The sequence below is a fragment of the Mauremys reevesii genome, linkage group 10 (assembly GCF_016161935.1).
Source record: "Mauremys reevesii isolate NIE-2019 linkage group 10, ASM1616193v1, whole genome shotgun sequence".
Lineage (NCBI taxonomy): Eukaryota > Metazoa > Chordata > Testudines > Geoemydidae > Mauremys > Mauremys reevesii.
The window spans coordinates 81,902,666-82,385,990 of record NC_052632.1 but is presented as its reverse complement, the minus strand read 5'-3'; the positions used below and the strand labels follow the sequence as shown (position 1 = coordinate 82,385,990).

The following is a 483,325-nucleotide window of genomic DNA, read 5'->3' as shown; positions in this document are numbered from 1 at the left end:
ACCAGAGTTTGTTGAAGTGCTAAATCAACTTCTGACACCCATAGTCTCTTCTGCAGGTTCAGAAAGAATGTTTTCTTCATTTCAATTTATTCAACTAGTTCAGTTCAATGACTAGATCATTCAAAGTTAGAAACCAATTGGGAGTTGAAAAAGCTTGTTTTTCTCTTCCAATCTATGGAGAAAAAAACTAAATATGAGAGGATGAGATCTACTAGATCTAAAATCTCGAAGGATGTGATGACCAGAAACCATCAGTTACATTCACTAATTACAGATACTTCTTTTGCACTTAAAACTCATTTATTAATGTTTTGATAAACATTATTCTTATGTATCCAGCACATTTAAGGTAGTTTTATTAATTTTTTTGAAAAATGCTGTTATGTCCTTTTAAATTGAATTTGAATATTCATACAAACCACTAGAAAGATCATGAATAATTTCTAACTTAAATGTAAAAATTAAGAATCTGAATAAATGTACCTTAAGCTGTATATCTTAAAGGTGGATAGATCTATTGTATGCTCTTGGTTAGCAAAAAGAAGCACCAGTTTAGTGTAAAGGCTATATTTAGTTGCAAATCAACTTGTTTCAAGGATTACCAACTAATGAGAATCAACCTTTCGTTAGGAAAATAACTAAAAAAGTACAAATGCAAAACATGATTAAAACTGATTTAAATAATGATTAAAATAGCTTTTATTTAAATCAATTCATCCTGATCAGACCTAGAGATAAACAGCTTGACTTCAGTCTCCCAGAGCTATCTGACCAGCATTACATTCGCTTTGAAATGTAAAAGTAATTAGATAACAAGGGCAAATGGCTGCTCTCCCCTATTCATTTTCATTTTTCCCTAATAAATAAGACTTGGCAGCTGCCATAAGTGTGGCTGGATAACACAGAAGGCCCTGCACAAAGCCCGTGATTGTGTTCCAACTGAATACCTTCAGCTGACTCACAAGGGGAGGCAGGAAGAGCATCTTTACGCCAATGACAGTATCTCTCCACAGTATCTGTTTTGCCCCCATTTACTGGATCTAAAGTTTCAGTCTCCACGTGGGTTTCTCTGAGCTGAGAGGCTGGGGTAGGGATTCTGTTTGGCTGTGATGGACACATCCTTCATTTCCAGCTGCATTCAGAAGGTTCTGATCATGCACAATCTGTACATTATCAGGAGACGGAGCAAGGGCTGCGTCTAGACCGGGAGGATGGAGGCGGAAAGGAGCAGTGCTGGCAATGCCACCTCTGCAGTAAGTATCCCTTCTGTCAGGGAACAGCCTGCAGCACCCAGACCAAGGACCCCAGTACCAGTTGCCTCCCCAAAGTCCTTAGTTCTGTGTTTTCACAGGTTGTTGGAATGGGACTTACCAGACTTTCCAAGATGCTGAGCACCAGCCACTCACACAGACTAATGTGATATTTGTGAGTGCTCAGCATTTCCAAAGTGCCTATCATTGACTCAACTAGTTGGACTAAAATCTTAGCTCCTGTAAACCTGTTTGAATTATATCATCTGCTGATTTGTTGCAGATGCCCCTAAGTACATAGCATCTGAAGAAGTGAGGTTTTTTACCCACAAAAGCTTATGCCCAAATAAATCTGACTCCTTGTTGTTTTTGTGGATACAGACTAACACGGCTACCCCCTGATATGATGGACTAGGATCCAGGGACATGCTTGAAGTGAAATCAAATGAAAGTGATACCAATTCATCATAAAGTGCATATTGCAAGTCAGTTGGAATGTGCAGAGTTAGAGGAAAGAGTTATGTGAAAAATAGAACTTCATTAGACCTTTATTATACAAGGTTTCCCTTGTCTATGTGTCTGTGTAAATCTGATCCTGCAGTCCAGGGGAATTTCACTTGCTATTGAAAATCTCATATCAATAACTCTTGTACAAATTTATATTCAAACAAACAGGCTTTTGAATTTAATTATCTTTAATTTTTTTTATCTGTTACATCCTGTGGGTGATTTAACTTTTAATGCATTTTGCTAGAATATACAGTAGATTGGGGTAGTCAACCTATGGCTCGTGAGCTGATTTTCAGTGGCACTCACGCTGCCGAGGTCCTGGCCACCGGTCCAGGGGGCTCTGCATTTTAATTTAATTTTAAATGAAGCTTCTTAAACATTTTAAAAACCTTATTTACTTTACATACAACAATAGTTTAGTTTATATATTATAGACTTATAGAAAGAGACCTTCTAAAAACGTTAAAATGTATTACTGGCACGCGAAACCTTAAATTAGAGTGAATAAATGAAGACTCGGCACAGCACTTCTGAAAGGTTGCCGACCCCTGAGTAGATCAACAGCTCTAAAGTATGTGTTTAAAAATATACAGTCTAAAAACTTGATGAACTTTTAAAAGTTCATTTACTGTTTGATTCTAACAGATCTACTTGCCTGAAATTATTTCATTTATCCCTGTGCTTCAGAGCCTAAGAAACAGGTTATTTTTTAATAAATCTGCATTCTGCTATTGTATTTTCTTGGCATAACATGCTTTATTTACAATCTGTTATGAAATTACTACCAAAGTATTTCAAACATGAGCATAAAAGTGAGACTGAACCTTTTCCATAGTAATGAAAATGCTCTGTGTATCAAAACGTACTGTGGAAACATTAGAAATACCCATCTGACCTTGTTTATTATGATTTCTTTGCTTTAAGTAAAAACTGTCCCAGAAAAATAAAATATAAGCAATTATCTTTTGTAAAAGAGAGGCCACGGACAATCAGTGCAGTGTACAGAGAATTTGTTTTAAAATAGATGATTTAGATGATTCTAACAAAACAAAACAATGGCATTTAATACGAAAATGTTTTTCTTCTAAATCTTCCCCATGGTAAGAAGTAAGATAGCAGCCTTTCCACCCAGGAAGCCTGGTCAGTTCAAATAACTGTACAAACATTTTAAGGGCTTCCTATCTACATGGGAAAATTACTGACAGAACTATAATTATACCAATGGTAATGTCCCATGTAGACACACTCTAGTCCAGAATAAAAGTAACTCTGTTCCAGTATCATTACTCTGCTTTGGAAGTTCTGCTGGCCAGTTTCTCCCAAATAGACAAGCTCTAACACTTTGCCTTTAATCCACAGGGCTGCCCATCCAGCACCTTTCATGAGCAATACTTCACTTCTGCAACTTAAATGAATAAATGACGCTGGGATGTTTAACTCCATTTGCTTTCTTATTTATTGATCTATGTCTTGGCTCCTAGGAGAGAAGACCCCTAGCAAAATCCAAAACTCCTTCCAGGATACTTTGGGTCATCTTGTCTGTAATCTTGTTTTTCGTCATTGTCAGCATCAGTGTGGTGGTAATTTTCAGCTTTACCCATAGGACTACCAAGGTAAGGAATTAATTCACTATGGTTCCATATACAAAGTTCAATTTCCTATGGGAATATCTTGACGTTGATCTGGCGGGGGGGAGAAGAAACCTTCCACAAATGTTTTTCTTCCTCTTTTTACAATAGATCAAATACAACAAATTTACAGTTACTTATAAATATCCAGGAAGTGTTGCCGGTTGCTTGAGCTCATGTTGTCAAATTCTGCCCTCAATTACACTTGGAGTCAGTAGGATTACACAGGTCAGAATTTTGTCCAAAGGATGTCTTTTACCTTGGTGAGAGCAGACATCCAATTTTTCTTAACTGTTCCTGATATTTTCATCTCTCATAATAAATGCTGCCTCCCAGCAATAATAACATCACTCTCTGTAATCCCAGTGAGAGTCTGGATGGAGGGGAATACATTTTTTTCTTTCTTTCTTTTCAAGAATCTTTGACAGACAAATGGTCAAGGGTAAAAAATATATATATAGATAGATAGATAGATAGATATTGGTTTGCTCCTAGTTAAGAAATCAAATAAAAACAAGTGTGGCCAATTTCTCCCTGGTCAGGACCAGATTAAGGAACCAGCACCGTAGGCCTGTGCCAAGAGCCCATCTTTTGGATTCATGTGACTACATCAGAATCTGTTTTCTTTTTATTTTCTTTTCTTTTCTTTCCTTATTTTTTTTTTAGTATATTTCGAGCCCTTTATGGTTACTAATAAGTGTTTGAAAACATAATACAAGCATGACTATCCCAAGTCATGCGTGCTTGAGTCTGCAGAGAGCCTGAAAAAATAACTCTCAGAGGTATGTACTGTCCCACTCAGCTCAGGGAGGTGTTAACTCCAAGACCCTTTGCTCTGGAGGCCTCCCCAGCTAAGGTTTCTTGTGTGACAGAAGAGTGCAACAGCCCCACCCACCCGAGCAGCTGCACCCCAGCTAATGGGTTTAAGTAATAGGGAATGCTTGCTGCCCCACTCTGGGAGAGAGCAGAGCTCTTGCTGTTGCTCCTGGGAAGGAGAAAAGGGTCCCTTGCCATGGCCCCTGCCTCCCCTGGAGGAGGTTGGGCTGTGGCTATGGGGGTGGAGCATGCCCTTGTTCCGAGGGCACTGATTTCCCTTCTCTGCCCTTGCCCCTCATGTAACTCTGCTGCAGTCAATGAGCTGAGATCAGGGATTAATTTGCCCCATTGTCCCTTTTAAGGTGACCTGCCAATAGCAGCCCTTAATAAATGCATTTCTGAAGCCGCAGTATCACAGTAGTGTCCAAGTGGGGGTGTGTTTCAAGGAATGATGCACGCAGCCTGGTGTGCTATTTACGTCTGGGGAGAACTCGTCTGCAGGGGACGGTTACATCAAAGGAGTCTCAATAGCCCATTTGTTAATAAAGGCAGTAGGTGCTTGTTCTCTTCTAAGCAGATTACATGTGTGATTACAACCTCCTGCCCCTAGGAGAGCCAACGAGGGTCTGTGCACCCCCACAGCGAAGAGTGCTGGCAGGGAACAGGTGAGCAGTGAGGCACCTCCCTCCGGCATCCTCCATTTGACGGAGCTCCTTGGGAGCCTCGCTGGGATCCAGCGCTTCCCGTCTGCCAGCGAATACGCTTCCCCCCATTAGAGTGACTGTCTCATGGGTGCAAGGGGCTGCCCTGGTGTAACTATCCCCTGTAGTGTCTGTTGTGCAGCTGGCCTGGCCTATGATATGCTGCTGCTCCGTGCTCCCGCACTGGCTCCATGTTTGCTTCCAGCTGCAATTCAGGCCCTATATGGTTGGGGCCTCCTGCCGGAGACCAGCTCTTGCTCACCCCAGATAGCGCCCAGCACATGTGCTCATGCTCACATGCCATCGGTTTGAATGGCTGGTGAAGGGCCTTTTCTCTGGAATCTGCTTGCCCCATTGCTCTGACAGTCTGCATTTGGCTCTGTTCGTTGTTAAATAGCTCAGACTAAGAACATGTGGAAGCGAAGGTCCTGGGAGGTTAGTCTCCTAATGAGCGAAAAGTATGGCCACGTTCTCTGAAGCAAGTGGCTGAGAATGATTAGAGAGGAAAATGTGCCTCCTTTGGGCCGGCTGATCCCCCCACAGGCTCCGTAGCTGCAATCCCAACCCGTCACTCCTTGGGGCTGGGAGCGCAGCCTCTGCTCTCATTGTGTGTGTGTGCTCAGCCTGTTTTGCAGATTGTGCGGCTAACGTTTCAGAATCACCAGGGCTCCCAGATGAATCAGTCGGCCTTTGTTGACAAGTCCAAGAATACTGTTACTTATCATGTAACTTCGCCAAGTAACCACACAACGGTGGTCTTGTTCGACAGCAAGAATGTGAGTGCAGCAGAGCAGGAGGGCTTTGCTTGGTTTTACCATTTCTTGGAGTGAAATGGGTGACTTTGCAATTATAAGAGTAAACGTCTCAGAGGAAAGTTTCAACTAAAATGTGTCTGATGGTTGTTGGTTTGAGAGCTAGGTGCAGACAAAGGGGTGGTGATAGCTGGTTTTTCTAACTGTCCTTTTCAGAGGCTTCAGGGATGCAGGTGTTGGCCCTTCATCCAGGCGGCCTGAGGCAGTAATACATACTGTTTAGAGCACTGACTCTGGGATGCGCTGTTCCTCCCTGCACACCAGCTGCTTTTAAAACAAATCCTAGAGGTGAGCTGGCTGCTGTGCTGTACTGGAAAGCCGTGCAGTGCGCACTCCCACCTAAAACGCAGCTCGAGTGCCAAGACTCTGTCCAAGATGGGGAGCTGTCCCATGTCATTATAACGATCCCCATTTTATCCCCTATCTTCCCTGCATCCCTGACCACGCAACAGGGAAAGGACTCTGCAGCATGTCCTTGAGTGATGGAGACAAAGCGGTCTGCGTAGGGGACCAGGACTTTGGAACTCATGAGTTCTAATTCCAGTTTACACAGACTCCCATTCACAATCCCAGGGACCCCACCTCCTTTCCTGTTCATCATTGCCCAGTCCCACCTCCCTTCCCAACGGTGATCACATGACACCCCTATGGCAACTGCAGCAATTATTTGCTTGCAAAAGTATCAAAGCCCATTTAGTCCTTTCCTTTCTTGTAATGCAATTTAGCAGGTGAAAGGAGGACAGCTTGCACACTGTCACCAGCTAGCTCTCTACAGGCAGCTTCCAACTGCTCCTTGCACCACAGCTGGAGAGCTACTGTTGTCTATACCACTGCAAATTCCCACTGGTGAGCCACAGTCAGTGTCTAATAAATCTCCCCCCACCCCATTTCCAGGGCTATGTTCATTCCTGTCAAAAGGCAGCCACTCTGGCTGCTGCTTCGCAAAACAATGCAGGACACAGGGAAGACTTTCTATTAAGTGTTAGCTATAGATAAGCACCACATACACGTGTGCTGTGTCAATGAAACATACGCTGTTCTGTGTTGTGTTTTGCACAGGGCTATGTCTGCTATAAACCCGCAGATCAAAACGCATGTTACCTGCGGAAGATGGACGATTGGGATCTTGAGAACGTGCAGATATCTTTCAATCTATCTGAGCACAGGGTGAGCAGTTACATGATTCCTGCATAGGAGTAGCTGAACCGCTGGGGGAGGAACGGACACCAGTTTCCGAAAGGCCCTCTAGAATCTTGTTAAATCCCCACTGCTGGGTGGATTTGTTTTCCTAGTGAACATTTTTATACATTGAACCAAGGTGACGCAAGTGAAGCTAAACAGAACCGCTAGCTCTTCCAGCTGTAAAGGAACTTTTTGGCATTTCTCCTTCAGAGAATAGTGCTGCTCAATTCTGCCTTGCACCAGTAGCCAGGTTGGATTGTGACAGAATAGTTCAAATGACGCTGGGAGGAAATGGGTGACTGACTTTATAGCGATTTAATATTTTTTGTACAAAACATAAGGAGGGGGTGGAAGGGCAAGACAGTGGTGTGCCATGGGATATGAATAACTGGACTTTAACAAACCCCAGTCCCACTGTATGGGCTTGGCAGATTCTGTTACCTGCTAACAATAATTGTGGGGAGGAAGACACAAAGGTGGTTTTGTTAGCAAATCAACAGTGAAATAAGTTTTGAGTAATGATGTATAACAACCCGCTGAACAAAATGTTAATGGATTTAATAGAGGGGAAAGCCAGATTCTGTTTCAAGGAGACAGAGGGCCCTATTTTTTGAATGTCAGAAAACAGATGCCAGGCTGTGCTGGATTTCCTTACTGCCTTGATAATGGGGGCTGCTTAACGCAGACTCGTCTTTTGCTTTCCTCACCCTGCTCCCTTGCTGGATAATAAGGACCATTTAGAATAAACTAAGAGAGGAATGAGAGACCCCTGAGAACATCAACAAAATGCACCCAGGAAAGAGAACCCTTCAGCGAAAGCCGTGTTCTGGCTTGAAGGCCTCTGCAGGGTTGTTAAATGAAATTAAAGAAAGAGTGACAGCCCCAGAGGCAGCGCATGTGGTGGTCACAGCAGGCAAACAGCAGTCAGTCTGGGTTTTAGTCCTGTCTCTGCCAGGCACTCAGTGTGGGGCCTCAAGGTCTTAGCTGGATACTGTCGTGAGGGAGAGATTCTCACCTGCGTGTGCACGTCAGGTTCCCCATCTGTAAATAGGGATAGTGTGAGACTTCATTATTGTCTGTGAGGCACTGACAGATCCTTGGGTGGAAGGCAAAGGGACATTCTCATGTGGTCTTTGCTGTTAGTTTTAAAGTGACTCTTTCCCACGGGAGGCCTCAGAGTCAAAGTGGGAGACCTACATCCAAGCTCCCATCCCCTGAGTAGCGTCCTGGGAGGAGGGCAAGCCTCGTCCTGGAAAAACCCCTCCTGCCCCTCTCAGAAGGGTTCCACCCATCACTCATCCTGTCCTTCCTAGCCAGAAGGAAGGTCCCTGTGAGTGGGGAGATTCCACAGAGAGGTTTCTGTGCTTGCCACTAGGTTAGGGATTGCTCTTAGAGGGTCTATGAAATGACACTTTCTTTCCAGTTATAAGCCATGCTGTGATATTCCTTTCAGATCAATCAGCTGCTGCTTCAGAATAATGAAACTAAGTACTACAGAGAGTTCCTGGGGATTCTGCCGGGGAGACAAGCAAATGCCGGAAGCTTGGGGGAAGCCATCCAAACCCTGTGCGAGCAGACTTCCATCTACTGGGTCAGGAAAGGGGATGGTAAGTTAGAGGAACTACCCTTCAAAGGAGGGGAGCAGTCATTGCTTCTGAGGTGAGGATCATGGAATCAGCTGGGAACCTGGGGAAATTATGGGCAAAGTGGGGTTCAGATGTGTCATATGTGGAGATAAGAGAGACTGTGAGTGACATGAGTGCAGGTTATCACTGCTGCTGGCTTGACAGCCCTGGCGCGTGAAATGGTCTCTGCCTCCCCAGACAGACATGGGGCTGTGCTAGTGCAAACCTCCCCATCCTAGTGTGATAACGAGCATTAACTCTGCTGAGCTCAATCTCCAGGACCATTTGATATTGGCCACTTTGCTCAGACTTTTAACAAGGGGGCCAGCTGTGATGGCTTCTGTAACATGGACAAGGCACTGTCCTAAGAGCCAACTACTCATACCGCACTAGTCACTGCACGGTTGTTAGATGCTAACGACTTCCAGCCACATCAAGCTGGCTTGGTATTAAACTAGTGAGGAACGGCTGCATCTCATTTCCCCTGGCTTGAGCCACTCCGCATGCCCCAGGTGGAGGAGTGGAATAAAAACAAATAATGACCATCCCAGGGAGCCACTGCACCACCTCACTGGCTTTGGCAGTTTAATATTCACCATCTCTTCTCCCCCCTCCAAAGTGATCCATAGAAGAGCTTGTTCTGTTTTAACTGAGCTCTTCAAGGGAAGACCTTTACCAGAGGTTTCCCATGTTTCATTCTCCAGAGGGGCAGCATTCCTACACAGGAAGGATTTGCGAGAGGCCAAGCTCTTCTTTCTGTTCATTTTATTTATTTATTTGCAGGCCCTGGGAAGAAGCGGCTCATTTACCTATGTATTGACATCTGTTTTCCAAGCAATGTTTGCTTGTCTGTCTGCTTCTATTACCTTCCTGATTAAGCCCTGCTCCAAGGGGACTGACTCCCCCGGCCACTTCTCTTTGTACTTGAATTTAAATCCTGAAAAGCCTCTGATTTAAATAAGTTAATGTCTAAGTTATTCAGATAACTTCCATGTAAAAGACTCCAACCCTGATTTCATGATGCAATTTGAGAGGTTGGGAAAGTGCCAGAAGGGTTCTAATTAAACAGGACTATTTCCAAAAACACGTTGCAGCTCTGTCAATATATATACACGTTTTATTTACAACCCTATGCCTGGGCTGTGCCCTGTAGACATGCATATAGAGTAATTACATCACAGAGGGAGGGGACAGGCTCGGCTCGGGGCTGCATGTACAAGTGTTCAACAAAACAGATTTTGTTTTGAATCAGTTAACATGGTTTGTCTAAAATTCCCCTGCTAAATCTGTGCAATTGATTTAAATAAAGTGACTCCAAAATGAGGAAATGGTTGTTGCTCCTCTGCTCCCCTTTCAAAATGATTCATTCCAGCTTCCACCCGAGAGAGGCTGCTGGTTTCTTCCCCTCTGCATCAGAGGAACTCCCAAAGGCTTTCGCTGCACCGTCAGTGGTGGAGAGGCCATATGGGGGCTCATCGAGCTGCACTGTCGCCACCTTCACCGCACTTAAAGGGGCCGAGTAAAATGCCTCTGAGCTGGGCACCCTGTTCAACTATGTTTCAGTCTGTTCCCAGTGAGGAAAGGGGGCAGTTTCCTTTCACGCTAAGGAAACGTTACAGGCAATGCTTTATTCTAACAAAAAACGGGCATCCGAGGCTGAGTCCATTAGTCAGGGTACTTGGTGCATTAAACGATCAGGCACTTACAAAGCAGCACCTACCCCCAGCTCCTTTATTTTCTCTCTCTCCTTACCCCTGCTCTAGTCACGCCACTGCACGTTCCAAACCACCTATCTGAAGGAAGGATCCTTTAAGAGCAGACATCCATCCATCAGGGGTGGGGTAGCACTGCTACAACTAACAGAAAATCCACAGGCAACCCCAACAGCTGGAGGCTTATTCAATACTGCAGAAGCCTCAATGCAAGACTGTGCCTTCCTGCCCCAACTATGATGTAAAAATCAAGTACACGCTGCCAGATGATGTTTACTGGTCCTCTTTGACTTGAACAAGATACAGTGTCACAAGGGCAATCTCCAGCTTCTTCCATTGCATTTTGAAACAGTAATGGGAGATGTCATGCTGCTGACTGACTGACAGCCCTGGAGAGTGAAGGCCTCTCTCTGTCCCCAAAGGCACTGCAGGGCCAGCTTCCCTCACAACCTGCCTCAGCCCTGAGCTGCAGGGAGGCTCTGTAGCAGTAAGAGGAATTCAGTCTCCATGGCCCATCCAGTCCTTTGCCTTGCTGCTGAAATTGAAGGAGACCAATTAGTGCCAAGTGTGATGGATGTTTGTGGGTTTGGCTGTGCATCCACTAGGATTTGGACTGAGCGCATCAGCCTATTTCACACAGGCCCTGAACACCCACCTGCACAGAACCGCTTCCAGTTGCTAACTACCTGAGCTGGATGTGAACAGGCAAAGTGGAGGTGAAAGGCGCTGTGTCCCACTCCCACCCAGGACCCCTCTCAACTTAAGATTACTTCAGTTTTGCTTTGCTTAAAGCTGAAGGCTGTTCTCATTCCAGGCTGAATACAGCTTCTGCTGAAGATTCAGCCGTCTCCTATCAGAGAGGGGGGTAGGTTACAAATGTATGTTACACATACTCTAGGTAGGATACTTGTCAGGAGAAGACAACTGAATGAGCAGTGGTCCCTTCTCTCCAACATGTGCACGTTATCCCAACACGCTATCGTTGAAAGCGAGGCAGACGACTGCTTTCTGGTGGCCACTGTATTCCCTCTTGATCTCGCCTGTCTCCACACACCAAAGCCTGGCCAAGTTATCTGAGGAGGCTGGAAGGGGAAGTGAAGAGATATTGACCATAAGGAAATTTCACACTTGTGCCTGTTTTTTCTTGCAAACATCCTTGGAAACGTGTACTGCAGTGTTCCATACAGCATGGAATACTCACAGGCAGCGCTTTGAAAATACTAAAATGGCCACACACATTTCAGGCTACCTCCTTACCACATGGAAAAACACAATGCACATTAGGCTTATATTAAAGAGACAAAGCGGGGGAGGGGGTATCTTTTATTGAACCAACTTCTGTTGGGGACAGAGACGCTTTCAAGCTTACCCAGCGCTCTTCTTCCAGTCTAAAGGAGGTCAGGTACAGACTTGAAGAGGAGCTCTGTATAAGCTAGCAAGCTTGTCTCTTTCACCACCAGAAGTCAGTCCAATAACGTATTATTTACCCACCCTGTCTCTTTAATAGCCTGGGACCAACACAGCTCCAACACCAGAGCAAACATGAGGCGTATGTCTGATTAAAACAAGATGCAATAGGTTTTATGTTTAAAAAACAAACAGGTAAAAACAGCTAAGAGAATTAGTCAACTATATGGTATAGGGGAAGAGCGTATGAGTGATGGATCACATGCTTTCTGTGCGGGGGGAAGGAAGGGATCCTCCCTTCCCTTGGACCAGATGCATTTGGCATGAATGGGGGAAGTCTGCTGCTTTGAAGCATTGTGAATTGGCAGCACCTCAAGCTAGAGAGGTCAACAAATCCTGTGATGCTATACAGGCCTCCCTCCCTCCAAGGGATTCTTGGGCTATCTGGCCAGTGACGCATGTCTTACCAGTGACAATATACTGAGAGTCCCCAGAAAACGCGCAGTCCCACATCCAGCCACGGGAGGTTTCTCCTGGATTGTTACTCTTAATGCTCAGCTCTGTCATTAGAGAGAAGTTTGAAGTCCTCCAGATCTTACATGTCTGGTCTGCAGAACAGGTAGCTAAGAGCCTGGGAGGGAAAGAGGGGAGAGAGACATGTGTACGATTTGGTGCTATGCTTCTAAATGACTCACTACGCTGGTTCTGGACTGGCAAACTGATGAAGCACAGCATGCTGGGGCCGGCAATCTTCACAGGCTGTTTTCCCCAACCCAGTATTAGAGGACAACAGTCACCATCTGCCCTCCTTAATGCAAGGTAAATGGGTAGAGAGAGAGACTTGCACTCTCAGAGAGGTCAGTAAATCAGATCTCTGGTGTAAATGCAGCTCTGGTTCTCCCAACCATAAAAAGGATTGAAACTTCCCAGAGCACTTCTGAGATCATTAAGCAAAACCAGGGAAATAAGCGACAGCAGTCCAACTGATAACTCAGCTGCTTCCTGAGCCACTCTCTCGGGCAGCTGGAACGCTGCTACGCAGCCAGCATTATGTCAACAGCTGGGGCACAGCCAGTCCCCTGGTACCTGACTTGAAAGGCACTTTTGTTTTAGCCACCAGTAAATAGCTAAGCTGGCAAGACACTCACGTGGAATCAGGGCTGAACTTGCACTGAAGGGCATAGCGGTTGTGTGCTGGAATTTTGGTCTTGGGGATTAGCTGAGTTACCTCCTCTCCAATGCCACCTGTTAAATTCCAGACATAACAATTGCCCTACGAAGAGAGAGAGACATTATTGCTGCAAGAGACCAGGAGAGATTTAAGCACCACCCCCTTTGATCTTTATATCCAAGTACTCACCACCTCCTGCTCCATGATACAGCGAACTTTGCACATCAGACACACGCACAGAAGCAAAGTGTTGCTATGCAAAGGCAAGCTGACTTCTAATGCATTGCTGCAGTAGTGACAATTCACATTGCCTTTCTCCTGCGGTACTTACCGAACTGTTGACAGCTGCCATGTAACTGGCATCTGGGTCAATATGAACTGAATTGACAGAAACTTCAGGCTCTGGAATGAGTTGTTCATTGTGGTCTGTTTTCAGGTCCCAGATGTGAATGGCACCACTCTGATCACCTACAATTAGCTCAGCCTGCAAGAAACAAACAAATTCTCCATAATGCTCAAACACCAACTGGGGTAAATGTCCATGTTTAGCATACCCGAGAAAAAGTGCATCAAATGCAGCTGCCACTCTCGTGTAAGAAGTCTAGATTTTCCTATTCTATCCACTTATTCATTAATATGGCAATCCTTTAGATTTCCATCTCGCTGTACAAACGTTAACTAGTTAATCCTCGCTGCACGCTGCAAGGGAGAGAAATATTATCCTCATGGGAAACTGAGGCAGAAAGATTAAGGCCTACATTTTCACAAGTGTCTGTTAATTTTCTGCACTCACCTACAGACATCTGGAGCCTGATTTTCAGAAGCACTGAGCGCCTACAACTCTAGCTGAAGTCCACTTCAGCACCTCTGAAAAAATCAGGCTCTAGAGCTCCAGGTGGGCACCGAAAATTGAAGCACTCAAAATTAGTGAATACTTTTCAAACTGTGGCCTAAATGATCATCTCAGGGTCACAAGTCGCTATAGGATTTGTTATGCTGGATCAGATCACTGGTCAATCCAATTCCCTATTCTGTGAGCAATAACTATTGCTTCTGAGACAGATGACCACTGCCCATAATGTAATTAGCCCAGGGGGCAGAGCAATAATTTCTCCCTGATATCTCCAGTCATCAGCTTCCACCCTTAGCCATGAAATTTGATTGCCCCAAATGTTAGAACAGGTCATTAGATTATCCAGGCCTCTATTAAAAATATATAATATTCAGAATCTGAGTCTATTACATCCTGTGGCAGTGAGTTACACAGGTTGATGACACTATATGAATAAGTATTTCCTTCTCGTTGTGCTAATTTACTCTGATTTGCTCTTGAACTAATGTCCTTCTTACAGCACTGTAGTATTCTGCTTAGCCATGTTTTCAAATGCAAAAATTGTGTACAATATTGGACACTAATATAAAACTTTCCATTTTCAAGCACTGTCACTGTACAAACAGTATTAATTAGGTGAAGATCATCACTGATATAATCCAAAATTCAGCTCTTGCAAAATTAAGCTTTTACAAAGCCAAACATTTTCAGGCTTTTGCACAATTAATAGAGCTGAACAATCAACAGAGAGAAATCTAAAACCATAAGACTCAACACAAAGTACTAATAACACTTCCTGGGACTGACACAGAAGCAGGCTGATATTTCACATATCTTGGCAGCATTGAAAGTATTAAAGGTGGAGCAAGTGAAGACATTAAAGCTAGAACAGCAAAAACCAAACATGCCTTTGTAACTCTAAAGCCCATCTGGAGAAACTGAAACCTTGCGCTCCAAACTAAACTGAAATATTTGATCATCATTGTAAAGTTGATCTTACTATATGGTGCTGAAACTTGGAGATTTCTTAAGATCTAAACTCCAAGTTTTCACAATGAGTGGCCTTAGATAAATCCTCAATATCAGATGGGCAGAAACAATTACAAGCCAAGAACTCTGGAGAAGGATGAAACAGAAACAGATAGAACAGGAAAATACAGAACAAAAATGGAGATTATTAGTACATCCATGGAGAAAGATCTGAATAACAAAAGACAGACACTGGATTGGAACCCCCGGGCAAGAGGCGACAAGGTAGAGACCAAGGATAACATGAAAACGCACAACAGAAGCGGAACTGAAAGCTATCAAAATGACATGGGAAGAAGCTAAGACTGAAGGAGGAGACCAGCAACGAAGGAAGACAGCAATGAAGGCCCTATGTTCCACGTGGAACACAGAGGCATAAACATAAGGAGGCCAAGGAAGTGTTTGCTGGGGGGCGGGGTGGGAGAGATAGCTCAGTGGTTTGAGCCTTGGTTGTGAGTTCAATCCCTGAGGGGGCCATTTAGGGATTGGGAAGAAAAACAAACAAAAAAACAGACCGCCACCACCACACAGTCAGGGACAGTACTTGGTCCTGCTAGTGAAGGTCCCTTTCAAGGTCCCTTCCAGCTCTATGAGATATATATATATATATATGGAGATATGTCTGTGATTTTCACCTCTAAAATGACAATGGTTTATTTTTCAAGACAAACCTTTCATTGCAATGTTTGCAACTCAAACATTGGAGTCTTGAGCTTGTAGATAATATGAAATTGACTTAACATGGATTATCAAAATAGAAGTGAAATCAAATGGTCTATTTGCATTGCCTCAGCAGAGTGAAATACAAAATTTTAAGAAAAAGCCCACATACATTTTCCTTATTGCAGGAAGAATTTAGGGGGAATCAGCCCACTAACAGCTACAGTGTTAAACATGTTTAATGTACAAGTCAAAAGTTTTAAGCCTCCACTAGCAGAAATATGTAATTTTTAAACAGGATTTTTAAATCGGCGACCATAATATCCTTGAAAGAATCCAATAAGCAATCTGAGTAAGAATGAAAAAATGAAAAGGTTCTGAGCACCTTTTTTATTTACTGCACGAGGGATGTTTTGCTTTCACAACAGAGAGTGAAGAACATTTGCATGGAGCAGGGTGCCTGTGTCTCAGTTCAGCAGATCAGAATTAACAAATAGACACCATGCACAGTATACCAAGAAGTGGATCTGCAGCAACAAATGGCAGTATTGCGTACGTAACAATCCCGCACTATGATGCCTATCCAGTAATGCCACCTAGTGCTCAGAGAAGCACTGAACAATCATAGAAGTATCTCATCTACCATACTTGCAAAAATTCACTCTTCATGGAGATGGGTCATTATCTGGCTCAAAAGTATTATAATATCTTTGACCACCCTTTGTAGCAACCCCAGCATCTAGTAGTTAGAGCAGGGGTTGGACGTCAAGACTAGCGAGTGCTAATCCTGTCTCTGCCTTTGATTAGCTTTATAGTCTTCAACAAATCACCTTATTTCTGTGTTTCAGGGCTTGCCTACACTAAACACGCTACAATGGCACAGCTGTGCCGCTGTAGCACCTCAGTGCAGCCATTACCTGCAGCAACAGGAGGGGTTCTCTCATCCATGTAGGTATTCCACCTCACAGAGAAGCAGTAGCTAGGTTGATGGAAAAATTCTTCTGTCAACCTAGCACTATCTCTACCCAGGGACTTAGATCGGCTTGATGCCACTCAGGGGTGTGGATTTTTCACATCTCCCTCCACCATAGTTAAACCAATCTAATTTTCTAGTGTAGACCAGGCCATAGTTTCTCTGTCTCAGGTGCTAAGAGGCTGCATGGTTTGTAAAGCACTCTACTATCCTTCAACAGAAAGAGTGGAAGATATTAAATTAATTACAACAGTTGGGGAACTCAGATCTTGCTGACACTAATTACCTGACTCTCACAGCCAGCCAGGAAGCCCTCAGCTTTATAAACAGAGGAGAAAATATTGTCATATACAAGAGCATTTGCTGTAATAACTGCCAACATAAAATGATGTAGCACATCAGATTTTAAACAAGGAGGAGAACATCCGTAAAACCTTCCTTGAGCAAAAATAAGTCTGGTAAGTGCAAAAGAGACTGCGTTTACCTGGTTGGGATGCAAGCAGACACAATTAATAGGAGCATTCACTTGGAAAATGCGTTGGCACTGAAGGTTACGTGATCTGGCAACAAAATGAACACAAACAAGAGACGTCAGATGAGATGAAAGTTTACACTAAGATCTTCCATTTCTTTTATTTGCTTTGTGGCCTTGCACAAGTCACCTTACTTCTGGGTCTTAGGGTTGTCTACACTTAACACTGCAGTGGTGGTTATCCACAGCAGCTGTTTGACAGCACATACCAGCACTACACAATAGCTTTGAGCAGGATGTGAAGAATCCTATTTCCAACTGAAACTTCAGAAGGGATTTTAGGGAGACACAGAGACCCTTTGGCAAAAGGTCCCCTATTCTTTGTAAACAACTCTCACCTCACACCTGACAAACTCATTACACCAAACATGTCATACAGGATATTTATCCATAGTAACATGTAAGGTACTTACCAAAAGCTCATAACTTGTCTAGATTCACAATCACTGTGAGATGTATATACAGGTAATGTTTAAGGAATAATATTGAAAATATGCTTTATGGACTTGGAGCAAAACTTAGTCACCGGGGTAACAGGTATCAGTGATGGTGCATTCAGGCAGGAGCGAGCTGTCACCCAGCCATGTAGCTGGTGATGCAGTGCAAGTATCAACTGCATAACCTTGCCAATACCAAGACTTTCAATGGAAAAACACCAGAGACAACTGCAATCAATCAAACTCTCTGGAAGGTAAAAAAGGATTATTATAACATGAGGTTTTCCCTGGCTATGAACAGAAACAAAAGACTATTTCAGTATAACCCAGAGAAGGGAAAGGTCCTCGGTATCCTTTCACTGAGGAGACATCTTGGGGAGCAGGGATGTTCTCATGAAAAATTGGATCCTATTTCTTTGTGAAACCAACTAGCTCTGCCAGACTAAACTTAGGGGGCAAAGCCTACTTTATTAGAGAGGAAAGGGACCTATTCATATGTATAGACCCAAGCTCACACTTTACACCTTTGATTTGTTAAGCATTTGTTTCTACCACTCTCTCGTTTCTAGTTAAATCTTTATTCTTTCTTACAGTAAAACAAAGATAGGTTTATGTAAGTGCTGTGTGGCTTACAGGAGCAGAGGTTTCAGGTAAAACTGGGGCACACTGCTCCTTTGCGGGCAGAGGATCTGGGATTTCTTGAGTAGCCAGTGTCAAGAGCTGGAGAGCACAGAAAAACGATTAAAAGAAACTCAATGACTGGGATGCACCCACAATTAACTTGCAAGACATAGCCCAGAGGAGAGTGCTCGAGTCACTAAAAGGCTGGTGGTGTGAGGGAGCTGATCCCCACCCAGGCACAGGTAAGACTCCCTCACTCTGGGGGCAGAAGGTAACAGAGTAACTCTCAGTCTGGGAACCCCAAGAACTGTCTCAGTTACCCAAACTGGAACTAACCCAGAACACTAGGGTTAACACTCCTCTCTTGTTAAAGGTACTTTGGAATCTCTAATGATCAAAACTGGTCAGAACCTTCCAAATAAGGCATCTCCACAGCATCATTACTGGTTCAATATTGATTCTGGGAAAAGACCGCTACCTCCTTGTGTTCTTATGTTCTCCTGAATCCCCAGTGCAACTTCATGTGGCACCTGGCATGTCCTTGGAGGTCTCCCATCCAAGTACTGACCAGTGTCAGCTTTGCTGAGCCTAGGAGATTTTCATAAGCTCAAAGCCCAAGGGCGTTTATGGAAACCTCAATTCTCTTAGGAGTTTTGTCCCAAGTGGCCCAGCACAGGAAGGTGGGCTGGCATCGACGGTTACCTCAGGTCCCATATCCTAGCCATACAGTCTTCTCCTCCCGTGTACATCCAACGACCATCTTCGTGGAATCCAACTGAAGTGATGTTCTTACTTACGCCATCATAATTAATGACAGGGTTGGGGTTATTAGAGTTCAGATCATACATTCGAATGTGCTGGTAACCTGGACGACAGAAATATGAACACTAATAGTCTTCTCTCAGAAAACTGCCAAAGCCCTATTCCACAACCTCCTTGTTTTGGGGCCACTAAAACACAGTAAAGGCAAATTTCACCATTTCACTCACCTCAGCAGTCTGCAACTCCAAAACTGCAGAAGCACTTCTCACGCGGATTATAGTGAGACATGCTCATGAAATAAATGACAGTTGGCATTTCTGAGCCTATGGTTGGTGGCCAACTGGTAATGAAAAGTGAATCATGTGCACTAGGGCTAAATTACAACAAGGGTACTGGGGACCACCAATATCAGAGGCTGTAGAACAGTTTCCACTCTGCAGGCATGAGAAAAGGTGGGGAGAAGCCCATCAGCAAGACTCACCTGCAGCAGCAATCATGCTGCGGTCTGGGGTGATCTCCAGAGCATTTACTTGCTAGCAGCACTGGTTAAGGTTAACAAAGAGAGCAATTAGTTCTCAAGCAGAACAAAAGTGTTATCTTAAATTCACACTGCCCTTAGAAAAGTAAGGTTAACAAGGACTTTCTGACCAGTGAACCTTTCTTTAGGGATTATCCATTTTGGAAAAGGGGCACTGTAACACACCATGATGTGCCAGGAGATTTTCAAATCAAAAGAATTCTCCTGTTTAGAGCTTTAGTCTGACACTGACTCTGTTTCAAACATGTTTATTTAAAAGGTGGGACATAAAAAAAAGTCAGCTCCTCAGACACAGCATAGTTAGATGTTAGTGCAGCTTGATTTGAGCTGAACGTGCTTCACCATTTAAAAACAACACAGCACTCCCAACCACTATGCTCTACTTTTGACACAGCCGTCTTTTCAAATTCTGGATTTTCATTTAATGTTGACAGCATTAAAATGAGAGTCAATACAGAAGCAGTAAACTAGCTCTTCATTTTGTTCCAAAAATCTGTCAGAAGTGTATCCAGTGTTGAGGAGTTAGAAAGATTTGTAGGGGAGGCCACACATGGAGAGCATCAATGGGGCTGTTTTCTTACAGGCACAGACCAATTCCTGTTTATTAAATTTATTTGTGTATGCGGTGGGATCCAGGAGGCTACTCTTCATTGATTGCAAAGCGCTTTTCCCAAGATGTTATATAGTCATGCTTTTACTGCCTTGTTTTTGCCCTTTGTCAAACACTAGTATTTATTTACCCTTCAGTGTTTCTACAGAAGCACAAAGCAGCACAGGTGGGTTTGTTTGCTTACCTCCTCATCTGTGGAGTAACATAACATATGATGCCATCAGGCATTTGCACTATTCTAGGAACAGTGGAGTTTTAGCTTACTGACTTTGTTTGGTCATGAGGGGAAGAAACATGCTCAGTTTCTGTAGGTCCTACAATTTTTTTTTCTTTTTATAAGGCAAGCATGCAAACAGAAGAAAAAATTCTCTGTGTTCCCCCTGAATCCCCTTCCCACCAAACTAATGCATAACAATGTTAGACAAGCCATTGCCTCATCATATTTTGGCACCCCAGGTAGCAATTTCTGGGTAGTGGGCAGAGGGTGGAAGAGTTCCTCCACTCCCCCACCAAATCTGACTGCTGTTTTAAAAAGCGTCTCTCAAGCGAAACACAAAGTCTGTCTCTGCTATGGCCACACCCTAGCATTTCAGATAGCACACTGGGAATGTGTGCTGAGTGCGCAGAAAGATACACAGATAGAAGATAGCATGGTTTCCCAGCCTTAAAGAGTGTCTAACGACTAACTGAAGCCTGGGTTGAAGTTTGGGTCAAGTGTCTGAGCTGGGGACCATTTCAGGGTCAGCCCATAAGACAGAGGTGGAGGGAGGAGCTCTCTGAGGAGATGGGCTGAGAAATATGCAGGTTTACTTGGGGAAGGGGGGAGGCTCTTGCCAAGGCACTGCAAGAAAAGCTTCCAGTGAGCGGTGTCCCTGCCCCCGAAGCCGGGCTCAGGCCTGTCTCCGCACCCTGCTCTGGAGGGCGCAGTGCTGCGGGCTGGCAAACAGACCCCGCCGGGCAGGGGCGGGCGGGCCGGCCGGGGCACCCTCCGTGGGAGAAGGATACAGAGTCCTGGTGCTGGACGGTCCGGGTGCAAATGCCGCTGTGCGCCTGCCAGAACCGGACCGTGTGGTCGTAGCCAGCCGTGGCCAGGATCACCGGGTCGCTGCCCACCGTGCCCTGCGCCGCGTTCATGGCTGGCAGCTGTGCGGGGAAGGAGCAGAGCGAGCGGTGAGACCCAGGCCCCCCTGCGCCCGGTCCGGGGTCCGGTCCGGTCCCCCCGCCCCATCCCGGCCGCACGGGGGCGCAGTCCGGAGACGCCCGGCCCGGGCGCGGGCTCCCCTGCACTGCCGCCCTGGCGTGCCCATCACCGGCGCGTCGAGGCGCCCCCCGACCCGACCCGACCCGACCCGGCCGCTCCCAGCGTGGGGGCCCGGGGATGGAGGCTGGGGGAGGGGCCCGTTACCTGCAAGGCCCGGCAGGAGGACCGGGCTGGAGAAAGAAAGCCGTGCCGCGGCGCATGCGCAGAGCGAGCAACATCCCCCGCAGGCAGGGGACGCGCATGCGCAGAGTAGCGTCGCGTGTCAGGCAAGGGAAAAGAGGAGCGACGCGCCTGCGCACAGGCGTTCTCGGAGTCCCCGTGGGACTCGGCGGCGCACGCGCAGACTGCAATTGCCTGTCACTACCTCAACGGGGCGATACCATGTGAGGGAGGTGGGGCGCGACCACCAGCAAGCCGGGGGGGAGATGAGGAATGGGCCCTGTGCTCGTGGTGGGAAGCCGACCCCGGTCCATGCCTTGCTGGCCCACGTGTCCCCAAGAGGGGGCGCTAGAGAGAGACTCCGGCTCAGCGCGCTGCCCCTGCAGGGCTCCTCCCTCCCTGCATGGGGGGTGCAGTGCCCAGAGCCATGGGGCCCTGCCTGCCCTGGCCTGGCCTGGCCCGGTGCAGCAGAGCGCCCGGCGCCCCCCCCGCCATCGCCAGCCCCAGTGTTCAGAACCCAGATGCTGCAAGGAGCACGTGAGAATTAGTAATAATAACGCCAGGCTCCCTTTTGGGGTCACATGCTCCAGCTTTTCTCCACAACCAGAAGGGCTAGAAACGTCCCTTTCCTAAACGGAAGCGCGGGTTGTTATTAATACTGATTATTTGTACCCCCTTAGCTCCTCGGAGCCCCAGCCGTGCAGCAGGACCCACCTGTGCCAGGTGCGGCAACAGACAGGGAACACAAAGATGGTCCCTGCCCCAAAGAGCTTCCAATCTATGTGTAAGACAGGAGACTAGAGCTCGATGGGAGGACAAGGATGCTAGGCTGTGGTCTCGTGGCTAGTCACCTGCCTTCAGGAGTTGCCGCTTTCAGAAACGTCCAGAGATCTGAAGACTCTTGATAAATTTGTGGGGATTGGCAAGTGCCACCTTTGCCACCCCCGGCCCTGTGCAGGAGAGTGGCTTAGTTCAGATTCCGTCCAGCAGAGGGCAATGGTGCACAACCGGTTTATCACCACTAGTTCTGCCTCCCCGCTGAAGGCCCAAAGGAAAGGGGTGTGTTGCACCTGCTGGCTCATCACACTAGGTACTGTTTGCCGGAGGGAGAGGATCTAGCCAACGAAGGGCACTGGCTCACGCTGGAGCAGCCCTATCCATTTTGCTAGCCAGGGCAGAAAACATCTTGGAAGAAGAAAGAAAGAAAAGAAAAGAAAGAAGAACTGAAGTGGCACAGCACTCCTCAGACGCTGGTGCCCAGAGCAACTGCCCAGCTCACCTTCCCCTCCAACTGGCCCTGGTGTCGGTTCAACTGAGGGCTGCATAATGCTCAAGAGAACAGGAAAAGGGAGTCTGTCCAGAGGTCAGATGGGACTAGGCTGGTGGTGAATGAGCAAGGGCATCAGCTGAGAGGCAGGCAGGGAAGCAGCCAGTGGCTGGTAGGGATCAGCAATAGAAGCAGCCAGCACACAGGACGTGTGCGACAGCAGCATTGGGCAGAGGAGTTCCAAGGAGACCGTGGACAGAAGAACTGGGCTCTGGACAGCTGGGCCTGGAGGCCAGGGACTTGATTGCCTCTGGGAGAGTGATACAGAGTGTAGGTTGTAGCCACCTATGAAGCCTGGGGAATCCTACAGGGAGCTGCAACCTTTATACCCCCTACTGGCGCCCCCAAGGGGTTGCATTAGGAAGTGTTGGGTAGATTTGTTGTACAAGCGTTGAAGTCCTTGTGTCTAGGGTATTCTATCTGTTATTTCTTGCAGCCCTATTGAAATATTCAGTGTATTTGAAATGTGTGAGTGTTGCTAGGGACCCATCAGTAGTCTAGGAAGCCTTGTGCATGGGGTGCCTATGACACTTGTGGCACACCAAGCATGGTGACAGACACCTAGAGGCGACAGGTGCATCACAATCCCCACACTAGGGGACACCTTGCAGTAGAGTCCACTACAGGGTGTTCCATAGCCCCAAGATTTCCAGGGAGAAATTAAGTGAAGAGAATGAATCCGATGACTTAAACCTTCTTGCTGCACTGTTATTTTCTTGTGTCCCTTGGCAGCTGCAATGCTTTTAGTGCATTGTGCCTATGAGTACGTCTTAGCTCAATACAAAGCTGAGATGCAAGTTCATGAGATGGTGCATAATTTATAGGAAGACTTGGCCTTTCCCCTGCTGGTTTCATTTCCTTTTTGTAGAAGTAGAATATTTCCCCTTCACTGCAAGTGTTAAAATAAAAGCCCCTGTTTAACTCTCTTAAACACTCACACCCTTGTATAATGCCGTACACCTTCTCTGATCAAAGCCCCTAATTTACCTGGATGGTTTGAATCCATCTAGTAAATGTATTAACCCTGATTGAAAACACAGAGGGCAGGCTCCCCCAGCAGATGCTGACTGCACTGATGTGCTTTTAATATTCTCCAATAAGAAGACAGTAAAAAGAGGTTTGTGGGAGAGCTTTCAATCTTAGCATGCTACCGTCATTCATCCAGCAGGGTGAGAGTTCCCCGTAAACCTTGTATTGCTCCAGTTCTTTATTTTCCATTGGCACATATGTACTGCTGAAATGGAGAGCACACTTTAAATGGGAGTGAAGAATGATAGCGCAGGCAGTGTTATGATTAACAGCTCTTTTCTTTTAAACCAGAGAGGAGATATTACAACTTGGGCAAAGCCCAAGGGAAACATTAATTTATCTCGAGGGTGACTTTATTCTATTGAGGGTTTCTTGTTGACTTTCGTGTTTAAAGCATCTATACAAAACCACAATGACACAGGCAGTACAGCATTAACCGAAAATTAAAGCTATATTTGGATAAAATACATTTAGTTAATAACACAAAGGTCAAAGAGGGCTTATGAGAGGTTGGCTAATAATACTGCCAGCATATGTCCACTTTAATATTTTAATTATTTCATTCTAGCCAGGCTCACGCCCTTTGGGATTTGCTTTCTGCAGATACTCACAGATACATTTGTGCTAGTAAAACTTAGCTAAGTTTTACTAGCACAAATGTATGTGGAAAGCACATTTCAGAATCATTTGTGCAAAGATTGGTAGAAATTACATTTTACATTCACACACACGCGTATCTATGCTAGAACAGAAGGAGGATGGTTCAGTGGTTAGGGCATGCTGCTAGCCTTGGACTCAGGAAACATCAGTTCAATTTCCTTTGCTGCCACAGATGTCCTGTGTGACCTTGGGCAAGTCACTTAGCTTTCAAGTTTATTTCAATCGGCGTTAAGCACCTAGATACGTTTGAGGATCTGGGCCATGGTCTCCCTGTGCATCACTCCCCCTCTCTGGAAAATGAGCTTTTTGTTACTGCTGTGCCCCCTGGGGGGTTGTAAGAGTAAGTACCTTCAAATTGTGAGACGGTTCGTTACAGGGGGGGCTATATAAATATCTTCACTGGAACTGCTTCCATACTCATCCCATTAAAGCACAGCAGCATGTCAATTATCTCACCAGTCACAGCTAACCAGCATAGCTCAAATAGCAAAAAATAACATACAATAAAATAATCATGGCAATCCGCACATAGAGTAAAAACAAGAAAAGAAAGTCTCTTACATTTGAGGATATTGTGAACTCCTCACAGATGTTTCATGCACAGAAAAGGAGGCTAATTCATCATCATATATGTCGTCTGTTAAGAATAATTCACTCAGCTCACAGTATTGCACATATTCATTTATACTGAAATCACAGACTGCTCATAAAAGGGGGAGTTCAGTAGCACCGGCTGGGGAGAGTTCATGTGGGAATTGTTATACAAACTTTCCTTACACGGCTCTGCTGATACGCTTCAGTCCTGCCCTGCGCACCCCCTGTTCTCCTGAGAAGAGATTTGTTGATCAATTCATGGTGAGTGGTTTTGTGATGTGTAGGAACTAGGACTGGGCTCAGCTAATGCACTTTCACCTGTAGGGTAGATTAAAACTGGAACTTATGTCTCCAGGTGGAAAATGCTTGTGCACCATCCTGCTGGCCAGACCTGATTTAACCATCCATTTTCCATTTCAGGAACTTTATTTGCATGGGAAAGCACCATGTGCTGTCAGCACTAATCCATCATGTCTGGGTGCCCATAGCAGGGCTGTGTGGGCCTGTCTCTCCTGTATGGCCCATGGGTGACTTGGGCTGCTGAGAGCTAGGACACTGAACCTTCTGCCTAAGTATGTGCACTTTCTCTCCCTCAGCCAGGGCTGCCCGGGGGTGAGGGGGGGGGCAAGTGGGGCAATTTGCCCCAGGCCCCACAGGGGCCCCCATGAGAATATAGTATTCTATAGTACTGCAACTTTTTTATGGAGGGGGCCCCCACAATTGCTTTGCCCCAGGCCCCCTGAATCCTCTGGGCAGCCCTGCCCTCAGCTCTCCTGGCTCCTCATGCTCCCTGATGCGCCTACCCCCCCCTTGCATTTCTTTGCACAGGGGTGACTTTAGAGTCCTGCACTTCTGCAGTCCCCTCACAAATACTCACCCCCAGCCACCCCTAATTCCTCGTCCGCCTCCCTCTCTCAGGCCATTGGGGTGGGGCAGAGTGAGCTCCCAATCTGCCCTTCTCTGCCCTTGCTTGGAAAGTGGCACGTCAGCTTCACCGCCTCTAGCTTCCCACACCAGAGCCTCTGGCACGTCACAAGCTGGTGGTGGATGAGGGGGCCAAAGGGGGTCTCAGGCAGGGAGAAGGCAGCTTGGGGTGGGGAGAAGGTGGCCCTGGGGAGGGAGATGGCTGGGTCCCTCCTCATGTCAGGTTGCACAAAGTCCTGCAAGGCCCAGCTCCAGCCCTGCCTTTGCCAGTCAGGAGGTATAATACCCGTGGGGGTATAAATCGGGGGACGGGGAGGCTCCCCCCACCCCTCCCCAGATCTGCACCAGCAGTGCCAGCAAAGGGAACTCAGCGCAGGGCATGTTACACAGCCCTGCAACGCCCCGCCTGCACCAGTGCACCGCAGTGCTGGAGGCACTCGTGCCCCAAAGCCCCCTGCATGCACCCCGCTGCATGCACCCCATGATCCCATATACCTACCTACCCCCTGGATACCCCGTGGGCCCCGCCCCGGGCCGGCCGATCCGCGGCGGGGTCCGTGTCCCTTTAAGAGCGGGGCTGGGCCGAGCTGAGCCGAGCCGGCGGGGGGTGGCTCCGCTCCCCGCTGCAGGCTGATGCCGGAGCCTGGGCTGAGAGCCCCGCTCGTCTCCTGCACCAGCCCCGGGCGGGGCTTTGCTGCGGCTCCGCCGGGCCGGGCCGCCCCCTGCACCTGCACGGTAGGGGCGGGTTGCATGAGGGCAGGACCCAGCGCCGTCCGCCTGCGGGGCACCGGGCAGGGGGCACTGGCAGAGATGGGGAAATGGGGGGCACTGGGCAGGGGGAGGGGGCGCTGGGAGGGTACCTGGCAGGGGGGCTTCAGGGGAAAAAGATGGGACACTGAGTGCTGGGCAGGGGGACACTGGGGAGGTGGGGCACTGAGTACTGGGAGATGGGACACTGAGTACTGGGCATGGGGCACTGGGGAGGCTCTGGGGGAAAGAGATGGGACACTGAGTACTAGGCAGTGGGGCACTGGGAGGGTACCTGGCAGGGAGGCTCTGGGGGAAAGAGATGGGACACTGAGTACTAGGCAGTGGGGCACTGGGGGGGTACCTGGCAGGGGGGCTCTGGGGGAAAGAGATGGGACACTGAGTACCAGGGCACTGGGGGTACCCTGGGGGGGGGGCTGGGGGAAAGAGATGGGACATGGACAGCAGGACATGGGGGTACCAGGCAGGTGACACTATGGGAAGTAGCAGAGGAGGTCCTGGGGGTTGAGAAGGTTCCAGGCACAGGCACTGACATAATTTAGGAGTGTTCGGGTTGGTAAGAAGGAGCATGGGCATCTGTTGGAGGGGTTGCTAGGAGGTCTGTACCCGTCTCCAGGAAGTGCCCTGGCCCCAGGGGCCGGGCGGGGTGGGGGAGCTGCAAGGCACTGCTGCTGGTTCCAGAGAGACCAGAACGTGAGACAACCTCGGATCTCTTCCCCTTGCCCCGGTCAGAGCAGGAGGTTTCTCTGCTCTGGCAGGTGTTGTTCCACAGGGCACTGCCCTGCGCTGGCAGGGAATGCGCCAGATTTAGGGCCTTGCTGCCTCAGCCGTGGGGGATGGGGTGTTCCAGGGAGTCAATGTGCACCTTGAACCCTGCAGAGGACAGGGGTTGGTGGCCGCGGCTTATTGAATGTTGCAAGCGTATTTTATTTGTCTGGCTTTCACCATCCTGTTAACCAGGCGCTGTTAAAATCAGCACATCAGACAGAGGCTAATAATGATCTGTCTGTATCTTCATCCTGCCGCCACGTCATGGCGTCTGAGTATATTCTATAACTGATCAAACCCGGGCACCCAGCGTCCCCCCGTGCCTGATCTCCAGCCAGGGCTGGGCTGCTGGCGTGTGCCTCTGCTGGAGGAGGGTTCGTCCCCATTGCCAAGTTACGGAGGTGCAAGCTGTAGGAGGGAGCTCTGTCAGGTCTTTTAATTATTCAGTTCAGTTCTGGTGCCAGTGTACCCTGACCTTGTCTATGGGTGTGTGTGCGGGGGAGGGGGGTTCCCACATACTCTCACTCTCATGCTTGGGGCAGAAGAATTGTACATGCCAATAACAGTTGAAGAATTTTTTAAAACGAAACTGCAGACGGACCTCTCAAATGGTTGTGCTGCTGCATGAGGCAGCAGAATTCACAAGAATAAAATTGTCATTCTCTGAGTCCAGAGTACTTTCTGGAGAAGCTGAATTTTCAAATCCATCTGTCTCCTGCTGCTTTTCTTCTGTGCAGGGCACCCTCCTCTGGCTACACCGATCCTGGGTGGCAGGGCCAGAACCCGGATGATCCAGCCAGCCCGTGGCCCTCTCCACTGTGCTTTTCAGGGTTCCTCTCCCATCTGAGCTAGGAAGGTAGGTAGTTGTATGTAAATCCCAGCTTCCAAAAAGGGAAATTATAAACTAAACTCTCTTCTGTTTGCAGCAGCTGGGGGAGGGAGGGAGGGAGGGATTAATGCATCATTTACTGCAATCTCAGACAGTTACCCCAGGCTGGCTAGCAAGCCATGTAGCGAGCTATGGGTAAAGCCATGGTCTCTAGGCATAGCGAGCTGTGCTCTGCACAGGCACTTGTACCAAAACAAAATGAGAAACTCAGTTTATTATTTTCTGCATTTAAACCTCTCGCCTTCTCCTCTATCCTGCTGCTTAGTTTAAATGTTCTTTGGAAACAATACAACAAACGTGTAAAACTGGAGTGGCTTGAAGTGCTGGGTCCTTTTTAGGTTATTTTAGAATTTAGCTCTCAAATTTGAGGAGGGGGCCCTTAAAGCTAGTCTGACCTTCTGTCTTCAGCGGCAATGGGGCTTGCTCTTGAACTCCGAGGATTTGGCCTCAGTAGTATCCAGCGCTCTCCGACAAGTACTTCTGTTAGCAGACAATGCCCTGTTCATAAACACAGGGCCGCTGAGAGTGGGTTCGGGCCCCAATGAAAATTTTTTTCGGGCCCCCCAGCAAGGGCGGACCGGCTCAACAGGGCTGGGGAAGCCGGGCCCCGGGCCCCCTTCCGGACCGTCGGGCCCTGGTAATTTGTACCAGCTTCTCCCCCCATCTAGTCGGCCCAGATATAAACATAACACATCGATAGTGTTCTCGTGCCTAGTGAAAGAGAGAGGGACAGCACTGACTGACTTGCTGCTGGAAATGAATTTCTTTCCCTGTGTTACTACTAACACCTTTGATTGTTGGAAGTGAAAAATAAAAACATTGATTTGTTGCTACTAAAGCTCATTGTTTCTTCCTGTGTATCTGCTAGGACAATAAAACCCAGTTTCCCTTCTGCTGAGCAGGTTCAGTTGCATGTGGCCAAGTGGTTGTGAATAGCAGTTTTCAATGGAATATTTTAAAATTGTGGCAATGTTGCTATTGGACGGCAAAGGCTATTCTTCCAAAATTGAAATGCTGGGCCACATTTAAGTTACCAGTGCCCTTTTAATGTGTTTAAAGCACTTCCAGAGTCACATTTGGAAGGTGCTAGAGATGGGTGCAGTGTTTCTCTCGCTTGTCTTTTGAATTCAAGTTAAGCATCCAGACCAGGTACTAGGGAGCTTAACGGTCTGATTCTCTGTCCTCGTCTCGGGGTGGGAACTGGGCTGCAGTCGCAAAGATGCGTGTTAACATTTAAGCTCCCTGTTCAAGCTGACTGAAAAGCAAAATGAAAACTGACCAGCTGATCTGTTTTGAGAGTCTCCATTGCTTGCATCTGTTTTACAAAACCGGTTTATGCAAATTCGGAATAGTCCCGTAGTGTAGATGTACCCTTAGGCACTTATGTGGCCCCATTACCCTACTGTCTATCTACCATAGCATGGCTGTGGATGGAGTTCAAATCCAAGCAAATTATTTTTCAGTGAAATTCAAAACAAAATTTAAAAACAAAAAGCCAAATAAAATGAAAGACAAATCTTGATCTGACAGCACCTGTCTAAATATTTAGAGCTGTTCTAGTGAGGCATGGTGTTCCCATGATGGCATGACTAACATGGTGCATATGTATGGACTTTCTGAAGTCAGGTGGAGTCTGTTTCTCAGTGCTTCAGAATGCTCTGCACCCTGTCTGTGTTAGTTCATTTCCATTTTAGGTTTTTGGGCGTTTCTTTTATTTTCACTTGAGTCAAAGGCATGTTTCATGTGGTACGATTCTGTTTGTGGTCTGAGCGTGAATTACTACCACTAGAGCACGTTCTTTATGCAACACAAGAATCCTTCCTGGTACTAGCCTTGACTGTGGAGGAAAACAAAGAGGCTTGAGGGGCAGCGTGGTCTAGGGGATGGGGTGCTGGTTCTGAGCTTCGCAGCACATACTAGTCCCTACTCTGCCACTAACTTGCTGGGTCCCCTGGGTAAATCACTTCCTCTTTCTCTGCTTCTTTCTCCTCCCACCCTCATCTCCAGGGTAAGCTGTGTGGGGAATGGACTCTCTCGCTATGTGTATGTGCAGTGCCTAGCACAGCGTAGACCTGATCTCGGCTGGGGCTCTTGGCGCTACCATAAGAGCAGTGGGTACATGGATATGAGAGGAATTAACCTAACTTTGTGTTTGCTTTTTTTTTTTTTTTTTTAAATTGTAATTGACGTGGCTTCTCACAAGGGAGTCTGTGTAGCTTGCAGAAAAACATTTTGACCAGAGATCCCTGGAGAAATCCCTAATTTCTGGATGATGACTTGATCAGATGAAGAGCCTTGATGTCCAATTTATATCTGTTTAGATCAGGGCCCTAGACTTCCTGCTAACATACTTGGTATTAGAGACAGGATGGGTGAGATAGTATCTTTTACTGAGCCAGCTTCTGTTAGTGAGAATCCGCGGGACAAGATTTTGAGATTACACAGAGCTCTTCTTCCAATCTGACTGGAGGGATGTTAATGGGCCACTTCATCTTGAATGGTCCCTTGAACTGTGTGTTAACTAATGCTTAAAGCTCCGTTTTAGTCACCAGGTTTTTTTTTTTTTTTAGTAAAAGTCATGGACTGGTCACACAGCCGGTGAACTGTCCACGACTTGTACGATATACCCCGACTAAATGGGGAGAATGCTGCGGGTGCTCAGGGGGAGAGGGGTCAGTGGCTCGGGACCCCCACTGGTGCTGGGGGGTGGGGGGGCTGAGACTTTCCCAGCAGTGGCCAGTGTGGCTGGCCCAGGGGCTGCCCGAGCTGCTCAGGCACTGGGGCAGCCACACCGACCGCTGCAAAAGTCACGGAGGTCCTGGAAAGTCACAGAATCCATGACGTCTGTGACTGACTCGCAGCCTTACTTATGCTAAATAATCTGTTCCACTTGGTATTTAGCTGTGACGCTGTTCCCTAGACCAGTGTAGTAATCTCGAAAGCTTGTCTCTCCCCAACAGAAGTTGGTCCGATAGAAGATATTACCTCACCCACCTTGTCTGTCAACAGTGTTGCCAACTCTCATGATTTTGTCAGGAGTCTCATGATAAATATTGTTTTCCTTAAAGCTCCAGCTCCTGGAGTCAAGTGGAGATGTGGTGATTTCAGCCTTCATTCTTAAAGAAAAAGTAAGTTTCTAGCCCTCCTAGCTATGGAGAAAGCTTCAAAATGGGACCCCAGTCCACCCTAAAGGCTCAAAAAGTGGAAGACAAAGAAAAAGAACTCCAAGTCAATTATTTGTACACAATCTCATGGCTTTAAAGCTAATCTCATGATTTTTGGTGAGCCTGACTCATGATTTTTGAACATTTGGGGTTGGCCGTACTGCTAATGTCCTGAGACCTATAACGCTACAACCACACTGCAGACATACTTGATATCTAGCAGGAAAGTTTCTACTGCTGTTGTCCTACTGGCCTGTGAGATCAAAGGGTTGATTTTCTGAAACTGCCATGGGGTCCCTGCATCAGTTCTCACTTCATAGCTTGCAAAACTTTACTAGAACCCCTCCCTTGTTGAAATATTTTACACTGTTACTGAAGGATGCTGTCAACCCAGCATCTTTTAAATAAGTCAGTTAAATGGTCTGTTTTCTGATCGGGATCCATTTCTATAACATGTACTGGACGTCTATTATTATTATTTTTAAATTAAGAGTGAAGGTCTTTCCTGCACCCCCACTGTCCATATCTTCCCCTCCCCGCCCCTTGCCTTTCAAGAAGGTCTCTTGGGCAGACCTGAGAGTAACATGACCAAAGATAGTGAGGTCCATCCCTCTTCCCAGAGGCTGTGAGCACGTGGCTGTTTTCTGCTTGCTGCCTGTTCACTTTCACTTCCAGTGTTACTGATAAACACTGGCAGGACTTGAAGGGGCGGAGAGCAGAGGGCTGCGTATATACACAGTGCTGCCTGCTGCACAAAGTAAACAAACGGACAAGAATCGAGAACAATATTGCTTTCTTCACTTTCTTTCAGTGAGTCCTGTTTGGAGGCGCTCCTAATAACGGCAGGTACAGTCAGTAGCTACGGGTGGGTAGATGATTTTTTTTTTTTTTTAAAAGTTTTTCCTTCTTTAAGAAATAAAGCAACTGATCTGCATGCTGGCTAGAACCATCTTCCATGCTGTGAGCCTTCAGAATTGCATGTGCTTCCTGTGTGTAGGCCAGTGGCTCTCAAACGTTTGTACTGGTGACCCCTGTCACGTAGCAAGCCTCTGAGTGCCACCCCCCCTTATCAATTAAAAACACTTGTTTATATATTTAACCCCATTATAAATGCTGGAGGCAAAGCAGGGTTTGGGGTGGAGGCTGACAGTTCACGACCCCCCATGTAATAACCTCCTGACTCCCTGAGGGGTCCCAACCCCCAGTTTGAGAACCTCTGGTCTAGGCCAAGGCTACTGGCTGAGCACTTTATTATCACGTGGACACAGCAACCGGACGAAAGAAGCTCCTCGGAATAGGAATGGGGACAGACTTCAGCAGAGAAGTCACTGTTTCTTTTTCAACTTTCCCAGGGCAATATTTTTAGCTCAGCCACAACATCTAGCCCCAGGGCCTCTGTTCCCACTGCAGGATGTGGACGAGCAATCGCTGTTCCTGTGCCTTTAGCACCGCACTCGCTTTGATGACTAGCAGAAGCGTTAACACTTAACAGACCTCAGGACCTTTCCAAGGCAAATGCTTCCTCTCGGTGGCTTCTAGGGGGTGGTTTCCACTGAAATCCTGGTCGGGGCTGTCTGCACAGCGTGTGTGAGACCTTTCTGCTGAGAGGTACTACAGACGGATTGAGCTCCACCCTTGTGCCAGGGAAATTGATCCAGGAAGAATCTCTCTCCTCCCCTCATCTCGATGGAGCTCTCTTGGTTCTGCAGACTGTAGCTGTGCAGACTAGCTCCTCAAACAGCCAATTAACTCGGCAACTCTCCAGGGGCGCTAGGGAATAGCCATCTCCCCAGCCAGCCAGGCGCTCTACCCTCTTCCCTTTCTCTTAGCTGCGTGTCTCATTGCTAGTGCTGCAGGAAAGCACGGGATCCCCAAGCGCAGGTGGCTGCATGAGAGGAAAGTGGTACCCATCAGGGTTCATTGGCTTCACTGCCCTCCTCCCCGCCCCCGAGGTATCAGCTGTTCCAAGAACAGCTGGAGAGCAGCGGCCAATAAATCCCTTGGCTCAGGACAGCTTGAGGCTAGTGACTAAGCTGTAAGTGGGCACCTGGGTACCGTGGCGATGAGCACAGTGTACAAGCCGAAGTGGTGAGCATGCTGTCTAGGACTGTGCCTGCGCCGTGCCCGGCAGCGTGGTGGCACTCGCGGGTTGGGACAGACGGCATTCAGAGGGGCGAATGAGCGGCAGGCTAATCATGCTGTGCTGAGGAACCGCAGCTCCTGTTGCTCAGCACCTCTGAACGTTGGTCTGTTTGACCAGACCTGCAGCCCTTCATCCCGCTGATCTGAACGGGACCTTTGCCTGCGTGAGGATGAACATAAGAATGGCCCTAGTGAGTCAGACGAGAGGTCCATCTAGCCCAGTATCCTGTCCTCTGACAGTGGCCAATGCCAGGTGCCCCAGAGGGAATGAACAGAACAGGGAATCATCAGGTGATCCATCTCCTGTCACTCATTCCCAGCGTCTGGCAAACAGAGGCCAGGGGCACCATCCCTGCCATCCTGGCTAATAGCCATTGAGGGACCTATCCTCCATGAATTTATCTAGTTCTTTTTTGAACCCTGTTATGGTCTTGGCCTTAACAACATCTTCTAGCAAGGAGTTCCACAGGCTGACTGTGCGTTGTGTGAAGAAATACTTCCCTTTATTTGTTTTAAACCTGCTGCCTATTAATTTCATTTGGTGACCCCTAGTTCTTGTGTTATGAGAAGTAGTAAACAACACTTCCTTATCTACTTTCTCTACACCAGTCATGATTTTATAGACATCAATCATATTTCCCCCCTTAGCCGTCTCTTTTCCAAGCTGAAAAGTCCCAGTCTTATTAATCTCTCCTCATATGGAAGCCTTTGCATACCCCTAATCATTTTTGTTGCCCTTTTCTGAACCTTTTCCAATTCCTTTTTTTGAGATGGGGTGACCACATCTGCACACGGTATTCAAGATGTGGAAGTACCATGGATTTATATAGAGGCAACATGATATTTTTTGTCCTATTATCTATCCCTTTCTTAATTATTCCCAACCTTCTGTTTGCTTTTTTGACTGCCGCTGCACATTGAGCGGATGTTTTCAGCGAACTCTCCACAATGACTCCAAGATCTTTCTTGAGTGGTAACAGTTAATTGAGGCTCCATGATTGTATATGTATAGTTGAGATTGTTTTCCAATGTACATTGCTTTGCATTTATCAACATTAAATTTCATCTGCTATTTCGTTGCTCAGTCACCCAGTTTTGAGAGATCCTTTTGTAGTTCTTCACTGTCTGCCTGGGTCTTAACTATCATTAGTCACTTTGATGGCAGGATTTGGCCTGATGTACTGAGGAGCATATGGGTGTGGGGAGGATGAAATCCTTCCCATGAGATGATGAAACTTGAGCAGAGACTGCAGCGGGGGCCTGTTCCCAGCCCCATGACGCCTATGATCCTGCTAAATGTAGGAACTGGCAGACTCTGCAGCTGGAGAACGTGTTTCAGGGAGATTTTTCTGGCTACCACAGCTAATGGGGAGGCTTGTGTGCAGCCCCCCGCAGGAGCAGGCCTCGTTTCCTCACTCTCCCATTGGCGCCAGGGTGGCAAAAAGAAGACGTTCTAGTGATGCAGCATTTGTACTTTTCACAGCTCCTCTGCCTGGCCTTCCAGAGTGTTGGGGGAACTAGGATCTGTCAGCTACCAGTGTTAACAACCCTGTAAACGGGGGACGGGAGTTCTACCACTGGCTTATCTTGTCCTGCATAAGAGGCAGCAAGGTCCAGTGGCTAGCGCTCTTGACTGGGACTTGGGGCGACTCCCTTCCTCTCTCCGTGTTTCTATTCTCGCCCTCCCTCCCCCAGCCATTTGTCTGCTCTGTTAGGTCTTTGAGCCCTTTGGAGCAGGGAATGTCGCCCTGTGTATGTAGAGCCCCCAGCACAATGGGGCCCTGATCCCCTCCGGGGCTTCTAGGCACCAGAACTCCTAACTTCTAAAAAGTAATGGTGATAAAAATGCCTGAGCTCTGTGACCTACAGCCACTTCATCGGGAGCAGCTCCACTGCTCCTAACCGGCCTAGTGTAGCCCCAGCCCAGCCGTTTGTCCAATCGATTTCTTTCTTCCCTCCGCTGGGCTGTTTCCTTTGCCACGTCTCTGATCTGAGAAGAGATTTCTGTGGGCAGCTGAAGCAATTAATGGCTACAAAGGCTTTTACCGTGTCCTCCCTTATTGACAAGATTCTTGTTGACATAACCCAGCACAACCCAGTTCCAGTTTCTCCTGTTGGTCTGCAGCTGGTATCTCCAAGTGCTCTGGAGTGAAATAGCATTGAGGGCCCCACGCTGAGTGTCCATCTCCCTTTGTTTTTCATTTTTCGAGGAGGGTTGCAGGCAGGTGACTTGCATCTTTGCAGGTAAGGCCCTAAAGAACAGCTCATAGAGGGAGAGGAGGGAAAAGAAAGATGAATAACAAAGAGAAGCCTGTTTCCTTGTGACAGGAGGAAAGGAATGAGCACATCCAGTTCTACTGAATTCTGGTAAGTGCTCGCACACTGTAGCAACGGCTGCTGTACAAGAAGCCAGACGGAAATGGGGAAGAAAAGGAGAGATGGTCAGGAGTTGCACTGGAGAAGGCTCTCTTACCAAGAGCAGTATGGTTACATGAGGAGCAGCCAGGAGGCTGCGGTTGCATGAGCAGAGTGGGTGGGGATTGGGGCAAGTCCAGGAGGATTTTTAAGGCCGAAGAGAACGATTTTGAGAAGGATCTTGGGGTTGTCGTGGGGCCAGGGGAACAGACAGAGGATGGGGGAGAGTGGAGTGATTTAAATCAAAATGATTTAAGTCACTGACTTTAATCATGACTGAAATCTGCGAGCCAGAAACCTTTGATTTTATTTTTTTATCATTGAATTTAATCTTGTTTTGCATTTGTACTTTAGTTACTTTCCAAAAGAAAAATGGGTATAACAATTAGAACATTGATTTGCAACCAAATCTAGGCTTTACACTAAATGTGGTTCTTTTTGCTAACTTGGCAGATACACTCTCAGTGGGTTTCAACCTTTTTTTCATTTGTGGACCCCTACAAAATTCCAAATGGAGGTGTAGACCCCTTTAGAAACCTTAGGCAGAGTCTGTGGAGAGCCCCCGGGATCCACAGACCACAGGCTGAAACCCACGGCACTATCTGTACATGTTTATTTAAGCTATTCTATAGTTCAGCGTACACGGATTCAGATTTTTAACTTCTGGGTTTTTTAAATTCTGTTAGAAAATGGAAAATGATGCATTTCTTGTTTTACTGGATTGGGGTGTTTTGTTTTTATTTGGGATTTATGTTGAGATGCCTTAGGATGGCAACTGGAATTAAACTACAAATACACAACAACAGCATTTTGAAATTGTCTGTATTAGTTAAATGAAACTTCCTTACATGTGCTGCATACGTAAGAAAAAGGCTTCTTGAAAACTGCTTTTGCATTTTAACTGACTGATTAAACAAAGGAAAGGAAGGGTTTCTGCTCGCTCTCCTGTCAGTTCTCTATAGGCCACAGTCTCAAAGGCATTTAGGCCCCTAAAGATGCAAGTAGGTGTTTTTGAAAATCCCAGTAGGGCGCTAGCTGCAGCTTTAGGAGCCTAAATACCTTTGAGAATCTGGCTCCGTGTCCAGGCGCTGGTGTTCCTTTGGGGGATGTGCAGGTGCAAACGCACTTGCCTGCCCTGGTTGCTGGGGAGCGTATCTTATAGCACGGCCCTGGAGTCGGTGCGGGAGGGGGGTGTGCAGGCTGGGAGGGCCCCAGCAGTGCATGGCTGGTGTGGCTCAGTGGTGTGATGATAGTATTGTGTACTCAGTTCCAGGGCTGGGCCAGCTTGTTTAAACAGCCTCCAAGCAATGGCTGAGTCAGGGAGGTGTGGAACAGCTGCCTAGGTGGGGTGGTTCCAGGATCTCCAGTGGGGGGGCAGGGTGGTGGGTGCCCACGCCAGGTGCACTCTGATCTGGGGGAGGCTCGGGGGAGGCGTCGCTGCACAGTGGCCAGCGTGAGCTCTCCAGCCCGCATCTCATCTTGCACCCCCCTGATAACCTCCTTGCTCCCCAGGGGGCATGACCCCCAGTGTGAAACCCAGTGCAGTTGTGTGTCTGTGCTGGACACATTGTGTGTAGCAGCCCTAACTGCTTTGCAACAGACTTGGGTTTATCGAGCTGAGCGTCCTGCAGGTTCCTGTTACGTCTAGTAGCTCATCTCTCGTCACACCCCTAGAAAGAAATATGCAGTGAGGCGCCGTTTCTCTGAATACCCATCCGGGTTTTACGCTGTGTGCCCCATCGTGTCGCACACACAGACCTAGAGTGGAGAGCCGTTTCTCTTGTGGCATGCAGTGCGTCTGTGTTGTACAGACAAGGATTTGTAACAGTGCTAATCTGCAGCAGCCTCTAGCTGCAATGAAGAGGTGCTCCTTCCTTGTATGGGACATGACCTCAGCCCCGCAGAAAGAATGCCTTGCCCTTGGCTTCAGCGATTCAGAAAGCCAAATCCTGGTGTTACACCTAGAAGTAGCACAATACGTGCCCAAAGGTTGGTTTTATATTGGGGACGAACTGAGGTTTTAACAAAGCAGAAAGAATTGACACACCCTCTGCATAAAGAAACACAGCCACTGGGCCACTCTGAGAGCAAAAGCCGCCCGTCCGGTCTGTTTCTGGGGCTAGCAGGACAGCACAGCCTGCCTGGAAGCAAGGCAGGATAAAGGATTTATGAAAAACTGCCAAGTACAATGAGCGAGCTCCCGTACAAGGAGAGATTAACACAAGTGGGATTATTTGGGGCCTGATCCGGTAAAGCTTTCCTCAGGCGATTGGTTGGTGTGAAATCATTGGGGCTATTCCCTGAGTACAGGACTGCACGGTTGGTCCCTTTGCTTGTAAAAGGGGAAAATCTGAGCTGGGGAGAGGGGTCTGAAATAACTGATGTGGCAGGGAAGGCAGCTGGTCTGCTCTTTGCTGCTGTTTTGTGGTCATTCTGCTTCCTCCTTTGTGAGTGAAGCTAAATTTCTTCCCCTCCTCGCCCTGTCTCTGGTCCCAGCCTCGTTTGGTGCCTGAGAACCTTTGTTTATTTTTTCTAACCGGCGCCTCTTCCCCTGGTACAGGGGCATCTCCCGCATGCTGGCTCCCTCGGGCCCTGGATGGGTTAATGCAGTGAAGTGTGCTCCCCACACCAGGATCACTGGCTTTTAAACCTGCCCTGACGCTGTTGGCCTCCCGCAAGCTCAGACGCAGCTTTTCCTGTCAGCTGCCACCTGTGTTGTGCAGGTAAAATCCATCGTCTCGTGGTTTTCAGTAAATCTTTTGCTAACTAACGCTCTCCTCTAACAATGCTGTGTGTCTGATTTAAACCCACCAGCACCAGAAAACCTGCTGTTCTGTCCCCGGTGATGTGTCCTGTGGAGCTGGCCAGCTCTGGGCAGGGGACAGCAGGGGTGCAAAATGAAACTGCTTCTCTGATCTGTTCTCAACAGCAGGTGCTTGGCTCCCTCCATAACTTAGCTCTTATAACGTATGTTTCAGCCACAGACCTCAGCATGCTTCCCAAAATCCCTATCCCCACTGTACAGATGGGGAAACTGAGGCACAGGGCTGGGGCATAACTTGCCCAAGATCACCCAGCAGGCCAGTGCTCTACCCACTAGGAAATATTGCCGTGAGTCCCCCCAAAACAGTATTCCCCTCCCAGCATCTGCAGTTATCTCACTGCTTCCCTACCCACTTGTCACCGGGGTCGAGTCCTTGTCTAATTTAGGTTGCGAGCCTTGGGTCGGTGCTGGTACCGTTCTGTTTGCCTGGACTCTGCTTGCACCCCAGTAGCACTAGCTGAATAACTGCATGGTATTGGACCTCGCCTGCCGCTTGCCTGCCCCTCTGGGAAGACTCATCTCGTCCACAGTGTTTCAGGGCAACAAATGTTTGCTTTGGACCGCGGCCGAGACACAGGAGCTACCTCAGAACAGAGCCAGGTCCCTGCCTGAAGGAGCTGGCAACCCAGCTCAGACAGCCCCCCTCCCGCCCCGACAGGCTGGGGAGGGGCTTGGGGGCAGCTGGTGAGCTCCTGTGGGCAAGGCTTAGATTTCCTTGCCTTGCAGTGGCACCTGGAGTCCCCGGCCCAGAGCCGGCCCGTTGTGCTGGCTGCTCTGCGGGCACGTGGTGAGAGACTGTCCCTGCTCCAGAGCGTTTGCTGACAGCAGCCGCACGGGATGAGCAGGGGAATGGAGGTGCCGAGGGATGAAGCGACTCCACAGGTCCCAGCTGATGTGACATGGGCCTGAGCGCAAGAGATGAGGGGAATTATTCTCCCCAATGTCCAGCGTGGGAACTGAGGCTCGGAGAGCTGATCCGACATGCCCGAACTGGGAAATGAGCCCAGCTTGCCTGAGTCCCAGGCCAGTGCACTAACCATAAGGCCGTCCTCCCTCTGCGTTGCACAGGTGGAGCAGAACCCCACTTGGGATGGCTGGGCGTCGGCTGAGCCGGCCAGCCAGCAGGCTCCCTTGTGAAGGTGTCTCTCTATTGCATATAGCTTGTACCTGGGTGTCTTTCCCATCTAGGGTGACCAGATGTCCCGATTTTTATAGGACAGTCCCGATTTTTGGGTCTTTTTCTTATATAGGCTCCTATCACCCCCCACCCCCGTCCCGATTTTTCACATTTGCTGTCTGGTCACCCTACTCCCATCCCACCCCTGGAGTAACCCCGTGAGTCAGTTAGGGTCTGTTCGGATGGACACACTTCTGTCATGCTCTCTCGCAGCACCACCTTGCAGCTGTGCGTTGGCTTCCGCAGCCTGAGCTCTGCTTCCATGTCCCTCCTCCCCCGGCGTGAAAGGCAGGTCCTGGCCCCAGGTGGAGGTTTTATCGGAGTTTGTCAGCTCACTGCTCTACATCCTGGTCTGCAGTGCAGCTGGCCTCCCCTTCCCCCCGTTTGCCTTGCAGACATGGCCTTCCCGCGGAACCAGAAGCTGAACCTCCTGCGCCTCACCGTGCTCTTGATCGTGGCTTTAGCAGGCATCAAATTTATCTTCCGAGACAGGTAAGACACGTGTCTGCAGCCAGGCTGCCCCCGGAGCCCAGGGCAGTGCTGGGGCCAGCTGTGGAGCATGCTTGTCCCATGGTGCTTGGAGCTGAGTTCTCTCCCTCTGGCTCCAAGGTAGCTCCTTAGCTGAGCTAGTGCCCTTACGCCCCCACCCCCGTCTCTCTCTCACTCTGCACTGGCCTGGCCAGTGCTTGGGGCGGCATGCCGCGGGGGGCGCTCTGCCGGTTGCCGGGAGGGTGGCAGGCGGCTCCGGTGGACCTCCCGCAGGCTTCGGTGGAGCCACGGGACCAGTGGACCCTCCACAGGCACGCCTGCAGAGGGTCCGCCGGAGCCGCGGGACCGGCGAGCAGCAGAGCGCTCCCCGCAGCGTGCCGCCGTGCTTGGGGCGGCGAAATGGCTAGAGCCGGCCCTGATGGCCAGCAGCACCTGTCGCATGCGTCAGGATTTGTAACCAAATGGTGGCGACTGGGATCTTACTGCTGCTCCCCGGCATCTCTCGCTGGGTCCTGGAGTGTCCAGTGCCAGCTCTGCCCCATAATATACAGACCCGTAGAAAGGGGCAGGAGGGTCCCAGTGACAGAGAGCTGCCTCTGCCCCCAGCCAACAGCTCTGAAGCAGCGTCCCAGAGACAGCAAGTCCTGTATGGGAGTCTCCTGCAGAGCACACGCTGGAGGGCACAGCCGCATGGCAGTAGGTTGGACCGTTCTGCTCAGATACCCTCCAGGGCCAGCAGCTGTTCTTGGGGGGTGATGGGGCTGGAGCAGGGCGTACCCCCTCTGGCTCAGGCAAGGGTAACTGTGTGACTCTAGGAGCGGGTGGAAGCTGCTGCACTCACAGCCCTGGAGGCTGCTGTCTCTGCCCGTCTCCTGAGCAGATACCAGTTGGGCTTTCCCCCACACCGCCTGTCCTGGCAGAGCCCCCCACGGGGTGGGAGGAGAAGTCAGTGTCTGGGGCTCTGCTGCGGCTGCCCACAAGGGAGCCGGTGTGGCCGGGGGCTGAAAGTTTCCAGCCGCTCTGTTCTGCGTGCGCAGCGTTACCCTGGATCTGCACAAGCACGTCAGCAAGGACAATGACTTCTGGGGAAAGGCTGGAGAGGAAAAGGAGGAGCCCAACCCCCACAGCCAGGCCCTGGAGCTCTCAGCGGTGAAGGTAATGGGTCCAAAGGAAGACACCAAAAAGCAGCTCTCCAAGGACTTCAGCACCACGGAGATGAGGCTCGTCCACCTGGACCTGAAAGGAGCCGCGCCCAAGGTCTCCTACTTGGAGCAGGTGAGCAGCAGAGGGTTCTGGGATGACGCTTGTCCCCTCTCTCCTGCCCTGTCCCCGTCCTGCTGGGCTGTGGGTGGCAGGGGGAGGGGACATCCCAATTGTTATGAGCAGGGCCTGCGGGTGCCAGAGTTCAGCCACTGGCTTCCAGTGCTCGTGGAGAGCACGGCGCACCTGGCCGCGCGAGCCTCTGGCTGTGAGCAGAGCAGGGGGCAGGGGAGAGGGAGAGCCGGCTTTGGAACTGCCTGAGCGTGGAGTGCTGCCCACCGGCCAGGGATCTCCCACACTCCCCTCAGAGGGACGGGACGGAGCCAGAGAGACTCCTGGGAGCTCTGGGTGGCTGACTCCTTTTGCTGCCCTTGGGCTCGCCTGGAACCCGTGCAGCCTGGCGCGGAGCCCTGCTCAGGCGGGTTTCTAGCCAGGCAAGGCCATGGGCACGTCGGGTGCTATTGAGCCCGGCCCCATGGAAACCAGGGGAATTTCACCCATAGACACCCATGGTCTCTGGTCAGGAGACTGATTGGCGAGTTTCCCGTTTCCCCCCAGCCCCGCTATGCTCTCCAGCCCCAGCAGGTCGGCTCGTTTGCTCTCCTTGCAGGTGTTTCCACTTCTCTCCAAACTTGGTGCAAATGGAATCCTGGTCGAGTACGAAGACATGTTTCCCTTTAAGGGTGAGCTTGAAACCCTCAAGTCTCCATATGCTTATAGGTAAGATGTCGCAGTGGGCGCGAGTGAACCGGTGGAAGCATTTGGCCGTGGGTGGTGGCTAGGTATCCAAAAGTAACATGACCCGCTCGGTGCCGGAGAGCCTGCAAGTCGGGGCATGGCCCTGCTGGACCAGAGCCCTCGATAAGAGCCCGCTGCCTGCCGCAGTTCTGAGCCTCTGGCTGTGCCCGCAGGTAGAGCAGCCTCCGTGTCTGTTCTTACAGTGTCCATGTTTGGATCCCAATTGGCATCCCCAGATTCTCTCCACCTGGAAAAGCAGTGAGCATGGAGTGACTCTGAACTGCAGCAATGTAACTGTGCCGCTCTGGGAACGCGCACGGGTTTCCTGAGGCGCTAATGTGCAGCACTCACCTGGCAACGCAGAATGTGGGCGTATCAGTCTCCTCCTTTCTGTGGCACAGCCATTAACACCCCCCCACCCCCGTGTCCTGAGCCAGATTTAACACTCGGGCGTCGGCGTGTCTGGGAGTCCGTGAATGGCCTGAGTTTTGCAGCTGCTGGTTGGCAAACGCAAAGTTCTCTGACCTGCTGATTGTCCCTGTCTCCCTGCAGCGAAGACGACATCGAGAAGATCCAGCAGCTAGCGGCGCTCAATAAGCTGGAAGTGGTTCCCCTGGTGCAGACCTTTGGGCACGTGGAGGTAGGCGTTGATCTCCGTGTGAGTCGGCTGAGACCAGCTGCTCCTGGCCCCAAGGGTGGAAGGCATGTCCTGCCATCCCGTTGCGGGGTGGATCCAGGTGCTGACATGGCTGGTACCAAAACTGCATAGAGCTGAATCTCCGTCCTCTCTCCCCATCAGGCAGGCACAGACATGGCCCCGCCCTGGAGCTCTCCCCAGAAAAGCTCTGTTCTTTTTTGGCTTCAACCAGGCTCACCCAGGTGTCACCGTGGCTTTAACAATTACTGCAGACCCTGAGTGGCTGGGCCCTGGATGTAGACCTGTTGCAGCAGTAGACGGGGGTGGGGAAGGCCTGTGATGGGACCTGCTTGGGGGGCGGGATTGTTCGTGCAGGGTTTTGTTTGTGGTGTTTGCAGCTCTCCGTCTTTCAGGGAGCCAGGCGAGTTCTTGGCGACAGTCTGCGACCGCCCGGGGTTACTCTCCCTTTGTCAGGGGAGGCAGGATGATGGTCCATTGCCCTTCATTGTGTGTCTTGATTGGAAGCATTTGAAGGGGGCTAGCTATAGATCGGTTGGTTTTGGGGGGCTCTGAACAGGCAAACGTCTCCCTCATCGCAGGGACCGGGGTCATTCTAAGTCTGAAGCGCCATGCCCACCTGTGGGGCTAGGAACTCGCTTGTAGAACAGGGCTACTCATGCCAGCGTCACACCAGAGTGACCTCATGGCAGGACCGCAGTCTGAGACACCGAGTGCTGCCTCTGGTCTCCCATGCAATGCCTGTTGGCCATGCTTAGGCACTGAGACGGGGGCTGTTTCTGTGGCTGTTGGGTTTCCCTCACGAGTGTCTGGCTCCCCTTTAGGTTGCTGAGTGAGGAATCTGCTTCTCCTGAGGGTGTCTTGGTCTCTCTCCTGACCCTGCCACCTCAGTCTCCTCAATCCAACAAGCTGGCATTGGTCTCTGCCGCCAAGGGGAGGTAGCTGTATGCTGGCTTTCCTCCCAGGCAAGGAGGCAGCTTCCTCTCTGACTTGTTCAGGCAGGGCTCCCTGGGGCAGGGTGGGAGCTGGCAAGGACGCCAGCCATGGGTCCAGCTTGGCTCCTTCCAGACCGAGCTCCACCACCACGTCACCCGTTTATAAACAACTGGTATTTGCACAGGTCTTGACAGGGAGCCTGGTGGAGGCTCCTGTGGACTCTGAACCGGCGCGCTCAGCCCGGGGCATTCCACGGGGAGCAGGTACACCTCCCTCGGACAGGGGGGTCCCCCTCTTACTGGCCTACGTGCCTCCAGTGCGCAGCATGACTCTAGCTGGACAGAGCTCCTTTAAAGCAGACCAGTGACTCGCCTCCCAGCTACTCCTTTCCCTTGCAGTCAAGCCGCTCTCTTTCCAAAGCGCAGCGTGACCTGCCGGGGTCCAGCGGGGTCGGTTTGTGCTGCGTTGGGTTCACACGCTTCCTTGTGACAGTTTATCCTGAAGCACGACAAGTACCGATACCTGCGGGAGGTCGAGCGCTTCCCCAACAGCCTCAACCCCCACGTCCCAGACACCCTGTCCCTGCTGAAGAGCGTCCTGTCGCAGGTGATGGACAAACACAGACACTCCAGCTGGATCCACATCGGAGCCGACGAGGTAAGCGCTGGGGAGGCTCCTGTAGAAGGTGTCCCGTGCTCTCCTCTCCGCCCCCGCCGGCTCTGGGAGTTACGGGGGGGGGGGTATTTGTATTGCAGCAGCCCCAGCTGTAGATTGGGACCCCACTGTGCTAGGTGCTGTACTAACACGACAACTGCCCCTGCTTTGACAAGCTTACTGCTTAGAGGGCTAAGGAGGGACACACTAGACAATCTCCAACTCTAGGTGCAATGGCCTCTGCTGCTTACGACCGCCCCTCTGGGCAGAGGGAAGGGAAGAGGAAGGAAACATCTGGAGAAGAGGTTTGCAGAGCTACTCCACCTTCCGTCACACTGCGCGCAGCTTGTAGTGGCTTCATTGCAGGCTCTGAAGCGATCATGGCTTCTGTTTATGGACCCCAAAGTACTTCCCGCTCCACTCCGCATAGTGCACCCGTGAAATGCAGCCCCTTGTGGGGTGCAGGGTAGCAGCTCTTTGGTGCTCAACACTTGGTTGGGAGGAGGTGACCTTTTTGGCCAAAGGACACGGGGACTAACTCTTGCATGTTACGCAGCGTCCCCTGGGTTCTCGAACGGCTTTGCAGAGCAGATGGGGCCTGGTGTTTCAAAGCATCCTGCAAAGGTCCCATGAGCAGTGAAGTGCCTATAACTCCATTTGCCTGCCCTGCAGGGGTGAAGGGCTGAGCTGACCCAGCCTGCATGTGAGCTTGGGATTAGTGGGGGAGAATCGAGCTGTTCCAACCCAGCTGGCTACTTTTACCATCCAGGGTTGCCCCATTGAAGAGCTAATGTAAGCTGTGCTGCATTGACTCATGACTGTCTAGATGTTCTGGGGGTGGGGGTGGGGGTTAACGTACTTGCTCTTCCGTGTTTACATCAGCGAAGGCTGGTCGGAGGTGCCTGCCTTCGCTCCTGGGGAGCTAATTTAAACAGTCTCGAACCAGCCCCGAGAAAGGTCTCTCTGCCGCTCAGACAAGCATTGGCCTTGTTGGGGAGAGCCCCATTGTGGGGGTGATCCTTCACCCAGAGGAGACAGCACTGTGCCTACAAGTTCTTCAGAGAGCTTTCCTCTGCCACTGTCATCCCCTCTGTCTGTCTGGAGTCCGGCTCAACCAGCTGCTCATGCGGGGCCAGCTTGGTGACAGTGGTATGGTCGTGTGTGGCGAAGCTGTGTATCCTCCGCATGTTGCTGGCACTTGGGTCCGTCTCGTCTGACCGCTTCACCTACTCGTTGTCTAGGACTGACGAGAGGCGTGATCGCTGTGGGGCTGCACTGGGGAGAGGTCTGGCACAGGGGTGCGGTTTCCCATCATTGCTCCCTAGGTGCATCCCCCTGGGAAGGACGTAAACCTTGCACGCTCTTCACCCAGTGCCTGTTTACAGAGGCTAGTAAGCTTCTGATCTTAACAATAGTTTCCCTTCCGGTAAATCCAGGTCTTTCATCTAGGGGAAGGGATGGATTCCAAGAACTGGATCAGCCGCAGCAATGGAGACGTGGGGAAGATGTACCTGAATCACATCAAGGAGGTTGTGAACTTCATCGTGAACCAGTACAAGGGACTCCAGGTCCTCATGTGGGACGACATGCTGAGGAAGATCAGCGTGGGAGCCATCCAAGGTCCGGGGGGCTTTGTGCTCATCTCCGGGAGCAGTTAGTTGTAGAGGATTTTCTAGGGTGACTCTTGCGTATGTCTGAGGGGCAGCATCTCAGGCACATCCTCATGCCGCTGTGGTAGTCCAGCTGCCCAGAGGGTACCTGTAATGCCCCCACCACCACCCCCGCGGTGGTGTCGTGTGGGAGGGGTCAGGGCAGGGGAGAAGCACTGGGACTAGAGTGTGTCCTGGGGGTTTGGTGGTGTCCCCGCCAGGAGCAGTGGGAGGTCCCTAAAAAGTGGGCGGGGGGGCGCACAGGCCCTGCCCTTCATGCTGCCCCTCCCCTGAGGCCCTGCCCCCACTCGCTTCTCTCAGCCCCCCCCATTGCTTTTAATAGTGATGGGGCCAGGGTCCCCTGTTGCCCACCCCCTTCCAGCACCCCTGGTTCCCACCCATAGTGGGGAATGCTTCTGGGCTCACTTATCTCTGTGCAGTCTTGGTGTAGGGAGTCAGGGAGGTCTGGGCTGGTGGAATGAGGGTTTCCCCAGCAGCTTTCTCTCTCCTGCCCTGGAGCTATTGGCAGAGATGCTGTTGCATTCTCTCTCCTGTGGTTTTTTTTGTCCTGCAGAATCTGGCATCGTGACACATGCCTCCCCGGTGCTGTGGTTCTACGCCCCAGACTTCGACACGGAGCAGATAGGTAAGGGGCAGAGCCTGTGACGGTTTCATCCGTGAGCTGCTTTGTGAGACTTGCCTGACTGCATGTCAGGCAGCGGCTAAAGGCCAAGTTGAGCCCTGGTGTAAGCTGGGGACAGCTCCATGGAAATCAGGGTCACGTTTCCTTTGTGTCCTGCCCTGCTGATGTCCTTCACTTTGTCTCAGTTGTGGCGCCCAGGAGGTTGGCAGAGTCCCTTTATTTCACTGCCCAGTGACTGCCAGCTGGAGACCCTCGTGCTCTTTGCTAGTCTGGGTCACATATGAACCGGTAACTTAAAGGTAGTGTAGGATCTACGATAGAGCCACCCGCCAGCATCCTGTTGCTGGCCCCAGACCAGAGGAGCTGATAGGTGGATAATTGTGTTAACAGCTCTCGAGCTGGCGCGTGTGCCCATGCCAGCGGCTCAGTAACAGGAGCAGTGCATCACCCCTCAGCTTGCCAGCCACTCACCGGTGCTGGTGGGTCTGTGTGGGGCCCCAGGCTGACCCCCACCAGGGGCGCTCTGCGTTGGCACCTTGGGACTGCTGTGTTGAACCTCAGAGTGTTGGCGCTGGCAGATGTTTTCCAGCTGTTTGCTGATCTTGGTGTCTCCTTCTTTCCTAGGAAAGTTTATTTCAAAGTACGCGGACAGTGGCTTCAAATCGGTGTGGTTCGCGAGTGCCTTTAAAGGCACCACTGGCCCCGCACAGGGCTGGACCCCTTTAAATTACCACCTGAAAAACCACCTGAGCTGGCTGAAGGTGATCCAGGCCATGGCCAAGTTCCCCTTCATCAGGTTCCAGGGAATTGCCCTCACTGGGTGGCAGAGGTGAGGCCCGGCACTAGGGACCGGAGGACGGCAGGGGGAACGGACGTCCCTCTGGCTCTCGCTCAGAAGCAGTCTAACGCACACGGCTTGCAGAGAACGTGCCCTCTCCCCGGCAGGGGGTGGGGGAATGGATGTGGGGAGGGCGAGTGAGACCAGAGCAGCTGCAGGCTTTGCTCGCTCTGCTGGGCCATGGCTGCAGCTGGAACGCTGCCTTCAGGCCGGGGCCACCCTTAAGTGGGGAAACGCCAATGACCGGCCAGGAGCTCAGAGAAGAGCATCAGACAGGATTAGTGAGCTGGTTATGGGGGAGCGAGACAGAAATCGTCCCAGCTTGGCTGGGTGGCTGAGAGGAGGGTCCATCAGTCTGGAAATAAGCGAGGGGTCATGTCACGGCAGGTGACACAAGGCAGGGGAGAGGGGGAGGGAACTAGAGGCAACAGCATCCAAAGAGATGGGGCAAAACAGACTGAGCCTGCAGGAGGATCCCTTCACCTGTGGATCCTTCCCCTGAGGGGAAGGGTGAAAGCTGCCACAGTGGGGACTGGCCAGAACTCTAATGGGAGCAGCCCTGCTCTGGTTAGATAGAATCCCAGGCTGGGCCGTCCCCAGCAGAGTCACCCCAGTGCACCAGCCTGCTGGAATGGCTCTCAGAGGCTGCTGGCAGCACAGAGGAGCAGAAGCTGGCGTGGAGCTCTGGCGAGAAAGGGGCAGGGATAGCTGCGGGGCTGGCAGGAGTCCCTCAGGGCAGTGGGTGTTGGGGATTCCTGCCGGGGCTCAGGACAGCTTAGGGACCCTACAGATCGTCAGTGGAAGTATCTGGGGCTGTGTGTGCATCCGCCTCCCATGCGACGCCAAGGGGCTGCGGTGAGATGGCAGAACAGCTGGCATCGGGTGGTGGGTTGGGGACACCGTTCTGCAGAACACTGATGGGCAGGGGGTTCCGCAGCGTGACCATGTGCTGCTCTCCTGTCCCCGCAGGTACGACCACTACTCCGTGCTGTGTGAGCTGCTGCCGGTGGGGATCCCGTCCCTGGCCATATGTCTGCAGACGCTGGTGAACGGTGAGGGGCTCGCTGCCGGGGCATGCAGGGCGGGGTGGTGCCAGCAAGCCTGAATTAACCCAGCCCTCTAATGAGAGGCAGCAAGGTCTAGCAATTAGACCAGGTGACTAGGAGTCAGGACTCCTGGGTTCTATTCATGAGTCTACCACTGACCCCTTGTGCAGTTTAATCTCTGGCTTCCTCTAAGACTTTGTACAAAAAACTGTGTTTGGCCCAATTTTGAACTGTTTCATTGGGGTGTATGAGCTCCATCGTTACCCCCTTTGACCCAAGCAGTTAGTGTTCAAGGTCTTGTGGGTTGTTTTTGTTAGGAGGCGAAATCGATGGTGGAGTCAGGTGTTTCTCTGCAATATTTACAAAGGCTGAACACAAAGTTCGGCGTCCCTGGACACAGGATGAATCAAACAGGAGGCAGTGTCTTTCCTCACAGCTCCCAGCCTCTTGCCAGCCAGCACTCTGCTTTAAAACCTCTCTTGGGGCCATGTTCCCAGTGCCTTTCTGGCTGTCTCCTTGGCTTTCTGGCTGCTTCTCACACTTATCCGGGCCGAAAGGCAGCTGTCAAACCCACCAGCATCAGTGAGGTATCACTCAGCCTCTATCAGTGTATGGAGCTAGACATTTTATATATATAAAATACAATGTACAGCATATCGCCCGTAACTTACAGGAATGAGCTCTGGTGGTATGTGCACCCTTCATACCAGTGTAACTCCATCTGTCCACACTAGGGGGTTGTACAGCTTTAACTATCCAGGTTTCAAACCGATGTAGGTAAAGCTGTACCAATAGTGTGTGGTAGGGTGACCAGATGTCCCAATTTTATAGGGATAGTCCTGATACTTGGGGCTTTTTTTAATATGGGCTCCTATTACCCCCACCACCCCCTGTCCCGATTTTTCACACTTGCTGTCTGGTCACCCTCGTGTGTGTAGACCAGCCCATGCTGACTTGCCCAGGAGCACCCAGGGCATCGGTGAGAAGGCTGGGATTAAAACAACGGTGTCATAACTCCTAGCCCACCACGCTTGAGAGGAGGAATCCCAGAATTGTGCAGTTCTCTGGCAAGACACTGAGTGTTTCTGTGGCCTCAGCCCAGCCTGCCTGCTAAATACATGCAGCACTGCTCGCTCCAGGAGTGTTGCTCACTAGATGAGCAATGCAGTTGTGCTGTTTGTTTCCCTGATGGGTGAAAATTTTGTGCTGGAAAAGCAACTGCTTTGGCCTTGAACCTGCATGTTGGCAGCCAGGAGGGTAACGGTTGCCTTTAAAATAGTATTGAGCTTTTGGGGGGCATTTTGCTCCTTCGTGCTATTTTTATTAAGTGATCACAGTCGAGATGTTCTTCCTGCGGGGCTGGGGTGAGGGTGTGCGTGCGCACGCACTGTAATCCAGGTCAGGTTGAGCAGAGCTTTGTCCAAGAGCTGATGTTTCAGAATGCTGCACCATCCCCACGCACTCTGTCATTGCTTTCAGAATCGCTGTGCTGCATCAGGACCAGCGAGAGGACTGGGGGGCGGGAAGCGTGAGGCATTTGACCCAAGGGGTTCCCCAGACACCGCCCCTTGGACAAGCTAGCAGTGTCTAGTGTTCCAAAGGCCCGCAGATGCCTAGGGAGGCTGTGCTGGAAGTCAGTATGCCCGGCAGGCGCTGGGGTTGGCTAGTAGCCGGTGTTCCGCCATAGCCCGTCCTGTGCATTTGGCCTGTTTGTTGCTTGACGCTCGCAGTGCTCTCCTGGGTATTTGTTTTTCCCTTTATAATGGGCACAGCCACAGTGCATCCGCCCACGTGCCTGCAGGCTCCCATTTCCCTAGCGCGTGGGGAGAGGGGGAGGAGCTGGCCAGCTGGGACGCTCCGTTTGGGGGACCACTCGCCAGTCTAAGGGTACGTCTAGCCTTGGCACGGGGGGCAGCTCCCAGCCCGTGGAGATGGACCCACGTAGCTCTCATTCAGCCAGCACACGCTTCGCACAGTGGACCTGCGGTGGTCAGTGGGGCTGGCCACCCCGAGCATGGACCCAGGGGTTCCAGACACGTTCCTCCCGCCGCTGCCTGTGCTCCTACAGCTACGCTACTGTCCTTACCACGCTGGCTGGATGGGTGCCACCGCGGGTGTGTCTCCTCAGACGGGGAGCACAGCTCCACGTGCAGACACGGTGCCCCCCTTTGAGCTCATAGCCAGCTGCCAGTACAGCCACCCTCTGGGTGAAGCTTAGACTCCCTCTCGGGGCTTCTCCTGCCTGCACTGGCCTCTCCCCTTCTGCTAACCCGTGTGTCATCTCCTCCCCCTCTAGGTGGATTTACTGAAGCAACTAAAAAGAAAATCCTGGACATGTTGGGCTTCCAGAGCATCAATCTAGAGAAGAGCACGTGGTACGTTGCGCTGGCCAGTCTGTTCCAGCTGGCTGGTTCCCGGGGCTGCTGCCCGGCACCTGTGGATCCGAGTGCTTACCCTGGCCTGCTGTGTCCTAGTCCTTCCGTTTAACTCTTGTTCGTAGGGTTGTACCAGCACATCCCAAGAGCCTGCTGCACCCCGTGTCTGTGTCTGTGGCATTTGTCTGACTCCCTCGCCCCCTGAGGCAGGGCAGGGCTGTATCCCCATTGTACAGGGCCAGGCAGCACCGAGAGATGGAGTGATCTGCTCCAGGTGTGTCACAGGGAGTCTGGGTCTCCTGCATTGCAAGCTAGTGCTCTAACCACTAGGCATTTCTTCTCTGTCTAACCCACCAATCCTCTGTTTTAGCTGCTGCTTCCATAGTGATGCCCCTTCCTCCGAAGCGCGCAGGTTCCGTGCCCACCGGACTCGCCAGCAGCAGGTGGTTGGCGTGAAGGCATCTCATGCCTACACCCCGACAGCCTCCATGTATCTCCCCCGCCCCTCTCTTGCGACACGCTTGGTGCCTCGGTCCAGCAGGCAGGCGTCCCTTTGAACCTGGTCTCCAGGCACCCCTCAGTTAGCACCTTCTTGCACTGGGGCGCTACTCTCCTTGTCTTGTGGGGGCTGCTGGCTAATGGGCTAGTGGTTCAGCTCGTTTCTAGCAGCCTCTGTAGCCCTTTAAAACTCTGGCAAAATGTGCTTCATAATTTTTCTAAGCATCGTCTATGAAAGCCTCAGAGGTGGATCCAAGCTCCAGTGTTTAGATTCTCTCTAAAGGCTCCTTAACGACAAGATAATCAAAAGTCTTGCCCTGGTGCTGATGTTCCAGCAGCTGTGTCCTAACACCCAAACTCTGGGTTCCAAGGAGTCATCTGGTTCTGAGGATCCTTCCTTCACTGGTATTACTGCAACTCCAGCTGATGGCAAAAGGCTTCTCAGCCGGGGCTGGATCAGTCCAGCCACGCCACTTGTGGTTCTCTAGCGCAGTGGTTCTCAAACTTTTGTACTGGGGACCCCTTTCACATAGCAAGCCTCTGAGTACGACCCCCCCCCATAAATTAAAAACCACATTTTTATATATTTAACCCCATTATAAATGCTGGAGGCAAAGCAGGATTTGGGGTGGAGGCTGACAGCTCGTGACCCCCCCATGAAATAAACTTGTGACCCCCTGAGGGGTCCCACCCCCCAGTTTGAGAACCCCTGCTTTAGCAGGTAAAACCCCGGGGGGGGGGTGGAGGAACTCTTGCATTCAGAGGGTGCAGTTGTTAGACAGGTAGGTAGCCTGGGATTTGGGAGACTCTCTGCGTCATTCCCCTGCTCTGCCACAGACGCCTGTGTGACCTTGGGCAAGTCACTTTGCCTCTCTGTGCTGCCATTCCCATTTATGCCATGGGGACAATAGCCCTGCCTGCTTCACGGGATGCTGTGTGGGTAAAGGCATCCGATATCAAGGTGCTCCGACACTCTAGTGATTGGGGGGCCAGCTGAGTGACTCAGACAGCAGCCAGAAAGGAAATATCTCCATAATATGGCAAGCTCCTTTGGTTTACGTACCTAAAACATCTGCAGTTAGAACTGTGTAACCAGTATCCCTCTCATCTATCAGTCCATGTCCTCTTGGTGTGATCTAGTCTCTCCCCATCCATTTGAGCCCGTTATCCACATAACGACCCAGTCCCTGGCATAGAACGGGACCTGCTGTGTGACACACAGCTTAGGGGAAGTCATGGGTGGCCTTTGGGGAGCTTCTCTCGCCTTTCCTGGCTTGCTTGGAAACTTGCCCACGTCCTTATTAATTAAATTCCAACTCTCTGTAGCCATTGGCCTGAACCAACAAGGCTTGGTGGGGATGGATTGGTGACTGGAGTAGGAAGCTGTGTGTCCTTTGATTCCAAAATGGTTGGTTGCATTAACCAGCGACTGGAGAAATGGAAAGTCCCCTGTATCAGCTCTGAGAGCAAATGGGGATTTGGGGATCTGTTTCCTTAGTTGTATCAGTAACTATCCCATGGCTCATGTCTGCTCCTGCTGTGTGTTTCTCCTAGTGACGGGAATGGTGCATTTCCAGGCTCTGAAGTCTATCGCATGGTCGAGCAAATCAATGGCCAGTTAAAAGAGAGCATTGCGAAAGCCCTGGAGGAAGAAAGGTAACTGGGTGCTGTGGGGGTGGAAGCTGGGCTCTGTACCCTGGCTCATGTCGAGGAGTGCTGGAGGCTGGGTGCTGGGAGCAGGGGGGTTACTGGAGTCCTTTCTGGGCTCTGCTCCTTCTAGCTTTCGTCCAGCGCTGTGCAGAATCAGTGACTCCTCCCAGGCTCCTTGCCCAGCCCCTGGGCTGATTTCAGTCTCTTTCCCTGCCCAGCCTCCAGAGGTGAAAGTAAGCCGGTACGCCCCGGCACGGTGCAGTGGCTGGAGCCCCAGGCCCTTTAAATTGCCGCCAGAGCCCTGCTGCTGGAGCCCTGGAGAAGCGGCGGAGGGGCTCAGGCAGCAATTTACAGGGCCCAGGGCAGCTGCCGCCCCAGGCCCTTTAAATTGTCCCCAGAGCCCTGCCACCGCTACCCCAGGGCTCCGGCAGCAGGGCTCTGGCGGCAATTTAAAGGGTCTGGGGCTCTGGTAGCTGCTGCCGCCCCAGGCCCTTTAAATTGTGCCCGGAGTCTGCCAGAGCCCTGGGCTAGCGGCGGTGGGGCTCAGGCGGTGATTTAAAGGGCCAGGGGCTTGGCCGCTGCTACCGCCCCAGGCCCTTTAACTTGCTGCTGGAGGGCCCGGGGTGGTAGCGGCAGCCGGAGCCCTGGGCCCTTTAAATCACCTCCCGAGCCCCCAGCTGCCGCTGCTACCCCAGGGCTCTGGCAGCGCGGCTCGGGTGGCGATTTAAAGGGCCTGGGGCTTCCACTGCCGCTGCCCTCCGGGGCTCTTTAAATCTCCACCCAAGCCCCGCTGCTGGAGCCCTGGGGTAGCGGCGGTGGGGCTCTGGTGGTGATTTAAAGGGCCAGGGGCTCCCAGCTGCCACTACTGCAGCGGAGCCCCGGGCCCTTTAAAGCTCTGCCAGAGGCCAGGGCCCCCTCAATGGTGATTTAAAGGCTCCGCCTCTTCTTGTAAGCCCCCCCCTCCCCCGGACTCCGGAGTACCGGTAAGTCCTTCAAGTTACTTTCACCCCTGCCAGCCTCCACCATTCAGGATCCTTGTCCCAATCTTCCCTTTCAGCTGCATGCACACACACCCCACTCCAGCTCTAGCCCCCTCTGCATTCGAGTCAGGCTTATTCCTCCTGGGCGCCAGCTGGGGGTGCATTAAGTGCATGGGGGAGACATGCTGCTTGCTCTCAGTTTCTGTGCCCAGCACCACAGCCTCCCCCAGCTGCTGTGGGGAGCAGTTTCAGGGGAAGTCCTGCTAAGCCCCTGCAGCCTCAGGACAGGGCATGCTCAGGTGCGCCGTGGGGATGATGCATGTACAGTCCAGTTGCACTATGAGCTGTGTGGGGATGGAGCACGCTCAGTACAGATGGAAGCTTTAGAGAGTTTAGCTGCCAAACTCTACCGAGCATGTGCAAACTGAGATGATTTTATTTTTTCATAGGCTTGTAATTTGGCCAAACTTGGGTAGTTTTTCACAGGAATGGCAAAAGGCACCTCCCTGACACCAGGGCAACACCCCTGCCACATTTCAAATCCCTGCCCCAAAGCATGGGGGTGCTGGAGCTTCTCAAGGAAAAAGGTGGTCAGATTATTATTATTATTTTAACCTGTCTTAACGTATTTTCCCTTAATCACGTACTACAAACAGCTGAACCCTTTTCGCTAAAACTTTAACATAAAAACTCAGCCTGAGGCAGACGCCTGGCATGGGAAGCTTCGGCCCAAAGAAGCTAGTGTTTGGCCAAGCTATAAGCAAGTGGAAAGTGTTAGGGAACTCTCAAGTAGAGATGGTGCTGCCAGGCCTGCCCGGAGTCCGCTTCTCTGGTGATTTTGTTATGGGTTAGCTGTCGCCGGCGAGACCTGCTGGGGGAGAGGCGTAGTTACAAAACAATTAACCTGGTGTTTCCGGGGTGGGGTCCCTTTGTCTGTGTCTCACGTCAGCGCCATCAAGGGCTGGTTCAGCCCGTACCACAGGAAGCACCAGTTCGGGAACCCGCGCAACCTGGAGCACTTCGGCAGCAAGGTGTTGAAGTACGTGGGGCCCCCTTGGTCCGCTCTTGGGGGCGGGGTAGGTGGGACTCGTACCGCTGGGTGGGCCTGGCGGAGTCTCTGTGTGATGGGCTCCTGGGAAGAGGAACGGAAGCGAGCGCTCGCCTTCCCAGGGCTCTTCTTCGAGGCGGGGTGAAGGCCTTGTGCCACGAGCGAGGCCTCCGCCCGCGAGGTCCCCACTGAGCAGGGATCTGAACTCAGCCCAGCGTGAACCTCTGCAGGGCACGGGGCCGAGAGGGTCGCTATGGGCCTGCCCTGGGGAAGGCCTGCAGGGCGGGAGCACCGTGTGCCCTGGGAAGGCAGTGCCCAAACCAAGTTGCCTGTGTTGCTAAGAGCCAGGGCTGGACTCTCACAAGCCAGAACCTTGATCCCCACCCCACCCCTTCTCCCTGTCGGCGGGGGGGGGGGGGGAGGGCGGGGGTTCCCTCAGCCCCTCTGGGGCAGCCCTAACTTGAGCTGAATCCTGGCCGCTGGGTGTTGTGAGGGCCCAGGGCTGGGGCTCCCAGTGCAGTGCTCACTGCAGTGGCCTGCTGCTCTCCTGGGAGAACCAGTGGCCTCTTCCCAGCCGCCAGCTGTCACTGGGCCCCTGGGTCTCTTGACGTGGCAATGACGTGTCGGCAGGTGACACTCCCACAAAGCCCAGTCCTGCCTTCCTGGGGCCGGTGGGGCGGGGGGCTGGTTCTAAAATGATGGGAGGAGGGCTGGGCTGGGAGCTGAGACCGGGGTCCTAGGGGTCCTAGGCCTGACTCTGCCCTAAGCTTCCCAAGTGACTTCAGACCAACCCCTGGGCTCAGCTGCCCCTCTGTAAAGCAGGGAGGAAGAGGAGGCCCTTCCACCCAGGGGTCTTGTGGGCCTTGACAGGGCATCATCAACTTCCAAAAGCATGTTGGGGTCTGGGCCTGCCCCAGAGCCCCCGCCGGTCGCCATGGTGATGCAGTTGCCCCCCCTGCTATGTTGAAAGGACTCTGTCCCCGTGGCTGGGGGGGTGCTAGGAGGAGCTCTGAGAACGGAGCCTTTCACCTGTACCCGGAGCGCTGTGCAGAGCGAAGCCTAGGCCCATGGGGAGATCTTTCCATGACAGGAGCTTGGCTGGTGATAGCAGGTGCGATGCTGTGGGGTTTGTCTGGTCGATGAGTGAGTCACAGGGGCACCAGAGTCCCATGGCAACGAGCCCCATGGTAATGGTTGTTAATCAGCCTGCACCCCTGCAAACGCCGCAGGCTCCTGGCTCTGACGCGCTGCCGCCTTCTGCCGCCAGGGTCCACGAGGACTGGGAGAGCTTCATCCAGAACTTCCGCTCCCAGCTGGAGAGCATCTACTTCCCTGACACGGTGGAGGAGTGGATGGAGGAGAACGTCAATCCCTACATGGACCGGCTGCGGGAGTTCGTCCGGGACTACAGGGAGATCATCCGCCTGAACGCCAAGCCCAAGGCCTTGTAGGGGTGGGAGCCCAGGCTGGCTCGCTGCAGTGAGGAGCCCAATTTCACCGCACAGTGGGCTTGAGCTGCCGGGAACGTGGGGACTCTGGCCGGAGCTTATTTCCCCTCGTCGTAGTCCATTAGCAACCCCCAGGCCAGTCTTGTTTCCTGGCTCCCTCTCTGCAGAGGTGGCTACTGGACCTCTCTGTTCCAACCCCTCTTCACACTAGTCCCTAAAATCATCTTGAAAAGCATGAGTGAGGCCAGGGGGAGCCTCTGGGATTGGGCAGCTGTTAATGTCTTGGGCTTGGCGCTGCAGTGGCTCTGAGCAGGCCATCCCAGACAGCAGGTGCAGCCAGCGAGTCGCTGGCCATCTGAGCTGTGAGCCCGGTGGCCGCAATGCGTTCTCCAACCTCAGAGCGGTGTCCTTTCCCTGCATGCTCAGGATCAGGCCGTCACTGCGGCTCCCCCAGGAGAGGTGGGATGGGGCTGGCTTGCCTTTCAGCCCCCATCCACGCTCGTCGGGGAGCCCATGGCTCTGGCAGCGCAGACCTGCTTCGCAGATCCCGCTTCTTCGTGGGACCAGGTAGGAAAGCTGTGCCCACCTTCCTCGAGGGGCCCGGGGTGTGTCTGTCCCCAGCCTGGCACTCCACAAAGCCGCAGCAATGGGAGATGTTTGGGCCTTCCTGGGAAAGCTCTCCCTGTGGCGACCAGCTCGTTTGGGACTGAGACCCCCGTCTGCCTCCTGGTGACCCGAAGTGTTGGTGTGTCTGCATGGAAATGCATGAGACGGAGCCTCTCCTCGTGGGGGAGCTGGGTCTCTGCCGACACTCCGGCCGCTTGGGGAAGAGCAGTGCCCTGAGTGTGGGCTGGGGAGTGGGTATCACACGAGTCTTGTGCTCTTTGCACTAGTCGCAGATTGGTGACCCATTGAAACTAGGTGAATCTGTTCCCTCCGTGCCAGCGAGGTGACTAGTGCACACGCTGGCCCCGTGGCAATGGTGAATTCAGAGATGACTTGCTCAGGCTTCAGGCTGTTTGGAGCAGGGCTTTCCAAAGGGCTTGGAGCTGGCCTTGCTCGCTGGTAAAACATCCCCTGACTGCAGCAGATGCAGAGTCCCACACCGAGCGCTGCTGAAAACTCCACCCTTAGCGTTTGCCTGCACTGCAGTCAGAGGTGTCCTTGGAACTCGGGCGCTAATCTAGCCAGCTTGGCTAAAAGTAGCAGTGAGGTGGGCTAGCAATGGGAGTCCGTAGCCAGCAGTCTGGACCGGCATGTACAGCCTGTGCTGAAGCCATGCTGCTGTGGCCTCACTGCTGTTTTAGCGGCACTAGCGAGGTCAAAGCTAATTCCCATAATCCTGCTTGAGCTGCAGTGGCTCCTCCGATTGCAGAGTAGACGTACTCTGAGCTGGTGGTATCTATTTTGAACGCTGAGATCTGATGCCCACGATCTGTTTCCTTCTGGAGATGTGGATCTTAACACGCCAGGCGAGTCCCTGGGGAGAGCCGCTGCTCTTCTGCACCAGGGCTTCCCTGTGCAGAACCCCAGGAAATGTTGTGAGTGGGGGAAGGATTAGGCAAATGCTGAACAATTCCTGCTTTGGGAGGCTCCTCCATGGACAATGCTGCCAAACAGGCTTGCAGGGTTTGCGGGGGGGGGGGGGCAGGGTCTTGTTTTGGCAAATAAATGCCCCAGAGCAGGAGCCTTCTTTCTACTGGGGATGGTGACAGACCCTGGGCCTTACAGCGGGACACAAACTAGAGACACTAATGGGTATCAGAGGGCTCAGAACATGCTGGGGGTCGGCTTGTGGACAGGGACTGGGGGTTGGCCTGTGGGCTCTAAATCCACCTGGAGCTGGGAGTTCTCGCTGCCTTGGTGGGACTGACAAAACCCAATGTGTGAGCTCCCCCTGCTGGTTCCTCAGCAGCGCTGGGTCCAGACACTTCCCCAGACTGTGGTAAAATTGATGCCGGTGCAAGAACCAACATTTGGCCTAATTAATGTGAGGCAACTCAGTGTAGCAGCAATCTCTGCAAGCAGCCCTATTAATATCGGTTCCATTTGAGAGGGCAGGGGACTCTGGTGACTTCTGATATGTGGAGTAAAGGGCAAGTCCAGGGTGGGAGACCCTGATCTCAAACATCTGAACTTATTGCAAGCAATGGGGTTACAGTCCAAAGTGAAGTGTGCGATGTATGGTGTCCTGCCCTCCCTCTCCCCACCAGTCACAGGGCTAGCGTCCCTGGCAGGTTCTCGCTGTGGGCTGTAGTACAGCGGGATGTTTCATTTCTCCGGGGAAGGTGACAGACACTGTGCAATAACCCAGGCTTCTCTTGCATTGCCACTGTCTCTGCACTAGCTGATGTTGCTGTAATACAGTGAGTGACACTTGGGTCCCATGACTACATGGAGAGGACTCCTGTTTGCCAGTGGTATTTGGTTTAATATATTGAGCCTTATTTGTTTTTTTACTGTATAGAAAGCTCATGTAATACCGACTTCCACAATAAAGTATTTTCCTAAGAAACGCAGCAAATCGTCACTTGTGGCCAGAGTCCCTTTTACCGATTCTACTGCCCCCGCCGGGCCGCCTCCTTCTCTCTGGGAACAGTCCCTGGGCTGAGGACGGGGCTCTGCGGCATGGCGGGTTAGTGCTAAACAGGCATTTCTCCCAGGGGAGCCTAGGTTCAAACCCCAGTTTGGCTGCAGGCTGAAAGGGTGGGAAAAGGCGACAATGTGGACTTCAGCACAGCCTAGCCGCCCGCGTGGGTACGTAAGGTCCCAGGTGGGCTTGAACTTGTGCTGCTGAGGCTTTGCTGCACTGGTGCTCCCCTAAGCCACCTGTAATTGAGTTAGTGTCCCCCCATGTGCTGCAATCATCCCTCTGATTGCGGCATCGACAGATGCAGACTTAGCCCTGGCTGGGCACGGCTCTGGTCCACCAGAAAACTACCATGCTATTGGCCAGGAGTGGCAGTCTCCAGGCCCAGGATCAGACTGTCTGTGGATGCTGCTGTCATGGATGGGAGCTGTGTGGGGGGATCCTGGAACAGCGACGGGTGCGTTGGCAGCAGAGTTATGGGTGGAGGCTGGAATAGCAGGGGCTGTGGGTCGGGATTGAGGGGCACTGGCAGAGATGGGGGGGGGGATCCTGGGGCTGAGGGTCAGGATTGAGGGGCACTGGCAGAGCTGTGTGGGGCCAAGGGCTGGGTCAGCAGGGGACTGTGGGTTGGGAATGAGGGACACTTTCAGAGCTATGGGGGAGGGGGAGAGACAGGCTGTGGGTCAGGATTGAGGGGCACTGGCAGAGCTGTGTGGGGGCCCAGGGCTGGGACAGCAGGGGACTGTGGGTCGGGAATGAGGGGCACTTTCAGAGCTGTCGGGGGGAGCCCAGGGCTGAGGTAGCAGGGGGCTGTGGGTCAGGATTGAGGGGCACTGGCAGAGCTGTGGGGGGGCAGGGCAGGGCCAGCAGGGGTCTGTGGGTCAGGATTGAGGGGCACTGGCAGAGCTGGGGGGGCAGGGCAGGGCAGGGCCAGCAGGGGTCTGTGGGTCGGGATTGAGGGGCACTGGCAGAGCTGGGGAGGGGAGGGCAGGGCAGGGCCAGCAGGGGTCTGTGGGTCAGGATTGAGGGGCACTGGCAGAGCTGCGGGGGGATCCCGGGACTATGGGTCAGGATTGAGGGGCACTGGCAGAGTTGTCGGGGGGAGCCCAGGGCTGAGGTAGCAGGGGTCTGTGGGTCAGGATTGAGGGGCACTGGCAGAGCTGGGGGGGATCCCGGGACTGTGGGTCAGGATTGAGGGGCACTGGCAGAGCTGAAGCTGTTCCCTGCTGACGTGCTTCACACAGCTCAGGTCTAGGGGTGCTGCAGATGGAAACCATCTATTTGACGTGCATCCGACGAAGTGGGTATTCTCCCACGCAAGCTCATGCTCCAATACATCTGTTAGTCGATAAGATGCCCCAGGACTCTTTGTCATCGGTTTGGTGTTTGTTACAACATGAAGCCAGAGGGTGTGGCTGCACCCCCTGCGCCCCTAGTTCCAGCCCCACTGCTCCTGACCCCCGGGAAGCTGCAAGTCTTGGGTGTGATGAGCTGGATGGATTTTTCAGCCAGGAGGTGGCGCTGTTCTCTCTCCATGGACGCCAGCAAGGTGCTTCCCAGGTGCCTGAAAGCTGGAGGACTCTGAGCTGCTTTGCCAAGCGCCAGCGGCACAATGGGAGCTTGGAAAGGCTGCGGCGTGGCCGCCTGGCAAAGCTTGGGAAGTGTCAGAGCCGACACACGGCCACTGCTCTCCGGGCTGGACCAGGCACTTTGTATCTGTCTCTTTGGAGCCTGACGGCCTTGCTCCTCAGGTGCTGCCTCCTGCCTGCGCCGTGATAACACCGGGGTGCTCCTGGGAATGTGCCCACCCTGGGCCGGCCTCGGGCACTGCTCTGGGGATGCCTGTGGTGCCCCACAGAGGAGGTGTGACCTGGAGCAGGGGCTGAGCCACGAGGTTGTTTGCAAAGCCCTGCATGTGCTAACGCCATCAGCAGAATTGGCTCTAGAGAGAATGGGTGGAGGGGTTTCATCTTGGGATGAGGGGGTGCAGAAAAGCCCCTATTTAAAGGGGGGCAGCAGATCAGCATCTCTGGGCTCCCTGCGGCGCTCGCTATCCTGGCTGGCAGCACGTCAGGGTGTAGGAAACGAGAGACCCAGCCCCTCTCCGCTGGCCTGTGGGCTTTAGCTCGCTTTCCTCCACGTGAGGCCTGAGCCCTGCTTAGTCGAAGTGCCCAGAGGCAGGGGTAGGTGTAGCCTTGTGTAAAGGCCTGGGCTGCAAAAACCAGCCAGATCTTTGTTACTCTGGGTCGTGCAGGCCTCTGTGCTGAGGGAGCCGTCATCTTCTCAGGGGAGAGAACCGTCTCTCAGGCAGGGAATCCCTTCCAAGGGCAGCCTGCCCTGCCTCTGGGGCCAGGGGACGTGTCCAACAGCAACAATAGGAAGACAGGGGAGGGATGCGGCAATCCAGCCCAGGGCAGAAACCGGCCTTAACAGCTGCAGCCAGGAGCGGGGGGAGCTGGGGGCGCTCTGTGGCAAGGTCACAAGGAGAGCGCTCCCAGTTTATCATCCCTGCTTGGCACCTGGGGGCGGGAGAGAGCAGCCCTTGCTCCAGAATGACAGTACTCTGCATGAAATGGGAACCCAAGGCCCAAATTCCCCAGCACCCGCTTTTTGGGAGGTGGTGGAGGGCAGCAGATGTCTGTGGGTCAGTTCTGGGCACTGAACGGGTCTGTAACAGCAGCGAGGGAGCCCCCTGAGCTCCAGGGTCCCTGCCAGGAGGCCCTGAGCAAGGACGTGCTTCTAGCCCCCTCGACTGCTGCATGTTCTGGGCAAGGGCAATGCTGGGCTGAGCTGGATGAGTTCCCTGCCCCCCAGCCTGCAGCCCCTGGCACCAGCCTGCCCCTGGCTTGCCAGCCCTGCCTTTGCTGCTGGGCTGGGAAAGGCGAATAAGCAGGATGGGGGAGATGCTGACCTGGATCCATGGCCCTGGAGGCTTGTAAGGGGGCAGAGTCCTTCTCTGCTTCGTGCTAGGTGGGTTCCACAGCTGTGGGACGCCGCCATGAGGAGAGGAGAGCAGAGCCCGGTCTCTCTTCTCTCACTCAATGGCGCTGGTGAGAATTCACCGTGTGCTTGCTCTGCTTGTAGCCAACAGCCAGGCAGGTGCTCCCCCACACCCCCCCCCCGGCTTCCACCACCCCGTTACTGTTTGCAGAATGACCCCATCCCAAATTGCCCCAAAACGGCCTCTCCTGGAACACTCACAGACGTAATTCGCTTTGCTGCTCCTTTAGAGAGACCGAACCCGCAGCTTGGTATCATGGCTGGAGTTAACAAGCGCGTCAAAGCAGTGGGCTGGGTGAGAGAAAATGTACAACTAATGTATTTAATGAGAGAGAGGGGTTGTAAGTGAGTTCCAGTCTAGGGGATAAAGCTAGAATGGGTTACAAACAAACCCTAGCTCTTGGGTCACGAGGATCCCAGCCTGTGGTCAGAGATTGCATCATCACTGAAATGCAGCTGCTTCTGGGGAGGAGGAACAGCCCTCTAACAGCTCCCAGCATCCGTGCATGGCAGCTTAGGGCTGGAAATTAAGATTCCCGAAGAACGGCCTAACCTATGTGGGTTTTACAAAGCTCTGCATCGCATACACACATTAGCCGGGAGGTTTGTCTTTTGTTGCAGGTACCAGTGTGGATGTTGGGATGATTCTGAAACCAGCTGCGTTGAGGATCCAAAACAAAGGTGGCTTTGATAGTGCCGGAGCAGGGCACAGCTGCTCCAGTGAGGTGCACTTGGAGAGAGCAGGGCAGGAGAGAGCTTTCAAGTGACTGGGTGCTGCAAAGGACAAAAGAAATAGGAGTAGCCCCCCATGCAGTCCTGCTATACACTGCATATAGGCCCATTGATCCCACAGGCACCCTCTGCCAAGGGGCTTTCCTTGCGATCCGTGGGAGCTGGTCAGGATAGGACTGGGGGCCAGTATTGTGCATGTATGTCTGCGTGTGGGTAGCAGGGAAAGGTGAGATGTCCCAGTCAGCAGCTGCTGCTTTTGCTTGGAACATTTCAGTCTCTTCCCGAGAACCTGGAGAGAAGCAGATCACATGGAATCACGACTGAATCCTGCTTTCTGCCCTGAAATCTGCTTGAGCTGATACAGCTCCCACCCTGCTGCAGCTCTGAAGGACACAGGGTTTGGAGCGGAGCAGGACGTGCCGAGTGATGTGCAACTGAGCAATGAAAACCTGACAGTGGCTCTAGCTCTGGCCTATGACCCAGGGATGCTGATGGAAGTAGCTGCCTGTCATAAAAGGGGGCCAAGGGCAGCTTTGCATGGGATGGAGGGGTCCAGGTGTCAAAGAAGGAAGGGACCTAGAGGAGGCAGGTATTCCCCATCTAAGGCCAGTGGCCATTCAAACCTGGAAGCACTGCCAGGAGCTGTCTACATCAAGCATGTAGACAGCAGAACAGAGGCATTGCTGCAGCTGGCAGTGGAGTGAGGTGCTAATCCAGGGGCACAGCCCCCTTGTGAGTGGTACCCTTGTTCCCCTTGCCCTTGGAGCCGTTCAGCGTTCCAGCAGTGCGCAGCTGTGGGCTGAAGGAGGCAGGAGAAGTGACAACCACAGCAGGGAGAGGACTCGACGCAGCACACCTGCTCCAAGTGCCTGCTTTGCTGAGTGTGTGAAATGCCCCATACGCCCAGGCCTGTGCCCTCTTCCAGCTGTCCTGGCTGGCTGGCCCTTTAAGGACAACAGCATGCCAGGGCTAGGATGGAAATCTGCATTCTGCAGCTAAAGAGGGAGGAGCCTGTTTAAAACTGGCCGGCTGAGGCAGGGAGCTGAATAAACAAGGCTCTGCTGCTTAAGCTTTTTCCTTGTTCTCTAATATGCTGGGAACTATCTGGATTACGGCTCTGCCCAGTGGGGGCAGGGGGCAGACGTCCGTGTGCCCGTCTCCATTGGCATTGCTAGGGCTGTAAATGGGAGTTAGGAAAGGCTCCGGGGGGGGGGGGGGGTTAGCAGACCTCAGCCATGGCTGTGCCCGCTCGGCTGGCAGGATGCGCACAGCCAGAGCCTGCCTTCCCAAGGTGCTGAGCACGCGTCGCTCCTGTTGATTTCAGCTGAGGTGCTGGGCCCCTCTGAGCATCGCCCCCATAGTGTATCGCAGAGGCTTGTCCGATCCCGCCGCAGTGCATGAACTGGCCCTTCACATCATCCCCCAGCTGGAGATGGAGGGGGACAGAGCCTGCCATGTGCTTTTCTATAGCTCCATGCTCAAAGCTGGGAGTAGCTCCTGGGGGTGGGGGGAGCCCTATGTTAAGAGAGTCCATCCTTTATGAGTTGCAGGCCCCCAGGCTGCCTTAAGATGGGGGCCGGGCAACTGCCTCCAGCTCCTACCCCAGTGTTGTAGAGGCTGGGCTGCCTCATCAGTTGCTGAGTCAGAGACACCCCCATTGCCCCTAAAAATCCTGTTGCTTGTGCCAGCTCTGTGTCCTGCTGACACGAGAGCACGGTGTTGGAAATGCAAACGGTCACGGCCTTGCTCTGGTTGTTAAAGCCAAAGGGAGACGGGTTTCCAGTCAAATGCATCTGTCACCACCCTACAAGAGCAGCACGGGTTGAGGGCTGATGCCAGGGAGCAACCTTGCAGAGGCCCCAGGGAGATGGAGGAGGCTGATTAGGTCTGAAATTCTCACATTCAATCTGTGATGCTCAGGGCTGGCCCTAGACCAAATGGCGCCCGAGGCGAGAAGTATCTTCTTTCCCACCACCCTCAGTTTGTTAAACTTTTGAATACTTTATTTTTTTATTGCATTTGTAGCCCCTTTCCTTGACTGACTGGCAACACCCCACCCCCGGTGTACCCACGAGGGCCTGGATGACAACGTTCTAGGAGGTTCGAGGAAAATGTAGCTCTCAGAAAGTCTGGAAGGTTCTATGAGATTCTACGAAGGTCCAGAACATTCTAGGAGGTTCATGGAAAAATGAATCCACACCCAGAAGGCCGGGAACATTGTACTTCAAACATTCTATTTTCCCTTTTGTGGCTAACAACCCAAACAGCACCCTGAGCCAGGCCCCCCCCCCAAGCCCGCACCCCAGGTGGTCACCTGCCCCTAAATCCGGCCCTGGTGATGCTGGGCTCCCCACCCCGCCAGCGTTGTCTAAGCTATTGCTTCCCAGCAAGATGGTCACCTGGAGCTGGGGGTTCGGCTGGAACAAGTAGGATCACAAATTCCGTTTCCAGGTGGGAAGCGGCCAGAGACTCGCCCACTCACTGTGCTGAGCCCAATGGGCAAAATTTCCCTTGAAGCACAAATTTTGTGGCTGGAAATCTCTTCCTGGGAGAGGCGGCTCGCACCTAAACCAAAGCCATGTGCAACTGCTAACTGTGAAAGGGATACGGCCGGCTAGGCTAGAGGTGGCACTTGGAAGTGTGCAAGTGTGAGCTGGAGAGAAAGGTTTTCATGATGTTCACCTGTCAGTGAAAACAGGCCACTAGCCAAGCTGCCTTCTGAGGTGTCAGCGCCCAGCCCCAAAAGCAGCGCTGGGCTGGGTCATGGGAAGGTGGAACTGGCCAGCCTGGGAGATGATGTGCCCCCAGTGACACGGCATCGCTGGGGAAAGGCAACGAGAACATTAGCGTTCTTTCTGTTCCAGTCATGCAAGGTGTATCTAACAATGGGAAGGACCGTGCTGTGTCCCCCATTAAAGCCTGCCGCTTGAAAGCCAGACTACAGCCTGAAATGCCAGCTGGCGCTCAAACAGCCTCTGATCGTGGTGTGAGACAGAGGAAACAGGATAATGAGGAATGAATTTTCATATTTCAAATGTTACTAAAAACATGTCCTAACGGAAAATGAAACCTCTTTAGTCCTCCTTCGTCTGCTTTTAATCTATAATCCATGCACTGGGCACGCTTCCCACCCAGTATGTGCTCTGCTTCCTTTCCATGAGGGCAGCATCCTTCACTGGTATTTAGCTAGCTTTGAGGTGGAATAAATATTATAATGAATTTCTGATTTGTATTTTAAGGCACATTGTCAGCTAAAAACTCATGTACTGGGACTAAGCACATTTTGTTATCTAAAACCACCTTAAGAACATAAGAACAGCCAGACTGGGTCAGACTAAAGGTCCATCCAGCCCAGTAGCCTGTCTTCCACCTTTGGCCAATGCCAGGCGCCCCAGAGGGAATGAACAGAACAGGGAATCATCAAATGATCCATCCCCTGTTGCCCATTCCCAGCTTCTGACACCTTGGATTGTTAGATGTAAACGAGTATCTAAAATCCAGGTTCCCCCGTCCTGCCATTATTTATTCTGTTAATGGTTCATCTTTCTCACCCTCTGCAGTGGGAAACGCTGTAAGTCAGTTTCGCTGTTACTTGTAGGCCCTTTCAGTTCTGCTTAGCGGCTTTCACCTTCAGCTTCTCGCGGCTCAGTGTTTAGCGTTCACCCACTCCCGCGTGATGGCTTTTGTTTAAAATGTTCACGTTTTCTTTGTTAAAATGATGATTAACGTTAGAGTAGTGCCTGAGGGCCCCAGCCACGATCAGGGCCCTCTTGTGCCAGGTGCTGTACAGACAAACAGGCCCACATCCTCCAAGGGATTTAGGTTCCTACTAGCCATTGAGCACGGGACATCAATGGCCGTTAGGATCCCAAATACCTGGCGGGTGGGGGCCCTGGGAAGAGACAGTCCTGCTCTCAAACAGGCTACAGTCAACCAGGGGAGGGGGAACAAGCGCAGAGACGAAATGGGACTTGCCCGAGGTCACTGGCAGCGCCGGCAATAGAATCCAGGGCTCCTGAATCCCAGGCTAGTGCTCTGCCCGCTGCACCACAGTCTCTCCCTGTTGATTAAGACCTTTCTGTTGATGGCAGGGTTTATAAAGGCACAGGCCAAGTTTGATATGACCATGTCTGGAGCAGTGTTTCCCTCGTGGTATCCTTGAGGAAACGCTTGATTGCCAGCAGAGCCCGGAGGATGTGGGAGCAGACATGCCATTGCTTCCATTCAGTGCCCCACAAATTATGGGTATGATGTAAATGATCTCCCCCATGTCTCGCTCACACCAGACTCCCTCTCGGCTTGGCCTGGGTTGGGCCTCAGTACAGTCAGTGTTGGTTTTGTTTAGACCTACAGGACCGGGAGGGAGCTGGCAGGGGAGCCACAAACACGCAGGAAGGTTTGGAACACACTTTAAAACAATAACTGGCTCAGTTCAGCGGGGAGAATGGATGCTTGCGGGAGACCAGTTACTGAGCCAAGTTACCCTGGCACAACCCCTCTGACTTCAGCTTGGCGAGCAATGGCCTAAAGAGAACAGGGGCTGCTCACTCGGACTAAGCAGCGAGAGCACAAGAGAAAGGAGGGGGTGAGACGGGTGCAAGCCCAATCCCGGTTAAATAGTAGGAAAAACATCCTGAGGGGACATCTCAGCACTGGCGCAGGGTGGTGTGGGGTGGGTGTTAGCAGAGAGAGCCCAGGGGTGGGGTTGGTTTGGGGCCATGAAATAACTCCACCCACAGGAGCAGGGGGGAAAAGAGGTCCAGCCAGGGTCTTTCCAACCCCATGGAGTGTAGTCTCTATGTTTAATTTAACCCTGCACGCAGGATCTGGCCTCGGTGGGCAGCCAGCCCACAGTCTGAGCCCCTGACAATCATGGGATTGTCAGTTCAGAGGCCAGGCTGGCACCAGAACCAGGCAAGTTACCGAGCAGAATCCCTCTGTGTCCACAGACTGATTCACCCTGGGAAAGAGCATGTGAAAGAGAATTCCTCTCCGGCCTGCCCCTTCCATCCATCCTCCTCGCTCCTTCCCTTTGCCCCAGCCGCAGAGGGCATAACCGGTGGTGCTTTGTGCCCAGCAGGGATTTTTGCAGCACAGAGACAGGGCTGGCTCCCCTCCGTAATTACTGCTCAGTTGTTTATCTAGCATTAGCTGAGCTGCTGGAGCGTTTGCTCTTGCTGAATAGCTGCTGCGAGGCTGTTTCTCTGCTGTATTTCAGGCGATGCCTGGGAAGCAGGGCAATGGCCAGGCCCTGCACCGGGCAACTCCCAGACCCAGCTGAGCCAGGTTTATGGAAGCTATGCGAGCCCAAGTAATTGTAGCACCTACCAGCTGAGCCTGGGATGGTGGTGCCTAGTGAGCGGAGCTCACTAAGGGTCCTACCAGCTCTGTCAAGGAAGTGGGGTCCCAGGCACCAGCTCACTGGTGCTCTTACCACAGTGGCCAAGGCTGGTGACACAGCTGAACCCAGCACGGTGCAGCTCCTACCAGACTGGCCTGGGAGAGGTGGCTCCCACCTCAGACCAGCTCTGCTGGCAGGAGGCTCCATTTGGCCAATTTGTGCCTCAGGCTGGGGCTGTTTGAACGAGAGAGGGACAGGGCTACCCCGGCTTCCTGCCCCCGCCTTAGCCGTTCACTGCTTGTGGGTGAATCGTGTCTCGACTGGGGGGGTTATTCATTGAGTCAGTCAAGTGAGGTGGTTGGTCTCCACCCTGATTGGCTGACTGGGACATTAGGAGGCTAACGATCAGTGACACACGCACAATGCAGTTCTTGATGCCAATCGTCATTATCTGAAAACTTGTGCAAACCTCGGCTTCACAAGCGTTTTCCCAAAGAGCTCACCCATGTACTCGTGATGGGAGCCGGGATGCCATGAACTGGAGCGACACGCTTGGTGCTTTTCCTCACAACTGTACCAGCAGCTCAGTCGTCTCAGCATGGGGCAGGAGACGCTGGCTCGCAGCAAGATTAGCTGGAGTGTGTGTGGGAATTCCTGGAATCAGATGAGTCCATGACCGGAGAGGCACCAGGCTGCCTTCCTTGTTCCACACCAAGCTCTCCCCATCATCGGCCTCCGTCCCCGCCCCCCCTTTACTTCCCTTCCACGCTGGTACTGTGATCCATCCGTGGGGATAATGCCGCATAGCAGGGACGACAGGCGAGATATGGACCCTGCTGAGTGGTGGGGGCTCTGCTACGCCGGGGTGAGGCGTGATGCTGGCCGTTCCCTTCAGCGTGGTGCTCAATGGGTGACACCAGGGCCCCACGAATCTCTGCAGTTCTGTTGTGATGAGGCACCTCAAGACTCATCACACGAATGCTGCCTCCTCGGAGAGCTGGAACAAGGTGAAGCTGTTAAGGAATCCCATGGTTCCTGGGCCAGCTCCGGCACCTGCACAGGATTGGGGCACGGAGGAGTCTTTTATACGTCTAGGCGAAGCCAATTGCAATGTTGATCAAAGGCGAGGCCCTGGTAAGGCATGGGCAGGTACTGATGAGACTTTGCTGCCGAAGGGCTAGTCAAGAAGTGGGCTTAGATGCAGGCGGGTCAGAGACGGGCTGGGAACGACTCTCCTCAGAGACAGCCCGGGTTTGAGGGGGAGGCTGAAAACTCCTGGGAATAGTGCTGGTGATGGAGGAGAGCTGGGTTTAGAGATGTTCCAGGTGGAGGCATCTGCTGAGGACTGCACAGTGATGGCGCCAGGTGCCTGGCAGGTGAATCGGTGCCTGTGTAACTAACCCATTGGTCAGTGCGTGCTCCGTGCCCCACCCTGTGCCCGACCCACAGCGGGGGGTGAGTCTGTCCCGGCTCAAGCTGGAACACCTGGGCCTGCCGCTCAAGCTGTAGAGAGGTGTGTTTTCAGTAGAGATCCCTGCGAACCCAGCAGAGCCACTCCACGCAAATGATCACGTTCAGAGCGAGTGGCCAGAGCATCACCGAGGGCATGAGACTGAAGCATTGGAAGTGCCGGCGGGTGTTTCCTGACCAGGGTGGGGCCACGGATCCGCTTGCTTTCTAGCCACGCGGGGATTAATTTTGCCCAGATGTGCAGGGCAGGGTTGGGGACCGAAGGCCCAGTCACACCCAGGGAAGAAGGGCAGCGAACGGGCAGTGACAGGACTGAGGTCTCGCGGTTTGGCTGATGGAGAACCATGTTGCTCTGGGTCCTCGATCCGCTGCCCTCTAGCGCCCCCGGGAGGAAGGCTTGCTGCCTGAGCGTATGCGTTGCCATTGCCAACCCTGCTGATGCGCAGTCAGTTGGTCATAGCGGTACCATCTGGAGTGGGGAGACCTATCCAGTCCCACTGCCAAATGGAGAGAGAGGACATCAGGACAGACCCTCTGTGCATGTTATGGGTGTCTCTCCTGTGCCCATCACTGCTGAATCGAGGCCCCTAGCAGGGATGGAGCTAACTAGACACAAGGGGCCTGAGAGGAGACGCTCAGGGTGAAGGAAGGATTTGTTACAACCTACAAGATGCCAGTGATTCCCTATCACAAGGTGATGGCAGCCAGCACAGAGGACCCTCTGAAACTGATCATTGCTGATGAATTCCACATGGACCTCACTGTGGGCACACCCTGTCCTGGAACAGGACGGCAGCTCCTGGCTCGGCAGAGCTCCATGAAGGAGCAACCAGAGATCCCACAGCCAATGGCGTAACGCTACGCTGCTGGATTAAAGGGCAGATTAGACATTGTTTTCATCCTGGAATCCAGGGGTTGCCAAGTGGGGGCGGGGGCAGGGAGGAGGCCCAGGAAGACATGCTCGGCTCCTGGCAAGCGACACGGTGCACTGGGGGGTAGAAGGGCCAGCAGAGAGGGGGAACCTGTCTGGAAGGCTGTGCTGGGAGACCGTACTTGGGATACTGCCCAAAGGCACAGCCTGGGCAAGGGGCAGGCGTGGAGAAGTGCAGCGGCCAGGGAGGGAGGCTGCAGCACACCCAGGTAGCGTCCAGCTTCCTTGTCCTGCTTACAGAGGTGGTTGTCACTGTTTTAAACTCAGACTCACACCCGTGCTGCCCCCTCTGTGCGCTCCAGCCGAGGTTATAGGCACTGGGTCTGGACTCAGCCCAAACCTGCTGTAGTCCGAGGCCACTGCACTGCAGCCATTAGCCGCCTGCATTAAATACAGAATCTGTGACAAACAAAGTTCAACCGAACTTCTTTTCTGGACCATCTGCCTTGCAGGAGCCTTGGTTGATGGGGACATTCTCTGGCAATTAGCCCCTTAGCTCACCAGCCCCGGGGGCAAACACTCCGGAAGGGTCCCCAGCTACTGAGGCTCCTGCAAGGCAGATGGCCTGGAAAAGAAGTTTGGTTGAACTTTGTTTTGTTTCCACCCAGCTTTATGCACGTGGGGCGTTCATGTCATCACCCTGTTTACACGGCTTCACTGGAGCATTAAGGCCTGGTACGTTAGTCAATCACGTTGAACAATAGGTTTCTCAGCATCTTGTTAGCCCATTATAGACTCAGACATTCCTGGCAGCGTTTTCTCATCTCCACACTTTTAATGTCTGACCCATTTAAAAAATAAAATGACATAAAGGCAGGCGGACTAATGTCCCTGGCCATCGTGGCTACGAAAGTGGAAAGTTAGAAAGTAATCAGGGCTTTATTTAAAGAAACGGAACCTGCTCACTTCTTCCATGTTATTAGCTGCCAAAGCCTGATGTGTTGTGCCTGCCAAGGCCAAAGGAAGGAGAGGGGAAGAGGAGACCGGACAGGGCACTTCAGAGCCTTGGCTTTGAAAGGGAAATATCTGAGCAAGTGTGGGGCTTGGGAAAGGGAGCCAGGGGCTAACCCCCAGTGCACATGCCTACTGCGGCTCTGCCAGTGCACATCAGGGGCGGCCCACAGTAGCCCCACTGGGCCAGTAGTGGGCTCTCCACACACCACTCTGCCAGTGCTCCTCAGGCCTGGTCCATAGCCCCGGCCACCCCAGCACGGTGCTCTGCTGACCTTCCTCCAACCTGACCTGCAGCCCCCTGACCTGCCCGTCACATTCCACCCCTGTGCCCCCCAGCTCTGCCCATGCCCCTCCATCCTGACCTGCAGCCTCCTGGCTGCCCCATAGCATTGCAACCCTGTGCCCCCAGCTCTGCCCATGCCCCTCCATCCTGACCTGCAGCCCCCTGCCTGCCCCATAGCATTCCATCCCTGTGCCCCCAGCTCTGCCCATGCCCCTCCATCCTGACCTGCAGCCTCCTGCCTGCCCCCCTAGCATTCCACCCCTGTGCTCCTCACACTCAGAGATCTGCTGATGTCCCTCAATCCTCAATAAAAACACAACACCCAGTACTGACCATGGGGAGGAAGGGCTACTGGAGAAGAACCTTGTTAATGGGTTTTCCAGTACCTGTAGTGCTCTCACCCCCACGCCGCCCCTGTCTTTGAGGCTAATCCGGACACAACTGCATCGGACCCTGTGCTGATTTGGTCATGTGGACAAATGAAGCCCCTAATAAGCACCAGAGAAAAAGAGGAGTTGTTTAAGTCACAGGCCAGCGTTGGCACAAGCACAAATGGCTAGAAACTGGCCATCAACACGTTTAGGCTTGAACTTAGGCGAAGGTTTCTGACCATCAGAGGAGTGAAGTTCTGGAACACCGTCCAAGGGGAGCAGGGGGGGGGAAATCCTAACTGGCTTCAAGACTGAGCTTGATACGTTTATGGAGGGGACGGGGCGTTGGGACTGCTTACAATGGCATGAGGCCCATCCGCGACTCCTATTGGCAAATATCTCCAAAGGCCAGAGACAGGACCCTAGATGGGGAGGGCTTTGAGTTACTACAGAGAATTCGTTCCCAGGTGTCTGGCTGGTGGGTTTCACCCACATGCTCAGGGTGGAACTGGTTGCCCTATTTGGGATGGAGAAGGAATTTTCCCCCAGGTGAGATTGGCAGAGACCATGGGGAGTTTTCACCTTCTTCTGCAGCATGGGGCACGGGTCACTTGCTGGTTTGAACTAGTGTAAATGGTGGATTCTCTGTTTTTAAATGAAGATTTGAGGATGTCAGTAACTCAGACAGAGGTCAGGGGTCTATTACAGGAGTGGGTGGGTGAGGTTCTGTGGCCTGCGATGGGCTGGAGGTCAGACAAGATGATCACGATGGGCCCTTCTGGCCTTAAAGTCCCTGAGTCTGTCCCTGCGGTCGGCCCCCTGCACCTGTGCTGCCATGGGCAGCAGAACCAGGAGGAGCCAGGATTGTTCTGTAGGGTCTTCCCCAGGCTCATCCTGAAACATCCTAGGTGAGGAGGCTGCTCCCACCCTCTGGGGACCCTGCCCAGCAGCCAAGGGGCACCCCCCGGCAGGCACTGCCCGGCAGCCAAGGGGCACCCCTCGGTAGGCACTGCCCGGCAGCCAAGGGGCACCCCCCGGCAGGAACTGCCCGGCAGCCAAGGGGCACCCCCCGGCAGGAACTGCCCGGCAGCCAAGGGGCACCCCCCGGCAGGCACTGCCCGGCAGCCAAGGGGCACCCCCCGGCAGGCACTGCCCGGCAGCCAAGGGGCACCCCCCCGGCAGGCACTGCCCGGCAGCCAAGGGCACCCCGGCAGGCACTGCCCGGTGGCCGAGGGCACCCCGGCAGGCACTGCCCGGCAGCCAAGGGCCCCCCCCGGCAGGCACTGCCCGGCAGCCAAGGGCCCCCCCCCGGCAGGCACTGCCCGGCAGCCAAGGGGCCCCCTCCGGCAGGCACTGCCCGGCAGCCGAGGGGCACCCCCCGGCAGACAGCCAGACACTGCTCCTTGAGTAGCAGCAGCAGCAGCGCTGGGGCACCCTCAGGGGGCCCAGCCAGGGGCCGGGGCTGCAGGAACCTACAAGGAACAGCCAGTCCCTGCCCCCCAATGTATCCACACCCCGTTTCCTCGGCTCACCCTATTCCATAACCCCTCCCCCCACACGACAGACCCGCCCCTGTCACCAGCCCTCAGCCAGCCGCGGGGATCCAGGTGCCCTGCCAGGGATCGGTCCGTGTCCGTGCGCCCCAGGGGTGCCCGGGGAGGGGACTGGCCGGCGGAGCGCGCCCCGGCTCTGGGCCGGGCAGCTCTGCCCTGCCCGGGGGCTGGTCCCGGCCTCCCCGCCCCCTGCCCGGCGCGCCGGGGAGGGGGAGCCGAGCAGCCCCTGCACCGGGGCTTCCCAGGCGGCCGCCGCGGCTGCCCGGCTTGGCAGGGAGGAGCCGCCTTCCGGAGGCACCGGGAGCCAGTGAGCGGCGCGCTTGCGGCGGCGGCCAGCCCCAGCCCCAGCCATGGAGGAGCCGGCGCGGCGCAGGGGGGCAGGAGCCCTACAAAGGCGGCGGCGCCGCTAGCGGGGACCAGCCGCGCCCCCGCCCCTGCTGCCCGGGCTGCGGCCCGGCGCTCCCCACCGGGGCTCCTGCAGCGGATGCATCGCGGGCGCCGGCCCCGTGCGGCCCCGGCTCGCCCCTCGCCGCGCTCGGGCTCTGCGGCTCCAGGGCGTGTGAGCCGCCGCGGCCCCTCCCGGAGCAGGCTCGGGGCCCCGCGCCCCGGCCGGAGGATGCTCGGCCTCTGAGGGCGGCCCGCTGCCCGCCGCGCCCGGCCGCTCGCTCGCCATGGGCAAGGACCAGGAGCTGATGCAGGCGGTGAAGGCGGAGGACGTGGGCACGGTGCAGAAGCTGCTGCAGCGGCCCAAGCCCGGCAAAGCCAGTGAGTGGCCCCGGGGCTCGGGGTGGGGGATTGGGTTGGAGGGGCGGGGGCTGTGCACCCTCCAGGGGAGCCCAGCGCTCAGGGGGCGGGGCGGGGCGCACCCCCCTCCCCGATCGGGCTGGTCCGGGGAGCAGCCCCTGGGCTCGGGTGGCCCCTGGAGTCTGTAAAGGCTCGTTGGGATTTGCCCCTCAATGTGCAGCAGGAGGGGGAGCCCGGGGGTTTCTGTGCCCTGCTCCTTCCTGCCTGGGTACCCAGCTGAGCTGGCTGGCGGGAGCTGTCAGGCTGGGGGTGTGCGTGTGTGTGCAGAGGGGGGAAGGCAGGCGCTCAGCTCTCCATCCTGCTGGAATGGGGGGGGAGGGAGGGTGTGTGGTGCTCCTTGCAACAGTGATTAAATCCCAGAGGCGCCCTCTCCCTCCGCTGCTGCATGTTTGCTGATGGTCAGAAACCTTTGCCAGTGCAGCAGCGTGGCTCTGGGCTGGATACGCTCTGGCCTTTTCCCAAGCCACTCGCCTGCCTTCCACACCCAGGATGGCAGGATCCTTTATTTGATTGCAATTGGCTTCTGGAGCAGCTGGGCTTGGGGACGCCTGCCCTGCAGGCCCTCTCAGCTGAGAAACCCGGCCCCGAGTGGCCCTGCGGCTGGGTTTTGCCCAAACATGGACACGGGCATTGCGAAGAGCCTGGGAGCGGGGCTTAGAACTGGAGCCAAGTGAACAGGATATGTACCGTGGAAAATAATTCACTGCTGCTCGCCCAGTCACCCCCCTCCCCATCTAGCCTCTGCCTCGTGTACACCCCCCCACCGGCACGTCAGGCTTGCATCTAGCGGGGGGGACGTGATGGAGCAGGAGACGAGGGTGTTTCTTTCATGCTTTAAACCCCCAAGCCAGACTCCAGGTTCAAGCTGTAGCGCAGCCCAGTCCAGCAGAGCAGTGGGGCGGCTCAGATGTTTCAGGCAGTGATGGTATCAACAATGGAACAGCCTTGGTTTAGTGTTGGAGCTGAGTTAATGGAGGGCAGGGAGAGTTTGAAGTGAAAAGGGGAAGAATGAACCTTGAGCCTTTCAGCAAAGGAGCAGCTCTTCAGGATGGGGCTGATTGCAATAGGCTCCAGGCCGAGCAGGGCCCAGTGTTCGGGGAACCTCTGAGTTTGGGTTAGTGTTCATGCAAGTGAGGGATGCAGCACTGGCTGGAGCCAGGCGGGTGCTGTGTGGCCGTTGCCCTGCACCAGTCCTGACCACAACAACCTGTTCTAGTCCGTGGCGCAGAGCTCTGGCAATGCACCTCAGGCCCGAGCTGCAAGCCCTCTGATTCTTCTTAATCCTGACATCCCCATCCCTCACTATAGCTTTGCCAGTCCTGACCTGCTGCTCCAGTCCTGGTGCCCCAGCTCTGCCAAGGCACCTCAATCCTGATCTGCGGTTTGCCCCGTCTAATCCAATCTGGCCCCTCGTGAGCAGCAGCTATTTATGCCATAGCTCTGTGGTGCAAACACCCCCAGGGAGTTAAGCTGAGCCTCCCATCCCCCCATTTGACTTGTGACCAAAGAAAACCCTCTTTTGATTGTTTCCCAAGATGGAGCTGCAGGTGGGTGGAGAGTCAGGAATGCTGGGTGCCTTTCCAAGTTGGATACCTGGGCCAGGTTTTCAGAGGTGCAGATTCTCTATTGCTCCCATGGTTTTCAGTGCAAGCTCCGTGCAGGTGAAAACCAGGCCCCTGGTGCATGCTGAATGAACATGTCCTTATTTTATGAGGAACAAGGCCTCTCTAGTGGAGTGGGGCGAGCATCAGGTTTGCATTCGGCTTTAGCTCCCTGAACCAGCAGGTTCAAATCCCAACAGGTTCAGCTTGGAACTTCACTCTCAGCAGCTAACTATGTGTGGGTCTTTCAGAAGCCTGAAATGATTAAAAAAAAACTCTCCCCCCCGCCAGGTTCTGCCTGCTCTTCAGGGCATTTCAGTTCCTGAAGTCATGGTTTGCCTCAGTCCCTTGGCCGACACACTCCCTTCCCCACAGTTTTGCTGTGTGCTGGTTGGCTGTGGTGCACAAATGACTGCATTTCTGGGGCGTTGCCTCTTTGCATTTGTGAAGCACATTGGGGATCCTTTGGGATGAAAGGTGATGTAGAAATGTCTCCTAGTGTTAGCTGTAGTGACTCTGATGTCTCAGCCATAATGAACACTGCTTGGCAAATGCTTTGAACCTTGAAAATGCTTAGAAAACCTTTCTTACCGTGATAGACTCAAAGAGCTCAATGCTTTAATTTAAAAAAAGAGACGGTTACGGGGTGACTTGAGCATAGTCTGTAAGTACCTACATTGGGAACAAATATTTAATACTGGGCTCCTCTGTCTAGCAGAGGAAAGTATAACACGGGCCAATGGCTGGAAGTTGAAGCTAGACAGATTCAGACTGGAAATACCGCGTACATTTTGTGAATTCTTCATCACTGACAATTTTTAAATCAAGGGTGGATGATTTTCTAAAAGCTCTGCCCTAGGAATTCTTGTGGGGACGTTCTCTGGCCTATCCTATACAGGAGGTCAGACTGGAGGATCACAGGGGTCCCGTCTGACCTTGGAATCCAGAATCTAAACGGGGCTTGTCACCAGTCTCCACTGAATGGGACATGCCCTGGTGCCTGTCAGTGTTGGAGGTGGAGTCACAGGGCAGGGTGTGGTTCTGCCAGTCAGGGGACGCTTGGCTGGGCAGACTAAGCCATTGAACAGACAGAATCCATTCTGAACTTCACCCGGTCACACGTTTGATGAACACGTGACGCACTTTGAACTTGCGCTGAGGTGTCAGCCCACAGGTCAAACAGCTTTGGTTTAGATTAAGTGATGGAATAAATGACTTTATGGAGCCTGGACTGTGGAGGAGAATTTGGCCCTGGTGCATGTTACACTATGAACCTCTGCAGCTCATTCTGTCCCAGCACCATTGACTGTATTCAACACCATGTACAGTGCAGCGGTTTCTTCCCTGAACTAAACTAGCTGCCAGCAATCTCCATATAGGTGTAGTTATGATGTACTCAACCCTTACTGGTTCCTTCTCTGCCTCTTAATGGCAGAGAGCAGTTATCTTCTGTAAGGGCACTCCTGGCTGCCCCTTGCTTATAAAGTGCACAGAGTAACTCTCCTCAGTTTGGTGGTTCTTTTTAATGCGTGTGTAGCCTAACGATAACGCCTGTTTAAACAATATAAGAGTGGCAATGTGTTCTTACTGCTCCCTGAATCCATCTCCTCTGGGATTGTTAACTGGATCACCGAACTGACTGGAGCTGTTCCTCAGTAAGAGAGTGTTGCTGGGGTTCCTCTTTGGTGTCATTAAATGTGTCCCCCAGGGGCTTTTTTGGACATAATATTACTCAACTCATTCCCTAGCAGGAGCGAGGGCCCAGGCTTGTTAACCTGGGTCCTGAAGGGTTAAATAGATACTCTCAGGTCCATCTTGGTGCCCAAATTTAGGCAGGTTGTTACAGAATCCAAGTCCAGCAGGAATGTTTGGGGATTGTTTGAAATTCCAGTGGCTAGCGCGGTGTTCACGAATCGACCCTCCTGATGTAGTGTGTGTGGTCCAGACATTGCAGAATTGATTGGAAACAAGAGTGAAACTAACCAGCCTGGTTTTGTTGCCCCGCCTGGGAGAACTGCGGAAAGTAAATAAATGAGACACAGAATGAAAAGTACATTTGATTTTTTTTTAGAACAGTTTTGTTGTGATCATCTGTGAGGTGGCGAGGGAGGTGGAAGAGGCAATCATGTGTTTTTCAATATGCTTTCTCGCCTGAAAGGGTCTCTTGAAGTAGGAGCTGCCAAGACATGTGCCTGTGTTTGTTTACTATACTGTATAAACTCACAGGATTTTGAAATTGTTCTGCCAAAATCTCAGCCTGAAGGGACGCTCTGATTTGTGGCGTAGTGGTAAGAGTGAAATAGTTTTGACCGAGCCAGTAGCAGAGACGGGCATTTGTTCTTGTTTGGTTGCAGATGGTACCCTCCTGCGCTGCGGGGGAAGGTTTGGCTTCACAGCGTCCTTTGATGGGGGATAAGGGGTCTCAACAGAAGGAGACTGTTACAAATGTGAGACGTTACAGCAGTGTCTCATGTCAAATACTCTACAGCTCCCGTCACTCTAGGGGTCAAGCAAGATGGATCTGTTCCTATGGCAGTGTTTGATTTGGTTCCCTCTTCGACCTGCACTAACTCTGTGTGGACTGCATAGAGCTCCCAGCATATGCTGTTAGCTCCTAAAGTCTTTGCCCTTCTCTCTGTGCTGCTCGCCAGGTAGTTGATTGTGGCCAGCGGTCACCCGCAGATGCGCTGGAGCAGGAATAGCTTTTCCATTATGGGATCTCCTGATTTTTAGCACTGCAGATTGCTGGTGCAGCAGGCTGGCTCGGTAGAGCGAGCCACTCTGGAAATCGAGGCTCGAGACGCTTTTCAGGGAAACACATACGCAGGTTGCAGATTTACTGTAAGCCACTAACATGCAGCTAGTATTCAGCAGAGCCGGAGTGCAGGAAATTGATTCCCATTTCAGACGCTGAGATTTCATGTGCTTTGCACAAGCAACAGGCATAGAGGGACAGATTCTAAAGCCCCTGGTAATGGTCAGAGGCTTTTGGGGCTTTCCTCGTGAAAGCTGGGAGTGCGGAATGAGCCGGTGCTGGGACATGTATGATTGTTCCTGTGTCATATCTCGTTAGCGGCACTGAGACAGGGTGAGTTGGCTCTGCCATGCAACTGGCAAACGGAGAACTAACCCCTGCCTCAGGTACCAGGGTAATGAGGCATTGCTCCTCCTTGAGGCACCAGGAAGCCCTGGCCTTCTGTTAAACACATGGGCAAATGAGTGCAGGGAGCAGCGAAGCCAGGAGGCAGAGCCTCACGCCAGGTTACACGATGCTGTGGTGCTAGCACTTAGGGACACAGACCACGACCCCGTTGTGGTAGGTGCTGTAAAACACAGAACAAAAAAGAGAGTCTCTCCCCATTGTACTCAGGTTCTTCTATTGCACCCATCACTGTGGTATCCTAGAACCATGGGGCTAGAAGGGACCACGAGAGTCATCTAGTCTCACCCCCTGCCAAGATGCAGGATTTGTTGGGTCTAAACCACCCAAGACAGATGGCTCCAGCCTCCTTTGGAAAACCTCCAGTGAAGGAGCTTCCACGACCTCCTGAAGCGTCTGTTCCATAGGCCGACTGTTCTTACAGTTAGGGAGTTTTTCCTGAGATTTAATCTAAATCTGCCGTGCTGTAGTTTGAACCCATCGCCTCTTGTCCTGCCCTCCGTGGCAAGAGAGAACAACTTTTCACCATCCTTTTTATGGCAGCCTTTCAGGTATCTGAAGACCGCTCTCATATCCCCACTTAATCTGCTCTTTTCCAAAGTGAGCTTTAGCTCACGAAAGCTCATGCTTAAATAAATTTGTTAGTCTTCTGAAACCTACCCTGGCTGTGACACCGAAAGAACCTTTGCATTTTCTGCTTGTGCAAAGCCCTGTGGGTTTTGTAAGAAATCTGTTCAACTCCCAGCCCTGACAGTCAGTGCCTGGGAGCCGAGCCCCTCTGTGTAATGTTCTTGCTGCCAGACCATGCTGGCTGACTCTCCCCCTTTAATTGTCTTAAAGCTGCTAGCAATCTCTTTAAAGCTTCCCCAAGCAGCTTAAGTGTGATATCACTAACGGGAGCAGCCCAGGCTGTGTCAGGGGCAAGTGAGATGGGCATTATTATTATTATCATTGGTGCTTCAAATGTAGGCCCCATGTTGGTATTTCGGCAGTCCACCCACTCAGCCCCCGTGGAGAGCTATGAGCTGATAGGCCTTACTCGCCTGGTCGCCTGCCTTACGCTTCTGCAAGCAATGGCACCTGGGGTAAGAGCTGATGGGACGTCCTGAGGGGGCCCGGGCATGCTGGAGTCGGGAGAAAGCTTTGCCGCTGGTCATGCCAAACAAGATTTGTCATACAAACAAATCCCAGTAGGTGGGAACTCCCTCTTCTTCCTGCCCACTCCTCTCCTGAGAGCGGCTTACTAGTGGAGCCTAGTTTTCATAGAGCAGAGCAAGGTGTGGCTGCTGCGTCAGGATGGAGCGGTGCATTGTGGGTTATGTAGTCTCCGCAGGCCGCACTTGTGTGCTAAAGAATTCCTCTGCTTGTGTCCTCGTGCTCTGGCCACCCCTGGCTGCTGCTGCTAACATTGTTGTCGCCCGTTCAGTAGCCACTCTGACGTGTAGGTGACTTTGAACTACATCCTGGGGGAGGGAGGGCACCACACGCGAGTAGTCATGATTGCCACGGAAAGCAGAGCGCAGAGTTATCCGTCTGCGTGGGCGCTTGCTGGGTGAGTGTGTATCTTGTAAGCTGGAGACAGCATTTCTTAACTGCTCTGGTTAAAGTCATTTCATCCACCAAACTGAATAATTCATGAAGGCTTATAAATATACAAATTTTCATCCAGCCCTCCCCTTCCCTGTGGGACCCAGATAGCTGATAAATATGGCACTTACATCCTGCTAGACGGCACTTCCCCGGCAGAACCTGTAGTAGCGAAGGGAAGTGACGGATGCTCCCCTTGCAGGGAGATGAAAGCAAATGCTGCTGCTGGATCGCTGGTGGAGATGGGAGGGAAATAGGCAATGCTGCCTGTGCCCAGGGTGCTTTTTTCCTGTGCTTTGTGTGGCCTGGTTCTTTGCTGTTACTTTTCTTTTACCTGCACCATTTCCCTTGCAACAGTGACTTCTCTTCTGGAACCTAAACGCTTCTGCTGGGCCACGCGTGAGACAGCAGGCGAGACCTTCTCTTGGGAATCGGACCTATCCTTGCAGTCCTCCAGCTGGAAATGGGTTTCTTTTGGCAGGGCGTCTCGACAGGTCTCAGGACTAGGAATGGCAGGGGCTATGTAGCTTTCCACCTCCTGCGATGCTGGCTCCGATCTGGACCAGGGTGAGAGGGGCAGAAAGTTACTCCCCTTCTGATGGCTGTTCGGCCCCATGTGAAATGAGTTACTGGGTCTCAGTCCAGGTGTCCACTTGACGGGAACCACCCATGCAGTTGGCACTGATTATTGGTGGGCTCTGAGCAGCAAGAAGCAGGAGTCCTTTCAGGGGAGAGTAAAGCCACCTTGGGCCGATCCAAGGCCAGTGAGAGTCTCTCTGCTGGCAGGGGGCAGTGTGTAGAGAAGGGAGCCTGCCACAGTCCCAGCTGTGCTTTGCCCGGTCCGTGCATGGAGACGCTCCTTCCGTTTAAAACAAAACTCTGCAGAGGACAAGCCCCTAGATTCCCCCAGAGCCTTTGAGTATCTCAGGGATGCAAATGGAAAGTTCCCACGCTGTGAGAGGAGCTCAGTGCACGTACCCAACCAGGTGGCACCAGCATGGAAGACCATCCTTGTGCCAGTTCATAAAAGCCCCTTCCTCTTAGCTGGGGGCACTTGTACATCCTCAAACCTCCTAGCAGCAGCACCTCCTCCAGGCCAGTCCTGCAGGGGGGATAGGCCTTGCACTGCAGCTCCCTTCCAAACTGAGACAGATTCCAGAACGCAGGTCCCTCCACTGTGAACTCCCTGTCCCTGGCTTGCTCACGATTCGGTCCATGGACTGCATTTTGCCTGCTGTGATGCACCACAAGGAGAGAGGGGGAGTGTTGCTAGCCAGAGCCCAAGTCATCCAGGGCTCTCTAGTCCAGCCCACCCCTTGTATTGCAGGTGGAGTACCAGTCTCTGTCTGTCTACACAGCAGTCGGGAGGGGTGGTTGCAGCACGTGTAGGCAGAGCCGCTAGCTTTGCTCAAGCTGGCTTGGTGTACCTATGGCAATGAAGCTGTAGCAGTGTGGGTGACTGCATCAGGTAGTGGCCTGAGCACATACCCAGGGACAGGTCCAGGGTGGGCTTGTATTCAGGTGTCCCGTGCCAGCACCTATGCTGCTGTGGCTTCACTGCTAGTTTTAGCAAGCTGGCTAGGTCGGAGCTAGCTTGGGTCTGTGCACACGTCTTGCAATCACACCCTCGCAGTGCTGTGCAGACGTGCCCTCGGTGCTCACAGACAGTCCTGGGTGCTGATTGGAGAGCAATGCCCTGTTTGGCCGACGAGGTGCTCCCAAGGGACCTCGGCAGCCCTCAGCCAGGTGGCCACCCCCAGCGTTCATCTCATCAGATCCCCTCCTGTGGGCAAGCACGCACAGCTGGCATTTCCATGGCAATGCCCAGCTGTGTGTTGCAGTGAGGCTCCGCCCCCTCACTGATTCTTTCTCTTCCTGTATTTTTTTTAAATGCGCCCAAATCCTCCTCTGGTAAAAACTCAGCCCTCCAGTTTCTCAGTCAGGGAGTGACCTGTATTTTTGAAGAGACCATGCTGGTCACCTGGTAGATATCCATGCCCCTGCCTATGCATTTAATCAGGTCTGCAGGCCACTTCTGCAAACAGCCAATTCGTGGCTTGCTGAGCCTATGTGCAGCTGGTACTTACCCAACCTGAGACATGTGGCTTCCCACCAGACCTCAGGAGTTCTGAAGGGTGGAGGTAAATTATATGCCGGTTCATGTTTTCCATAAACCACTTGTGTGCTCAGCGAGGGGTCTTTGCAGTGGAGCAATCCTTGTATTGCAGCCCCAAGGTAACTGGAGACACACACACATGCTTTCTCTTCAGTCTGTTGATCTCAGTGGTAAGACCCGCCCCCACCAGTAGCATCTTTCTGATGGAAGAATTGGGGTTTCCAGTTCTCTTGTGCAAATGTCAGGAGATAGTGACAGTCTTGGCACCGAGGCTTGTGGATGGATCTTGGCTTGTCTAGCTCCCTGCAGGATGCCTCTCACCCATCTCCGCTGGCCAGCGTCAGGGTTAAGCCTTTGCTCGTCTTCTGATGACTCATGTCAACAGGTTGCTGAGGATTCACTCTCCCGGGTTGACTTCCTGTTCAGTGTTGAACTGAGCCTGGAGCACAGGTTCATTTATTGTTTGTGTGGGGATAGCACAGAGGAGCCCCAGGCATGGGCCGGGCCCCCGATGTGCTAGGGGCTGTACAACCCCAGAACCAAGAGTGGTGGGAGGGAGCCTGTCACTGGGTGTCCCCATCACTCCCCAGCGTGCCGCGCTGCCTGGCCTGTGTGTTGGTCTTTTAGTCACAAACACGCAGCAGGTTGTTATCCTGTCACCACGTGGGTGTTTGTTCTTCTATGGCAGAGTGCACTGCAGGCTTAGAACAGTCCTCAGCCCCGGCTCCCCCTCAGAGCTCGCCCCATTCCTCCCACTTACTGAGCCACTTCCTCGTTACCCCAGAAACTGCCGACCCAGGGTCAGGAATCCCCAACAGAGACTGAGTTTGGCTTCAGTTAAGCCTGTGCTCCTCCTAGTGCTGCAGTGTGTCAAAGTGGGAATGTTCTTAATGTTTTCTCTGAATACTGGGTGGGTGCCTCAGTTTCCCCTATGCAGTTCTTAGATACCTAGGTAGGGGATCAGAGTGTATAATTGTTGCAGAGCCCAAGAAGCCCCCTGTGACACTGTCTGCACAGAGAATGGCTGGCACTCTGTCTCCTGGCAACGAATGGCCAACTGAAGGTGTCGGGGAACAAAGAGATCAGGTGACCTCCCGGCCCGGGGAAACAGACAAAGCCCAGAGGAGGAGGGGCTGGAGAGTTTCAGTTTGGGGCTGGATGGGGACAAGGAGTGAGGGCAGACGGGGGTGTCTGGCTCACTGCCTCCCAACATGGACCTGGCTGAGGGGTCCTGTTCTCGGTACCTACAAGCTCTGTGTTAGCCCGTGTTCCTGTCATCTGAATAAACCTCTGTGTTACTGGCTGGCTGAGAGTCACGTCTGACTGTGAAGTGGGGGTGCAGGACCCTCTGGCTTCCCAGGACCCCGCCAGGGCGGACTCGCTGTGGGAAGCGCACGGAGGGGCAGAGGATGCTGAATGCTCCAAGGTCAGACCTAGGAAGGTGGAAGCCGTGTGAGCTTCTTGCCCTGAAGACAGTCTGCTCACAGAGAGGAGACTTCACCAGAGTCCTGACTGGCTTCATAGGGAGCCGTTCCAGAGCATCACCCAGGGACTCTGTGACATGCAGCGACCGCAGCGCTACCGACCCAGAACCCCATTGCTCGGGTTAGTCAACGTGAAGCTGGCCAAAGCCCTGGAGACCATGGCCGTAGGGACCAGTCCTGCACTGGTCCCTGGGAGACGGGGCGAGATCACCTGATAGGGCCATGTGGCTTGCAACATGTGACCGTTACCCGAGCACCTTGCGGTTATCCGCCCAATGCCTCAGTAAGTAATCCGCTGGGAGGGTCTCTAACTGGAAGGGAGGGATGCAGGGTGGGAGCTGTGATGGGGAAAGCAGCCTGGGGACATGTGTGTGAGATCAGCATCACCACATGGCCCCTCTGGACTGGCCCCCTCTCAGTAAAGTGGTCCAGGGCCGGCTCAGTGTCCCGCATCCTCAGGGACTCGAAGGTCGTTTGCACGGAACTTAAGCGAGCGAGCGAGAGAGGGTGGGGGTGGCGTTGTGCCACGAGAAGAAACGTAAATAGTGTAGTAGGTGCGAGCTAATGTTATTCCAAAGGAGGCTGCCAAGCGTGAGCTGCCTGCGCTGCGAACATGCGTCCTCGCTCTGTTTCCACTGGGTCCCAGCCCAAGGAAAACCAGCCCTGTCCCTTCCCCTCGCTGCCCACCCCAACCCTTCGCAATCTTCAGGGCTAATTTCCCATGTGCAGAGAGCTCCTCTTCTGTTTTTTACAGGGAAGATTTGATAACTTAGCTTTGTTATCTGGATAATGTCGTCTTTGTAAGGAGTCTAATAAATCAGATTTTAAAAAATCCCTTTGTGAATTAACATGGGTTGCCATGGTGACCCGGGGCCCGGTTTAGTGTGCAGAGTGAAATTCTTTAGTTCAGTGACGCGTCTGGGGCACGGCGAACGGCTGGTGAGTGCAGGGCGTAATTCCCCGGTGTCCAGAATGAATGAGATTGGCTGAAAGGTATGCGGACGGAAACCCGAGAACTTTGGCAGCAAGTTGATTTTTCTCCCCTCTATATCAACTTAACGGATAATTGCAGTGACTTGGCAGTTTTACATAAACACTTGTCACTTCTGCTCCCTGTCTTTGCACCTCAGCATCAGGGGAAATGAGAGAGGATTTATGCTGCCCTGGCTAAGGGCTGTGTGTGTGACAGGGATGTCAGCCACCCAGGAAGTGCCAGCTTGGGTTATTTTGCATGTCAGATGATGTGTAGCTAGGGTGTTGCTGCTGTTGTCTCTTTGCACCCCCTCTGTATCCAGTTCCCAGAAGTCCTCGGCTCTTAGTTATTGTGAGGAACACGAGATTCTACCTGGCTCTGCCCAAACAAGGAAAAGGGAAGAAGGGGTCAATGGAAAACTCCACTTATTGGTGTCTGACTTCCCAGAACGGCCTGGCCAGTTGGTCCTGCCGGCTGGTTGCCCGATTTGAAAACCCAACGCCACTTCTGATGGTCACAGGTTTTTGGCTGGCGCCCAGCACATCCTGACTGCTTCAGGAGGAAGGAGTCTCCGCAGGGAGCACCGATATTCGAAGGGGTTGTACACCTCTACCCCGATATAATGCTGTCCTCAGGAGCCAAAAAACCTTACCGCGTTATAGGGGAAACTGCGTTGTATCGAACTTGCTTTGATATATATGGAGAGATACCAAATCTCCTAGAACTGGAAGGGACCCTGAAAGGTCATAGAGTCCAGCCCCCTGCCTTCACTAGCAGGACCAAGTACTGATTTTGCCCCAGACCCCTAAGTGGCCCCCTCAAGGATTGAACTCACAACCCTGGGTGTAGCAGGCCAGTGCTATCCCTGCCCCCTGCTGGAGTGCGCAGCCCTGCCCCCCCGGAGTGCTGCTTTACCGTGTTATACCGAGTCGTGTTATATCGGAGTAGAGGTGTACTTGATTTCTGGCGGCCCAGAGCTGCTGTTTCATGAACCAACGGGCTCCAGGGCCTGTGCTTTGTGTAACGAGCCAAGGGCAGGTCAAGCCAGCGGCTCTTTCCAAGACACTTTCGTGTGTGTGTTGTTCTTGTGAGGAAGTCTGTGCTCCTGACTGCTGAGAGCAGCCATGCTGTGGTGTGTGTGTCTGCCCTACGTGAACTGTGCAGGGCCTCAGGACTTCAGTGCGTGCTGGGGGTGGCTGGCACCTGTAGCGTGTGTTTGCTCTGTGTATGCTGCGTGGTTCCCCCAGCTGACTCTGCATTGGCTGCTCCAGGGGGCTTATTGCGAGTGAGTTAATGCTGCATCTCTGGTTTGCATCCTTCAAGCAGACGGACTGATGCTCAGTGCTGGCTTGGGCCCTGGCCCTGAGGGCCGGGGGAGAGGCGGTGGGGCCGCTGAGTGAACCTTCAGTGCACAGGCACCTGCTCTGCGGCCGCAGGGCTTTGGGGTGGGGATGGACAGGGGGTTTCCACAACAGGCTCTTGCCTTACAGCCAAAAAATCTGCCTGACATGCTGTGGGGATGATGCTATAAATGGGCGGGGGGGGGGGGGGGGGCGGGCAGGAGGGTCTTGGAGCAGGGCCCCCAGACACTCTGTGCAGGCTTCCAGGATCAGGAGAAAACGGGCTCCTAGCATGTCCTGCTCCAATGGGAATGACTTTCAGTCCCCACTCCTGCGGGCCAGGTTCAAACCTCTCTGAGGGCCTGGAGGGGAAAGACCCCATGTCCCATTCCCCACCCCCTGAGCCAGCCAGTCCCTGCCCTGGGGCCAGATCTGAGCCAGTGCCCCATAGAGGGGAAAGGGCCTGGGTCCCATCCCCCCCTTCCAAAGAGCCAGACGCCCCTTGGATTAGATATGTGCTAGATCTCGCCTCGTCTCTTCCCCATCCCTTGGCTCAGGGCTTAGCCTGACTCTGTTTCCTAGTCAGGCCTTTGAAGGTGAGGGCCCAGGCCGCTGAGCAGGGAGGCTCCTGCCTCGTCCAGGGACGGCTCCATTTCCACCGCACCATCTGTGCTTTGATGCTGGGTCACGCCCCGCTCTTGACCTGAGCGAGTCAGACTGCTAGTTGGGTGAGCCCTGTGCACAGCACCCGCAGCATCGTGTTCCCAGGATTATCCATGCAGCCCCTGTCCCTGCTGCGGAGAGACGCCTGCCTTGTTCTAGGAGTAAATCTCCTCTGATGTCGGGCTGCAGCCTGGTGACTTTAACATGCCGCAGCCTTGCTCCCCTGAGTCCGTCTGCTCTGCTGCGCTGCTCGGTGCATGGCTGTACCGGCCTGCCGCTTGGGGCTGGGTAACGATAAACCACCAGGGCTGTAGGCTGGAGCGGTGGGGAAACCTTGTGCTATTGGAAGGGGCCATGGAGTCACCTGTTCTCCTGACGCTGCAAAGTCACCTGTCCTCCTGACGCTGTCCTCTCTCGGAGACATAGAGTGTGAGAAGCACTGGTGGGGGTCTCCGGTGCACCTCCCTCCCCCGGGGCAGGGTTGTCTTCTGAATTACTCTGGGGTTTCCATTGCCACCGCCCATATGGAGCCGGTTCTCCAGGTGGATGGACTGAAGGGGCAGGAAGTTTTTTCCAATATTCAGACTAATCACTCCCTATTCTGTGCACTTACACCCGCCATGATTCCTCTCCCTCCTTGGCGCTTGCTGCTTTCCCTTCCCTTGGCCTAGCTCCTAAGGTGGTGATGGTCTGAGTCACCATTGTTTGGTGTAAAAACTGATGTATCAGGGAGGAGAATTGGGCCCCAAATCTTTCCTCTTAGTCCAAGCCCACCCCACCAACCCAACCCAACCCAACCAGCCCCCTGGTTATTCAGGCAGATGCAATGTGTGAAGTGTCAGGATTTCATCATGGTTCGCACCTCTGTCTGAGGAGCTCAAAGCCCTTTGTTGACAATGAATGAGTCAATATGAGTCAACGGTGTAACACGGTTGCAAAAAGCAAACATCATTCTGGGATGTATTAGCAGGAGTGTTGTAAGCAAGACACGAAAAGTAATTCTTCTGATCTACTCTGCACTGATTAGGCCTCAACTGGAGTGTTGTGTCCAGTTCTAGCATCACATTTCAGGAAAGATGTGGACAAATTGGAGACAGTCCAGAGAAGAGCGACAACAACGATTAGTGGGCTGGGAAACATGAGCTATGAGGGAAGATTGAAAAAATTGGGTTTGTTTAGACTGGAGCAGAGAAGACTGAGAGGGGACATGATACCAGTTTTCAAGTACATAAAAGGTTGTTACAAGGAGGAGGCAGAGAAATCATTTTTCTTAACCTCTGAGGATAGGACAAGAAGCAATGGGCTTAAATTGCAGCAAGGGCAGTTTAGGTTGGACATTAGGAAAAACTTCCTAAATGTCAGAGTGGTTCAGCACTGGAATAAATTGCCCAGGGAGGTTGTGGAATCTCCCTCACTGGGGATTTTTAAGAGCAGGTTAGACAAATACCTGTCAAGGATGGTCTAGATAATACTTAGTCCTGCCATGAGTGCAGGGGACAGGACTAGATGACCTCTCGATGTCCCTTCCAGTCCTATGATTCTATGATCCACCCCTGTCGTCCAGTCCCAGCTTCTAGCAGTTGGAGATTTAGGCACACCCAGAGCACAGGGTTGCATTCTTGACCATCTTGGCTAATAGCCATTGATGGCCCCGTCCTCCATGAATTTATCTAATTTTGGCCTTCGCAAGCGCAACATCCCCTGGCAATGAGTTCCCCAGTTGATTGTATGTTGTGTGAAGAAATACTTCCTTATGTTTGTTTTAAGCCTGCTGCCTATTAATGTCATGAGGTGATCCCTAGTTCTTGTGTTATATGAAGGGGTAAATAACACTTCCTGATTCATTTTCTCCACACCAGTCATGATTTTATAGACCTCTATCATATCCTCCCTTTAGTCGTCTCTTTTCTAAGATGAACAGTCTCAGTCTTTTTAATCTCTCCTCAGATGGAAGCTGTTCCATCCCCCTAATCATTTTGTTGCCCTTCTCTGTATCTTTTCCAATTATAATATATATTTTTGAGATGGGGCCACCACATGTGCACGCAGTATTCAAGGTGTTGGCGTACCATGGATTTATATAGTGGCATCATGATATTTTCTGTCTTATTATCCCTCTCTCTATCCCTTTCCTAATGGTTCCTAACATGTTTGCGTTTCTGACTGCTACTGCACATTGAGCGGATGTTTTCAGAGAACTCTCCACAATAACTCCAAGATCTCCTTCTTGAGGGGCAGGAACTAATTTAGACCCCATCACTTTGTATGTTGGGATTATGTTTTCCAATGTGCATTACTTTGCATTTCTCAACATTGAATTTCATCTATCATTTTATTGCTCGGTCTCCCAGTTTTGTGAGAACCTTTGGAGCTCTTCGCAGTCTCCCTGGGACTTAACTTTCTTGAGTAATTTTGTACTGCCTGCAAATTTTGCTACCTCACTATTCACCCCTTTTCCCAGGTCATTTGTGAATATGCTGAACAGCACAGGTCCCAGTACAGATCCCTGGGGGACCCTGCTATGTACCTCTCTCCATTGTGAAAACTTGGAATGATGGGGAGTCCTCTGTGCTCATTGGCCGGTGGCAAGCACTTGTACGTGACAAGGAAAGATAAACCAACTCTGCCCTGGTGTCTGCAGCTTGGGCTTCTGCAGTCGAGGTTAATGGGAAATTGGCCTCAAAAGGAGCTTGGAGCCAGGATTCCTGGGTTCTTTTGTGGCTCTGTGTCTGACTTGTGTGACCTTGGACCAGGTCCCTGCCATAGCGTTCTCAGAGCAGGCCCCTTCCTCCACGTAGAACGTTCAGAGAAAGAGCCTTCCTCCAAGGAAGATGCTGTTTTGAAATATGTCGTGTTCTGTCGCTCTGGTGAGAGCTCCTCTCCTTTGTGGCTGGCAGTTAATTCTAGGTTTCTTGCCTGCATTTGATCACGTTAATAATCTCCTCTGATAACAGTATTTAATAAAACCAGGCTAATGTGGCGTAGTTAGGAAATGTCAGATGTCTTACAGTTCAATTTTCATGCAGTAGAAGGCAGGGCACCAGCAAATCCAGCCGTGGCGTGGTACACTCGGAGCGTGCTGGGGTGAGAGGGTGCAGGAAAACCACTAGGGACCGTCCATGGGTATCATTCCTTCAGGTAAACTTTCTGGGGCGGGGGCCGTTTTTCTTACTTGCCCTGTAAAGCTGCTACACTCTGCAGGTGTTGGAAACGTAACCAATGTTAATGAGATAAAGCGCCTCTCTTAACTGCCATGGGCTCCCACCAATAGGAGACCTTAAAGCACGCGCAGCAGATCTAATCTAAAAGGACATTAATGAGGCTCCTCAACCCACCCTAGAGAGAGAAAACCAACCCCCTCCTGTCTGTCACAGGGATTCCAGACTTCTCTCCAGCACAGTACGGCTGACTGGGAAGGCGCAGCACCAACCCAGCAGGCCCAAGGTGGGCTCCCGCTACCATAGTGCCAAGGCTAGTGACTGACTGCTGGGTTGGCAGTAAAAAACACCTGACCCATGAGATGAACTAAGCGATGCATTAATGTTCTCGGCAACAAGCTGCTGGGGAGCCATCACAGAACAGGGAGGGACCAGCCTATCTCTAGGGACCTGATTCAAAATTTACAGAGGGGTCTTTCCAGGGGGATCAATTTCTATTTGAAAACCCTGCATCCACTCCTGGCCACTTCCATGCTAGAAAGCCGTCATGTCAACAAGCCGCAGGGAATTTGGAGAAGAGGACAAAAGTGAGGAACCAGCTGGTGGGATTGACTCCTGTGGAGAGATTCGCAGATACTCAGACGGGTCCCTTTGCCTTTATAATCTGTGATAGTTTAGTGTCTCTAGCCTGGCCAGTTAACGGCTGGTGGGTTACAAAGATGCCGTCCCTCCCCTGGCAGGTGCTGTGCGATGACTGCAAACAGCAAACAACACTGAAAACAGGTAGAGATGCAGACCGGGGCTTCTAGATGTGATTGGCTGTCTGCTTCTTAGCGTCTAAGGGCTGGCGGGGATGAAGGGTGTAAACACGAAGGGGGGAGGGGAGGGAAGGGATGGAACTGAACAGAGTGAAATTTAGAAAATGTCTCCAGCAGTGCGATCTCTGAGGACAGGTGTGGCCCTGTGCTATCCGGAGCAGTCTGGCCCTGCCAGTGGACCGGCTCAGTAGATAACCCAGCCACTCATTTCCATCTCTCCCGCCTGCGAGTGCAGCGGGCTGGCTGCGTCCGGGCTGCATGCTGTTCGTCAGAAGGATGTTGCTCAGCTCGCTGCCATACTTAATGATGTGTCAACGTTTCCCTTATAAACCTCTTTGTGGGGTTTATAACCTGACTGTGAAGTCTTGTTCCAAGATGGAGCTTGGCAGGCTGGGAACACTCCCGCGTGCCAAGTTCCATTCTGGCCGGGAATTATTACTCAGCCTGGGGTGACATGTATTTATTTTACGGTTTTTGCTTCTCTATTTGGCCATTCTGAAGTTGTAAACACAAAGCCTCTGCTCCCCTCCAGTAGCTTTCCCCGCCGCAGCCCCAGCCAGTGCTGGGAGTCAGAACGTGGGCAAGGGCTGGCTAGTCTTTCCCGATCCATCAGCACGAGCGCTTTGCCGTGAGTCTAGTGCGGGTGAAAGCGCTCGAGTGCCAGCCCTCGACACGGAAGCCCTTTAGTTATCCCCAGAACCAAGGATGGGCCAGGAGCAAAGCCCAGGGTCTGAGCAAAACTGACCTTTGGGGGATCCCAATCCCAGCCACCTGCTAGCTCTGTAACAAGCTGAACTAAAGAACTGGATCTTGCAAACTCTAGGTTCAAATGTTGCAGCTGGGCGCCATCTCTCCACCCCACGGGTGCAGCAAGCGCTGCCTCCCGTACTGCCCCTGCCAGGGCTTCTCCGTTTGGAGCAGCACGTTCAGGCTCCATGGGCCTTCAGAGCTTGGCCTCTTTGCTGAGATTGCCAATGCGGGGTCCTGCTAGCTAGGAACTTGCATGACTCCCATCACACGACCTGAGCATCTCCTGGTGGCGTCTGTGATGGCCACCGAGAAGAGGACTGAGACTTCCCAGCTTGTTGCACATAGGTCTGTCAAAGTGCTGGCTCTGGTCTGTCACTGCTGGGGCTGGACCAGCAGCTGGCAGGTGATGGGCTCTGCTTGGCGTTACTGACTATCTGAACCAACACTGTCCATGTGCATTTTAAAAATGAAATACACCAAGTTTCAATTAGCTTTCTCAAAACACGTTTCCTAATATCTTTGCTGCTGAGTGCAAAGCTGGCGGTGCCCGGTCTGCAGCAGCTGTCCTTGTGCTCGGTAAAAGCTCCTGTCCCACCCTGTGTTTGGACGCTGAGTCCAGTGTTATTCCTGTTGGCTCGGGAAACCTGGGTTGTCTCCAAGTCCCTCTGAGCAGCCCTAGGTGATCTTTAAATGGCATTTGGAAGCCGGCGGGAGGGAGCACAGATTTCTGACGAGAGGCCAGAGTGCTCCCCAGTAACACTGCCCCAGCGCTGGGTATGTGCCTGGATCCTGAGGTTTCCCTTGAGCTGGTGCCCTTCTGGCCCAGAGGAGACCCTGCCACTAACCAAGCCTAGGCGTGTTAGCACGGGGACTGTGCGTTCCGTGATCAGTCCAGTCCTGCCAGGCAGATTGGAGCGATGGTCTAGGGCTGATCTTCGGTAATTGGGGAGGTTTAGAAGTGTCTGTGCTGATGCAGGTCTGGTAGGTGAGCAGCAGGTGTTTGGAAAGCTGCTCAGGCAAACATTTAATAAGCCAGAGTGACTTTGGGGAATAAAATTAGCCTGAATTGATATTGACCCAGAGCAACTCCAGTTTCTCCACCAAAGACGCCTCATGTGTACTGCTCATTGTGAAAGGCTCCTGGAATCCCTTCAGCAGGAGAGATTGTTGCCCCTGCCAGAGGGGTGAACGTAGAGGGACTCTGCCATGTTAAGAATTCTGTACCTAGAGACAAGTTTCCGTTGTTGGTGTCCCAGGACCAGGGTGGAACGAAGAGGGAATTTCAGTGGAGGCGCTGCTCTGAATGTGCAATCACTGTTTCTGGCTCAGGTTTTATTGCAGGGGTTCGGGATGAACCCAGTTCAACACCAATTTGCCCAGAGTCTCTAGTGCTACAACAAGCAGAGTAGGGAGAACAACGGAACTGTCAGGCGGTTTTGCTGAGCGGTGGTCACCGTGGCCTAGCTGCTGTTGAGTGTTCTGTAAGCAGGGCAGCGGGGGGAGTTTTAAGATACAATGCAGGAACCTTGTCTACACTAGGGCTTGCACCAATGCAGCTGGACAGGTGGGAACTTTTTGCTCCAGTTCCCACCCAGGTACAGGCATGAGTAATGTCTGCTTGGCTAAGGGGTTGAGCCTAAATATGCTCAGTGACACCTTGTCAGATCCCAACTGGGAGTGCCTCCCTGGGCTTCTGAACCCTGGCTGGGAACGAACTCCCCAAGCTGTTGGCCGGCTCAGCGGGGTCTCCTCCTCAGGACCCAGGACAGGTGCAGCAGGGTCTTGGGCTCATCTCCAGGGGCTCCGTACGCCCCTTTGCACCTATTGGGTTGCTAAATCCACCTGAGAGGACGAATGCAGCTGCTTTCTCTTTGGTTCTCGCTTCTCCTGGGAACCGGGACTGGTCAGTTTAATTTTCTCCTTGTGGCCAGCTTCTCTTCCTGCTTCCTTTGCATCAGCACAAGGCTCTTTTACTTGGGACTCACGTTTAACCCTTCCCTTTCCAGCTACAGGCGAAGCTTTAAACAGAAAACCTGCTTTGATTAACATTTTCAACCCTCTGGGCTGTGTAAAACCCTTCCTCTTCGTTCTCCCCAAACCTAGCCCTGACAATCTCCCTTTAAAGAGACTTCAACTTGGGCCTCCGAATTTAGATGTTGTGGAAAAACAGACAGAGCCCAGTAGAAATGCCTCCACCGCAATTTTCTTTAAAACGCCGCCAGCCAACTGCTGGGTTTGCAGCCCCAGCGCTGCGTCCGGCAGAACCTGGACGTGAAAGTTGTCCCGGGCCAAAGTGCACAAGGGAACGGCTGGCACGCTCTGCTGGGCTGAGCTGAGCTGAGCCCGTGGGAATTCTCTCAGTCCAGCTTGTGTGTTTCCTGCAAATGACTGAGCTGTCCGTGTCCTTTACGTCAATGAACTATCAATCCTTGAGCTTAAATGTCTTCCAGACGAAAGCCCCGGGTGGAGCAGCCAGTGGAAATGCCCATGGGGACTTTGGCCCTCAGTCCTGGGCTCCTCGCCATCACCCCATCGTTTAAATCCATATTCACGCCTGCCTCGGGTGCCGTCTTGCCGCGCTCTGCAAATGGTTTAAACGTGGCCTGTCCCTTTCCGGGGCTCAGCTGGGTCGCTCCATGCTGAGCCAAGGGCTGTTAAGCATTAGCCATGCTGCCAAAGACAGGGGTGAAGTGAGCACTTCTCCCCCATCCTCTGCTGAAAGCCCCCCTTCCTTGGCAGGTGTGGGGAGAGCACCCCCTCCGTGCCCATAGAGATCTGGGGGCACAGTAGGCAGTGTGGGGGCAGGGGAAGAGGTTCAGTGACTCAGGTGTGAATGCCAGGGCTGCTGGAGGCTTCCCTAGGGTGGGGGTTCTGCATGGATCTGAAGTGTTAACCCCCAGGGTCCCCCATCCTCTTCCCTCTCGCCTATGTGTCTTTCCCTTTAAGCACCGGAGAACCGGCCGGGAAGCTCGGCTTGCCGCCCTCTGGGACACACGGTGCAGGGGTTGCTCTGGCAGATCAAGGCCTTGGTACCCGGAGAAGACGGCTTAGTCGCCATAGACACGTGAACGCAGAGTGATGCCTGCAGCCATTTGAACACACTCATGGACGTGCAGCGTGTGCAAATTTTTCCTTGAGGCATCAGCTGGAGCGGGGGCGGGGGGCTGAGATAACAGAGGGCAAGTCCATTAGTATCGAAAGACGTGTGCCTTGGGGAGATGATGGTGTAATGGCTAGAGCCGGGGGCTAGGAACCAGGACTCCTGGGTGCCGTTCCTGGCTCTGCCAATCACTCGCAGGCCAAGTCACGTCACTTCTCTATGTCTGAGCTTCCCCAGTCTGGAAAGAACTCCAGCAATGTGAACCAGACACGCTTTGCATGTTCCAGAGCAGCCCCGGTGGTTTCTTGGATGGCTGAGCAGGGGCCTGGTTTGGATTGTTTCCTGGGAACGGGCCTGTCGTGTGCGGAGCGAAGGGCTCCTGGGGCTGTTCGGTTTGATTGATGTCCCTCCAAAAAGGCAGCAAGAATCGTTTGGTGATTGCTGGCTGCTGTATCTCCAGGCTGCCTGTTCCATGATGCCTTAGTCACCCAGAGGCCTTGCTGTGCTAGGGTGGGCCCCGGGCCTTTACTCTCTCTGCATCCCTGTGGTGCTCTCTACGGATGTTGAAGCTCTAATCATCATCCCGATTCTGCTTGTGGTTTCTAAAGATCCTGTGGCATTTTTGCAGGAGTAGGAAATAGTAACCTCGGAATGCTGGCCGAACTCAGTCATTTGTTTCCCTAAGGAACTCCCTCCCCCCTGGTTAGTTTCAGTTGAATACAGGATTCCTGACTTCCTGGCATAAGCTGCTAGGTGGTGCTGCTGCGGGTTGCCGACTAGCCACTGCGTTCTTAGCAGTGGATGGAGGGATCCCTGCAGTGACAGTCTGCACAGCTCTTCGGGGTCCCTTTGGCCGCTGTCGATTGTGGGTGTATGCCACCACTGCCCTCTGCGGGAGTGAATTAAAACTGCTCAGCTGTGTGTCATAAGGCCTGTACATTTAGCTCCTGATGTGTAGCAACTTAAGGATTGCCAGATGGGGTCAGACCTGAGGTCCATCAGGCCAGTCTCCTGTCTCCAGCAGTGGCCAGCACCAGATGCTGCAGAAGAAGGTGCCTGGAGTGACCGTCAGCAGAGGGTGCCAGGGAGGAGGAGAGCCTGTTATGCCATAAGGGGATGTGTCAGTGGCAGTCCCCTTAATCTGTTCTCTGTCTGCAGAATTTAGCAGTGGCACCGAGAGAGCAGAGGGGAGAGGACAAAAGCCGTTTCCACAACGCCAGGATTCTGCCGAGGGCAGTATTGCCCGTTTCCCTGCAGTCACTCAGGTTTGTGTCTGTAGTGGTCGGAGGTCTCTGCTGCAGGTCGCTATGAAGGCAGCAGGTTCTGGTGTCTCATTCTCAGGCTGGTGGGGGCAGCACACTCAGTTGCTGGGCGTGGGGGCTGGCAGGCAGCAGCTTACATGGCTTGCTTGAGCCCTTTGGTCAACTGGAAGGGGAATAGATGGCCTGGGGAGGCCTGGGCCGGAGCTGTAGGGAGAGGGTGGGAGGCGAGGAGATATCCGCTGCTGAAGGGAGCAGGTGAGTCTGGCCTTTTCAGGGTCTGGAATTCAGGGGGGGATTGTGGAAGCCAAGATTCACTTTAGTCAGCTGGACCCTTGCTATGAATCATGGTGATGCAGGGCTGGAGGGGACCTCAAGGGGTCATGCAGTCCCTGCCACGTACTGAGGCAGGATGAAGTCTCGACCCAGAGACCATCCCTAGGAATCTCAGGGTAGTGGGGCGTGTGTGTTGTAAAGCTCTTCCCCCAGTTGCTCGTGTTACTGGATGGGTCAGGGTCAGTCTCTGATTCTGGTCGGCTTCACTTTCCCCTTCCTGCCTGAGCTCATTGTTGCTGCATTGGCGTTCCCAGGGGAAAGGGTCGAATCAAGCCCCCTGTCCACTCCTGTTTTTTTTTTATGGTGGCTTGAACCCTTTGAATCTACCTGGCAGTGCCCTGTGCAGTGAGGAAGGGGCCATCTCTACTCCCCGTCTCCCTGAGCGCTCTGTTCAGCCCATCACCCTGTTCAGTGCTGGTTGCTGTCACTTCTCCATTCAGAGGTGAGATTGATTTGCCTATTGTTGAAGATTCTTATAAGCCCAGCTCTGCACCCACTTCCCCATGCTAGGAAGCTAAAGGTGCCTTTCACAAGTGTTTTAAAAGCCATTGGGAGAGCAGTAAGAGCTAATTTGCTAATATTTAATGGCCGATCTATATTACGGCTGGACTTGGATCCGGTGTGCAAAAAAGGATTACAAATCAAAAGCTGCTCTTGCTGTCTGCCTGGGAAGTGTCCCGTGTGTTCTGTCTGCTCACAAAGATACGGTGCTGTTCAATCCAGCAGCATATGGGAGGGATTCATGTTTCTGGGCAGTAAGTGCTGCAGTCAGCGTCGTTTCCTTCGCAGCTGCATGCCCTGGATGGATGAGAGGACCCCTGGGACGGGGGGAGGTCAATGGAGTCTGAATTCTCTTCTGCATACAGTGTGCTGCAATGTCTGCTTCATGCACACAAGAGGGGGGAAGGATGGTCTTGTGGTTAAAACACTAGCTCAGGAGTCAGGACTCCTAGGTTCTGTCCCCAGATTTTCCATGTGACCTTGGGCAAGTCACTTACAGCCTTATCCTGTGGGGGTTAAATACTAGGAGGTCTGGAGCCAGACTACCTGCAGGATCAGGCTTCAAACTCTTCAGTCTCTATGCCTCAGTTTCCCCAGGGGAATGATGCACTCCTGCCTCCTTCATTCAGTGACATCTGTGAAGTGCTGTGAGATCCTTTGACACAAAATGCTATTGCTTATTGTATCCCAGAAAGGAAGGTCAGTGGTTCACACTGTGGCAACCCTTAGACACCTGTGTTGCACTCAAGTAGCATTCCTCTACCACCCAGGTCCCCTTTTACACTGCAATATCTCCTGGCTGCCCCTCCTCCAGGCTCCGAATCCACTCTCTGTAGTTTATTCGCTATCTCTTCAAGGCAGAGGGAGACGGAATGGCCGGCGAATCCCTTGCCCGATGAGGGAGTGATATGGGTATGGATTTTGCTGTACATCTCTGAATGAAAGGGATCTTTAAAGCAGTAATGAAATGTTAATAGTATTTTCAAACTCGGCTATGAAAGAGAAAATGATCTGTTTAAAGCCAGCCTCCGCATTGACAGAAGCAATCAGGCTGAAAAATTAGAGTCTCCGGTCCCCAGAGCACCAGCCTCTTCGCTTCTGCACTGAAACGCCTCAATAATAAGGTCACATTCAGCCTGACACCACATGCCTATCGCTAACCTCTCATGAATACCGTGGCATGAAAGCTTTTCGCTGCTGTTCCAGGGGAAGGAATTGGCTAGGGAGTGTGTGCTCATCATTGCCCTCTAGTGGATGGAATGAGAGTCGCTCAACTATGTGTCATATGCCCCATACTGTGAACACCTATGAGAGATTTTCTGTTGCCTTCAGTGGTAGGAGTCTGTGCTTTGGGAGCAGCAGGATTTGGATTCTATCCTTGTTTCCACCAGAAACCCCCTGTGCTGGTTTGGAGCTGCTGCGGGGGCTGGGTGCCAGGCTTTGCAGCAGATAGGGGCAGGAGCCAGGAAGGGGGCTGTCTACACTGGGCCTGCCACTGGGATTCACCTCTAGCATGAATCCAGAGCTGCTTGTGGAAGTTAGAGTGCCTGGAAAGGTGGTAGTAACCCTGTTGCTTAGCTATCACCTGCTTGCTGTCCCTATGGTGACTGGCAGCTTATAGTGACCTCAGCTAGACGGGAGCATCCTTCCCCTCCACCCCTCAGTGGTGTGAAATCCAGAGTAGCTCTGTGGAAACCTGTCCATCTGGGGCTTCAGGCCCAGCTTTCTCTTCCTATTCCAAGGAGCCCATCATCGGGCCCTCAGTGGCCTGTTTCCCTGTGCCCTTGTTCCTTCCTGGCAGTGCTGTGGCTCGGACCCGTCCCCCTAAATCCCTGGCCAGCCCTGCACCATAGCTACCCTGCTGCTGGCCAAGGGGGGCTGGGTTTAGCCTTTGTTCACTGGCTCAGCCGGAGCAGGGTGCTAGGGAGAGGTGGTGTGCACAGTGCACCAGATCTGGTGTGTGGGACCCACCTGGGTGGCTGGTTCTCAGAGCTGCCTCCGCTGGCTCAGCAAAAAGCCAGAGGGAAATGTTTGCGTAACATTTACAGAGAGACATCTGCATGCATATTAAAGTCCATGCCCCTCTCCAGCACCCTCTGAATCCATTGGGGCTTAGGTCCTGCGGTGGTGGGCCCTGTAGAAAACCCCAAGACAGAGAGAATCTCCCCTGCAGTCCATCAGTTCTCCCCATGGCCATTAACACACACTCTCCCGTCCCTTCAATCCTCTCCCCTTCCCAGCCAGGTTCCCATTCCCCCACATCCCTTTTCAAAACTTATCGCACTCCAGCCAGCTGCCTCATGACCCCATCGCCTGAGCTGATCCATCCCAGCTAAGGGCCATGTGGGTGGGGATTACAGAGATGGGCAGGTGCCCTGGTTGTGCACCTTGTGGCTGGTGTGGGAGCTCCTCGCTCCTGGCAGACGCTTGCTGGATTATTTAAGGCTTCTATTTCCCCCTCTTTTAAGTTGCATTTTAATGTGATGGGTCAGGAGCTGCTGCCGCTTGCTGCGGCTGCTCGCTCTGCTGTGCCATGTGCTCCCAGCAGCCATTCCTCCTGCCTCTCCTTGCAGCAGGAGCCGTGTGGGGCTCGCACAGAGCTCGCTGAGCGGCCAGATGCCTGCCCAGGTAGAGGGGATGCTGGCCTGAGGCCTGGGGGGATTTCAGCAGTGCAGACTGTGGGTGGCACTCTGGGCCAGAGACCCACCCTTACCATTCCTCCCTCACTCCCTTGTGACAGATGCTCTGCAGCTGGAAGCCCCTCCAGGCCTGCCCTCCATCCCCACCCCGGTTTGTGGGGCTCAGGCTACCAGGTTGTTTCTTTGTAGTGTAGATGCTCGGACTGGAGCCTGGGCTCTGGGACCCCGCAAGTGGGGAGGGTCCCAGAGCCGGGGCTCCAGCCCGAGCCCCAGTGTCAACACCACAATGAAACAGCCCCCCAAGCCTGTGCCAGCTGACATGGGCCAGGTACGGGGGTTTACTGGAGCGTAGACGTACCCTGCGGGGCCGGACCAGGTGCCTTGGGTGGAGTTGAAGTGGGATGGTTGCCCTGATGTGTAGTACCTGCGTCCCAGCTGGGATGGTCACTTGATTGTGTGCCCGGCCCCTTAGGCAGGTACGTTCGGATCAGCCAGCAGTGAATTCCACCTGCAAGCGACAAGGGGCTGATGCCGCAGGGGGGCGGGCATTGCCCACCATTGCTAAGTTGCAGTTGCCAGTTTGGTGCCCATAGGGGAAGGTGTCCGCGTCCCTCGCTGGCAGGGACATCACAACAGCAGCAAGGCAGTGGCCAGCTGGAGAAGGCCGAGGCTGGCCCTTCCGCAGGGCTCAGCGCAAAGAGCGAGCAGCTGGTGCTTGCAGGGTGTGGGGCGGGTGCTTTGCCCAGCGCGTTCTCCGTGTCCCTCCTGAGCAAGGTTGGTGCTGGCGTTCCTGGTGCCAGGCCAGGTGATTTGAACAGATATTTCAGGTGGCTGCCAGGCTGGCGTGAGAGCCCTTGTGCGTTGTGGGGCCACGGTGCAGGGAGGCACTGGGGCCGTGTGGCTTGGCGCGTGCTCTCTCCGCATCTCCCCATGCATGCAGGATAGCAGGTACGAGGCCCGTTTCCTCTCCTCTCCTCCCTGTGTCAGGGTGGCCCTCTGGGCCAGGAGGAGCGCGGGCCTGGTTCCCTTCCGAGCGTGCCACCTCACCGTGGGGTGGTACATTCCCTCCTGGAGCCCTCCAGCCCCGAGGAAGGACGGGCTGAGATGGAGCATTGCATGCTGGGCTTTCTCATCTCTGGGCTGTTTGGCTGAGGCGCGTAGGCCTGGTGGTGTTGGCTGCGAGTGCCGGCACAGAATGCTCTAGGCCGTGTGTGTTGGCTGCGTCTGCACCAGTCTCGGCAAGGGGGCAGTCGCAGCCCGTCACCCTGGTTCCTGTCACTGGGGGCAGCATCCCCGTTCTCCGGGTGGCTGGGTCCGGTCCTCTGCTTTGTGTCCCTGTTTGTCGCCTCTTATTGCAGTGTCAGACTAGTCAGTGTTCCCAGGACAGGCACTCGGGTAGGGGAGCAGGTGGGGGGGCGTAGGAAGAGGGGGGGCTGGTGTAGCTGTTAGCTCCCCCAGGCAGCTAGAGGATGGGGGGAGGGAGCGAGGTGAGTTTTGTCTTTGCTTGGTTCCAGTCAGGTTCAGAATCGTCCCTCAGCCTTTGAGCCTGGAGGCAGAGAGAGCTGCCACGGTGGGGCATTCTCCACTCTCAGCGTGCAGGGGAAGGGGAGGGAGCCGAGAGGGAGCCCCTTTCCATGCCCCATTGCATGCAGAGGTCTCTCCCTGCACGGCTCTCTGGAGACTCCTCCAGGATAAGGACCCTGGGCTAGAGTGGAGGCTGCTGGCTCCAGTCTGAAGCATGGGCTGTCTCATCTGGTTTTCTAGTCTGACTCTGGATCTCACTGGCTGCTTTTGGGTCAAGATGTGCTCTATCTCTTCAGTTCGATTCTGTTCTCTGGAGGTCTTTATCCCGCCTGTATTGCTACCGTGTCTGAGCACCTGCCGGTCGTGCGTTAGTGATGTGACTAACATCTGTCACGTGTGGTTTGTTCTCTCTCATCCTCTGTCCAGGGGGCGAATTCTGCGTGCAGCCGAGTGGTTTGCTTTGGTAGGAGTCTTTTCTGTGTATACGCTGCTCTGTGTATATGCTGCCGAAGGCAGGGCCGAGATGTGCAAGTGGCACTTGGAGTGGGAGGTTAGGGATGGTCCTTTGCTCCGGGGGGAGTTCCTTCCACAGCCTGGGACCAGCCCCTGAAGAAATCTTGCCTCCCACACAGACGTAGCTGCCAACCACAGTCTTCAGCTCTTCTGGAGACCCTGGGCCCTGGTTGTGGAGTGCCTTGAAGACCATGCCTGAGGCCTTGCACTTGATTCAGTTCTTTGGGAAGCCAGTGTGGAGAGCGGAGGGGAGGTGTGACGTGCTTGCAGTAGCCTGTGGTGCCGAGGAGCACTACAGCAGGAATTCAGGCAATCTGCAGTGTTCTGTGCGGTATTCGCCCTCTGTAATATTGTAATGAATTGGCCAGTGTGTCTGCCTCATCACTGCTGTCTGGAATCAGAACGACTCAGCTGTGTGTCAGAGGCCCCGTACTGCTAAATGCTAGTGGAGATTCATCTTGAACCTGAGTGGCAGGAGTCCAGCCTTGTGGAGCAGGAGGAACTGTGCTCTGAGCCCCACTGTTGCTACAGGGTGCAATATCGTGACCCCTGTAATGTTCCTAGTTAATCCAGCTTTTGCATTTATCCAGCACTTTTTCGGTCCAAGTGCTTTGGAGACTGATACCTGCTGTGTGTAAGGAGAACGACTGACCCTGCGGGTAGAAGAGGGGTCGGCAGCCTTTCAGCAGTGCTGGGCCGAGTCTTCATTTAGTCACTCTCATTTAAGGTTTCGCGGGCCAGTCATACATTTTTAATGTTTTTAGAAGGTCTCTCTCTATGTCTATAATATAGAACTAAACTATTGTATGTAAAGTAAATAAGGTTTTCAAAATGTTTAAGAAGCTTCATTTAAAATTAAATTAAACTGCAGAGCCCCCCAGACTGGTGGCCAGGACCCGGGCAGTGTGAGTGCCACTGAAAACCAGCTCGCGTGCCGCCTTCAGCCCCCGTGCCATAGGTTGCCTACCCCTGGGCTAGAACATAGTGGCTGCTCTGTAGCTTGGCCAGTGATGCTTCCCAATGTTTCAAGGCATTTCCCATGTGTCTCTGTGAGTCCAGTGACTTCACTAGCCTAACAGGAGTTGATTTTGGCCTCTGTGCCTTTAAGAGAGGCTGCCTTCTCCAGTCCATGGCCGTGTGCAGCTGTGGCCTGGGGCCTGGTCTCCCATTTCAGTAGCAATGGGCATGGAGTGGAGCAGCTGATGAGTTCCAGATGAGGATGTTAGGAGCTTGGCAAGGAGCCGCCTTCCTCCTCCTCCTAAATGATTCAGAAATAGATTTTGGTTTTTGTACTTCAGCGTTCGAGCTGTTTGACAGAATTAAGCAGCTGCCCTCGCAGCTCCTGCATTGCAGTTGCCTGTTTACAGTGTGTATTCCTCAAAGGCTTCTGCGCGATTCATCAGCAGCTATTCTTAAATCTGTCTCATTTCCAGGGATAGCAAATCCTGGGATCGTTTCAGACACAAATAATGTGGGCTAAGCAATTACATCGACAGCACTACAGCAGGAATTCAGGCAATCTGTCCTACTTTATCTTCCTGCAATTAATACTGAGCTGGAAACCAGTGAGGCTGCCTTACTGGACCCAGTAGTCAGAGCTTCGCTGTTCACACGGATCCCTAATTAGCTCTTAAATGGAAGAACGATACCCAGAGCTAATTAGGTGCTTATGATCCATCAGGCTCCCTGTGCTTTGAGCCTGTCCCATTGCATTGTTGTTATGTGTCACCGCTGGCTGGGAGTCATTTATTTCTAATGTCCTGGCCCAGCTCCAACTCGGGTAATTACATCCTGTCAAATTTCCCCAGCAGTTTCTAGTAGTTCTGAGATTCCTCTTCACTTCCTGCTCCAAACTGTGACTCTGGTGTTGTTGAGGGTTGTTAAACACCTGCTGTACTCTGCCCAAGAGGCTGCTGCATTTCAGAGGTGGGTTTAGCAAGGTGGTGAACGAAAGGGGACAGGATGGAAGCGTCCGCAATAACTAATGATATAGAGAAGGCAAATTGGCTGCGCCTATTTACCCTCTTTTCATTGTACAAGAACAAGGGGACATGGTAAGGAAATTGAAAGGTGACAGATTTAAAACTGATAATGGGGTCCTGCTCTGGGACCGGGGCTCCTAGGAGCCACAGCAGTGCTTCCGTTTATAATTAGTATTAGTTATTTATATTTTTACACAAAGCGAAATTAACCTGTGGAACTCACTAACGCGATATGTATTGGAGGCCAGGACCTCTGGAAAGACTGGCCATTGATATGGATAATGAGAATGCCCACAACTCCATTTGTAGGTTACAAATACCGGAATAGATCCCCTCGTGCTTTAGGGCGTAATTCCACCTCTGCCTGCCTGGGATTGGGAAGGAACTTTTCCCTGGGGGCAGGTTAATCAGCAGCTGCTATTGGGAGGTTCTTGCAACTTCTTCCAAGGCATCCGGTGCCAGCTGCCTTCAGAGACAGGCTAGCAGCTAGCTGGACCGTGGGTCTGGTCCATTATGGCAATTCCTATGAAAACACTTTGGGATCCTTCTGGGCGGAGGGAAGTGTAGACTTGCAGCAATCAGTGCTGAGCCTGTAGCAGCTGTGCCCATGCTCACAGAGCCAGCCCCGGGCTATAGAGATTCCTGGAAAAGCAGCTTCCACAGCACACCGGAGGAGAGGCTCCCTGGGCTTAGGCCCAAGGAACACAGAAAGCAGGGAGGGAAGGGGTTTCCCTCGCTGCAGTAAACCCAGCCCCTCACGAGGTGATTGAAGACTTCTTCCATCCACCTCGCTGCGTCTACAGCAGGGTTAGGTCACGCTCCCCACATCACACAGGGCAGGACGTTTCCTACGGCCCTGAGCCACATAGATAGGTCACCCTAGGTTCTAGGTGCAGGCCAGCCTGAGTAACAGTAACCACAGTGTAAGTGGGGAAGGGAAGGTCCCAAGAACTTGCCCCGCGACACTACACTTTAGACAGAGGGGTTTAAAAAGAGAAGGAGCTGGTCAGAAGCCCTCAAAGTCTGAAGTGGCCCACAGAGGAGACAACGGTGCCTGGAAGAAGGGACTGTGGGCAGGGCCCTGATCCATGGGGAAGAGAGACCCCTTCCTGCACTGAGGTAGGCCCAGAAGGATTGAGAGCCCCGAGTCCGGGGTGAGGGGCTGAATCTCTCTCAAACCAGGGCCCAGAAAGGAGGCTTCCGTTGGGAACACTAAGTACGTGGGGTGTGTGTGATTACCCATGAGGTGCAGAAGAAGGAGAAACTGAGGCAGCCGAGCGTCTGACAAGGCATGTCACCCTCTTGCCCCATCAGTTGTGGGGTTACTGCTCCTGCCAGCTCTGAGTCAGTTTGCGGCAGCTCACTGGAGCCACCCGTTACCGGGGTTTCATCAGACTTCACTGCCTCTTCGAGTTGCCTCAGAATCTTTCTCGTGGGCAGGAGCCCGGGTGCGTTTAATTGGAGAGCTCCAAAACGGGCATCCTTCTGCTCAGGGCTAGACCCAAAGGGAAGGCTCTGTGCAGCGGAAGGTCCATTGTCTCTCCGGAGCGCTCGTCCCATCTCCCTGCCGCACGCACGGTCTGGGCCTGCCTAGCGCAGCCTTCAGCCCTTGTCCTCAGAGCGTGCGCCCCTGAGAAGATGGCCCAGATGGGCTGGGCGTTGCCGTGCTCTTTGACGGCCCGTGTCCTGCACACATGCGATTCATGTGTGTTGGGCTGGGGGGCAGAGAAAGCCCAGTTCTTAGTCTGGTCTCTCTGCCAGCGGGTGTCCGAGGCCCGTGGGACAGTTAACGTTCTCGTTCTGGTTGCTTTATGGCTGCCTTCAGTTGAGCTCCTGGGGCCAGCCGGCGGCCACGGTTCTGGCTGTGATGCCCAGCGCATGGGGGTGCTCTCCCTCTGTCCTGGGACCAAGGAATTCACAGCTTCCCTGATGGGCTCATTTGGGCTCCAAACTGGCGGTGACTGAGGTCTAGGCCAGACAGCCAGGACAGTGGGGCTGTTTGCTGACTATGTAGCATGGTCTGCTTGGATTTGAGGGGCTGAGGCTCATCAAGGGACCGCAGGGGAGGATGCTGCAGGGATGCGTGTGGTGTCCGTAGGGCAGGGAGGAGTAGAGCCTGTTAGTGCTGCTGAGGGTCAGGACCTGCAGGAGAGGCGCTGCCCCCGGTGCAGTACTGAGCCTGGCTGTCTTTCCCTGGGGTTTGTTTTAAATCTTGCAAGATGGAGCTCAGGCCAGAGATGCTAATGCTGACCCTGGCTAGTCCTCACTCTTCCTGGTTATGCTGGGCCCAGGGATTCCTTCGTCCCTGGTGGGGACAGATTTATCCACCTGTCCCTCTGCCTGCACCTTGCGATATCCCAGCCTGCCTGGTCTCTGACCCAGTCTCCCCCCGGGCGGCCCAGGCTGCGTCACCGGCAGCCCACGCAGCGGCCGTGCAAGGTGCCCCGCTGACGTACTGCCGCCGCGCTGGTTGGCGTGGTTGGGATTGATGTACCTTGGTCGTTGCCGGCTGGATAATGATGGATCGTTTGTGCTAGTTGTAGGCCAGTGGGCTGACACAATGCGGCGCGGAACAAGGGTTTGATCACAGGATCAGCAATGCAGAACTTGCCCGTTGCCATGGAGTTGGCAGTTAGTTTGGACACTACATTGTAATGTTGATCCGTTCTCTCAGCAGACCCCATTCACGCAACGCAGATGAAGAACTGATCCCCACCCCTGCGTAGTTAGATGCTCGAAACTGGAAATATTTGATTTTTCCTCCCCCCACAAATAAGTGCAACTAGTGGGGTGTCTTCCGTTGGTTCTGCGAAGATGGGACTCGCGCTGGTCACATATTCGTTCTGCCGGACTGCAGAGCTAAATGAGCCGGGACATCCACCTGCAGTGAAACCTCTACCGCCTGGTTTTTAAATACTCTTAAAGTGAGTGTTTAGCTGCAGTGACTGGCGTGACCCAGAGAGCAGGATAACAGCCCCGGGCAGCCCCTGGGGGTAGGAGCCAGTCAGGCTGGCACCCCGCTCTGAGCTGGGACCTGGGCTGTGGTATGGATGGGAATCCTTATCCAAGGAAAACCCAAGTGCAGGAGGAAGTGATGGGGGCAGCCCTGCCTCTGGACCCTGCCCAAGGTGGAGTCCATGACCCTTTTGGCACCAGTCACGGGTGTTAACTCAGTCCTGTTCAAATTCCACCCTGATTAAATTGTCCCCTAAAGCCACCCTCTTCCAAGCTCCTCCCCCCAGCTCCGAAGTTCGATTGGATACATTATCCTTTTTCACTTTCTGCCTTACCTGTAGCGTAATGTTGTGCTATGCAACTAAACAACTATAATGTTCCAACCCAAAGGTGGCTGCATTTCAGCAGTGGGTGAAGCAACTCCTATATTGATATCAGTTAGTGAAGTACTGTGAGACCTCTTGAGATGAAAGCTACTATAGACACTTAAGATCATGCTCCCTGTTCAGGACCCGGTGCAGCGTCCCGTGTAGCTGAATGCTGTTTGAAGTCATGTAAGGGCCCGTTGCGCTCTCTGGAGCCTGGGGAGATCTCTCAGGAGAGAAGTGCATTTTTGCCCATGCACCAAAACGTTCTGCTGCATACACGAAAGAGACTCTTGTGAGCTTCCCCTGCGGTGGGGCGAGGCCTGTGCCTCATGGCAGCACATCACAGGGCCCCTGTATACAATGAGGCTTCTGTTCCCAGTTTGGCGGGGAGATCCCCTTCATCTCTGGGCTTTGAATTACAAATAGGTCGTGTAATTGCTCTCCCTCTTGGTCCCTGGGAGCTGAACCCTGTCCCCGTTCCTCCCTTCCTGGGCATGGATCTTGGCAGTTCTGTCTAGCCAGAGCACAGAGCCGTGTGGTTCGTGCTGACTGCTGTGTGGAAAGAGAGCTGCTGTCCAGTAACTCGACAGGCACAGCTCGTCCTGGGATCACTCAGCTAAGCGGCCAGGGCGCTTGTAACTTTGGTAGCATCTGAGTGCTGGTCCCTTCTCCTCGCTTGCTGCCATCAATCCAGGTCAGATGTTTGCTGCTAACAGGCATGCTCGGCCGGTGGAAAGGCTGGAATGGCGGCGATGTACTCCAGCTGCAGGGAGTGGCTACCATCTTGGGTCAGTGCCAATCTGCCACGGCCCGAGTCTTGCTCCCGTTACTGGACCTGGCCCGTATGGAGCAGAGATGCAGGGCTGGTGGCTTCCCTGCTGACGGAGGCAATAGGAAAGGGAAGGTAGCTTCAATGGGGTTAAATTCTCTGCCAGTGACTAAAGTGGTGTTACACCTGGAGACAGTTGGGCCCAGCTGAGTAGAGGCCAGTGGAAGAGCGTCTGTGAACTGGCCGGAGAGGGTTGCTTTGTGCGAGGGGATGTAGCTATACGCCAGGCTGGACTGGGGCAGGGATAGAGGTCTGGGGATTGACCTGATTTCCCAGGGGCGGACAGTGTCAACACCCCCTCCCCATCAGAGACCTCGGGGGGTCTAACCCAGCTGGGCCCCTGCCTGTCCCCCTCCCAGTAGCCTGATTGATAGGCAGCAAGAGAGACTAGCAGGGTGTAGAAAGGGGAAGCTTCTCCTGGGTAGCTTTTATTGCCTTTAGCATCAGCCTGGTGCAGCTAAAGACTGGGGAGGGGGGGGGGGGGCGGGAGACTTGGTGCCTAGCTGAGGCAGGGACCTGAGTTCTCGGGTTTGTCTGTTCTGTAAAAGGACACTGGATACTCATGTCTTAATCTCACTGGAATTGGACGGCGAAGGGTGGCAGGGAAGGCTCCTGGGTCGTGCTCTCAAAGGAGACAGAGCTCATGGGAAGCAGAGGAAGGTGAGGTTGGCAGCCTGGGGGGTGGCAGTAGCACTGGGAAGGTTGTGGGCTTCCCCCAGAGCAGTGCCCCCACAAGGCTCTGTGGGTGTCATAGCAGGGATTGGAGGGCCGCCCAGTGTGCAGGTGCTGGACGCAGTCACGTCAGTGATGAAGACGCACCCAACAACCTGGATCCTCCAGGATCTACAGAACTGGACTGGAGCTCTGCAGCGGCTCCTTGGATACCAGCTTTCTCATGGGTGGGGAGGGAGCTGGACGCTGTCCCTAGGTGCCGAGTGTTTGCTAGTTTGAGTGATTTTCCCCCCACCCCCGCAGTCAGCTTTGGGCTGAGTTGCCTCCAAGGACCAGCCAGGTGCTGCAGGATGTGATGCTGGTGACTCCCTCCCTGAGTACCCCAGCAGGACAGCACGTCCCTTGGGGCGTCGGCTCAGGACAGGCCGAGCGCCCCCACGCCGCACTGGCTGGCATGAGCTGGTGGTGGGCCCATCTTCCAGCTGGGACAATAAGCTGAAGCCCTGGGCAGTTGTGGTCAGTACTGATTAGGTGGCACCACTTGCACGGGCATAGTGCCTGGTGCCCTGCTCACCTGCCAGTCTCCCCTCCCTGCCCTAGACTGTTGTGTAGCATTGCTGTGTGCTGTTAAAACAACTGCCGCGTCCCGCCCCAGAGGTGTCTGCACCTCCTGGGTGACACAATCCTTTACCTACCTCCTGGCGGTGCTAGGGGGCTTCCCCAGGTAAATGTGGGTAATGAGCTCTGAGAGCTTCGGGCTGGTGCGTCTCTAAAGAATGAGTTAAAGTGTGTGTGGGGGGAGAGACGCTCTCCCACCCCATCTTTTTCCTTTCTGCTCTTTTCCCTTTTATGCTGTGTGACTCCTTTCCAGCTGCTGTGATTACTGGAAATTACCTGTTTAATTTAGCCCCAGAGCTGTGAAAACAGAGTTTCAATTAAGGCTCCGCGAAATGGCACCAGCATGAATTTCCACCCAGCCGAAGGTGGGTGTTTTGCTGCTGAGAGGCCTGTTGAAGCCGTGCTGGCTGTGTTGTGCCCCGGGCTGTGTGTGAACCAGCTCAGCCCGGCCAGTAGCTCGGGGAAGATCAGTAGGATGTAACTGGCAGCTTGGGGTGGAGCAGGTCAGCCCCAGATCTGCACTAGGGGCCTGGTGCGGGTGCTCTTCTCTCTCCATCAGTTACAGGTCCCCAGGGTCCTTCAAGGGAGATCAAAGAGCTTTACTGTTCACACCCTGTCACGGAGTCCCCGGGCGAAGACCTGGAACTGCTCCCCACCAAGCCAGGCAGGACTCTGGGGAGCCTCCTCTCCCTTGGAGCAGACTGTCTCCAGGGCAAGAAGCTCACACGGCTTCACCTCCTGGGTCTGACCCTGGAGCATTCAGCATCCGCTGCCCCTCCGTGCGCTTCCCACAGCGAGTCCGCCCAGGCAGGGTCCTGGGGAAGCCACAGGGTCCTGCACCCCCACTTCACAGTCAGACGTGACTCTCAGCCAGCCAGTAACACTGAGGTTTATTCAGATGACAGGAACACGGGCTAACACAGAGCTTGTTGGTACCGAGAACAGGACCCCTCAGCCAGGTCCATGTTGATGTGCAGCGAGCCAGACACCCCCATCTGCCCTCACTCCTTGTCCCCATCCAGCCCCAAACTGAAACTCTCCAGCCCCTCCTCCTCTGGGCTTTGTCCCTTTCCCAGGCCAGCAGGTCACCTGATCTCTTTGTTCCCCAACACCTTCAGTTGGCACCTTTGCAGAGGAGGGGCCCAGGCCATTCATTGCCAGGAGACAGAGTGTCAGGCATTCTCTGTGCAGACAGTATCACAGGGGCCTTCTTGGGCTCTGCAACAATTATATACCCTGATCCCCCTACCTAGATACCTAAGAACTGCATAGGGGAAACTGAGGCACCCACCCAGTATTCAGAGAAAACATTAAGAACATTCCCACTTGGTCACACACCCTCTCGTCCAGGAAGTGCACGGAGACAGCAGAGAGGCTCCATGGTCCTGGTGCATGTGTGCTCACCCTGGTGCTGCATCGCTCCAGAGCAGGCGGCGTGGGAAACCTGACCCTTTTCATGCTGCTAAACCAGGCAATGCAGGAGTAGAAGTGTGTGTGGGGGGTACCTACGGGAACCTGCCCTACCTCAGCAGCGAGGACTTTGAATGTTGGGCCTGAGTGCTAGGAGACTTCCCACGCACACTCGCCTTCATCGCTGGCTTCCCCAGACCTCTGTTCTATTCAGGCCCTTACACTGTGCCCATCACCATGGCGTCTGGTGCCTTCACCACCCCATCAGCATGGGCACCCAGAGGCTGCTTTAGCTGCCCATGCACCATAGCACAGCGGCCGGCAAGTTTCAGTGGCTGTCACGTGCGAGAGGGGCCCTGGCTCTCCCAGTGTCCTGGGCAGCACCACAGGCACGTGCTGCCTCCCCCCAGTGACTCATTTGGGAGGGTTCGCACGGTTCCACTCTCCCGCCAGGAACCATGAGCAAAGCCCTTAGCTCCTCTGGGAGTGATGTGCCCTCCCGTCCCATGGCAGCTGTCCCGTATCCGTGTTCATGACTTTTATACTAAAATTGCAGCACTGTCCCTTTAAACCGCAGTGCCCTCCTGCAGAGTTCTGCAGGGCCCCAGGCGCTGTCCCGATCAGATCTGGGTCAGGCTGGTAGAGCCAGGCCCTGGCTTAGCTCTGCCTTTCCCCCTCCCGGCACAGCCTGCCCAGCCTTCTGCATCATCCACACGCCTGGGGGAGGCCAGACTCTTTCCCTGCTTCCCTCCCTCCTTCCCAGGGGGACGCACTGAGCACCTGGCCAGTCCTGAGCATGGATCCTTTGGACGATGCTGCCGAAGCCGAGGGCCTGTCTGCTGTGCCTTTCTTAACGATGCCATGGCTGCGCCCCACACCTCCTTACACCGTTCTGCAATGCCTCACCCCAGAGATGGCTGCATTTGGGGACTGGTGCTGTAGACGTGAGCTGTGACTGATCAGGGGAGGGGGAGCTCAGTGGTTTGAGCATTGGCCTGCTAAACCCAGGGTTGTGAGTTCAATCCTTGAGGGGGCCCCTTGGGGATCTGGGGCAAAATCAGTACTTGGTCCTGCTAGTGAAGGCAGGGGGCTGGACCCAATGACCTTTCAGGGTCCTTTCCTGTTCTTTGAGATAGATATATCTCAGATTATTAATGTTAACATTCTCTATATTCAGTCTCCCTCTCTGGGTGTGATGGTTTCTGAGCAGCTGGTAAAAACCTGATCAGGAATTTTCTGAACTGCGTGAACTCCTCATGATTCAGCCTCCTCATCTCTGTGCCATTCCCATCCCAGCCAGCGATGCTGTGCCCGGCATGGTGAGTAACGCATGTTCGTAAGGGAGGATGCTCTGACCCCGATCAGCATGGTAGTGCCAGGAAAGTTGTCACTGGGTTTGGAGAGCCGTGTCTGTGTCCTGGGAGGCCCTGTGTTTGCTTTCTGTTCAGAGGCACTGGGATCCATACTGTGCAAAGGCAGACAGGTGTCGTAAACCCCATGCCCAGACCCTCTGAGCTGTCCCACAGCAGAGGGTCCTTGAGGAGCGCAGAGAACCTTGACATTCCCTGTCTGGGACATGCTTCCTGCCTGGACCCTGCTGATATCATGGTCTCCTCAACCTCTGCCTCTTCAGGGACTAATGGGGGCAGGTGGGTGATCACAGCAACCAGGCAGCTCTGGCCAGGAGGACTCGTAGCCAGGGAAATGGCTACTAGACAGGCCAAGATGGACAACCACCTGCCATAGCTGTGTGTGCAGCAGGCAGAGTTGTGCTGGCTTACCTGCTTCCTGTCCTGTAGGTATGCCCGGGAGAATGTTTTTGCTGCCGCCTCTGTGGAGACGCTGAGGTCTGAGTCACCTGGAGGGCTGGCGCCTGTCTTGTTTAGGAGGTGTTTCCAGGGTGCAGGATATCCTGGGTGTGCTGCAGCGTTCAGCTGGCTTCTGTGCATTGTGTGTGGCGATGTTGCAATGGAAGTGGGTCCTGTGTGTTACTGCAGAGCCTGCTTTTCCCATGCGGGCAGCACGCTGCTCATGGGGAATGTCGGGTAGCAGACTCTGTCTGCACCCACGTGGCTGGCGCTCCTCGATTCCGCTCATGCACACGAAGATGCAGAGGGTTTTGGAGGAATTCTGTGCAGGTCAGGCACATAACCGGGCAAATGAATCCACTGGTTGTTTGGGGATTTTTGCAGCTAGCTCCCTCCTCCATAATCGACTTCTCCGGATCCACAGGGTGTAAAACTGCCCAGCCCAGTACCCTGAAACCAGCTGGTTCTCCAGCCACCTGGTGTTAACACATCTCAGCTCTGTGTAAACCTACCAGCCTTGTCCTCCTGGTCCTGCCTAGCGCTTGGAGAAACCTGAGTAGGGACAGTTCCCCAGCGAGCCCATCTCGGACTTTACCCGAGACCCAGCGTGTGCTGAAGGATGGCTTCTAACGTTGGCCAGGTCTATGGCGATCTCCTGTCAAGGTGGTCTCAGTAAAAGGGCTGTATTATTACCCTTACTCCAGTGAGTAGCTCACTGCCCCAAGAAGGATCCCAAGGGCTTGTGTGGGGTTACTCAGGGGGTAAGTTACTGGTCAGTGGAAGTGAGGGGGCCAGACTATGGCCCTGAGATTTTAGTGTGTGATTCCGTGACTTTCCCCCAGTCCCGACCTGCTGGGATACAAGCTACCCGTGTCTCTGGCACGCTGGGCACTGATGAGGAGAGATGTGGTTGGGAGGGGCAGATGGAAGCAGGGGAGCTTTGATTTCTCTCTTATTCAATAACAGGCTGGGAGCCCCGTGTCCTGGGGAGGGCAGGGAAAGGTGTGAGAAACCTCAGGCATTTATCCCGGCCCTTTCCTGAGTAACAGCCTGGCCGAGCCTGCTGGTGTTACTGGCATGGAGTGTCCCTTGCACCCACTGCCCGGAAACACACCGCCGTGGGAGTCCTGGGTACGGGGGGTGCGTCTGTACCTAGAGCACATGACGTGGGCTCAGGGTTCCTGGGTTGTGCTCCAAGGACTTGGGGTGTGGCAGGTGCAGCAGCAGTGCCCTGTCTTTGCAGGGTGCAGAGGGACGGGGGAAGGTGGGATCTGCAGAGAGCGATCGCTATGGCCGCCTGTCTGCTCCTCATCACACCTTTTGGACTCCATGGGCACGTCGGGGCTGATGCACCAGGGGACTTGGAATGAACACCGGGTTCCACTGGCTAACCCGGCTGTCTCGAAGGGTGTGTATACACTGCGATGAGACGCCCGTGCTGGCCCGGGCCAGCTGCCTTGGGAAAGCTCTGGGACCCTCCCATCTCGCAGGGTCTGAGGCCAAATGTCTACCCCGCAATGAAACAGTCCCGTAGCCTGAGCCTGAGTCAGTGGGCACGGGCCAGCCGTGGGTTTTTAATTGCAGTGTGGACAGACCCAAAGGGCCAGAGACACCACACTTCCGGATACTGCAGTTAGGGCATTGACAATATCGGTAACCCCTGGCACCGAGGTCCTGCCAGTTCCACCTTGCTGGGAATTTCTCTTGCAGGACGTGTGGCCCTAACCAGTTTGAAGTAGCGCAACTGCCTGGGGGCAGGGATCTGAGTTTGGATTCAAGGCCTACAGTGGGGGCAGCGCATGCTCAGCTCCTAGGGTGGGCTGGGGAGAAAGGAAGGGTCATGGGCCCGCCCCCCACAGCTGACAGACTCTGAGGGTGTCCTCCGGCTTCCTTCCATCCTGCCCTAGAGCTGAATGTGAATCAGTCCAGCTTGAGGTCTTGGTGAGAGAGGTATCCAGAGAATAACTCTCTACTGTAATAAGATGACTAGTGTGTGTCACCACTGCCCTCTACTGGAAGGAATTAGAGCAGCTCAGCTGTGTGTTATAGGCCCCACACAGCTAACAGCTCATGGAGATTCTCTTCTAGCTCAGGTGTTACCGGTCTGTGCTTCTGGAGCAGAAGGATCTGAGTTCTAGCCGTGCAGTCACTGTGTAGACAAGTAGCATTAAGGACCTGCTGTCAGGCATGGGGTTGCCCAAATGTAGGTTTGGCCGGAAGGAGTGTGGGGGAACAGAAACCAATATAAACAGAAGTGTATCCGGAAATGTGGTGAAGTTGGCTTTGGATTCAAATCTTGCCCTACAGTGCTGGAGACCCAGATACCACCCTGATGGGCTGGGCCATGCGCGCCAGGTAGCAAAAGTGACAGACCTAGAGCCGAGCGGCGTGCAGAAAGCAAGAAACTACCTGCGCGGCGAAGCACGATGGATTTGTAAAAGCTCTTCCTGTTCGAATAGTCTGGAGTGTCGGTTACACAGGCAGAGCCAGTCTGAGTCTCCTCTTGCTCTGCGTCTGCTCTGGTTTCAAACACAGACGGCGCTTTCCTTTGAGTGCCCCCTCACTGCTCTCTGTCTTTACAGCCTGTTCTTAGCAGCAGCGCTGTGTGGTTCATTGTATTAGGATGAGTCACGTAAAGATCTAAAAAAGCAAACCAGGCCTTTTGTGTTATTCAAGGGTCACTGGGTTTGCAAGGAGCCCTGGGCAGCAGGGATTCTCTCGCCTGCTGGAACTTCATCTCTCGTAACTTGAAACAAAGGCCCTAGCAGTGCCCCACGAAAGGGCACTTCCAGTGACCCCGGCTTGAGAGCCGCTCTGCGCTGTGACACCACTAGAGATTGTGCCTGGGGATTGGATGGGAAAGACACAGAAATCATGGGGGATATGTTGGTTGGGGGCGGGCATCATGAAGGTGCCATTTCTGGGGGCACTCTCTGCTGGTACGGATAGGGGGAGACTCGGTACGGGGAGGGCTGGCTGGGTCCAACCCGCTAATGCGGGAGAGAACTCTGCACCTCTCTGCTGGTTTCATATCCTCCTTGCCTGGGGCACTTGTTAACTAGACTGGGCAAAGCGCTTGGGAACCGTCCCCCGCTGGTGCTGGAGAGAAGGGCAGGATGCTATGGGCTCTCCCAGCCCTCTCCCTGGGCCGGTGAGACCCAGCAGGAGGGACAGAAATTACGCGGAGCTGAGATTTCGGAGGCATTGCTCTAAGTGACACTTAACTTCACTGCTTGGCTGAGAACTCACAGACGTGTTTTAATCTCCCAGAAATCGCGCAGAAGAGCGGCGTGTTCCCCGGGGCCCGCAGGGGTAGGAGATCGGGGTTAGCGCCGCATGAAACCTTGATTAGATGGCTAAGATACTAGGCAACCCAGCCTCCCTGTCCCTGAGTGGTGGGTGGGGTGGCAGAGAGAGGAGGTGGGTCTTCGGCCTCATCTGGGAGCTGGCACCTCAGGCCAGTGCTCACTGCATGGAGCCGCTGCCCCCAGCCCACCCGGCTGTCTAGTCCCAGGATGAGAAGCCCAGGAGACACGATCTGTCGCCAGCGAAGGAGGCAGCACATGCGGCGCTGTGCCCCACGGGTCGGAGGGAAGGTCGCCCCAGGGGTCGTACGTGGCTGCCTCAGTCCTGGCAGCAAGACCCAGTGAAACAGCCTGGGTGTCAGGAGAGAGACAGGAGCAGCAGGCCGAGCGGCGCGTGCCCTCGGGGTGTAGTGGGCCTCACCAGGGAAAGGGGGGCCATGGGGTACGTCCGGGGGTTGTGTATGTGTGCACAGCCAGCTGCCACAGGGTGTGTCTGGGGGACGCATGTGCCAGTTGCCGTATGGCACGTGCCCCGGCTGTGAGGCTGTGCATCCCGGTGCTGTGCTCCGAGAGCCGGGTATCTATGGGCCGGGGGTGACTGGCCGCACAGCAGGCAGGGGGTGGAGATCAGCAATGGAAGGGCTGAGCTGTGTCTGTCTGAGAACCCCTGCCCGGGGGCACTGCGTCTCTGCTGCTCTGGCACTGCCTGGGGCTGGGTGCCCGCAGAGCGGGGTCTGGGCTGCCACCCTTGCTCCTCGGGCCTTGGCAGAAGCTCAGTGGGCTTGCTGTGCCTTGTGGCTGGTCTCCAGGCTGCAGGGGGCTGCTGCCTGGGAAGCTGGCATGGGCGTTCCCCTTCCTCCGGGTGGAGTAGGCGCTGTATGCCAGGCAGCCCTGGCCCATCGTCCCCTGGGAGCCAGGCGCTGATGGGAAGCAGTAGCGTCTGTCAGAGCTGGAGACAGCCAGGCTCCACTCCCCGGGCTTTGGAGCCAGGGCTGGCAGCACGGTACATTCCCAAGATGGCTGATCATTTCCAGCCCAGGGCAGTCCTGACTCCTGGGCACGTGCGCATCTCCTGACTCCAGCCAGAGCCCCGTGAGCCCCACGGCTGGGGAGGGGAGGAACCTAGCGCAGCCCAGACGGGAAACGCACAAGGCTTGGAGCAGGTGGCTGGTGGCTTTGCGGCACATGTCCCAGCTCCCCCATGCCCAGCGCTCCAGGATGCAGCCTCCCTTCCGCGTCCAGAATGAATTTTCTAGAAACGGTTTGTTTGTGAAAGGAAAGCGCTTTGTAAGAGGGCTGCTGGGCGCTCCTGCTAGTGCACCTGGCGTGCACACGCCTCCCCACGGGGAGATGGACGTGCTCACACGAGAAGCAGGCTGACCCCCGCGCTCTGGGCCAAACAGGTGACAGAACATCTGGGGCAGAGCAGCAGGGTCCCTGTGGCCAGGCAGTGCGCAGCAGCTCGGGGAGCTGTAGATTCACGCCCAGGCTTGCTCGTGCCCTTGTCTCTCTGAGCGTCCAGCTGTGCCCTGGGGTAACCGCCCCGCCTAGCTCCTGGGGCCTGTGGGATCAACACCTCGAGGACTGTGAGTCACTGGGGACCTGCTCCCACCTTGGCTGGCACCCAGGCTCTGCTTGGCGGCTTGGTCCCAGGTGAGCTACCAGTGCAGCCAATCTGGACAGTGCCACGGCGATTGCAGAGAAGATGGTAATGGCTTAGCTGCTGCCTGCCATGCGGGCACGGGCCACCCTGCTGCCAGAGGCTCCTTCCTGCCAACCCACTGCCCTGCCGGGCATCCCAGCCAGCTGCGTTCCCTAACGCCCCACGGCTCGGGAGCGGGCCTGCTGGGGCTCTCGCCTCATTCATAGATCTTGCACCTCTGTCGTTCTCTGCGTTCCAGTCAGACCAGGTTACCCCAGCTACCCCCTCCCTTCGAGGGGAACCAAAGTGCTGTATCGAAGAGCACCCCTTGTCCCACTGAGTCTTGGAGGGCCCTGGGGCCAGTGGGGCAGAGGGAAGCACTGGGGTGCACCGGGAAGGCTGCAGCCAGGGTGACCGGATGTCCCGATTTTATAGGGACAGTCCCGATTTTTGGGTCTTTTTCTTATATTGGCTCCTATTATCCCCCCTCCTCCCGCCCCGATTTTTCACACTTGCTGTCTGGTCGCCCTAGCTGCAGCGGCGATGTCTCTGCTCGGCTCCGGGATTTGCTTTTGCTGTTTTTTGTTTGTTGTATTGGTATGAGAAGAGATGCCCCCGGCCCCTCCCCCCGGCACGCTGATGCCCCCGGCCCCTCCCCCCAGGCACGCTGATGCCCCCGGCCCCTCCCCTGGGTCACTGGGCACAGCAGCGTCCCTCTCTGGGGCAGTGGCTCTGAGCCAGCCGTTCCCCTTGCTGGGAGCAAGCAGGCAGGCTGAGGTGCTTCCAGCCCCTCCTGCTCTCCTAGCCGGGCTGGTGGCCCTGCCCCCAGGGGTGTAGAGCCCAGCTCTGCAGCGGTGTGTCCTGTGGGGTGTGTTCTCCCTGGGATGCTGCCTGGCACTGCTCATTCCAGCGTCATCAAACCTTCCCGATGAGCTTCTCCACGTGCCCAAACATCCTCCTTGCCCAGTAACACCCCCCGCCCCAGAGCTCTGTCCAGTTGCTAATGCTGCTGGGGGCTTGTGTCCAGGACCCACGGGAGTGGGTCGCTGCCCGGTGACACACAGCCGGTGGCATCCTTTGGCACCTATGGCTAAGCCAGGATGGAGCTGATACTCCCCTGGTTACCAGCTCTGTCACTAACTGTGGGCACCTGTGCTCTAGTGGGCTGGGGGAGGGGTGAGATCTAGGACTCCTGGGTCCTATTTCTGGCTCTTGATTCACTGTGGGACTCTGGGGTGCTCGAAATGAGGCACAAAGTGTCTTGAGTTGGCCCCCCCCAAAGAGGCAAATGCTGCTGTGGGTTCGGGCCTCCGTGTCTGGTACTGAGAGCCTTGTGTCCTGGCTGTGGGGTGAAGCGGAGGGTGTGTGGCTCCTCAGATGGTGTCTGGAGGGGTGGGGGTGGCAGTCCATGGTGCAGGCTTGGCGGCTGCCTCTGGAGATGTTGGCAGAGCCATCCCTCCTCACCTCGGGCAGCCTCCTGCCCGTGCCCATGGGGCCTGGTCCGGAGAGGCGCGCTCTCCTGCGGGCATCGTGGGCACTCACTCCCCATCTCTCCGGATCAGGCCCTCGCATTCCCAGGTGCAGAGCTCCTCTGGCTGAGCTGGGCTGCCCCAGGGCGGAGGGTGGGGGTAGAAGGGGGCTTGTCATCCTGCTGCTCGGGGGCTGCGTAAGAACTGAAACCCAGAATCAAACCTGCGGCTGGACTTTGCAAGGGAGCCGAGCAGGTGACGTGGCCTGTCCCAGGCCCTTGTTCTGCTTGGCTTCGGTGGCGCTGAGGCCTCGTCGGGAGGCTGTGTAGGGTGCAAGCCCCAGAGAGGTATTGTGGTGGTGCCCGGGGCCCCAGTCGTGCGGCACGAGGACCTGGGCAGACACGGTCCCTGCCTTGAAGAGCTCATGGTCCAGTTTGGAGATGAGCTGCCACGAGTGCAGCGAGGGAGGTTGCTGAGTTCACCTGGCGAGCGCCGGGCTCTGATGGTGACTCTAAACCCTTGGTTAGTGCTAACGCCATCCCTCCAGGAGCCGCTCTGCCCGGCCGGCGCCTGCTGGCTTGTGTCCCGCAGATGCTGCGGCAGGGCCGGGCCTGCCGGATCCGTGGTGTGGGGCTGGCTGTGCGAGAAGCAGGCGCTGGGTCCCCCACACAAGAGAAGATGGTGGCTAGTGAGGAGGGACCCGGTTGTGAAGGCACGGGGGGGCGTGGAGGTGAGGCCCAGACGCTCACAGTAATGCCGATGGCTGTTTCTCATGTAGCATGTTCGAGCGGTAGCTCTCCCAGCGTCTCTATTACGTACTGACCCTCCCAGCACCCCAGGAGGCCGGGCGGCGCTGTTGTCCCCAGGGTACAGCTGGGGATCAGCGGCACGGGGAGGCAGAGTAACCTGCCTGGGGTCACCCAGGAGTTCCATGACGGAGCAGGGAATTGAACCCTGGCCTAGGCTGCTGCACTAGCCACTGGCCCAACCTTCCTCCCACGCGGGTTTGGGGTGGTAGGTGGGAGCCAGAGGGGGATTTCAAAGGGGGAGGAGTCCATCCCAGTGACGCCCGGGTGTGGTGCCATGCAGCCGCCTGATGGTGCCACGTGTGGGGCAAAGGCAAGTGGCTGTGACGGGCAGGGAGCGGCGCTGTGCTGGGGAGAGCTTCTCCGAGTGCTGCTGGTTCCCCAAGGAACGTCCCCTCCTCCCGTTCCCTGGGGGCCCCTCTGTCCGAGGGAGGGAATAGGCTCCACGTGGGTAGGATCCCTGTTAGCAGCTGCTGTGTGGACATAGCTTGGGGGTGGAGAGGTGCAGTCCTGGCAGGCAGGCAGCCTTTGGGATGGGGAAGGGGGGTGTCCCCGAGGGACGGGGATTCCCTGCATCGTGTGCGAGGACGGCTCGGCTGGGTTAGGGAGCCTGGCTGGGGAGGCCACGCCAGGGACTGACGGCTGCACCTGGCACCCCAATGTGTGGACCTTCCCGTTCATGTGAGGCAAAATGCAGAGACACTACAAGTCCCAGCATGCAAAGGGGCCAGCGAAGGAAGCATTGCATGCTGGGATGTGTAGTCTGCATGTGCAGTGTGTCCACCCCTGCTTTATAAGCCAACGAATGGACCTGTATCCCGGTGTTCTTTACAATGGGGTGGGGGCGGATTTAAAGCGACACTGAATTTAGCCCCTCTATTGCACCTACCTTCAGCAGGGACCTGGGGAGAGAGCCTGGGGAACCCAGTACCCCGGTCACGTCCAGAATCCACATCGTGTGGTTGCTCTTACTCTTCTTGCCGTGAATTTTCATGACCTGTTGGGCAAGGGGGCCCGTGCTGGTGCCCAAGCCAAGCAGTGCATGTGAGCATCACCTGGCACAGGGCCCTCCTTGCTGCCTTTGGGGGGAGGCTGCCCCATCGCCAGATCCACCAATGATGGGCACCCCAGAGGCTCTTTGGGAGCCTCGGGAGAGAGGCCAGGCACTGAATGGGTCATGGAGAGCAAGCTGCCCTCCAGCTTGTGGTGGTGGGTTCCCTGCTGGGACAGGATTGAGACGCTGGCTGGAGGTAGGGGGGTCGCAGCCCTTCCAGGGACTGGGTCGTGGCTTTTACTTCAGTCTCAGGGCATCGATCCAGCACCTTTTGCTGGTGCTAAATTTAATCAGGAATAAACCAAATTCCCACCAGCCTTCAGCCAAACCCGTCCCTTGAGATGACCTCCCCCCACCCCCATGCGAGGCTCCCTGTGGGGAGGGGAGAGGCAGTGATAGATGGCAGCTGCTTTTCTCGGGGCAGGCAGAGCTGTAGCTCTGGGGGCAGAGGAACACGGTGACTAAGCGAAGGCAGCAGAAGAATTTGCATGTGTGAGTCTGATGGTTGCCCGGCCCAGAGACAAGCTGGAAGCATCTGGTCCCCATCCTGATTCTGACCATCTGTCTCGCTCTCCTTTTGTACTAAACATGTGACCATCTCGGCTGTGGCCCTGCAGCATTTTTCTGTTGCGCTAGGAGATGGCGTGGGCTGTCGGGAAGGCTGCGGCATCTCTGTAGCGGGCAGGACATCACAAGAAGGCTCCTCCGCCTGCTGCACCTGTCTAGGCCATGCGGGATGAGCCTGGATTCCGGTAGCACTGCACCTTTTTAATGCTCCATTTCCCACCTCTGCAACCTGTCCTCTCCCCAGCCACTTGCCTGCAGCACCTCCCTCTGGCAGGAGATGTAAACTGCATTGACAGACGTCTGAATTGGTGGCAAGTTTTGGTGTAAGGGATTTCCCCTTCCCTCCACTGTCCCCTGGCTTCACACCTCCCCGAGTCGATACGCAGTGCTGAAGGGAAGCGCTTTCCTTCTGTCTCTTGATTTTTAAAAGTTTTTTTATTTTTTAATAGAAAGGAGTTCTCTGATTTCCTAACGGCCCAGTTAAGATGCTTCGTCTGGGCCCCAGGGGCCAGGCTCGCGCTGCATTTTGCTGCTAGCAGGCGTGAGGGGAGGATTGATTTTGAAGTCCCTTGGAAAGACTCAAACAGAGGCCCAGAGATCCAGATCAATCTGTGTTGGGGATGAAAGCAGCATTGCCAGGCACAGCTGGCTGCCTGCCCTCTCCTGCAGCTCTGCAGACACTGGGCTGGGGGCGGGGTGGATAAAAATCAGTGGGATTTTTTTAAAATAAAAATATCAGATTTTTAAATTTTTTTTTATTTAAAAAGAAACTTATGATTTATAAATCAGCCGGCTTAAAATCAAACCTGAATTTAACACAAAATATGTTAAGGCCTAAACTTCTTATAATGGATTAAAACATTTAAAATTAGAAAATGAATATGCTGAATCCGTGATCCTCTATCAAGAATTTTAGTTCAAGGCAGCACTTGTGTGTCCAGAAAGACGTTTTCCCCCCGATTATACAGCCTGACCTCAAAAGTCTGAATACGGCCCAATATCTAGTGTAAAGGCGCCAGTTAGTTGTAAATCAGCATGTTTTAGTTGTTATTTCCACCAATGGGAACGTACCTTTCTTGAGAAAAGAACCAAAGTACAAATAGAACAAGTGGTTGAAATTGATTTTTTCAATCGTGACTTTCCACTGGGTGATTTAAATGAATCCACCCAGGCTGTGGGGCAGGTGCCTTGTCTATTAAAATGATTGGCCGTGTTTCTACGGGAGGGAGGAGAAATGTCTCTGGGAGCGGGAAGTATATCCTGGGCTGAGCTGGGAGGGAAGTTAAGAACATAAGAACATAAGAATGGTCGTACTGGGTCAGACCAAAGGTCCATCTAGCCCAGTATCTGTCTATCGACAATGGCCAATGCCAGGTGCCCCAGAGGGAGTGAACCTAACAGGCAATGATCAAGTGATCTCTCTCCTGCCATCCATCTCCATCCTCTGACAAACAGAGGCTAGGGACACCATTCCTTACCCATCCTGGCTAATAGCCATGTATGGACTTCACCACCATGAATTTATCCAGTTCTCTTTTAAACGCTGTTATAGTCCTAGCCTTCACAACCTCCTCAGGCAAGGAGTTCCACAAGTTGACTGTGCGCTGCGTGAAGAAGAACTTCCTTTTATTTGTTTTAAACCTGCTGCCTATTAATTTCATTTGGTGACCCCTAGTTCTTGTATTATGGGAATAAGTAAATAACTTTTCCTTATCCACTTTCTCCACATCACTCATGATTTTATAGACCTCTATCATATCCCCCCTTAGTCTCCTCTTTTCCAAGCTGAAGAATCCTAGCCTCTTTAATCTCTCCTCATATGGGACCCTCTCCAAACCCCTTCTCTCTGGGGGTTGCTGTTGTAAGCGTCTGATTCATGCTGCATGGGTCCCTGGGCGGTCAGAGCCATCCAAGTGTGGGGGGAGGGAAGCGGGGCTGGCATCCCCCCATCACTTAGTTATTGTTCATGTTGCATTTAACCCCAAACACAGCGCCTGCAGCAGTGAGACCCTGAGACGGTAAAGGGAATTCTCTGTGCTCTCCCCTGTCCGCTGCTGCTCCCATCTGGTGCCAGGACAACGTATACTGGTTGCCTCTTCAGTGCTCGTAGCCTGTGGAGGGGCTGCTAGCTCGTGGCCAGTGTGCTGGTGACTTGCAATACCAGGTGCTTCTCAGATGCTGTAATCTTAGGGATCATTTCACCCATCACTGACTTTTATCCACCCTGCCCACAGCCCAGCGCCTGCAGAGGGGAAACAAGAGCTGCAGGGGCAGGGGGCAGGCAGCCAGCTGTGCCTAGCAATGCCACTCCCTTCCCAGCCATGGACTGAGCTGGATCTCTGGGCCTGCCACCTCTGCAGCGGAATTTGGCAGCTGGTTAGTAACGCACAACAGTTTGGGACAGGAAGGGAGGGATTTTTCTACATGTGACTGCAACTGCAGAGAGCCAAGCTGTAATGTGCCTCTGCTGGAATTTCATGAGGATGCTGGGGCTGATGTCCGCTGTCCCCGTGAAACGTGTCTTGGGATTGAATGATGATAAGCATCAGGATTTATGTCTTATCTGCAAGACAGAAAACCCCTCTGCCGTCACTGCTGGGAGAAGTGACTCTCTGCAGACATGCAGAGGATCCTTAGGGAGCCGAAAGAGAGGAGCTTCCTGACTTCTAATCCTAATCGTGCGACTTGGGGCCTTGGGGAAGTTTTTCTTCTTCTAGGTGCCTCAGTTTCCCCACCTGTGAGCAGTAGCCCCTCTCGGGGGCTCATCGGTTAGTGCTTGTGCTGCCCTTTGAAGGCAGAGGGTGCTGTAGAAGTGATAACCATTGTGATTAACCCATTGGCCTGGGACTCAGGAGCGCTGGGTCAGTTCCCAGCTCTGCCACAGAGTCCTTGGGGGTAATGGAGGCACACAGCTGTAAAAAGGGGGATCACGGTCCTTCCCCTCTACCGCCCTGTCTGTCTTGTGTATTCAGTCTGCAAGCTCCTGGGGCAGGAGTGTGTGTGTGTGTGTGTGTGTGTGCATTTGAAAACACCTAAAAGATAATAAGGTGATAAGTAACAGCATGGATTTGTCAAGAACAAATTGTGTCAAACCAACCTAATAGCTTTCTTTGACAGGGTAACAAGCCTTATACATATAAAATGATGGGGTCTAAATTAGCTGTTACCACTCAAGAAAGAGATCTTGGAGTCATTGTGGATAGTTCTCTGAAAACATCCACTCAGTGTGCAACGGCAGTCAAAAAAGCGAACAGAATGCTGGGAATAATTAAGAAAGGGAGAGATAATAGGACAAAAAATATCATGTTGCCTCTATATAAATCCATGGTACGCCCACATCTTGAATACTGTGTGCAGATGTGGTCGCCCCATCTCAAAAAAGATATATTGGAAAAGGTTCAGAAAAAGGCAACAAAAATGATCAGGGGTATGGAAAGGCTTCCGTATGAGGAGAAATTAATAAGACTGGGATTTTTCAGCTTGGAAAAGAGACGGCTAAGGGGAGATATGATTTAGGTCTATAAAATCATGACTGGTGTAGAGAAAGTAGATAAGGAAGTGTTGTTTACTACTTCTTATAACACAAGAACTAGGGGTCACCAAATGAAATTAATAGGCAGCAGGTTTAAAACAAATAAAGGGAAGTATTTCTTCACACAACGCACAGTCAACCTGTGGAACTCCTTGCTAGAGGATGTTGTTAAGGCCAAGACCATAACAAGGTTAAAAAAAGAACTAGATACATTCATGGAGGATAGGTCCATCAATAGCTATTAGCCAGGATGGGCAGGGATGGTGTCTCTAGCCTCTGTTTGCCAGAAGCTGGGAATGAGCGACAGGGATGGATTACTTGATGATTCCCTGTTCTGTTCATTCCCTCTGGGGCACCTGGCATTGGCCACTGTCAGAGGACAGGATACTGGGCTAGATGGACCCTTGGTCTGACCCAGTAGGGCCATTCTTATGTTCTTATGGATGGGGGAAGCAGTAGACATGGTATATCTTGGCTTTAGTAAGGCTTTTGATACTGTCTTGCATGACCGTCTCATAAACAAACTAGGGGAATACAAACTAGATGGAGCTATTATAAGGGAGGTGTGGTGCATAACTGGTTTGAAAACCATTCCCAGAGAGTAGTTATTAGTGGTTCGCAGTCAAGCTGGAAGGGCATATCGAGTGGGGTCCTGTAGGGATCAGTTCTGGGTCTGGTTCTGTTCAATATTTTCATCAGTGATTTAGATAATGCCATGGAGAGCACACTTATAAAGTTTGCAGATGATACCAAGCTGGGATGGGTTGCAAGTGCTTTGGGAGATAGGATTAAAATTCAAAATGATCTGGACAAACTGGAGAAAGGGTCTGAAGTAAAAAGGGTGACATACGATAAGGACAAATGCAAAGTACTCCATGTAGGAAGGAACAATCAGTTGCACACGTACAAAATGGGCAATGACTGCCTAGGAAGGAGCACTGTGGAAAGGGATCTGGGGGTCGTAGTGGATCACAAGCTAAATATGAGTCAACAGTGTAACACTGTTGCAAAAAGCAAACATCATTCTGGGATAGTAGGAGTGTTGTAAGCAAGACAGGAGAAGTAATTCTTCTGCTCTACTCTGCCTTGAATAGGCCTCAACTGGAGTGTTTGTGTCCAGTTCTGGGTGCCATTTTTCAGGAAAGATGTGGACAAATTGGAGCAAGTCCAGAGAAGAGCAACAAAAATGATGAAAGGTCTAGAAAACACGACCTATGAGGGAAGATTGAAAAATTGGGTTTGTTTAGTCTGGAGAAGAGAAGACTGAGAAGGGGACATGATAACTCTTTTCAAGTACATAAAAGGTTGTTACAAGGAAGAGAGAGAAAAATTATTCTCTGAGGATAGGACAAGAAGCAAAGGGCTTAAATTGCAGTAAGGACGGTTTAGGTTGGACATTAGGAAAAACTTCCTAACTGTCAGGGTGGTTAAGCACTGGAATAAATTGCCCAGGGAGGTTGTGGAATCTCCATCACTGGAGATTTTTAAGAGCAGGTTAGACAAACACCTGTCAGGGATGGTCTAGGTCAGGGGTTCTCAAACCAGATGTCAGGACCCCTCAGGAGGTTGGGGGGTTCTTACATGGGGGGTCATGATCTGTCAGCTTCCACCCCAAACCGTATTTTGCCTCCAGTTTTTATAATGGTGTTAAATATATTAAAAAATGTTTTTAATTATAGGGACGGGGAGTCGTACTCAGAAGCTTGCTATGTGAAAGGGGTCACCAGTACAAAAGTTTGAGAACCACTGGTCTAGATAATCCTTGATCCTGCCATGAGTGGAGGGGACTGGACTAGGTAACCTCTCGAGGTCCCTTCCAGTCCTATGTTTCTATGTACACAGTACCGCGTGTGATGTGGCCCAGATCTGGCTCGGTGCATCCACTGTCATACAAATTATAACCTGGTCTCGGCTCGGGGAGGCCAGCAAAGTAGGTTCTCCAGCTCTTTGTAAGTGTGTTGTTTTTTCATGGTGGTTTAGAGGCAAACTGGGCTTGTGGTGGAAACTCTTTCAGCCTTAGCAATGGAGCAGCTGCTCCCACTCCATAGCACAGGTGCGAAGTATCCTTGCTGGGCTACGGAGGGCAGGGTTGAGCGCCAGCCAGCAGGGGCTCTCTGCAGCAAGGCTGGGTGCCTGCTTCCCCTATAGGAAAACTCTGGGATTGCTCAGGTTGCTCATTAGGCCTGTTCCTCGTTTCCTGGCTGGGAACGTGGGTCAGGCCTTGCAGAACAGAGGGAGATACGTCCTTATGTGTGGGTAGCAAATGCCAGCTGATCTGTGCCTGCCGCCGCTGCTAGGGGAAGGCTGTGGGTTTCATCCCCCTATGGGATTGAGCCCCTGGGGGTTTCTCCAGCCTTTTGCAGTCAGCAAATGCAAAGTTCCATTATTAATGTGCTTCTGCAGCATCCGGCGAGCTTCCCAGTGCATTATTTATACAGTCCGAATTGATCATAAGCTGATAATGGCTTCATTAGCATCTTAACGGAGTGTGGGGCTGGTTACTTGACATGACCTTGGCTGCAGAAATACAAGCGTTTCCCTGTTTTACAAGCGCTAGGAACTGCTCCCTGCCTTGGCAAGGCCTCTGCCTCCATGCGGCATCTGCAGGCTGCCTCCCTACCCCGATCGAGTATCAGGCGCATTCCCGCCCCATGGCTCGGAAATCCATCTGCCCACATGCGCAGGCTGACAAGCGCTGTCTGTCCGTCTGTCTGAGGCCTCCTGGGGTTTGTCTGGAGCGTTGCTGGCAGGGAGGAGGCGGAACTGGCAGATGGAGCAGTAGCACCTGCAAAAGGATCTTTGCAAGGCAGAGTGATAAATGGGTCTGTTGTTTACTGCTTGTGCATCTAGTGCTCAGTACTGGGCATTGTGGCCACCTTTCGGTTCTGGGGGCTTTGAATGGCCCCAGTTGTACGTTGTAACTTTGCGTTTGTGCGGCTGCCGCAGTAACTGTTCATGATTATTGACTAGACATTGGAGCAGAGAATGGGGAGCTCGGACTCCTGGGTTCTCTTCCCAGCTGTCCTATGTAGGCTCTCCCTGGGCAATGTGGGGCCCATAGGCCACGTACCCAGCTGCCCACTGGCACGTGCCACCTGATCTGGATGGGCAGTGTTCAGACGGGCCTGACCTGCTGCCAGATTCCAAGGCGCCCCCGCGCCCTGGTCTGCTTGGCCTCCGGCACGCTGGCCCTGGGCTTTATAGTCAGTTCGCTTGCCAGTGACTCACCTGCCAAGGCAAAGGTTTGAGGGAAGCTGGGTTTCTTGCTCTCCCTCTGCCTCAGACGAGATCAGCCAGTTGTTTGAAGAAGCGGGCTGCGGCTTTTGGGCTTGGTGTGCAGCTGGCTTGCAGTGAGGGGGATGGGAGCCGTGGCCATGAGGCCTGTCTGGTCCGGGAGAGTATATTGCAACCCCCCATTTTTAACTGGGCTCAAAGTTGGCTGTGAGCTCAAACCTCCTCTGGCTTTTTCAGCTGAGATGGGGAAGCTGCTGCTTATAGAAACAAGGAGACGAGATTGCTGATTAGAGCCAAGCAGAAGCTGTGCAAACTCCTACACACGTCCCGCTAATGCCCCACAGCCCTGATTCACAGCACCCCCTGCTAGGCTGGGCCTGATTGCAGCCCCTCTCCCTACGCCCGCTATTCGATCCAGCTCTACCAGCCCCCCCATCCCTTCACCTCACTTCCCGGGGGTCTGCAAACCCTGCTGACCGGCAGTGGGTTAATGTATTGAAACGAGGGCAGATTAATCCCCAGAGTGAGAGGTGACAGCACCCGAATGTTCCCCTTCAGTCTGCTTCAGGGGCTGCCGTCACCACGGGACCTGGCAGCCAGCTCTCCCGGCCCCCAAGGGTGCAGAGACTGGGGACGGGGTGCCTGGTGCGAGGCCTGGCTTGGGGTGGGTGCTAAGGAGGCCTGTGTTTCTAGTCCATCCCCTCAGTGCTGTGGCTGGCTAGAGGGGGTCTCTCTCTGCCCTGCAGCCACTCCCCCAGAGAGAGGTGGGAGAGGGAGAGGAAGGTCTCCTGGCTGCATGATCCCAGCCTGGCTTGGGGCCCAGAGCCACGTGCTGCTGAGATCCCTGCTCTGGGGGCCCTGCAGCCCCATCTTGCTGCCAGCCCGGCCTGGGAAGGCTCTTCCCAGTTAGCGATGACACCTAGGAAGCCTGACAGGTCGGGGTAATAAGCTGAGCTGTTACATAAGTGCTTGGAGCCCAGCTGCCTCTGTGCAGTGCTTTGTCTTTATCCATCAGCCTTCCCCGATGAAGTGTTAATGCCAAGCCTGAATCCTATTAATTAAAGCCAGCCCCACACGTAAGGGTCGCTGCAGCTGCTGCTGGTGACGATCTCTCTGCAGGGCATTTGCCAGTGATCCTGGGGTGGGGGTGGGGGGCTGTTGCAGGGAAGGCAGTCACCCCCCCACGCACCCCAGCCCATGTAAAGAAGGGGGAGTCTGCCTGGGGCTGTCCACTGTCTTTGGAACGCCTGGGGGGTCGGACCCTCGAGGGAAAAGCATGAGACCCCTGTGCTGTAGTGCGGCGCTGCAAGGTAAAGATCCGACCTGGGCATGGCACCGTACACTGGGACTGCCAGGTGAGATCACACCTGATGTCCAGCTGGCCCAGTGGCCTGTCTGATGGTGCCCAGCACCATGGGCCTTGCTGGAAAGGTGCAAGAGCTCCACAGTAGGCCGGTGTGGGATAATCTGCCCCCCAGGGAGCCTCCTTCCAGCCCCAATAGAAATTGGTGGCGCCCCAGAGCATGAGGGTTTCTATGTTATCCAAACAAGTGTCCAGTCTGTCTTCTAACCTTGGCTTCAACCACATCTTGTGGCAGTGAGTTCCACTGACTGCTTATGTGTCGTGTGAAAATAGGTTTTCTTTGATCGGTTTTGAATTGGCCATCTCCCAGTTTCATTGAGTGTCCTTGTGTTGGGAGCCAGGCACAACGGGTGTGCTCGGCCCATCTTCGCTGAACCGTTCACCTGGTGCACGTTGGGGCTGACTTCTGAAGTGTGGGACCCTGTGCAAGGCTGATAGGCCCTTTGACCTCGGCTGCTATGCCCGGGGACACCATGGAATCCCCTTCAGGAGCCTTCCTGCTGCGTTGGCAGCGCTCCTGCAGCATGTTTCTGGGAGCTGCCTGGCTCACGTTCTCCTTTTAACCTGCCTTGATCAGCCCAGGAAGCTGGACTGGAAAGTATCATTGTTCTCTTAACGGCACTTGATAAGGCCCAGCTAATGCAACAAAAGCTTTCAGCGCCGGTTATTTGTGAGCTGCTCGTCAGCCGGAATATAATTAAGAGCAGCTATTTCTGACACTTCCTTTATCTGCCAATTCACAGCATTTGCTGTTACAAAACCTCCCCTCACCCAATGAAATATGCACTTCATTTCCTTCATAAAAATATTCCTCGCTAACATCCCGTGGGCGTCGGGAACCAAAACACAGCGTGCGGCAGGAGGAAGGCAGGAGCTGCTGGCATAACGGGAGGCTTCAGATCCGTGCTCCCGTGCCAGCCTGTGGAGGTGGCGATGGTGGTTCTGGGCCCTCTGCAAAAGGAGCGTATGGCCGTTGCCTAATGAACGGTATCCAAACACACCACTGCCCCCTGCTGCCAGCCTTGGCCAAGGCCTGCCGGGCTTGGGGTGACCAGGTGTCCGGTTTTCAACTGGAACATCTGGTCGAAAAGGGATCCTGGCAGCTCCGGTCAGCACTGCCGACCGGGCCATTGACTGTCCAGTTGGCGGCGCTGTGTAGTGGGGCTGGCAGGCTGGTTTGGAGGGCGGGAGGGGAATCAGGGCCCCCAACCCCCTGCCCCAGCCCTGATTCCCCTCCCGCCCTCCAAACCATTTCTGGCCCCACCCTGGAGCCCGCACCCCCAGCCAGAGCCCTCACAACCCCTGCACCCCAACCCCCTGCCTCAGCCCAGAGCCCCCTCCCACACTCTGAACTCCTAATTTCTGGCCCAACCCTGGAGCCCACACCGCCAACCAAATCCCTCACCCCCACCCCCACCCCAGCCCCCTGAGCCAGCCCGGTGAAAACGAGCGAGCGAGTGGGGGAATGGAGTCGGTGGGGGCGGGGCCTTGGAGAAGGGGCGGGGCATGGGCGAGGCCCCAGAGCAGGGTGGGGCAAAGAGTGTTCGGGTTTGTGCCAGTAGGAAGTTGGCAACCCTAGCTGGGCCCTTTGCACCTGCAAAGGATTTTCTTTCAACACCCCACGAAGCTCCTGCCAGTGACAAGCCCCAGGCAGGCAGTTCCCTGTGAGACGAGGCCGTTATTGCGCCGGGAGCAGGCAGAGGCCTTTGGGTTCCCCCGCCAGCGCATGGCTGTTCCCTAGAGCACCCGGCATAGGGCTTTGCACAGTCCAGCGTTAACAGGTCCAAAGGCGGGGTGGGGGTGGGGGTGGGGGGGCGCGCCGCCTGTCCTGGTTTGGGGACTGTGCTGCCGCGGGGGGAGCTATCTGCATAGCCCGGTTTTTCCAGCCCATGCTGCCGCTCTCTGTGGCTTTACAGATGCCCTAGAAGGCAAAGTGACACAGCGCTGCCAGGGACGGGACCCAGGAGTCCTGGCTCCCCTTTCCCCTGCTCCCTCCTTTGTAGCCGATTTGCATGAGCAGAGCTGGGGAAGGCGAGGCAGGAGCTGCTGCCGGCGAGTGGGGCTGCAGGCACGTAGGGTGACCAGATGTCCCAATGTTATAGGGACAGTCCCGATTTTTGGGTCTTTTTCTTATACAGGCTCCTATTACCCCCCCACCCCCGTCCTGATTTTTCACACTTGCTGTCTGGTCACCCTACAGGCATGGGGAGATTTACGGGCAGCACAGCTCAGCTCATGTGTCCGAGGGGGCGAGCACCGGCCGCACCCGGCTCCGAACGTGTATCTCTGTGAGGGGGTCAATTCTCACTGAGTCAATGGATGCCGGGGCAGGGGATGCTGGACTCGCTTCTCTGGCCTCCCTCGCCTGCTCCTCATCCCCTGCCTGGGCTCTCTGGTGGGACGTCTATTACAGATGGGGTCCCCTCAGGTTTTGTTCCTCAGGGTGCTTGCAAATCTCTGAGCCCAGCATGCCTGGGAAATCCCCAGCTCCATAGGGAGAGCCACACACACACGCACCAATGGATCTGGCGATCTCAGAGCCCTAGTTCCAGCTCCCTGACTGGCCTGTCTGGCATTGCAGGAGCTGGGCTAGGTAGCGGGGGGATGGGGGAGGACACGAGGCAGGCCCTGCACCTGGTGAGGGGTGATTTGAGGTGGCGGTTCTGGGGGCGTGTGCCCACACTGCTGGCCCCTTGCTGTGTGCCGGCTGGTAGATGTTCTGAGCTAACCGGAGATGGCTGAGCGCTGCTGAACCGTGGGATGGCGTAGTATCGACCTGCTCCTCGGAGCAACAGAATTACCAAAGCAGCTGAACAATGGTTAGCCTAGTCTTGATGCGCTATTGGTGATTGCTGATGACACCACAAAATGCAGCTTAAACAGCATCAGCCCCGCCCCCCTGCAGCGGCTGGGGCATAAAGAAGGCCCAGAGACCTTTCTCCTGGTGCTAGCTACAGCAGTGCGGGAGGAGAGGACTCTGCAGGGGGGCAGGTGTGTCCCTACGCTTGGTTTTCTCCACTCAAATCCAGGCCAGCAAGCCAGGCTGGTTCCTGCTGGCCCGTCAGAGACCTTCACGGCATTGATTGGCGCGCGCACAGACTCACTAGCACAGATGGTCCAGGGGGGCGGCGGCGAGAGCGTAATGCTCATCCGAGGAGTGGGGGAGCCAGTGGGGTGTGGCTGGAGCAGGAAGTCAGGACTCCGGGGTTCTATTTCCCACTCTGCCAGGGCTGTGCTGGAGCCCTGGGGTCCAGTTTTTCCCAAGTGCCCGGTGCCTTTGGCAGGGGTTCGGGGCAGCAGGCCACGCTGTGCATTGCAGGGGTGAGCAGCTTGGCCCGGGTAGGGCACATCACTATGGAAATGTCCATGAGCTCCCTCCGACAGGTAAAAGCTGCCAGGGGCTCAGCACCGAGGAGCCTTCTGATCCCCCGTGCTCTTCTCTGCTGAGCTCATGCCGAGGGGAGCTAGCAGATGGAAACGCAGCTGCTGGAGTGATCTCTGACCGGTTCCTGCCTTTATAACAACCCAGCATTAATGGGTAGAGAGACCAGGTGACGGCGGAATGCTTCATTTAAAGAACTTGTTGAAGTGGAACCCAGTGGCCAGCACGTGCTCCGCGTCCCCCTCCGCCCCGGATCCATAGAGGGTGTGACCCTGCTTCAGCCTTTAGCTACAGCGCCTGCCGTAGGGACGTGTGCCGTTAGCTCTGGAGGGCCGCAGCTCAGTCCCCGGTGGCGGCAGTCACATGGGATCCTCTCTGATCCTATGTTTCTGGGGCGAAGTCTGTCCTCGCCGGGCTGCAGGCAGAGCAGCTGCTACTGCTGTCCAAACACCGATGGCGACTGGGGCTGAAGTCTGCACCCCTGTCAGAGCAGGGGGCCACTGGCATCTCAGTAATGTGGCCCTGTTGCAGGGACAGTTCCCTGAGTCCGTAACAAGCCAGAGTGGAACTTTCCTCTCTCTCCGTCACTCACTCCTGCTCTCTGTGACTCGCTGGGGCAGCAGGACTGCCGTGAATGGAGTCTGGCACCCAAGAGCGCAATCAAGTGAACAGTGCTGGTGACGGAGTTTGGGGACCCACTTTGAGATCCCACCAAGGGCCTGATTTTCAGAAAATGCTGAATCGGGCCCTCCGAGGTGTGTCGGGTGGGGAGCCCCCAAACAGGAGACATTCTAGTCGGCCTTGGAAACCTTGGCCCCTTCCGTCCCCCTCGCTCTTCCCCCATCTCACTCATATCACCTGAACTAACGAGAACTGAAATGGCCTCCAAGCATCGGTTGGTTTCACCCGTGACTCTCCTGCACTGGCCCAATGCTGCAGGGTGTCACGGAGTCCCCGGGCGATGCTCTGGAACTGCTCCCCACAAAGCCAGGCAGGACTCTGGGGAGCCTCCTCTCCCTTGGAGCAGACTGTCTTTGTGGCAAGAAGCTCACACGGCTTCACCTCCTGGGTCTCTCCTTGGAGCATTCAGCATCCTCTGCCCCTCCTTGCGCTTCCCACAGCGAGTCCGCCCTGGCGGGGTCCTGGGAAAGCCAGAGGGTCCTGCACCCGCACTTCGCAGTCAGACGTGACTCTCAGCCAGCCAGTAACACAGAGGTTTATTAGATGACAGGAACACGGTCTAACACAGAGCTTGTAGGTACCGCAAACAGGACCCCTCAGCTGGGTCCATTCTGGGGGGCAGTGAGCCAGACCCCCACGTCTGCACTTCACTCCCTGTCCCCAGCCAGCTCCAAACTGAAACTCTCCAGCCCCTCCTCCTCTGGGCTTTGTCCCTTTCCCAGGCCAGGAGGTCACCTGCTTCCTTTGTTCTCCAACACCTTTAGCTACCTCCTTGCAGGGGGGAAGGGCCCCGGCCATCAGCTGCCAGGAGACAGAGTGTCGGCCATTTATGTGCACCGGCCCTTTGCTCTGCACCAATCACACCCCCTTATCCCACCACCTAGAGACTTAAGAAATGCGTAGGGGAAACTGAGGCACCCCTACAGTATTCAGAGGAAACATTAAGAACAGTCCCACTTCGTCACACGTGGTAGGTCCCAAATGTTGGAATGGGCACCAGTTGTCCAGGAGTCCAGTCCTAGGAAGAGGTGAGGTTTGATGACGCCTGCTGTTAAGTCCCTTAGGGGGTCATCCTGGGACTAACTGGGATTGTTCCTTTAAGAGTCTCCCTCTTATAAACAGCCTTTAGCAAGGTAAATAGATGGTTTAGTTGAGGCAGGGGCAGGGGGAGGAAGGGAATTGCTTTTCCCCAGATGAATGTTGATTTAGCTGAAGTTGAAACCATCTGCTGTGCTCAGAAGCTGGTTCCCTGACAATGAGCGCCCCCCCTCCCCGTGCAATGGACTGGCATCGGAACATGCACGGGAAGCAAAATGCAAAGGTGGGTGCAGAGTACGAGGGCTCCAGGCAGCACTGCAGTGACGGGGCCGGGGCTGCGGGTCAGCTCGGAGGCTGTCTCGTCGCTTTCAGCCCCATCTGCAGTACTTTCACAGACTCTCCCAGGCGTGGGATCAATAGCTGCTTCATCAGGATGAGCTTGGTGGATCAGTGGAGAGGGGCAGAAAATCCTCTGGAGACCCAGGGACTGGGATCGATCTCTGCTGGCTCTCACCTTCCCTGCAAATGAAAAACCCTTGATTAGTGGATTTTTCTCATAGACATTAATGAGCATTTCATGGCCCAACAGCTGATCTATGAGAAGCACCCATCCTCAGCACTTCTTACACAAAGGCCCATCTTTCGCTTCGCCTTCGGGGCACCAGTCCTCACTGGGACTCAGTCGCTGGGCACTTGGGAAGAGCCAACGTGTGATGGCTGGTGCGGGTGGTGTGAGTGGCACGGTGGAGAGGAGCCCTGTGTGAGGTGGCACCAGTGCTGGCTCCTGATCTGAAGCAGCTGCAAATGACCAGTGTTCACTGGTAGATGTGTGGTGCCTGTCACGGGGCGAGTGATTGGCCATGGTGACGTGGCTTGGCTCCAGGCGGGGGGCAGCATGATGCTCTGTGTGGCCTGCGCCCTGGAGGAGAGGGTCATTGCTCAGAACAAGGGGGAGTCTGACGTACAGAGGGCAGAATGAGAACAACTGTGTACGAGGCTCCTCCCCGCAGCAACCAATCCTAGTGCGCCGGCCGCGGCACCCGGCAGGGGCAGACATTGAACAGATGCTGAACTCCTCCTCAGGGCGCTCTGACGGCAGGTGCTTGGCTTCCATGTGAGAGCAGCTCTCAGTAACTGCAGCCATTGGGGCGGGATCGTTAGGGTCTGATTGTCAGAGGTGCTGAGCAGCTTCCTGACTGGGGAAGCAGGTCCTCAGCCCTCCTGAAAGTCAGGCCCTGGCTGTTTTTATTCAAGCCTTGATGGTTTGCTCAGTTCTGTACAAGACAGAGGGTGAGACGGTCCCTGCTTCAAGGAGCTTACAATCAAAGTGCCGGAGCTGCCTAGGCAGCAGCAAAGCGTGGTGACCCCATCTGGTGCTGCTGTGCCCACGTTTCTGTATGGTGGGGGTCAGCCCTATGCTGCACCTTCCCGTCCAGGCTTGTGTGTTGTGTTGAGTAGGAGCTCCCCCATCACACACAGTGCATGGCAGCATGCAAAGGAATTGTTCCCCCATCCAAAGCGGTTGGCACGTGCCCTCTTCCCCCCGCCCTGCACGCAGCCATTACAGGTGTGCCCAGTGCAGCTGGCCCGAGCTGCTCCCTTTGGCTCCTTCCCTTGGTCATGAGATCTGTGTGTAGAGAGCGCTTAGCGCAGCTGCAGAGGCGCCGGAAGGCTTAAAGCATGTAGTGATTTCATGTCTGGCCCTTGTTCTGGTCTGACTTGGAACCCCCAGTCGGTGGTTTACTCTGGCTTGCTGGGGCCTTCAGCTGGATCAGAGATTCTGGGGAGAAGGGAATCGGACAGCTAGGAGACTTCTCCCTTACTCAAGTACTGGCCATCTGGCGCTCCCCTGGGCTGTTAGGGGAGCTGTGAGGTTTTACTTTCCATCTGGTGCTTCAGTTGCACAAAAGAAATTTGTAAGTTTAATCTTTTACCCAGGCAATTGCATGCACTTACGTGTCTTGCTTCATGTGCCCTCTCGCAGACAGTGGCCCTGCTGATCCCAGCACCTTCAGAGATGGTGCCCAGGGACTGGGTGGTTCTGCTTGGCCGGAGCTTCAGACACAAAACTCTCACTCGGCTTGTCTGTGTTTAGTTTCCCTTCTCAATCTAATCCCAGCTGGCTGGAGTGAGGAGCGCCCACTGTGGGCTGCGAATCCACCTGAGCGCGACATAACGTCCTGGGCTCACAGACGTCAGAGCTCATCTTGTAGGGAAGTTGCTGGGAGTTGCTTGTGGTGGCTGGATCTTTGATTGGGAGGGTAGCAAAGGAAGCCAGTGCTGAGAGCTGTGCCTTGGAGGAGATGCCAGGGTTGTCCATTCCCCACCCGCCCAGGGGACACGGTCTAGCCTTAGTGGAGTCCAGGGCCGTGCAGCTGTGTGAAGAACCTCCCTAGCTGACAGCCGGGCAGAGCAGCCATTAGAAGAGCACGTTCCGGCCCCTGCAGTGAGACGTTCTGGTTCAAATCCCCGATCCCGGGAGCCACGCGTAGGTTTGAATGTGAGCGAAGGCGTTTTTGACAGTAGTAATTGGGATTGGATCTCTCGGTAAGTGTTTATGCCCACCAGACTCTGTTTATAGTTGCTGTCTCTAGCAGACGTCTGTGTCTCTCTTGCACATGTACACTAATCTCGGAGTGGGGCGGGGACGAGCGTTACACAGAGCGGGATGGGACTTTTTCCTTCCTTTCCCTGGAGCTGTTAATTTCTCTCGCCTCCTATTGATCCCTATCGGGCCTTTGGGACTATGGTTTGGGAAAGATGCTCCAGTGAAGTCTAACAAGACATTGTACTCTGTGTCCTGCGCACATGTACAAGGGGCTGTCCTGGTGCTGTGTGTGAGTGGCTATCCCAGCCTGGGGAGGGCGGGGGTTGGTAGATGCATGTGCACAATATACTGGAACAGCCCAGGTGGGGTCAGACGTAATTTCTGGGTTGCTAATTGCAGGGCAGTTTGTAGTGTCCGGTGCCTGGTGCTGGCCAGGGTGTGCGTGGCGTGTTCCGCCTCCATTCTGGACGTAAGCGCTAGTAAAAGGTCCCTTCCCTGTTCTACGGCAGTGTCGCGTCATCGGGGTCGGCCATGAGGGGGAGCCACGGAGAAGTGGGAGGTGCGCGCTGTGGCCCCTGTCCCTGGGAGTGCTCGGAGGCTCTCGGGGTTCCCCTCGCTGGCCGGGAGTGGGTCTTGAGGCAACTGTTGGGCGGTTTGGGGCAGGAAGAGAAGATTGCAATGTCCAGCTGGAATGGAGGGCATCCGAATGAGCCTTTGGCCAGGACTTGTAGAGACCAGGGTGTCAGCATCTCTGGGGTCTCGTCTGTCCCAGCTCCAGGCTGGGCACGGACTGGCGTGGGGAGAGCTGGTCCCACCCCTCTCTTTGGGAATGAAGACTGGAAAGCAGCTCTAGCTGGTACAAAGGGTTCTTCCCTCGTAGGATGCCTGGGGTTGGCACGGCTTCCGTGGGGCCCTCGGTTACCTGGCGCTGGGCCAGGATGCGGCGATTTACCTCCTTCTCTTTCAGAATGGCCTCTGGGATCTCCAGGGAGTGACGCCGGCGGCCAGGGCCCTCCAGCAGGCCGTATGTGGCCATGGGAATCTGGGGCCGGCAGCGTCTGGTGGCAGGTTCAGCAATAACTGACAGAACAGGCGGGTTCGTTGGCTTTGCCCTGCCCCCAGGGAACTCTCAGTACGGCCCCACGGCAGCCTGCCCTAGTCCTCACAGGCTCCTGACCCTGGGCATTGGGAAAGGAAGCTCCATTTTGCATGGGCAAGGCACCCTGTGCCCTAGGAACTGCCTGTCTGTTACCAGTAAAACCGGGCTGGGCTCTGGCTTCTGAGAGGAGGTGGCACCAGGCCTGATCCCCAGTCACGCACAGGCTGGTGCTGAAGTAACCGATCTCGCCCTTGCTGGGTTCTCAGCGCAGGGCCTGGCATGCAGGGTCATCGTGGAGGGAACTTTTGCTGCCTGGCTAGGGCAGAAGTACAGACTTCCTCACTCCTCTGCTGGCAGGGGACATTTCGAAGGATCAGGTAACCTCCTCCTCCAGGCGGTTTTGGTGGGGGAATTAAATAAATAAATACACATTCTTTAGCTTAGCAAGCGGCTCTGAGCCGGCCGGCGCGGATGTTGTGGAGTCAGCAGCACTTTAGCTGCGGTTAATGCTAAAGTAGGACAGACGCAGGATGAAACGGGGAGAAAAAACCCCAGACTCTTAACAAGCTGTTCTGTGGTCAGCTGGCCCTAGCGTGGCCTTTGCGGCCACACTCTTGGGAAGAGCCCAGGGGCAGCTGCTGGACACGGGGATGCCTGGGCTTCTGGGGCGAAGAGATGGTCTCTGGGTGAACAAAAGACTGTACCGAAAATTAAAGGGGTGAAGCATCTGCACAGCGGATATGCCCTGATCCAGGGGTGCTGGAACAATGTGTAGCTGGGGGTGCTGAGAGCTATTGAACCAAACTAAACCCTGGATATGCTGGAAACCACTTCAAGCCAGGGGGTGCGCCAGCCCCCCTCGCTCCAACACCCAGGCCCTGGTCACGCAGCCCAGTGTGGCTCCGGCTGGCCGGGAGCCAAGGTGGTTTGGTTCATGTTCTTGTGCTCTCTTAACCTGCACCTTTGCTAATGGGGTGTTTTCCCTGCTGCGCTGGGGGGGGCTGAGCCGTGGGGCTGCCCCTCTGGGCGTTCCAGTCCCACTGCCTGTTGCCAGTGGCCCAGCGCTGCTCCCAGCCCAGGGCTACGAAAGGAGTTCAGGCTTCAGTCCTTCTAGCAGGCTGGTATCCGCATGTCACAAGCCACCAGCCCAGCCTCACGCTCTCCAGGGAGACGGAGGACTGCCTTCCGCAGCAGGAGAGAGCAGCACAAGGATCTGACCGGCAGCTCCTCTGCAGCCAGAGCGCCCCAAGCCAGGAGAACTGCCCGTGGTTGGGGGAGCTGATGCAGGTACCTTCGTTAGCTGGCAATTGCTGCGCAGCACGGCGGCTCCTCCAAGGGAGCTCTGGCTGAGGGAGGCCTGTGACCCCGAAGACGGGAGGAATCGGCCCCAGGTGAAGCTGCAGCAGAGGCCTGTGGATTTCAAAGCAGCAGCCTTGGACTCCAGGAGCTCTCCCTTGCTGTACGAGGGCGTTGTTGCTTCTTTCCAGGCTCTCGGGCACCAGTGGGCCAGACTTTGCTCCGGCTGGACTCTCCCATGCAGCGAGGATGGGGACGTGTGTGCGGCAGGTCTGGACAACCAGCCCTGAGCTCTGGGGCTCTCTGCACAGATCAGCGCCGCCCCAAGCAGGCGGCCTGCAGGTGTGAGGCACTCTGGCACACGCTGCGCTGTGTGTAAGTAACCTGCCCTCCATGCTGCTGAGACAGTAAATCGCTTCGGCTTCCTGCCCCCAGCTGCTGCAGTCGGCTAGGGACACAGCAGCTCCCTGGCGGGATTGGTTTCCCAGCAGGCGGAGCCTGGCGGTTGCAATGGCTTCTGTGAACGACAGCAGGGCCCGGGGGGAGCATCAGGCACCTCTGCGGGGGCAGGGAAAGCAGGGCTGTATGGTTGGGCGAGGGTGGTGGGATTGGGGACTTCCCAGGGGTGGGAGGAGGTGTCTGATGGAGGAGGAGAAGCCTGCAATCCATAAAGAGGTCAGGCCTTGGCTGGGCACGGCGGGAGGGCCTGGTGTTGATGAGATGGCCCTGGGAGCACTCTTCGGACCGGGTGTTTCCATGGTGACATGCTCCCTGTGCAGGCCGGAAAAGCACCAGATGTTTGCCAGCTGGGGACACTGACCAGATCAGGGATGTCCGAACTCTCCCGTGCCAGGTCTCACTGCCTGGGGCCTGCCATGGCTGTGGGTTGGAGTTGGGTCTCGGCACAAACCAGCCCCAATGTGGGGACGTGCAGAATACTCGTCAGCTTGTACCTAGGCCGGAAGCCAAAGCCCCACTCCTTTGCCCCCCAAAACTGCCCTTCCCCTGGCTCTGGAGCATGCGAACTCGAGCACAGCGAGGCCTTGCTGATGCTAAGGGGATGGCGCATGGGGGAGGTACAGTGCTGGGCAGACGTCTCTAATGCAGAGGGGCTGGGGAGCAGCGATAGCGCTGGCTGCAGGGTGGGGGTGGCTCTGCCTTTGGATACCAGGGAAGCGAGCAAGAAAACAGAACCCCAGAATAAAGAGCTACGTTGCTATGTGGAGGGAAGCTAGTCTGGCTAGCAGCCTTCCTGGCTCTGGTAGATACAGATGTGCACGCCTGTGTCTGGATCCCTGCTGTTGTCATAGCGAAGCTCCCGGCATCGTCTGAGCCATGGGAAGGATCCCCCACCACTCGCGTTTGGGCTAGCCGTAACCCCGCCAACGCTAGCGGCCGCCTGCCATCCTCCGGGGAACAGCCGTGGGGGCTGGTTGTGACGACTCCTGACTGTTCTGAGCGGTGGCATATGCTGCGTTGTCACCATGTGGGCGCAGCGGAGCGGCTCAGAGTGATCTCCTTCACATGTCTTTAATTAACGGCAGGCAGAAGAAGCAGGGTACACAGAGTCTCTGGGTAATTAGCCAGAGCAGCAGCAAGACGCTGCTAGTTAGCGCCCGGCCCCGCTTCCAGCACAGTTAGCTGTGCTGCCCTCGCCGTGCTGTTAATTTCCTTTGCAATTAGTCCAGTGCCTAGCTCCCCTCGTCTGACTGTCTCCTCATTAATCGGAGGGAATTTTGCTCTCGTTTCAGTCCCGTTAACGAGCTCTTGTTTTGTCGGGAAGCGTGTGCATGTGGGGGAGCGACACCCCATGTCCAGTCTCTTGTGGCTGGGACGCAGGCGGAAAGGCTGGGTAGCTTGGGTAGTTCGCTGACTGCATCTCCTTCGGGTGCTCTCTGAGAAGCAGTGAGAGCCACCAGCTCGCCTTGTATCGCAAGGTCTGCAGGCGCTCGTCAGGCCCATGCGTACGTCTGGCTTAGTCCTCAGAGCCTGGCCTCCACCAGTCGTTGGCAACCTCCCCGGCTCCAGACACGCTTGGACCTTCCAAAGTCCCACCCGAGGGCGGGGGCCCAGCTTTGGGGAGCGCTGGGACTGCCTGGCTGGCGTCCGTGCTGTCGCACGCTGGGATCACAATAGCATGGGAGCTGGCTGCTGCTGCATCATTCCCTCCCACGTTCCTGTGTGAAATCTGACCATGTGATAGGCTGTAAGTCCCCTCCTCCAGCCCCCAGCTTCACCGCAGAGTTACCCTGGCCTTTCCCCCAGGCGTTCTCCTGGCCCCACTCCCACACACAGACACAACCCACCCGCCGGCTGCCATTGTCACCGAGGTTGGTAACGTGCTCCCTTTGCTAGACCCTCCAGTGTCGATAAGCCTCCATCACCTTCCTTCCCACAATCCCCTCTGCCCCGGGCAAGCTCTCCCACCACTCCCAGAGTAGCTCAGCTTCCTGCAGCGGATGTGGCCCCGGCAGGGCTAGCAACACTGTGGGGGGTGGGGGAAGGTGTGCGGTGAGTCAGGTAAGTCATGGCAGCCCGCCCCAGTGCTAGGCTCACCTGTGTGTCAACCACCCGAGGGAACGGCCTGTGTGGCTTGGCCCCATAGGGACTCCATGGAGCCCAGACAAATCCCCCGTGGCTGCAGAGAGAGGCTGGGTAAGGTCACCCGTTGGGAGAGTGGTGGCATGTGGGATCTTGCAGTGCATCCCTCGCTGGTGCTGGTTGGCAGACCCCTGCACTGCTCCTCGCCCCTGTCCCCAGGACGGCTCTGAGGGTGGGTCTGTGTCGTCCTCCTGGCTCAGAGGTTGGGGAGCCCGTATGCCGGAGCAGGGGAATTCGCTGGCGGCAGGGTGCTGGCGCGCACCTCTGCAGCCTTTTCCTCAAAGTGAGGTGCCTCTGATGGCTGGTTCAGTGTCAGTGTTTCTGACTGCCTGGCATGCAGGTGGTGTTCTGCTGGTGCGAAGGGGAGGAGACTTGCATGGTAAAGAGTGGGTGCGAAGGATGGGCTGGGAAAACGGGGTCTGGCTGGAGACGGGGGCCAGGGATGTGTTGGAGAATCAGCTGCTGGGGTCCGGGAGGAGCCCCCCCTCCCCCCCCCCGACTGCAGGTGCGTGGGGTATGCCGGACACAGGGTGCTGCGCTGGACTAGCTGGGTGGGTTCTCTTCGGGCAGCGAGGGAAGAGTCGCTCTAGGTAGAGGCCTCATTGGGTTATTAGATGCAGGCAGGCGAGGTTACTGCACTGGTCCCTGTGCAGCTGCGTGCTGCTGTTTGTCCCCGTGGCATGCAGGGCACTGCCCCTGCAGACCCAGTCCCTGCCCCTAGCTGTGGTGGGACTCGGCTTGTGTCTCTCTGCTGTCTGTGAGCCGGTGGTGCCCGAGGCTGCCAGCCTGGCTGGCCGGTCCAGAGAAGACGTCCTGCCTTCCAAGTATTGATGAACCGACCCGCAGCCCATCGCTGTGGTGCTCAGACTTCCCGGCCCAGCCCCTCCTTCTGGGCGAGTGAAGGAGACCCTGGGGCTTGCCAAGGGAGCAGCATTTTCCTTGTTGTCGTCACCCCTCCCCCCATTCCTTCTCCCTCCACCCCCCACACCTCAGTGCTGCTTTAAAGTGCGGGAGGCTCTTGGCTCTATGCAAATCTCCAGCTCCAGCCAGGGCACAGGGAGGGTGGCATCTTCGGCCAAAAGCAGCGCAGCCGTTCCTCTCGCTCCTCTGATCTTCGTGCAGCGAGCGTCAAGGGAGACCTCGCTGCCCCTGGCGGAGCGGGCACCCCAGGCTGCCAGCGCTGGGCAGGGCTCAGCCTCGGCGTGCTGCCCCAGCACTTGGTCCAGCCATGCTGGGGTGGGCGATAAGTACCGGGGGGAGGGATACGGAGAGTCCTAAATCCAGCCGCAGGCATCTCCAGAATGCAGGAGCCAGTTCTCCTTGGAAACCCTGCGACAGACCATTGGCTCTGGGATTTCAATGGAATCAGGTCACTAGAGTCTCTGCCAGAATCCAGCTGCGCTGCTGTCTCTGGCGGGCAGACCTGTCCTGCCGGCACGCTGTGTTAACCCTTCTGCCGCCAGGCTGGCCCGGGCGCTAGGAGCTCCGCCGGGAGAGGAGAGGAGATCTGAGAGCCGGGGAAGGATGAGTAGATGGGGGGGAGTCAGGATGGTGTGAGGATGAACCTGGAGATGATGGGGAGGTGCGGAGCATCTAACAACACTGCTTTCAGGGTGCCGGGAGCACCTAGGGACACCCTGGGCACTGGCAACAGGTCACCTCTAGGCTCGGGCCCCAATCCTGCAGCCTGCTCTGTCGGGGCTCTTACAGCTCCGTGCCAGCCCCGGGGCTCCCCCTTCCACGTCATCTGGTCAGCTCCGCCTCGCTGTAGGGAGCAGTGGGCGTGAGTCTGTGTGTGGGACGGGGGACGGGGGATGGGGACGGGGCTCTATTGTCCATCCAAACAACTCTCCACACGAGCCTTTGTTAAGTTCCATGAGGTGGGGCCCCGCAGCCCAGTCTAATAAGGGGGTTTGTTAACTGCTGACGAGCTGCCTGCCGCGGGCTCCCAGTGCTGCTCCCTCTCGGCCTTCCTTGTCCCCACTCGCGTACGCTGCAGCGGCTGTGTTCCTCATAGGCCTCTTTATCAGCAGCGTGCAGGGCCGGGCGCCGGCGTGTAGGATTTAAACACCGTTGAAGCCCATGTTAGTCGCAACCCTGGAATTAATGCTGCTTCGGAAAGGGAGACAGGAAATTGGCTTGTACTTGTAGTGCCTTTCCCCCACCCCTGAAAACGGCCATGAGAAATCCATCACAGCAGGCGTCTTCCTGTGCAGGCCATGGGTCCCCGTCATGGACATGTAACAAGGTCTGCTCTGCTGCTGATCTCTCGGTCGCTTTGGTTTTCGGGCAGAGCGGGGGCACATTACAAAGGCAAACAGTGAATCCGTTCTCGTCCGCGGGTGATGGGTGTGTGTCTCTGTCTGTCCGGAGGGCTCTGTGCTGCTTACCGATCACTCAGCTGGGAGTGCGTGTTCTGTGTCTAGCTAGCATTTATTTATTAGCGTACATGATCTATAGATAGGCCCCGTAATGCGCTGGTGTGAAGCTTCCCTTAGTGTTGGCTGCTTTCCTTGCGGTGTTGAAGCTGTGATGGGCAGACGATGCGGGGCGTTCCTATCCAAACCCTGGGAACACCTCTCTCCCATCCCGTCTCCTAGCCGCTCGGCAGCTCCTTAGAGAGGTGTTTGGTTCTAGACATGTGTTTAGCATCATTTTCCTGGTGCTGTTTGTCTGTCTGTCTTGTGTCCCTCTGTTTGTAAGGCCAGGTCTACACCCTGTGATCCTGTCTCCTAGTCACTGGTCGGGGAATTCCACACTATACAGTTGTGACCTCCCGATGCACCAGAAAGCTGTGCTGGGGGTTTCTGAAGGGTGGTTCAGACTCCTTAGTGGTGCAATGACCCAGCACCTGACTCCCTGCGCTGTAGGGAAGGTCTGAGCTGTACCCAAACACGGCTGCGCTGCCAATGCTGTATGCCTGCTGCAAACTCGCTACGGCCCTCGCTCTGTGCTGGCAGGGATAAGCACTCTGCAGCCATGCTGGCTGCTAGAGCAATCGTAGCCAACGCTGTGATCGTTCCCACCTGGTGCTGGGGGCTCTGAGCTAAGAGCCACGCTTGCTCAAGCAGGCAAAGCTGGAGTGACTTCCAGGGGCCCTGGCATGGAAGGCGCCAGGCCCTTCAGTCCATGACTGACGTTCCGTGCCGGCCTAAAGAGAACAAACCAACCTGCAGCCACTCATCCAACCCCCGCCTTCGCATGGCTGAACTCGGGGCTCTGCATCTCCGCAGCTGTAAGCCACAGACACGGAAAGCAGAGCGGGGAAGCTGTGACTGCTTCGGCTCTGGCGTAGGGATCAGAGGGTAGCAGGGAAGCCCCCCACTCCTCCCAGACAGACCTATGGCCAACACTCACTATTCTGAATCCGTGTCATTAGGTTTCAGAGTCAACACCTCCAGCGGAATAAGGGCCAGTGCACGCCTCTCTGAGACGAATCCCTGCTGTAAGCCCGTTGGAGCAAACTGTGACTGTGGCCCCTTGTTTCTGTGGGTCTGGCTGCAGCGTGGTTCCGAGTCCTGTTTGGTTCTATCTGGCCCCTGCTGAGAGCTGGCCTCCAGCCAGCGAGCTTCCCATGGTAGAGCATGCGTAGAGCAGGGATGCAAGGGAACTACACATCCCCACCACCCTGTGACCATCTGTGCACTTGGCCACATGCTAGTCTGGCTGTGGTGCTCCCAAGCCAGCCAGCCCCTCCACCTGTGACCTAGCTGTTGTGTCTGAAAGACGAGGCGAGGCGATTAAAGAGCGTGTGAGCTCTGTCCGAGGAGAACGCATGCCGCTGCCTAGCCGAGCACACGCAGGATTTCAGCTAAAAACATGAGACCAGATGTGTGACTGCCAGAGGCCAGAAATGATCCTCTGCTGGTGTTCAGGTGACAGGATTGCCTGGCGGTAATGGAGGCGGCTGGACAAACAGTGTGACCGCCAGCTTTAACGTGAGCAAGCCAAGCAGCCAGTTACGTGGTTGTAAAGCATCGAGCCTGGCTTTCAATTACACGCATGCAGCTGATCGTAGGGCAGGCGAGACAATGAGCACTAATATCAGGGAGCTGGATAGGTACAGGATGTGCTCAGGAACCAACAGACTCGCTCAGACTCAGCTTAGGACGTGGCAAGCTCTGTGCATTGGGGGCGGGGCGGGAGGAACTAACCGGGAACACGGATATTCCCTGGGCTGGAGAAATCTGGGGAATTGCAACGGCTGGTGGAGACCTGGGGGCAGCCAGTGCAAAGTCCAGTTTTGCAGCCAAGGTTGTTGCTGTGACTTGGGGCTGCGCGGCCGCAGGCCCCGTGTGCGCCTGTACCTGATGGGTCGTGGCCATTGCTGGTCCTGGTGGCACCGGACAGATATGGACAAACTGGAGGGGATCAGAGAAGAGCATTGCCAATGAGCCGCGGGCAGGAGGGGGTGTGACAGAACGACGTCTCGCTAGATCTCTGGAGGGTGAAGCTCCCAGGATAGGGAGGAAGGGCCACAGCCAGGGTCAGTGGGGTGAAATTAAGAAAAGAAAAACCCGGCTGCGAGAAGGAGCCTCGTTGCTCGGGGTGTTGAAGTGGAAACGTCCGGCTGGTACATTTGCTGTCCTGGCTCCCGGGCCGTGGGCTGGATGGGTGGTGGGGCAGCTCTGACAGCTCTGAACCCCGTTCCCAACTTGGCGAGAGTCTGTTCCCGGCCTGCTGAGCACTTGACCTCATCAGTAAAGCTGCTGGGAGCGGGGCTAGTTAGTACGAACTGCGGCAGAGGGGCCTGCGTTTAACACCAGCCAGCACCAGCGGTTGTGGTGGCACTTGCCGCACAGGGGGGAGGCTCTGGATCCCATCCTGAGCCAGCCAATCCCCGTTGGCTTTCCAGGTTTGGATTACCCCACTCCTCCGGCTCTGGGAGAGGTGGTGTGGGGGTGCTGGGCTCCGGGTGGAGAGGGCCAATGCGGAGCCCCGTGCCTGGCTGTGTGCGAGCGGTAACGATGTGTGAGTCGATTGGCAGCTGCGGTGTCCATTACTGCTCGCGGAAGCTGTACGGCTGTGAACCCCGATGCCCGGCCTGCCAAGGCGCCCTGTGGCAGTCTCCCTATAGAGACTCTGGGCCCAGTGATGAGGTGGGGGTTACTGCCTGGCAGCCCTGGAGGGAGGAGACCCCTGGGCCAGGCACAGCGTGGGCAGCGGCAGGGCAGCTCCCCGCCCCTCGTTGGGTGTGAGCCCTGCACACCTTGTCCCACAGCTAGGGGGCAGCATGGAGGTCAAGGGGGTGCTGATCCCACTTCACTGGGGTTGAGTTTAACCCTATGTGGCCCATTCAGATCTTGGGCTCTCTGCGGGGAGGAGCCGCGGGGCTGGGGATTAATGAACACCTGCTCCTGGGAACTAAACTGTCTGTGTCCCTCAGGCTATGTCTACAGAGGGATAAAAGCGTGTGGCGGGCCTGGGTCCGCTGGCTTGGACTCCAGGGCTGGAAAACCGCGGTCTAGGCGCTCGGACTTGGGCTGGAACCCAGGCTCTGGGACCCTGTGAGTGTGGAGGGTCCCAGGGCTCAGGCTCCAGCCCCAGCCTGAGAATCTGCACTGTGATTTTTAGCCCCCCAGCCTGAGCCCGCTGACCTGGCCAGCTGTGGCTGTGCCATGGGTCTTTTATCCCCGTGTGGGCGAACCCTTTAACACCCAGCAGACAGTGACAGCCTTGGGTCACTACGGAGCCGGACTGGATTTGAACTTAGACCCTCACCCCCCCGGCCTAGGAGCCAGCCTGTCCCCGGGTGAACAGTGACCATTTCAAATGCGTAGCGCAGCAGGTCGTGGCGACAGCCTGCAGTGCCCAACAGCAGCATCCCAACCAGTATAATGATGAGCCACCTTGCCAGTCATTAACAATCCTGAGAGGTGGGCAATGGCAGAGCCCCACTGGCTCTGCTCTACTCCAGTTTTCTGCCATCCAGCCCAGGCTAGTCAAAAGACCCCAGAAAGGGGCTGGGACACCCCCTTCCCTGGGGAGAGGATTCCCAGCCCGCTGCAGCACACTGTTGTTTCTGATCGTCAGCCGAAATGTTCCCTTCTCAATTTCAGACCATCACACCTGGAGATCCCGAAATAACGCCCCTTGGAAGGGGGCCTGTGGCCCTTCTCCAGCAGCAGCGCCACCTGACACTTGAGCTGTGCAAGTGAAGTAATGAGACCCTCTCCTCGCCCAGCTGTGACTCCCCAGCGTGCTGCTGCCGCGTGTAATCCGGCTTTGCGCTGGCTAGGAATAACAATGCTGCAGCCCCATGCTTAGAACAAAGGCGGAATGAACTGTTGATTCTCCAGGGAACTGACATCCCTGATTCGGTTTGAAAAAAGCCACTTTGGGTTTTAAATGGGGGATAATTAGTAGCTGCTGGTTGGAAATTAAATCCAGTGCATAATAATCTATTACTCGCTGTCACCCTGGTGGGTTTTTTTTCTTTTAAAGCATTAATTTTTATTAGACATTTTGCCTTTGATGAGATCAGGTAGCGGAGTGTGGCTCATTGTTCAGCCACAGAGACGTGGCTTCATTCATTCACCAGCAGCACATCAATGGCAGGTCTGTCAAATTTGCAAAGTACACAATGAATAATTCCAGTGGCAATTGCTAACCAGGCCTATTTTTAGGTGCTCTCCTAAATGCTGGCTGGTGGCAGCAGGGGAAAGACACTATATGTTTGGGGAGCACCTGTCACTCCTAAAGGACCGTGCAGTGACGTAGTTCAGGAGACCTCCGTTCCCGTGTACACAGTGCTAGGTGGATGGAAGAATCCTTCTGTTCAGCTACCGTCTGCCGGGGAGGTGGATTTCCTACCCCAGGGGTTCTCAAACCTTTTTTGCTGGGCCCCTTTGAGAATATTTCACTCCCTCCCCCCATACCAGGCCACCCTTACTTCTGCGTTGCTGCTGGAGGCAGAGCTGCCTTCAGAGCTGGGTGCCCGGCCAGCAGCTGCTGCTCTGCAGCCACCCAGCTTGGAAGGCAGCACAGAAGTAAGGGTGCTAATCCCAGGCCCCCCCTTTACAGTAGTCTTGTGACCCCCTTTTGGGTCGGGACCCCCAGTTTGAGAAATGCTGACCTGCACCAATAGGAGAACCCCCCAACTGGTGGCTTTGGAGGTGTCTACACTGTAGAGGTTTAAGTAGACCAGCCCCAAGAGTCTCTTGCCCTTCTGGGCGGGCAGGGTGAGTTGGGGAACACTAACAACTCTCTCCAGCTGTCTGCGCAAAGGCACCGCTGCATGTGACGTGCCGGGTGGGGGGCAGCTCCCTCTTTCAGGGTGGCTTTGCTGCTTTGTACGGGGTTTGCTCGATCCTACAACGCTGCAGCTTTGTGTCCAGTTCATGGCTCTGGTATGTTACGCTGCGTAAGGTTCAGGCTGTCCTGCTGCAGGCAGGGGAAGCGCCCAGAGGCCCTGGAATCCGGGTGCCAGCCCCTGCACGGAGAGCGGAGTCCCCGTGTCCTTTGGAGGGAGATAGATTGAGTGGCATGTGAGTCCTTTGGGCTCCCCTGTGTGCTCTCTGGGAGGGTTATCTCTGAGAGGGCCCCTGGTATTTCTATGAGCTTGTGGAAGAGGGTTGCCCTGGTGTCTTTGGCCAGCATTCTCCCTCCGGCCACTGTTGTGTTGTGCTGTGTCTTGTGCATCAGCTGCTGCCCTCCACCCCAGAGGTGGCTGCCCTTGAGTGGTGCCACATACCTTTGGATCCTTTGGGCTGGAAGTTGTTGCGTCAGCATATATGATAGTATTCCTGTGAAATATTGCACGTTGCTGCCGCGGCTGTGCCTGTTTTCTGCTTCTGCGTTTATGTCTTGCTTGCTCTGATGCACTCTCCTTTTTACAGCCAGTACCCGGGCCCGGCGTCCCTATCTCTGCCTTGCACACGGCACTGGCAGGAGCGTTTTGAACTCAGCCCTTTCAAGTGCCTCCCGGGCTGTGCTGCCGTCCTCGAGCCCCCTTCCCTTCGCGAGTGACCTGGCCCCTGGGAGGCCTCTCTGAGCCACAGGTGCATGCGAGCTGCCTGTGCTCTGTGTTTCTGGGGCCAGTGACTGCTGATCCACAGGGTCCATTTCACAGTCATCCCCTGGTCAAAAGGCAGGTGTCGGGGGTGGGGGAAGCCTAGGGAACGCCGTATGATCTGAGCTGCCCGGTGCTTGCTAGCCCCTGGCGTGGTGGGGGGTATGTGACCTGTGTGTTTCTCTCCCCTGATCCCGTGGGTGAGCAGCTGTTGCCCAGGAGGGTGAAGTGCGATTACCCCGAGGAGCTGCCGGACACTGATTTGTCTGCAGTGACCACTGGGCCGTGGGTGGGGGCAGCTTGGTCAGCGAGCATGGCGCAGCCCTCCCACCCCAGGGCCCTCCCTCACCCCCTAGTGGCCCAAGAACAGCTCTTGCACCTGCCCACCTGCATTAGATGCACGTTTGCAAGTTCCTTGGGGTATCCGGGCCCTCGGGTGCAGCGCGGCATCCACGTGTGCTAGATGTCCGGTGAGAGAAGCCGAGCAGCCTGGCTGATCTGGGCCTCCACTTTGTCGGAAGGGTCCATTCACCAGTGGCTTATAGCTGGCTAGTGAGTGGGCCGGAGGTGGTCTGAACATGGCCTTGCTATCAGGTTATCGATACGTCCGCAGAAGGCGTTCTGGATGGGGATCACCAGCTCTTTGGACTCTCTGACGGTTGCTGAATCATTGAGTAAAACCTGACTGAACCCCAGCACTCTGTAAATGGGACCTTTGGAAACGTGGGGCCTCGGTGTAGCCCCTGTTCTTGGTCAGACAGGCCCCTGGGGCTGCTTCTCTAAATCCACCATCTCGTAGCCAAGCCCTTGCCAAAGGCAATGCACAGGAGAGGCCCAAAGACTGTCTGGCCAAGAGCTTCCTTCAGTGAAGCTAACCAGGAGCAGAACACTCGGGCTGCCGCTGCATTCGTATCCCAGCCGTTGGCTGAGGGGCTGCTCGTGGGGCTGAGTTCACGCCTGGCGAGTGAGGGGCCCCATCGCTTTATAAAGGAGAGTGGGAAATAATTCACCCGGATTGCGAAGGATAGGAAACTGGTGGGGATTTCTTGTTACTTTGCAGATAGTCCCAGCCCAGCATTGAAAACCTTCGGAGAGTCTCCTCTGGCCGAGGGCACGGTGCCTGCATTCTGTGCTGGTGCGGGCATAGCCTGAGCAGACAGTTCTGTCTACGTCGGTGCCAGTCCTCGGGCTGCCTCTCGCTGGGAACTCTGAGAAGGTGTTCAGGAACTCTAGGTGGGGCTCTGGGCTCCTGGGTGGGCAGGCTGATGGCTTGGGCTGCCCTGGCGGGGGCCAGGGCAGCAGGGGCAGGTGTGGGTGTGGGCAGGTGTGTGGGTCTGCAGTGTTTGCTAGGGGAGCTGTCTGGGCCTGGTGTGTGGGGCTGGCAGGAGAGAGGGCTGAGGAGGGGAAGGACCTGAGGGGGGGGAGGAGGGTGCTGGTGGGGAGGAGAGCTGGTAGAGGCAAACTCCTGACCTCTGAGTGAAGTGGGACTGTGAGGACTGAAGTGCTGTGTGCCGTGGAGCCAGTGCCAGTGTGCCAGCCTGCAGCTTTGTGCGGTCATGTGATTTGTCATGCATTTGATCATCCAGCTGTCTCTTGGCATGGCATGGGGCTGGCCAGCCTGGGGCAGCTGGGGGCTGGGGGCGGAGGCGTGGGTCTGGGGGAGGGGGCTTGGGTCTCAGTCCTGAGGCTGCCATGTGTGGCATTGGCCCCATGGCCCCCCCCCCATCCCGTGGGGCTGGCCCAGCCAGGCAGCAGCCAGTGGCCGCAGGCAGGCAGTCAGCAGGAGGCGGCTGGCGGGGGGGCGGGGAGCTTAGGAGCCGGGGAGCTCCCTGGCCCCTGGGCCCTGCACAGCCCTTGCTGCCGGGCGGCTGTGCTGGAGCTGCCGGGCGGCTGAAGGCTGGCAGGAAGGGGGCAAGCTGTCTCGGGGGGTGGGTTATGGGGGGGGGCTCTGCTCTCTGTCTGTGGGCTCTGCAGGCTCCCCCCCCGGGGGGGGCCCGGGGGGGGGTTCCGGGGGATGGCGGGGGGGTATGTGCTCTGGAGATCCTGGCATCAGCGCAGCCGGCCTCGAGCATCATCATGTTCATCCCCAGGTGGTACTAGGCTGATAGCCTGCAGGCGCGCTCCCGGCACTGGGGAGAGGGGCAGGGCGACCTCCTGGAGATCATCCCTGGCCTGGCCCAGAGTTGGTTAGTCATTCGGTCAATGCCCGATGAGTCCATGGCACTGGGGCCAGGCAGGCTGTACTCCATGGTCATCCCCTGGCTGCTCTTCACTGCTCGCGGCTGCTCTCTTGTTCTGATCCCTGCGCTCCTGCAGAGAGGGGATGTCCTCCCTGCGCTTTCCCAGTGTTCGCCTTGGGGGATGGGGCAGTGCCCCATGGGCAGGCAGGATGGAGCCCTGTGCCACAGCTCCCTCACAAACTCAAGGCAGCAAACTCACCACAGGTGTTTATTCCTCTGATCCTGCTGTGATCCGCTCTGTCCTGTGCATGTCCCACAAAGCCACTGCCCACCTACCCCCTAGAGCTGGGGCTTTTCCTGCAGCTCCCTGCTGGCTCCTGCCCCCGGTTCAAATGCAAACCTAGCCAAGAAGGTTCTGCGGCTGGCCTGATTGCCGGTGGGGGAGGAGGCGGGGATCAGCTGTGGTGTCCCCAAAAGGGGAAGGATCCAGCAGCAGCATCTTGTTACCGCAGTCCAGCGCTTGGGGCTTAGATCTCCAGGCGGCTGCCACGGGAACAAAAGATGCTAATGTGAACACCGCAAAGCCCATTGACAGATTGTAGATAGCTCTGATCCCTGCAAATCACTAAATCCAGTTAGCCCCTCAAAGGAAAGGAGCCTTTTTCTTTTGAGCCACCCACTAGCAGGACAGTGCTGCTGGGAGCCGACTGCTCCAAAGGTGGCCGACCGGGCCTGCTCCTTTTAGCTATGCAGAGTAGGGGGTGCGTGGGGCTGGACAGACCCCAGGAGGATCTTGGGTAACGGAGGATGCTGGGCAGGCCTCTGGGGGGCTCCGGGTAATGGGATGCAGCATTGGGTTAGGCAGGGCCCTGGTGCGTTCGGGTCCGTGAGCTGTGTGGAAGCTGTGAGTTCAGAGCTGTCTGTCCTTTGGAGACCCGCAGCACCAGCAGGGTGGCATGGCTGGTGGGTGATCCCTGAGGGCCGAGGGGGAGTTCCCAGGTCCCAAGGGAGTGCTGCAGAGCATGTGCACCTTCCAAGGGATGCCATGTCTGCATTGCCCGCGGCCTGCCAGGGTCCTGAATCCAGACACCTCCTGCCTTGCTGAGCTGGATTCCTGGGGCAGACCGTGCTCCGGGGGCCTTGTTGCTGTTCACAGGGTGCTGCTCTAATGAGCTCCCCCCCGACGCTGGGGCACCTGCAGCGTTTCTTTGTGTCCAATAAAAACATGCTCTGGGCTCTGGCAGGAGGCAGGTTTTATTCCTGCTGGGAAGCAGCAGTTTTGTTGCAGATGCTGTGAAATGTCTGGCTGGCCGGATCCTTTGGAAGGAACAGGAGCGAACACTAAGGTTCCACCTGCCCGAGAGGGGGCAGAGTGGCCGCAGGCTCTGTGTGAATTCTCCCGGTCCCCAGGGTTTAATTACAGGGCCATCCTCGGGCAAAGCCGCATGCAGCAGGTCGCGCCTTGGTCACCGGCTGAGCTCCCGCAAGCGCACGGATTAGGGACAGCTCCCCCGTTCTTGCCTGGCTAGCTGACTGGGAGTTTATTATGAGCCCAGAGTTGGGGGGACTTCCCATGGGGTTGGCCTGTGCTGGCAGCTTGGATTTCTCTGCACGGATGTGTTGTTCCCTTTAAACCTCTCTGTGGGACTGGCTGGCTCTGGGAATGGGAACAGTCTGGAGCGTCTCTAAATTCTGTACAGGCCAGTGGTGACCCCAGGTTCCCCACCCTAACGGCCGTTAGTGCTAGAGTGACGCGAGTCGGGCAGGTCTCAGGACAGGTGCTCGTGAATGCTTGGCCATGTCATACCCATATATCACCAGGGCCAATAATTCTTGCTCTGGGTGTCGCGGTCTCAGCAGAGAGGCTAAAGACTGCGCCATGGAAACCTGATGTCCCTCTTGCTTCTGGAGTGTGTGTGGGGGTGTCCAGCTCAGTTCTGAGGTGTGTTGGCTGGCAACGGGTGAAGGAAGCCTGTGCCAGTCCTGTGGATACAGGCTTCCTTCCGTGTGGGGCTGTCAGTCCAGCTCCTTTCACCGCCAAAGGGATTACATCCCGGCAGTGACACCGGCTCTGGGCTGGCATGGGGGGCACGCACTGAGCGTGGCCAGGTTTGGGCAGATGCTCCCTTCCAGTACCATGCAATAGGAGGGGTTTCTGCCCCCCGCCCTAGTATCTGGTTAGATCAGGGGTTGGCAACCTTTCAGAAGTGGTGTGCCGAGTCTTCATTTATTCACTCTGATTTAAGGTTTCGCGTGCCAGTCATACATTTTAATGTTTTTAGAAGGTCTCTTTCTATAAGTCTATAATATATAACTAAACTATTGTTGTATGTAAAGTAAATAAGGTTTTAAAAATGTTTAAAAAGCTTCATTTAAAATTAAATTAAACTGCAGAGCCCCCCCGGACCGGTGACCAGGACCCGGGCAGTGTGAGTGCCACTGAAAACCAGCTCGCGTGCCGCAGGTTGCCTACCCCTGGGTTAGAGGCAGGGTGCTCAGTCCTGGGGTCACTGGTCTGCTCCTGTTTGGAGCTGGAATGTTCCCACGTGTCCAGCATCAGAGCGTTTCCTGGGGCAGGCGCTGCCTGGGCGGCTGCATGGCTGCTGCGTCAGGCGCTGATCTCCAGCGTGCGCCTTCTCAGCTGTGCTGCTAATTTGTTGCTGACGTCCTTTGTTAATATGTTAAAGAAACAGAAGGCTCCATGTGGGCTCAGTTCAGAGGAAAGCCGATCTCCCCCCTCCCCCACACCTGTCTGATACGTTCTCTTCCTGCCCGATCTGATTCCGTGGTGAAGAAGCAATTGTGTCTGATGTGCTCCAGGTACAGACCAAGGAGCAGGTACCTGGCAGAGCGCTGCGCTCGCTGTGCCGTCGAGTGACATGGGAGCTGTCCCACCACCCCCAGAGCTCCCCATGAGTGTCGCTTTGCTGGTGTTTCAGGCCTTTCCCAGTAATTACCCAGTTTGTGTCTCTAGGACAGTGGTTCTCCACCAAGTACATGTACCCCTGGGGGTAGGCAGAGGCCTTCCAGGGGGTACATCAACTCATCTAGAGATTTGCCTAGTTTTACAACAGGCTACACATAAAAAGCACTAGCGGAGTCAGTACAAACTAAAATTTCATACAGACAGTGACTTGTTTATACTGCTCTATATCGTACACACTGAAATGTAAGTACAATGTTTATCTTCCAGTTGATTTATTTTGTAATTAGGTGGTAAAAATGAGAAAGTCAGCAATGTTTCAGTAAGAGTGTGCTGGGACACTTTTGTATTTTTATATCTGATTGTGTAGGTAAGTTTGTTTTTAATTGAGGTGAAACTTGGGGGTACACAGGACAAATCAGACTCCTGAAAGGGGTACCGTCGTCTGGAAAGGTGGAGAGCCACTGACAAGGCATGCTCCAGGTGTTGCCAGCAAGTATCCTTGTGCTCCCGCTGCCTGCATCTCCTAAGGGCAGAAAAACACCCTCCTCTAGCCGTCTGCGATGCCCTCCGCCGTGACAGCAGGCGCTCGGCCTCATGCATTCACGTCTCAGCAGGGGAAAGGAAGAGGGCTCCATCTCCCTGGTTTTGAATGAGACGTGCGTGTAATCTGCGGGTGCTGCTCCCAACATGGGTTTAACAGGGCAGGGTGCTGGCTTCCCCCCCCACGATGGGTCTCTTCAGCAGAACCTCAAATGGCCTGTGACATTAGCCTCTCTGCGGCCGCGTGGCTGAGTGGGTCTGGGATGGACAGGAGCCAGTCTCGCGGAACATGGCCCCTCCCACTCTCCAGCAGCCGTGTCCCATCGGCACAGGCTGGCAAGCCGTGGGGAATATCCCCCATCCGCTGCCACCCCGGCTCCCACCCCATCCTACCGCCGCGCCGCACAGAACGCCGCTGTCCCTGCTGGTTTCTAGGGAGGCGTTGGGCTGGTCACAACCCCCAGCCGGGAACATTGGGGCTTTAGAAGGATCGGTCTCTGGGCCTGCCTGCTTGGGCCTCTGCTGCTGACCTGTGGAGCTGTCTTGTATTGTTGCTCTCATTTGTATGCAGCTGGTACCATCTCGTGTGCCAGCTGTCCTTCCCTCCCAGGGCCGGCGTTCGGCATTCCTTCAGGGTGCAGGGTGCGCCGAGCCGCTCTCATTGAGCTCATGCTTGTTGGGAGTATTTCAGCCCCCAAGTTCGTTTGTGGGTGGGTCTCTGATGCCGTGGTGAGACAATGGGATCCCTGGGTCTGGTGACCATTCCCTGGTGTGGCGGTTGATTGTGGGCTAGTACTAAGGGCTTGTCTGGCTGAGCGAGGTGAGGTCATGCATGCTGAGGGGAGCACCCTGGCTCCGTTTGCCAGGAGCTGCTGGAGGCACTGGGACCGAGTCCATCGCTAGCCAGCAGGCGGCTCAGTGGTGTGGAGGGGCAGCTGTCCGGGCTTCCTCCCCACTGCTCCCACGAGGCCGTTGCAGCCACTCCCTTGTGAGTGCGATAGGTGCTGGCGCCGGTGACTGGGGCGGACCCAGACAGACACCTCCCAGCGCAGTGACAGCCGCCGGCGGCACGCTAGGCTGTAACGCTTTTCAGCCCTTCCTCACCGGGGCTGGTCAAAGGTACCACAGCCGGAATCCCCTCAATCCTCCAGCCCTCTCCCAAAACGAGCGGCTGCCCCTTGGCACACAGGGCACTGAGCTGCATCAAAACCTGAACATCTGGCAACTCTCTGGCTAGCCAGAGTCATTAAAGGTCACATGGTCCTTGCAAGAGCCAGGGTGGTAGTACAGCTGTCCTGGCTGTGCTCCAGCCTGCCTGATGCTCTGCTTCCCACAGACCTTCTTCCGTTTCAGCGAGATGCTGGAGCCTTCACAGCATTTCGGGGCAGGGAGCTGATTTGCCCTGCACGTCCCTCGCACCTCAGAGGTGGCTGCGTTTCAGGGGCCTGGGGGAAGCGACTTCTGGGTATGTGGTTTTATGCCGGATCTCTCTGTCTGAAAGGGACTCTGGAAGGGTGGGCGAGCAGCCTGCAGCCCTGCTGTGCAGTAGAAAGGAAGGGGATCCTCTGGAGGGGATAGAAGTATGGGGCCCCTTGTATTCTGGCAGCCCTCGCAGCCTGCTGGATTGGGTGCTGTTTGCAGAGAGAGGGAAGCGCTGCCTGCCCCAGGTGCTCGTGCTGTTGGAAGGCGAGCAGTGTGGCGGGTGTGGGGAGAAGGAGATCATCCGAATCGCTACAGCTATGATAACACCTTGTGAACGTGACAGGCATTTTGTTGTATTTTGGGAGTGAGCAGCTCTGCTGACCCCGATCCGCCAGGAACTAGCCCCTGCCGGCTGGCCTGAGACCAGATTGCATTAGCTGTTTGCTTCCTCCTTTGCTCTTGTTTAATGTCATCACAGTCACAAGCCGGTGGATCAAATTAAATCTGGCTGCTGCGCGGCTGCAAGGCATGGCGGTGCATGCTGGGGAGGGACCGGGCAGGCTGGCAGGGGGCTGCGTGAGGCACGCCACATGGCAAGCTGCTGTGATGTACGCAGGAGAGGCTCCTTTCGGCCACAGGCGGAGCACAGCAGATCCCTGGAAGGGGAGTGCGTGTGGCCGGGTATTGTGGGAACTGCGTCTTTTGGCGCTCCCATGCGCTGCAGGGAAAGGCAGCGAATCAGTGTCAGCTTTTCGTTCCCTGGCACAGGTGTTTGCCATCACCACTTTGTGCCAGTCATGGCTCTCAGCTGCATTCCCAAATGTATTCGTAATGAAGCCCCAAGCCCCCACCCCCTGCTGCCCCCTGGGGAGGTCGGTCAGGGCTGCGGGCTCTGCCCAGCTGGGGAAGTGTAGGCACAGGCAAGGTGAGCGCCGTGGGCCCTGCGCAGCAAAGCGCACCCGGGTGTGGTTCGCGCTAAATGTGTGAGTGGCCCCGTTGGCCTCAGTGAGCCTGGGGGCACATGCTGCAAGCGAAGTGTGTGCTCGAGCACTCTGCGGGATCGAGGGGTTTGCCCAGTGAGTCGGTGGTGAAGCAGGCACCGCACCCGCTCTAAGCAGAGACGCCCTCCCTCTTGGAGTGAAACCACGTTCTCTGCACCCTGGGGCCGGCCCGTCGGTTTGGCCGAGGCAGCCCCGTGTGGCATCTAACTGAATACTCCCCGCAGGAGCGGCGAAGGAAGAGCAGCTGGATTAGACAAGACGCCCTCACGGCCTTGGAGATTTTTCTTTTCTTTTTGCCCATTTTCACGTCTTCCCTTTTGCCGGGTCTGTAGCGAGCGGCTGCCAGGCCCCAAATCGCATTCTGCACCCAGGCTGTCAGGAAGATTGATCGCCGCTCTTCACGTCTAACCACGTTTTCTGGCCTTGATTAAATGATTTCCCATGTGGTCTGGGCAGGTATTGCTCCGCTCGCGGCTGGCGTGGGCACGTGCGAACAGCAAATGGCTTTGGAGAACGTCCCCTGCATGCAGGCCCTGGTGGCAGATGCACATGCAGGGGCTGGAGTCTTTTTAAATGACCAAAGCTCCCCCCGAGGGTACAAGGTTAAGGCCCTGGGTGCTGCCGATGGGCCTGTGGACTGCTGGGCCCAGGCAGAGCCCTGAGCGCATGGGCACAGGATCTGAGAGTCTTGCTCTGCAGATCTGCTGGCAGGAGAGGGGTCGTACAGCCCCTGTGGACGCGCAGGGTCTAGTGGCCAGCACATTGGCCTGGTACTCCCTGCTCTGCCACTCATCTGCTGTACATCCTTGGGCAAGCCCCTCCCCTCTCTGTGCCTCGGTTCCCCCTCCCACCCTTTGTTTCGGTTGTGAGGTCTCTGGAGCCGGGACTGCCTCTGACTATGTGCGCATAGTGGGGCCCAGATCTCAGCTGCTTGGCACTGTGGTTGCAGGAGTGATGAATTTATTTTCTAGCATTGGGTTCAGATCCAGGAAGCTTCCCCCTGTCTCCCAGATCCATCCATCTCCTCTGACGTCTTCCCAGCCACTGTTCTTTTCCCCAACTAGGTTTAATTTTTCCCTTGGAGGTTTAAAATAGATCTTTGAAGTGGAACAAAAACGCTTTCTTTAGAGCCAGTCTGAGATCCCAGACTAGGCCTGCGAGTGCCGGGAACCCTCCGGATTGATTTCAGTGGGAGCAGGACCAAGCCGAATAGGCAGCAAAGCCGTACACCTCCTGCAGTCTCTGGGGTGGGTTGCTCTGCAGGGAGCCCTCTCCCCTCTGGGTCGTGTTCACCGTTGCCCCAGGGTGGTGGAAGGGGGTGTATGTTGTGGGGGGTGCTATGCTTAAAGACACGTACACGGGAGCTCCTGACCGTGTCATGGCCCCTCTCACTAGAGCCTGGGTGCTAGTTTGGGTGCCCTGGTCCCATCCCAAATCCGGCACGTTGTGTTCTGCCTCCTTCACTTCACGGCCTGCCCTGGACTGGTCTCCTGCAGGACTGTACGCTCTTACCTTGCTGTCTCAGGCCACCCCAGAGGTGGCTGCATTTCAGCAATGGGTAAGGAAATCCCTCTGGGCACCGCATTCCTACAAGGGGGGCTCTTGGTAAAGCTCTCGGAGACCCTCTGTGGAAAGCCCAGGACGATTCCCCCACTCCGCTGCCTTCGAGACCAGCCCTGAGCAGAGATGGCTGCGGACAGGATGGCTCGCTGAGCGTGACTAGAGCTCCAAGGGGGGCACAGAGAGATGCGGGGGCAGGGTATGGCACTCAAGGGGAGGGGAGCTCTCCCTGCGGAAAAGGCCAGCACCACCCCAGGGGGGTGGAAGAGACGGAAGGCCCAGCTATAGGCTGTGTCTTGCAGCCTTGCTCAGGCTGCACCCTGGGGTCCCTCCTCAAAGGCTGAAAACAGTCTGCTCCAAGGGAGAGGAGGCTCCCCAGAGTCCTGACTGGCTTGGTGGGGAGCAGTTCCAGAGCATCGCCCAGGGACTCCGTGACAGAAGGAAATTAACAGAAAGATAGAGGCAGTTGCCCTACATGATAGAGCACTGGACTGGGACTCAGGAAACCTGGGTCTATTCGCTCCTGCCAGTGGCTGGCTGGGAGCGCCGTCCCTCTCTGTGCCTCAGTTTCCCCTCCTGTACAGTGTGGGTAATGATACGGCCCTGCTGCTGGAATGGGCTAGATGAGAGTTGCCTACTCTCAGGTGACTGCAAGCGGAGGCCAGGGAACTGAGCCGAGGAGCGGACAGCCTGCTGAGTGGAAGGGGCTCTGAAGTGCTTTAGAGGCCATGCTGGGGAGGCGGCAGGCAGAAGGACTCCCGCCTCCCAGAGATGCCCCCTCCCCAGCGCTGGGCTCTCTAACCATGCCGGCCCCGCCTCCGCTGTCCGGCACGCAGTGACTCCTGGCTCTCCTGTCTGCCCGCGGGGCTCTGCGCGGGCTGGGTCGTTCGCCTCGCCCCGCTTGTTCCCTCCGAACAGCGTTGTCTTGTCAGTAGCTCTGAGACAGGCGGCTGAGCCGGAGCAGCGAGTGGCTCGCTGGCAGAAGTGCTCCTCATCCGTGTCTCCCATCCTGCCCTCCTCCCCGCTTGGGAACCTCTGTCTGGGCCCAGAGCCACAAGGCCCAGGCCCTTGCCAGCAGCAGCAGCCTCCGCTCTGCCTCGTCCCTGCAAGACAGACCTGGCGTTGCCATGGTAACTGCCAGATGTGTGCGTGGAGCGCTTCTGGCTCTGGGAGGATGCTCCTTGCAAAGAGCGGTTTCACCCGCCCTCCCCTTGCTCTGCCGGTTGCCATCAGTCACTGCCTGGCGTGGTGCCGGCTGGTGCCTGCTCTTAGGCAGGCAACCCAGTGAGATTGCCGTGGGGCTAGCGGCGTCCTGGGCTGGGGTGTGGCCCCTTGGCCTAGGTGGTCACCCTGCCCAGCTGTGTTACCAGTAACGCCGAGGAACGCCAAGAGAGCGGGGGCTCAGCCCGAGCGGATGAGGGGCAGGGCAGGGGTGTTATCCCTTTGTTACCAGTGGGGAGACTGGACCAGAGCCTGCTCCCAGCCGTGTGCCATTAGCCTCCTTCGAGAGCTAGCCGCAGGGACCCCCGCAGTGTCGGCTCAGCTTCCCTTCTTCCGAGGTGGTGGCTAGTGTGAACTCCCTGCCCCGAGCCACGTGGGGGTTGTTCGGAGAGGACTTTCAGAAACTGAGGTCCTGTCTTGTCCTCCAGGGCCGGTGAGCCCCATGGCTCTGCCTGGCAATCACCGTCCTGGCCAGCGTTTTCCCTCCACGTGCGGCTGGTGAGCGGATGGCCATGCGCCCCCCAGGGGTGCTGTAGTCTGTAGGTGCAGTGGGGCCCTTCGGAAGGGAAGTCCCTAAGTACCTGTGAAACCCGGTTATCAGGCCGCTCTAGGGCACACGGCTCAGCCCCACGACGCCAGCGCAGATGTTTGCTCTTGGGGTCGTTGCCAGGAGACTCTGGGGAAACGTCCCAAATGAGCAAGGAGCCTGAGTCATGCAGCGATCCGGGGAGCTGACCTGCCTCCCACAGCACGAGGGGGACGAGATTCGGTGACGTGCCCAGGGGCACGCACGCAGGCCGTGGGGAGCAGAGCTGGGGGTGGAATCCAGCTGCGCTGAGTCCCAGCCCAGCGGCTCGACCATGGCTCTGCTCAGGACTGTCCCAGGGAGGGACACTGGGTTTGGCTATGCTGGGAAAATTCAGACCCATAATTCGCCACTGGGGGTAGGAGCAGGGGAAAATCAGACTGGTGGTTAGAGCAGGGTAGGACAAACATCTGGTCCCTGCTCAAGCACCCTCTGCCCCCGCCAAAGGGTGTCAAAGAACGGGCTTGTAATTCAAACCCAGGCGGCTCTGTTTGCATTGGCCCTGCGCCTTTGTGCTGTGGCTTCCCCTGCTCCCATGCTGCGGCCGTGCCAGGGCTGGGATGAAGATCCCTTTAATTGAAAGCCTTAGCTGTATTAGTGAGTAAATCTTATGTAAATCTTACAAAATCTGTCATAATTTTGGTAATTGGATTGATTCCCAGTATTTTATTTTCTCCGCCGTTTGGTGGGAGGAAAGTCCTACCCTCTGCCAGGCACAGTTTGGGTTCTGAGCACAGCCAGGCTCCATTTTGCATTCTGCTAGCGCAGCATGAACAGTAGTGACGCCAGGCGTGGGCCGCCCTGCCAAACCCAGTGGCCTTGGGGGATCAGGGAGGCCTCTGCACAGCCAGAGTGAGAGCCAACCCCAAAGGAGAACAAGCCCTGCCTCGAAACCAGCTGCGGTTCCGTCACTGGCTTGAAAGCTACTTTGCCAACGTGTTGCTGTGCGCGGTTAAACAGCAGCCATGTTCCACTCCAGAGGTGGCTGCCATCCAGTGGTAGGCATAGGGATTCTGTAGTTTGTAAAGCACAATAGGGCTCCTTTGGGATCAAAGATGCTATCAAAGCAGTGTGGTCCAGTGGCCGTTCTACTCCTGACTCTGCAAAGCCCTCATGCTTGCGCTCTCTCTCTCTCTCTAAAGTTGGGATAATATTTACCCGTCTTTGAAAAGGCCTTTGGGAGGCTCAAAGCAGTTGGGTGCAGCATCTACGAATGTATTGGTTACTCGTGTATTTCTACGTCAGCTCGGCGGTGGGTTGATCAGAGGCGGGGTGTGCCCTCTAGCAGAGAAGGGGGTGGGTTTCTTAGAGGGACTTTATGGGTTCTCTGGCGCTGTGGTCGAGTGGCCCTGACTGGAGCGCCCTCCTGCAGCTGGCTGCAGCGTGAAAGGCACACTTGCCTCAGTTTCCCCCCTTCTGAGTCCTCATGCTCCCTGGCCTTCTCACTGTGCCCCTGGGTCCTTCTCTCCAGCCCTGGAGATGTCAGTGGGTGAGCTTCTCTGCTGCTCCCCTGCCTGCAGCCCTCTCTGGCTCTTGGAGTGGCTTTCTGGCTTGGGGATGCCAGCCAGCCAACCCCTCTTGTTGCTCTCCTGTCTTCAGGCTTCTCCCCGGTCCCAAACATTTCCTAGCCAATGCCTCCCTATTCCCTGGGCAGGCCTGCGGTGAACGTCCTGTTCTCTACAGCTTTCCACAGAGACAGCCTCCCCCAGGCTCCGGACTTTTCCTGACTGGCTCTCACTGCTGCTGCTGCTGCTGCTGCTGCTGCTTTATGGCAAAGCAGACTCATCTACTGAGTCCGTAACCACCACCTACTATATTCCTCATGCATTCATGGCACTGCACTGCACTCCCTGCTCTAGCGCCTTAGAAAAACGTAGTTGAGCTTTTTTAATGATATCCCTCGTTCCCATCCCTCTCAGTAATCCCCTCCTAGTATAGTCTGTCATCTGAATGTGTCTGTCTGCTTCCTAAAGGGCCTGTTTTTCCTGGGAACATTCCCATGTCGGGTGGTCAGCTGTTTCTTTATCCTTACGGCTGTTCCCCACCCCAACTCTGTGTCTCTTCAATAAACACAAAGTATTATTCAAACCACAGTGACCACTTATTCTAAATACGAGTCCCTCGTTATCTTCTACTTTGGGGCACACTTCATAGAATGTTTTTCCACGTTTCTCCATGGCCCACATTTCCTGCTGTTCCTCTTTCAATCCCTTTTAACGAAACTTTGAAATTCCTACTTACTCAAAGGAATCTTTACTCAGTTTTTCCATGTTTTAAAACGTTGTTCGCGTCTCATCCACCATTTCATTGCCAGGTGGTCCAGCAGGTGCTGGAATCCATGCTAGTGCTCTGTTCGCACCTGAGCGTAGGGTGACCAGACAGCAAGTGTGAAAAATTGGGACAGGGTGGTGGGGGAGAATAGGAGCATATATATATATATATATATATATATATAAGACCCAAAAATCGGGACTGTCCCTATAAAATCGGGACATCTGGTCACCCTACCTGAGCGTGCTAACTCTGTGGCCAAACACAATATTTCATTTATTAGATCACTCTGGCTTTTTGTTATACCCCTTTCACTTGCCAGCAGTATACCTGATGATGAATCCAAAAAGAGAACAACTGTGGTAGGCCGTACGTCCCATATCCAGTTTAACGCTAACGTGATTCCCACCAATTCACCAGTTAGCGTGGCTGCAAAATTAGATATTCTTTTAGATTTCTTAACTCCAGTCTCAGGGGTGAAAAGGCTGCTCCCACTTACCTTTTCTTCCCCATCTTTAGATCTGTCAGAATATATTGTGCAATGGTGACTCCATTTACCATATATAAACTCATCAACTTTATCTTAAATTGGTCCAATAAAAGATATTACCTCATCCACCCGGTCTCTTTAAACCTTATCTGTCATATAGAATGACTCTGTCTTTCTCTTTACTTTATTCTACAATTCTAAATCCACATCCAGAAAGATGATTTGCCAGGTATAAATTACAGCTGCAGAGCTATCGATCTTAATCTCTTCTAGACTTTCCTTTTCGCTTCAGTCTTTTACTCACATTTTAACCCAAAGAGCATGAGGGAGTTTATTGCGTACATTCCTGCTGCATAATTCCCAACATTCATCATATGTTTGTCCACAATTCTTATCTGCCGTGTTTCCCTTGAGTTTAACCCAAAATGCCAGACCTAACATTTCCATTCTTAAACTGATAGGCATTTCTCACATAGCTCCCTGTGTTACACACAGTGGTGTCATAATGCACCACATGCAATTCCTAGTGCTTGGGTCTTGAATTGACTCAAACTTCTAAAGCCCTGGTCTGGATGCAGAATTAAAGGCTTGACACTCATAATCTACGCCTGATCTTATTAACACTCTATACAGCATCATCAGTACTTTCTTATCTGCTCCCTGGTTAATCCCAGCAATGCTTGTAAATAGATTAAGCCTACCCTTGCATTTGTTTGTAAAACTTTTCTGTGTGGCCCTTCCAAGTAAGTTTATTGTCAAACAGTGTGCCCAGACATTTAAAACCGTTAATGATATGCACCTGTTCTCCATAAAGATCTGAATTACACTCATCTTTCATCTTGCTTCTAGTGACGTTCATTCCCTTTGGTTAGCGGTTGAAAATTGAAATCCCCAAACATCTCCCCATTCCCACCCTGGCTCTCACTGGGTCTCTTCCAGATCTTTTATGGTGTCCAGGTGCTGCCCTTCCCTCTTAACTAACCCCACTGGGAGCCCATGCTCTGGTGCAGGGGAGCTGAACCTGCTTTAATCACAGGGGCCAGGCACCCTGTGACGGCCATGCATCCATTACAGCCACTGGTTTTAACTCAGTTGCTCTGACGGTACCAAATCCCTCACTGTTGCTTCCATTTATCCTGTCTCCTGCCTTCTCTGCCTGCTCAAAGAGTCTCTTAATTCTTCATTGTCAATTTCAGCTGCATTCGGGTCTCTGCTGAAAAACAGACGCAGCTGTTAGGCTCATAAGAGTTCCTGTACCGGAACAGAGCAATGGTCCGTACGCTCCAGCCTCCTTCCTCTCTGCCAGCACAGGCCGATGGGCCATCTCCTCAAAAACCACCCTCCAGTGGGGGCCGGTTCCTGATGCTTCTGAGGAAGGATAAAAATCCCCCAGTCCAGCTAATTGTGCAGTCCTGCACTAGGCAGGAGATTGCTTCCTGTACGTGGCTGTTGTTCATCTTCACCCTGCAGTATGAGGAGTGAGCTCTTAAAATTGGTACCCTTCTTAGTGTGTTACAGATGCTGATCTTATCAGTATAAATATCTAAACCTACTTGCCTCAATAGTATTATGCAGCAGAGAGTTCTGCAGGCTAATCACAGATTTTTTTCAGTGATAATGTGTTTTATCCATCTTTGTACTTGTCACCTTTCAAGGCTGTTGTGTTCTCCCCGGTCTGCGTGTCAACGGATGGCGTAAAGAAGAGCCCAGCTGGCGTCACTGTTTACTGTGTGCACCGCTTTGTCGGGGACTCACTTCGCTTGGAGCTTTGTTTAGCTGGGATGTCTCCCAGGGATCTGTTTAGCCCAACCACAGGGAATCCCACTGAGCTCTGTTTGGGCCGGCCAGCATCAGCAAACGTTCTCCTTAGGTCGTGCCGAGGAGCTACATGACTTCTAACCGAGTGTGACATACGGTGTGACACTCTCCACATTTTGGTCTTTTCATACAGAATTTGACAAAACCAGACCAAAAAAAAAAGAAGAAGAAGAAACAAAGATGAAGGAGATCGAGCCGCCTTTGTGATCATTTCCCTTGGCTCCAGCCACTCTTGTATGTGCTTTTTCAGCCCGAATTTAGTTTTTAAAGTCACTTCTTCTCCAAGTCAGAACAGACACTTCGTGCAGATGCTGGGCTGCCTGCCAAGGCATCCAGTTCAAAGGGTTCCTCTCTGCCCCTCTTTGATATCTCCTCCAGTGCTGGAGAGCCTTGAGATCTGGGGCCTAGGACCCTAGGGGACCCTCCGTCAGCAGCAGAGACGGCTGGCTGCCTGCACCCAGGATGGAGGAGATGCACCCTCGCCCTACAGGTGCAGGGTGTCTGGGGGGCTGTGGCCAGTCAGCAGCTGAGAGGTGCTCCAGTGTCTGGGGCTGGGCAAAACATTAGTGGATTCAGGACCAGGAGAGACCCGACCTCTCTTGCTCCTTGTCCCCTGGTTCCTGGGTGGGACGGTGCTGGCCGCAGGGAGCTCCCACAGCCATCTAGGCATACGATGAGCGCGTAGGGCCTAGGTGGCTACTGGGGGAGAGGGCGTCCCCAGGCGAGCCCCTGGCCTTCCTTAGCCTGTCAGCTTGCTCAGCGCTCGGGTGCTGGGATGCAGGGAGCCGCTCACCTTTGGGACGCAGCCAGCAGTGCGCTGCCAACTTCCCAGCCTGGTGTAAAAACAGCTCCACATCCCGCCTGCGACCTGCGGCTGCCTTGTTTCCCGCTGGAATAAAGAGTGGCACCGGGGAGGGGCGCACCACTACCTGCAGAAGGGGCCGTGTATCTTCTCAGCCGGCAGGAGCAGGGGCTGGGTGCTGCCGAAGGGGGAGCAGTCGCCAAGCACCGTCAAAGGCTGCGGCTCTGGAGAAGCGGGAAGGAGCTGCCCCGGGCAGCCGCTGTGCCCTGGGGAGAGCAGGAGGCTTGGCCTTGGCTTGGGCACAGATGCGTTGGGCAGGGCCCACGCTCTCGGGTCGGGCAGGGCCCAGCTGTCGGCTGTGTTCGCCGGGGAGGGTTCGTCGCTGGAACCGAGTGATGCTGGGCTGGAGAGAGCGCTGGGGAGAATCTGCCACAGGGAACTGTCCTGCCCTAGTGGGGGCGAGGCCGGCCCAGATGTGAGGCCCCCGGTGGCAGGGGGAGCACGGTGGAAGCTGCAGTGGTGGGTGTTGATCGCACAGGGCTCTGGCGTGTGCCGGAGCGGGAGTGGCGGGGGGCCGCAGGTGGTTGGGCGGTGGCGGTGTCCAGCTGAGCAGGTGGTCCCCTCACTGGATCCATTTAGCCCTTCCGGGATGAGGCCCCTTTAACCCTCTGAGCACGCAGCCCGGTTTGCTGTCACTCGCTGACGGGGACTGTTCTGCTCTGGGGTTCCACGCCGGGAGTCTCTCTGTGGAGAAGGCTGGATGTGTGAAGGGGCATTTCCCCTCCCCCCCCAGGGTATAACAGTGATGACCAGCTACATGTCCCCACCCCGATCAGTCACTGCTTCTCACCCTTGTTCTGGAGCTATGACCCCCTTGTCTAGCATCTCTCCGAAGTCCTTTGCAGGCGCGAGCCCTGGGGCTGGGCTGCAGGCGGCTCCGTCTCTCCTTGGAGAGCTGATGCCTTGTGTGTGTGCGTCGCACTTTTGTGATGTTTCAGACCATGAGCTGGATGGCCTGACGTTTTACCTGGCCCGCTGTAGGCTGCTACGGACCGCACCTCCCCCGGCACTGGATCACCGTGTGAAAGGCCTTACCAGCACTGCCCCGGCGTGGCTGGACGTAGCCCTCCGTCCCGAGGAGCTGCGGCCTAGGCTGCACCCCCAGTGGGAACGGATGAAGCAATACCTCTGTTACTGCACTGGAACTGGGGACAGTGCATAGGGGAGGCCAGCACTGGCTGAGGAGACCAGGAGGAGCAGGATTTCGGGGCTCTGCAGTCGTTCTGATGCTTGGAGTATTTCTCAGCATCAGGAGGAGCATTTGCTCCTTTTCTGCCTGAGCCGCAGACCAAGGGGTGGCAGTGGCTCTGTTGAAGGAGACGCTTTCTCGGATGTTTGTGGATCTCCGAGGGATTTCATCTGTGTGCTGGGCTCTGATACTGGGGAGATGAATGCGCATGTCAGCCAGGACCCTTTATTGGTTGACAGCACTCGGGTGAAGGTGGGCCGGGCCTCTGGGCATAGGAAATGAGAGGGGTTAGCAGATGTGATGCTCTGCAGCTGAGAGACGCAGATTCAGATCATGGGCTGGGAAAGGCCTGGTAATGACTGGAAGCGCGTGTCCAATGGAGGCAGATGAGGATTGCCAGATCGTTTCCCTGGCTAGGGCAGCGTCACGCTTCCTGCTGAGCTGGGTCACAGACTCCGGTAGGGCTGCTGGCCTAGAGGGACCCTGGAGTCCAGCATCCCACCTCTGTGATGGGACCATGCCAATGCCATAGGTTGGCCTGCTCCAGGATCCGGCCTCCTCCCATCTCAGAGGACACTATTGGGCCATCTACTCCGGTGTCACTCGTGGTGAATGGGAAAGGTCAACAAACAGGGCATCGGCAGTGGTGGCTGCAGAGCAGGCTCGCCCCTAGCAAAGCCCTAATAGGGAGCTGTCTCCGGCATTGTCTCTGCTATATGGGCTGCATGTCTCATGGATCTGAGCTAGGGCTCCTGCAGGCATTGGGAAGAACACCTTGCCCCTCACACAGTTGGAGCGGGGTGTCAGAGAATTTCTCACCTTGCTCTGAAGCATCGGGTAGCTGCCAGCCACAGAGGCAGGGCCCTTGCCGAGATTGGGGCAGGGATCTGGGGCAGGGAGGGTGTGCATGGGCCCACTGGCGGTGCAGCCAGGACAGCATGCCGATGGGGGGTGGGGGGGCGGAGGAAGATGGCGCCCGGTTTCATGCCTGTGCACTGCAGGGTTGCTTGCCAAGCCCTGGGCTCTGGAGGCTGCTGCAGTGGCTGCCCAGGTCTCCTGGCTGCTAGGGGCCAGTGGCCTGGCGGGGGCAGGGATTCGGCATGGAGCGTCTTAGGTGGCAGACAGAGGGACCGAGTCAGGTTGCTGGAAAGCTCCGTTCTCTTTGTCCTGATATGACCTGTGCTGCTTTCCCAGCACTTGGGCCCAACTCCAGCAAGTGGAGCGTAATCTCCCCCCTCCCTGCTTCCTTCGCCCAGACGCATTAACGCGCTGCTGCGATCCCACTGGGGCGATGAGTGACGGCAGAGCACGGAGCAGCCCAGCCGCTGGGCTTTGGGGACCTGCACTGAGGGAAGGAACCGAATTCCTGGGTCCTCTCGGAGCTCCCCTGCCCTCCCCGTACAATCTGTGGCTGCCTGCCGGGTGTCACACTGAGCTGCCCCTTCTTTCTCCAAAGGGACATGCTGCAGATGTGCGCTCCACTGAGCGGCCCCGGCCTCCTGAGCCCGCAGAGCAGCTCGGCACAGAGGGGGGCCCCAGGGAGGTGGGGGAGGCCCCTGCACCCTGACAGCGCAAGGAGAGGCTGGAGAAGATGCCTGTGGGAAAGTCCTGCACAGAACGGCCTGGGGCACGAGGGGCATCCTGGGAGAAGCAGGGGCAAGACTGCCAGAGCACAGCGGCCTTCCCTGCCTCTCCTGCTGGAAACAGCGCAGCACTCGCTGCCGGAGCACAAGCCATGGTGCATGCGTGTGTGTTCGGGGGAGGGTTCAGAGGGGATGAGGTCTGGCTGCCCCGTGTCGCTGACCCCAAGGGCAAGGAGTGAGGCTGAACTGGGCTTGGCGGGATCCTGTCAGCCGGCCAGGCCAGGGCAGGAACAGCCGTAGAAGGCGATAGAGTCGCAGTTCGCTCCCCTCCTTTCCCTTCCTCGAGCATCTCGCCTTGATTTCTCGAGGCTCTTTGGCCAGAGGAGGCTCTGACTCTGCAGCTTGTTAACAGCGATCCTTCAGTGGGGCTCTCCGCCCTCCCGCTCGCTCGGCGGGCTCAGGGCGGCTCAGCGGGAGAGGTCCGAGCAGAGGCCAGGGCACTGGGGGGCATGGTGTTGATAACTCAGTAGGGGGCACGAGATTTTAAAAAATACCATTTGGGGTTCTCGTTTTTTCTGGGCATTGAGCCTTTAGGGATCATATTTTCTGGCTTCCTTGGTGACCATGCCAGAAACGTAACTTTTGTTGTTAATAATTAAAGCTGAAATTCTGTCAAAATAACATGACTCCAGGAGCTGGGGCTGTAAGAAAGAAACACCGTGTACCACGAGATAATCCCAAGAGCTGGCAATGCTGTGTCTCGCCCAGAGGTAGTTGCATTTCAGGGGAGAATGAAGTTAGAAATTCCTGGGGGAAGGTGCTTTATTCTCCTCTCCAGAGATGTAAGGGGCTGTGATACACTTATCCTGGCCAGGCATGTGCAGAGGTGAGACCCTGAGCGACGGCGGTGCCGGCAGAAGCCCCTAGTGCAGACACAGTTATCCTGGCGGAGCTGTGCTGTTACCAGTAGAGTTTATTTCCCCAGGGCAGGGAGGGGTGAGGGGGCTGAAATACACAATGCCAGCGAAAGCCCAGCTTTGCTGGTGTAGCTGTGCCCGGCTCGCAATGCTTTGCAGGATAGGTGGACCGCCAATGCCTTCCAGGTGCAGACTGCTATAACTACCACTGCTCTCTGCCCGGCCTGTTCACCCCCTCCATGCTTCAAACAGACCTGATTGGAGAAGGAGCAAAGAGGTTCGCTGGAGATGCTTTCAAAGCAGGGCAGCTGCCCCCCTCGCTCGCACTTAGCAGCAGCCTGGGCAGGAGGAGAATCGAGGCCCCTATCTGCCCTGTGCAGAGCAGCCTTGTGCTCGCTGGGGGCCTTGTCCCTGAGCTCACGGGGCTGATACGTTAGAGCTGGGATTCTCCACTGGGGCGTGGGGCAGCATGCTGCAGCGTGGGCAGGGCGCCGGGGTCTTCACCATCATGTCGTCTGACCCTGGTTAAAACACCTGCCCTGTCTGTGCTGCTATCACCATGGCCACGTCTGGTGGAGAACCATCAGCATGTCTCGCGCCTCGTCCCAGCGCTGCTGGGAGCGTGGCCACCCCTCGCCACTGGCACTCATCGCAGATTGCTGTGCCTCTTATTTTATGTGGGTTTAACCCACTTTTCTAAACTCTGACTCTGTGAATAACCCAAAGCCACGCGATGGGATTATTCAGGGGGGCCTGTGCTTTGCCATCCGAGGCCTTGGTGTCCCTCTGCTCTTTCCTGGGCTTGAGGAGACCTGGCTGCAGTGGGAAAGGAAGGGTTCTGACAGGATCCCCGCTTCCATGCGGTGGCCCAGCACGAAACCCTGCCAGCCCTCATCTGCATGGGCCCCTGCCTGGGCTGCCTGGGAACCCTGAGACTGTCAGAGCAGGGGGAGGTGCCCAGCCGGCCCTCTGGGCTGTAATGTCTGTAACGTCCCCAATTCCCTGTGCCCTGACGTGAAGGCAATGGAGGCTGTAGGAAGTGCAGGGCCTGAGCCAGAGCCCACCGAAGTCTGGCTGGCCTAGAGGCCTGAGCTATGGTGCTTCTCTCTGGTGAGCTGCTGATTCGAATCCTGCCCAGGCTGGTGGCACACAGCAGATGAACTGGGCATCTCGGCTCAGTTCCTGGTGGCAAAGTGCCCATGGCCTGAAATCCCCCCCACAGCTGGCCATGGCTGAGCCCTTTGCTGGGATTCTCTGCATGGACCATGAAGTGAATGAGCTCCTGTCCCAGCCCAGGGTGGGGTCCCTCAAGGCAGGATGGAGTCTCCCCTGCTGCTTTCCGGGCTGCCCCGTTCCGTGGTTCTGCAGGGGCCCCTAAATTAGCGTAAAACGGCTTTTGCAAAGCAAGGGACAAAGTGGCATTTGTCAGAGCTTGGGGGCAACAGGGAGCGGGGCGGATTTGACCTGGGAATGTTGCAGGGGAGTTACACTGGGGTGGGGGCGGGGGGGACTTCCCTTGAAGGAAGATCCCTGAGCTGTAACCTGAGCCAGGAGGGGGGTTGGGAGAAGTGGCACCTGGCCGGGAGACTGGACAAAGGAGAGGAGGCGCTGGGGGGAGGGGAGAGAGCTGCTGGAGGAGTTTTTAGTTTCAGTTGTGTGCTGGGTGGTGGAACGCAGGGAACCCCAAGGCTGGGTCTAAGCTCCCTGCCCCCCAGAAGGACTTGACTGAGGGGTCCTGGTTGTACCTACAAGCTCTGTTGTAGCCTGCGTTCCCAGTGTCCATTAAACCGTCTGTTTTACTGGCTGGCTGAAAGTCACGGTAAATCCCAGGAAGAGGGGTGCAGGGCCCTCACTCCCCCACACTCCGTGAATGTCCCTGTTTGTCACTTGTTTAACACTTGCTTTCTTTCTCCCCCAGAGCTCCTTGGGTCCGCAAAGAAAGTCAATGTCAACTTCCAAGACACTGATGGGTAAGTAGGTGCCACCCCAGCTGAGTGTGTGACTGGGGGGTGCTTGCCGCTTGGCTGGAGCTAGCAGAAGAGTATCTCAGGTGTCTGAGAGCCCTCCAAGCTCCATGATGAAATTGGGCTGCTCTGCCAGTGAATTGCTCTCTATGGTCTGTGGGCACCTGCATTTTCCCCCTGGTTTACAAGGGCCTCTTCTCTTTTGCCAAGCCCAGCTCTGAGACCTCTCGGAGCTCGGGAGAGGGAACAGACTCTATCTGGTTCTAACCCCTTCCCCAAAGTCCCTGCCCCGACTCCACCTCTGCCCCCCCATTCTAACCCCTTCCCCAAAGTCCCCGCCCCGACTCCACCCCTGCCCCCCCATTCTAACCCCTTCCCCAAAGTCCCCGCCCCGACTCCACCCCTGCCCCCATTCTAACCCCTTCCCCAAATCCCCGCCCCGGCCCCACCTCCTCTCCTGAGCTGCCCCGTTCCTGCTCCTCCCCCCTCTCTCCCGGCGCTTGCTACAGCTGTTTGGCGGGGGCAAGTGCTGGGAGGTGGGCAGAGCAGCAGGGACCTGGTGCGCCCAGGGGAGGGGGTGCGGGGAGCTTGGCTGCCGGTGGGTGAAGAGCACCCACTAATTTTTCCCTATGGGTGCTCCAGCGCCGGAGCACCCGCAGAGTCGGCGCCGATGCTCCGAGACAGTTTTCAGGATTAAAGGTTCCCTCGCAGTCGGCCCGAGGCCAGCTGCACTCTCACCAGTAACTCCATCGGAAAGGGACCGGCAGGGGTCTGCGTTCCACCCGCAGCCTTCCGGGACCCAGCTAGCGGGGGATGCTCCGCCCCAGATGTTAGAGGAAAGGGGGAGTGCAGAGCCCGGAGCTCAGGCCAGGGGAAGGGCCAGGCTGTGCCCCTGGCTGACTGCGCCAGGCTGGCTTGCGGGCGCTCTGGACCTGTGGGCGTGGGGAGGAGACACTCTCCCCCGCGCTCCTGGCTCGGTCTCATTACGCTGTAGTACAACCATGGGCCCTGCTGTTCCCACTCAGAGCAGCGGCTGAGTGGCTGCGGGGACAGAGAGATGCCGCCACAGGACACGGATTCCTTTCAATTAGCAGCTTCTGGACTGGCTCCGTTTGAGTCCCGGCAGCTCCTGAGCTGGATCTTCGGCCACATCACGCAGGCGTGGGCAGCGCTGCCGGGCGGGGTGCTCCCACGGCCAGTGCCCGGCCGCGGCGCGCACGCCCGGTCCTAGGCGGCGCTGCCGGGCAGGGCGCTCCCACGGCCAGTGCCAGGCCACGGTGTGCACGCCGGGTCCTAGGCAGCGCTGCTCGATGGGGTGCTCCCACGGCCAGTGCCGGGCCGCGGCGCGCGCTCCCGGTCCTAGGCAATGCTGCCAGGCGGGGCACTCCCACAGCCAGTGCCAGGCTGCGGCGCGCACGCCCAGTCCTCAGCAGCGCTGCTGGGCGGGGTGCTCCCAGGGCCAGTGCCGGGCCGCGGCGCGTGCGCCCGGTCCTCGGCGGCCCTGCCGGACGGGGCGCTGCCATGGCCAGTGCCAGGCGGCGGCCCTCCCGCCCGGTCCTAGGCGGCGCTGCCGGGCGGGGCGCTCCCACGGCCAGTGCCGGGCCGCGGCGCGTGCGCCCGGTCCTAGGCGGCGCTGGCGGGCGGGCGCTCCACGGCCAGTGCCGGGCTGCAGTGCGCACGCCCGTCTCGGCGGCGCTGCCGGGCGGGCGCTCCACGGCCAGTGCCGGGCGCGCGTGCGCCCGGTCCTAGGCGGCGCTGTCGGGCGGGGCGCTCCCACGGCCAGTGCCGGGCTGCGGTGCGCACGCCCGGTCCTAGGCGGCGCTGCCGGGCGGGGTGCTCCCATGGCCAGTGCCGGGCCGCGGCGCGTGCGCCCGGTCCTCGGCGGCCCTGCCGGACGGGGCGCTGCCATGGCCAGTGCCAGGCTGCGGCACTCACGCCCGGTCCTAGGCGGCGCTGCTGGACAGGGGCACGTAAATCCAGAGGCTCGAAGGCCAGTGCTCAGGGCTGCCTGTTGCCTCTGTTCTCTCCTTCACAGCAGAATCTTCCCGTCTCCTGCTCTCTGCAGCATCAGTAGCAGCCTGGACTCTGCTTCCTCCCCATATACCTCTCTGAGATCACAGTGCCCTGGCGGGGCAGAGGACCTGCCGGGAGGTAGCACCGAGTGGCTCCCGGGCCTGGGATGGCGGCATGTGCCGGGAGGCTGGAGCCCGGGGGGGTGGGCAGCCGTTTCCAAAACCACCTTTCAGAGCTATTTTTTTTCTAGAAACAAACTCCGAGGCACAGGCACAGCCAGCTGAACACCAGCCCCACGGCACAGAGAGACGCTCGCCCCATCCTCCAAAGCTCTCGACAGGCCGGGTCGCTCTGGGATCTGCCCCAAGCCTCCTGCAGTGAGCTCCCTAGGGACAAACGGTGGTTTCTGCATGAGTGTGGGCTTCATGCAGCCGGCACAGAGCTCATGGCCGTGGCTGTCGGCCATCTCCCCCCGCCCGGTGGGCCAGCCCCAGCCCTGAAAGATGGCCAGCGAGCAGCTCAGAGAGGCAGGCCTGCCCTGACAGCAGCTAGGGTGACCAGATGTCCCAATTTTATAGGGACAGTCCCGATTTTGGGGTCTTTTTCTTATATAGGTTCCTATTACCCCCCACCCCCTGTCCCGATTTTTCACATTTGCTGTCTGGTCACCTTAACAGCAGCCCAGAAGCTGGTACATTGGGGTTTTCTCTCATCCCTTGGAGCTGAACAGACACCATCTGTTCTGCCTTTGCCAGGTAACTCCTAACCCTATGAGAGCCGCGCACACAGCTTTGCCTGGGGCAGGCAGGGCCAACAGAGATGCTGGGAAGCCGGAGCGGAAAAGAAAATGAATAGCTGCCCCCTCCCCCTGCCTTTGGCTGTGGGCTCTGCTGGCAGCAACGGCCCTGGGCTGGCTCCCTGGAGGCTGCACGACCTTGCGGGGCTTTCCCATCCTGCCGTGCTCTGGATCAGAAGCTGACAGCCGAGAGGCAGGAGAGATGCCGAGGCAGCCTGGCCTGGCTGGGGAAGGAGCAGGCTGGCTGCAGCATCCAGCGGTGCAGACGAATGAGCCGGCTCTGCATGGGAGGCGCTGCAGCCTGCCTGAGCCGCGTGGGATGAGCAAATGGCTGCTGGGGGGCGGCAGGGCGGGGAGGGCACCGAGGCAGATCTGGGCCCAGCTGCAGTGCTGGGGCCGTGGGCAGGCACCGCTGGAGAACTCAATCGGGGAGTTGGGTGGGTTCCAGGCAGGGGTTCCTTCCTGTTGATTCCCTTTGCCTCTTCCTAGTGCCTGGCCTGATGGGCAGCTCCCCTGCACCCCCGGGCACGATCCCCTCCCTAGAGCAGTCTGCTGTGGCGGCACAGCACCTGCCTCCCATGTAAATGACCCTGCCAGGTGTTGCTATCCGGGTCTCTCGTGGCCTCTGGATTGTTAGTCTTACAGGCCCCTCGGTGGGTCGCCAGTAGCAGGGGATTGAACCCCTGAGCCTCTATGTTCCAGCCCCCAGAGGAGCCAGAGCGCCCCCCGGTGTTCGCGTGGTCACGGATCCCGGCTGACTGCCCCGCCCTGTGCCCACCACCGTGCTTTGCTGCCTGTCTGGTCGGGGGAGCCAGGGGCTCAGGTGCTGGGTGGTCTCCAGAGGGATTCAGACAGAAGGGGCCCCTCGTCGGTGCCATGGGACACCCAGACCCTGGGCCTGGCTGGGGTTGGAGGCAGATCCGAGGGCCGGCCTGTGCTGCAGTGAACGGGCAGGGAGCTTTGGCCAGGCCCCCCGGGGCAGTTCTCTGTGTCGGAGGGGAGGGTAGGGATACGCAGAGACAGGCACCCAAGGGAGCTCCGTCCCCAGGGCTCTCCCCCAGCTGGGCTGGCAGCGGGAGGTGAATGGGAAATGTCATGTCCAGCTCTCGCGTCGCACCATCCTTGTCACCGCTGTGTCCGAGCGCCTGCCGCGCTCCCTGCTAATGGGCCGGCGCACGGGTCGGTCTGCGGGCTAGGGCAGGGGCTGGCTTGGTATGGACTGGAGGTTTGAGATCCTCCCTTTGCTGTAATGCATGGCAGAGAGGAGCAGGGTTCTTGTGGAATGCACCGTTGTCTAGTGGTTAGAGCTGGGGCTGGAGGTCAGGACTCCTGGGTTCTTTCCCAGCTCTCCTGCAGACTGGCTGTGTGACCCTAGGCAGGTCACCCCCCTCTCTGTACGTGGGTGTTGCCAGCTGTGAAATGGAGGCGACAGTACTGCCCAGCTGCAGTGCCCGGCATGCCGTGACAACAGGCACCGGGGGCGGGCGGCAGGTTTTTCACATTCGTAGATGAGTTCCTGTCTGCCAGCGCTGTTGGGCAGCACCGCCCTGCTCCTTCCTGTGGGGGCCCTCCTCGCTCGAAGCTGCCCTGCTCTGCGACGCTCCCAAGCTGGCAGGATTAGCGCCTGTGCTCCCTGCAGAAGTTACAGGCATTTTCACTGAAAATGAAATCAAAAGCCAGCCAGGCTGGATTAGGTGGGATGCTCCAGGGTGGGGGAGGGAGAGACACCTCCAGATGAGAAGGGGAACGTCGGCCCTGCTCACCTGCCGGGGGGCCCCGGCTTTCCCCTGCACGGCATGAGCCCAGTAGCTTCCTGCTGCAGTGGGGCTGGGCTGCAGGAGAAGGAAGGCTCCATGGTGGAGGTTTCCAAGGGAGCAGGGTGGGAGCGGCCACCATCTCTGGGGGATGTATCTGGAATCATGCAGCTGAGCAGGGTCACTGTTGGGACCCGCTAGTCCAGCCGCAGGGGCGCCCGTGTTGCTGGTTACAGCCCAGTTCTGTGGTGCCCCTGCTCTGTGCCCGTCTCCCTTCTGCAGGGGGACAGCAGGGAGAATAGACTCAGTGACGGGAAGGCCAGAGGGGGCCCCTATGTTCAAACGGCTCTAGATCTCCCCCAGTGAGTCCCGCTTTGAGCGCAGAACTTCTGTGCGGGTAGATCCCGTCGAGAGAGACCGACGTCCAGCCTTGACTGAGAGACGGAGCCGTCCCCCCGCCCCCGAAGTGCTCCGGTGGCTAACCTGACTGTTAAATTGTGTGCCACAGACAGTGGCAAGGGGAGAGAAAGCCGGGGGGGTTCTTGCCCTCCGGGTGGTGATGGACAATGGCAGCACCATTGCAATGGGATGCAGGGTGCAGTGCCAGGCAGCCGACCCACGATAGCCCTGGCCAGTGGGGCAGGCAGTATTTCCCACATGGCGTGCCCGGGCCATTGGCCCACAGCTGGGGCGTGCTGACGGCAGCCTGGTGTTACCGTGGGATTGTCCCCTGCGTTCCTGGGAACAACGCAAAACCCAGCCGTCACCGGGACCCGCTGTGCTGGTTACCTCTGACCTGGCATCCAGCCACTCGTGCAGCGTGGGGCGAGGGAGCAGTGCACTGCGTGGGGTGCTGGCTTGGCTCGCCCCACAGATCCCCAGCGTGGCCAGGCAGGGCTGTTTGCTTGCTGCAGCGCTGGGAGGGCTCAGCATGGTATGTGAAGCCTGGCACCCCGGCCAGCCCTGCAGGCTGCAGAGAGAGAGCCACAAACACGATGGCCACAGACACAATCTCCCACGTGTCCGGAGATAGCGAGTGCTCCTGATCTGGTTCTCTAGGCTAGGCCTGCCCTGGGCCTGCCAGGCACGTCCCATGAGCACGCTCAGGCTGTTAGTGGCAGCACGGGGGCTGAGCCGGGGAGCTCCCCGCACAGTTCCTGCTCCAGCCAGCAGCTCAGATTGAGCCCTCGCGCTCTAGCTAATGGTTTCCCCCGACTCCCCCTCCAGCGAGCAGCACCCCGGGCAGCTGGTTGCCAGACCCCTCCTCCCGGGTAAGGAGCTGGGTGCTGTGGGACGCAGGCAGCCGGAGAACATGGTCGTGGCGCAGAGGATTCTGGGTTGTTTACCGAAGCAAGTAGGTCAGCGCCTGTCCTGCTGTCTCCTGATGAGCCTGGCTGGGAGGGGCTGAGCAGGCTGGCCCGTGGCCCCTGGCAGCCTGGATTGCTCGGCTCAGCGTCCGGCGGCACAGCACACGGCCCGGCACCATGCTCTCGTCGCTGGAGAGGCTGCAGGTCTCTGGGTGGGGACCCAGGAAAGGTCCTGGCTGCTCCTTCTGGTTTCTTGTTTAGATTTCAGTAGCAGCTAGAGGGCAGCCAAGATGGGGCCTCCGTTGCGCACGAACACACAGCCCCTGCCCTGATGGGCCAAACAGGCAAAGAGTGAAAGGGAAACTGAGGCACTGAGCAATGAAGAGCTTTGCCCAAGGTCACCCAGCAGGCTGGTGCTTGGAAGAGAACCCAGGGCCCCTAGATCCCAATCCAGTGCACTAGGCTGCACTGCTTTTCGGTCCCATTTTCGCAGTGGGTTCTTGATCCAAGACATATGGTCAAGTGCAGGCCAGGCTGGAGAATCAGGTGCCAAACCGTGAGTGGGGGGGAGGAGAGTTTGGTTAAAAAGCTGATTCCCTGCCCTGTGGTGACAGGGATTTCCTGGGTCACTGACTGCCTGGGATCCCACTGCCTGTCCCCTGGACTCGCCAGGGTCTCCCCAGAAACCCAGCACTGCCTTCCAGCTGAGCTGGGGAGGGTCTCCCCAGGCAGGGCCCTGCTGCTATAACCCGGGGGAATCTCAATCCGCACCGAAGAGCGAATCCCACATCTCCCAGCCCCCGTTGTAGGCCTGGGCTGCGGCGTGGTTCGTGCTGCGCCCTCTGCGGTGTTCTCCTGCGCGCTGCCTGCACTCTGTGGGGAAGGGGCTGACTGCCAGGGCGGGGGGTCCCCAGACCCTCAGAAACATCCTCTTGGTGCTAACGCGCTAATCTGCACCTGAGGTGCTGGGACCCTCCTGCCCTGGCTGGGACCCCCGGCGGGAGGGTGGTGGCCTCACCCTGTGCCTTGTCTCCCCAGGTTCTCGGCGCTGCACCACGCTGCTCTCAATGGGAACACAGAGCTCATCTCTCTGCTGCTGGAGGCCCAGGCCGCTGTGGACATCAAGGACAATAAAGGCAAGTGCCGGGGTCCCTGCCGGGGGCTGGGAGCTCAGTGTGACCCCAGTGGGCTCCGTAACTGGGCTGGTGACAGCAGCGGTGCCTGGGCCGTGCCCGTCCGGCCGCTCCCAGCAGGGGCCCAGGCTCCCCATGCTGCCAGCCCGGTGCCCTGGAGACCCCTAGCCACAGAGCCGGGCAGCCAGCGTGCTGGCGGGACCCACCGCTGGGGCTGGGTAGGGAGCTCCGGGCTCGTCCGGTGCCAGCACCCTCACCCCAGCGCACGGGCAGGCCTGAGCGGCACCATTAAGCCGGGAAGCCTGACTCTGCCCTGGCTGTGAGCAGTTCCCGGGCTCCCCTCTGCAGCTTAGGCACCCCCAGCCCGAGAGGGGATACTGCCCAGAACCTGTCTCCTCGGCTGCCCCATCCTGCCCCCTCCTCTCCCTGCCGGGTCAACCCCCCAGCGGGTCACTTCCACTCCTGGCCCTAGCCCGGGGCCACGCACGGCTCCGGGCAGCCACTCTGTCGGTTCCTCCCTGGACGGGGCTGGAGGTGGGAGATGCCCACTCAGCCAGGCCCCTGTGCGGGCTGTGGCCGGGTTGCTGGCTGGGGGGGCACCTCTTGCTCAGCCGGCCGTTCCCCTTCCGCCCCTGCAGGGATGCGGCCCCTGCACTACGCCGCCTGGCAAGGCAAGAAGGAGCCCATGAAAATGGTGCTGAAAGCCGGGTCGGCCGTGAACGTCCAGTCAGACGAGGGGCAGATCCCCCTGCACCTGGCGGCGCAGCACGGGCACTATGACGTGGTAAGGGGGGCCGGGCTCGCCGAGCACTCCCGGGGGCCAGGTCTGCGAGCTGGGCACCGGGTCAGGACCTGGTGGGCCGGCACTGGCCTGGCGTTGCTGACAGCGGGGTCAGCCAGCAGCGGCTCCGCAGCATGGGAGAGGCTGGAGGGCGTGGGAGGATGGGGAGCATCTTGGGAGGGGACCCTGCACCCGGGGGCTGGCCAGGCCCATGTGCTCAGCCGCCCGCCCCGAGCCGGCTTTCTTCCCTTGGGCATTCGGAGCCCTGCCCAGGCTCCTGGATCTGCCTGTTCACATGGGCAGTGGGCACTGGCTGGCTGGCTGGCGCGCTGTGTGTGCCCCCGCCAGAGGGCAGGGGACTGAAGGCTGAGCTGGGATAGCAGCTGGGGCTGGAGGCCTGGCCATGTGTATGGCGGCTGGTCACCCATCAGGGAGCTTGGTAGGTCTCGTTCTCGTCCTGGTGGGACATTTCTCCCTATCACAGAATCACCCTTCGGTTTGGCATAACTGGCATTTCAAAAAGTCTGGGCTAGCAGGGGGCTGCGGGTCGGGATTGAGGGGCACTGGCAGAGCTGTGGGGGGCGAGACTGGGGCTGCGGGTCGGGATTGAGGGGCACTGGCAGAGCTGTGTGGGGCCCAGGGGTGGGCCAGCAGGGGGCAGCGGGCAGGGATTGAGGGGCACCGGCTGAGCCAGTGTCAGACTGCAGTCTCCAGCTGGCAGCCCGGGATGGTGCCACGTACTCTGGATGGGTTCCTGCTCTGGCTGACGCTGCCCTGATGCCCCTGCTCCGAGGGGTGGGCCGGGCTCCGTGTGCTGTGCCAGCTCCATGGGGTGTCGTGCTGAGCTCTGCCCTCTCTGTCCGCCCCGCAGTCGGAGATGCTGCTCCAGCACCAGTCCAATCCGTGCATCGTGGACATTTGCGGGAAGACGCCCCTGGACTTGGCGTGTGAGTTTGGCCGGGTCGGGGTAAGTCCATCCAGACGCCTGAACCCCCTTTCGACGACGCAGTCAGCAGCACCAGTGGAACCTGCTGCAGGCCTCAGCTGGCCTGGCAACCCTCTCCCTGGGCATGGCGGGGGCTACGTGTGCATGGGGGGCTTCGCCCTGCCTCTGCCCAGGATCCCACTCCACTCCCGGGATCCTGCTCTCACTTCCAGCGGGGGGAATCTGGATTCACTCCCCGGCTGCCCTGGTCACACTAGGGAGACGGAGGGCAGGATCCGCTCTCCCTCCTGCTCCACATTGGCTGAGACTGGGAAAATACTCCCTTGCATTCCTGCACCCAGCATGTAGCACCTGGGGCGGGGGGCACAGGGAGCCGGGGGCTGGGACGCCCCCAGAGCCCAGCCTGCCATTCGGAGCAGAGAGCGGGGGGAGGTGAATTGCTCCCGAAGGCAGGGTGGAGCTCAGGGCATCCCAGACCAGTGCCCAGGAGCCACAGGGCAGGCTGGCTACAGGCTGTGGGTCTGCTCCCCTGGCAGGGGCAGCGTTCGGTTGGGGGCGGTGGGCCAGGCCGCCTGGCAAACGGCCCCAGGGGCTCAGAAGAAACGGGGGGTAGTTTGATGCTCTCCTGGCCAGGGCAGAACGTTCTCCGGCCCGCTGAAAAACGCCGGCCTGTCTGTGGTCAGCAGCCCCGGCCCTGGACCACACCGTAAACGGCTGCCCTGGCCTGCGGTCCAGAGCGTGCCCTGCCCAGGGGTCCGGTTCAAGGCGTCTCCGTACCCCAGGGGTCCGCGGCTGGGTCTGGTGCCGGGGTGGGTGGCCCGGCCCGTGCTCTCTGCACTGTGTAGCTGGGCCGTGTCCCGCTCTCGCTCGGGCTGGGATCTGCGTCTCCGGTGGAGCTGAGCTGTCTCCAGCCGTGTCCCTTCCGCCTCTGGTGCCCCAGGTGGTCCAGCTGCTCCTGAGCAGCAATATGTGCACAGCCCTGCTGGAGCCCAAGCCGGGAGACGCCACCGACCCCAACGGCACCAGCCCCCTGCACCTGGCCGCCAAGAACGGGCACATCGACATCATCAGGTGAGCGCCAGCCCCGCCCGGGGGAGGGTTTGCTGGAGAGAGACGCCCCCTTGGCAGCTGGTGACTCCACTCTCCGGCCCCGGCTAGTCCCTGCTCTGATGGGGCTGGTGGTGGTTGGTTGTGGTGCCCTGGGCTCCCCGTCCTGGGGTGTACTGCCCCCTCCGGTCCCTTTGGCACCCCTCCTCTGGCAGATTTCAGGCGCCGGGCGTGTGCGCAGGCGAATGGCGTACGAGCCGCCCACCCCGGCAGGCAGCGGCAGGCAAGAGCCTGGACGATGCTCACTTTGCCTTGGCCGCAGTGGCTGGAGACAAGGTCCGTGACTGTGGGGCCCCCAAGCTGGGCTGTTGCAGGCAGCCGCGCCCCCAAGGCCGGGCCCCTCCTAGTGCCAGGGGCTGCGTCGCTGCGTGGCCTCCCCTGCTGAGCTCAGTGCTCTGGTCACTGCTGGGGCCCAGCCTGCCCCGGGGGTCACAGCACAGGGGGGCTGTCACGAGCGTGCCTGCTGCAGCGCCCTGGCTGGCTGGCAGGAGGGCGCTGCCTGTCTGGGTCCTAGTCCGGGGATCCTGGCTGCCAGGCAGCTTCTGGGGGGAGGGAGAGCTCAGTGGTCTGAGCATTGGCCTGCTAAACGCAGGGTTGGGAATTCAGTCCTTGAGGGGGTCACTTAGGGATCTGGGGCAAAAATCTGTCTGGGGCTTGGTCCTGCTTTGAGCAGGGGGTTGGACTAGATACCTCCTGAGGTCCCTTCCAGCCCTGAGATTCTGTGATTGGGGAGGCTGCCGCTGGCTGCGAGGTGCGGCTGGCTGTGATGTACCACAAGGGCCCAGTGGCGGTAGAGCAGCAGGGAGGGTTGTGAGCAATCCCATGGCAGTTTCTGCAGACAAGGGGTTAGCCCCAGGCCCTGCCCAGACCCAGCTGGTTCAGAGTCCAAAGCCCCAAAACACATGATCCCGGCTGCGGGGCTCGTGGATCGAGCTCACTGGCGACTCACCGCGAGGGTCCGTGCTAGCAGCTTGGGCACTTGGGTTCCTTACATGCCTGTGCAGTACCATCCCTCCCTTCTGTCCCCATATGTTAGTGTGCCATTAAACAGCTGTCGCGTTCCACCCCAGAGCTGGCTGCCTTTCGGTGATGCAGGAAGAGTGTCTGGGGTTTGGGGAAGGGGCTGTGTGATTGTCTCCCTGACAGTGCCCTGGGAAGGGACTGGAGGGTTGGTAGCAGCTGCCCCACCCAGGATGCTCAGTGGAGGGGCAGGAGGGGTTACATTCTGCAGCGAGTGGTGGTGGTTGGCAGGAGTCTCTAGAGGGTCATTTAACCCCTGTGTGTCTGGCCTGTGGGGGCTTTGTTATTTAGTGCAATTCAGGGACTGGCAGAAAGGCTCCAAGGGCTCGTGGGTGCAGGTTTCTCATTGAACTGGTGCCACCTGCTGGAGAAGCTGCGGCGTTGCAGTGGAGGTGGTAGCGTGAGGAGGGGCTGGGGGATGCGTCCCGGATGCCCAGCACCCCCCTGGGGCAGCAGAGCGGGGCAAGGCCTCTCCTGGCTGCTGGAGTCACTTAGCAAATTGCCCGTGGCTTGGCGCCCTCTCATCAGGGTTTAGGTCTCCGCGGGGCTAATCTCTGAGCCTGGCAGCAGCTGTCCTGCTGGATCTGACTCCTGACCTCAGCAGTGGTAATGCCGAGCTCCCCACCCTGCTGGGCGTCTCCGGACGGCATTAGCCTGCGGAGGTGCAGTGCAGCTCAGGCATGCCAGGCCGGGGCTGGGGGAGGGCGAGCAGCTGTCAGCGTCCTCTGGGGAGAGTTTCTTTCACGCCAAGGCCTGGCCGTCCCCTCTTCCTTCGCCGACTCTGCAGAGATCGCAGGCAGCGCGGCCTGGTGCTCACCAGCTCCATGGGGTGGGCAGCTCACTGAAAATAACCCACTCCAGCAAACCTGTGCCCCTTGCCAGTCACTGGGTGGAGCCCTGACTCCGGTACCTGGGGGCTGTGTGCAGCCTGCTGCCTGCCGGGGCAGGCGGGCTGAGCCGGGGGGTGGGGGCGGGTTGGAGGGAAAAGGGCAGTGTCTGTGGCACATGGGTGCAGGTCTGGGGGGGAGCTGGTCCAACCAGGCCATGGGCAGGGGAGATGTCCTGAGTCCCTGCAGGGGCGGCCCAGGGGCGCCAGCAGCAGCCCCTGGCATCGTATCCTGTCGGTGCTTTGGTGCAGCCTGGTGCATGGGCTCTGCAAAGGCACTAAGCACCCCACTCCTAGGCAGCCCAGGGGAGACACAGCCCAGGTACCTCAGCAGGTCTGACCCCGCTGAGAGTCGGGGGTGGGCTGAGACCTAAGGGAGGCAGCTGTGTCCCACCTCCACTCCACCACTGGCCCGTCTGGCTCCCCTGGCGGCGACACGGCACTTTGGAAAGCAGTGCCCCCCAGGGCTGCTGGTGGAGTTGAGTCAGTGCCTCCCCCCATGGTAACTCCCTGTTCTAGGGTGGAGCTGTCCCAGGCCTGTGTTCCGCCGCACAGAGAGGTTCGGCCCGGGGCGCTGCGCTGGTCACCAAACCCTGGAGCATACGCCCTCGGGGCTGCTCGTCAAGTTACTGCTCAGCGGGGCAGGTCTGGTACACGCTGTCCCAGGGACCTTCTCCTCTGGGCTGCTGCATACAGGTGGCCACACTGGGTCAGACCAATGGCCCATCCAGCCCAGCGCCCTGTCTTCCAACAGCGGCCAGTGCCAGGTGCCCCAGAGGGGATGAACAGATCAGGGAATCATCAAGTGATCCAGCCCCTGTCGCCCATTCCCAGCTTCTGGCAGGTTTAGCGACACCCGGAGCGTGGGGTTGTGTCCTGGACCGTCTTGGCTAATAGCCATTGATGGACCTATTCTCCATGAACGTGTCTAATTACTGTTTCAACTCAGTTATACTTTTGGCCTTCACAGCATCCCGTCAGGAAGTGCCACCGGCTGACGGTGCGTTGTGTGAAGAAGCACTTCCTTCTGTGGGTCTTAAACCCGCTGCCTGTTCATTTCATGGGTGTCCCCTGGTTCATGTGTTAAGGGAAGGGGTAAATAACTCCCTTCCTCCCTGCCAGTCCCTTCCATCGCTCCACCGGCAGAGCTGGCAGAGCTCTCTGGCCCTTTGCTTCCTGCGTCTCACTCACTGCAGCGAGGCTGCTCCGCTTCCCGCGCTGGGTGTTCTTGTCTCTCCAGCAAATCGAGCATGGATTCCATGTACGTTTCTCTAGCATCCTCTGCTAAAGCCACCAGCCCGAGGGTGGCTGGAGCTCAGGGGTTCCTGGCTAGCTCGGCGCATTCTCCAAGGGACGAACAATGGGTTTCACTCCCTGGCGTCTTCGCCAACTCTCCCCGGAGCTCAGAGAGTCGTGCTGGGCTGACGGCATAGCCGGGACGAGGTCCTGCCACCGAATTCTAGCCTCTGGGCCACCCGTGGGGTTCTTGGTGAGGTGGAGAGAAGTGACAGGGGCTGGAGCATAGAGTTGAAGGCTGGAAAGAAGCATCGTCTGAACCTTGCCCGGGTCAGAAAACGTCACCAGTTACCCCAGCACCGAGTCCAAGAGTTCGGGTTTGACTCCCAGGCTCAATCTGAAGCCTTCGTGGGATGGACAATCCACCACGTCCCTGGGCAGCTCGTTCCACCCTGCCCGGTAACAATTTGTGCCTCATTTCTAGCTGGAATTTGTCTGGCTCAGCGTCCAGGCACTGGCGCTTGTTCTTCCCATCTCCGCTGGGTCCCAGAGCCCCTTAGCACCCCCGAGCACCTCCCCACCAAGGGCCCGGCCTAGACACTCAGTCTGGGTTTCCCAAGCTGGACAGGCCGAGCCCTTTCAGTCTCTCTCGGCTGTTTTCTCCAGCACTTGAAGCACTTTTGTGGCTCTCCCGTCGTTCTTCGCCCCCTTTAAAACGTGGCCCCCAGGACTGGGCACGATATTCGTGCTGCACGAGCCAGGTTGGAGTCTGTCTCCCGGTTCCCAGGCAGGAGGGGCCGGACGCAGCACACGTGGATTTCTGCCGTCGGAACGAACGAGCGGCTGCACAGGGTCAGACTGATGGGCCTGCCAGCAACGTGTCCTGTCTTGTGCCAGGTGCTTCCGAGGGAGCGAACAGACCAGGGCGAGGATCCCAGCGTCTGGCAGCAGACGAGACTCTGAGCACGTGCAGGGAGCCAGGCTGGTCCGAGGGCTGGGGGCGGGTGCCCGCCCATCGCAGCGCTGGCACGGCTCACGGCCCCAGGAAGTGTGTGTGTGTGTGTGTGGTGCTGGCCTGCCCGGGCCTCAGAGGAAGGGGAAAAGGGACCCAATCTGGGAGAACTGGCATTGTGGGCCCACTCCTGTGATGTTCTGAGCGTGCTCTGCTCCCACTGAGCGCAGGGCCGTGCCCTGAGTCTGGCTGCCCGCTGCGCGTTGGCCCCGTGGCTCAGCATTGCCCCTCCTTGGTGATAGTTCATGGCCAGGCTGCAGGGCCAGGCAGTCGGCAGAGTCCTGTGGGGTGGTGCCCGGGTGGGATCCGGCAGTGGGTGCTGCTCTGCCCAGGTGGCTCAGGCATGTGGTGCTGGGCAGTGCAGCTGAGACAGGACCCCCTCCCCCAGCCCCTGGGCGCTGCACCTCGCAGCCACCCGCCTGCAGCACTGGCTTGCGGCAGTGCCGTGACCGCAGCCAGGTGTGCTCCCAGCTGCTGCAGACGTGGCCGGGATGGAGGCAGCTGCCTCTCTGTTCACCCCCAGCCCCTGCCCTTTGCTGCCCCGGGCCCTGCAGCGTGGAGGGGGAGGGCTGGAGTCACACGCTCGTCAATCCCCGGGGTGTCTGTGGGTGGGGGGGCTGCGGGGTATCTCCCAGCCGGCTGGCGGGGGTGCCGAGTGGGGGGGACAGAGCCCAGGGGAGGGGCCTTTGGATTTTAGTCGTTGTTGCATTAGAATCTGGGTGGGGCGGGGGCTGTGTCCCTCCGAGCTGGGTCCCGCCCATCGTGGGCACCAATGGGACGAGCGCAGCAAGTCTCCTGCTTCGGCACCTCGGGCTCTAGGGACCCCCCCCCCCGAGAGGTGCTGGGGTGCGGGACGAAATCGCCACAGAATCTGGCACAAGCAGCAGCCTCTGCCCTGGATCTGCGGGTCGGGATTGAGGGGCAGCTCCAGAGCTGGGGGCAGGGCTGGGCTGGGCTGGCAGGGGGCTGCGGGTCGGGAGTGAGGGGCACCGGTAAAGCTGTTGCGGGGGCTAGGCCAGGGCTGGGCTGGCGGGGGGCTGCGGGTCGGGAGTGAGGGGCAGCCCCAGAGCTGGGGGCAGGGCTGGGCTGGGCTGGCAGGGGGCTGCGGGTCGGGAGTGAGGGGCACCGGTAAAGCTGTTGCGGGGGCGAGCCCAGGGCTGGGCTGGGCTGGCAGGGGGCTGCGGGTCGGGAGTGAGGGGCACCGGCACAGCTGCATGTGGGGAGCTTGCACCCGCCTGCCCCCGTTCTTCCCCCTGGCCCGCGTCGCTAACCCGTTTGACGTGCTCCTGGCAGGCTCCTGCTGCAGGCTGGCATTGACATCAACCGGCAAACCAAGGCGGGCACGGCCCTGCACGAGGCAGCCCTGTGTGGCAAGACGGACGTGGTGCGCCTCCTGCTGGACGTAAGGGCCCCTGCGTCATGCTGCGTGTGTAGGGGGGCGGGGAGGGGAACTGCTGAACTAGCCGGGGGAGCTCTCCTGTCCTGGGGTAGCAGGGCTGGCGCTGGAGCAGGGCTTGGTCTGTTCCCCATTGGCAGCTCTCCCAGGGCAGGATCAGGGCATTGGGGGGCCCCCAAGTGCAGGGGGCTCTTGGCCTGGCTTGCAAGGGGGCTGTGAAATGAGCTGCCCCCTATGTCCTTGGGGCGCTGGGCAATGCGAGTGGCGCTGCAGCGTCATTCCTGGAGCTCACCCTCCTGGGGGCGTTTGTTCGGGGGAGGCAGGTGACTGGCAGCTCGGCCCCAGGGCGCCGTGGCTGTGCCAGGGCTGGGTGTCGTGTTTGCTCAGCCCCTGCCCCAGTTACCCAGCCAGCGAGGCAGCTGTGCCCCCTGTCCCGACTCTGAACGCTGCAGTCCGGGCTCAGGTCCGGGGAGCTGGCTGGGTCTCGGTTCCAGTCCAGTGCCGAGGAAGGGGGTTTCCCTCTGGACTGGGGGGCTCTGCTTCTGCCTGATGCACTGCAGTGGGGAGCCGCTGAGATGGGGGAGTGGGAGGAAGTGAATGGGAAGGAGGGGGGCTGAGAGAGAGAGAGTCCAGTGTGCAAACCCACTCGGCCTCTGTCATGTCCGGGGGGCATCCCTGCAGAAGTGGGGCCCTCCTGGGCTCTCCTCCCCCATGGGCAGAGCCAGGAGTGGGCACGGACTCACCCTGGACTGCAGGGGAGGGAGGGTCTGGCTCCCACTGGCCTTGTGTCCCCCCGATCCCCCAATAACCAGCCTGCCCCAATCACCCTGTGGGTTTCACGCTGGTTCCCGCAGTGCATATGCTGCCCATGCAGTGGGCACTGGCCAGTCCTCGCCCAATCCCGGGCCCAGATCTCCACTGAGCTCCCACAATGCAGCTGGCTGGGTGGTGCTGGCCTGTGGGGGGGCTCACAAGGCCAATAGCCCGTGGGAGTCTGTTCCAGCTGGAGTCACTGTGGCGCCCCTGAGCTGCCTGCAAGCTGGGTGTGGCTGCCGTGGCTGGCGGGGGGCACCTCCGTGGCCAGCCCTGAGCACCCCTCCCCTCAGTGTGTCTCTGTATTTCAGAGCGGGATCAACGCCCACATCCGGAACACGTACAGCCAGACGGCGCTGGACATCGTCCACCAGTTCACCGCCACCCAAGCCAGCAAGGAGATCAAGCAGATGCTGCGGGGTACGGGGGGGTTCCCTCCATGGGCGGGTGCTGGGGATGCCCGGGGTCCCCTCACATCCCAGCAGCATGGGGGAGCTGGCGCTGATGGGGGAGCTGGCGCTCTGCGGGCTGCCATTTGTGCTGACGGGAGCAGAGTCCCTGCCCGCCCTGCTGTTGCCAGGGCCAGGGCAGTGACTCCCAGCCGCTCTGAGCTGCTCTGTCACCCTGGGGTGGGAGGTGAGTTCTGGCCTGTGTGGGGGGCGAGTCCTGGGCTCACGCCGCGGCCCCTCATGCTCCACCCCAGCTGCACGCAGGGAGCTCCCAGCCAGCTGACGGGATTGGGCTTGGACTCTGACCCACCTACGAAGGTCAAGTGCATCAACTCAAGAGCTGCTTGGAGCATTTTCTCCTTGGGGCGCACGTGCAGAGCCGTTAGCCCTGGTACCCGGCCTAGCTCCCTCTCCGGGGCAGTCACGTCCTCAGCCCTTCAGGGGGACTGGTGTTAAACAGCCGCCACGTTTTGCCCCAGAGGTGGCTGCCAGTCAGTGGCGGGGGACTTGGTTCTGATTCTGCAAAGGGCTGTGGGCTCCCTGGCAGGGGCCCGGTACCAGGTGTGGACAGGGCACAGATCTCGCTCGGACACCCCCGGTGCTCATCCTGTAACGCTCTGCCGGGCCTGGCTGAGCTCCGGCTACACATGGCGCCTCCTGGTGGCGGAACAGGATAGTACGGTCTAGCGCTGCATTCAGGTTCTGGCTGGCGCGGCTCATTGCTGGAGCAGCGGGTGCTCTCTCGTCGCTGCTCCAGCTACAGAGACCTCCTGCCCCCTGTTCCTCGCCAGGGAGCCCAGAGCTCTTGCTGGGGGGCGGGAGAGGCAGGTTACTTTGTGGGGCTTTCTCTCCGACGCTGCCCTCCTGCTCTCTCGGCAGATGCCTCGGCGGCGCTGCAGGTCAGGGCCGTTAAAGATTATTGCAACAACTACGACCTGACCAGCCTGAATGTGAAAGCCGGGGACGTCATCACCGTGAGTTGCTTGCAGTGCTGGCAGCGGCGGGCCAGGCCAGGGCTGGGCTCCGGCCCCCGGGACCCAAGTCCTCTCCCTCCAGCAGCCTGCCCCTCGGCCCCCTCTGCTCACGGGCAGGGAGGAGCCTACTGCCCCTTAGCGCCCCAAGGCAGGAGTCCTCCGCTGGCACCAAGCTGCCTGGGCAGCCGCTGGCACACAAGCAATGGGGGGGACGGGGCTGCCACCCGAGCCCGTGGGCTGGCAGGAGACTCGTCCCCCGCATCTGAGCCGGCAGTCACGGGGTTCAGCCCCTTACGCGTTTTTGGCCACTTTCAAAGTCGTGCCTGGTCCGAGATGGACATGGGCTGCCCCATCTGCCTGCCCCTCTAGTCCTGCCCCCCCGCCAGCGCCGGGCCGTTCCCTACGGTCCCTGCCCCCCCCTGCCAGCGCCGGGCCGTTCCCTACGGTCCCTGCCCCCCCAGCATCTGGTCGGCGCTGGGCTGTTCCCTACAGTCCCTGCCCCAGTGCCCCTGCCCCCTTGCCGCCGAGCTGGCTGCAGTGGATCACCAGCCGCCCGCCCGGGGTCCCAGCCCTCGCTGGCAGGAGCTGGCAGCAGGACGTTGCTCCTCTCCTGCCGGCTGGCTCTCGCCTGCGGTTCCCGTCCCCTCGGCCGTGCCCCGTCCCGCCAGCCAGCGCCCCCCTCTCCGGGCCTTTCTGTCGTGCAGGTTCTGGAGCAGCATGCGGACGGCAGGTGGAAGGGCTGTATCCATGACAACCGGACCGGCAATGACCGCGTGGGCTATTTCCCGTCCAGCCTGGTGGAAGCCATCAGCAAGCGCACAGGCAAATACCCAGCCCTCCCCAGCCCCCGCCCGGCGCACGTCAGGCCCTGCCGCCTCCGCACCCGGCAAAGGGCCTGGGCTGGGTCTCCCAGAGGGGCCTGCGAGCCCCATAAGCCCCACGGGTAGTGTGGGAGGGTACAAGGGGCCCTGCCAGCTGCCGCCGGGAGCCCTGCTCCGACCCCCAGCTGAGAGGGGAGCGTGGGGATGTGGCCTGGGGCCTGCGGGGAGAGGCGTGGCCTCAAAGGTGGGCGTGGCTGGCTGGGAAAGGGGCGTGGCCAGAGCGGATTGCACAGCTGGGGCGGGTGGGGACTGCCCCCCTCCCTGCACTGCTGCTCTGAATCTGGCCCTGGATTTCTGTTCTTAGGGGCCCATCTGCCCTCCCTGCCCCCAGGGCCTCGCTCCTCTCCACGGCAGCTGGTTGTCACAGCAGCGACCGAGGACCTGAGCTGCCAAGGGGCCACGATCCTGTTCCCGTGCAAACCCTGCAGGGGAGCAGTAACCGGCTGGCTTGTGGCAACCTGCCCCGGCTGCTGGCTGACCGGCCCGAAAGCTCGGCACATGCTGAGCGCTGCAGCTGCCTGGCTGTCATGGGGGCACGCAGCGCCCACCCTCTGTGCTGGCCTGGCACCCACGGCCATCCAGGCTGGGCCATGCAGCCCTTTGCTCTCTCCCTGGCGGCTGAGCTCAGCTCTCACGGGCCGCTCCGAGGGGCGCGCTGGCAGTGGAGGGGATCTCCCCTCTGGGCTGTGTGCCCTCCATGGGCCTGGGCGTGGCTCCTTGGGGCCTGATGCCAGGGGCTCGCCTGCAAGGTGGGGAGGGGTTGGGTGCCGGGGCGGGGGAGGTTTCTGCGCTGGAGCGGGTCTCGTTCTCTTGGGGTGGCTCTTGGGTTCTGACCCGGCTCCTAGAGAGGGCTGGGGTTGTGCTCGGTCATTTCGAACGCACACGGACGTCTGCTGCCTCTCGCCACGGGACGGCGTGTGACCGGGGTCCTGACGTGCCTGCGGCTCCTGCGGAGGAAGCCGGCTCCTGGCTCGGGCAGCAGGGGTGAAAACGAGCCTGTCGGAGGAGTTCGGCTCAGAGCTTGCAGACCTGCCAGAGCCCAGAGAGCCTCCCTCCCACGCTCTGGAAGGCTGTTGTGCTCCGGAACGGGGCTCTAAGAACGGGCTGCCATGGTCACCTTGCCCTCAGGGGTGTCAGATCCGACTCGCTCAGCTTATAAAGTGAAATGTTTTCCCCACCTGCCAGCCCTGTTAACCCGCCCTGGGGCCCTCAGTCTCCCCTGCCTGGTGTCTTTTGTCGTCCTTTCCACCTGGGTCACCTGAGCGCAAGGCGGGGAGGGGAGGAAGCGCGGCCCTGGGGGGATGAGCTGGAGCCATTCCTTCTTGCGCATTGCCGGCAGAGTCAAGTCCTGACTGGCTACACCAGGGCAAACCCGGGCACGGGCACGGGGCTGCGCGGGACCCTGAGGCAGGGGCTGCGGCACGGCAGACCTCTGTTCTTGGGGATGATGAGCGCTGCAGGCACAGCGCGGCTTGGCGCTCAGATCCCAGGCTGTTTGCAGGGCTGACGGCTGGAAGAGCCGTCTCCTGATTTGTACCGAATGCCTCTGCCCTGGAGTCCTTGGAGACAAAGCGCCCGGCGCTGCCGGGTCGCTGTTCAGACAGCCACACTGGAAAGCCCTTCTGGGCGCCCTGCCAAGGAACGGGAGGGAGCGATTCAGCCAGGGCTGTCCCCTTGCTCACGGCATGGCCTTTGCTGAGCCGCGGTGACGTGGTGTGTTAGACGAGGAGCCGCTGGACGACGGGCTCTCTGAAGGCTTTGTTGGCCAAGGCTCTGGTTATCTCGGCGATTGTGCATTCTCCGACTCCTCCTGTGCTGGGATCTATTTCGGGCACTAGGCGGATGCCTCCGGCTTTGGGGGCTTCGCTGGCCCCCTCTAGCATTTAGTTCTGTCCCGAGCATGGAGCTGCAGGGCCAGGGTCATGCCATCAGCGTCCTGCACTGTCCTGGGAGCGGGATCCAGGATTGCTGCAGGGAACAGGCCCAGGCTCGGCGCAGTGACATGGTCATGGGGGCGGCGTCCAGCGACGCGTTGACTGGATCCCATCTGCCGTCGAGTTCTAACCTGGCTCCACGGTCACTGTGGGGTCTTAGCCCCGGGGGCGGCAGCCTTCACATTAGAGCTGAAACAAGCCAGACATAGGTCCCCTTTCGTTCATTGGGCGTCTGAAGAGAGGAAGGCAGGGATGGGCTGATTTTTCCAACACTGGCTGGTGGCACCCGGGCACAGAAATGCGCCGATGGAACATCAGCTTGTGCCAGAGGTGTGGTTATCAGTGCAGATCGGGGAGACCCGGGTCCCTCCGGCGGCTGGACAGGAGATTTGTCTCTAGTTTGACAAGCTGCAGAAAGCAGGCGGGTTCCTCGAGGCAGTGAGACCCCCCAGCCATGGCTCGGGGGGCTGTTTCCCTGGCAGAGACGCAGATCCGTCCCGCTCAGCGCGGAGAGCTGTGGCCATCGTGGGTGTTTTTCATTTGGCACTGCGAGGAAAGTCATCCTGTTCGTTCGCTCTGTAAATCTTCGTCCTCTCGCCGTTCTGTGCTGGGCTCTGAGCCTTGGGGCCGGCCAGGGCCTTGGAGTGGCAGCTGCCAGGGTCCTACGGTAGCCTTGGGGGCTGCATGTTTAAGGCGAGGTCAAGGCCTCGGCGCTCCATGCAGTGCTGGAGCCTTCATGCCTCGCTGATCAAAGGGCCGTCTCGGTCCTCCAGGTGCCTCCCCAGGCCTTGCTGAAAGAGGCAGACGGGAGCCCTTCTCCGGCTCCCCAGCACACCTCGAGCACTGAGCCCTGCTCCCAAAGGATGGAAAACACACCAGCTTTAATGGCTGGCCCAGGAGGCCAGGGGCTGGGGCGTTTGTGCAGGGAGCGGAGCGGGGGGAGTTCTTCCTGGGGTCTGAATGTGGGGGGGTGATCAGGTGGCTTTTGCTGGCCCCAGAGTGTGTGTTGGGCTGTGACGGGCCAGGCTGCCGCCTGCTTGTGCAGGATCTGGAGTCTCACCTGCCCGAGTCACTGGCTGTCCCTGGGTGTACCCAGCGGGAGGGTGCGGGGAGTGCAAGCCCCTTGGCCCGTGGTGACAGCCGTGCCCCACTCTGGAGGGTGGGTTGGTGTCACTCCCAGGGACGGTGCTGGGCTCAGGGGGAGCGATTTGCCACCCCGGCTCCGGCTGGGAGTCCGCACACCGCGGCCCCCGCTGGTTGCAAGGTCATGCACGCGTCAGGGCAAGTCGAGGGTCCCCCCGAGCCTCGGGCCCATCCTGTAGCCAGGGGCAGAGGGCTCGGCACCGCGGGTTCTGGTCTCTGCCACCTGGCGCCCGTGTGGTCCCGGCCCTGCTGCTCCATTGGGGTTTGGAGAGAGGCTGCCGGGAAGTTCTGTGGCCTGTTGGTTTCCAGCCAGGCGGGGAGCTGGAATCTGCTCTCTGGGGTTGGGTCCAGTCCTCGCAGGGGTCCGGGTGCGATGCGGCGCTGCGCTCAGGCTCCTTCCTGGCTTGGTTTTGCTTTCGTTTTGGCCGTGGTTTTGGTGGCTTTACGTGTCTCTTGATTATTTGCTTCTTTTTCATTTTGTCTCTTGTTATGTTTTTCTTAGCAGGTCCGTGGGGCGCAGTCACCATTCCCCACCACTACCAAAAGATCCCGCTCCCAGCGCCCAGGGCGGCTGTGCTTAACGGTGACTCCTCGTCCCATCCGTTCCATTTCTTGCCTCCACCTCCACCTCCTCCACCACATTCCCATCAGCCTCTTTTCAGTTCCTTTGGCTATCACAGGCTCTCCCATAGCACTGCAGAGGAGCTGCCTTTTGGACCAGGTAGTTCGCCGCTTGCTTCATTGGGTTTCATTTGTGTTCATTTTTTGGGTTGCCTTCCCCTCCCCCTCGGCTTGCTCTGGTGCGTGTGCGAGCAGGTGTGTCTGCCCAACCCCCCCTTTCCTCTCCAGAGCCGTTGTGGCGTGAGTGTGGCATGATGGGTGTGAGATGGTCATGCCCCGCCCATGTGGGGGGCACGTCCCGAATGGTCCTTCAGGCTGCAGATCTCCCTAGCGGGAGGGTGGCCTCTGTGAGTGGTCTCCACCCTCAGGCCATTCAGTCGTCGGCGCTCTGCCCGATAAAGAACCCTGACACGCTTCTGCAGGCAGGGCCTGAGAGGGGGGATCCCCGCAGAACACTCTCCTCCTTCTGTCTCCACCAGGCACCAACCCCCCGGCTTGCAATGGGCGGTCAAAGCGCCATGGGGGCCAACAGCACTCTGTGGCCAGGTGGAGGCGCTGGCGTGCACTGCCTGGTACAGTTGAGGTCTTAGGTACAGCTGCTGGGGTTCCCTGTCGAGATGCTGCCCAGATGCAGCAGGGTCACGGGGAGTCGTTTTGGGGAGAGGGCCATGGGGCGCAGGGGGTCCTGGGCAGGGCTCTTGTTCTGAGCCCCAAGCTGGTGGGGCTGTCTTCTGCCATGGGTCCGCTGGCTCAGTGGGACCAGCTGCAGCCTAGCGCTGTGTCTAATACCACAGCAGCTCCCCAGTACACGCAGTGCCAGCCACTCATCTGAATGCCAGGCAGGCAGCCCCTCGACTAGACGGCATCGGTGTGTGTCACGGGCTGCCCAGCACAGCAAATACTTGGGCTCCTGGAGCTTCTCCTAATTAAGAGCTACGCTAAACGTTTAAAGAGCTTGTCTAATTACCACCCAAAACACCGAGCCCTGGAGATTTCTGCATTGCTGCCGTTGGGCCTGGCGTGCCATCCTCCTGCTCCTTGTGCCAAAGCAGTGTCAGGCACTGCCCCTCTGGTCTGCACCCACCTTGCACTGACACACGAGGGGCCCGGCAGTGGAGAATGTGGCCCATCGCCAGCAAGAAGCGGCCCCAAGGTGCAGCTCTTGGAACTGTGAGGGGTGTTGGGGAAGCCAAGTTCTAGACATGATGTTGTGGCTGAAAACAAAACAAAGATCAGTCCAAACCCTTCTGTTTTCGGTGCCGGGAAGCCGAAGGCACCAGCACTGGGCTAGCTCAGCAGGAGAGCCAGGTGGTGAAACTGACCTTCCGCTTTCACCGCCCTGGCCGAGGAGGCACACGCAGTCACAGAAACGCACAACAAGAGGGACGTACACAATGGGGGCTGTTCTGACCCTTCAGGCTGGAACAATCTGCAGGGTCACTAGTGACCCGGGGAGGGAATGGGGAGTTCTCTGCTGACAGCCTGCCCTGAGACCCAAGAATAAATGAGCAATGCAGCTAACCACTAGTGTTAAGAATCCGGAGGCAGGTCCCCCAATCACCGGATTGGCTTGCAATCGGGAGATTGAACAATGCTAATAATTAATGTGGGGGGGTTTCTTTGCTTTCTGGTTTCAGAGGCCTCGGGGCGCACTCAGGTCACAATTCCAGGCTGCAACCACAAGGGCTAGAAACTTTTTCTTTTTAAAAACGGAAGCTGAAACTCTCCCAGAATCCCATGACTCCAGGAGCTGGGCCTTTAAGATAGACACCAAATACTGCAAGAATTGGCACACTGCAAGTGTGTGATAACGTCACAGGGTCTGCATTGCTGCTCTGAGGCCATTGTCATGCCCCTCCTGCGCTCCACAGCTCCCTGCTCTCCGCATTGCTGCCAGGACAGCATGTGTGGGGACTCACCCAGCAATGTCCTGGCTGCACTGTAGGGTGCATGACGGGATGTGGCAGCAGTAAAGGGAAAGTCAACTGGCCTGTGGGATTTCTCCTGGTTACCAATGGGCTGCTAGTTCTTTTTTCAGAGAGCCTTCAAGTGTGTGTTTTAACAGCGAAGCAGGAAGCAACTCTCAACAGTCCGGTGAAGTAATTTGAGATCTAAGGGGCCCGAGACTGGGGAGGTGGGGTGCAAAGGTGACCGGAAACGTACCTTGATACTCTCCTGATCTGGAGGCGGCTTGGTACCCGCTTAGAGCAGCATTGACTAGGGCTAGTTGGGCCCAAGTAGCTGCAGCTGCGGGTTGGCGTGGCACGGAGATGCCGTGGCAGTGAGGACGTGGTGGGGGTGCGTGGGGTAGAACCATTATGCGGCTGGGGGTGGTCAATGCTGCACTGGAGCAATTCCTCCGGGGCCCGACAGGCCGGTAGGAGCTGTGGGCAGCGGAGTAAGGTGCAGCGTTTGGCTGGCGTGCTCATGAGTTGGATTCTGGGTTTGCCTCTTACGCCAGTCGCAGCCCAGGTCTGTGGCTATCTTGGGAGGATTCCAGTACTTAGTATTTGTATCACCGTAGCGCCTAGAGCCCCCATCGCGGACCCGGGTCCCGCTGTGCCCGGTGCTGTACGGATCCAGAACACAAGGCTCCAGCTGCCCTGTTTGCATCACCTAGTGCTGGGAGCCAGGGCCAGCTGGCTAAGCCGGGGCCCGCTGGCTAAGCCGGGCTGGGTCGGGCTAGCTCGTGCCTGGGAGGCGCCGGGCAGTAGGTCGCACTTTCCCCTTGGCAGGCAGTGCTGGGTTGCTGGAGGTGCTCTCCGAGGTTAGGAGGGTTCCCCGAAAGCTGTGCTGGCGAGCGCTGATCCCGCTCCAGCGTGTCGGTCTCTTCTGCAGAGCGAAATTCCCCCTGGGCCGGTGGCTCTTGCTTCTCTCTGCAAGCTGGGCCGTGCCCGTGTGTCCCCCGCCGGGGGGCTGCCCGGTGGTGGTGGCTGCGGCGAACTCGCTGCGTACCTCTGACCGCCAGCACTCAGCGCCCTGCAGACAGTGAGGAGAGGAAATGGAGACTCCCCCCTCAGTTCTAGGCAGGGCACGTGCCATTTCCCCAGCTGGAGTGTGCCCGGGGCATGAGTCTAGCACTTGTGCCATGGGATCTTTGATACACACGGAGGGTCCAGACCTCATTCTTATGGCTCCTTAAAGTAGCTATTCCAGCAGAAGAGCGCCTCCTAGCGCCATGCCAGGGCACCGCCACACGGGACTCCCCTGCGAGCACTTCCAGGGCCCTCTCTGGCTGGCTCCCCGGGAGGCAGCGTGGCTGTCGGGCGCAGTAGCCGTGTATTCATGTCCCTTCTCTTTGGCCAGTTAAGGTCTTTACGTGCATCTAATCTGCCTGGTTGGTTTGTGAGATGGCAGCACGGGAAGAGCTTCTTCTCTCTGCAGGCAACGTGCCATGCTCAGCGGGGAACCTGGGGCCGGGCCTGCCTGTTGGACCCTCTCCCTGCCGCTCTCGGGGATGTTCCCGGGTGCGAGCTCCCTGCTGCTGGCCCAGGCTGGATTCCCAGCTGGGTTGGTTGTGGCTGCACCTAGCAGAGGTCGTTTGCTCCCTGTGTTCAGCACTGGGGCGACCGCGGCTGGAATCCCGTGTCCAGTTCTGGAGGCCACGGTTCGAGGAGGTGGCTGATGAATTGGAGAGGGCTCAGAGAAGAGCCACGAGAACGTTTAAAGGATTAGAAAACCTGCCTGGTAGTGAGAGACTCCAGGAGCTCCATCTAGCGCAGCCAGGGGAGGGTTAAGGGGTGACTCGATTACAGTCTGTAAGCACCTACCAGGGGAACAAATATTTAATAGTGGGGCCCAGCCACCCTGTCCTCACTGCTCATTGGTCATTTCCCCATCACGATGTCTCACTCCTCTGTCCCCCGCCTGCTCCGTTACCGACGCTGTGCCTGCGCCAGGGTGGCAGGGATGCTGGCAGCTGTCGGCGCCTTACAAGTCATGTCTCTGGCCAGTGCTGAGATGACTCCAGAAATTCACCCTCTGGTTGAACATTAAGCCACAGAGAGCTCCAGGACGGACTGGGCCCAGGGAGTGGGGGTGCCGTGGGTGGGAAGGTGCCCTGCTACCCAGGCCGTGTCGGCTCTGTGCACGGAGGACATCTGTCAGTCTGTCACTGAATTCATCGGGGAAGAACCAAGGCGAGGAGGCTGCGATGCTGCTTTGTATGGAGGGAGGAAATGCAGAAAGAACTCGCCATAAAATCCTGTGGAGGAAAGGTCCATGTGCCGCCCCTTGGCTGGGTGGGTGCATGCCTAGGCGGCCGGCTGTCGTTTTCCCTCTGTTTAATCTCAGGAAGATTGCACTTCCCTCTTCGCCTTCTCCTTCCACTGGGCATTACTCCGCACGGCTGGCCTGCCTGAGCCCTGATGGGCCTCTCTTTTCAGCTTCCAGCCCTTGCCATGGCTTTGTCACCCTGCACAATCTGCCCTGCGCTGCAGCCTGTGTGCAAACTGCAGGAGTGGTTTCATGCATTCGGATAGCATCTGCAGCGACCCCAGCTAGGATGAAATGCACCAGGGCTCTGCTGCTGGGGTCAGGCAGGAAACTCCCCCCCCGCCTGGGCTGGGCTGCCGACTTGATTGCTTCTAGTCCTGTGCAGTTAGTCCATGGGTCTGGCAGAGCCCTGGCTATGGCTATAGCTAGCCACAGTTGGGTTTTCCAGGTCCTGGGCATTCCAAGAAGCAGGATATCGGGCCACTGACCCCACCTGGAAACAAATGACAGAGATGTTTGTTCCTCTCAGAGGGCTAATAGAGACAGGAGCAGATGAAAGGTTTAAATTCTGGTGCATCAGCATCGTACCCGTGGGTCTCTTAACGAACCTTCCCCTTCCCCGTGGGAGCCGGCAGTCTCTCTCCAGCTGGTTCAGAGCATTGCCAGGCCAGGGACATGCTGAGTAATCTCCAGTTTTCTCCGTTTCCTTTTTCAACCAGCTTTTCTGTTTCTCTTTCAGGTGCAAGGAAAGAGTTTGCCGAGCCACTTCCCTTTAACTGGTTTTCCTGGCGCGGGGGTTGGCAGGGGGATAAGAAATGCATGTTTGTTTGCAGGAATCCCCGGGGAACTGTGCAGTTGGGTTGAGTTGTTTCTTTGGTGTAATCTGCACACGGGGCAATGGCTCTGCTTGTTTCAGCCCTCCTGTCTGTCTGACAGCCGAACGCCGCCTGCGCTCTGCACGCCACCGGTGTGACCCACTTTGAACCTCCCTGCTCCATGGTGACCCATTTGTTAGATCTGTTCCCTCGCTGCTGAGAGATCTGTTTGCAGCCGCAAGTGGGGCTCGCTTTCCATAACACAAGTGGGCTCCCCCCCGCCGGCTCTTCGGCAAACATCACAGTGTGGTGCCCGGAGCTGGGCGCTTTGACATCATCTGTGCAAAGGGAGCTGCCTTCCCTTCCGCTCCCTCAGGCTCAGAGCTAGAGAAGAGGGTTTCTTCCAGGCTTCTAAGACCAAGGAACTGCTGAGCGAGTCACTGACTGGGCCTTGGAAAGCACAGCGAGCGACTCCTCAGACAAAACAGACCCAGGTCTCAGGGAAGGCCAGCGCATGAGGAGCTTGGGCCTTGTGTTGGCACTTCCCAGTGGCTCCTAGGTCCCTGTAACCCCAGATGCTCCCCCAGGGCTGGCTTCAGCTCCCCCCTACGCACACAGGCGTGTGCCTGCCTCCATGGACAGCCCCTGGGTAACACGGACAGACCCCGGTCAGCGGTGGGCAGGATCAAAGCAGGGACCTCTGGAGCTTAGTGCAGGAGCTGCTACAGCGTGAGCTACAAGCCAACTGGCTATTAGCCAGCGCTGCAGAGCGGACTCAGTTAACTCTCTCTCTTTAAGTGGTCGCGGTGCCACTGGATGGCACAGCACCCCACCCCCAGACGCTGTGTGAGTTACACATGCAGTCAGGGAGGGGCTGCTCCGTGTGAGTCGGGCGGCAGCCCTGGAGCTGGCGGGAGGGCGTGACAGCATTGATGTCTCTGGGTCGTGACTCATCTGTTCTTATTCAGAGCCCATCCCGGGGGCATCGGGGCCCTGCTGCCCTGGCCAACCACAAGCACTATGGGTCCAGCCCCCCCTTTACTTGGGGGCACTGGCCCCCCATCCCATAAGCAAAGTCGAGCAGATCAGAGCGTTGGGAGGAGCTTTGGCAGCTGCCCTGCGGAGATGTCCCAGGTGTCACCCTCCCTCAGCCCATCGCAGCCGCCCTCCCAGCCTCTGTATGGGGAACGCAGAAGTGCTGAGCCTCCCCGGGCAGGCGTCGGGCTCGCCAGGGCAATGGGCTTTGCTGCTGTTCGCTGACCGCCCGCTGTGTGTGATGGAGGGGCCAGGCCCCAGCAGGGCTCCCCGGCTCCTCTCCAAGGCCTCGCCCAGTGGTGCTGAGCCGCACCCCGAGAGCACGCAGGGCTCTTCCCCTCTGGGCAAAGTGTGTGGGGCTCAGCGCAGCCCCCTGCCAAGCCTGGAGCCCCCGGTGCAGACCAAGCCTGGCCCCTGGCCCACGGTTCCCAATTCTGGAAAAAGAGAATCTGTCCTCCCGGGGCTGTGCGTCCCCGAGCAACGGCCTGGCCCCGGCTCTGCGCTAGTCAGGATCCAGTTCGCGAGAGACTCCAGCCTTCGATGTCTGTCTCTCCCCCCGTCCTGTCTCCTTGGTGAGACCGTTAACCTCCGTCGTCCCCACAGCGACTCTGAGCTGCCGTCTCCCAAATCCGACCTGGCAGCAGCTTCCCACTGGCTGTGGGGGACACGGGCTCTCGCACCGGGGTGACCGGTGAATGCCCGAGGGTGGGGGGAGCCCGACTTTAGCAGGTGTTTGCTGCTCCAGGGTCGTGTGGGCCAGGGAGCCGGGCTAGGGCTGGGCCGTGTCAGCCCCGGTCGCCGCAGAGCTGCGGCTAGTGAATTCTAGGGATGGGACAGAGCTCTCGGGTCCCTGGTGGCCCCATTCACCCAGCTAGCGTCATTGCCAGTTCCAAATGCCTGTGCCCCCCGCCCCCGAACATACGTTGTGGGGCTGGCTGTGGCAGCTGCCCCGTGGCGGAGAACCGGGTATGAAATGTTCTGGAGCAAGCCCGGCCCGGGAGGCGCCTGCCTTCGGTCTGATTCCTGCTAGTCAGGCTAAACTGCCCTTCACCCACTGCTCCTCAGCCTCTCCCCCTGCGGGCAGCGGCACCACCTTTTCCATGGCACTGAGAGGCAGTGCCGGGGCTGGAGGCTGCGCTGCATTGTCTCTGTGCAGCCCCATTGCCGCCGGCTGCACCACGCCGTGCTCACCACAGCCCCGGAGAAGCCTGTCCTCCACGCGGTTCTCCCTCGTGCACCCTATGCTGAGCTCAGAGTGGGGCCCGCGGCGACTGAGGAACTAACCTCTGGGAGCGTAGACTCAGCGGTGTCTGCTCCCCGCTGCAGCCATTCTCGGCGGAGTCTGGGCGCGCACTCCTGGCCGAGTGAAGGGTTAGCTTTACCGGGGGCTGTTGTGTGTGGAGAGCCCCCAAGGGGTCCTTACAAATGTGTTCCCTGCGCGTTGGCCAAGGTGCGATGGAGGCTCTTGTACCTGCTCCGCCGCCAGGCCTGGGCAACGGACTTAAAATAACCAGGGAGGCTGGTTGCCTTGCTGCTCTGCGAGCCGGGGACGCCTGCCCTCCGGTCGGCGGGGAGGGCGCCAGGAGAGGAGCTGTTGCAGGGCCCAGCTGCCCTGGAACGTCATGCCAAGGCAGCGTCTCCTCCCTGGGCCTGTGATGCCCGTGGGCGCCGTGCCTGGCAGTAGGTACGCTGGGAGGCCACCCCAGGAGGCCAGTGGGGTTGGTCACTCGGGGTGGGGCGGTGCAGTGGTTCCGTGCTATGCCCAGCCAGACCCCCTTGGTCACGCAGCTGTCGCCAGCCTGAGATTGTTCCCTTGTCACTAGCCTGCGTTCCCAGCAAGTGCCCCCCCGGCCCGCCCCGGGTGCGCGTCTGGGTAAGACTGCACAGGTCCGCACTGCTACCCCCCTTCTCACCGCCACTCTCTCCGCTCTGCCCCGAAGGTTCCCGGGGGTCCGACAGCCCGTCGCATCTGTCGCCGTCGCAGGGCGGATCCGCTGCCACGCCGGCTCCAGTGGAAGAGATCTGGGTGCTGCGCAAACCCTTTGCAGGTACAGCCGCCTGTGCATCCCTCTGGCCCCCGCACCTTGGGAACTGCTGCTTCGGCCTGACGCGGACTGCTGCTGCTGCTGCCCAGTGGCAGGCTGGCGTTCGGCTGGACTCCCCTGCGGTGGTGCTCGTCAGCAGGCTGATCCATGCCGACAGGAGGCTCCGAAACCCCGGCTGGTGCTGGGGCCCAAAGCCAGGCCACGCCCAGCAGCAGGGGGCCCCCGCGGTGTGCGGAGAAGTGCCCTGCCAGGCGGTGACAGACGGCCGTTGCCTGCCGTCTAATTCTCCCTCTCCGTTGGCAGGTGGGGACCGCAGCAGCCTGGGGAGCACAGGAAGCGTGGCCAGTGCCCGGAGCTCGGGAAGTGGCAGCCATGCCCTGCATGCTGGCTCCGAAGGGGTCAAGGTAAAGGCAGCTGGGTATGCGGAGGCAGCAGGTAACCCTCAACCCCGTCTCCCCAGGGAGCCCTGCCTGGTGGGGATTTGGCAGTGGAGTGAGGGGGTCTCCCATCCTCCCCCACCTTGGAGACGCTCTCAGCGTACGCACCTGATGTAATGAGAACAGCCCGTCCCTCGCCAGGCACCCACTCCCTGCCTGGGTGCCAGGTGGCCAGAGCGCTCCAGCCCTCTGGCCTGCCCCATGTGCGCTGGGCACGTTCCTGCTCTTCGCTCGGTTTGGATGGCGAGACCCAGGCAGGCCTGCACGGGGCTTCTGTGTTTGGGTCCCCAGCCCAGCGGGGGCAGACACAGCCCTGCACATCCCCACCGGGCTCCTGCAGCCTTCTCTGGGCCTGGGGGTCGGGCACCCCGCCAGCTGCACTCCGGTGCAGTCTGCTGCAGCCCTCCCCTAACGGGCCCTGTGCACTCCAGCACCATCCTGGCCTCCATCCCGCTGGCCTGCCCCTCTCTGAGGCTGTCCATTGGGAGTGGCACCAGGGCTGACTTTGGGGGTAGGAGATCCATCCTTTGTGGGGTGCTCTGTCCTTCCCTTCCCCGCACCTCCTCCATGGGGCACCGGGTCCCCGGGCTGCTGCTGCCTCTACTTAGCCACTCGGCCCCTGGCTCCAGACGCCTGCCCTCCCCTCAGTACCCTGGAACCACCAGGCAAGGGGGCCATGCTCTGTCTCCTCCTGGGCCGAGGGGGCCTCTCCCTGCTCCCCGTGGCTGCAGGGGCTGGGGCTAGGTGTGCGGGAGGCTGGACTTGGGGTGTCCCGGATGGAGCTGCAGCTCCTGCCATCACTTGCTGGAGGCGAAGCACCATCTGTGCTGTGAGCTGTGTTCTCACACACTCCCTGCTGCATCCAAAATCTGCTGCGCCCCTCCCTGCCCGCCCGCGCCTCCGGCTCCGGCTGCCGCAGCGTTAGCAACACCGAGTCTCTGGCTCCTGACAGGGCCCCTTCCCCAGCCCCCCTCCCCCTCCCCGTTTTTTACCCTTGGGTGGTGTATTTTTTCAGCTGCTGGCGACGGTCCTGTCCCAGAAGGCGTCGGTGCAAGAGTCTGTGGTGGGTGATGGGCCGGGCAAGGCCCTGGAGGCTCCTGCAGGTGCGTGGCTGGCGGCTGCCTGGCCGCTCGGAGCAGGGCTGACCCTTGCTACCTACGAGGGCTTGGCCTTGGTTTTTTTGCTCCTGTTGCCCAAGAGGAAAGCGCGTGGGTAAAATGACGCTCTCGCCTTTCTGCTGCTGCCAGGCCTTCTCCTGCTTCGGTTAGTCGGGGGCCGGGGGGCTGGGGAGGGCGAGGGGGTGTCCTGGTGTGTGCTCCATCTCCAGGCCCACCAAGGGAGCGAGGGGCAGCCCGCCGGTGGCCCGCAGGCTCGGCACTGCTGCCAGAGCCGTCTGTTGGTCGCCGGTCCCTGCGTGCCAAGCAGCATCGTGTGTGGTGTGTGTCTATGACTGGTGTGTGTGCGTGCACGATTGAGGTGCATGTGTGATTGGTGTGTGTGTGTATGTGTGCGGAGTTGGGGGGGGGGTGTATGATTGGGGTGTGGGTGTGTGGGTGTGTGTGTGTGCAGGGCCGGGGTGGTGGTGTGTGTATGATTGGCATGTGTGTGTGTGTGTGTGCGGGGCTGGGGTGCTGGTGTGTGTATGATTGATGGGGGGGTTGGAGGTGTGTGTGATTGAGGTGCATGTGTGATTGGTGTGTGTGTGTGTGTGTATGCGGGGTTGGGGGGGGTGATGTGTGTATGATTGGTATGTGGGACTGGGGGGGTGGTGTGTGTATGATCGGTGTGTGTGTGTGTGATTGATGTGGGGGGGTTGGAGGTGTGCGTGGTTGGAGTGTGCATGTGTGTGTGATTGGTGCGTGTGTGTGATTGGTGTGTGCATATGAGTGTGATTGGTATGTGTGTGTGCACGGTGGTGTGTGTATATACGATTGGTGTGGATGGCGGGGTTGGGTGTGTGGTTGGGGTATGTGTGTATGGTGTGTGCGTGTGTATATGATTGGTGTGGGTGTGGGGGTTGGGGGTATGTGTGTGGTTGGGAAGTGTGCGTCTGGTGTGTGTGTGTGTGTGTGTATAGTTGGGGCGGTGGTGGTGGTTGGGATGTGTGGGTTGGGGAGGCGGGGGGGCGGTGTTGCTGCTCACCTCCATGCTGGAAGCATTCAGCCATTTTACCAGCCTGATTGCAAAGTGCTTAACTTGGGCTGCAGGTTCCCCGAGGGCTGGGAACTCGGCCGAGCCGGCAGCTCGCGCCCGTCACTAAACCCTGTGGCTTCCTTCCCCTGCCCTGGCTGCCGCCCCTCGGCACTGCTCGAACGAGCGGTGTGAGTTCTCAGCCGGGCCCCGGGAGCTCCCCTGCCCTGGCTGCTGCCCCTCGGCACTGCTAGAACGAGCGGTGTGAGTTCTCAGCCGGGCCCCGGGCGCTCCCCTGCCCTGGCTGCCGCCCCTCGGCACTGCTAGAACGAGCGGTGTGAGTTCTCAGCCGGGCCCCGGGCGCTCCCCTGCCCTGGCTGCCGCCCCTCGGCACTGCTAGAACGAGCGGTGTGAGTTCTCAGCCGGGCCCCGGGCGCTCCCCTGCCCTGGCTGCTGCCCCTCGGCACTGCTAGAACGAGCGGTGTGAGTTCTCAGCCGGGCCCCGGGAGCTCCCCCGTCTGGCTGCCGGCCCTCGGCACTGCTCGAACGAGCGGTGTGAGTTCTCAGCCGGGCCCCGGGCGCTCCCCTGCCCTGGCTGCTGCCCCTCGGCACTGCTCGAACGAGCGGTGTGAGTTCTCAGCCAGGCCCCAGGAGCTCCCCCGTCTGGCTGCTGGCACACAGGGGAGGGGAGAGCAGCCCTAAGCCCAGTGCCGTAATCCTTGTGGGTCAGAGCCGCTCCCTCTGGGCCTGGAGCTCCCCGAAGGGAGCCGAGCTGAGGAAAGGGCCAGGCTGGGGGGGCTGAGGAGAGCCCCCCAGCAGGGCACCGCCGTGGTAACGGGACTGTACAGGGGCCGGTTTCCGGTCGGAACGTCCTGGCCTTTGTGCTCTGGTCCAGGGCCAGTGTCCAAAGAGCAGTGTCAGACCCAGGGACCCGGGGCCGTTCTAGGGTCTGAGACCCGGCTGTCCCCAGGGCGGGGGGCGGTGCACTGCACCCGTGGCAGGCCGGCACTCTGGCTCTTGTAGAGTTAATGTCTTGTCCTGACATGGCCTAGGACACTCAGGCAAGTGGCACGTGAGGGTAAACCGCTGTGTGATTGGTTAATAACCTCGATTGGTTCATCAGTCAGTCAGGAGGCTTTTACTGTGTTATTAACCAATTGTAGTGGATAAAATGATCAGCCTTGGGCAGCGGTTACGCTGTGAGAATCTGCAGCCCTGGCGGAAGTGAAACACCGAATTCACACGACTGAGGCTCTTTTGGGGATGTTGGGGGCTTATTTGGCTCCTGCCCCACCGAGGTCTGAGCATCGCTGCCCCAGGATACGGCGTGGCTGCTCCAGGCCGCGTCACGCTGATGGCCATCTGGCCTCTGTTCCACTTGAGTCCTGAGGGCTGCCACAGCGAAAGCCACAAAGGCTGCAAAGTGCTGCTGTGGGGCAGCCCCAGGGGCTAGGAATGCCAGCGCCCCGGTGGCAGGAAGCGAGCCCAAGAACCCCGAAGGGGGACGGCCCCGGCGTGCATGCGGACATCCTGCACGGCGTCCAGAGGCGGGTGCATCAAACGGAAAAGCCGCACTCTGCTCTCACTCTAGGTCTCCCCATTCATGGGAGGATCCCCAGGAATCCCACCGACAGGAATGGGTTATTCAGGAAAGGCGCCCACTGCTGAAATGGGGAGAAGCTTGGCAGCCAGGCTGCACAACGGTTTAGGACAAGTGAGAGAGCGTGTTCCTCACCCAGTGGGACCCACAGGGGCTTTGGGTCTCCCGTACTGTCCTGGGGCCAGGACGCCCAGGCTGACACCCCAGATAGAAGTGCCGTGGGGTCTTTAATGTCTACATCCTGCGAGGCCTCTGCAGGGCCTGCCAGTGCTGCGTTCCCAGCTGCTCTGACCGCTCCCTTTGCCTGCTTTGCGACAGGGTCGTCTCGGACCCAGAGCCTGGCCAGCTCTCCCTACGCCGGGCAGCCACCCGCCGAGCAGCAGCTGAAGAAGATAGAGCCAATGTCAGAAGGGAAGGTAAGAAGAGGGAGGGGCCCTGGCAGGAGCCCCCTGGCAGCTGATTGAATCTATCTGGAAGGGGGAACGAGGCAGCCCCCATCTGCCAGGCTCGCTCGGTGCGAGGGAAGGGACTGGCAGCCCAGTGTCACAGCTCAGCTCGCCCGCCCCTGCTCACGCCACCCCCCCTCCCTCCGTCACTTGCTCTCCCCCACCCGCACTCACTTTCACCGGGCTGGGACAGGGGGAGCGAACCTGCCTGCAGGCGCCTCCCCCGCAGCTCCCATTGGCCGCGGGTCCTGGCCAATGGGAGCTGTAGAGTCGGTGCTCAGGGCGGGGGCAGTGCACAGAGACCCTCTGGCTGCCCCTGCACCTACCAGACTTGCTGGTTGCTTCCAGGAGCCACATGGAGCTTAGTTTCCGAAGCAGGACCTGTACTTGCCCAGCGTTCACCTCCTCCCTTTTCCTGGAAGCAGGGTCCTCTCTCTGCAGCGGCCCACGCCCAGGACCGTGGCCTCAGCTGGGGAACGGTGCAGTGGGAGCTAGTGAGGGCTGCAAAAAATCAAAGGTCCCGTGGGCCACTCCTGCTTCGTTCTCCCCACTTGAGTTCACGTGCAGTTTGGCGGCAGCCCAGCGGGCAGCTCTAGATGCTGTTCGGGCGTCACAGGAGAGTGGCTTATCGTCGACTCTCACCTTGGAGTTATTTATTACTAATGGCAGTGGCTCCCACATCCCCTGCACAGGTGACCCCACTGAGATCAGGGGTCACCAGGCAGAACCCACACAGCGTGGCCAACCCCCAAATTCCCAAATCATGAGATTGCAAAATGACATTGTGTTGGGGTCTGTCGTCTGATTGCCACCCCCCCTTTCAGGGGTGTGGGGCGGTCGCAACACTGCCCCCTCTCCCAGGTGTGGGTTCTCGCTGGGGAGCCCAGCTCAGATCAAATCACACAGACCTTTATCAATCGCCGCCTGGGGGGGCAGAGCTCCCAGCTTCTCCCCAGCCCCACATCTTAATTCATTATGTGCCCAGCCCCACATCTGCCCTTCCCCCAGCCCAGCAATTCTGCCCCCCAATCCCTACATCTGCCTCTCTGGCAGCTCCAGAGGTTCTGGTGTTGCAGGGAGGGGTGGCAGTTTGACCCACTGCTCATGGCGAGGGGGCTCTGGAGAAGAAGTGGGCCCTGCGAGCGGCTGTCAGTGTGGGAGTGCAGGTGGGGGTCGGGGCTGGCTCTGCGCAGGGCAGGGGGATGCCATGTGCTGAGTGCGTCTCTGTGCGCCGGACCCCGAGCCTGCAGTGCGTTGGACTCCGTTGTCTGCAGCCCTCGGCTCAGCCGTCACATCTCGGCAGTGGCACGGTGGGTCCCCTCCCTGGAACCACCGTTCCGGCGCCCAGGGCGAGAGTCGCACGTTGGCTGAGCACCTCAGACAGCTTCCCTCATTGTGCTGCCACCTGCGCTTCACAGCTTCCCGGTGCGGCGGGACGCTGCCAGCTGCACGGGAGCAGGCTGCGAGGAGCCTGGCGCGGCGGGGTGCAGAGAGCGCGTGGGCGGGCAGGGACCTCGGGCGCGCTGGGGAATTGGGGGGTTCCAAAGGGCCTCGCCGGGCTGGGCTGAGTGAGGGGGAGGAAATGCTGCTCGGTCTGTCTCCCTGGTGGGGTGATTCTCGGGGCCGGTGACGGGGTGAATGTCTCGCCTGCTGTGACGGAGCGATTCTGGCGGGACCCAACTGAGAGTGCCAAATCAGGACCAATTGCTCAAACAGGGCAGTCACAGCCCTAGGCTGGGGTTTTTCCACCTCTAAGGCAAACCAAACCAGCCAGACAAAAAGGACTCTGGTCTCACCCCACTGGCTAACCACAAGTCACACAAGCAATTTCCTTAGACACTCCAGTCTCCCAGTATCACCACCAGTGCACTCGTCCTGGGGATAAATGGTTATGAAAACCAACACCCCAATAAAAGAAAAAGGTTCCCTCGATCCCAGAGGGCCAAGCCCCAGACCCAGGTCAATATACACATCAGATCTTACCCACAAATCACGCTGTTGCCAATCCTTTAGAATCTAAAATCTAAAGGTTTATTTACAAAGGGAAAAAGGTAGAGAAGAGAGGTAGAATTGGTTAAATGGAATCAATTACATACAGTAATGGCAAAGTTCTTAGTTCAGGCTTGCAGCAGTGCTGGAGTAAACTGCAGGTTCAGATTAAGTCTCTGGAAAACATCCCCCACTGGGATGGGTCCTTCAGTCCTTTGTGCAGAGCTTCAGTTTGTAGCAAAGTCCCTCCAGAGGTAAGAAGCAGGATTGAAGACAAGATGGAGATGAGGCATTGGCCTTATATAGACTTTTCCAGGTGTAAGAATCCCTTTGTCTTCACTGTGGAAATTTACAGCAAAATGGAGCCTAGAGTCACATGGGCCAGTCCCTGCATACTTTGCTGAGTCACAAGGCGTGTCTGCCTTCTCTCCATGGGTCAATTGTGTAGCCGATGGCCCTTTAATGGGCCATCAATCCAGCTATGCCGGGCTAACATCAGCTTGTCTGGGACACTTCCCAGAGGCAGAGCAGAATACAAACTATAGACATTACAGAGCCAATACTTATAACTTTAACTACAAATGATACAGACATATAGACAGCATAATTATAACCAGCAACCCATAATCTGGTCTTAGACACCTTAGATGACCCCCTTTATCTAAGATTTGGTGCCACTGCAGGACCTTGGTTGCAACCCATGTTCTATATGGTCCCAATTTATATCAATAACGTCACACCTGCCTCTTGCTGTGAGGCCCCAGGGCAGAAGGGGACCATCTGGCAAATCTCCTACAGGCTCCTCCAAGTCCCAGGGAGTTCCCCAGGCTCCTGTTCCTCTTCCATACAAAGGGCTGCAGCCCACGGGAAAAGCTGGGGTTAGGCACCTGTCACAGACTCAGCCTGGAGGGTCTTTCCCTGCTAAATCCTGCAGGTGGTTGGGCTCTCGCTTCTCCTATCCACGGGGTGGGGGTGACAGCCAGGAGCCTCTGGGCTTTGCCTGACTGCAGCTCCCTCTCCCGCAACTGCTGGGTCTAGGGGGGCAGTCCATGGGCTGGTGGGGTGGGGCCAGCCCCCGACTGCTCAAGACCAGGGAGGACTCCTCCCTGCACGAGGGTTGGCTGGGCGCAGGCCGGGCTGGCACTGACTGCACGTGCAGCCGTATGGTGTGGCAGTGCCAGTGACCCCCGTTCTGCCTCGCCCCCAGAGCTCCGAGGCCGTCTACCAGTGGCTCTGCAAGTTCCAGCTGCAGCTGTACGCGGCCAACTTCATCAATGCCGGGTACGACATCCCCACCATCAGCCGCATGACGCCAGAGGTGAGGCCGGGGGGGAGCTGAAGGGTGAGGGGCCCGATCCTGAGCGCTCCTTGCAGTGGCACGGATCGGCCCCAGAGAGAGCATAGCCCCCTGAGGTGCAGGGCGGAGGGGGGGCTGCAGGACAGGCTGGGAGGCCCCTGCCCTGAGCTGCCGAGGCTCAGCGATGTGGGGTGGGACGTAGGGCCTGGATCGAACGGCGAGGAGTGGCGCTCGTGGGTGGCACGCCCAGCTTTGCTGGCTCCCGGCGTTCTAGACGGGGAAAGGGAATGGGGATCGTTCCAGACCCAGCTGAGTGGTACAGGAGGCTGGGAGCCGTGCCGGGCCTGGGGTGGATGTGGCGCTCATGGGCAAATCCATGCTGAGCTACCATCTTTGCAGACGAGTTAAGATCCTCACTTCGGCGCTTAGCCCCCCCGAGCTGCTGGGACAGGCCCGTGTCTCTCCCCCCCCTCGGCACAGGCCTGTGGCCAGGCGGGGAGCTGGCGTGTGGGGAGTGCTGGGAGGGGCCAAGGGCACTCTCCATGGGGGGCGGGGGGCTGGGACTGGCCCCGGGGAGAGCTCTGAGCAGCTGGGCCCAAGCCCCATCCTGAGGTTCCCAGCCCCACCGCGCTCCCCTAGTGGCCTGGAGATGTGGGATGTCACATGGCAGGGCTGCTCCAGCCGCAGCTCTGGGGGCGTTTCCCCGTTCTCGCCAGAACCTGGGGCATGATCCCGGGGGGGACTGGGCGGGGACCCCGCAGCCTGCTCTGAGAACACGGGGGCGAGGGAAGTAGCCCTCCTCCCCTGGTCTCTGGACCTGGAGCAGCTTTGGAGAGGCTGACGCTGTGTGTCCTGGCTCCAAGGGACGGCTGAGCTGAGCTCTGCCCTTCCAGCTGGAATCCACCTGTAAGTGTGATGTTGGGGGAATGCCACGGGGCCCAATCCGTTCACTCCTAGCAGTGCGGTAGCATCCAATGGCCTCTTGTGGGTGGGGCTCCTCTGCTCTGGGTGTGGCGCGCACACACACACACACACACACACACACACACACACACACACACACACACACACACACACACACACACACACACACACACGTTGGTTTCTCATCTCCACGGAGAAGATCAATGTTTACTGGGAAGCATTTTTTCATTTGTATCGATTTTAAGTTTTCGCAGTTGGGGGGAATTATCGGGGGGGGGGAGGTCAGGCAATGGAGGCGGGGCTCAGACCATAATTATTGAATGGCAATAGCTGTTGAGACCCAAAAAGTTAAAACTTTAACTGTTAAAACGCCAACACGTCGCATGTCCACGTGCACAAAGTCATTAGCCTCGCGCTCTTAACGAGTTCTCAAGCCGCATTGTTCTCACTTCTCCTGTCTGCTGCTCTCCGGGGGGGTCACTGGAAGTATTTTGTGGGTTTGGGTGTACAGCGATTTCCGAGCCTGCTCCCACACCCCTTGTAACGGAGAGGTGGCCTGCGGCGGCTGGCGGCCTGCGATCTCCTGTGGGGGCTGCCAGCGCCGCGCAGCAGGGCCCTGCTGGTGCGGTGAAGGTGACGGTGTCTGTCCGTGCCCTAGGACCTCACAGCCATCGGCGTGACGAAACCTGGGCACAGGAAGAAGATCACCTCGGAGATCAACAGCCTGAACATCCCTGAGTGGCTTCCGGAGTACAAGCCGGTAAGGCTCCCCTGGAACGCTCCCTGCCTGTCAGCGTTTCCCCCTTGGCAGGTCTCCCTGTGGGACATGGGGTCGCCGGGCTAACCACCCCAGGCTGTACCTAGGCCTCGCCTCTCCCACCCTGGGCTGGCCTGTGGCTCTTTAGCTGCTGGAGATAGGTGCGGCCTGGACCCCATCTCCTTGCCCTGTGGGGACTGGCCCCCGTGTTGCAGCCTGTTTCGTTTGGGACTGCGTCCCGGTGCAGCGTGGGAAGGGCCCTCTCCCGGCGCATTCGGAGGTTCCAGTCCTCTCCCAGAGAGCAGTGGATGCTGTCCGCCCAAGAGAGGAGCTGTGCCTGGATCTCCTCCGAGCTCTGAGCACAGCTCTGGGTGCCCTGTCCTGGAGGGGACCCTGAGAAATGCAGGGGAAATGGCTGCTGGGTTGGTCAGCATCCCAAGGGAGGGGGAGCCCAGGGGCTAAGCCGTCTCCAAGGGAGGGGGATGGAGCACAAGGCTGGGACTGGGAGGAGAGGGAGAGTTTCGGCAGAGGCTGAGGAAAGCCCCTCGTGGTGCAGTCCTTTCCCGCGGGAAGGGGTGGGAGCCCCTGAACTAGACTGAAGAACGTGCTGGAGAACGGAGCCTGGGCAGGGTCCTGCAGCAAGGCTGAGCGTGTTGGGCCCAGTTCGCTGCTGTCGTGTGCCTTTGGCTCAGGGTATCCTGAGAGGCCAGGGGCCCGATTCGCCACTGCCTGGCACCTGGGGCGTGGTTCCCAGCCGGGCAAGGCGGGTGCACAGACCTGAACGCTGGCACGTGGTGCCGGTGCACAGGGATGCACAGGAGACTCGGGCGCCAGGGGCAGGAACGCCATTGGCTAGATTATAAAGCTCTCGGCTGCAGTCACCTCAGGGGACGGGCGGCGTTAATGCCAGGCCATGGCATAGGTTTTACCCCCACGCTGTCCCTTTAAATGGTGCTGGGTCAGGGCCAAAGCACCGTTCTCCCTTTGCCTCCTGCCCCTGTAGGCCAACCTGGCTCTCTGGCTCTCCATGATCGGCCTGGCCCAGTACTACAAAGTCCTGGTGGAGAACGGCTACGAGAACATCGACTTCATCACGGACATCACGTGGGAGGATCTGCAGGAGATCGGGATCACGAAGCTGGGTAACGCGGGGCCGGGCATTGGCACGGGGCAGCGCCCGCTGCACGGGGTGGCGGGTCTTCGTGGCATCCTCCTGGCCAGGAGGAGAAAGCGGCGCCGTGGTAATGCCCGTGGGCACCAACAGCTGCCGTGTGGTGCCGGCGCTGTGAGACCGCACAAGGCACCATGGGCAGGCGCCGCTCTGCCACTGGCTGTAAAGGGACATTAATGGTGCACCCACAGCTCCCATTGACTGTGCCCGTACTCAGCATGCCCCCATCTCAGTCCTGGGGCCCTCCCTCACCCAGCTCTGCCCAGGCACAGCCCCACAGCTGTCCTGATCCAGACCTGTCCACTGCACGCAGCCCACGGCACGCCGCACACTTCTGATCCATAGCCCCTTCGGGTCCCAAACCTGGGCTCCCTCCGCTGGTGACCCTGCAGCCCCCGCCGGCTACCCCAGCCCTAGGCCTCTGTCTTGGTCAGAGCCTTTGGGCATTTGGGACCAGATGGGCCGGTTCGGCCTGATGGCGCCTGTGACAGGGCAGGGCTGCCATGACGTCAGCACTGCCCCGGAACGGAAGGGCTCCCCCAGGTGGGGAGGGGATTCTCATGCCAGAAGCTAGGCTCAGAGGATGCTGTGGCACCCTGGGGTCTCTCCCACCCTGTGCTGTGCTCTGTTAACCCCTGGTGTGCCGTACCTCACTTCACACCCAAAGCCTGCAGCGTCCAAAGCAGGGCCAGGCTGTCTCTTAGAGCAGCTGCAGGGCTCACAGCACCTTCCCGCTTGGCCACGTAAGGACGTTCCCGAGCTCTGGCATCCTTCCGACCTCCTGGGGGTCTTGTGTGCCGTGAACCGGTGCTCCCGGTGCCATGAATCAGGAGCCGCCTGCAGCTGCGGTGACATGCAGGAATCACCCCTCCCGTTGTGGTTACTTTTGCAGCCTGACATTTCTGCATGCGGTGACTGATTCCTTCCCTGCCCCAGGTGCCCGTGTCAGCGAGAGGTGCACGGTCGGAACACGAATGTCCCGTGAAGACCGGGGATGGTGGATGCTATTGCAGCATATTTGCTGTGCCTCATGGGGACCTGGAGAATGGGGCCCCTTGCTGTAGAGGGAGGAAAACAGACAGATGCCCTTGTATCTTGGTTACCACTTGGCCGACGTCCCAGCGCAGCTTGGGCACAATTCCATTGAAGTCACCCGGGGAACTTGGCCCAGAGCTGCGTAGCCATGTATTTACACCGCTATCGCAATGCCGGTCGGTTTCCCTATGTAGACAAGCCCCAGATCATACACTGCTGGCTCCTAGATAACGCACAAGACGCCATGTGAGCTCCCAGTGCGATGCCGTGGCCAAACGGGCTGGTGTGACGCTTGACTAGAGAAACACGGGAGCAGGGAGGTGATTTTACCCCCGTGAGCGGCATGGGTGAGACCGATCTCGGCATGCTGAGCCCAGGTCGGGCGTCCCCAATTTAAAAAGGATGTTGACCAATGGAAGAGGGGGCCGAAAAAAGCCACAAAACGGATTGGTGGGGCGGAGAGAATGCCGGACAGCGAGAGACTCCAAGAGCTCAATCTCTAGCTTACAGCAGGATGGTCAAGAGGTGATTTGATTATAGCATCAGCTCAGTGTCTTCACAGGGACAATATTCCGGCTGCTAAAGGGCCTTCAATTTAGCAGAGAAAGGCAGAGCAAGAACCAGTGGCTGGAAGCCAGGCAAGTTCCCGTTAGAAATAAGGCAGAGTGAGGGCGATTAAGCAGGGAAGTGGTGGATTCTCTAACGTTAAAGGTGACATTAAAGCCACCAGTGCAGAGAGCACGTGCAGCTGGTTGTTAGTGGAAATTGGTGGCGGGTTAAGTCCCTGAGTCAGTCTCCGGGTTTTTGACATATTCATGCAAGTAACGTCAGGTTTAGGACGTAAGGTAGCGATGCAGTCTGTAATGAGCGCGGTCTCTGGTCCTGGCCGGCTCTGGGTGGATCGCTACGCTCTGCACCCGCGTGGCGATGGGACGGCCGAGGCCAGGAACAAACAAACTGAGCAAGGCAGCCGAGGTGGGTTTGCGGGTGAGGAGAGACGCCGGGGGTTGAGCGGAGGAGAGATCAGGATTCATAACGGCGCTTGGAGCACGTAAAGGAGCAATGCCTGGAGATAGCAGATGTGTGTAGCTCCCGGAGACTGAGAAGCCAGCTAATAGCAGCTCTGTAAGCTCAGATGGGAGCTAGAAAACCCATCAGCCTCCCCTCTGCTAGGAGAGATTCTCCTGCCTTCCTGCTCACCAGAACCACCAGTTGCTTCAGTTAGGGGGGTTGTTGCTTCGCCCCAGATCTCCCCCTGCCTAGCCGCTGGGTGCTGCGCAGTGATTCCCAGCAGGAATAGGCCCCACGCAGCCGGGAAACAAACAAAACGGTTAAAGGGCTGGAAGTATTGGCTCAAATCTGGCCACCTGGGTCAAATCTGCTTTCCTGTCACCAGTGGAACTCCAGAGAACTCGGCTGACACCAGTCAGCCCCCCCCCCCATGTGTCTCTAACCTGGCAGCCTCCTTTTAGTGAAAACACCCTAAAATACACAGCCCCGGTTAAGCTGCCAAGGCCCCCCCGATGCTCCGTGGGAGACGAGCTCTCACTCAGGGTGTGGGCATGGCTGGGTTGGGGTGAGACAGCCGTGCCGGGGGAACAAGCATCACTATTCACAGGCCAGGACCAGGGCCTGTGGGTTTGCTGGTGGGACGAGTTGCTCCTCATTGGTTAATGCCCCCTTGTGCCATGTGTCCCTTCCCCCCCTTCCAGGCCACCAGAAGAAGCTGATGCTGGCGGTGAAGAAGCTGGCAGAAATCCAGAAGGCCGAGTACGTCAAGTACGAGTCGGGGACCCTGAAGAAGAAGGCGCCCCAGTCTCTGGACGTGCTGGCCATCGAGTCCCCCCAGCAGGAGAACGCCGAGTGCCAGTCTCCCAAGATGACCACCTTCCAGGACAGCGAGCTGAGCAGCGAGCTGCAGGTGGCCCTCACGGGCACGGGCGAGGCATCCGAGGGCCAGGAGAAGCAGGCGAACCATGTGGCACACATCCGGGACGGAGCAGGCTACCGGGGCCCCTCCTCCAGGCACGTGCATGAGAACAGCCTGAGCGGCCGGGCCAAGCACATAAGCAGCTCCCAGGAGCTGCTGGGGGACGGGCCCAAGGGGCCGAGCGCAGCCATGTCCAAGAGCCAGGAGTTCCTGACGGAGGAGGTGAAGGAGGGGCCCCCCAGCATGCCCAAGGAGGTCAGGCCCGCGCGGCACGGGCACCCCGTCAAGAGAGCCAGCGTGCCTCCGGTGCCAGGCAAGCCCAGGCAGTCATTCCCCCCGGCCGGGGGGCGCTTCACCCCACCGCAGACGCCCACCAAGCCGCGGCCGTCCTCGCCCCAGACGCTCATCGTGGGCCATGCCACGGCCAAGGTCAAGCCCACGCCGCAGCTCCTCCAGCAGGCTGACCGCCCCATGTCGCCCCGGTCCCTGCCTCAGTCCCCCACCCACAGGGGCTTTGCCTACGTCATGCCGCAGCCCGTGGAGGGCGAAAGCCTCGCCCGGCACCCCCCGGGCCCCGTGGCACAAGGAGTCCCAGTCCTGCCGGTGTCGGTGCCTGTGCTCTGCCTGCCGCCGCAGAGCGGGGAGGCGGAGGAGGAGCTGGGCAGGCCGAAGAAGCGCGCGCACAGCCTGAACCGCTACGCCATGTCCGACAGCGAGCAGGAGCGGGACGAGCTGCTGGTGCCGGACGCCGGGCCCTACGCCACAGTGCAGCGGCGGGTGGGCAGGAGCCATTCGGTGCGGGCGCAGTCGGGTGGAGACAAGAACGTCAACCGCAGCCAGTCTTTTGCTGTCCGGCCCAAGAAGAAGGGGCCGCCCCCGCCGCCCCCCAAGCGCTCCAGCTCCGCCATCTCCAGCACCAACATGGCCGACGACTTCAGCAAGGAGGGGGGAGGGGCCGCGCCCGGCGGGGAGGAGGAGGAGGCGCAGGAGAGTTACCGGGAGCAGCGGCGCGCGAGCGACGTGGGGGGCAGCGTGGACACAGGCAGCGCGGGCAGCGTGAAGAGCATCGCCGCCATGCTGGAGATGTCCTCTATTGGCGGGGGCGCCCGGGGGCTGGCCCTGCAGAAGCCTCACCCAGGAGGAGGAGGGAAGGGACCCGACGGCTACTACCTGCACCCTGCTGGCGCCATGCACCTGGCCAGCCCGGAGCATTCCCGCGTGGCCGCCGTCCTGGCCACTGCGAAGCACAAAGACGCCATCGGCCTGGACGGGGAGGTGGTGAACCGGCGCAGAACCATCAGCGGCCCCGTGACCGGCCTCATCGCGGCCGCCCGCCGGGAGCGCTCTGACAGCATCCGGTCGGACACGGGCAAGGACGGCGGCCCGGTGGAGCGGCTGCGGGCGGAGCCCGGGGGCTCCCCCCAGAACAGCTCGGCTGAGAACATCCCCTTTGCCGAGGACGGGACCCTGACCATCAAGCAGCGGCCCAGGCAGATGGGGCTGGCCAGGGGCGAGGCAGGGGAGGGGCTGTCGCCTGCTCACCGGCACGGGGACCTGGCCAAGGTGGAGGCCAGCGCCACACTCAAGAGGAGGATCCGGGCCAAACAGAGCCAGCAGGACAGCGTCAAGTTCATCCTGACCGAGTCGGACACGGTGAAGCGACGGCCCAAGTCCAAGGACAAGGAGCAGGGGCTGGAGCCGGCCCCCCTCTCCGTCTACCAGAACGGCACCGGCACCATCAAGCGGAGGCCGGCGTCTGAGATGAGCGGCGCGGAGACGCCCCCGCTGGGCCCTGCTGCAGGCCACAGGCAGGACAGGCTGGAACACGTGCCGCAGGCTGTGGGCGGGGAGCCCAAAAAGCCCTTCAAGCCGCCGGTCTCTCCCAAGCCCGTGTTAACCCCACAAGCACAGAAGGTCCCCGGGCCGCCCACACCCACGTCCAAAAAGGCACCGCTCCCCAGCCCCGGCAGCCCAGGTAGGTGGTGTCCTGCCGAGGGAGCTGGCAGGAGTCCAGCTCTGCCCCTGAGAGCCCACAAGCTCAGCGGGGTCAGAGTCGGTTCGCTCTTGCCTGGGAGAGCGCTAGGGCCGACGCCGGCCGGTGCTGGTACAGGGCCCTGCCTCGTGGTCCGTACGGCAGCAGCGGAGTGCGGGGATGGGGGGCTCCATGCCAGCCAAGCGTCTGCTGAGGGCGTTTTGGGTTTAATCCCCTTTGCCTGCGGCAGGTAGCTCGGCAGCCCATCTCCATCTCTGGCAGTTCTCCCAGCACCAGGCCGGGCTCCCTCCACACGGCTTGACGAGGGGCGATCCTCATGGCTCTCGCAGAGGGAAGCCTTTCCTCACGGCGGCTGGCAGCTGGGACAGGACATCTCCTCTGCCCCTGCCTGCCCTCCTGCTGCCCAGCGGAGCCTCTCTGGGCCTCCCTCTGTAGCGTGAGCCTGTGCTCGGTGAGCACTGCCCCACAGGGATGTGACAGGAGCTCCACGGGCGGAGTGGGACCCCTTCCGCTGGGGCAGAACAGTGAGAGATCAGCTCCATTCCAGCCCTGCCCGTTGTCGTTTATGGCTTGGATTGTGGTAGCACCGAGAAGTCCGCTTGTGGCCCAGGGCCCCGTGGCACCAGGTGCTGTACAGACAGAACAAAAGACAGTCCCTGCCCCAGAGAGCTTCCAGTCTCACGTGCATCCTGCCTCCAGCCAGCCTCCATTGGATGCGCCACCTCCCCCACATCCCATCCTGCGCAGCTGGGCCGGGTCCCGGGTCCTGGCCAGCAGCTGCTGCGCATCACCCCCTTGGATGAGTGGGAAGTGAAAAGACCCCTCTGGGAACAGCCGCTGGGATTCTGTGCAGCGTTAGGCGGCTTGTCCCAGCAATCAGCCAGGCCCCATAATTCCTAACACTCCTGGGAGGGGAGTGGCACATTCACTGGAGTCCACGACAGAGTCCTAACGTGGCACGTCTGGGGCCCGACTGTAGGAGCTCTGGAGCTAGGAGTGAAAGCTTCTATGGCAGTGGGGCCCATCAAGGTAAGCCACTGGCGGGCCACCAGACAGTTTGTTACATTCGCACGGACGCCCGCAGCGCCCAGTGGCCGTGGTTCGCCGTTCCCAGCCAATGGGGGCTGCGGGAAGTGGTGGCCACTGGTTGCCCAGCACTGCTGTGGCCGGTCCTGCGAGCTGGTGGCACTAACTGGTCTCCAGATGCTGGATTACAGGCGTCCAGGGAGGAGCGCTAACAGAACTATTTCTGCAGCCCTGGTCTCCATGTCCACGGGTCGTGGATGCTGCCTCTTCCTAACGCAGGGCTGATCTGCAGGCAGAACTCAAGGGCCCACTGGGCGACAGCCCGGTGAAATAATCCTGCCCAGGGCCCGGGTGTGAGCTGGAGCCGGAGAAGTGTTTGAGGCTGGGTGCATGCGTGCGGGTGAGCCTCCATTGGCAGGTGGTTTTTAATGCTCTGCTGCTAACCCTCCAGCGCCTGGGAACAGGCTTTGCCACGTGGGGTTTAAGAGCTCTGTGGAATGAGCCCCCCCAGCTAGGGGTGGTTTGACGTTCCCTTCCCCCCGGCGTGGGAGGAGTGCTCTCTGGGAGCCTTTTGAGAAGCCACTTGCCAGGTTTTACAACCCATCAGGGATCCCGTGGGTGTTACAGGCACAGCGCTGCCTGTAATGGGGCCTGGAAGCATCATTACAGCTGTAGGGCCCCAGGTCTCTGCCTGGCCAAGTGCCTCGTTCTCCAGGGCTCTGGGCATTGCGGGAGCCCCTCTGGGCCATACCCCGGCCTGGCTGCGTGATCCGCAGGGCGGCTCGGCTCCCCGTCCCTGTGCTCATCCAGGCCCGTGGGGAAGAGCTCCCCATGGCGCACGTTCTGCTGAGCTCAGCGGCTGGCCTAGCGCTGTTCGGGGGTGTCCCGTTCTCCCCTGGCTCCCCAGCGCCCGTCTCCTGGAGGTGTGGGGCCCCGTGACCTGTGGCAGCCCTGCCGCCCCCCCCCAGCTGAGTCAGGGGGCTGTGCCGCTGGCTGCCTGCTTCTTTAGCTGGATTGTATTGCAAAAATTCATTAGCCCATGAGGTGGCTGGGTTGTATATTAACTGCGGTTCATTGTGGGGAGGGCTGGCCTTGAGGGAGGGACCAGGACTCCTGGGTTCTATTCCCGGCTCTGCTGCTGACTGTGGGGAAGCCTCCCAAAGGCCTGATGCTGGCTCCCATTAGTGTGCCCCCCCCAGGGCAGGGGCAACCCCCCCCCAATCCCAGCCCCTCTTACCCAGGGGGCAGGGGTGACTCCCCCACCCCCAGATCCCAGCCTCCCCATGTTAACAGCAATGGCTATGACCCTCACAGCCCCTCTCCTCACTTTTCTCTCCTGCAGAGGTGAAGCGAGTCCATGGCACCCCACCCCCGGTGTCGCCCAAGCCCCCACCGCCCCCGACGGCACCCAAGCCCCCCAAGCTCCACGCTGCCATCCAGTCAGTGAGCGCGGGCTCCACGCCCACCCCATCCCCTGCCAAGCAGCTCACCACCACGATCAAGCCTTCAAGCACACCGCCTTCGCTCTGCTCGAGCCCCGCCAAGCCCTTGTCGCCCGGCGGGCAGCCCCAGCAGGTGCCCGTCAAGCCGCCGCGCTCCTCCATCGCCGGGCCCTCGACGGAGAGTGCCAGCCCCGAGATGGCACACCAGAAGCTGGAGGAGACCAGCGCCTCGCTGGCAGCTGCCCTGCAGGCCGTGGAGGAGAAGATCAAGCAGGAGGACGGGCAGGCAGCAGAGTAAGGATCCCGCTGTTGCTCCTCATGCTTCAGGGATACGGTACTCCCTGTCGGTGTCAGGCGGGAGCTGTTTGCTGAGCCAGGCTAGCTCCATTGGAAAAAGTCCCTTCTCACCTAGTGTAGACAAGGCTCAGCTGTCCCCATTCCTGTGGGTCTCCTGGTGAGTCTGGTCTCTGCTGGGTCAGTCTTTCTAAGTGCCTCAGGGCAGGATCTCCCTTCTACAGAGCCCAGTGTGACGGCGCTTACTGCAGACAACCTTAATTCAGGTACCGCCGGTGCTTAGCTTTGCAGCCCTTCACGTGCTTGTAAAGGAGGGGTTTTAGGTAATTCCCTAGGTTTTTTAAACCGTCTTGACCCTCCATGTGGGTCATTAGCAGGGCTCAGCCATGTAAGCTAACAAATAACCGGTAGCAGTAGAAGGCTGTTATCTTCTATGTGGCCCTGCTCCCAGAGGGGATGGGGATGCACACTCGGCCAGTGGGTTTCACAGCTGATTGCTAGGCCGTGAAGGAATGAATGGTGAGACGCAGGGCATGTGCACCTAGGGAAGTGATAGCAGAATAAGGTGGGGTGTGAATTCAGAGCCCTGCAGTTATAACTCCCTGTGTGGACGCTCTTATTCTGGTGCAAGAGGCCCTACTTCCAGTTTAGCTTATGCTCGGGAAATGATTTAAACTAAGCTGAGAAAACCTACTCTTAGGATCGGCCAAGCAGCGTCACTGGGGGTCGGGGGTGGAAAAATCCAAGTCCCTGTGAAGACTGCACTAGGTCGACCTAGCTCCGGCCTCTCGGGGAGGCGGACACTCCCGTCGACGGCAGCGGCGCAGCTGTAGTGTTTCTAGTGTCGACAAGCCCCAGGGTTAGGGTGAGCCCAGGATAACTGTCAGGGTTTAGCTGTACTGGTATCACTGGAAAAGCTCCCATGCCGACAAGCCTGCAGGACTCCTGGGGTCAGGTCCGGGTTCTTTAGGGACGTATGCGCTAATCGATACAGACTCCTGCCGCTGCCCCCCTCCCCAGGTTATCCCCCTTTCAGCTTTTGAAGGACAATGCTCCTCATGGAGCTGGCTGAGACCCCCAGTTACCCCACAGCTAGGAGGGGAGCCGAGCCCAGCTCCCTTGCGGCTCCAGCTCCTTGTTTCCCCCAGGAAGGAGGCTCAGTTCTGAGGGGGACCCCAGGCGAGCTGGAAGAGGGACACAGGTGTGTGGGGGGCACGGGGCAGTATTGGGGGGTTCTTGGGGAGATCCAGGCTTGAGGGGGCCCTTACGGAGGAGAGTTCGGGTGGGACACAGGCTTGAGGGGCACCCTGGGCAGGACGAGGAGTGTTTGGGGAGGGGTGTTTGAGGAGCAGAACTGTACAGATGGGGGGACAGGCAGGGGCTGGGGGGGGGTGGAAGGGCTTGCTCGGCTCTGAGGGCCTGCGTCCCCTCCCTGCAGCTTGGGTGGAAAGTTACCCCACTGCTCAGTGTGACACCCCTCCCGCCTCCCCGCTGCCTCTGCCCTCTGGGCGAGACCCACATCAGCCCCGGGCTGGGGAGCGGTCGTGTGGGGCGCAGCCCAGCCCCACGCCCGTCTGCCGATGCTAACGGACGCTCTCTGCACCCGCAGCTCTGCCACAGAAGCGAAGAGCACAGTCAGCATCCTGGACGACATCGGCAGCATGTTCGACGACCTGGCCGACCAGCTGGACGCCATGCTGGAATGAGGCCCGAGGAGAACCCCAGCTAACCTCAGGATTTACCGTGGGTACAAGGGCACAACGATCCCCTGACTCCCAGCCCCCCTCCCTGCCCCTTGTACAGCCTGTCCCCCCTCGGCGACTAGCCCATCCTTCGGGGTTTGCACAAAGAAGAAAAGATTACCTCAGGATTGTGCTCACACAGACCGCGGCCTGCGGCGCTCGGGGCAGGCTTCTGGCGGGAGTGGGTTTGCAGAAGCAAAAAAACAAAAAGCCCTGTTATGTTTTTTTCCCTGCCTAAGTAGCAAGCGACTGTGGGATAAAGGCGCCCGTAATGCCATCGAAACCCAACTGCCAGGCCGAGAACGCAGTGGGGTGGGGCTCGGCCCCTGACTCGCCTCTCCAGGCCAAACCCGAACCCCAGCGAGAACGGTTCTGTTCCGGTTGTGCCGTCTAGCTGAACTTCCGCCTTTTTTAGTTTGAACCAATCGTCCTCTCTCTCTCGCCGGACTCCCAGATGTGACAACTCTGTGTGTAGCCAAACGTGGCCCGAATCAGTATTGATCCGTCTGCTTTCCTCCCCGTTCGGTTTGGGTTAGACTCTTGTTCTGGTGACGCCGTGTTGCTATCGTGTCTCGACCGAGCACTGCCATTAGCCCGTATGCCGCCGTCTGCGTTCCCATGTCCCCGTCTGCTGATGCTGGGAGACGCTAGGAGTGGGTGCCAGGGTGGGGGCTTGCCCGCTGGCGTTCGGTTAGCTGCATGCTTTGTTTTATTCGGAAGGTGTTTGTTTGTTCTTTCCTGGTGCTGAGAAGCTGTGACCGTGAGACGTTGTTCTGGTGACAAGTCCGGTTTGACCAATTAGCTCTTTCATTTTTTAAAAACGATTATTTTTTCTGTGTTCTGGTTATTTTGGGGGCCGTCTTGCCGGGGAAGCAGCACTCTGCGCCGGCACCGTGAGAAAGCTTTGTAGGTTTGCATGCTCGAGACAGTGTTATGACAAGAAAAGAAAAATATAGAAAAGACACCCCCCCCCCCCACGTACCACTCCCTGCTGGGGGCGGCTCCTGGCGGCTGCCCGAGGAGGTGGTTCCCGGGTGGCTTTCACTGCACAGAAAGGGCTGTTGGAAATCTGGTGGCAGCCCCACCACGTGCCCCGTTCTCCACTCTCAGCCGCTTGGCTTCCAAAGACTTTGTCCTTGACACGGACTATTCAGCCTTTAATGCCCGTCCTCACCCCGCTCCTCTGCAGGGGCCTGGTTGTGCTCGGTGGACGCTCGTGGCAGCAGACTGGGGGCCCCAGAGGGAGGTCTCCATTGAAAGGGATGCTTGCGTGCGTGCGGTGTCCCCGGAGCAGTGGGGCTGCGGGGCACTCGGTGCGAGTGGGGATCTGGGGCTCACCCTTTGGGAATGGTGTGAGCTGGGCTGTGGAGGCGGTGAGCGGTGGCAGGGCCGGAACGTTGTGCTGGGGGCGGGGCAGAGATGCTGCTTGAGGGCAGGAGCCTAGGGGCTTGTCAGCGCTCTGAGGGCCGTGGGCGCCAGGCTGTGGGTATTCAGAGCCAGGGATGGGGCTGCAGCACCCCTCATACAAGCACAATACAGGAGTCCCTAGTGCTGGATTCCCAAGTGGCCGGTCAGGCCTCACTGCTCCAGTGCTGTTGCTCCTTCCCCCCACCAGCCCAGAGGGCAGGGCTGGGGCAGAGCTAATGCCCCTGGAGCAGAGGGAGCTCAGGGAACAAATCCCTTTCCTCGTCCCAGTCAGCCCTGCATGGGGGGCCAGCAGCATTTCCTGGTACTGCTCTGTGAGGTGGGGCTCACTCGTCCCCCACCCTGCGCCCCAGCCCTGCCTGCCCTGCGGGAGACCAGCTTGTGTCAGAGCGTGACCTTGGAGAGCCGCAGTAGCTAACATGTGTGTAACCCCGTAGCACGCGGCCTGGGCAGGTTAGCCTCACGGCTAAGCCCTGCTGGAATGACAGCTGTGGCAGACAGTTCCTCCCTGGGCCACTGACTGACAGAGCAGGTGCCGCACCCTGCTGGTTCATCCTGCTGCTCCGGGCGGTGTTCTGAACACCCCGCCGTCCGTGGGGAGCCCAGCCCTGGGCGGGAGCCGCTCTCCCTAGAAACGTGCTGCCAGTTTCCAGTCCAGGCCCATGGGCTCCTGCTAGTCCAGGGTCCCTTCTCCGCGAGGGGCCAGTTCCAGATGCAGCAGAGGTGGGTGGGTGTAAGAATGCCGCAGTGGCAGCTGTAGGATAACTCCCCTCCACTCTCATTAGGCCTCCTCCTGGTCTCTTAGGGCTTGTCTGCAGGGCACCGCCGGGAATTGTAGAGCTGAAAGGAAGAGGCAGCGGGTTTAAGACAAACAGCAGGAAGGACTTCTTCACACAGCACACCGTTAACCTGGGGAACTCATTGCCAGGCGGTGTGGTGAAGCCAAAGTATACTGGCTTCCAAAAAGAATTAGATCAGTTCATGGAGGATTGGTCCTTCGATGGCTGGAGAGCAGGGGATGGATCACTCAAAAATGGCCCTGTTCTCTTCATTCCCTCTGAACCATGTGGTGCCAGCCACTGCCAGAAGCCAGGACACTGGGCTGGATCGACCATTGGTCTGACCCAGCGTGGCCGTTCTGTTACGATGCACCGTGTACCTTTTAGCTCGTGCTCAGCCATTCCCACCCCTCTGGCTTGCACCGCAGGGCCACGGAGACAAGCCCTACCCGGCAGCATTTGGCTACAGCCCTGAGGCAGGAGATTTAATGTCCCTGCCCATGTGTGTGTTGCCATTAGTTACGCTAACTCCGGTTCTGCTGGATTCCCCCTAGAAATGTCCGGTCTCCAAGGGGCAGGTGACCCATGCGCTGCGATGCTGGCCCAAGGGACTGGGGGAGGGGGGCATCGGTTTCTAAAGTCTCAATGTCCTGTCCCATGTCTAGAACCTGGCTCCCGCCTCCCTGCCCCTTGCTGTGTCTGAACAAGCAGGGGTGACACCCGGACCAGACCTAACAGCCGTGCAACTGTGAGTTGGGCTCAAGCATCAATGCCTGGGGTCGGCCAGCAGGGCCGAGGCCGCGCAGCTGAAGTGTTGTCAGGGCTTTTCCTCCAAATGCTTGACAGCCCAGCATTTCCCGTCTCCAAGGGCTCCAGTTCCGAGACCTCCCATCCTGCAGGCTGTGCCCAGGTAGGTAGCTGTTACTCGCAGGCCTGGGCCGATGGAGGTCAGTGGTGCCATGTGTGAGTGAGGGGGCTGGGATCAGCTTCCCTGCTTCTTGCAAGTGCCAGTGATTTTCCCCCGTCACATCCCAGTACGTCTGCTCCTTTGTCAAACCAATGACCTTGGGGACCCAAAACTGGGCTAGAGGCATTCAGCCAAGCCCACGGGCTCAGCTCCTTCACTTCTGGCTGGAGCCTCCTGGTCCAAGAAGGTTGTTAGCGCGCTCTGTCCCCCCGTAGGTTTCTTACATGCGCTGAGCTCACTGCAGAGGAAAGAGAGCCTGAGCCGAAGCAAGCAGAGCAGTGGTGCACATGGCTGAGCGAGGCCTGGATTTAGGACAATGCCCTGCTGCAGTGAAGTGTTGTGAACACTTCCTAGTGGGGAACAAAAACTCTTTCTGTGGAGGGTGATAAGGGATGAAGAAATAATAAGCTATATAAAGAAGTATTAATTTATTGGGAAAAAAAGATTTAAGACAGATATTTTCCCCCAGAAATAAAAAAAAAAGAATAAACTTTAACAAATATATATTTAAAATATTAAAAATAGTATCAATTATATAATAAAAGTTTTTAAAAAATCAAGAGAACTGGATTTTAGCTTGAGAAAATCTATTAGATTACAATAAACTATGTCTTTGTGGCAAGATCATATTAAGAGTAGCACAAGCATAAGATACCTTTTATCTCGTTAGAAGGTCTGTGCAAACAGCTTTCGGTTTGTTTTTCTGTTGGAAGTCAGTGTTCTTCCTTTATTTGTACACAGTTTAAGAAACTCAAAGGATGTGCCTTGTTTCATGAAGGTTTTTGTTAACTCTGAGCTGGAGGTTTGTTTTATTTTTCTTAGGTGTCTTCAGGATTGGTTTTTCTTTTTTATATATGTGTGTGTGTGTGTGTGTGTGTGTGTATTCTCGAGAATACACAGCTGTATATTCATGTATAAACAGGATTTGGAGTCTGGTTTATTGCTTGAATTCTGATGAATGCATTTTGCTTGTGGTTTCAAAACAAAGTGTTGATGTAATTTTTTTCTGAGAAGTACAAACTGCTCTCTCTCTCTCCCATTGTGTTTGCTGATCCAGATGTGTTTGGCACAACTTTGAAATTTCTTTTAAAAAAAAGCCTAGAACTATCTGTTGTAAAGAAAAAAAATGTATCTTAAAAAAAAAATCCATAAAGTTCTACATGATGGATATATACATATATATATATTTTTTATGATTAAGTTATGGAATCTGTATTGTATTCCCATTCTGTCAAAGCTATGCATCTTGGTGCTGTTCCCTGCTCTTCTGTGCTTCGGTTCCACCTATATTATTATGACTATTCTGAATATTAAATGGCTCGTGGTGCTTTGAAGACGTTTGCTCCTATAAAAAGTCTGGCAACAAATATTTAAAGGAAAAAAAAAAACCCTTATCAACCTTAATTGTAAAAGAGACAAATGTTATTTTTATTGTTGGGAATTAACTCCAACCAAAAAAATTCCATGGTACAAACCATTCCTAAAGCACCAGGTTGTACAGTGTGTGTATATGTCCTTCTGGTCCCCTGCGATGGACTGACTCATGCTGTAATTTTTTCGTCAGGCATGTGGCAGTGGTATGCTCGACTGACTGCATTTACTGCCATCGGCTCTCAATAAATGTCTGAAAACTCAAGGTGGGTGCCCCTCTTGTTTCGCTAGGCCTGGCTGCTGTGGCTAATGGGGGTGCGGCCAGACAGGGTCTGGGTGTTCTACTACAACCCTGGCAGAAGTGCCCGTGGCGTGGAGGAGCAGGTGTTCCTAACCCTCCCAGGAGCATAGGGGTGACCAAGTAGCACGGAAAAGTGGGGCAGCCACCTGTGGACATGGGGACTGACACTATCACCGTGCTGTGGGACAATTAACCCAAACCCTCCCTGCTTGCTTCGCAGCTGCTGGGCCTGCCAGGGTGTGAAATCCCCAGCCCGGCTGCTGCCTGGCTCAGGTCGAGCACCCGCAATGCTGACACCTTTTGCAAATTGGCAAATTAGGATGGACCTGGCACTGCCCTAAGCAGAACGCCCAGAGCTGGTCCTGTAGCTCGGGGCTCGGGCAGAGTGCCTGGCCCCTGGCTGTGCTGTGTTCACCATGGGCGTGCCCACGGCTCGAAGCGTTGGCCTGGCCCAGACAAGGTAAATGGCTTTGGCACCAGGTGAGGGAGCTGGGGCTGAGGTCACCCCCTTTCCCGCGGCTCTGGCTCCAGCAAGACACTTGACGGCTTTTGATGCTAAACTTGACCCTGTTACTCCTAAAAAAATCTCCCTGATTGAAAGTGTGGGCGAGGAAAAGGCGGGCTGGGGTCAGCCAGCTCAAACGCCTTGTTACCGCAGAGAGCAAAGCTCCTAGTGTTCGCGTCTTAAGGATGCCCGTGTTATAGCAGCAGCTGTGCCCCGCCCCCGCCCATTTGATGGAGGTGCTGTACGAAAAGCTTAGCAAGAATGTGAACCCCCTCCGGAGCGCAGTGGGACAGATTCCCCGGCCGTGGGGCTGGCGCAGGGTTTAGCCAAGCTGCTCGCTGCCGGTATGAGCAGGAGCTAGCGCCCACGTCATCACTGGCTGCTGCAGGCAGTCTGGGCGGGCGATGGGGCTGCGCTATGGACGGGATCAGGGGGTATCCAACGTGTAACTCCAGCCTGTGCACGGCCAAGGGCCCAGCCTGCAGTTCCAGGGGCCGGGGCCACCTGGCTGCTTGGGCCCAGGCAGCAGACCCCCTTGCCACTGCTCAGCAGCTGCTGCAGCCCTGTGCCTGAGCTGGGCTCAGAGGAGGGGCCCCAGGACAGCTGGAGCAGGGGACGGGCTCCTTCTGGGCCCTGCACTCACACGGGGCAGAAAGGGGGAACTGCCCGAGGCAGCGGAAAGCGAGGGCTGGGCGGGTGTCCTGAAGTGTGGGTGAGGGGAGAGGGGACGTGCACGCAGAGGCGGTGGTGCTGCCCTTCTAAGGCCACACCCATGGCCTGGCGGGGCAGGGCCCCTCCCACTAGCCACAACACACCGTGTGTGATTGCTGCAGCTGGGCTTGTCCCGGCCACGCTTTTTGACTGGAACACCTGGTCAGAAAGGCCCCTCGCGGCTCTGGTCAGCACCAGGGACCAGGCCACTCAAAGTCTGGTGGGTGGTGCAGTGGGGTTATGGCTCCTGGGAAGACAGGAAGTGGCCAGCATGTCTGTGGGCGGAGGGGGGGGGATGCTCGGTGCACTGTCCCTGCCCCAAGTGCAGGCTCTGCACTCCCATTGGCTGTGGGTCCCAGCCAATGGGATCTGTGGGGGTGGTGACTGCAGGGTCCAACACGTGGATCCCCCGGGATGTGCTGCGGCCTAGGAGCCGGACATGCCGGCTGCTGCCTGCCTTCCCGGGAGCTGCCTGAGATAAGCGCCGCCTGGTGCCTCAACCCCTCATGTCCCTCTGCCCCAGCCACATCCCACACGCTGAGCCCATCAGCCCTGGATCCCACCCTCCTGCCCCAGCCCAGTGAAAGGGAGCGAGAGTGGGGGGACAGCCAGCACGGCCAGGAGAGGGAACTGGAGTGAATCGGGCAGGGGCGGGGGTGGGGCTAGGGTGTTCACTTTTCTGCTATTAGAAAATTGGCACCCCCTAGCAAGCTTAGGTAAGGGGCCTACTGGGTTTTGGGCTGGCTAGCGCCCAGTCCCAAAGGGGCAGGAGCAATGAGTCCTCAGGGCCCCTGTGATGGACAGCCCCCCCCCCGAGCCAATGAGGCGAAGCCAACATGCCAGATCAGCCTGATTGACAATCAGGGAGTCAGGTGGGCCCAGCTGTGCTGGGGCTGCCTGGGCAGGAGTGGGGCAGAGCTAAGAGGAGAGCTGGGGCAGGGGGGCGGGGCTTGAGCTGAGCTGGAGGCGGAGCAGCGGGGGGGGGGCTGAGTGAGGGGGACCCTGGGCAGCGGGCCCAATGCAGGGAGACACCCCCAGCCAAGAAGCCCAGCAGGCGAGACTTGGAGCCAGCCCGCAGGATTGCCGGCCCAAAGCAGCCTGCCTGCCCTGGCCCCGTGCCACTCGCGGCAGCAGCTGGCACCAGGTCCCTGCGGCCGCTGGCAGGGTGGGGGCGTGCAGAGCTCCATGTGCTGCCCTCACCTCCAGGCAGCGCTCCCCCGCAGCTCCCATTGGCCAGGCACCCCGTGCCCTGAGCCCCCTAGGCCCCTGCTGCACCCCTCAGGCAGCCTCTGGGTAAAGGGAGTGGGCGCGGGGGCTCAGATCCTTTCGCTAGCCCACATCACCAGGGTAGTGGCTAAGCCAGGCAAGTTCCCCCCATAGTGGGCCTATTCCCCTGCTTTCACTTAGCTTAGACAGCGAGCAAAGGTGGTGGCGGCGTTTAAGCATAGTGGGAAAAACCTTTTCGTTGACTAAAGTCAGCCCAGGGGGCTGAGCCCTGGCCCTCTGAGCCCTGTCCAGCTGGATAACGGGGCGGCCACACCCAGCAGCCACTTAATCTGGTATGTTCAGTGGGAGATTTAAAGCCGAATGAACGTGCCGGTTCCTCCACGCCCCCTGTGCGGCTGCGGCTGGGACCTGCTCGCTCTTCGGCGCCAGCAGGTGTGTGAATGGCTCTGTAGGTGCGTGTTGCTGGCCGCGTAGGTTCTGAATGAAAGATTGAGTCTGAGCTGCTTTCGAACAGTGGGGTTAGCACCCCCCCAGCCTCTGGAGGCCCCCAGACTGTGGGGCACCCGTTTTGTGTAACTGCCCTGCGGGTGCCCTTACCCAGGGTTAGGGCAAGGCCGGCTGGCAAGGGTGGCAGGCACCCAGCAGCACAAGCTCAGCCAGGCACCCACCATGTCTGGCAGGGGCAGGGAATAAGCCAGCGGACCAAGAAGCTGTCTCACTTTGTCGTCTCAGGCGCTGCTCACCTACCAGGGGTCAGCGCCTCCCGGGGCAGCTTTTGGCCTGCCCCCCTCCCCCCTCCCGCTATGGGTATAACCTACCCCTGCTGCACCAGTCTGCTTGGAGCCCTGCTCCTTCCTCAGGGGCAAGCCTCGTTCTGGGGCCACAGACACTGGACGCCCCAGGAGCAGCTGGACAGGGCTCAGAGGGCTAGTCCCATAGGAAACCCCCCCCCCCTTTGCTTCCAAACACACCAGGCCTCTCTTCCTCAGCCCCCCACTCAGGGCTGTTGCTGTGCCAGGCCGGGGGTGCAGCTCTAGCCCTGGTAGGAGACGCGGTTTTCCAGGGCTTTTGCCCTCAGCTAAGAGGCTCTAACACCTCTGGGCCCCAAGCAGCTCAAAGCCCTGTTGATAGTGGCCCCGGCCGGGCCCTCCCAGCCGTGGGGCAGACCTAGGCCTAAGCTTAGTGCTCTGCTTTGATAGCGCCGGGCTGATACCCAGTGAAGGTAACGGGGGGAGACGGGGATCTGCTTGGCCTGCACGTGATTCCTGCTGCCAGGAGCCGATCTGCACCTTGGCTCAGAGACACCCCCGATTCTCCCCCAGTGCGTGGCCCGGAGCTGCTGCAGCAGTTATCGAGCGAGCGTCCGGAGGGGAAAGCACCTATGGGAGAACTCACTGCACGCCCGCGGGTGCCACACCCTTTCCTTCTCCTAGGTCTGCACTGCGAGGAAAGACCCCTGGCTGGCCGTGGGGCTGGTTCATGGCTGTGTAGACTTCGGGGCTCAGGCTGCAGCCCGAGCTCTGGGACCCTCGCCCGGGAGCCAGCAAAGCCCAGCAGTCCACACAGCAATGAACCAGCCCTTGGCTGACTGGGGCTCCCGGGGCTCAGGCCAGCTGCGGGTGTCTAGCGGCTGTGTAGACACCCCTAGTGGCCTCCCACCCCTGCTGGGCCTGATGCAGGGACAAGCTCCCCTGCCCAGGGGCGCAGGGTTGGGAAGTGCGTGCCCGTGGAAGGCCAGGCGGGTGGCAGCTGGCCCTCCCCCAGCAAGCCCCCCCAAGTAACTCACACGTGCCTGGAACAGCTCTTTCCACTTTTATTGTCAATGAAGAAATAATCCAGTTATATTACAATCTTAAAAACCGTAGAAAATGTGAGTAAAAATGCAACAGAGGCTTTTTCTCTTTAATGTGGAGACTGTAATTACAGGGAGGGTGAACCAATCGCTTGTGTTACTTGATCAGAGAACTAGCTTGTGGTGTAAAAATCGTACCTGGCTCCACAAGGAAGATTCCTCTTGAAAGGCCAAACAGCAGCTCGCTGTCGTCTGGGCAGTCACATTAAATACAAGAGCGACTGAGAGGGGCCCATGCGAACCCGAGCGGAGGACAAGGCCGAAGCTCAGTTCTCCTGTTTGCAAAGCGACCTCGCTCCTGGTTCTTCGCTTCCTCGACAGGCTCCGCTGCAACCGCCGGCGTTGTGCTGTCCCATTGCCACCTGCGCCGTGCTTGGCCCGACCAGCCCAGCCAGCCCGTGTCCCGTTTGGCGTGCCGAGCCTTCGGGCCAGGCTCTGCTGTGGTGACACTACAGTAACAAGCCCCTGCCCGGTGCTGTGTGCAGCACGGAGAACAGCACTGACCCACCGGCCCTCGCAGCAGGCCAGGTCTCCCACCTAGTTCATGGGACAGGGCTGACTTCGGAGGCGGCCCTGGGCGACAGCGATGCTGAGGGCGTAGCTGCTGTGGCCGATGGAAGGCAGCAGGTGGTGGTGGTGAGCAGAGGGCGGCAGCAGCTATTTCAGAGCGGTGTCAGTCATCCAACAGGCCGGCAGAGGAGAAGGAGATTCTGGTAGCTCGGGGTGCAGGACTGGCGGAGCTGCTGCCGTTAGCACGTCCAGACCTGTGGAGGCAGGGAGGGACGGGCGACCAGCATCCAGGTCAGTCAAGGGAACACAGCTGGTTCCTTCCTCACCCTTCTCAAAGCTGAGCCCATAGCGATCCCTGCTGGCTCCCCGACCCGCGGCTGCTGCTCTAGTGACCCAGGAGGAAAGGGGAGCTCTTGGCCTGCCCAGGAACCCCAGCCCTGCAGCCACAGCCCCCCAAGAGTGGGCACGTCGTGGGCAACAGCTGCTGGCCCAAGCTGCAGCCCCCCTAGGGCAGGGCTCACGAGGCTAATCTCAGCTGGTGCTTCTGCCCCCTCCCGCCAGGCCAAGCTGCTGGGGTCTCTCTGCAGGGGGAAGCCCAGGGGCGACCGACCTTAACAGTGCTGTCCACAGCGCCGGAGAACAGGCGGCCCCTGGAGACCGCGAGCGCCGTCACGCTGCCCTGGTGCCGCAGCAGCGTCTGAGTGCAGATCATGTTGTCCATGCTCCACACCTGGAAGCACAGCAGGGGTGTGTGAATGCAAAGCTGGGGACCACAAGGCCTGTCTGCCCAGGCACCAAGGGGGCTCAGAGGAGAGGGCTCTGGGCACGAAGGGAAGGAAACAACCTGGGAGTGCGAACAAAGACCAAAGAATTCTCCACCCCCAGCCTAGAGGCCTCCCTTGCCCTTCGGGAACCATGTTACTCTCCTGGGGACCCGGGTTAGTTACAGGAGCCAGGCCTGGGGCGCTGAACTGAGAGTCTCTCTGCGTCACCATGTCCCAGCTGTCTGGATACGGACATGGTCCCAGCACCACCACATCTGCCTGCTCTCACTCCTTCAGTTCAGCGCACAGTGCCCCACAGGCGGGTACTAACTAACCCCAGCTCTCCCCTCCCAGGCCAGCGCCAGACTGGTCCATAGCGAACAGGTTCTGGCAAGACTCTGCACTGTGGCAGCACGAGTCACTGTCACCGGGAACGGCAGCTCTGCAGCCTTGCGTCGGCAGCTCTCCAAACACGAAGACACTACGGCGCTCCCGTCACACCGAGCCCCGATTTACAGCTGACGGGACTGAGGAACACACAGGGGAAGGGCACAAGGGATCTGGACTTGGCCCAGGACCCCTCACTCCCAGTCCCCTGCAGCAGCCAGTGGCCCCCTCCTTACCTGACACTGAGAAGCTAAAAGCAGCGGAGAGCCGTAAGCCCCACGGGCTGCAGTGAAGGGAAGGGTGCGAGTCCAGGTGGGGACTAGCCTCCCAACGCTGCTTCCCCTCAGCCTCGGGAGCCTCTCCCCCAGCTAGGCCAGCCCATGGCAGCACGTACCCTGAGAGAGCGATCGTACGACGCACTGAAGACTTTGGTTTGATCCGGCGTGGAGATGACGGCCAGGGCGTACACCGTCCCCACGTGCCCGGTCAGCGTGCGTACCTGCTCCTTCGACTCGATATCCCAGACCTGAGCGAGGAGAACAGGAGAGACACGGCTCAGAGTGACCGAGCCAACATACAAGGTTGCGGAGCAGAGCAGGACCAGAGAGGGTAACAGCACCCTCTGACTGCCTGGCAGCCCCAGCACCGAGAGGGTGGGTCTCAGGCCAGCCGCTAGAGAATGGGAAAGCACGCTGCCTGGATAGCCTCCATGGAGTCCATCTCTTATCCCCAGGGGTGCCCCGGCAGCCCACTCGGCAGGAGGGAGGTGGGCCCTTTGGCACAGCAGATGCTGGGGATATCCCGGCATGGCTAGCCATGCTGTGCCCCTGTTCTGCAGGGAGGGAGCGGCAGGGCTGCACCTCCGGCCCTGGCACAGACTCCGTGTTCTTACATGGATGAGGTTCTCGTAGGTGCCACACACAATGTGATGGTTGGTCACGGCGATGGAGTACACGCTGCCCCCTGACGTCTGCAGCACATGGACACACTCCAGGTTCCGGATGTCCCAGATCTGAAACAGCCCCCATCCAGGTCAGCGTCGCCCCGGTGCAGCAGCCCACGTTCGAGAGGAACGAGTGAGCCCCGGAGCGATACACTGGACTCCTCTCAGTGCGTAGCCGGGGGTGCCTTTCCAGACTGGCTGGAGGGCCTGTTGGGGCCAGTGGCTCTGTCCCAGGCACGGCCAATGGGCTGGCAACAGGTGGAAAGGCTCTCGACCAAGTTCCTATCAGGGCATGAGCCACACCACTCCCATAGCCAGCGTCTGATAGGCAGCAAAATACAGAGCTGGGCCCAGCAGAACCAGGCCCGAGCCTGGTCCTATCCCGGGAAGGGACGGGGAGGGGAGGTGGCCCCAATGTCACACTAGGGGAGAGGGTGCTATAGCAGAGCCAGGCAGGAGCAGGGGGTGCCAGGCACAATGTACCCCAACTTTCCACCGCAGTCCAGACACCAGCTGCTAAGTTAACCAGCAGGGACTGGGCCAACAAAGACGAGACTCTTACAGGAACCAAATGCAGATTGATGGTGATTCTGCAGCCCAGACACTGCCCCTCTTCTCTTAGCAGCAGCAGGGTCAGTGCCGGAGAATGGATGACAACGTCCCAGCAGCTGGAGAAGGGCCACGGCTACATGGCAGTGCTGGTCTTGGCTAATGCCAAACAGCAGCCTGGACCTACCAAACTCTGATATTACTGCAAAGACGGGAACCCACCAGCCACAATCGCCTGAGTAAACTCCAATATGTCAGGGACACAACAGCTGTGAAAGCACGCTGCAGAGTGCTCCTGGCTGCCTTTGGTTCTGCACAGATAGGAAGTTAGTGCTGGAGGTTGGAAGGTGCTTTACTCACACACGTCATCAGTGTACTTACCTTGATTGTTTGGTAAGACCCACTGTAGAGATAGTTTTGAGAAGCCACAAGCGCTCGCACCCAGTGATTGAGACCTGTCAGTTCCTTTTTCAGCTTGAGTTCGGTGCCCACGATGTCCCAGACCTGTGGCAGGCGCGCGCACACACACACACACACAGACACACACACACACACGGATCAGAAAGGGACATGACCGCTCAGCTTGCACACTGCTAAGCAGGGCCATTGTGGTCAGAAAGACCAGTCCAAATGGCTGCGACTAACTCTGCAGGGTTGCTTCCTGCACAAAATCCACCTCTGTGCAGAGACACAACACAAGGTCCCCAACGAGGGTGGAAGCAGGGCCTCGATCCCATACTGGCCCTTGGATGTGAGGGGAGAAGTGAGAGTGGCCGTGTCCAGCCCTGGGAAGATCCACTGGAGCTGCTGATCTACAGATAAATTCACACTACAGCCCGTCACTAACATGAGCCATGTGCCTGCGAGTTTAAACAGAAGCAACTGCAGTGGAGGATGTTTTCTGCCTGGGACTTGCCCGCCCTGTGCTAGGGGGCTGCAATACAACATACATACAGCGTCCCCAGAACCCTCGACTGAGCAATCCAGCAGCAGCTGCGAAGCCAGGGAGCGATGCAGGGGCACAGCACTGACGCATGTGCGTCAGGAGGAGAGGACACTGGAGCAGCTTTAGAAGCAGGTGTTAGATCTCTGCTCCACTCACCTGGCACACATGGAGCCAGGTTTATTTTTTAAATGCATGTTTACTAAAAACTCCAGTTGTTTGAATTACAGCTCTCTGGTGCCTTCCAAGTCCCAAAGCACTTGAGCCACACGACACCCCAACCGATGAGGAAATGGAGGCACAGCCAAGCTAAGCAGCTCACCCAAGATCACGTGGTGACTTGCCAGCAGAGCTGGAAACAGAACCCCAGAGAGCTGGCCGAGATTGTCCAAAGGACGTGCAATTGTGGGTGCCCAACCAGAGACACCTTGAATGACCCCCAATGGCCAGACTGTGTGGCACGCACCCTCTGGAAACCGGCCCCTTTGAAGGGCTCTCAGGTTGGACATCCAAAACCAGAGGCACCTGAAATCACTGCTCCCTTGTGGCAATCTTGCAGCCTCGGCTGCAGGGAGCACTAGCCGTCCCTCCCAGTGTCTGTCTCCCCCTAAGCTCACGCCGCAACGCTAACCAGACCACATGCAGACATACCCACGCAGGCCCAAAAGAGCCTTTTCTTGCCAGCGAACTTCTCCCCAAATGGCCACCCAACCCCAACAGGTGCCTTCTCAGCCCTCTACCTTAATGGCTTTAAGGGAGCCACTGAACAGCATGTTGTGTGAGGAGACCAAAGTGCAAACAGGATTGTCATGCGCTCGGATCGTGTTCACCTTCTGCAAGGTTTGAATGTCCCAGACCTCAAAAAGGAAGACAAAATCGGTTAGGGACTGGCCTGCTCTGGAAACCCCCTGCAGTTCCCCCCCTCGCCTATCTGCCCTGGAAATACCCCCAGCAGAAAAACACAGCAAGGGCAGCTGTGACATAGGACAGACGCAGCTGTGGCCAGAGGATATAGCCCCTCTCTGATGGGCGGAGGTTCGACTGGGGGGCTCCTGAGTGGGACTCTCATCCCAGACACTAACACAGCCTCCTGTTAGTCAGCCAGAAGAGGGGGCGAGGATTCAGCGGCTGTGGGCCAGACTCCCAGCGCTGGCTGGCCACAGAAGCTGGAGGACAGGACAGAGCCTTCCCGGGAAGTCACTGCTGGATTAGAACTTGTCATTTACTCCAAGCTACGTATGGGCAGCCCAGTGCCAGTTCAATGCCCTGGCTTCCCACGCTGCACTGGGGCGTCTAGTCAAGTCTAGGTCACTTGAAGGAGACAAACGCCCCCCTTTTATTATTATAAAACCCAAACAAACTCATCCCCAGGATGGGGAAACCACACGCAAGGGAGTCATTTGTTCTCTCGTGCTCTCCAGCCATTCCCAGCCAAGAGGACATTGGAGGTGCTGCTTTCACAAGCTGTTGTGCCCTGTAACCTCCCATGTGCCGCCTTAGAACCAGGGCAACGCCGGATACTCACAATGATGGTGCAGTCAGCAGAACCGCTGTACAGCTTGTTCCTGTAACATCACAAGACAATGAAAGGGCGTCAGCAAGGGAGAGCCAGCTGTGGGATTCCAGCTGTCCCTGGGGCTCTGCTCACAGGATTCTCGCACCTTTCAGACCCTCCTCGCCCCGCCCCTGCCTGCTCAGAGGACAGGAGCCAGGGCGACACCCCCCGTTCCCAAACAAAACACTCTGCTCATCATCTCCCAGATGCACAGGGCTGGCACAGCTGTGGTGAGCGGGGGTGGGACCAAGGGGCTTTTCACTCTGATAACTTGGCCCATCTGTCCCTCTGGCTTATTAAACGGGGAGATGTGGGATTCTGGCCCCTCCAATTCACCTGCGCACGTGTGTAAAAGCCTGGTGCACGTGCGCACGCCAGAATTAGGAAGGAAATTACCATCTTAGTCCCTCTTCTAATAATTCACTAATTAGGAGAGGCCAGAGAACAGACCACAAGCTTCTCGTCGCCATTCCCCATTTCCCCCACCATTGGCACAAAAATCATCCGCTCCACTCACCCCTGAATGCAGAGAGCTAGGACAATCCCATCGTGGCCCTCCAAGGTCTTTTGGCACTTGTATGTGGTGCAGGTATCCCACACCTAACAGGAAAGACAAGTTAGCAGGAGATCACATGCCTGCACTAGAGAGCAGCTGGGGATCAGAGCAGGAAGTCAGCTGAGCCAGGAGAGCAGGGAAACCAGTCAGCTGTTTCCTGTGTCCTCTGTGCACCTGTTTTCCTGTCTGACCGGCAGAGATGAGCACATCTAGGAAAGGAAATTTCGCAAGCAGGGTCAGACTGAATTTCCAAGGGACACCAAACACTGAAATGCAGCCACAACAGCTCCACAGCACTAGGGCAGACAACAAACTTTCCTAAAACCCGTAGTAAGAAAATGCCAGGAATCAGGCAAACACATGGGCGGTGAGTGCTAGTCACCACAGCGCTAGCTTTTCCTGCTTCTTTTCTCACCACTCCCAGTGTTTGAGCATGAAGAATGTGTGTTCCCCATTATCATTCCTGCTGCATGGAGATTTCAGCTGCTGAGTATTATGTGCTCTTAGTACAAGTGACCTCAAAACCAACCGTACAGCAACAGTTTTCCATACTGGGAGAGCAGGACACGGGTAGAGAGAAGAGGGAGGTTCCCGCTAACTAAGATCGGGCCTCCCTGACTAGATACCCCACCATGCCTACATGTTGGCATTTGTGGCTCCAGCCAATGGAAACCAGGTCCTTCATCTCAGAATTCAAAGCATTGGGAGAAAAATGCAGACAAATGGAACCCTAAGAGTTATGCTTTGCCAGCCTCAGATCTTTAAACACTTGCCACGTCCCTGCATTAAGACTTCCAATGCCCCTTGGCCAGAGGTAGTTAAGAATTACTCCCAGTGTATGGATGGGTAAATGAGGCCCAGATAGATGACCAGGCCAATTGCCATTGGTGCTGAATACGCACAGCATTCACTGATGTCAATAGGAGCAGAGAGAGCTCAGCTCCCTGGGGAGAAAATCCAATCAATCAGGCCTCAAGTGACTTGCCCCAGATCTGAGCGTCAGCAGCTCAAGCAGGATTGGAACCCAGAAGTCCTGGCTCCCAGCCCTTGAATAAATAAACCAAAAAGAACCAAGATTAAACCATGACAGTCTCTGTTTATGTAGGATCTATAGGCACCCTGTTTTCTAGTAATCAGTGAAATTCACAATTTCCAGAGCTTTGCTGACATCCATCCATCCGTGACACTGATCTGGCCAGGATAACATTTGAAACTGTTGTTTGGTCGGACTGTCAATTTGCTCTATTCAAACGCAGGACAAGGAAAAGCAAACAATGTTTGTAAAATGGACACATTTTGTAGGGAAAATCTATTTTGTTTTCCAGCTTCTAAAAGGGCTTTAGCCACCATGGAAAATAAAGAATTAGCAGCTGAAACTCTCTAAAGGCTGAATTGGGACAAGGTGAAAACACGAACAGCAGGCGTGAGATCAGGATCAGGGTTTCAGAAAGACTGTCCCTGAGATGAGACACGCAGGTCTGGCATCTTCATGCAGATAACTGAACAATGCTTCCGGCCCAGATGGAGTTTCAGCTCAAACCTGGGGCTGAGCAGGTAAACTCGGATATGGAGCTACACTCTGAGCCCAGCTGAGGGTGGATGGTCCTGTCTAAAGTGCGCACATGCTGCGGGGCTCTTACCTTAATGGTTTTGTCTGAGGAGCCACTGAAAAGCAAGTCTCCTATGGAGTAAACACACAGACACCAGACAGGGCCCTGATGCCCGACAAAGGTCCCCTTGCATTTGAAGATCTGCTGAGGATCGTACGCTGTGGAGTGAGGAGAGGCAGGAGGGGGTTAGGGGAACCATGACGCTAAGCCCTGCCAGCACAGAACTGGCCATGGAACTCAGAGGGGAGGGTTCTACTGACAAGAGCTGGTGTGTTACACTAGCCTGAAATGCATTATGGGAAATACGAGTCAGCTGATGCTGTGCTCTGAGAGGGATCTGCTGAGAAACCGTAGCATTCTGGGGCAAGCTGAGGGAGAGGGCCTGAAGCGTGTACTCACATCCTAAGATGCCCATGTTGAGGCGGGCGTTGATGTGGGACAGTTCATCCTGAAAAACAAACCAAGCAGGGTTAGAAGCAGAGCAACTGGAATCAATCCAGAGCCCCGGCACTGGCAGGCCCTCCACTAGGCTTCCCGCGGAGTCTGAGCCACTGCTCTAATACCGCCCTACAAACACGGAGCGGCTGGCAGTGCCCACCCAGGGGGTTCGTTCTCTGGCCCGGGGGAAGTGGAGGCCTGGCAGCACCTTCCTTATAGCCACGCATGTTGTCTCTGCAGAGGGGAGCAGGCACCTGCTTTCACCCTCCTGTGGGTATGGGGCTCAGCCCGGGTCTCCCTGGGATCAGGGTCTGGACGTGGACACTCGTACACCTTTCAAAATGCATGATCCTTCCTCTTCCTAAACCCGACACCGGGCAGGGCCAGGCAGTCATGAGGAGCTACTCATCCTGCGGTGCCTTCGAAATCCACTTTGCCTGACAATACTGCAGGTGTCACTCGACACAGTGCTCTGGGGCCCGGGCCTTGCCATCCCCAACGCAGCTGCTTTGCTGGCTGTAGCTGTGTCAGTCAGGGCTAGCGCGCTCCGCGTTCAGTCCTGAGCAGCATGCCCAGAGCTGGGGTGTGCACTGCTGGCGGGACGCGTCCCACCTGAACCCGGGCTGGAGGGTGATCTTATCAATGCCCTGAGACGTGCCGGAAGGGGCTGCCACGTGTTAGTACTAGACAATTACTGTGGCTCTGCACAATTCCCTTGCCAGTGGTAAGAGAGAACTGCCGTAAAGACCCGAAGAACCAGCCACCCTTGTGCAGGCCCTGGGCCGATCCCTGGCTGTAACGAAAGGCGCAGGAGGGCTAGAGTTCCAGGCAAAGCCCTGGCTATTTGCAACAAGTGTCCTGCTGGCTCCTGCACCACAGCCTGACTCCAGCCTGCAGAGAGGCTAAGGCACCCGAAGGCCTCCAAGCCAATCCCAAGGGTTTCTGCAGGCAGCCGGCTGCCCACCGGGCCAGATTCCAGATGTGCTCTGAAGCCCTTTGCACCTCGTACACACCGGGATCCCTGCCTGGCTATGGCAAAAACAAAACGGGGGGCGAACAGAGCCTGTGCGGAGGGAACTAGGTCTCGGCCATTTTGAACCCCTAACCGGGGTCTCCCCCGCCCATGGGAAGAGCAGCTTTACAAGTACATGCTGTTAACCCTTTCTTCACCAGAAACCCCTGCTGATCAGAACCACTGATGAATACAAGGGACGCCCTGTATCATGCAAAGGACTCACATTTAGCATGGAGGCATCCCTGCGGAACTCCATCAGGTCCTCGCTCAGCTTGCTCTGGTTCTCATCCAGCACATCTAGGGCGACAGAACGGCAGGTCCGTCAACCCCAGGGCCGCCTGGCCAGGAAACTCACTCGCTATCCCAGGGTATTTGCACAGATACGGGTTGTTTGTGTTACATTTGTCGTGACCCTGGAAATACCTGCAGTTACCTTACTGAAGGCTGGGGCTGAACTAACAGAAACATAAACACCCTGGTTAATTGGGCCCCAGGTGCAGGGTTCAGGTCTGACTCCCTAACGTTCACTAACCAGCAAGAACATCACTTGTTTGGTCTGGGGTATAAAACGCAAGGCTTGCAGATGTTTCTCTAGCAGAGCCTTTTCCTCACCCAAGGGAAGGAATCTCCCAGGCCTGGTTGTGCTGAGTATTTTGGCCATGGCTGTTAGGATATACAAGTAAAAGTGTGTGTGTGCGTGCGTGCACACACACACATATATCTGCCTGTATTGATGTAATTAAGACCAGTGGCCTTTGGACTAATAAAGGAACACTTGTGTGGAAACTGAGTCACGGTAAACCTTAATAAGGGATTTTAACATTCCCAAGGGAAATTATTTCCAGCATAAGAGCTGTTGGATCAGGCCCCAAACCTGCAGACCCAAGAAATCCAGGTAGCTCTGAAGATCAGCTGAATTTTGTTCAGCTAAAGGGAATCCCTGACCCTCCCGAGGTTTGCCCACAGCTAGTTTTCACTATGGTGTGAATGGGAAGTTTAAACACTTGACAAACGTGACCACCTAGCTGTAAAGCCCTGAAGGAGGAGCCATGCCCTTGGCCCGGAGACTCACCAAACTTGAGTTCCAGGTTCTTCTCCAACTGGTCAATCTTCTCTGAGAGCTTGCCCAGCATTGAGCGCAGGAAGGCGATTTCTTGGTCCTTCTGAGCCATTGCCACCTGCATCTCGTGGAAGCGGTCGTCTGTCTGCTGCAGGAACTCCTTCAGCCCCTCAAACTTACACATCTCCAAGTGAGTCTCGTAGGTGTCTTGATTTCCTATGAACGTACACCTGGAGGGAAGGGGGAGAGATGGAAGCTGGAGCCAGGCTCTGTCGGGAGGGCCTAGTGCTCACTGGCTCCTGCGCTGGGCATTTAGACAGATACAGGGTGAAGGCTCTCCAGCCCCCCTCCCCTCTGGAGGGATCTCTATGGTGCTGCAGTGCCCAAAGGCCAATCGTGGCTGCAGCCACCCATCCCCTGTAACCACAGGAGAAGGCTGAGGCTGAGCAGCTGCACCTGGTCCTGCTGGGGAACTTGCCCAAATAGGCTCTTCCGATCCCTCTCTCCAGGAAGTTCCAAGAACAAGCAGCTCCCAGGCAGGATCCAAAGTATTATGTCAGTGCATGTGCTCCGCGAAGGCCCTGTGCAGCTGCCGGTAAAGTCAAGGGACAAGCTCCAGCTGGCACAGTGGGTGCTGGCTTGGGCCTCACGCATGCACCCAGGCTCCTGGCAAACTGCCGAGGCTGGTCTGTGCATTACAACTGTTCTAGCAGAGCCGAGCTCTGCAGTCATACATCAGAGGGAAGTCTCCTCACACAACAGCCACCTTCCAGCCTCCACCTCTGGCCCTGGGTCCTGGCCATGCCAGTGCCCTCAGGCCTCGTGTCCTGCAGGCAGGGCGTTTCCCAGTCAGGGATTCCAGCACAGAGAGCAGCGGCCTCAGCTGCACTTCCCTAATCCTTTATCAGTCCTGCCCTGGACAGAGCCTGCCACTCTCTCTAGCAGGCTCTCCCGCCGAAGTCTCCTCAGGACACTCCCGAAGGGCCAGCAGTGGTCACACCTGATAGCTCTCCTCAGGGGGAGCTCAACGTGCTCACTTCTGCAGAACTTCTTGGCCCCGGAGAGTGACACCGAGCACCAGATTCGGTCTCAGGGCCCTGCCCGGCACAGCTCAAGAACCCGGTGTCTGAAATACAGCCCAGAAATGGAGTCCAACCATCCCTAGCAGTGAAGGGCCCAGCCAGCTCTCCCGGTGCCAGTCCCTGGAGCCCACTGCTTACCCGTATTTGGAATGAGGGCACTTGATGTGTTCGCACTCTTTGAGATGCGCCTCCAGGTTCATTTTCAAGAGAGGTGGGCAGCTGGGGTTATTGGGACAGCGAACTGGTCTGTAATCACAGCTGCTTTCGTGATCTCTGTGCACACAGGGAAAGGCACAAAGGAGAGAAAGTCACTGACAGGCAGAGAGGATGGGAAACCACGTGGCGTGACAGGGCGTGGAGCAAAGCAGCCCTTACGAGAACTCCAGCTAATCAAAACCTTCCCCCTCTCTTGTTCTGACGCTGGAAGCTATCTTTGAACCGCCATTTAAGCAGGTTTGCAGTAATGTTATGGCTGCAATTGCTGGAGGATACACAAGCCACATACATGTGGACAGCACCAACTTCTCCAATTGCATCAGTCCTTCCACAGACAGATGAAATGGCAGCTGATCAACAGCTGAGGCCATGAAGCAGATGAAATGCTGCAGGGGGCGGATTAGGGAGACAGGATGGGAATTCTTCAGCAGGGGATGGAGGTAGGAGAGTGGATTTAATGCCCCATCTCTTGGAGAGCCTGTGGTCCTTGTCACAGGTGGCCAGAGCCTCAGATTTAGAGCTCAGCTGAAAGGCATCACATTCAGCAGTACAACACTCCGGTGCAGGGACGTTTGGGGCGGTTCTGACCCTGCTACTGCAACACGGCACCCCTGGCGCCTCACTAAGACAGCAGAGGGTGTCCCCTCCTGCACCCACCCAATTCCCAGCAGCACAGGGCTGGACAGGACCACGGGAGCAGAACTGTTGCAAGGAGCCATGTAACGTTGCAAACGCAGAGCAATGAACGGGCACTAGCGGCCCCGCCCCGGAGAGCTCATCCCCTGCTCACAAGGCACTTACTTCCGGGCGCTCAGTTTAATGGTAAAGGGGCATCCGTGGGGGTCCACCTCGAAGGCAGCCGGCTTGCTGCTGGCGGCGGGCCGGCAGCCATATTTACAGTGAATGAACAGCTCCCCTATCTGCTCGGCCACGGCAATATTGTTAACAACCACAGTCAGTTTGGCGTTGTCCACTGGGCACTTCTCTGAGAGGGAGGGAGGGGAGAGAGAGGTGTTCGTTAAGAGACTCCAAGCGCAGAGAGGGCAGCTGGGCCCCGGAGGGCCTGTTTTCAGTGGTGTTTGTGCAGGTTCTTTTCTCTAAGGCCTCATCTATGCTGGGAGTTAGCGGATTGCAGCCCTCAGAGCCAGCTCCTGGACCAGCTGCATCAGTGCAAGCCTGTAACGTACACAGGGGAAGCCTCGAGTGTAGCCATTTGCACCAGTGCCGTTTGCTTAAGTTGTCAAACAGGCGTCAGCTGTGCCAGTGCCAGTCACACAGCCTAGGGCACGGCTGGCTGTGATCACCGCTAACCCCGGGCACACGCAGGGCTCGAGGGAGAGATCTGCAAAGAGCCTCATGACTCCAGAGCACAAATCCCAGTTATTTGGGGCGGGGGTGGGGGGGCTTTCCAAAGTCACTGAGCCAACAGAGCCTTGAACCCGATTGCTTTGTGCTAGGCATCTTTCCCACCTCAGCTCCAGCCACCTCTCTGCTGTCTCAGCGGGCAGAGGTGGTGAGGGGAGGTTTCTTTTCTCTCTCTCTGTGTGCACAGAATACAAACATCTGCCCCCCACCCAGCTCTGATGAAAAGGGAACAGACGCCTTTCCACACACTGCTCTGACCCCAGAGCAAAGAGCCCAAATCACACCTAGGAAACCTCCTGCTGCAGTGCCCTGGGGTGGGAAGGAGCAAACGAGGACAATGGGGGGAGCCGTCTCACTTGAAAGTCAAACATCTGTAGGCAGAATGAGCTGCTGTTTACTCAACCCCTGGAAGAGGGGGAAGGCCAGCAATCAGCATGGCTGGGCCTTGGGCTGGAACAGTGCCCTTCGGGTTCACGTGCCAAGCAAAGAGAGAGATGGGTTTAACAGCACGGTGTGCAAGTGAGAGAGGTGCTGGCTACTCCATCTCAGAGAGCCTCTCCTGGCTTTCTGAACTGGAGTTCAGTGAAGAAAAGAGGCGACGTGTTGCTGAACTTTCGGGTTGGCTGGAAATCAGCGGCTAGAAGAGCTGGCATGAACAGGATGCCAGGAGGAAAGGAGACAAGTTGGCTGCAGTAATACTTCTTATTGGACCAACTTCTGCTGGTGAGAGACAAGCTTTCGAGCCACAGAAGTTGGTCCAGTAAAAGACATGACCTTCCCCACCCTGCTTCTCTAATAGCCTGGGACCAACACGGCTACAACACTGCACACAACAATAGGAGGAAAGGACTCATGTCAAAACTCATGTCACTTATCCCCAGCAGAGGAGCTGGGAGCACTAATGCGGCACTGCTGGTGCTTGGGTCATTTACTGTCCTGCAGATTATCCACTCCATATTCCTGACCAGGACTTTGGAACACTTTGCTCCTAGGGAATCCACTCCAGCCTGCACTGAATCCAGTACATGCTGCAATGGAGTGTGGGAGCTCAGTGGGGATGCCAAGGCAGCAGAGATCCGATCAAGAATGCTCACAGCTATGGGCCTTGATCTGAGGCACCAGCAGAAGCCTGGGGCACAACAGGTCACATGGGGTGGGCCTGGGGGGTCCATTCTAGACCCTAGCAGACTTTCAGATTGATGCACTGCAGTTTCTCCAGGAGGGAGAGAGGAACAGATTGCCAGGCTGACCAGCCCAGAGACACGGGGGGGAGCGGTGAGCATTGCACAAGGATGGTTCTGTACTTACCAGATGTTAAGGCACATCTTCTGCAAAACGTGTGCTGTGGAGGCAAAGAGGAATAGCCCTGTCAGACTCCCCACGATCAGACAAATAATTCCGGGGTCGGGGGGGAGGGAAGGAGGAGGGGGTCAGGCTGTCAGAGGCCAGAGCCCCGTGGATTGTGGGCCACAGCAGATACGCTCCCTGTTCGGTATCGTAACATGCCCCTATGACCACTCAGACACATACCATGAGAAATGAAGCTGTGTGAAAACAGACATATCTAGTTCAAGCAGCCAAAAAAACACACACCAGGGGCCTGATCCTCAGAGGTTCTGAGCACCTGCAGTGAATCCAGTGGGACTTGCTCTGCACCTCTCTGAATCCTCTGGGCTGATTTCTCGACCTACAAAGACCAACCCAGGTTTCCCTGCCAGCCACCCCCATTACAAAACAGAAATGACACAAGTAACAATTTATGAAAGAAGCATCCAAAGGTGAAAAATACAGTTTAGCCTTTTCCCCCTTGGACTGTGCTACTTGGCAAATTGTCCACATCCATCCCCCCCACCCGGAGAGCTTTAGGGCTGTCCCAAGCACAGCTGTGCAGGTAGAAGAATGGAAAGGTGGCTTGTAACCAGCCATGTTAAAAGCCACGGCGTCTACCTTTCTCTTCGTGCAACAGAAACCTGCAGTAACTAAAGCAACCGACTCACTATGAAAATATGCTAATGAGTGTGAATATAATGTCACCGGAATATGCTTCATGCAACAGGTCTCTTGTAAGGTATCATTACAAAGCTTATAATCTACTGAGTGTGATCAGCCTATTTCTATAAATGTCCCACTCTTGTATCTGAAACTAGAAATATGAAATAAAACTCTGAGGGCCTATTGTAATTATGCAAAGTGTGGGCAATTAATGGTGGTTTGGAATCTTGATGACTCCCATTAACCAGGACAATTGTCTGTAAGTCTCCCTGTGTCTACAACTGTCTGTAAGTCTACACGTGTGCTGGCAAGTGGGTAATGAAGTCTTGCAGTGACATGTGATCATGTCACCTGAACTGGAATCCATCTTTAACCTGGTGCTTTTCCATTGAGGGGGGGGGGGGGGGGACCCAGAGAGGGACAAAGGATTCCTGCCTTATGCAAAAGATATATAAAGGGGTGGAACAGAACAAAGGGGCAGCCATCATGAGAAATCCCCTAGCTACCACCAGAGCTGGAACAAGGACTGTACCGGGGAAAGAACTGTGCCCAGACTAGGAAGGCAGGGGCGGCTCTAGACATTTTGCCGCCCCAGGCCGCGGGGGGCGCTCTGCCGGTTGCTGGTCCCGTGGCTCCGGTGGACCTCCCGCAGGCGTGCCTATGGAGGGTCCACTGGTCCCGCGGCTCCACCGAAGCCTGTGGGAGGTCCACCGGAGCCGCCTGCCGCCCTCCCGGCGACCGGCAGAGCGCCCCCCGCGGCATGCCGCCCCAAGCACGTGCTTGGCGTGCTGGGGCCTGGAGCTGCCCCTGTAGGAAGGTGTCTAGTCTGTGAAAGAGACTTATTGAAACATCTCTCAAGGTGAGATTTTACCTGTATTTAGTTGTATTACTGTATTAGGCTTAGATTTGCGTGTTTTATTTTATTTCACTTGGTAATTCACTTTGTTCTGTCTGCTATTACTTGGAACCATTTAAATCCTACGTTCTGCATTTAATAAAATCACTTTTTACTTATTAATTAACCCAGAGTGTGTATTAATACCGGGGGGGGGGGGGGGGACAGCTGTGCATCCCTCTCTATCAGTGTTACAGAGGGTGAACAATTTATGTGTTTACCCTGGATAAGCTTTACACAGGGTAAAACGGATTTATTTCGGGTTTGGACCCCACTGGGAGTTGGACATCTGAGTGTTAAAGGCAGGAACACGTCTGTACGTTGCTTTCACTTAAGCCTCCAGCTGTGGGGGACGTGGTTCAGACCCTGGGTCTGCAGCAGGCTGGCGGGTCTGGCTCAAACCAGGCAGGGCACTGCCATCGCAGACTGCCAGGGCAGGAAAGCAGGGGCAGGAGTAGTCTTGGCACATCTGTTGGCAGCTCCCAAGGGGGTTTCTGTGATTCAACCCATCACACTCACTCTCAGGCCAAAGCTCAGAGACAGAAAAAGAGCAAGATGAACACTGCAGCGTTTCACAGGATTCTAATCTGACTCAGTAGGTTCTCCGGAGTCTGCGACAAGGCCACAACTTGGCTCGTCACTTGAGAATTGCAATGTTATTATTACAGCAATACATTATCTGCAACTCTGCTGTGGCCTCCCTTTCCTGCCTCACACAGCTGCGTGCTCCCTCCAGAGCTGCCAAACAAGAGCTGCAAATGAAACCAGTTGGTTTCCTGCTGCAGAGGGTTATTTTCCATATTAACCAGTAAATCTCAGAGTCTACATGAAAGGTTTCTGGCTGGAACAGTCGCCCGGGTATTGTGTACAGAGAGGCAGGCTTTCTGGCTGCCTGAAAAGGAACAAGCTTCAACTAATGAGAGATAGCACCCTTACCTCAATAATCATCCTGCCTTGTGCTTCTCCAGTTATAGATCCAACCGAGGATCCCACAGCACTTTACAAGCATTCGAGAATTATACACCCAACACTACCATAAAGACCTATTCCTTCTGCAGGTGGCACAGAAGCAGGAATATTATACAGCTACTATTAAAATACTAATAAAATGGAGTATATAAAAGTAATTAATAATACTTTGCCCTTCCACTGTTCCTTTCATCTAAGGGTCTTAGAGACTTTTAAAAGCATTAACTAAATTAAGCCTCACACCACACTTGGTAGATAGGGAACAGTCTATCCACCACTAAAATGCAGCCATCTCTGGGGTGGAACACAGCAGAATGCAGAAACGCTGCACAGCAAACCTCTTCAAGACTGGAAGTGAAGGGTTACAAACCCAACTGAAATAAGATTGGAACATGCAATACGGAAAGTGTCATGGGATCTTTAACCATCTTTAATCTCATTTGACAGCTAGCACGGCTGGCAGCACAGCGCCCCCTACCACCTCACTGGGGCACTGGTTCAAAATAGACTCTCAGGTGACAAAGCCACCTACTAATCATCAACATCTTTCATGGAGCACCCTGGGTTTTCCTGGCAGGTCTCCTCTCATCTAAGCACAGAGCCAGCTTGGCTTGCAAGATCTAATGGTCACCAGTCGAGGTGGCATAGCTGGTAGCCACACTGTTACTTCACAAAGCCCACGGTAGTGATGTGGAAAGAGGACTTCCTTACCCCACAGGTTGTGATGACTGGATCTTTAAACACACTACAACACAACTGGCAGCAGAGTTTCACTGATGGCTGTTCGGCAAACACCAAGGGCTCCTGAATACAAAGAAAGACCAAGGGTGAAGTCAGGAGCTTCTCTACAATTCCAGTGCAACCCCCTTTCCGCACTGCAGGGAGCAGAGTGTAAGGAAGCAGCTTGTACAGTGAGAGTTTTGAGGCCACACTACAAAAGTATTAAGTCAACCTAACTTAGGTTGGCATACAGATGCCGCAGTAGTTACATTGCTCCTGGGTGTCCTTGTGTTGGTGGTGCACGGCTTTCCCCAGAAGAGCTTGCATCCATTGTACTGTCAGAGTGGGGCATTATGAAGTGACTCCTGAAAGCCAGTAACAGTGGATGTAAGTACTGCAGTGTCTACACTGACACCGCATTGACATTGACTCTGCGCCGCTCAGGGAGGTGGAGTTATTAAGTCGGCATAGTGCGGCGGTTACATCAGTGGGAGCAACGTTTCAGTGTAGACACTTCTGAAGTTCGGTCGACGTAAACTGCCTTGTGTTGACCTAACTCTGTAGTGTAGATGGTCTGCAGCTGTGATGCCAACCACCACCAATGCAGCCCAAGGCTACCAAGGAGACAAAAGAACAAAGCTTCCTAACTAACTGCCAGGGCTGCCAGGACTCAACTTTCCTTATCTCCAGCTGAAATTTAATTTCGATAGGCCAGCTTCTAGGGGCTGAGCCTAGAAACAGCCAGGGGCCCTCACCCACCACTCCGTTCACCGGGAACCGGGGGTACTCGGCATACGGCAAGATCAGGACCCTAATGGGGTCAGCTAGTTTCAACTGAAGTCCGTGGAGCTGTGCCCGTTTAGCCCAGCAGAGAATCTGGCCCCTAGCTTAGGAGGCTGGCTGAGTCCTTAGGGACTGCTCAGCTCGGCGGGAGTACCCTGCCGAATCATGGCCATACTGAAGCAGTGAGTGACAGCTTAAACCTTCTGGGTAAAAAGGCCTCTGAATTATTGATCTGAAGCCTGACATTCGAAAGTGATTTAGAAAACAATATCTACGTCCCCCTGTGTAGCTGAGATGTCCTAAAGGAAAGATTTCTCTGCCTCATGCAATCCATGGGACTTGGCTTCTGTCACTATGGGCCGGGAGCTCTGCTTTAGTTTTCCAGTTAGACGGGAAGTTCAGGGAAGTTCAGAAGCAGTATTCCCTGGCTATCTGGAGTACACCCTCTGAGCTCAAAGCAGACCAAGGGGTAAGTATTGATTAACATTTCAGATCAGTCACTTAAGAATCGCTCTAAGAGTGAAACTCAGCCCGAACACCCCATGGATTGTGGTAAGGATGAGTCACTCACACATTTGCCCAACCCTTGAACCAGACGTGGCCTGGCCTGGGGGACGTTTAAGTCTGGATGCAGTCTCTGTGACACAAGCTCAGCTCTTGTTAACACTTCTAAGAGTAAGGCCCCAATCGCGTACTAACTCCAAACAGGTAGTGAAGCTGCAGTGAAATCAATGGGACTCTGCATAGAGCTAACTGCAGACGGGGGTCTAAGCCAGGGATGACCTACACGGGCACTGCCACCCGCAGAGAGAATGAGAACATAGCCCTTTCCTCTCTGTAGCACCCTTCATCACAGCTAGGATCTCCACACACTTCACAGATGCTAATCTGTGAAACCTCACAGCTCTCCAGTCAGGATTATTATCACCCCCATTTTACGCATGGGGAAACTAAGGCACAGCAAGATGAGGTGACTTGTCCAAGGTGACAGAGCAAGTCAGTGGCAGAGCTGGGATTGGAACCCAGGAGTCCTGCCTTCCAGTTTCCTGACCAACCCACTAGACAACATTCCCTCCAAACAAGGGCTCTTCCATTTGAAGGCCACATGCACACACTGCAGGTTACACAAAGAAGCTGTTTTGACACTGAACGTCCTCGTTTTGTTTCTAAAGAAGACATCAAAATACCTACTGGTTCCTCCTCTTCCTCGTGGAGCGAGAACGTCGAGCGCAAGGACATGTTGGACTCGGAGTGTAACGAGCGAACGGAGATGGCGGAGTCGGAACGGTGTGGGGTACTGATCGGAGGCTTCCAAAGTAAAGACAAAAAACAACCCAGTTATTACAAGTAACCCCCCCTCTCCCATGGAGCTTCCAACTCCCATCCTCCTCCGTGCAACCTGGCGGCTCCAGGGGCCCACATGCCCTGCCAAATCTTGCACGCCAGGCTGCTTGGCCTAGCCGAGTGTAAACCAGGACTGAGGCAGTAGGTATCTCATCGCCAACACAATATGGGTCACCTCACTCCCCCTCATTCAGGCCCAGTACATTCAAAGGCTACGGTTCATTTGTGCAGTTACTTACTGCGCGTCCCTGTAGTGCAGGAGCTAAGAATGAATCCTTCGCAGAAAGCTTAGTAAATCTGCCCCCGAGACAGCTCCCAGGCTCTGCCGTTCCTATAAGCTCTGCAGCAGCACTTGTTGTTTCCCTGCTATCTAACTTCTGCCAAATTGCTTTGCGTAAGTGTGGAGACTTCCTCCAATTCAATTCAAGAACAGCCTGGCTTTGTTGCTTCCTGTTTGGGAGGGGAGAGCGAACTGGGCTTTGCATGCACCAATCAAGGAGGTGGCTCTGGCTGCAGGGCTCTTTGGGATTGGCTTTGCAGGGGATGTTGCCACTGGAATATTAACCAACAGCATGGTCCTTAGTGTTTCCAAGTCAGCCTTAAAGCAACAATGGAGAAAACTCTTCAGTCCAGCAAGGGGGAGGGGGGAATGAACAGCCTGTCCTGCATCCACTGCCGGCATCTCAGTACAAGAGCGATACTGACAAACTGGAAAGAGTTTGGAGAGGAGCAACAAAACCCTGCAGGGAGCAGGAGGGATGGACTGATGGAGGAACGACTGAAAGGGTTTGCATGGAAACTAGGGAACGCTGGTCTAGGTGAAATGACTCTAAGGTGGGTGCACAATGCGTGGAAAGCCGGTACTCAAAGAGCTGTTCCCAATGGCTGCCTGTCAGCCTGCAAGGGCATATCTAGGGTGTTCTCCCAGGGCTCTGTACTGGCTCCGGCACTGGCCAACATTTTCAGCAATGACTTGGCTAATGAAGTGGAGAGTATGCTCAGAAAATCTGCAGAGGATACCAAGCTGGGAGGGGTTGCAAGCACTTTGGATAACAGGTTTAGAATTCAAAATGAGTGTTACAAATCAGAGAACTGGTTTGAAATTAACAAGATAAAATTTAATAAAGACAAGTGCAAAGTAAAAGCAGCAAAGAATCCTGTGGCACCTTATAGACTAACAGACATTTTGGAGCATGAGCTTTCGTGGGTGAATACCCACTTCGTTGGATGCAAAGTACTACATTTAGGAAGGAAAAAATCAACTGCACAACTACAAAATGGGGACTAACTGGTTAGGCAGTAGTTCTGTGGAAGAGGATCTGGGGGTTATAGTGGGTCACAAATTGCATGAGTCAACTACATGATGCAGCTGCGAAAAAGGCTAATATCATTCTGGGATGTATTAACAGGAGTGTCATATGTAAGCCATGGGAGGTAATTGTCCTGGTCTACTTCGCACTGGTGAGACCCCAGCTGTGTCCTGTGTCCAGTTCTGGGCACCACTATTTAGGAAAGATGTGGTCAAATTGGAAAGAGTCCAGAAGAGAGCAACAAAAATGCTAAAATGTTTAGAAAACCTGAGCTATGAGGAAAGATTAAAATAACTGGGCATGTTTGGTTTTGAGAAAAGACGACTGCGGGAGGACCTGATAATGGTCTTCAAATCTGTTAAGGGCTGTTATAAAGAGTGATCGATTGTTCTCCATGGCCACTGGAGGCCGGGCAAGTACTAACAGGCTTAATCTGCAGCAAAGGAGATTTAGGTTAGACAGAATTAAAACCTTCTAAAGTCTCAGGGTAGCTAAGCACTGGTCTAGGCTTCCACGGGAGGTTGTGGAATCCCCATCACTAGAGGTTTTTAAAAACAGGCTGGATAAACACTTGTCAGGGATGGTCTAGGTTAGTGGATTAGATGGCCTCTCGAGGTCCCTTCCAGACCCACATTCCCATGCCTAGCTTGGCTCAACAATGACTCAGAAGGGACAAGGAGAGGTTGCACCAAAGGCTGATTCTACAAACCCTCACTCCCACGAGTAATGCCAACAAGCATTGTCACGTCAGGGTGTATCGGCTCAGACCCCGGGCCAGACAGGAATGGGTTAAGAGGGGCCCTCAACGAGTGTATGACCAGAAAATAAGTGGGAGAAAATTGAGGCTGAGCATCAGGGAACATCTGTGCCAGCAAGATGTAGCAGGCTGGAAAATGGGCTCCCCAAGGGAAGTGCAATTGGGATTTTAGAAGTAAAGTGGCCAAGCCACACCACCACGTACTGCAGGACGGGAAAGAGTCTGAACTGGACCGAAGACGACCAGCAAGTAGGACCAACTGGTCTTCTGCTTTTATCGTCTCCGGAGCTTAATGACACTAGAATTCGAGTTCTTATCGTTACTGCACCGCTTGAAAGCCAAAGCTCAGAGTTCTTTTAAATAGAGTTGGCAAATGTACTGTTAGGTAAATATATAAACCCAAGGCTGAGTGGTTCCAGTGGGTTACATCAGTTTTATGCACTCAGCCATGAATGTGCTACCGGTGGGAAGATAATAAAACGTTATTAAACGAAGAAAGTCACTGCAGGAGCTTTCTGTAAGACCTCAGGAGTCAGACAACACACGCTAGAAGGGGCAGTTCTGTGAACAGTGCTACTCTGCATGGCTGAGAGTTAGATGGGTGTGGCTAAAATATACCTGCACTGATTTATTGGGGGAAGGAGGGCACGTGGGGTAATCAGGTAGGGAAATAAAGTTTTCCTAGCGGAAGACTTGGGGCTGGGCAGCTCGGCAGTGGTGTAAATGGAAATGACAAGAAATCGATGAGTTAACTTAGAATTTTTGAAAGGAAAACGACAGTGAGCAAAATCGGCTGTTTGGGGAGGTGACCCCTCAAGGTAAATATCGCCCTGGGTTTTGCCGATACAAAAGCATGGAGCACTGGCCTAACACTCAGGAGACCTGGGCTTTATTCCCTGCTCCACCACCCTGGGCAGGTTCCCCTGCCAACCCTGCTCTGGCTATTCCGACTGTGAGCGTCCCAGAGCAGGAATATCTTTCACTACGTGTATGTGCAGCACAGAGCACCGTGGGGCCGGGCTCCGGTGGAGCCTTGAGCCGCTACTGCAATAAAACGGAAACAACTCAGGGCCCAGGGTGACAGAAGAGCTTCACGTGCCACACAACGAGAACGTCTGTCTCCTGGAAGCACACGGACACAGATCTACACAGAGCAAGGCTTTAACGAGCAGGGTGATGACCCCTAGGGACTGCCTGGCTCAGGAGCTTGGTGACCAGCTGCCCATCAGCAGTGACGATTTGGCACAGATTGGTTCTCCCAGAGCTTTGGGGGGGGACGAGGTCTGTTAGCAGAGGTGCTGTTTAGTCTCTCCCTCCTCAGCCAAGATCCTCCGAAATTCTGTCCATTCCATCCTCAGATAACACAAGTGATGGAGCTTCCACAACTGCCCTTGGTGGAGAATTAACAACCTAGCACATTTCACAGGCATTATTCCGCCCTCAGGCACACCAGTGAAACCCCGAACGCCCGAACAGAGTGGGAGCTGAGAATCCATCTCCCAGGGCAGAAATAGGCCTACCCTTGGCAAGGGTTTCCTCATACCCCGCGTTAGCCATTAGCATTTACACTAAGGCCACTTCACACTGTGCTGGGAGGGTGAGGAAGCCTTAACAGAGGGTACATTTCGCACACTCACCCACTGCTAGAGCGGTGTAGAGCAGCCGTGGTATAAATGAAAATTGGGCCCAGAGCTTGTACCCTAGTCACATTCCCGCAGGGCCCAACAAGGCTAGGAACATGCTGTGCAGTTTTCCAGCATTTGGTCATCACCCAGCAGGGCAACCAGCAGTAATCGCTCCGCATGAAGACAGCACTTGGCTACTTTTGGTTTCGTTATCAGCAATTAAAAGAAAACGATCCTATTCCCAAGAGAGCTCCGGTTTGCGTCCAGCTGCCTCTGTGATGGGTGATGAGATTGGCACCTTCTGGGGAAGGGAAAGGACGCTTTTCCCAAGGGTTAGCGAGAGTCAGTCTGGGATTTCAGGCAGTCGTGGCTCTGCCGTTCTCCTCGTCCAGAGCTCTTCACCAACTAGGTGGCTTCCTGTGTTCGTTATGTTTATTGCTATTTTTGCTGACTGATGTGTAGCACTGTAGGGAAGATGGGTTGCACATTTCGGTGAGGACCAGGGCTAGCTACGAGAAATCTATTTTGTTTTTGATTGGAGTTTGGAGCTACGTGCAAGGGGACCTAGGCAACTAACTCCCTTAGTCTCCTCTGAAAATCCCAGCTGGGATCTTTTTCCTCTGTCTGTGTATTGTTAGGATTTTTAAAGCACTAGATGTTAGAGGAACATGTCAAATCAATGCTCGGAACGTAGGATTCAAGAGCAGGGCAGTGGAGCAGGCATAATGGACCAGATCCAGGGAACCAGGGGAGCTATGCAGATTTAACCCAGATGAGGATCTGGCCTCATATTAATAACTATTCTCTCGTGTGTGTTTTTTTAAAAACTGAATGACAAGAGGGTGTGGAGGTTTTCAGAAAAGCACCGTGGCCCATGACTCAGGCAATGACACAACAATGGAGGGGAAGGTTTAGCAGCTTGATCTTGCAAATTGCCGAGCAGTCTGGCCCCAGCCCAGCACAACACTGAAGCACATGCTTAACTTTAAGGGACTACTCTCATGCTCCAAGTTAAGCATGTGCTTAGCACTTTGGAGGAACAGCACCAGCATCCTCAGCACCGTGAACAATCAAGCCCTAAATCCCTCCCAGAACTATCTGCATGGGAATGAAGAATCATAAAATCGCAGGACTGGACAGGCCCCAAGAGGTCATCTAGCTCAGTCCCCTACACTCATGGCAGGACCGAGCATTATCGAAGTCTGACAAAGTCTACTCAGACTAAAGTGGGTGTTTTGTTTGTTTGTTTAAAAAAGCCCTCAATCTAAGTTTGATTTAACTGCCCTGTAACCACACTGCTCCCAGACCCTGTGATAACACCTGATCCTTGAGGAGGAAGTTGCTCAGAGATGTGTGTGACGAGTCAGCCAGCCAGATACAAACAAGAAGGTGTCCTTTTGCGAGGCTACCTGGAGACTTGGGAATGTTTTGAGAACTTCACACTGGGTCATCCGTGGCTGACTCCAGTGGACGGGATGAATATGGCATGTCTAGCTCTGATTCTGGTTCCAGATTTTCATTCTGTGGTGAGAGGCCCCCTCTAGAGGTGCAAATAGGAAAAAGATTCTGTGGAAGTAGCTACTTATCCAACTGGTGCTGCTGGCATCATTGAAAAGGGGCCTGGTTCAGACTGGCAGGCCTCACCTGTGACCCCAAAACCTTGAAAAACAGTTTTGTTTCAAGCCCTTCTCCACCCTGGGTAACAAGTGACTCTCGGAGCAGAATGTTCCCACACAGGGAGCTGCTGCCTGTGGGCTTTGCAGCTGGTCTACAGGGACATTTAGGAGGCACAACTTTGGCACCTGCTTTTAAGAATTAGGCCCATTGCCTCCAAAGCTAAGGCTGCAGCGTGAAGAGTCCCACGCAGACATCAAACCCCAGCTACGAACTGCTAGAGCCTGACAGACACAGCCTCACGCTCTGAGCAGCTGCCATGAACGCGGTGGCCTAATCCGGACTCTGATCTCGACCGTCACCTCTCTGCCTGCCAAACAGGGACAGCGACACTCACCTGCCCATCCCACAGGCGCCCGTCGCACCACTCTGTATCTCCATGAAACCAAGCAAAGCCAGACAGGTCGAGCTGTGCCTACCGTCCTGGCCAGGCACTGCACGTACCCTGCTTCAGACGTGCCTGGCAGAGTGCTCTCAAAGGGGATAATCAGACAACGCGCTTCTCCTGTAAGTCCCTGCGAGTGGGAGCAGAAGGTCACTCCTGGGCAATACGTACCATGCCATCGTCCTCGTCTCGCGGGGAGTAGGTGAGCGTGCTGGATGAGGAGGGCGTCCTACGGTGCTGCTTAAAGGTATTGGTCCCGTCAGCTGTAAAGCAAAAGAAACATTTCAGGTTTTTCGCTGCACCTTTAGCGAGAGAGGGCTCTCGAGGAGGAGCGAAAGAAAAGGAATAGGGATTTCCCCACTCTCCCCTGGAGGCCCCAGGAAGGGCAGCGCAATCAATACCTTATCACCAGGGCTTCCTTGAGGGGAGCTGGCCCAGCAAGAAAGATAAACGGACATTCTGCTAGAGCTACAGGCTTCAAATATTCTTAAAGGGAGCCTCCCCCCCTTGTGCATTTTTTGTATCGGGGAGGTCTGGATATTCCTTGGGCGCCAGGGAAGGCTGCTAGAGCCAGAGTGGAGATGCTTATATAAAGACCAGCTTGTTACTACTTTACACTAAATACTCAACATTCCAGAAATGCGACAGGTACAGCGGCAAGCATAACCTTAACTCCGCCCCTTTGTGAGTGTGCATTATAACATGAGTGTTCCTTTGACTGTCATTTTCGCCTGTAGGAGAGTCTTAGCTTTGCTAAACCAAAAGCAATGTTGTCAAGGCAAGCAAAGTCACTGGCCCTCTGTGAGGTCTCTGCTCATGCCATGCCCCTCCCCTGTTTGGCTGGAGCTCTGTGAGGTGGGGTGTACGACCCCCTTAAGGGACAGTCTGGCGCTTACAGCCAAGACAGCGTGGGAGCAATCAAGGAGCACCCTGCAATGGGCTTTTTAAGGAGGAAAAGGGAAGCTGAGCACTCAGGGGACCAGAAGTCATGTTGGATGCTGGGGGTTGCAGGCCCCTGGACACCAGCCTGGCCTAGACTTTTGTTTGCTGACCGTAAGTTTGGTTGCTCTGACTCTCGGCTCTGAGATAAGGGCCTTATGCGCCCCAGCAAGCTGCTCCTTCCCCGACCTGATGCCCACGGAAAAGGGAGCGAGCCTGCCTGCTTCCCAGAGCAGTAAGAACTAGGAATTCTGCCAGCTGGGGTAGGTTGGGGGGCCTTCTTAAAGGGGACTTTTGGTTGGGTGGTTGTGGACTCCCTTTGTAGGATCCTGTGAACATTTTTTTTTTAAATGAAGGAAAAAGGGCAAGGTTTATTTTTCTTTAAATGGGAAAAATGCAGTCCCCCCCTTGCTGAACTCAAAACTACTGGAGGGGATTTTGCTTAACCTGTCCAAAATAATTCACATTCGGGCAGAGAGCAAAGATGGAAGGTATCAGCCCTAACAGCAAGCGCTTGGGCGGGTCAGGAGGAGGGGATCTTAACTGGAACTGGGGAGATAATGGACACTGCTGTGCAGTCCTGGACAGAGCAGGGGCTCCCCCGCAGCACTGGGAACTCTGACTGATTGGAAAGCATCTCCATGGACACTTAGCTCTGTCCTGCCTGGCGATCACAGCCCTACAATAAGCTGGGCTGGGACCGCACGTGACTTGTCACTTGTCCCTCAGCGAACACGCAGTGACTAGCTTTGGTTCACTGCCATCTGTGCAGTGAAGGACGAATTCAGTCGGAGGAGTAAGTAGCCCTTCCGGCAGGGCTGCCGTGCTCCGGGGCAGCGAGACGCTCACCTTTCGTGATGGTGGTCACGGCGGAATAGGCAGGCCCAAAAGTCGTTTCCATTCTCGTCTGAAAGGAAGGCAGAATTAACGTCACCACATGTCGATCTGGCACAGATTGGGGGGTGCTGCTCAGTCAAGGTTGGTAAAATACATGAGAAGATTGCGAAGATTTTATCTGTGGAGATCACAGCCCCAGTTGCGGCCCCACATTTTCATTCATCATCTTTATTTTGTCCAAACTAAGAGGAGGGCGTAAGAGGCCAGAAATACCCCTTCCCCCGCCCATTTCTCGCCCCTGCTCTGCTCCTTACCCCGTTAGTGTTCTCAGGAGTAGTGATGTTTGCTGCGCCACTGGAGAAGCGATTGTAGCGAGCGTTCTTGTTTGAGCTCATAATCTAGACCAGTATTTATTAGTCATGGGAAGTTTGCTCTGGAGGAACAACAAAAAGTTGGAGGGTTGGTTATTTTTGCAGGGGCAGAGGAGGTCAGAAGAATGTCCCTGAGTCCTACATCGTTCAACTCTGTGACTCAGCAAGGCCCACCAGGACACGTCTGGACTAGTACTTTCCAGACACATGGACTGAGCGTGTAAAATAAGGGACAGTGGCACCATGCGATCACCTTTCTCCTCCCTCACCTATGGTGAAAGCAACAAAAACACTGGGAAGACAAAGCCTTTGAACTGAGGAGACTGGTCCCAGGCTTACAGGGGAAGCCTGTGTATTAAGGACTCTAACCTACCTGCAACATCCAATGGGGTGAGAAAAAACTGCTTGATCCAAATACTGGTTAGTCGAATAAGGTTTAGGATTTAGACTGCGAGCTTACCTTTTATTGTCTTTGGTAACTACCTACCACGTATAATAACTGAAAATCTCTTTCTGTAGCTAGGCACTTATTGTAATGTTTTCTCTTAGCCAGGCAGTTTGTCTCAAGTGCGTGGGGAATCTGCTCAGGTTACAAGGGCTGGTGCATGCTCACTTTCCTTTGATGAAGTGGTGAGCTAATTAATACATTTGCCCTGCTCCGGAGAAGGACTTGAGAGGCTTGCTGGTGTTTCCCTATGTACTGTTCAAGAGAGCATTCCCACACCTTAGCTGGGTGTGTGTCTGCATGCTGGTGGCTGAGTGATCACAACGCCTGGAGGGGCTTGCTGCTTGGCACTGGCAAAGCATTGTGAGAGACAGCCCAGGCTGGAGAGTTAAGGGGGCACAGCATTCCCACAGTCCCAGGCTGCACCCCAGGGGTCCCGTCACAACTATCCAGCATGTGGCAAAAACTCCATATTCAATCACAGCCAAGAGCTTTTATAGGTGAGGGGTCAGTTCTCCCATTTCCTTCCTTCAAGGCCACCCAATGTCTAAACAAGGGCTGGCCACAGTTCCCTCGGCAACATGGCCACATCACTCTGAATCACATGTTTGATGGCATGGAACCAAGTCATTGTTTTAGCAAATGCCATGGTAAAACGAGAATGTTACGAAGGTATTTGTCCATCTTTTTAGTATCATTATTTCTGACAGGTTTGACCCAAACAACCTCTTTGGGAGCTTACAACTCACAGCAGTGCCCTCCATAGTACACAATCACCAGGTTTCTTAATGTAGGGCTGGAGCCCTGGTTTGTTATTGTAGGGTCAGCCAGGAGTCCTGGGTCCCAATTCTGGGATGAGGCTCTTGTGAGCAGATCCTGATGCTCAGCTGCACACCTACTGACTTCCGCGGACTCCATGTGGGCGTGGTTCTCCCCCTGCACACATCAGGCCTTGGTTTATAACAGTAGGGCAGCTCAGGTGTGGGTTTTTGTTTAAACAGCAAAGCCCAGCCAACAACCACCAGACCCTGAGCTGTTTCTTTGGCGGGTTCATGTAAAGAAATGCATGAACACGTCTGGTGACGGAGAGGGTGGAGCAAATGAAGAGGGAGTCCTCCCTAGCTGTTATTTCTGAGCCTGCTGTCCAGAACGATCACAATGATATCGAATCTCCTCACCTAAAGTAATGCAGCATTTCCTCTCTCGGCCTAGGGGAGGCGACAGCTTCCAGGTGAAAGGGTGCCAGGCTCTCCAGGCCCACAGCCTCGCAGAGGCACACCAAGTTCCTACAAGACCCCCATCCCAAATGCTATTCCAAACAACTGACTGGTGTGGAACAGACGCACGTTAAGTAGGAAACACAAGTGCATGACATGAACTGGGTGTCTCAGGCCATTGGGAATGAGACGCAGAGCCTGCCATCTCTAGCTCACAGTTCAGATTCAGAGCAGTGCTTGTGGAGAACTTTAGTTACCCATCTGATGGCTATTTGGAGGCTTCCCAGACTACAGAGAAACCCTGCAGTATTGTACGTTAATTGCTCCAATGATGGACACTGCAGTGTGTGGGGCCATTACAGAGCAAACCCATGGAACACCCATAGGGGTCACTCAGTCCAGTTTTACATCACAGCAATTTCAGGAGAGCAGACAGGGATTCACAGGGCCCAGGGGACAGAGATCCCTCTTGAGTTTCCCCTTCCTTGTCAAGGCTGAGGCGCTTTGGGGATGGACCACGCAGAGCAGCTTGCATTCCTGTATCTGCTCAGTGGATAAAGAGGGGACCGCTGAATTTGAAAGGCAAGACGCTTACCCAACTGTTGTACAAGGCATAGTTATCCTTTGGAACTCACTGCCACTGGATAACAGAGTCCAAGAGCTTAAGAGGATTCAGTGCATGATCAGACATTTGTACAGAGAAGAACATCTGCAGTTCAACTAGACAGGACAAAAACAATTAAACTACACAGGGAGCCGAACCCTCCTATTTCAGGCACAAGCCAACACTAACAGACAGGGAGAAACATCTGCTGTGGCCAGCTATTGCATATTTGGCCAGCACAGTGTTTCTGGTCCATTTCTGCCAAGCAGCTGGTGCTAACCACTGAAGATGAGACTGGACTAGACAGACCCCTGCCCTGGCAGCTCCTTCCATTCAGGACTTCAGTTTCTAGGGCTCCCAATGCAGCCCCTGCACTATGTCAATTAAAGCTCTTTGGGGCAGGAGCTGTCTCTGTGCTGGGTTTGTACAGCCTGCCTCGCGTGCTACCACAACACGCCCAACAACCGAGTCGAAATTCGTGCTTACAGATTTCTCTACGTGACCGAGACTACGCCGGCAAAGCTATGTCCCCGTAGCTACGCCGGCAAAGCTATGTCCCCGTAGCTACGCCGGCAAAGCTATGTCCCCGTGGCTACGCCGGCAAAGCTATGTCCCCGTGGCTACGCCGGCAAAGCTATGTCCCCGTGGCTACGCCGGCAAAGCTATGTCCCCGTGGCTACGCCGGCAAAGCTATGTCCCCGTAGCTACGCCGGCATAACTGCGCAGTGCAGAGGCAGTCTGCACCCGCGGAAAGGGGTGCAGGAACATCACCTCTCCGAATGACTCTTCGGTTAACACAGCTGCATCTACACTTGGGGTTAAGTTGGGACAACTGTGTCAGTCAGGGGGTTGGTTTCTTCACACCCCTCACCTAGGTAGCTGTGGCATCCTCACTGTTAAGTGTAGATCAGGCCTCACGAGCATGACAATCATGCCGGGCCATGTTTTATATTAAACATTCTGCTGGAGAGCCAAAAGGACACCCCTCAGGCCCGCCTGACAGGACACACTGTACAAATTTTTAGGTTCCATGTTACACAACTGTCCAATATTCACAGCACAATAGTTCAGTCCTGGGAAAAGAACTGTTCCCTAGAACTAAACTTTTGGAACAGGCTGTGGTCTGAGAAAGCAAGAAACCGGAGACTGTTTTAAAAAGCCATCGTGGGAGAATATTTTCCATTTCTTTGGAAGCAGTGCACTGGCCACGTTCAAATGCCACATCCCGTAGGAGATGTTAAGAGTTACTAGAGCGGTTTCGAGAACAGCCCGACGCTGCTTCAATCCAGAGCTGAGCAGAGTCAAAGCCGTGCTGCACAGCACCAAGAGCCTGGCAACTGGTCATGAGTATCTCTGTAGAGGACAAAGACTGGGGCTAAATAATATGGGCTTGTGGTTAGGGCCCTGGGCTGGGACTCAGCAGACCAGAGCTCAATTCCCAGCTCTGCTACCGACACTCTGTGTGCCCTTAGGCAAACCACTGACTCTCCTAAAACGCATGGCCCGACCCCACTGCCCAGGCCAGGATACCGCCATGCCCATTGCCAACCGTTCCCATCGCCACCTCAGCCCCACTGGCAGCCAGGTGCCAGCCCTAGTGCAGACAGCCAAGCACCCCGTGATTTAGGTTCGGCTCAGGTGCGTTTGCACAGCCCCCCAGAGTCCCAGTGCATTGCATGAGCCCCAGTAGAGAAGGCAAGGATTCTGCAGGGCGATTGCCCATTGGAGTGGTTACTGGGGAGCTGGGTAGAGGCTCGGGCACCCAGGAAGTGCGGCAGTTGGTGAGGTGTTTTGGCAAGCAGGAAGCAGTTGAGATTCTTGCTTTGGGGAGAGGAGGTTTCTCCTTTCTCCCACCCTTTAGGGCAGGAGCAGAGGGGACTTAAACTTGGGGAAAAGGGGTTGAACTTGTGATTCCTCATCCTAGGAAACCTTGGCAGCATCTCCCTGCTCCCTGCCCTCTCCCTGTGTTCCAGTGCCCACCCCGTCATCCTGCAGCAGGAAAGCAGCACTCCTGCTTGATGTTCCTCCCCCGGCGAGTGGAGTGAAGAGAGCTGACATTGAAAGTGTTCTCGTTAGGCTCAGAGTGAACAAACACCCCCCTGAGATGAAGAGAGGCAATTTGCCTCTCCAGGGAATGTTTCAGGCTGTGTGCAGACTCAGGGGACTCCATTTCACGCTCTCTCCCTTAGAAGGGTTTCTTTGCCACCATACAGGATGGAGACTTCACAAAGGAAAGGGAAGCTCTGGTTCTGGGGAACAGGGATGGACTAGTCAAAGGAGGGACAATTAGGGGCAAGCTGTGCAGTCCTGTAATTGCAGGACACGTGGGGTCCCGGTTCCCTGTCCTCTGCAGATGGAAGCGTGTAAGTGTTTAATTCGAAAGGGAGCTGAGCAGGTACTTTAAGGATGGGGAAAGTGCTCACCCTCTTGGGGGCTGATCCAAAGCCCCTTCAAATCGACGGAAAGACGCCTTTAGCTCCAACCCTAAATAAGGGAACGTTAGCCAGAAGATGGGGATTTTCCGCTCTTCTTCCTACACATCTCCTTGGCGGAGCAGCCCCCTGAGCTAGGCAGACGGGAGTTGGCTTCAGGTCGTCCCTGACCACAACGCAGCGCAATGCGAGCACTGGGCAGGGTGCTGAGTGGAATATCGGCTGCTACAGACCAGCAGCAGCCACGACTCAGATTTATATTTATATCATCTTTCATCGCAGACTACGTTAACCACCATACCCAGGAATCACTTCACCGAGTCCTGAAATGCAGCCACCTCTGAAAAGCAGCCACCTTACAGAACAGTTGCTGGGCTGACAACGAAGAATATCCCAGCCAACGATACCAGAGGAATTCCAGGGAGTCCGAATGTCAAAGACTCAAGCTGGAATTTGCTGAGGCCACTAGGGTTAGCACCTTTGGACTCTTGCAAAAATTATCCTGGGATCTGAGATGGCCACAAGCGGGGAGGACTTTGATTTTACATCCGAAAGCCACATCCTCCTCACGCCAAGCAGGGGCAGTGAATCAACTCTAGCCAGAAGGAAGAGCACCCCCTGATGAAGCTGCAGCACTTCCCTACAGCACGCTCCACTTTCCCCTCCAAGCACAGTTGAGGAGGACAAAAATCGCATCCTGAGGAGGTGTGAGTGCCAGCTGCCCCAATGACGCATTAATGCCATTACGTATTCTGTGTTATACAAAATACGTGCACACCGGGATCCCGAAGGAAGCCTTCAGAATAAAAGATGTACACGGAATAACAATATCCTTGGGACTGCGATGTCCTTCTCAGCTGCTTAGAAAAGCAAGTGGCCTTAGATGTCCACTCAAGCAGCCCCCTCACATCTCCACAGAGAAGGCCCCAGAATCCTCATTTTTAGAGACCCTCTCTGAGTTTTCCAATCCAGGACTTTATAGGGTCAGCTCCCACAAGGGCAGGGGGTATCCAACCAACTGCTGCAGGGAAAGGGACATCTCCATTTTGCACCAGAAAACCAAGCAGGTATCAACAGTTCATGTGGCCAGGGGCCATAGCTAGTGGCCAAGGCCTTGGGGTCACACCTTAGGAAAGGGGCAGGCCCAGAGGCCAGCCTGGCCAGATCCAGATATCTGAAGAGCTCCTCTGCCATGCAGCTTCTTTTTTAAAGCAGCTTCCCTGTTTTTGCAGAGAGAAAATATAAAAAAGAGGAAGCAGTAGGGCCAGCCTTTCACTAAATCACACGACTGCCAGGAAGCAGATGCGGTGAGGGAGATGGGCTGGATTCAAGTACTCACCCTGAACTGTTAGGTGCCAGAATTCCTGCCTACGTGACCCAGCCAAACATCTGGGTCTGGCTGACAGCTCACAGGGACTGCGACCCTCTCCGCAGAGTCAGCAGTGGTGAGAATTTCCCACTCTGCCCTTCCCAAGCCAAGATGCCTCAACCCGGCTCAGGAGGAGCACCTCTGTGTAAGAGGGGAGCGTGCGCCCTACGGCCAGTCTAGCCTTTGGCCTCTCTCATGCACCTGCCTACAAGGCAGCGGGAAAGGTGAATCTGCTCATTTCCAGGGATGTCCCTCTTTTCGGTCCCAGAGCGCCACACAAACCTGGCGTCCCCTCCCTTTCACTGGGGAGGCCAGGTCTAGGCAGAGCCATTTACCCAAGGGAAGGAATCCCCCAGCATTCCCACCCTCCTGCACGAATACAGTTCTGTTTCTCTTTCTGGATCTCCGCCCCAACGTGTTCCGTGTTCGGGCCACAGGAGGCTGAGAGGCATGATGGCAGTGATGGGTTTTGTGATGTGGATACTTCCACTGGGGTGGGACAGAAACCCTCCACTGCATTTCCTTAGATACAGAATTGCACCTAAGAAGAAGGACCTGGTTGATGGGGCGCCTCATACTGCAAAATGTCTGGTACTTGCCAAGGAATCTGCAACCACCTCCCAACCTTATGTGCTGAATGGTCCATACAGTCCAGTTAAGAAGCCTCATATGTGTATCTTTCTTCCTCCCCGCTCCCAGCTTCACCGGGGTTGTTTCTAATGCTGCTGCAAGGGCTGTTTGCTGGAGAACACAGGCTGGCTCCATGCACTGGCTAACGGTGGCAAGGATGGACATGGGGGGTGGGGTGTCTCTCACTGTATCTCGCATGAGCCCCTGAGGCGTAGAATTTCTTTAGTTCATAGCAGGTATTTTAATGACAAAAATCACAAACTTCTGCAAGTCTGTACAAGAGGGTTACACATCCTTGAGCTTATCTGCACAGCGCCTAGGAAAGAATATTACAGGGCAGAGAGAGGGCAACAACCTGAAATAAACGGTGAGCTGGGATAGCTCAGTGGTTTGAGCATTGGCCTGCTACACCCAGGGTTGTGAGTTCAGTCCTTGAGGGGGCCACTTAGGGATCTGGGGCAAAAATCACTACTTGGTCCTGCTAGTGAAGGCAGGGGGCTGGACTCAATGACCTGTCAGGGTCCCTTCCAGTTCTAGGAGATAGGTAGATCTCCAATTATTAAACAGTCGAGCCTGCTGGGCCCAATGCAGACGGAAAGGGAAGGACGTGTTGGGGGGGGGGACGGACAAAATGATGGGGAATCGGTAACTACGCGTATCTCCCAGGTTCTGTCACGGTCCCTCATACCCAGAACTCTTCCCTGAGCCAGCTGTTGGGTGGTCAGTTACTCCACATAGAATCTGCCCTCATGGGCTGAACTTTGTCCACTTTGCCAAGCTGCAGTAAGAATGGGTTGTCCCTGTTTTACTTCCAGGTCAAAAAACGTTGTCTGATGGAAAGCTGAAAAGCCACCTTCTGTTGAGAACCGGTTCTTGGATTCAAGGGAGGGCTAGAAAGACTGGTTACAACACGCAGGAGGCCGGCTCTGGGGATATCACACTTCTCTACTTGATAAAGAATTCCGGACACCCGAAGACAGAGTCACACGTCAGGGCTCAGCAGACCCTTCTCTCTCTCTCTCAGCCTTTAACTGTGTGTATGCGACAGAGACAGCCCTAGAATTTGCAATTCTATGCACAGAGCACAGAGACAGCGCAGCCATCAGCAGTGTGAGCCTCCTTCCACCGTCAATGGGTCACAACTTCTGCCCTGGAGGGGACTCTGTCTCTCTACGACTGTGAGAGGAGTTCAGTCTCTGTGGCTTATTCAATCCTTGACTGGCACAAAAGCAGGCAAGGAGACCTACCCCTGGCTCTGCCACAGGCTCACCAGGCGACCTTGGGAGAGTCACCTCACCTTTCTGGGTCTCAGTTTCTCCATGTGTCAAATGGGGATAACAATACCCACCTCACAGGGGCTGTGAAGCTGAATTAGTAGATTGCGAAGTCCAGAAGAGACCATGATGATGATCTAGTCTGACCTGTACAAAGCAGGCCAGAGAATTCACCAGGTGATTCCCGCAGCAGCCCGTAACTTCTAGGTGAGCTACTGCAAGTCTTTTAGAGAGTCTAGAAACCACGCTGAGACTCGCCCACAGACTGTGCTGGAGAAATGCAAAATATTGTTAACAGAGGTACAGTAAAGGGGGCCCCAGTCACTGCATTCAGAGCGGCAGGCTTTGTAGCACTGGTCTCTGTTCTTCAGGAACAGAATCAGCCTTTCTAGTCTATGTATGTTCTTTTGCTGGGCTCACACATGCTTCTTCTCTGAGCCCCTCTGAAGTGCACATCACAGCTTAGATCAGAGGTCAAAGGTCACAATCAATCTGGTCAAAGGGCTAGACTTTCAGAGGGTCCGGCACCTACAGCTGGGGACACATTTTCAAGAGTTCAGCTTGACTAAGTGGTCAGATGGTCAGAGGAGATCAGCTTGCTGCAGGACTCTTTTGGGTTGTATCCTATATCACAGCTAGACCCTTTTTTGGAGGTGTGCATTTTTATTGAGTTACATCCTAAGGGCCCAGTCTTGCAGCTCTCATTATTGAGAGACAATGACCCCAGCTTCAATGGAAGTCAGGGCTTCAAAATCAGAGCATGACCATGAGCGATGACATTAAAAATCACATCACAATTGGCACTAATTGGTCCCACAATTCACTTTGTGAAATCTGAAGCCATTTTCAGTTACCAAGGGCTCTCCAGAGATACGTCCGACAGGCCATTACCAATTGCAGACCAGTCCCAGCGCTACCATAATTAAATAAACCCTAATGCTCAATTTAGTACTTTACCTAATAACACAGAACATGTACACAGCATTTTCCATGTTCAGAGTTCTGCAGATGTACTAGCTAAGCCTCGCCATACCCCAGAGATATAGGTAAGTATTCTTCCCATTTCACAGGTGGGTTAAACTGAAGCACAGAATGGGGAAGTGCTTTTGGCACAAGATCATGCAGCAAGTCAGCAGCAGAGCCAGGGTGTGGAGGAATCCACCCCAACCTCAGCCCTGGTGGTGGTGCACAAGAAATACACATCTGAAACAAAGCACAACTGTCTACTCTGGGCAGGATGTCAGAATTAGCTGACCAACCCAGAAGTAGTGATAACAGACCCAGGAAACTACTGTGCAAACACAGACCCTGATCTCATTTCCACAGCTCCCATAATTCATACACAGGCTCCTCAAATATTCTGTGGCAGAGGAATTTGCCTGTGAAAAAGAAGCAGCTGAACAGAAACTAATCTGTCCTCAATCAATCAAACCGTTGGTGTTTGACTCACATTGGCTGCAGCGGATTTCAAAGCTCTCTTTCACTTGAAATGTGAAGGGATTTAAACACCACCAAATACCCAGCGGTAAAGTTTAATAAGTGATCGGAGAAATCCCTGTCAATATCAAGGGAACGGTTGCCAAGTGGTAAAAAACCGGCCTCACCCTCCACACTAAAATCAGCACATTACATTCTGCCTCCCTAAAACTCACCCCAGTTGGATGACTTTTTCTTCTTTACCTCCTGTCCTAAACTGCTGTGTACTGCTATTGTCCGCTGTTAAACAGCCACTATGTTCCATCCTAATGGTGGCTGCATTCCTCCGGCAGGGTCCAGCAATTCCATTTTTTAAAGCACCCTACGGGGATTCTTCTGGCTGAAAGGCATTCCGAGAAACACAAGCCATAATCTCTACCCAAGCATATGTAGCGTACATTTTTTTTTACACTGCTTTGAAATTGGATGACTTGCTTAACGCATGGTCTGGGTGCAACTGGTTTGCTTTAAAGACTCATCTGAAATATGCCAACCATTGCCCCCCACTAGAAATGTCACAAAAGCAATAAGAGAAAAATTTCAGTGTGTTTCAGCTGTCTGCTCATATTACTCCATCTCCCTGAACTTTGCTGCTTAAAACAGAAACAATCAGATGCAATGCAAGCCAGGCAACACTACTGCTAGAGAAACTTTCAACTAGCATCAGAGCAAAGGAAACAGATACTACTGATAGAAGGGACTGGAACGGGTTGCAAAAGATAGCCATGAACTGACCTAGGAACCCCGTGCACTTTGACACTTGAGAACAGACCCTTGATTCCTTCAGATAAATGTGACAATGGTGATTTCCAAATGTAAGCGCAGAAAACTAGTAGCAGCTTTTAGATAGAAAATGTACCAAATCCCATACTAATGAACCATTCAAACATTTCCTTTAATAACACAGAGCACTTTACAATGGAGTGGCATTTTTAAGAGTAGCTGACAGACAAGACCTCCTTAGTTAGTGTTTGTGACACATTTTGGAAATGTAGAATCCCCCGATCCTTGAATTTTAGCTCCATTCAGCTTCCTTACTCAGCTTTGCACACAGTTATGAACACGCATAACACTTCCCTCACTTGTCACTGATTACTAAAAACAACAGCCACCTTCCCCTTGTGCTTCAAACAGAAACTCTGCCCACATGCACAGGACACTCCTTACCTGGGGCTTTACCTTGCACGAAATTCACTGGGGCTAGTCAAGCTGGAAGCAAGAAGCAAAGCTGGCCAAGTAGCTCCCAGGACAAAGCGCTCCAGCTCCAGGCAGACTTTTACTCTTTCAAAATGTCTCTTCCACTATCTGTGTGCGCTGGCTCTTAAGTGATGTAAACAGAAAGGCATGCAGAGAAGTGGGTGATATGTAAATTCAGCTGGAAAATCCCACAGCTCAGCCAATCCCAACTCTTCATTTCGGCTTTGTCTGGGTTGTTCTCTCAGTCCAAAGAGATTTAGACTAGCAAGGAAAACCCTCCCCACACGCAGATTTACTCTGGCCTGCCCCAGGGAACCTTACTGAGTGGAGAGCCTGTCTGACTAGCTAAGGCTGACCTGACGTAGATCAGGAGAAGGCTCGCTGGAGTTACAGGCCTGTGAAACCTGCTCCAATGAGATAAGCATCAGGTTGTAGGATTTTAGGTTTGTCCCTGCTGCAGCCAGTGATCTCCAAGGGGAAACACATGCGGCCCTTTCTCCATCACTTTCAAATCAACCCCCTAGTTATGTTTTATCCTAGCTCCTAAGAGTCACTGTTGACTCAGCTGAAGCCCACCGGAGGCTACGTTAAGGGGAAGAGGACAGTTTGCAACATCCAAAATGAACCAAAACTCTGTCAGTGACATTGGGACAAACACGCATTTTTTGGCTTTGCTTTTTAAATTGGTGATGGGATTTTCAGACGTGCCCTGCACTGGCCTAACACAGCTCCCATTTAAATCAATGGGAATTTTACCCTTTACTTCAGTGGGAGCCGAGTTAGGCTGCGGGGGGAGGGGGTGAAAATTCCTCACTCAAACCTTCTAATGCACTTATCCACCACGGAGACCCCTAACGCCGCAGTGATGAGACTGTGCCTGTTTGGGAAACCGAGCAGGCCCGGATCCCTTGCCCAACGAGAAGAAAGTGACGTCTGAGTGCGTGGGAAGCAGCGTAAAAGGGTGAAAAGCAAACAGGATTTTTAAAATGCTGCTTGTTTTCATATCTGAAGACTGGGAAGGATCTTCTCTGCATCCTTTGGATGACATGGCTGGAGGAGATGTGTTTGTTTGACCGGGGCCATAAGCAGTCTGAAGGACTAACATTATCACAGTGGAAGATGTATAGATTTTAAAGCCAGAAGGGAGAGTTAAGATCATACATCATAAAAAAAAGTCTTGATCCTGAGGGTGCTGGGCACCCACAGCACACCCTAAAGTCAACTGGAAGTTGCAGGATGCTCAGCACCACTCAGAATCAGTCCCAGATAAACATATTTACTTCACAATCCCTTTGGCTGTAATTCCCCTCCAGCTCGTCACATGACACAGCTTCCTGCAGACCATGTCCTAGCCACGGGGAGTTGCACAAGCAAGAACAACAAACTGAACTGAACAAACTCCCAGACCTCTTGCCTCTGGGTTTCTCCCCCCGGCAGCACGAATGCAGCGTTGATGGCTGTCCAGCGTGGCTGTGGAGGGCTTAATACAGGTACGACTGTTACCTAACACCACACCACATCTCTTAGGCTTCCTTCCTGGAGCTATTTTCACTCACTGAATGCTTACACCTACCCCTTTGTGCACGGGTTTGGCCTTGGTTGCCCAACACCACTTAGGAATATTTCACCAGAGAGAAACTGATCTTCACCTTTTCCTAGCCACACCCTGCTGGGGCATTTTATTTGCAGCTGAGCAAGATCAGCCACAGTGCAGAGCACTCCAGAAAGTGAATCCAGCCCTTTCCAGATTGTCATATTTGAGTTTACTGTGGCATTCCTCAGTCTGATTCTGGGAAATAGTGCAGCAAGCTCCATCCCCACTGCATGGGAGTGAAGGCACTGGGATTGGAGAGCTGGGATCTATTTCCTCTGCCACCAATTTCCCACGTGTCCTTGGGCAAGTCACTTCATCTCTCTGGGCCTCAGTTCCTCACTGTCAAATACCAAGCCCTTTCTCCCACCTTGTTCATTTAGGTTCTAAAATCTCTGGGGCAGGGCCCAGTGCTTACTATGTACATGTGCAGCACCTACCAAAATGGAGACCCATTTTCAGTTGAGGCCTCTAGCCACTACGGTAATACCATGAATAATGATAACTGCAGATTTCTTTAAGTGGTAACTGCTGAATGTGTTCCAAAGAGCTGACTGCACCATGCACTCACCTCAGTGCTTCTCCAATGATGAGCAATGGTATAGCTACAGATAGGTTAAACAAATGGGATGGGATGGATTGGCAAGGAAAGGGTTAATCCCGCTCTGCCTAGATCTTTGCCTTCACTGTAGGGATTGTTACAGAGCAGAATAGGGCTGGGCTACAACGGAGCAAACTCCTTTTCTGGGGTGGTGCCTGAGGGTCTGCACTCGGACTCCGGCAATGTGGAGCCCTTTAGACTTTGCCCAGCGAGCCTTGGCTACAAGGAACCCTTTGTCTCCCTTCCTCAGAGCTCCAAAGGTGTGAGATGTTCCTCCTTCCCCCATATCCCCTGACTGTCACAGAGAGCCACAGTCTGCTCCCAAACCCAGCAGAATTCCTGCTGGGGACAAACTGGGCAAGGGAGGAACCCGTAACAGAAAGAGATTCTTTAGCAAGTTACCGTGTGCGGCTGCAATCTCCTATTTAAAGAAAGTGTGTCCAGGCTTCTGCTAGTCCTGGCAGCTCACATAATAGCAACCTTGGCATGTTCCAAGAGCTGCACGAACGCTAACTAATGGGAACAAAACTCCCAGCTCCTGCCCGTGGATGAAGGAACCCTCCGTTGCGATTTGCTAAGGGGGGATTTGAACAGCAATTATGTTGACAATGGAGGAACTTGGAGCTGAATTTATTTTTAAACGTTCAAGCTTGTCCCAGTTGCTGACCCTTACATCAGTGAGCCCTTCATGCGTTGGCTAGGTTAGGCTGGCTCTACATTCCTGAACCGTTCATCTTCCTCTGACTGGGAGAATGCCAAGGCTGGACAAATGGGAGAGCAACACGGATGCAAAACAGGTTTCTGGGCATAGGATTTAAACTGAAACTTGTAAGTGACAAGTGCTGACTAGTGCAGTAATGATGTCCGGTAGACCCGGTATAGGAAGCCATGTCTTGCAGCCCACACTTCCTTGATTCCCTGCAGAATCCCACAAGGCCCTGCCTGAAACCAGCATCACTTCTCAGCTCGCTCTGCTGTGAGCAGCATCAGGAACATAGTCAGCATGTCAACAAAGCATCCACAACCCAGCCTTCTATACTCCTGGGTAACCCTTACAGCCATAAGCCACAAATGTTTGATTAGCGACATTCAGCTTTTCCCAGAGAGCTTGGGATCAAAATCTTCAAACTTGGGTGTGGAAAGTTAGGCCCGAAATCGACATTACGGCAACTAACCAAGTGGCAACATTTTCAGAAGAGTCAAGATCCCACAACGCCAGTTGAAGTCAACGTCGACCCTTCAATGGGGGCCAATGGCTCACTCTATTTCAGACACTGCAATAGCTGCTAGGTCCAGAATGGTTTTCCTGTGTGAGGAGTGTGGCCTATCATAGGTTTTATTGCAGATTTACAGGTTTTACAGCTGATTTACCAGACAGTCACTCCTGTTACCACATACACACGTCAGCATGCCTACTGCAGGCAGATCCAGTGTGTGAACCAATGCCCATTGTAGTAGACGGGAGGTTCGCCATTGACTTCAATGGACATCAATTAGGCCATGGATAGGTTTTATTTTTATATGCATTTTTAATCCTTATTCAGAAAATTGCACTGTTAACCTCCCCCCCCCCCCCATGGCAGGTAGATATCTATACACAAGAATGATTTAAAATCCCTAGCCAACCGAACAACCCTATGCAGTTATGTATGTAAATGTATATAAATATTCATTGTCACACATATGGATACAAATCAATTCCTAACTCACTTGGGCATGCATGCACAGAGAGGCAGGTAGTTAGCACATATTTCCATTCCTTCATCTCACCTGATGCGTGAGAGAGATAGAGGGCCAGGAAACTCTGAGAGAATCTCTCTGCATTCTTCTGCTGGGGAGAAATTGCAGAATGAAGCAAGGATCCTGCAGGGACACTGGTCTATGGGCATGGAGGCCTTGTGTGCCCCCCTCACCATTACCTGGCAACACAACTCAGTGCTCAGCTAGTGCTGCCCTTGGCAGTGTCAGTGGGAAAGTCTCCAGAGCCAGTGGGGAGGGGAAGAAGGGCAATGCACAGACAGAGAAGCAGGCAGGGATGCTGCCATGGAGATGGCTGACCTGCTTGCCCCCATTCTGCATGGCGAGGGTAACCAGGGCACAGTCCGGCCCTCACCCACTTATACAGCCCTTCCAACCCAGAGCACATAGATACTCCAGCTCTATATAGATTGCTCACCCAGCAGCCATTCTATGCTGAAACACAACAGGTACTTACCTAATCAGGTTAGGACAGAGGTGAATTGAAACTGCACAGGGACTTTAAGGAGAAAAACTGAAATTACCAGAGCAGAAAGGAATGATTTGGTACCATTTTCAAAGTTCAGAAAATACATTAATGCCACACAGGGGTTCTTTACAGAGTAGTTAATCTCCACAGGGAGAACACAGTAACCTGCTCTTTACTTGTTTCATGTACATCAAAAGTTGTTGATGTCTACACTGATCTTTCCTTTCATGTCTATCAGCATACAGCAGACAGGTTCCCGATTAGTGGCTTACAATGGGATCCCAGCACGAAGGCAAGCTGAATTGAAAGAGAGCCCACACTTCACAGCTCCACAGAACAAAAAAGATCAGTGGGTTGAAATCTGATCAAGCAGGAAAAAGGGGCTCTGGTCACATGCTAGAGGTTGGCATGAAAATCAAGCTGAACTGAAGAGCCAATCTGAGATGAAAGATTCAAAGAGCAATTTTCTACTCTGCCCCAAAGAGGAAGATCTGTAACCAAAATATGTTTGAGGCAATTGCAGAATCTTACTACTAAATGAACACTGAAAGGCAAGTAATAGGAAAGCTAAGGGCACAAACCTGGAGGAAATGTGGTTTTTAAGGTGATCAAGAGAAATAGAGGATAATCAGCAGCACATGCCCCAGGCAGGACATGCAACACAACTAGCCAATATAGATTTGAAATGTACTGTATGATAAAGTAGTACATAAAATAGCACCTAGCAGAGAGAAGGTATTGAGATAAGAGATATGGCGAGCGAGAGGCTCTGATGTGCACAGGACAGTCACAACCCCCATATTGGGATTTAATAAATTATTTAACTTTTAATAAAAGACAAGGAAACAGCAATCAAGAGAGCCATCCCAGAGAACCGCGTGCATAGCTTTATCCAGGGGCCAACTGCAGCGCTCAGCACCTCCACACAGCTCTCAACCACTTAGCTAAACACAGGTGCAGCACAGAACAGCTGTTGCAATAATGTGTCACGCTTGTCAATCCCAGGCAAGGCTAACCAATAGGAGTGCCCCACGCATAGAGGCCAACAGCCTCTTAACCCCTGAGGTGCTGAGCTTCTAGAACCAGCCCTGAGCAGCAAGCCCGACCACCCCCGTGCAGGGGAGATCAAACTGCGCCCCTGTTGCAGCCCTGGGGACAGATCACACCTGTGCCCGGTCACACAACCAGCCACAGCCTCCCCCCACTTGACAGCTCCCCTCCCCATCCCTGACAGCTCCTCCCCATTCTCCTCACCTGCAGCCTGCCCCACAGAGCCCCCAGACACACACAGTCCCCTCCCCACTTGACAGCTCCTCCCCATTCTCCTCACCTGCAGCCTGCCCCACAGAGCCCCCCAGACACACACAGACCCTCCCCACAGCCTCCCCACCCCTGACAGCTCCCCTCCCCATTCTCCTCACCTGCAGCCTGCCCCACAGAGCCCCCGGTCTCCCCACAGAGCCCCAGACACAGATCCTTTACCCCAGATGCCTCCCCATGCCCCTCCCCTCCCTGCCCTACAGCTCCCTCGTGATCCAGCCCCACTGCCCCTCCCCCTCCATTCCCCGGCCCTCAGCCCCCCGGACCCCGCCCCGCACTCACCGGTCGGCGGCGGCGGCCCGACCGCGGCTGGCCGGTACCAGCCCATAGTGATCTCCTGCCTCTCCGCCTCCTCCAGCTGCTGCCCCGGCGCTTGCTGGGCCTGCCTAGCCAGGCCGGAAGCGCAGGTCCCAGGGCTCCTTGGGAGTTGTAGTCCCTCATCGCCAGCCCCCGCCCCCTACCATTCGGCTGTACAGAGAACCGCCGTGTCGTATGGACTACAAATCCCAGCAGCCCTAGGCCGCCTCTCCCTGATTGGTGCTCATCTGCTCAGTTTATGCTACAATCCATGTCACTATTGGTCACCCGTGTACGTTCTTCACACCTACTGCCCAATCGCGCAGCTAAAGACGAGTCTCTCGTAGGACGGGCGCGTGAGGGGAGCAGCTACCAATTAGAGCCGGGGGAGGCGGGGCGTAACCGAAAAGCGTATTTGTGACTGGCTGTGCGTGAGGAGGGAGCCTGCCCAATGGCGGCCCGGCGGCTGTGGCTATAAAGGTCGCGGGAAAGGGCGGGCGCCTTCTCTCCGCGCGGCGGTAGCTGAGGTGAGGGGGGGTCAGTGGGGCGCGTGAGGGCCGCTCCCTGGTGAGCGGGGCCGGAACCCCGGAGTCCCCGGTGTGGGGTGCGCGCGGCGGGGCCTCCCGGTGGGGAAGGGTTCGGACGCGGGGCCGCTAACACGCGCTCCAGCGCTAGTGTGGACGGGCCGGCGGCGGCTGTAACCCGGGTTAGCTGGGCGTGGCCAGCCCCCCCTCCCCCGCCTGGCACGTGTTACCCGCCTCCTGCCTTGGGCTTGAGGCTGATTCCTCGTGTGCGCGAGGCCGGGGTTGAGCCCTTGGCTCGTGTAGACGTAGCTTAGTGCATCTGTGTAAACTGGGGCTCGCATCCCCCCCATGCCAAGTGCAGGCCTAAGCTGCAGGGCCAGCTAATGTGTCACGGCTGCCCTGGGTGGGCTCTTTCTCACTTCAGAGCCATCATGGTTTTAATGCACCTGTTTTTCCTACTGTAAACTTAACCCTGGGGTCCGTTACTGATGAACAGTTGCCCAACTTAGAGGGCAGACAAGCTGCTGTTGCAGCAACCTCCACATTAACCATTGCAGTACGTGGCCTGTTGTGGGTAGCCTGTGATGAGCTTTCCATTTCTGACACCTCGTATGAGTATTGCCCAAGCAGTACTTGATTACACTTGATGTCTGAGGCTGCACATTGTACTTGTAACTATCATTACTTGTTTGAGATGTATTAAGTGGGGTGTTTTTTTTTTAGGTTACTTGATGCTCTGGTCAACGCAAGTTGAGGTGAGTCTAGACCAGTGATTCTTGTTAAAATGAGGCCAAAATGACCTGCATGTTTCAGTGGGGCCAGCAAACCCTAAACTTGAGCCAGTGATGAGCTACTTTATTTCTGACACCTCGTCTGAAAACTGTACCTGCAGTATTTGATTATGCTTTTTTTTGGCTGAGGCTCAGAAGCTTTAAATCTTGTTCAGGTAAGGGTGAAAATCCTCTGACAAGGACTGGAATAGAGATGTTTGTAATCTATGGGTGGGGGAGTCAGTTTGCAACCTGTCTTAATACTTTGTATTTACTGGTTGGAGTTTAATGCTGCTGTCTCCCTTTGTAGGAATGAAATGGACCAGAAGAGCTCACTTCCATTGTTGGCATCAAAACAGCTGTAAAGCTTATTAATTCAAATGCAGAGGCTTTAATTTGGATTTGCTTTAAAGCACGTGATCTGTTATGCATTTTGAATGAAACATGAAAGGTATATTGTATGAGTGAAATGTAAGCTATTAAAAGAAGTGAAACAATTTGCTGTTCTTTTAATGTATGAGACTTGCCTATTGATTCACATACATGTCAAAGATACCTTCACTCCTGGGTGAAGGTTGTTTGTGCAGATAGAACTTTCTGGAGTGCTAGTCTAAACTGCCATAAAACTCAGTATTGTTTCAAGGGCAGGGGGCATTTCTTTGGCTTTATCTTTACAAATAAATATATAGAACATAATACATTAAATGGTTAAAACAGGAACTTCAAGTTTTGCCTTTGTGATATTACCACCACTGGTAGTTGTACCCCCACACAGGCTCTTTTCTAATAAGCAATACAAGAGCAGCAGAAGAATAATATGCTGTTAAAACACTGCAGTGTGAAAGCAAGAATAAACATTTATCTGGCAAAGACTGTCCTTAATTCCATGCTGCTCTATAGCATGTAGCTTTGGCCCAAGGTTTAACAACCCTACCCCTTGGCCTTATTCTGTGAGGTGGGGGAAGATTTATCCCATTTAGTCTTATTGGAAAACTATAACAAGTGATGTGCCTAGAGCACCCAGCTAGGCACTGGTAGAGTAAGAATCAAGCTGTCCTAAATCTCAGTACACTGTTCCCCTGAAGTAACAGCTAAAGCTAGCAATTCTTCTGTTTTCAAAGATGGCCTTGGTAGACACAGTCTAAACAAGAAACCCCCTATTAACAAAAGCTAGATGACACATTTTGGCCAGATGTTTAATTCTACAATAGTTGATGCAATGAGGAATTCTTTGGTTTACTACTATGGCCTTCCGTAATGGACAGAAAGCTGTCTTGAGACTTGGAAAAAACTAAACTGCAAAGAGAAAGCTGGAGAAAACTGGAACCAGTTCAGTAATAGCAGGGAGATTATATTGGATAATAGCAAATTTGTGGCAATACCAAACAACCTATCATGTTAGTCAAAGAGAATCTAAGAATGGCCTTTGAGCTGGATACTCATATTGAAAATTAAGCGAATGGCACTCAAATTTTCATTCTGCATTTGACAAGTATCTAATGCTAAGTCAGTGTGGGTATTTGAGGGTATCCTGTACATGGTAGCCATAGGATGTCAGGACATCCAATATAAAAGCTCTGCTAGCAGTTCGAGTAGTGGTGTAAGATGCAATGCTTTTCACAGCCTTCCTTGGTGGAAGGTGACAGTGTAGGCTCTAGAGGGAGAGAAAGCAGATTGTTACAGAATAGTCCAGGGGTAGGCAACCTATGGCACAGGTGCTGAAGGTGGCACGCAAGCTGATTTTCAGTGGCACTCATGCTGCCTGGGTCCTGGCCACTGGTCCAGGAGGGCTCTGCATTTTAATTTAATTTTAAATGAAGCTTCTTAAACATTTTAAAAGCCTTATTTACTTTACATACAATAGTTTAGTTATATATTATAGACTTCTAGAAAGAGACCTTCTAAAAACATTAAAACTATTACTGGCACGTGAAACCTTAAATTAGTGTGAATAAATGCAGACTCAGCACACAGCTTCTGAAAGGTTGCTGACCCCTGGAATAGTCTATTCACATCACTGGGATTAAGCTGAACTGTCCAGTCTGTTACTAGCAGGATTTAATAGTAAATTCACTACAGTTGGTGAGGCGCATGTCCAAAGAGAAGAGTGGAAGGGTTAAACCTTAGATTTAACTTGACTTGGAATTATGCAGAAAACGCCAGGTTTTTTTTAGATACCTACCATAAAGCTGAAGCTGTGGCCTAGCCTACAGCAGTAGACAGTGTAGATGTTCACTCCTGTATTTTTCTGCTCAGAACATTGGACTCTGTCCAGAGCAGTTGGGGAGATCTGCAATGCAGTTTACCTGGCAAAGCTGTTCCTGCCTGGGTAGGTATGTGATCTTCCCTGGTTCAATTCAATCCAGCAGTGAAGTCAATTCAAGTGCTCTGATGGAAGGGAGAGATCAGAAATAGTAGAGATGCTTCCTACAGCAATGGAGGGGGCTTTTTGTAGTTGGGGTAACTGAACAGTTGAGGGTGTTGGGTTTTATTTTTGTTTCTATTCAGCTGGGTGCTCTCAATGTTGAAAACAAGATACCATTGTGAAGACTGAGGCTCATTTTAAAAAAAATTTATTAAGAGGAACAGAACATAAAAACTGTAAAACAAGTGACAGCAAGTTGTTAGTGCACACAACACAGGGTTCTTAGGCTTGTTTATGATTGTACTGAATAATTCTTCCTCGCTTGGGGGCAGTAAAAGCCTGTGTAAAAATAGATGCCAAGAACGTATACAAATCCCAGGAAGTGCTGCAGTAGAGTAGTTTTGAGAAATAGACTGCAGAAGTCAAGCAGCAGAAAGAGGGCTTGAATCAGGTGCAGTAGGACAGTTAGTCTTATTTTTAAAGTCTAGGCTTTTAACCAGAAAAAATATCAGTTGTTTGATACTGGTGGTTACATTTCTGCTATTAAAACAATGTTTGCTTCACACCAGGGGGATTTAATTGGGCAGGAAAGCACACTGCAGTGACACTGACTTTTTTTGCTCACTTAAATATCTGATTTTTAAATAGTTCTATTCCTGCTTGCAGATTGTAAAGAATGGAGGTGGGGGTTCTTTTCAGGTTTATCAAAGACAGCAAAGCTCAAAGGATTATGCCCTGCTAGGAGAATGGCAGCAAGCTGCCAGAACTTTAGGATTAAGTATTCTGGAAGGACTTTGCAATTAGTTGTCACTATTGGGCCTCTCCATACAGTGAATGAGACTGGCGTCTTGCAGTGGGGGATCCCCATATGCTTCTCAGTACTGAGAATATTCAGGTGCTGTTAGAGACCCATGAAAAGCAGAATCTAATTAACAAGTGTTGGTTGATGGGTGATTTCACTAAGGTGGTTCTCTTTCAGTAGTAGGCAGGGGGAAGTACTTTATTTAGGAGCCACCAGAAAGCTCCTTGAAGGACTTCGCTTTGCAGATCAAAAGGAGGAAGTGCTCCAGAGGCAAATTTTGGCCAGATCCAGACTGTCACTGCCCAAATGAATCATAGTGATGCTCTAATGTCCCCATGTATATTTCTGCTGGGTCCTCTCCTAGCCGTAGACAACTACCTCTGCCTATGAGTTCTGAAAATACTGTACTGACTCAGAATATTGTTACACAGCCAGTAGCAGCAGAATCAATAAATAGGAGTGCCACTTATCTCCATTAATATTCTCAGCCAAAGAGGTTGAGGTTGGCTAGCTAAGAAAAAACCTGTTGCCAGCTGGGTGGGCAGGACAGAGATACTGATGTTAGCAGCAATGGAAGCACAGCAAAGCTCACTTGCACACTGTAACGCCATTGTCCAGACTCATTATCTCCTTACTCTCCAACTCCCACTCTGCCCTTGCTGCTGCTTACAAACTTGCAAAAAGTGAAAACCGCCATGAATTGGACAATTTTAGGGTGTATAGTTCTGTGGTCTAACGTGTGACTCACATGGTTGTTATTGCAAACACATGGCTCTTTACCCAGACAGCAAGTACCTTATATGTAGAAGGTAGCCTCTTGTGAGGAAACAATGTTTGTGCTGCAGTTACTAACAAAATAGTTTCCCAGACAATAGGCAGCAGCTGCTCATAGGAGAGATCTTAAACCATCTTTGCTCTGCTTGAACAAATGCCAGTTAAAACATGCTGTCCACTTGCATCTTTTCTAAAATCTACTCCCTGCATGTGGCTTCTGTGATCTACCAGACACAGCTCTGAGGTGGAGAGGGTGGGGATCAGATGAGTTTGCTGAATGGAGTGCAGTAGTTGCACTTCACGGGGCCCTGCTACAGGGCACACTAGCTTCATGGAGACAACTGCCAGGACGTGCAGTCCGCATGATGCATTTCGTTGCCTGCAAACACTGGCAGAACAGCACACTGAGTCCTATCCAATAGCATGGTGGGGGTTAGTTATTTATAGCAGAGAGCTGAGATTTATCAGCATCTCCCTCTTCAGGCCAAGGTTCATATGTTATTGCACTAGAATCTAGAGTAGGTATCTGCTGCAGTACTGTACAGCTGTCCAAAGATTTTCATCAAAATATTTTGACAAATTTTTTGGCAACAAATCAAAACGTTTGGTACTTTTTTTTTGAAGAAAAATGTTTATTAAAATAAAGTTTACAATTTTTAAGCAAAAATCTGAAAAAAATTAATGGGAAATTTAAGAAAAAAATTCCAGGAAAAAATAATTGCCATGTTTTGACTAGGTCGGGATTGCAGCTTTTGTTTTTATGACTCTTCCTTGCCCTTCTGCTGCTACTAAAAATGCATCAGACTGACCATAACAGAGTATCTATATTTTTAAAGTTGCAATTCTTTGTACAGCACTCACCTTTAAAGCAGCTCATTGAGGAAAAGTAACTCTCTGAGGCCACTGCTTCAGTGGCTGTGCCTGAATCTTGCAATCCTTTCAAACTCCACACTCCCATTGGCAGGAGCAAGTTACAGGTGTGGACAGAATGCAGCATCACAACTCAACTCAGTTCAGCTGAACAGAACAAGGGGGTGGATTTTAATCAGCTAAGTAAATCCCCAACCTGCTTGCAGCTGGTGGGGGTTTGATTTGCTGATTAAAATAACTGTTTATTTCACAATTAAAGTGGTGTTGGGAATTCAGTGCAGTTAACCCTGATAGTCCTAAATATGAAATTTGCAACTATCTGCAGTTAAAAATCCCCTTTTGGCAACAATGTCTCTGAACTCCCCCAAACATTGCATTTAGAAGTGCATTACAAAAATAACAGATTCCAATGAACAGTGCTGGCAAAGGGCTTTTAACAAACCTGTACAGTTAAAACCTATAGCATTCTCCTTGGTTTTCTTTAGCTGAAAGCAAGATCTATCCCAAGAGAGTTTTAAAGAAATCAAAGCAGCATTGCAGTCTGAAAACGCTATCACCCACGTTAAGATAGTTAGAATAAGCTGCAATACATTGGGGGTTTTTACTTACTCAGAATACTAGAAACAGCAATAATGGAGAGCAAAAGCCTTTATCAAACATGTAAACAGTCAGGGTTTCTCTGTACAACAGGTATGTTTGCAGGAGCTTACTCAAAACCAGACAGCTAAGCTCTTGTCTTTTGCAGGGCAGAGCAGGAGAAGCCTCTAGCAAGGAATGTATGTTACACAACATAGTAAAACTGACATATGTAAGAAGGGAGAGACTACGAAAATGTTTGCCTTGAAAACAGGGATCTTTCTTGGGCATGTTTATAGATCTCTAATACACACAAAATGTACCCTGGCCCCAAATGTTTTCATAATTGAATTCTGAGTGGGAAAAGAAGAATGGAATGGAGCAGGGTAGCCCAGAAACAAAGGTATGGTGGGGGGGGGGGGTAGGAGGGTGGAGTTTCCCTCAGTTGTATAATAATACCTAGCACGTCTATAGCGCCTTTCCAACATTAATCCTCACAGTGCCCTCTGCTGCTGGGTAAGTATTACCACCCCCATTTTACAGGTGGGAAAACCGAGGCACAAGGAGGTCAAATGACTTGCCGAAGGCCACAGGGGGAGTAAGTGTCCAGAGCCACCATGATAACGAGTTCTTGATGTCTAGGTGTGCATGTGGACCAATACCAAACTCCTCTCTGGACACGTTAGAGAAAGTCTGCATCAAACCCATGTCAGGATTAGCAGCCGTTAGCTTGTAGGAATGGACAGGTCCCCAGTGACTGATGTGGGACAGACAATCCCCCTGGGAGGAATTTGACGTTTTACACCCCACCTGAAGCGATCACAGCGTGGAATTAACGAATACTACTACAATGGGGTGTTGGGCCGTGATGCCTGGAATGTCGTGGCTGCACCAGAGCCGGTGTCGGAGCTACCAAGAAAGACCCTTTTCTTCCGCTCCTTTCACTCCACATCTGAGCTCACCTTTACGAGAATACACAGACAATGAACACACATGCACATACTGTCCACGAGGAGGGAGTGTGGCACATGAACTCTTGGCATGAGTCTCTGTACAGCTGCCCTGGCTCCTGGAGCCTGCACCTTAGGATCTGCAGCATCCCGAGCCTCTGACTTCCTTCTTCACGTAGTCATGGAGCTTGAATTTGGGCTCATTGGGCAGCTTCATGGACCTGTGTTTCAGCTCCCTGCAGGAGAGACAGACGCGAGGTTATCGCTTTGCCTGTAAAAGGAACCCTGGGAGCAAATCACAGGCAGGAAAAGCCTTTACCGATGCCATCTTCCCCTGGGCTAGGTACTTAGGCTGTGGTTCAGGAAAGCGTCTCTACTCAGGAAAGCACTTAACCACGTGGTTAAAGTCCCACTGAAGTTATGTTTCAGACATCAAGTTAAGCACGTTTAAGTGCTGTCCTAAATCAGAGTTCTAGATGCAAGACAATGTAAGAGAGAGCCTTAGAATCAACTCATCTTGCTCCTCAGATACAACTGGTACCAAAAATTAATGGAATTCAGAGTCAACTTCAATGGTTTTTAAACGGCCATTTCTAAGAACTTTCCCCCCACTTATACAAGAGAAGGCTGGTTTAAAGATGGGGGCTGTGATTCTGTCTTGGTGGCAGGGGAGGGCTGGGGGTGAAGCTAGCGGACCCATGCCGTACCATGGCAATGGCAGGCAGTAGTTTTTGTTTCACTGATTAACGTTCAGTGAACTCGTTTTGTGGCAGTGAGGGAAGGGCGCGGAGATCTGGGTGCGGTGCAGATTGCATTCCAACAGGAGCAGCAGCGTAGGACAGTTAACTTACTTTGCAATGGCTGTAAAGGCCAAGTCGACATTCAAGCCGCTTTTCGCGCTGGTCTCCATAAAGGGCACTCCGTACTCCTGCAAGACAAGACACGGCTGAGTACAAGAACCATCAGTGGCCCAGAGCAGGCCACGGGTTCCTGCTGTCTGCCTGGTACAAGACAGCCCAGCTCCAGACACAGTCTCTAACAAACCCATCCAACTCTGGCTGTGCAAAGTGACAGAGGCTTTGGAACCTGACCCTGCCAGAGAGGGTTCTCGAGGGGAACGTGGCGTTTAGGGGAAACTCAGGAAGGACAGGAGGGTTTGCTGGGAAAAGTACCAGGAGGAGGGTTATGCTGCAAAGCACTGAAATCAGCAGCGAGGTGGCAAAGCGAGGGCAGCGTGAGGGGTGAGAAGGAGCTGGAAAAGCACAAGGAGAGGCAGAGAGCAGGAGAGGCAGGGGAAAGAAACACAAGAAATGAAAACGTCAACCAATCCAAGGCAGCACCGCGCAGGCTCCTTCCCACTGCAGACTGGCCCCTGCCCCACCCTTCAGCGCCGGGGGCTCACTGTTTTGCTGATAGAGCCTCACAGCTTAACCGTAAATGCAACTTTCCCAAGCAAATGCAAGCAGCAGCTAATTTAGCTGAGCGAAGTCGGGCTGCGAGGGGACACGTACCTTGGCTAATTTCTCTCCATCTTCCCTTTTTACCACTCTGTCCTGGGTCGAATCCACCTAGCAGCGATAACAAAGAGCAATATCAGGCAAAGCGATGCAGTGCGGGCTGACACGGACATGACTAGTACAGTCACTCAGCATCCCCGCCCCACGCCGCTTCACCAGTAAATCACATTTCACTTCCTCTACCAGAGAGCTGGGCCAAAGGAGGAGACGTCTTTTCTCCCATACACGTGCTGGGGAGACCAGCTTGAGTGGCTGGAGCCGGGAAGGCACAAGGAGGGCAATGTCTGTGCCATGATTTGTTGCTCTATGAAAGAGGGCATATGCTCTAATGCTCAGAGCAAGAGAGAGAATTGGGACTCCTGGGTTCCATCCACGGCTCTGTCATTAACTTAACCTTGAAGAAATCCTCTTAGCTACTCTGTGCCTCAATTTCCCATCTGTAACATGGAGAGACGAATACTTCCCTGTGTGGCAGGGGGGATGGGAGGCAGCATTAACTTATGCCTGTTGAATGCTCTGAGATTCTTTAACGATGGCTCAGTAGAAGGCAGAAAGTCTAGAATTATCGAGTTGGAGAACTAAGCAATGAATCAACACACACTTGGCTTCAGCCCCGGAGAGAGATTAAAGCTGCACTTGTCCAAGGAGTCTCCTGCAATGAATGGATGGAGTGGCAGGGCTGCCCTAAACCGAGTCGACAGGGAAACAAGCACACATCTGATGTTCTCTCTCTACCCAGCAAAGATACAATCAGCCCAGGTCAACTGCCGGGTCACTGCTCTCTGGATAAAGGGAAGGAGCCATGCGCGGGGGTCAGGGGTGCAGAGCAATGTACCCTGAGGGTGTGGAAGAGTAGGCTGGAATGGAAATTAAATTCAACAAGTTCCAGATGGGCTCACCAAGGCATTCACTTCAAAGAAGTTCCTAGAGACACCCCGGAACGAACAAGAGAGGCCCTTCAATAGACCACTGGTCCATGCACACCCAGGCAGATGCATGCAGGTCCCGATCAGACTCAGCATCCAGCAGCTGGCACGATGCAATAAACAAGAAGTGTTTGTAATTCGCTTAGATTAGCGGAAACAACCAGCACTGCGTCGGAGTTGGCCTCTCGTTCCCTCCCCGGTAACGGGAAACTGAAAGGCTAAGGCGGGATTTGTAGGTGAGGAGGTCTGGTCTGAATGAAGACAAGAGTGATTCTGTTCATTCCCAAAGCTTTGCTTCCAAGGCACTATTCCCGGGAGGGCTTCTGTAACGTTCTTGCAAATCAGCTCTTACAGCACCAAGGCGAGAGCAGTCTCAGGCCGACAAAATTGGAGTCTGGTATCAGAAGAATCTGACAAGCATGCCTGGCTCTGGCTAGCGCAGCTCCCGCTCTCAAACCGAGGGGAGCATGGGCAGGGCAGCCAGAGAAACGCCAGGCTGCTTGGATCCAGAGGGCACCTGGCCTTACTGGGAGCTGCCCAGGTTGAGGATGCAGCTGGTTGGGATCCACGCTAGTTTACGAGCGACTTGGGTCCGGCCCTTTGACACCTGGCCAGGTGGGCCGTCACGGTTTAGGTGTCCCAGTGTTTATCACTAAGGAGAGAGAAGGCAAGGATCTGTCCGTCCTGATCTCTGCTTCTCAGGAAGGAAAGCACATGCTGAACCAACCCTCAGAGAAGCATGATCATTGCTAGATCCCCACAGGCAGGGACTGACATATATCCAGACTCTACGGACACCTCTTCATTCCTCCCACTAAGGACCTGCTTTGTAGACTGGGGAAGAAACCTGCCCCCATGCAGCTCAGTAAAGCAGATCTCCAGACAGGCCTGCGTCTTCCATACCGAACACGCCCCTCTTCCTCCGGAGCCTAGCGATGGAAAGCACCTCTCATGGCCACCCAAGAATCAAACACTGGCCAAGTAATAACCCACAGACCCAACCTAGAAAAGAGAACATTAAGGGGGGACAGCTATCGTGCTCTTCAGATACGTGAAAGGCTGCTATAAAAAAGATGGAGAAAAGTTGTTCTCTCTTGCCACAGAGGGCAGGACAAGAGGCGATGGGTTCAAACTACAATATTTAGATTAAATCTCCGGAAAAACTCCCTAACTGTACAAACTGTCGGCCAATGGAGCAGACGCCTTGGGAGGTCATGAAAGCTCCTTCACTAGAGGTTTTCAAAAGGAAGCTGGAGCCCGTCTGTCTTGGGAGGTTGAGGCCCAACAAATCCTGCATCTTGGCAGTGGGTTAGACGATGGTTCTGTGAGGTCTAGGAGTCTCAGCTTAGGTCAAGTAGCTACATTGCTCAGGGCTGTGAAGAATTTTGCACCCGTGTGATGTAATTCGGTCAACCTCACCTCACTGTAGACACAGTTAGATCAACGGAAGAATTCTTCCATTGACCAGGGGGTGGATTTACTACAGCGACGGAAACCCCCCTCTGCCACTGTAGTAAGGGCCTGCACTACGGTGGCGTACAGGGGCGCTCAGCCCACATTCTTCCCCAGTGGAAGCCAGCAAAATCTGTTAGTGGATTGGACCCACTGTCTGCAAAGTGCCTCAAGAGCCTTGGAGAGAAGAGGTGATAGATGCCCTAAGCATCACTAACGCTGTACAGTAGGTTCCGGGCATGCTGACATCAGGCAACAATATAACACAGTGAAGAAACGGGAGTTTCCCCCAAGAAGTATCACACACCCCAATTCTGCAAACAGGCTGAGTCAGAGGAGCAGGGCTCTGCCAACACAAACCTCCCCAGACACAGGACCCCGCCCACCTCCATGTTGGTAACCGGGTGCCCCGCTCCAGGGTCACTCATGCAGCTGGTAATTTGGATACTCAGAAAGGGAGCCCAAATTGCTTGTAAGGGTCAGGCCCAGGGATCAGCAAATGCCGCAGCACAGGGAGGGCAGGGCACTGCCAGACAATCAGCCCAGTCTGTGTCCCACTATAACCTAATTCTCCTGATTACATTTGCTCAGAGACCTTGCTGAGGGCCCAGCAGCACCAGAAGCCTCCTGGGGAGGTTCCCCAGCTTTGAGTGATGCCTGCTTCAGGGAGCATAAGGAACAAAGCGGATTTCCTGCCAACTCATGATGGAGGCATCCCTGGGCTCCCGAGAACCCCCAACATTTCATGCCAATGTTAGGCTTTGAAACGACGTCTGCAGATGGCTAATGCCCACTACTGCGGAGCTCCCATAGGTGGGGGCGTTCTGGACCTGACTGGCAATGAGACAGGGTGACTGTCCGGGAACTAGCTTGGCTTTGTGGCCGGGCCCAACTCACCTTATTTCCCAGCAGCATGAGGACCACATCTTGCTGTGCGTATTCATGGATCTCGGTCAGCCATGCCTAGGAGGGAAACAGAACAGCGGCTGCACAACATGGGTAGAGACAATTCCGGACAGAGGAGCTCCGAGAGGGGCCAGTTCACAAAGCTACCCCCTTCCCAGGCCTGCCACCTCGGGGACACGCCCAGCCCTAGCGGTGGGAGACGTCTGATCCATTCACTTCTTACACACCTGCTACCTGACTGCCGTGTTTTGCTGTTCACATAACAGTGGCCTTTCCTCTAAGATCAAATACAGCCTCCCTGTAACATCTTATCGGGGGGCCTGCAGGGAGACGGACTCAGTCCCCTATAGCGCCTGCATTTCCTAGAGCCAGGATAGAGGAGGCTACACACCCTGCTGGAAGGAGACTGGGTAGGTCTCAGCATCCCCCTCTGTGATGTAACACAGTCCTGTGGAGCTGAGCATCCCCTGGAGTGCAGCCTCTGATTCATAGAATCTCAGGCTTGGAAGGGACCTCAGGAGGTATCTAGTCCAACCCCCTGCTCAAAGCAGGACCAAGCCCCAGACAGATTTTTGCCCCAGATCCCTAAATGGCCCCCTCAAGGATTGAACTCACAACCCTGGGTTTAGCAGGCCAATGCTCAAACCACTGAGCTATCCCTCCCCCCCACATTTACAGGGGCAGGACAGCCAGGGGACTGATTACATCATTACAGGAAAGACCGATTTCTGGCGCGAGGGCACGTATCAACAAGGGCGCGTTGCTGTTGCTCGGAGAGCAGCTCTCTGACTGCAGACACCAGGAACGCTAACAAGATAGACCCTGCTGGGCCCTGCCATTAAGGCTCAGTGCTGCCGAGAGCAGGGACACACTCAGCACACTTACCCTGCGGGGTGGAGAGGCAGGGTTGAGGGGGAGGGTGTCTAGGAACAATTTCCATAGAAACATAGGATTGGAAGGGACCTCGAGAGGTCTCTAGTCCAGCCTCCTGCACTCATGGCAGGACTAAATATTATCTAGACCAGGGGTCCCCAGCGCGGTGCCCGCGGGCGCCATCTTAATGTGCCTGCGTCCTGGCCTCCGGGAGAGCACCCGCCAAAATGCTGCAGCGGCATTTTGGCGGGGACGCCTCTCGATGACGACGCTTGCCATCAACAAGCAACGTCATCGAGAGGTGTCGCCACCCAAATGCCGAAATTCGGCGGTATTTCAGCAGGTGCTCCACCGCCGCAGTGGTCCTTTGGCTGGCGCCCGCCAGCCAAAAAGGTTGGGGACCACTGATCTAGACCATCCCTGACAGGTGTTTGTCCAACCTGCTCTTAAAAATCCCCAGTGAGGGAGATTCCACAACCTCCCTGGGCAATTTATTCCAGTGCTGAACCACCCTGATAGTTAGGAAGTTTTTCCTAATGTCCAACCTAAACCACCCTTGTTTGAATTTAAGCCCATTGCTTCTTGTCCTATCCTCAGAGGTTAAGAAAAATGATTTCTCTCCCTCCTCCTTGTACCAACCTTTTATGTACTTGAAAACTGGTATCATGTCCCCTCTCAGTCGTCTCTTCTCCAGACTAAACAAACCCAATTTTTTCAATCTTCCCTCATAGGTTGGGGTCTCCAAACCTTTCATCATTTTTGTTGCCCTTCTCTGGACTTTCTCCAATTTGTCCACATCTTTCCTGAAATGTGGCACCCAGAACTGGACACAACACTCCAGTTGAGGCCATATCAGCGTGGAGTAGAGCGGAAGAATTACTTCTCGTGTCTTGCTTACAACACTCCTAATACATCCCAGAATGATGTTTGCTTTTTTTGCAACAGTGTTACACTGTTAACTCATATTTTGCTTGTGAACCACTATGACCCCCTTTCGCAGCACTCCTTCCTATGCAGTCATTGCCCATTTTGTATGTGTGCAACTGATTGTTCCTTCCTAAGTGGAGCACTTTGCATTTGTCCTTATTGAATTTCATCCTGTTTACTTCAGACCATTTCTCCAAATCATTGTGAATTTTAATGGTATCCTCCAAAGCACTTGCAACCCCTTCCAGCTTGGTATCATCTGCAAACTTTATAAATGTACATTCTATGGCATTATCTAAATCATTGATGAAAATATTGAACAGAACCAGACCCAGAACTGATCCCTGGGGGACCCCACTCGATATGCCCTTCCAGCATGACTGTGAACCACTGATAACTACTCTCTGGGAATGGTTTTCCAACCAGTTATGCACCACGCCCCCCTTATAATAGCTCCATCTAGTTGCATTTCCCATCAATAACCCATGGAGGAGGCAGCTTTGGGGTTGGTTTGTTTAAAAGGTGAAATGAGTGATTGGAGCAGGCTTCCCAATGCCTTCGCACCCGAAGGATTTGCAGGGGAAAACGGCAGAGCTCATACAACCTCCCTGCGATGCAGCCAGCGTCCCGTTACGGGTAATGGCCCTCGGGATAGGGCTTGCAAAGAGCAGCTGCCTCCTCCCTCTTAGGGATATGGAGGGCAGCCTTCACCCTCCTCCGCAGGAGCCTCTCCTCCTCTGCATGCTGACTAGATAAGGCAACAGCAGCAGGGGACGCAGGTGCTGGAAGTAGGGGTCTGCCGCACCCCCTGGTGTGAAGTACAGTGGAGTCACATCATAGGCGCATTTAACTTACGCAATTTTAACTATACGCGCTCGGCAAAACAAAACAAAAGAGAGAAAAACAACAATTTAAATACTGTACCTGTAGAGTGGGTGATTCCGCCCGCCATTGCACTCAACGAGCGTTTGACTAGACGCGATTTTCGCCTTACGCGCTGACTTTAGAACCTAACCCCCGCGTAAGATGCGACTCCCCTGCAGTGCTAACAACCCAAATACGTGGTTCCCGCCTTCAGCACCCGCACTGCGAAAACTGTTCCAGCACCTCTGGGAGTGGGTCACATACAGGCACCTTCCATCCGAGGGACCTCAAGCGCCGCGCCTGCCTCTGCCAGTGTTACCGACGTGTCAGCCAGCAACCGAGCACAGGCATTTGCCATCTAAGTACTTCTGTCGCCTTGCCCAAGATCTCACACACCGGCAGCATCACAGCCAGGAACAGAACCCAGGAGTCCTGACTCACAAGCCCCTGTGCTGACCATTGGGCAACTGTGCCTTCAGACAGCCAGCCCTGGCAGGCCAGGACTCATACCTCTCTGCATGTCATGGTCCCTCAGCTCTGTACCAGGCTAAGTCTCTCTATGCCCTTTGCTCGAACCTCTGTTAAGAAGAGGGTAGAGCAGCTGGGCTGGATTCCCAGTGGAGTGGGGCCCGTCACTGATGTATTAGCAGAACCTACTAAAGATTAGTGAACACAATCTCTGACAGGTTGTTCCTCTCTGGGTGCAGCCCTAACGCCAAGACGACTGCTTCTCTGAGCCTGCCTCTGATGCAGTCTAACAACAGTCCCTCAGAACTAGGGGCCCCTTAGCCACGTAACAAGAATTGCCCCTTTTTAAAACTAAATTGATCAATTTCTACCTTGGTGGCCATTTGAGTCACATGCTTATTACCCTGCTGGTCTTCCTGTGCTTTTTTCTTACAGGCTGAAATTAACGTCTTGTGTCCATGAATACAGCTTTGTTAGGGGAAAAAAGTCACCATCCAAATCAAAAAGAAAAAAAAAACCCTCAAGGCCTCTAATTTTCCAGCAGACTTTAATTTCAGATCTTGTTTAAAGTGTCTCTCTCCCAGACCATGCTTCAATAAGTGATTCCTCCCAGCGTGTGCCCATCACTCTCCAATATGGCCCGGAGACCGCGGGAGCATCAACACATTATTATTAGCCCAGCACTGCCTGATGCAGCTGTTTCGGAAATGCATTTGCTCCACTGTTGTTTAAAATCCCTAAATCCCTCCGCATAATCGTTCAGATCAGCCATACAACTTGCATCTTCCATGGTAATAGGCTGGGAGCCTCTCTTTCTAACGCTGTGTGGCATGACACACTCCGTCCCCTCGAACAATGCCTGTTTCAGGGCCCCCATAACAATTTATATGATAAACAGACCTGTAGACCCTCCTCCCTGTGTCATTAGTCTGTGCAGCCTGAGTCCGTTTTTAGGTTAAACAGACAAGTTGGGGGATTTGGTGCAAGGAACACAACATGCCAACTTCCCTGCATGCGCTAAAGACAACACTCTTGTCATTTACTGATTGACTTGAGCAGTGCAAGCAGATGCGACCCTGCCCTTCCCAAGCGCACACGCCTTCTCAATGCTCCGTGCACTGGATGCAAAGCTGAGCCACTGTGCTGGTGTGTTCGGAGGTGCTCCCTTCGTATAGCAGCGGAGGGCCTGGCCTCCCCATGCTACCACGTTTCCCAGCAGGTGGTGTGGAACAGTCAATAGGGCGTCCATGCCAAGAGCAAGGGAGACGCTGTAGGGTGATCCTAGGGTGTGTCCATCAGTCTTGGAGCCAGAGTCAACCACAGGGTCTGTCTGTATCCAGCAGCCTTGAATACTCTGTCTGTCCATTACTGCTAAGCAAGCCCTGAGTGCAGTCCCATGAGAGAGGCAGCTGCAGGGAAGGAGAGCTGCAGCTTTCATTCTGGAGACTTCGGTGCGACCTCTCGCTTCTTACACACAGGAGCGGTCTCAGAGCCCGACCCCTCAAACTCTTCCCTTGCTGAGCTGTGGAGGGTTCACGTTTGAAATGACTTTCAAAAAGGCCTTTGTCGGAGCCGCCGCCCCCGACTCGCCAGTGAAGAAATGATGTCTTAACGGGCAAGAGGCGACGAGCGTTGGAGGATCAGAAGTGGGAGCACAAGCACAGGACAGGAATCCCAGGTGAATTCTGGCTAGGGAATGCAGAGTGCTCCAAGCAGCCATGGTAGGCTTTGGGCTGGGTGGACACGGGGCGGGAGTGTTATGGACCCAATGTTAGTGAAGCCCTTGCTCACTATTACAGCCTCAACCACTTCGTGTGGCTCAGGGTTCCGTGCTGAGACTCTCATCGCAACAACCACCCCGAACATCTTTTTAACCATCCAGAAAACAAGGGAAAAACAACTCAAGCCTTTGCAATGGTATCCAACCCCCTTATTCCTTTCCCCTTTAGCTGGAGGGAGTCTTACAGGGGGAGCTCCAGTTTGACAGGCTGGCAGACGGTCCTTTCGGGGCTGGTTTAGAGTCGGATCTGGAAGACAAACCCAGACGAACACCCCCAAAGGAAAAGAACAGCACAAGAATACGGCGCCCGTCTCTGGGGCTGACTCGCTGGAGGAGCCCCGCACATAGTCTGATCAGCCACTCTGCGGCCTGGCAAAATCCCACCTCCGAGTGACTCTCTCCCTCGTCAACACTACAGGGAACCAGAAACACCACAGGGAGACTTGCCAGTGGGACGACATGACTTCCTCTTCTGCTCTCTCTGGACGGCTGAGGAGAGGTCCCGGAGGTGCATTGCACAGCCTGTGACAGCGGAGGCTCAGCACCTTGGCTCAGGTAAGCGTTCTGAAGCTGTGTGACACCAGGCTCAGCCAGATCACTTGGGCTCACAGCCACCCCCAGTATGTTCCAGAGCCCAGTGACCCCTCGGAGGTCGCTGCTGCAGGCCTGGACAAGACGAGGTGCATGGAAAGTGAAACGTGAAATCTAGCCAGGGAGCGCCGAACCGGAGTGCTGTCGCTATTTTCTTTTTCAGATTCTAAAGCGACTCCCATTCTCTGTATCAAAACAGGTGGTTAAAGCACCTCGGGCCAGTTTAATCCCTGGTGTAAATCCACTAGAATCGCCAGAGATGAACTGGGCTCTTTATAAAGAAAAACAACTCGAGTGCTATTGAAAATACTTGGTGGACAAGAAAGACCATCTTCTCTTTAGGGCAGTGGTCACCAACTCCGGCCGTGCTGGTGCAGCGGGGCTGCATGCTGCCAAGGCAGGCTCTCTGCCTGCCATGGCCCCACGCCACTCCCCCCGCAGCTCCCCTGGGCCACAGCTCCCCATTTTCAGCCTATGGGGGCAATGCCTGCAGAGAGGGGCAGCACGCGGAGCCACGTGGTGCACTGCTGGCTGGCAGCCAGCCCGTGATGGGGAGGAGGTGCCGATGTGCCGGAGTGGGGCCCAGCCCCGCTGCGCTGTCGCCCGAGGTAAGTGCCCCCCTCCTGGAGCCAGCACCCCGTACCCCCTCCTGCACCCCAACACTCTACTCCAGCCCAGAGCCCCCTCCTGCACCCAAACTCCCTTCCAGAGCCCATACCCTGCACCCCAACCCCCTGCCCCAGGCTCATCCCAGAGCCCTCTCCCAGATTGCAAACCCCTCTGCCAGCCCAGAGCCTGCACACCCCCCCGAACCCAACCCCCTGCCCCAGCCCGGTGAAAGTGAATGAGGATGGGGGAGAGCAAGCGATGGAGAAAGGGGGGATGGAGTGAGTGGGACAGAGCCTCAAGGAAGGGGCAGGATAGATCCTGGGTCACCCTTAAATTCAAAAAGTGACCTTGGGCGTAAAAGGGTTGGAGACCCCTGCTTACAGGGCACCCGGCTCGTATGATGAGCAATGCCTCTTTTGGACACGAGATGGAGCTGGAGACATGGAAGACCTCGCGGAGGACGCACTGGGGAGGAATTGCCCTGTGACTGTCCTGCGAGGCCTGGCAGAGCCAAGTGGGGAAAGGGCATTAGTCCTCTCCCGGCAGCTGCACCGCCAGACGCTGACACCCCGTCCCCTGCTGGAGCCTCAGCAAGCACACGGGGCGGCGGCCGGATCAATACAGCACGGCCCCAAGGCCAGCCCCTTTGAAGCGACCCCGGGAAACCCGAACCAGCAGCCACAGCCCCTGTCCCAGTGTCAGCGTCTGGGGTCTGCCCCAGTCAGCTCTCCAGCCATCACCTGTCTCTGGGCAGGGGCCCATGTCACACTCCCCTCTGCCCAGCTCCCTGCCGTCCCCTGATCTCCCCAGACGGCCAGCGCCTGCGCGTCGTTCTCTCTCCCAGGGCTACGATGGTGCATTGCCAGCAGTTACACATTACCCCACAGCTCCTGCGAACAAGCATCCTTCTCCCCACGGTCAAAGCCTGCCACAGAAACACAGAGCCCCTGGAAGTTCCCCAGAGGTCACCCGTCCATGTCATGGGCCCATAGCAGGCAAAGGCTTCCAAACCCCAAGGGCTGGGGCCAATGTCGTGTCCGTCTGGGGAGCAGGGAGCAGGCCCTGAGCCCGTTCGCACCCAGCCTTTTCTGCTAAAAGCCCTTCCTTTGTCGTTGCCCAGGCTGAAGTGATCCGGGCTGATCGCTCTCAGGAGCTGGGGGCTTCCCGTCCCCCTGGGGCTGGAGCACGACCGTCTCCTGCGTCAGTCTAGGGTAACCCCCGGCTGCAGGGGGAGCAGGCTGGGGAACCTGCCACCTAGAGCTTCCAAGTTCAGTTCTGAGTTTGGGGCCATTTGGAAGGACTTTGGTCTGAGCTCAGCCTCAAAGAAGAGCAGTTCCCGCCAAACCCCAAACAGTGGGAGACAGGCGGGGGGGCAGGCTAGGAAAGTGAGGCTAGAGACAGGCCTGGGGGGGCCCAGATCAGGGGAGTGGGGCTAGACCCAGGCCTGGGGGAGGCAGGACAGGGGACTGGGGCCCAGGCCAGGGGACAGGATAGCACAGTGGTGGGTGCCATCTAAGAACCTGGACAAACGGCTCTAGACAGACGGCCAAAGTGGCAAATTGAATTGGAAAAAATGGAACCGATTTGGTGTCACTCCTGCATTTGGCCTACAGCAGCGTGGAGCTATTAGCGCCCTGGTGTTTGAGTCAGGAGGAAAGGCCAATAGCCAGCAAGTGCCCTTGGCTGAGCTGTTCCAACTTGGGTGTGCCTGGTGCTGTACGTCCTGGGAGCCCTGAGCTCGACCCAGAAAGCAAGCCCTGCGAAAGACTCTTCCCCCAGCTGGACTAGACAATAGACTCAGCTGCTAGGCAGTGCTCGAATTATAGGGGGTTGGGGGGGACATTGCAGGGCCTTAATGAACACGGATGGTCCCGGACACCATGTGCCCCCACCAGAGCACCCTCTCTACCCGCCACTGCCCCTTCCCCTCCGTCTGCCCTCTGCCTGTAACCTGCCTCCCTGCCCTCTCCCGCCTTCCCCAGCCTTCTGCACCCACCAACACCCCCCAGCTCACCGGCTCCACTCCCGCCTGGCCAGCCTGGTCTCCCCTCTCCTCGGTGCAGAGCTCCTAGAAGGGGAAGGGCTGGGTCTTTGCCCCCCTCGCCTGCCAGGGTGACAGCTCCCATTCTCTGCCCTCTTTTCCTCCTGTTGGTCGGCTGGTCCTCCACCCCCTGGGTCCCAGCTCACCGGATCACTGACTCCCTTTCCTGAGCGTGTGGAATGGGACGCAGCAGGCTCCTCGTTTGCCAATCCCTCTCCTTGGTGCATCTCAGGGGCTCCTCGCTACACGCTGCAGCCTCAGTGGGCCGGCCAAGGAGCGAGTGGGCCACAGAGATGGAATTCTCTCCCCCGCCTTGCAGGGCCGAGACAGGCTGGCAGGGGAGACATTCAGTGTGTTACTGCCCATGCTGCAGCGACAATGAATCCTTCAACCTGCGGGGAGAGCGGGGGGGTGGGGGGGGGCAGCCAGTGCAGCCCCTTTCACCAGCACAAATTCCCGATTTGCTCCCTCGGGCACTGCTACTTGTACACGCACGGTCTAGAGTCCAGCAGCGTTTTTAATGAATTGGTGAATTGCCCTGGTGGGAAGGGAAAGGCCCGGTCATCATACGGAGCCCGGCCAATGTGCTCCCCGAGCCGCACGCTGACAGGCGGGAGAGGAACGGACGGGAAACTGCTGCCAGGCTTGTCTGAATCCGACAGCCTCATTATCACCAGGGTCAGGGTGTGACCCAGAGGGACTGGTTGACAGCAGCAGTTAGAGTGTGACTCAGAAGCAAAGGCAGATACATCAGATTGTCAGCTGCCAAGTCTGTAACACACAGCATGAGCGATGACCCAGGGAGAGACGGCACAGGGCAAGGTGCCATTAAGTGCAACACTCAGCCCCTTTCTCAGAGAGATGGTCACTGAGTTTTGTGTGCGCAAAACTATATACAAATACAACCGTCTGCTACAGTCATCATTCACCGAACCCGGCAACGCACACATACTGCTTACGGCAGCTGGTCTCAAGCTGTGCCACTGCCGGCAATTCATTAGAAATCCAGTGAGTACAGCCACCGAGGTGGGCCACCAAGGACTGCTGGGCTTTGGAGGACGTACACTAGGCCGGAAAGGCTGAGAATCGCTGATTTAAGGGACTGGGCCAAGGGATAATTCTGTGTCAAGGAACGTTTTAAAAGGCGACAGGAAAAGCCAAGTGATTAACTCTCCGAGGGAGCTCCTGAATCAACAGTCTTTAATTGGAACACAACAATTTAAGGACAAAATTATGATTTAGAGTCAGTGCCAATTTTGCAGGCTATAAATGGGCTGCGTGCGTGGATGATAAACCCTGGGGAAAGGGGGAACCGGTGTATTCCAGTGCCGGGGAGGATGCAGCATTACACTGCGTTCTAAAAAATGGATTTTTCTGAGGAGGAATTTAGTCACGCCTGTCAAACTCCTTTGCACGCGGAGCTTCGTTTTATTACCCTCCCCCCACCAAGCAATCAATTTGCCACCTCCACCAAAAAGGTTTTTTCTCAAGTATTCAACACAATCAGCTGCTGCTCTTGGCTCAGAGGAGAGTCTCAGGGTTTGGCTGCAGTGCATTAGGCTGAGAGCTAACAACGTACTGGAATAGAATAATTACAATTTTAGCCATCTGTGGGCTCGACCATGCAGCCCAGAGTCCATTCCGTGGCTGGCCAGCCACCACAGGGCAGACTTTATGAAGACCACAGGTGAGGACGCCCCACAGATCTTTGTAGCCAGGTAGCAGACATGGGAGAGGTACTGAGATCTTGGGATCTTCCCAGCAACATTTAGATTCACATCAGCATCCTCTCTCTTCTCTAGCCTATGTTATGCAGGCTTAATGGTACCTTCTGGCCTTAATTAAAATCTCGGAATGAGTCCACAATGGACCCAGCCTAAAGCCAAGTCTGTAGCCTTTTGAGCAACAGAAGCCAATGAAGCAGGCCCAACCTACTCAGCAGAAATGTCCCGGGGCTGGGCTGGAGACAGGATCTTCCCCCTAGGGGGTGAGGAGCAGAATGAAAAGATGCTGCCTGAGACTGGTTTCTCTGGCCCAGCAGCTGTGGGAGTGAACTGCAGCTGGATTGCCCCTTCTGTAGCATGCTTTGGAGTGGTGAGAAGTTACAGTTTTGCAAACATGGTATGGGAGCAAAGGTCTTTCGCCCCATGTCACTGACTGGGCAGCAAAGCTGCTGCGGAGGGAGACAAGGTAACGGAAGTCGCTGCTTGGCAAGTGCGTTATTTCTAAGCAGGAAGTGGGGGCTTTAACCATGAACAGCGCAGAACTATTCTGGGCCTGTTACTTTATAATCAGCGACAGACCTTGTGGCATTTGACCAAACCCATCTGAAGGCCAGGTCCCCGCCCCAGGAGCGTCCCAGCCACATCCCCGACAACTGGGAGGTCAGGGGCCGGGACACCCTGCTGCTGCAAAGAGGAAGTGAGGCAGCGCTGGAGCAGCGGGGTTTAAAGGAGGGCACTTGGCAGGCGGGCACTGGATGGGCAGTGCCGGCTCCACTTGGACAAGCTGTGAAACTCCAGGACGAGCCTGTGATGCTGATGAGACTCAGCTCACCCGTGTATTCACAACAGGCTGCACAAGCCAAGGGGCCCGGGAGGCAGGCGAGTGCCATGAACCCCATTTTGCAGGTGAGAACACACAGACTAGGTGAAGTGGGAACGCAGGCAGGGCAGATGGGATTCACTGGGCTGATGTTTTACCAGGAACCCCCCTATTCTGCCACTAAATGCCGCAGGATCTGAACTGCAGCAGTGTTACAGATGCAAGCCAAAGAAAGCAGGCTACCGAGAGGCTCCACCATCGCCAGGACATTAACTGCGGCCGGGGCGAGTCGTTGCAAAACGGCTCTAACAAGCCTGCTTCTCCACGTCGCTTTCAGGCTGGCTGCACAATGTTGTTGCTACACTATGCTCCTTCTCAATCAGCCCAAAGAAAAGCCTGCGTGGGGGGCTACACGTGGATGTGTCGCTTCCAATCAAGGCTTTCCGGGGGAGGGTGGGAGAAACATTTCATCCCAAGCACTGGGAAGAGAGGCTCAGTCGCTGTGCCCAATTGTCACAGCAGAAGGGGCCTTGATGCGTCTAGCAAAGCTGCAGCGAGTGTGAACACGCTGCTCTAGGAAACCTGAAGGAAGAGCAAAGGTTAGCGTGTGTTTGCTGGAGGCGGGAATCCTTCCGCTTGGAGAAGAGCAAACACAAAGATTTCCTTGGCCCGGATTTTTCTGGTTCCTTTCAGATTAAATGGATTCACTCTACATACAGGCAAACCTTTCAGATCTGAGAGTGGAATTGTGCACGAAGCGACGGTTCTGAGCCAGGAAACGACTGAGAGCGAAACAATGGAGATTTCTACAAAACATGCTAAGCCCGCTGGTGGTGGTTTCTTTTTTTTAAATTATAACTACAAGATGTCCGACCAAGACAGGCCACTTCACACAGGAGCACCGCACCTTGCTCTGTGATTGCCAGGAGCTGGCCAGTGGGAGGAGAAGTGCTCAGTGTGATGAGGGGAGGCTGGAGTGGAGAGAAAACACTGGAAGCACTTTGGGGTCGGGACCACCTACTCCTCTGTTGTGGCAGGTCCCTAGGCTCTATCGTAATGCCCAGGATTGGGAAGAATGAGCACAGATGCTTGGAGCTGGTCTTCTTCTTAATGGGAGCGTTAACGATGCTTAGTCCGGTGTTTCATTCAGACACTCAGGATACATCTACACTGCAAGAGAGGACCCACTGCAGGGAGTCTCAGAGCCCGCACCCACCAACTAGGGTCCAGGCTGCTGGGCTAACACCACCATCTCCTCAAGCACATCGGTGGGAGAATAGCTGAGGGGCACAAGTTCCCCAAATCCGGTTGTTTCCCGCTTAGGCACCCCCTTAAAAGGCCTGGCTCTAGAGTCAGCCATCACCCCCTCCAGCGAAGGGAGTTCTGAATGCACGGAAGTGGTTAAGCTGGAGCCCATCCAGCAGTACTTGAGGAAAACAAGGAACCTGACTTACAAAAGGTTTTGTCAGCTCTCAAAGCTGGAAATGAAGAGCCGACAGGATAAAAACACCTGACGCCTCACTGCCAAGGCTGGCGTTATCAAGGGAGTCTCTGGAATAGTTCTCCCAGATCTGACAGAAGCCAAAGCGTGTCAGAGATGTGCAGGGCCGCTCATAAACAACACTCCTCGCTAGCTCAAAGAGACGGCGCTCCCAGATCTAAGGGCGGGATCAAGCTGTGGGGAAGAACGTGACCCACGTTTCTCTTTTAAAACCATGAATATTGAGGATCTGGGGATTTTAGAGAACAAAAACCTGGGAAACGGCAAAAATGCAAACTCTGCCATTGGGGCCTTTGCTACCGAGGGCGGGGAGCTTAGTTATGGCCAAACAGGAGAGGACAGGGCAGCAGGGAAGGTGAAGGGGTGGCTTTTCCCCTCGGTTGTGTGTCTGTTATTAGAGCTGAAGATCTCCCTCGCTGAGGTAGGTGCTCCATTGGGGGCTGACCTAGACCCCACCCCACCCGCTCCCAGTCCAATAAATGGGGGAGGGGAGAAGCACGTACACCCCAGACAGTGGCAGTGCAACCACCAATGGCCAGGACCTCGGGATCACGTCCCAGCCCACCATCACACAGCCCAAGGAGATGCTAATGCCAGTGTGTGCTTCCTCACCACATCCCCTCTGGGTGGAGACCCCTCACCCAAATCCACTGTGCTCTCCTGACACAGCCGCACCTGCAGGCCACTTCCTACACAGCGTCTCCCCAGGCCAGTCATGGGCCTTCGAAACCCTCATTCACAAACAAACCAGGCGAATGGACGATTTAACGAGGGTAGGAAACACTGCCACTAATCGCTGGTTCCTCTTTATTTCCTCTGTGTAAAAACGTCTTTGATTAGGGCCATTAGCCTGAACGCGATTTCATTTCTACACAGTCTCGGCACGAGATGGGCCATCGATTCTCTTATTAATTTTCTATGTTTTTTCTCTCCCCTCACTTTGGTCAAGAGAAATGGTGAGCAATGAGTAGATCGGAAAAGGAAATTAAACAAGGGACAGTGCCGGAGCAAATGGCTCAGGGGACGCTGGCACTTTACTCCGCTAGGGAGAAAGGATGGTCCAGTGGCTAGAACCCAGCATGGGTCTTGGGAAGCCCCGGGGTTGAATCCAGATCCTGCTCAATCTAGGTGATCTTTAGAGATTGTGAAGCACTCTGAAAGCTGCCGCTAAGGAGCTCGGTATAAGAGCGAGGGGGTGTTACAGGTAACAGATTTTAATCCAACCCAGCTCAGCAGTAAAGTGAAGCTGCTCCTGGCTGGTGGCTTTCTGTGGAATGAGTTGTTGGGTCTCACTCCATTTCCTCGTAGCCAGGTTCCAAAAATCATCCAAACCACCACAGCAAGTGGCAGCCTGAGAAGAGAGGGGCCAACACAGCTCTCGCTTTTTGGGGAGCAATGGGGAAAATCCAGCCACAACCCATCATCAAGAGCAAGATGCTAACTGGGCACATGGAGCTTTCTACAACGCCTCTTCAGATGCTTCATTACGCTCAGCTCTGAAGCAAGCCTCTTCCCCAAGAGCTGCGCCAATCGCACGGAACTGAACAGCTCCCACAGGGCTCTCTCATCGTTAGCTTTCAGTCCAGATTTATGCATGGACACAAGCTCATTTCTCCGTCCTCTCGCCTTCCCGGGACCAGCCCATCGCTGCTGTTACACGGTACTGATGGTTTAGAAAAAGGGAGTGCAAAGGAGGGAAGTTAAAGGATTCTCCAGTCTCCTCTCGCACTGATGTCTGGTTGTGATTTCACAGAACTACACTGACAATCACGCCGCCTCTCTGAACAGTGATGCGCAAACGGCAGGGCTGCTTTCCTTGGGGGGGGGTTCACAGACCTTTGCACCATTTTTGCTTCTTGTGCAGATAAAAAGGACCCAGGGGTAATGAAAACATTTCCTCCCCATCCACTGGAATTCCCTTAAGAAAGAGTCCTGCCTATGCGCAATGGCCCCTGCAGATCTAATGCTAAGGAAGAGGCGCTGTTGTACAGTCCACGCCTCTCTCTCAGAGCTGGGCTGCTAACCCGGGGGTCCCACCCAGATCCCTCCTCCTCAGAGCTCGTCAACCAACGGGACATTTCCCCAAAAGCTTTCACCAAAGAAAACTGTTCCTTTTTTTTGTTGTTGAAAAATGTCAAAGGCTGAAAGTTTTCCCACCAGCTCTGCTCCTTACACTCCCAGCGCTGTTTCCACTGGCCAGGGTGTTCGTCTGTGTCTGCTCCAACCTGCACGTACAACTGCAGCGTCCCACCCCAGAGGTGGCTGCACTTCATTAGCGGCAGGAGCGAACGCTCACCTACGCCACAGGGTTTCTAGGTGAGGCTTAATTAAGGTTCGTTAAGTGTTTCGAGTTGCTTGGATGAAAGGCACTAGAGAGGCATAAATAGCTCCAGCTGCTGCCGCCTCAGGAAATGGGACAAAGTAAGTGACAGTATCGAAAATTAGAAGTAAATGCACCCAGACCTGGCACCGGCTTGGAGAGCGCGTCACGCAGCAGGTGAAATGCCAGCGGCTGCTGATTGCATCTCTGCCAAGGGTCCCACTGTCATGGGCCAGCTACTCTCCCGGATTCCCTCCTCAGAGGAGCAAGGCCGCAGGCCTGGCCAGAGCCATCCAGGGTCACTGAAAAGCACGTGGCCCTGCTGGCTCCTGATGCTCTTTGCTCTGCTGCACCCACTGGGCCTTTTCAGGAGGGCGGCGCTAAGGCCAGGCCTCACAGCAAAAACTGAAGGATCAAGAGAAGTGATTCCTGCCCTCTGGAGCCGGGGGATGGGAGGGGCGGTACGCAGAGACCTGCTGAGTGGGCAGCCGGCCAGGGAGATGTAGTATAACCTTCATTGCAAACACTGTCCGACTTTGTGCCAGAGGCAGAGATCACCATCCATAGCTCCGGGGGGCAGGCCAGACAGGAATTCCAAGCCCGTCCTAAAGCCCAGCTGGGCCAAGGTAGAAAGCCTGATGCCCCCAAACTCTCCCTTTCCCGCCCCAGCCCTGGCCTCGGTGGGGGGGCACAGGCTGCACATTCCAGGAGCTGGTACCAGCGTCTCCGCCAGTCCCCTGGTAGCTCCCACGGCAGGATATGGGGAGAGAGGTGAGTCTCTGACGTAGTCAGGTGCCCAACTTGCACTGCAGCTGGAAAATGGAACCTCACACGAGCAACGGGACAAAACACCAGCGTTACCAACCACAACCTAACCCATCAGGGTGTGTAACTCAGCGCCCTGTTCGCTGGAGCCCCGCCCTCCAGGGCCTCTTCATCCCAGCTCACAGAAATTACCAGCAGGAGCGAGGGTCATGGAGGATAATGGGGCTGAAAGGCCTCAGAGATTCAGACAGGACTTGCAACCCAGGTGGCCTCTGCCCGGGGCCAGGGTGGGTAGCCTTCCAGCCAAAGGCGGGAGAAACCCCAAACGTCTGGAGAAGGCTGAGGGACCCAAAGGTCTGTCCACTTCCTGAAGAGAAGATGCCAACCCTGCAAAGGCCACACCAGAGTAGGCGAAACAGGTGTGTTTTCCAGCTGGTGGGGGCAATCCCTGGGGAGAGCAGGGCTAACTCGAGTTCAGAATGCCCCTTTTTCCTGGGGAAGCCAAGGCCAAAGACCACCCCAGCGCAGGCGTCTCCTTTGCCTTTTCCTGACAGCCTCAGCAGAGGCACCACAGCCTCAGGGGGCCGTGAGAGACCTGGAGGTGGGGCACGAGGCAGGGCTCAGGGCTGCCTGTGCCAGGGGGCAGTTTGGACGTAGCTGTGTGGGTAAGGGACGTGCCTGCCCTGCCCTGCTCTGCTCTGCAGGGGCCCAGGGCACCGAGCGAGAACACAGAACAGAACCCAGATAAAACTGCCCTCCGCAGAGAGCAAAGACACGCAACCAGCCAAGCCAGCTGTGGCCAGGGGCTTCAGAGATCTCTGGCTGCTTTCCAAAAGAGCTCTCCCCTGCGTCCTGAGACAAAGTTTCCCAGTGTGCTGTGCACCAGCCGACTCCCATTCTCCCACCCCAGCAGTGGCTGCATTTCAGTGCTGCTGAGTGTGTACTGTGAAGAAGGTGCTTTGGGATGACCAGCGCCGCAAAGGGCTCTCAGGGACAGAGGAGACATGGCTGTGAGGTGCCGAAGCCAGCACTGGCCTCCTCCCTCCAGGGGCTGGGCAAATCACACCCCTCAGAGGGGTGGGGGGATCGTACCCATGCCCATCTGACACCACAGCCAGAGCATTAGCAGCGAATCTATTTTTAAACAGACCCTGTCAGCAGCACGCTGAGGCGGAGAATATGGTGAGGCCTAAACCCCTAGACATGCCAAGGCCGCAGCAGATGCTGTTTGCAAACACTTGTCAAGAGGCGGAGAGAGGATGGAAACGAGAGAACACTCGAGCGCCTCCATCTCTATCGCAGCCTCCCACTGTGCCCCCCGAAGGCCCCTTGCCGCCCGCTCAGCTCAGCGTGAAAGGCTCATCTCTAATTCACCACACTGCAGGCTTTACAAGCCAGCCGTGGGAACACTTTGTCCCGACCAGGGACGCCGGCGAGAGCACAGGCTGTGAAATCAGCAGTCCGGAGCAGCAGAGCAGATGGGGCACATGGACGCGCAGACTAAGAAGGAGGCACCGATGCTCCATCCCCAGGCACTCAAGACCAGCTGGTGGGCCTGGCGTCTGCTCCTCCACAAGGAGCACCTGGCTCCCAATCCGTCTGCTCAGGTGCCCCGTCCCCTTCTCGCAGGGAACATGCTCCTCTCCTTCCACAGACACTCGCTAATGCTCGCTGGTGGCAAACCTGCCAAACTCAGCCTAGCCCAGACACGGGCTTTGAGGAGGTTTCTCAGGGTGTTTGCTACAGCCAAGGCTGTCGGTGCTGCAAGCGCCAGCTGACGGGGGTCCTGCCTCGAGTGGGGGGAGCATAGAGAGATGGGCCCTGTGCAGCGGGGCGGGATCCCTGAGCCGTAGGAGCTGGGGAGAGGTTACTTTCCTGCTTTAAAGCGACAAAACTAAAGTTGGAGGCTCCTCTTTGTTTCTCAAATGGGAGAGAAAAGCCAGATTGTTGGGGGGAGAGGGGGCAACCAGGAGCAAAATCTGCCCTACAGAGGCTGCAGGTGCTCCGGGAGCTGGATGGGCACATTTTACAAAAGTAAAAAGACAAACTGTGTGTGGCCCACGCCTGGGGGAGAGGGGAGGGTGCAGGGCTGCAGAGAAGGGCATCGGCAGAGCCGGGGGCGTTAGGGAAGAAATAGCAGGGATGAAGCAGCTCAGGCGTGAGATCCATCAGCAGAGCCGTGGGTTGGGGGAGTCAGAGCTGAGGGGCTGCAGATCGGGTTTGAGGAGTGTCGGGAGAAGTGTGTGTTTGCCTGGTGTCTGCACACAGTGCCTGGCTCTCACACTGATTCATGTTAAATTCTCTCAGACGTTTGCTGAAACTCAGGAATTTGAAGAAGAGGCTAATAATTACTTGAATACTGGGATAACTAGACACAGCGGGGAAAAGCCTGGACAAACCCCTCTCAGAAACGGGCTTTGAGGAGGTTTCTCAGGGTGTTTGCTACAGCTATTTAAAACGAAGACTTTGAATGAGCTGGAGGGTTCTTAGCGAGAAGTGAAATTGACATAGGAAATGTAAGTTCATTCTTTTAACCAAGAGATGGGCCCAAGTCACCGGCTCTGACCTCAATCCAACCTGGCTCGGACCCTGATCCAACCCATCTCCATACGGCAGGTCTTCCTGTTTGCGTCCAGCAGAGAGGGGCTGGGATCTGGTTTCCCAAAGCCAGGGTGAAGGGAGCTGCAGCCGGGGTTCCAGGCAAGCCCATCTCCGAAGAGACACCTGGAGTAGGAAGAGAGCCTGAGACATAAGCCCTTGTATCAAAGGCCTGGTATGAGGCAGGACCTGCTCACAGAACAGGGCTGATAATGCAGAAATTCACATGCCTAAGAAGTGCTAGTCACAGAGCACTCACGCAAACACATCCCGCTATCATGTGGTACCAGAACATCCCCACATCAAAAATGGTACAAAGACATTCCCAAAGAACAACAACAGGAGCACACTGACCCCTCCTAAAAGATAGGGTCAGGATAACAGTACGTAATAAAGATGTTTTGATCGAACCAACATGTACAAGATAATGGGTAATAACTAGTGATGTCAGGGGGCAGTACTAACTTGTTTGTATCGGGATATAAAGATGCATCTCAGAGGGAATCTCTTTGTCTGGCCTTAGGGAGGAATGGAAAGTCCCACCATTCACTGAGCTAGTCCATTCTTATAGACATACATGTATTAGTGATCCGGTAGAGTTTGTGGGATTCTAGTACCATGCTTTGTCGACTATAAACCTGGCTGGGTGCCTTCGTCCCTTAACGGATCTTGTGGTCATTGGGTGGTTCACTTGGGAGGTCTGCCGTGCCAGCTGTATGCGGAGGACTGGGGCAGCACACAGAGGGAACACACACCCATGCAGCCAAACATCCATCAACATCTAACCAGAACACCAAGAGACATGACAGGAGGAAAGGCGCACATGGGTCTCTGAGGGTGTCTGGCTGCAGTAGCGAGCACTGCCCCCGGCACGGCCCCTCCCATGGATACAGCTGAATGGATTCAGGGGACATTCCCACCCGCCCTGTTCATTCACTCCAGGTCCGACTTGCCCTGTTCATGCTCTGCCACCTGCGTGCACAAAAAGCTCCTGTCCACCGTTTCTTCTGGACGCTCTGGGAAGCAGAACTGGTCTCACTGGACTGCAGTAAGGCTGGTGGTATTTGGACTGGGGCTTAAGCCGAGCCAGACAGATGTTGGTGCGCCAAATCAGACAGACACCTGCCAGCAGGAGCTGCTCCAGGAAGAATCGGAGACATCACTGACATAACAGAGCCTTTCCTGCTGCCCCATGTGCACAGCGAGCAGTGGGTTCCCGGCACCTTTGCACTGACCTCTCAGGTGCAGTGATGCTCAGAGTGCGGTTCGTGCACTGGGACAGCGGGTGGGGAGGCAGGTTTCTCCGGGTGAGTGCAGCCAGCAGCGTTCGTGTTCATTACTTCACCCCCAGCAGAGGGACGCATGAGTTCGCCGGAGCAATAAAGGACCAACAAGAGACGGCGAGAGGGGAGCCGCTGGAAGACAGAGGAACATCTGCCAGCGAATACAACAGGGAGAAGCCGCAACGGGCAGGAGTGTATAATGGACAAATTAACATCATGGATTGTCGGTGCTGCCAAAGGTGTCACAGGCCACTTGGGATGGGGTTACCTCCCCTGCACAGCCGGTCGGATCAGGAGCGGCACTCACACGTGTCCGTGTGAAGCAGGGGTGTAGTTCTTCCCCATGCGCCTTTGATTTCTATTTGAATGAAAGGGTGCCAGAGGCCCAGGAGAGGGCGCTGCCGTGGGATCCACGTGCTCTGGGGGGGCTCCGTGGCTTTCCAGTTCCACTCATTGCTGCCCAATCCACCCAGGGGCTGAGCTTGCTGCTTTCAGGATAAGATGGATAAGAGGTTTGCATTTCATACTCCCATTGCTCAAGGAGCTTGTAAGCCCTGTTCTTTCACCACTGCCCCTTTCTTTTCACCTCCCCCTCCTGCTGCTGCTCAGCCCCTCCCCTTCCCATCTCTGGCAGCCCTTCCTGACCTCCAATGAGCAGCAGGCTCAGCAGAGTTCCTCGCACATCACTCCACTATCCTGGCTTTGAAGGCCAACTGATTAGCTGCTACCTCCAGGCCATGGCTTCCCCTGGCCTGCCAAATCCAGCGCAAAGATTTAAACAACTGCTCCCCCTTAAAAGCAGAATATCGGAGCAGGTCGGTCACGTGAGCCGAAAGGCTAGAGGCCCAAGGGGTGGGGCCGGGTGGGCAGAAGGGACTGGGGATGGTTCCACATCACCTGTTGAAATCCAGCCCAGTTTGGCAGCAGCTGTGAGCGCTGGGCGTAGACATGCATGGCAGGCGCTGGGTGCGTCGCAGGCCAGGGGTGCACATCGCAAAGACCACTGCCACTAACACCACCTCTGCCTGCTTGGCCGTTGAAGCCAGGGCCTAATGAGTCGCAGTGCCCGAGTGGTGCTATCTGCCCTAGCGCAGTTGCTGCCAGGTCGCTCAGGGGTTGTACAGTTGCAGTGAAGCGTGCGGGAAGCTTGCACTATGGCCGGCCTGCTTGGTGGCCCCTGAGAGGGTGTTAGACCCCACAGGTCTCAGTCCAGCCCCTTCTTCCACCACCAAAACGCTAACACAAAAGAAAGCAAGTCCCCAGGGCATCGTTCAAACTGCCGTGCAAATGGCAAGTTACAAACTCAGCCCTGGCTCAAGGAAAACGAGCAGGCTAAGAAATCCCAAGGCAGATTAATTTCCTGCCAAAGCCTCTCTCATTCCGTACAGTCTCCATCGGGTGACCTCTACGATGTTGCCGCGTGAGCCCCGGTTAATGGGAGCAATTAGACGATAATCGTGTGCATGAATCTAATCTGACCATTGATTTTCCCAGGGACATTCATTTGGCTGCCGGCAACGAAGGAACATGAAGCAAAGGCAGGGGAGAGAAAAATATGAGAGACCATATGGCCCCCATGCAGTTGTAGCCAAAGAGAAACCCAGTGACAGGTCAATTTCAAACACCTGCCAAAGAGAAGCGCAGGCAGCATCCCCGTATTCACAGAGAAGTAAAGAGAGGCATGACCAGGATTGCACTGCAGTATTCATGAGACAATGACAGTCTGAGATTTACTAGCAACCGTGTCTCCCAGCTCCTGGCATAGATCTTATGCACTCTGGCTAAGGTGTGTAGAGAGGCGGCCAACTATTATAGACAGGAGTGGAACCCAAAATCGCCACAAAATAGCCTGTGCTGTCCAAGTCTGCCCGAGCAGCCGTCTTCCCATCAGCAGATACGGCAGTGGTGTTACCAGATGGGGCGTCCTCATGGTTCCGTATCAGTACGGCTAGAAAACTCGCCTTCAGTCACCCAGCCGGCAAAACCAAGAGTTAAATGGGTAATTGTGAAGAGTGGAGTTTCAGGTTCATTTCTCAAGTCAATAAAAGCCCTTTACAATAGCCCTCAAGGAGTCATTGTATTCAATAAACTAGGCACAGCCGCAGCAAACCATTTAAAGACAGAATGGTTTTATTTATCAAGCTCCTCACAGAGAGTTCTCCCACGTCCTTTTAAATGTCACTCTGGAGCTGGAATGGAGAATGAAACCGCTGAGCAAGGAGCAGACGCCACAGCAGCATCACCTGTTGGAAAGCAAACTGGGAGCCGATAATGGCTAAGCAGGCACAAGCTGAGATGGCCGCTATGGATATATCAATCCTAGCTCAACGAGAAGGAACCTGACTTAGCCCTTCTAAAAGGGAGGAAGGACGGTTTAACAGATAAGGCACTGGACTGGAACTCAGGGGATCTGAGATTCAGGAGGGGTAACAATCAGAATTTATTAAACAAGAACATTAAAAAATGGATTTCATTTGAATCATGATTTAAAACTTAGATCAATGGTTTATTGCCACGTTTCTAGCTCTTTACTCTTCACGTTTTATAGCCTTCAGTTGCTAAGCAGATGTTTTGTACTTGCTTAGTTAGTTTCCTAATTGCTAGTGAAATTTCAGATCACAAAGAGATTTCTTCAAGTAAGAAATGTCACACTTAAAATGCTCATGTAATGCTGAAAAAGACAAGTCCTGGGTCTCAACATCACCCTCCCTGTGAACTCCAACACCTCGTCAATATGCAAATACCCCCGATACATCTGCAACCAACACTGCCTTCCAATACACTGAACTTCCACAAGGTCACACAGCCACACTGCTCCAAGCAGACACGCTCTCCAACAGGTTTGCCACTGGAAGGCAATGGGAGCTGTCCCCCCAAGTCTCCGCTTTTAAAAATCCACCACTAGGTGCCTAAATACGGGTTTAGGAGCCTACTTTGAGCCTCCCATTTCTGAAAACGTTGCCCAGCACGTATAAAGAGGTCACCATCGCGTCTGCGTATTGAAATTCTGAACAACACTGCAGCAATTTTGCTTCGAAATGACAAAGATATTGAGCCACTAAGGGAAAAGTTTTAAATAAAAACACAATTTAGCCCCTGATGCTGTAAACACTTACGCACGTGTGTAGTGCTTCCATGAGAGTTCAGTCAGGCACCTACTTGTGTGTTTGCTGGATCAGGGCCTTCATTCTCCGATTTTTATTTTTTGCTGTAACGAGTTTTGTAACATTCAGATAAGATCCCACGCCAGCAGTGGCATTTAAAAAACCAACGTTCAGAATTCAGTTTGTTGTGACTTTTCATCTGAATTTACAATAGCACAAATATTCAGATTAGTTTTACGACGTCTCAGCCTGATGATTGATTTAAATCATTATTTAATTACCTTGATTTAAAATTGCCCCGCCCTGTCTGGGTCCAATCCCAGCTCTGCCACAGACTCCCTGGGTGGCTTCTGGTAAGTCGCTGAATCTCGCTGGGTCTCAGTCCCGCATCTGGCACAGGTTCTACAGGCCAGATCAGACCGTCAGTTACCCCTGCATAACCCAGGGGTGTAAATTAGGAGTAAGATCAGACTCAGCTTTACCCGTCAGCCTCCTGTCACACCCCTCCCTCCACCCCCTTCAGGGTGTAATTACAGTCTTCTGTGCAAGCAGCATCGCCTCATTGCTTATAGCCCACCTGCAGCTCACCCCACCCTTCCCGCTCTACAAACCGTAGCCCGTAGAGATGACTGCATCTCAGCCACCTCTGGGCATGAATCTCTCCATTAAGGAGGAGAAACGGAAGCCATCTGCTGAAAAATACCCTCTTGGAAGCTGGGAGGCTGCGGCTTGACTTACAATGGGATTGTCTCCTAAGGGCTCTCTGCAGGTCCTTGGCGGTTACAGTTCACTGGGGCCGGGAATATTAACTGCGTTTCAGTCAGCCGCAGACTATTAAAGGCAATGTTTTTGCAGAAGTAAAGGAGCCGAGCGCGATCGTCTCCTCAGAGACGTACACAATGTACTTCCACATCTGGAACATTAGCAATTATGTCCTATTTATTCAGGACTAATGCCTCCTGCTTAGCGGGGCCTCGTAAAACTGTCTGACTGTATTTATTGAAATGGCAGTGGGACGGCTCGCCTCTCCAGCGGCGAGTGCTGCCAGCCTCTGTGAAAGGAACAGCCCCGAACGAACGCTCCCAGTGCGCTCCCCCAGACCGGGGAACCTGCCGTGTCCTCTCTGCGTCTAGGAAACCGCCCATGGCGTGAATGAGCCAGGCCTCCTGACCGGGGTCCACTTCGTGCTGGACTCCACTGCAGCTGCCCCCAGGCCTGTGGTCTCAGGGCCCGTTCAGCCCTTGACCTCTCTGCTGGGGCTGTCAGCAAGGTGCCAGGTCATGGCCATGCATGGCAGTGGTTTTAGCTGCAATGGGACCAGAGAGAGCCCCACAACTGACACTGAAGGGTATTTTCTACTCTCCCTGGGTTCTCACTGCACCTACTGTGGGGGTATCCGTGTGTCTCCGGGGGTGGCTGTGCTTCTCAGGGCCAGCTCTGCAGGGCTGTTATCCCAGGACATGGTCTTGCCAGGGCAACAGTGAAAGCACCATTGTGTGAGATGTTTGAAACCAGCCTGGATAAAATACCGCCGGGAGCACTCACTCCTGCATTGCTTGGAGGGGTGGGTAAAATGGGCTTTTTTAGTTCTAATTGGTGAGATGCTCTATCCATTACAGGGACCTCTCCTGGCGAGGAACTGAGCCAGTGACCTGCAAATCCCAAAGCAGCATGTAAACGAAGCTAAAGATCCACCCTCACTAGTGGTAACCTCTCTGCCCAGGCCCTTCAAACCCACAGGAATGGAACCATTGCCATGAACTGAAGCCAAATCTTCCTGCATTCTTCGGCACCCAGGAAGTAATCACGGACCGGAAATGTGCCTTGCGCAGCTGACAGACCTATTTGGCATATCGAAGAGATGGTTAAGAGGCACCTTGACTGTGGTCTGTAAGTGCTTACACGATGAGCAGATCTCTGATAGCAGATTGCCCTCTCATCTAGCAGCCGGAGGCAGAATGAGACCCGACGGCTGGAAGCTGAAGCTAGACAAATTCAGACTGGAACTGGGCTGCACGTTTTCAACACTGAGGGTAATTACCTTCGGCGCAATTGACCCAGTGGGATCTCCATCACTTGGGGTCGTTAAATCAAAGCCAATGGCTCTATCTGAAAGCACAAGTCATTGGACTTATGCAGAAATCAGTGGGGGAAGTTCTCCGGCTTGTCAGGCCAGATAAGCCGAATGCCCCTTCTGTCTTTTAAGGCCACCAACGTATAATAGTTTTGCTTCAGACTAGCCATTAACTCCTCACTTAAGACACTGTTTTGTTAGCAAATATCAGTGTGGAGAGAGGCAGGCAGACAAGAGAGATGGTTCTTTGCAGATCTCCCAAGGCTCTTCTTGCTTTAACATGCCACTGCTACATCCTGCGCCGCTCCGCAGCGAGGAACATGCTACCGGGTGCAATCTGCTGTTATCCTGTCTAGCGATTTTAATGCAAGCGCCTCTTTCTGCACCAATGCAGCTCAGCACTTCCATTAGAAAGCTACGAAGGGGATTCACATGTCTGGTGTAAATTGTTTTTTGCTCTGGACTGAAACTCTGTTTATAGTACGGTCTGGCCCAGGGAGCGCTGTCAAATGGTCATTTCGCAACTGGTTCACTGGAGCTGGCCATCGGTTTGCTCATGGGAAGTGCGGCCCCCCACTAGGAAAAGGGGCTTTCCATTTTAGTTTTTAAAAGGACATTGGCAAGAGATTGATTTGAGCCAAACTGAGTTTTGTACCGAGGGGCAGGAGAAGATGCAACCAGTGGAGAGATGAAGGTGAGGAAGCTGGTTCCCATGCCAGAGTGCTGGCATCAGCACAACCGCCCAAGCGACTTTGATACATAGCGACACCCATGGCTGGGTAACTCTAGCTCTCGGGAGAGCAGGAATTTCATCAGTGCCAAGTCCCTGCCAGCTTTGCAAAATGGGAGCGGGCGCAGGGCAGCCTGATGCTGGAAAGCAAGGCTGAACGAGTGGTGCACTGGAAGAAACCGGCTTTGCCACTGACTCTCTGTATGGTTTCAGACAAGTCACTTAACTGTGCTCATCCCAAGTCAGCAGAGCAATTAAGAATTGTCCATCCCTTGCTTAAAGTGATAACGCACGCGCTCAAGTGCTTTGCTGAGCTGAGCCCTCTGTGCCCCAGATCCTGCCCATGAAATGGGGATCTAATACACTCCTCCTTGTACCGTTTTTTTGTCTTGCTCATTTGGAGTGTGAGCTCATGGGGGCAGGGGCTGTCATCGCCTGCTTTGGGTACATCTACGGTACAAGCACTACGGCAGCGGAGCTGCAGCACTGCGGCTGCCTCACTGGAGTGGAGACACTTGCAGCAGTGACGGAAGAGGTTTTCCCCATCGCTGTAGTAAATCCATGCCCTCAAGAGGCGGCAGCTAGGTTGACGGAATAATTCTTCCATTGACCTAGCAGTGGCTGCACTGAGGCATAGCTCAGCTCAATGGCAATCTCCTTTTTCACATCCCTTAGTGACGCAGATCAGTCAACCTAAGTTTTAGGTGCAGACCAGGCCTACGCATGGTGGGACCTGGACGTGCTCCTGGAATACAAACGCTAATGATGGGTGTATGGTGAAGGAACCCAACGTGCCAGGATGCCTCGGGCTGTCCGTGGTGGGTGCAGATCTGTACAGCTGGGCTTTCTATACTGCTCCCACCACCTGGTCTGGAAGGGCTCTTAACTTTTCCCCTTTCATCAGGGCAACATTTTAAAACACAAACTTTAGGACAGGGTCAAACTTTGGGCTTGCCACACTCCAGCCCGTCTCCCTTTCAGCTGGGCTCTTGAGGTTTTATTTTGCCAGCTGTGGTTGTCAATGTTGCGATTTACCGTTTGTAGCAAAGTGACAGCCAGGATGACTGTGGGGTCAAGAGATATGAAAACTGCATTTCTCAAAGAGGCAGAGACTTTAACGAGTTTAATCAGGAAAAGCTTAGGTGCTGCAAAGCTACACATTACGATTTGTTCCTCGAGTTACTGGAGGCATCACAGGTGCCCAGATTAACAAAATGTACAATTTCAGCTTCAAAAACATCACCCGCAAATGCCTCAACTACTCGGATTTATCCTAATCCAGTAAAGAAAAAGTCAAAGCTGGCCGTGAAGGTTGAAATCAGGATTATCTCTGCTGGGCTGACTCACACTTAGCTTAATTCCCAAAGAGAAGAAGCGACTTTCTGTTCCAATTTTAAACCAAGAATTGGCTCAGATTTTGTACTGCTATCTAAACTCCTTTCCTCCTGCTGAATCTGAAAACCCTTTATATGCTGTCCGTCGAGTCACACCTCATCCAAATGCAGCCACCTCAGATGGGACGGCAGCAGCTGTTTAGGCAGCACACAGCAAGACTGGGTCAGGAAGGGAGGAAAGCTGTATTCAGTTCAGAGGATGGAACGAGTTACTGAAGTTAACAGTAACATCCATACTCTTAACAGACAGGCTCCGGACCTTTAACGGCCAGAAAAGCTGGCACTTCAGTTTCATGGAGTTTCTGACAGACAGCACAGCGTAGGGTTGCCAGTTTTGGTTGGATGTATTCCTGGAGGTTTCATCATATGACAAAGATTAATCTTTAATTCCAGGAGACTCCAGTACAATCCTGGAGGGTTGGCATAGTGCCCTCTAGCACCATGCCGGGCAGCACTGATTCAGGGGAAAGCACTCCCTCCCGGATCAGGCTCCTGAAAGCCCTGGATTTCCATTGGAGGTCTCCAAATCTTGGCTCCATCTGCCTCTCCTGGCTCAGCAGGGCAGTTCTGAGCAGCCTCAGGCGGGGTGGCTACGGGTGTAATTTGGACAGGATTTTCCTCGCCCCCGAGTCCCCACCCCCACCCATGAGCCTCTCCCTTCCCTGCTAACAACAGCGCAGCGCCAATGCGACAGTGAACCCTTTGGAGCCCCAGATGGGAAGAACTACACACTACGGCGCTTTCAAAGGCACTTTCCACGCCAAGTGAAATCAGCTGGAAGGAAGGTGGCAGCTTTGATGGGGGTCTGTGCTCCAGGACAGAACCCTGGGCTCCGTCACTGGTCAAACCTGCCCGAAAACCACCACAGACACCAGACAGGAGACTGCCAGTAAGGGAGAGATGCAGGGAGGGGGGTGGCAGTGCCCAGACCAGGGGAAAGGAGAGGAGACGGTTACTGTGACATGTGTCATAGCAACCACCTGCAGAGTGCACATCTGTAACCAGCAGTGGGTGTCAGGCCTCACGAGGAGCCAGCTGAACCTGATTACAACACAGCTGGAAAACAAGGATGGGGCTGCGACCTCTGAATGCTTCCCTGGGCACAGAGTCTATAGACAGCCTTGCTAACCCCTGATTGCTCTTCAGTCATCCCCGAAATCAAACTGCACAAACTAACCACCTTAAAGGCTCATCGGAGAGAAAACACAACCCTCCTCTGCTCCATTAGCAGCCACAACTAGAAAAAAAAAGAAGCCTGTTTGGAAAATCAAACAAATAAATGTGCTTCATTGGGGTTGCTAAGCAAATATCAGCTGCTCCGGGCTCCAAGGCCATGTTTGCTATGAATTAGCAAACACCGAACTGCTAGCAACACCTGCAGCAGCACGGGAAACCAAACAGTGCAATGAGCAGAGAGATCGTTTACTGGTCAGAGTGACACACCAGGGCCAGCGTGGGAAGGAACTATGGTCAATGCATCAGGCATGGGGGGGGATATGAAACCCCAAGGTTAAACAACAGCTGCAGCAGGACGTGACACTCTGAACCCTGCTGAAGCAGGAACGGTTCTCAATCTACCCCACCAGCCTACTGGAAATGCAAAGCCAGCTCCCACGAGCTGCCCAGCCCCTGGTATTTCGCTGACCCATGCCGGCGGGAGTTTCGTTGGGAGAGTTGGATGCCTAACAAACTCCCAAAATTCAGATAAAACGTAGTCAGGTCCCCAGGGGTGACCTGGATTTTACCTCAAATCTGGGTAATTGGTAGGTTTGGAGGGGGAGGATTTTTCTCGGTAAATGCTGATAAACGTTGATTTCATCGTATGCACCCAAAGTGACAAAAACGTTTTCTCAGTAATGGAAATGTACAGCTAGGCCGAGTGAAAACAATGCTGCTTCAGGCCTTATTGCAGGTTGATTCCAGGCTCAAATTCTGACATACGATGGTGACTGTTTGTGTTTGACCCATTAGAAAGCTTCAGCTTTCTGAATCTCAGTGGCTACTGTCATGAAATGATTATTTGCCTGCTCCCCTGCTGCTTGACCCCCCCCCATCATGTCTCACAACTGTGAAGATGTAAAATGTGTAAATCCCCTAATTTAGTGCAACTCTGAAAATTTAACTCAATAAAATGGAACAAATGCTAAACATGAACACGACCTCTGTCCATTGTACAAAGCCAGAAGAACTGAATTGTGCCCAGGCTAATTGGTTGTGAGCTGCTGGGGACTGCGCCCCTGGAGGGTAGCAGGTTTTCCCCACTGTTACCTATCCCGACCCTTCCCTACACGAGTAACGTTTACTAGACTCACTGACCTCAGGCTCTCCTCCCATGAGTAGGGGTTGCAGGACTGCGCCTGTCATCAGTGTCCATGGCAGCAGCTCATCCAAGGATACTGGCGTTATTCAAACAACAGGCTCCGTGGAAGCGCCGAGCTGTGAGGATCTGATGCGTCTCCCGAGGCTCTGAGAAGCCTTCCCATTGACAGCTGCCCTCAGTTCACTGAGGCACCCGGTGGAAAACCCAGGCAGTGTTGTTTTGTAGCGATGAAAATGTAACCTACAAAGAGGGGCAGATTCCCAAGTGGCTTCCTCTTGCTTCTCCTGCCCAGGGCTGTCCTGGAAAGCAAGTGGCAGCTCCTCACTAGGGCCGTTACAGACACTCACCGGGGCAGGTGTCTCACTCTGAGGGGCTGCTAGCGTATTGGGCAGGAGTCCTGCCAGGGCCCATCTAGACAACGGGTCACCTTGTGACACAGAGGCTCACTCCTCAGCCGCTCTCATCAGGCCTGACATACTCAGTGCATTTCACACACTGTTGTCCTGCTATAGACCCAAACGGTGGCATGTAACATCTCTCCGGAGAGCTAATAACTCACTGATCATTAACATTCCTGCATGACGTCGCCATGGTTAGCCTACGAAGAATTATCCAGAAGTGCTGGAAATATGCGACTCAGCTGGGTTTACACCAGGCACGTCAGGGGACGCTGCTAAAGGTTTTTCCAGACAGAAGAAAGGGGCCAGCACCTTAAGCCAGGTGTGGCCAAGGACAGTGGCTATTTGCTTGACTGCGGGAAGACCGCTTGCATTGTAAAAATCACAAGCAGGGAAAGGCCTGCATGGCGTATACAGCAGCCAGCACAGCATCCAAGCCCATCAGGCGATACACCGCCGAGGAAAACATTTCCATGTTTGCTGGGCTACCAAGAAAGGAGGAGAGAAGCGCTGAGTCATCCTTCACCTGAGGAGTCAAAGACACCAAGTGCTTTAAGCTGCGTGCGCTGGGTCCTGGCTAAAGAACAGACCAGCCAGGCTGGAAGAATGACTAGGGGAGAAACAACAAGGAGTCCAGTGGCATCTTAAAGACTAAGAGATTTATTTGGGCATAAGCTTTTGTGAGTAAAAAACCCACTTCTTCAGGTGCAACCCCCCCCCACTTCTTCAGATGTTTTTTACCCACGAAAGCTTATGCCTAAATAAATCTCTTAGTCTGGAAGGTGCCACCGGCCTCCTCGTTGTTTTTGTGGCTCCCCCTCTGATCCGTGGGGAGAAAACCTTCTGTGAACAAAAGGCTCTAGTTTGTTAAGTTGAATTTAGTCTTCGAAGTGGATGGTTATGTCTCTTTGTTTGGAACCATTTCTATCCCGATTCCTTATCCTTGGCATCACCTAAACCTCCGTCTTTTACCAGAAAGCACGTAAGTGCTTTGCTTGGTGTGGAGGTTTTGTCAACCCCAGTTAAGTTGCTCAGTTCTGTGCCCTGTAACCAGCACGTTACCCAGGTGCAGCGAGCCGGATCAGGTTTAGGGGTGGTACAGAAGAGAGGCTGAGCATGGTGGAGAAAGACGTGCTGGGGGGAGAACTGGGGGCTGCTGGTGTCACCCCGGGAGGAGTAACCGGCTGGTGGACGCCAGGGGTTCGTCACTCTACTGTACACAGGCTGTTGGTGTCAGGACTCTGAGCCCAAGCTGCACCCAGCAGAGATATCCATGGTCCCAGGGCAGGTGGTGACACAACCCCTTCCTGGCCCAGGGGAGCATCACAGCACGACAAAGCTATTGCACGTCTGAGCTGGTCAGGACAGGAGTAGAGAGAGGACATCTGGAGAGTGCAGAGCGACGCTGGTTCCTCATAGGATCCATGGCAGGCGTTGCTGCTGGGCCCCCGCAGAGACAACAGAGGCCACTATACAGCGAAAGCCTTGTCCATACAGTCAGTCCTGTGCCGTCAAAGCCTGGCTACCGGCCGCTTCCTGCTCCCTTCCGGGTCTGCAGAGCCCTGGGATTCCTGCAGATGCACATGCTCCTCCCAAGCCTCTTGCCCTATCACGTGGCAGGCGGCCTGGACCATGCTTGTGCTCTGAGGGCTGTCTTGCCTGGGGCTCTGCAGCCAGCCAGGAGCCCTGCCAGCCACCTGTTGTGAGACATGTTTTGTTCGCAGCAGCTCTGCTCAGAGGAGCAGGATAAGCCGGGGCCCTGATTAGCATCCCTTGGCTTCGAGAGCCATTCCCAAGGGGCAATCCTTGCTCCCCTTATCTTGGCTGGGGCAGGAAGGATTTCAAGGGGAAGCTTTCATTATCTCAGGCTTCTCTCTTTGCCCTGCCGCGAAGTACAAATGGAGCTCGCAGGCTGGTGGCATTGCAGGGACCAGAGACATGTCACGGTTATTGCTATAGTCGTGCAGGGCGCAGCAAGCGTGCAATTGCAATCGAGGGGCGCTTACTGGGTAACAATGTGCTGGCCTCACTGGCTTTTCCTGCACTGGACGTTTTTTACCTCCAGTTAATTACTTACGAATCCCCAACCTACAAACGCTGGCGTTTAACACTTGCGGCTTGCTGAGGGCAAAGAACAAGTTGTTTGGTGAGCATCTATACCAGCTTTTACAAATGTCTGAGCCATCTCAGAGTCAGCTGGCAATCACCAGACGGGGCCTTGTCTGCACTAGAGGGTGTTTGCTGGTACAGTCCCACCGGTACAGCTGTAGCAGCAAACCCTGCTAGTGGAGATGCAGCTTAAACTGGAAAGGCTGCTTTTGCCAATACAGCTTATACCAGGCTCTCAAGCAAAACAAGCTATAATCCGCAAAAGCAGTTTTCTGCTAGTGAAACAGCTTCAACACTAGGGCTTTTGCCAGCACAGCTAAGTTCCTTTGGGGGAGGTGGAGTCCTGCACTGCTAACCCACAGATTTATGCTGGCAAAACTTTTAAGTGTAAACCAGACCTAGCTAAAAAAATCTAGGGGTGTGTCACAGAGAAGAGACGAGTGGTCCCCGTGCCACGGAATCCTGTCTCCAGCAGTGGACAAACTCCGATCGTGGGGAGAACGTGACCCCTTACTCTGAATTAACGCACACACGACACTAAGGAGAAAGGTGCGCTCAGCTAGAGCTAGCTAACGCCAGGTAAAAGCCTAGTGAAGACAAGGCAGCTGGCAGTTTTCACTCGAGTTAGCAGGTGGAGTTGACGATGGACACGCCCGCACAGAGCAGTTAACTGCCATTATCGGTGCTCCGGCTACTCCTCTCAGGTCTGCCCCGCTCGAGTGAGAGCAGCCACACTGCGAGATAACCCTGGAGCTGCTGCAGCCCCGTTCCTATGAACCACTCTATGAATTCTTCCCCAGTGAATTGTGGGAGAGCTTCGCTGGCCTTTCTGGGCACGTGGGGGGAATTGTGGGAAGGCGCTGGAGGACTAGCAGCGCTCGAGTGGAGTTAGCCTGCGTCCACACTACACAGTGGGTGTGTTAACAGCCGACGAGTTGTGCTAACTGGAGCTTTGGCCTGTACCCCAATGAGCCAGGAACTCGAGACAGTTGCACCGCCATGCTCAAGGGAAAGGCTGCTTGTGTCGGGAACGAATTCCTGCCGCTGAGCCTGGGAGTCGTGACCTCAGTCTCCAGGCAGGCTCAGGAACCCAGAGGAGCTACAGCAGAACCGCCTGATTGACTGACCCGCCTGACCGGCTTCGGGGAGCCAGCAGACAGCATGTTAAGCCCAGCAGCAGCAGCAGCTCGCTGGCGGCTCAGTGCTTACGCCCACAGCAGCGATCGCTCCTGTTCCCACTTGTTCCTTGCCCTGCTCCAGTCTTGCTCCGGTGCTCAGTTCCTGACTCCGGCCCTGATCCTCGCCACGGCTCGAATCACGAGGCCAGGCCGCCCACACCCGGTCGCGGGCACCCTACGCTTTAACTCACCTCGGTAACTCACCTGAACACAACGAGCTGCCTTGTCTTCACTGTGATTTTACCGTGAGGTGTCTCCCATGAGGTAAGAACACGCCATCCCCCCAACCACTGACGACAAGGCCCCAGGGGAAAGGAGGAAGATTCCCTCCTGACCCCAGCTGGCTATCACCTCCCCCTCGAAGCATGAGGACTGATTCTCAGGGCAATGGGAACTACGCCCAGACGGGGAAGGCAGGAAGCATCCCTCCTCTCCTAGGGGCTCCCAGCGGCCTCCCTCTCCCCCAGGGAGCTTGCTTCTATTCGCTCACCCCTCCCGTTCTCCTGCCATCCGGAGGATCAAGTTGGCAGCAGCTCTCCCCTTCTGCGTCTGAGGGACAGGTCACAGAGCCACCAAGGGCTTCATATTTCCATCACGCTCAGGGATTTTACAATCATGAATGGGCCTGAGTTTCTCTGGACTTCAAATCCACGTGGGTGAAATATACCAGCGCAAGTCACCAAAAACACCACAGTGGGGCCATTAAGAGATTGCAACGGGCTTTGTTAGCGGCAGCTTTTGTTTGTCATTTCAGATCTTGCCAATCAGGATGATTTGGAGGCAGTGGACAATAAATGAGACATGTTCCGGAGTTCACAGCCTCACCCATAAAGCTGGCTGCGGTAAATTACCATGTACATGTTTCCTAGCCCGTGTTGTAATTACACAGCGCATAAATTAGCTGCTCAAGTGAACCTGTCACCCCCTTTCACTCAGTGCTGAGAGAAAATGTGAACTGTCAGTCCTCTAACATCTTCATAAATATAAACACTTGGAACGAGACACAGTCAAGATTAACTGTATATATGTAAATGACTGGAGCTCATGTTATAGTAACACCTTGCTTTCTAGTATATTTTTGGTTAATAATCGAAAATACATTTAAAGCCCTAAATCAGTATTTCCCCAGTGTCAGGAAACACAAAATATTAGCCATGGGGTGTTGGGTAGACCTGTCAATTGTTCTGCAGAGTCTCAGCTTTCATTAAAAAAAAAATAAGTCTAGTTAGTTTGGTTGCAAATTAAAACTTAAAAAATGTGACCTCTGTGAAAATGATACCGGGATGTCTGAGTTTGCAGAGAGCCTGAAACAATAGCTGTGAGGTATGAACTGCCCATTTCCTCTCAATGGGTGCTAACTCCAATGCTTTGAGTGTCAACAGTTAACTAGCTGCTCAAAGCACGTACTGAAGGAGAGGAAGTGTTCTCTCAATGGCAGGAGTCAGCAGATGGTGCTGATATTAACAATACAGGGCAGGAGTGAAGGGGGACACAATTGGTGTCATTTTCAGTTGTCAAAGATTTGCCCTGAATTATGGGATTAAAATGATTTAACAGCAAGCCAATTAATGGCTTCAAATCGCGGTGTTCAGAGGTGGCAGGTTTGTAACTGAATGAAAGACGTATCCTAAACTGGGCCTTGTATTTGTGCTGATCAGCAAGTGTGCAACGGTCACTGGGTGTGCAACAGCCACCACTTAATGCAACCAAACCCTCCCTCCCTGCACAAATAAGGTTTTGCACACACACGGCTTGTTTGGTGGAACCACGAGGACGGATGTGGGGGGCTCAGCACAGAATCCTCCGCTTTAGGTCAATTCCCCAGCAGGACACCCCCACACCACACACACACAGAACATCTGCAAAGCAAAGCTTCACAGCACTTAGCTACACAGACTCACCCAACCTGGGCCTTCTCTGGCCTGCCTCCCTGCACAGCACAACCACACAGTTCTGGTGCCTTCCAGGCCAATGCAAACCTATCTCAGAGAGAAGGATCTGGGCTATAGATATGGCATTTTAGGCCCTGATCCTGGGTCTGGATCCAACGGTGCAGCCCCTCACAACATGCGAGTTCCCAGTGACTTTGAAACCCTTGGATTCCAGATGAAAGTTTGGTGCAACAAGGTAAAATTTCCCTCTGGCCACAACTTTGAAACAAAAGCACATGCTCCAGGAGACCGGCAGGGACCCCGCACAGCCCACAAAAACATGCCCCAGGCGCAAGGGAAGTTCAGTCTTTCAAATTCCTCCCCCAGACACTAGTATGTAATTACCTATTAGGAGCCTGATCCTGCAAACACCGACACACATGAGCAGTCTGCCCGCATTGCCAGCTCTCACTAGTATATTGCAAAGGCCTCGCACCGTTTGGTATTTTTCTTAATGCTCCAGCTCCCGTAGTCCTGTGATTATGTGAGAATCTCAACTTTCATTTAAAAAAAAAGAAAAAGTTTCTAGCTCTTCTAGTTGCAAAGAAAAGCTGCATCCCAAAGGCTAAAAATCCCAGAAGGAAAATAAGAACCCATCAGTTTATTTTTATTTTATTATTACTTTGTTTAATCTCATGAATTGTAAGACAACCTCATGATTTTCTGAGGCCTGCCTCATGATATCTGAATGCTTGGGACAGGCAGTACTGCATATGTCAACATCCCTTCTCTGAGAATGACAGTGGATCTGCCCTTTTATTGTGCTGTGAATTAAAATGGATCACAAAAGAGCACATTACAGAGTGCCCAGACATACTAACAAGTAATGACCCTCTCCAAAAAAGCCTTTCTGCTAGGAGAATGGCTCATGTCACAGACCCCAATCTTTTCCCCTGCAACCCTTCTCCCCCCAAACCCCAACACTGATACCTCCAAACCCCAATGCCCCCACCAGCAAAAAATAATTTAAAAAAAAAACACCCAAAGAAGAAATTAGCAAAATCTAAAAAACTCAACCAAAACTCCTTCCCCAAGCAGAGATTTTGCCCCCAACTGCAGAATTGCCAGAGACGCCATGTTGTCCACTGGGGACTTTGCTATTTCTATTGATTTTATGGTGATGGGCAGCCAGATAAACCCCTAGAATACACCAAGAACGAAAAATGCAGGCCCAGGCCTGATCCTGCCAACACTTTTCACACAAGTAACCTTGTGCAGCTGAGTAAGCCCTGCTCCACCCTCCCATCGGGAACGGCTGCATTCCCACTCCTAAGTGGAAGGAACTCCCTGGAGTGAAATAGGTCTCTCGTTTGGGAAAGCCCTCTACTCACATGCTGCTTGCTGATAACCTGTGATTAAAGGATAGAGGGTGAAAGGCCACATGGGCAGCTGTACTCTAGGTGCTGAGAAACGTAAACTGGCAGCGAAGAGAGCGTTCTAACCCAGCAGTTCTGAAACTGCCGCTCTGAGAAATACCTGCAACAGCAACCAGTCGGCAGGGAGCTCAGAGCCTGTAAGAAAGGAAGAAAAGCCTCTGGCAAACCATTCTCCTTGTGCCTAATTACAGACTCGTGCCAGGTGGTCTTGCTAGAGGTGCTTTCTAATCCCCATCCTCTTTTCTTCCCTTTTACCAGCAATGATTTATAGCAAGGAATTCAGAGAACTGATGAATACACATATCGAACTTCAGCCTAGCATGTGATAAATCTTAAGTCTCCTGTATAGTTACCTGTAATCAGGATTAGCAAACCTGTGAAAGCTGCAGCACCTTCTCTTGTCCCTTGAGAGGCAAGAATAAAGCAACTGGCACCATGGAGCAGACCAAGGGTCCCTCTACTCTCCTGTTGTACAGAATCAGATCATTTGATCCCTCTGAGGTGTTAACAGCCTCCTGCAGAACTGGAGCAGAATACCGGCCTGGCATGTATGGTACCCTGCCACATCAGAGCACATCAAATCCCCAGTTAATCTAGATCCCTGTCTCTAACAGTGGAAAATGCTGGACTCTTCAGAGGATGGTAAACAAAAACATCTCTATAATCCAATATCGTGCTGCACTGTGCCTTGCTACAGTACATCAGAAAGGGATGTGTTCCCTGATCTCAGCACCTGGCTATGCAGGCTGAGGAACACAAAGTAAATAAGACTGAAGAAGAAAGAGAGACACCCCAAGTATTGTTAATTTTTCTCAACTTAACTGTGACACGGTGCCCCATATTCTTCAGAGAGATATGGTTATGATATCATTATGGCATAACTAAGATGTGTTTTTTACAAGATGGGTCATGTGAGATCTCATTGGAAAGATTATGATTTACTGAAGAGGATTATCCTATTTGTATGCATGTATCATTTTTGTATCTGAAGTTAGGAATATTGTCTTTGCCTCTATTACAAATGGGTTTACACCTGGAGAACGCCCACTAGGCAGAATGCAATCAGTCTGGATGGCCGGTTGGGAAGGGCCAGTAGGTCTTTGAAGATGCTAATCTCAGGGAACTCTTCCTGGGGACACTACAAACAGCCTCCGAATTATGGCTGCAGGGTCATCTGACCAAGTCACCTGGTACTGGACTCCACGATAATATTAGTATTTTTCCACTAACTAGGGGTGGGAACCACACTGGGATAAAAAGGGTTCCCGCCCTATGCACAATCTATTTAAGGCAGGGGAGTGACATCATTGTGCGTGGTTCTTCATTGACTCCCTGCCCAAGAAAGAGGACTGCTGGAAACCTGAGAATGGAAAGACTGGACTAGGGGAGAAGGGCTGAGCCCAGGCTAGAGGGTGTCTGGCCTGTGAAAGGAACAGCTGGAATTTTAAGCTGCAAGTGTAGCCTGCCTTCAAGACTCTGCAATTTGCCTAAAACATCATTTAGGGTGAGAATTCGCTACTTATAACCAGTTTCTTTAGTATATTAAGCTTAGTTGGCGTGTTTGTTTTATTTGCTGGGTAATCTGCTTTGATTTGTTTGCTATCCCTTATAATCACTTAGAATCTACCTTTTGTACTTAATAAACTTGTGTTTGTTTTGTCTAAAACCAGTCTCTGTGGAAATCATAACTTGGGGCAGAAAGCTGTGTACATCTCTCTCCACATTGAGGGAGGGGGCGAATTTCAGGAGCTGACGCTGTACAGTTCCCTGTGCAGTGCAAGACGGTACAATTTTGGGTTTACCCGCTAGAGGGGGGTGTACACTTGGTGCTGGGCAATCCCTCAGCTGAGCCTTCCCATGCAGAGCTCATCTCAGGATCTGGGTGTGGTCCTACCTGGATGCATGCTGGTAAAGTGCAGTCCGAAGCCTGGGGAAGGGCATCAGCAATGCAGTGTCAAGGGAGCCCGGGCAGGTGGGTCAGGCAGGCTCACTGGTACCCCAGTTCCAAGTGGCTCCCTGGAGGGGGGGGGTCGTCACATAACAACCAAACTTTTAAAAACCTTTGTTGTTGTTTTTTATTCAAACAGGGGCAAAATTAGCCAAGGGCTGGAATTCAGGCTCCACGCCCAAAAAACCAGCTTTCTGGAATAAGACGTGAACCGCTCTTTATAAATAAAGCATGGAGCAAACCTTTGGATTGAACCACTCCCCTGCAGTGTTGGGGACACATACCAGAGCAGCATGGTGCTAGCGCAGGAGGAACCAGTCAGTAAATCTGGGGATAAATGGGGAACCGGCCTGCGTTAGCTGGGGAAAATGGGAAGCCCTCTCTAGGGAGAGGTTTCAACTTTTGGCCGTTTTAACAAGCAAAGGTGGTTCTAGGAATGGGGGTGGGGGTCGAGGGTGGCGAAGCACTTTGTCTTTGGCATGAATTTCATCTTGACCATGCTCTTTAATGAGAAAAAAGGGAAAAGAACCCTTCTATCTTTAACTCCTTCGCTGCCAGATGATGCAATGGTCCCAGCTACGTGTTTTGGGAGCGGACATCGGCATTCAAGAGGAAGGAACTCACTGAGACACTCAAAAGGTAGAAATGGCAAAGACCTGCCTTTCCCAACGTTGTGGGCACCATCCGTTTATATTCACTACCCAAACCCACGAGCATTGCACAGTCAGCCCAGGGCGGAAGAATGACAGGGAAGTGCGGCCGTGACATTTAAAGTTAATAGGTAGGAAAGGCAAGGACAACCAACCAACCAGCAAGAGAGCCTCTCGGAGATGCTATTAAGTCATTACATTTTCATTCTGCAGTGGACAAATATTGAAGTCAGCAGATGACTATTTTATATGTTTATGTTACTAGGGAGAGAGCTGTAATTATCAGCCCCCTTGACAAACATCGAACATTACTAATAAACAGCACAGCCGCATGGTGCCAAAATATATTCATAATGAAATGCCAGCATATCGTCAGCTGCACCGCAGGGGCCTCAGGGCCCAGTAGGACCGAGGGAGGCAGGGAAAGGCAGTGTGCATTTCGGAGGAGCTCTCCTATGGTGGGTGAGATTGTGCCCAACCCAGCACCCATTCCGAGTCTAGCTGCTAGCCCTATTCCCTGTCCAGCCCCAACTTCTGCTCAAGTCTGGGGTTGCGAGCACCAGCCCCTAAAAGGGCAGAGAAGGAATAAGACTGTGGCCCTGTTGTCTCTCCTTGCTAGTCAGCAGAGCTGATCCCATTTGGATATGTATCTGTGAGAGTAACACTCAAAACGTGCATCCTGACTTCAGAGGATAACAGCCTACTACCGCTCCCTGCTAATGGAGTTACTGCCTAAGCTCAGACGGCAGAGATTGTGCTTTGGTGCTGAAGGTCCGGGGTTCATGTCCTGCGGAGGGCCCATGATGGGGGTGATCCAGGTGCTCACTGTACTGTTCAGGGAGCGCGCACGTCCTGGCTCTGAGAGCCTGTCACAGCGCAGCCCTATCTTTTGTCTTTTAAACTAACTGGGCCAATTCCATCCCCGGACGAATGCCACTGGGTTCAACCGCGTTCTCCAGGGATGGATTTGGCTGCCATGCATTGTTTTTCCTCATAGTCCCACGCTGAGCGGGAGTCTCCAGGGATAAGAAGCCTGAAATCTGTGTGCATTACTCACAAGAATGACTGATCCACAGCACCCCCCATCGGCCCCGGCTCCAGGGGCCACTCAGTGCAAGGAGCAGGGGGCTGGTGCAGCATCAGGAGTTCTGAATATGGGGCTATTCTCCGGCGGCAGCAGGAGCCCCTAGACTCGCGCGCTGAACAGACCAGGAACCTGGATTTTTAAAATCCACCTTCATTAGCTGTTTGAATAATTGCTGTGAACAAGGTGCAGGCGGCAGGAGACCGAGCAGGCCCCAGGGACACAGATCAGTTTCAGAGGGAGCCTCTTCCAGGGGAGCAAGAATCTGCACACCAGATTTCCCATGGTATGTAATGCCCTGAGGAGCCGCCCGCAGAGAATCCCGGCAAAGCCAGGGGCCGGAGACGCACACCGGCCGCTCCCTGGCAGTGTGGCAGGCAAAGCCGAACAAAAATGGCGTCTGAGGAGAACGCAGCACCTCCCAGTCCCACATCCCCCTCTGGCAAGATCCGCAAGCCAGCAAGCCCAGCTGAGCGCTTCTGCCTCTCTAGCTGGCCTGGCACAGGAGGGCGAGCCGGGCGTGTGCCAGCAGGGCTGGCTTGGAACCACCGCAGGGCTGTGGACGCAGTGAACTGAGCCAGGGAGCTCAGCTTTGAATTCTCTCCCCAGAGCAGCTCCTGCACCCCGGGGGGTGGAGGCAGGACGACCTGCTGGTCCGACTGCTGCACCTGGAGACCTCCCTGCCCCTCGTTTGAGTGCACAGCGAAGGCCAAGCCCTTGCATTGCATGTGGTGCGGGGGAACAGCCCCGGCTCCCCTTTGAAGTGGGCTGAAGCAACACCATGTGCTCTGTGCCCCGCTCAGGGCTCCAGAGGGGAAACCTCTTCATCTCGGGAGTTGAAAGGCCTTGCGGAAAGCTTTCAAGTGGGGTCTGGTTAGAGCCTGCTCTGCCGGCAGCCTGTTCTCAGACTTCTCCCTTCTTCTTTCATCTCATCACCCCCTGCTCCTGTTGGAGACATCAGCACAGCAGTGGAGCTCTGGGAAAGGGGCAGGACTGACATCTCTGGAGCCGGGAGCCCTTTGCTGACCCAGCAGGTACGGGAAGAGCAGCAGCAGGGAGCAATTTTCCCCTCCCTGTCACCAGCCCAGACCTGATCTGCAGGGCCCCCTCTACTAAAGAGACAGGGGCCTGTTCGGTTCCTGGCTTCTCTGCCAAGATGGCTCATAATGAGGACGGGGAGAGGGTAAGGAGGGACTAGTTAGTGCCAGCTGAAATGGCGCTGCTGTGGGCTTCTGCCCGCTAACAGCAGGACTGAGCCCCCACCAGTTCGTTTCCACGTGTGCCACCGACCGCGCAGGCATCTGGAGATACGTTTGGCAGGTGAGACGCTGACCTGAAGGGACCTCGATTCCAACGTGACAGGGCTGGTGTCATGCCCGGGCCGACAGATGTACCCCACTTGTGAGCTCAGCTGGAAAAAGGGAGCGTAAGAAGCGTATCACAATCACCTACGACGACGACAACTCGTCAGTAGGAAAAGGCACAAAAAGCGAGAAAGGAAAACTGCATTCGTCCAAACGAAGAGGCCAAAAATGAATCAGTCAGAGTCTGTGTGTCAGAAATTCGGCCTAACTGGGGGACACAATCCCGAGCGGGTGGTCTATTCCCCCCCACCCCCGCACTACCACTCCCTTCGTGGCTCCTTACAGAAAGAGACTGGGGGGGAAAAAGCATCCCTGGGGTTTTGCTGCCGTTGGCCCTTCGCTGTGTGTGTAGCCAGCTGCTCCTACGGGTCTGATCCACACCACCCCCGTCAGGCTGCGCATCCGGCCTTTGATCAACATCCCAATGAGGATTATCCGCAGGAAGAAAACCAGGAGGCAGGAGCCTGCCTGGGCCATGTCTCTGATCCGACACCAGAAGAAGAAATCCCAGGGAAACGTTTGGGGCCGGAGAGGGGGCTCAGCTGGTGCAGGGTGGCTGGGAGAACATGGCAAGGGCTGACTCGTGCCCCACAGGTCTCATTTGAGGCCAACTCCAAAGGGGGATGAAAGCAGAGGGAGAGGAGATGAAAGGCTGGGAAATGAAGTCCACGTTCTGAGACGGTACTTGAGGTAAGGGGCTGCATTTCAATGGGTTCCATGTTACCCTGTGCTATGCCAGAGGGCAGCAGATCCCAGGCTCCTTCTCTGGGCACAGCTGCTTTCGGAGCAGGTGACAGGCTCCGTCAAGCATGGGCACCAGCGGGTTGCTTGTAGCAATCGCTTCCGCTTGGGAACGAGGCTGTTTGTGCCAAAAGGAAAATGTCCTGAGAGTGGCCAGCCCCATGCTACCCAGAGGGCAAGATTCCCCAGGGGCGATTCCTGCAGCCTGGCCTGAACTGTGCAGTATAGAGACAATCATGCAGGCTAGAGGTGCCTCATGCTACCTGCTTAAGACATAAGTTTGGGACCGTGACCGGATGCAGCATGGACGAGCACTGGCAGGAGAGCGAAGGGAGTCAAACAGCAAACACGCCGAACCCTGGAGGGCTCGGTCCCATTCACAAACTACTAAATAAACCCACCACCACCAACCAAAAGTGCTTCACCCTCTGCTAGACGGATGGAAAACACTTTACGGACAGATCCCATTGGCAACAGCTGGAGCTGCAGATGCTTGGCACGTGTGAAAATCAGGGGCTGGGTGTCTGCGTTCGGCCCCCAGCCCGGGGTTCGAGGACACTGTGGGGAAGCCTGGCCTGTGGGACATGCTCACAGCTGCGCAGGGCGTCAGTGGCAGAGGCCAGATCTCCAGATGCCTGAGCAGCAAAGGGAGGTTCCAGCGCAAGCAGTGACCCCACCAGTGAGCGATTTCCATTTCCCCAGAAAGGAACCCCAGGGCTCGTTCAGATCGAGTCGCTGCATTTCTCTGCAGCCTCCCATCGGCTCCCCGGCTTGGAGCCAGCGCAAGGTCTGCGTGGGAGAGAGGACGCTTGCTTCCAAAGCAAATTACCCACCCAGCTCCGCAGTAATTACAGACACAAAGCTCTTCTATTTAGCTTTGCATTTACTTCTATGCTAAACTGCTGCCCGCGCCCCGTGGCACCTTCCCGGATTGCCTAACAGCAGCTCTCTGGGGGCCTCTCACTCCCTCTTCCTGAAAACCTCCCTCGCTGCTTCCCGGGGCTTGGAAGTACGGCTGTGTGACCGGGAGCCATCCTGGGGACCTCTCCCCGATAGCTCTGCCACAGGGACTAGGCCCAGGATGGGAGAAATGGCCCCCTCCCATCTCAGCCCACACAGCGACCAGGCTGCCTGCACACTCAGGCCACGTCCACCCCGTGGGCCCAGTTTCAGCCAGCACTGGGACCCCACACCACGGTGGCCCCCACAAGGCTAAGGTGTTCTGTGGGGCTCAGGCTTCAGCCCCAGGCAGCAGGGTTCGGCCTGCAGCTTCCTGCCCTGGGCCCCAGCATGTCTAGCGCTGGCCCTGGTCTCAGCGGATGCTCCCTGGGCACAGAACCATGGGTCATGGCCACGCTGTGCTGGTGCGGGGAGCGGGGTAGAACAGCAGAGGCACACAGACCCCACAGAATATCCCGGGGCAGGGTCCCCACTGGCCAGCCTCCCTCCGAGCGGAAACACTTCTGAGCCTGGCACAACTGCTCGGGAGACAGGGCTGGGCCCCAGGTTTGGCAACGGGTCCATCTACACAGTTCCCTTTGCCCAACTGAGCCCCAGATGGTCCCTATAAACAACAGGCCGTGCTCTGCAGGAGGGCCCCAAACACAGGTGGCTCTCCCACACAACGCAGGCTTTGGAGACCATAGCACTGTTCCAGGGAAGGGCCAGGCCACCAAGCACCAAGAGGGGACAAATTCTGAAATCCCCAAGGAGCAGTGGGAGAGAGAGAAGGTATCAGCTGCATGGCCCTTCGGGGAAGCTAGAGCTCGGCTCCTGCAGTTTAACACCATGCAAAGATATTCCTGGGCCTGCCAGACTGTCAGCGGCGCTTCGTGAGCCTTGCTGGTACTGCCTGGCCTGGGGTGTGAGGGGATGGGGCACGGGGGCAGGGTTAAACTCAAGCTCGTGTGGGGGGGATCTCCGGGAGTTCTAGCAACAAGCTGGGATGCTTTGGCCCAATCCACACAGGCTCAGGCAGCCACCACAGAAGGCAACCTCACAGACTCACACACAGCAGGGCCTTCTCCTCCCAAATGGTGGCGGGTGCCAGCCACCATTCACTCAGCCTCGTTACGTGATGGAAAACAAATGGAGTCACCATCAAGTCAAGCCTGGAATTCACACAGGGCCAAACCCGCCGATGTCAGGATATGCCCTGAGCAAGGTGGATCACTTGATGATTCCCTGTTCTGCTCATTCCCTCTGGGGCACCTGGCACTGGCCACTGTCGGAAGACAGGACTCTGGGCTAGATGGACCTTTGCAAAGGAGAAGATACGCGGTGCGGTGTAGTTGCTGTGTGCTAGGCAGGAATTCCAGTCAGAACTCTACAACTCGAGCCCCTCGCCGCATGCAGCCCTCTCCTGGAGCAGGGAAGGTGGGGAAGGGGTAAGAGCAAGACTTACTTTAATCCTTTGTCATCTCCTTACAATCCCAGGAGGCGCAAGATGATTAGATAAAGGTAGTAACATCACCATGAGCCACGCACCTCATTATTATGTGAGCTTTGGATACTCCCGGACTTTAATGTGATGCCCTTCACTCAGCGCTTATAAATGGAAAGGCCTGGGAGACGGAGTTTGCCCAGCTGGGATTCACCATTGTTTTGCTGTCAGCCCACTCTGAGCATCCATCCAATGCTGTAGATCATGGAGGACACGACTCTTCAGGGAAGCAAGAGGCAGGAATCAGACGCCACCACAGTCGCTACTTCCCAGTGCTTCTTCCAAGCAGAGTCTCAATTTCACCAAGCCAAAATTCCGCTGCCTGGGCAACGACTATCAGAGACTCAGGCTCTAAGGCCAGAAGGGACGGTCGTGATCATCTAGTCTGACCTCCTGCACATCGCAGGCCACAGAACCTCACCCACCCACTCCTGTAATAGACCCCTGACCTCTGGTTGAGTTACTGATGTTCTCAAATCATGGTTTAAAGACTTCAAGTTACAGAGAATCTGCCATTTACACTAGTTCAAACCTGCAAGTGACCCGTGCCCCACGCTGTGGAGGAAGATGAAAATTCCCCAGGGTCCCAGCCAATCTGACCTGGAGGAAAATTCCTTCCCAATCCCAAATATGGCGATCAGTTAAACCCTGAGCATGTGGGTGAGACCCACCAGCCAGACACCAGGGAAAGAATTCTCTGTACTAATTCAGAGCCATCCCCATCTAGCATCATACTCTGCTGCAGAAGAAATGGAACCGGTTCTAGTTTCAGCAGTCAGTGGGATGGTGGGTGATGCTTTATGGGTTTTTTAAACAGTTCTCACATAGGAGGCCAAAAACGAAGTGGACTTGAAAATGCTCTAATCGGAAAGATCCAACATGAACACAAAACACAGGCTACAACAGTGTAACAGAGAGCAGCTCATCTACATTACAGCAAAGGGTGAAGGGTCTTTGTGCATCTCTTCCCCCCCCGCCCCCCACTCCCACCCTGGTGTGTGAGCAGAACACAGGTGTGTGAAATACTTGTAGTGAAACAGGAATCCACCCAACATTTGAGTTTTTCTGTACTGTATTAGAAATGAAAAATAGCTCCGATTTTCACTAACACAGCATTTTGCACACTGCCCTGACGTTTTCTTGTACCGTTTAGTGAAAGGTAATGGAACGTGCATTTGGAAATGAAAGCTTTCCACCGTTGATATAAAATAATTTAAAGCAACCCACTTCTCAATGCCAGCTCAGAAAGTTTAGTTCCTTTTGTAATTAAGTTACCACGTGTTACATTTTCAAACCACCACCTTCAAGCGTTCTCTCAGCCTTGTCCTCATGCTTGGGCAGCGCTCTCCCTCCACATCTGCCAAGCCACCCCACTGTCCTCCTGCAAATCCCTCTTTCAAATCTCTTCTGCTGGGATGGCAACAAAAAAACTTGACAACTGTCAGGCCACTGGTGGGCTGAGACCGCAGCCGGTTGTGCTGACCAATATGGCCTCATTGTTTCTGTGTGCTCCCTTGTTGGTCGGTTTGTCTCCATCTGGTATATTGTGTCTTACACTTAGATTGGAAATTCTTTGTGCAGGGACTGTCGTTCTGTTTGTACAATGGGGTCCTCACCTGGTTCGTGACTAGAGCTCCTAGGTGCTATGATAATAGGGTGACCAGACAGCAAGTGTGAAAAATCGGGATGGGGGTGGGGGGGTAATAGGAGCCTATATAAGAAAAAGACCCAAAAATCGGGACTGTCCCTATAAAATCAGGACATCTGGTCACCCTATATGATAATATCAGTAAAAATAATAGCGGGAGGGACTGACAATAGGGCAGTAATGAGCAGGATTAGGGGATGCGGATCATCATACCCAGTATTGTGTCACCATGCAAGTTACTTGCGTTGGTTGCAAGGGCCAGTTCTCAGGAGAAGCAGCATGCAGTGTTCTTAGGGAGATAGCGATATATACACCCCTTCTCATCAGACTCCTGTATCTGAATGGAAGACATTCTCCCCTGCTGCTCCCATTACCCAGCAGCAAGTGTCAATACTCTAGCGAGTCTTCGGTGTCAACAGAATCAGTCTCCTGGTAACCAGACTGTGATTATTTCTTTTTCAAGCTCCATAGAGTTACACAGAAATCTCCGTGTCTCGCAAGGTCCTAATTGTTCACAGTAATTTATTCTGTAAGTGCACTTGCCTCGGGAATGCAATCCGGGAAACAAGAGTGCAGAGAGCAGAACAAGCACGTGCTCAGAACTCAAGACAGAGTCAGTCACTCACAGATAGCAGGAAGACTTGGCAGTACAGAGGAGCATGCAAAACTCAAGCTTTTGCTCAAGCATCTTCTAATTCTTGAAGTCTCTTGGGTCTGCAAAAACAGGCTACAGATCATGCCAAAACAGGGTCTTGTGAGACCCCCCAGAACTTCCTACTTCGTGTCTGGCCAGAATTAGCATGACAGCTGCCTGTGCCCGGGTATTCCAGACTTCGCCCTGCCACGCCAGACTGGAGCCCTGAAAGGCTGAGGCAGCAGCCAAAATAACTGCTGAAAACAATGAATCAGACTTCAGAAAGGTTTGGACTGAAGAGCTTAGTGTGAGCTGCAGGGAGGTGAGAGTTGTCCTGGTTTATGGGACCTGGTTCACCAACCCTGCTCTTAAGATGAGGCAGAACAGACCAGCCAATAGGATCTTATAAACACTGCAAAACAATTCTAGGATGCCATCAGCACCAGCCAACCAGCCTGCATACAACAACTCAAGGAACACAAAGTATTTGCCTTAAATTCTCATCACGTTCCACATGGGACCTGACCGGGTCCAACTTACTTGGATGTTGTCAAACGATGCTCTATTTGTAACATCGTACAGCAGTAACAAAGCTGTGGAGAGAGGAAAAGACACAGTTAATGCGGGTAATTGCTCGCTGAATGGTCAAAGAGGTTTTGTTGGTTTGTTTTGCTTTTTACAGCAAGGTGTTTTCAGGGCGATGAAACTGAATGCTGAGAAATTCAAAGTAATGCACACTAGAAAACATAAGCCCAAAAGAATGGGCCTATAGTTAGCTGTTATCACTCAGGAATGAACTTGGAGCCATCATGGCTAGCTCTCTGAAAACATCTGTTCAGCGTGCAGCAGCAGCCAAAAGAGTGAACAGAATGTTGGGAACCGTTAAGAAAGGGATAAATAATAAGACATAAAATATCATAATGCCACTATATAAATCCACAGCATCCCCCACATTTCATGCTGCGTGCAGGTCTGGTCACTCCAGCTAAAAATATACATATTAGAATTGGAAAAATAAATCACAAAAATGATTAAGAGGACGGAACAGCTTCCACGTAAGGAGAGATTAAAAAGACTGGGACTGTTCAGCTTTGAAAACAAACAGCTACGGGGGGGTATGAAAGAGGTCTGTGAAATCACGACTGGTGTGGAGAAAACAAGCCAGGAAGTGTTATTTACCCCTTCACATAACACAAGAATAGGGGTCACCCAATGAAATAAACAGGCAGCAGGTTTATAACAAACAAAAGGAAGCACTTCCTCACACCACACCACACCCAGTCAATCTGCGGAATTCGTTGCAAGGGGATGTTGTAAAGGCCAAAAGTATAACTGGGTTCAAAAAAAGAATTAGATCAGTTCATGGAGGATCGGTCCCTCAATGGCTATTAGCCAAGATGGTCAGGGCAGCAGCCCCATGTTCTGGGTGTCTCTAAACCTCTGACTGCCACAAACTGGGACTGGCCAACAGGGGTGGATCACTCAATAATTGCCCTGCTCTGTTCAACCCTCTGAAGCACCTGGCATTGGCCACGGTCTTCTGACAGGACACTGGGCTAGATGGACCATTGGTCTGACCCAGTCTGGCCGTTCTTACATTCTTAGGTTCATGCAAAGAAGCAAAAGCTTTGTACTTGTATTATGTGTTTTACTGAAATCACTGGTATCTCTCACAATGGATTAGGAAATCATGAAGGCACCCTCCACAGAACAGTCTTCTTTTTGTAAATTTAAATCATAGTAGGAACCTTCTCAGCTATGCCAAACTTGCATGGGACTTGCACTGATCTCCAGAGAGCCTGAGAGACCCAGCAGCAAGTGCCAGGACAAGCAGCGTTCTGAACTCTCCCTGCCACAGCACTGCGTGGGGAAGACACTGAAGATGCAGCCTGTCCTTTTAAGGAGACATTAACACCCCAGGCGCAGGACGCATGCTCCCCTCTCGCTGGTCGGGGAGGCAGCTGGGGACTGGGAAAGCAACTGGCAATTTTAGATAATTGTCATGGACAATAAAGTAGCACCCGAGGCCACATCGTGTTGGGCACAGGAATGTGCCTACGATTCAGGAAAGTCAGAGTCCAGAAAGAAATGACCAAAATTGTGGTAAGAACGATGAACAGAGATGACACATCTGCATAGCGCCTTCACAGACTGGTCTACAGCACCTTAGGCCTGATTCTCGCGTGTACTCGTTCATGACTGCCCGGCGGGGGCCAAGGGGCCTTCGTATTAATGAGACTCAGGCCCTTTCTATAGGTATTATTCAGTTGTAAATGACCCACGGCAAGAATGGGAACTTCCCATGCATCTCATTCAGGAGCCGAGCGTCCTGAGCATTATCACAGTGGTTTACGCAAGTGCCTCTCTCGCCTAGTCTGTAACCTCTCCCCATGATGCTCCCCTGTCGCTCAGGGAAAACCTTACAGGAACAGCTCATGCTGGGGGCAGAAGGGCCATCTCCCTCTTTCATTTCTCACATGAACCAACTGGAAGAATGCACAACACAAGGGAAAAAAATAGAGGTCAAACTACTACAACCCCCTGGGGGAGACCCCAATGGACAAGCCCGCTCCAGCGCAATGCGCCAGTCAGAACAACAGGGGTGTGCTATACGTCTGGGGGCTTGGTACCTCAGTGTGCCAAAGACGACAGCGGACTGGATGACAGGGGAGAATGAGAATGCCACAGCGAACCTTTAATTGCTAAACACTGGTTTAGCCCTCCCTGGGTCCCAAACAAGGGAGCGTACGAGAAGGCTAGTTCTAGGGGTAGTCGTCAGCCAGTCGGCCCCTTGCTGCCTCTGCTCGACCACATCTGCAGATGCTGCACTTACAATCGACACACTGGGGCCACAAAGTCTGGATGAAGATCCCAACTTCACCAAAGTCCAGGACTGCTTGGTTCAGATGCATCTCTACTGTACACTTTAATGCTCTGACTACAGGGCCGGGAACCTGCCGGGAAGCATCCTCTATAACTAACATACACAGTACCCAAGTACAACATGCCCGACGTACAAAGGACACCGTATCTTCCCCAAGAAATCAATTCTCTGAAAGGAAGGTGAGCTGCTGCTCCTTTCTCCAGCATTGTTCATGGGTACATCTAATATTGGCTTGAGACTGTTCAGGGAGCCAAAGCTTTACAGAATAGAATTACGTCCCAGTTCCTCTAAAGGTCTGTGCTCTATTTCCGTGACTGAGCACAATAGCTACAGTAAATCAGAATAAATGAATAAAAGCCTATGTAAGTCACTAACTCATGATTCCAAATTTCACAGCAAGTAACAGCAAATGTTCTCCTAACACACTGGCTATCATCAGAGCAAAGCAACTATAACATTATCCCCTACCTGGCTGCACTCAGAATCTTTCACAGTGAAACAGTGACACCCATAAGCCAAATCCTTACTCAAGACACAGGCTGATGGGGAGTTTTGCCAAGAAAAGACCACCCACATGCCAGCAAAGCACCAGAACCACAGGTACATGATATGCCAAGGCAAGGATGATGCCTGGGATATTAGGTCGGCATGTTCCTTGCAATGCACCGTGATCTTTGCAGGCCTTCCATTGGCTACATGTGATCCTTGCCCTTTCACCAGCATGGGACCCTCTGCACGAGTCTGCTTAATTCCGGAGACCGTCCCCTGAGAGTACTCTCATTCTGTCGAACAGGATAAAGGCGCTGACTAAACGTGGACTGTTTAGAATCAGATGGATTGCTCAGTGGGGAAAGGTTAATCTTCATTTCACAGAAGCAAAGCGTCTGTAAATATCACTGGGTTGCAAAGGAAGCGTTCCAGTTTGCTGCGATCAATGCACTTAAAGCCAGCTGGCTTTCCCTCCAAAGAAAGCACGCCTGAGATACCACCTAACAGCCAGAGGCATTGAGATAACACTAAGCCCACAGCCTGCAGGTACACTGGCTTGGGGATGTGAACTTATGGGCTCTCGCAACCCAAGCAGTCAGCCCTGTTCAGAATGTGGGTGGAAGACCTGCAAGGAAAACAGCAGGAACCGTAGGAAATGGTGTTGGTGGCTCAGTAAATAAGTGCTTCTGCACAAAAGATTTGGGAGTTGTGGTGGATAATCAGCTGATCACGGGGCCCCAGTGTGATGCTGTGGCCAAAAGAGCAAACGCGGTCCTGGGATGCATCAACAGGGGAATCTTGAGTAGGAGCAGAGAGGTTATTTTACTTCTGCATTTGGCACTGGTGCGACTGCTGCTGAAATACTGTGTCCGGGTCTGGTGCCCGCAATTCAAGAAGGAGGTCGATGAATTGGAGAGGGTTCGGAGAAGAGCCATGAGCATAATTAGAAAACATGTCTTATAGGGATAGACTCCAGGGGCTCAACGGATCTCGTTTAACAAAGAGAAGGTGAAGGGGTAATTGATACCTACAAGGGGAACACATATTTAATAACGGGTTCTTCAGTCTAGCAGGGAAAGGCCTAGCATGATCTAAGGACTGCAAGCTGGAGATACACAAATTCAGACCAGAAATAAGGCATAAATGTTTAACAGTGAGAGTAATTAACCATTGGAACAATTTACCCAGGGTCACGGTGGATTCTCGATCCCTGACAATTTTGAAACCAAGCTTGGATGTTTTTCTAACAGATCTGCTCTTGGAATGATTTGGGGGCAGGTCTCTGGCCTGTGCTACCCAGGAGGTCAAATTAGAGGGTCATAATGGTCCCTTCTGGCTTGAGAATCATAGAATCTTTGCCCCCAGTTGGTACTGAGCCATTGCCCCAGCACAGCACTGTTGGGGACTCGCCCCACACAACTCGGGGCCTTAACTATTTGTGGTTAGAGGGGGCCAAAGTTTTCCCATGGAAAAATGGGGTTTCATTGAAAATCAGCCTTTTTGGAAACTTTGAAATTAAACATAGTTTGGAACTGAAATTTTTGTTTCATTATTTAAAAAAAACCACCCCAAAACTTTGGAAGTTTCAGGCTTTTGTTTTCCCCTCTCCATTTTTTTCCTTTTTCACCTTTCAGTGCAATACAATGAGTGCTGGCAATATCTAGCGCTTTCCTCCTCCCCTCCCCCCAGCACGTTTCCCATTTTCCAGTCGAATTTTCCAAAGATTTCTCCAACTCTGGAAATGTTACAGAGTGGAAAAAGGAAAAAGGGGTGAAGGAAATACTAGCCAGCATTCCCTGTATTGCACTCGCGGCAACAGAGGAAAACAAGAACTGGGAAGAAAAAGGAAAAAAGTTTTTCAAAATTTCTTAATGACAAAAGCTGTTGCATTTTAAAATTTTCCTGTGAAACACTGAAAAATTTCAAGCCAGTATTCTGCCTGAGATGGTGTATGTGAAAAATATGATTTTTTTTAGACATCCTCTGGCAGGAGAGCCCAGAGTACTGCCCAAATTCCCGCTTGGGTGATTCCATTTTCCTGTCTTAGATCCCTCTGCAAAGACCTGGGATTCTCCTTCATCTCTTCCCTGAAATGTCGAGCAACAGCTGCATTCTCCCCAGCCTCCCTGGAGATTCCTGCATATACCGTTTGTCAAGCACTTTTGGGTCGTCCCCAAGGAAAGGACCTGCATGAGACCTCTTGTCATTATTACAGCTCATTTCACATGGAGCTACAGGAACCTCCTGTTCGGTAACCATTTCCCAGGAGGGACCCAACCAGGATCTCATCTTCTCTTGATCTATCTATGGAGCTCCATTCACTTTACCTGGAGCTCCCTGGCAGAACTGCAAGAGAAGAGAAGAGGTTGGCCTGGAGATTGCTTAATGGAGGGCTGGGATGCTCTGACAGAGGAATCTCTCAAAGGGAGAGCAAACCAAATCATTATAGCTCCTTCCAGGTCTATCCCTATTGGCCATTAGTTACCGCAGAGATTTCATCGCCACAGAATGGTACGAGATGTGGCTTCTGAGACCCACAGGCAGGGGTGCTGGATCTAGGGGGGTGGCTTCAAGGAATAACGGCAGCTGAATGCCTGGCTTCCATCATCTATGGGGTGTTTACTGTTCTGTTCAATGGCTTTCAGCACCCCAAGTCTACCAATTGTTCCACCAGCCCTGCCCACAGGGCATGGAGAACTGACCGGAGCTGTTAAACACCCACCCCTACCAGCGCGGGTTGGGGCAGAGCCCCATTGGCAAAGGCTGGGTTATGAGTGTGAAAGACAAAATCTTGTATGGTGGCTGCACTGGAGTCTTTCCAAGGACCATTTCAGTCACCAGAGCTTAATGGTCAAACCATAAAATACCCCAGCCAGCTAAGAGCTCATGTTGGGGCTACGCTGGGCATCAGGCGGCAGATAATCAATCGCCCTGGAAGATGAATGCCACGTTTCTGCTACCTGTGACTCAGCAGATGCTCTGGAGCGAGCAGCGAACTGCTCATTAGATATTTAATAATCATCTCGTGGAGTCTCTTTCTGCTCTACAAACTATTCGTTACTTTGTGGCCGCATCCTATTGGGAAACACCCGATCTGCTTATTGCTGATTTATCCGCTCTAGAAATGCCAGCAGGAGGGCGTCTGAGACAGAGACCCAGCCACAGCTTCCCTCTCACCACCGCTGCTCACATGGAAACAAAATGCAGCGAGTACAGAGCATGTCAATAACTCAACACGGCCCCGTCCCGTAACGCTCAGAATTCCAGGCTTTGCAGCAGGGCTGATGCAGCCTGGCTTCAAGCCTGTCCACTGCCTCAGTTTACCTTCCATCACTAATCAAGCAAACCACAACTGGTGTTTCCACAACACTGCTCCCTGCCCTTCGGGGGGCGGTATGTTACCATGAACACTCAGCACCTTCCAAGCCTCCCCCCTGGGTTCAGTTACTCCTCTCAGTAGCACCCTCCCTCCAGGCTCCCAGCCGGGGCTTCTTACCCAGCAGGTCCCTCAGCTGAAGTTTATCTCCCAACAGACTCCTGTTCTTTGCAGGTCCCTCCCCTACTCTCTGGACTCCCCTGGCTGCCCAGACATTCCCCAGCAGTCATGTGTTCCCACGACATGACCCCCAGGGCTCATTCCCTTCAGAGGAGGAGCAAGCTGATCCGGCCCCAGCTCCCTTAAAGGGTCAGTTCACCCTGACAGGCTTCAACCGAGCCTCACCAATTTCCACCAGCAGAGGATCTTAAACGTGAAGGGCAGACAGGGCTTGATCCCGCACCCTGGATTTCCTCGCTGACTCCAACAGAGGCAGGATGAGGCCGAAAATGAATCCATTTGATCTTTTAAAATTCTTTCCATTTAAAATCCACTGCATTTCTAGTGCTAATGCTAGGAATAAAGGGTGTTTCCAGGTGCTAACAGCGTCCTCTTTCAATAACAGCTCCGTAAAATAGCGACGTGCGAGGGGGGTGGGATTTGCTCAGTCACTGAGGAGCTGGACAGTATAGAGAAGCTCATTTTAAATGTCCCTGGGAGATTTTTTTTTTTTTAAATGATGGCCTCCCTTCCTGCCGTGCTGTGCCTAGGATGATCAGATGTTCTACTTTATAGGGACAGTCCTGATATTTGGGACTTTGTCTTCTATAGGTGCTGATTACTCTCCATCCCCTGTCCCAGTTTTTCACACTTGCTATCTGGTCACCTTAGTTGTGCCCCAGACACACTAGCAGCAGGCTGGGGCACAGAAACCAGGAGGGGAAAGTGACGGTAACACAGAGCTGACTAGACTCACTGCCCCGCCCGACTCAAACAGCAGCAACAGGGACCAGAAAGGTGCATGATGCTCTGTGTGGATCCATGATCTCGGGGGCCCTTAAAGCCCCACAGAACGACAGACATTTTCCTGACACTGTCCCTTTAAACTCTATTTCCCCCACCCAGAAAGAAGCAAGCGCAGAAAAACTCTTACCATGGGCGTCTCGGTAATAGGCGTGAGTGACGCTGCGGAACCTCTCCTGCCCCGCGGTGTCCCAGATCTGAAAAGGGCAAAGACAGGACACCATCAGACAATGCCAGATGCTCAAACCAGCCCAGGCTGCTCTAGGAGCCGGGAGGATACGCCGGGCTCCTTTGGTTTCCTTTTAAAGATGTTTCGTTTCTTTTAAGTTTAAGATGAATTAAGGGGGAGGGGCTGGATGGAGCTGATCCCAGGACTCCAGAGAAGTAATAGAATGAGGATTTTGGAAGTCTCCTGCTTAGTCACATGTTGAAAGGGACCTGCAGTCCCCAAATCATCCCTGCCGCAGTGTGCTATCAGAATGGCACCTTCTGATTGGACTGCTAATTATTGTTTTAATTCTACTATAAAGTTACCCCTTTTGACTCAAGTGGTTAGCCAAAAATGTTGGGGTCCTGTGGGTTGGTCCAGTTAGAAATTATGACTGCACATCCTTTGTAAAGAAACAGGATTGCATCAAAGAAGCACCTGATTTGAAGTCCTGTTTCTTTGAACACAGCAGGAATCAAGCACAGGAGATCATGTCTTTGCACATCGCTCCAAGCCTCTTTCAGACAACACTCTGCCCAAAAGCGCTCTCTCCACTTTTCTCAGTGCCAGACTCCCAGTGTGACTGTTCTTGGCTTTTCTGCCCCTTATCACCCAGCTTCTCTGGTCTTTCTGACGCTTTCTCAGACACACGTGCCTTCACAAAACAATAGCCAGTGAACCCCCTTTGCCCAAGTGTCTTTGCTGTGGGTGGTGACATGGGCCTGTGTATGCAGTGGAGGTTGTTATTGTTTCAGCTACCTGATAACTTAATTGTTTCTTACCACTCTATTCAATGAAGGGCTGTGGTCACACCCAACCCATAATAGTATGGAAGCCACCTTTTCAGAGATTTGTTCTTTGTACTTAGCGATCAGAATCTCTTTCCTTTCAACCCACCTCCCTCTGCAGATCTAGCCAGTTAGTTCTATTTGTTATTACTTCTTTGCTAGGTCTTGGCCACAGGCAGGTTCTGGTTCACTCATGCTACCACCACAAGCTACTTGTTCCATGTCTCCATCCCTCCAAGAAAAGCACCGTGGAAAATGGTCCACTCAGCTTCTGATGGCTTCATGTCCTGCCAGGCCACAGACCGCAGGCTGAAGTGACTCATAGCTGGGAGTTCAGCAGTCTGCTCACATGTGAGCAACACCAGCTGTCAGAGCGACGGAGGAAGCATTGCGGGTTTCAGCAACGAAGGGAGAAAAATTAAGACCCAACCGGATATTCTTTCGGAAAATAAATATAAAATCCAGTGCCAATGCGCACTCCTGAGAAAATGACTTTAACGTTTCATTTCAACAACAATTCATGGTCTGATCTATTCACACATGATTAATTTGCAACAGGGGGATGTTTGTAGGGATAAGAATAGAAAAAGTGACAAGCGCAATAAATATTTAAGAGGTGCGTCACCATTCCTCAGCATGTCTGAATACTGAAATGATGGCATTTGACAAATGGCCTACAATGCCTCCGTAATCGAAAATCCATTTGCTGGATGGATTTGTGGGGACCTACTAATTGAATTTAGCAGTTTTTAATGTAGTGATGTGTTCGTGCAGAAACACACAATCCTGCTGGGGGAAAGGAGAGCTAATGTTATTAGTTAGCTTCCGGCACAGAGATCACAGAAGGCAGCCAGACCTTGTGGCATTCCAGCAGCTCAGATTCTTTTAGAACTGAAAATGTTGAGTTGAGATATCATGGGGCCGGGATGGATCAGGGGACCAGGTAACAGTGTCTTTCACCATGGAGTCTTTCACCTCAAGGGTCTTGTCTGCACCAGGAATTAGTATGGATTTCAGCCATCATAATGCACCGCCATTGCAGACAAGGAAAGACATGATGTAGAGCAGTGGAACCCTGGTTTCTATTCTGTTCTATATAGGTTCTTATACCAAAAGCTTATCACCATAATATCTGAGCATCTTCCAGTAGTGTATTAAGCAACACGACTACACATCTGTCACATGTTGTTTGTTCTCCCTGGGGGAGAGGTGGGTACAATGGAGTGTCTTGTTTTGGTAGAGTTTTAAGGTAGGCTTTTTGTTTTTAAATATACAAGTTCATGTCGGGATCGCCTCTAGCAGTTTCGGTTGTGGCTTTCCTTATCTGCGTGGGTGAATTAAATCAGCAGCTGAAAGCAAGGCTCATTCCAAGTATAGACAAGATCCAAGTAACTGGTTTGAATCGGGGCTGTGTCCAATCAGAATTCATTCTCACCTGGTGGCGGTTCAGTCACCAACATGAAAAGAGCTGCTGGGTTTGGACCAGTGTCCCCAGCACAAGAATAACCAGCAGGGAGGTCAAGGATCATGGAGACTCGCCTCCCCTCCCTTCCCTAAGGGACCCCTCACAATCAGGCTTGAGTGGCATTAGTGGGGAAGGCAGGGGAAGCTTGCACTGCAGCCAGCTACGCTGTACTTGTTTAATGGCGCACAGAGGCCTGTCTCCAGAGCTGCCGCTCAGCAGCACTGAGGGAAATTCCCATTAAAGCAATTATAAAGATAAAAAAACAGGTATATAGACACAGAGAGGAACTAATGCAAAATCACAACTGCCAAAGCTATTCTGCAAACTGCTGCTCCCCAGCGTGTGGCTGAGGCTTTGTTTGGTGTTAGATATTGCTGATTTTGTTACCCTGCAGCACATGTTTGAAAGTCGCTTGCAGACGGGAGAGAGCACTCTGGTACGTTCCTTACAGATTCCCTGAGGAGACCATATGCTGGGGAACCGGGTTAAGAAAGCCCAACAGATACAAAAGCCAACCTTGCTGGGAATTCTTCAGCCTGAGCAGATCTGAATTCAGCCCCACTACATGAGTTCAGAGGTCTGCAATGTCCTTCTCCACCAGTGTACTTGTGATTGGTTGATGGTCTCCTGGTCTATGCTGTGGTGGCGACGGGGGAGGTGGGGTGTTCCTTTTTAAACAACAGAGGCCTAACTAGCCCCAAGTAGAGTGGTATGATCACCTCTTGTGACTTGCACGCTGTGCCTCTGTTCATGCAACCTACAAATGCATTTGCTTTTTTTTTGCAACAGCATCACGTTGCAGACTCATGTTGAGGTTCTGATCCACCACAACTCCTAGATCCTTCTCAGCCGTGCTGCCAAGCCAATTATCTCCCATTCTGTATTTGTGATAAGGTTTTTCTTCCCTAAGTGCAGCACCTTACATTTGCCTTTGTTGAATTTCATTTTGTTGTCTATAGCCCAGGTCTCCAATGTATCAAAATCCCTCTGAATTTTAGCTTTATCCTCCAAAGTGTTATCAACACCCCCAGCCTAGTGTCCTCGGCAAATGTGCTCAGTGTGTTCTCTAGTCCTATATCCAGGAAATTAAGAAAGATGTTTAACAACCCAAACACGCTATCCTTTCACACTAAACCCAACCCAAACCAACACTGAACATTTTTGGAAGTGCAGAAGGGTTTCATGAAGCCCTCGATCAACCATGGGAATTTATGGGGTTCTAGTTACCATAGCCAGCAGCACTAGTCTCACAGCCAACAAGCTGACATGGACGAGGTCAGGTTCATGCAGAGCAGATGAACACGGGTCAGGGACTTACCTGCAGCTTTACCTTCACTGCATCCACACTTAAGACTTTATTCTGAAAGAGAAAACAGAAGAATGATGAGAAAAATGTATCCTCTGTACAAAACAGATTTAGACAGAGTTACAACAGCAGTGGATTTACCCCATCTTGTTTTGTTGCACTGACATTTTATTAGTTTGTACGGAACTGGCCAACAAATACTTAAGATTTTCCTGGGTAACTGTCACACCTCCGTATTGTGTTGACTAAACATCAGCCTTTCAGTTATGCAGCCCCTTTCATCCAAAGCACTTTACCAACTAATGCCTGGAGAGAGATCGCTGCAGCCAGTGCTGGAGAAGAACACAGCAATGGTTCAGCAGTGTACGTCAACCCCACACAATAAGGTAGAGAGAACTTTAGGGGGGCAGAATGTAATTGTTCAGAGTGGAAGTTAGCAGGGCAGTGGGGTTACTGACACTTATGAAGGCAGTCAGCAGTCAGGACCTTGATTTTTCAACCCCTTTGAAAGAAAGACTGTTCCTGCCAGCACATTCTGGGAGTTAGTTCTGGGTTCTCAGCCACCGGGCCATTGCTCTCACACCTCTGCTTCCCCATCGACAAAGGGGAGATCGTACCAAACTTCTTCCCAGGAGGGATTAAGTCATTACACATTCCTCCCGTGCTTTGTGTGCTGGAGAACACATGCTAGAGGGCATTCAAAGCACCACCAGCAAATACATCTGCATTACACCAGCTTTCAGCCAACACAGAGCTGTCAGATTTGATCCTCAATAAGGTCCTTGCGGCCACAACAGGAAGTTTTTCTTCCATTCCTGGTAAGCCTGCCCCAGCACTGCCCCTACAGCACAGTCCATGGTGTTAACGCATAATATTAAACGCAAGGCTACAAACAAGGTCACGACCGTCAGAGGCTGCATGTTCTTTGCTGGGGTGTTGCACCGGGGGAAGATCCAGAGATGTATCAATTTAGCTGCTGAAGTGGGCACGAATGAGACGTGTCAGTGAAAACACTCCGTAAGAGTTAGAGTTGGCATGGCAACACACATTTTTTCATATTTTCTGTGTGTATATATATCTTCCCACTGTATTTTCCACTGCATGCATCCGATGAAGTGGGTTTTAGCCCACGAAAGCTTATGCCCAAATAAATCTGCTAGTCTCTAAGATGCCCCAAGCACTCCTTGTTCCTTTTACTCCATACGTACAGGCCCAGGACACCTTCAGACGTCTGGTCACAGGAGAGACTGGCATGACCTTGTCAGACCGCAGCTGTGATGTCCTAGTGACCATCTGAGGAGCAGTGTCGATCACGAATCTCCCCCCAAGTCATGGGCCAGGAATCCAAAAACTTCAGCACCTGCCTTTAAAGAACAGGAGAGGTCGGACGGCTAGGCCTGCACGGACATCCTGGAGGTGAACTCCTCCTGTCCTATAGAGCATGGATGCTCTCTCCCTGCCCAAAGAAGGGGTATGGTGGTGCCTTGGCAATGGATGCATTAGAAATCTGCCAGTAGAACAAGTCCATGTCTTTAATATGGAGATGAGGATCCTCAGCCTACAGAGCCTAGCATGCCACGAGGCCTGGCTGCTCAAATCACGACACAGCACTGCATGCTGGGTTTGGAGTCTCTGCGGGTCACCACCGCTGTGGTTAAGATGACAGTAGGTGCAGAGTGCACTGTGCAGCTAATGGCTGCATATAATCTACGTTGGGTCTGTATAGACAGTGCTAGGCCCTGCTCCCTCTCTCACTGCCTTGGGAGTGTTCTGACCCACACCTCGCACTGCAGGCAGACACGGCCTCCGTCTTCCTCTGCCATAGAGCAAGATTTGCAACTCGCCCAGCCCTGCTCAGAATGTGCCCCTGCAGCGCAAAAGCCTGGCAGAGCTCATCAGCACTTCCCCCATGGAACAGACCCATCTTAGGAGCTATTCCAAAGTCACGTCCAGCTCCCAGTGTAGGGAGGTCTCTTGGTTATGATTAGGAAACCTGACAGACGTGTCAGAAGCGACACAGTCACACTTGGGGTATTCGTACTGCAACAAGAGAATAAATATGAAAAATGATCGTTTTCCACCCGAATGCAGGCACTTTCTTTCAGCAGCAGGGACATGCACACATCGGAGAGGAAACCAACCCCAGCTCCGTGCCAGTCTTGGGCACCTACAGACAAACCCAACCAGTCTACTGGCAGCCGCTAAAGCAGACGGGCAGGTTGTTGAGACAGATTAATTCTGACCATCCCCTTTGAAGAGGCTTTGCAGCAGGACGCAAGCGCCTCTCCCTGGGGATGTCCCCGAGGAGCAGGCACTTTGCACCAGCCGCAGGAAAAGGGAAACGAGTGTGACTCCAGCTGCAGCTTCCCTGACCACAAGTTAGCAAAATGCAGCTGAAATCCAGTGGCAGCCTGGGGCGCTGCTGCTCTGGAGAGGCTCCCCAGGACTGCTGGGATGGCAGTTGCCTGAAGCGTGACCGCACCAGCAGCTCAACCTTAACCGTGCCGCTGTTGCGCCCCAAATAAAATGTTGCTTTGATGGGCTCAGAGGCCTCCATTTCCAACCTGCCCATTTGGTCCCACTCTCTAGGGCTCTGGAAATTAACTGGTGATTTCCTCCCTGACAGCCCTTCTCAAAGCTGCCACAGCCCCCCACCCCGTGACCAGAGATACCAGTGCCGCCAGGCTTTGCACGTCTTGAGGGGCACTAGCTGGCAGGCAGAGGACACTGGAGAGGGTGCAAATCAGGAGCGATGTCTATGGAGTAGAGCCACGTAAAGGAGGTCAGAGCCAGCCCGCTGGCTTGAGGGGCTGGAGGGTTGGCCTGACCTCGCTCTTGGAAAGTTCTCAGCGAGGTATGGATGGACTGTCAGCTCTCCACCCTCCCCTCGACTGTGGGTTGGGGGGGAAGTTGGTAAATCCTACAGCCCTTCAGGTGGCTCTTTCCCACAAGCACTGCAGAGAGAGAGATTCCCCATCATTATTTGGGTAAGGAGTCCGCAGGGGGCTATAACTGGGAGCACGGGTTTCACTGCTGAAGGCTGTGATTACAGACCTGTCTACCTAGAGCGATGCTACTCTGTATTTGCACTGAGCTAGCGCCTACAGGCCCCGCCCCATCGGGCCAGGTGACGCACAAATGTTTCACCAACGAGACTCGTGTTCCTACAATTCTCTTTTACTCGTGCTGCCCTTGTGTATAGGCATCTCCAGCTCCTCTCAAAAGACCCCCACCTGGTGGGGCAATGCTAGCGAAAGTTTGCTCATAAGTTTAGTGACCCCCTTCAAGGGGCAGGGCCCATCCCAGAGTTTTAAAATTCCCACCTTCAAACCAAAGCCCTCCAGAGACCGCACTAGTGTCTGTCTCTGGGTGTCACTGCACCAGGGACTGGCAGACAGGCCAAACCCAGAGGATCGTTTGTGTCTAATGCCCACCAGGGGGATTCTGACAGGCCCTCATCTGATTCTTTCTTCAAATAGATGGATATACTGGGAGGCATGGAGGTCTGAATACAAATGAGAAAACATCTCTTCGTATCCATCTCCTACACCTAGCAGAGCTCTTAAAAACCTAGAAACTGCCATTTCAGAACAGCCGACAGTCCATCGAGCCTGCCCTCTCCCCGAGTTTTACCAGAGTAGACTGACACCCGCTAGTTCAAAATCCCAAGCCCTGGTATCTCACTTTCCATTGTGCCAGAGCAGACCAATGGGCCAACGAGCCCAGGAACCAGCATCCAACAGCGGCCAATGACAAATGCTTTGGAGAACGATATCAACTAACTGCACCATATGGGGGAAGGAATTTCTCCCTGATTCCAGCTGCTGATCAACGTCTGCCCTGAAGCATGAGGATGGGGAGTCCTGGTAACTGCTCTCCTAGCTGCAGGTGTTATTTTTTATTCATAAGTTCTCAGGCGCTTGTTTAAAAACTTCCTCTGTTATATAAAAATCACCTGTGGAAACAATTTATATTGTGGTGCAACTAGAAGATCATTTTCAATGTCAATGTCTACTGCAAGGTACATATTTGGCAACTTAAACTCCAGTATCACTGGTGCTAATTTATACTATTGCACATAGCTCTGACTGGAGGACCTCTGGCAATAAATTAATGAGCTACAGTATGCGGTGTTAATGGCTTAAAAAAGATACAGCCAATTACTTACAAATATCCAGTTAGTAACCACCCTTAGAAACGTAAAAATCACTTCTTTTCCTGCCAATTTTGCTTCTTCTTCAAACACAGAGATGCTCGCTCTCTCTCTCTCTCACACACACACACACTCTCTCTCTCTCTCTCTCTCTCCTTTTCGTTCATTTGGTCTGTGTTTTAGATGATTGGACCATAAAAATCAATAAGAAAACGAGATGAAGCAGTCAGACTTTCTGCACTGTCTCTCCGTACTGCCCTTGTGCTGGGCTAAACTTTAAGGAGATGAAGGATGGGCCAGAGATCATGGTGCAAGCTTGGGAATCGAAAGACCTGCAAGACTTGGGACAAGACAGGCGATCTACCCTGTCCCGCATAGGGGATGGAGAGAACAGCACAGCACAGGGGTGCTGGGAGGACGATTGTGAGGTGCACAGATGCTCCGGTACCCAAGGGAGATAAACGTGCTGAGCTGAGGGTGGATCGGAATTGCTGCTGGCCGTGCTATATCTGCACTGATGAGCAGCAGTTCCGCTCTCCTCCTGACTCGCAGGCTAGCGACACCTTCCCAACCCTCCCCTTACACAAACATTATTGCTGCGCACGACAGCAGACGGGCTGCATCACCGCTATCCATTTTTTTGATGCATCCTAGCAATTAACGAGACTGTAATGCTCCTATTTCCTTTTTATGGCAGTCCCTGCTGCTTCCACCCTGTGCCATGCTGATCAACCAAATCAACAAAACCATAACAACTTTATCTCCACATCTAAACTGCCTGCTGGGAAGGGGCAGCTCACGGGAGCCGAGCGGTGCAGTTCTGCGTCTCTCCTGGCTGCTATGCAGCGACAGGACAAATCCTCGAGTGCCTGTTGTCAGATCACTTCTGCACAGGGAGAGGGTGAGGGTGAAAGCTCCCCATTAGAGGCCTGACGGTTATGAAGAGGGAGTGTATCTAGTGGTTTGAGCAGGGGACTGGGAGCCAGGACACCTGCTTCTAGTCCCATCTCTGCCTCTGACTCACTGGGGAAAGTCACCCCCACCCCAGGACTCAGTCTGTGAAGTGCTTTGAGATCCCCAGGGAGAGGAGGCACCAGGAGGTGAGAGGTTGGGATGACTGGAGGTGACTGGCTGAGTCCCAAGTACCGCCGCTCACGTATGAAAGGAATGAGCTGCTTTCAGAAGCGAAAAGACGCTCTTCCTTCTGGCTGAGGATGGGCTGACGGCGGGAATGGGCCAGGGAGCACCCCAAGCCCTGCTCTACATCCCTCCCTTGCTTGGTGGGCGTTCCCCTTGGCTCTGCTCTCTCCCCACGCCGCCCCCATTGCCTCTGGGGAGGGGAAGCACCAGCCTCTGCACTGCCTGCCCCAGCTGTTCAGTTGGACACGTTCAGTGCTGAGCAAGTCACAGATGCTGCAGGGAGTGAGGAGCAGAGAAGACAGGAGCATCTCGGGGTTGTGGGGGGAGCGGCACAGAGACCAGTGCCTAGAATTCAGAGCCCCCCTGAGCAGCCCGTCCAAGATGGAAACAACCTCAGGGCAGAGCACAGTTCGAGATGGGTGAGATTATCAAGTACAATCAACAGACTAACCAGCGAGAAGCAGAGGTGGCAGAAAAAGTGATCTTGATAGAACACAGCGTGGTTGGTTTGCTCCGCTGTTATTATTCAGTGCTTGGGAGTGTTCAGCCAACAATGGTCCAAAGAAGGATTCAGCTCAGATGGGCGCTCGTTAGTCACTATTGGTCCTTCATTATTCTCCTGATTAAGGAGAACCAGTTGGACCCAAGGAGCAGAATGTTCTATGTCCAGATTACCTATGTCATGGATATATCAATCACACACTATGAAAAATACTAATCTCCTTCAGTATCCAGAGACTGAATCCAGAAAAACGTGTTCAGAATATCTTTGTCACCACAATATGACTCTGCACTGACCTGGCACCTTAAAATCCCATTAAGCCCACAGAAAAGCGGGTGGGGATATCTCCTTGTGGAAAAAATGGGAAGAATCAGCAAAGAGTTACAAGAATGATTCAAAACCCAGACAACCGCAAAGCTCAATCTATGTAGTTTATCCATCAGACGGCTAAGAGGTGACTGGATCACAGGTCATAAGTACCTACACGGGGAGAAGATTTAGCAGAAGGTTCTTTAATGTAGCAGACACAGGCTGAGCGAGATCAAAGGGCTGGAAACCGAAGCTAGACGAATTCAGACTAGAGATAAAGCATAATTTTTTGACAGTGAAGGTAACTGACTACTGGAATGACTTCCCAAGGGCTGGCGTGGACTTTCTGTCCGTTGAAATCTCTAACTCAAGAATGGATTTTCTAGTGTAAAGTTCCGTATAACTCAACCAGAAGTTATGAGGTTGATGGGTGAGATTCTACGCCTGGGGCATGCAGGAGGGCAGACTAAATTATCATAATGGTCCCTTTATGGCTCTGACCACAATGAACGAATGAATCTATAATGAAAAGTCAAAGACACATCCAAGCGAAAGGTTAGAACAGCCCACAGACTGAGATTTGTCAATAGATTTTATTTAAATTTATAATAAAAACATGCAACCCCCCCCCTCATCTCTATTAATCTGGGCACCTTTGGCTGGTAGCACAGCACCTAGAAGCTGTCCCATTGCACTAGGCATTGCAAAACACAGCCCCTGCCCCAAAGAGCCAACACTCCAAAAAGACAAGACAGACAGACAGACTCAGGAGGGGAAACTGAGGCACAAAGGAGCCATGACTTGCCCACAGTCACACAGCAGGTCAGTAACAGAGCCAGGAATTGAAACCAGGTCTGCAGAGTCCCAGCCCAGTGCACTACCCAGTGGACCAAAGCCAGCAGCTTATCTACCCCCTCCCTCCCCCCAAAAAGGAGTCAGTCTTTGTCCGGCACAGGGGTTACACATTACAGTTTACAGAGTATGCCCCCAAGGGAAACAAACCAGGGCGAGCTCAGCCCAAGGGGAGGAAAAGGATCCAAAGTGGAGGACACTGGTGGATACCATCCTGCTGGTACCCCCTTTTGTAAACTGATTCATAGGGCCAGAAGGGACCACCGCGACCACCCACGCCATTATGGAAAGTAGGAACAGTTTGTGAACTATTCGCAAATAGAAAACCAGGGTGAACCTCAGCTCCAGTGAGAAGCTCCTTTGATTTTTAAAAAAATCTTTCCTTGTTAATAATGTAAGGCATCAGCTGTGTCTTGAGAGTGCCCCTTCTAACAGTCCCCCTGGCTCCACAGCAACCTGCTAGCATACGGATCCCCTTGAAAAGGCGCCACTTCGCTCTCCAGCCGCGACGTGGGCCGCCAAGACAGGAGGGAGGCAGATGACAAGTTTCCCATTTAAACTGTGAATCCGCAGCCTCCTTTATCGGGGTGGGCAAAGGGCTACATAAGCTGGCTTCACACACAATACCCAGCAGGAATTCAGTTTCAGGCCTGCGTGCATTTAGAGAGCACAGTGGCTGGGGAGGAGACAGCTGCCTCAGTGAAAAGCTCTCTGGAAGAGTCTGTTCCAGGCCCCGTGATTGCTGGAGGACAAGTTCACTCATTTCTCAGAGAAGGTGTTTTCTCTCTGTGTGTTTGTAATATAATTGGCTGGTAACAATGTTCTGTCGGCTAAAGCAATCACACACCACTCGGCAAATTAACTGACTCTAGTAACAATTGTTTTCTGGATGGATTGCAAGGGTGGACCGTAATCTCGAGCCTCGTGTTGTTCTGATAAACAAGCACAGCCGCTGGCTGCATGTTGGCGGAGGACGTACAGATGTTCAAGGTGCTGGCACAGCTCTTCGACAAATGCCCTCTGGCAACAGCAGGCTGCCTGCCAGGGAAGAAGAAGAAGAGCAGTACAGGAATCGCACAGCGCCATGTGCGTGGCCTTGCAAGCCAGTCAGCATTTCGTCATGCAAGAATCCTGGACGGACAAACACACCGTGGGCCCCTGTCCCCCAGCTTCTGAAGGAGCAGAGGTCAGCAGAGCTCCTGTTACTCGTCACTACACACCCCACACACATCCTGGGCACCACCACCCTGCCCAGCCCCAGGAGCAGGAAGACAATTAGTCGAGGTGCAGTGTGGCCTAGTGGCCTGAGCTCTGGGCTAGAGTCAGGACACCTGGGTTCCATTCCTGACTCTGTGATGCTGGGCGAGTCCCTGCCTCTCGCAGGGAGCACGTGCAGTGCCCGAGCTTGGCCAGAGCCTTTTGTCAGCCTTATAACAATGGCACAGGGTTGCTGGCTGAGAGGGGCTCAGGCACCCAGCCCACCTGGGAAAAGCTCCGCGACGGAGAATGAGCCGACCCAGACCCACCGGTGAGTAGTTAATGCCTGGGCGGCAGTTAGTCAGGGAACCCCTGGGCCTAGGAGAGTGCAGCGAGGAAGCCCAAATAGGGGAAACGCCTGTGGAGCGAGACTCCCCAGGGAAATGGGTCGGCTACTCCCAGCCAGGTCTCCCTGGCGAGCAGAGGCTGATGGCGAGAGGAGCAGACCCACAGCCAGCGTTCCCAGGCAAGGGACCGTAGCATCCCAGGGGAGGTGCTAGGGACTGGCTCAGCAAAGAGCCACACACTGTCAGAGAAGCCTGGTGTCCGGCCGACAGCCCAGCAAAGGCCCACGGTGCAGGTGGGGCATTCAGCCCGCGAGGGCTCCGGGGCGAGACGGAACGCTGATTAATCCAGAGGAGCAGTTGAGTGTCACTTTTGTTTAGGTTTTTGTGTTATCCTCTCCTGATAAATAAATGAGACCTCCTCAATAGGGCGCGCTTGAACACGAGAAAGGCTGGCTTTAACTTGTCTATACCCCAGGTGAGGGGAAACTGAGGCAGGGGCTCACCTGCAGCACCATGCCAGATGGGCATGGCGGGGTGACCCGCATGCCGCTGCAAGTAACAATAATACAGTGGTTCCCACCGTTGACCCTGATGCTGGCGCTTGGGGTTACGGGGACCACGATCTGAAGTGCCCGGTTCAGAGCCAGCCGCAGAGCTCCAGCCTGCCCAGCCGCAGAGGATGCGGAACCCGAGCAGACCGGCACTCTGGGCCCAATCCTGCAGGCTTGCTCAGGAGCCGATTCCAACGGGGCTACGGCACAAGTAGGGGATATCGGATTGGGCCCAATTTAGTATCCACAGTGCCACATTCCTCCTCTATACCTAGTAAGACTGTGGTTCTCAGCTTCCTCCACACCAGGGCCCCCTTTCCAATAACAGACTCCCCCCACCAGCAACCACCCCCCCCTCCCATCTAGCCATATGGGAAGGGCAGAGGGGTCAGAACTGTGCCCTGCCATTGAGCGCCCCTGGCCTACGGAGAACGACAGGATCTCAGCGCCCGTACTGTGCCAGTTAGCATTAGCTTGGCCCTGGCAATGCCCATCTGGGAGCTATTCCCCACGGTCCCTAGGAGAGCTGGAGGAATTTCTATCATCTCACTGTGCCTCGCTCACGTGCATCATTTCTGCAAGCCGTACGCCGTGGATCAAGTGTGCAGTTAATCCCAGCTCACCACCCCTCGCCATCTCCAGCAGCAGCAGCAGGGAGGCTGCTATTATCCACGCCATTAAAAAGTCCCCTTAAGGCAGGCAGGAACCAGTAGGATGCTTTAGCGTGGAGGGGAGAGGAGAAGCGAGTCGAGGGGCAGCGTGCTGCTAAAGCAGACCCGGCCTTCCATGCACTGAGAGTGGCTGGGATCTAATGGGAGTTGGGAAAGGCAGGTCAAAGGGAACCCAGAGAGACAGAGCCCTGGAGTTCTCTGCTGAACGGAGCCTTGCACTACACCCGCGGTTCTCAAACTTTGATACTGGTGACCCCATTCACATAGCAAGCTTCTGTGTGTGACCCCCCTTTTAAATTAAAAACAAACACCATTCTAAATGCTGGAGGCAAAGCGGGGTTTGAGATAGAGGCCATGACCCCCCCCCATAATAATCTCGTGACCCCCTGAGGGGTCCGGACCCCCCGTTTGAGAACCCCTGCACTACACTAAGCCTTCTCCAAAAGGAACTAACCTGGGAGATTCAATTCCACTCTCCCTGCTGGCCTGGAACCCAGCTGGTATTAATTACAGACCCCTTGATGGCAAAGCCAAGGAAGCCGTAATTAGGCATCAGTGTGCCGAGGTGCTGCAGGACTAAACACATTTTAATTTAAATTGACGGCTGGTGCCACTCGAGACGTGTGGGTCCAGACAGCAGGCCCAGCAAGAGGGCAAGCTTCCCCCATGACATCCCCTGCCAGCCTTTCCTGCAACTTTGGACCTTCCTGAGGGGTGGGAGAGTGCGTTGGTCCTTGGCCTCCCTGCTGAGACTGACAGCAAAGCAGCCAGTGGGGAACGTGTTTGTAGGACAGGGGCTGCTGCATGCTAGGAACTTCACTGACACCAACTCTTTATTTTGTATAGGGCCCGCCAAGCAATCTGCAGCTGTGCCGGCTTTGGGGGGAGGTTGTCAGAGTCATGGGAGCTGGGTGCCATGTGCTGCCTTTCAGAATCCTGCTCTGTTCATGGCCTGGGATAATGTTTTCAGGCAAGAGTAACAAGCATGCAAAGGAGTCCTTATTGCTCCAAGCAGCTCTCCGAAGTAATCCCTCCTCTGGGAGCAATGCTTTGAATTGGCACACAGCAAGGTTGCTCGTGTGGGAGGACTTCCTCCGCACACTGGAAACAGCATCCATGTGAGATGCAGCCCAGCTACCACCTTAACCATCAATTGGCCTCACAACTTTTGCAGTTTTATCAGTTTAAAAGGCTCAAATTTATCCCAACAGCTTCTGCTTGTGGTGAACGGGTCAGCAACTGCAGGAAGATTAAATGCTATTCGTTATTAAGTTGTATATTTCATGCCTCGGGGTTACGGGAGTGTTTTCATGCACTGGCTTTATGGGACTCTGCACTGTGGATATTGGCATGGCAGAACATGTGCAAGGCTGTATGTAACCTCCCAGCAATTCCTGGCTCTAATCAGGGAAACTGTTTTGCTCTTATATGACACAGAGAATAAATGTATTCGTCTGGCAAAGAAACCAGTCCCTCAAACTCCTGTTCTGTCTCTTTGGCACAGGGCGATTTTGCCGCAGATTTGCTGTACTCAAGTCCAAGTGAGATTCACAACCCCACAATGCCAAACTTCTCTCTTGGAGAACAAGCAGCTGTCTGGCTGCACTCATTACTCTGCAGTTGTCTAACTCTGCGCCTCTTACTGACAATGCCCCACGAAAGCACTAGCCAGGAGGGAATCTTGCAGCGTTCTCAGGCAGCTGTCCTCAGGGGTTCTCTTAAAGGAGAAATTTAGACTCCTGACTGTCCAAGGTCACTTGTGCATCAGGGTCATGGGCAGGGGCGGCTCCAGGCACCAGCACGCCAAGCACGTGCCTGGGGCGGCAAGCCGCAGGGGGCGCTCTGCCGGTCGCCGCGAGGGAGGCAGGCAGGCTTCCTTCGGTGGCTTGCCTGCGGAGGGTCCACTGGTCCCGCGGCTTCGGCGGACCTGCCGCAGGCATGCCGCCGAATCTGTGGGACTGGGGACCTCCCACAGGCAAGCCGCCGAAGGAAGCCTGCCTGCCGTGCTTGGGGCGGCAAAATACCAAGAGCTGCCCCTGGTCATGGGTGCGGATTCTCCCACACGAACAAAGGAATCAGAATATGGAGCAGTGGCCTCACTAGTCTGGGATCCTGTCTCTGGTAGTGGCCAGCACCAGATGTCGCAGGGAAGGTACCAGAACTGGACAAAGATGGCTTTGCAGGGCTAGGTGTTCAAAGGAGCTCAGCATTCAGCACGCTCCAATGCTAAGCCCTTTTGAGAATCTGGCCCAGAATGGACAATTATGGAGTAATCTGCTTACAGCGGAAGTTTCTTCCTCTCCTCAGACAGTGAGTGGCTGGCTCACGCCCCAAAGGGGCAGGGTTTATATACCTGCTCTGTATTTTCATCCTAACCGAAGTAACTGTACATATTCTCACCCATTTAAACAGCCCTTTGCCAAATCTTATTAAGATCTTGAGGGTTGGGATCTCAGAATTCTTATAACCTTTGCCAGTGGAGTTTACAAAGATTTATGATTTTCCTTTCTTACTGGCTTCCCATTCCATGCAGGTCACAAACATTGCATCAGTTACCCCACTGTGGTAGTTTGGTCCTTGTGGCTTCACGTCTTGCTGAAAGACAGGAAGTGGAGAAGTGCCTGACAATGAATAAAATCCTAATTCACCTCCAGCACCGCTACGCTGACTTCAGCGAGTCACACGGGGACTGGGCGTGGCCCCAAACGCGCATCCAGTGAGTCTGAGCTTCAGACGACGCCCCAGGCTTGACTCAGAATCTTGGGTTGAAAGTTCAGGTCTATGATGAAGTAACATCTCGCAGTTAGCAGAGCAGACTGGTAACCAGGACTCCAGGGACATGTCCCAAACTTTGCCACTGGCTCCTTGTGTCCCTCAGCATGTCCCATAATGACAATGAACCTCCATGTCAACACCTTTAAAATAGGGATTGGAAATATTTACCTACCTCACATGGGAGCTGTGAGCATTTAGTCAGCTAAAGTCTGTGAAGCACTTTGAGGACTTTGGATGAAACATGCTCTAAAGAGAGGAAAATTATTTATCCAAAACCAGTTTGCCTCTCACTGGGACATTAGACGCAGCAGGTTATGGAAAACAAAGTTCAATTTTTATTTCCTGATGAATAGCCCCAGACAAGATTCATAGAGTTAGTCAAGCATTTGTAACTGACTGGATTCACTTTTGTTTTTCAAAGCCCAACTTCCTGTGCTACATCAAGCAGTTTCTTGTGTCTTCCCATTATGGTAGGCGTCTCCCCAGGGAGAAGGATAAAAGCGTTTTTCTCTCTCTCTCTCTTTGAGGGCAGGTAACTTTTATTTACCGTTGAACTCTTTTCAGATACGCCTTGATCGCCGCATGGAACCAACCTTTAGATGCACATGTGCCCACACACACAAAAGTCAAGTCACTTACAGAAGCTAATTAACTCTAGTCCTGTAAACTGATATGGTAAAAATCAGCGTAACCACGTTTACTGCCCCACAAAGCAACGACACGGTCATACTTTCTGTGCCCTTATCTTCTCCCTGGCTTTCCGTCCGCTCGCCTTGGCCTACGCTGGCAAGCCTTTGGACCAGATTCTCAGCTGATCACAGAAACACAGGGCTGGAAGGAGCCTCAGGAGGTCACCCAGTCCCTCCCCCTGTGCTGAGGCTGGGAGCAAAGAGGCAGAGCTCCGTTGACTTCACTTTGCTTGCTTGGGGAAGGTTTACGGGGGAGACACCCCCAGCACATGGGATTTCACTGCCCAAAGGGGCCAGGCAAGAATTTTCATTCTGAACCCTAACCTAGATTTGCCTCTGTTTTTCTTATGTATATTGTGGGAGTGTAGCAGCCCCGGCTGAGATGGGGTCCTCGTCGTGTGGGTGCTGTGCATAGGGAGAGATGGTCCCTCTAACCCCAAAGGGCATGCACTGTAAATAAACTAGACAGGCCACATTGGGAGGGGGAGGGGGGAGAGACAAGCACAGATGGGGAAAAGCCTTGCCCAGCTGCAGAGCTGGGAACAGAACCCAGGATTCCTAACTTCTAAGCCAGCAGCCTATCCACTAGGCCATGCTACCGCTCCTCCTGCCCTTCCTCAAGGATTCCTCTGCACTTGGCAAAGAAGGCTGTAATAAATCCAAGCTACACAGGCCACAAAGCACCCTTTTTTCCTTATTTAAAAAAAATACAAAATGATTTGCCCTGTCACAGCCTGTCCAATGAACTGTGAGCAGCAAATAACCTGCCACGTTAAGTGGCCAGCGGTGCTCGTTATTAACTGATTGCTGGGCTTCACTTCAGCCTGTCGTGTGCGGAAGGCCAGGGCAACACTCAGCCGTGAGCTGGGGAAGGCTACCAAACCTCAGCCATTCGGAATGATTTCTCCTTCCCAACACAGGGCCAAAGCAAGGCTCCCCCAGGCATTTGGGGGGTGCACTCTCTAGGTTGGTATGTGTGGCTGAAAGCAAAGGGTCAACTAGTAGACGCAAGTGGCCTCTGCACTGCAAAGAAAAAAATCACACACACTCCAAGCATATGTACCTACACGCTGAAGCTCCCAGCTGGCCAGTGCAGAGGGTTTCCAGCTCTGCAGAAGAGACTGAGGCCTGATCTATTCTTAAAACTTAGGTTGACATAGCTACAGCACTCCGGGGTATGAAAAATCCACCCCCCTCGGCACCGTAGCTATGCCCAGTGCAGACGCAGCTAGGTTGTCGGGAGAATGTTTCCATCAAGCTAGCAACCATCGCTCAGGGAGGCGGAGTTCCTACGGCAACGGGAAAAATGCCTTCCAGTACTGTAGGCTGTGTCTACGCTACAGGGTTACAGTGGCATAGCTACTGCTGCCAGTCTGGACCCCTAATGTGGCAGGCTAAAACATATCAGACATCTGAGCCTCCCAGATACTGGTGGATAACCAAGGAGCTAAATTGAATTCACTGTGGTTACTGAGGGGATCAAAAACCTAGTCCTAAGGGCTGCGTACTGAATGTTCACGCAGCTCTCTTGGAAACAAACTGCCGGGACTTGAATAAAAGTGTACCGGGAGCTGCTGCTCCTGCTTGGTTTGCCCAGGTGGGTTCAGGTCTGTGGAACATCTGACTGAACTGTCTCTTCTAACCCAAGTCCATGAGGGAATTCATTACTGTGCACCCCAGATGTCTGACTCTCCCATTCCCCATCAGGGTGCAGCACGGGGCTCAAGAGATGCTCTGCAACTATTAGTGCTGACTGGGTGCCAAGACGTAAACAGCCTTGGAAAACAAAAATGGCATTTCTGTTTGTCTCTATGTAATCAGGGGAGAGCCTTTCCCTAACACCGAGAACTGGGCGAAGGGCCCTGTGACCACAAGACTTATTTTCAACCAGGCAGTTTGCTTTGCACTCAGAGTAAACCGGAAATGGGATCTGATGGTAGACAATCATGGCAGCTGTAGCTGACAGGCACTAAACCATACTAGAGTCTCCGTGGGGCCTGCTGATGTTGAGCACACGAGGAAGTCAGGGAGAGGAAAGGTAAACCTAGAGCAGGTTAAATACTGTAAAAAAAGCGCTCCCGAGTATTCGACTTGACCATATTCCTGTACCTTGCTGTTGTGCTCATTCCCACGAATGGTTTCCCTCGGCACAAACGAGTGGGAACCGATTTCTCTTCACATGAGCACCTCTGCTCATGTGGAAGGAAGAATATTTGCTATTCTTATGGTCAAAACATGTTCCAGTCACCCAATCAGGAAGTAGAAACGATACCATGTGATTTAAGTTACCAATCACACAAAAAGAGTCGTTGAAGTGAGAAGCTGGGGAATAACCCACTGTCCATCCATCCATCAGTTATGGAAAGTGAACAGATTAGTAAAAACCAAGGTCTGTTCCTACCGCGTGGCCAATTTGACCTGCAACAATGACTCTGTGTGAAGCCCAACCTGAGCTGATGGGGAAACTCGTGAGAATGCCCATTACAAAGAATTGGATTTGCTGACTTCTTTGTGTTTTTTAAATTGAGGTCACAGATATAGTATAGTTAACTCACTGTGCGTCGCCTACAATATCTATGGAGTAAGCCTGGAGTCAATGAAAAGCTTTAGATTTGATAGGGGAGATCAAGTGATTTTTAACTTTTTTAATTTTCAATTCTCTGCTCCAACAACTTCATTACCTGTGCTCTAATTACTTAGACACACACACAAATACGCACACAGCTTTTCTTTCTTTCCTCCTGTTCATATTAGGTTTTGTTTAATTATTTGTTTTACAGCACCATTAGAGAGCCCAGTCAACATATGGACCCACTAGGCAAAAAGCATAAAGTAGCCAGAAGGAAATTAGTGGGGTTTCCGGCAAATCCCACTTATAGGGCTGAGTGAAGGGATTCAGGGAAAATACCGGACTAGAGCTAAGCCCAAGCTTTTGTTTGTAATTTGGAAAAGTTCAGGTAAATTGAGTCCCCATCTCATGCTCTTCCCTCCCAACTTCCCTTCCTGAGGTCTCCAGCCTCCCCTGAAGTCCATTTCATCGTCACATTGGATCTAAGCAAGCTGGGCTGGGCCAGATGTTCTCTGCATACAACAGGTGCTCTAGGTTGACCTAGGGCTGGTGGGAATGGAGCGGAAGCATTGCATTCTGGGGCACCTTTAAACCCAGGAAGATGTAAAACAGATTGCTCAAGAGCTGGAGAGAGTGAAAGATCCCAACCCATAGATGTGATATCAGCAAAGCTGGAGTCAAGGAAAGATCTGGGATGCAAGGGAGAGAAGACTGAAGTTGTGGGAAATGGAGGAGGATGTGACTGAGTTTGGAAGAGAGGGCAGAGAGGGAATCTTCAAGGGGTTGGGTTAAGCTTCAAATAAGCATCCAATGTGAAATCCTGGTCCCAAGTAAGTCAAAGGCAAGATTCCCATTGACTTCTCTGGGGCCAGAAAGTCACTCTCTATCTCACAGGAGAGTGGGGATGGGAGGGTCTATTCTGAACCGGTTACTTTTTGTAGTGAACAGTCATGTGACATGCTAAATGTATCTCTCTAAAAACTGAACAAACAAAAAATCTTAAACAACATTAAAAAGCCCCAAGGGAAAGAGCCAGGAAGAAATTAATTTACCCACTAGATCCACTCAAATTAGTAGCAGTAACAATTACGGTGTCATTAAAAAAACTCTAAGCAATCACGATGCACCATTTCTGAGTTAGAAAAAGTCTACCTAGCATGCGAGTGGCCAGGAACACATCTTGGGTTCGAGGACAGCTGAAAAACCAGCATGTGCAGTTTGTCCACCGATATCAGTCTTGTCTGCTTGTTCCTTCTGACTAAATATCGCAAGAGCAGCTAGGCAGTTCCATGCAGGCTAATGCTCCACCTTCTAAGGTTGCAATTTAAACACAAACCCACAAGAGCCAGCACTTCAAGGTGTCTTCTTCCTGCTCTGATGGAATTGCTTTTACAGCGAGGCACAGTCCTGAATACAGAAGGGACCCTAAATCTACACTGGCGTAACCCTGCTGACTTCAAACAGAGACACCCCCTGCACAGATGGAACCGGCTCAAGGAACCAGCCTCGTTACACAGGACTGGATGGTTCTGCATAGCAATTTAATGCCGCATTAGTGACATGATTTAAACGTCATTTGTTCAGTGTGAGGTGAGGGGCGCTCTCGCCCCAGAGACAGGATGGCAGCCCCATTCCTTGGCTTGGGTAACAATGGATAAAGCCCTAGGGGGAAAACAGGCTAGTAATGTAGGGCACAGTACTGCCCTGGCCAGGAGCCTGAACCAAACCCCAGTGACCTCTGAGCTTTAGAGCAGGCTCTAGAAGCCAGTAGGGTTTTTCCCCAGCTCTAACATCTCTAGTTAGGATTTTCAAAGGGGCCCCCGATCACCAGTGAATATAATTGGGATTTGGGTACCTAATTCCTAGAGGCTCCTTTAAGAAGCTTCTAGGATTATAAAAACAGCAGCTCTAACCTAAGGATCTCAGAGAGCTTTACCCACAGAACTTTAATAAACCTCAACCCCACTAGGAGGTAGATAAATAAACTGTAATCCCCATTGTACAGATGGGCAGAGACCCAGTGAGAGTCGGTGACTTGCCCAGGGTAGCAAACGAATGATAAAGCTGGGACAAGCTTTGGCTGGGAATAGAACCCAGGAGTCCTGACCTCCCAGCCCACGCACTGGCATCCCAAGTTAGGAAACAGAGATCTCGTGATACAATTTTCATGCAATAATTGGTTCTGTAGAGGAGGCTGAATTAGGCTGGTGTGGCTTCACCAGTGTGAGATCTGGCGTTTAATGAACAACTGGAGTAATATAGTCTTCCTAGGCCTCTAAAAATTGTCCTGGGGAATATGCCTGGGCCTGCAGGGGAGTCCACGGGAATCGAATAGTGAAGGGTTCTGATAATGAATCTTAGCCACCCAGCTCTAGTCAGGCAACACCACACATTGGAGCAGTAAGCTGAACCCTGGGAACCCAGGGGCACTGTCAGCCCCCCAGAAACCGCTCGCTTGGCATTTTCCATAAGAGGAATAGCATGAAAAGTTCATGTGTTTCAAACGGTGACAGGAACCGGCGCAGAGGGGCAGGACGGATTTCTATACACGGTGTGAAAGGCTTTAAATGTGAAGTGTTCCCCCTAGGTACTGTGAGCTTCAAGGTGCTGAACTGCAGCATGTGAAGCTGACCGGTTAAAAAACATCATATACTGTCACCATCTGGGAGCCCAGCAGTCAAGCCTCCTATCGGAGTAATCCTCTCGGTTCTGGGCGAGCCTTTACAGATATCCCACCATCATCTCTCGGCCGAACACACGACACACAGCTAATGAGTACACTGCTCCTGCCGGGCAAGGAAACCCACAGGGGCAGACTGAGCTGGGCGGAGGGTTTCTAAGGCATTGTTTGGTACTTGCTCCAGATATGAAAGGCCTCTTTGTCCTCCCTTCCTTTTCATTTTCTCCTTATGTCTGATTTTTATTCCACCCCCAGCTTCTCCCTCTTTAACTATGACATGGGCTGTGAAGTCTCTCTGAGTCCCAATGGCAAAAAACCCATCCCCCTATTTTGCCCTTCCCTGCTCCTCTACGCTTCATGGAGATGCCTGCATTTGTTGAAGTGTTTCCCCATGTTTCAGCACATTAATACGGTCAGGTCTCCCTTTGTCCCTCTTAGCTGGAGGACCTTGGCGAGAGCCCTGGAAGACTTGAACCGTGATGTTACAGTAGGCACTGCCCTGAGCTGCGGCTTTCCCTATCCCCAGCTGAGAAGAGGAGAGATGCTGTATAAGCCTATTTGATGGTGATTGGGATTGGTGGGAGGAGCCTACCAAAACAGAAGGCCCGCCCCTGAGGAGAGGGCGGGGCCACAGAACTCAGACATCAATGGAGTAAGAGGGACCAAAAAAAATGAACAAATAGGGACCGAGCTGCAGGTCACAGGGTCAAAGCGAGAGAACCAGAAGGGGGTATGAGTAGAGACCCCTAGACAAGGCCCATTGTTCTGAGGAGTCCAGGAGTCAGTGCGAATGCAGGCACTGACCCGGGAGTGGGAAAAGGCCCTAGTCACAGCGAATCCCCCCTCCTGCGTCCTCCCCCCGAACAGATGGAAGGCTCTCTTTGTCAGGGCCTGGACGATGTCTCAGGACTTTGTGCAGCCATGGATAACACAGCCTGAGAATCAGCAGCCCCTCTGCTATGGGACCCAGAGAGAGAGCCCTCTGTGCCCTCAGCCTGCCTACACCTTTCACCCTGTGGGGTGTCCTGGCAGACTTCACAAATGTGGGGTTCTGTTCATAGGTGCTGGAACTAGGGGGGCTGGGGGTACCGCCGCACCCCGTGGTTTGACGGGGTTTCCATCATAGACAAGGTTTACAATTTGGTTCAATGGCTCTCATTACCCCCACTATACACATTGTTCCAGCACCCCTGGTATTCCTAATCTGCCTTCTAGGTTTTGAGCCTTTGGGGATCAAGTTTTTGAGCTGTTCTTCCCAACCATGAGGGGTAGAAACTTCCTTTTTTTTTAAATGAAAGCAGAGTCTCATGTAACCCTCAGGACTCCAGGAGCTGGAGCTTTAAGGAAAAAAAATACCAAATATCACAAGACTCACAATAAAATCTAGAGAACTGGCAATGCTGAAAGCTACTGTTAGCAAAGTACAGGGCTGTTGGTGTTTATTCTTGATACAGCTCAGTAAATTATACTTACCCCAATTGCTTATTAGGCACAGCATTTCGGTTCCTGGCAGTTTGCCAATGCAGGCCTGCACACCCCTGCTCTGAATTGCTCATTGTGCTTTTCTGATCTGTAGTGTCTCTCTCTCTCTCTGCATTTTACATACAGATAAATAAAACATCGATTAAAGTACCCTATCATTGCAGGAAAACATCTCACAGTACTAGGACAGGCCAAGGAAAAGATTTCACGTTTTCCGCGTCTCCTACACAGAAAAGTCACCCTAACCAATCATGAGTGGAGAGAGAGAGTGAATAACAGATACCCTGGCACCCCTACATTGGGCATTTAACACCATTCCCCTCAGAACATGACCCGGTAGGGTAATTGATTTTTTAATTAGAGCAGAAGCGGTATCTCATCTTCTATTTCAAACACACCTGCGCAGAAAAGCGAGAGAAAGGATTGGGAGCAGAAGACGTAGAAGGAGTGAATGAGAGAGCTAAATTTATAGAGTCTACTAAAAAGGACACAGGGGAGTATGTTCACAGTTTATAAATACCTTCAAAAAGCGGCTATCTGAATGAGGGAAGGGAATGATTCAGTCTCGGAAGCTGGTTAAAATAGGAGCTCTGGTCTGAAGCTAAAAAGGAAGGAAAAGTTTGGGGGAGATATTGGGAGAAAGTTTTGAATCCTATTAAAGCAAAAGGAACCAGTTCCCAAGGGAGATGTGCCGCACAGGGGTGGCGCAGCAGGGCTGATACAGTGAGATGTTAGTGTGGGGAAGAGGTGAAAGTAAGCTGGTACGGCTTACTGGCAAGAGCCAGTATGCTGTGCTAGACCGGACCGGCCTCCCCAGGCTGGCGATTTAAAGGGCCCAGGGCTCCAGCAGGAGGGCTCGGGAGGCAATTTAAAGGGCCCGGAGCTCCGCTGCAGTAGTGGCGTCCAGAACCTCGGGCCATTTAAATCGCGCCGGGGCTCCCAGCCACCTCTCCAGCTGGTAGCTCGGGGGTGATTTAAAGGCCCTGGGGCTCCCAGCTGCAACTACCACAGCCCCAGCCCCGGGGCCTTTAAATCCTGATTCAAAGGGCCTGGGGATTTAAAGGCCCCGCCTCTTCTGGTGGAAGCCACGCCCCTGCTCAGGACTCCAGCGTACCGGTAAATCCTTTCACTTTCTTTCACCCCCCCCGGTGTGGGGGGATGGAGAAGCATCTGGACTCCTGTGATCACTCAAGCGGTTTACTTAGAGCCTACTGTATCACTGAACCTATGAACTCGCTTTGTCCAGTTAGTTTCTTCCAGCTAGTAGTGGTGCCCGGGGATTGCAGAGAAGGGCTGCTCCATGCTGTCCTACGCTCATGTGTTCCCGTCTCAGGAATCGGAGTGGGGAAAGGGCTTTAGGATGGGTCAGTATAGTTTGCCTGCAGCTGTCGGAGCTGGACTCAGGAAGCCACTCACGGGCCAGATGTAACAACAGCTTTACTGAACCTCCGAACTCATGGACAATGCTGGTTATGCACCAGTAGACGGTGCTCTTTATATTAACTAGCTGCCTGTACACATAATATCTCTTCTATACACACTCCCCATACCCTGTACAAGACACGGCCTGGGCTCCAAGGTATTTATAGATTTATAGTCTAAAGAGATGGAAAACACAAGGAGAATGTGAGGAAGTTTCTGTTATCTGAAAGCAGGTTGAGAAAACAATTTATTTATTCTAAACATATTACTGATGGGGGACAGCAGCGTTACTGCCGCAGGTTCTCATTGCAGGCTGCGCAGGGATGAGAGCTGATGTTTTCCCCTTATAGACTTACGTACAAGCAGGGCAGGTTTCATCCAAATGCCAAGGTGAGTTTTGGGAGGGCTGCTTATACATGGGACAGTTTTGAAAATAGCCCCTGGGGCTGAGGTCTCAGATGAGCAGCAATTCTCTTGTTTCCCTCTGACACCACAAGACAGGGCAGGGTACGAGGGACCGGAGAGATGGTTTATCAGCAAGGGAAACACAGATCAGCCGCTGTCTGCTTGGGATAGCGTTGCCACTACTGCTAACATGAGGATGCTAGGTGTCCCGTGGAGATTTCCCTGGGAGAGAGGCTTATCCCTCCATGGGACCAAGCCTCTATATCATAGTGATGGGTTCTAATTCCTACAGTGTGGCCACCCACACCTTTAGCACAGAGCGTCCAGGCCCCACCCAGCATGCAATGCTCCACCTCGAGCCTAGGGGCCACAGCTGAGAGCCTGACCCACATGTTCAAGTTCGAGCGAGCGTAACAGGCTCTGGGGTCTGTTCTCTTTTTGCAAACGCCATGAGGTCTGCAGACTCCTGCAAAGCTGGCAGTGCCACTCTCAGTACAGTTAGGCAACGTTTGGATGGCTCGGCTCTCCTGAGAGAGTTGGTGCCATCCCTATCTGTCTCTCCTCACTCTGCCCCCCGAAGGGTCAGGAGAGAGGATTCTCATGGGAGTGGGTGGGGGAACGTACCCCTTCCAGGAAGGCTCTTTCCCGCTGTTCTCTCCAGTGGAAGGATGGACAAGAGAGCAGGGACAGAGTCTCCGTTGGAGATTTTCAAACTGACTAGGGGATTTAGACACAATTCCCATTGAAACGTGTGGGAAGTGAGTGCCTGGGTCCTTTAGGCTGCTCTGAATACCTCAGCCTGTGGTCTGAGTAGAACAAAGAGGGACACGTGCCAGACATGGGTGGCTACAAGGACGTCTCACATGGCTCTTTAAACACAGTTATAAGCAAAGCTCTTCTGAAGGCTGCAGCCTTGACATTCACAGTCTGCACCAGACACCAAGGCATTCATATTCACAGTCAGTCTGGCAGAGACGACCTGGGCCAGCGGATAGTGCTGGGAACCCGTGTGAGCATGCTCTTTTATCCGTACAAGCCAAACAGCACAGCGGGGAGGGGGGCACGTGACCCTGCATGCCCCCCACCCACGCATCACCTCTGAAGTCTGGGCTCGTTAATCAGCTAGAACCTGAAATATAGGCAAACCAATCCAAGAAGAGACTGTACAGGCTACGCAAGCCATTCAAGAGTTGCCAAAGTGCAGGATACCAACAAGTATCAGTCAGGTGGGGTAAGGCTCGCTAGGATAGGGCTGTATGTCTTTGAGGGCTGGGCCCATGTCCAGTTGTCATTACTGTCCATCCCTGGGCAGCATAACGCCATCGATTTCCCTTTTCCCGGGGTCAGGCACATTGGGTTAGGACCTGGTTAAAGGCCTTTCAGATCAGGACCGGGACCCTGACTTATAGGTAGGAGTGATGGGGAGATAAGGAAATGGAGAGTGTGGGAGCATGGGCATGATATGCCTTTAGCAGCCACTTCCTGCTCAGGATGCAGGCCGGAATGCATGGTGCACACTGATTAATCTGACTGCTTAAAACAGACTTGCATCACTGCAGGGTCATCATGTCTCGCTGCTGCTAAAGAGGTTTCTATGCAAATGCTAAACAGCAATTTTAGAGAGGATGGGGGCGGTTCTGGACAGATGATCACAGGCATTCTTCAAGACGTAATGGACTAAAACGAAGGAGGAGGCCAAGTTCCCAGAAGCAAGAGCAACACAACAATGGAACAGCAATGGGAGAGCGTGGGAGGCCCTTCCAGCGATGAGTGTGCAAAGATAAAGTCGGGGGGAAATGCCAGGAGACCCAGCCACTCGGCAGGGCGGCGAGGACCAGTCCTTTGGCTCAGCTCCTTGTCTCCTAAATATCAGCTAATTCTTTTTTGCCAGAATGCTGATTCCCCCCCTCCCCGGGTTCCCTCGAGAAACTCCCCTCTAAGATGGCCGGTTGGAGAAGCGTGTTTCCCAGCGTTCTAAAAGTCTCATGGATACTAAAGCAAGCAGGGCTCCTGCTTCCTTTCCCATCACACACAGTGCACAGCAACAAGACAGGCTCCGCAGCAGGAAATTAACATCGGCGCTTTCTCTCCATTACTAAGATGTGCTTGAAACAAAACAAAAACCAAAAAATGAGGCCGACATTAACAACAGGCTTGTCTCTTTAGAGTCACTACGACAGCCAAGCCAGCTAGTGAGAAGTGGTCAGCGATAAATCCTGCGGTGTCTGTCGGGGGGAAGCACTTCCAGCTGTAAAACCCAAGAGCTAAGCAACCATTTTTAAGAGTGACCGTTGATTTTAACTGCATAACTCCAGACCCCTCTGGCCTGATTTTCAAAGCTGCATCTCTGGTTGACACCAGAGCACCCCTGGAAATAAGACTCAAGGTATCTTCTGCTGGACATCTAAAAATGGAAGCACCACAAAGCCAGAAACTGTGTTTTAAAATGCAGGCTCAAACCCGTGGTACCCCATGAAAGCCAATCCCGCTGCCTGTACCCAGGCCTTACTGTGAGCGTATGGTTCTATCAACGTAAGGGAGGAAAAACTGGGCCCTTTGCAGACTAGAACACTGAGAAATCTGCTACAAGAAAAGCTTTGACATCAGAAGAGGGAGCAGCGCTTTTATATCTCCCTAAACAGACCGTTTCTTATTTTACTTTCAAATTTTACATGGAAATGGAAAGCAACAGGATGGTCGCAACTTGGGTCGCTAAGAGACAGGCCCTTTCTCCTTCCTGGAAACATACATGAATTTAGCACAGTCCAAAAGCATTTGAGCATCAGCCCTGGAGACTGACATCCGCAGAGGTTTGGATTATAACTGCAGGCAGCAGCAGTGCAAGCTTCCCTGCCCTTCCCGCCCTCCTTGCCACATCTCAATTCTCACCCTCCTGTAGGGGTGGTGGAAAGGAAATTCCTTCTCCATTAGCCTCTCTGCTGATACTACCGGAAAATGCAAATTAATTCCCCCTGGCATTCTGAACCTCTGACTCACAGGACCGATCCCCACCAAGGCCATGTCACGCAGGCCACCGAAGCCACGTGAGGTGACAGCCACGTTCAATCCCTGCCCTGAGCTGCACTTCATCCAGTGACCTATTGTATGTGTAAAATATTCTGCATCCCATTTGCCATCTGCAGAACTTCCAGGGCCCCCACAACGTTCCACAGGCTGAAGAGAAAATGAACGCTCACCCAAAGTGAGAGCAGAAAAACGAGTCAACAACATCGCAGCATGTCTTGATTAGCAAGTCTGTTCCTTTGTTCAGCATTAAAAATAATGTATCCTGGGTAATCGACTTTCCTTTGTGTTCTCATGAACTCACTACAGCAGTTTGTCTTCACCAAACCCTGCGCAGATGTTTCTATCTGAAACATTTCCTGATGAAAATCTCAAATGCTCACTTAAACTCTGTTGCCTGCAGTGTCAAGCCAGAATAAATACAATCTCAAGCCGTTACCACATCCATCGTATGAGATCATGATTAATTTATCATTCCTTGAGATTTCTAAGAGAAAAAAAACCCAACTTTCAGCCAAATATGAGCAAGGAACATATCACACGCACACACATAAGGAGCAGCTGTGATGCCTATATGGGCATCAAGTCAAACCAAGAGACACCAAGAGTCCTCAAGAAACAGGAACGTAATCCTTCCTATGTTAGCTAGTTAAATACAGCTTCGTTCCCAGTATAGCGAGATACTTCACTGCATTAGAAATATTAAAGGCACTGCTGAAACGAGGATGATAAACTAAGTATGCGGTGGTGGTGAAGGGGGGGAAATGATGCTTAGAAAAAAATGGAGACCGACAGGGAAGGGCCAGTGGTGGCTCATGGAACGACACACAGGAGTTTGGGACACTAGAAACAGCAGACTCTCTCCCATGAGTCCTTGTGATCCCCAGCAGCCCCAGGCTCTCAGACAAACATTCAGCCAGAGAGAGGAGCTTGGTCTTTGCAGGACAGACACACTCTCAGTAGGATGTACTGAAGAAACACAAGCCACTCATTTGACTTCTCTTAAGAAATGGTCATCTTCCATTTAAACACAGAGGAAAATTCCAAGGTGCCAGAGGAAAAGATAGCATTTCATCCGCCTACAAGGCACATGCTTGTCACTAGTAGCTCTCCCGCACCTCTGCCACCAGCCAAATTAAAGAGGCATCGTGCAAGCTACAGCATTAGCTGCAACAATGCACAATCGTTGTTCAGTTCCTAGCTAGCGAGTGCACAGAAATCCCCTGGATCCCAGTTCAGATCGAATTTACTTGTGCAGCACTTGGATACTAGAGCAATGGGGAGCTACAGAAAACCTCAAGTCTAGATACCAGAGTCCATGTGCTCAGAGCTAGGCAGGCAGGAGGCTAGAGAACACACAGATTATCCAGCCAGGCAAAGAGGGCTGCAGCAGTTAGAATAAGGAAATGGGTGTTAGGACTCCAGCTCTGCAGCTGTAGGCACTCAAGTAAATTCTTAATCTCTCCTATGCCCACTTGTCCCTGCCTCGCAGTGGTGCTGTGGAAGGCACTTTTCAAGAGCGCAGTATTTTCTCCATTATTACTACCTGTACATGCATGGGAGCCGTGGGGCCATCCGAGTGCAGACTCCAGAGGCTAGCAAGGATTTAAATGCAGCAGTGGAGGCTGGCTGAAGGGCAGGAGGGAGGCAGGAGGCAGAACATGTGGCAAAGCCAGAAAGTTGGCAGTAGAGGCCACGCCTTCAACCACTGGGGGCTTCCCGCCACCAAAAGCTGCAGAACAAGGGTCCCAAGCCAGCAATCAGACCCGCACAGGTCAGCGCTAGCTCCAAAGTGATGGGTTTCCATTATCAACAGAGATTTGACCCTTCCCCATCCAGGGAAAGGAGCCAAGACAGATCAAACCCCAGCAAGACTCCCTCCAAGTTACCTGAAGTACCTTTCAAAAGACTAACTCTGTGGCTGAATAAATCGAGCCAGTTTTTTGCTGGCATGCAGGCAGACACGGGGCTGGGGCTTTGTCTCTGAGGAGGTGAGAAAGATGACTCTGCTCAGATTAAATGCAGGTAGGTGGCTTGAATTACTAATAATGAGCAGAGTTTCTGAGAACACAGCAGGCACAAATAACCCCCCTGACAAGTCTGAGTTCCCCAAAGATGCAAAACGTTGTCTTTAAACCACCTAGTGTCTAGGACCAGGGCGCACGGACCAGTTAATGCCCCCTGTTCTCCCATCTCCTACAGGACAAAGTAGGATCCTGACGTATTTTCTTCTAAATGCCTTTTCTCATGAATCACAAAAAAAGTCTTGAACCAAAGTCAATTAAACAGCCATCAGTGCAGACAGCCACGTGTCAGGCCGCACCGGGTACTTTCCATTGATTAAAAATGGAATAAATTCAAGGGCAAAGTCACATGAAACTGTTGCAACCCCAGCATTTTCTGTACGCTTTGATTAAATTCAACAAGAGAGACCTGACTACGGCTGGAGCAAAGCAGCCTTTCAAAACTGCTTCCCAAGCCTGCTGCTTGTTTGCACGGGACCCACCGGGCTTCCGTGTGCTCGGGTGTCTCAAGGCAGCCAGACAAAGAAATGTCCCATCCAACTGACTGAGGAAGCAGTCCCACCTCCAGAGGACTCATCCACAGAGAACTCATTCCAACTGGGCCACAAAGCCCTAAAAATTGCTCCCCCTCCCTCCCTGACACGTACCTAGCAGCTGTAATTTCCCCAACATTTCCCAGGGCGTTGGACACCCAAAATTAAATGGAAATTGGGCACCCACATCCCTTTAGGCAGCTTTGAAAATCTCAGCCCAGGAGTCGCCTCCACCCCCAATGCCCGGACATGCCTTGCCACAGGAGCTCGCAGCAGTTCTTGAACCAATGAGTCTCCTGTCCTAGCCCTAGTCTGTCAACTGTCTGGGCTCAGGATTGTTTTGTTCTGTGTTCGTACAGCACCCAGCGCAATCGTGTCCTGGGCACGACCACAAAACAATAATCAGGAAGGAGAAGGAAATAAGCCCTTACAGAGACCCCTTTCAGTTACTGCCCAACAACTGCAAAGGCGAAGAGATGGGGAGCTTCTATCACCCATTCTGACTAGCCATTTAGCAACGGGATCCTCCCTAGAAGCCCTGGGCTGGCCATGGAGAAGTAGATCAACTGGTCATCTGTTGGGTCATGCAGTGCATTCCCCTGCCGAAACAGGATTGTTCTGTACCCTGTATTGTTTAGTGTTTTCACAGCAATGGACAGCTGGAGTCTGTGCATGACAGAGATGTCATCTTAGGTGCCAAGAGTTAGTTGCTGACAGACCGCAATGAGTTGGTAGAACATCAGACGATTTAAAAGGGACAGACGCTGGTCAAGGCGTAGAGCCGAACTGATCTAATCTGGCCAGGAACATCCTCCAAGAAATTAGAACAGCAAAGAACAGCACAAAACAAAGCTGTCGTCCCCATGAGCATGAGCCCTGCAGCTCCAATACTCTCCTCTGCTCCAGAGGAAACAGGCACAGAGGCTTGGAGCGCAAGTTAAAGCTTACGACTAGGGCTGGGCCTGGCTTCACTGAGCCCGTGAACAATGCTGGGGACAACACAATGCTCAGTTCACAGGATGAGTGGTGGAAATCGATGGACCACGGCACAAAATCGGTAGGAAAACCCTGGCAAGCTATTTAATAAAGGGCAGCCGAGCTGTGCTTTGAGTGGGTAAGGAGCCTCAGTTATTCCAGATCTGAACGCTCCTAAGAGAGGGAAAAATCCAGGAAGTCCAGTCCATCTGGAGTATTGCTTCCAGTGTTGGGCCCCCCACTACAGAAAGGATGTGGACAAATTGGAGAGAGTCCAGCAGAGGGCAACGAAAATGATTAGGGGGCTGGGGCACATGATTTATGAGGAGAGGCTGAGGGAACTGGGATTGTTTAGTCTGCAGAAGAGAAGAATGAGGGGGGGATTTGAGAGCTGCTTTCAACTACCTGAAGGGGGGTTCCAAAGAGGATGGAGCTCGGCTGCTCTCATTGGTGGGGCAGATGACAGAACAAGGAGCAATGGTCTCAAGTTGCAGTGTGGGAGGTCTAGATTGGATATTAGGAAACACTATTTCACTAGGAGAGTGGTGAAGCACTGGAATGGGTTACCTAGGGAGGTGGTGGAATCTCCATCCTTAGAGGTTTTTAAGGCCCGACTTGACAAAGCCCTGGCTGGGATAATTTAGTTGGGGTTGGTCCTGCTTTGAGCAGGGGTCAGATTAGAGGACCTCCTGAGGTCTCTTCCAACCCTGATCTTCTATGATGGCTTTTGCCAAAATCTCCCCTTCTTATGAGTCTGTGTTGATTGCTGCCTCTTTCCTCGAGGTGGCTGCGTTTCAGGGGTAGTATCTGTAGGTAGCTCATTAAGTGCTCGGGATCAGTTAGGATGAAACACACAAAGTGTGTCTACGTATGGAGCACTCCCAGGAAGAGAGGGCTCAATTCCTCACCCTGAGCTGCTCAGAGAATCATTCAGTGGGAGGGTTGTGGAGGTTCGTTAACCCAATACATGATCAGCTCCCTAGCTTTGGGATTTCATCAACACCTGATGAGCTTTACAGATCGGTCTGTTTACATTTCACGCTCATGAATTCTGGGAATAAGCACGAACAAGCACACACACAAAATTCCCACCCCGTCTTAGTACATACATTTATTTTAAAATTACAACGTTTATAGCAATTTTATATCTGTAGAGCGATTTGAACGCTAACAACCCCACGCACATTTCAAAGGCTTTTGGATTTGAGTTTCCATCTAGGCCCCATCACTACTTTTTAGCATCATTTTTACCCAAACCATTGTTGTTTATTTTAAAATCCTTTACCGGAAGGAACAATCAGCAGCAAGTTTGTTGTCTGGATCCATAAGGATTTTTTTTTTAAATGAGCACTACTGCAAGAGATGATAATGCACAGTTGTACAGAGCATATACATTGCATTTAGTGAATTACCGTACTCCTAATACACAAAAACCAATGTGCCAGCTAGGCTGGCCTACAGGAGTCAGTCCCAGGAGAATCAGGAGCAGACTACTTGCAATCTAGCACAGCTACTTACAGACGAACATGTAGTTCCCAGACAAGAATGGGCTCTCTCCCTACAAATCATTACCCTGCTGAATCCATTCCAGCCAGTATTCTCTTTAATTACTTTAGTCATTGCAACAATAACGAAAAGATAGACAGATCTGTAACAAAACAAAACTACGGCTGTAAACAAATTACAAAGGACAGCTGATTCCCGCTAAATATTTCACAACACAAACCTAATTGCTCGATGAAGAGAAGAAAATCTTTATTGGCACTTGAACATAATTTCTCAGAAGAGGGATGCTTGCTGCTGTCTATGCCATTTTTTTTCCTGAGCACAGCAGAAGCCTCTCTAGGCAGCTGCAACCCTCTTGCCTTCTGGACCCCTGTTCAGCATCAGCAAAGGACCCCCGTACATGCTAGGGAAGGGGGCAACTCTGGGCATTGGCATCTTTTACATCGGAGGTTCATGTTCAACTCTAGCCCAGTTTAGAAGCAGCCTAAAATCTGATGGCTGTTTGGTGGCCTGTGCAAAACGTGCTGGCTGTGTCAGACCACTGCCAAGGAGACAGATGGCTCACTCCGAAAGCCATAGCACAAGGGGGCCCTTTGCTGGCAGTCTCACCTGAGAGGCCCACACTGAGCATACAAAGAGGCCGGACTCCCCTCCTCATCCCTCGAGAAGGGTCTTACTGCACAGGAGGGCAGAAGCACGTTCGCAGGCCACTTGCATTGCGGTTGCTGCTCAAGACCAGGTGATCTGTGGATAAAGAATTTAACTCTCTAGGGCCATCATACAGCGCCGAGGGGGCGTCAAACCCGCTTTGCTAGGCAGGGCTGTGGATGAATCTTACTCTTCCTCCCCAAATCGAATGTTTTCTGCTCATTCTCCATTCAGCAGCGACACAAACTTTGCAAAAAGAGACAAAGGAATAAACAAAAGGAGGCCCAGGTTTGCGCCGGCCAACGTGACAGGGACCCTGTAGCTAGCGTGACCAGTCACACCAGCAAGTGTGAAAAATCAGGGCAGGGAGTGTGAGTGTGTGTGTGTGTGGGGGGGTGTAACAGGCATGCATATAAGGCAAAGCCCCGGATATCACGACTGTTCCTATAAAATTGGGACATCTGGTCAACCCCACCTGGAGCTGCTCTGCACAGCCCAAACCATCATGGACTCGCTGACACTGTGGGAGGTGACACACTTGGTCCTACCTACATCCATCTCCTCTGACAGCAGTTTCACTAATCCCAGAGGGTCTCTCTCAAGCCCCGATTCAGCATGTGTTTGACTGCTTTGCTGAACTGGGGCCTAACTCCTCTTCTGTAAGTCTCGGAGGAAACCTTGTCTTTGTCAGTTGATCCATCCCGTCCTGCCCGGCCCTGTCAAACGTACAGCACATGCGTTTCCCCGGGAAATAAAGGGGATAGCGCCTGTCGCTCTCTGCAGCTCCAATTCAGCATGCTAGACCTGTGGCTACACACCAGCTGCCCACTTGCTGCTGTTAACACAGATGGAACAGAACCCAAGGACAAGCGCCCCCAAGTCCCCAAGAACGAGCCCCATCATCCGTGCGCTTGCTGATATTACAGGGGAAAAAATGGTCTGCTCGTTTTCTCCCTGCGTGGATGCCTGACCGGGTGGCACACGGCCTAAAGCCTTACAAGCTAGACGTGGCAGGAGAAGCCAGACGCGGCTGCGCCCACCCTAGAGGGGCCTCAAAGCATCCTTGAAAGCTGCATAAGTGGAGGGGAAAACTGTCGCTGCTCAGGTTCAATGCCGCATAGTCCCACCAGGCGGTGGCTGTCCCCAGGGTTCTGTCGAATGAGAATGGGGGGGGGGGGGTCATAGTCCAGCCACATGGGGTCAGCCAGTGTCCACTTTATTAAAGCCACCATCTGAGCCCCCCTCCCCCTTTTAAAAAATAATATCCAAATCTTTAACGTATTTACCCTCTCAACACACCCTGAGGCGGGGCTGTACACGGGGACCTGAGGTGCCCAGAGGCCCAATGACACACAGGAAATCAGTGCCAGAGTAAGGACTTGAACTCGGGGCTCCTAGGCTAGTGCCCTAACTATTGGGCCATGCTTCCTCTTGTTCCATCTTGGCAGTACAAAGCAGCAGGCTATGGAGAAAATTCTCTTTCAGGCCTCATGGTCCCTTCAGATCTAGGCAAAGGCCATGGGCAGGAGGCAGCACTTTTCAAAACACACACACTTCGTGTGCTGTATTTACTCCTTATTCACTTTCTCCACTCCATGCATGATTTAATAAACCTCTGCCAGATCTCCTCCAAGTCGTCTCTTTTCCAAGCTGAACAGTGACTCCTGCTTCCAGCCCATAACTCGCTTGGGCAGATCTTTTGGAGAGACGTCCAATCAAAGGCTCTGCTCACCAGCAGAAGCTAGGAAGTCTGTCCCTATACTGACGTTTGTGTGTTCTCAGGAATAAACTCCCCTCTCCACAAACTCCCAGCAAAAGAAAGTTATCAATTTCACGCAGCCCGGGAGTCAGACTCAACCCACCCCCCAGGTGAGAGGCAGAGCCCAAACCAACATCACCTCTCGCCGCTGTCGATTGATGGAATCCAACCCTAAGAACATATGAAACACAGTGTTGTGATATCCAAGTAGGGAATGCATCAGCAGCAGATTGTTCTGAACAAGGCAAGGCGGCTATCAGTGAGACATAGCTCTTTGTTCCTCAATGCCCACTCACTAATCTTATCCACTTACACCTTTATCACACCATCCCTCATAATTCAGGAATCAATGTACTAACAACCGCAAGAGCGATACAGCCCATTTAATGTCAGTGATTTGATATCAGCACTCACTGCTATATAATTCTGAGTGCTGCGGGGAAGTTGACCCCGGCATACTGATTGTGCGAGCGAGGGTAGCTTTCGGCAGTGACTCAGTCAGTCACACAGTGAAGCTGATTATATGTTCCAGAGGCCTGGTTTTCTTTCTACCAGCCGGCAGCAGCAGCAGGAGATTGGTGCTTGGCAGAAACACACTGCAGGTTGAGATATATTTTTTGTTTGCATTTAAAAATAACAGATTTTAAAAGCACAACTGTTAGGAACAATTCTCATCATCTCCAGACTCCAGGGGACGCAAAAAGAATTTTTTTTCCAAGTTTTTTTCTAGAGTGGCTGTAACAACAAAGTCACAGATTTCCTCCAGATTGCAAGGGCCCTTAAACAATATTCCCCACATTAACAGCATCACTTTCATACGGTGGCTGTGAAGGCTCTTCGTTTTAAATGCAAACACCAGGTTTGCACCGAGGAGCGGGAGGATGAGCTCCCCTGTTTATGCTTTAAAGGGTTATTGGATAGGGGCTGTGGCAACACCAAGCATTTTCTGGCTCAGTCCTGCTCCCACCTCCCGTTTCTCCCTGTGCGCACCCCTGCCTGGTCACTTTCAGTTTTGCTGCGGTGGGATCCTGGTAGACCCCTGGGGACCAGCCTGTTCTATCCCCAACACAGAAACTGACAATGTACAGGGTGCTGTCAAACGCACCAGGCCCCAGTCTGGGAACGCACTTAAGTATTCTGAATTGGGGCCCACATAAGCAAACTGATGAGAGAGTCTTTTGTTTTAAATTCTCTAATCTCTTTCCATTCTAGCCATTCGCAAAGTATAATATCTTCAGCAAGAAATGCAATGCTCAAGTTGAGCGTTTCCCTTTTGAACACAGTTATTGGTATTTTAACATCTAAAAAGAAAAATATCCCCAAAGATCTTTTTAGGAAAGTGCATTTCTCTGGAATGAAGCCGGAAAGTGTTTGAATTACTGACCCGTGCATTCAAATGTAAAAAGCACACGGTCTCAGGGCAACTGCCTGGATATTAATTAGCCAACTTTTCAGTGTCTACGGGGTTTTCACTGTTACGGGAGGTTCTGCTAGACATGGAAGCCTGTGAGCAATACAAGACAGGGTGCAGAAGGTGCTCGGATGTCACAAGTACCGCTTGTTGATGGCAGAAAATCATTGGCTGTATTAAAGGGCCTCATTTGCCATCAGCATCCAGACAGTGATATCTGCCTTGCCAGTTTGTTTCTCCCGTTCTTAGTAAACAAAACGGCAGCAGCAACTGTGTGGAATCCGCTGGCAGATTCCCCCATCTGTACAAGGGGGATCATCACCCAGGACTTTAGTCTGTTGTCAACTCTTAGGGCAGGGGTTGTCTCTTCCTATGTGCCTCCTATGGGGCCTAGAAGGTGGATCCCTGAGTCCAACCGAGGCTACAGTAACGCAAGTAGTAACGACAGCAGCCGCCTTGTTCACCCAGTATTTTCAGCCTGTGGTGAAGACAGGGCATCAGTTGTAGATGAGTACTGTTATCTGTAGAGAAGAGGAAACTGAGGCATGTAGTAAAAGAAAACCCCTTCCCTGAAAGTCACATCGCAGCCTCATTTCAAGGTCAAGGCCAATATTGAGAGTGAGGAAAGGAATAAATGCCTCCTGTCCCCCAATTCTAATCCCTGGACACGCTCCCCAACTCCCTGAAGCCTATAATTCCTAGTTGCAAGTATATGCAGCTAACCCAGCGTTCCTCTTGGTTGAACAACTCCTGACAACCCAGGCAACCTCTTGATAGGCCATTTTATTTTAGCGTTCCTGCAACAGGACAAATCTCACTCACCGGCACCAGTGCAACTCCCCTGAGTTACTCCATCACCCGGCTGCCGTGTAAGTGAGAGGGGGATCTGGCTCTCAGGCCACGGAGCTACCTAGAACTAACCCACACTGTGTTGTAGGAAAGGCCATTTGCATATTTAAACTGTAAATCACACACTTGGTTCCTGGAGAAAAGACTTCCTGTCAGTTTAACTCTGGCTCCATCCTCACTTGGACAAAATGCAGGGAGAGGCACTGACTTGAAACTACTGAAATTAAAAGCAGCAAAGAATCCTGTGGCACTTGCATCTGACGAAGTGGGTATTCACCCACGAAAGCTCATGCTGCAAAATGTCTGTTAGTCTATAAGGTGCCACAGGATTCTTTGCTGCTTTTACAGATCCAGACTAACACGGCTCCCCCTCTGATACTGAAATTAAGACATTTTTGAAGCAACTGGATCTAGATTAAAGGCAGCCTCAGGTGTGGGTCTATGGCCGAGATGAGTCAGTGTATCCACTGCACACCTGCTCTTCCCAAAAGTGATAAACACGCCTCCTATGAATGCCGTTTTACCTTCTGGGCATTACGGAGCAGAACCTGCTGTGATGCCGACACCGAGAGACCAGAATTAATTGTACTCAGAGATCAGGCCTCTCCCAGGGAGCTGGACTCCTGGAGGAACAGAGAGGCAACCATGTGGGCAATATGCCTCTACTGCAAACAGGAAGGATGCTCTAGTCTAGACAGACTCTTTTTCTAGCCGTTCTCTCTAACCGGCTTTGAGAGTCCGTGTTTATTACCCTAACTATCCGTTAATGAAGTTGTGGAGTGAATTTTTCTGACAGCGGAAACACTATGAAAACACATTAAAAAGAAGTCATTAGGAACAGTGAGAAGATTTTTGAATGTGATGCCCCGTCCCCCACCCTGCATCTGTCTCGTCCATGTAGATTGGAAGCACTATGGGGCGAGGACCATCTACAACTCTGGTTTTGTACAGCACCTGGCACACTGGGGTCACCTGCTTGGTTGGTCCTGGTATGCTGCCATACTAAACTGGCTAGTGCTGTGTAGATAAATATCAGACAGCCGTGAAGCAGATTTCACTATAAAAGCTCACAGCTAAAAAACAAAATCTGAAGACACTCAGAGGAAAGATCACAGAGGTGCTCTGACCTAGCAAGCTTGGAAGAAAGAAGCGTGAATTATTTTTTTGCACTAATAAATGAGAAATGTAACCATCATCATCAAATCAACACCCTTTGCACTTCCTTCGTGCCTTCCCTCTGGAGATCTCACAGCGTCCTACGGACATGAATTAATTCAGCCTCAGAGCGCTGCTGTGAGGCAGGCAGTATTCCCTCGATGCAGGTGGGGAACGGAGGCAGCGAGGAATGATGGAACCGGCAGCAGAGCCAGCAGTGGAAGTCGTGTCTTAACTTCCAGTCCTGTCCGGTGATCTCCTTTTCAAACAGAATTGTCACAAGGGACTAGAGAGGGCAGATTGTTTGGGTGGCTTGAGCTCACCCATCGTCAGGATACCTGGCCCATTCAGGCAGGCACTGCGTTCGATGGCCTGCTGCAAGCTGCAGGGCTCCAGACTGATTTCGACAGAAGGGTGGTCGTGTTTTCACCCCCCTGCCTGCCTGGACATAGATCACCAATACTAGAAACACAAGGGAACTGAGATAAAACCATCCGTGTCCTTGTTGTGAGGATACACATACAAGTGTTGCCCCAGGAGGTTGTATTGTTGCAGGGAAGCTGGAGCAAGTGATGAGCAAAAGCCATGTGGTTGGTGACTTGGGCAGAGGCGACTTGGAGTTAAACATGCATCGTGCGCAGACACCAGCAAGCAAACCAGATCAGCAGCGAGGAACAGGCCAACAAGAACTTGGAGACAAAGAGGAAAGGGAGGAGCACGGCGTCTGTGCAGTACCCAATGCAGCCCTAACGTGTCTCATCACAACAGGCAAGCCCACGGCACTTGACAGGATGCGAGTTGTCCTGTCAAAGCCGGGACTGGTAGGAAAACTTTAAAGAAAGGACAAGCAAGGAAGCTGTCCATCTGATCCCCAGGACAGCAGGCAGCTCAGCACCTCCCCAGCTGAAAAGCTGCCAGGTTTTCTGTCTGTATGCCGTGCCGCTGCAGCGCTTATTGCGGCCAAGCCGTCAAGAATCTAAAAAGCGTGCGGGGCAGGTTGTACTGACTTTGCATCTCGGCTCTCTCGTGGCACGAGTAAGACTTGGAAGGCAGTAAAAGTGATGCCCTAGGCCAGGGGTCGGCAACCTTCAGCAGTGCTGTGCCGAGTCTTCCTTTCTTCACGCTAATGGAAGGTTTCGCGGGCCAGTCATACATTGTAACGTATTTAGAAGGGCTCTGTCTATAAGTCTATAATACATAACTAAACTATTGCTGTATGTAAAGTAAATAAGGTTTTTAAAATGTTTAAGAAGCTTCATTTAAAATTAAATTAAAATGCAGAGCCCCCGGACCAGTGGCCATGACCCGGGCAGTGTGAGTGCCACTGAAAACCAGCTCGCGTGCCGCCTTCGGTACCAGTGCCATAGGTTGCCTACCCCTGCTGCAGGCCATTTTCAGACCCCCTAAGAAGTCACTGGCCTTGCACTCTACACTGCAGTACAGACCACTCAGTCAATGCAGCCGACAGCTTCCTCTCCAAGGAAGAGGAACTGGGGAGGAATCAACAACTTATCTGTACCTTTTATCCATGACTCAGACACTGGCAGCTCCTTCCTAGTGCATCGCACAAATTATCTGTGCAGGTCAGGGAGGCATATTCTGCATGACACACTTCCTATGATTACAGGGCACTGCAAAGAACCCTTCGATGCTTTCCAACCTCAGTGCCCCTAGACACACGCTGGGCTCATGCCAGATGTACATCGGGGAACTCAAAAATAAATGGCAAGTGGAAATTACTGACAGCAGCTGGTGGTAAGTATCTGAAGTACGAGGAAAAGCTTGACTAGCACCAATCAACGTGCATGCCCGATGCAGCTAGAAAAATCTGCATTGTGCCTCACAAGAATTCGGGGGAAAGTGCAGGGCTGCTCTCAAAGTGGATACATGTGTCAGGCGAAGGTGCTGCTCTGCTAGTGTAAACTAAGTCTGCCCATTTCCCCCGCCAAACTCACATGCTCGTCTTTGCAGACAGGGCTTTAAATTGGACATTTCTTAATCAGCAACTAAATTTTGATGCCATTCTTTTCCGCACACCTCCTTCCCCTCCAGGGCTCAGAGCTCCTGTCGCTCCCAGTATGAACCCCGCAACAGGCTATTTTATGGTGAAAAAACCCCACGCAGCAGAAAAAAATGAATGGGTCCCAGAAGAGCCCCTTACATAAGGGGCATGCACTTTCAGAAGAGGACCTGGGCGGAGCAGACTTGGAGCTGAGACCATGAAGTATCAGACGCTCAGAAATCTGCAGCCAACCAGCCCTGCCAACCCCTGCACTCTGCTGCTCATCAATCAAATTTATCACTTGAGAAATGAAAGAACGACTCAGAGTCTACGGCCTGTTCAATCACTTTACTACTGAACCTCTTAAATACAGATGGAAGGCTCAGCTCCCAGGGGACGTTTCCATGATGGGAACAAACAGGACAGAGCCATGCCCCTTCTGAGAAGTGGTTTGCACCAGGCTTTCATTTAGGAGGAGGAACCAATGACAGGCTCTCTCCCCTTCCCCTCTGCCCCCCTCCCCCATAGTTAATGAAGAGCTGTCAGAAAATCAGCATCTTCCTAACCAAAGCACTGGCACCTTTAAGATCCTCAATTCAATGTTAGAGCTGAGAGCTAACGTCATAGGAGAGCTCCCACTGCTCCTGCTAGCTGGGAAAAGGAGCCCTCTGGCTGGAGTTAACTCCATTCCAGCAGGTACTGCGTCTGGGAGACACAAAATCCGACATGTGCATTTCATTCCACTGGCAATTCCAATTTCACCAAGTGTCGCTTCTTGCCTTCTTCGTTCTTCTGTCTTGGTGGGTGAATGTGCCCAATACTCCATCTGGGATGGCTCTGGTTATTTCAGAGCCTGCTGTCCGGGGGCGCTTGGGATTCAGGGAAGTTTATAACTGAAGCAATAGGGTTACAGGTATGCCAATATTCTCCAGAGATGGACCTGGTACAAGATCAATAAAACTCAGGTGGGCAGGAAAGCGAAGGCAGCAACAGGTGGAGGAAGGCTTTGTGGTTACAGCACCCCACGGGGACTCAGGAGATCTGGGCTCAATTCCCAGCTCTGTCATAAATTCCCTGTGTCCCCTTGGGCAAGTTACATCATCTTCCTGTGCCTGGAATAGGGCAAACAGCCCTTCCTTAGCTCGCAGGGGCGACGGGAGCTATTGACGTGCGTGAAGTGCTCAGATACTTGTGCGGGGGGGACGGGCCATATAAAACTCGAGGTAATTAAATATTTATCATCCCCAAAGATCCCAAAGCGCTTTCTAAACTGTATCCAATGGAATTACTCCACTGTCCCCTGGAACGCAGCCACCACAGCCACGGAATAAGCACACCGCAACGTAACAGCTTCGGGCTGGGAGTGAACATGCTGCATCCAGGCAGTCAAAACCAGAATTGCTCAAATTGTAATTTGATCGGATAAATGCAGAGGCTTCTTGGGTTCTCTTGGGAATCTTCTCTCATCCTCGTTCAAAGAAAGCATGAGCTCTGAGGCTATTCCCCAGCAGGCCAGTCACTCCAGAGGAGAAGCCGGACAGATTTCTGCCTGGTTTAAACGAGCAGGGCTAAATCAGGAAAATTAAAGTTTCTTCCACAGCGCTTCACTAACTCTGCCGCCTGGAATGGAGCTGGGGAGCAGCCGTCAGCCCCGCTGAGGAGAAGGCAGCAGGGCTGACGTGCATAAGTGTGGCATTGTTTATTAATCACCTAGAGATCAACCAGGATCAGCCTCTCAGGCCATGGAAGCAGTGAGCCCGTCAGCCATTGCCCCTGACGGGATGGCTCAGGGCAGAAAGGTAAAACCAAGATGAGCAAGAGGGACAATTTGCAAGACAAACTGGATGGCCCCTGACTCTTCCCTCATCTTCGCCCTCCGTTTCAAATCCATTTCCAGTGTCCATCTTCGTAACATTACTCGGAGCTCATCTAGCATCTGGAAATCTACGGCAGGGCAAGTTTCCAGCAGAGTTGCAGCCTCCAAATGCCAGGTGGTGTTAGAGCCATTTGTGCAGGAAGACGGCAGTGGGGAACCCGCGCTGTCACAGTCCCCCACCCTCCTTTCAAAACTTATTAGCGTTAAGCCTAACAGGTGCGGCTAGTCCTGTTCTCTGGGGCAGGGGACATACCGGGCCAATGCCGGCAGTCAGCTGCTCCCACAGCTCTCCTGCTCCTTTGAGTCCGTCTCAGAGCTCAGACTGCCGCAGTGTCTCCCAGCTGGCTGGGTTCTGAGCCACATGCTCCCCTCACATGACCCCTGGACTCACCCCCTTCACCCTGGCATAGGTGAATCTCAGCCCAAGCTCTCTTAACAGGCCAGCACAGCCTATGACTGTCCATAGAACAGTCCAATCCCTCTCCGAACTTTGATGAGTTCTTGGCCATCATGTGCCTTATTCTGGAGGTTGGATAAGGAGGCAGGACATAGACATTGGCCCTAATGCCTGTTGTACAATAGGAGGCCTGATAGGGCCTTTCACCTGTAGGTCTCTGGTTTGAATCCATCCCCAGATCAGTGGTGATCAAACACCACTCCCATTTGTTGGCTGTTCAGCGGCGCTTCAGTGTTCAGAGAAACGGTTTGCCTGTCCAGCTCGGTGTCAGGAGCTTTTCATGATTTGATACAGTGCGGCTTGCTGAGCGCCAATCTAGCAGAGCGCTGTTCTTTGGCTCCTCTCAAGCACAGGCCACTTCCAGCAGGAAGAGACAAGCTCTCCATCCTAGAGCCTGCTCTCCAAGGACAGGCCATCAATTTAATAACCGCACACAACGTCATTCCAGGCCCAGAAAGGGCGGGGTGGGGGGGAGAAATCAATTGGGGGCTGGGAGAGACTCTCGGCCAAGAGACACCATACAAATCAAGACGATTGAAACTGGCAAGTGAAAGCATGTTCCCTAAGCAACTCCATGCTGCAGACACAGATCGGCGCTGGTGGAGCGCGCAGCTCTCTGGGTTGTGCTGGAAACCTCAACAGTCACCAAAAATGAATCACTGAAATAAACTGCCACAAAGATAGAATGACAAGGATAATTACTCCAGCTCTGGAGCTGCAAGTGATTTAGGGCTGCTAAACACAGGGACTTACTGTCTTATGTTAAAAAAGAAAACTAAGCATGACACAAATACCCCTCTCCCCCCTCCCCAAAAGATTTAACCCTGTATCCAAAGGGAACGGCTCCAAAATCTAAAATACACTCTCCCCCTCCCCCAGATTCATGATGTTTCTTTCATCAGAATCATGTCTCATTCCTGGAGTCCAAATAATCTCCTGTGTCAGGTTCACCCCAATTTAAAGTGTCACCGTTTGACTCAAGATACTAGGAGACTAGCATCAAAATGCACCGAGTCTTTAAACTCCAAGATGACACACACAGAGATAATCCAAAAACCAGGGGCTGGTTTCCCCTACATGTGTATCAGGAGGATCAATTTCCCATTGACTTTCGAGCAAGTGACCCCCAGCCAATGTTGATGGGTGTTTTGTGCAAAGAGGGGAGAATAGAACCCTGGGTGTTTACAAACCATTTCTGCAGCCAAGAGCAATAAAACAACTTCATCCCTAGTGGGGTTCCACTGAATACAATGGAGCAACACCAGGGTGGATGTTTTCTGATGCTGTTCTCCCCGGATGGAATTCACCCCTGTGCAAGGACCCTACGCACACAAAGTTCCACTTAAGCCCTATTTTGAAGGCAAAAGAAGCACCTAAGCACTGTGCAGGCCCCCTGAAGAGGGGTGAATTGCAGCCCAAGGAGCAAGTCTAGATTTGTAAAGAAAATGTCTGGGATTGCGAAACTGTGCACCTGTTTGCTCTCAAAAAGTGGATATTCTAGCGTCCCATAAGCCAACGAGCTTCAGGGGAGAAGGAGACGATGCAATTTATCTCACTTAACTGAGCTAATATGCAGACGTAATGGCCTGTAAAAATTAATAAAAAAATAAGAATATTACAATTCACAAGATGGCTGAACAAAATCTGCTATCCAAATACAGGCTTCGACTGCTTGAACATTTAATTCATCAATGAGAGACCCGGGTCAGCAGAACTTAGTGCATTCCTGTCTGTCTCAGCGGGACAAACAGGGCAGACACGTCCGGCAGAGACCAGTGGAAAAGCATCGGTCCACGATCAGGAAATGGGAGTTACAAGGGTGGCATCATATCTATTGCAGCATGTGTCTTCCAGAGATGCTTAGTTAAAAGGGAAGTGAGGAGCGATGGGATTTACGCTAATTACCACTGACCTACATTGCACAGAGAAAAAAAATACTGAAACCTAATTATAATCCTAAAGAACAATGAGCAGCACGTGATCCTATTGCCACTGGACCGTGACATGAAAAATCAGACCCTCTGGGCTTTCAGTGTTAAGTATATTGGCGTTTTAGGACTAATATTTGCAGACTCTTATTTTACCGCGGTCTCCCCGGGTTTACTCGCCACGTGTCAGCAACAGGCACCAGACTGAGCCCACCATCCTACGCCCCACAGACTGTGTCCTCATCCCCGTTACCAGGCGTTCCTAGGCAGCATTAGAACTGTGGCCCACGGTTATTATTACTCATTATTTGCATCAGCCTAGAGCCCCCAGCAGAGATCTGGGTCCCATTGCGCTATGTGCTGGGCATACGCATAGTAAGAGAGAGCCCCTGCCCTGAACGGCTTCCAGGCTCAATAGACAAGACAGACAAAAGGGGATGTCCACACATTACATCACACATTTTTTGACGATTTTCAAGATCCACCCACCCCCTTGGAACACGGAAACCAACACGCAAAATTATGGAGCACCCACTCGTGTGTTATGTAGTTTCTGGATAGCCCCACAGGTGGGGCAGGAAATGGAGGCCAGGAGAGGGGGAGTCACTTGCCAAGGTCACCCAGATGTTTCATGACAGAGCGAGAAACAGAACCCAGATTTCCTGAGGTCCAGTCCAGGGCCCCAACCACTAGACCACACCGTCGCTCAGTGAAGCACCTTCTGGGAAAGGCCCTTTAAGGCCTTGCCTGCACACTGGAATTGCACCAGTTAAACTAAAATTGGTTTAAGAACTGATTTTGTTCAACAGGTGTAAGCCCTCAGGGATGCGCTTATCTCTCTTTCAAACCGGTTAGAGCTCTGGAAATTTACCAAAGCAAACTAAACCAACATAAACCAGGATTACATCAATTTAAGAATATCCCCATGGGATCTGAAATCAGCTTACCTGAATCAGGTTAAAATCAGAATAACTGTGTATGTGCACAGACCAAATTTCCCGACCACGGCCTTCTGGTCTGAGAATCCCAAGCGAGACAGGTGTCAGGCCACCTTTCCTCACTGCCTACCCCTAGAGATTGAAGGAGACATTTCTGTGATGCTCCCAAACCAGAGACCACTGACACAAGGGCTGTAGAAAAACAAGACTAATTGAGAACCAGGGGAAAAAATCATACGAAAACCAAAGAAATAATAAGCCGCCTGCATAACACGTCATCTGTCACTCTGCAAAGAGTCATTCAGAGCGGTATGACCCATGTCATTACAGGGAAGAAGGAAAATATGCCTGGCAGCATACCAGACAATGCCCCTTCCCTCCGGGCAAGTGTTCCCTGCAGACCTGACTGGCACCTCTGTCAGACTCTAGCTTTCTTGGATTTGCCCAGGTTATCACCATACCAGACACCCCTTGCCAAGGTATGCACTCAGCAGGGATGTCTCCACAGAGTGAATCCTTACTGCCTGCCTGCCTGCGGTTTTCACTATGGTGAGCTCTGCCCTGGGGCAAGCAGGGCTGGATTCCTGTTTTTCCCTCTGTCCCTTTGACATCTCAGTTCCCCTAGAAGCATCTCCACCTTCCTAGGGCCATCTGCTCTGTGCTCTACCCTAATGACCACGCTTCTGTACATCAGCCCAAATCCAGACCCCAGTCTGCCCTGCTCTAGATCTAATGGGACTCTAGATCATAGATGAGCTCCGGAGAGATTGATACCCATGTGCCACCGGGAGGAAACGTTAACCTGCCTTTGGAGGAGATGATAGAAGTCTGCACCTGTCATATACGGGTTCCCTTTGTACTGGAGTCTTGAGCAACATGAGAAAGTGACAAAGACTTATCTCCACCCTCTGCAAGGCCAGTGAATTACCAGTCTCATTGCCCAGCCAGCAGGATAAAAGATTCTCCACTGAAACCAAAATGACAAAGGGGAATCCTAGCAGATCATTCACAACAGCCCAGCTTCCTGGCCAGTGCAGGAGTGGTCCCTCCAGTGCTTTGCCTGGGTCAGCTTCAGAGCGACTCTGGGGATGGACCTTGCACTGCTGCCTGTGGGAGATGACGGTTCTCAAAGCTGGGTGCTGTGGCCTCACCTGCCTGGCAGCTAAAGCACTGAAGGGTCTCAAGCCATGAAATGGTATTTGGGTGCAATAACCAGAGGCACTGTCTGTGTGACGGCATCGCTGGGGAAGGAAATGCACAGGGCAGAGCGCTGCATTGTCCTAGGTAACGTCTGCTCTGCAAAACACACAGGAAGAGCCACACAGGGCGCACACTTCTCCCATGGGCCAAACTGCACAAGAACCACCACCTACTGCAAGCACCTTCCCCTGCACATGGGCACAACTCCTCCTGAGCCACAACCAAGCTGCACCCTGGGCTCTGAACACCCTCCCACTGTGGGGATGGCTGGGCCGCCTCGCACCCACGGCTGCAGGATCAGACCTCCACGTCGGGCACCCCTGCGAGGTCGGTACGGCTTGAGAGTGGTTACGTGAGGCACACGGGAGTTCTGAGTTCAGTGCAGCTTGTCTTGGTGTGCAACTGCCCTGCCCTGCCAGGGGAGTCCGTCTTCACCCTTATAAGGGAAAATCCCAGAGCGCTCTCCAGCGCTGGACAAGAGCCCGGGGCTGTGCGCTCCGACTGTACAATACCGCAGCTGGTGTTTTCGGTAAGGGGAGACCAGGCAGCCTGCACATGGGGTGACTTTGCTTTTTAGCAATGCTAGATTAGGCACCACATCGCTAACCGGCTGTCACCTTCAGGGGCCTCTCTGTGCAGACTCAGCTCCAGCAAAGGGACATTTTCCTCTCCCTCTCTGTCCCCCACACCTCTGCTGGGAGGTCCACCCAGCCTACCGGCCCTTCCGGGAGCCCGTTCCTTTCCCAGCATCGGTCAGAGCTGGGGCACCTCATCCCCCCACGCCACGTACTGGTTTCTTTTATTTGCCACATCAGAGGTGGGTGGGGTGAAGTCAATGGGAGCTTTGCCATTGACATCAGGGGGGCCAGGATTACAGCCCGGCACTTTAGGTTTCTGGGTTTCCCATTCCAACAGCGCAGCTCCGTTTCTGTAGGCCCTGGATCCAGAATTGTGACCCGGCCAGGATCACACAGGGAGTGTGGACTCTGCCAACCATGTCTGGAGCCGATGGAAGCACCATTCCATGCCCTTTATAACTGGCGTTGCTCATCTTAGTTCTGACATTACGATCTGTATGTCGAGTGGGCTAGTAATCTGGGCTTGGGGTCCTGGTAACTGACCTGGCGTGAGAGCTAATGCCGCTTCATTACCAAGGCAGCTGCTTTTTAATCTAATCCACCTTCAAACACAACTTCACGGGCAGAATCCCTCATCACTTAATGGTTAATAAGACCTTCTTTTCTCTCCCTCCTCCTTGTACATTTCCTGAGAAGCTCAGAGCCCCTTCTGCAGACAGAATTCTCATTCACATTGGCAAAATGACATTTCAGAATGGAAATCCAGAGAGGCTGCATCTAAAATTGAAGCAGCTTTGCAAATGGTTTCTGCAGCAATCACATCACCCTTCCATTCTTCCTTCATTCCTGGCGCCCTCTCCTTCCCCCGTTAACAACTATTTCACCTCTCACTACTGCGAATAGTGTACTTTCTCATTTCTCCTCCCCCACTGCCTTGGGCACCAGGGGGACCTCACACTGGGCAGTCTCCTAGAATACTGAATGGTGAAACCAAGCTGGTCCGGCTACAGCAGTGTGGCCTCTGCCACATAAACGGCAACGGGACAGGATGGCAACGGGACTCTCGGGCAATAGGTCCAGTTCAGAGCAGACTGGAGCACAGAGTGACTCGGGCTCTCAACTGAGGGCCAGTCGTGTACCAAGAGGAGGAGGAGTGACAACAGGACACAAAGCCTTTCACCGCTACTAGTTCCAGTGCAGCCCAGGGCAAAAAATGGACCCGTCGCGGTGTCACGGCGCACACGGAGTCGCAAGGACTGCCTGCTGCATGGGAGTTCTCGGATTCCTTCCAGATGGCCTAGCAGGAAACAGCACAATCCTGCAAACGCCAGGTCCTGTGTCAATCTGGGCGGGAAGGCAGCAACACCCCCCGGCCAAGAGGAGAGACTGGAGGGCAGGGACGTAGCACTTGCAGGGTGGGGTGAAACGACTGTGGGCTTCCATGTCTCACCAAGATCCCATTCCCATGCCGCTGAGACCACACAGACGTGGAAATTAGAGGAGAGGGTCGTGCTAGAACTACTGGGAAATCGCAGTCAGAGGCTGGACTCAGCAGCTGCAAGTCAATAATGTATATTTTGTTAAGCACTTCCTGACCATAAAATCCTATCCAGGTGCCCCTTCCCCGGAAGGGTCATTCGTGGTCCTCTTGCTCCTTTATTTTATGGACATTATGATTAAGTCGGGCGTGTGCGAGGGCATGCCATGAATGCAAGAAGCCAGGCCAGGAAGCTCATCATGGAGCAATGGAGCACAGTCTTGTCCTGGTGCCACTCAGAAGCCAGTCGAGCCAAGGCAGTGGAGAGGATCCTACTGGTCCATGTAGCTTTAATGGCGTCAAAGTTCTGAAATGCCAAGGTGGCAGCCAGCCCTGCTCAGCAGAGAGTGACGTGATGCAAGTGCCCCTCCACAATCCAGGCACTGACCTCCGCTAGCACCCTGCAGATGCCAGCCCCCCAAATGAGACCATGTTTGGGCTCCACACCGGCCGGTGCTGACTCTACACCGCTTGCAGAGTGCACTCCTCTCTGGAGATCCCAGAAGAGAATCCAGCAATCCCTTCTGCAACATGGCTCCACCATGTGCCCATGCCCCAGCTTGTGCAAAAGCCAGGAGCTAGCCCCAAACACCCTTTTGTTGCATCTGTTTTTGCAACCCTCCTGGTAAGTGGGTATTTCCAATTAGGAGAGGGGGAAAAAAGCCCAGAACATCTGCAGACCATCTGAGCTGAGATTCTGTGCAAGATGTGAAGACTCTGCTCTATTGAGGGGAACACCGGGACATTTCCACAGATGGATCACAATGCAAAGGGAGCCGCGCACTCTTCTGAAACTGGTATGTGGGACGGACAACCAGGCAGTGTCATCTAGTGATCAGTACAGGCAACTGGGCTATCAGGACTCCTGCATTATACCCTCAGTTCTGCCACTTTTTAAGCATGAATTATAATACAGTGGCCTGAGCACCTTCATAGGGGGAATGAGGTGCCTTATACATTAAACAATTATTATGGTGTTTGGAGAATTAAAATCAGAACCTTTCAGGTGCAGAGAAAAATTAAATTACTGGGTCCAAATTTAGGGGCAGTATCATCAATATGCAGCTTTTAAAATAGCCGCATGGTTACAAATTGTATCACAATCTGATTTTAATGGCTTCACCAAATGAGCTGGGGGTGGAGGGTTCCCCCGCACGACTGAGCAGGAGGCTCAGAGGAGTGGGCTGGGAGGTTCGGGCAATGCAAAAGGCAGGTGCCAGTTAAACTTGGCTGTGCTCCCTAGGCTCAGGTCCTGCAAAGGAATCCAAAGGGACAGAATTCACTGAGAATCCCTGCAGCTCCCTTTGCAGGACTGAGCCTTGATCATCTGGTGCAGGGGTGGCCAACCTCTGGCTCCGGAGCCACATGCGGCTCTTCACAAGTTACTATGCGGTTCCTTGTATAGGCACCGACTCCAGGGCTGGGGCTATAGGTGCCAACTTTCCAGTGTGCCGGGGGGTGCTCACTGCTCAATCCCTGGCTCTGCCACAGGCCCTGCCCCCACTCCACACCTTCCCGCCCCCTCCCCTGAGCCTGCAGTGCCCTCGCTCTCCCCGCTCCCGAGCCTCCTGCATGCCACAAAACAGCTGATTGGGACGCCCAGGGAGGGAGGGGAAGTGCCAGTGGGTGGGAGACGCTGGTGGGGCGGGGGTGCTGATGGGGGCTGCTGACATATTACTGTGGCTCTTTGGCAATGTACATTGGTAAATTCTGGCTCTGTCTCAGGCTCAGGTTGGCCACCCCTGGTCTGGTGCCTCCCTAAAACAGAGGTAAATGAAGCAGAACTTTTAGCACAAGCAGGGGTTTTTGGGCGGGGGGGGGGACTGTTAAGTGTAATTTACTGGGCACTAGCTGCTGAGAATGTTGCAGCCGTTATTACTGTGGGTGGAACAGAAACAGAGCCCAGAAGAGCTTGCTGCAGGTTTATGAAATAGAGAAAAATCAGTCCCACCCCGATCCTGGAGCGTGTTGTTTTCATTGCTGCTGTGGCTGGCACCCTGTCTAGCTGTTACTGCAAAGCCACAGACCAGCGTCTGGGGCAAAGCTGGACAGTTACTCAATGGCACTGGAAAGAGATGGCTACTTTCAGATGCTACTTTAAGGGTCTTCACACTAGACATGGTTTGAAGGAAGATGAGCAGGGCCCCACAGCTGAAAAAGTGACCAGTGCTTTTGGTTGCCCAATTTGAGATGCCTTAAAGGGGCCTGATATTTGGAAGGTGAGTGCTCAGCACTTTCTGAAGATCAGGTCCCCTTTGTGTGTCCCAAGTGGGCTACCCCAGAATGAAGACATCTAAAATCACGGGCCACTTCTGAAAACGTAGCCCCGGGTGCTTTCTGGGCATCCTGGTCTCTGGCTCCTGGGAAGAAAATCCCAGAGCATGTATATATAATCCAGCCCGAGTGTCGCCAGCTACCAAGCCCTGGTCCCTCAGGATCAGAGATCATGTTTACACATGGCGGGGTAGGGCTGGTGTGAGGCAGGAACTGGTATGCCACATAACTGAACCCTCACCAACTTGCAGCACTTCCGGCCACTGCAGCACTGGAGAACTCCACTCCCCAGCTCTGACCCCTGGATGACGGCTCAGCCAAGCCATGCCCTGTTCTGTATGATTACGATAAGGGATTACCATCATACTACACATACACACTTGAAAACATGCAATTTCCCTATTTGTGAACATGCTGAACATGGATTTCTTCGCACCTGGGAATCCATTCAAATCCGTACACTCTTGCTAAGTGGTGATTAGCACCTGGGACCCCTGTAGCAACCACCCTTGGAGCACTTAGTTTACTTAAAGCCATTTTCGCTCTCCAAAGCTCATGGGACACAGCTGAATTTTAGGAAATTTGCAAAGGTGAGAATTAGCAAAGGAAATTGCTCATTACTCAAGCATTTGCATGGAATATGGCAAGCAGATGTACACATCTTGTCGAACACACGTATTTCATAATGAGACTTTTTTAAAAACATCCAAGCATCTAACATCTAATCAGTAGGTTTTTGCAGGTGCCACTACGACTGTGTTTGCAGAGATGATACACACAGCTCCTGAACTGAGTTTCCAACTCAGTTCCAATTAACATGCAGATCTCCCAGCACACCCATATCCCGCCAGCTTCAATCTTCCAGAAACAGAGTCATGGTCAGACTATCAATAGCAGAGACAACAACATGGCCCAGAATTCTCTTCATGCAAATTGGCTGGGTCTGGGGAAGAGATGCAAAGACTTTTATTTTTTTAATTATTATTATTCATGCAAACTGCCACAACCAGAGAAACTGAACTCCCCAGGCAGTAGAATTTCTTTAAAACTTTTTTTTTGCAAGTCTGTTTGAAACACCATTGCTTTTGGGTTTTGTGGCTCCATGCAAGTCAGCGTAACCGCCGCTAGATGATCTGCACATGCCGACTGCAGCGGGTAAGGAGTTTGCATGCGTTCATATTTGGGTCAAGATCTGGTGCTGCCTTTTACTGGAGGCTTGCCAAGGAACACTTGTGGGAGCCATCCAGTCCCTCCTTGCCCCCCTCTATGGATACGCAGCCTAGACGTGGGGCTCGCAGATGCACGAAGCCCCCAAACAATTGCTGGATGCCTTTCGAGAGGCTATTTTGCATTGTGGGAACAACACTCCCAGAATTCTCTACTCTGCTGCAATGCCTCAGCATTTCTAAGGAGCGAGACAGAGGCTTGGGCAGCAACTCGGGAGGATTTCTACCCAACTGAAGGCATCAAACGCTTTGGTGTTTTGCACAGTGGAGCTGTTAAGCTGTGAGATGAATATTCAAAGGACCCCTTTAGATTTACAAAACCCTCCCTGGAGTTGCAGTCCCTTCCATCCTGCTCCTTTGAAGCGCTGTGATGTCAAAGCAGAGAGCACACTGGGAAAAGATGGGCCACTGAACGTCGTCTGCGGTGGCACTGGAAAGAAACAAAATGGATTAGGGAGTTGGGGAGCTGGGGGTGGAGGGAAATAGATGCTGGACTCCATATGGTGCTAAGTTATTTTCATTTACTTTAAAATTGAATTCCTACATGAAACGAAATGAAGGAACCTCTTAGGATACCAGGCCATTCACAGCTATTGCACTGGGACTAAGCTCAGACATAGTAACCTGCTGGAATGCCACGTGCCATGCATTTTTATACCAGCACACGCCCCTGTTCCTGTTTAGGGTGGATGCACGCAGTTTCCAGGGTCAGTTTCTGCCCTGAGGCACACAGTTGCTTTGATCAATGATGCAGGCTGAGACGCCGTATCTGAGATCCACGCTATGGTACACCCAGCACAGCAGGCAGGCTGGCATCCCAAATCAGAAACAGGACTTCAGCCTAGTTTGGATGATTAGTCTTGTTTGTATCAGGGTAGCTCCCAGTGATCGACTGGGAATGGGGCTCTTTGTGCTAGCAGCTGTACAGACAGAGTCAGAGAGTCCCTGCCCCAAGGAGCTTACAATGTAAATAGACAAGATAGACACAGACGCGGAAAGAGATAGAACATACACAACATTGGGCAGCAAACACTATGGCAGTGTGTGACCCAAGAACCCCTCCCTGCCAGCTGGCCAGGGGGTTACAGGAATGTCCTGACTCTGGTCGGTACATACCGGTTTACCAAAGAATGTCATGCCAAGTCACATGAATGTCATGTGAGGTCTCATATGACAACCAGGGTCATTATGTATAGAGACTAGGTAAGGAGTTATGTGTACGTCTGCGTGGACAGAGGGGATCCCTGCCGAGCGCGCTCTGTACTTAGACTCCAGGGCGTGGGGGCACGCTAGGGAATCGGCTCCTCCTGCCGGACAATCAGAGGCACGGTACAGAAAGCAGTCTTAGTTTAAAAAAAAGCACATCCCATTCTCCCAGCAAGTTGTGAGGAAGAGACCATCTCCAGAATGGAGCAGCAGCGTACGGCCCACCGTGCCACAGCCAGGGAACTGGTCCTTTTCCTCAGCCCACCGCAGCAGCCCGTGTGTCTCCCCACTTCACCCCAAAGATCTGGACTTTGGAACCAGCTTCTACTGAAGGCACCCAACAATTCCTTTGGTGCTGAGCGGCTCCAATTCCCATCACAACTGCCAGACAATTTTTAAATGCTGTTCTCCTAAACTTAGTTTTAAGGGTTTTAATTGGTTAATCTAAACTCTACAAATCCACAAAATACTCACATTAGCAATAAACCAAACTCAGTGCGGTATATAGCACTGCTACCTGCATACACACCCCAGGAGCAGGTGCTTTAGAGAGACAGATACATGTAGATTAACTCTTCATGTAACCAAATCTGCCTCCAATGAAAGATGTAAGAAGCAACGGCACAGAAGACTCAGAATTCATGGCTCTGGATCTCTTCACAGCTTTTCACACATTAGCTCATTAATTAAAGCCTTAAGAATTAAACCAGATACATGGATTAACTCGGCTCATAATTAAATTGACAAATCAAAAGCTTCTAAGAAAAACCCATTTAGGCGCCAACAAAAAAATCAAATCTGGCTTCACAACAAATCTGAAGACTGCCAGTTAAATCAGAATACCAAGCCTTGTTCGTTAACTTTATTACTGCTCCAGCATCTCTCTTTAATCAAACATATGTTCAGCATTATGTTCCAGGTAACTCTATGGCCTGAGCCTTCCGCGTGGCCATTGTCCAAGCTGTTTCCAGTTAAATTCCATCAAATGCAAAAAAGAAAAAAGTTATGTTCATGCAATAAGCTGGTTGAGGTTTTTCATGAGCCAGGGTCAGGAAGTCCCGGTGCCCTTGCACATATGTGGAATTTTGTGTTTCTGGATCTGTTGCTAACTTTAATGCGTTAGTAGACATGTACGACGTGCCCAATTACACGAGACGTGGGAGCTCAGCATCAAATTTTCAGATTTCTGTGCACATTAAATCACCCCATTTTAATTCCATTTGCATTCGGACGTGCAGGCATTTCTATTGTCTGAAAACGAGAGCTGCTGCAGCCGCTGGTTTAGAGCACAGGTGTGAACGTGCAGTCCAGCATTTCCAAGTGCACTGGCTTGGGGGGGGGGGGGAGAGAGGGTTGAAAAGCGGACACAAGGGAAATAGACCCACAGCTCATGGACACTGCAAACGCCTCTTTTCTGTGTATGAGCGGACGATGGTGAGCTCTGGTGGTGGGGCCCACAGAGAGAACACGGCACCAGCGAGGACTGCTAGCTACCAGCGTTCTTCTGTAACTACACCGGGAGAGAGCTGTGTGGAGGAGGGCTCTAATCCCACCTCCCCATGCACGTGCTATTTACCCAGCAACTGTCTGCAGACACAGCTTCTTCACAGGCTGCCTGTTGCACCCAAAGTTTGCAGCACCAGGGTGCTGGGCACCCCCCGACACTGAAGTGCTGTCATCTGCTGGGCATCTCCTGCCCCTTCTCCTACCTCTTGAGGATGGCATCAGAAGAGAGACTTCAAGGGAGACGTGGCTGCCTGAGGTACAAGGAGGCTCAAGAGCTGTGAGCAAGATCCTCAATCATCTCCATTATTTCCTGGCTCGTCGGAACAGAGTGAACAGAAGGAAAACACACCAAATAGAAACCCAGAGTTTATCCTGGGATGATTGATTTCCCTGTCAGAGTAGAGCCAGGACAGCAGGGGAAGAAGGAAGTTAGCACAACCACTGTACATCTGCTACTGCCATTAGCATGGCAGTGCCTTGTCCATGAGAACTGGGGCAGTCAGCCGAAAAGTTGGGGGCGGCGTTATGGCTGCTGCTGCTGCATCTGTTTCGGATGAAGCAGGGAAAATGCCAGATTTCATGACTTTGCTTTAAAGCCCTCGAGTATCCTACATCTGTGTTGGCAGCTTGTTAATGAATGAAAATGTGGGTGCGTTTGCAAGACCCACGGAAGAAGAAAACAAGAAAAGGTGCACGAATGGCATAGGTGAGAGAGGCTAAGGAGGGTTGGGGCAGCTGCTGAGCTAATGACCAGTAACAATAGCTCCCTCTGCCAGAGGTAACAGCACAGGGACAATATTCTATCTGGTTGCAAACCTCACTACTACTGCAACATTATGCGTGCACTAGATTTGGGCGTTTTTGTGGGGCGGGGCTGTTCTGTTTTGCAGGCAAACCTACACAGAAGCAGTATCCTCGTGCAATGCAGAAGGGGAAATTATCATCATCGTGGTTTGTGATTTGTATCGTGGTGCCCCCTAGGAGCCCCAGTCATGGAGCAAGACTCCAGCGTGCGAGGCGTTGCTCACAGAACAGACAATCCTTGCCCCAAAGAGCCTGCATCCTAAGTACCCTCCTTTCATATTAATGTCCTTCAGCAGGAGCGTCGCATGCCCACACAAGAGAACACTGGCAAACGGGCCGTGTTCCAAAGGGTGAATCGTCTCTCGCCAGTGGGCAGAACCCATGACTGTCAATGGAGGAGCCACACACTCAGCTAACAGTTAAGATTAATTTTGCTTTAATGCTCTAGCTCAAAGCAGACGACAGCACCAGGCTGCTTGGGCGATTTAGCATGTGCTGAAACTAATTAATTTATATGGAGATAATTTATTTAACCTGAAACTAATTAAAGCAATCAGTGATCCAGGAGGAGCAAGATCTAATAGCCATTTTTAAGCAACTGGATTGAGTTGCCTCTCCTGGTTCTCCATTGAAGCACATTGAAGTTGTAGGCACAGCAGGTGTTACTGACTCTAGGTAAAAAGCCAGGAGATGATTTGTAATTTACAGATGCTTCCCCCCTTCTGCGGTCACTGATCTAGCACGATCAAGAAGGGGCTGCTTCAGTTTATGTGCAAACCACGAATATGACTGTTTTTGCTGTCCCTTAGCACTAGTGGAGCAGATGCATGGGGGCACCCAAGCACGTTCACAACCCTGGAAGATACACTGCTAATCCTTCTAGAAAACAAGAAAAAGTCTTCAAATACCAACCCAGGTGGAAAACAACAGCATGTCAAGCATCGGCCTCATTTGCTTTGCCGAGAGCAGATAAGCATTAGTGAGAGAATCAACCCCCAGGCAGAGCAATCCCATTGGAAACACCGACTCTCAGATCTCCAGCTACGGGTGACCTGAAACGGTGCTGAACTGAGAAAGGAAACGCAGGGGAAGAACACATGAATTTGCTGGTCTGCCATTGCCAGTTTCTCTCCGAGAGCGCACAAATGGAACGGGAAGATTGCTCCTGGTCTCTGAAAGGGAAGCAGCCACAACTGATTCCGACACTCAAAGGCCAGATTATAACCAGCCACTGCATAAAGAGAGGCTAAGGTTGTCTGCGCCTCCCCAGACAGAACAGGGAGGCCAGGCCCCAGCCCTGCACCATCTGCCAGCAAAGCCTCATTAGCCACAGAGAGACGTACATCGTGCACCCCCGGGAAGGGGACATAGCAGCAACCCCAGCCACACTATGCCGGAGTTATTGGCAGAGGCGCACAGATTAAATGCAGGGGACTTTAGCAGCCATGCTTCAGGCAAGTTCCATTGTTTACATTGGGGGAGAGGAGGGAAGAGTAATAGACCAGCCTTGCTCGAGTCGGGCAGCCCAGCTCCAACCCTGCAGAGAGTTAGCACTGCAGTTCCTGTAACCCTCATGTTTCGTTTGTTGGCATTTCACATGCACATGGATTAGAGCACAGGGAAGCGAGGGGCAGGTTGCTTCTCTGATCACAGAGTCCTTGGAGGGGATGACAAAGTGAAAAACCTTTACCACTAGTTTGCAGCAGGCAAGTCTGCGTTGGAGGAACCCTCACGCTGGGCGGGGTTCACTTTTGGAGTCAGCTGCAACGTGTGTGGCTTCCTGGAGAAAACACTCAACTCTTGGGGGAGGATCCTTCTAGGTCTTGGTCCAGTTCCTAGCACACAAGGATCCCAGTCCTGACCGGGGCTCTGTAAGCTACGGTTCTATAAATATTAAACAGTGTTAACAGCAGATCAAGCTGAGCTGAAGGCCTCGCCCCAGGCATGGGTACCAACCAATACAGTCGGTGCCAGTAAAATGCTTGTGACAGCAACTGCCTGCACTGGGAGATCCCATAAAGAACAAGACATTCCATCTCGCTAGGTATCTAAACCACGTTTGTATTAGTGGCCCTTCTGACGGCTGTTTGCTGCTGCACCTTTTCACCTAGTGCTGACAAAAGGCAGATTGCACAGGAGAAGTGGGATATTTTCTATTGTGCATCTCCTGTTAGACTGTTCCAGAGAGAAGCTTACCGTGGAAGTGCACACAGCAAGTGCTGACATGGGAGCTCCCCTAAAATGGCTTCTTTTAAGTTAATACCAGAATGGGCTATTGGGTCATCTGGCAAGCCCCCAAAAGAGAGGATTCTGCACAAAACCTGCTCGCTAAAAACCCTGAAGAAGTTTTCCATTACACACCCTCCCTCTCCCCTCATAGCGTGCTGATGTTCACACCTCAATATCCTGCCCAATTTCATTTAAATACCAAAAGGAAGTCGGTCCGACGCAGAGGCAGGCCAATCTCCCTGCCAAATTCCAGCTCCTAAAAGCAAACCCTGCTCTGTTAGGTCCGCGTAACTCACCTGGTTTATACTGCTGCAATTGACTTTATCTGGCCCCCAAACGGGTGAGAACGCCGTAGAGGAGACATGGGCTCTAGGGGGATACTCTGGCTCTGCACACACGTGGAAGGCAGGGCAGCTCACAGAGAAGGCCCTACAAGCATTCAGAGATAGAGTCTGAAGCTGTATGAGAAGATTTTATTGTGGACAATCCCCCTGGCAGGTCACACACTCAGCCACCCTCCAAGAGCTAAGCCAATCAGAGCGCGAACGTGGGGAGGGGGGAACAGTTATAAGTGCAGGAGTTAAAGACAGCAGTGGACTTAGCTGTTGATTAAGTCAAGGCCATAAAATGGGTGTGTGTGCTACGAGGGCAGAGTCCCAATCCCTCTCCCATGTCAGACACAGGCTGGTGCTATTCCTCAGTTAGGATAACATCTCATCCTTTGCAAGAGAGCTGGGAGGTTACAGAATTAGCAATTAGTTGCTTTACACTGGGATTCGGTCGGTTAGAGAGAGAACTGAGGCAGAGCTCAGCAAAGCAAAGGTTTATCAAGTCTCGCCTGACAGCTGGGCTTATCGGGAGAAGACAAAGCCCTGTAGAGCAAGCGCCTTTTCGGGAGCCAGGGAATGGATCCCAACTCCTGTCCCAGGGCGCATGCAGGCTACCGACTGCTGTCTCATCAGCAGCCAGGAGGAGCGGTCCACTGTGCAGGCAAGGGCTCCCTGCTGCTAGCTCTCTGTTCTCTGACAGGGCGCAGACTGTTTGAAAGCTCTGAGATGCTGCCATGCGTCTCAGGTGCCGAGGACGGAGACACACTACATGGTGTGGCCATGCTATCAAGACTGAGAAATCATCTCCGAGACGATCCGAAGGGAACGCGTTTGGATGTGTGCACTAAAATGGAGAGGTATAGACTGTTACGTTGGAACTAGATCTTCAAATATATGAAACAGCAACAAAATGGGGAAATCTGTACAAAGAAACCAGTAGATTTACTGCCTAACTCCTTTTGTTTCAAAGCCATTCACAGGATTCCAAATACTATTTACAAGGTTTTATGATATTTATAATGTTTTCTGTGTGCATTAAATGTATGTTTGGCTAGGAAACAGTATGGTGCTCTCTCTTTGAAGCTGACTGGGCACTGTTAGCACCTGTTTATCAGGGTTTTACAGACAATAGCCCTTAACTTTCAGAAAAGTCCTCACCGAGAAAAGGAGTGAAAGGAAGTTGTATGTAATATTGCCCCAAGCCCCCTCTCCCTTGCTACCTCAGCATTGTCCTCTGAGCATTACTCCCTAAAATAAAAGTAATACAATAGCCAACCACATTATTTTCAACACTGTGGAGAAAAATCAAGTGAAGAGAGAGTTCACTTCCTGGCTGAGATCCTCATTTGGCCGGGTTTCAGCAGGGGGCACATTTTTATAGCAGAGCAAAAAACCAGAGAACATAGAATTTTCTACTAGAAATGCAGGGAGCCATAATAGCAGCAATGTGGATGGCTTCTCTCTGCCAGGGTCCTAATTTGGTCTTAGGACATAAGAACAGCCACACTGGGTCAGACAAGTGGTCCAGCTAACCCAGTATCCTGTCTGCCGACAGTGGCCAATGCCAGGTGCCCCAGAGGGAATGAACAGAACAGGGCATTTTCGAGTGATCCTCCATGAACTTATCTAATTCTCTTTTGAATCCAGTTATACTTTTGGCCTTCACAACATCCCCTGACAATGGAGTTCTGCAGATTGACGGTGTGTTGTGTGAAGAAGTACTCCCTGATGTTTGTTTAAACCTGCCGCCTGTTAATTTCATGGGGTGTCCCCAGGTTCTTGTGTTATGTGGGAGTAAGTAACTTTTTCCTAGTCACTTTTGCCCACCATTCATGATTTTATAGACCCCCATCTTATCCCCCCGTTAGTCGTCTCTTTTCTAAACTGAACAGTCCCAGTCTTTTTAATCTCTCCTCATACGGAAGTGGTTCCATGCCCCTCATCATTTTTATTGCCCTTCTCTGCACCTTTTCCACTTCCAATACATCTTCTCTGGGATGGAGGAACCAGAACTGCACACAGCTTTCCACATGTGGGCGTACCAGGGGTTGATATAGTATCTTTATGATATTTTCTGTCTTAGTATCCATCCCTTTCCTAATGGTTCCCAACACTATTAGCCTTTTTTTTTTTTTTTGACTGCTGCTTCACACTGAACAGATGTTTTCACAGAATTATATATGATGATTCCAAGATCTTTTTTGAGTGGCAACAGCTAATTTAGACCCCAACATTCTATATGCATAGTTGGGATTATGTTTTCCAATGTGCATTACTTTGCATTTATCAACATTGAATTTCATCTGCCATTCTCTTGTCCAGTCACCCAGTCTTGTGAGATCCCTTTATAACTCTTCACAGTCCGCGTTGGACTTAACTATACTGAGTAATTTTGTATCATCTGCAAACTTTGCCACCTCACTGTTTACCCCTTTTTCCAGATCATTTATGAATATGTTGAATAGGACTGGTCTCACTACAGACCCTCAAGGAGACACCAACATTTACCTCTCTCCATTCTGAAAACTGACCATTTATTCCTACCCTTTGTGTCCTATCTTTTAACCAGCTACCAATCCATGAGAGGACCTTCCCTCTTACCCCATGACTGTTTACTTTGCTTAAGAACCGTTGGTGTGGGACCTTGTCAAAGGCTTTCTGAAAGTCCAAGCACACTATATCCACTGGATCACTCTTGTCCACCTGTTTGTTGACACCCCGAAAGAATTCTAACATTGATGAGACCCTCCTGCTTCTGATGTACTTAAAAAACAGAGGGTTTTGGGGTTGTTTTGGGGGGGGGTGTCTTTTTTTTTTGTTGCTGTTTTTGTCTCTTAAGCTAGTTGTTCTTCAGATTCTTTTGTGGCCTGGCTAACTACTTTTACACTTGATTTGCCAGAGTTTATGCTCCTTTCTATTTCCCACAGTAGGATCTGACTTCCAATTTTTAACAGATGCCTTTTTGCCTGTAAATGCCTCTTTTACTCTGCTATTTAGCCAGGGGTCCTTTTTTGGAGGGGGGTGTCCTCTGAGTGTTTTTTTTTTATTTGGGGTATATGTTTAATTTGAGCTTCTCTTATAGGGCTTTTAAGATGTTTCCATGCAGTTTGCAGACATATCACTCGTGTGACTGTTCTTTTTAATTTCCATTTAACTGGCCTCCTCATTATTGTGTAGTTCCCCTTTTTGAAGTTAAATGCTCCTGTGGTGGGTTCCTCTGGTATTTTCCCCCCTACAAGGATGTTATGTTTAATTACATTATGGTCGCTATTGCCAAGTGGTTGAGCTCTATTCACCTCTTGGACCAGATCCTATGCTCCACTTAGGACTAAATCAATAAGTCTTCTCTGCGCAGTGACCACCACTCTGTCTTTGCAAGGTGTATTCTACTACCCACCTGGCTATTCTAGCTTCTGTATCTGGACTTTCCCCCAATAACTTTGGCCTGGGCTGAATAATCCTGAAATAGTGTCTCCCTCTTCAGAGGTCCCTCTTTGAGCTGCTGTGTGACATCTAACACTCCCTCCAGGTTCCTAACCAGCATTTGGGAACAACCAGTTGAAGAACCTGCCCTGTGAAGAATCCATCCTGGTGACCCGAGTGCATGCTGGGACAGAGTTTGGGGAGTTCAGAAAGCACAGTGTGGATACCCATGCAGAGCAGACAGCCAGTAAAGCTTACAGCATAATTACTTACTTCATTATGGAGTCTCCATGCTCCCAGTAACCTGGGGAACATTCAGTATCTGCCTACCTGTGCTCCCCATGCTGATGAAGTCCTACACCAAATCAAGTCAATGGCAAAATTCCTATTGACTTCAATTTGATCCACCAACTCTGAAGCCAGAGAAAACCAGAGGGAGGAAAGAGCAGAAGGTGAGGAGTTTGCTAGTCTGGACTCTTGCAATGGCTATGTCCTTTCATCATGATTGGAGCTGTATAATAAGCAGAATCACAAACCCCTTCACTAACCCCAATGCCTCTTTAATACTTGTTACAAGGAAGAAATAAATCCCATGTGACCTTTTCCCCCATGCATGTTGAGCTGAGGTTTCAAAGGGACTCGGGTAAGTCTGGCCTGCCTCAGAGAGCACAAAAATATTAGCTAAGAACTACCTCAGATGAAAGAAACATTAAGTAAATAATAACAACCCCCTCCAACTGTCAATGTACCCCAATCCGACAAATGGATCCCTGGAAAATACAAGGGGGCCTTTCACTGAGAAATCATTCCCAGGACATTAGATCGTATGCAGTAGGCCCCTCCAGGGTCATCTTAAAGTGTTGTACAAGTTTATCAAGCAGGAGGTGAGCAGGGTTTGCATCAAGCCGTGCTCCTCACAAGATTGCGGGTTTGCAGAATGATTACAGGAATGCCTGGTCCGGAAGGCAAAATAAAGACAGAGGAATGTGCCCATTTCCTTCCTGACACAGGTGTACAGTTTGCTCAGCACTCTAATTAATGACCCAAAATCCATTTAGGCTGAGAGCCCCAGGGTATTGCAAACCTCATTTAGAAAAGCATCCCACACGCAGTATTGATTCTTAGTGTAATACCTGCCTTCCAGTTATCTAGCACAAACTGTTCCATCACATAGAAAAACACTCCATTCTCTTTTGGAAGCCAGGCGGGCTGCCAAATCCTTTCTGATTGGCAGGGCACCAGGCCTGCTTTGTAGCACAGATGATGTTATATAGAATGTGTAAATTTGGGGATTGACTCATGTGAGCTGGAGCTCTACGTTGGGAACAAATGAGGCACACAGGGCCAGATCATTAACCGGAGTAAGGGAGCAGAGCTCCACTGACTACAGTTGAGATGCACCAATTAACAGCCGTGAGGATCTGGCCTGTAAAACTCCATTTGTGCATCTGTCCCAGCATTTGGCCTTTGTGCTCGAGACTGCCAACTGCGAGGGGGTTTAGTCACAACACGATCATCTGTTTCAGCAGAACGCGTGCACCAGCCCATTCCATAGAGGCCACCGAATGATGGGGAGATGCGAAGACAGCTCAAATAGCCTCAAAGCCATTCTCTGTTAAAACTAGTAACCGTGCTGGGGGTGGGGTGGGGGGGGAAATCAGTGGCTGGGTACCCCACTTCCAGTGCCTTGAATCCATTCAGTTCCTTTTGTGTCCCGCTCCCCGCCCCGCGTTAGGGAAAGAAGAATTACTGCGCAGTAGGTGCTGATTCGCAATCTGGTCGGGGATTGGCAGATCTGAATGTGCTAGACTTGCCATCTGCAATTAGTAAATACTAGGTGTAAAAAGGGACTGAAATTGCAAGACACACAGGGAGGGGCAGAGAGAGAGGGAGAGGAACAAAGCAAGGTAGAAAATGGCCAAAATGTCAGACATTAAATATGTATCATTAAAACAGGAAACTGACAGGGTTTTTTTGTCTAATCCTCCAATGCTGAATTATTTATAGCATCTATGTGGAAACCTGGCACGTTGGTACAGCGCGGAGAGTGTGATAACAACTCGGCATGAACATATGATCCCCTTCGAGGTTATCCCCTGCCTGCAGACGGCCTGTCTGCGCGGAGAGGCCAGCGATCTGTGACCAGAAGTCATAGTATCTCCCTGCCAACGAGTTGTAGCACGGTTATCGGGCTGCCAACTTTCTAATCACACAAAACCGAACACCCCTGCCCCTTCTCTGAGGCCCCACCCCCTGCTCGCTCCATCACTCACTCTCCCCCACCCTCACTCACTTTCACCGGGCTGGGGCAGGGGGTTGGGGTGTGGGCAGGGTGTGGACTCCTGGAGGGATTTGGGGTGCAAGAAGGGGCTCTGGAGTGTGGGAGGGGGTATGGGCTCTGGGGTAGGGCCAGGGATGCAGGAGGGGACTAGGGGGTTGGGGTGCAGGGGGAGGGTGAAGGCTCCAGCTAGGGGTGCAGGCTCTAGGGTGGGAGTGGGGATGAGGAGGGTGCAAGAGGGGGCCCAGGGCTGGGGCAGGGCTGCGCGGTCCCAGCAGCGCTTACTGCAGCTCCCGGATGCGACCGCAAAGTCCCTGCAGCCCCTAGGCACATGGGTGGCCAGGGAGGCTCCGCACGCTGCCCTCGCAACTGCAGGGGCCACCGCCACAGCTCCTATTGGTCGCAGCTCCCAGCCAATGGGAGCTGCAGAGCCAGCACTAGGGCAGGGGCAGCACGTGGAGCCTCTCTGGCTCCCCATGCACCATGGGGCCGCAGGGACCTGGCAGCCACTTCCAGGAGCCGCAGGGAGCCTGCCTTAGCCTTGGGCTCCCGCTACACTGCCGACCAGACTTTTAATGGCCTGGTCAGTGGTGCCGACCGGAGCCACCAGGGTCCCTTTTTGACCGGGCGTTCCTGTCGAAAACCGGATGCCTGGCAACCCTAGCTGGATAGAGGAGATGATGTTGTGGCTAGAACAGAACCTGCCAGATCCCAAACCTAGGGCTTTGCTCACAGAGTCAGAGGAGCAGAAGAAACATGCTGAGCAGAGTCAGCCTCAGTTCACACCTCCAATCCCTCCTCACCCCCTAGACTCTCAAGAGGGCTAGCGCCTGAAACCAGAGTCACCACACAGGCAGTTCCACAGGCTCATGTCGCTGCAACCTGAAACACGGACCACTGCAAGCTAAAGGATCCATCCCTGGTGACACACAGTGGGCGACATTTTCATCCTCTCTCTAGATTTCCATCCCATGCTCTCTGACCTGGGTCCAGTCATCGCTTGCATTTCATCCGCAAAGCTTTCCCAGCGGTCTCGTAACATCTGGCCTTGGGGAGGCAGCATGGTCTAGCAGAGAGAAGACTGAACTAGACTCAAGGCCTGGGTTCTACCCTTAACTCTGCCCACCTGTGGAGACCTTTCCTCTCTCACCCTTTGCCTGCTTGTCTATTTAGACTGAGCTCTTAGTGACTGCATGTCACTCACCCAGCACCGGGGGTGCCCGATACCAAGTGAGGCCCGTAGACACTACCATTACACAAATGACCTCTGACTGTCAGCACATCATCGTATGCAAACGTCCAGCCAAACACGAAGCAAGGAAAGCAAGCAGCTTATTCATCTGCTCTCACCACAGCCCGGTAAGGTGTCATTCCGCTGGGCTTTTCAAGAGACACCAGCTAATCGTTCGGTCAAGGCAGACACCTGGACTAGGACGCAGGTTCAAGGATTACAGATGCGTTTTGCCTTGCGTAGACCTCTGGGGATAGGCAGCAAATAAGCTTTGTACACATGCTACCCTGGCAGTGCCGGAGCTTCGGATACGAAGGCAACAGAAGTAAAGGGGCCATCGGCAAAACACCCCCACAAAACAAACAAGGCATCCTGGGAAAGGAGGCAGAAAGGATGTAGAAGAGTCAAATCCCTTTTGTTTAAGTCTTTGCCCAACTTGCATGAAGCAGAGGCAGCCAACAATGACCCAGACCACTTCTCCTCTATTTACATCCCTCCATGGACTTGCGCCTGCCAGCCCCATAGACGTCGTCTGGCCCTGTTCCCCTCCCCTCTTCCAGGCTCAGCCTCCCCTCTAGCCCTTTGTTCAGAGTACCCTACACTGGGGTCAGAGGTGTGAATGCAGCCGGGAGAGACCCATGAGAGGTGGCTTTATTCTAGCTAGCTAAACAACAACGGCAGCAATGCAGTTCCCTGCCTTAATGAGCTTAGAATCTAATTCAGACAGCTACAGTACCCGGGGGAACGGATCCACAAGCAGGAGGCCAGAGCACTGGAGTCAGCAGGGAGATCAGCCCCAGGCGGGCTCATGAGAGAAGCAAAGGAGGAGAAGGCGCATAAACCTATGAGGTGAGCGGTAGAGGGGGGTGAGGGAGACAGAGGAACCCGTGGGGAGCGGGTCTGCAGGGGCAGCAGGAGACAGCAAGAGCAGTGAGGCTGCAGACAGCTGCGATCACACGCAGGAGGAGCGTATAAACCTGATGCAGAAGGGGATTCGTGGGCCACCGATAGCAACAGGAAAGGGTCAGGGCTGCAGGGGAGGAGAGGTGTTCTGCAACAGCTACAACGGAGTCACAGGCTTCCGCCGGACTGGACACCTTGCCCAGGATCACTTGGGTCTCCCATTACAGGTTTGCAACAGCAGCAGTTAGTGAAGACTAAAACGAGACAAAGTAAAGTCCCATCTCCATGTGTGATTCGGTCCTGGTCCTCTCTGCTGAGTTGCAGCAATAAATGGCCTTAACTGAGCTGTTCTGCTGAGAGCAGAATTTGATTGTATAGTTTGTCGGCTAGCCAGAGGTGCTAGCCAGTTTCTAAGGCTAGGCTGAAACCCAATTGATGCCCTGTGCATTTCACAGAATACATACATCAGGGAACCTCTCTCACCCCATAAGCAGCTGTTAAAACATACATGTATGAAAGCCCCCTAGTTTGCAATTCATCAAGCTGAATACCTCAATCAATTAGCCTGGGATTTCAAGCAAATTTTAAGAAGCTAACAGTTTCCCCGGTAATGCCACAGATATCAGAGGCTTCCAAATCCACCTGCTGTATATATGGAGCCTTGACTACTGCCCCAGTGACAAGAGAAGCGACCATTTTGCAGGGCTAGCTTTTGGCTCCACTTTCTCCCTACCACATGCGCACAGCCTTTCTTTATATTGTGCGCAGCGACCGTGCTATCAATCCAGGGCCCCTTTGCACACGTTCAAAATTCCTCCTACTCCAATGCCTCCCAACTGCTCTGAGAATTCAAAGTCAAAGTCACGGGGCAGCAGCGCCCACTTGTTGCTTATTGGGTCCTGCTGAATATGACGATCAATGCCCTGTGCTCTTAACGACCGCGTGTCTGAATGCATCCAGGAAAGGTGGCCTTTTCCCTCAGCCACCTGAAGCAGCACTTCACTTGGTGCCACAGTGCTCGGGAAGGAGTGTTACCCAGAGGCCTTGGAGACTGAGACGGTTTTAACCAGAGTAAAACTCTCCAAATGACCCATTTCTGGGCTCAGTGACAACGTTTCCTGTTGGTTCTGGGACATCTGCTTGCTAGTGGGGACAGCATTCGGCTGACTCCCTGATCAGACGCATACTGAGCCGTGAGTTTCCATAGCCAAAATTCTCCTCCTCCTAGGGGTTGCTCCTGGAGAAAAGAAACCTGCATCTGACGAAGTGGGTATTCACCCACGAAAGCTCATGTTCCAATACGTCTGTTAGTCTATACGGTGCCACAGGACTCTTTGCAGCTTTTAAAAAAGGGGAGAGCGCGAGGTGCATAGAGAGATCAGCCGCAGAGCAGATACACACGGGAAATATGCCACAAGCCAGAGAGAGGAACAGCACCATTAGGTGCTCACCAACCACCTCCCACGACCACCTGTGTAACCCATTTTGGCACAAACCACCAGAAAGCCAAAGAAGGAAGGTGTCCTTAAGGAGAACGATGAGACGGGTACAGGACGGAAGCACCAAACCCACTAATACAACATCACAGCCTGATTTTCACCCCGCCACCCTCCTCTGTGCCTTCTTTCGGGTACAGGAACAATTAACAATCGAGCTGCAAAGAGCCAAGAGGCATCACCTCGCCAGGAGCAGAAAGCTGACACGACAGAGAGCAGGACCATGCAGGCTAATGGACTAAAGAATTGTTCCTTTCTGTCACTTGCATCACACCCAGTATGAAGGATTGATCAGAAGCCATCAGCCCGACCCAGGAACTGATGGAGCACGTCTGGCCTTAAAACAAAGAGCAGTCCCCATCGTTTTCAGAGAGACTCTCTGGGTCGGCAGGAGCTGATTTAGAACATATGAATTCATGCTAAGAAGAATGGAAAGGAAGAGCAAGAAGCAGGGATTTTATAAGGAAACTGTATCGTTTGAATCAAAATTCATTCAGCAAAATAATTCATACATGAGAATGAGCATTTGAGGTAGGAAGTGAGCCAGAAGAACGGACAGAGACTTGAGTTCAGACGGTAGAAACCAGTCCTATAGCAAACGGAGCACGTGCAGCAAGAAGCAGCGTCAGGGGCCAACTGCTGGAATTATTAATAATATTAGAAATTATTAATATGGGAAACCACCAGACAGCAGTTTAACCATCAATTCCTTTATTAAATCTAAAGGCCAAATGGTATGTTTACAATTGCCCTAAACATGCCCCCAAAGCCTAAACAATAAGCAATTTACTGCATCCAAACTCTAAAAAACATTTATAAGCATTCAGTGAAGAGACTTACAAACAGGCTAAAGCCAGTGGTGCTTAGCCCCCCCGCCGGTCAGCTCCCACCTGCTCAGGCTGGTCTGAGCAATGAAACCTTGAAGAGTTTACTTTTTATGCCCTTTAACAAACAGCTGATGTCATTTGCCTATTACCAACTTCAGCTAAAAACCAAGGCTCAGACAGTTCGCCCTTTTTTCCTGTCTCAATCCAGACAAGATTTACAACCTCCCTTCTCCCCAAGGCTTTTCCTTCCTGCCTCTTCCCCTCCTTCTGGCCGACCAACCGTTTTTCCTTTGCACCTGGGTTTACATAGGAGCTATACTGGTATGTGGGCTGGCAAGCACCATATTGATTCATTTCAAGACTGATTCTTTGTCTGATTTAAAACCATCTGCAGTCACCCCTATCAGTCAGGGGCCTTTTCAGAAACTTCCCCTTATTTCATTGGTTATTCTGTGAACCAGACATCCTCCCTACTCCATTCCTCCTGGCCCTACAACTCCATGTTCAAGGCCTTCCTTCGGCTAGCTAGCCAGGGCCTCTCTCTACAGAACGTATATTTCCTTAACCGAACTCTAATTCTTTAATTTCATATTTATCCTACAGCAACAGTCTTATGGAATATAAAAAAAACGCAGGAATTCAGTTACGAAGAGAGACTGAGAAACCTCCCTTCCAGAAGGACATCAGGTCTAGTCCACCTGGCAGGACAGCTGATGTTTAAAGAACACTCCCCAAGCACCGGAGATGGGACCACCGACATATACACACATTCTTCCTAGAGGAAACTGCGCACTCCCCAGTCAGGCAGATAGTGACTTTTGTTTGACTGACTGAGGGCATATTGGCATTTACTCATTCTCCTTGGCTATATTATTTAAAAAACCCACAAAACCAAGAGGGTAAGAGTCTTTTTTAAAGCATGGTGGCCATTCAGACAGAGATTGTGCAGCTGTAAATAATGACAAATGTTGCTGTTGTGCTGAAGTTTCACAGATTTGTATGCTTGTCTGTTCTTCACTGATGGGATTATTTTGTTTTTATCTCCTCTGTAAACTTCCCTAGCTTTTTTTTCCCTATTAAACTGGTGTGCATTGGCACTGGTACTCCACCTCTCTAGGGATACGCCTTTTAGCAGAAATCTTGCTGAGCCTTTGGGGGAAATAAAATGGCAATTACTTGGGTTTGTAGTCACGGCTTAATTTTTAAACCACAAGACTGTTAAACAAACGATCCTAGTGCTGCATGCAAACACTTGGGCTTATGTGAAAAATACCAAGCTCATTGATAAAGGCTTCAGGGAGCTTATATATGGCCTCCTTGCAGACATGTGGCTTCTAAGGGGGAGGGGCATGGAGACAGAGGAAGAGCACATGTCCTTCATCCACTCTACTGGCTACACCTGCGGTCAATGGGTGGTGTTGCTCCATTGCCCAATCCACGGGAGCCTAGAAAGGCCAAGAACGGCCAGTGCTTGGACTGGACGTCTCAAAGCTAGTTCCGTACAACCAGCAGCCCTCACTTGCCAAGCGGGTCCACTGCCATTTTGATGGTCACATTCTGGGTCACAACTTGAGGACATTTTTAAAAGGTATGTGGTCATCGGTCTAATGCCCCAATCTGCTTGGTACACGCTGAGCAACAGCAGGTAAGTGTGGAATTAAAGGCTGTGTCAGAATGCCCACGCACAAGGGACAGAGTTACGGGTGCACATGCAACCTTGTTTCTGGCAATTTTACAAGCTTAAGACGTTAAGACGTTGCAAGATATTTATGTACCAGATGCGCTAAAGATTCATATGTCCCTTCATGCTTCAACCACCATTCCAGAGGACGTGCTTCTATACTGATGACAGATTCTGCTCGATAACAATCTGAAGTAGTGCGGACCGAAGCATGTTCATCATGAGTCAGATGCCACCAGCAGAAGGTTGATTTTCTTTTTTGGTGGTTCAGGTTCTGTGTTTCCACATCGGAGTGTTGCTCTTTTATTAAGACTTCTGAAAGCATGCTCCACACCTCGTCCCTTTCAGATTTTGGAAGGCACTTCAGATTCTTAAACCTTGTGTCGAGAGCTGTATCTATTTTTATAAATCTCACACTGGGTACGTTCTTTGTGTTTTGTCAAATCTGCAGTGAAAGTGTTCTTAAAACTAACAACATGTGCTGGTCATCATCCGAGACTGCTAGAACATGAAATATATGGCAGAATGCAGGTAAAACAGAGCAGGGGACATACAATTCTCCCCCAAGGAATTCAGTCACAAATTTAATTAACGCATTATTTTTTTAACCAGCATCATCAGCATGGAAGCATGTCCTCTGGCCAAAGCATGAAGTGGCATATGAATTTTTAGCATTTCTGGCATGTAAATACCTTGCAATGCCGGCTACAAAAGTGCCATGCGAATGCCTGTTCTCACTTTCTGGTGACATTGTACATAAGAAGAGGGCAGCATTATCGCCTGTAAATGGAAACAAACTTGTTTGTCTGAGCGACTGGCTGAACAAGAAGAAGGACTGAGTGGACTTGTAGGCTCTGAAGTGTTACATTGTTTTGTTTTTGAGTGCAGGTATGTAACTAAAAAAAAATCTACATTTGTAAGTTAAACTTTCATGAGCAAGAGATTGCACCACAGTACTTGTATGAGGTGAATTGAAAAATACTATTTCTTTTGTTTATCATTTTTGCAGTGCAAATATTTGTAATAAAAACTAATGTACACTGATTTCAATTACAATGCAGAATACAGTATATGCAAAAATGTAGAAAAACATCTAAAATATTTAATAAATTTCAATTGGTATTCTATTGTTTAACAGTGCGATTAAAACTGAGATCAATCACGATTAATTTTGTTAGTTGTGATTAATTTTTTTGAGTTAATTGCAATTAAATCGACAGCCCTAATATATATGGTACAATGATGGATTCCCACTGCACACTGGTGGTGCTCTCAGCTCACATATAAATCAGATAATTTCCCACATTCTTCCAATAAACTTTCTGCAGGGAGAAGCATCATTTATTTTCCAGCGCAGGTTGATTTATTCTCTCAGCAGGATTGTGCACTTGCACTCTGCAGCTAAAAATAGAGGCTTTGTTTTTTAAAAACCCACACACTCCTGTCAGCAGCAGACTGACCAATGCCCAGTGCCAAGAGCCTTTCAGAAACAAGTGTGTAACAACTGCTACCCAACTCAACAACAGGGCGTGCAAACACAGCTCATTATGAAGTCATTTCCTGGGCGAACTAATTCCTTAGAATTCTCACTCCCCTTCCCATTCACCAAAACACCACTGGTTCTCTACTCCACATTGCTCCCTTTGGGGAGCTGCTCCCACACAGTCCTCTCCAGGGACTGCCCAGTGAAATAACAAAGACGGCTTTCAGAGCGGGTGGATTATATGCAGCTGTGGCAGAATTTGATTTTTTTTTTTAAGAATTTCAAGTGATATCTATGTTTCTTTTTAAGAATTGTTTTCAGTTTTTATCTATTTAAATTTTCACAGTTGCACAAAATTATGGGGGGAGTCAGGAAATGAGGGTCAGACAATAACTATTTAATAGCAGTAAGTGTTGGGCTTCAAAAAGTGAAAGTTTTATAACCGATAAAACACAAACTCTCAGTACCATGTGTCAAGATGCACAAAGTAAACAGCCTTAAACCAAACCTGAATAAGTTCACAAGCAGCATTTTTCTTACTTTGCCTAGCTGCAGGGTTCAGTGATTGCTGACGGAAACACTTTCTCTCTGTGTGTATAGTGAAATTGACATTTATTGACATTTACCAATAAAAATCTAATCCTTCCAAGCCCACTTATATGCAGAGACAGCTTCATTCTTGGAAGGCTCGGCCTGGCGATAATCATAACAGACCTGTGAAAATGGCAGCGTGGAAGCTCCCAAGGTGCCAACAGAGCTAAAGAGCAACATTTGAAAGTCAGAGCATAGTTGGGAGAACTCGAGAGAGAGTAGGGAACAATCCTGCATTGGCTAGTGGATCAGCGAGGTCTTCTCCAGCACTAACGTCTATGGAGTCTATTCATGGAGCCCAAAAGAGAAGTCTGAACAACCACGAGAATCAGGACAATGCACCTTCCACAGACAGTAGAGCAATGCACACTGCAAGGAACTCACTGGGAGCCGTGCTACAGAACAGCACTCGAGAGATCCCTGCCATTGTGCTCTGCAAAGGGAAACGCAGACCCAGGGGTCAGTCCCAGCGCATGCCTAACTTCATAGGAAATAAAGGACGTGGGCGTAAGACTAGATATAACTGCACAAGCCTCCCCAAAAGACCTAATGCAAATAAGCTGCACGGATCACATAAACTGGCAGCTTTATAGGTACAATTGGAGTCTATAAAATCCCTTTGTCACTGCACCTGGCCCCTTGCCAATATCCTTATTTTCAAAACAGCCATTTTCAAAACCTTCCTACCTGGAGGGAGAAAAGGAGTAAAGAACAAACCGGACAGCTTCTAGCACCTGGCAAGCATCCTTGAGTGGTGTTTGCAGCACTCAAAATCTAGGGAAAACAAGTAGGTCTGTTAGTCTTTACAAAGAGACATATATGCTGCATTAAAGGAACATTAATAACTCCCGGGACCACAAGCCCTGTCCACGATAAAAGTCAATTCTCTTGTTAGGCTGGATAGATTAAGATATTAGTGAATTATCTTCTTCTATTCCCATCTGTCTGTGCATAAACGGGTTCTCTGGCAACAGATACAGAATCGCTTGTTATTGATGGATTAGGAGTAAGAGGATCTGTTCAGGATCATATTTTTTTAAATAAAGTCATACTCAGCTCCTCTGTAAATCCCACTGCAGGTCTCGCCCAGCAGCCTGTGCAGCTCTTCAGCTGAGTTTGGTGCAAGAAAGAATAGAAAAAAAGGAATAATAAAACTTCTAAGAGTCCCAGCACTTATTGTTCATTAAATATTTCCATTCCCAGTAGGAATTGCTCTGTTTAACGAGTTAATCAGCACTGCTGGGAAACGCCAAGGGCAGTTTGGCTGAAACATTGTCGGTCCTGATGAAGGGAATGGTTCATCTAAGCCAATGCAGACATGAGAGTGTTTTTAAAACCACAGTGCACTGAAGTTTGCAAGAGCTCTGCCAACCCCCATCCCAGCCCAGTAAGGGACGCAGCAAGCAGGCACTGAGCCCTGACCTAGCTAGGTCGCTCAGGAGCGTAACAAATTCAAACTCCACAGGGCTGGAGTTAAGCCACCCGAACCTCGGGTAGATGCAGTTAGGTCAATGGAAGAATTCTTCTGTCAGCCTAGCTCAGGGAGATGGAATACCTATAGCCATGGAAAAACCCTGTCTGTTGCTGTAGAACATGGCTCCGTCATGGGCAGGCTGTGCCACAGACATGCCCTAAGCAGGAGCTGTGCAATGTTTTCCAGCTAGTTTGTTGAAATGTGACCACTAGGGCCCCGATCCTGCAAGGATCCTCGCATGTGCTTGGCTTTATGCACGTGAGTAGCCACGCTGGTCCATGGGGAAGCGTGTATGTCTTTGCAGCACCGGGGCTTACATTTCGGGCTCAGCAGAGGAGGGACTGGGGGAAATGCAATGGGCTGTGTTATGCAGGAGGTCAGACTAGAATCTATCAACCTGCATTACAGCAGCAAGCTACCAGGGCATCCAGGGGCCCCAATGGAAAGCAGGGCCCCACAGAGCCAGGCGCTAAAAACATACACTGAGTTCAAGAGCAAGAGTTTGCAAAAGTAGCAAATAGCTTTTCCCTACAATGTCCTTAGCTTATAAAGGAGTGAGGCTATTTCCACGCTGAGGGGGATTTTTAGTTAGAAGTATTAATACAGGTTGGATGCCCCCTCTCCTAGCCCCCCTCCCCACACTCCCAATTGAGGGGCAGGTAACAGAGTCAAGGAAGAGGATTCTGCAAAGTTCTCTCATTCTTATCCTGAGAAACAATGTTCTATAAGGCCCCGATCCTTAAACAGCGACACACATGCCTAACTTTTCAAAAGCGGTCAACCCCATTGACTTGCTTTACTCTTTGCAGGATCGGGACTTAAAATACAGACATTTGGGGTTTTTTTTAATTGATCTGTATCTGGCCCAAAAGGGCTCCCCCCCTGCACCTGAAAATCAGCAACAGACACCCCCTGCCCCTTTTTTGCTCCCCTCAGCAGAGATGGAGAACATGAACTGGCTCACTGCGGCTTAACTAGCTCTAGCTGCGTTATTCACTCATGAAATCTTTTATTTGCTTTATACAGAGAAGATGTGTTCCTAAAAGAGGCAGCCTTGGAAACTGGGGGCGGGGGGATGTTTGTGTTGATTTTTGTCAATACAAAGAATAAATAATTCAGAGATCTACATATTTATTTTCCTCATCAAGGACACACTGTCATGAGAGCCAGAACAAGGAGCTTTACAGCGTATTTATTCTGATCTAATTTCTCAGTTACCGTACAGACAGTGTTTATCAATGCTACATAAAAGAAAAAAAATAGGTCATAAATTAATGTGATGTAGTGAATCATTTACTAGCCCTGTAGGGGAAATAAAATCTTGCATCATTTTTATGATTAACGTCACCCCCCGCCCCTCAAAATACAATCTTTCAGAATTTCCCAGAATTATTCTTCCACTTTCAATCTCTTCACTGGGCAAATGACAGCTCCTAGGGTTGGAAACAAAGATGAGACGGAGGTGCTAATGGGGGGAATTGGGGGCTCTCGTCTCATATTAGAACATATAGCCTGCTTCACAGTTCCTTTGCCTTATGGCATCTATTTACTTTCCTCCTTGGAAGATCCTGTAAACATGCAATTGATACCAAACGAGCTGCACATGTTGTTGCTTCATCAGTTACGCTGACAATGTGGTTGGTGCGGTACAAGGCACTCAGGGACATCTTCTCTAGTTCACTCCATCGACGCTGACCTCTCGGGCTGGGGAAACTTGGATCTTTCCCTAGCAGGATCCCGAAGTGCGCTTGGCAAATATTACAAGTTCAGCCTCTCAGTCCCCCGTGGGGGGAGATCGACATTATCCTCATGTCACAGATGGGGAAGACAGAGGCCTAGAGGAGTTAGGTGACTTGCCCAAAATCACACAAGACGACCCAGGAATAGAAACCCAGTCTTCCAGCTCACAGTCCCACCTGCAGGGTGCTCAGATCACAATAGCATAGCATGCTGGGCCTTGTTCTCCCCATAGGCCACAGTTCTCTGATGAAGAAGAGGGTGGCTGCAGCTGAGTCATTATAGTTGGTGTTTATCTTAAAGCCCAAGCTCCTGGAGTCATGTGATGATGGGAGAATCTCCACTTTCAAGCTTTTAGCCTTCATGGTTGTGGGGGAAAACCTTGAAAACGTGACCCCCTAAAGACTCAAAAGCCAAAGGGTAAGTAACGAACCCAGAATGTACGATGTTACCGAAATCTCATGGGTTTTAAGCCAGTCTCATGACTGGGGAGGGGGGGTGCTGACAATTTTTGAACACCACTGAAGCTGCTGAGCCATGTGTCCTGCAGACCATGCTTCAGCAACCCTCAGATATGACCAAAGAGTTCAACATCCTCACGAGGGACCCAAAGCACGAATGCAGACAGCAGAAACCCTGACGATTTTACTCGCTGATGCTTGCCGGGGGCCCGGGGCCGGGCGGGCCGGGGGGGGGGCCCCACCCCCCCCCCAGAGCCACCCCCCGGGCAGGGCCCTGGGCTCTGGGGGGCCCCTCAATTTTCACACGGGGGGGCCCCCCAGAGTCGGCCCTCCCCCCGGTTCGGGTCTTGGGGGTCTTTCCTTCCGGGATAGAAGGACCCCCGAGACCCCCCCGAAGGCCGACCCGCGCCGCCCGCGGCCGGGCCCCGCGGCGCGGCGGGCGGGGGCGGGGGGGGTTCCGTCGGGGACCGCCCGCCAGTGCCCCGCGCCAAAGTGTGGGCTGGGGCTGCACTTCAGGTCCCGGTCGCGCAGCGCGGCGGAGGGGGTCCCGCGTGGGTCTTTGGGACACTCTTGGCGGGGCGGGCGGGCGGAACGGGAGGCCCCCCCGCCCGACACCGCGGCGGGGGGCCCCCCGCCCCGATATACGGCCCCGGAATCCTCTGGGTGGCCCTGATGCTTGCAGCTGGGCTGGCCTAGGGAAGGCTACATTTGTTTTTAAATTTGGGCCTCAATAACATACCAATGTGTCTTAACGCATGAGGCAAGACCCAATCACTAGCAGGGACTTGTTGAATTGTCAGGGCTCCATATCCTTAATAGAGGAAGATTTTAAAAAGTATCCAAATTCCCTGTACACTTGGTGGAGTTTGACTAGAGCAGAAGTTCGGGTGAAAGCACTTTCTGCCCAGGCAGACGGCGTCTGTTCATTAAGGCACTTCCATTTCCTCCACAACAGCAGCTCTGGACTGCGGCAGTAACTGACTGCTGGACACCTTAAAGTTCTCTGAGCAGATATCGCTGGCAAAGGCGCCCGTCACTCAGCTATGCTGTGCCGCCGGCCCCCATTTCCTTCTGTTCGCTGGAGTACAGCAATTGGTATGATTCATTCACAAGGGTTAACTTACAGGGTGTTGCGAGAATGCTCCACCTCTGGATTTGGTTTCTGTCACCCAGCTGGCTATGGCTCCTGCTCCACGAACTGAGACAGCTGAGCGTTACACTAAGGCCTAGCAGTCAATATAAACACCTGTCTAAGAAGAAAAGGCACCGCCCAGGAGAGCCCAGGGACGGCCTTGATAAACACATGGCTTAGTGCTCAGAGCCTGAGGCTGGGCAACAGGACTCCTGAGTTCCATCTAGTCATCTGTTCCTGCTCCAATTATTTGTGAACCAGGGCTGGAGGACGGGGGACACACCATCTGCCATGATAACTGACCAGACCAGCTCTACTGATTCCCGTGGAGAGCACCCAAGAGGCTACACGAAGTTCCACTCTCTACCAACCAACCAAGAAGCCGCAGGAGGAAGGAAACCACATGCCTAGAAAGCGCGTCTGAGGGGTACCAGGAACAAACTAACAAGGTATAATTACCTATTGCCAGCGGCATTCCTAGTCCATCTGGCATGGTGACGAATCCTAACAAGGCAAGGGACACGAAGAACTCCCCGAACAGATCATTCATTTAACCACAGGGATGTCAAAAGAAAATGTAGAAAAGCTATTTTTAAGAGTGTGCTGGTGGGTGCTTAGAAGAGCGAGCCAACAACATCTGTCCACCAGAAAAGCCAGGGATCTGAAACCTGCCTCCCTAGCCTCTCCAACCACACCCCCATTCTCTGATCATTCCTAGGCAGCCTCAGAAAGTTTTCATAACACATTTCAAAGATGAATGAGATCAAATGGGATGTCCGAGAAGCAGATAATCCATAACTGCCCACAGCAGGGTGTCACGCCCCTTCCTCTAAAGCAGGGGTGGGCAAACATTTTGGCCTGAGGGCACATCTGGGTGGGGAAATTGCATGCAGAGCCATGACTGTAGGGCTGGGGCAGGGGGTGCGGGAGGGAGTGCGGTGTGCAGGAAGGGGCTCAGGGCAGGGGTGCCGGAGGGGTGCGGCGTGTGGAAGGGCACTCATGGCAGGGGGCTGGGGGCTCAGGGCAGGGGGCTGGGTGCAGGAGGGGTTTGCGGTGTGGGCTCCAGCCCAGTGCTGCTTATCTGGAGCGGCTCCCTGCCCGCCCTGGCCCCACGCTGCTCTGGGAAGCAATTGGCACCACGTCCCTGCGGCCCCTAGGGGAGGAGGCGGCAGAGGGCTCCACGCACTGCCCTCGCCTGCGGATACCTCCAGCAAAGCTCCCTTGGCCATGGTTCCTCTTTCCCAGCCAATGGGAGCTGTGGGGGGGTGGTGCCTGCAGGCGAGGGCAGCACAGGGAGCCCCCTCCCTGCCCCCTCGGGACGTGGTGTTGGCCACTTCCAGGAGCGGTGTGGGGCCCACGGCACCACAGGGATGGTAACCCCACAGGCTGGATCCAAAGCCCTGAAGTGCCGGATCTGGCCCGTGGGTCGTAGTTTGCCCACGCCTGCTCTAAGGCACTGGAGTCTGGCTGGCATCAGAGAGACAGGATACTGGAGTGGATGGACCATTGGTTTCATCTGGGACGGCAAGGCCCACGTTCCTATAAAAACAGCACAACACAGTTATAATCCCGTTTTCTTTGTCGTGTGAGGAGGTCTGGGGGACGGAAACAGGGTTTGGCCCATCTATGCCATGACAGACGTCAATGTACCTGAAAGTGACACTTGGACTGTTTTTGCATCTGGACTATTTATAAACACAAACACTGTTTTCTGAGTTCATACGAAGTCTTGTTGAGCTCACATCAGAAAGAGCAGGAGATTGGCTGGGTTTGCCAAGAGAAAGGAGCCATCAAGCAGCAGCCTGCTGTGGAAAACCTTCGGCTCAGTAGCTCTGCTCTGGTTTGTTCTACCGCTCCAAAGCTGGCCCATTTCTTGGCTCAGCACTCCAACATGTGAGTGGTTTTCAGGCACTGGAGGCAATTAGCACGGATTAATTTTTCATGGGGCCATGCGCAGTCCCTGCTAGTCATTTTCCATTTGGCCTGCTGAAGTCAGAAACTGATTAAAAATATTATTCAGAGCTCCGAAGCCAGCCACTTGGGAAGACAAAGTCACATGGCCTGGAAGTGATCTCCCTTATAGCAGCGTCACTCCACTGAATTCAATGGAGTCACCCTGCATTGACGCAGATGCCACTGAACTTGGAATCCAGCTCTCAAAGCCTCCCAGCCGAGACCTACACGTTCACCAGTGTGGGTGTAACTAACCAGGCCTGCCATCACAACTGCGTCGGAACCAAGCTGCTGCCTGACTGCACATCAGTAGTTAGGTATCCAAATGGGTGCAATTGTGCCTACAATTTTGGAGATCAGGCTGACTCCCCAACTAAAAATCAGCGTTTGAATAGCTAGAAAACAGTGGTCTCCGGCAATCAGCAAATTCTCTGAACATACTGCAGTTTGGAAAGCAACCCTCTTACAGAGCACCTTTCATCCCTAAGAAATCCCAAAGCACTTTAACAAATTACTATATGGCAGCAGATGAGGTATTATATAGATATGCTTAACACTCACATAAAATTACTTCACCCGCCACTGAAAGACAGAAGGCTCTGGAGTGGAACGCAGCAGCAGTTTATCAGCTCCTGTGCAACAGTTAAATACAGGAAGTGAAGAGCTCCATGCCAAGTGAATCTACAAGAGGGAGAATTTAGAGAAGCAGAAAATTAAAGATACTGAAACAGTTCCAAGCAGATATTTTCCTGTATCCTGCGCAAGTTCCTGAAGAGAGTTCCATCAAAATCTTGCGAAAGATACATCATGTATCATCTTGGTATACCAAAGGCATCACTGGGCTCCTGATCCATCTCTAAGGCATGTAGAAATATTTCAGCCAAATATTGTTAGAGTTTTAGCCAGATCAGTCACGAGACGATAGACGCCTAACTCCAACTGAGGGGCCAGTGTGGCGGCTAGGGGAAAGCCACAAGTAAATAAGAACAGGAGTCCTTGTGGCACCTTAGAGACTAACACATTTATTTCAGCATAAGCTTTCGTGGGCTACAGCCCACTTCATCGGATGCTGTAGCCCACGAAAGCTTATGCTGAAATAAATGTGTTAGTCTCTAAGGTGCCACAAGGACCCCTGTTCTTTTTGCGGATACAGACTAACATGGCTGCTACTCTGAAACCAATAAATAAGAGACTGTTGTCCATCTAGAATGAAATGCTTATTTGGAGCATGCTTTCCTATGTCTAAGCTTGTTTGAGCTTTCACCTACTCATCAAACTACGGACAGTGTGTTCTGCTGCTGGCTCGAGACAGTTCACAAAACACAAGACGGCACAAAAGTGTTCGTGTTCTCCGTACCATTTACACTTTAGATCTATGTACACAACAGAGGCGCAAGCCCCAAATAAAACTCAGACAGATCTCTGGATAAACCCAGAATATTAGAAAGAGTTCCTGTGTCTTGGCCTTAGCGCGCCAAGCCACGGAGGCTGAAATTCAATACCAACGCCTGATTATACAGAAAAGAAAAGGCCTGAAAATATGAATTCTCATGAATGCTAATGCTGAGCGCAGCGCACTATCAAATGTCAGGATATATTTTAATTAAAGTGCTGCCTTTGATCTTTTAGAACTTCTCCCCCTTCCCGGTAAACTGCATCTCACATGTGCACAATAGGAGCAAATTCTTTATTAGGTTACAGAATTACTGAAAAACTCCATAAAACTAGCTCCCTCTCCCCCCCCCCTTTTGAAATAGCAACTGAAATAGAAAAAAATATGTAACAGAGAAAAAAATGTCTCTCTCTACAGCACACGGAAGAGCTAGCAGGTGATACCAGACTACCCAACATCTTAGTCCAAGCCCCAGACTGGTTTTTGGAAACAAGAGAAATCTGCTAGAGGGCCGCCTGGCATCTGCAAAAGAGCTGGTGCTATGCGCAATCTTGTTTTCTTGCCTAACTAGATTTCAGGCTCAGAACACCACGTCTGCAAACCCATTCCTCTTCGTGAAATGAGCTTTGCAAATTCTCACAGACTTGCAACTGCCACTTTACAGTGTTATTGCTGTTATGTGGATTTTGTGCTGACTGTCCATTTCTGGGCTCAGGCTACGTTGGAAACAAAAATTAAAATGTGGCCCCTTTGCATGTGGCCGAGGACAGCTCACATCCCAAACTGTGACATCTATCCATCGCTGACAGCATGCGGCACCACAGGAATGAGCAGACTTGTGAGGAATGATAACTGAATTCCAAATCATTCAGTGATTACTAGAGCTGATTAAAGAAGTTTTAGACACTCTCATACATGGAGTGAGCTCAAGACAATGACCAGCTGACACCGCAGGATACTGATCCCATAAAAGACACACCAGTTCTATGCCTCCAAGCAGGACCGGGTAAGCTCAACGGAGCCTGAAGACACAAGCTTGCACGTGGCTGTGTTCAGTTGTGCAGCTTGCCATGATCCTGGGAGGCTGAAGGAAAAACAAGGGAAGAGAAACCAAGTGATGGAGTTAATTTTAAAAATAGGCCTGCGGGACATCCAGGCTACTGATGGGACCTGCCTTTCCACTGCTTGCTGAGAGCTGTAACAATCCTGCTCTAGCTGCTGGGATGCGAGTGAGCCAAGAGGGGCAATGCATTGACACTCAGAAGCATCACACACCCATGCCATCGTGTAAAGGAGAAGCAGTCCTACCCTCTGCTTAACTGAGATATAAAAATCCCAAAACAGATACCCAAGTTTCCTTATCCACTTTCACTAGGATCTAATCCAGAATCTACAACCACCCTGTTCTGTCAGCAGCAACCAGAGACAACCCAATGCAACTCAGCAGAAGACTCTGCTCAGAAGAGGACCACATCGAACGGAAGCAAGAGCACATTTTACCGGACATCACTGGCCAGAGCTGGCAGAGTGCAACGAGCCAAGGGTGGAGCTGGACCACCTTTGTGGAAGAACACGGCAACTGTTGAATACAATAGGACAGGAAATAAAGAGCCACCCCAAGCCACCGACACTGAAGGGGGTTAGATACATAGAATTAATAGTGCATAGGAGTCAACATCCCAACCATGGATTGTGCAATGGCTCCAAACAGTCAGAGGTCCTTACATCTCCCCGGACACAGCTCTCTCACAAAGGTGCTGCCAGCTGGATTTCCTCGCTTTCGGGAGAGTCTGTTATTATGTACACATGCCGATCAAACTGAAAACCAAACCACATGTCTATGAGCTGCTGCAGAACCAGGCCGGGTCAAAACCCGACGGGCGGCCGGATGAGAGACAACTCTAGAGCCAAGAGGGACAAGGAGGAGTGTTCTTAAAAACCAGACTGTCCTGTCTCTGCTGGGCTCACACCCAGCGCAGCGGGTGCTCACAACCTATTCTTGGTGCTTATTTTTGGCATCTCTGAAAACCTCAAGGCAATTAACAGCTATAATCCTGTCTATCAGGCATCTGAGCGCTGACATTCAGATAGAAAAGCTCCAGCTGCTCATAAATAAAAGGGGAGAGGGTTTTTTTCTGACTTTGCGAGGTAGGGCAGGGGCCCAGCAGGCCCTGCTGTTCTGTAGGAGGCAGTGGCAGGCGCTCAGAGCACCTGAGCGCCACAGGGGATCAGTCCTCCTTTGGCAGGCTCATCTCCTCCCCTCACAATATTTAATGCACAAGTATTTTCATTCACGAGACTTATTTTTAACCCTTCCCTGCCTCACAGCAGGCTTGAGGGGGTATCAAAAGAGATGTCCCCCGGGGAGAGGACGGGCACCTCGTTCACCCGTCCCTGATGGGCAGTTGTCCTGCGGACTGGTGCCGGGGTCTGAGGTGAGGCGCTCGGCCTGCATCACAGACAGGGTCCACAAGCGGACAAGGCAGTCCAATGTTCACCACCCGCAGGAGACCGAGTTCCCCGCAGCCACATGCTGGGAGGGGAAGCAGTCTGTAGACCCCTGAACGAAGGAAGCCTCGGCTAATCCTGTGGTGCAGTCTAACAAAAGAACAAAACCCAGCCCGTCTGCTTCCTCAGAGGGCTCAGGCACTCTCAAGCCGTTCCTCAGCGAGCAACCCAGCACCCAGCATCCCGTGCTCCAGGTCTGCTTTGTTCACAACACCACACTAGCTGGGCTGGGCTCCTCTGTTTGAGGGACCCGCCAAGCCCCACAGGTGCAGCGGGTTGGGGAGATTGTGACCACTGCAACTCTAACCCCCTCTTGGCTAGGGGGAGAGATTAATAAAACTGGGACTTTTCAGCTGGGAAAAGAGACGGCTAAGGGGGGGATATGACAGAGGTCTATAAAATCATGACTGATGTGGAGAAAAGTAAATAAGGAAGTGTCATTTACTCCTCCTCACGATACAAGAACTAGGGATCACCTCATGAAATTAATAGGCAACAGGTTTAAAACAAACAAAAGGAAGTATTTCTTCATACAACACACAGTCAACCTGTGGAACTCTTTGCCAGAGGACGTTGTGAAGGCCACGACTATAACAGGATTAAAAAAAACTAGATACATTCATGGAGGATAGGTCCATCAATGGCTATTAGCCAGGATGGGCAGGGATGGTGTCCCTAGCCTCCGTTTGCCAGAAGTTGGAAATGGGCGACAGAGATGGATCACTTGATGACTCCCTGTTCTGTTCGTTCCTTCTGGGGCACCTGACATTGGCCACTGTCAGAAGACAGGATACAGGACTAGATGGACCTTTGGTCTGACCCAGTTTGGCTGTTCTTATGTTCCTTTAATTATCCCCCTTGTCTTTAATTATCCAATTTTCAGCCATATCTGCAAGCTTTTGTTTGCCCAGAGAGCTGGGGTGTCCTCAAGCTGCACAAAACCTAGGCTGGTTCAGTACCTGGTGAAGCTTTTCTTAAATAAATAAATAAAGTATGTTTATTTATAAATTATAAAGGGAGGCAGTGTGGTCTAATGGGTAGAGCATTAGACTGACTCAGGAGACCTGGTTCCATTCCCAGCTCTGCCACTGGTCTGTTGGGTGACCTTGGCCAAGTCTCTTCATCTCACTGCCTCAGTTTCTCCATTTGTAAAATGGAGATAAATGACACTAGCCTCCTTTGTAAGGCATTTTGAGATCGACTGATGAAAAGCGTCATGCAAGAGCTAGATATTGTTATTTATCATAATAAAGTTCTAATTACAGGGTTTGTTTTGATCTTGTCAATCACTGCAGTTTGTGCCCAAGCTGCCAATCCAGCACCTCAGCGTGCCCTCCAAAATATACAACGCTAAAAACATCCTGTACTCGCTTTCGACTTTCAAGCAATGTTTTGCCTTAACAATCCCAAACCAGTCAATCATTTTGAAAGGAACGTGGCAGATACTGAGTCAGCTTCAGCAATGAATCACGAGAGCCTTTGCTGTCAAGACTGTGTTAAAAGTTATTCTTTAAAAGAAATGATGATGGGTTTTAGGCCCTGATCCTCATGTGTCTGTGCAATGCCCCAGTGACTGCGATGGGGTTCCACACGGATGGATCTGATTACAGGAACAGCTTTAATTTGTGACCACGGTGGGGATCCTTTTTGTAAACGAGCCTAATCCGAGTGTCGATTCCCATGGGAGCTGAGCGCTAACCCCTTCTCCTCCCAACACCCTGTGAGGCAGGGCAGCGCTGTTCTCCCTACTTTACACATGGGGAACCGATGCACACAGAGACTAAACGAACTGCTCCAGGTCAGATGGGAACCTGCAGCAGAGCAAGAACTGAACTCAGGTCTCGCAATTCCCAGGCTACTGCCCTAAACCTTGGGCCACTGGTACACAGCACCCTGCACATACAAGGCAACAGGAACAGCGTGGGGAGCTGCAGTGCACACTTACCCACTACAGCACTGCTGAAAGGGTTAATTACTACTGCAACATCTAGACTGGGAGCCCTGGACACAAGTTCCTGCCCCTACACTACGTTTGTTTTATCGCAGTGTAGACATACCCTTAACGGCTTGGCAATGACACACAACCTGTCACCCCAGGCCACACTCTGAGGCTTGTCGAAGTCAGTAGTGACTGAAAGTCATTACTTCTTCATGCCTGTCAGTGACCAGCACGAAACAACTCGAATGGTGTCTGTCTGGTCCCCAGCAGACACTACACAAGTCACCATCACAATGAAGCACTGGAGGTAGCCAAGGACTGGCTAGCCCTGGAGACTGAACTCACTGGTAGAGGTGGTTCTCCCTGGTCAGCATTAGGCAGAGTGGATTAAAAAAAAAAAATCAATGATTTTTTTCAAAATAAAATAAATGAATAAAATCAGATAAACAAATGAAAGTAAGTACAGTAAAAGCGGTTTTATCCAGCACTTCACCAATCGGAAAACTCTATAAACTGGTATTCCTGATCTTCATTGAAATTTCGATTTATAGTCCGGCTGGCGCGGGGCCGCAGCGCAGGAGGGGGTGCAGAGCGCAGGCTCTGGGAGGGGGATCGGGCAGCGGTTCCCAGCCAATGGGAGCTGTGGCATTCCGCACCCCAAGCCCCCTCCCACACTCCAACCCTCAGCCCCACACCCAAACTCCCTCCCTCTGAGTTAACTGGCATTTCTCACTTACTGGCACTCCCCATTCCCCCAACACGCCGGATAAAACAACTTTTACTGTACTGGGTTGGAGGGGTTTTGTTGTTTTGTTTTTTTTTAAGAATAATCCTATCTGAAATTATGACAACTTCTGTTAAACTTACTATAGCTATTAAAATAATTTAAATTCAGTTTTTAAATTGATATTAAGCAATAGAGGTTCACAGCCAAGTTTTAAAGAAACAAACCACTGAGCTGGTGGAAGTCATTGGCTAAGCAGTTGGAATCAGAGTCTGTTGAAGTGCTAAAGCAGCTTTTGACAGCAATAGCCTCTTCCACAGGTACAGAGAGATTATTTTCTTCATTTCAGTTTATTCAACTAATTCAGTTCAATGACTAATTCATTCAAAGTTAAGAAATCGATTGGGAGTTGGAAGAGGAAAACAAGCTTTCCTGCTTTTTCCTCTTCCAATCCATGATGGGGGAGGATGAGATCTACTAATTCTAAGATCTTGAAGGACAATGTTTCAAATCACAAGGAGTTCAATTCACTAACTACTGTTAATGATTCCTTTGTTTCATTAATCAGTTATGTTGACCAATATATGCTGGCTAGCACACATATGTTATACAGATAATATGTATTATCTGTGCCATATATATTACACATTAAACACAAATATTTAAGCATAAATATAGCTGTTATATAGCTCAGATTGGCCTATGCCTTTATTATAATCCTGTTCACTTATGCTACATATCCCACAACATCCTGAATTAGCTGATGTAAGTTTTGGCTTAAGTACATAGGAAACCTGTTAGTCTCAGGACATATGATTATTTTATCATAGCAACAGAAAGGGAGTTACCCTCACAAGCCAATCTACCCTGGTGCAGACCTAGGAGGTGCCTGCACGCCCCTTAGTATGTGAAATGTACGTGTTCAGAACAAAGATAACGGTACCCGAAAAACCAGGTAAAAAGCTAACTGGTTAAGTCGAGTTTCCGATGACATGTATAGCACCTTTTACTGGCAAACAAGTGGGGAATAAAGAGAACTTTAGGGGTGTAACTTTGGGAACACACCTTCTGCATAAGGTGAACAGAACATTGCTGCACAAGACAGCTTCCCGGAGACTGGGATTCCTCAGAACCTTTTTCCTGTTCTATGGTATTATTGGCTCGTGCAATAAACTGGACTGGTATTGGTTATTTGGCCTCTTGAATATACAGTACTTCATAACAAACCAAGCAATTGACTATACTATTTATCAACAGTTTTAAAAGCAAATCATGTTTTGATAAACTTTCGATAATTTTTTTTCTTCTATATCACATTTAAAGTTGTTTTATTTAACTGATAAAATTAAATTGCTCTTTTGTGCATTTTAATTGAATGTTAATTTAATCCAAGTAGAGCTTGGTAAAAACAAAAAATTATCTAGTAAATAAAAAGTTCACCGTTCTCCATTTTCTAACACATAAATACGTAAAAATCTAGAATCGGAATAAGTGTAAGTTAAGCAATATAGTAGCTTAAATAAATGTATATAGATATAGTATATCCTCCTTCTCGTTAGCAAAAAGAAGCACCAAATCTAGTGTAAGGCTCTATTTAATTGCAAATCAACATGTTTTAATGGTTACCAACCAATGAGAATCGACCTTTCCTTAGGAAAATAGCTAAAAAGTACAAAGGCAAAACAAGACTAAAATCAATTACTTAAATCACGGTTTTCTGCTTGTTGATTTAAATCGGTAATTTCCCACTTAGATTTAAATCAATCCACCCTAGCATTAGAGAGCTTATACTGCTCCTGCCTATTCTGCACCTGTTCTGTGCACATTAAGACTTCAGTCTCCAGAGCTGAAACTCTGGCATCTTTTACCTGTTCTATCTATTCTTAGATAGGTAAAAGCTGCACTAGTTAGGTTAAGCAACAGGTTTGATTCATATCAGAACCAATCACCTAGGTGCACACACCACATGTAGTACCCCAAAGCTAAACACATCTGTGTTCCTCCACGTGATTTTTTTCCACAGGCAGCTCTAAGCCAGCCTTTGCCAGCCCTCACGAGGGGATGCTCTACCATGTTCTTAAAGAGCTCTTCCAAGGCCGCACAAAGTTTCCCTTTTGAAGCCAGCACCTGCCATAATAAAATGAGGAAGGCGGCTGGAAGAGAGTGCCGGAGCAGGATCTCTGAATGTGTGTACAACAGGAGAGCAGCTGATTACCTCACTTCTGCATTCACCAAAGCCAACTCCCTTCCACAGATGACACACGAGGATAAATAGGATGGTGAGACCCAGTCCTTGAAAGAAACAGTGTAATTACAATTAAATAAGAGCTAACAGCTCATTCTCCCAAGCAGCCGGGTGAGGTTCCATTGCATCAGTTGCATCAAATCTCTGGCCGGGTCGACTGGACAGCAGAGGAGAGCAGGCGAGGCGGATGAGCCTTGAGGGAAAATTAAATGACAAAATCCTTCCATTGTTTCTTTTGGAAGGGGAAACGAGCAGGGCATCGTCAAGCAGCTTCGGCCCTGAGTGTAGATTCCTTGATAGGCGGGGGGCAGAGAGGGGCTCCAAACCCCAATACAAGTAGAGACATTTTCAAGATTTAAAAATACATCTCACCTGGTTGTGGATTTTAAACCTTCCCCCGCACTGGCAGAAACCCAGCCAAACAACATTGTTGCTAGGGAACCAGAAAGTGAAATGACCCTACAATTAAGCAGGTCGGTGCCAGAGAGCGAGGTACAAGAGGTAAGCAAAGCAGGAGGAGTGGTGAGACAGACGTCTTTAAAACTGCTTTTCGTTTTAACCATCTCTGCCGTTGTTACTACCTGGGGCGAGGGTATTCTCCACAAACAATCACCTCCCTGACAGGGCCGCTGGGAAGAAAAGCTTGCAGGCTTTATGAAGGGTTCGCACAATAAAATAAGTGGCCTGGAACATACTGTCATGTTGAAAGGTTCTAATGGCTGCCATCCAGTGAGTCTTTGACCCAAAGACAACCGCCAGCCTCATTACTGAAGTCAATAGCTGCACTGAGCACTCTTCCAAACACAAGCAAGTAAGTTCCTTGCCTTGGCGGGGGAGTGGCCAAGGCACATGACAGGTCAGGGCTAAATTGTGTGAGCTGAAGGGTTTACCAGATGGCAAACCCAGGAGCTAGGTGACTGGTTATGCTGCCTGGGTGCGTTAAGAGGCAGAAAAACCAGGAGAAGCAGTTGTGAGCAAGACCCTGAGAGGAAGCAGCGACACAGGGCTTCTTGGGCACTGGACTCATCGGAGTAGCAGACATGGGGATCTCAGAGAAAGGAAACTGCCTGCTGCTGTTTTTCTACTCTGTTCAGGGAAACAGGACCGTGTGCACACACAAACCAGATAGCACCAAAGAACAGACCAGACTGGTATCTCTGATTTCTCATCTTCGCAGGCACAACCCTGCGAGACCCTGAATATTGGCAAATCGCTTGGGCCAAAAGGGACAACCGTACCTTAGGAGAGAACTGATAATTCTGAGGCAAGTTTCAGAATGCAGTGAAGAAAGCTATACCCCGCTCCTCTCCGGCTCCCCCTTCACCATCCCTCAACACTTCTGCTGGGTCCAATTGCGAACACTATTTAAGTCACTTGACCTCACTATTTTTCAGGAGAGGAGAGCACATCATCTCACTTAAGCTACACATTAGTGCTTCCTGGAGCAAGGACAAGTTATTTTAAGCATTCTCAAACACTTTTCCATTTTAATTCACGCACATTTATAAATACTGTATGGTCACGTATTTCAAAAGCTTTTAGGTTGTAATTATTAAAGATTAGCCTGAACCAAAATCCCAGAGCCAAGCACTCCCAGTCTCGGATGTCTGAAATCAGGATCCAAGCCTCTCTCAGTTTGGGTTTGTGTGATCTGGGGCTTTAGGGCCATTGAGTAGTTATATAGCTGGGTTTGAACGCACTCCGTAAAAATCCGTGATTCATCCCGCTATGAAAACGGTACACTGCACACCCACATTGCAGCGTGACCTCTCACAGTCTAAATTCAGCTGCTTGTCACAAGCTAAATTAAGCATATTAGGTGCTGATCTCGAGATGGGCTGCATGCAGTAACGTGTCCCCAACACCCCGCCAGGAGCTCTTCCGGTGGAGCTGTCTGTCCTCAACTTTCTGTGCCCATTTCTCTTCCCCATTCTGAGTTCAACCAAACGCACAGAGCTAACGGGCAAATAAAACATTCAGTCTTGGGGGTTTTACTGCAAAAAAAACAAAACCAGAGACCTCAGCAGAGTCCCCGGTTAAGCGGGCATCACAAGAGCACAGCATGATGAAGTGGGCAGAGCATAGGTTTGGGAGTCAGGACCTCCCAAGGAGCCTGGCTAGTTTAGCATAACAACACGAAGGCTAAGGAGAGATATTGCTCTCTATAAATACACCAGAAGGGTAAATGCCAGGGAGGAGGAGGAGGAATTACATACATTAAGGGCCAGTGTTGGCAAAAGCACAAATGGCTAGAAACTGGCCATCAACACGTTTAGGCTTGAACTTAGGTGAAGGTTTCTGACCATCAGAGGAGTGAAGTTCTGGAACTCCGTCCAAGGGGAGCAGTGGGGGGAAAATCCTAACTGGCTTCAAGACTGAGCTCGATACGTTTATGGAGGGGACGGGGCGTTGGGACTGCTTACAGTGGCACGAGGCCCATCCGTGACTGCTGTTAGCAAATATCTCCAAAGGCCAGAGACGGGACCCTAGATGGGGAGGGCTTTGAGTTACTACAGAGAGTTCTTTCCCAGGTGTCTGACTGGTGGGTCTCACCCACATGCTCAGGGTGGAGCTGTTCGCCATATTTAAGGTCGAGAGGGAATTTTTCCCCAGGTCAGATTGGCAGAGACCTGGGGGTGGGGGGTTGCCTTCCTCTACAGCTTGGGGTATGGGTCACTTGCTGGTTTGAACTAGATTAAATGGTGGATTCTCTGTAACTTGAAGTCTTTAAATGAAGATTTGAGGATGTCAGTAACTCAACCAGAGGTCTGGGTCTATTACAGCAGTGGGTGGGTGAGGTTCTGCGGCCTGTGATGGGCAAAAGGTCAGACTGGATGATCACGATGGTTCCTTCTGGTTTTGAAGTCTACCAGTTTTGATCACCCTGACACTGACTCGCTGTGCAACCCTGGGCAAGTCACTCAGCATTTCCGTCTTGGTTTCTCTGCACACAATACAGGGATTAAAACGCTCCCCTCTCTTAGAGGGGGTCCGTGACAATGAGCAATTCTATAAATAGTATAATTCAACCCAATGCCGGTTTCGCACTCCCTTGCTTTTAAGAAAAGGGAAATCTACCTTGGGACTGACACACACAACAAGCAATGCCTGAAAGCAGCCTGACTGAGGCCAGAGCTAACTCCCCAGAGGAAACACTGATAACGGGAGAAACCGTACCCTGAGAAGAAACAAAATTCAGACAGTTATGCGGGAGTCTCAGCTCAAAAGCTGCCAACACAGTTGTTCCTTGGCAGATTATTTTAGGCAAGACACACCTGCTGAAATAAGGAAATATTCCCTGGAGCATGGCTGCTGCCGCCGGCATTGCTAGGCCTACATCTACCAGTGCTAGAAACATACCAGTAAACAGGACTGACGCAGAACGGTCTCCTGACCAGGCTGTCAGACAGGAACTCGTACGAGACACTTGGTGCTTCCATCCCGCATCCCAGGATCTCAAAGGGCTTGAAGATCAGCATCCTCATGGAGATACACACACACTAGACATTTCTTGGGATGGGGAACTGAGGCAGACACAGGGCAAGGGATTCTGGGCCTGATCCTAATACTCATGAGCCCCACTGAAGTCAATCAGGCCCCTTTACCTCTGCAAATCAATTTCCTGAGCATCCACTGCTGAGCACCAAATTGCTCAGTAATTTGGAGTCCAGCACCCAGTCCAATGTCTATCCCAAGCCCCTGCATGCAAAGCAAGGAAGAAAGAGGTGAGAACTAAACAGACATGGGAAAAAAAGAAAGACCCAAAGAGGGAGGACTCGTGATCTTTGCAAAGAGCCTCATCCCCACTCAGACTGTGCCTGGCTTTGAGGCTGTGCAATCACAAACCTTAGTCACATTTTCAAGGGGTTTGCTAAATCAGTGCTTGGTTTGCAATCCCCTATTCCGCCTCATCAAATAACTTTGGCTTCCAGCCAAAAGGAAAAGGCAGCCCAGCCTTTTCAGCATCATCCTTCCCCCATTCTTGCCTTCACAGGGCAACACCTTACGTCGCCTGTCTAGCAGCAGGTTTTCCGGGGGCAGCCTGGTTTAATCTGCTGCCCCAAATCCACAAAAGGGCCTTCTAGGAAGCAGAATGCTGGTCACCTCGCTGAACTGGGGCAAAGACCCACAAGTGCATGGATGCAGTGAGGGCTCGCCAGGGTCAGAGAGCCCAAGAGGGCCTGATTCTGTCCTCTGCTCTAACCACATCACAACGCAGTCACATTTCCACCGGTTCATTCCACAAGCAACGTCAGCAAACTGCAAGTGGTGAGAGATGATGGCGGGACGGGCGGGCAGGCACACAGCGTGAGGTGGAGGGAGGAGCAGCGGGACGCCAGCCCTGCCCTCCCTCGGTTCTGAAGGGTGAGAGGAGACGCCGCGCAGCACCTCGGTCTCTCTGCTCGGTATCATGCTGCTCAGAGGCAGTGTCAGATTGTGAGCCTTGGCACCGAAAGGAAAATGAAAAATCCCACTCATCTGAAACTTGCACTGCATGATCTCTGGCTGGGAAACGATTTTCTTCAATCAGTTTTCAGAAATCATTGACTCATTTAAGTTACAAGTCTGAAAAGCCCACGCCAGAAGCATAATGCTTTCAGACATCTTCAAATTACTCACGCGCTCTCTCTCTCTCACACACACACACACACACTCTCGCTCCCTCCCCCGGCCAGGCACATCCTCAGCAGGCGTAAATCTGCACCACTCCACTGACTTTAATGGAGCTATACTGATTTACGCCAGCTGAGAATCCGGCCCACTCGAAGGCCAAACCCGCCCAGGCATTATATCATGTAGTCAATATTAAAAGATCCATCACGGCAGTAACTAAAGGCGCATCGTTAGAAAGCCAATCGCGCAGTGCAGAGGCCGAGCCGTAAGTCATTGGGGGTAATTTAGCAGAGATATTGAGCCGATCCAGGCGCTTGCTTAGAGCACTGTGGCCCAGGGCCAAGGCTCTGGACTGGGACTCAGAAGACCTGGATTCTCTTCGTGGTTCTGCCACTGAACTGCTGGGTCAGTCACTGACTATCCTGCCTGCGAGCCCCTGTAACAATGCAGCAGCCACCGCAGCCCCCACTCTGACAGCTAACAGGAAGAGCAGAAATACAGGTGCGACAAGCTGCAGGCCCAGCTCCTTACAGCCGGGGGGGGGGGGTGTCTCTAAGACCAAGGCGTGAGGCCAACGCTTCCGAGCTTCACGGGCTCCGGTTCTCGCTCAGCTGCTCTTCGGGGGCTTGTGTCGCTCAGGCCCCTGGAGAGCTGAGCGGTGCTGATGCGATGGAGACGTGGAGCTGTGTACCGCCTGTGCGTGGCTGGCTCCCCCGGGGGCTGAATACAGACAATCAATACAATGGGGCTAGGACGGAGGGTAAGGCCATAGAGCAGAACTCTGTGCCTGTCACAAACCCTGCGGCTCTGTCCAAGGAGAAGCCAGCTCTGTGCTCCGCATGCCCCTGCCAGGTCCTCGTGGAGAGTCAGCTGGGGGTTGAACAGCGCTGCCGGATCTAACAGCACCAGCAAGGCCATTCCCTCCCCTCCCACAAGCCCGACGGGTACATCTACACTGCAGTATAAGTCCTGGTTCAAACTCAGGCTCAAGCCTGACTCTCCCTTCCGTCTACACACAAATCTCGCTAACCCAGGGCTCAGACCCACAGTCCAAGGACCCCACTGGGGTGGAGGGTCTGAGCCTGAGTCAAGCCAGGACCCAGGGTTCAAGCCCTATTGCGTTGCACTGTAGATGCAGCCCCACTGGACTCGTGCTCTGGGAGTTCACCACAAATATCCCACAATCCCACGGACCAACTTCCTTTGTCCTCTGGACAGTCCAGTTTTCCCACACTGCACCAGGAACAAAGGGCTGAGCGCTGACGTTTTGGGAGGGCACTAGGACGTCAGGGCTGGGGTGACTGGACTCAGGCCCACATAATGCAGCTTTGGCGTCTGGCTGGGACCCAGGGTTCAACAATCCCACACCTGGGGTTACGAAGGAGCGTAAACACTCACGCCCTAGGTTAGCAAACCCAGGGTCTGCTAAGCCAAGTGCTACCAGCCCTGGGCGTACACTGCTGTGTAGACAGGCACAACGACACTGGCAAGGAGGCTTCTGCAGTAGCTCGCTGCTCACTGCAGCAGGGAGTGCGGGAGGGTGAGAAGCTAAGGCAGTGTCGTGCTTTTCGTAAAAACGCCAGTGCCAGAACCAGGCAGGGCACTGCCACAGCCCTTCAAAGTGTCCCTCTCTGCCTCCAGGGCAGTAAGCGGAGAGCACACGATAGACTTGCTGCTGCTGCCTGGGCCAGGGTCACTGCTGCACACGCCCGTTGCCTCTGGGAGATATCCTGGCGGCACACTGCCACCTCGCTGCACAGCGCCCGTGGCCGCCTCCTTCCCCATCTCCTTAGAGGCTGGCAGAGCAACAAGTCCTTCCTGAGAGACGACGAGCGCTCTTGTGCTGTGTGTGGGATGGCAGCTCTGCTGCCAGAACTCGCGCTCTGCTCCCAGACGAGATGCACGGAGCAGCCCCCAGCCCCTCCGCCAGGGGCCACGGTTTGCGGCCAACGGGGCTAAACAACAAAGGGAGGGGTTGGCTCAGGGACTGGAACCAGAGCCAGCTGCCAAGCCCCCTGTTCAAATCCAGGCCAGTACAGAGCGAACGCTGTTTTCGGCTGCTGAGCCGACGCAGTGACCCCAGGGGAATGGCCCGGCTGTTTCAGTCCAGTTCCCAGTGGACAGGGGCCTGCGTCACTCAAAAAGTAAACCGACCTCCATAGCTAGCATGCCTGGTTCCCCTACAGTCAGTCCCTGGAGAGAGACAAGGAGCGAACTCTCCCAGATGCCAACAGGTGACCCCAGCAGGTCAGGGTGGAGGCACTCTGGGCAGTGCGGGGGATGCTGGTCCAGGTGCCGCCTGTGCTGTGCCTGCCCCATGGATCATCTGGCGCACAAACTGGGAAGGAAGTGGCATAGCGCATTTGAGAATATGGGAAGCAGCACAGCCTAGGGGATAGAGCACAAGACTAGAACTCAGTAATGTCACTGACCTCCTTTGCAAGGCACTTGGAGTTCTATTGATGACGAGCATTAGATCATGATCTGTGAGCAGGGCTGCATTCCCAGCCTCCAGGTGCCATGGATAGTTTGACTTTTGCAGCCATGGGAAGCTCTCCCCATTACACGCTAGAGACGTCCCCGGGACACAGACCCCACGTTCACTATTGTTGTTTGTGTACAGTAGGGCTTAGTAGCCCCAAATGAAAAGCCATCGTGTGCGGGGCACCGCACACCCCACAGACCTTGCCCTGCAAAGCTCACAACCTGGAGAAGTCAGGCAAAGGGCAAGAGGGGGGAAACAGGCCCAGAAAGAGGACAGGATCTCCCTTGAGGTCACACAGCCAGGAATTGAAACCGGATCCCCAAGGGTCCGTGCATTAACCCCAAACCATCCGAGTTCCAGGCAGGGACTGCGTTTGTCCAAGGAGGGGACCCACACAGGGAGAGCCCCTGGACAGGTTCCATGGAGCGTCAACTTCCTTTATTATTCATCTGGCCAGGGAGCAATTCCTTTTCTCCCTTTGACTTTGTTCCTGTTGGAGGGAGTGGCACCCCAGCAAGGCACTCTGGGCACAGCGAACCTAGTGAGATTTCTAACAGAACAGGGAGAGAAACCCGTGAAATGCTTACACCCAACACTGGGCATCTCCATTCAATTCCACAAGCCGCAGCCTCCCAGGCCAGAGAAGATTCCTTCCTGGGTAGTTTGCCCCATCCTCCAGAGACACGGTTCCGTCGGGAACCCCGGGGAGCACTAGCAAAGGAGTGGGTGTTGTGGAATGAGCTTCTGCTTAGAGTCAGATCAAGAGACTAGGAGGCAGGACTCCTGGGTTCTACGACTGGCTCTGCCAGGGACTCCCCAGGCAGGCATGGGCAAGTCACTTAATGACTTAGACTGTTGGAACCTGGCACTGAGTAATATCTTCCTCCATGACTAGTAGTCCCATTCAGTCAGGTACTACCCAAAGTTAACAAACACATCAGAATCTCCCATTAAAATGGGAGTCACTTCTGTGCCACGCAAAGGTGAAGAGGCTTGAAAGATCTCGTGTTCTGAGCTCCTCCAGAGGACAGGCTCTAGGAGCCAACGTGCAGAGCATTATCCGCTGGGTCTGGGCAGAACAGCCCAGCAAAAGGAACCTGTAATCAGGGAGTGTTTAACGGCCATGGCCAATGCAAGCAGGATAGCTGGGGAATTCACAACGCAGGAAGCAATTTCCAAAGCGTTAGTACCTTAGGAGCTGGCTTTAGTTCAACCCCAAGTATTTCGCCGGTAAATGTGTGGACCATCCCTGCACCCGCTCATGGCCTGGAGTGGTTATGCAGCACTGTGCCTCAGTTTCCTCGTTTAAACCCACAACTGACTGTGCTCTCCCCTTGTATTGCGCCAATTGCTATGCCTGCATTCCCCGCCGTACGGGAGGTGCTGGCTTCCTTACAAGCCTGGGGAATTACTGGCCTCACCAAATAAGTCTTTAGCCCTCGGTTCTGGGCCTGTTCAAATGGCCACAAACTGACAAGAGGAAAGCAGGACTTTCAGGTGGGGCTTTCGAGCCAGCCATGACTCCCAGGGCTTGCCATCTGCAGTCTCCCTGCCTCAGGTTGCTCTGGAGAAGCCTGTCCCTTCCTGAAGCGTTCCCTGCACTGCCCCTCCAGGAAGCCGCTTGCTGGCTTTTAGAATCACTTACTCCTTTCCCAGCTGGGACTGATAATTACCAGGCCTGGCTGGCCACAGGCCCCTGACCCTGAAAGGGGTAGAACACCCTGTGACGTGCCGCCAAAGACTGATACAACCGGAAATCGGTAACAACGGGCCGGACCCCAGCGCTAGGCCAGGGCACGAGCACAAGTGGAATTCGCTGAGGAGCAGCTCAATCATTTCTCTTTCGTTAAAAACAGAAAAAGAAAAAAGAGAAACGTTTAAAAAGAAAACCAGACCTGGCAGAGCTTCACTAACGATGCCTTCAGCTCTGTAAAATGGTGCAGGTTAGACAAGCTTTTCACTTAGAGCAACTCTATTAAAGAGCCTGTTACCGAGAGGGGAAGGTAGATCAGTGGTTTCCATAGAGACACTGGCGTAAGCAATGCTGGAAAAGCAAAAGCCTCCATTTCCCAAATGTGTCACTTGGGCATACGATCGTCGCGGCTTGACGGGGGGGAACAACATGCACACACACAAGACACCCCGAGACAAAGATTTCACGAAGGTGCAAAGCTCAGGGTCTGCTGGAACTGGCTAGTGTCCACACTGCATTGCTGCAAGTCTGGTTGGGTGAACGCAAGCAGGAATCTCTTACTTCCATTTAGGTGCTGGCGGGGAGGGGTTGCTTGGTTTTGTTTTTTAATTTAGTGCCCTCCCAGCTAAGCACTCGATTCCACAGTAGGGCTGGTCCTTACTGCCATTAAAGAAAGTCCTTTTCCTGCCTGCTGGATGGCACATGCTCCGGTCTAGTCATACTCATGACCTCCATTAGCACCAAGGTGGAGGAGGGATTCTTTGCATTAGCCTGTGGGAGAGAAATAGTCAAGTCCACAACTTGGTAATAATCAGCAGTGCCTGAAAGCCTCTGCTTTAAAGGCAACTGTTGATTGGAGGGGACATGGGCCAGTCATCAATGCAGGGCAAGGGAAGGTGAATCTTCAGGGTTCGGCCCCCAAGCCGCAGCCCAGCTACCGAGTCACTCATGACCCTGGGCAAGTCACTTCACCTCTCCCTGCCTCTGTTCCTCTCACCTTCATTTTTAGAAAGGAGCTAACTTACCTACCCCAGCCGCTGCTAGCAGGCTTAGTAGCTGCAGAGCAGTCAGAATCTCAGTTGGTAAGTGCTGGGCTACTGAAAAATGTCACTGTGCATCTGCAAACACTACAGGAATCACGTCTGAGTGAAAACTCAGCGTGCCGTGGCTCATGGGCGGGGGGTGGACCTCAGAGACTGAATTTCATAAGAAAACAGGTGCACAGGAGAGACAAATTCAGGAGTTGGTCTCTCGCTCCTCAGGCCACTGGAGCCTGGGCACCTCCCCAAGGAGGGAGTCCCTCCCAATTCACGACACCCCCCGAAACAGCATTGCAGTCCAAAAGGAACCATCAGCCCTCTAGGGCAGTGTTTCTGAACCTTTTTGATACCAGAGACCAACCAGCTTGTGTTTAATGCGCCCCCAAGTTACCAAATTCTCTGTGCCCCGTTTGAATGCTGGGCAGAGCAAGAGGCCCTTGAAACAGGGATTTGTAAAAGAAAAACAGCATTTTTCCTCTTGCACGTTAAATTTCTCTCCATGTACTTGGTCTGCTCCTCCCGAACCGATCTCCCCTTTCCCCCCACAGAGCAAGGAGGCAGGTGGAACTGGAGCTCTCCAGACAAAGGGGCCCAATCCCTCAGCTTCCAAAGCGGAACTAGAGGCCCTCTATTTGGGGGGATGGCTGGACTGGTGCAGCTACACCATTGCAAACCCCCAGGGTGAAGTGCTGCATGGGGGGTGGGGGGGGAGAACCCCATCTGATGGCAGTGCTGGGTATATATGCTGGGGGTTAACATGACCTGGTGACATCTGGACAGCTCCAGTGGTACAAACTGCCCCCGTGCACACGGGCCCCAAAAGAATTCCATTAGCTTAATCTGTCTTGCACTAGAATTTCAAACAACAAATATCTTACCTTGAGGACATGAATGACTCAGAGAGAGGGTTGCAGTCAACAGTCCTGCAACAGGGTGGGTTGAAGAAGCTGAATGCAGCGTCTCAGGGAAAAGAAATCGGCCAGTAAGAACCAACGTTGCCCTCGAAGAAGAGGGCTCAGCCCTGGTATGCAGATGCCACCCAGATGGGTTGTGATACACCGTGTGAAAGGAGGGAGAGCCACAGCAGAGGGAAGTTTAGAGTCAGAGATTTTAAGGTCAGAGTCAGAGGGGCCATCAGATCATTTGAGGTACATCTACCCTGCAGTGGGAGGTCTGGTTCCCAGTTGGCCCTACCATGCTAAACATAGTATGCTAAGAATAATTCAGCTGAGTCCACACCAGGGGGGTCGGGCAGGACTGCACTTGACACACTGATACGTTGAGCCCACTTGCTCAAGCAGAGGTACGCATGAAGGCCTGCATGGGCGGGGAGTCACAGCGCCCTGCTGATGGTCAGACATACTCCTACTCTGACCTCCTGCCCAGCACAGACCGTTAAATTTCATTCAGTTACCTCGGTCCTGCGTCCAACAGCGTGTTTAACTTCCAGAAAGGCCTCCTGTCTGGATCCGAAGGCATCAAGAGATGGACAATCCACCACATGCCTTGGCTGTTTGTGCCAATGGTTAATCATCCTCACTGTTAACAATTTGTGCCTTTTTGCTACTAGGAATTTATCTGGTTTCTGTGTCCAGCCACTTGTGTGTGTTCTGCCTTTCTCTGCGAGACGGAGGGAGCCAGCCCAGCGCAGAATGCTGCACGGCAGGAGGCCAGGTGGCACAGCACAGGCTGGCCCATGCTACAGCCGCACACTCTTTGAAGAGATGCCAGACATGGGCTGCTCTGGAGGCAGGGGGGCTCGGAGCAGCTGGCGTTCTGGAGAAGAGGGTCCCCCTCAGGCCAGTGACTGACAGACACTCTAGCTACCTCTATACGTTCCTGGTGAAAGAAGGTGTGACACAGAGGCCCATTGGTGCCAGTCCGTGTTCTTTACAAGCAACTGTCTGACAAACTCACTACACCTAATGCACCACTCTCATGGCATTTATTCATGACGGGTCGCATGCGAGGTCGCTACTGAAAGCTTGTAACTTATCAATACTCATAATCATTGTGAAATGGGTGTACGGGTACTATTTAGTACTGAAAACTGTGCCCTCATCATCTTGGAGTAAAAGTTAGTCATCACTACCAGGCAATTGTATGTGTCTGTGATGGCCCAGTCGAGTGGGAGGGAGTTGTCACCCATCCCTGGTCAGCCAAAGATGTGATGCAAAGTTCTACTGCCTTCCCTTGCCCCATCCCACACTAGTCAATGGAAAACCATCAAAAGACAATTGCGAACAATCACAACGAGTTGGAGGCAGGAGGAACATTAACCCAGACAGGGGATAAGACGACAAAAGATGATTTCAGTCTGTCACAGGGTGGAGAGAGGCTCTGCATCCATTCACTGGGGGAAACACCTTGTGGAGCAGGGGTGTTCTCAGAAAAGGCTGGATCCTGGTTCCCGTGAACCCAGCCAGCCCTGCAACAGACTGCACTTTGGGTGGGGGGGGATCCACTTTATTAGAGGGAAAGGTAATGATTAATCAAGTGTAGGTCCTAGTTCACATTTTAGATTTTGCTTTCTATTGTAACCATTTGTTTCCACCACGCTCCCTTGTTTCTAGTGGACTCTCGGTGGTGATTTAAAGTCAGACCAGTAAAACTAGGGCATGCTGCTCCTATGGGGGCAGAGGAGCTGGGATTCCTGTGAGTAGCTAGTGCCCGGGCTGGATATCCCAGAGGAACGATTCAAAGGAACTCAGGGACTGGGTATCCCTATTGTTAACCTGCAAGGCAAAGCTGGGGCAGGCATAGCCCAGACGGGAGTGCTTGAGTGGTGACAGGCTGGTGGTGTGAGGGAGGTGACACTAGGCAAGTCTATGTCTTGCTGGAGGCAGGCCAGGTTACAGGGTGACACTCAGACCTGCCTCCCCCAAGAACCGTCACAGGGCCTGACCCACCAGTACAGAACCCATGGACCCAACGCTCAAGAGAAATGCTGACAGGTCCTCAACCGCAGCAACCTGACTGCAGCCGCCTTCCTACCTGAGCCACTTTACCTAGACCACAGCACAAGAGATCGTGGAGAGGCTGATCACACCAAGGAGTTTAGGTTCAGCCAATCAGCTCAACAGCTGCATCCTCCATGATATTTATACCATACATCCAGATCTGAGCAGCACCCAACACGACGGCACACCGACCCTGCAGGTAAGCAGGGTTTAAGACCCTACGTAAAGAGTTTTCATTTGCAATTCTTTGGCAGTTACGACACACTAGGGAAGAATAAATAAAAGCTGAAAGCCCCACAAGACTGAATATAAAATAGAGTTATTACATAGAAGCCACACAGAACCACCACTGAAATGGAGAAGTGAAATATGTTTCGGAGATTAATGTTTCTCCAGTTAGTACACGGGGATGAATGCTTCCCGCTCTGACAGTCTGTACAAGTTCACTGATTGCAACAGAACTGCTTCCGGGTATAAAGTCAGTGCAGGATTTGGTCCATGAGGTCTGAGCAAGAGAAGAACTCAAGAAGAGCTAGACAAAATGTATGACTATTAGCTATGGAAGGGAAGGGAACGTTACCCAGCAAGTCAGATCTCAGGCTTCAGAATGAAAACATGTTGTTTAATAGGGAAGGTCAAGAAGGAACCCCAAATCTCCAGTCACCCCCTCGTGCATCATCCCACAATTTTTAGAAGCATTATTGGAAATGGGCTTTTATCAGACCATGGGAAATAAATATACGGCAAATCTTATCTTCCTAGAGACCCAAACACACGCACACAGAGAATTATCTATGAAGTGTAGGACCGATATACAGATGAAATGTTGGAGTGTGTGCTACTGGGACAAATCCTGCACTGGTTGTGGGTTGGACCATCTGCCCCCATGAGTCACAAGGGATGAAATTTCTGTTCTCTGTCCAGCACGTGGAATTGGCTAAGCTCAAGGACTAGATATTCCAGGCATCGTCAGCAAGATGAAGCATAGCGTGCAAATTCCAGGGTCTCTCTCGAACCTTTGCCCCGGGGTGGGAGACAAAGGCACTACGAGCCCCGCTCTGCAGCGTGCTGAGCAGTCTCCCCTCCCCCGGCTAGTGAAGGAGGCACCTCAGTAGCTCTTGGGTTCAGCCATTATGAATGGCCACGTCCCACGTACGCAGAACAGTGCCACGGGGGGCAGTAAAGAAGTTACTTCCTTCTGCACCCTTGTGGGCCGGCATTCATGAGTTGCAAAGTGGAAGAGAGGATCAAGCTAGTGCTCAGGAGAAAAAGCAGTAGCAGCAATTAAAAAAATAATCAGCACCAGCAAATTAACTGTTATTCTCAATAGGCAGCACACATATTTTCTCCTTTATATTTTCCTGTTTAGTTTCCATCACATTGTTTAAAAAGTCATTGTAAGGACGGGGACCAATCTTAAGAGCTTTAATGAGCACATCAGTCAATAGCTAGATAGCCCCATGTACAATATTATCGGTAAATCCCACTGAAATAATCTATTTTGGTTTCCTAAATATTCCCATCCCTTTCATTTTTGACTGGCTTTTGCTAACAGCTTCTGAGTAATTTTTAAAAAATGCTTATGCACCAACTCTGAAATTCCTCCGGGGCCCAAAACAACCAGTGACTGAGGCCTTCCATCCTGTGGCAAAGTTAATTAAACCTTTTATTCAAGATCGCCTAGGACAAGGCCATTTCAGAGGGACATTTCTCAAGACTGCCACAGTCAGACAAAACTGCACCACAGAATATGCTGTCATGTCTAAAACCAGCTGGCCTAGAAATTAAGAGCCCAGTGATTTAGCACTTCATAAGCACCTTAGGTAGCATCCTGACCTCGTTAAAGTTATTAAAAGTTCTGCAGATGGCTGCAGTGCGGCCAAGATTTCAAGCCCAAGATTGAATAGTGAATGTGTTCTGTACATTATCTTTGAGATACACAAACAGGGTTCATATATGGGTAGGGCCCTACCAAATTCACGGCCACGAAAAGCACATCACGGACCGTGAAATCTGGTCTCCGACCGTGAAATCTGGGCTTTTGTGTGCTTTTACCCTGTATTATACAGATTTCAAGAGAGAGACCAGTGTGCATCAAATTGGGGGTCCTGACCCAAAAGGGAGTTGCAGGGGGTCACAAGATTATTTCAGGGGGGTTGCGGTATTGCCACTCTGACTTCTGCACTGATTTCAGAGCTGGATGGCCAGAGAGCAGCAACTGTTGGCCAGGTGCCCAGCTCTGAAGGCAGCGCCACCGCCAGCAGCAGTGCAGAAGTGTAGCACAACCACAACAACTCCACAACAACACCTCCTTTTGCAACCTTTTTTTTACACCAAACACCAACAAATTGAAATTTAATTTAATTTAAAAAAAAAAATTTATTTTTTTTTTATTTTTAAATCCTAAGACTGTAAAAAAAACAAAACAAACTTGTGAATTTGCCCTAATTATGGGTATATGATCAATGTGCTGTGGTCACTGCTGCCACTGCCAAGGACAGAAGAGAAGGGAATCCTCTGCTCTGCTGTGCAAAGTCAATTCAAGTGATGGGAAGTTTCTACTTCAACGTTTCACTAGCGTATGACTGGGAGCGGAGGAGTGGCTAGTCTTTGAGCCAGCACATAACCACCTTAATCAGGTTTCACTTCATGACATGGACAGACTTGGGTCTTCGGTAGCCTTTGCCAGCTGGGCACGGGCCTTTAACGTTTGCCATTCTTAGTAAGATTAAAACGTGTCCATCTTTAAAATAAATAGAATCCAAGAGAATGTTAATACAGATAATCCCCTGGCCATCCCATGCACCGATACACTTGGGTTTTGGCAGGATGATAGCGGTTCCTCTTTCTTTTTCTCCCCTGCTTGATTTGCTCAGTTTGCAAAGTAATACATCCTACAAAATGCACAATAAAAAACCCTGTGGTTTTACGCTCTGAGTAAAGCCCAAGCATCAGCAAGCCGAGGTGACAGCTACATGCTATTCACTCCCCCATGAGAGCAACTCTGAAAAAACAAACATTCAGCTTCCCCAAAGGGTAGTTTTTGGGATGGTACAGGTGCACATCAAACCCAGATTGTCCCAATATCTAGCCACCTTGTATCTAATTCACCCTGGGTTTGGTTTCTTAGTTATGCAGAGATTTCTCCGCATTTTGTGACTTACTTATTCCAAGTGTGCATTGGTGTGACCGTATCTATCCCATTCAATCAGACAGAAGAGAACACAATTTGGTTTCCTATAGCACTCAGTGTATGAATAATGCAAAGTGCCACACAGAGTGGCGAGTTGCAGACTGCGTGTGATTTTATGCAGGCTGATATGCCAAATGTTCCCTCTCTGAGCCCCCCACTGCCAGTGTGTTTGCTAAGACTGGACAGGCCGGTGGACTCAGGAATGGGATATGGAGCTTTTTTCATTTCCTGGACAGCGATTTAAGTCTTGGTCAGCCTGGGAGTTGCCAAAATCAAGTCTCCATGAGCAGATGACTCCTGTGATGCGTGGGATTGCGTTCAGACCCATTCCTCTCAGAATGGGCGTGAGTCTAGTATCTCAGCTGGAAACGTGTCAGCGAGGAGACCAAGGACTGAATGGGCCATGGAGATTCAATCCTAGAGGAGAGGCTCACTGGCAGGGGGAAGCGTGACTGAGGTTCAACCCCCCCACACAGCCCTGCCCGTGGTTCCATAGCTTGTGGGGAAAGAGAAGGCACTAGCCCCAGGGCTGCCAGGCCGGACCCACTCTCACCAGCCAGCAAGAACAACTTGGGCATGTTATGACTTTGGGGACATGAATTCAAGTCCTTCTTTGCCTGCGTCAGGAAGCGAGTTTGTTGCCCACTAGGACTTCGGGGGGATTACAGGCAGCACACACGCACTGGCACGTTATCGGCATGCTGCAGAATTAGGACACATCCAAAGCTTTGATATTCTCCAAATGCAAGCTCCAAAAAGACATGAATAAAATCCTAGCAGATGAGAACAAGGGAGGAAGCAGCTCTCCACTCTCAGCATCACTTGGCAACTGAGCCCCTGCATGCAAATGAAAGGCTTTGGTATTCATGGGAGGGGGAGCTATGTCCCGGCAGCTGCAAATAAAGCAGGAGCTCGGCCTCCCTGAGGGAGAATGGTTCCTGTTCACCCCTTGAGAGCCCATCATGGGGTGCTGGAAAATGGAAGCAGGGGCAGCTAAAGACTCTGTCATCTTAAAAGTCAGAACCTTCAGGAAATATTCCCCTGTGTTTCCACTAGCACCGTCCCTCGTTCCAAGGGAAAAGATCCAGTCACTTTCCATTGTCAGGCTGCTAGTGCACTGCTCTCCTTTGGGCAAAGGAAACAGACAAGTCGGTAACACATCCTAGACCTAACGGGAGTAGAGGACTCCAAAGGCTGCAGTGGCCGGGTTGCAAACATGGCAGCCAACTTCATTTGTTCCTAAGCCAACTACACAAATTATGTCAATCTGCTGCGCTCGCAAACCTGGACTAATTGGAACAAACCTTCCCAAAACATGCTAGAGATTTTAACTGGGGAGCAGGCGTCGGGTCCCTGTGATCCCTGGGCAGCAGAGTTCAAAAATTCAGCCAGAGCAGATTTAAAAATTTTATTAAGATGATGTTAAAAAAAAAAGTGAACGGTACAGAGTTTAAGCATAGAAGTTTCTGGTTATCCGGGAATAACATACAGATTATCGAGGGTGCAAAGTTTGGTTTAAGATCGGGTGGCATGAGGAATACATAATCTGCAATATCCCCGGTTGGGGGTAAGAGGTTGATGGGTCAAAGTACAGACATTGAGATACAGAATCATAGAATCTCAGGGTTGGAAGGGACCTCAGGAGGTGTCTAGTTCAAACCCCTGCTCAAAGCAGGACCAGGGTGTAGAGTATGAGTGGATATGATGAGATGGATGGACTGACCCTCATTTGGTGAGATTTAATGATCAGGGAGTTTATGGTTCCAGTTCATATGATCCAATGGAGAAGGTCTCTTGGTCTCAATACTACACTCTGAGATTGCTGCTGAAGGACTGGCTGTATCCATACAGGTACTGCTGTGTCCACATAGGCATTGTGCTGTAGACTGTATCGGCGGAGGGTTTATGTCACTCAGGGAACTGGTGTGACTTCACTAGCAACACTTCAAGGTTTTGTTGGCAGGCCTCAAAATTGAGTGTGGACACAATGCAAGGCCATGCTGACAGACAGCAAACTTTGCTGTGCAGGGCAGGCAGCAGGGGAAAGGCAACCCAGGGAGAACCCTCAACACCCCACAAGAGGTTTCCTGGGAGGAGGTCTCCCGTTTAAGCACTGAGCAGCCCCAGCTCTGCTTAGCTTGGAAGTTGTGAGGCTAGGTATGAAGGGTCCAGACTGTGACAAACAGGGGAGTGTTCTTTGGGGATTACCACCACCATAACTCGACCTGGCACCACCACAGTGTGCCTGTATCTCATCCTGAGAGTCAGAGCAGGTAGCAGAGCCCTGCACCTAGGGAGACAGAAGGAGGCCCCCTTCTAACCATTGCCTAATGACTTACACTTAAAAAGGTCATTAAGAAACAATGCCAGAGCGAGGCGCCTTAGGGTCTGGCTACACTGCCAACCAACCAACCTGCAGCAAGACTCAGAGCCTGTGTCAACTGACTCGGACTAGCGCTAAGGGGCTTAACGTAGCAATGCAGGCATCCCCCTCAGCTGGAGCTTGGGCGCTGAGACCCTCCCCCCCTCAGCAGGTCTCAGAGCCTGAGTGGGAACATCCGCACTCCTATTTTTAGCCCCACAGTGCAAGCCCGAGTCAGGTGATCTGAGCTCCAAGACTTGGTGCTGGGGCATTTTTTTTTCTTCTCTGCAGACGTACTCTCAGTGATCCTGCCTGCTCCCATGCAGAGCGCCCAAACCTATCTGCACCCCCAGAGTCAGAGTCCCAGACACAAAAGGATCTGGACTTTTAGTCTGGGGCCACGTGTAAAACCCACGGGTTCATTAATACCATGACAAAAGCAGTCTTCGGTGATGAAATAGCCAAGAGTCAGTCAAATGGATACTTTGAGTTGTGACTTGTATGATGCCTTCAAAACCCAAAGAATTAACCAAGAGTCCATCAATCTGGGGGCTCCAATCAAGAACAGACTAAAGCTGTGCTCAAATGCAAAGAAAGTCAGAGTGCGGGTGGCAGGTGCTGTTACAGAGCTAACAGCCAACATTCGGCCAGCACAGTCTGCTTTGTTTGGAGATGTGTGAGCGCGGCGTGGACGAGGATCAATGCGATGTATCGAGCAGCAGGGCTCTAGACAGAGACAACCCTGATGATGACTTCGATGAATAAATGTTTTCAGTCCCACATATCAAGACCAACGTCCCTAGGATCAGCCACAATCAATGCCTTTTTTATGGGCACAATGCAGCCCTGTGTCAAAGTAGAATTAAAAAGCCATTGATTTTTCAATGTTTTTTCAAATAACAGCTATGTAGTTGTTCATAATTGTACATGTTTTGTACCATGGTGTTCGTGGGAGAAAGGGTTTTCAAATGATACCCAACTCGACCCATTTCCAATGACACTGTAATTATCAAAACTGGAGGACCTGGAGGTGTGAACCAGAGGAATGGGGGGGGGGAGTGAGTCCCCTCCTCCCCCGCCACACGGCAGAAGATGACACCTCTGAAACTCTGATTCTGTAGATTTTTATGACTCAAATGCCACCTCCCTGGCCTTTCAATCACTACTTTGCTCACAAAAGGAGATTTTACTACATTGTGCTCCCAGTCCATTTGCCAGGAGAATGTAAATTGCTTCTGTTCTGCTCCAGCGGCTCACGAGGAAATCCTCTCTTACATAGCTCATGGAGAAGCGCAAGAATAGAGGAGACTAACCATGCATGCAGGCTTGGCTGTGGTTAGCCTCTCTAATACATTGCTCCAACCGTTAAATAAAACGGTTTGGTTGAAGGCGGCCATTGGTCATTATCTCACTGGTCTCAGGTTTCCAAAGGAGGAAAAAACTCCGATGCTGAAATGCAGGTCTGGTCTACACTACAGACCTATATCGCTATCACCACGTCGCTCAGGGGGTATGGATTTTTCACACTCCTGAGCGATGTTGTTATACCAACCTTAGCACCGTCTCCCCGGGGGGTTATGTCACCAGGAGAGCGTCTCCCACAGACAGAGCTACCACCTCTAGGGGAGGCAGATTAACTGCGCCGAAGGGAGAAGGTCTCCCCCGTCGGCCTAGAGAGTCTTCATTAAAGCACTCCAGCAGTGCAGCTGCATCAGGACCGAAGCAGTGTTTTAAGTGTAGATTTGCCCCCACCCAGACCTGTAGGGTGCAAGTGGCTGCTGTGCACAGGAGAATGCCCCCAGACTCCGTGTCAGAGTGGAAGAACGGTGAGATCTCACCTTGAGACGAGTAAGAACAAGAGGCCGAACCGCTGAAGGGGTTTACTTGGAGAGACCAGAATGGGGAGAGAGGTGCAGCTAGCCCCATAACCCTGACACGGCCCTTGAAGAGAGAATCAAATAACATTCACTGCAGATCAGTGTCACCTGCCTTGGAAATGTACAAGTTCTGCTCAATGTGCAGAATTTATATTAACGGGTGGATCCATGCTGGGGCTGCTCATTCATCTGCCAACACTGTCCCTTCCCCTTATCCCAGGTAAATCCAGGCTCTGGCTAGTTGATATGAGGTCAATAATCCTAGTCTGCACAGCCTGTGTGCTTGGAATAAACACTACCATGTTCCTCGCAATGCTAGTCTCTCTCTCTGATACAGTCATACATCCACACTGCATCGGCAGTTTTGCTGAGGAAAGATACATACTGTACCTTTTTTTTTTTTAAATCAACAAACAGTCACATTAAATGCAGCCTCTTTTGGCTCTAGGAAGGAGAAGGGGGCAGTGAAAATCAACAGCCTTTACAGTTCAGGGTCATAAGCAATCGCTTTTATTTATGGTGTACAGCAACAGTTCCCTTGCACAGCCAAGGCGAAAGCAAAGAGCGCTCTCGTTATGAATTCAACTTATCAGCCCCGAGAAGCCTGCTTAATGAGATTCAGTGTTGTGCACACGGAGAGACAGCACAGCTTGTGTCTCTCAGAGCTACAGACACTGCCCAGTGCACGCAGGCAGGAATGCTTCCCGTGCAAACCAGTTAAAATTCACAGGACTCTCCACTGTAAAAGCTGGAGTAGAGATCAATTCAATGGGAATTATTATTCACATGCAACAATCTGTTCTGGGCATACTAAGGCCGTGCCACAAAAGTCAGGGTACAGCATCCAGCATGACACCCATCAGGCTTCACTCGAGTCATTGCAAAGTCCGAAGGCTGCTAAAGCCACCAAGCTTGGCTATTCAGGACACTGGGCAGGAGCTCCTTTGGGAAACATCACCTCTATCCGACAGCTGACTTCTCTGCTGAAGCTTTACTTGAAAGGATGCACATGGATTCCTGGGTCTAGGCAAAGGCAGGGTAGCTACAGAAAGTCAACTGGCACCTACACAAGCTGTCCTGGGTATACATGTGGGAATGCTCCATGAGGAAGTCAGAGAGGCCCAGAGTGGAACAGCAAAGGGTGCATCTTTTGGGAAAGAAACAAGGCCCGGTTGCTTGAGCCGAGGACTGGGAGTCAGGATCACCAGCACTCAATTCTGGGTTTGATGCCGATTCCTTATGTAGCCCTGCACCATGCACTTTACTGCACTTTAAATCCCTACGCAAAATGGGGATCGGGTGCAGAGGGGTGCCACTGGCACAGGGTTTTGCAGTGAAATATATCAACATGAGCTCACACTGGCCACCCGAGTGCTCTCATCACAGCTACATTCTCCCACAGAACCAAAGAGAACCAGGACACGTCTGGTTTACAAAAAACATTTTAAGAGGATGCAGGAGACAGCGTCCAGTTACAGAGCTCAAAAAAAACAAGGGCTTCCAAAGAGCTCTGCTCCCAAATTCAGCCAGGAGAGCACCACCTTCCTGACGAAGAACACTGATTAATATGGAAAGCATCTCCTCTGCTAATGCAAGGACACAGACAAGCTTATCACAATGCGAGTTCCAAGGAGAAAAGTTTAAAAGAAATGCAGCTTTTTTAAAAATGTCAGGTCCAGTTACAAAAAATCTTAATTTGCACAACTTGGCAAATGCATGAGGAAAACACAAAGGTGTAAGCTTCTAATTAGCACCAAGATTCACAGGGAGAAGCAAGATACAGTTTCTGAAGAGCCTCATGATCCAGGAGCCAACAGTTCAAAGACTGGTTAAGTGAGATGCTAGTGGGCTTGATTCAGCCACTCGGATGGACAGAGGATCGGACAGAACAACGGAAAGCCGAATTAGAACGTTTGCATCACTCCCATCAGCTAAAAAGGAATAAACTTGGGAATTAACTGGCCCTTTGACTTTATGGCTTTGGTATGATGCTCTTCCTCCAGCTGGCGGTGAAAGTGAAATAGAACTACAGCAAAGCATGGAGCTTTCATTTCAATCAGGGTTTTCACTGTGTTCTTGTAATTACCCCACGATGCTGCTTGCGCAGTGTCACTGTGCGGTGCAGGACGCCTGCCTCTGATTTACAGCGAGGCACTTAAATTTCATCTTCTCAGGACTCTTAATCACCAGGACGAAGGCTTGCCCTGCTCGGAATATTAAGTGACCCGGGAAGGTTGCCAGCTTGATGACACTGGAGGCCAGAGTCTTATTTAGATACAGAACAAGTGCAGCCCTGGCAGTGGCACCACAAGCCCATTGCTCCATCAGCGTCAGCCAAGACTGACTGGAAGATGCCTCGTGTCTAGGGATGAGGAGAGGTTATTTCCTTTGCCCAGCCAGTCTGTGGGCTCTGCAGACGATGCCAATCACTGACATTTCTGAGAGCTTTTAAGGATGCCCTATGCACCTCTACACTATGAAGAGAGAACCCGCCCCCCACCCCCTGCAATTTGCATAGACCCACAAACAGCTGAGAGATGTTCACATCCTCCTATTACCGCTCACCTAGAGAGGAAAGACAATGCTGTATTGCTATGAACCCGACCAAGCCAACTACGGCCCTTCTGAAGGGGGAGTTTGGACATTAATATGACAGCCAGAAATCCAGGAGCTTCAGAGAAATTCAAGATAAACAGGCAAGGGGGAGAGCGCGAACAGGTGCAACCCTCCCTTCAGAGCATCACGTGACTGAGAGATGGTGGGATCACAGAGGAACGGAACAAACCCCCGGTCCGACAGGAACTGGAGGAGAAGGAAGCGCTACAGACAGGCTTTGCGCAGAGAAATGGCAGTCAGCTCTGAATCGAAGAGCTCGGTATATTCCCAAGAAGGCTGGAAATCCTGAGTGGAAACCCTTTCTACAGCTCTGGAGTTCCAAACCCCAGAGTGAAAAATCACAAAGGCAGAGGAACGCCTAAGGCAGAGGAAGAAACTGTCTCCTGCCCTGTGACCTTTTATGGGAGGAGAGTTGGGATCATGTTGTTTTGCAAGTCGGGGGGGAAATGCTGCTGGAATCTCGGGACGTTCTTCCCCCTTTCAGTCTAATCAGAAACAGAACAAACACAGTGGGGCAAGGAATCTCTGAAGCGATGCGTCTATAACTAAAATGATGCAAACTGGAAGAAGATAATCTGTTTAAAAAACCCCAAACAAATGAAGGTTTAGAAAACAGATGGACACGCCAGCATTTGGGCTGGAGGCACCAGGGCCTCTAGATGGAAGGGCGGAGTGCCCAGAGGTTTTCTGGAAGATGGTTACCAGCAATTTCAGATGCAACAGGTAAGTACTGGGCCATTCAAATCAACAGAGCACACAAAATCTTATCTCAGAGACCACTGGAGTACGCACAACCTCAGACAATGCTTGTTAAGCTCCATAATTAGAGAAGGTGTCATTGTTGCAAGCAGTGGGAAAAGAGAAAATTGAGTTTCAATTAGAGCTGGGTGAAAACTGGAAAAATAATTAAAAATTCCATGACCGGTCAGTCCAGTTTTTAAATTAATTTGCTTCATTTCTATTCAGTATCCTCATATTCACGTCCTCAGAATATTCTAGTGAACAGGCTTTTCAGGCCAGAATGTCCATGGAAACAGCAGATTTTAAGCCAGTATTGGACGGTATGCAGAGAGGGTGAAATTCAGCTCTGTGCAAAGCAATAGCACAATGTCCAGGCACAACTTAAGCCTTCCAATTTGGCCTTAAATGGTGCATAGGCCTCCTGCTAGCCTTCTGCACGGAGGGGAATTTCATCCCAGAACGCAAATGTTATAGTCACTTCCTGCACGGAGCCCACTGCAGACTGGATTCCATGAGTCAGGTTAAACCCACCAGAGAACAGAACGTGCACACACAGCTCAGACTGTGAATACTCGGAACAACCAAGCAACATTCCAACAACTAACCATTAAAACGTATGCGGGGGGTAGGGGGAAAACGTGATCAGCTCATGGACAATTTACAGAGGGGGGAAAAGGGGGGAGATGTGGGGGTGGAGGACACATCTTGAATAAGCAAGTAATTAAATTCACCTCAGCTCCAATTTAAACTCTGGGATTTTGTTTTGCTTCCATGATTTCGCGCCAGCAGTTACCATGAGAAAGAGTCCAGCATGTACACATTTTAAAAGGGGGGCTTGATGTAGGATTTTGTCAGTCATAGGATGAGCAACAGAACTAATAGGATTTTTCCAAATCCATGATTTGCCCCCTATAGTATTGTTAGGTTGGAGGCTGCATGGCCCTCACCAAGCATGTCTGGATCTATCGAGCGGTTGGGTTTGCTAGCCAATTTCCACAAACGAGGGATCTAGTGAACGCCCCGTTGGTTAGTGATAGCTGAAAAAATGGAAGCTACCACCCACAGACAAGACTTAATGCCAATGCCAGGGCTGGGGACTGATTTGATTGTGTGTCTGAGGCAGAGGCAGCCAGAAAGTTGGTGGAAAGCAGCAGGAAGTCGGGAGACAACGACAGAAGAATTTATAGCCTGACTCAGAGAAAGCAAAGAGACAGCTTTTGGTCACAGTGGTGGCTGGAAAGGCAGGCTTGGAAAGGTACGGAAGGAAACTGCTCCCTGTTTGATTCCTACTGTGTTCAGGGAAACAGAACTTCATACATTCTTTGTAAGTAAACAGGATCACACCACGGAAATACCTGACACCACCGCCAATTTCTCCTCCTAGCAGAAACAAGTGGCAAGACCCCCAAAATTAACTAAATGCTTGAGCTAAAAAGAGGAAACAGATTCAATTATGGAAAGAGTTAATTTCTTTTTAAAGAGATGCCAATGGAGCCTATCGGGATGAACTAGAATACAAGATGGGAGGCCTATCCTTTGGAAGGAAACCAAGAAAATAGCACAGGAATTTGGACAGACATTTCTGTCACTTAATGAAAGTCAATGGCATCTATAAAAGCCACTGGGTTTTGTCCTTTCAAATGATCAGGCTAAACACACGTAACCTCCTGCTCTGGATTTGTTTCAGATGCAGCTCTACCATTAGCAATAGCGATGGGTAAAGGGTAAGTTTTCATAAGCCCCCGTCCAGACCCAAACACCTTGGGCTGGCTACCCCAGGGTGCACAGAGCCTTGGAGCGTTCTGGCACTTCCCACCTAAAAGGCGACAATCGCTGTCTTTTCTGATGGACTCAAAATGCTCCCACCATAAAATCAGCTTAAAAAAAGAAAAGATGCTGAAATAATTTCTACGCCCAAACTAAAAATTAACGAACACAATTTGATGCATTTTGTGAAAAACTGAATCCTTGCTGGGCCACTCGTATTTCTACGTCACCACAGCTCTACTTCGCACAATATATTTAAACTCAAAGGGATATATTGTTCTCAGAGCCTATTCTAAAACACAAACCTGGGAAAGGGGCTGTGCACATGACAGAATGATGAAAAACGAAGAGTCCATTAGAAATGACAATGCCAGATGAATTTTAAATGGGTTTCTATTCATTTTGATTTGTTCAGTATTATGTAAACCATTACAAAATAGCTTTGCGGAGACCTAATGGTTTAACATTCTTGAAATTAATAGCCTCTCCTCTGGCCGGCATGGACCACTAGACCATAGCCCCTTAGCTCATCCTCTTTGGGAGGAGAGGGGATCATCATGCCTCTCTTTCAATGTAGTGTTGAAATCAGATGCCAGAGAGGGCCTTGGATGCTGCATGAAAAATGTTACAGGCAGCCACCTGGGTACACGGAAGCACCTTGGACAGATCGCTCCTCCTTAGAGAGAAGCAGCAGGGACTTTGCAGACTGTCCATTCTGTTGGCGAGCTGCTGTTCTGGCCAGGGTGAGCTGTACAGGAAGACACCGTGGGTATGTTTGTAGGGCTTGCATGCCAGACAGAGACATAAACAAACTGTTTATTCATTGTGTTTTATCAAGCAGAGACACGCAATCTGGCACACGCATGGCGAGGACAGGGCTGTACGATTCAGCATAGGAACAGCAGCTCTCTGGTGCTTACTAGACGGGCCCTGCATCTCTGCTCTCCTGCGGGGGTGAAAAGGGGGGGGCACCGATTCAGAGCGGAGCAGTTCTGCAAAGCTGCTCTTGGCGCGCCTTGCACCACTTCTGCACGGTACAGAGGCAGCAATCAGGACGACTGGCTGGGCAGTCACGACAGCGCAGACACACCCGGCTACACTAGGCCTTTCTTGAACTGCCATCGCACTGGGCGCTCACTTTGCAAAGAGATGCAGCCTCAAAGGTCCCATTGAGGAATCGGCTGCGGCCTCTCCCCTCTGCTGGGTGTATTCAGACCCACTCCAGTGTTTGGGCGATTCTGTCATTCACTATGGGCCGGCTGCAGAGTGGACATAAGCCGTAATTGTACTGGTACCTAAAGGAGGAGATTTTAGTTACACGACCGTGGGGTACGCCTGGAATTCTGGAACAACCGGTCCCAGACTTTGCTCCCCTGTATGCAGCTGAGTTAACTGCTGTGACATCTGTATGTACAAGTGCGTCACTCATTGATTATTTACCGGGGCAGCCAAACTTACTGGCCCTCCGAGCCACGTACAACGATCTGCAGAAGTTTGGGAGCCCCAGCAGGCATGTCCCAGGGGGCTGGAGCCCTGAGGCCCCCCTCTCTGCTGGGCAGAAGCCAGAGGCAATGCATGGGGGGGCACATGGGGTCAGGTGCCCCCACATATTTTTGCCAGGGTCGCTGGCCCCACTCGATCACCTGGTGCCGCCAGGCCCCCTCCTTGCATGGCAGCTGCTGGAGCTGACAAGCTGGGAGCTGCGGCCCTGGGGAGGGGCGGCCCCAAACAGCTGGGAGCTGCAGGGAGAGCTAAAGCAGTGGCCCCTCCCTGCAGCGCCCAGCTGTTTGCTGCTGCCTCGCCACAGGCAGCGCTAACGCCTGGGAGCAGCAGGTGAGGGGGCAGGCATGGGGGGAGGCAAACCTTCAAGTTTTGCCCTCCGGCCCTTCTCAGCGGGTACCAGTCGTCTCCGGCAGAAGCCCCCCCGCAGGGTGGAAGCCTTGAGCTTCTTCCCCCCAGTCTGCTAGGCGGAGACTGGGGCGGGCGGGGCACGTAACAGGGAGCCGCACTTAAAGAGCCACACGTGGCTCGTGAGCCGCAGTCTGGCCACCCCTGGATTAGTACAATCCAAAAGGGATGCAGAATTCCCCAGAAACCCAAGAGCCTTAACCACCCCAGGTGATACACCGGCATGGCTTAGGCAGACCTGCTGCCTTCTCTTGGCATCTCTAGCTTTGGAGGGTTTAACCAAGCCGCCAGCAGACCTCTGGTCTGGTTTTCTGGACCTTAGCGGAGGCGAGCATGATGCTCTGCATCATGGGGATTCAGGTTTTCTTCTCAACAGCCAGTGACCCCAGCTGTGACCATGGATAAGTTCCCTACCCTCTTGTGCCTCAGATTTCCCCATCCGTGCAATGAAAGAGACAGTACTTAGCTCACAGGTTGGCGAGTGGCTTAATTTTGCAAAGAGTTTTAGCGCCTCCGTTGAAGCAGCAACATTTTACGTTTGCAGCTGAATCTCAAGATACTTTACAACAGGCTTACCATGACAGGGAAAATTAATTAATTTCCCTTTTCATTAAACAGCAATAGCCCAGCATTTGTCAGTATAAAGTCCCTTAATTATAGCTTACTGAAAACAATATATAATTAATTTACTTTAGTCAGAAAATTTGATGCCAAATCCCTAGATTACACAAAGTTGTGATGCGATGGTTTTGTTATTAGACAAAACACAAATTAAAAACCACATCCACTCATGCAGCAAAAACCTCCCATCTTATCAAGTGACAGACTCATCAGCCTTGCGATGCAAACTGTAAGAGATGTACAATTACACAGTTGCTGCAGATAAGAGTCTTCTGGCTGTACATCTCCATGTCCAAAACCCATTAGTTCTTTTCAAAATTCGTAATAAGTTTCAGCAGAGTTACATAGTTTTCTTTGTATTGTTTCGCCACATGACTACTCAATATATGTTGCATAAACTGATATGCTGGAGAAGTGAGTTAACCATAATTTGATTGTCTACTGGTACTAGAAAATGCAGAAGGCATTCCAATGAATAATTCATCGTACTTCAGTATCAAAAGTCAGTGTTCTAGGCATTGCATTGGGTAGTAAAACACATTCCATTTTAAAATAAAATATTGAGCAATTACTTTCAGCAAAACCGAGTCCGTAACTTTAAATTTGGTTTTACAAATCCAGCTGTAACTCGGCAGCTATGCAAAACTCATCCACCTGCTCTGTCCCTAAAGCCTACTCTATTTGCAGGTAGCACCACCTCTGGTATTTCCACAGAGATTTCGAACCAATCCTTTTATCTCTTATCCTAGGCACTGTACCAGAAAAAGCCAAATACTAGAAAGATATTGTTCATACACCTGCTTACTAGCAACTTGAAAGGAACATTGATCTCATGGCAATCCTCCAAGAAATAGAAGAGATCTGAGGAACTACTGAAAAGAATCCTGGGGGGAAAGAAGTTATTAGAGGAAAAAAGACGGTTACTCACCTGTAGTAACTGGTGTTCTTCGAGATGTGTTGCTCCAATCCATTCCAGTTAGGTGTGCGCGCCGCGCGTGCACGGCTTCTCTGGAACTTTTTCCCCTAGCAACCCTGGGCGCCCTGGAGTGGCGCCGCTATGGCGCTAAATATATATCCCAGCCGGCCCGTCCGCTCCTCAGTTCCTTCTTGCCGGCTACTCCGACAGTGGGGAAGGAGGGTGGGTCTGGAATGGATTGAGCAACACATCTCGAAGAACACCAGTTACTACAGGTGAGTAACCGTCTTTTCTTCTTCGAGTGATTGCTCCAATGCATTCCAGTTAGGTGAATCCCAAGCCTTACCTTAGGCGGTGGGGTCGGAGTGAGACGTGGCGGAGTGTAAAACCGCGGAGCCCTCTAGACTGCTGCACCAACGCAGTGGGAGGCGAAGGTGTGGACCGAAGACCAGGTAGCCGCTCTGCAGATGTCCTGGATGGGGACATGGCTCAGGAAGGCGGCGGACGAGGCTTGCGCCTCGTGAGAGTGAGCGGTGAGTCGGCATGGAGTCACGTGAGCTAGCTCGAGCATGACCGGATGCATTGGGTCACCCAGGAGGCAATGCGTTGGGTAGAGACTGGCTCGCCTTTCATGCGATCAGCGACGCGATGAAGAGCTGGGTGGACCGAAAAGGCCTTGTCCGGTCGATGTAAACGCCAGCGCCCTACGGACGCCGAGGGTGTGGAGCTGTTGCTCCCGGGCGGCGTGGGGCTTCGGGAAGAAGACCGGAGGAAGATGTCCTGATTAAGGTGGAAGGCCGAGACCACCTTTGGTAGGAAGGCCGGGTGAGGGCGGCTGCACCTTATCCGCGTGGAAGACGGTATAGGAGGGCCCACCGTCAAAGCTCGGCTCGAGACTCTCCTTGCCGATGTTATGGCAACCAGGAAGGCCGCCTTATAGGAGAGGTAGAGGAGAGAACACGTGGCCATAGGCTCGAATGGAGGACCCGTGAGTCTGGCCAGGACGAGGTTCAGGTCCCAGGTCGGGCGGGCGATGACCGGCGGGTATAAGCGGTCGAGGCCCTTCAGGAAGCGGGAGACCATTGGATTGGCAAAGATGGTCCGACCCTCAGCCGACGGACGAAAGGCGGACACCGCGGCGAGGTGGACTCTCAAAGAGGAAACCGCCAGACCCTGCTCCTTAAGGTACCATAGGTAGTCCAGGATGGTAGTGATGGGCACCACGAATGGGTTGAGCCCCTGCTGGTCACACCAGAGCGCGAACCTCTTCCATTTCGCCATGTATGTAGTACGGGTGGAAGGCTTTCTACTTTCAAGCAGGACCTGCTGTACGGCTGCCGAACAGCCCCTCTCTGCGTGGGTCAACCACGCAGGAACCAGGCTGTAAGATGGAGAGATTGGAGATTGGGGTGGAGGAGTCTGCCGAAGTCCTGTGTGATGAGGTCCGGCCACAATGGGAGGGTGATGGGCTCCCGAACGGAGAGCTCGAGCAGCAGGGTGTACCAATGCTGCCGTGGCCAGGCCGGAGCCACGAGTATCATGGTGGCTCGATCCCTCCGAAGCTTCTGGAGCACTCTGTGCACTAGCGGAAACGGAGGGAAGGCATAGAGGAGGTGAGTCTGCCACGGATAGAGGAAGGCGTCGGACAGAGATCAGTGCCCTCGAACGAGCAGAACCGGAGACACTTCCTGTTCGCCCTGGAGGCGAAGAGGTCGACGAAACCCCACCTCCGAAAATCGTGTGGACAACGCCGACGGAGGGACCACTGTGGAGAGAAACGACCTGCTGAGGCGTCGGCTAGCGTGTTCTGCACTCCCGGAAGAAAGGACGCCCAGGTGAATGGAGTGGGTCACGCAGAAGTCCCAGAGGAGGATCGCCTCCTTGCAGAGGACGAGCGAGCTCCGCCCTGCTTGTTCACGAGGCTAGTGCTGTTGTGTTGTCCGTGAATACTGTCACCCAGCGGCCTTGCAGGTTGGTCGGCGTGACATGCAAAACGGATCGCCCGGAGCTCGCGGACATTGATGTGGAGAGCGAGCTCCTGGGGCGACCAGAGGCCTTGAGTGTGAAGGCCTCCCAGGTGGGCCCCCCAACCGAGTGCCGAGGCGTCCGTGGTCAGCGTCGCGGACGGACGAGGAGGGTGGAACGGCACTCCAGCGCAGACGATCTCTGGGTCGAGCCACCAGCGGAGGGACTCGAGGGTCGACCGTGACCACCATGTCGATGTGGTCGCGGGGCGACGCCAGCCACGACTGGAACGGACGGAGGTGGAGTCGGTGACATATGCGATGCCATGTGACCGAGGAGGCGGAGGCATGACCGCACCGTCGTGGTCGGAAAGTTGACCAGCTCCCGGATGAGGGAGACCATTGTCAGGTGCCGAGACCGCGGCAGGCAGGCGCGGCCCACCGAGGAGTCGAGGATCGCGCCGATGAACTCCACCCGCGCTGGGAGCAAGGTAGACTTCGGCATTGACAAGCAGTCCGAGGTGTTGAAAGAGGGACAGGATTTCCGCCACCTGTCGCTGTACTAGCCCGCGACTGCCCCGAATCAACCAGTCGTCCAGATAGGGGTAGACGTGGATCTGGCGCCTGCGGAGGGCTGCTGCTACCACTGCCATGCACTTTGTAAACACCTCGGTGCCGTGGCAAGTCCGAAGGTAACACGGCGAACTGGTAGTGGTCGTTGTTGACTAGAAACCGAAGGAAGCGCCTGTGAGGGGGTAAATGCGACATGGAAGTAAGCGTCCTTCATGTCGAGGGCGGCAAACCAATCTCCCGGATCCAGAGAGGGAATGATGGTCCCCAAGGTGACCATGCGAAACTTGGGCTTGAGCAGGTATTTGTTCAGCTAAGGTCCAGAATAGGACGTAACCCTCCTTTCGCCTTGGGGATGAGGAAATAACGGAATAGAATCCCCTGCCCCGGCTGTCTGGCGGCCCTGCGTCTAGGGCACCCACGCTCAGTAGAGACTGGACCGCTTGGAGGTGGACTGGGTCGTGGGATGGGTCCCTGAAGAGGGACAGGGAGGGTGGGTGGGAAGGAGGGGCGAAACAAACTGTAGACGGTATCCCGACTGGACAGTCTGAAGAACCCAGCTGTCCGATGTTATACGGGACCACGACGGGCGAAAATAGGAGAGGCGGTTGGAAAACAAACGGGAGGATCCGAGGTGGAGAGTGATGGGCTTCGGCGTCCCATCAAAGGCCTGCTTGGACCTTGCGGGCCCTTGGAAGAGGCCTGGGACTGGCGGTGATTCTGTCCCGCTGCTGCGGAAGGACCGAGGGGCCTGCTGCCGGAAAGACCGCATGCCAAGAGTTCCGCCCATCTTTCAAGGTCTGTATCCGTCTTTTCGGAGAATAGGCCTTTCGTGTCAAACGGCAGGTCCTGCAGCGTGTACTGCACCTCTTGTGGGCGTAGAGGATTGCAGCCATGAGATGCGACGCATCGTCACCCCTGTCGCTATTGTCCGCGCCCGAGTCCGCGTCTTTCCTTCCTCGAGCATCGCCGAGAACTCCTGGCGGGAAGTTGTCGGCAGAAGTTTGTATTTTGCCAGGGATGTCATGATGTCAAACACATACCTGGCCAGGAGGACCATTTGGTTGGCTATGCGCATCTGCAGGCAGGTCCATCCTCCGGCGTCCTTGGCTTTGGGCGCCGTTTGACCGTTCACGGCCATTCACAGACTGCACGACAAGCGAGTCCGGGGTTGCGAGTATAAGTACTCATAGCCCGTGGGGCTGAGTACTTCCTACCCCGCGCAGTGGGCGGGATGGACGCGGGTGTTTGCCAGAGCGTGGCCGCGTTCTTTTGTATGGTCTTCACAAAAGGCAGTGCCACGCGCACTGGAGCGTCCGAACCGACCACATTAGTAATGGGGTCCTCATCCTCCTGGACCTCTGCCACCGGAAGGCCCATGGCCGTCGCCACCCGACGGAGTAGTTCCTGGTGGGCTTTAAGGTCAATGGGGGGTGGGTCTTTAGCAGAAGTCCCAGCCACCGCTTCGTCCGGGGACGATGACGAGGACGTTGCTTGTCCGATGGCCTCCACGGGAGGGGCCATTAGAGGTGCCACAGCCAGGTCAGGCTGGACGGGGCCTGGTGGTCCGCATCGAGGGCTCGCGGGAGGTGACGGAGGGCGACTGATCGACGCCGGGCACCGGCGATGTCTCGTGGGGAAGCGGAATGCCTTGCGCCGTGATGGCCCCAGGGCACCCAGAATCCCCACTGCTGAGCCCCTTGAGGGTGGTCGTGGGGCTGGCGGCAATGAGCCGGTGCCGGCCAGGGTGGGGCGGAGCCAGGCTTGCGGGATACTGCCAGATGGTCTGGAGGCCCGTGTCCGTCCGTCCGGTACCGGGAGAGACCTCGACCAACGGCCACCGCGGTGCCGGGAGCTCGACCGGTTCCGGGAGCTCGACCGGCCGGACCTGCGGTGCCGGAGCGGCTGCGGAGTTCGGTGTCGAACGGTGCCGGGCGGGACCTCGGCTGCGCCCGGTGATCGGGACCTCGACCGGTGCCGGAGGCGACCGTACCGGATGACGATCGGTACTGCGGCGGCGAGATGGCGATCGGTACCGCGATGGGGAGCGGTGCGAGATCTCGACCGGCTGGACGGTGAGCGCGACGGGTCCTGGACCGAGTGCCGACCGTGCCGGTGGTCCACAGATGGTGGTCGGACCATCCTCGCCGGTTTTCCAGCCGACGGAACAGCCCGCACCGGCAGTGCCGGGGCGAGGCTCGGTGCCTCTACGAGCTGAATTAGCTCGGCGCGGAGTACGTCTCCGGCGTCGTCGGCAGCCTTGGCTCAACTCCGGACGGCACCGGGGAGCGCGACGGTGCCGGACTCAACGGACCTGGCGGAGTCAACGGCACAGTGTCTGCCTTGCGCGCAGTTACCACTGGGGGCGCAGGCGGCACAAGCACTTTAGCTGAGTCCTCAGCACGGGACGTAGCTACGGCTTTGGCGAGCCGGCGAGCGGCGGTGCCGCGCCGGGTGGGGCCTGCGGGACCGGTACCGGGGCGGCCCGGTGCCGCTGGTGCGCTCTGAACCGAGGAGGTTCTCGGTGCCGGCGTCGCTGGTGCCGCCGGTTGGAGCGACGCTTCCATAAGTATCTGCTTAAGCCTGTGGTCCCGGTCTTTGCGTGTCCGAGGCTTAAAAGCAGAACAGATAACGCACTTGTCGGTGCGATGTCCTTCTCCGAGGCAACGGAGGCAAGCGTCGTGTGGATCGCCAACGGGCATAGGCTTTTGGCACACAGCGCAGGGCTTGAAGCCCGGTGCCCTGGGCATGAGCCCGCACCGGGAAGGGAAAGTAGCCCTTAACCAACTACTACCTAGAACAACTACACTAAGATAACTATAACAACTGAACATTAACTATACAACTAACTATATATATACAAAAAACGAAGAGTGAAGGCTAGGGTGGTGGAGGGCAGAGAGCACTCCACAGTTCCGACCGGCCGTCACGGGCGGTAAGAAGGAACTGAGGAGCGGACGGGCCGGCTGGGATATATATTTAGCGCCATAGCGGCGCCACTCCAGGTGCTAGGGGAAAAAGTTCCGGAGAAGCCGTGCACGCGCGGCGCGCACACCTAACTGGAATGCATTGGAGCAATCACTCGAAGAAGAAGTGCATGTTTTCTACAGAATGAATCTAAATGCTCTGTGCTGGATCTAGGCATTAAGGACACTACAAAGCTGACAAGGACATATTTTTGCTTGGTTTGGATCATAGGCACAGCAAGTACCTAACACTTCTATCTACACTTGGGGCAAGATTCTTACACATTTTGAGCTACTGCCTACCAAAAAAAGAAAAGGAAGGAGCAGACAGGCACAGCAGGAAAGGTGTTATAGGATGGTAACAGATAAAGAACAGGTCACTGATTTATTATAGGGTCACAATCAGTATTCAGCGAGATAAATCAGTCAGCATAGCAATGTGAAAAAACGGCCCAAAAGCTACTGTTACAGTGATGCAAAAGGAGGGACATCATACTATGAAAGGTGGAATATACCCCAAATCCAGGCTGTTAGTACAGCTAGTCAAGCAGCAAAACAACCGATTCACTGATAAAGCACCAATTTCAACATGCTACTGGTCACAGAGCTATCAGCTATTCAGGAGACTGCTACATAGTTGTGAAAGTGTTCACAAATCCCAGATTTACAACGTTTAACACAAATGTCTGAACATTCAAACCAGCAGCTCATTATATCTTGTTCTGCTGTTTAAAAAAAAACAGCTCACTCAATCAAGGAGTAGATACAAAACCGTGCGAGTTTGAGAACCGATCTCACAACAAGAAACATGAATTTCAAACAATCCAGAGCCTGGAGAGTCCTTATGAACAACAAATACCCCTGCAGAAATCAGGAATAGTCCATGAATGACTGTAGTCCATCATGGGTTAGGCATTCATGACAGGTTTCAGAGGGGTAGCCGGGTTAGTCTGTATTAGCAAAAACAAGGAGTCGTCCTCGTGGTACTTTAGAAATTAACAAATTTATTTGGGCATAAGCTTTCGTGGGCTAAAACCCACTTCATCAGATGCACGGAGTGAAAAATACAGTAGGCAGTATATGCATTAGAGCACATGAAAAGATGGGAGTTGCCTTACCAAGTGGGGGGTCAGTGCTAACGAATCAAGGCGGAAGTGGCACTAGCCAGCACAGGTGCAGCATCTCCCAAATGCCAGGTGGACCACGTCCGTGCAGTCGTGGCTTGTATGTGCATGGGGGCCCATTGACTGGTCTGCCTGGGGCTCGGAATTGCTGTCCGCGGGCCTGATCCACTTCATTGACGTCAACAGGACATAAAAACGTGCTTAGGAACTTTCATGAACCAGTTTTCCTTGGAACGTTCATGGAGCCAACTGCCAATAAATGGCTACTTTTGGGCATTTACTCTCTCATAAAAAGCTGGTTCCACAGCCTTGTATTCTCTCTCTGGAGTGCTGTCCCTTAAATACAACATGAAATGATACAAACAGGTCATTTTCGAGACAGGCAGGGCCCTGGTGGCAAGAAGCTGACGTCCTGGGGGCTGCCCTGAGAAATGGCAGCACAAATCTCTAATGCCAAAGAGAATTACTCACCTCTTCATGCTGGATGGGCGTCCAGCCTTCAGGAGCTCGATCCTGGCTCACCAGCGGCGTGGCATGGTCACCCTTAAAGAACAAGCCCTTCACAACAGAGAGTGTCTTCGCAGGACACAATTGCCACTTAGAAACATGGGGTGTTTGGAAAGAATCCGCTACCACCTGTCCAGGCTGCAACTCGCCTACAGGAGGCCACAGGCTGAGTGGGCCACGGAGGCTGACCTCCCTTGCTCCCTGAATTGGTCACGTCCAGGTAACAGCAGACACACAATGGCACGTGTGCGCTGTGGTTGTCCGTGGTTTAACTGTTCTGCAGATCAACTGAGGTCTCCAGGGCTGCCACCAGCATGAAACATACACAAAACTATTACGTTTAAAGAGAAATATTTTCTCTGGCTGACAGTTTGGAAAGCTGGGCCTGTGCGGTGGCACGTTGAAAGGGCTCCTTGAAATTTAGCAGCAAGCCCGAGTTAGACGGGGGTACCCGTGGTGGCAGTTCTCAGTCCTGAACAGGAAGAATGCAGCTGGCAGCTGAAGAGCTGGCATACACCACGTCAATGCATCAGGGAGCCGAGGGGCTCTGAAATGCTGAGAGAACTCAGGAAACGTGCAACTCAACAGCACGAGGCTGCCATAAGCAACGACACAGGATCTGCTGCAACATGCTCTCCAGCTCCATCTCACCAAAGCGAGCTGCCCGCGCTGCCATCAGCCGTTCTCTCGGTTTGCTGGGTTCTTGTTTATTTACGTTTAATATTCAGGTAAACACTATGTCTGATGCTAATGGGGGGAGACAAATCCATTTCATTCCCTCATTATTCGCATTCGTATCCAGGCTGTTGACACGACAGGTTTGGAATACTGATGGGCTCAGTGAGGGTATCTTTGGCTGAGCGGCTCACGTTTGTTTTCAGGCTCCAGAGGTGGGGCTGCAGGACAGCAAAGTATCCCAGCTCCATTTGCGTGCTGGGCGTCTCACGGATGACTAGGGCATGTGCGCATTGACAAGCGAAAGCTCTACCAGCCGCCTTTCCAAGGCGGGCTCCTTTCCCAGCCCCTCCAGCCTTGAAAGACTCTGTATTCATGCTGACCTGCTTGAGGAGCTGGAGCAGGCTTTGCTCCCACTGATACAGTGATAAGCCAGTGACGCTCAACCTTTTCCATACGAGGGTCCCCCAGAGCCGCCGTTCAGCTCCATGTAGCAGGCTGTAGCTGGGACTCCCCTCCCCTGTAGCAACATGAGATGGGCAGGTGGTTGTGAACCCCCGATTTCGAACCCAAGGAAGACCCACTATAAAACAGGAGGCCTTCTTTAATATCCTGGATTGGGATGAGAAGTACTATATCAATAGGAAAACTGCACATTGCCCAGGAACCTCTTGCCAATCGATATAGACACACCTTACAAATGCAAGCACCTCTGAGGAGAAATGTAGCAGCTGTTTAAAAGGACAGTCAGGTCTAAAAATAATAATCATACTATTAAGGGAATGGAATTTCTTCCTCTCTCTTACTCTCACCACCTTAGATTACTAAAACTGAAAGAATGTTACACATCTCATTAACTAGGCACTATTTATGCTGCCTCTTTATTTTTTGCATTTCTCAGCTCAGACAAAGAAAATAGATTGGAGAGTCACAGTCAATTCCCACTAATTTTCACTCCCGAGCACTAGCACAGTGCTGCAAAGTTCTGGTTGCAAATGCTGCACGGGAATTTTCTGTTTGCAAAAAGAGTTTCCATTTAAGTTATTTTTTTAAATATTGAGAGAAATATTTTGATTGGTTTTCTGTTTTTCTCTTTTTAAAAAGCTTATAATATAAAACCTAAATCTGGGGACAAATTTCACTGATCAGGAAGTCATGTGCTGTTCAATGGACATTGGAGTGCAGCTACTGTATTAAGTTAAAACAACAGGAGGAATGCAGGCACATAGAATGTAGTTCCCCAAGACACTATCAGAAATTTGTGAACGAAGGATGCTATGTGGCCCTTTAATAACCATGCGTGATCAGGACCTCTGTTTCCAATCTTCTATGAAGCCAGTACTGATCAGCACCTGGGCTGCCCAGAACTGTGCTAGGACCCAGGGTCACACAGGCTCGGAGGGACAAGTATGTCCCGGTGTCAGCATCATCGCTTCCAGCAGTGCCCTGGTCTGCTTTGCTGGTGGGTCCCTATGCCATAGGACCAGGCCTGACTCTACTTTGCTTTTGAGATCAGCCTAAAGTGGTGTGGCTGCTACAGCGTAACCCACACTGTAACACAGACAAACAAAACACACTTTCAGATGCGGCCTCTTGCATGTCAGAGAGTCCTTCCCACAGCTCGGGGCTGATGCACTGCACAGACACCAGGCATACCTGAAAAGGAAGCACTGCCCTCAAGCAGGCTTCGAAAAAGAACAGTGGGGAGGGTGGAGATTAAACGAAACATTCCTTCGCCAGTATTTTCCTGTGTCCCATTCAGTGCTTAATTTGTAATGGAAGAGGTGCTGGAGCTCAAGCAATTTTTTTACATTCATAACTGATGCAGGAAGCCCAGAGGTGCCGGGGCTACGGACTGCCAAGCCCAGAGGTGCCAGGGCTCAGCCTTGGCACATATCAAGCACTGCTCCCATTGTTAACAGCGTAGCTATATGGGTCTGAATGAAGCTCTCTCCTACCCGCTGAGGTTTTCAACTCATGCTGTACCCTGCAGTGAGGTCATATGCCTGTGATTATGACATCACAATACACATACATCAAAGCAGCATCTTAAAACAGAAAATATGAAGCTTCTGCTTCTCTCATCCGAATTTCCCAGGCTATTACTAGCGTATGGCAATAGAAAACCCGTTTCCCCACACCCTGAGATGGCAATACATCACATTCTCCACTAGAACAGATAAAGAAAGCAATGGCTGTGCAAAGCACATGTGTGTAACCCTGATGGTGCTTTAGCAGCAGCTGTGGAGGACATCTTCCTCACCCTGAGAACTCGGAGGTTGGCATTTGCTACTCACGGAATAGCTGAATACAGGAAGGAGGGTCGGGGGAGGGAGGGACACCACGAAAAAGCAACATTGTATAAAGCTGTTCAACAGCACCTTACCCTGAAGTCAATTCCAACCGTAGAAATGAAGCTGCCGGCCAGGAAAGCGCCATCTTTAAACCGCACCAGAAGGCAGGTTTTGCCAACCCCAGAGTCACCAACCAACATCACCTACGACAGAAAAACAAGCGCAATGCAAGTTAGACATTATTGTAAAAAGGAGGAGGAGCGTTTTCCTTAGGGGAAACCTAACTACCGAGACTGGCCCCAGCACCGAAGACCCCGCTGATGTTAACGAGATTACTCACGCACTCAAAGTTAAACACATGCCTCCATGTTTGCAGGCTTGGGGCTACAGTTAGATTCACTTTTACTCAAGGCCAGGAGTGAGAACAAATTTTCTACTTTTAAAAAAAAGTTATTAAAAATTATCACTGTCAGAGTCTGCACCCTCACTTGAAACTGGGGGGTTTCAAAGTGAGGACCCGCATGTCTTCCCCCACCCCAAAATCCTAGGGTAGGTCTCCCCTTTGGCTGCCACCACCCGGTCAATGACACCCTGTTTCCCCCCTGTCTCCCTTCAAAGACACTCCCTGGGAACACAGATCCACTCACAGAGGAGGACCCTTACCCCTCCCCTCTCTTCTCTCTCCCCTAGCCACGCAGGAGAGATTTCTGATTCAAACTGCTTGAATCAAACCCAGGAGGACTGTCTCTTCCCTCCTCCCCTTCCCCTGAATTTCCCCAAGGGAAGGAATTAACCAAGTCCAAAGAAAAGAAAAGAATTTATTAAGAGAACAAAAAGAAAATACAGAATCTCTATGAGTCCAAGCTGGCCACTCATAGGGTATAACCTTGCTAAGTTCTGGAGAGAATCCTCTCTCTTTCTCAGTACAACCAGTACAAGCAGAATTAAGAATAATCAATAACAAACACACAGAATTGCAAACATAGGATTATTAGATAAGGACACAAAGTATCTTTCTAATACTCACTATCTTGACTAGAAGAAATTAGTTCAGAAAGGTGGAACTTGTAGGGACTTGATTAACTCGTCTGGTCTCTTGAACTCCAAACGGCCAAAGACAACACCCCCCCCCAAACAGAGGGAAAAGTTCCCTCCTAGGAGTTTCAAATTCTCTTCCCTGATTGGTCCTCAGGTCAGGTGCCCACCAGGTACTATGCTTTAACCCTTTACTAACTATTTATGACAATCACTTGTCTGAGATTAAAGAGACACCCCCTTGGTGTCTGACTTTGACCAAAGGAAGAAAAATCCCCTGTACAGATTGCTACGACATCCACGAATCTGCCTTGCAATGGCCAAATGCTGCTGTTCACATGATGCTTACAGCAGATAACTTTAGGACCCTGGCAAAAGACAGTATGCTACAAGCCTCAATCGCTTTCATTAGAGAGAGATGCTTTGAGAGCTTCTGTTCTCCCTGTGTCATAACACAAAAATAAGGGGACATAAGAATGGCCACACTGGGTCAGACCAAAGGTCCAGTTAGCTCAGTATCCTGTCTTCCCACAGTGGCCAGTGCCAGGTGCTTCAGAAGGAATGAACAGAGGAGGTAATTATCAAGTGATCCATTTACTGAAATAGAACAGTGATAAATGCAAAACTGATAAGAGTGACTATTTTTTTCTACCCACCATGTAATTAGACTTTGGAACACATTGCCACCTGCTAAGGCCAAGAATTCAGCAAGATTCCAAAAGGGACCGGTGATATTTTGACAAGTTAATCCTTCCAAAATTTTTGTTAGCGGCATTAAACCTCATAGTTCAGGATTTAAGCCAAACCCTGACTTTGAGAGACCAGGATGACACCTAATGTGGGTGGCAGATTATCCCATATCTGCTACTGTGCGGTTCTTCCACCTTCCTCTGAAGCATCTGGCACTGGCCACTCTTGGAGACAGGATACGGGGGTAGATGGACCTTGGGTCTGATCCATTATGGCAATTCCTACGTTACATGCAAGTCACTGGGACTGCAGGAGGAGTAAGGGTAACAGGGTATCAGAATCTGACCCCTAGTTATTCTGGGTGTACAAAGGTACGTTATTTAACCAGACATGCCATGTAACCCAGCAATTTTTAAAATACACATTAATAACCCTCGAAGATCCTCAGGGCACTCTTACGACGTACAGCCAGTATGTACGGTTTGGAGATATTGTCCTCAAGCCTAGATGCTACACACCATTAACAGCAGCATGTGCACAAGTCAGTAACGGGGCCCGAAAGCTCTGGAGCATCTGGGCCACGTCTCCGTTTTACAGACAGGGGAATGGTAACAGTTGCACTCAGGTTTCATGCACTTCAGTGGAGCAGGATGCAGCCCAGAGAAGTCAGTGGGCTAATTTTAAAGGTGCTGAGCACCTGCATCTTCCATCAGCTTCACTGGGATTTGTGGATGCCCAGTACTTCTGCGGGCCTGCCCCAAAGCCCAATGAAGTGAGCCGACTGACCAGCTTTGCTTTCAGTGGCCTTTGGATCAAGCCCCAACTGACTTATTGAGGGGACACTGGCAAAGACGGACTAGAAACCAGGGGTGCAATTCCAGTGGCAAAACTCCCATTGACGGGGTCAGGATTTCATCCTGGGAGTCCTGTGCCTGAGCAGCAGCCCATCCACCCCCACCCCCACCCCGCTCTTATTACTTAGTGTGTAAATCGTAACAGTACCCAAAAGCATTGTGCTCCAAGGTCTGATACACGCACACACACTCCAATGTTATATGCATTATAACCTTAAAAATGGAGCTTCTCAACCCAGCCAGGCAGCAGATGGCTTCCCTTACAAAGATTAGCTCTCCGCAAATCAGTCTCACTCGGTGTCCTGTAATAAACAATCATCTCTCCGGCTAAGATAGCTGCTTGCATAGCAGGAGGGGGTTCTGGTCTAGATTTCTGGCAAGAGGGCCAGCTCCAAGTTCATTTCTCAACTCCAGCCTTGGAATTCTGAGTCTGCCCAAGTGCAGGGAGTTTAGTGGGATCAGCAACGTTCCCACGGGGCTGTTGTTCACAACAAAAGGCCAAGCAGGACAAATCTCACTTGCACCCGTCCCACTCATTAACTGGGGACAGGACAGGACAGGGCCTTAATCTTTATAGGTTCACAGACACCCACTCGCTAGCAAGTCACTTGGATTTGGACAGATGCACTGAGTGTCTCATCATCTTGGGCAGCTGCCAGAATGCGAGATGGGGAAGGTCCACGGAGTCAGAGTCTGATCTCAGGTTATATCCTGACATCGCTCGGTTGACCTGAAGTCAGGCCCGTTGTACACTAGTGCATTAGAGGTCAGAGTGTAGCCTCTGCCTTGCGCTTCTGTACACAGCAACGATCTCTGGTGAGGACTAGGGCCCTCCAGCGACTGGGAATAAGAGTCCTACAAATCAGCTCTTTATGGGCTGCAGGGCCATTCATCTCTGTCACTCGTTCAAACACGAAGCCAGACCAAATTCAATTAGAGGCTGGTAGCTCCTGCTGGCAGCTCTTTGGCTTATTTGAAAGATCTTTGTGTTTTCTATCCAGTTCCTAACGGAGCAGGTGTCCCAGTCAGGAAAAAACATGGCAGCGGACAGTCCCTGGCCCCCTTGCTGGCCATCTCGGCAGAGGCCAAAGACGGGATGGGTCAGAGAGACGGACAGCGAGAGAGGAGCCTTGCAAGCTAGAGCTGAGGCCGTGCTGAGGTAGGGAAGCTTGAGCTGCTGCTGCCTCTGCTGCACCTTCTCTGGAGAGGAAACAGAACCGTTCAGGCTCCAGGGCTGCGGATGTGTCAGGAGCACTGCATTCACTTCAGCCAAAGGCAATTGATCTGTCACGCCGCAGACGGATTTTCAATCATGTCCTGGCTGTGCAGGGTGCCAAAGGCACCGAGTCTCTTTATACACTGCGCCAAGGTTCGTACCTTGCTGCAACCCGCACTGGCTTCCACACAGCTTGATCCTCAACGCCAGAGGGAACTGGGTTAAGGCAAGGCTCAGAGCAGGCTGGGTCATGTGAAATTACAGATTCGGGCCAAACAAAAACAGAGGGCTCCAAGGTGGGCAAACAGAGGGCTCCAAGGTGACTGCACTGGAATTGACACTTAGATCCAGTGGTGATAGGTGCCCCAGAAATACGGAGGAGACACAGACCAGGCTAAAGGTACAAACTAATGAAATTCCATCAGCAGCAGGCAGAATCAGCACATTGCAGCTGGTTAGAGGAACACTGTCATCTTGGTTTAGAAGCCAAGTTTAGATATTGTTAAGGGGGAACCAGAGGGTTCCAATACCTAATTGGAACAGAAAGCTTTGTATTCGTCATTGTAAAAGGTCAGTAGAAAAGGAGGATTTTTAAGGGGGGTGGGAAGGGATTTGCATTTAAACCACCCGCTGGATCCCAGTCACTTGTGCCTGAGACTCAGAGAGCGAAACTGACCAATCTAATTTCACTGCTGCAGCCCAGTGATGAAGAATCAGAAGAGAAATGAGCATGTTTCGGGGTTTAGAGGTGAGATTATCTGAACAGTGCCCCTTCCCAGTACATTTTTCAGGGAGCTTCTCCCCCACAAGCACGAAGAGGAACTGTATCTGGAGTAGCCGCCTGCACAAGAGACCGTGGGCAGGTTTGTAATTCTCTCTTGGTACCACACCTAGCCCAGTGCCTGGGGACAAGAGGCACCACTGCCCTACAGAGAATGCAGCTCACTTCCAGAACTCCAGAGGCAAAGGAAGAGCAGCTGCTGTACACAGGGGGACACTGACGTTTTAACGTTCCAGTGAAAGCTACAAGATCACAAAGGGTAACGCTGCACCCCTTAATGCCCATGTTTCCTATGGCATATAACTGACTAGTCATCTTGTCACCGGGCTGTTAAGACAGGAACATCTTCAGCTATTTCTTTTCAACCCCATTTTTCAGACCCACTGGGGCGGAGGCCAGGGAGGCTGCAGAAGACTGGAAGTTAGCAGGGCACCACTCCAGGAACTGCCTAACAGGGAAAAGGGGGGACCTGCCCGTGCCAGCCAAGGGGGGTTGCTGCACACGCTAGCACAGATGTCCAGAGTACAATAAAGTGTAGGTGAAAAATAAGGGAAATCTCTGCCCTGCAGGGCTCACCGCAGCCAGGGTTCTGGGCCGGGTAGGGGAACTTTTCCTGGAGCCTTGTCAGTGGAAGTCATAGCAGTAGCAGGCTGGGTGCCAGGGGTTAGGTTTGGGGGGAAGACACACGAAGATCTGCCCTTACCCTCTCCACTAACTCCCTTTCCCCCTGGTTCCAGGGAGACCTTCCTCTGTACCCAGCCCAACTCCCCCGCCCCGCTTCCCGGCGGCTGCTAAGGTGCAGCTCCACGGCTCTCAATCCGAGCTCCCGGGCTCTATTCCACCGACAGAGTGAAGCTGCCGGGCTCGGTCCCAGCCTCGCCTTCCCACCCGTCTCCGACCCTGCCCAGCCTCCCTGGGAGCAAAGTTGGCGCGAAGACTCCCGGCTGGGAAGCTGCTGATCCCCGTGCGGATCCCCCTCCCTTTCCCCGCGCCTCCCCTGACCCATCGCCAGGGGCCTGACTGCGGGGGGGGGGGGTGAGATCTCTGGAGTGGTTCATTTAACATGTCCAGCCACCCCGCCCCCATCTCTACCCCGCTGCCATTGCCCCTTGGAGATGTTCCCCCCGCTCCGCTTCTCTGCAGCCACGGCCTGACCCTCTGCAAGCTACTCCCGGACGGCCACGAGTGCACCCCACTTTCCGGCACCCCGAGCCGGCACCCCGCGCAGGGCTCTCCCCCGAGGCTGTGCCGTGTGCCAGGACACCCTGGCCTCGGGCTGCAGCCTACTCCTCAACCCCGCTGGCCTCTCCTGGTCTCTGGGGCTGCCGGGTCGTTCCTGTAGCCCCCCTGCGCCCCCAAACAGCCCGCGCCAACCAACGCCGGGTCCCTGCGCCTTAAAACTTGGGGGGCGGCCCATTCCCCGCGACTTGCGTCGGGCTCTCCCCGTGGGCCAGCGCGCTCCAAGTTCCGGGGCCAAACTCTCCCACTCATATCGCCCTGGGGTCCTCCGACCCCTTTGAATCTGTGCGCGCCGGGACCCGCCCCGCAGCAGCGGGTCCGTGCACTCCGGGCTCCCCTCCCCAGCCCCGGGCTCGGCGCGCCCCTGCCCGGCGCCCTGGTTCCCTACAAGCATCCTAGTCCTCCCCCCAAACTTTGCGGGCTGCGCGCCCTGGCCCAGCGCCCCGGGGTCCCCTCCTCAACCCCTGGCTCGGTGCGTCCCTCCCGGTATCCGCCTGGCTCCCTCGCCAGCCCCGGGCTCCGTGCGCCCCTCCCGGCGCCCAGGTCCCCTCGCCAGCCCCGGGCTCCGTGCGCCCCTCCCGGCACCCAGGTCCCCTCGCCAGCCCCGGGCTCCGTGCGCCCCTCCCCAGCCCCGGGCTCCGTGCGCCCCTCCCGGCGCTGCCGGGTCCCGCCCTGGGGTCGCTGCCCCGGGGCTGCCCTTCCCTTGAAGGCCACGTCGTAGAACTCGCCGCTGCTGCTCAGGGAGGGCCGGCTGGGCAGCACCGCCCCGTTGAGGGGCAGCTCCGGGCGGGGGCGGCTGCTGCCCCGCTTGGCTCTGGCCGCCGCCGCCCCGCCGGCCTGGCCGTTCTCCGCGGCGGGGGCGGGGGGCAGCGCGGAGGCGGGCGAGGGGCTGCTCCCCCCCTTGCTCTTGAGGGTTTTCTTCCTGGACATGCTGTGGCCGGGCAGCGCCAGGCTCCCGGAGCCGGCTCGGGCGCGCTGGGGCGGCGGGAGCGGCGCGTTCAGCGCGCAGCCTGGGGCAGCCACCTGCCGGGGAGCGGGCGCAGCATCCCGGCCCCGGCCCCAGCCCCAGCGCGCCGGCCCCGGCTGCCGCTCTGCCCCTGCTGGCGCCGGGCAGCCTCCCGCTGACGGGCACCTCCGGCAGCCACTGGGAGCGCCCGAGCCCGGGCAGGCGTCCAATGGCAGCCGGGCAGGGGCGGGACCCAGCCCCGGGGCTCCAGCGGCAACGCGCCCCGCCGGGGCAGGGAGCCGGGCGGCTACTGGGGGTCGCTGCGCGCTGAGCCGCCTCCCTCCCTCGCTCCGGCTCTGCCTGCGAGCGCGGCGCCCAAAGTTACTGCGCGCCTCGCTGCAATGCGCTGCACGCGCTGCCCCTCGGAGGGGAAAATGCCCCTGGTCCGGGCGGGCTCCCCCCGGGGGCGCAGTGGAGCGAGGCTACGTTTGCACACCCCCCCCGAGCCGCGCGTGCTCCCTTTGCACCCCCACGCCCCCCCCCGAGCCGCGCGTGCTGCCTTTGCACCCCCACCCCCCCTCCGAGCCGCCTTTGCACCCCCACCCCCCCAAGAGCCGCCTTTGCGCGCACACACACCCCCCAAGAGCGGCGCGTGCTGCCTTTGCACCCCCACGTCCCCCGAGAGCCGCCTTTGCACACCCCCGTGAGCCGCGCGTGCTGCCTTTGCACCTCCACGCCCCCCAAGAGCCGCGCGTGCTGCCTTTGCACCCCCACGCCCCCCCAAAGCCGCGCGTGCTGCCTTTGCACCCCACGCCCCCCCCAAGAGCCAAGGGTTGGCACGTGCTGCCTTTGCACGCTGGCAGTTGGAGGCCTGAGCTTCAAAGGAAGGTTGGAAAGCTCCAAGCCTCTGGTAATTGGCTGAGCCTTAATCAGTGGGCGGGGCAGTCACTCAGGCCAGGGCTTTATAAAGCAGCGCACAAGCGACCAGGGGTTGCTAACGGAGTTTCGCAAGGGGGTTGGTCCCTTGTCAGTCCTATCTGTTCCCCTGTAGTCCCCTTAAAACCTATAATCCAAATCACATTTCAAAACCTTTTTTCTCTAAGCCACCCTTCCAGTAACTAGGAGACAATGCAGGCAGAAGCCCAGCAGCAGAGTGGAGGCTATCCTGTTTATTGCACTGAGTGTAGCATGTATGATTACCTGCCCTGTGGGCGGGTGGCGTATGTGTGCAGTCGGTGCAAGGAGCTCCTGGCCCTCAGAGACCATGTACGGACTTTGGAGGCCAGGGTGGCGGAACTGGAGGAGCTAAGAAAGGCAGAGAGGTATATTGATGAGGCTTTCCGGGACACTGTAGAATTGTTCCACCCTCCGCGCAGACAGCCCCTGTGCTGTTGAGGAGGAAGAATGGCCCAGGGAAGCAGAGCAGTCAATGGGAGCAGCGAGAAACCTTCCCGTAGTTGGGACCCTCCTTCCAGATGGTGCTGGGGTTGCCTCTCGCACTGAGGTTGCCTCTCTGGGGGAAGGAACTCCAGTTTCTAGGAAAAGGCAGGTGTTAGTAATGGGAGATTCGATCATTAAAAACGTAGATAGCTGGGTTTGTGATGACCGGGAGAACCATATGGTGACTTGCCTGCCTGGTGCGAAGGTTGCTGATCTCTCAAGGCATTTAGACAGACTTATGTGTAGTGCTGGGGAGGAGCTAGTGGTCGTGGTACATGTAGGTACCAATGACATAGAGAAGGGTAGGAGAGATGTCCTGGAAGCCAAATTTAGGCTGCTAGGGAAGAGACTGAAATTCAGGACCTCTATGGTGGCATTCTCAGAAATGTTCCCAGTTCCACGCGCAGGGTAGGCAGGCAGAGCTTCAGAGTCTCAACGCGTGGATGAGACGATGGTGTAGAGAGGAGGGGTTTACGTTCATTAGGAACTGGGGAAACTTCTGGGATGGGAGGAGCCTATATAGGAGAGATGGGCTCCACCTAAACCAAAGTGCAACCAGACTGCTGGCACTAAACATTAAAAAGGTTGTAGAGCAGTTTTTAAACTAGGAGATGGGGGAAAGCCGACTGCTGCAGAGGAGCATGTGGATCGGACACAGACTTCTCTTAGGGGAGAGTCTGATGATAGAGAATCTCCAGGTTATAGTCAGGAGCAGAGGACGAAAGAGGATAATGTAAGGGCCGGATCAGATGATAAACAGTCACATAAAAAATAATCTGGCACATCAGAAAAGGACAAATCTGAGGAACTGTCACAGATTGAAGTGTCACTAGAGGAGGTTTTGGAATTAATTGATAAACTCAACATTAACAAGTCACCGGGACAAGATGGCATTTACCCAAGAGTTCTGAAATAACTCAAATGTAAAGTTGCTGAACTATTAACTAAGGTTTGTAACCTGTCCTTTAAATCGGCTTCGGTACCCAATGACTGGAAGTTAGCTAATGTAATGCCAATATTTAAAAAGGGCTCTAGAGGTGATCCCGGCAATTACAGACCGGTAAGTCTAACGTCGGTACTGGGCAAATTAGTCGAAACAATAGTTAAAAATAAAATTGTCAGACACATAGAAAAACACAAACTGTTGAGCAATAGTCAACATGGTTTCTGTAAAGGGAAATCATGTCTTACTAATCTATTAGAGTTCTTTGAAGGGGTCAACAAACATGTGGACAAGGGGGATCCAGTGGACACAGTGTACTTAGATTTCCAGAGAGCCTTTGACAAAGTCCCTCACCAAAGTCTCTTACGTAAATTAAGCTGTCATGGGATAAAAGGGAAGGTCCTTTCATGGATTGAGAACTGGTTAAAAGACAGGGAACAAAGGGTAGGAATTAATGGTAAATTCTCAGAATGGAGAGGGGTAACTAGTGGTGTTCCCCAAGGGTCAGTCCTAGGACCAATCCTATTCAATTTATTCATAAATGATCTGGAGAAAGGGGTAAACAGTGAGGTGGCAAAGTTTGCAGATGATACTAAACTACTCAAGATAGTTAAGACCAAAGCAGATTGTGAAGAACTTAAAAAAATCTCACAAAACTAAGTGATTGGGCAACAAAATGGCAAATGAAATTTAATGTGGATAAATGTAAAGTAATGCACATTGGAAAAAATAACCCCAACTATACATACAATACGATGGGGGCTAATTTAGCTACAACGAGTCAGGAAAAAGATCTTGGAGTCATCGTGGACAGTTCTCTGAAGATGTCCACGCAGTGTGCAGAGGCGGTCAAAAAAGCAAACAGGATGTTAGGAATCATTAAAAAGGGGATAGAGAATAAGACTGAGAATATATTATTGCCCTTATATAAATCCATGGTACGCCCACATCTCGAATACTGTGTTCAGATGTGGTCTCCTCACCTCAAAAAAGATATTCTAGCACTAGGAAAGGTTCAGAAAAGGACAACTAAAATGATTAGGGGTTTGGAGAGGGTCCCATATGAGGAAAGATTAAAGAGGCTAGGACTCTTCAGCTTGGAAAAGAGGAGACTAATGGGGGATATGATAGAGGTATATAAAATCATGAGTGATGTTGAGAAAGTGGATAAGGAAAAGTTATTTACTTATTCCCATAATACAAGAACTAGGGGTCACCAAATGAAATTAATAGGCAGCAGGTTTAAAACAAATAAAAGGAAGTTCTTCTTCACGCAGCACACAGTCAACTTGTGGAACTCCTTACCTGAGGAGGTTGTGAAGGCTAGGACTATAACAATGTTTAAAAGGGGACTGGATAAATTCATGGTGGTGAAGTCCATACATGGCTATTAGCCAGGATGGGTAAGGAATGACATTAACCCCCGCGCCCCGAAAGTAACACGGATCTCCTTCCACTAGTAGAGCATGCAGCCCCCGGGAGCAGTGCATCCTACACTGACTTCCACACCCTGCCCCCGAGAGCAGTCCAGATTGCCTCCCCCCTGCATGTAACACCCCACCCCAGCAGGCACACGTGGGTCCTTCCACATGGGTTGAGCAACGTGGGGCTTCATTCAAATCCTCCCGAGGAAACACTCAATCCCTAGCTAACGTCACTCCTAAAGCCAACTCCAGGAGTGGTGAGACACCGGCTGGGCAGGGGGGGACTGGAGAGACGGGGCTGGGATCGGTCTGCCCGGGGGCGGGGTCCTGCAGGTGAAACAGCCCGGAATCAGACAGCCGGAGTCTCTCGGTCTCCAAAGGGCGCAGCTGTGTTTGTTTTACTGTTACAATCCAGCAGGCGAAGGACGCCACAGCGCCGGGTCCGACAGATGGATCGAGAGTCCGACGGGATGGGAGCGGCAGCCGGGTTTGCAATTGCCCCGCGATCCCCAGCCTGCTTTAAGATCCGCTTGGCTTCACACTGGCACCTGCCTCCCTGCAGGCGGGCGCTGGAATGTAAATGCGCTCAGGCTCTAGCACTGGAGACAGGGCTGGGGTGGACAGACTGGGGCAGGGGCCTTCTGTACTGATTCGCTGAGAGGATTTTAGGACCAAGCCAGGGCTGCGGGCAGCATATCACCCAGGAAGGGGGAGGAAAAGTCCCAGAGCTGAGGCTCGCAGGCCATCCTCACTGTCCATAAATGTAACCTGTGAATATTGGTGGAGGAGAGGCCATTCTTGCTCCAGGGACAATAATTATTTGGAGTGACATTTCTTTTTCAAATGGCAACCTGCCCGATGTCCAGTGTGCCCTGGGTCTCTGATTATTACCTGTAAAGCCTTGTTTCTCTCCCTCTCTCCTTTTGACAGTGCAACTGAACTGTCAGCTGCAGAACTCAAGCTGGGCCCTGCTGAAGCCAGTGTGTGCAGCTCTCCTGACACATTTCCAGCCCTTGGAAAAGAGGCTGTTGGCACAGTCGGTCCCGCTGCACATTCCCATCCCCGGCAGCAGCCAGCCAGTTACTCTAGTGAAAGGGTGACTGGACAGACAAGGATGATGCAAATAAGCAACAGAGCTTCCATTAGTGCTGGATCAGGCCACCAGGGGCTGATGGGTCAAGAGCAACAGTGGCAGGCAGGTGAATTGGAGTTTAGTGCAAGCTTTGGGCCCAATCCTGCAAAGTGCCGAACCCAGACATCTCCCCATCAAAGGGGCTGACCCTGCTCTCCTTGCAATCAATGGGAAGTTTGTCCCTGGCTGCAGTGGGAGCAGACACTTGAGCTGGCCTTTACAGGATAGAT

The 483,325-nt window shown here is 53.6% G+C and overlaps 6 protein-coding genes, 2 long non-coding RNA genes and 2 other non-coding genes across 22 annotated transcripts; 7 read left to right on the top strand and 3 right to left on the bottom strand.

The window, feature by feature from the left end:
• Nucleotides 1–983: 983 nt before the first annotated feature.
• Nucleotides 984–9,622, top strand: BRICD5 (BRICHOS domain containing 5). Of its 2 annotated transcripts, none has more exons than XM_039490741.1 (6): nucleotides 984–1,253; nucleotides 3,242–3,373; nucleotides 5,529–5,681; nucleotides 6,777–6,884; nucleotides 8,353–8,506; nucleotides 9,308–9,622. In XM_039490741.1, the coding sequence occupies exons 1-6, from the start codon at nucleotides 1,212–1,214 to the stop codon at nucleotides 9,400–9,402; spliced, it is 684 nt and encodes a 227-aa protein (XP_039346675.1). In that variant the 5' UTR covers nucleotides 984–1,211; the 3' UTR covers nucleotides 9,403–9,622. The 2 variants fall into 2 exon arrangements, with proteins under 2 accessions (XP_039346675.1, XP_039346674.1); XM_039490740.1 differs by lacking the exon at nucleotides 984–1,253 and adding an exon at nucleotides 1,671–1,767.
• Nucleotide 9,623: 1 nt separating this feature from the next.
• On the bottom strand, nucleotides 9,624–21,359 carry MLST8 (MTOR associated protein, LST8 homolog). Of its 5 annotated transcripts, none has more exons than XR_005585317.1 (10): nucleotides 21,214–21,359; nucleotides 20,814–20,951; nucleotides 19,142–19,193; nucleotides 18,601–18,763; nucleotides 16,793–16,868; nucleotides 13,146–13,298; nucleotides 12,792–12,916; nucleotides 12,111–12,274; nucleotides 11,130–11,318; nucleotides 9,624–10,771 (listed from the first exon to the last, which is right to left on the bottom strand). XR_005585317.1 is itself a non-coding variant. In XM_039490738.1 (9 exons), the coding sequence occupies exons 2-9, from the start codon at nucleotides 20,940–20,942 to the stop codon at nucleotides 11,200–11,202; spliced, it is 981 nt and encodes a 326-aa protein (XP_039346672.1). In that variant the 5' UTR covers nucleotides 20,943–20,951; nucleotides 21,214–21,358; the 3' UTR covers nucleotides 9,624–11,199. The 5 variants fall into 5 exon arrangements, 2 of the variants coding, with proteins under 2 accessions (XP_039346672.1, XP_039346673.1); XR_005585318.1 differs by having other exon boundaries at nucleotides 9,624–10,768; XR_005585319.1 differs by having other exon boundaries at nucleotides 9,624–10,118; nucleotides 11,144–11,318.
• On the top strand, nucleotides 20,841–23,481 carry LOC120373007. Of its 2 annotated transcripts, none has more exons than XR_005585321.1 (2): nucleotides 20,841–20,978; nucleotides 21,909–23,481. It is a non-coding gene; the product is annotated as an uncharacterized LOC120373007 (long non-coding RNA). The 2 variants fall into 2 exon arrangements; XR_005585320.1 differs by lacking the exon at nucleotides 20,841–20,978 and adding an exon at nucleotides 21,267–21,461.
• Nucleotides 23,482–26,363: 2,882 nt separating this feature from the next.
• LOC120373004 (hexosaminidase D-like) lies at nucleotides 26,364–59,335 on the top strand. 3 transcript variants are annotated; one of them, XM_039490735.1, is made up of 17 exons: nucleotides 26,364–26,497; nucleotides 28,036–28,154; nucleotides 31,256–31,315; nucleotides 38,469–38,631; nucleotides 40,305–40,401; nucleotides 41,436–41,673; nucleotides 42,269–42,378; nucleotides 42,949–43,036; nucleotides 44,480–44,644; nucleotides 46,078–46,261; nucleotides 46,865–46,936; nucleotides 47,558–47,762; nucleotides 48,741–48,823; nucleotides 51,114–51,192; nucleotides 53,245–53,346; nucleotides 55,270–55,359; nucleotides 56,636–59,335. In XM_039490735.1, exons 5-17 carry the CDS (start codon nucleotides 40,307–40,309, stop codon nucleotides 56,817–56,819), a joined length of 1,695 nt encoding a protein of 564 aa, XP_039346669.1. In that variant the 5' UTR covers nucleotides 26,364–26,497; nucleotides 28,036–28,154; nucleotides 31,256–31,315; nucleotides 38,469–38,631; nucleotides 40,305–40,306; the 3' UTR covers nucleotides 56,820–59,335. The 3 variants fall into 3 exon arrangements, with proteins under 3 accessions (XP_039346669.1, XP_039346670.1, XP_039346668.1); XM_039490736.1 differs by lacking the exons at nucleotides 55,270–55,359; nucleotides 56,636–59,335 and adding an exon at nucleotides 54,770–54,905; XM_039490734.1 differs by lacking the exons at nucleotides 26,364–26,497; nucleotides 28,036–28,154; nucleotides 31,256–31,315 and adding an exon at nucleotides 32,047–32,197 and having other exon boundaries at nucleotides 56,636–56,819.
• A 15,377-nt stretch (nucleotides 59,336–74,712) lies between these two features.
• CASKIN1 (CASK interacting protein 1) lies at nucleotides 74,713–225,196 on the top strand. Of its 3 annotated transcripts, none has more exons than XM_039492014.1 (21): nucleotides 74,713–74,806; nucleotides 173,122–173,173; nucleotides 180,076–180,173; nucleotides 180,809–180,954; nucleotides 181,823–181,918; nucleotides 182,838–182,968; nucleotides 188,452–188,560; nucleotides 189,679–189,787; nucleotides 190,696–190,790; nucleotides 191,495–191,612; nucleotides 195,251–195,469; nucleotides 203,375–203,482; nucleotides 203,783–203,883; nucleotides 204,932–205,019; nucleotides 207,965–208,062; nucleotides 211,289–211,399; nucleotides 212,961–213,062; nucleotides 214,063–214,201; nucleotides 216,978–219,170; nucleotides 221,557–221,950; nucleotides 223,560–225,196. In XM_039492014.1, exons 1-21 carry the CDS (start codon nucleotides 74,713–74,715, stop codon nucleotides 223,654–223,656), a joined length of 4,698 nt encoding a protein of 1,565 aa, XP_039347948.1. In that variant the 3' UTR covers nucleotides 223,657–225,196. The 3 variants fall into 3 exon arrangements, with proteins under 3 accessions (XP_039347948.1, XP_039347949.1, XP_039347950.1); XM_039492016.1 differs by lacking the exon at nucleotides 74,713–74,806 and adding an exon at nucleotides 96,791–96,860; XM_039492015.1 differs by lacking the exon at nucleotides 195,251–195,469.
• Nucleotides 225,197–232,777: 7,581 nt separating this feature from the next.
• TRAF7 (TNF receptor associated factor 7) lies at nucleotides 232,778–277,240 on the bottom strand. 3 transcript variants are annotated; one of them, XM_039491380.1, is made up of 21 exons: nucleotides 277,090–277,240; nucleotides 260,368–260,486; nucleotides 260,066–260,123; nucleotides 258,449–258,540; nucleotides 252,374–252,490; nucleotides 250,391–250,483; nucleotides 247,132–247,165; nucleotides 245,260–245,443; nucleotides 244,381–244,515; nucleotides 243,173–243,390; nucleotides 242,324–242,397; nucleotides 241,047–241,095; nucleotides 240,678–240,805; nucleotides 238,999–239,081; nucleotides 238,452–238,491; nucleotides 237,667–237,783; nucleotides 236,365–236,487; nucleotides 235,384–235,503; nucleotides 234,886–235,017; nucleotides 233,951–234,070; nucleotides 232,778–233,594 (listed from the first exon to the last, which is right to left on the bottom strand). In XM_039491380.1, the coding sequence occupies exons 2-21, from the start codon at nucleotides 260,446–260,448 to the stop codon at nucleotides 233,580–233,582; spliced, it is 2,013 nt and encodes a 670-aa protein (XP_039347314.1). In that variant the 5' UTR covers nucleotides 260,449–260,486; nucleotides 277,090–277,240; the 3' UTR covers nucleotides 232,778–233,579. The 3 variants fall into 3 exon arrangements, with proteins under 3 accessions (XP_039347314.1, XP_039347315.1, XP_039347313.1); XM_039491381.1 differs by lacking the exon at nucleotides 277,090–277,240 and adding an exon at nucleotides 271,039–271,186; XM_039491379.1 differs by lacking the exons at nucleotides 258,449–258,540; nucleotides 260,066–260,123; nucleotides 260,368–260,486; nucleotides 277,090–277,240 and adding an exon at nucleotides 252,766–253,642.
• A 202-nt stretch (nucleotides 277,241–277,442) lies between these two features.
• Nucleotides 277,443–278,895, top strand: LOC120373714. The gene is made up of 3 exons (XR_005585664.1): nucleotides 277,443–277,631; nucleotides 278,352–278,383; nucleotides 278,709–278,895. It is a non-coding gene; the product is annotated as an uncharacterized LOC120373714 (long non-coding RNA).
• On the top strand, nucleotides 278,205–278,287 carry LOC120374185. The gene has a single exon (XR_005585922.1). It is a non-coding gene; the product is annotated as a small nucleolar RNA SNORD60 (small nucleolar RNA).
• Nucleotides 278,466–278,552, top strand: LOC120374184. Its single transcript, XR_005585921.1, has one exon. It is a non-coding gene; the product is annotated as a small nucleolar RNA SNORD60 (small nucleolar RNA).
• A 4,947-nt stretch (nucleotides 278,896–283,842) lies between the features above and the next one.
• RAB26 (RAB26, member RAS oncogene family) lies at nucleotides 283,843–478,512 on the bottom strand. Its single transcript, XM_039492451.1, has 9 exons — nucleotides 477,913–478,512; nucleotides 471,488–471,598; nucleotides 347,318–347,359; nucleotides 343,669–343,735; nucleotides 336,367–336,419; nucleotides 289,528–289,593; nucleotides 286,247–286,303; nucleotides 285,587–285,663; nucleotides 283,843–284,971 (listed from the first exon to the last, which is right to left on the bottom strand). Exons 1-9 carry the CDS (start codon nucleotides 478,138–478,140, stop codon nucleotides 284,869–284,871), a joined length of 804 nt encoding a protein of 267 aa, XP_039348385.1. The 5' UTR covers nucleotides 478,141–478,512; the 3' UTR covers nucleotides 283,843–284,868.
• Between the last annotated feature and the right edge of the window lie 4,813 nt (nucleotides 478,513–483,325).

Excerpts from the sequence above, each read along its gene's own strand:
- LOC120373004 (XM_039490735.1), top strand. The coding sequence starts at position 40,307 with ATGGCCTTCCCGCGGAACCAGAAGCTGAACCTCCTGCGCCTCACCGTG. Across the intron at positions 43,037-44,479 it reads AGACCTTTGGGCACGTGGAG|TTTATCCTGAAGCACGACAA; the intron begins GTAGGCGTTGAT and ends TCCTTGTGACAG. Across the intron at positions 48,824-51,113 it reads TCTGCAGACGCTGGTGAACG|GTGGATTTACTGAAGCAACT; the intron begins GTGAGGGGCTCG and ends CTCCCCCTCTAG.
- MLST8 (XM_039490738.1), bottom strand. The coding sequence starts at position 20,942 with ATGAACGCGGCGCAGGGCACGGTGGGCAGCGACCCGGTGATCCTGGCC. Across the intron at positions 18,764-19,141 it reads CAGCATGATTGCTGCTGCAG|GTTACCAGCACATTCGAATG; the intron begins GTGAGTCTTGCT and ends TCTGTCGTCCAG. Across the intron at positions 11,319-12,110 it reads CTCTCAGTATATTGTCACTG|CCTCCTCAGATAACTTGGCC; the intron begins GTAAGACATGCG and ends TTCCCCTTCCAG.
- TRAF7 (XM_039491379.1), bottom strand. The coding sequence starts at position 253,011 with ATGCAAAGCCCAGTTCGCTCTCCCCTCCCAAACAGGAAGCAACAAAGC. Across the intron at positions 247,166-250,390 it reads CAGTCATCACAACCTGTGGG|CACACGTTTTGCAGAAGATG; the intron begins GTAAGGAAGTCC and ends TTGCCTCCACAG. Across the intron at positions 243,391-244,380 it reads TGCCCTCATTCCAAATACGG|GTGTACGTTCATAGGAAATC; the intron begins GTAAGCAGTGGG and ends CCTTCCCTCCAG.
- CASKIN1 (XM_039492014.1), top strand. The coding sequence starts at position 74,713 with ATGGGCAAGGACCAGGAGCTGATGCAGGCGGTGAAGGCGGAGGACGTG. Across the intron at positions 180,174-180,808 it reads GGACATCAAGGACAATAAAG|GGATGCGGCCCCTGCACTAC; the intron begins GCAAGTGCCGGG and ends CCGCCCCTGCAG. Across the intron at positions 203,884-204,931 it reads CTGGCTCCGAAGGGGTCAAG|CTGCTGGCGACGGTCCTGTC; the intron begins GTAAAGGCAGCT and ends GTATTTTTTCAG.
- RAB26 (XM_039492451.1), bottom strand. The coding sequence starts at position 478,140 with ATGTCCAGGAAGAAAACCCTCAAGAGCAAGGGGGGGAGCAGCCCCTCG. Across the intron at positions 343,736-347,317 it reads CAGTGAAGGTAAAGCTGCAG|ATCTGGGACACCGCGGGGCA; the intron begins GTAAGTCCCTGA and ends TGCCCTTTTCAG. Across the intron at positions 284,972-285,586 it reads GCCTTTACAGCCATTGCAAA|GGAGCTGAAACACAGGTCCA; the intron begins GTAAGTTAACTG and ends TCTCTCCTGCAG.
- BRICD5 (XM_039490740.1), top strand. The coding sequence starts at position 1,696 with ATGAAAGTGATACCAATTCATCATAAAGTGCATATTGCAAGTCAGTTG. Across the intron at positions 3,374-5,528 it reads TTACCCATAGGACTACCAAG|CCTGTTTTGCAGATTGTGCG; the intron begins GTAAGGAATTAA and ends GTGTGTGCTCAG. Across the intron at positions 6,885-8,352 it reads TCAATCTATCTGAGCACAGG|ATCAATCAGCTGCTGCTTCA; the intron begins GTGAGCAGTTAC and ends TATTCCTTTCAG.